This window comes from Canis aureus, chromosome 18 (genome assembly GCF_053574225.1).
Source record: "Canis aureus isolate CA01 chromosome 18, VMU_Caureus_v.1.0, whole genome shotgun sequence".
In the NCBI taxonomy this organism is placed as follows: Eukaryota; Metazoa; Chordata; class Mammalia; order Carnivora; family Canidae; genus Canis; species Canis aureus.
This window is the reverse complement of record NC_135628.1, coordinates 33,107,436-33,684,151: the sequence shown is the minus strand read 5'-3', so window position 1 is coordinate 33,684,151 and position 576,716 is coordinate 33,107,436. Positions and strand designations below refer to the sequence as shown.

Here is a 576,716-nt window from a genome sequence, read left to right as displayed (position 1 = left end):
GTGATCCTGGAATCCTGGGATCGAGTCCCACATCTGGCTCCCTGCATGGAGCCTGCTTCTCCCTCTGCCTGTGTCTCTGCCTCTCTTTTTCTCTCTCTGTGTCTCTCATGAATAAATAAACAGAATATTTAAAAAAAAATAAAAATGTGATAGATACTTCTAAAGTATTCTCCAAGTGTATCATGCCCCCATTTTATTCTTCTAAAAACCATATAAGACTACTCTTTTTTGGGATGCCTGGGTGGCTCAGTGGTTGAGCATCTGCCTATGGCTCAGGGCGTGATCCCAGGGTCCTGGGATTGAGTCCCAAATTGGGGTCTCCACAGAGAGCCTGCTTCTCCCTCTCTTTCTGCCTATGTCTCATTCTGTGTCTCTCATGAATAATAATAATTTAAAAAGGTAGAGTTTCATATCATGATCTTAATTTTGTTTAAAATGTTATCAGAACTTATCTGTGGGTTGTATGATTAGAGATAATTTGAATCTTATTTGTAGTTGGTACTTTCAAAATTGTCTTCAGTAAATATAACTATTGTAATCAGAAAAATTTACAATAAATATTAAAATTAAAAAATAGTGGGAAAAATAAGAATGATTCTTGCTTTTCAGAAGTCTCCCAAGTATCACAATGCCCCACAATTTCTTTGGTGAAACAAACTGCCTTCCACTTTTTTCCTCAGTGAGCCTCAGCTGGGAGCATGAGCACCAAGTATCTAGGGGATAATTATGGAATGGCTTACTTTTAATCTTTGTCACTTCAGGAGAGAGACTGAGCAGACCTGGAAGTGATGAGGCTCCCCTTTGCCAGTTTCAGAACAGTGTTCTCTGAAATATGTAAAAACAAAACAAACAAAAAAAACACAACAAAACAACAAAACAACAAAAAAACAAAAACAAAACAACAAACTCTTCAAAAATCCTTCCAATCAATTTGAGTAGTCCATAGAAGCCTGTGATTTTTGGGAAGCCTCAAAGTATCAAGATAAGAGGAAGCTAGAGTCAAAGGAATACCAAATTGCTTAATTTAAACTCATATAAAGAGATGTTAAGTCAAGGATAGAATTTGCTGAAGGAAGAATTTATGGTCAGTGAGAAGCAGGTCTTTCAAGCCCTTAACTTTTATTTTTTATTTTATTTTTCTTAAAGATTTTATTTATTTATTCATGAGAGCCATTGAAAGAGAGAGAGGTAGAAATATAGCAGAGGGAGAAGCAGGCCCCTGCAGGGACCGGGATATGGGACTCCCTCACAGGACCCCAGGATCCCAGGACCATGACCTGAGGCAAAGGCAGACACTCAGCTGCTGAGCCACCCAGGCCTCTTGCCTTTAACTCTTTTAAACAACCTGGTATTTGGTTTAAGTGAATTAATTAACCTTATTTTTGTAAGTACCTGCACACAAAATGATGATCTGATCATGTCTGATTTCCATCATTCTCTATGGTCATACAGCTCTGACATTTAAATATTCTAAGTAGTTGTTGACAAAGTCCTTGAAAATCCTAAATTATTTCTCAAGGCTGGTCAAATCACGGCTACACACAAACAAAACTAAATGAAATGCTAATTGGATAATTAATAAATAGATACATTTAGAAAAATCAGGCAAAAAAAAAAGTTGCTTTAGTCTCAAGCATGTTAGCCTCAATCTTATCGTATTTTAAAACCAGAATTATCTTTATATCTCTATCTGCATAAACGTAAACTTAAAGCAAAAATTATCACTTTACATCATAAATCTCCATGAGACTTTAGACTCTCAAACTTTCTTTTTGTCATAAGCATTCTCTAATATGTAAACTAAAATAATGATGGGGTTTGCTCTCAACAGTCTTGCAGGGGTTAGCTATTTCCTATACAATAAAAATAATAAATGATTTATGTATAATGAAGATATTAAAAAGGAAGTTGCTGAATCAACCTGGGGCCGTAAGTAGTTTTACAAGAAATGAATGATTTATCAAAACAGCAATCATTCAAGACCAATAAAATCTTTGCCAAGGTACTGAGCCATGACCATGTCATCATAGTATTATGTATAATTTTAAATTAATTAACAAAAGGGAAAGTTGTATAATCCAAATGAAACTAAAAAAAGATAAAGGTGAATTTTTTTTTGAAGTTCTAGTTTGTCTAGTATAATCAGGAACAATTTAAATACAATTTCCCTAGAGTGCATTTTTCACTTTTAATAATCACATGGCTTTGGTAGGTACTGGGGCTAAGGGATCTTGCTAATTATTAACTGTGTTTATTGATTGTATTCTCACAGCTTTGGCATACATTATTGCTTTTAATCCTCACAACACTCAACTCTTCTGATGCCAGGTTCCATACTTAAACTCTTAAAGCATTTGGTAAATCAAACAAAAGTTATTGCTATTCAGCAGGACTACCAATAAAACAATTGTATTTTTTTTTAAAGATTTTATTTATTTATGATAGTCACACACAGAGAGAGAGAGAGGCAGAGACACAGGCAGAGGGAGAAGCAGGCTCCATGCAGGGAGCCCGATGTGGGATTCGATCCCGGGTCTCCAGGATCGCGCCCTGGGCCAAAGGCAGGCGCCAAACCACTGCGCCACCCAGGGATCCCAAAACAATTGTATTTTTAATGACATTATACATTTATAGAGAAAACAAAGCAAATAAATACCAACTTTAAAGACTTTCCCTCTCCTGGAAAAAAATATATATACACTTCCTGTCTTTTGCATATATTTAATTTCCACAATTTTGTGGTCACAATTCAGTGATGGAAATAAGATCCTCTGAGCTCTAAGATTCTGCACCTTGAGGAATGAAGATCACTTGGAAACAAATTTTTTTTGTTAGTATGTTTTTATTTTTGGTTTATCAACTCATTCCAATTAATTGCACAATGAATCAATTATATTCTTGAACATTGTTATCTATTTCAAGGATCAAACTGTGCAACATTTCCCCTTGAGCATTAGCCTTCTAGAAGAACACCTGTCCTGAATTTAACCACAGTCTTCACACCTTGGGATTCCCGGTAAAAGATCTACTTACCTTGGTTTTTTAGACCTGGACTAAGAGAGTATTTGTAAATGGATAAAAAAATAATAATAAAAAAAGTAATTTAATCCAAAATCAGCTATTCAACCACACCAATTCAGCGTGTGTTATCCTAAGGCCAGAGAAGAAAATGGTGAGACACAAGTCTGTGAGTGAGCCTACAATCTTGTGAGCAAAAACACACTTTGCAATGTACTGCATATCAAGATCACTGGGAGCATGCAGGATGCTGAAATTCAGTGGAGCCAGGGTAATAATGATGTTGAATCTATGTATCTTTCTTTTTTTTTTTTTTTTTTTAAGATTTTATTTATTTGAGAGAGAGAGAGCGCATGCAGATGAGCAAAGCGGGGGTGGGGGGGGTGGGGAGCAGAGGGAGAAGAAGGCTCCCTGCTGAGCAGGGAGCCAGGTGTGGGGCTCAATCCCCAGCCCTAACTCTGGGATCAAGACCTTAGCTGAAGGCAGATGCTTGACCGAGTGAGCCACCCAGGGACCCTAGAATCTATGCATCTTTATTTTTTTTTTATATTTTATTTTTTTTTAATTTTTATTTATTTATGATAGTCACAGAGAGAGAGAGAGAGAGAGGCAGAGACATAGGCAGAGGGAGAAGCAGGCTCCATGCACCGGGAGCCTGATGTGGGATTCGATCCCGGGTCTCCAGGATCGCGCCCTGGGCCAAAGGCAGGCGCCAAACCGCTGCGCCACCCAGGGATCCCCGAATCTATGCATCTTTAATTAAAACGTAAAGAATTGGTAAGACAGATATGGAAAAAGTACTATAACACAAAGGGGAGAAAACAATCCACTCTTAAGAGTCTAGAATTTGAGAGAGAGAAAATCTAGACATGGAAGGGAATTTGTTATCTGGTTTTAGGAAACTTTTTTGAATGGAAAATGGGCAGTCCTTATCTCCTTCAGAATTACAAATATTGTTCTCATAGGAGTGGATTTAGAGAGTGGATTAGCCACTATCAATTTCAGTTGAATTTATGAAATTCAACTTCCTATATGTCAGGGGTGATTCCAAGTTTGTGTCTATTTATTCACTTAATCATGACATTCCTATGAGGTATTTTATTTATTTTTTTAAATCAGTATTCCCATTCCACAGGTGAGAAAAATGAGACACAGTAATGTTAGGTAACTTGTCCAAGTTCAGTCAGTTGAAAAGTGCAGGGGCCATTCCTCAGCCTACTTCAAAGGCCTAAATAAACCAGGCCATTCACTTCCAGGCATACCTCTCCTCAAGATGAGACTCAAAGCAAGAGCAAGAAAGTAGGCCACTGGGATGGACTGAGAAGCATTTTGGATACCCTGGTTGATTAACTGTGGAGACAAAATGAGAAAGCTGAGTCAAAATTACATCATGTTAATGAAATTAGGAAGAAGAGGAGAAGCATGTTTGGAGAGAATGATGAGATTGATTGTTTTGGACAAGCTGAACTTGATCTTGGCAGGATCAATTTAGGGAGGTCTGTCTAACAAGAAGCTGCAAACTGAAGTCTGGAGGCTGCTTAGTCAGGACAGAACTCATGTAGTAGAAGTGAGTTACCTCAGGCACAAAATCTAAGGGAAATGGAAAAAGGATTTCATCAAAATCAATAATATTTCAATATGTTACTTGTAAAAATACTAAAATTAATGCAAAAAAAGACAAACCAAATATCAAAATTTTAAGTAAAGGAAGATCAGCATTTTTCCTCTGCCTTAGTCTCCAACATGGCCCCAGATAGCATTATTATCAATTCTACCTTAATTTGAAAACTTTTAATATTTGTCATGGTTTTTGCATCAATTTTGATTTGTTATGATACTGCCTTAAAAAATAATTGATCTTGGGGAGCCTGGGTGGCTCAGTCAGTTAAGAGCCCAACTGTTGATTTCAGCTCAGATCATGATCTCAGGGTTCATAAGATCCAGCCCTGTATCAGGCTCTGTGCTGGGCATGGAGTCTCCTTGAGACTCTCTTTCTCCCTTTCTTCTGCCCCTCATCTCTCTCTCTCTCTTTCTCTCTGAAAGAAGAAGAAGAAGAAGAAGAAGAAGAAGAAGAAGAAGAAGAAGAAGAAGGAGGAGGAGGAGGAGGAGGAGGAGGAGGAGGAGGAGGAGGAGGAGGAGGAGGAGGAGGAGGAGGAGGAGGAGGAGAAGGAGAAGAAAGAGAATCGGTCTTGATCACTGAGCTTTTCTGTTTCATTCCTAAATTTTGCATCCCAGGCAGGTGCTTCACCTGTCTTACCCTAGTCCTGCTTAAGCAAGAGGAAATTCTGCTTATCCATACTAAAGTTCTTTTTTAAATTACTTCACTAAAAAAGAAATAATTTCCTTTTATTTTTATTACTTCATTAAAAGGAATTCCTTCACTAACAGGAAAGGAATTATTGCTGAAACTGAAACTGAACTGATGAATCTGATTTTTACGTTATCTTGTATCCAGATTATCAGTTCTCATAATTTTTCACAAGAGGAAGGAAGAGAACAAAGTCTTTCTCCTGTACAGAAAAGAAAACCGAGAGATATAATGGCTCAGTTCAAACTAAACTTCCTGGAGCTACATGGGACATATTAGATCAGATGCTTCTTGGGGTATAAATTGGAAGAAATAAAAATATGAAGTATATTTATGTGAGCAAATCCTAGACAAATCATTGGACTGAGAGAATGAGTTTGGGTAAATAGCATGTACTTCTGAATGAGACATAATGAGCTTGAATTCCTCCTCAGCCATTCCTAACTAGACAACCTTTGACAAATCGCAAAGCCTTACTTAGTTTCCTCATCTATAAAATGAGCCTCATTATACTTACCTATTATTGTTTTGGTTAGGAGGGGGAAAAACAGAATATAGCTATTAATATTTATCAATCAGCATCTCAATCTATAAACACATGATATTCACAAAACAGGAAAATCCCAGAAGTTGTGCTTTTTTTTTCTTTTTTTGTAGGCTATATAAAGAAGTAGGACAGATAAACCAAGAATTGTAATGCACCTGGTTGCTGGAAACAAAGAGAGAGAGAGAGAAGGAGAGAGAGAGAGAGAAAGCCACATAGAGTTAGTGACTGTTGGTAGAAGAAACCAAGTAAATAAATATTCTGACCTTGCTCTCCTCTCCCACTTTGATTGCCAACCAAACTCTAAGCTAGTGGTCATGAAAGACCAGTGCTTTAGTCTATGCTATCATCCCTACAAGAAGACTGTAGGATCAGAAGGATGGAGAAAATACCCAGAGAAGCAAAAGAAAGCCTATGTGGAATCCTACCATAATAGCTCATGATTAGTGAGCATTTCCTATGTAACACATACAGATGCTTTACTTGTGTCATCTCATTTAATGGAAATAACAGCCTTTATGGTGAATACTATTATTTTTCCATTTTATAGGTGAGGAACCTGAGACTTACTACAGTTCACTAACTTGCTGAAAGCCTCAGAACCAAGAGATGTAGGCAGGAATTGATGTACCATAGCCCACCACTGCAGAACAATAAAGAGTAATGACTGCTTTCATAATTATCACCACTATCATCAAAACCATTTAATTCCAATCCCTCCAGCGATTATATTTCTAGGAATCTAACTCACAGTTATAATAATGCATGAGTAGAAAAAAGTACATTAAAAATGATGTTTATAACATTGTATTAGCAAAAGATAGAAAACATTTAAATGTCTATGAACTTGGTCAGATGAAGCTACAGTACATTTTAAGATGATATTTCTATTTACCACAGAGTAAAGAAGGCAGCTCTAGGAGCATTGTGTATTAATATATATTGATATATTGTTTCAGAACAGTGTGCATAGTACCATTTCTATTAGAGAAAAAAATAACTATATTATCTATATTCTTGTAGATAAAAGAGTGTTTTTGGAAAAATACAGAAGAAGTTGATAACTTAGCTGCTTCTGGGGAAAGCAACTGGGTGGCAGGTGAGATGGAAGTTAATTTTTGTATTTCACAACTTTGTGCTTTTGAATTTTTTCCCATAGTCACCTAATATCTACACACAAACATAAATTAATCAAGGAAAAATTGACTTATACATTATTAGTGACCTTTTGGGGACTCTTGTAATTTGAGAAACAGTAAAAGAAAATGCACATGCATAAAAATCAGTTTTCTTAATCTTCAGATCCTGAGCGATTTGCTTTTTCAGTAACAAAATCCTTTGCCATACCAGCTTCGGTTAAAAGAATGCAAAGTAAAGAGTAAAATTCCACATGAATGGTATAGTGCTGCCAAAGCAAAAACTGTAGGGTGAACAATGAGAACTCAGCCGCTTGAAGCCAGGTACCAGGTAACTCACAAGGCAAACTGCGCCTATTAGCACAGACCCTATGCAGCTCGAGAATACCCCAGGAGGAGGGCTCGTTTTTTTTCAGAAACCTTCCAGGCCAAAGAAAGCAGGTGGCAAAGAGCTTAACCACAGCTCCTGAACCCCAGGGCATTTGCGAGAGCTCTGTCCTCTGCATTAGGACCACCAGCCTTCCAGATTTTCAGCTTTCCAAGAAACCTGACACGTTTTTCATGGCATTTTCAAATTGCATAGATCAAGACGGAAATTTCGGCTATCAGGAATGGAGAGACCGGCCGGTAAATGAAGGAGTTAGTGATACATAGACAGCCAATTTTCTCTCTTTCCTTTCTTTTATTTTTATTTAATTTTTATTTTTTTTAAAGATTTTATTTATTTATTCATTAGATACACACAGAGAGGCAGAGCCACAGGCAGAGGGAGAAGCAGGCTCCATGCAGGGAGCCCGACGTGGGACTCGATCCCGCGTCTCCAGGTCACGCTCTGGGCCGAAGGCAGGCGCCAAACCCTGAGCCACCCAGGGATCCCCTCTCTCTTTTTTTTTAAAGAAGGATGCGCCCACCAGAGTTTAAGTTGCTGATCTCCTCCATTTACTGCCAGAAAAGAAATGTCCTTCCTTGGGCTAGGAGGCATTTCCAGGAGTCTCTGTAAGGTCCCTCCGGGTCTCACGGTTTCTGAGCTCGGGACTCTCCGGCTCACTCGGAGCAGGCGTAGGAGTTCGGCCGTCGGCGCGGCGATCCGAGCCCCAAGGCGCCCCCGCCCCCAGCCCCGCCTCCCCGCCGCGCGAGCCCTATAAAGTCGCGCCGGGCCGCGTCCCTGGCGCAGGTCTCGGCTCGGTCCGACCTCCCGGTCGTCGAGGTCCCGCGCCCTCTCCCGGAGCAGTGCCCGTCGGAGCCATGGCCCAGGGGCTGTACCACGAAGAGTTCGCCAGAGCCGGCAAGCAGGCGGGGCTGCAGGTCTGGCGGGTGGAGAGGCTCGAGCTGGTGCCGGTGCCCGCGAGCGCTCACGGCGACTTCTACGTGGGCGATGCCTACCTGGTGCTGCACACGGCCCAGGCGAGGCGCGGCTTCACCTACCGCCTGCACTTCTGGCTGGGTAAGGGGGCGCAGGCGGGGGGGAGCGCAGGCAGGGGGAGCAGGCAGGGGGAGCGCAGGCGGGGGGGCGCAGGCAGGGGGAGCAGGCAGGGGGAGCGCAGGCGCGGGGGGGCGCAGGCAGGGGTAGCAGGCAGGGGGAGCGCAGGCAGGGGGAGCAGGCAGGGGGAGCGCAGGCAGGGGGAGCAGGCAGGGGGAGCGCAGGCAGGGGGAGCAGGCAGGGGGAGCGCAGGCAGGGGGAGCGCAGGCGGGGGGAGCGCAGGCGGGGGGAGCGCAGGCAGGGGGAGCGAAGGCGAGGGAGAAGCGCTGGCAGGGGGAGTGCAGGGGGGGGCGCAGGCAGGGAGGGCGCAAGCGAGGGGGGCGCAGGCGAGGGAGAAGCGCAAGCAGGAGGAGCAGGCAGGGGGAGCGCAGGCGGGGGGAGCAAGCCGGGGTCGCGCAGGCGGTGGGGGAGCAGGCAAGGGGACGCAGGCCGGGGGGCGCAGGTGGGGGGGGGGCGCAGGCAGGGGCGGCGCAGCCGGGGTGGGGGGCGATGCCTACCTGGTGCTGCACCAGGCCCAGGCGAGCCGGGGCTTCACCTACCGCCTGCACCTCTGGCTGGGTAAGGGGGTGCAGGCGCGGGGGGCTCAGGGGGGTGCGCAGGCCGAGGGACCCCGACGCGCACAGGTCGAGGAGGGGCGAGGCGGCGGGGAGGCTGGGATTCGAAGGCTGGAGGTGGGGTGCGGCGGGGGTGGGGTGGCCTTCTTCGCGCCAGAGTCTGCTCTTGCGGGCGCGCCTGCACGCGGGGCGGGGGACGTGGGGAGCAGCCTGAGCCCGCGGGCTTGGACCTCCGCCGGCCGATCTCGGGGCTTGGAGGCTGGCTCCTCTCGCGTCTCCCCGTTTCACCTCCAGATTGGAAACCCCGCTGCCTCCCCCCTCCCGCTGCTTAGCGCACGCAGGCTGAGGCCGAGCCCCGCTCACCTGCCCGCTCACCTGCCCGCTCACCTGCCCGCTCACCTGCCGTCCGACAGGTTCAGTCCTGGTTTCCCGGTGGGCGAGGAGACCAAGTCAGACAAGTTGGTAGGCATCCGCCGCAGCTGGCGAGAAGTACCTCCCCACTCCTGCCGCCCTTTTCTCTAATTAATTCATGTTTATTTTTTTGCCCTTGGGCCCCGGCTTCTATTTCTCCACAAATTTCGGCAATTAATGGTCTGGGCGACTTTAAATCAGAATCCACTTGCACCATACTGCTCGCACGTGTGGCTAACAGAATATTCCTGTTGATCGGGATGTTGGCGATCCTGGATGGAAAGGAGAAAAAAAAATAGATATATTCAATATAAATATAATATAAATAGCTTGATATGGCATATTTATTTTTTAGATGAGTTGCTTTACTGTAATCGTATTATTATTATTATTATTATTATTATTACTTAGCTATTTGAACAAGGATACAGTGGGAAACAAAACAGCTCCTTCAGGAGTAGTAATTATTTTGGGCTGCACTTGGGCCAGGTTGTCAGAATACTGGGCCTTGTGTGCTCTACTTTTTCCACCTTCTACTTTTACTCGTAAACATCCTGAATGTCCAGCCTCTCCCTGGAAGATCCTGTGCCAGGGGGCACACCCCATCTAACAACGTGCCGATTATTTGAGACTTCTTGCCTTCTTTTAAAACTAGCTTTGCCTCCCTTGGACTTCTGTTTCTTTATTTTTAGCTTTATTCCTGAGCCTGTGGGGAGACCACACAAAACCACACACACACACACACACACACACACACACACAGTCCTTGAAAAGCCATCATTTTTATTTCTGACATTTTATTTAAAATGGCAGGAAACCTTAAGGAGTGATATTCCCAATGGTAGTGAACACACTACCTGAAACACACTCCAAATGAGAAATACAAAGAGGAAGAAGGATTTTTTATTATAGCGTTTGATATTAAGATTTTGTGCTTACCCTAGCTGAATTCCAGATACATTTTGGCTTCCCAGTGTAGTGTCACTTTTCCTGTTATAGACAGTGATCTATTTATATCTTATACCAGAATTCACTGAAACCTTAATATAAGACCATGTTTATAAATGAATGATGCCAGATAAAATAGTAATGTTCTCAGATTGGCCTTTCTATTCAGAACTTGGATCTAGAATGAATCAAGGTGTCTGAAATGCCCCATTTGTAATTTTGGTGAATGGAGATGTGAAGGGACTTCATATCTTGCTGTAGACAACAGTTAAGTTTGACTTTATCAGAAGACTGCAAGAAGTTTTGAACACAGTTTGTGGGTTTTGTTTATTTTAGGAGGGGGTTTATGCTATAGGTTCTTTCTTATGCAAAGAAACTCGCTTATTAAGCAAATTGTTTTTTAGGACTTACAGATTCACATTAACTCAATTATTCATTTAGTGTTCACCAATTTTGAAAACTGTAATAGAAAATGCTTTGGGCAGAAACACTTTATGACTTTTTTCAGTCTTTTTTTTTTTTTAAGGATTTTATTTATTTATTTGACAGAGAAAGAGAGTGCACCAGCAGAGGAGTGGTAGGCAGAAGGAGGAGAAGAAGTAGGCTCCCCGCTGAGCAGGAAGCCCCATGTGCCCCCCCACCCCGTGTGGCGACATGGGGTTGGATCCCAGCACCCTGGGATCATGGCCTGAGCAGGAGGCAGACACTTAAGTAACTGAGCCACCCAGGTGCCCCACACTTCATGATTTTAATGATCTGAAACTGAAGTTAATAGTGTATTAATAAATTAATTCATTCAGTAATTATTGAAAGTGCCCAGCATTGTGTAAGGCGTTTTTGTATATGAATAGTTTATGAATCCTCTCTGAAAGTTTATAATCTCAAAGATACAATAAGATAAAAGGTGATACAACACAGGTAGAACATGCTAGACACTGTGAAAGAGACAGTATCTGCAGTTATGGGGAAGCAGGGGAGTAGAGAAGCTTTGACAGAAAAAAAGAAAAGGAGGGCAATTGGAAGGGATCTTGTCCGAGAGAAAATCTTGGGGAACATGGAAAAGTTTAGCACAAAATGGTCCATGGAGCCGTTAGATGGAATTGTTCTACAGCCCTTCCTACTTTAGTTCCCTGAAGCAAGCTGGATTTCATCCAGAATATTCTAACCTGAGAGCTAAATTTGGATGAATTCATGATGATTAATCAGAGAGACAGATTGCGGAAAAGTTCCAGGGGGGAAGAGTGGAAAGTTTAGGGAGAAAGGCAGTTTAACTAAAGGATCAGTGGGAAGGAAGCTGAAGGGGAGCGACGTTAAAATCAGATTAGGGTAGAAAGGTACATAGGATAAAAATCAAGAAACAGGCCAGGTAAGAGAAGCAAAGGGCACACAAGAAGCAGCAGGACATACGGAGGAGAAGAGGAGAGGAAGGGTCCTCTTTCCTGTTCTCTCTCAAAGGCTTTCCATAATACCTGTGCATATCTCAGATTGTTTCTGTATTATTTTTTTCTTTACAAAGTAAGAAATTGTCGCATTTGACTTACAAGTTGTTGCACTGGTCCTTCCATAAAAACCATATCAGCTTTGTACCTAGCAGTTTAAAAGCAGCCACCCTGGGCTGCCCGGGTGGCTCAGAGGTTTAGCGCCACCTGTGGCCCATGGCCTGATCCTGGGGACCTGGGATCGAGTCCCACTTCGGGCTCCCTGCATGGAGCCTGCTTCTTCCTCTGCTTGTGTCTCTGCCTCTCTCGCTCGCTCTTTGTCTCTCATGAATAAATAAAATCTTAAAAAAAAAAAAAAAGCAGCCACCCTCTACTCCTCATTACTTAGAGCATCATGTCTCTGAGCACAGCTAATAATAAAGCTACTCTGCACATCCTGGACCTGCGCTACAAACACTCACCCTCATTGTTTCTCTTTTCCAGTTTTTAATTTTGCATAAATGTATTTGAGAGCAGTAAACATTTGTGGTATATCTAGTCAATGCTAGGCTCTATCCAAGGCACTGGGAATCCCAAGAACTGGATTACAGCATACAGTGTACAAGTCAGGGAATGTGTAATATACAAGGGCTGGTGAAGATGCTGAGAAATTGGATTTTTATACATTGCTTAAGGGGGAAACGTAAAATGCTACAACCATTATGAAGAAGAGTGATGGTTTCTTAGAAAATTAGACTTGAAACTGCCATATGATCCAGCACTGCATTCATGAGCATTTATTTCAGAGAAATGAAAATTTATGTACGTGTAAAAGTCTACACATGAATTCCACAGTAGCTTAATTTGAATAGACAGAAGTTTGAATCAGCCCAGATACCCTTCCACAGGTGACTGATTTCATCAAATTGTGGCAAATGTATCCCAGAGACTATTACTTAGCAATTAAAAAATAAACTATTGATAAACACAACTCTGATGAATCCTCGGGAGATTAGAATGAGTGAAAAAAACTAAAGTCAGGCAGCGCAGGTGGCTCAGCAGTTTAGCGCCGCCTTCAGCCCAGGGCGTGATCCTGGAGACCCGGGATCGAGGCCCACGTCGGGCTCCCTGCATGGAGCCTGCTTCTCCCTCTGCCTGTGTCTCTGCCTCTTTCTCTCTCTGTGTCTCTCATGAATAAATAAATAAGAAATCTTAAAAAAAAAGAGAAGCCAAAAGTTTCCATACTGTTCAGTTCCATTTATATAATATTTTGAAATGATAGAATTTTGGATTTATTGTTATCCGAGTTTTGGGATGGAGTAGGGAGCTGGGTGATGCAGGTGGGAGATATGGTAGTTATAAAATGGCAACATGGGATCCCTGGGTGGCGCAGCGGTTTAGCGCCTGCCTTTGGCCCAGGGTGCGATCCTGGAGACCCAGGATCGAATCCCACGTCGGGCTCCCGGTGCATGGAGCCTGCTTCTCCCTCTGCCTATGTCTCTGCCTCTCTCTCTGTGTGTGACTATCATAAATAAATAAAAATTAAAAAAAAAAATAAAATGGCAACATAAGGGATTTTTTTTTTTTTTTGGTGATAGAACTATACAGTATCTAGACTGGGATGATGAATACATGAGTTTATATGTGATCAAATTTTAGAGAACTAAACACACATAGATGAATACAAATAAAATTGGGGAAATATGAAAAAAAATGAGAGAATTGTATCAGTATCTTGGGTTTTGTATTCTGTGATGTACTGTGCTTATATGCTTGTGCTTTAGTCCACTGTAGCACACCGAAGTGTACCATAGTTTGGAAGATGTTACCAGTGGAGGAGATTTGGTCTGTTGATCTATCTCTCTCCTTCTCCCGATACCATGCTGTCTTAATTACTGTACCTGTAGAGTAAAACCTTAATTTCAAATAGAGTTATTCCTTGGAGCTTATTTTTGTCAAGATGTTTTAGCTCTTTCAGGACCTGTGCCTTTTCATATGAGTTTTACAATAAACTTATGTAATCTATAGTCAATCTTCCTATGATTTTTTTTATAGGAATAATGTTAAGCTTGTAGGTCAACTCGGGGAAAATTAACATCTTTGTTATATTGGAACTTACAGTCCATGAACATTATGCTTTTATATTTATTAAGGTCTTTGTTTTTTTTTATTAACATTCTATAATTTTTAGCAGAGAGATCATGTACCTGTCATCACATCCCCAAAACAATTTTAGGAATTTTACAGCATATGTACAAATATAATGTATGGCAATATAATATAAAATAACACAAAGAACGTATCATAACTTGAACGAGATCAGTAAAAGACATTGGTAAAAGGCATCAGAAAAAGGAAAATAAGGGTGCCTGGATAGCTCAGTTGTTTAAGCATCTGCCTTCCACACAGGTCTTGATCCTGGGGTCCCGGAATCAGCCCACATGAGGCATCAGGCTCCCTGCTCAGCAAGAAATTGGCTTCTTGGTCCCCCTTTGCTCCTCCCCCTGCTCCTTCTCTCTTGCCCGCTCACTCTCTCAAATAAATAAATACAATCTTTAAAAAAAGGAAGAGGGAAAATAAATGAGATCATAAGCAAAATTCATAGAGCAAGTTCATATGTTTCTGAACATTGCTAAAATTACATCACCATACATGATATCACTGAATTGGATTGTGGTTTTAACATTCAGAGGTTGGTATTGGCTTCTTTAGGATCGTTTAACTTCTTTAGAGCAGGGATTCTAGTTTATTCATACTGGTATTTCTTGGCCCAGAGCAGTACACAAGCATCAACAAATGAGAGTATAATTTAATTAATTTACTTTTAGGTCATTCATTAATTGCATGCCTGGCATTTACATCTGTCTAAAGAAATTTGTGTTTCAACTTGTGCTCAAGTAAGAATGTTTTTGTCAAACAATTGTCCTTAACACTTTTGATATTAACTTTGATTTAAACTTCCCTCTTAAAACATCTGTGCAAATCTACATCTGTGTCTTTATTGGTAATCTCATTTATGGATGGGAAGGTGGATAGAATGGCACTAGTGGTCTTTCACATCGCAAAATTGCATATGTATTTTTTTTTCCTTTGACCCCAACAAGTCACAAAATTGATACTATGTCAAATACTCTTATAGCTAGTGTTTATTTATTTATTTATTTTTGTCCTGAGAAGATAAGTTGCCACACAGGTTCCCTTTGAGAGAGAGGAATATAAAGAAATACGATTCTTTCATTAATGTGGCTGACTCCCTTCAGCTTTGGTGAATACATTCAATTGGGATCTCATGTGAACTGTAGTATTGTTAGGGCTTCTAAACTTCATTAGAGACACAGGCAGAGGGAGAAGCAGGCTCCACGCAGGGAGCCCGATGTGGGACTCAATCTCGGGACTCCAGGATCACGCCCTGGGCCGAAGGCAGACACTCAACCACTGAGCCACCCAGGTGTCCCTGAGCTTTATCTTATCAAAAATTCTGCCTTAATCCTTTTCCTTGCTTGGTAAATGAGGTGCCGTCCTTTGCTGTTTCAGGAAAAGAGTGTACTCAGGATGAAAGCACAGCGGCTGCGATCTTTACCATTCAGTTGGATGACTATCTGGGCGGCAAGCCAGTGCAGAGTAGAGAGCTGCAGGGCTACGAGTCCACTGATTTTGTTGGCTATTTCAAAGGAGGTCTGAAATACAAGGTAAGCAGCTCTCTTGAACTGTTTCTATTATGACCCCCTTTCTCTTCCTATCCATCTACATCTTACGTCTTTACAGAATGAAAGTTCATTGAGGGTAGGGTTTATTTTTGTTGTTGTTGTTTTGTTTTTGTTTCTGTTTTCTTAATGATATATGCCAGTACCTGCCAGACACATAGTAGGTGCTCAATAAATGTTTGTGGAACATGGGTGTAATATGTGAAATACTCTGACTTGATTTCATTTAGTAGGTTAATTTTTTTTTTTAGTAGGTTAATTTTTAATAAAGTTAAGAGCTTGCAATAATTTTGTCACAAGAAAACCCGTTAAAATTTTGTGGAGTTACTTCAGTTAATAAATATTGGCAATTTAGTTATTAATAGTTTTTGTTTATGATATTCTAGAGAACCTCTGAATTTGCCACAAATAACCCAAGACTTGGGAATCTCAGTTATTCTAGAATATCTTAATTCAGTATTTATAACAATTATAATTCCAGTTAATAGAAAGGACTATTCACACATTTCCCAAAAAGTTGGTTTGATCTTGGAAATGATAGAAATAGAAACAAATCATTGAGTTGAATATATATGTGGTTCAGCCTCATAAAGTCGAATATACATACATTGCCAAAAACACAATATATGTGTTTTGGCCTGAAATACTAATCCTCAACTGGCTTTACTTCTGAAAAGGCGAGCAAAAAGAACAAACAAGTTAAATAGTTCTTTCCTTTTAAGGCAACCTTCAGTGAAGGACAGCCTTTTTTTCTGGAATTCCCTCCGTGAGCCTTGTAGACTGGCCATCCTTCACAATTCCCCTGTTCCCAGGAGTGCCCAGTTAGTTTCAGAAATACCTCCTTAGAGAAACATTTCAGAAGCAATCCTTTTCAAAATCAGACATGCTCCAACAGATGATATGCAGACCCCGCCTCGCCCTTTGAGCATATTAGCTTACTGAAGACTGTAAACCTCAGAGGTAAACTAGACTTCTGAGTATATATGTTAAATCTATTACCATGCCGTGGTTTATTTCTATTTTTACCTGATCAGAGCCTTAGTGAATAGTTTGTGATGCTATTGAGATGAGGATAAATACTTAATAGGTTCTCTTCTCTCGTGAAATCATTTTTTTACTCTAGGCTATGAGCAGTCCCAAATATGAAACTATATATGCCTTCTCATTTTATTTAATTTGCATAAGTTCCTACAGTTTATGTCAAATGATCCTGAAACTTCTTTTATGTCAGTGAAACCAGCATTTTGAATAAGCTGGGTCTTATAGTTACTAAAACCGTGTCCTATTATATCACCCTGGTTATGAACCCATTTCTGCTACATATGACTTGTTTACCTCAGGGCAAGTGTGTAAGCTTTCTGTGCTCAGTTTCCTCAAATGTATAATGGGTGTAACAACAGCTTTCTCATATAGGTGTTGGTAAGGATTAAGGATCAAATTAAATAATAAAATACATAGTGCATATACAGTCGGTAGGAACTTGTGATATTAATCCTTCTGGCTATTAGCAGGACCTCTGAAATCAAACTTCTGGATATATATTTAAAAGTGGATATAAAAGCGATTTTACAGTTATAAGATAATTATAATTATCAACATCAAAATCACTACAAATCAGCATTTTTTTTTGAAAGAAGGTATTTGCGAATGGAGGTCAAATTTATCAGCAAGAAAATTAGTTCACTGTCTTATCACTAGTGACATCGAGCAGATTACAATATGTGCAGTTGCAAAATACTCAATAGGAAATGTGGAAGCAAAGATAATTTGCCACCCAGAAGAGCAAAGACTATATTTTAGTCTTTGAGGCAGTGCGGGGGGAGGGAGAGAAGAGAGAACGAAAGAGAGAGAGAGCAGGGGGAGGGGCAGAGGCAGAAAGAGACAATCTCAAACTCCATGATAACTCCATTATGAGCCTGGGGCCTGACTCGGGGCTTGATCTCACGATCCTCAGATCATGACTGAGATCATGACCTGAGCCAAAACCAAGAGTCAGATGCTTAACTGATTAAGCCACCCGGGTGCCCCAGAATAGCAAAGGCTATGCTCTTGTGTTTAATTTCATGCTTATAAGAATGTGCTAAGCACTTCATGTATATCATCTCATTTCATCAAATGGCACCCCCATGGTGCAGTTTCTATCATTGTCATCCTATTAAGATAAATAAACAAGAGGTGTAAGAAACTATGTAATTTAATAAGGTCTAATATCTGGTATATGACCTGGTGACCATCTGACTTCAGCGCCTACGCTGGTAATCATACTATGATGCTCTCAATATAAATAAATGGTTCAAATACCAGGATGAATGTTTTCTTTAAGATTACTCTGTGAAACAGAGTATTGTGTATGTTTGGAATGGGCACAGTTTGGCAAAACCTATTACCAAGTCAGCAACAGCCATATTTAGTTATCCTGTGTAAGGGAAAGATTCAGCTAGGCAACATGAACACCATCTTCTTATGTCATTTAATTGATCTGAGGGTTTTTTTTTTTAATGGGGTGTTTTAGGGGGTTGAGAGAGTTCTAAAGGATAATTATTTCCCACTACTTCCTTATCTTAAATTTCTTTCCCAAGCTGAGCAAGACCCAGCTCTTAGCCATGATTGTAAATAGTGACCATCAAACATCTAACAGCCAGTAAAACCATGTTTATAGTGTAACTGATAGAGGGTTATCCATCTTGCTTTCATTCTGCCTTGAGAAGGTAGAAAGAGACTGGGAGTTTTTAGGGTTAATTCAAGCACTATTCCAGAAATACTATCAAATACAAATGTATATGAAACTTACAGTTTTCTTTTGTGCCTTTTTCACATCAAATATTAAGACAAAATTATTTTTTAAAATACTGTTAAATGTTCACAGACTAGATATCACTGATGATTCACTATGTGACAGTAGGTTAAGTATCCTCAGTCTAGTCTGTTTTATATTTTATGACTTTTTCAGATGACAGTGTTCTTAACTCTGTTTATCAGATCATAATGTACTTATTTTTTTTTAAAGGTGAAATGGCTAAGAGCAGTAGTATATAGATGAAAACTTGTATTTATTTTTATTGTATAATAGTTTGTTCATTTATGACAATCTTGAAATTATTGATTGAGGAATTATTATATATTTCATAAAATTTATGGTTGGCCTACAGTCAACATTTAGCCTATAGTAATAAAGCCTTTCTCTTCATGAGGGTCTTTTCTTGGGGAATGCTGGCAATTTAAAGTCTGGGGAAATTTCAAGAATGTCTTAATGATTACATAGGCAGCTTAACTTCTTTCTTTGGATTTACTCTATATGTTTATGAATAATTTTTAAAAAGTGTTTAATTCATTTATTTGTGAGAGAGCGAGAGCTCAGGGAGAGAAGGTGAGGGAGAGGGACAAGCAGATCCTTCACTGAACACTGAGCCTGACTTGGGGTTCGATCTCATAACCCTGAGATCATGACTTGAGCTGAAACTGAGAGTCAGATGTTTAATCACCTGACCCACCTAGGTGCCCCTATGAATAAATTTGAAAATTGGATCATTTTACAGATTTCCTATACTGCTAATTTTCTTACCGTATTTTGTAGGAGGCATTGAGCAATAAAAGTGATTTGCTTGCATTGCATCTTTACTATGCACATTACCTCATAATTAATTGTGGAAATAAGATTATCCTTTCTAAGATTTAATTAAAGAAATGATAAAATCTTTAAAGAAAAAAAATTAAAAAAAAGGAAGTGAAAAGGTAAAAGCTGATTTCAAATAAGGCAAGATGTACTTGATACAGTTAATTGTTTTCTTTAGCATTTTTAAATTGAATATAGTTTTATTTTGTTTTGTTTTGTTTGGAAATGTGCAACCGAATTTAGGATATAAATACTTAAGCCTGATGAAGAAAGAAAAGAAAGAGAGAGAGAAAGGGAGGGAGAGAGAGAGGGAGGAAGAGAGAGAGAGGGAGGGAGGGAGAGAGGAAGAGAGAGAGAAAGAGAGAGACTGAAAGAGAAAAGAAACAAAGAAAAAAATTTTTTAAGGTTTTATTTATTCATGAGAGACACACAGAGAGGCAGAGACAGGCAGAGGGAGAAGCAGACTCCCTGCAGGGAGCCTGATGTGGAATTTGATCCCAGAACCCCAGGATCATGACCTGAGCCAAAGGGAGATGCTCAACCACTGAGCTGCCCAGGTGCCCAGAAAATTTTTTTTTATAATGTTAAAATAAAGGTCATTTATAGGATCCACCCACATTTGACTACACTCTGCTCCTTTTCTCTATCCTAACACTGTGTGGACATGGGAATTTTGGGGTGTCTTGTTCTCTCCTCACTTGCTCTCATTACCTCTGACTCTCTTCTATCCTCCTGTCTTCTTCTTCCCTGGAATCTTGTCTGTCTCTCACTTAATGGTTTTAGAATCATTCATTCCCAAAGGACAAGAGGTACCACTTCTGTTCATTTATGCAGCAGGTTTTATACACTGAAGGTTCTTACTACATACTAAGTTAATTAGTACATACATACACTTAGTACATACACTGTTAATTGAATGATTAAAACAGGAGGAGCAGAAGGCCTTAAAAGAAAAAGAAGTGTTGATTCACCAAGGTATTCTCTTCTGCATAGTAAGTTTTTCACATGCTCTTAGGTAGCTGTTTTATCTTGGCTTGACAGACAGTTCTGGCACATATACCAGACCAGGTATATGTGCCATATACACACATAACCATACCAGGTTTTGTATGTTTTTGCATCTACTTAGAAGCCTTATCTGTTTTGTTTTGTTTTTTTTTTTTTTTCTTTGTCTTCCTCCTACTGATCAGGCTGGAGGTGTGGCATCTGGATTAAATCATGTTCTCACGAATGACTTGACTGCTAAGAGGCTCCTGCATGTGAAAGGTCGGAGAGTGGTCAGGGCCACGGAAGTTCCTCTCACCTGGGACAGTTTCAACAAGGGCGACTGCTTCATCATTGATCTTGGCACTGTAAGTGTAACATGCAAATGCAGACAGCTAAAGGGAAGTGAATTGTCTTCAGATCAAGTAAGATGTACGTGCCGTGGAAGAGAATCACCTTTTCTACACACGGGGAAGAAGTCTTGTTTATGTGAGAGACAATCATATCATATGACCAATTGGCAAGTGTTTAAATAACACAAAGTGGGACTTCAAAGTTTTTATTTTCTTTGATAGGTTTAGAATGGAGAAGTGATTTAGTTCTTCCTAGCATAGAGCACATATTGAATAATTTTTCATACACTGACCCTTCTGTCTGGACAGAGCTTCCGCTGATTATTTTTGTCCTTAATTGGGTGTGGGAAAACATTACTTGAGGGGAAAATTGGTTTCCCGGAAAGCAAAGTTTCTAGAATTTCAAATGGACCCAAGATGAATCTAAACAGCCCGCCTGAGGGGTTTTTAGGGGATATTTTAGTATTTAGATCACACATACACTACACCATACTGTTTCATAAATTTTTATTATTTAAGGGTATTAAAAGAAAAGGCACAAGTACAGATATCAAGTATCATCTTAATAGGTTGGGCAATATCGACTTACATTTTCTTCAAGGAAAAGAGGCCCCTCTAAGTTCAGGTATATTATTCTTAATCTTTATTTAATCTTGAAATGAAGTATTGCTTCAAGGTCCTGTGCTAGATTCTAGAAAGTGGGATTTAAGTTGGGTCTTTTAAACTTTGTAAGGTAGAATTAAAATAAAGTAGAAATAAAAGGCATTCCCTACCACTGAGAACCCATGGGCAAAGCAGAGAAGGCAGGAGAGCACAGAGCACATCTGTGTTGCCCTCCTCCTGATCATCATTCTCTCACAGCACGTACATCATCATCCTGCTTGTCGTCAATAATATTTCTGGGCCGAGCATTGTACAGAGACTTGCTCTGACCTGTGCTGCTTCAGGGAGCTGAGGCTTGCACTGGTGGGAGATCTGCTTCCGGATGCACAGCCAGTGAGCAGTGAAGCCAGGATTAGAGCCTGGGGAGGTCTGATTCCAACCTGAGTGTTGCATTTTACTGCCTCTTCAGGGGCAGTATTTGGGGGGAAGAGCATCAGACAAAAGCCAAAAGAGTTTATTCCTCATGCCTAGGAAACGGATACTAAGGGTTTTGAAAATGAAGCTACACAGTCAAGGTTCGTTCTGTTAAGGCAATCTTAATTTGGCAACAGCACTGAGATTAAGTGTCCGAAGGTTATAAATCATTTGGAAGATGGCCCCAAGCTATAAACTTTGTGGGTTTCTCTCAGGATACACCTAGAGTTTTATGACTGCTAAAGTATAATTCGACTATCTTGGATCACACCAGGTTGTGTGTGCAGTTGGGATCATAATACTAATAATGCCCAAAGTACAATTCTCCATGTCACACTTAGATATCTGCCCTTACAATGGCAGTATCACAGTCCTGCATCTTGCCATATTTCTTGGAAAAGTTTTTTTCCTAGAAATGCTAACCCATTCTCCTAATCGGTTTAAGTCCTGACCCTCAGATGGAGGCAGAAAACATATTGTTCCATCCTTCTGTTGTTCTGCAGCCAACACCATAACTTATACAAATCCATGCCCACACATATCATCAAGCCACACAGTTCCAAAAACACTTACAGCATCCGGAATCTCGCAAGCCTATGCATAATAATTAATTATCTACCTCAACATTCATCTCAACCACTTATATTTTTATAGCCCTTTATCCCTTGATAATGTAGCATATAAGATAGTATTTTTCACAGAAAAATAGAGACTGGTTTTTTTTATCCAAGCTGATTTCAATCTCAGATTCCTGTCTATAAAAGTCGAGTGTTTGATGAGATGATCTTTGGGGCCCCTAAACAGAAGAGACACTTCCCGCTGATAATGTAACTCATCACTGCCATGACTTGAACATATTTCTTTCTTAAAATAACTTTTCATGTGTAATGTAAATTGCTCCACACATGCACTAATCTCTTTAACTACTGTGAATGACTGCTAAAGAACTTATTAAACTCAACACCAAAGAAACAAACAATCCAATCATGAAATGGGCAAAAGACATGAACAGTTCAGCTTTCTAACCACCTACTCTTTAATCTTGAGCAAGCCATTAAACTCTCCAAAGCCTTAACTTCCTCATTGTTTTCATCTCGCCTCTGATTCTCATGGTATTTCTACCCTTAGCTGACTATGATTCAGTCTCCTCTGACACAGAGTCACATCTGGAAATGACAGTTGTCGTAATGGTTTCACAAGAGAAAAAAAGCCTAGAGGGTGTAAGCAAGTCGCTTGCATTAAAATAGGTTTAGTGGTGACCTGGGTCTGATGTGGGGTTTTCTATTCTTAGTTTACTTAACATTCTTTTCACTACCCTAAGCTAACTTGATAGGGTATAAAATGGTATGGCTCTTTAACAGAGTATCTTGCAACAGTTTCAGAATTTGCTCAATTCAGAATTATGTCTAATCTAGCTTAAAATCTTCCAAATGTAGTATTGTTAATGAAGTATTGAGCTTCCACAATGGCTTAGATAGTTGGGTGCTATGGTAGGCAGATTGTAGTTCCACTGACATATCGTCTTCCCGTAGGTGATGTCTGCCATGGGAGTATGACCCATAAATACAAACTCATATGTTAGGGACAGAGCCTTGATTTTGAGATTCTAGGACATTTATCTTCTTAATAGTAAATCACCTTTATTTTATATAATTACCTTTAATGACTTTTTAAGTTGTCTCCTGCTCTAATGCCTGGTTAGAGACATTTGGAATGATTTTGTTGCAGAGATAGTTGATTATCTCTTATGTTATAGAAGTATACTGTACCATAAAGGGATACCCTGGTAGGATTCAAGCAGTCTTCATACACTTTCATTTATTCACATGATCTCTTTGTGTGTTACTAACCTTTAACCAGTTGGTATGTTGTCAATAATTTCTAAATGGTGATAAGATCTTGCAATTACCTTGGAGACTTTATTTTTGGGGTGTGACACAGTAAACAGAGAAGGATATGAGACCAAAATTTTCTCTGCCAGAATATTTCGGTAGCAGTTATTGGGTTATGTAATAACCAAATTCTGCATCAGAGAGTAAGAAAAGAAGCCATTGCAATTTCTTCAAGTTTGTTTTATTATCCAGGTATGAAAAAAGTAGGTCAGACATCAAAGTTCTCTTCCAACTAGTGCCAGCTGGCCCAAACTAAGGTTATGGATATAACCTAGATCCTATATTTTGATTGTGTTTGAGGAAGTCAACTTTTTTGATCAACAATCACTCTCATTAATATATGTCATATACCTTTGAAACATATGCTGTTATAGGATTTTTTAAAAAATATTTTATTTATTTATTCATGAAAGACACGCAGAGAGGGGCAGAGACACAGGCAGAGGGAGAAGCAGGCTCCATGCAGGCAGCCTGACGTGGGACTCGATCCCGGGACTCCAGGATCACGCCCTGGGCCGAAGGCAGGTGCCAAACCACTGATCCACCCAGGGATTCCCTGTTATAGGATTTGAAAATAAAGTCAATATCTCCTAGATAGGACCCTGTAACCACCTCAATTAAAAGTATGAGATTATAAAATTAACCATTTAATCACTTTGAAAATAAGAAATCATCAACATTTTAGAGGATGATTTGGATAAGCTATCTTAGTTTAGTGTATTCTCAGAAAATAATACGGAACATGGCTCAATCTTAGCAATTTGGAATTTACCAAATCTTTGAAGTGATTTTGAGCAGTGTATTTTAATGTTGGTGAATTTATTGATAATCATTTTCTCACTATTTTTAAAGCTATGAGGTAGTTGAGGTAGTGTGGAAATGACTAACAAAGTCACCTCAAAATATAATGCAGCAAAGCCATCAGTAACTACAGAATGTGAGTGATAATAGAGTCAAGAAGCTCAAAGTTTGGGATGTAGAGCTCTTTTAGAAATATGTGTCCGAGCCACCACTAGTGGAGAGTTGGATTTCACAGGAGGAGGGATTTTTGTGGTGAGTTACTAATTGCGCTGTTGGGCATGTTCCGTTTCCTTGTTAACTTGTTTGGTCAGTTATGCAGCTTTGCCCCACTCACTTTGCTATTTATAACCTATAGCCCCCTCTCTCATTGTTCCCTGCTTTGAAAACAGCAATCTATACTTCCTCATTTGCATGTTGGTCTGCAACCCACGTTTCCTGACTTTCACTCCCACCCTTACTTTGCATCTGTCCATCCTATGGCAGCAATGCCTTCTGCTAGATCCAGTGGACACTTGGTTCATTATTTGCTCCATTCTTGTGCTGCAATTGACATTATTTATTATTCCTTTTACTTCAGCCTCACTCCTCCCCTGGCTTTCTGCTTTTCCTCCCTTTCAAGCCATTCTTTCTCATTCTTCTCGCATGGTCTGCCCACCTCCTCAAGTTTGTTTATTTTTTTAAGGATTCCACTTTTGATCATTGTCTCTTTATACATTCTTTCTGAGCAAATTTACTCTTCACCCAAAACTTGAACTACTCACCCATCAGTAAATCTTAATTTTATAGTCTCACTCTGACCTCTTGCCTGAGCTCTGTCAGTGTTTCCGACTACCTCCCAGATATTTCTTGTGTGTATCACAAGAACCTCAAACTCAACAATAAAAATGGAACTCATCAACTTCATGCTCTCATTCCTAGAAGTCATCCAGATGACTTCTCCCAAGGGCTGCCCATTCAGTCCGTTGCTAGACCTACTCTCTTCCTCAGGTCATCATGGTTTTGCTTTGCATACATTGTTTCATCTGCGGAGAATCTACTCCTGCTCTGTATCGCTTCTTTGGTATGCATCTGATAATCCTCTCCTTAAATATTCAACTCTGATACTGCTTTTTTTATGATGTGTTCCTTGGCCTCTTCCTCCCTCCTTCCCCTGTCCCACGTTGCACCCCTGTAGAATTAGGTAAGCCATTATCTCATATTTCCTATCACCTTGCAGACTTGCCTGAGCATTTGCCACATTGCCTGTCCATTCATTTATTAGCCTTACTCACTCACTTTGTCCTTAGTAGAAGGTTCGGAACTTATACTCACTCAACAGATGTTTCAGCAAATGTATATCTGTCCAACACAAAGCATACAGTCTCACGCAGTCATGTGGATAGAGATACAATTTTCTTTTTTCACCTATAGCTAAACCTGAGTTCATAGTGGAGCTTCTATTTCCACAGAAGGGTTAAAAATAAAATAATCTTGCCCTAGTAAGGTGAACCTTGTTTATCATTAATACAATCCAAACTTATCCCACCTGTCCCCTTTTTCATCTCTCAGGTACAGGGGATATGTGTGTGATATTATGGCTGGAGGATGGAGGACTGGGTTGAGAATAGAAGTGAGTCTGTTTGCAGTCTTTAGCCCTCACTGCTCTCTAATATTCAATGAAGCTCGGCCATTTCATTCATTCTTGAGCTTTGGGCTTTGGCCTCGGTCCCAAGACTTGTGATAGAAAATATCATTGGCCTTACTTTGGTTTTCTGATATGTCCACTTATCCATTGCAAGACCCTTTCTTTTTTTTTATTTTTAAAAAAACTTTTTTATTCATGAGAGACACACATGAGAGAGAGAGGCAGAGACATAGGCAGAAGAAGAAGCAGGTGCCTCGCAGGAAGCCCGATGCGGAACTCCATCCCAGGACTCTGGGATCACACCTTGAGCCAAAGGCAGACACTCAGCCGCTGAGCCACCCAGGCATCCCAAGACCCTTTCTGGTTGTATTAGCCACTACGATAGCCCCTTGGGAATTCTGACTTATTTTTCCCATACCCATGCAATTGTGAAGACACTGTACCCATATTGTACCAGTGCCCATTGGTCTGATGCTTAGACACTGCCCACAGTTTTTCTATTCTAATGCTCAGGGTCACAGATGAATATATTACAAACATGTTGGAGGGAAATGTACTGCGCTCTTCTCAAAGATTGATTAATTATATCTGATCAAGCTTCCCATTCTCTTGTAATCCCAATAATTTTCTCTTCTTGGAATTGAAAAACCAGTCTTCTGACATTTCAGTGTGGTTCCTGCAATACACTGTAGCCCCTAAGATCAAGACTCTGGTTCTTGATGTACAAGACCAATTTTCTGTAAATTGCTGCATCCTTACTCCTTCCCTCAGAAAGCTTTAACAAAATCCAGGTTATTTTAAATTAAACCTATATTGAGGTGCCTGGGTGGCTCAGTAGGTTGAATGTCTTTCAGCTCAGGTTGTGATCAACGGTCCTGGGATCAAGCCCTGATTTGGGCTCCCTGCTTGGTGAGTAGTCTGCTTCTCCTTCTCCTTTTGCCTGCTTGTGCATTCTCTCTCTCTCTCTCTCAAATAAATAATCTTTTTAAAAAATTTAAAAAATAAATTCAACCTATGTTGACTTTTGGACTTTCATTTCTGCTATGACTTAAAAATACTTATTTTAGAACAAAAAAGTGAGCAAAAGTCTTCTTTGTTCTGAATAAATTTGTCTTTATGCATTCCACTAGATTTGTAAGGGGAAAGAAAGCCTTGAGACAAAAAGGAAAGATAATGAAAAAAGATAATAATGGTAAATCTCTAAAATTACCCTGCAACAAAAGTAGGGATGAATGGTATTTATTATGCACTTAGTGTGTGCTGAGTGGTGGAATATGAAGATGGAAGCCAGATAGTTTTTGACCTCTAGGTCCTATCAAATGACGAGAGGCACAGACACACACATGCACAGCCCGGAGTATGACAAGGTAGAAGGTAGGAAATGCTGGAATGAAGACACAGACACGTTACAGTTGGAAAATAAATGAGAGCACTAGGAAAGACACCTCCCAAGGTCTTAGGATTTATGTTTTCATTCTCATAGTTTCACATTAGAATCATTAGGAAAAGTTTTTAAAATAACCGAGGCCCATGTGATAAGAACCCTAAAGATCCTGATTTTAAAGTTTTGAGATGGGACTTTGGTGTGAGTACTTTTTAGGCCCTACCCCAGGTCATTTTATCTAAAGGTACTGGAAAATTTAGGGATCTGAAAAAATTTAGGGACCTACACATCTGAAAAACCAGTAGATCAGTTAAAAATAGTTAAGTCACCAACTCATGTGGCTGCCAGAAATTATTTGTGATGAAATACGACTAAAACTTCTTTGATTTTCCAAATACTCTGAAGAATATAAAGAACATGATTTCACTAACTCTCATTATCCCTATGAACTCATTATCCCTATGAAAAGAATGCTCCAGGGGCACTCGGGTGGCTCAGTGGTTGAGCATCTGCCTTTGGCTCAGGTCGTGATCCCAGGGTCCTAGGATCGAGTCCCACATTGGGCTCCCCATGGGAAGCCTGCTTCTCCCTCTGCCAGGTCTCTGCCTCTGCCTCACTCTCTTCAAAAAAAAAAAAAAAAAAAAAAAAAAAGAATGCTCCAAAAACTGTCACCTGGTCCCAGTAAGTGACATCACTACCAGCAGCCAAGCTAGAAGGGTCCAAGTCATGTCCCTCTCTCCTTGTCTTCCAGTACACATTCCAACGGCATTGTTGACAATTCTGGAGGCCTTAACTTTCTAGTGATCCTTTGATTCTTGTCTTCTTCATTGCCACTGCTCTGCCCTGGTTCACATGCAATCCCTTCCTCTCCAGTCACCAAGCCTTTAGTGGCCATGCATACCCACTCCATTCATCTCCCATTCTATAATCAGAGGTGTTTATAAAAATTCATATATGCATCACTGAATGATACTGAGCTGGTTCGGGTTTGCACAACAACAAAATGAGTTGTAAATAAACTCTTGTTCATCCAAAAACTAAAAAAAAACCCCACCCTGGTTTAAAGTTTAAAAATAGAACAAGGTAAATTCCTGGAGGTATCTCACAAGTCATGATGGTGTTTAAGTCGTGCTTAGAGAGTCTCCAGCAGAGAGGGATATTTGGATGAGCTTTTATATTTTGTTAACTAGCGCTAAGGGAGAAATAAACACAATAAAAGTAAAGCCAGTAGAGGCAAGGGAGAGGAAGAGGTCTGGCCACCCTTCTCCTTTTGTAAAATTGTAAATGTATTTAGAATAAATAACTTGGAAAAGAACAAAAGGGTAACAGGTCTATGCTGAATTCTTTGCACATGTTATGAGTCAATATCACATGGGCTGTTCTGGGTCCTCCCTTAAACTTAGCTTCTGAAATCTTGCTTCCCTCCAAGGGCGTCCTTGAGCATTGTTTTATTTCTGCTCAATTTCCTGCTCCCAAATGAGGTTTGGCTGTACTTTGATGTTTTACTTGTTAACTCTGACCACATAGTTTAAAGGAAATTTTAGAGACTTCTAGTCTATCCCCAGTATGGTTGTTTCCATAAATATCATTCACTGGCTTTTATTTCTGATTATTGGTGGTCCAAGCAAAATCCATAACAGATTTGTCTTTATTCCCTTATTTACTTTTCCAGTTATCCATAATGATTTTGTTTTCCTTTAATAGTCTGTATATTATACAATCACAATGATATAAATACAGTATACAATATATAAATACTTTATACAATTATACAATAGTTATAATTTCACAATCTTCAACTATAGGGTGTTCATGGGCAACATGTACATCAATAAACTTTGGCCAAAGTTTAAGTGAATTTCATTCTGAATTGAGTGTATACTTCATATTGACTGGGGTTTTGTCCCTTTCCCCAAATAAGTATAACATTTATTTATTTTATTTTAAAGATTTTATTTATTTATTCATGAAAAACAGAGAGAGAGGCAGAGACATAGGCAGAGGGAGAAGCAGGCTCCCTGCAGGGAACCCAATGCGGGGGGGGGGGGGGGGGGGGCTCATCCCTAGATCCCTAGAGCCTAGGATCAGGACCTGAGCCAAGAGCAGACACTCAATTACTAAGCCACCCAGGCGCCCCTAAGCATTATTAATATTTAGTGTTGAATTGTTAAATTTTTTAGCATCTTAGAGGGTAAATAGCTTTCTCTGAAACCATGTTTGCTTTATAATTTTCAGGGTCTCATCTGCTTAAATCAGATTTACAAAATAATTTTTACCCAAATCCCCATTAAAGTATTATAAATGAAACATATATGATAAGTTTTTGTTGTAATAATATGTATCAACCTGTTACATCAGTTCAGGCATTTTTTAGCTCTCTGTAGCATTCTTATTTTGTTTTGTTTTGTTTTAATTCGCTTTATCCAAAAAACAGGGTAAGTTGAATTATAGGAGCATTTTTCAAGCACAGGGCCAATTGAATACAGAGTTTCCTTGTATTCAAGGAAATACAGAGTGGTGAAGTGGTCTTAACCAACTACCTCTAAATAGAGTAAGTGTTGGCAGTACAGCTTATTAATAGTACTATACACATTTATTTAGCACAGTAGAGCTTTGTTAAAATGAGATGTCTTAACCACATCATCCACCCATGATAGAATTTAAATTACTCGTTTAATGAATTGCTAAAGTTCTACTTAAAATCTAAACAGATTTTCTGTTTAAAATCTAAAGCATGTTTTAATGTGTTGCTGCCATAATTGAATGAATATATTTGCAGAAAAACTGAAGTAGCATCCAAAGAAAAGTGCTTTTAAATTAATATAACTCTTTAAACAATTTTGGCTTTTGGCAATTTATAATTAAAGTCCACATTTTATTGTATTTCTTGTCTGAATTAACCCCTGAGAATTAAGTCTAAGAAATAGGATAATACATCACTTTTATATAAATAGCACAAAATTAAGTGAAAATAATAAAAGAGTAAGTATAACACAAAGCATTCATTTTCATGCCCAATTAAGAAATTTTCTGTAACACTTTTCTTTGGTAATTGGGTCATCTTTGAGTTAAAAAGGAACATTTTGCTTTTAACAGTTTTATTATTTTTATGAGCATTTCCTAGATATGTTTTTGCTTCTTAAAAATTTTTTTATTGAAGTGTAGTTAACATACAATGCTATATTAGTTTCAAATGTACAACATAGTGATTTGACTGCTCTGTACATTACACACTTCACCAGGATAAGTGTAGTTTCCCTCTGTCACCATACAACATTATTACACTGTTAATGAGTTTATTCCCTATGCTGTAATTTTCATTCTTGTGATTTATTTATAACTGGAGGTTTATACCTCTTAATTTCCTGCACCTGTTTTACCCACCCCTCTCCCATCTGACAACCACTAGTTTGTTCTGTGTTTATGATTCTGTTTGTGGGTTTTATTTTTTTAGATTCCACATTTAAGTGAAATCACATATTTGTCTTTCTCTGTCTGACTTATTTTTCTTACCATACTACCCTTTAGATCCATCCATATTGTCACAAATAGTAAGACCTCATTCTTTTTTATGACTGGATGAGAAGTGCATGTGTGTATGTTTTCTTTACCTATTCATTTATCAGTGGACATGTAGCTTGCTTACATAGCTTGGCTATTATAAATAATGCTCCACTGAACATGGAGTGTGTACATAGCTTTTCATGTTAGTGTTTTCTTTTTTCTTTTCTTTTTTTTTTTTTCTTTGTTAAACACCCAGCAGTGGAATTGCTGATCACATGGTAGATCTACTTTTAACTTTTTGAGGAACCTCCATACCATTTTCCACAGTGGTTGCACAAAGTTACATTCCCATTAAGTGAGGGTTCCCTTTTCTCCACATCCTCGCCAATCCTTGTTATTTCTTCTCTTTTTGATTCTAACCATTCTAACAGGGATAAGGCAGTATCTCATTGTAGTTTTGATTTGCATTTCCCTGATGAGTAGTGATATTGAGCATGTCTTCCTGTGTCTGTTGGCCATTTATCTGTATATCTTTGTTGGAAACATGTCTAGTCAGGTCCTCTGCCCATTTTAAGATAAGATCGCTTTTTTGGTGTTGAGTTGTATGAGCTTTTTATATGTTTTTGGATATTAACTCCTTATTGGATATATCATTTGCAAATATTTTCTCCTATTCAGTACATTGCCCTTTCATTTTGTCGATGGTTTCCTTCACTGTGCAGAAGCTTTTTAGTTTGATGTAGTCCCAATTACACGTTTTTGCTTTTCTTTCCCTTGCATGAAGAGACATGTCCAGAAAAATGTTGCTAAGGCTGATGTCCAGGTAGATAAATCTACCTGTGATTTCCTTTAGGAATTTAATGGTTTCAGGTCTTACATTTAGGTCTTTAATCTATTTTGGCTTTGTTTTTGTGTGTGGCATAAGCAAGTAGTCCAGTTTTATTCTTTAGCATGCAGCTGTCCAGTTTTCCCCACACCACACATTGAAGAGACTATCTTTTCTCCAAAGCATATTCTTGCATCTTTTGTTATAGGTTAATGGACTATATAAGCATGGGTTTATTTCTGGGCTGTCTGTTCTGTTCCATATGTCTTTTTTTTGTACCTGCACCCTGATGTTTTGATTACTGTAGCTTTGAAATCATGGCTTGTGAGATCTCCAGCTTTGTTCTTTTTGCTATTTTAAAAGTAGAAACTGAGGTCTGTCAGTAATGGTGAGGAATATTTTCTACAATTGAAGTTACCTGTGAACAGATACTGCACATAAAAACTCCCAACCTAAGGTAATGTCATAGAAAATATTTTAGGATCCATGGAATATTGTAAAATTCTACATTAAATAATAATTGTGTTAGTCAAATATTATCTACAATTCTCTTCTAAACACATTTTACCAAGCTTCCATAATGCTTTATAGAAGCTAATAAAATTTCGTGTGATTCTACTATATAACCCCTTTGAAGTAGATGAGAGGTCATTTATACAGCTGAGGTGAGGAGAACATAAACACCTGTTAGACAATTATATAAACACACAGCAAGTCAGTAGTGAAAGTTGCTAACAGGTCTGAGAAATCTAGAAATCTAGATCTACCGCCTATATTTCACTGTCATGCAAATATTGGAAGTTTGCCTTCTCAGACCTACTGAGAAGAGAATTTTTAGCAAAATCTCCTGGAATAAGATAGGAAAGATATCTGAGCTAACAACCTAAGCCTAGGTATACTTAGAGTAGCGTGCTTGGCTGTACTGGATAATGAGACGTTATAGATTCTCTGTAAATGCCATCCAGTTGCACTGTGCTCAAGGCCACCAGCAGGGGTTCTCAGCCTGAGTTGAGTGCTAGGATCTTCTGGGGAGCATTCAAAAAACAGGGCTGCCGGGAATACACCTGAGAGTCCCTCAGGGTTCTGCTCGGGTATCTGCATTTTTAAAATCACCTTCCTACTCTACCACCTGATTTTAATGCACAGTTATAGGCCCTGACTGATCACTGGGGACCATTTGTTCTCACTTTTTGTAACTGCTGACCTGGGCATAGTATTCAGATTGATTCAAAATGTGAGTCTCATATTCAGATATCCAGATGTAGAAAAGAAACGAGAGAGAAAACAATGGCAGTGCACCATTCTTTTCAAAATGGAAAAGAAATACACCTTGACCACGTAGACTAGTTCAGATTCTACAGTGAAAGGAATTGCAAGACGCACAGTCTTTTTTATTATATTTCTTATAAAGACTTGAATTTCTAAAATGCCTCTTTTATTCTTGAAGAGGAGTATGGAATAGGTGAGTCAGGAACCTGGAGAGGGTGGGGGAAATCAGAGAGACTACCCTAGGCCTATGTGATTCAAAGTTGAACCCCCAGGGCCTAGAAGGGAGCCTGCCTGTTTTAGGCAATCAGTAAAGTATTTGGGAATAAAGAAATGACTCTGGACTAGAAATGTTTTATCATCAGAGAAAAGAGCTATTCTCTCCAGATGCTTGGGTGCTGTTTGTTTTGCTGTTGTTAATTGACGTGCTCTTTTAAAAATTGCGAACACAAGGTCATACAGCTGGTAAGTTGTGGCCTGGTCTGTGTCCTTCACACTTAACCACTACTCTTAAGCACCTCTCCACGACGGACCACATGAACCGTGTGGTTTTGAAAGCAAGTGTGGTACAAATACATTATTAGCATTAGCTGTCTCTGTGTCAATCTCTCCTTGCTAGCTTCTCTTATTCTTTTCTCTGTCCCCAACATCTAGCTCATTATAGGCACCTAATAAATGTGACATTAAAAAAAAGAGGGGCACCTGGGTGGTTCAGTTGGTTAAGTGCCTTTGGCTCAGGTCATGATCCTGGGATCAAGCCCCAAGTCTCTTCTCCCTCTTCCTGCTGCTCCCCTTGCTTGTGCTCACGCACTCTGCCAAATACATAAATAAAATCTTAAAAAAAGGAAAAAAACCCTCAACCTAGATAAAATTTGAAGACTTTCTACGTATACATGCCTCTCTCCATCTGTTAAAACTGTGTATCTTTAAAAATCTTTATTTGCAAACAGAGCTTATGTTTCTGTTTTTACTTAAATGGAACTAGATTATTCTGTGGCTTTATTTTATTCTTGATGGTATACCTTGAATGATTTTCTGTGTCAGTATTTAAACACTTTTCTCAGCTTTTAGGCATCGAAGAACAATCTGCAGTCTCCACATAATGACATGTATATAACCATCGCCCTACTAATGGACATTTGTGGGGTTTTTGTTTTGTTTTCTTTGTTTTTGTATACCATGTTTGAATATTTCTGTAGTATAAATCCCTAGAAATGGAATTTCCTAACCCTAAAATCATATGTAATTTTTTGATATGATACCAAACTTCTTTAGAAAAAGACTGCCAGTTTATACAACCCAAATAGAATGTGATAACACCCATTTCCATGCCCCCACCAAGCCTAGGTACCATTGAATTTTTCTTTTTCATTAAGACCACATTTAATGGAGAAGATATTTTATTATTCTTTTATTTTTCTGTATCCTCTGAACACTGTACCCAAACCAAAAAAATATACATTATTTTAACCTAAATCACAGCTAATATAATCTGTTTATTTTAGAATACATCAAACTGTAATTTTGTTTTTATTTTTATAGATTTCTAAATATAACTTTGATATTAAGTATCTGTTTTTTCCATGTATCATAGTGATATGTAATTATTATCCTATTATAGAATATTTAATGTCTTTCCAATGCCTCATTAATATAATTATATAGCAATAAAAATCTGTATACATATGGCTTTTTCCTAATTTTTCTGAGTGATTTATTAAAATGAACTCCAGATAGTGATATTACTGGGTCAAAGGTTTTAATTCTTTTTATGGCTATTGATAAGACTCATTAAATTGCTTTACAAAAAGTGTTAGATCAGTTTTTATAATCATCAAGAGTATATTATAGAGTAGATTTTTGACTACCTTTCTGAAATATGGTAAAATTATTGTTTTAAATTTAAGTAATACGTACTAGTTTATTTTCATAAATTGTAATGAGTGGATTATACACAAAGAATGGTGAGATAAATTATGTTTAAAAAATGGTTACTTTATCATGCTAACTGAAAGCAACAGGATAGAGAATGAGAGAGAAATACATAAAATTATATATGCCTCCATAATAGATAGCTTTTATTTTTTATATCTTTTTGTTTTTTCCTAATTAATCACCTTGGGTATTACAACAGGGCTAAATGTCTTCCACCTATTTCTGGGTTAAAAGATTTGTCTCTTTCTTTTAGGAAATTTACCAATGGTGTGGTTCCTCGTGCAACAAATACGAGCGTCTGAAGGCAAGCCAGGTTGCCATTGGCATTCGGGACAATGAAAGAAAAGGAAGATCTCAACTCATTGTGGTGGAAGAAGGAAGTGAACCATCAGAGCTCAGAAGGGTATTGTGACTTGTGTTGTTTTTTGAAGGTTTACCACTCTAAGTAGTGTGTGTGTGTGTGTGTGTGTGTGTGTGTGTGTTTTAGTTTTAACAAATTCTCTAATACTGGGGCTCGGCTAAGATTAAGTAAGGGGAAACATCAAGGTTATCTAAGTCATGATACAGAGAAAATAGAAAGTCGTGACTGTTTTCTTTCACCAATGGTATGACCACTGGAGGAAGCTCTGACTCCCATCATCTGTCGTATAGGTGGACAGATGGGTAACACTTTTGGCATTGACCATAAGAGCATATTTTGGAAAGAAAATAGTTTATTCGTGTGAGCCTCTGAATATACATTTTTTTAATACAGTGATAGTCTTCAATTTCAGCATTCATTATTTTATGAAAAGAATGAAATAAAATCTTATTCCAAGAGAATAAAGATACCAATATTTTAAATATTTCAGTAATTTTAAACTAAGAATTATTGGCAAGGTGCATATGGTTTTAGTATAGTTATTAAATTAATTTGAAAATTATCTCCACAGCTCTTTATACCTTTGCTATTTATTTAGCAATCACGTCAGTCTTGGATATTTGGTTGTAACCAATTTTTCCCCTTTAAGAAAACTGAAGTGAGTGCCTAAGTGTATATATTTTATATTTTAAGATTTTGATTTTGATTCAAGGATATAATCATATTCAAGTTATCTTGATACTTGTTGGTACATTGATTCCCATTTGTCCATTCAACAGTATTTATTGGACACCTGTGGTATATCAGGCACTAACTGTTCCCACCTGACTTCACAGAACCCTGTCAAGATTTACTTTACAATAATATCATTTTTTTTTTTATACAAGTGTATGGTGGCCTTGGGAGTCACCCATGATTGTGATAGCTTGGCAAGGCTGAAAGGAAGGCTGTTAGATGCCAAAGCCGTTAGTAAATGAGGGGACCATTTGGGAAGTCAATAGATGAAGGTATCATGAAGGGATAAGGGGAAGGCATGAATCTTGAAGTGTTTTCATCTGAGGACATTTAAGTAATAATCTCAAAAGTAGCAAAAAGAATTCTGCCCTTTGCCCCCCTTCTCCTTGTAGTTATTTGGGGGTATAAGAGAAAGAACCTTGGGAAAGACCTTAGAAGAAAAGGCTTCCTTTCAGGCTTTATCTGTGAGAAGGGGTTAAGGTTTTATGCAAGAACTTCAATAAATATTAGGTTCAGAGGCTGCACCAAGTCCTTGCTGGACACTGAGGATGGAGTCATGAACGGAATGAAGTCCTCATCCTTACGTAGCTCACAGTATGGTGTCTTGCAACACAAAATGTTGATATTTTTTTTTTTTGCAATGATTTTATTCTCTTTATTTAGTTTTACTTTATTTCAAACAAGACACAATGTTTTAATAGTAAGCATGCATATGTGTGTGTCTTCCATGCTCTGCATTCTATAAGTTGTTTTTATTATAAGTTAAGAGAAGTAGAGTTCGCTTCATGGTGACCTTCTTCCTGGGGTCATGTCACTGCTGCTCAGGCTGCAAGCTCCTTGTGCTGGTGCCCGAAGGCTTCAGGGTCCACATCAGTGGGCATGAAGGTGTTTTTCACCATGCGCTCAGCTCTGGCCAGCCAGCCTTCCAGACGGTTGGTCACACAGGGGCCATCCTTGCAGGAGCTCTTCTGGGCAGTGAGGCTGGAGCCCTCAGTCTCCTGCTCCTGCTGCAGCTCACGAGCCTTCATCTGCACATAGTCCTTCACCACTGCAGTCAGTAGGACCCATATTTCGTCCTCAGTGAGTGTAGCAGATTCCAGTGGGTTCTCCAAGGCAGACCTGAATGGTGCAGCCTGTAGGATGCCTGCTTGATACATGACCAGGAGACCAATAGCCAGAAATGGGGACAACTTCCAGAATCCCATGACGCCTCTGCCTGCAGGCAGCCGGTGGCTCGGAGCACAGGCGGTGGCAGCTGTGGCAGTGTTGGCGTCCGATGTCAGGCGATGGCACCGTGGATGTGGCAGGGACCCTTGAGCTGAGCAGTGGCTCTGCTGCCTCCCAGCACCAGCAGCTGCTCTTATTCCCGCCGATCTGGGTCTGGGCAGGGGTCCAGGAGCTCTACCCTGTGCCACATCGCTTCTAGGCATGTGGACTCTGCTTAGGAACACACTGCCTCTCAGATGTCTTTATTCAGCATTCTTCCTTTTTAACTCTTGGGAGGGAATAAAAACTCCGGGTCTGGAGAACTCAGAGGAGAATCACAGAGGGAAACTCAGCAAGAACCAGTGCCTGGAAGTAGAGATGGACTAGGATAACCAGAATTGTGACAAGTGGCTGGACAATTGTAAGAGCTAAAAATTCCAGGAGGACCTGGCCCTGGTTGGGTGGAAGTGTGTTCCACAATTTTGTGAGATTTACATCGAAGACTCCACCAGGTTCTCACAGTAAGACTACATAATCCAGTGATCAAAAATTATATGAGATCATTTTATTGTCATGTCTTTAAACTTTAGTATTTTAATAACCACCGAACACGACTTTCATGTTAGTGATGTTTTAAATGACTTTTATTCATTGGGAAGATATTCATGGTCAAATGCTAAGAGAAAAGGCAGGATATAAAATTTTATAAATAATATGTGTGTGTGTAGGTTTGTAGGTCAGTATATAGCTATATATTCTTAATATGTAAGTTTATATGTAGGTAGGCATATAGATATATTCATATATATATCTGGGAAGAAATATGCTGAAATATTGCCAAAATTACCAGTATTGTCTTTGACTCCTAGCATATGACTCCTTGTAATTTTTTAATTTGTCCTTGTATTTTCAAAATTTATTATAATAGATGTGTATTTTATTTCATTTTATTTTTATTTTTTTGTGTGTTTTCCTTTTGTAATCAGGTAAAAAAAAGGTCAACTAAAAAAAAAACAAAGCAAAATTAGGGATTAACTGGGTTTCAATAGTCATAATAACATCACTAATAAGTTACACTTTGAGAACTTCAAAACAATTTCTTGAACTTTTAATATTCTTTCAAGGCCTCTGTTCTAGAGAGTTAATCACCACTTAAGTCTTCCAAATTTCATATTTGGAAGCAAAAATCTATAAATAAGATGCATTTCTAGTTGATAGTAATATCTCCTTTCAATAACTATGCTTTGGTAAGAGTGGACTGAGGACTGAGATTCGTCCTGGTGGAGTAGTGAAGGGGCCCTAACTCTCAGACTAGCTTTTCCTCTGTCCTCTTGGGTCCCAAGTAAGTCCCTTAACCTCTGTTGTTTCTTGTTCCTCATTTGTAAAGGGCAGGGTTAGACACAGCGGCTTCTGTGGTCCCTTTGGGTTCCAATGATCTATGATCCTGCCTTGTCTTTTTGGCAGTTTCTGTGTTTAATTACCAAGTCGTTTGTACTCTGTTCCAGAAAGTGAAGGAAGCCACAGGCTTGGCACCTACTGCGTGTATACATTTGCTTGCTTATTGGATTTCATTCAGAGTTTTGAGAGAAAATTTAAGCAGTCAATATATTACACTGTTAAATTTAAAAGGGAATGCAGGGTAGCCCGGGTGGCTCAGCAGTTTAGCACCGCCCTAAGCCCAGGGCCTGATCCTGGAGATCCGGAATCGAGTCACACGTCGGGCTCCCTGAATGGAGCCTGCTCCTCCCTCTGCCTGTGTGTCTGCCTCTCTCTCTCTCTCTCTCTGTGTGTGTGTCTCTCATGAATAAATAAATGAAATCTTTAAAAAAAAAAAATGAAATACAAACCTAAAGAAGAAAATTGTAAAAATATAACTTTGATCTTAAAACATTAGTGATAGAGATAAGGGGCGTCATCCTTAATGTAAAATGTGATGTTTTTGTGTTAGGGGATTTTCATTTTTTTGTGTTTTTTTAAAAGATTTTATTTATTATTGAGAGACAGAGAGAGAGAGAGGCAGAGACACAGGCAGAGAGAGAAGAGGGCTCCATGCAGGGAGTGCGATGTGGGACTTGATCCAGGACTCCAGGATCACGCCCTGGGCCAAAGGCAGGTGCTAAACTGTTGAGCCACCCAGGGATCCCTCAAAATATCTTTTAAAACTGTCCTTTTAAGTGATTCATTTTTAATAAGACTCTTTTAAAGTTATTTATCTTCAAAAGCTTTGAAGTCTCTATATGAAGGTTAGTAATAGCTTAAAATCAAGGACTTGACATAACGAAGCCAGTTACATGATTACATCATTACTCCATATTCGATGTGGAATATTCAGAATGTGTCTTTCTAACACATCAACACATTTCACTATGAATAGTGAAAAATACTTTTTCTGAGAGTTTTTTGGAGAATTCACCTTTATTTCTTGGTATTTCAGCTATCTTTTCATACTATTACGTTCATACTGTAATGTTCATAAAATTTTAATATGGCTTATGTCTAGGATGGTCATAAATTAATCCTTCAAACCAAAACACTCTGGAGAGTAACAGGGGGCACTCACCAGACAGGATTGGGAGAGAGCATGTGTTCACAAGACTCTGTGGGGAAATAGGGTGTGTGTTCAGCCTCTTATCTGTGTCTTTAGCACTCTTAAAAATTCATATTTCTAAATAGGAAAATTATCCTGTACATGGAACTAACTAGAGCCTATAACTAAAATCACATTTTACCCTGTGCATGTTTTTTCTTCACTGTAAATGTATTTACCAGGAAAAGCTGCTCATTAATTATGTAATGCTTTTTTCTTGCTCTTCTTTTCCTATTTAAAATAAATAAACAATGAATGTGAAGTAGATTTAAATATGTCACTAACCCTAAGGTTCTAGACTTTCTTCATTGGTCCTATTTATCCTCTAAACATTAGGAGGCAAGCTAAAAAAAGTGCCCTCAGGAAAAATTGCTAAGGTCAATAATTTAACTGTTTTATAGACTTTCATTTTTTAAAGAACAGCATCTGGTAGATAACAAAAAGAGAATGCAGAAAAGGCAAGTTTTTGAAATGAGAACAAAAATCAACTAATTTTTCTAATTCAGAAAGACTTCTTTCAATGATTTAATGAACTTCTGAAGTCTATAATAATTATAAATGCTCATGGTGGAATACTGGCAGCAAAAATACTACAGAAGATTTTAAGTAACTGCTCTATTGCTAACTGTTAGCTTTCTTGTTCTTATGAAAATGTGAAGGCTCCCTGGAAAGCCATGCACAATCGTTATTTCAGATTCTGGACAAAAAGAAGATCGGAAGGAAAGCTGGAATACCATATTATGCCCAGCTAATAAGCATTTATTGAACACTGGGTTGGTTCCCAATGAAGCTCAGAAACTGCTTACTTTGTCATCTGATTGAGAAGAGAAGCACACACTAGAGCTAAGACAGAGTCAGAAAGTGGGAGCAGATTGTGAGGGTCCGCAAACACCAGAAAGCATGGTTGGATACCACCATTATTGGAAGCCTTCTCATGATAAAATTCATGTATTTTAGACTGTCTAAAAATAACAAATAGGCTAGATTAACCTCCAAAAGACTCTCCCAACATGGGACTTGTGTTCATCTTATTATAAGTCATAATTGACAGCTTGAAAATAAAATAATCCTTTTAATCATTCTCTTGGCAAGTTGATTGGATATGCACGATGTTCCCAGCAGAGCATCTTGTGAGTATAATCTAGAGTTGAATAGTGCAGATATTTCTGAAATTACTCTTTAGAGATGTTCATTTAGGCAAACAGTGAAACTTTAGTCCTATTTTTTCAAAGTATTTTGCCAAATAAAATTTATGTTATCACTTCCACTCTAAGTTCCTTGAGGGAAGGTATTACACTGCCTTTATATCTGTGTCACCGTTACAACTCGAACTCCTTGCACATTCATATTTGGATAAGTAATACAATTTGCTGTGAGCTACATGGTACCAGAAACCCATTACATTTGTTTTTCTGTTTTCTGGAGGATAGCAGTACCTCTTAAAAAACTTTCCTATGTTTTGATAATAGTGTTGGTGAAGATTTGAAAAAGCCACACTATTGATGGTTTTAAAGTCCACTGCATTTATGTAAGAGCAGTTGATATTTAGATAAGGGACAGCTCATATATTCTACTAGTCTTCTATCTGCAGACAGATAGTTACAACTAACCTTTTGGAAAGCAGCAACTGAATCTTGGGATTGTTTATATTTACCTTCCCATGTATTAGGCAGCACGTACTTTCACGTACGTGAAAGCATGTAGCATGGTAAGAAATAAGTAACTGGTCTAAAACTTTTCATTCTGTGGTAAAAATACAGTTCTCTGGAGCTGAAGCTAGATACCCTTATCTGTAGAATCCTTCCTCCCAGGTCGGGTCACCTCCCCACTTAGTGTCCAGCAACCACAAAAACCCACATCTCTCACTGACTAGCACACAACAGGGCTGTTCACTGGCCTTGACCACTTTGCTTGGCTGTGGCCCGCATCCCGGTGCTGCTGCTTCTCATGACTAGATTAAAAATGAATATGGCCCATGAACTCCAAGGAACTACCCAAATATAGAGCTTTATTTTTGAAATCACTCCATGTATTTGTTTTATTCTTCCCCCAAACTTAACATCAAAAGACTGTGCATATTACTAATGCCTCTGAACTTCTTATGTATAAATTTATGGAAAAGTAAAACCAGGAGTGATTTTGAACATTTAATAATAAGCTTTGAAATATTCATACATTTCAGCATGTAAAGTATGATTAAGAAAGAAAAAAATTGGAATTTGGAAATTTAGAATTCTGTCAACATTCCTTAAAATTTCTTTGTGGAAATGTTTGTTTCCTAGAATAATCTTGGGTTTATTGGACTTACATGAGATCACATTTTAAACTTTTAACTAAAATATTATTGTATGTTTAAATCAAGCATGATCATTTTGACATGATGTTATAGATAGTGGGAGGAACTGTTTTCTGGGGATAATCTTTGATTAGATACATCAATCCCTATTTATCTTTGTAGACTAGTATCAAATGAACTGTAGAAGTTCCAAGTATAGAAATAGGGCGCTGTTTTGAAAATCCGCCTCATGACCATTTTAGAACAATGAATATATAATATTTTTTAAAGGATCTAAAGATCTATAGAAAAGTAATACAAAAATAAAAATCACATTGCTTTTTAAAAGCATCTGGGAACAAACGTGGGTATTTGGAGCTCCTTAAATGTAAGACCTAAGGTTGTTTTGTGGGTTTGTAATAGCCACACACATACAAATCACTCAGTAAGCTATTATCTCTTGCCTTCTTACAGATTTCATTGTTAGTCACAGCTCTGTAAGGGCAGAAATTTGAGTAGCTCGAGATATTAATTTGGTAAATAGACACAGTAAACACTTTGACAGTGAGACAAAGATTTTATCAGAGAAACACTTATCCTTGTGTGCTGTTCAAATAGCTTTAGCTTCCTTGTTTATGCCTCCTTTATTTTCCAGGGCCTTTTTGTAAATTTTTGGGAAATTAAATAATATCTTAAAGATTTTGTAATTTCCCATTCTAGCGGCATGGTGTCTGGCATGTAGGTGCTCATCAGTATTCATTGACCGAAATAACATTATTATGAGAGCCATGTAGAAAGAGAAGGTCCATTTATGGGCTTAACCATTTCAAGGTTTTTCAGTTAAAAGGATTCAACATGTTTGCCACTCTCTCCAGTTTAGTCTTGCCTAGAAAATATCAGAGGGCCAGAAAATACTTTTCTCCTATTCTTTTCTCTACTGCATTGGAATTAAATAATTTTCTCCATTTTGCATTACAGCCATGATATTTAGTACATGGTCAAAATCTGAAGAATTATACTGACAAGTAGCCATGCTGCAGGGTTATAATGCTTTCAAGAACACTGTGCTTGCTATGGCTCTGTTTCTTTTTTTTTCTTGTCAGAGTTAATTTTATATGCCATTTATTGATAGTTCACTGTATGCCAGGCACTGTTCAAGGCACCATTCATTGTTGTCATTTATTTTAATGAATCTTTTATTTGGATTTCTAGTATTCAATTCAGATACTCATTTTGTTTCTCACCAATTGATTTAGTGGTTGAAGTTGAAATATTCATTTTTGGGTTTTTTAAAAAAGATTTATTTATTTTAAAGAGAGTGCATGAGTGGGAGGAAGGGCAGAGGGAGAGAAAGTCTCAAACAGACTCCCCACTGAGCACAGAGCTCAATGTGGGGTTCCATTCCAGGACCCTGAGATCACGACCTGAGTTGAAACCAAGTCAGACACTTACACAATAGCCACCCAGGAGCCCCAGGACCTTCTGAACAAAGATAAGATACAGTAATAGTATAGTTTACCATATGCTGCAATATAATATTTCAAATAATCTTCCACTTTGTCACACCAAAGTTCAACATGAAGACTTGTGAACTTACTGATCAGGTGTCACTTTTATTTACCAAACCCAAATTAATACCTCTTGGCAATCATTTCTGAATGAGATAATTTTTCCTTAGTTGGTAGCTGAGGTGAGGGAATAGTGTGATAGGACCTGTAAATAAGATAGTACAATTCTAAGACAGATGGACTATATAGAAGGATAGATCTTTGTCTCCACAGATCTATATTAGAATTAATAAACTAATATAAATATTAAACTAGAATGTCAGATTTAATTTTCCTTATTTATATTTCTCATGTTTCTTATATTAGTGATACTATATAATAAAAACCTAACAGTAAGAATATGTTTTCTTTAAGCAATTTTAGATAATTTATCTTATCTCAATCTATATATGTATATATATATAACCTGTATAAATATACATATTTATTTATAAAAAGGATTTTAGAGGCACATAAGTGGCTCAGGCAACTGAAAAGCAGCTGCCTTTGGCCCAGGTCATGATCCTGGAGTCCCGGGATTGAGCCCTACTTTGGGCTCCCCACTCAGTGGGGAGTCTGCTTCTCCTTCCCCTTCTGTCCCTCCCCTTGCTCTTTCTCTCTCTCACTCACTCTCTCTCTCTCTCTCAAATAAATAATTAAATCTTTTTAAAAAAGAATTTTAAAGTAACTTTGTCAGGAAAACATGATTTGTTCAGGTACATACAGTATGTTTTCAGTAGAAACCAAGAGGCAATCCTTAGTTGTAGGTATAACATTCTACTAGTCAGGAAAAAGATACAAACATACTGTTAAAAAATATTAAAATATATAAGTACGTGCATGCAAACAAATAAGAGCCATGCAGATATACAGGGAAATGAGGTACTATGCCATGCATAATGGAGAAATTAAATTACCAATGCCCAATTTCAATGAATACTGGCAACTAAAAAGCAAACCCAACTGAATGTAGATTTTAATGAAGTCTGACAGAGTGCATGGACAAGACAAATACGTTAATTAAAAACTATCTCAAAGCAAGCAACAAATGCAATACAATTAAATATGAGTTGCTGTGATATTCACTGTCATGGGGTTCTATTGCTATGTGATGACATAATTTCTCTCATCTTTTTGTTCTGGGGTGATAAAGGCAAGTGGCTCACTAGCAGGCTGACTTTTGTTTGTTCCTTAATCTTTCTAGTTATGCTTTCTTTGTATCATACAAGTAATTATTATCATTAACACAGAAATTCCATAATCTAAGAAACAAATTTGTGACTTTTTTTTTTTTCTGCAGATGAGGTGACAACAGCAAACCATCATAGCAAACATCCAGTGCCTATCATGTGACTAACATTCTTCTATCGTCTTTACAAGAATGAGCTCATTTCATTCTTACAACAGCCCTGTAGACTTGATAGATCTGTTCTATCCTGTCTTGGTTTGTGTTCCTCCAAAAGCCAATGCTATACAAGGACTTGGGGGCAGGTGGTTATTTGGAAGATGATCCTGGAAGCAGAAAATAGGAGTAAAGTGAGGCAATACTTTGTAAATACATAGTTTACTGCCCTGGGAAACTGGGGCTAGTCCCAGAGGGACCCTATGAGAAGCTATATGGAACACACTTCAGAATTAGTCCACAGGTGGTTGAGGTTGCTGCAGGATTTAGCTAGTAATTCCCATCCTTCATGGGCTGAGGGTCACTCTTTGGGTGTTAACTTCCCAGAATTCCAGCCTTCCTTTGTGTGGAAACATACAGTATAGCTCGGTGGCCAGATAATGCCATCAAACAGAGAGCAGAGGGCTTAGATCTTTAAGAAATTAATTACAGATGACCTCTGAGGTAGACCAAGGTGAAATGGGCAGAGCACCAATGGGATCTCTATATCTTTACTTTATGGATGAAGAAAGTAAATCATAGAGAAGCTGCCAATCCTCTCTGGACAAGACACACTCTCTGAATATCTCTGAATTTGAGAATCCTTCCAGGCTATTTTCATAGGGTTGAAAACAAATGAAATGTGTCCTGCTACTTCTCTTATTTGTCCATGAGTGTAATAACTGGTGGATCATGTTAAACTTCCTCACTAAATTTGGAAGCAACCTCAGTATCTTTTTCTGCAGACTGCTCCGGCAGCCACTGCCTATACTGGCATTTGTAAATGCAACAGGCGAAACTCCTTTAGCATCCCAGCACTGAACGTCCGCTCACTGAGGACAGGGGCCAGAGCTAACTTACTAATCATTATAGCTCCCAACCCTTTCCAATGGGATATATCATAGATACTCCATACCTAAACCTTACTGATAAATAAACTGTAACTGATATATGCTGACTCACCAAGATAAGATCATATGTACAGGACTAAATGGGGAGATATGATTGAAACAGATGGGAAGACCAGAGAATCTGCTTCATAACCAAAGACTAATGATATCATATATATTTCAATTGTAGAGAAGAGATGATCTTATTTTCCTTCTCAGCATTATTAATTATTCCTTTGCTGATGCATAGGAGACTATCTTCAGGTTTTGCTTGAACAGGGATATTTAGAACTGTCTTCAACTTGTTTTAAATCTAAAATATAAGACTTTGACAAGAGTGCACTGTCAAGACATATGGAGTTCTTAGTGACATCATTAGATCAAGACATGAACAAGTAATAAGTGAATAAGTAAACATAAGTCCACAGGGAGGTATGTGGCAAGAAATTCAATGGTAAAATTATCATGCAAAGAATCACAGTGGTGAATGGCAACGTCTTGCCAGGGAGAGGGAATGACCCTCTGAGCAAGGCAAGTTTCATTCTATGTATATAAAGGTGGAGAAAGGATGAGACCTAACTTTTGGGGAGTTCTCACGACATGCCAGGTACAGTGACAGTCACTTCACATACATTATTTCACTAAATCATCATGATGATTGTGAATAGCATTAATTATTAGACCATTTTAGGGGTGGAAACAAAGTCACAGAGTCACTCTGGACATAGTAATGTCCAAATGGGTTTCCAGTCTTAACAAACCAAACAAAAAAAGATTTTATGATTCCTAGAAAGGGTAGATGGGCTAAAATCTTTACCTGAAATTTGCTCTGGGGCAGCTTCCTGACTGCAGGCCATGACAGTTTGTCCAGGGAAGAGTTCCCTGAGAAGCTATTTCAACATCAGAAATGCTTAGAAGACCTGTCCTGATGTTGAGATAGATAAGCCAGGTTAACAAAGCTGATGCCACTAAAATTGTGAATATATCACAGAACCAGGCCCAGAGGGGTTTGAAAATACACAGTGCCAGGGCTTCAATCAGGATTTTGGGCTCAGATTCAGACTTTAGTACTTATTATCCTAAGTCCCCAGATGGTTCTAATATGTAGCCAATTAAGACAACTGCTCTAATTTAACAAGTTGGCATTCTGGCTTATGTATTTTAATACGTAAGTTATGTTAGCTTTTTCCATACTATAGTATCTTATAAGTTAGCTTTCCATTGTATAGTAACTTTTAATTTGCTCTCCATATTACCATAACTTAAGAGTTAACTTTCTTGTAAATTGGACCCTCTAAATCTGATCTCCAATACCCTGATGCTACTGTCAAAGAATGAGACCTGCATCATGGTGAGTTGTCCAAGGCCACAGCATTCTCTGAGCCCTCTAGAGGTACACTGTCAAATACAGCATTGGCTGACACAAATGGCTATTTAAATTCTGACTTAAATTAAGTAAAATTAAGTAAAATAAAAAATCCAGTTACCTGGTTATGCTAGCCATATTTCAGGTACTCAGTAGTTGCAGGTAGCTAATGACTACCATATTCTAAAGGAGAGATGTGGAATATTTCAGTTACAGAAAATTCTATTGGACACTCCTGGCCCAGATTATTAAATAACCAAACCTCTCCTGCAGACTCATAAACCACTTTAATCTTTTATCCAAACATGTACTTAATATGCTTTCTTTCAGTCTAAAATAACTTTACCCACTACTTGATGTATTAAATTACCCTTTTTATTTGATTTATCAGTAATGGAGTAGAGGTGTTTCAGAGGCAGGGACGCACACCACTGAGATCAGGAGAGCAAATGTTGGAACTTCATATCCAGATTAGGTGGAGCTAGCTAAATGAGGTCATAGCTTTTCTGAGAATTGCCTGTGATTTTATATCTCTGTATGTCTTCCCTGTTATCAAATATTTATCTGACTTACACCATAAATTACTTGGAAGCAATATAACAAGGCTATATTTTGCCTTTATAGTTTATTTCTGTTCACCATATGTTAACAATCAACTAATTTTTTTTTCCCAGTTAGGGAAGGGAAATAAGACAGGAGAATTTCTGGGTAATTAAAACATTAGCTCTTGGGACCTGAGAGCCTCCTTTGTATTTAAGTGGTAACAGTAAGAAGACTGTGATGTCTCCTATGCTGTGGGGAGTTGGGAGGCCTGGGGTTTGCATCCTTGCTTTACTATTTACTAGACTTGGACTTCAGGCAAAATTCCTAGCTTCTCTCATTCTCATTTTCCTAATCTGTCCAGCTGAAATCACAGTTGAGAAGCACATGAGACTTTTTTATGTTAAATTCTTTGAGGACTTGATACCAATTGGAACATTTTCATCCAGAGTGATCTGGAGTCTTAAGTTAGATATTGTTCTTCCTCCAGGCTATGTATTATCCCTTCTTTTCCTACCATTCACTCTGAATACTTACTTGTTCAAACGTCCTGAGTTATCTATAGAAAGTTAAAATAGAGAAAGCGCATTTGAGGGAGCAAGATCAGAAATGTTGGAATTTCATATCCCAAATAGGTGAGGCTGGCTAAAAGATTCAAAATAAATAAAGACAGATGCAAATGTGAAGATTAAGTAAAGATTATGAAGAGAGAGCATTTTTTTTTTTTTTAACTTCCTGGTCCTTTTTTTTTTTTTTTTTTTAATTTATGATAGTCACAGAGAGAGAGAGGCAGAGACACAGGCAGAGGAAGAAGCAGGCTCCATGCACCGGGAACCTGATGTGGGATTCGATCCCGGGTCTCCAGGATCACGCCCTGGGCCAAAGGCAGGCGCCAAACCGCTGCGCCACCCAGGGATCCCCTGGTCCTTCTTTCTTAAATGAACTTACACATAGGCCTATTTATGTCTTAAAAGAAAAAGTCCCCATGGGTCATAGAGAAAAAACACAGAACACTAAGGATGGACTAGACCCATGTCATGAGAACCCAGAAAACCCAAAGCTAGAGGACTGTGAATCTAAAGCAAGCTGGTGTACTTGCTCTAATGATTCAATATAAATATCTCCTGGATTATTTTGTACTGAACTCCTGTTGAAGACAAAGAGTGAACAGCAGAACAAAAGCTCTACTTTGGCATAGAATAAAATTATATTCCCACAAATTTCCAACCTCTCTAATGTACTTAGTGTCTTTAGTTGTTAAACATTTCCATTATGTTACTAACAAACAGAGAGAGAAGATAGAGATACTCCCATTTTTCTGCTAATACCACACCTATAACAAAGTAGCACCCATGACCTTTGGAATCATTTACTTTCTTGATGAAAAATTAAGGCCCTTTGTCACTGGTGGCCACCTGTAGATCTTTACATTAACAAAAGTTTCTCTGACTAAAATTCCTAGAGCATTTAGGAATCCATCAAGAATAGTTACTATGCTTTGATGAACTGAGTGAAAAAGCCTGAGGGAGAAACCTAAGATAGATTATAAATTAAAAGGAGTTACAATTACTGTGTTTGAAGTAATGAAATGCCAACTATTTCTTCCATGGGGAGGGAAAATAAATACAAAAACAAGAAGTCAGTATTTTTTGTTTAATAAAAGCTTTTGCAGTTGTATTTATTAAAGACAAATATCTGCTTATTATTGAAATTTTACATAATATACATAGTCATAGTAGAGACAAAATATATCCTCAAGTCCCACCTTTTAGGAAAAAAGTAACTAAATTTTTCCTGATCTTCGTTTTCATGTATGTATTTCTGTGCTTTCACAAGAAAGATTTCATATTGTAGATAATGCTTTGCAAGCTAAATTTATATTATTCTGAACATTTCTTGACCATCACATGATTTTTATAATATTTTAATGTCTCTATAGTTTTCCATTCTGTTGATACACCCTAATTTATTTAATCAATCCCTTTCATGTTAGGCATTTATGTGGTTTGTTTTTTATTTTTTATTTTATTATTTTTTTAAAAAAGATTTTATTTATTTATTCATGAGAGACACAGAGAGAGAGAGAGGCAGAGACACAGGCAGAGGGAGAAGCAGACTCCATGCAGGGAGCCTGATATGGGACTTGATCCTGGGTCTCCAGGTCTCCAGGATCATGCCCTGGGCTGAAGGTGGCACTAAACCGCTGGGCCACCAGGACTGCCCTGGTTTGTTTTTTAATATGTAAAATGCTGTGATGTATTTTTAGGTTGATTCTTTCATGTATTTTAATTATTTCCTTAGAATAAACTACCGGAATAGAATTATTGGGTTAAATAATTGGTCTGTTTCTTGAGTTTCTATTACCTACTTCTAGGCACTTTCCAGAATTTGCCTTCTCACCAGAGTGGTTGGTTGAATACAGAAGCTTTCCCAACATCAGATGTTATAAGTTGCCTCCTAACTTTTAACAATTTCATGGGTAAAGAAGGGTTGTTTTATTTTACATTCCTGGTAGCTCTTTCATGTTATTGAATACTGTCCTATCTTGTTTGAAGAGCTGTTTGCTCACACAGCCCCGTGATGTGACACAAGAACTTCCCTCTGCCAGCCTTCCATGCCCACAGCATGGGCAGAACCGATAAGAAGGGGAGTAGAGAGAGGATTTGGAGAGAAATGAGAACAGCTGTGGAGGGAGGGGGGCAGAGCATGGTCACCAGATGAACTAGCATATGTGCCGCACAGTAGACATGCTAGTATTGCTCTAAGCAGAAAGAGAGAACTAAGAGTGGTCCCTGTACATATCTCTGCTATGAAACAATTCTGTTTTATCGCTAGAGACCAGGCCTGCGCAACTAAATGTGAAGACCCCTTTGAAGTGGCTACAGAGGCAGCACAGCATGTTAGTTAAGAGCATACGCTCTGGAGCCAGAGTTCAAATCCTGACTCTGTCCTTTGTTGTAAGCTGCATGACTGTGGACAAGTTACTTAGTCTGTTTCTTGAAGCATCAAATGATATAATAACTGCCCAGTTGATGTGAAGATGAAATGGCTTGTTGAATCTAATGTTCATAGACTGGTGTCTGGTAAGTAGGGGTATATAAGCATCTTTTGTTTTTTAATTTATTTAATTTTTTTTTTTTTGAGAGCGAGCGAGCACACAAGAGTGGAGGGAGAGGCAGAGGGAGAGAGGAAAATCCTAAGCTGGCCTCACACTCAGTGTGAAGCCCGACTTGCACTCGGTCTCACAACCCTGAGATCATTACCTGAGCTGAAAGCAAGAGTTGGACACTTAACCCACTGAGCTACCTAGGTGCTCCTGTAAGCATCTTTTAAACAAAATTTATAAAGTCCCTGGCATGGCACATAGTAGCACTTGAGAAGCATTAGCTGAAGACATGTAATACACAATAAAAGGTAATAAATATCAACAAGTTTCAATACATGTGGTTTAGATAGGAAGGGTACTAGGTATTAAAGGATAGTTTCAAACAAATAAAATCATGAGTTTCACACAAATATAAACTAACCCACATCAAAGATTTTATTTAGGGATGCCTGGGTGGCTCAGTGGTTGAGTGCCTGCCTTCCGCTCAGGGCGTGATCCTGGGGTCCTGGGATTGAGTCCCACATCAGGTTCTCCACAGGGAGTCTGCTTCTCCCTCTGCCTATGTATCTGCCTCTTTCTCTGTTTCTCATGAATAAATAAATAAAATCTTAAAAAAAAAAAAGATTTGATTTAAGGTCATTCATTAATGAGATAACTAGTAAGGGGAGCCTGGGTGACTTAGTTGGTTAGGCACCCAACTCTTGATTTTGGCTCAGGTCATGATTTCGGCTTAGGTCATGATCTCTCAGGGTCATGAGATTGAGCCCTGCATTGGGCTCCGTGATGGGAGTGGATCCTGCTTAAGATTCTCTTTCTCCTTCTACCCCTCCCTCCATGCTTTCCATTCTCTCTTGGCTCTCTTAAAAAAAAAATTAAAGTTATTGAAATTATGGCATTAAAGGGATCTCTGACAGAATTTAAGCCTCAATATTTAGCAGTTCTGTGAGACGATCACTTTACCTCTTTAAGCATCAGTGACTTTTTCTGTAAAATGAGGATAACAGTATCTAGCTTATGGAATCCCTCATAAAGATAAAATAGTATGTGTCCCAAACTCCTGATACAGTGTGTAACTCATAGTAGACATTCAATAGGCAATAATTCAATAACTATTACTGTGCTAATTATAATTGGCTGAACCAGCCAAAGGATAATTGTTCAGTTTTTGCTTCTACCACCTGCAGTCAACCCAGGTTGAAGTTACACACAGCATTCGGTAAAGCTCTGGGGAAGGAAAGTATGTGGTTCCCACCAGGGATGCTGAAAATATCAGTTTGGTGAGAGAAGGAGAGAGGGCAGAGAATGCTGAGAAATAATGCAGTGTAGGTAACATCCAGTCTCTGAGGGGGCTTTGGAATCCAGACAGAGTTTTGGCAGCCAGTTTGGCATCATCTGGAGTGTAGATTCCGGGGCCTCACCCCAAACCTACTGACCTAATGGCTGGCAGTTGAGATTGTTTATTTTATCAGGTTACCCACATATTGCTTGACTGCATTGAACTTTAAGAATCACCGGTGCAGATTTAAGATAGAAACCTTTATCTGGAGTCATATTTTTTTTTAAAGATTTTATTTATTCATGAGAGACAGACAGAGAGGGGGGTGGGAGGGAGATGCGGCCTCCATGCAAGGACCCCGACATGGGACTCAATCCCAGGACTCCAGGATCACGCCCTGGGCCAAAGGCAGGCACTAAGCCACTGAGCCACCCAGGGATCCTTGAAGTCATATTTTTGAAACTTAGGAGCAAAGTGAAATAAGGGGCCTCCCATCCAGGGTACAGGATAACTTTCTGGATGAAAAAAAAATGAGGTGAGCCCTGAGGGCAGGAAGGAACTGACAGGAGTAGGTGCAACCCATCAATTGACTCAGGTGGTGAGGGACTTTGCTAAGATGGGAATAAGGTGACTCTAAACATTATGATAAAGAAGTAGAATGGAATGACTATGAGGGTAAGAGATCAATATGGAGGACAGGAAGTATCCAAAATTAACCTCCTGATTTTAAGTCCAGGTGAATAGAATAGAGATTCACTGACACAAATGGAGGATTGCGAATGGTGAGTTTTGTGGAAAGCTAAGTTCAGGGATCCCTGAGTGGCTCAGCAGTTTAGCGCTTGCCTTCAGCCCAGGGCGTGATCCTGGGGACCCTGGATCGAGTCCCACGTCAGGCTCCCTGCATGGAGCCTGCTTCTCCCTCTGCCTGTGTCTCTGCCTCTCTCTCTCTTTCTTTCTGTGTCTCTCGAATAAATGAATAGAATCTTTTTTTTTTTTTTTTTTTTTTTGTTTTAAAGAAAGCTAAGTTCAGTCTGGAGCATTTTAAAGGATGATGATACTTTTAAGTGGAAATTTACAGAAAATAATTGAAGGAAGGGGAGGGGCAGGGAGGCTCCAAGCTTGAGTGACAGGTCTTGGCTAGGACAATAGAAGAAATTTTTAAGAAACATTCTCAGATAAGACTTCTCTGTTTCCTTTCCTCTTTATATTGTCAAAATATATGTTTTTTTATCCACCAAGGATCATATAAGTTCATGATAATCACTTGAGAAACTTAAAATGAATGTTTTAAATTTAGGCATTATCCTACTTATGAAAAAAAGCTGTATTTATAGTTTATTTCAAGGATCAAAATATATAGCTTAGTTGATAAAGAGAACATGTTTAATTATTTTTCTCTTTCCAGGCAAGATATAGTATCCTTAAGGTCTGGAAAGGTGGTTAGAAACTCATTTGTTTACTCATACCCCAGAGAGGTATTTGGTAAATGCTTAGTTGTTCAACTGAACTTTATTTTTTTAAATTTTTATTTATTTATGATAGTCACACACGGAGAGAGAGAGAGAGAGAGAGAGAGAGGCAGAGACACAGGCAGAGGGAGAAGCAGGCTCCATGCACCGGGAGCCCGACGTGGGATTTGATCCCGGGTCTCCAGGATCGCGCCCTGGGCCAAAGGCAGGCGCCAAACCGCTGCGCCACCCAGGGATCCCTCAACTGAACTTTAAAATGATTCTTGGCAATACCTGACAATGTACATCATTCCCCTACCGTGTAGTTAAGCCTGTTTCTGGTAAATCCCACGGGTTCAACTCCCAACTGTGCTACAATCCTTTGAGAGGCTAATTAAGATCCTTGGCTCATATGGGAATTGTTGTCTGAAAATTAAAAGTTAGAGTGTGTCCCAAATCTCAGACTCACTTGGCCCACTGGGAAACTTCCAAGTATTAGATGTGTCCTCAACCCAAATTGTTGATTCCAAACTACTATCCTGGTTGAAGCTGAATCACGAAAGGGTGCATAAGGAGCCTGTTCCTGCTCTTAGAAGACATGCAAACTTCTAGCACAGTAAAGTTGTTTAAAAAAAAAGCACCTTTGCAAGTGTTTTAATTTTTGTCTTGATCCTACTTTTAGCAAAAAAGAAAAACTGTATCATCATCATTTGATATATACAATAATTAAAATGTTTTATTGATCACTGTGTCAACAGAAAGATCTGCATGTTCCCAGAGAAAATAGCTTCTGTAATGTGTTTCTAAACTGGAGGCAGTGTCCATACTTGAACAAGGATTAGAATTTATATACATTTTTATTGTTGCCTGGTATTTGGCAGTATGTATTTTCACACAATGTATTGTAGTGAAATAAAACACATTATGCAGGTGTTTGTATATGAAATATTGTATATGAAATGTATATGAAATATTTATTGAATCTAAATGAATATCTTCTTTGCATGTTCTAAACTTGAATTATGCTTATGTTGTTCTAAAAGTCACATTATTTAGAGTAAGTTTATATTTTTTTCCTGTCCTTGACATATTATATTTGTGTCAATTAATTTAATCAGTTAGGTTGCTTTGTATACCTATATTTTTGTGATTGTAGTGAGTAGAAAATCAAAGCAGATTCAAATGTACTTTCTAATAATGCCTTATATACTTGAACATTTGGATTATATCATATATTCAGAGAATAAATACGTTCGTTTATTATTTGACAATCACTTATTGAGTATCTCTTATGCTCCAGAAACTATGCCATATATGTAGCAGGAAATAGCATTGTGTAGTCAAGAATTTGTCCTTTATCTAATGATAACGGTACTCTACCCTCAAATAGTAATTTGATACAAGTTTTTGCAATTAAACCTATAGATTACTTCTAGAAGTGGAGGTCACAAGAAGAAATTCTGTTATGGAAGTGAATTTAGAAATCATATTTTAATTGATTCCTACTAGTCTAAAATAATATGAACACCTGTGCTTTCAAAGTGTAGGATTTTACTTTCTTGGAAGTTCACATCATGGCAAATTCAGTGTTTGTTTACTTAATGCAACTGATTCATTTGATCCTTGGGAAAAGGCCAGTGTGGTATGATTGGTGAGAAATGTTTGAGCCTGGTCGTTTTAACTGCAAATATTTTATAATCTGTGTCTTTAGAAATATAAGATAGTTTACTTAAAAAAAAAAAAAAAAAAAAAAAAAAAAGCTAAACCCTGCGTCCTTTAATGAGAGATCTTTATCTTTTTATCTGGTCACTTTTTTCTAGGTTTTAGGGACAAAGCCTGAGCTCAGGGATGGAGACGATGATGACGACATCGTAGCAGACATAACTAACAGGAAAATGGCCAAACTCTACATGGTAAGTTCACTGTTAGTGAGTTCTGTTGTTTTTACTAGACTGGATGTAGCCCAGAGGCCTGTTATGGAAAGGACTCTGCTACAGCTGATAATTCTTGTTTCTCTCAAAGAGAAGTATGTAGGCAGAATCCATTCTTTGCTCTAGTGTGCTTATTAAAATTCCTCTTTTTGTTACTTACTTTTCTTAAAAATGTCAAATAATAAGTGAAATGATTGCTACAACTTAAATAAAATTAAATAGGGTTGTGTGATAGTTTGCAACAATATGTTTTGATATATATGACATTCAATAAAATGTTTCCTTCATGGAATAAAAATACTTGGGAAACTTTTTCTTATAAAATTGTGATAAACTATAAAATCTTCACATTATTTTAATGTTACAGGAGGGCAAAGCTATCAAACCAAACAGCTGGGAGGAAACAGGGTAAAAACAGCCCTATCCTGGGCATTGGAGACCTTGTGGTGATCACCCACTAGATGACCTTGGGCAAGATATGACCATGCTGGATCTCAGTTTTTTTTATCTGAAAAAAAAAAAAAAAAAAAAAAGATTACATGAGATTTTTTTTAGGTTCCTTATGACTCCATGATTTTATAATTTTATTGCTGGTGAAAGTAACAGAAGCTACAGATATACCATTTGAAGAGACTGCTCAAATGGGATTCTTCAAGAGTTCCCACCCCTTGTAACTTTCCAAGCACATGATTTAGAACAGACCATTAATCTCTTTGCAGAGCTAAGTAGTCATCAGTCATCACTGGAAGGAGTTACATATGCTCTTCTTTAAGGGAACTTCTAGCTCAGAAACTGATCTGAATGAAGATCAAATGTGTCTAATAACTTGCATTTTGTAAAGGGGAAGTCTATTATTTTCTTCCTAGAGGGCAAAGGAACATGTAGTCACCACTTCTGCTAAATACTGATGATTTTAATATAAGTCACACAGCAATTGTTATTCTAAAGACTTCACGGGTCACCTCAATGGCTCAATCAGTTGAGCCTGGGACTCTTGGTTTCCACTCAGGTCTGGATCTCCGAGTGTTGGGGCACAGTCTGCTTAGCCTTTGCATTTCCTTTCCCTTTGCCCCAACCCCAGTGCGTGTGCTCTCTCTCTCTCAATTAATTAATTAATAGTAGAAAGGGGGGTGGAGCAGAGACAGGCAGAGGGAGAAGCAGGCTCCATGCAGGGAGCCCGGCAACGGACTCGATCTTGAGTCTCCAAGATCACACCCTGGGCTGAAGGCAGCGCTAAACCCCTAAGCCACCCGGGCTGCCCTGAAAGTAAAGTCTTAATGGCACTTTTTTTTTTCACTACTGCTTACAAAATCCCCTTTCAACAGCTTAAATATCTTTTATGCCACATCATCAAATAAAACCATCCTTCCTCTTGGAGAGCATTATGAACTAAAATATTTTAAAATGTGAAAATGTTAATCCTGAATCATTGCTCCCTCTAGTGGATATATAATGTATTGCTTATATGTAAAATCCAAAATCTGTCTGAAAGTACTGTAATTTGGGATTGCAGAACATAGCTGGGAAGCAGAGTCACCTAGGCAATTTCTAAAAAAACAAACAAACAAACAAAAAAAAACAAAAAAAAAATACCAGGATTCAAACCCCACCACAATGCTGCAAAACAACCACTAATCTTGGGAGAGCCCTGGAGTCTGCATATTTATCAAGTACCAGGTAACTAACAAGCTGGCCTTTGAAAAACAGTGAATTCTAACCTGGGCATTAATATCACTTTCAATTTTGCAAGACCACCTCCAGCTTTTAAAAAAATGTACTTTTTAATTTTTATTTTTAGGATTTTATTTGTTTGTTTGAGACAGAGAGCACACAGGCAGGGGCAGAGGGAGAGGGAGAAGCAGACTCCCTGCTAAACAGGGAACTGGAAAAAGGGCCTGATCTCAAGACCCTGAGATCATGACCTAAGCCAAAGGTAAATGCTTAATAGACTGAGCCACCTAGGTGCCCCTAAATAAATGTTCTGTGGTTATTTCCAAACTTCAGGAGTCTAAGTAAGTAACTATTTGTGACAGAAGAAATCTACTTCGACAACTTACACAAAATATACTTAAATTACAGGATTTAATTTGAAAACAGTCTATAAGCATAGACTATAATGTACCAATGCCTTCTTAGTATAGTGCTTAGCGTATGGTAGGCACTCAGTAAATGTTGAATGAATAAATGTTTAAGCTTTAGCTTTTATTATATAGAATGAGTGTAAGATTATTATCTAGTTGAAAAGATTGTTCTAAAAATTAGTAATCATGTAAAGTTCATCACTTGGTGCCTATTATATAGAAATCTCTACAAACCTTAGCCATTACTATTATGATTATTTTCTGATGCTTTAGGTCTGGTGTTGAAGCTTAACCTTTTTTTTTTTTTTTTTAAGATTTTATTTATTTATTCATGATAGTCACAGAGAGAGAGAGAGAGAGAGGCAGAGACACAGGCAGAGGGAGAAGCGGGCTCCATGCAGGGAGCCCGATGTGGGATTCGATCCCGGGTCCCCAGGATCGCGCCCTGGGCCAAAGGCAGACGCCAAACCGCTGCGCCACCCAGGGATCCCGCTTAACCTTTTTTTAATAGTTCTTTTACCCCAAAAGACTTAAAAAAAAAATTCCACGGTGTTATGTTAGTTTTAAGTGTACAATATAGTGATTCAACAATTCTATACATTACTCAGTGCTCATGGTAATAAATGTACTCATAATCCCTTCACCCATTTCACTCATCCCCCCCCCCCTTCCCTCTGGTAACCATCAGTTTATTCTCTATAGTTAAGAATCTGTTTCTTGGTTTCTCTCTCTCTCTCTCTCTTTTTCCTTTGTTCATTTGTTTTGTTTCCTAAATTCCACATATGAGTAGCATCACATTGTATTTGTCTTTCTCTGACTGACTTATTTCACTTAGCATTAAAGTCTAGATCTATTCTTGTTGTTGCAAATGGCAAAACTTCATTCTTTCTATGGCTGAGAATATTGTTTATATACATACCATATCTTCTTTCTATATTTATCAGTCAGTGGATGCTTGGGCTGTTTCCATAATTTGGCTATCGTAGATGACGCTGTTACAAACCTATGTAGCTGCATAGATCTTTTCAAATTAGTGTTTTTGGGCAGCCCGGGTGACTCGGTGGTTTAGCCCCGCCTTCGTCCCAGGGTGTGATTCTGGAGGCCTGGGATCGAGTCCCACGTCGGGCTCCCTGTATGGAGCCTGCTTCTCCCTCTGCCTATGTCTCTGCCTCTCTCTCTGTGTCTTTCATGAATAAATAAATAAAATCTTTGAAAAATTAGTGTTTTCATATTCTTGGGTAAATAAATACCCAGTAGTGGAATTACTGGATCATATGGTAGCTCTATTTTTACTTTTTTAAGAACCCCCATTCTGTTTTCTACAGTGGCTGTACCAGTTTGCATTGCCACCAACAGTGCATGAAAGGTTTCTTTTTCTCCTCATTTTTGCCATCACTTGTTGTTTCTTGTGCTTTTTATTTTAGTCAATCTGACAGGTTTAAGTGATACTGCGTTATGGTTTTGATTTTCATTTCCCTGATAATAAGCATGATGAGCATCTTTTCATGTGTCTGTTGGCCATCTGAATGTCTTCTTTGGACAAACGTCTGTTCATGTCTTTTTTGCCCATCTTTAATTGGGCTGTTTGGGGTCTTTTGGTGTTGAGTTACGTAAGTTCTTTATATATTTGGGATACTCACCCTTTATCAGATATGCCATCTAAACATATCATCTCCCATTCTGTATATTGTTTTTTAGTTTTATTGATTGTCCAAAGAACTTTTAAAAAACCTTTTAGGGTATAATTTGGCTCATGGATTTTTGTTATTTTTTTTCTTTTAAAGAGCTTTGTGGAGATACAATTTACATACTATACACGTTTAAAGCATACAATCTGATGGTTGTTATTATGTTTACAGAGTTGTACAACCATCACCATAATGTAATTTTAGAACATTTTTATTATCTGCAAACAAGCTCATGGGTTTTATATTAGGTTTCAGATGCCAGTGGATCCATGAGAGTGACTGTGGTTGCAGAAGAAAACCCCTTCTCCATGGCAATGCTGCTTTCTGAAGAATGCTTTATTTTGGATCATGGTGCTGCAAAACAAGTTTTCGTATGGAAAGGTAAAAAATGTCATTGACATTGTAGCAGCGCTTCAGGTTTACAGCTATTTCTTTGGAAAGGTAAAGAAAACATATTTTCTGATTTAAAAAAAGACTATCTTTTTGAGACTTGATCTGTAAATAGCGCATATAAAATGCAGACATCCAAACCCTATTTTCTTCCTACTAGTATCATGTCAAGAATGATAGTGTTAAAGAAAACATTAGGGCAATATAAAAAGTCTTTTTTATATAAGGCGATCATTATATTACTAACTATATTTAACATACTAGGAAATTTTTCCATTCTCATTGTTATATTTAAGTTGTAATTATGTTCATTGCTTGGTGCACAAATATTTCTTAATCATATGATATCTTCCTTCTCTGAGATTCTGTCTTTTTCATTTGTCCTCCATTTTAGGTAAAGATGCTAATCCCCAGGAGAGAAAGGCTGCAATGAAGACAGCTGAAGAGTTCCTAAAGCAGATGAATTATTCCACCAATACCCAGGTATGTGTGCAAATGAGCTGGCTAGTAAAAAATTAAAAATATGGGAACTCATCATATCTCTACAAAACTCATGAGAGAATTTGGTTCAAAGTAACATATGCATGGAAGTCCTCCTTCCCTTATGTGTGTGTCGCATTGTGTCCTGTGTCCCTAGAACCATAGGGAATGGTTGGAATTTTGTGAGGATGGAATTTTGCAGAAACTACCTATCAGACCATCTGTGGACCTGCATGATGAAAAAAAGACCCCATCTACTTCCTCCACAGCATTTCAGTGAAGATAATCAACCACAGCTGGGTGACCTGAGAGGACTTTCCAGTTAGTCCGTAGAGCAAGTTGTCCAGACATGGGCTAATTCCCAGTTAAGATTTGGCTTCATCGACATCAGTTTAGACACTTGCCACCTATTTACTCCGCCTTTTCTGAGTCTTTCAGCCTCATCCTTTCTCTTTAGTTTTATGTCCTGACCCAAGGAACATAACGAGATCATTTCTTCCAGGTTACAGACCTCTTATAAGCCCAATGGAGAAAAATAGTCATACATATTTGACTGTCATGGTAACACGAGAGAACTTTGTTCTTTCTTCCAGCATCCAAATTCAGTGCATTCACTTTCGCTATGACAGAAAGGAGCGTTGGACTGTTTTACCTTGATATCTGATAACCTTCCATGTTACATTCACTTAAGGATCCCAGCTTCTAAGTTTCCATTGGTCATTGCAGAAACCAAGATAGTCTTTTCATTTCCTTAGTATTTTCTCCACTACTGGATGAATGACTTTCCTCTATTTTCTTTTTGTAATTATTATTATTATTATTTTTTTAAATTTTAGATTCAAGTTCTTCCAGAAGGAGGGGAAACACCGATCTTCAAACAGTTCTTTAAGGACTGGAGAGAGAAGGATCAGAGTGATGGCTTTGGGAAAGTGTATGTTACCGAGAAAGTGGCTCGAATAAAACAAATTCCATTTGATGCCTCAAAACTACATACTTCTCCACAAATGGCTGCCCAGCACAATATGGTGGATGATGGTTCTGGCAAAGTGGAGGTATTTGGCTGTTTCTGTTTCTGTGTGTTTGTTTTCATCAAGACCACTTACACCACTATACCTGGAAATGTAATTTCAGAGAACTACAAACATTGTACTTTTACTTGTTAATTTTATTTGTTAATGAAGATGGTCAGTGACTATATATTAAATCAGGAAATTTAAAGCCGGAAAAGATACTCGCTGACCTTCAATCCTGCTTTACAATGTGTATGTTGAGATCCCAGGAAGTTAGGTGATTTGTGCAAGATCACTTCATTATCATCTCAGAGATGTGATATGGAACCCAGCTGTCTTTTTTACTGGTCCAGAATTGCTCCTGCTCCTGGAACTGGGATTGTCCAGTCAGGGCAAATTGCTTTGAGTGTAGCAACTACCATTATTAGACCTTTCCTTGTACCTTACAGGTATTCACAAAAGTAAAATGGGTATGTGCTAAAATCACAGATATTTTTAGAGCATTCAAATTGTTTATTATTCCCCTTTTTTGCCAAAAAAATGCTAATAACACCCTATAATTCTCCTTAATTCAACTCTCTTCACCCTCTACTGTGGAGTAATCTCACTTAATAAAAACTGGGTAATGTCACATCTTCTCATAAAATATTTTAATGGCTCTCCATAGTCTTCCTGAGAACATTGATCCTCATCTGGGCCTGCAAGAACTTTCATAATTCGATCCTTGCTTTCCTCTCTGTCTCACCTTTCCACTGCCTGAGGGCTCTTCCCCTCCCTTCTCCCTCTGGCTAAAGTCTCCACATGTACTCCTTCATAATTCCGTTCAGTCACAAGCTGCATCTCTTTAAAAAGCCTTCCCTCTGCCCTGAAGCAGCCTTCCTCTGTGCTCAAACTATAAGTAATATTTTTCACAGAACCCATCATAAAATATTGCAGAATTGATCATTTTTCTTCCTAGCCCTCTTGATAGTTCCTTGAGGGCAGGGATTGAATATTTTATTGTTGTATTCCCAAGGCTTCCTACAGTGTTTGGAGCAAGGTATATGGTTGAGAGACTTAGGAAGTAGTTTTTCCTCTTTTCAAAGACACACAGTGTGAATCTAAGCTCTCCAAGGGTTGTGGGAACTGCCAAGGGACAAATGCTTCTTATGGCCATTGTCCGAGGGGTATCAGCTTCTGGTCTGGGTCTGTCTCCTACTCAGATAATGTTTTTCTTAAGCTCAGCACAGCCAGAGAGCCTTGTTTCAGATTTGGTTCCCCAGCATCACCTGCAGTCTCCTTTGTCAGGTCACATTGTCTCTGAGATGTCTTGAGTCATCCCAGGACTTCTGAAGTCTGGAAACGTTCTCTAGATTTTTTTGGGTTTAGCCTGGCAGTGCTGCTGTTTCTCCTCAGCTCACCAGGATGTCATGCTTCTCTCTGAAAGCACTGCCACTTGTTCATCTCCAAATTTTAAAGCAAGGGGCATATCCTCTACCTCCCCCCTCCCCAGTGGGGCCTGCATACACAAAGTGCCTGGCAGGCTCTCTCCTGTTACTTTCTTGGTTCATCTAAAACTCTCATCTCTCCAACTTGGAGTGTTTTTAATCTGTGATGAGGATGAGAAACTAGAAAAAAACTGGTTCTGCCTACTTTTATCTTTTCAGTCTTATGTCTGGATGGCACCTCTTGAAAATATTCAGGCAATTGGCATATTGATTATTTGGTCCCAATCTGTCACTGTTGCCTGAGGAGATATTGGTTTCATGCCTTACAGCGCAGGGAAAAAAAAATTTTTAACAAACAAGTTATCTCCCAGAGGATTGAAATATTTTATACAAGGGATATATTTCTGGGCTGAATGTTTTACTTCATTATTCCACTGAAGTCTCATGTTATTTTCACTAACCAATCGAACAGTAGGTATGTATTAATAGGCTCAGAACTGAGCTAAGTACTATGGAGGATGCAAAAAATATAAGCACCTAAAAAATCAGTCAACAAAATTGTCAAACTGATAAAATTTCTTCTCATTGCTTAATTTGAAAACTAGTTAGAAAAGTAATTTAAAAATTGTTTAACATAACAATAGGTCTAAAAAAAGTTTTTTTAACTTCTGAAAAGTACTATTAGGTCAAGAAAATTTTAATATTTTGCCTTCTGAAAAGTACTATTAGATCAAGAAAATTTTAATTTTGGTACACACATTCCATTCCTTTCAGATTTGGCGTGTAGAAAATAATGGTAGGGTCGAAATTGACCAGAATTCATATGGTGAATTCTATGGTGGTGACTGCTACATTATCCTCTATACTTATCCTGGAGGACAGATTATCTACACATGGTAAGTTTTCCTCTTTCATAAATCTCAAGTTTCAAAGAAGACAGATTCTGCTCCAAAGTGACATTTCATTAAATTCCATGGGATAGGGATCCCTGGGTAGCGCAGCGGTTTGGCGCCTGCCTTTGGCCCAGAGCGCGATCCTGGAGACCCGGGATCGAATCCCACATCGGGCTCCCGGTGCATGGAGCCTGCTTCTCCCTCTGCCTGTGTCTCTGCCTCTCTCTCTCTCTCTGTGACTATCATGAATAAATAAATAAAAATCTTTAAAAAAAATAAAAAAAAATAAATTCCATGGGATATGGGATAGAATTATCCTATAGTTAGTCCAGTGAGATTTGTATAGCATGCATGCGGAATTTTATTTCAGTATGATTTTTGACTATATTTTGTAACTCCTGTCCATAAGCATGAGGAGGTTAGATGAAAATCATCCTTTCTAAGGGCATCTGAGTGACTTAGTTGATTCAGCCTCTCTTTATTTTAGCTCAGGTCATCATCTCAGGGTCAGGATCTCAGGGTCATGAGAACAAGTCCAGGGTCTGCCTCTTCCACTCAGTGAGGAATCTGCTGGAGATTCTCTCCTTCTCCCTCTGGCCCTCCCCCCACTCATGCATGCTCTCACTCTCTCAAATAAATAAATAAATCTTTTTCAAAAAATCATTCTTTCTAGTCTAGGAAAAAGATTTTGATATCCAAATGTAGTATTCTTTTAGTGGGTATGTAGTTGAATATTTCACCTCCCTTGCAAGCTAACTCCAGCTGGCCAGCACTGGCTACCATGTATGCTTATTGTTAAATTTCACCGAAGTCCATCTTAATTGGAGCTGTGAAATTGCAGTGAGGCAAACCCTCTAAGTGATATATATATATAATTTATGACCCTGTTTCAAAATGATGCATTTTACTCTTGGTCCTCATGAAATTTGTGGCAATAGAAGAGAAAAAAAATGCCAGTGTATCCACATCTTACATGGTTTTGCATAATGATTTGAGTTAACTGAGGGTTAAGTTTACTCAGAGTCCATGCTAAGTCCCTGACCAATGGGAAATATCCAATCAGGTAAGTTAAGTATACATACCATGCTGGGCTATTCCAAAGGCATGAGGATTCTGCAACAAGTCATATAGTGTGTGATTCTCAAATTTTTTGTTAACAGAAATCAGGTAAAATAAAATATTTCTGAGAAGAAATAAAACTTTAAAAAAGAAAAAACTTTTCAAAGAAGATCATAAAACTGAGAGGTGTGGGTAGGAGGTGCAGGGGTGAAGAGAATCCTACTTTTGCCTATGTGGTACATGGACGCAGGTCTCTGCTGACATGGTGAGGGTCCTACCAGTTGACAGATTCACCTCCATCCCTATAGTGTGACCACCTACCACTTACATTGACCAGTGCCTTGAACCCAACCATGTTCAGGAGATGGAATGATTATCTTTATCCTGTAGGCTCTGGTACCCAAAGGGTGGTGTGGGAACCAGAAGCATCAGCATCATCAGTGAGCTAGTTAGAAATGTAGAATCCCAATACCCACCTTTGACCCACTAAAGTATAACATGCATTTTAAAAAGATCACCAGATGATTCACATGCACTTTCATGATTAACAGGCACTGCACTGCCTTAGGCAATGGTTCCCATCATACTCTGTCAAGGATTAATGTATTTAGCTATTTGACTCTGTATTTAAGGTGTCATCTTCATAGCAACCATTTTTGGGAGCAGCGTGTTTGTACTAGCAAAGTGCTAGATGTTTCCATTTATTATGTTTGTTCCTTACAACCGTGTCATTTTCAAAAATAAGGGGAAGGGAGAATCAAACGGATTAAGTAATTTACCCCACATTCACAACTGTCGTAATTGGTGAAGCAACATCTCACACCTTGATCTATAGCTCTCTTTAAGTCTAAAGCTGAGTGCAGCTATACCTTGGTATTTGGCCATTTGGCATTTCCTCTTCCAAAATTTTAATTCAGAAAACTATTTGTGCAAAGCCTGGCATTTGTAGGGATAATCAGTTGTTCTCAGTCAGCTTTTCTTTTACATTCTGTTTCTTAGTCTTCGTCTTAACTCTTTTTTTTTTAAGATTTATTTATTTATTCATGAGAGAAACAGACTGAGAGAGACTGAGAGAGAGAGGCAGAGATATAGGCAGAGGGAGAAGCAGGCTCCTTGCCTGATGTGGGACTCGATCCTGGATGCCAGGATCATGACCTGAGCGGAAGGCAGGCGCCCAACCGCTGAGCCACCCAGGTGTCCTTTAAGTCTCTTTTGTATATGAAAAATATAATTGATCGTGGCACTTAGATCAAACAAGAAAGACTAAACAAGGAATTCAAAAGACTATTTTGAAAAATTAACAATTTGTAATCTATGTGAATAACTATGTGGATATAACTAAAACAGATGAAATCAGATGATCAATGTTAAATGCAGTTACTATTTCTCAAATTATTTGAAAGTATTCACTGAACACTTTCTATGTGGCAAGCACTGTGCTAGATACATACTTAAGATAGAGTGGTTAAAAAAAATATATGACCTGTGTTTCAAGAATTTACACTTTGAAAGGAAGCAGGTGATTAGGCACTTCAATAAAGTATGAAGTATTTTAAGATAAAATCAAGCTGATCTTTGGGAAATTCAAGACAAGATCTCTAAGCCCACTCCTAGGGCTCCTAGAAGAAGGGACATCTAAGTAAAAGCAGAAGTATCAGCGAGGCAGGCCAGCAAATAGAGAAGTTTTTCTAAGCAATGCAGAGAAAGTATGCTCTCATCTACTAGTAACAAGCAAAGTTAGGGAGCAAAAGATAAAATCGGAGAAATCAGAAGGAGCCAACCGGTGAATGGCCTTGTAAGTGTCTGGGGAGCATGAACTTTATTTTCAGGGTATTGGAAACCAGTCAAAGAGTTTGCTCAGGGCAGTAGTATGATTAGCTTTCCTCTTAGAGAAGTTGTTCTGGTTGACATCTCTATGAGAATGGACTGATAGGAGAAGATCGTTGGCAGGAGAGGCCATTGGGAATGTGTTGCAGTCATCCAGCTGAATGAGAATGTGGCCAGAACTGAGTGTTGAAAGCATCAGGGAGAGAAGTTAATACCAATGTGTGGTATTAAGGTGTTGGCATCTGAACAACTGGCTATGGGAAACAAGATGACCACATCAAGGGTGACCCCAGATTTCTAGTCCATGCACAAGTGGGTAGTGTTTCATTCACTGAGATAGAAAACTTAGGAGGAGAGCAGGTTTGACCCTCACTGTCAAAAATGCAAAGGGAAAAGTTGAGAATATGCCACACTCTTAATAGTTACTCTCTTTGGGATGGGACAAGAATGGAGGGAGAGATCATTTAATTTGTTCTTTTCAATTTTATGTGTTTGGGTTTTCTATGATGAGAATTGATTTTTATAAAATATCAAGAATATAAGTTAGATACCTGAGAGTCCTTTTGAGAGTCTTTGCCATTTAATATCATGGATGTTAAATACAGAAGTTTGTTAACATTGCATGGTTTGTAGGACTTCAAAGCTTGTATGAGAACAGTGAAGAGATATTTAGAAAATAAGCAGATCTCTTGAAGATTATCTTTCAAACTAAACAACTTCACAGTTGATGTGATAATTTTGGTGCAGGGGTGCAAATGTTTAAGTCCAGGAGGCACAGCAGAAGGTGAAGGACTGGAATTAACTACTGAACACACATATACGTTATTGTTTTTATTCCTGAAACCACTTATATTCTAAAATGGTAGGGTGAAAAAACATTTCAGCAGTGATCTTTTCTCTGGAATGTCAGGTAATTGAAATTAAACAAATATTGTTGAACAATGGCAATGATGAATCTCTCAAAGCAATAAATTCCATTTTCATGCAGCATTTATTTTTAATTTGTAACAAGCGCCAAAAGTTTATAAAGAAGAAATCATGTCAAAGTAGACTGTTGCTCCCCACCCCCAGCGCCCAAACATAGATTTTCAAAGCTAGAGACAAAGAGCAACTTTATTATGTATTAGTTGCAGTAGCGTATTTAACCCCCTGCATCAGAGATCCATAAAGCAAACTGGTCTGAATCTGTGTGGTTGGGTGCATGGGTCACTTTGCCATGGAGTAGAAGAGGTAAATAGTGAAGAAAAACTTTTTAAAAATTTTATTCACTCATGAGAGACACACAGAGGCAGTGACATAGGTAGAGGGAGAAGCAGGCTCCTCATGGGGAGCTCAATGCAGGACTCAGTCCCAGGACCCTGGGATCATGCCCTGAGCCAAAGGCAGACACTCAAGCACTGAACCACCCAGGTGCCCCAAGTAGTGAAAAATGTATTGAGAGTGTCCAAAGGTGTAAGTTTGGTGAGGCTTTCCAGGTTTGCTTGTTGAAATACTTCAGAGGTAAAAAAATGGGAATTGAAACAAAAATTTGGTGATACTGTCGATAGTCAGTTGAGTGTTTTTCTACAGAAACAAAGAGGAAATGGAGAAGTCAGGGAATTGCAGATGTGTCAGAGAAATGACAAGTGGTAACAGATCCAGCTGTCACCCACAGCTCTGTTACTCCCCACTCTGTGGTCCTGGTGGTTCACAGAAGTGTTTGTTCACATTATAGGCTCCTTGAAAATTTAGGCTATTAGCATTAAAGGACTATATTTTCATGAGTGTCTTTATTAGGGAAAACATTTTTAATTTTCTTTCAAATATGTGCTTCATGTGAGCATGTCCCTTTTTTTTTTTTTTTGCCCCCCGCCCCCATTGTGAACATTTTTATATCATTTCACCCTGTTGGTGCAATGAAATATTCTGAAATAAACAAAGCATGTTTCCTGTACCTAGTGTTTTGGGGTGTGTGTATGTATATGTGTGTGTTGCCCAGGATGGGAGGTTATTGCTAATCTGTTCTGGGTATTGGACAAGTAGGTCACTCTTAAAATTTCAGAAGAAAAGATATGGTTAACTTCTTAAAAAAAAAAAGATTTATTTATTTATTTTAGAAAGAGAGAGCATGTGTGCAAGTGGGGGGAGAGGGGCAGAAGGAGACAGAGAAATTCTCAAGCCCCCAATGTGGGGATTGATCTCATGACCTTGAGATCATGACCCAAGCTGAAATGAAGAGTTGGATGCCAAACCATCTAAGCCACCTGGGTGCCTTGGTTAACTTCTCAAATCCATTTCCAGGATTAGTGTTTCTCCTGCTAACCCCTAGTGAGACAGAGATGAGAAAATAGGCTAGAAAGAAACTGCTCAGTGCTTTGGCTTCCCTCCTGACCCCCACAAAGTCATCAAACAAGCAGATCTCCCAAAGTTGCTTTACAGGTTAAGCTAGAGTTTGGAGATATAATCACAAGCTACTTTAGAAAGAGAAATTGGAAATGAACTGAATGAACTGATTTATTGGCCCTTATTATCTGGGTCTCTGGTAGAACTAAGCCACTTTTATGGTTTTACTGATAATTCCTTTAAAGAATCGCTAGAATGACAAAACAGGGCCACTCCACTACCTACTTCTGATGATTATTTTCTTGATTTTTCTGGGTCCAGACATTTGTTACTATGGTCACCAAACATTCGTGTAATGATAGGATGCTTCTAATATCCAGCCTAACAGATGAGGCTTCTATTCTACTCAAATGTATTATTTTTACTGTGGAGATGGTTTCCCAAAATAGGCAGCTCCAACTTGAAATGAGACTGCCCTGATTACTTAGCTATGTTATATAAGGAACTAAGCCTCAATATTTTTTTCTATAAAATGAGGACAGAAATATAATTATCATGTGTAGTCCTAGGCAACGTACAGGGCAGTCCATGGCTCATTGTTAGTACTTTCAAAAAACAATAGCTTCCGTGGGTATATCACGTCAAAACGGTTTCATCTTGATCTTTCATAATGACTTAAGTCTCTGAAATGCCTACATTAGAAAGTCTTAAAATGTAAATACAAACTAATTTATTTTACTTTGGTTCCTCCAGGCAAGGAGCGAATGCCACACGAGACGAACTGACAACATCTGCATTCCTGACGGTTCAGTTGGATAGGTCCCTCAGAGGACAGGCTGTGCAGGTTGGGATAGTTTTACTCCCAGAGCACACGCAAGTTAAAGTTTTGCTAGCCAGATGATTCGTTAAAGCCTTCCTCTCAAGTTGGGATGGGAATATGACATTTTCTAAATATTGCATCTTTTTCATTTTGCAACTTAAATATTCCTACTTTAATGCCATACTATTTCTCTCAGATTCTGGAAAAGAGAGAGCAAACAAAACTAAAAACAAAAACAAAAAGCTATTAATAGATCTAAGGAACCCAAAGAATTGACAGTTGACATTAAACGATTCTACCCAAGTTATTATTTCCAGGCGATCACTTTCCAGTTTTCAAATCATTGTAAATGTGTCTTTACTTCTTAAAGGGTAATAATTAAATAGGGAGGTAAGTCAAATATTTTAGTACAGAGAATCTAAGATGTGGACGCTAAATTTGGTCTTCCGGCTGGTTTCTTTCCTGTCTTGGTGCTTGTTAATGGATATATATAAGGCAATTTAAATTTAAATGTAAATGTTCATATAAACTTTTTAATTTTTTTTATAAATTAGCAAGATGACTGAATTTTTAAAATGCACTGAACTCTACTTTCCCATGAACTGTTACATTCACTTCTTGAAGAAATTTTTTTTAAAAGATTTTATTTATTCATAAGAGACACAGAGAGAGAGAGAGAGAGGCAGAGACACAGGCAGAGGGAGAAGCAGGCTCCATACAGGGATCCCAATGGGAACTCGATCCCAGGACTCCAGGATCACACCCTGGGCTGAAGGCAGGTGGTAAACCACTGAGCCACCCAGGGATCCCCTTGAAGAAATATTTCTAGTTAAGAACTGACATCAGTGTCATGTAATTGATCTTTAAAGTGTTCCTTACCAAAATATGCAAAAACTTTGAAGATCTACATTGTGCTTTATAAATTCTGTCTTTTGTAATAAAATATTTGGTATGCCCAGTGAATGAATTTCCATTAATTATTATTAGCCCACTGGAAAAAAAAAAAAATATTAGCTCACTGAATCCTAAATTCACAATGAAATGGTAATGTTTAGTTTAATCACTAGATGGCAGTAGTTTACAATAATGTATAAGCAGCTCCAGTGCTGTACTGCTGTTTTAAAATTCTTTGTAGTGTACATTAGCAGTAGTGAAAGTTTTTCAACTTACTTTTTATCTCTTTTATTTTAATTTAACAGTGGAAAATGGGTCTTAATCAGGGGCCGTCTTTTTTTTTATGTTGGCAGTTGAAATTTTCTCACTGTTACAGGAAATGCCAAGCCAACAACAGTTTTTTAGGTAATCCTAGCTAACCTTGTGACTTAAAAGACATTTTCATAAGTTGCTACTTGCTTATTTGAATGTCTACTAATTGGAAGATATCTGTAAGGGGTGCCTGGCTGGTTCTGTCAGTAGAGCATGTGAATCTTGATCTTGCAGTTGTGAGCTCAAGCCCCACATTGGGCATAGAATTTACTTAAAAATTTTTTTAATAAAATAAGAAAGAAAGTTAATTATTTTCAACGTTCTTTAGACCTCTCTGCTATGGTATGTGCATCAGCATTCTCATTTACTTGGCTTCTAGAAAAAGACACACTAGGTGTGTAAGACAGTTCATTTTTAGCATAGGGCAAAATAATTGAAAAAATATAGAGAACTTACACAAAAGTTGAACTATGTAAAAAATTGCATCAATAATTTATGTAAGAAATAGGAAGCTCGGGCAGCCTGGGTGGCTCAGCGGTTTAGTGCTTGCCTTCAGCCCAGGGCATGATCCTGGAGACCCTGGATCGAGTCCAAGGAGCCAGCTTCTCCCTCTGCCTGTGTTGTTGCCCCTCTCTCTCTCTCTCTCTCTCTGCGTCTCTCATAAATAAATACATAAAATCTTAAAAAAAAAAAAAGAAATAGGAAACTCATTTCTAATCCAATATCTGGTGTTAAGCTAATAGGTGAAATTAAATAATTTACCATTTACTTTTTTCAATTTTCTTATCCTGAAAAGTCCTTATATTACATATTTTTAAAGTGCTTGTATTAAGCAAATATATTACCATTTCTATGAATAAAAAGTAGAAAATATATTGTATTTATTGTTGCCAGATTTTGATGCTTAGAGGCTATGTTATCATAATTTTTCATTTCATAGTTGTAGATATGTACAAGTAATGAGTATGCTTCGGTGTCATCTTATTTTTGGAAGCATTTACATGCACATCTCTTTATCTTCTGAACAAGATCCAAACATTTCAGAAACAAGAGTGTCACTACACAGCTATCAAATGTGGGTGCTCTTTAAGAAAGAGTAATTTTTACAGTGACTTACATCAGCACTTTGTTGTTTTTTCTCTTTTGAAGATGGCCATGAACACACTCACGATTTTATACTTTCTGGATGCAGGAAGTGGTGCAGTAGGGTGATGTTTCCCCCTACAAGAAATGGCTCAGCGTACTGTGTCTAGAGTCAAAGACTCTTAAGTAAAGAACACTGTGCCTGATTAGCATTAACCTATATTATCTGATAATCATCATGCCTCCTGCTCTGGATTATTTATTTATTTTTTGTTTTGTTTTCTAAAAGGAAAATAACACATGTGGAAATAGAACCCTCCTTCGTTGTGCCCTTCATCACATTTCTTTTATCCACCGCCCTCCCAGATCCGAGTCTCCCAAGGCAAAGAGCCTGCTCACCTGCTGAGTTTGTTCAAAGACAAACCGCTCATTATTTACAAGAATGGAACATCAAAGAAAGGAGGTCAGGCACCTGCTCCCCCTACACGCCTCTTTCAAGTCCGGAGAAACCTGGCATCGATCACCAGAATCATGGAGGTAATGTCATGCATTCAATAAAACGTGCCCTATTTATGGACTTCCCAGTGGACCTGAGCCATTAACAAATATGAGTCTTCAAAAAAATTGTCAAGTAAACTCCCTGTCTTTTGAAAATTAATCCATTATTCTCATAAGAACAAAAACAAAACAAAACAAAAGCAGGAGAACCAAGTAAAAAGTTAACTGTAGAGACCAGGCCTCTCACACTTTTCAGTTGCATTGTATCAAAACAAATGAATTTTAAGAATAATGTAACAGATCAAATGGTCAAGGGCCTGAGGCAATTGAAGCTTTATCTTGAAAGGCCTGGAGGAAGATGGATGGCAGGTGATGGTCAGGTGGTCACACAGAGAAAATTTGAGAGGGAAAACCCTTCTTGGTACAACTGTAACAAATGCGGAAGGCAGGCTTCCCTATATTGGGCCAGAGCCATTACTCAACCGGCCAAATAAGCTGTCTCTGACAGCAGCTGTCAAAGAACTCAAACCCCATATCACAGGTCAGAAGACAAGAAGACCTCCAGGTATGGACAAGCCAGTAGGCCCAGGTGTTTAAATGGCTGAGTGTTTTGACCTCTAGATAATCCATCACCTTTCATGACCCAGACACCTCAGTCACCATTGAAATCTCAAGGCACTGAGGGGGGCACTGGACAGGATGAGCACTGGGTGTTATGCTGTATGTTGGTAAATTGAGCATCAATAAAAAATAAATTTATAAAAAAAAAAAAAGAAATCTCAAGGCTCTCCAGTCATACCTAAACTGCCCTACACATTCTGTAACCCCCACATTCGGACCCACCCGCCAACCCTCCCCTTCACACAATCCATTCAGCCAAGCCCTTGACACTGGGCAGGTCATGGCATACCCTCCACCTGCAACCTCTTCTCTAAACCAGCCTCCCCCATTACCTTCTTGCTCTGTGACTGTCCTCTGAGGACACAGAGTCTCATGCAGCCCTCTATAGTTGTTTTTCCCCAATGTCCTCTTACCAGGTAGGGGTGTGGGTGGGGTACTCCCCTTGCTCACTCTTGCCTCTTTGACTTTTGTCCTTCTTATCAGACTCTTCCTCCCTTAGCCTCCTGGTGCCGCCATCCATGGAGCTGCCAGTCCTTCCTCTCTTATTCTATGGTGGCTTCAGCCATTGTCTCGCTGAGGACAGAACCTCCAACTTCTGTCCATAACCCCTGCCTTCTTGCCTTCCTACGGGCTTTCCTGAATTTCCCTTGGTCTCGTGTTCTTACTTCACTTCCAGTTCATCATTATGGTGGGCAGTGATCTCCTTACTCTTCTGTATCAGCAGCGCCTTCTTCCTCTCTGGATCATTTACTTCAGAATGCAAGCATGCCTTTAAAACGCTCCTGTCTTCCTTTAAAAACTCTCTTAACCCTGATCTTCCCAGCTGCCATGTTGTTTTCTCTGTCCTGCTTAAGAGCACAGGCCCTCAAAGCATTGTCCTCACTCACTCCCTGTCCCTTCATGGTTAAGCCCTTTCTCCTCTCATTCTGGCCACTGATGGCCTGTTACCTCATGCCTGCCTTTAACGGAGTCAAACCTCTTTCTGACCTCTTTCCTTAAGCTTCCAATGGCCTTTGCCGTAATCATTCTTCCCTAGCTTCTTGAAACACTGTTTTTTGTTTTTTTCTCTAAGACCTTTGAAGCACCACACTTATCAAGATTTCCTCCAAACTTCTGAAGAGTGTTTTCACTCCACTTCTCACGCCAATCCAGTTTCTGCTTCTCTTCCTCTGTGTGTCTTCCAAACCCCCCAACGCTCAGTCTTGGCCGTCTCCATGGCATTCTCATTCAGTCATATCATTTAAATGCCGTCATATGTATTGACCTCATCTAGAACATTCTGTACACAGATTCTCATGTGTTCAATTATGATATATATACATATATATATACTTTTTAATCTGTCACATTAACCAGTAAGCTCTCCTCTGCAGGCACTCTCAGCTGATTTTAGATGGAAGAGTCAGTGAGAATCCTTGCATTCCTGGTCTCTTCTGGCATGCATGTTCTTATGAGACATGTGAGCTGCTTATGATGTGGTTTCTTTGTTTGCTTGCTGCCTCTCAAACTGTCCTTCACATTCCCCTCCTGTCTGAAATGTGCTCATCAGAATCATTGTTTGTAAAGCTTTCTATTTTCATCTCTTGGGAGGCTAAAGCTGAATAATGTTCTATTTTGGAACTACCTTCCTGATGTCACACTGCTCTGTGTGGGGGCCTATTGTCCCCTGTCTATCATCTAAGCTCTTTGTAGCAATAAGGAGACATTGGGATGAGGAAATTGGCAATCCTGGTTCTTATTAGTCTCCATCATCACATCTGGTAGATTCCTTTGACTCTTAGTCCAAAAGGCTTTGTTCCTACAAAAAAGAGATGATTGTAACCAACCCTTGGAACACATCTTTAACATTTCCAACAGATTGTATGTCAAGTATACTTTAATAAAAATATTAATAAAAATAAAACTTCCAGTATCTATTTCTTCCTCCTTTAGTGCTCTTTCTGGGAATAGGGTCCTGATGAACTTGGTGAAATCCAACTGTCCACATAATTAATGGCAGCTCAACTCAGTTGACGAAACACCATCATTGGGCAGCTCAGCATCACTTCCTTCTTGAAACTCCCTCAGCCCTTGGGCTCAGAACACCACCCTTGATTTTTTTTTTTCCACCCTTGATTTTGTTTCTCTGTCATGGCTGCTGCATTTCAGGCTTGCTCACTGATTCTTCTTCATCACATTGAGTCCCTCAGTGGTGCAGAAAGTCATTCATATACTGTCATAGTCACATAGTCATGTGGTCAGACAGAGGTCCTCACAGAGTCTGACACAGAGTCACAGAATCACAAGTTTATAGGCATGAAGGCACAGGGCCATCATAGGACCTTTGGCCTGTGACTGTACATGCTTGCCCTGCCCTGATGTTGCACTTTCAGCCTCCCCTTCAGGCCAAAGCCTGAGCCCAAGTGGGTCCTTCTCATTTCTCTGTGATCATAGAGAGCAGAACTATGCTAACCTAGCTGATCTCAGACAGTGGCCACAGCTTCTTGGTTGAAAGAAAGGGACATATCAGTGCTGTGTTACTAATCTGCTAAAGTCTTACACAATTTGAGTTACAATTTATCAGAGCCCAGAGAACCCTTTAGTGAATTTGCATTGTTATTTCTTTGCTGACATTGGACTCCAGTCCCTGTTTTATGATTTTTTAGGTGTCCTTTGGTAGCTTTAAAAAAATTTCAGTGTAGTTAATATATAGTATTATATTATTTTCAGATGTACAATATAGTGATTCAACAATTCTGTACATTACTAGGTACTCATGGTAATAGGTGTACTCTTAATCCCCTTCGTGTATTTCACTCATCCCCCCACCTCTCCTCTGGTAGCCCTGTTTGTTCTGTATAGTTAGGGATCTGTTTTGGTTTGTCTCTTTTTTTTTTCCCTTTGTTTATTTGCTTTGTTTCTTAAATTCCACATATGAGTGAAGTTATATGGTATTTGTTTTTCTCTGTCTTGTTTCACTTAATATTATACTCCGTAGATCATTTATGTTGTCAAATGGCAAGATCTCCTTGCTTTTTATGGCTGAATGATATATATATATATATATATATATATATATATATATATATATATATATATATACTACTTCTTCTTTATCCATTTACCCATCATTGGACACTTGGGCTGCTTCCATCATTTGGCTGTTGTAAATAATGCTTCAATAAACACAGGCACATATATCCTTTCAAATTTGTGTTCTCAGATTCTTTGGGTAAATACCCAGTCATGCTATTACTGGATCATAGTGTAGTTCTAATTTTAGCTTTTTGAAGAACCTCCATACTGTCTTCCACAGTGGCTGCACAAGTTTACATTCCCACCAACAGTGCACAACGGTTGTGTTTTTGATTTTAGCCCTCTGACAGGTGTGAGGTGATCCCTCATTGTGTTTTTAATTTGCATTTCCCTGATGATGAGTGATGTTGAGCATCTTTTCATGTGTCTGTTGGCCATCTGGATGTCTTCTTTGGAGAGATGTCTGTTCATGTCTTCTGCCCAATTTTAATTGGATTATTTGCTCTTTTGGTGTTGAGTTATTTAAGTTCTTTAAATATTTTCGATACTAACCCTTTTTCAGATTTATCACTTGCAAATATCTTCTCGCATTCAGTAGGGTGTCTTTTAGTTTTGTTGGTTATTTCCTTTGCTGTGCAGAAGTTTGTTTTGTTTTGATGTAGTGTCAATAGTTTATTTTTGCTTTTGTTTCTCTTGCCTCAGGAGACATACCTAGAAAGATGCTGTTATGGCCGATGTCAGAGAAATGACTAGCTGTGCTGTCTTTCAAGAATTTTGTAGTTCAGGTCTCCCATTTAGGTCTTTAATCCATTTTGAGTTAATTTTTTTGTGTGGTGTAAGAAAGTGGTTCAATTTCATTCTTTTGCATTTAGCTCTCCAGTTTTCCCAATACCACATGTTGAAGAGACTTTTTTCCATTGCATAATCTTGCCTTCTTTGTCAAAGATTAATTGACCATATAAGTGTGGCTTTATTACTGGGCTTTTGTATTCTGTTCCACTTATCTTTGTGTCTATTTTTGTACCTTACCATACTGTTTTGATCACTACAGCTTTGTAGTATACCTTGGAAGTTTGGAATTGTGATACCTCTAGTTTTGTTTTTCCTTTTCAAGATTGCTTCAGCTATTCAGGGTATTTTGTAGTTCAATACAAATTTTAGGATTGTTTGTTCTAGTTCTGTGGGAAAATGCTGTTGGTATTTTCATAGGGATTGCATTGAATCTGTAGATTGCTTTGGGTAGGTGTCGCTTTGGTTATTTGGAAAACTTTCTTCAGGAGAGAAGAACTGAACATCTTTGCTTTATGTATATCATGTATGCATATTACACCCACTTTCAAAACATCAATCATAGCCCATACTTGTTCTTATGGTTTCTTTGAATATTATCTTTGTTACTTGTTACTTAAGTTTGGCTACTTTTATTCTTAGAGCCCTGTGCTGCTCTCTGCAGGCAGTTGAGCATTAAAGTGATACAGAGCAAGGTGCTACTGGTATTTCTAAGGCCATCGTGGTGTTCCAGTGCCACCCTGGGATCAGGACAGAAGGCGATGGATGGTTTGTCCCTGTCAGTTTCTCAGACATGTTTATTGAGGGAGTCGCAATGAATTTGAATCACTGTGTCATTTTTCTTTATATTCTAGGTAGATGTTGATGCACAGTCTTTGAATTCCAATGATGTTTTTGTCTTGAAACTGAGACAAAACAATGGCTACATCTGGATAGGAAAAGGCGCTAGCCAGGAGGAGGAGAAAGGAGCTGAGTATGTGGCAAGTGTCCTCAAATGCAAAACCACAAGGATTCAGGAAGGCAAGGAACCAGGTGTGTACTGCAGTGTCAAGGACACTAGCCAGGACTTCTGTTTGGTACAATTGCTTATCATATAATTCATTATTTTCATAAATAAGACCTTCAAAGCACTTATAGGGCATTACAAATCCTTCCATTAGTTTCAAAAATGGGTGAAGATACCTGCTATATTTAAGTAGTTTCTTGACATTAAGGTCAAGGTGAAATAATATCATTTGTTAATATAAGGCAAGACCAGTTATGTATACAATGGAATATTACTCAGCCATTAGAAATGACAAATACCCACCATTTGCTTCAACGTGGATGGAACTGGAGGGTATTATGCTGAGTGAAATAAGTCAATTGGAGAAGGACAAACATTATATGGTCTCATTCATTTGGGGAATATAAATAATAGTGAAAGGGAATAGAGGGAAGGGAAAAGAAATGGGTAGGAAATATCAGAAAGGGAGAAATAACATGAAGACTCCTAACTCTGGGAAATGAACTAGGGGTGGTGGAAGGGAGGAGGGCGGGGGGTAGGGGTGAATGGGTGACAGGCACTGAGGGGGACACTTGATGGGATGAGCACTGGGTGTTATTCTGTATGTTGGCAAATTGAACACCAATAAAAAATAAATTTATTATTAAAAAAAAATAAGGCAAGACCAACTCTCTGCTCCTGGAAATGCAATGGATAACTCATTGTGTTTTTCACAGAGGAATTTTGGAATTCCCTTGGAGGGAAAAAAGACTACCAGACCTCTCCACTGCTAGAAACACAGGCTGAAGACCACCCGCCTCGGCTTTATGGCTGCTCTAATAAAACTGGAAGATTTGTTGTGAGTGTCTTGCGAAATACTGGGGTAGAACCAAACAACATTGGGAGAGGCATTCTGGTGTGGCTCTAACACTTTTCAGCCATGTCATTGCTGTGATTCTCAGTTTTAGCCCTCTTATCTGCAAACAGCAGTTGATAATCTTAGCTCTACAGACGGTGGTTTTAAGAGTCAATGATGTCTGAGTAGTATTCCATCGTATACGTATAGGACTACTACTCAGCCATCAAAAAAATGAAATCTTACCATTTGCAATGACATGGATGGAACTAGAGGATATTAGGCTAAGTGAAATAAGTCAATCAGAGAAAGACAATTATCATATGATCTTACTCCTATGTGAAATTTAAGAAACAAAGCAGAGGAGCTTAGGGGAAGAGAGGAAAAAATAAAACAAGATGAAATTAGAGAGACAAACCATAAGAGACTCTTAATCATAGGAAACAAACTGAGGGTTGCTCGAGGGGAGTGGGGGGGGTAACTGGGTGATAGGCATTAAGGAGGACACGTAATGTAATGAGCACTGGGTATATATAAGACTGATGAATCATCTCTGCCTCTGAAACCAACAATACATTAGATGTTAATTAATTGAATTTAAATAGAATTGAAATAAAATAAAATAAAAATGTATGAGATACCTAAACAAAATAGGAAAACAGGTAAGCAATAAAGCAAAACTGTGGAAAGAACTAAAACAGGTCTATCTTACATGTAATTCTGAAATTAGATAAATGCCTGTTTTCAAAAAAAAGAAGAAAGAAGTGAGGGGAAGTAAGTATGGGGAGTTAATGTTTAGTAGGTGTGGAAATCAGTTTGGGAAGATGAAAATGTCTGGAGGTGGATGCTATAGAATATGTGAATATATACATACACACTTGAAAATGATTAAAATTGTAATTTTTATGTTATATGTATTTAACTACAATAAAAAAGAGTGAGGAACACACATACACAGGAAAGGAGTCAATGGTGTAATGGATGTCAAAACGTAGGAATACTGTAAAGTACTATATAAATAAAGCTGCTTTTAAAAATAGCAGCTACTTTGCACCTGTGTCAGCATGAGGTTGTTGCTGTATGAATATGCATGTGGTTGGATTTACTGATTTAATAATTTGACACTTTCTGTGGGAAACCATGGTAGTTTCTGATCAAACTGTGTCAGTTTTACACTTCAGTTTCCCAGGGAATAAAAAGTTTCACCACGTTGACTGCCTAGAAATATTATGAAAATATTATGATCATTGGGCAGAATCATTGAAAGCTACGTACACACCTGCAAATAAACTGAAATCAGCGAGAATATTCTATTTTATAGTCATTCACACACAGGCTTTGAATTCCAGACATTTTGAAGTATCTGGTGTACAGGACTGATTTTATACTGGGCTCAAAGATATCCTGAAGTACAACCCTCTTATCTCACTTTAACCATAAAAATTCTGTTTTCTGTTTGACCTGCTAGGTTTTTTGAGGAAGAAACTGCTCATGTTTAAACCACATTTGAAGATTATAAGTGATTTGCCCTAAAAATTAAGATTCAAATTAAAGATTTGAATTGTGATAAATATTTGGTTGCTGGGCACCACAATTGCTCACTACTTCCTAGGAAATCCCTGAATTTTATTTTATTATTTTATTTTATTTTATTTTATTTTATTTTATTTTATTTTATGCAGAAATCCCTGAATTTTAGAAACTTGTTAGAAATAATGTTATTTTACTCTTTTAACTGTTAATTTGATATGGCATCCAAACAACTTCTTTTTCAACTAATCATTCTGTAATTTCTTATTAGTATTATATACTAATATTGCTGTAAATGACATGCTTGTTTCCAATGAAGATAGGTTTTACAAAAATAATACCTAGGCTTTGTTCTCAGTCAGGTTCAAAAAAATCTATTAGTCTTTGTTTTTGTCATGAATATATTTAAGGGAAATATACTTTCCCCTACACCTATTCATTTTCTTGTTTGATATTTGTAACTCTGACCATTCCCTTCACAATTTAAGGAAAAAATGTCATTAACAAGTATTTGATCTGGCTATCATAATCAGAAAGTAGACTTTAGACATATTGATTCACACAAGACAGCAGAGCCTATGGGTTAAAAGCACAGGTTTTAGATCCCATCTGCCTGTGCAGTATCACTTACTTGGTGATACTACTTACTGGCTATGTGACCTTAGGCTGGTTACTTACCCTCTTCTGTGCTGTAGTATTCTCATCTGTAAAGTGGGGAAAATCCTAGTACCCACTTCATTCAGTTGTATGAATATGAAATTAGTTGTTCATATAAAAGATTTTAGAATCATGCTTTATATGGAGTAAGTGATATTTAAAGTTTTTGCTTTTTTAAATCACTCTGTGATTGGTAAATATTCCATAAAAAAGATAATACAAACTAAGTTTTTGCCTTCTGTAAGTAGTTTTTGTTTGTTTTCTGTATAACAGTCTCAAAGCTTTATCAGATTACAACAAATATGAAACTGCAGGTTGCCTGGGACCAAATTTACCTGGGCCAGGCCCAGCTGGGAGGTTCTCCTTTGGGCTACAGGTTGGATTCATGCCTGTTTTTCAGTGACTGAGCCCAGGAGTGCAAGAGGGCCTCTGATGAGTCACATTTGCTAATATGACATGGCCAAGGCTGAGGGCACCTCCACTTACTCAACTATACTACAGAGTCACACAGCAGAGGGAAGGAGAAAAGAATTAAGAACTGTAATCTGATCTGCTACATCTTCCTAAAAATCAGGGGGTTCATTATCCAGAATCCTTTAAAAATTTTGGACTTCAGATAAATATCTGCCACTGGTAGTGGGTGCATTAAACTAACCCTTCCCAGTAACCTTTAATGTCAACTACAGAGAACACAATTTAACCATTTAAAATAATTATAATAAAGCTTTGCATATGGAATATTATATCATCTTGGCAAAAATAGTTGGTTTAGAAAATGACCAGACCTATTGATCTTATTAAAATATTCTTGACCAGGCTCCTGGGTGGCTTAGTTGGTTAAGCAACTGACTCTTGATTTGGGCTCAGGTCATGATCTCAGGGCCCTGGGATGAAGCCCCAAGTAGGGCTCCGTGCTCAGTGGGGAGTCTGAGGCTTCACCCTTTCCCTCTGCTCCTCCCCCTGCTTGTGGTCTCTCTCTCTTAAATAAATGAATAAACCTTTAAAAAATAATGATAATAACCTTGACCTACAAAATAAAAGACAAATTTAATACTTAGACCATAAACTCCAGTGTCTTTAGGGACTAGAAAGACAATGGAAATCTGTGAAGCAGCTTGTCACAAATGAGCGATAGCCTACCTAAGGCATTCTGGTGCAGTGTTTATATGAAGCACTGTGCTTCCCAGATAAGATTCCATCAGTTTGTGATACATGAGTAAACAGATAAACAATTATCTAAACCTTTATTATCCAAAAAGAACCCAAAAAGTGACTATCAGGCTTTATTTTTGTGGTGCTCCAAAAAATACGGTGTGTTTGTAACCTGTGTATTAGAAAAGTTATTGCTTTACTGTTTGATCATAAAACTTTTTCATACATTTCAGATTGAAGAGGTTCCAGGAGAGTTCACCCAGGATGATTTAGCAGAAGATGATGTCATGTTACTAGATGCTTGGGAACAGGTAAAACTATATTTGCTGTGCTTATACTTGGGAGCTGACAAAACCAACTTTGAAAAATGACAAGTCTAATAATAAATAGATTTAGGCTGTATTTTAAAAAGACAACATAGTTTTGGCAAAAAAAATAAAACTAATACATATAGCAAATTGATTTCTTAATGTGGAAAAATTCTATGGCTACCATCTGTGGGTGTATAGTTTTAGGCAAAAAACTTCTATTTTTCATTTATTTCTAAAATTCATTCATTCCCAATTTATTCATGCATTCATCCATTCATTTAACTAGTAAACACACTAGTGGGTGCAATGCCATGGGGGTATAGTGCCATGGGGAAGACTGAAAGATTTAGAATTTTTCTTAAAATCTAACAAGAAGTCATCATAGGGGACCTCTGCTCTGGGGAAGAAGCAGATGCAGAATAATTTTGAATCTAAACAGTAAAATATGTTACTGTTGTGTGTATCTTTATTTGGGAGAAAATGAATGGTGATTTGGCATGCTGTGCCTGATAGTTGGATTTTTTTGTTGTTGTTTTAGCCTTTGTGTAAGCTAATAATAGTGAAAGGGAAAAGTAAATATATTAGGAACTAAATTGTATAGAACAATTATGAAACCCATATCTGGGGCAGCATAGGTGGCTCAGTGGTTTAGTGCCGCCTTCGGTCCAGGTCGTGATCATGGAGATCTGGGATCGAGTCCCACACTGGGCTCCCTGCATGGAGCCTGTTTCTCCCTCTGCCTATGTCTCTGCCTCTCTTTCTCTCTCTCTGACTCTCATGAACGAATAAATAAAATATATATATAAAAAAGAAACCCATATCTGAATTAGGCTTCATCTTAGAGTCGACCCCAGTAATTGTTAATTCTGGGTCTGTTCTTAATTGCTAAAGTCATTTGATCATATTACTCCTTGGCTTCTTGGTCTAGAATCACCATATGTGAATTTGGAATTAGTCATAGATTCTCTCCAGGTGAATGGATCACTTATTTGTAGATAGGAAATTTAAAATGTCATGTGAATAAAACACCTTTTCTATATTAAGAATTATAAAATAAGAATGGCATTTCCTTATTCAGGAGAATTTAATTATTTCCGTTTGTAGTCTGTTCTATAGTCATAGATACTTGAGATGATTTCCCTTACTACACTTCATTTTTTAGATCATATTTTTCATTTTTATGACTGTGCTGTTATGGTTTGTTCTGTGCCCTACAAGTAAATATTTCAGTGCTTTCAGTATGAATTAGAATACAATCAAAACTAATTGGGTCAAAATTTGTCTGCCAACAAGTTATTTTAAAGTGATTTAAATATAAGGTAATAGAGATATTTCGGTATTGAAATTCACAACCTACACGTTTGACAAGAAGATACATACAGAATATGTAATTATATCAGTTAAAAAAAAAAACCTCAGTATTTAAATACTAATCATTATAGCACTTACACCAAAGTGTTAGAGGATACAGTTTTAGGTGTATACTACAGGCTTAAGACAGAGGTTTTGCAAGGGAGTCTGAGGTCCCCACAAACAAGCTAAGTGTGGTCCCCCCAAGATAATAATAATATGGGGATCAAGACTGCCTTACAACCCCAAGGGGTGCCTGCAGAAAAGAGCCAATATGTTGTTTTGAGAAAGTCGATAAACTAGAAAATACTATATAAACCTGAAATGCCAGAATTTGAATTCTGGAGTCACTGGCTGGCTATCAATTTAGAGTGTCCCCTAATAAGTGCAAACATTGGGAGAAGGATGGAACTTCTCTGCACCTCCTTCTCCACGAGGATCCCTAACTTCAGGACTTGCTGTGAAGATGAAATAAGCGATGTGTGAAGGCACTTTGCATAGGGCTTGCACCAAGCTGATACTCCCCAAACAGTACATATTCTTATTGTTTCATTTTTCAGATTTTTATTTGGGTTGGCAAAGATGCCAATGAAGTCGAGAGAACAGAGTCTCTGAAGTCTGGTAAGTGAGATCCCATGAACAGTGATGACATTTACCCTGAGTGGTTATTACTAAGTTCTTGACTGTTCTTTTCACCACATTCTTCAAAACTACATATTAAAACTGAGAGGAATCTAGTAAGCTTTCACTTTCAAAACTAAAGAGTAATGGATTTTTTTTAACTGAAGCACTTCATAGTAAGAATAAGAAAAATGTTTTGTTACCTAATTTAGAACATGATTAATTAATTCTGAAAACTTTAAATTCAATTAATGGTATTTATTATAGAAATATAAGACCTCTATCACTATGATAACGTAGATTTTTAAAAATTCTTTTTGAGTAGTACTGTTCTTTTTGGCACAGTTTTTTTTTAATTTTTGAAAAGTACAAGAATAATTATGCCATAAGGATAATTCTATAAAGTTTGAAATTTTTTAGGCAATCATTAGACTGTCATGTGCAAGGAGATAAATCAATAAGGAATTGTTCATATGGAACAGTATTTGGCTACTTTGGGGCAATGGAAATTTGATTCATTACTTTTATTGGAATACTTTTCATTCTATAAATTTTAGTTTAATCAAAACTGACTCTACAACCCAGCAATTGCACTACTAGGTATTTATCCAAAGAATACAAACGTAGTGATTTGAGGGGGCACATTCACCCCAATGTTTATAGCAGCAATGTCCACAATAGCCAAAGTATGGAAAGAGCCAGATGTCCCTCAACAGATGAATGGATACACACACACACACATATGGAATGGAATATTACTTAGCCATCAAAAAGAATGAAATCTTGCCATTTGCAATGATGTGGTTGGAGCTAGAGTGTATTCTGCTAAGTGAAATAAATCAGAGAAAGACAAATACCATGTGATTTCACTCATGTGGAATTTAAGAAACAAAACACATGAACATAGGGGAAGGGAAAAAAATAAAATAAGGAAAACAGAGAGGGAAGCAAACCATACAAGACTCTTAACTCTAGGGAACAAACTGAGGGTTGCTGGAGGGGAGGGGAGTGGGGGGATGGGGTAACTGGGTGATGGGCAGTAAGGAGGGCAGTTGATGTAATATCACTGGGAGTTGTACGCAACTGATGAATCACTACATTCCACCTCTGAAATTAATAATACAATATATGTTAATTAAATTGAATTTAAATAAATTTAAAAAACAACAACTAATGATGTGTTTATCTTTCAATTCTTTATAGCCAAAATGTATCTTGAGACTGACCCTTCTGGAAGAGACAAGAGGACACCAATTGTCATTGTAAAACAGGGCCATGAACCACCCACATTCACAGGCTGGTTCCTAGGCTGGGATTCCAGAAAATGGTAAACTGGTTTTTGTAGGAAAACAAACAAACAAATATTATGGAGCAACTGTCTCATTGCTGTTTTGAGGGGAAGAAAGGGTTTTTTTTTTTGTTTGCTTGGCTTTAGAAAATTAACCTCAGCCGCCATATGGCTATTTTTTAATGCCTAGGATTGGTTTGAAATTTTTTTAAAACTAGAATTTTCTTACATTAGTATTTTAAAATAACCTAAATAAATTTTTGTAATATTTTGTAATATTTTGAACCAATATTAGCTCTGCTGGAAACTGATTTATATCTTTTTATATGACCTTTTAAAAGTGAAAAGCTGCATATAATCTAGGGGAATTTGTCAGAGGATTTTATAATTCAGGAGCCTTTAGCCAAGTTTGTTAATACAGGAGAGAACTAAGCCATAATGCCTCTTGAGGTTATTCACTTTCCTATGTGTTGTGAAGAATTGTGTATTTGCAGTGGGGTTTATGTTAAGAAGGGTTAAAAGTTTGTTGTTATTTTCCTTCAGCCAATGTGACTCTGATATCATTGACTCCTAAGTGTCATTTCTAAGAGTAACTTTACCATTTTTGCCTTTTTAAAAGCCTTTGAAATCACAGCTTTTTCATGACAAAATAATTATAGTCTTATCCGGTTGGATATATGTATTTGACAGTACATGTTTAACACCACAAAGGTTATGTACGAAAAAATTCACTAATGCTGTCTTTCATCATTAAAATGCATCTCTTTTTGGAAAGGTTTTTTGTTGTGACATTTTATTTAAATATGACGTGTGAGTTAATGACACAATTAGTTTTAAGGTTAAATACTTTTATGCATAAATAAATACGAATTTAATATTTCTTAATTCATCCTCATTAAGTAGTCAAAATTAAACAACTTTTCCAAGGTTACATAATTATGAAAGATTTAAATACCAGTGCATATGAAAGTTGGGCCCCATTAAAAGATAAACTGAGGCATACTAAACACCTCAAGAGTTTATTTGAGCAAAAATCAGTTTGGATTGGGCAGAGCTCAGGGAAAGACTTTTATAGAGAAAAAGTAAAGCAAATTAAGGAAATTGTTGATTGGCTGGGCTTAAAGCCCAGTTGGCTATTTGTGCTTGGTTGTCCTCAGGTTTTTATTTTTTAACCTTGGGGCATTTATAGGTTTAGACTTTGGTTTGCTTACATAGGTCTCCAGAGTATTAGAGCCACATCAGTCTCCCAGCCTCCTGTTCAAATAATTTAACGGACCCCAGAAAACAGGAGTAGGGCAGAAGGTGGAGCTCCAGTAAAGCAGAAATCAACTTTGGCAGGAGGCTAGGAAGTGGCTTGTTGAGGAGCAGGAGCTACATTTCCATGGAAAGGGGATTTGGAGCCAAGGAGCGATCTGAGGAATTCTCATACTCTCTCTGGGGAAAATGAATGGTGTTATGTGTTTCAGACTGGGTCCTGGCATGGAGAAGTGAGCCCAGTATCATTATAGCCGAAAAGTGAATGGTCTTGTGGGGACCTGCAGCTTATATGAGTGATGAGGAAGCCCTGAGAAGCTGCACTTCCAGGGACTATTCCTTCAGTCAGTAAATATTTTTTTTTATAATAGGCATCTCCTGGGTCTCGCATCTTTGAATCCAACATGAACGAAATAAACAAAACCCAAACAGTCATGGAGTTTATATTCCAGGAAAGAAGCCAGCAAAAACACAGGCACTGAGTGGTACAGTGGTCCCCACTTAACCCTCAGTCTTGCCTTCCATGGTTTCAGTTAACCGTGGTCAGCTGTGGTCTGCTCTGTAGCAGATGATCCTCCCGACTTATACTCAGAGGGTCAATGGGAGCCTAACGCTACGACACAAGGGCTGTGACATTTACTTCACTGCATCACGTAGGCATTTTACCATCTCACCTCACCACAGGAGAAAGGGTAAGTACAGTGCAATAAGATATTTTGAGAGAGAGAAAGCCCACATTCACATAACTTTTATTGCAGTACATAGTTATAATTGTTCTAGTTCATTGTTGTTAAACTCTTATAAGAGCTAATTTATAAATTAAACATTATCAAAGGCAGCCCAGGTGGCTCAGCGGTTTAGCACTGCCTTCAGCCCAGGGTGTGATCCTGGAGGCCCAGGATCGAGTCCCACGTCGGGCTCCCTGCATGGAGCCTGCTTCTCCCTCTGCCTGTGTCTCTGCCTCTCTCTCTCTCTGTCTCTCATGAATAAATAAAATCTTTTTTAAAAAAGTTATCAAAGCTATGTATGTATAGGAAAAAATGTATATATAGGGTTCTGTACTAACCTTAGTTTCAAGCATCCACCGGGGATCTCAGAATGTATCCCCCATGGATAATGGGGACTACACTATATTTTAAAATGTATTAGAATATAAGTTCTATGGAGGAAAGACACAGGGAAGGAGGACAGGAAAATAATAGGTGAGAGTGAGGCGGAGTGCAATTTGAATAGGGTGGTCACAGAAGGTCTTGTTGGGTAGATGACGTTGAAACATGGACTTGGGGGAGGAATGGGCCTGTGATCGTGCCAGGCGCAGAGGCGGGAGTGTGCCCGATGGCATGGCTTCATTCTCGCGTGCCTGAATTCTAAAGAAGCAGGGAGATTCCTTAGGGTTCTCTCCTATCACCATTGGACTAGAACCAATTCATCTTAAGCAGAACAGCTGCTTTAAGCCTGAGCTGTGAAAGGATTGCTTTCCTAGACTCCAAACCCAAGTACTCAGAGGCAGGAATGGTGACACTGAAGGAGGCAGCCACTCATCAGCGCAAGCCCTGTGTGGGGGATGTGTCTACTGGGCAGCAGTGCCCAGCTGGAACCCTGGAGGTGGCCCCAGAAATTACCAGTGACTACAGCCGCTATACCAAGAAGACTTAGAAGCCCTACATTTAGTCAAGTGGAGGGCAGCTGGTGGAGAGATGGGAAACAGAGGATTTAGAAAAATTACCTGGAAGGAAGCTAGGGAGTTGCTGTTTTTGAGTTTTACACCAATATCTGCTATGGCTTGGAGAAACACCTGCAAATCAGATTAAATCACTGTGAGGGGGAGGGAAACCCATCTACTTCCAAAAAGGTGATTGGTGGATTATAAAAGGATCATTGTTCTATGATATGATAGTCTTAAAACTCAAATTATATGTGAACCTCCATAGAAATTAGTCTTCTGGATTTAAAATGCAGTTTCAGACAGCCTAATTGATGTAAAAGTTTTATAACTTTCTATTTTTCTTGAACAGAGCTATTGCTTATTAATTTTTAATATGAACCTTAGATTTATTTCTTCTCTTTGATTTTCCTCAAAGACTTTTGGGATGAGAAACCAAAACAAGGAACTTCTGGGTGGCTCAGTGGTTGAGCTTCTGCCTTCGGCTCAGAGCATGATCCTGGGGTCCTGGGATCAAGTCCTGCATCAGGCTCCCTCTGCCTGTGTCTGTGCCTCTCTTTCTCTGTGTCTTTCATAAATAAATAAATAAAATCTTTAAAAAACCTGAAACGAATATAGTTGGTTTTCAGATACTAGTGCTTTTACAGACCTTTCCTTGCTTCAGATAATAGAGCACACTCATTTTTGTATGAAATGTATGGCTAGAAAAGAAAATTTAGTGAATCCAGGAAACCGAAGTGCTAACCAGAAATAAGTATTCTAGTCAGAAGTAGAATTCTCAGGAATTTTTATTTTATTTTATTTATTTGAGAGCATGAGTGGTGAGGGACAGAGGGAGAAGGTGAAGCAGACTCCCCGCTGAGCAGGGAGCCACATATTAGTCTCTGTGGATATCTGTCCCAGGATCCTGAGATCCATGACCAGAGCCGAATGCAAACACTTAACCGACTGAGACACACAGGCACCCCAATCTCAGGAATTTTAAATAAGAAATCAGATAGTGATATTAACTGAGTAAAAGATCAGGAAACAAGGAATCTATGTAAAGTGAACTATTGTTTTGTCTTACCATTTTTTGTGTTATTTTGCAAGTTTACTAGAGAAGTGGCTTCAAAAATAACTTCTACAATGGACATTATTCAGAGGGATGAAATTCTGGTCAAAATAAAAGAATAATATTCATTATATAACTATATCTATAGATACAGGATACATATGTTGTAGTTCAAAAATGAGTTATCAAAACTCTTGCTGTCTTATTTTTTTCTCCACTATGATTTCTTCCCTTTTAGTTTTAAAGACTTACATTAGATATTTTTAATGTATGCTGTGTATTTTACAAATTTTCTAAAATAATTTTCTCTGAAATACCATCCTTACCATACTACCTAAAATATTAATGATGAGCTGCTTTGGTGTTGGGAGAAGAAAAAGAAAAGGTTGGATCAACATTTTAGTACATGTGCCTAGATAAAGTTTACATAGTTCAAAAAGTTAAAGTGAAAAGGAAACTGTGAAAATAATAGAAGAAAACATAGAATTACATCTGAATAGGGAAATCCATCATTCAATAGCTGGTACAGTGAGAAGAAAATCAGTAAGAACCTAGAGGTCTCAAACAATGTTCTCAACCAGCTTAACCTGATTGATAGGTACTGAATACTCCACCAGTAATAGAAATATACATATTTGCTCTTTAAGAGCATTTAAAATAGTCACCAAATACTCTGGGGCATAAAACAAATTTCAACAAGTGTAAAGTATTGAAAAATCATACAATGGTTTCTAACCATAGTGGAGTTAAACTACGTGTGAATGACAGGGAGATATCTGGCTAATCTCCAAATCTTTGGATGAAAGGAGAGATCCCAAGGGAAATGAGAAAATATTTTTATGTCAGTGAAAATTGGAATGCAGCATATCAAAAGCATGGCTAACTCAGTATTTAAAAGAAACTTGAAAACTGTAAATGTTAACAGAATAAATAGAAAGGCCTTAAGTCAATGATGTAAGCTTCAACCTTAAGAAACTGAAGGAAGAGCAAACAGCTCAAAGAAAGCAGAGAGATGGAATGATTAGAACAGAGTCATCCAGGAAAAGGGAAGAAATATGAATTACTAATATCAGAAAAAAGAGGTTCTATTACCATAGAACCTGTAGACACTAAAAAATAAGAAACATAATTTTATGCTTATAAATTTAACACTAACAGGCAGATTCCTTGGAAGACAGGGACTAATAATGCTAACTCAATAAGGAGCACCTTATTTTGCCACCTGAGTAGCAAAACGTGTGCATACCAAAGAAATTGAATTCATAGTTATATATCCTAGCGAAGTCTAGGCTTAACTGGACTTCACTGGTGACCTCTGTCAAGCATTTAAGAAAGCAACAAAACCAGTTCTATAGAGACTCTTCCACATAATAGAAGATGATTAAAAAAAAAATGTCCTGACTCATTTATGAAGCCAGTATACCCTGATATCAAAAAGAAGCAGATTATAAGAAAACATACCAGCATTTCTCAAGACATAGATTAAAAATCTTTTAAAATATAAAAAATCAAATTCAACAGTATGACAAAAGCAAAGGAGTTTATCCATGGAATACATTTTAACATTTAAAAATTTGTCAAGAATTCTCCTTATTAAGACTACGAAGGGAAAACCATATGAACATTTGAATTAATGCAGCAAAGCATTTAATAAAATTAAATAACCATTCATAACAAAACTCTCAGCAAACTAGAAATAGAATGGAAGTTCCTCGATTTTAAAAGGGGTTTTTGCAAAAAAAAAAAAAAAAGTGCATCCTATCTGAAAGTGGGAAACAAATGTTTCCCACTCAGATCTGGAGCAAAATACAGTTGTTTGTGCTTATTTTTTCTATTCCATATTTTACTGGAGGTTATAAGCAGCCTAATAAGGCAGGGTTTCTAAACTTTGGCAATATTGGCATTTTGATACCTCTTTGTTTTAAGGGGGGCTGTCCTGTACATTACAGGATGATTAGTATCATCTCTGGCCTCTGCTTACCCAATACCAGTAGCACTCTCCTCTACCCACAGTATACCAATTGGAAATGCTTCCAGACATTTCCAAATGTCCCTGGGGAAACAGAAGCACAATGGCCCCTCCATGGAGAACTACTTCAATAAGATAAGAGAATGAACTAAAAGACTCAAAGATTGAAAAGGAAGAAATATTCCTTGTGAAAGTTATCTGGGTATTAATAGCCTTTAAATGTTCCCAGGTGATCGTAATATGCAGCAAAGATAGAAACCTAGTCTAACCCTAACCCTCTGCAAATCAAATACAGCTCTCTCCAGCTCCAGAGCCCTCTTCATTAAACAGGGAGCATACTTAAATTATTTTCATATGCAGGAATAGTGAAAACTATAATTATTTGTCTTTTAAACACGTATTTGATAACTAGCAAATATCCCTTTGCCTTAAAATTTCTGTCCATGTCCTATTCTAGCCTCAAATCAAATTTGAGGCAGTCAATACTCCATTATAAAAAATCCACGCTCCAACAGCTTAAAATTTATTTTCTGTTTATCCTAGAATTTTACTTTAAAGCAATAAGAATGGAAGTTATCTATTTGTAACTCTTTTCAAATTCGTTTAAACAATGATCTACCACCTGATTAAAACAAAAATTAGGACGTTTTAAAAGCCTTCAGAACTGTGTACATCTAAACAGCACAGTAGAGGGCACTCTTTCTCCACATTAATAAAGACAGGCTTTACTCGTTTGTAAAAAAAACACAGAAATACAGTCATATTTATTTCTGTTTTATATTGAAAGAGAATGGTGCTTCTAAGCAGGTCAAATGTGGCTGTGTTCTCACTCAAAAAATATTTTATACTATCTTCTAAATTTGAGGTTCAACAGAGTGCAATCATATATTGATTTTTATAATATATTTGCTACATGCCAGGCTATCTGTGTGTGTGTGTGTGTGTGTGTGTGTGTGTGTGTGTGTGTACCAGGATATATCCTGGTATACATCCTTGAACTGGTGATACAGCACAGGGCAGATAATTAAGGATACCCTGTCCTCAATGGAGCTACAGTTTAGTGGGTAGAGACAGAAAAGAAGTAAATAACCAAATATGTATTGTGCTGTACAGCACTAAGTGTTATAAAGAAAATAAAGCCAGAGAGGATAGCATTTGTGGGATGAGGGATTCTATTGTAGATGGAGCGAACAGAAAAGGCCTTTCTAAGACAACATTTGATCAGAGACCTAAAGAAAGTAAGCGAATGAGTCTGTGATGGTTAACTTTGTGACCCAGCCATGAGATGCCCAGATATCTGGTTAAACATTGTTTCTGAGTGTGTCCATGGAGGTGTTTCTCAAAGGGATTAGCATTCGAACCAGTAGACTGGGTAAAGCAGATGGCCCTTCATCCAATCTGTGGAGGGCCTGAATAGAAAAAAAAGATGGCAGAAGGTTGAATTGGCTCTCTCTAACTACTTGAGTTGAAATACCAGTTTGCTGCCCTAGGATGATGATTTATAGCATCAGCTCTATTGGTTTTCAGGACTTTGTACTCAGATGGGAATTTATACCACCAGTTTTCCTGGGTCTCCAGCTTGTAGACAACATATCAGGGGCCTTCTCAGCTTTCATAATCACTGGAGCAAATTTCTTAAAAATAATTCTCAATTATACACATGCACACATACATCCCTCCTATTGGATTTGTTTCTCTGGAGAATCATAGTTACTGACTAATACCGAGGACATATCTCTGGGCAGATCCAGCAGAGTCTTTCATGCAGAGGGAAAAGAAGCTGCTTGGCTTGTTCAAGGCACTGTAAGGAAGCCCGTGTGGCTAGAGAGGGATGGGGAAATGTGGGAGATGAGGCAGAAAGGTAATAGAAGCACAGATCACATAGAAATTGTGGTATTTTAATTTTCCCTCTGGGTGAGATATGTTGGAGTAACATGATTTGTCTCACATTTAAAGAGGATCGCTTTGGCTGCTGAGTTAAGAAGAGAGTGAGGTTGGTGAGCCTGGAAGGAGAGGCCAGTGAAGAGCCTTTGATTATAATCCAGGCCAGAGCTGACGGGAGTTGGTAAGGAGGGACTGGATTCTGATATGTTTGGAATATATAGCCGATAAGAAGATAATGGATTTGATAATGGTGTGAGAAAATGAGAGAAAACGATTCTCAGAGGACTTGCCATTTACTGAGCTGAGAAATGCTGTGGGAGGAGAAGCTTGACTGGGAAACAGGAGTTGAACATGTTCCTTTTGAGATGCTTATCCTACTGGGCTGTCAATGTAGTTGTCAGGTAAGCTATTCAAGTTCAATAGAGAATTCATGGCCAGGGACATATATTTGCTGTGAGTCAGTGTATGGATACATTTAAAGATGTGAGAGCAAACATGATGACATGGGGTGTGAGTGTAGATAAAGAAGGCATCTGACAGGATAACCGAGTCCCAGGATATTCCATCATGCAGAAGCCTGAGAGATGGGGAGGAGCAGCAAAGAGGATGAGAAAAAGATCTCAGTGAGGCAAGAAATCCAAGGGTGTCCATGATAAGAATGCTTTGGTGAGGATGTTGGCTTTCTTTAGTCACACAACAGCCCGTGCCTTTCCGATAATATTCCAACAATATAATCATATACTTGTGAATGTTCTAGTGGATGCTTAAGGGGTATTCATCATCAAATTGTGTTGCGTGCTCTGTGGCAACATGCTCAGGGTCCTGAGGGAAATAAAAGAAAAGCAAAAAAAAAAGAAAAGAAAAAAGAAAAGAAGAAAAAAAGAAAAGAAAGAAAAGAAAAAAGAAAAGAAAAGAAAAAAAGGAAAGAAGAAAAGAAAAGAAAAGAAAAAAGAAAAAAGAAAAGAAAGAAAAGAAAAGAAAAGAAAAGAAAAGAAAAGAAAAGAAAAGAAAAGAAAAGAAAAGAAAAGAGATGGGGACAGGAGGGACACAGTGGATGATGTCCAAGCAGTGTCAGCTTTATTCAAGGTTCTACAATATTATATAGCATAAGCAAAACAAAGATAAGGAAGTGTCCATTCTTAGCATATTTGTGAATCCCTCCAAGCTTTCCCTTTATCAGCATGCAAGACAGACCCACAGGCACCAGAAGATTTAGGGTCCTGGTCAATAGATAAGCTTGTTGCTCCAGGTGTATATACCTCGAAGGAACATTATATATGGTTAACAGACCAGCAAGGACAGCACAGACCCTTATTTAAGTTTATGACCAGGCCAGAATAAATTGTATCTACGTGGGCAATCACGTAAAAGCAAGCTCTGAAAACCATTGCTCAAGCCCTTTCTCAAGCATCAACCAACTATTCACCCTTTAGGCTCCCGAGCCTTTTGAGTGAATGAGGGACGCAAGTCCGGACCTAGTTTGGTTTAGTTACTCCAGCTAATCCATGGCCACCCACAATCGTGCACTACCTGAAGCAGTGACTTTCGACTAGAGCTAATTTTGCTCTCCAGCGGACTCTTGTCAATGTCTGGTGACATTTTTGGCTTGTCACAGCGAGGGAACATCAAGTGCTACTCGCATCTAGTGGTTGGAACCCAGGGATGCCACCACACATCCTAAAGCACAGGAGAGCCCCTCACAACAAAGGATTATTTAGTCCAACCTGTCAACGTTGCCAAGGTCAAGAATCCCAAACCTAGAAGAGCTACATTTCAAAGTGGAAAAAAAGTAGTGTGTTACTACAGAGAAACTTAAGGAAGTCAGCTAAAATGAGATATTGCCACATGATAAGATAGCTGCATTCTTTTTTTAACATGATGTTTCACCATAAAGGACAAATAAGACCTTCAGATTAATTAACTAAATTTGCCATATTCTTATCATCATGACGTAGAGACCTTGTACCTAAGACTTCATTATTTAGCAGATACTAAAATATATGGATACAAGTACGTGTGTATATATATTTTTTTAGTTTTAAACACTAAAAATTTGATATTCTATATTTAAAATTGATGTTGCTGAATCATGGTATATTCATTTCCTATTGCTTCTGTTACAAATTATCCTGAATTTTATGGCTTAAAACAACACAAATATATTGTCTTCCAGCTCTGGAGCTCAGAATTACAAAATGGATCATCAGTGTTGTGATCCTTCTGGAGGCTTTGGGGGGAGAATCCCTCTCCTTGCCTCTTCCAGCCCCTAATGGCCTCCTGCATTCCTTGGCCCGTGGCCACTTCTGCCATCTTTAAAGCTGACAGTGTAGCATTTTCAAAAAAACCTTTCTCTCTCTCTCCCTTCCTGACCTCTGCTATGTGACCATTAGTAGCATCCCATTCTCTGACTGACTTTCCTACTTCCACTCCTTCTTACAGTTATAAGGATCTTTCTAATTACATTGGGTTCTCCTGGATAGTCTCTCCATTTCAAGACCCTTAATTTAATCACATCTACAGTCCTTTTGCCATGTAAGGTAATATATCCACAGGTTCCAGACAGATGTGGTCATCTTGGAGGGTTTGTTATTCCACCTACTACACTGGGTAGAAAGGTATAAAATGAAATCAGTATTCCAATCACTTGGCATATTGGGGGAAAACTGAGGAACTGATAGATTTTCTGACTCCCTTCCATCCGTTCTGACTCCCTTCCATCTGTTCCACCTTCAACCTAGACCCTCATCTCCTAAATAGAAAATAAATATAATTGTAGCTGGAGGGAAATCTAGTCAGCATTTCATCTCTTTCCTAATTCTTGCAAAGTTGCTGTTCTTGCTCCAACAGTAACTTTGTAAATGGAGAAATCTTATAAATGGAGGCAGAAAGAAATACCTCATCCTGGGGACTGTCTGTACAATTATAGTAACACTACTTAAAAGACAAAAGTAAATATGGGACAATTATGGAGACAAGGGAGTAGGTACAGTATATCATTGAGGTTTAGCCACAAACAAAATATTTAAACAACTAAGGATCTAATTTCATAAGAGATTTTTGAGCTTTGGTTTTTGAGAATGGTATTTTTCTATTCTCAGGCACAGGATATCAGTGAATTTCCTGTATTTGAAGATACAGTAGAGACACTGCTAGAATGATAATAGTCTCAGCAGGTCATCAGCAAGGTTAGCCAACAGACTTCTAATGGTGCATAATATTCAACCCAGGTTCGAACGAGAAGAATCATTATTTGAAATTTTGACTTCTGAATATAAAAGTACTTCAAAAAAGGTCATATTTTTATTAGGTCAAGTATTATTTTACATGAGCCTTTACAAGGGCACTATAGATAACATCTGTTTTTACCATCCTTGAATCAGCTGCTCATTTAAGTCTGTATTTGATACTTGCCTTTGTAATGTTTTAGACCCCAAGAGGTCATCAGTTACTCAAAGCGGAAAATTTATATAATGCCTAACCATCCCTACAGAATCCACATAACCCTCTTCTTTATGTTCCCATGATGATATTCCTTAGGAAAAGAGGCTGCAGCCAAACACAATATATTTCTCAAGGAATTTTATAAATGTTGCAGAGGAGCGAATCACTTCATATTCTAGTACCAAACCTGCCACAAGCTCAAAAGAATGTGTAGCCACAAGCTCAAAAATAGCCACAAAATAATGATTCCACAGCTTTTAATGAAAAAACCCTAATAGCAAACTTATTATGTTCTATTTCCTAGTAAGGATTACGGTACTCTGTAGTTAAAATATTCTATGATCCTAAAATTTCTAGCTCTATGGGTTTTAATTTTTTAAATGTATTTAGTGCTCGTTGACTTTAAGGATGATCATTACATGAGACCAAAAAGGAAAAGGTATAATTTCATTCCAGGCATGTTTTTTCCCCACAGAAAAGAAACTACTCAGTCTCAGCAGAACCAGATTCCCTCCTGGGCATCCCTACAATGGTACATAATATAAATCTGATCTATTAGACTTCCTTTGTTTTGTCAGAAAGCAATGTCATTGGTTGTAATACCAACACCACACTAAAGAACACTACATTGGGTCTTGGTAGGTGCTTTAACTAAAAGAGACCTTGGGAAGGACCCTGGCTCTATCATTACTAGTGGGATGGGTATATTAGATAAATTGCTTAATGACTTTTTAGCCTCAGTTTCTCTAGTAGGTGAGTATGCATTTGTTTGCCTAGTCACCTTACAATCCACATAGAAAACAGCCTTCCCCAGTGAGTGTGGCTGCTGACTGCCAGAAGTCAAAAGGAGGGGATGTTGGCAGAAGCTGAAGGATAGAGTAGAATAAATAAAACAATAATGGTGAGGAGGGTGTGGTGATGGTGAAGAAAAAGAAAGCTGAATGCCTGAAACTCTTACTGATCTGAAGTACTTTGTGATCAATAAGATTTGTTACAGATGCAAAGGTGAAAAGTAAAAAATTAAACACCTATGCAGAAGATAGGGAATATTCCTTCATTTACAGGAGTATTTTTGGAAGGAATTTTTTGGAAGAAAAATATCCACCTAATGGTGGAGTGTTAATAACCATTTTATATATCCACTCACATTTTGCATTTCCCAGAAACAATCTTCTCCCATCAAGCACATCAGTAAGACATTGCAATTATATTGAACATTCAGAAAGTAGAAGTTTTGAGAGGTGTTCTCTTTAGCTCTGAAAAAAATTGAGTGTAACTTGAAGGACAAAGAACAAAAAAGCAGAGCGTATTGCAAATAAAAACCTTTTATTGATAGTGATTTGGTGCTGATAGACTGCCTGAATATCCAAAGGATATGAAATCTAGATTGAAAATATATAATTTTGTATATAACTTGGGAGCTAAAAATACTGTTTCTAAATATGTGAGCTATTTCACTCAAAGTGATGTCAAAAACAGAAGAAAAGGAGGAACAAAACATATTAATGTGATATTTGTATTCACTAATTGGTCTGTATTATCCATTTTTCTCTTTTTCCTTTGAGTAATAGAAACCTACCTACATGTCTTCATAGTTCACAGTCTTCTTGTTTCCAGTAACAAGGTGATGTCATCTGACTAGATTCTGGCCAATGACATATGCTCCTAAGTTCTTTGAGTTATATGGGCAGGTTTCTAGTCAATTCCTAAAAAGGAAGTTCTTAGTCCTCCACTTTTCTAGTCCCCTTCCCGCTAGTTGGAAAGTGATGAGAGCTTAAATGGTTACCTTGGGCCCAGAGACAGAAGCCACATGTAGTGGATGACAGACCTTCTCTACTATGACTTGGATCTACTTATTTTAAGATTGATAGATAAAAAGAAAGAACATTGTGTCATAGGCGAGCCACTGTACTGTGCAGTCTCTATAGAACAGTTCAGCTTGTACTCTAATTAATATAAAAACCTCTATCAGAAGTGTAGTTTTTCATAAAAATGTTCTAACATATGGCATCCTGCTTTAATGATAGACTTGCTAGGGCACCTGAGTGGCTCACTTGATTAAACATCTGGCTTCAGCTCAGGTCATGATCCCAGAGTTCTGGGATCCAGCCCCCGCATCAGGCTCCCTACTCCGCGAGGATTCTGCTTCTCCCTCTCCCTCTGCCCACTACCGGACCCCCCTCCTGCTCGCTCTCTCTCTCTCTCTCTCTCTCTGTGTTCTCTTTCTTTAAAAAAAAAAAAAAAAAAAAAACCACCACCACCAACAAAAAACATTTGCTAGGAGTAGTACATATTGTAGGCTGAGATGCCCATAATCCTTTATATGCTAAAACATTAAATAAAACTGTTACCAGTGGTAACTAAGAAGGCAGATCAGATGCCTGCTAAGGTTGAGAAAATGCAGAATGTTAATGTGTGTTGGCTGTTCCTTGCAGTTTTTAGCAATGTGCTCTAAGAGAGATGAAGTCAGGCAAGAATTAATCAGTTTAGAGCAGAGATGAAAGGGGAGCTAAATCGGCTCTCTTCTCAGCAGGTGGCCTTTAATCTAAATTGACTAAGGGATTAGTAACTTGGAAAAGCCAACTGTTTCTATAAACAAAATAACAGTAGATAAAGTTGTCACTCAGGACCTTATTCAAGAGCCTTCCTTTAAGTGTTCTCAACCAGGAATGGGAGCCAATCCAAAATCAGATTAAGGGGGTTTTTCCACTCAATGTAGCTGCTCTTAAATGTAAGGGAGAGAGGGATGATACCACTATTAGGGTGGTATTCAGATAAAGCCTCTGCTTGTGGTTTCTTTCATTTACAACTACCTGGAACCAAGTAGACAAGGAGTCAATTCTGGTTTTGAGCCAATTATACCACTAAAGAACTTACAAGTCTGGTACACACACACTTGTGATTATTTAACCATAAAGCACCTCCTGAGATCCTCTCAGCAGAGAGCTCAGAAACTTGTACTACTTGTGCTCAAGACCTAGAACCCCTTGTCTATTACCCCATTTAGAGTAGAAAAGAAGGTATGCTCTCCGATACGCATAGTAGTTGTGTCCCAGGGGATTATGGCCAGAGGAGAATTTCCCACAGAAGGAAGCCTGGAGACCAAGAAGACAATGGACAAGAGACTTTTTTCAGAGAGCAGAGCAGGATTTCATTAAGGAATAAGGGTAGTCTTCATACTTTCTGCCCAGCAAGATTTCAGCACTGCTCTAGACAAGTGATTCTGTATGTTTCCCATTCTCTGCACGTCCAAGTAGGAATTTTTCTTGCAGTTTTCCTGGTTCTATTTCATTGCATTAGGTCAGGGTATTTACACTTGTGAGTGGCGACTTGGGGGCTGGAGGCATGACAGTGAGCGTATCTACTACTTTATGGGTCACAGGAACCAGACAAAGCCTCATTGAGGTGCATGGAAATAATTTTGCATCACCTAGATAATGGAGAAGAGTTGGAAGAAAGGCGGGCAGGGCAAGGGGCCCCCCTTCCTAAGAGGAAACTACCCTTAAAAGGAAAAAGACCCCATCCTGTTATTCTACACCACCCAGGAAGGATCCCTCCACCATTTCCCATGTGAGCAACTCCCTGATAGGTAGATGAGCAGGTGGACAAAAACCTGATTGAGTGACAGGTGCAGGGAGGAGGGTTAATCAGATTAAAGCACCCCACCAACAATCTCATAAAAACCTCTAGACTTAGAAAGTCCAACAGCAACCCTCTTGGGTGCCCTCCCTCTTCAGGAGCTTTGTACTATCACTCAACAAACTTTGATTTGTGGCCCACCACTCTTCATCTGGTCTATCTCTTCATTCTTTCAAGTGGAATGACCAAGAACCACCAGCACTAAGGGACAAAAAAATCCTGAAACATAGACATTCTAGATTTTGAGCTAAACTGGATTGGACTCTTACCTTGTTCACTCTTGGAAAAGATGTATGTGAGATAAAAGAGACAGGAGATAACTTAGTTACCATACAAATAGGTCATGGTAGAAGCCACTTAGTATTCAGTATCCCTTAATGCCTTCTAATCATGGAACTGACTCAGATTTTAGCAAATACATGGCTGGCCAAATAAAACTAAAGTTTCTCAGCCTTACTCGAAGTGCATTGTGGCCACATGGCTCATTACTGATGTTTACCAATGGATGTTTACCTAAAAAGGAATCTTCTTGCTATAGAAGCTTAACCTATATACTAATGAAGATAGTACCTGAGCATTTGACAAAAATGTTATAGGAAGGCATTTAACTATTTCTAGGAATAATAATGGAATGAAAAATAATAAAAAAAATTATTTATAAGTATCTTATCAGGGGCGCCTGGGTGGCTCAGTACTGTTAAAGTCTGCCTTTGGCTCAGGTCATAATTCTGGAGTCTTGGGTTTGAGCCCAATGTAGGGCTCCCTGCTCAGCAAGGAGTCTGCTTCTCCCTCTCCCACTCCCCCTGATTCTGTGTGCATGTGCTCTCTCTCCCTCTCTCTGCTAAATAAATAAATAAAGTCTTTTGAAAAATAAGTATCTTATCAGGCAAGCTTAATATACTTAAGGCTGGTGAGAAAGAAATATAAAGAGTACTTTTTCACAAAATTAATAAAGAGCAAGATTAGTGACTCAATGTGAATTGTATTTGACTATGGTTCTGTAGCTTATCTCGTGGTTTTTTTTTTTCTTATCTCTGATTTCTAGGCATATAGAAGGATTTCAGTTAATATCTATTGAATGGTAAACTTAGATGGGAGAGGTAGTAAGATTACAAGGTTGTGAAAGCCTAAAATGATTATTCAGTTTTGTTGTGGAGTTGTAGCCTGTCCAAAAGAAGGAGAAGAGAAGGAGTGCCTGAGTGACTCAGTTGGTTAAGCATCTGCTTTTGCCTCAGGTCATGATCTCAGGGTCCTGGGTTGGGGCCCTGAATTGGGATTCCTGCTGAGCAAGGAGCCTGCTTCTCTCTCTCTCTCTCTCTCTCTCTCTCTCGGTCTCTCTTTCTTTCTCTCTCTCTCCCTCTGCCCCTCTCCACCACTGGTTCTCTCACTCTCTCTAATAAATAATAAAATGTTAAAAAAAAAAAAAGGAGAAAGAAGAAAGGACAGCTGTATGGTTTCTGAATGCATCAGAGCAAAAACATATGCTCTCAGAAAGCATAAAAGAAAAAAATATGATACAGTTTCCTATCAGAAAATACAGTTGATTAGAAGTCATCTGCCTTGGAGAGCCACTTTGAGATCATCTGTACTTACTCAAGCATACTTCTTGATACTTCCATCTCCTATCTCAGTAGCTTATTGAATTATTCTTCACACCACCTACTTCTAACAGTTCTGGTAAGGAAAATTGCCCCCATATTGTATTTTTAGCAACATTTGGCCTCCAGTAATGGTTAGAAACCCACTATAGATTCAAACATTAAGCATCTGTCCAGCAGACTCATCATTCAGCCATGCAGCAGTTTTCCTGCCAGCCATTTCCCAAAGCTCCAAGCTGTAAACATATACTGTTGTATAGAGCAACCAACGCTTCTACTAAAAATATCAAGTTGAACCTTACTTTGAATTAGAAGGAAAAAAAAAAAAACCTAACATTTATTTTAAGCCCAATGGATTTGAACAGAGTTTGAATTCAAAGACCTACATATGCCCAGCATAAGGAGAATGACCATTCATTCCAATTGGCTGTGTTGTCCCTGGGTAAGACAAACAACCTGCGGGGTTGGGGGAGAGGCTTATAAATGCACTTCACAAAAAATAATATAAAGAAAGCCATTATATCTACAAAAAGTGCTTCAACTTCAGTATTCATTAGGGAATGGCTGAAATCAAGTATTTTACTTGGCAATACCAAGTAAAAATACTAGCGAGGGTATGGTGCACCTAGAACTCTCATCCACTGCTCGTTCAAGTTTCAGTTGATACATTGGTTTTGAAAAACTTTTGCTTTCGATTAAAATGAGCATATCCATACATACTCCAGGACCCAGAAATTTCACTCCATGGTATATACCCAACAGAAATGCATACAAAAGTGCACCAAAAGATATAACTGAATTTTTAAGTGATAAATTTATTTTTTCGCATTGGCAAAGAAATGAAATTACTGATTAGCAATTTCCTTGTATAATGCAATCAATGGAAGGCAAATCAGAGGTATTATTTGCTTTGTGCTTTGCAACTTGTGTTGTGTTTTTCTCTTTCATACTGACATCAGCTGTCTTATTTGACAATAACAGTCCTGTATTAAGATGCCATGTTCAGCACAGAAAGGACTATGGTATTTGCATGTATTTCATTCGATCTCCATCTCTTCAGAATGATAATTTCCAACACATTTTTCTCCTAATACCAAAATAAGAATTCAGCAGTCCTAATGTTTTCTAGAACCTCTGAAAAAACAGGCTTTTTGATTTAGTTACTATGACAAAGTCCATTTTCTTTAGGAGGATAATGTTTAATGTTGTTATGATAAAAATGACACCTTTATTAAAAATGCTTCATCATAAAATGCATTTCCATACTGATTGCAAACAGTACTGAATTAAAATATTATTCCTGCAAATTTACTGTGACACAGTCTAAGGTTTTAATAATTCATGAATTAAGATTAATGTTGATGTTATCCAAATTATTCTGGCTAATGTCAACTCCCAAATAAACAAATAAACAAGAATGAGATTATTTCAATTTTCCTAATTATCTGACATTGGCATTGGCTTGTGCTAGATCTGTAGCTGGAATATATTTTATAATATCTTTCCTCACAGAGGACGGATGATCCCTGCAATGGAGGAAGAACAGTGGGGGATGGCCCTCAACTCCCTAGAACCGTCAAAGGAAGAGATGAATGGGGACATGTTTTCAATGGAACAATGACCCACCAAAGATGCTACACAAGTAGAAATCCCTCCTGACCTCTTCCTTTTCCAATGAACTGGAAATAGCAGCTGAATATGGAGTCTTCAGTAACAATATATCTCCTGGAAAACAGTCGTGCTTAACATTTTAGGTGTTTGTTATGCATAACAGAGCTCATATCAGATAGAGTTCAGGGAATAAGATGAAAAAAGGCAGGCAATTGAAGGGAGGCTGTCTCCCTCATTTTAGAAGGACCCGATGCTTGGAAAGGGTGATTGTGACGAAAGCTGATGCCAAGGCTCATTTATATGATCTTGCTTCTTTTCTGTGCCCTTTGCCTTTGGGAAGAAGTCCTGGAGGTATTTATATCAATCCTATCATTTCTTTTAGATACAAATTACCTCAGGGCATCAGCGAAGCTGGAGAATTCATGGAATATGAGAAATAAGACATTGTAATTGCTGTAGAGCCTAACCCACTCTGGGTGAAGTGCCTGTCTTTTTTAATTCAAGGGCGGGCGGATATAGACTACAGTACCTCTACATATGCTTTTTGAGAGCACATTTACTGACTTATTTGTCTATGCACTTCTCTATGGATGGGAAACAGTAGACAGGTAAATACAGATTTGACTGTATCTGAACAACACCTCTAAAAAATCAGAAGTTATACATCAGATAGTTAGACTTCTCCATGGAGTCAGGAGATTCTCTGAACAGGCGATGTCTGGAGTGGAGATAAGTGGTGTGCTAGAGATCATGTGCCATTTTAGTGTGAATATATAACATCACCATGATAGCTTTGTATTAATGAAGGAGATAAAATCCAGAATAAGTGTCTCTATGGTCACTTAGGGAAAGAAAATGGTTTAAATAATCTATTTTAGTACTACTTGACCTGTAGTCAGATATCATGAGTACACATAATACAAATCACTGTTCTTATTCTAAACCACACCTAATATATTTAATACAGTAGTTGGCTAAAATGGCACAGTGGCAAATCCTGGCCCTAGGTTGCCCCATGCAAAATATACAGTCCCCCACTTTATACAGGTCGCTCCACACTTAGCCCTGGAATTTTTATGTATGCAGCCTACTCTACGTAAGTATTTGGTAAACACAACGGCCTCACTCGTTCAAGATCAAATGGCAATTAGCAAAAGCAAAGTGTTCAGAGCAGGGGTAGTCTCATGTTTGGGCCTCATCTGTACATTGGCTACTGGGGCTTAAGGGGTTCTGTAATATTGCCATTCCGTAATATTGCTAATACTGGGGAGATACCCTGCATGTAGATTATGGCACATTTGAAGTGCTAAAGTATTCAGGCTATGGGGCCAAAGAAGGAGTTTGGGAGCCTATTTGCAGCCGCTCAAGGCTACAGCAGATTCTAAGTGAATTAGTGATACAGAGCCCAGAAGGCAGATTTGACAAGCAATTTCCATTTTTAGATAAGGGAATAATACTTTCAGGGTCAGTTTCCCAGGCAAATCATGCAGGGATAGCTCTCAAGACTAGCAGAAAACATCTGTTGTTCAATTGGAGGCATAGATCCTGGCTGTGTCAGTCTGGATGGGTCGGGGTAGAAGTAAAGGAATCTTTTCTTTTCTTGAACATCTGTAGCCATCTTTAATATAAGATATCAAGAATACCCTGGTGTTCACACACCACACACACACACACACACACACACACACACACATTTTGTTTTGTCAAAGAGAAATTACCTTTATTTTCTGGTTATAAAAATGTAACCTAATGTAAGTGCCCCTCACCACCACACTAATCTCAGTGTAGAAATGGAACCTAAAGAGACAAAGACCCAGCTCCAGGAAGCCTTTGAAGTAGTTTTAGGGTTTGTTGCAGTTCTCTTGAGAAGGCCACAAAAAGGGGGTTAATATAGTAGAACATAGAGCAGGCCTTCTCCCAAATCTGCTCTTTGCAGAAGCTGCTGTATTTCTCACTTACTCACTTGCCACCCTCCCTGTCCTCCGCCATTAGCCCAATTCCTACTCTTAACATTACTCTCCTTTTTACCCTTCAGCATAATCAAGCACAAAACAATGAAAACAAACGAGCAAATAATAGCTCACACAAGACGCTTGCCTCCTTGGAAGGGAGGGTGCATTGGGAGGATTGCAAATCTTATGATTTAACTGTATTTCATTACTTTCACAAATTGTATGTTGTTTCCTAAGGTGGCCATCACAAATTATGACAAACTTGGTGGCTTAAGACAACAGAAATCTATTCTCTCACAGTTCTGGAAGCAGAAATCCAAAATCAAGGTGTCCTCTGGGTCATGGTCACTATGAAGACTTTAGGGCAGAATCTTTCCTCTTTTGGATTCTGGAAGGTCCAGGTGTTCCTTGGCTCATCGCCAATCCTTCACAAGGCCTCCTTCACTGTGTCTTTTCTTCTTGTAAGGACACCTGTCATTGGGTTTAGGGCACACCCAATTAATTCAGGATGATCCAATTTCAAGAGCCTTAGTTACAACTGCAAGAACCCTTTTAGGAAGAGGTCACATTCACAGGTACAAATGAACACTGCAACTTAAATTTTCTTGTATAAATAAGCAGAGAGTAGAAGCCTAGATGGACATAGGTCTTTTCCTGTTATCTTCCCTGATAATGTCCAACACACAGCCTAGTAAAACTGGCTGAGCTATGACTTGAACACAGAGCATACACTTCTGACTTCTATGCCCTGGCATTAGCCAATACCCATGAAAGTCTCAGTGCTTCTACGTGGTAATGAAACCTCCCCACTACCCAGACCTACACTAGAAATTGGAGCACCTTTTCTACAATTGAAATGCAGAATATAGTTCAGAGCAGGAAAAATGGGAGTGTCTTCCTATATCAAGATAGTTTCAACTAGACACAACTAAGTTTGTACCACTGCCCTATCCCTGCCTTTGTCGGGAGGAAGGGATTTGCTTAAGCACCTTGAGAAATCCTGAGCACATCAGCAATGTACCATCCATTTATCTCTCAGAAGTTAGGAAGACTGTGACCATGTAACAGCTCAACATGAAAAATGTTCTTGAAACCTTCTAAGAAAGGAGACTGGACAAGGTGAGGGGTGACTATGGCTTGGCATCCTTTAGCACTTTGGTGTTCATGTGTCCTTGAACACGGCTCAGTGATTCTGAGAGGCCAGGGCTGTTGCTGACCAGTAATCAGTCTGGGTGAAGCAGGACTATCATGTATCACTCTGACTTCTCCAAAGACAAGCCTGAGTGATATATTTATGAGGCAAGAACATCTAAAGAGGGAAGAAGGCTCTTGTGTGTTATTAGTGGGAAGATCTTTTTAGTTTAGTTTTGTTTTTGTTTTTTCCTGAGGGAGATTCAGTAATAAGAGAAAGGGTTTATTTGGACTGGAAAAGGTAAAACATTTGGGATAGTGAGTGGGAGAAAGTACCAATAGTTTGGTCTCCTGTGAACAAATATTGAGCAAGGTTCTACTAACCTCTGCCCCCCTTTTTTTTTAAGTATTTTTTTTAAACTTTTATTTATTTATGATAGTCACACAGAGAGAGAGAGAGAGACAGAGACAGAGACATAGGCAGAGGGAGAAGCAGGCTCCATGCACCGGGAGCCTGATGTGGGATTCGATCCCGGGTCTCCAGGATCGCGCCCTGGGCCAAAGGCAGGCGCTAAACCGCTGCGCCACCCAGGGATCCCCCTCTGCACCCTTTTTAAGACACCAGGCAGTATAATAGTATAAGGATAGGAAACTAAAGTTGAAGTTCTTCATTCCCTGAACCAGTTGCACTTGAGAAGCACAGCCGAGCACGGAAGTTGAGTTGGAAGTGTCATAAGCATAATTAGAGGATAATTTAAATTAAAGCTGAAAAACAGGCTAAGAGAATGAGCAGAATCCAAAACAAAGAATTGATTAAAGAACAATAAAAGTACAAAAAATAATTCCCCTGGCAGAGTCTGGCAAGTTCTATGGGAAGCAATGTTGTGCATGGAGGTAGACCTTCCAATAGCCAGGGAAGCCGACAAGGACTCTGAGCTTTTGGCGGCAGCCCACTGAAATGAGTTGGAAACAAAAAGTTCAGAGGATCTAATATTTAGCTTGGGGATCGTAGCTAATAATACTGTAGTAGATAATTGAATGTTGCTAAGAGAGTAGATCTTAAAAGTTCTCACCACAAAAAAAGGTGGTAATCATTTTGCAATATATAAGTATTTCAAACAACATGTACATCTTAAACCTACACAATGTCATGTACCAATTATACCTGAATAAAGGTTAGGGGGAAAATGGAGTAAGAGAGAAAAAAATGGGGAAATACTGGTTTTAGGTTTGGTAACAAACATTTGCCAGAAAAATCCAAGAAGCCCCTCATATTACAGCATGTGAGATGAAGATATATAAAATGCATAAGAAATGGTTTATTTACAAGTTGACTTTTGACCTCACTTATACCTTCAAGTTATTCTTTATTTAATTGTTTTCATCATGTGTTCACGACTTTATGATAGCTCATTGAAAATACAAATGTTTCGCCCAGATCTCATCACTTTAGTGCCTTTCATAATTCATATTAGTGAAAATTTAGAGTTAAATTGTTTATTTGATTCAGAGCTGAGGCTTATTTTCCCAAAGCCTATTCTCTGATGGCTGTCCCAATTAGAATGAGGCTAGTAAAGATAAACATGTCCTGAATCTTACTTTTCAGTTTATATTTTAATTTTTCTTTAATTTTCAGAAAGCGTTAAATCATTAATACTTTATCTAGATTTTGAGCCCATGATTAGCCAAAAGGGAGGATTTCTGTGTTAAATCATCAGTATAGATCATAAGGAGTGATTAGCAAAGAAGTATTGAATTCTGCCCTGAGAAAAAATTAAGCTTAAGAAGCCTGCCTGGAGTCTTAGCATTTTGCATGATATCATATGAAAATCCCTAGACAAGCATTTCTAAGCTAAGTTTTATAAATTTCCATTATTTTTCTCCTAATATGAGGAAAATGTCACTTTCCTGGTACATATTTTATCCAAAAATATTTATTTAGTATGTGCTAAGATATTGGCAAATGTGAGAGGATGCAGAATAACATTTGAAAGTTGATTGTTTAAAACATGACTAAGGATTCACAAAGTGCAAATAAAGCTATTTTGCTCTAGTTAGTGTTCATTGCCTAAGTGAGAGACAAATATAGAATTTCCCCTTTGACCCATTACCTGATATATTCTATTCTTTAATCCTGATCTTTATAGTAGTTGTTCATTTCTTCAAAGTAACTAGCTCCTTTGAATCTCATTGATCTGTTTTAAATGTACTAACACCTGAGTATGATACCTCTTAGAGAAATAAGCAAGTAGCCCAGGGAAGGATAATCCTAGCACCATGACAGAGGGCAGAGGGGCGTATTACTAATTGCAAATAAAATTAACCCATCTCATAGGATTCACCCTATATTTATTTTCAAGCATGTTCTAATTTTTTGGATGTCTTTATACAATGTTGACTATATAAACATATTATAATGTATAATGTAGATGTATCTTTTCAATCACTATCCTATTCATGTTTATTTTGTATCTATTCAATAATTTATATTGAGTATATATACTATGTGCTACAAACATGCAGTGGTGATCAAAATAGGCACAGTCTAGTGGAAAAGTTGGAGCATTAAAGAGAAAATTATAACACATTTTAATAAGTCAATCATGCTAAGAATAGTAGGAAGGCTAGTCTGGAATATGAGGGATAGTAGAATAAGAGGGCCTCAAAGTAGATATTTTACAAGAAATGACATTTAAGCTAGACCTGAAGAATAAGTAGATGTTAGCCAGGCAAATAAGTGTCATGGAAAACTCTTCCAGGGTAAAGAGAACAGAGACAACGACCAAAGGATCTTCCAGAGAATGTTTCATATTTCAGGAATTCAGAGAAAGCTCCCGTGGTAAATGCTATTATTTAGTCCATATGTAATTTTTTACTTCTTTCTTATGAACCGAACTCTGATTTTATTCAAAGGAGAAAAACATCTAGGTTAAAAGATATAAAAAACAAACACCAAAAACAAAAACAAAAACAAAAACCTACTTGTTTTTGCTTGATGTAGAATTAAGGGCCATTTGCAGAGTTCTGGCCAATGAATGAAATATCAGCAGACGTTTAGGTGCTTTATAAGTAGGTTTTGCTCTCTTGACAGAGGTGCTATCTCTTCTTCCCTGTTGCTTTCTCTCTTATCTCCTCTCTGGAATATGGATGTACTTCTAGAGGTGGAGCAGCCATTTTGAAACCATGAAGTAACCATAAGGAGGAAAGCCCGAGCTGTGGGTGGTGGTGTTGAAAGATGTAATAAGAAGCCCAGGCGGTTGATGATATCATGGTGTCACTGTTCTAGCCCTGAACTGTCTACCCTTGAATTTCTTGATATGGTAAAAAATAATAATAACAGACACCCCCCCCCCCAATTTCAGTTATTTGGGTCAGTGTTTACATATAGCTGGATGTAATCTCATCTAGTGCAGACGGCTGGTGCATTGTGTGTGAAGATTAAGGCGGACGAGCAAGCAGAAACAAGATCAGTGAAAGACCTTAAAACATGTTAAAGAGTTTGGACTTTATCCTTGGAACATTTGGGACAGCACTAAAAGATTTTAGAAAAAGAAGCCAGTAGCCGAATTTGCATAATAGAAAGTTCCCTTGGCTGCAGTGTAGAGAATGTACTGGAAGGGGCGAGAATGGAGGCAGGACAGCCACTGAGGCTGGCAGCCATCCAAGCATGAGACAGTAACGGTATAAACTAGAGTAGTCACGTCAAGGATGGAGAGAAGTGAGCAGTTTTGAAAGATACTGAAGTAGCAAATCAATAGGGAGAACTCTGCATACAGACGGACATAAAGGGTGAGACAAATAGATGAGCAAAGGCGATGGCAGTTTTCTGGCCCAGTCAGCTGAGAGAGTGGTGTTGTCATTTCATGGGAGAGAGACAGAGTGTGGAAACAGGCAAACCTTGAGGGAGGACTATGAACTTGGTTTTGAGGATTTTGAGTCTGTGATGTCCATGAGGCCATCCATGCGAGTGTCAATGTTGGCCACACAGATCAGGAGCTTAGGCTGTATCTCTAAGATACAGATCTGGGAGTTGTCATCATTTAGATGATTTTCAGAACCATGAGAGGAAATGCAGAAGCCCTAAGAGGTATTTGGAGAAAGAAGAGGTGAGGTCAAGGTCAAAGGCTGGGAAATAATAATATTTAAGTAATACTGTAGGGAAAATAAAGGCTTCTGAGGGCACTCAAAAGAAAAGGCCAAAGAAGGCAGGAGAGGAACACAAGACTGTGATATCTGAGAAATCTGGGAGAAAGAGGTGTCTTCAGTCTCAAAGTTGCTGAGTGATTGAGGATAAAACCCAAGCACCACCTGTCAGATGCAGCTCCAACAGTCTTTGCAGAGGTCTGTGAGAGCAGTTACCGTGGGAGCTCAGGAGCTGAGGAGGGAGTGTGAGGTGACATCATAGAAAGACCTGGTACAGGAAATTTCTTGAAAGAAGTTTGGCATAGGTTTTGGCCGTGCAGCCCCAAAGCCTGGGTCTCTGGCTCTCCCACAGATTCAAAGAGCTCTCTGACATTTTTATATGTTCCCTTTCTGCTTCACTAAGTGGAACTGATTTCATTTGTTGGCAGCTTGGAACCTCAACTGCTGCTGCAGACCAAACTGTTGGAATTGAGGGTTTCCTGGAAAAAAATATGAATTTCTGATACAATCACCTTTAATTCTTATGTCAGCGAGGGCTGTGATTCCAGAATATCAGCGGATACTGCAGAAAGTTCCATCATAAGTTGCTCTAGTAGATCATTTCAGATACCTTAAAAATCTAAGAATGAGCCAAAAGTTTCTTCCTTCCACGTGGGAAATATTTTATTGTCAGAGCTCCTCAGCATGGCGAAAGAGAAATCTGGTGCCCTGGTCTCTTTTAGTCACTTAAAGTTATGTCTGTAGAAGAGGTACAGACGAAAACTGAGCAAATTTAGATTTTAGTGTTCTGTGCATTTGATTAAATAATTTATAGTGTGCTTAGCACTAATATCATGAAGGAAAAGAATACGTGGTGAGATCTATTACAACAATGGTTAAAGAACATCTTGTATGTTTCACATGGTTTGTTTTTTTTTATAAATAGGGATCAATATGCATCTCATTTCCCCAGAGCCTAGCCCAGTGCTGGCAAGAAGAGACTCTATAAATATTGTATGTATGTGCAGATATACTCTGCCTTCGTACACATGCATGTTTAATTTCCAAGACATAAATATCAGGCTGCAGAAGGAATTCATATACATAACACTGTCTGTGTTTATGCCAAAGTCTTACCAGTCACATGAGTGTTCAGCTTGGTAAGGAGTCTGAATGTTCAGCCCGGATTAGAATGTATACAAACACAGCTGCCAAAACTAAGATCTGTGTCTCCATCTCCTGGCACAGTGGATTGCCAAATACCTTCATTTAATCTTTGTTTAGTCCTCTTCTTTGATGTTGTAGCAGTGCAATTTTTATACTTTATTTGGAATGAATTATCTGTGAGATGAAAACATGTAGTGGACCCAATCCTAAACTGAACCCCTCAACTGCATTCTGTTGATGTGGGAAGTCTTGCATATGTAACTGAAGGTAGTACATGCTCATTAGTTCCTTGTCAGTCAATCACTCTTCAGATGACCAGATATTTTGATACAAAAACTCAAGATCTATTAAAGCCAGAGCATATGGGCCTTTCGGAGTAAAAGAACCGTAAAGAATTCAGTCAAATGTCTGTTGTTCTGAACACACCGTGAATGGTAGCCTGTACAACTATCCTGGAGAAGTGGAGTATTGCAAACTGTTTTGTGTTTGTTTTGTTTTTCACCACCCTGAATGTGCTAGATATCCTTGTATCTGAGTATGTAAGTCTTTTTAAAAAGAAACATGATTTACTTGCATGAACTGGTTAGTGTTTGAGAGATTGCTACTGCCCTCCTTTAAAAAAAGAAAAAAACAACTACATGATTTTTGGTATATTCAATTATATGGTCATATTCAAGATCAATTTTAGGGCATTTTTGTCACCAGAAGAAGAAACCTCAGACCCATTAGCAGTCATTCACCATTTGTCCCTATCCTTCTCTCTTCCTAGCCCTAGGCAGTCACAAATAATCCTTTCTGTTGCTATACATTTGCCCAAACTAGACATTTCATACAAATGGAATCAGACAATAGGTGGTCCTTGTGACTCATTTTTTTTCACCTGGCATGTTTTCAAGGTTCATCCATGTTATAGTATGCAACAGTATTGCATTTATTCTTATCGCCAAATAATATTCCTTTGTGTGGACACACCACATTTTGTTTATCCATTCATCCTTTGATGGACATTTGGGTTATTTCCACTTTTTGGCTATTATGAAAAATGCTGATGTGAACATTCATACACAAATTTTTGCATGAACATGTTTTCATTTCTCTTGAGAAGATACCCAGGGGTGGAACTGCTGGCTTCTATGGTAATTCTGTTTAACCTTTTGAGGAACTGCCAGACAGTTTTTCAAAGCAGCTGCACCATTGTGTATTCCCAGCAGCAGTTGCATATAACTTTTTAATATACAAATATTTACATATTTTGGCAATTCAGTAAGACTTTAAATTTCTGTATCTGATAATATAATATTCGTTAATATCGAAGTAAAATCTAAACAAATGGAATTTTTTAATTGTTTGGAAATTATAGTTTTGAATACAAAATATTAAACGGTAATTGATTTTTAGAAGCCTGATTTTAGCATCAATTTCTTTGAAGAAGGAAACAAATGTTTTTGGCTGTATTACACATAATTATACTTTGTAGGGTGCCTGGGTGGTTCAGTCTGTTAAGCGTCTGCCAGAGTCCTGGGATCTAATTCCACATCGGGCTCCCCTGCTCAGAGGGGCCTCCTTCTCCCTCTCCTTCTGCCTCTCCCCAGCTTGTGCTCTCCTCTCTCAAATAAATAAATAAAATAATTTTAAAAAGTATTATACTTTGTAACTTTACAAGTTGTATATGAACTTCAGAAGATCAAATTATATTCCACTTTTCATTTCTGCATTATAAGCTAATCAAATGCCCTCCACTAACCTCTGACTAAATAAATGGAAACTCTATTTACTGACAAAAAGTGGAAAATATTAACCATGTTCATCATGTATAATTTCCTTATTAAAATAGAATATACAAAATTATTTCCCAAATATATTTCTCATTTAAATATATGAACAGAACTAAAAATAAGTATAATTTTACTCTGAGATACAAAACATTACATTTTAACTTGATCTTCTGATACTAATAGTTTAGCAAATATTATTAGAGTCAAATGTTAACATATTCTGGTGGATCATTTATACTTTCTCTATACCTCTATTTCATGATGAAATAAAATTTTTTTCTGGTATGAGACAAAAAGGATAGGGTTGGGTTCTATTTTGTTCTATATTACAAGCAAGAATTCAAATTTCAGTACTATTTATCTTTATAGTAATTCATATGCACAGCTTTCTAATATTTCAGATTTTTTGTGAAACACAACATTGCCTTATTATATTTAATATGTATCCTGGAGACAAGTTTAATTTCGGTATTATAGAAATGTTTGAGAACCTGGCATGGTATTGTATTTTTATGTAATGTCTTAAGTTATGACTTATAACAGAAGTGATTTCTCAGTTTATTAGGAGGATTTAATTTTTAGATTTCTGAGGAAGTATATTGACCCTCAGCTTCATAAGCTATCCAGCACACTTTCAATTTGTATCACAGAGAGTTGTGATTCTAAAGAACATTTGAAGACCACTTGGTGATCACATGTGGCATGGAGAATAGCTCCAATTTTCTACTAAAAGGCAGTGCTGTCTTTAAATAGAAGATAGCAGGACAGCCCCTCAACACCAGTATTTCTCTATGAGTGTTAAGCTTAAACTTGATTTCATGCCTCAATTGAGAATTGATTAATGAAATTAATCATTGAAACCACATAGGGATATGCTTTAAGACCATACACTCCTTTTGGATTGAGAACATCATAAATTTGCTACCAACTGTCAATAGATTCCAGACTGATGGTTACTAATCCTCGAACACTAGGTCTTCATGATAAATGAAGCATACGGAGGAATTAACGTGCTAAAAACAGAAAATGTACTTTCAAAACATATTGACCTTCCTTATTTTTTTGCTGCCCTATCCTGGAAATTTTTTGAAATAACTTTCTTCCCTCCCTTGCTCCCCACCTCCTGGAGTTAAGTCAGCAAGTGGTTACAGACAGAGGTCTTACCTGGAGTTAGCCAAGTTACAGTTCCAAAACACTAGCTTAGTGGGCCCCTGGGTGGCTCAATCGGTTAAGTGTCCCACCCTTGATTTTGGCTCAGGTCATGATCTCAGGGTGGTGGGATCAAGCCCTGTTGGGCTCAGTTAGGGAGTCCACTTCTCTCCCTCTCTCCTTGTCCCTCGGCCCCTCCTTGCATGGCCCCCTGGTCGTGCAAGCTCTCTAAGATAAATCAATCAATCTAAAAAAAGAAAGAAAGAAAGGAAAACAGTTTAGTGACCCTTGGCAAATAAATCACTTAGCCTCACAGAACCTCAGGTTCTTCATTAATAAGATTGGGACAAATCACACAGATCTTGCTTGGAAGGCAGTTCCAAGGATAATTGAAGAATGGGGAAAAACTCACGTTTTAAATAAGTTTGTAGACAATAACTGGTCTTCATATATTTAACAAATTGAGCTTTATAAAATGTTAATGATTTACCAGATTTCAAATTTAGCAGTTTGTTCATTAAATTACTCACAAATAGCCAACAATTTTACCTTTCTTTTCAATAGGTCAGACATCTGCATCTTTGCAGTTTACTCGTTTTATGCAGTTTACTTGTTTTATGCTACATCTTTGCAGTTTACTTGTTTTATGCCAGAAATGTCAGGAGCTTGGAGTAATTTTTAAATCCTAATTACTTATAACCAAAATGCTTGTAGTTAAGAAGTTCTGCGCTCTTTAGGAAGTTGACAAATAAAAGTAGTCATATATAATAAAATACTAGGATGCCTGGGGATCAGTGGTTGAGCCTCTGCCTTTGGCTCAGGGTGTGATCCTGGGGTCCTGGGACTGAGTTCCCAATTGGGCTCCCCGCAGGGAGCCTGCTTCTCCCTCTGCCTGTGTCTCTGCCTCTCTCTGTGTGTCTCTCATGAATAAATAAATTATATCTTTAAAAATAAAAAAAATAGATGAAATACTCTTTTTATGTTATGAAATCGTATAAAATAAAGTACTATTGTAACTAACATTGTTGGTGTTATGCATAGACTAGCTTCATTCAATGCCCCCAAAAACAAGCCAAGGAGGAGATGAGGTACGAAGACCCCAAGGAGCACGGAATTGGCTAATTTATTCACTCTCGGAATATTTTCTAAAGGCCTGCGGGTTGGCAGGTGTGGGACTCGCAGGATTTTAAAAACTGTTGCTGGAGTCTTCCCCTGGCGCGGTACCACCTGCAGAGGGCGCCCTTTCGCCCGGTGGGCGTGCTCCGCTGTAGACTGCTGCTGGCTGCGCAGCAGGTGGCCGGGCCTGCCCTAGGGTCCCTTCTAATGAGGAAGGGCGGTGTGTGAGCGCTTAGCAGGGTTGATGCCAGGAAGCTGGCCAGTAGCAGCTCCCCGCTGGACCTCTGCCCACGCCCTCTTCCAGTCCCACCCGAACATCCCGGGGTTCAGATGGCCCGGCCTGGTTGTATGCAGAAGGCAGGAGCAGTCTCCCCTGCCAGAGCAAACACGCCTCTTCCGACTCCCATCTCCTCTGGCACCGCGTCTTCTGACCGTCTCCTGACAGTTGACCAATTGTGCCAAGTAATGCAACTCTTAGATATTTCTGTGAACGTGAAAATACAGGCTTTCCTCCAAGTTTCTGTCCTCCCCTTGTCTCTAGTAATTACACCTACCCTGCATCGATGCCAGCAGCCCTGGAAATTTATTCTGTACCGACTTCTGTCCTCAACTTCAGTCAGTGGTTTCCAGCTACTTCTGATTCTAAAAGTGGTGTAAGACCTTAGCCTGACATAGTCCGATGTGATAGATCTGGATGGGAAAACTGGGACATCTTTTGACCATACGTTAGAGTTGTATTCCTAGGAGACCATGCATTATCACAAAGTGTGGTAGTAAAGCAGATGTTTCAATGAAAAAATTAAACAAGAGAATTAGAATCTAAAAACTTTTACTCGTATGGAAAAATTTTTCCTGCACCTTTTAAACAAAATGATAATGAGTATGGCTTTAAAACGGATATAAAATCAAGCAAATCCAGACATGATTTTTACCTAGAATTGCTGAATATTGCCCTTCCAGAACTCTTAATAGCACAGGAATCCTTATGTATTTTTAAAAAATGTATTTTTAAAAGCCTTACACTTTTAAAAATCACTGATTTAGGAGGCACAAAACCACATGAAGTGGCTGTTGTCCAAGAAAACACCTTTTATTTTAATGCTTGCTGTTAATAAATCATTATTTACCTGCTACTTTCTGCCCATGGTCATATTATAATGAAGGGTGTTTTGTAGCAGTGTGAGGAAAGCAAAATGTGTTATCTGCTTAATCAATCATGATGTAATCCAACCATAATCTAAAAATTCCATCTGTAACAGAAATTTCTGGATTATACAAACAATCCTCACCAGGTGATTCTGGTTTTTTTCACCAGCTGATTCTGATGACAGTTTTGAAGATGACTGTGTTACCCTCTGCTGTGTGCGTACACCTGTGACACCACCACGCCAAGCCTGCCTTCTTGCTTCAGACTGGTTAAATTCTCCCAAGTCGATTACACTTTGTGTTTCCTATCTTTTGTTAATGGTTCTAACATTTTCCTAGTTACTCTGTCTAAATACGTGAGAGCCATACAACACCATTTTCTCGCCTCCTGTATCAGTTTGTAGGACCTGTCAATCTTCTCTTCATATTATTATCTCCATATTACTAATCTTATTTAGGACTTCCATTACCTCTAAGCAGGAGTCTTACCTGGTTAATCTGCCTGACTAGTTCTCCCTCTATTCTTAACCTTTTTTTTTTTTTTTTGCCAGAGTAATCTTCTCAAAACACAGACCTGAAACCGGCAGTCTTCACCTAAAAAAAAAAAAAAAAAAATCTTGGACTATTCATTCTGTAGCTGGTGGGACCTACCTCAAGAGTGGAGGGTACAAGTCAGCTCACAAATCTTATTTTTCAAAATAAGACCAGCTCAGAATCAAATATTGGGTTAGCAGGAAGACCACAGTCTTCCTTTTGGGGCCTCTCCTCTCTCCCTGAATGATCCCATAACCATGGGAACTTAAAGAACTAGCCTTACTTTTAAATACTTTGTGATGATGGGGTTGAGGATAATATGACCAGTTTCCCATTGGCCTGTTTTTCACCCACTTTGTTTTGGTCTGTCCTGCAGTGTTGCTGTTCCAGACAAGACCTACTATCATAATGTTCTTATTGGTAGAGATATCTGCAAAGCCTGAAGTAGTTCTGACATAGAGGAAGAGTGAGCTTACATCCAGAGGAAGTCCACCATGCTGGGAAGGCAGGATGAGGAGGGACGTTTGCATTCATCCATGGTGTGTATCAGAACAAGGCCTTACTCCCATCTCTGTTCAAACCCTGCTGCTGAATCTAGATCCCAGGGCAGACCCTCCCCCCACTTCTCTTACAGAAGTTCCCACCTGAAGCCCCTCCCTGCTTTATGCCTTGGCTTGAGACCATGTCAATCTAAAAAAAAAAAAGAAAAGAAAAGAAAAGAAAAGAATCTTCAGTAAGTTACATGTCTTTTATTCCTCTTCCACCCAAGAAGTTCCTTGGCTTCAGACCAAGGAACCTTTTCCTAACCAACAAATCCATTTGGAGTGGCAGTACTGTTTACCAAAAAAAAGGGCCCTATTCTGTCTTATTCCCTAGACAATTTTTACCCAATAGCCTTGCATTTATTTAACTAAAAAGGGCATTTAAACTGCTTCTTTACAACCAGAGATATGCCTCAAGGAGACTTACACCGACTCCCAGGCAGAGAGGCAGTTGGCAACTTTTACATGGCAGATGTGGCTGGATTAAAAAAGTAATCAGCCTAATAAATCACCTTGCTGTGATAAATTCTGTACCAGTGTTGCACAAGGCATTGGAGATCAAAGAGTCTAGCAGGAGAATTAGACATGAAAACAGAATTTCAAAGTGATGATGCTTATATAGTGGTAGGTACATGAAACCGACACAAAGAAAAGAGTGATTTACTCTGCTTGGGAAACAGAAAAGAATCACCAAGGTGCATGCTCTGGAACCTTGTACATTACCTCCAAGAGAACAAGGGTCAATCCAGGCCTTGAAAGGGGATGGACATGGGACATTTTGGGCATCGTATACAAAGGACAAAGGCATGAATTAGCATGGTTTGCTAGGGAATACCTGGAGAAGTAGTAGTTCCTTGTGGATGAAGCACAGGAATGGGGGTAGGGAGGTGAGGATGAGGGAAGGGTAGCAGATGGGGTTAGAAAGCAAGCCAAAAAAACAGTAACGAAAGCCCTACAAAGTGGAGTATTACAACTTCAGGGATACATAGAGTTGTTTGGGGGGTATTCAAATCTATATTGTAAACATGGTTCATTTTGCTAAAATATTAACTTTGCTTTCTGATGGGAAGAGGTAATTTATGGGGATACCAATTTTTTTGTCTACACTAAAACGTAATCTATTTCTTTAGTAATACCTAGAGTTGTTTTATTGACACTTAATTGAGTAGTTGTTTTTTTTTTGTTTTTTTTTTTTGTTTTTTGTTTTTTTTTTTCACCACTTCTACTGAAACTATTCTCTGGGAGGTCCTCAATGACCTTTCACATGGCAAGTAATTTTTGGCAAGTGATCATTGCATCCAAAAGTTTGTTCAGCTCCAGTCCAGGATCATTCTTTTGTAACATCTTAAACTTTTTTCTTTTTTATCCTTATTTAAAAAAAAAAACATGAAATAAATGCAAACAAACAAACAAACAAACAAAAACGCACAGAAATCCTAAGTTATGCAGCTTGGTAACCTATAAGAAAGTGAACACATCTTTTTAACCACTATCAAGAAATAGAACAATATCACTTATTTTTAAGGAGTTACTACTCTGGTCAGGGTCTCTACTAAGTCCTGTGTGTAGACTTTAGAACTAACTTAGGCTGGGGTGATAATACTAAGGAGTCATCAATGGCTGAAATCCAACTTCATTACCAAGATATTCAAGACTCTTCACTATCAGGGTCAATTTTTCCCCCTTTCTGAATCAGCCTCATGTCACAGAGCCCTCATTCTCATTCATTGACAAATTACTTGCTATTTAGTTGGAGCACACCCTAATTTTCTCCGGTGCCTTTGCTTATGCTGTTCCTTCTTCTGGGAATGCAGCTCCTCCTCCTGGCCTGTCCTTTGTCCTGCCTTCCCCTAGCACATGCAGCGCTCAAAGCTTTCTTGGAGACTCAGCTTGAACAACATCTTTTCAGTGATGTGAACCTGCTCTTCCTGATTGAAGGTAAGTCCTTGTCTTCAGATATTTTCACAGCATTATGTATAGCTCTGAATCATATATTTTTAACCCTAATAAAGTTTTCGATGCTCAGCAACACAAGCATCAAAGTGCATTAACTGATGTCATACATTTGGTAGCACGGAAGCATTCAATATGCATGTCAGATGTGCTCAGAGATTTCCTCGATGTAAACTGGATTGTAAACCAAAATAAGGAGTAGAAATTTAAAATAAAATAAAGTTTAGAAGGCTTTTTGTATTTGGGGTTAAGCTTTAAATATAACTTCTGCATCACAACAGAAAGCTCATCTAGGTTTTGTAATATTCTCCATAGGCAACAAAAATATATTATTTATTCAGTGAGAGATATGTTGATATCTAAACACATGTGATGTACTTTAATTGTCCTCTTTTTCTCTTAAATAATCTTTTCTTTTCATCTGTCAAGAACAAAGTTCCCAGTGAAGCATTTGGTTTTCATTGGTACATGAGAACTCATAGAAAGGAAGCGAAGATTCTACTTGACTTATGATTTTAAAATAAACCAAACTTCAAGCTGCCCTTAAATACTAAATGTAAGACAATGAAAAAGTAGTTTATTATATTACTTAACATCATAAATTAGTTATTCCTTCCTCAGAATTTGTACATCATATTTGATTACTTGACTTAACTTTGTCTTCCTTCGAGAGCCTCATCGGGTCAACTACTCTAATGCCATTATACACACACACACGCACACACACACACACACACACACACATGCATGCATTAGGACAAAGATCAACTTGTGGTTTTCTAAATATCTGTTTCAATACTAGGGTACTGCTCTAAAAAAATCTTTGTGGAATTTGTGTTTAAGCAAGTGAATTAACAAACAAATAAAATGGGCTCAAGAGTAATGTAACTGAGCTTTTCTCTTCTCATTTTCCATAGGATATTAGGCCATAGTTTTTCTAAATTGTCCCAATAAAATTACTTACGAGGTGGTTTCTTGTAAAGAAAACTAATATATTTATGTATATTCATAAAGCTCATTTATGGATACCTCAAACTGCTAGGATTTTTTTAATAATTGGGAGACTATTTGAGGCAATATTTCGGCTGCATACTGTTTGGTTAGATGTTAGAATGTTGTTTTGTCTTAATTAAGACACCCTGAAGTACTATAATATCGATGCTATTTGGGGTAATATCTAATTTCCCTCACTAACTATACAGGTGCTCAATTTCTTTTTATTTTTTATTTTAAAGATTTTATTTTAAGTAATCTCTACTTAAAAATGTGGTGCTCAAACTCACAACCCTGAGATGAAGAGTCACACGCTCTACTGATGGAACCAGCCAGGTGTCCCTAGATGTTCAGTTTAGAGAATTTGAAATCAGTTATTTAATTGCTTATTCTGTCTTTGACAAAGAGGGAGCACTTCAGTTATATATAGTTATTTTAAACAATCATTTCACGAGCGATTGTTACATATTTTATATCAGGCACATATGAATCCTGGACATTAAAAGTATAAAGATACATTTTGAAAAATTGAAAAGGGGAATTCCTGCCCATTCTCGACTCGTGGTAATAATGTTTTTACTCCTTATCTCTGAGGAACAGTGTGACAGTGTTAATCTAGTACACTGTGGTAACTGTTCTCCCACCCTCACCACAGGTTAACTAACTACCACTAACAAAGCAAAGAAGCAAATATTGGGTAAGAACAAAGAAATGGAAAAGCTGAAAATAGAAGTCTGGCTGACACTTGAGCTAAAATATTTGAAACACGGATGGTTTGAAGGTAGAGGAAACTACCATTCTCAAAATTGTAATTAGCTACTGCCTCAAAAGTTGTAAAGATCTGAACACTACTTTGGGTCCCCTTGCTCTTAGGACTGAGAAACCACCTGAAGGGGTCCATTAGTTATAAAAAAAAAAAAAAAAAAAAACAGCCAGCACCTGATGACTGGTCTTAGGAGTAGTGAAATAACTGTTAAGTCTAATGAAGATATTTTACATGGAGAAGCTAAACATTCTATTTCGTCATAATGGTGCATTCAAAGCTGTTTATCTCTTTTTTAAAAGATTGTATTTATTTGTTTGAGAGAGGGAGCACAAGTGAGAGCAGAGAGCACAAGTGGGGAGGTGGGAAAGAGAGATAGAGGGAGAGGGAGAAGCAGGCTCCCCACTGAGCAGGGAGCTGGGTGTGGTGCGGTGTGGGGCTGGATCCCAGGATCCTGAGATCATGACCTGGGCCAAAGGCAGACACTTAACAGACTGAATCACCCAGGAGCCTTCAAAGCTGTTTCTGTAGGATCTGCTGCCTGTTTAGTAATAAATAGGTACAAGTTGTTTTGTTTTTTCCCCTCTGAGTAGAAATATATCTTTAAAATTATCACTTGTAAAAAATAATAAAATAAATAAAATAAAATTGTCACTTGTTTGTATGGAGATTACTGGGTTCCTGTTTGAGCAATTATTCTTAGGATATGAAACATTCCTTCAATAAATTCTGATTTCCTACTATGTGCCAGACACCGCAATAGACACTGAGGGGTAGAGTGGCACATGACATTGACGTTATGCTTGCCTCCTAGAACTTTTAATGGAAAAGGAAGTAGACAGAGTACACATACAAATACAAATTCTAGGAAGAAGAAACAAAGCAGAGTAAGAGAAAGTGGTGAGGAGGATGGGAGGTTGCTCAAGCAGATACTTTATTTTTTAACTTTTTATTTTTTTAAGTGGGCTCCACAGTGGGGTTGAACTCACAACCCTGAGATCAAGTCTGACACTTTTTTTTTGAAAGGATTTTGTTTATTTATCCATGAGAGACACAGAAAGAGGCAGAGACATAGGCAGAGGGAGGAGCAAGTTCCCTGGAGGGAGCCCGATGCAGGACTCTATCCCAGGACCCAGGGATCACAACCGGAACCAAAGGCTGACGCCCAGCTGCTGAGCCACCCAGGTGCCCCCAAGTCTGACACTTTAACCGACTGAGCCATCCAGGTGCCCCAGGGTAGATACTTTAGATGAGATGTTTGGGAAGGCCTCTCTTAGGTGCTGACATTTGAGCCTGAGGGAAGAGCATTCCCACTTTCCCTCAAAAGCACAGAGACCACGGACAGGACCAGAGACACCCTGGACATAGACTGAAATGTGGAGTGGTAAGGCAGCAGTAGGGTGGTAAGAAGTGATTTGGTTTGGATGTATGTGTCTGTGGGATGGATTAGATGTGGTGTATGAAGATGACTCCCAGGCTCTTGCTCTGAGCAAGTTGGTAAATTGAGTGCTAATATATAGGATGGGGAAAAGGAGGTTTAGGAATTTTTTCTGATGTTTATATTCTCAGTTGTGGAATTCAGGGAATAGGTCCAGGTTGGAAACAAATTTGAGGGAGTAAAGGTATTTAAAGTCCTGGTCCTAGATGAGATTGCCTAAGGAGAGAGTATAAAGATCCAAAGACTGAGCTTTGGAGCATTCCAGCAAGAGGACATGAATGTGATGGGGAAGATGACAATATTCATGTTAGAAGATAGAAACGGAAGGATAGGATAAGACTGGACTGATGAAATCAAATATAACACACCGTGCTTGTTGTTGTTTTTTAATATTTTATTTATTTGAGGGAGAACATGGGTGAGGGGGGTGGAGAGAAAGAGGAAGAGGGAAAAGCAGACTCTGCAAAGAGTAGGTGGTCCACCACAAGGCTCAGTCTCAGGCCCTGGGATCATGACCTGAGCTAAAGGTAGACACTTAACCAACTGAGCCAACCAGGTGCCCCAACATACCGTGCTTGTTAAAACAAGAAGAATCGGGACTCTTCTGTTCTGATGTGATAGTCTTACTGGGATCCTGTTAGACTGGACATTCTCACTGTCAAGCATGCCTGAAGAGGCACGTCCAAGGCCAGGAAATAGGGACATAGAAAGTAGACCTTGTTTGGTGTGGCATGAATCCCTCCACCAGTGTGTATTTTGGCAGCTGGGCATGACTAGGAATCCAGAGGCATGTGACAGCCCTCTCTGAGGAAGGGACAAACTGTCCTGTGACTTGAAACCAGGTGAAGGTAGTCCTTGAAGCTGCCCATTAAAGAAGTTCATGGAGAGGGTTTTGGACCTGTGGACCTGGTGAATTCTTATCTAGGGGTCATTCTATGTAAATTTGGGATTGTACTTCCCTTCTGACGTTTTCTTTTTAAAGTCTTGTCAAATCGTACTTTGGCTTTATGCTATAGTGGATCAAAGTGAGTTAGCTTAAATTGTGGACTCCCTAGAGTATAATGAAGAAGAAAACAGACACTGGTGCCAGACGTAGGGGACAAATCCCAGCGCCACTGCCTATTAACTGAAAAATCAGTTAGGAGGTAAATTAACTAGTTTAGGAGAGACATTATGAAAACCAGATGTAAGTACTGGAAATAGAATGTAAAGAAAGAAATGGATTAAAGAGACATTGGTGGCTAATTTTAAGTGGGACATCGGAGAATTTTTAAAATGGCTCTGCAATTCTACTTGGGGCTATTAAATGAACTACCATCAGCCAAAACAAGGACTAAAAGAGCAGGGCCATGTTTCAACAAGAGTGATAATGAAGTGATAATTAAGTTTCGAACATGCTGGGTCTTTGGCAGAGGAGTACAAGAGACCATTTAAAATGGAGTGTAGCTCAAAAAAACCTTTCTGACTATGAGGTTATGAAACATGAATAATTTACCATAATATGAGTGATATTAACAGATTTAGAAACATAAAATGCAAGCATTTTTATTCTATCATTTGGGGCTTGGGAAAATCTATCATTTTGCTGGCACATCTCCCCCCCCAACCCCCAGTTTTCTTGAGATATAACTGAGAGGTAACATTGTATAAGTTTAATGTGTACAAAGTGATGGTTTGAAATATTGTGAAATACTACAATAAGGTTATCTAAATTATCTGTCACACTTGTGTGTATGTGCATGTGTGTGGTGATAACATTTCAGATCTACTCTCTTAGTAACTTTCAAGTAACAATACAGTATTGTTAACTACAGAAGCCATGCTGTACATTAATTAGATCCTCAGAACCTAAACTGGAAGTCTGTACCCTTGATCAATATCTCCCGATTTTTCCTTCCTGCCAACCCTTGGCAATCATCATTCTACCCTCTGCTTCTGTGGTTCAACTTTTTAAGATTCACACATAAGTGATATCATACAGTATTTTTCTTTCTCTGATTTATTTCACTTAGCATTTTATACTCCAAGTTCATTCAGATTGCAAATGGCAGAATTTCCTTCTTTTTTATGGCCAAAAAATATTCAATTGTGTACATATAGCACATTTTCTTTATTCATTCATCAATTGACACAGGTTGTTTCCATGTCTTAGTATTGTGAATAATTTTGCAATAAACACAGGGGTGCAGATTCTTTCTTCAAATAGTGATTTCATTTTATTTCTGGATCACATCACAGTTTTATTTTTAATTTTTTGAGACATCTCCATAACGTTTTCCACAGTGGCTGCACCAATTTATATTCTCAGCAGCAGTGCACAAGGGTCCCTTTTCTCCACATCCTCACCAACAGGTCATCTGTTGTCTTCATGACTGTCATTCTAACAGGTGCAAAATGATATCTCATTGTGGTTTTGATTCACATTTGCCTGATGATTAGTGATGTTGAGCACCTTTTGGTAAATCAGCCGGTCATTAATATGCCTTTGGAAAAATGTCTATTCAGGTCCTTTGTCCATTTTGATTGGATTATGTTTATATTGTTTTATTTTTGGCTTTTTGGTTATTGAGTCATATGAATTCCTTACATATTTTAGGTATTAACCCCATATCTATCCATTATCATATAGATAGTTTGCAAATATCTTCTTTTATTCCATAGCTTATCTTTTAATTTTGTTGATTATTTCTTTTGCAGGGCAGGAGCCTTTTGTTTGTTTGATTGATTGATTTATATTTTTTTAGAGAGGAGAGGGGCCATGGGCAAGGGAGAGAGAGAATCCCAAGCAGGCTTCACACCCAGCATGGAGTTTGATGAGGGGCCCAATCTCACAACCGTGAGATCATGACCTGAGAAGAAATCAAGAGTTGAATGCTTACCAACTAAGCCACCCCAGTGCCCCTGTGCAGAAGCTTTTTAGTTTGATGTAGTCTCACGTATCGATTTTTGTTTTTATTTCTTGTGCTTTTGGTGTCATATCCAAAAAATCATTGCCAAGTCCAATGTCGAGGAGCTTCTTCGTTATATTTTCTTCTATAGAAATATATATTTCTATATTATATATAATATATATATGACTTCAACTGATAAAGATAAGAGTCTTTTAAAGTATTTTAAAGATAAGAGTCTAATTTGTTCTTAAGCATATGAATATCCAGTTTTCTAATCCTCTTCTGTTGAAGAGACTATCCTTTTCCTATTGAGTTTCTTGGCTCCTTTGTCATAAATCAGTTGACCATATTATACATGGTGATTTCTGGGATCTCAGTTCTACTCCATTGTCTGTTTTTATGGCAGCGCCACACTGTTTCCATTTCTATGGTTTTTAATATACTTTGAAAACACAAAGTGTGACCCTTTGTTCTTTTTCAAGATTGCTTTCGTTATTTGGGGTCTCTTGTGATTTCATATGGATTTTAGGATAATTTTTCATATTTCTTTGAAAAATGCCACTAGAATTTGGAGAGAAATTGCGTACAATCTATAGATTGCTTTGGTTAGTGTGGACAGTTTAACAATATTAATTCTTCAAATCTATGAACACACAATATCTTTTCATTTATTTGTGTCTTCTTCAATTTCTTTCATCAGTGTTCTATTTTCAGTGAACAGATCTTTTATCTTCTTAATTTAATTTATTCCTACATATTCTATTCATTTTAATGTTATTGTGAGATTGTTTTATTTTGTTTAGTTTTTTAGCTTGTTAGTGTATAAATACACATCAGATTTTTGTGTGTTAATTTTCTATCTTGCAACTTTATTGAGTTTATTAGTTGGTACAGTTTTTTTGTGGAGTCTTTAGTGTTTTCTATATATAAGATCATAACTACAGGGACAATTTTACTTCTTCTTTTCTGATTTAGATGACTTATATTTCATTTTCTTGCTTAATTACTCTGGCTAGAACTTCCAGTGTTACATTAAGCAGGAATGGTGAAAGTGGTCTAAGAGGAAAAGCTTTCAATCTTTCATCATTGGGTATGATGCAGCTGTGGGCTACATATATGGCCTGTATTATCCTGAGATACATTTTTTATACATAATTTACTGAGGGTTTTTATCATAAAATGTTAAATTTTTTCAAATGCTTTTTCTGAATCTTTTGAGGTGATCATATGATTTGTATCCTTCATTCTATTAATGTGGTGAATCACATTTATTGGTTTGCATACTTTGAACCAGGCTTGAGGTATTAATGATGCTTATTTGACATCTTTACTTTTTCTTAATGTAGATATTTATAGCTATAAACTTTGCTCTTAAAATTGCTTTTGCTGCAACTGATAAGTTTTATTATGCTGTGTTTCATTTTCATTTCTCATGATATTCCTTTTCTCTTTTGACTTCTTCTTTGATCTATTGATTGTTCAAGAATATGTTATTTAATTTCCATGTATTTGAAATTTTTCCAATTTTCCTCCTGTTAGTGACTTCTAGTTTCATGCCATTGGGGTCAGAAAATATACTTGATGTACTCTCAATCTTCCTGAATTTATTGAGACTTGTTTTGTGGTCTAACATATGATCTATCTTGGATAATGTTCCCTGTGGGTTTGAGAAGAATATATATTCTGCTTCTGTATGTGTCTGTTTGTTCCATAGGGTTGTTTGAAAGCTGTTTCCTCATTGATTTTTCTGCCTGGATGATCTATCTAGTGTTGAGTGTGGGTATTAAAGTTTCCCTATCAAATATTTTTTCCCCATGGAAAATTGTAATCTCCTATTTTTGGATGTGTTTGAACATGTCATAAGCTTTATGCTTCCATTCTCTGCATACTGTTGCTTCCACCTGCAATTCTACTCCCCTACATCAGTTTGGTGTTGAATTCTTTTAATATTCAGCTTTAAAATTACAACTTTTTCAATTAAGCCACCCTGACTCTGTCAGATAGTTTGTACAAGCATAGGACTTGATAATAATTTCTATTTTACCACTCACAAGTCCTATTGTATATCATAGTAATTATGTGCTATGTATCTGTTGTCTGCACTGAATCAATTCTTTCCAGCATAGTCCATGCCTTCTGTTTACACAGACTCTCCAACTTGAGAGATTCCAGTAAGTACCTACCGAAGCAAATGAAGTGAGGTATCCTAGAAAACAGTATATAAAAGTAAGGATTGGCAAAGGTCATGCAGGACATTAGCTACGGTGTGTGACTACTTAATTTAAGCATATAATAGAAAATCAGATTATGGGAGAGAGGAAAAATGCTATTGGCGTCAGATTTTATCTGGGTCCTGGTATTCAAAAAGGAGAAACAAGGTAAATTACTCAGTTGTAGTATTTAAAAGGAGAAACCTTATCAATTTCTTAAGATCAGTATTTCTTCAAAATATCTAATCATTAATTACCTGGAATTCTTGTTGGATACAGATCACCAACCCCTCCCCAAATGATTTGGATTTAGCTGGTCTGTGATGGAGACCGGGAATGTATATTTTTACAAGCACTACCAGATGCTCATTATTAGCAAAGTTTGGAAAACCATAACTAAAGGCAGAGGTTCACAGAGCCTGTAGTGTCTAAATAATTTTTTCATGGTGCCTCAGGCCAGAAGAAATATCCCAATATTCTATTTAAATAGATAGAGCCAGACAATAGTTACAATGGTCAAGAGAGTCCAACAGATGGCACTGTGTTTCCCTCAAAAAAGTTAAAATATCCCATAGAATCCCCATGAATTCTGAGGCACCCGGGAGTATCTCAGCACATAGCCTATGAACTACAACTTAAAGGGAACATTTTCCTAGAATAGCATCAAAATATCTGAACTTGCCTTCTATAGGAAGACTGTGCAACTAAGTAGACAGTGTATTCCAGAAATTTCATCACTTTTATATCATTTGTTGCAGTTTTTGTGTGGTTGTTATTATAGAGGAGGAGTATCATTTTTCTATAAAGAGCTGGAGAGCAAATATTCTAGGTTTTGGAGGCCACAGACAGCATCTATTGTATAGCCTTATCTTCTCTGTTGTACCCCTTTAAACATGTAAAAGCCATGCTTATCTCCCGATGTGGCCGCGTGCACACAGGCTTTAGTTTGCCAACGCCCATATTAATTATAAGCCTAGGTTATAGCATTCAGTGCAGTTCAGTGAAGGGGATTCTGCAAGGGTAGAAGCTCTCAGTATTTTCCTATCTCCTCCGTTTTGCTGCAGGGAAAACTATACAAATATGCATCCTCGCAACTAATATCGGAAGGGCCTACTTGATTGTAAACTATTGTAAACAGAAGGCTGTTATGGACTCTGGTTCTTAATTCTTCATGTAATGACAATTTGCAATTTTTTCCAGTTCAATAAGGAATACTTGTTAAATTTCTAAGAAGAGGAAATGAGTCATTGCATGAAGCCCTGTATCCCTTACTTGTTCATTACTATAAATGGCCAAAGAAGTTCCACAATTATAACTAATACAGCAAGCTATAGCTTATACTATATTGAATGACTTGATAGAATATGCTATTTGAGACTTCTGGCTTTATTTTCAAAATCGGTGTTGCTGTCTCGAAAATACACACTGCGCTTAGTCCTAAGGTTTCATGTTTATTTTTTAAAACCTAGTAAGATAAGCACTGTTTCTATGGTAGTCGTAAAGGCAATAAACATCACTAGCAATAATGGTGTTAAGAGAAATAAAAAAATTTCCTTGAGGAAACTTCAATCTACATTTAAAAAGTGCAATGTTTGGGGTGCCTGGGTGGTTCAGTTAAGCATCCGACTCTTTGATTTTGTCTCAGGTGGTGATCTCAGGGCCCTGATCTTAGGGTGGTAAGATCAAGGCCCTCCTCTGGCTCCCAGTCTTTGCTTGCTTGAGACTCTCTCCCTCTCCCTCCCTAAAATAAATATTAAAAAAAAAAAAAGTGCAATGTTTCCTTAAAGTGCACCATGTAAATTCCTCCAAGTTCCAATCTCTTACAGCCCCCACCAAAAAGATGTTTGTCGACTGACACTTTCCCATTTACCCCTCCTCCGATGTTGTCTTAAGTACCCTGAAATGATCACTGATCACCTTTTTAATTAAATTATTCATGCAGCAACTTGGTTACTTCCTTTTTGTCCGTGAGACCAGTATTTCACGAGAGCAAAGCCAAGGTCTGATTTGCTCACCGTTCTATCCCCAGGCACATAGAATTGTGCCTACAGCCTGTTAAGTGTTCAGTATTTGCAGATGTATGGGTCAAGCACGCAACTGACATTTAAGGTCAGAATTATACATTGGGAAGCATTAAGCATTTAATGACTAGCAGACTTTTAAGTTCCAGGGACACACCACTTATTTTCTTTGGGTCAACAGACTCAGCTCTTTAATCTTCCAGTTTATTTCCTCATTTGCAAAACCAGGATATTTCTACCTCACGGGGATGTTGCTCGGATCATCGAGAGAGAGAGAGAGAGAGAGAGAGAGAGAGAGAGAGAGAGAGAGAGAGAGGGAGAATTTATTTGCTTTGCAAAAGGAAGGTGAGCTCCAGACACTGGTCTGGCCCAGGCGCTCCGGGCAGCTACCGAGGCACGCCCACGTCACCCCGTTATATAAGGGGCCCGCCCCGTCTGGTGTCTTCCGAGATCTGACCCTACGTCACCCGCCCCCGCCCCGAGGTCCCCGGGAGGCGCCCTGGGGTAGGCAGCGCAGGGCGGGGAGCCCGCGGGGCCGGAGGAGCGTGCGAGGCCGCAGGCGCCGCGAGGCTGAGGCCGGAAGCCCCGCCCCCCGGCCGGTTCGAACGCGGCCTTGTTTTGGCGTTGCTAGGAGACCGGCTCCCGCGCGCCCCCCACCGGCCAGCGCCCGCGCGAGCGCTCCTCGGGGGCGGGGCCGCGGCCGGCGCGGGGAGCCATCGGCCGAGCACCGTTAGGCGGCCTGGGCGCGGCGCCCGCCCGGCGCCCCTGGGAGCTGCGTCTCGTCCCGGGCCACCGACCGGGCCTCCCTGCTGCCTCCCGGCAGGTACCAGCGTGCTCCTGAGCGGCTGTGAGCGACGTCGGCTCCCGACGAGGAGGGGCTGTGACTCAGGTGAGCCGCGGAGGGGCGGGCGGCTGCTGTGGCCACGCCCTGCCGGCCCGGGGCGGAGGGCCGAGGCGACGGGTCTCGCTGCGGGGGCGGTGGGCCTGCCCCTGCGGGGGCCGCACAGCCAGTCCTTCGCGTCTGGCGGCCGGCGTGGCCACCGCGAGCACCCGGGCCAGCGGACAAAGGGTTAACGCGCGGCGGTGACCGCGGGCCCCGGATGTGAGAGCCGCGGCGCGGCGTCCGCGGGCCGCGCAGCAGGTGCGCGGGGCGGGCGGGCGGGCGGAGCGAGCGCGCTGGCGGCGACCCGACCGACCGACCGGCCCAGGTGCCCCCTCACCTGCCGGGGCCACTCGGCTGCCTCCCCGGGCGCCTTGTTTTCTAACTTAAGGGCAACAGGTGGTGCCGGTGGACCGGGAGAGAACCCGGCTCGGCCGCGCCGGGAGCGGCAGTTGCTCTAGCCAATGGGGGCGCGGGGGCGGGCTTCTCGGGGACGCGCCGTCGCGGCTGGCCAATGGCATTCGGGCTCATGGGTGGGCCGTGAGGAGTGGGCGTGGCCAGCGTGAGTCTCCGGGTTCTAGCGCTGCAACTGCCAGAGCTGCGCCGAGAGCTAAGCCGAGCGGACGGGAGGTGCGTCTCCCCGCAAAACCCCGCGTCAAAAAACGCCTACCAAATGCTTTCTCGTTTGGACCCAGACTCCAGTTCCGGAGGTGAGCGCGTTGTACTAATTTGGTGGGGCAGGGGGAAGGATAGTGACCTTGGGTGGGCTCTTAAGCACGTGGAAAGGAGATTCCCCAAGATAGGATTGATTATGCGTTAGGGGTTTTCTGCCCCCCAAGAGGCACTTCTGTGCCTGGACCGTATACCGGTGACTAGGTTGTCCTCGGAATGAGTTCTTTGAGATTTGGGAACCCAGGGGAGTAGAGAAGTGCGTGTTTCTGCAATTTTCTTGAATCGTTAAAAGAATTGGAATCACAAGGATTGTTCTGTCAGATGCCTTGGTTTGCGTACGTTTCATAGCTCATGTGGTTTGTTTGCCGAAGCAAGTTTTATTTTTCAAGCTGCTCGTCTTGCTCGTTTAAAGCAGAGAGGGAGAAAAAACAGTTGTTATAGTACGTTATTTCTCTACCAGAATAACTTACTCATTTTTTTTCCCCCTCAGCAGTCTGGTAGCCGGATCCCCTAGGAGGAGAAGTAGTAAAGCGGTAAGAAGAAAGCATTTCAGTTTGGAACACCTAACTTGCACCTGGAAATGGGGAATGGACTGTCAGACCAGACTTCTATCTTGTCCAGCCTGCCTTCATTTCAGTCCTTTCACATTGTTATTCTGGGTTTGGACTGTGCCGGAAAGACGACTGTATTATATAGGCTGCAGTTCAATGAATTTGTAAATACTGTACCTACCAAAGGATTTAACACTGAAAAAATTAAGGTAACCTTGGGAAATTCTAAAACAGTCACTTTTCACTTCTGGGATGTAGGTGGCCAGGAGAAACTAAGGCCACTGTGGAAGTCCTATACCAGATGCACAGATGGCATCGTGTTTGTTGTGGACTCTGTTGATGTTGAAAGAATGGAAGAAGCCAAAACTGAACTTCATAAAATAACCAGGATATCAGAAAATCAGGGAGTCCCTGTACTTATCGTTGCTAACAAACAGGACCTGAGGAACTCACTGTCTCTGTCAGAAATTGAGAAATTGTTAGCAATGGGTGAACTGAGCTCATCAACTCCCTGGCATTTACAGCCCACCTGTGCAATCATAGGAGATGGACTAAAGGAAGGACTTGAGAAACTACATGATATGATAATTAAAAGAAGAAAAATGTTGCGGCAACAGAAAAAGAAAAGATGAATGGTGATCCTTTTTATATCTGTGTGGAGTAGGTTTTCTCTGGTCTGATGTTGACAAATGGAAGAGTGTCTACAGCCTGGTTTGCCCGCCTGCCCTCCTGGATGCTGATAAAGCTTTGTTTTGTTGAACAATCCGATGCCCAACTCTTTTGCCTTGTGGAAAATGAGTAAATGCAGTGCTTCTTAAAATGGTCTCTTCTCCCTACCCCACAAAGCTTTTGGTACTACCATTCTGGGAAGCCAAGCATGGATAGTTTATTGACCAGAAAACAGTTGTGGAAATTTGACCTGAAGTTAGTGAAATAAAACTTTGAAGAATGTCTGCCTAGTGTTTTGTCCTTACATCTTGTGGGGGGAAGCCTTTACGAGGAAATAGCATATGAGGCTTTGTATGTTAAGATAAAATGCTAATGGATGGAAATGTTAAGATAGATTAATATATATACAGTTATATCGATCACATTGGTCCAACCAGTAAGGGATAAAGAAAGAAGTGTTTGCTTTTTTTAAGTTTTGGCCAAATGAATTTTGACATTTTCTGGAATCCAATGATGTAATGCTATATCTTAATTCTAGACAATGTTTAATTTGGTCTAACTTGAAATAATAAAAATAAGATATTGGGGGCATATTCAAGTGCATGGATTAGTTTTCCTGACAATGCATGTTTCGGTGTGTAGTTTTTTACTTTTTAGAAGTAGCTATGCATCTTTCTCCATGGTCAGGTTTAAAACTCTTTTTTGGGGATTTAGGGCTGTTACAGAAATAGTTTATTATCAGAAGCACTTTCACTCGAAGAACCTAAAATAATTTACTTGATTCTTTTATATAGTAAATTAGGGCATGTAGACTAATAAATGCGTATGCTTGGTATATGTATGGATTTATGAAGAAAGCAATTGAGGGATTCAGTCAAGAGGACATAATTACAATACATAGTTTCTAAGGTAATTCCAGTGGTAAAATATTTGTTTTATTGATCCTTGCTGGCTGAACACAGATGTGGTTTCATATATTTTTGTAGTGTTTTGGGAGGAGCAGAAGCTTTATAATCAACACTTGATGCACTGTGGAGTGAAAATGTAAGAGATATCCTGTAAGTGCTCTGAGCTTTAATTTTTTGTTTACAATCTAAGCAGTGTTATGTGGGCCGTCCAGTCCTGATTATAAGGTGGGAAGAAATGAGGCAGTACTGCAGATAAGAATTATGATTCTAGAAAATGAAGGGGAAAGTAGCAAAGCTATGTTTTGTGAAAATTCGCTGGTGCCGTTTACCCTGGAATCCAAAAAGCCCCTGTAAATTAAAAGGACAACCCTTTGCCTAATTCTTATCTATAAGCAAGGACTTACTTCCAGTGGTCATATATTATTAGCAAATCAGCATAATTTTTGTGTGTATAGCCAACAGCTGTTTGTTCTAAAGATAACCAAAAGAACTGCACTTTGCTAGCAGGGTTTTGTTTTGATTTGGGGTTTCTGTTTTGAGGGTTTGTTCTGTTAAGTTTTTGGAACCTTGATTCTTGTTACACACAAAACGAAGTAGCTTCCTGTGGAGCTTTCATTGTTAAATGTACTGCACTAGTGACAGTCACTTAGAATGTTTATATTTATAAAAATGTGGATAATTACCAATAAACTACTGGAGGCACTAGGAGAACAGTGTTTGAGTTTTAATGTATTTCCATTTGGTAAAGCTTTTAATTAGGTGTGCAAAAACATCTGACAGCTGGGTTTACATAGTCCCATAGTAGGTTGGGTTTTCCTCAAGTCTGACATTGCACCAAAGGCTGTTTTCCGGAAGAACTCTTTTTTGTTTTTAACTTTCACTAAATGAAATCATGATGCATACTCTAATCACTAAATGTGTGATGGATTAATAAGGCTTGCTGAAAAAACAAAAAACAAAATCAGTGAATGGGTTTAGATATTTAGCACACTTGTACTTTTTATATACTTGCTGTATGAAATAGTACTGTTTTAACTATCTCTTGAAAGTTTAAATGTTTGACCCTTATTTTGTAGCCTAAGAATTTGATGAGCCAATCCACGCTAAGTGTTTTCATATTTAGCACACAACTATAACAACAAAGAAAATGGTGTGTACACTCTACTAGCTTTGATGTATAAAACACATTTTCAACTCCAAAACTGGTCGTAATATTTTCCATTTTGCTAAGGAGTCTTCCTAAAATACATCCTGAAGAGTTTAGCAGTGTTTTTATATCTAGTTTTTTATTAAGGTACGACTTTTCCAAAGTATATTTCTAAAATATTTTCTTATATTTAGGATGATTTTGTTTAATATCCAATATTAATCAAGAACCAGATAACTCTAAATTCAAACTATTATCAAAGATAAGTTAAATATAAAGAAGTCTGGGGTTATTCCTAAATGGATTATAGACACTTGGGGAAAAAAGTTGTGTAGTTTATGTAGCCAGCATAGGTTCCCTAAGAATCATAGAAAAATGAATAAATCCTTGGAAGGTGAAAAGTGAAATTACTAGTAAAAATAAGTGTATGTAGAGGGGGAATTACTAGTCTGTAAAAGCATGATGGTTTCTCAACAGAGGGAAAGACCTAGACGTAGAATGTTTTTGTTTGTACAAGGCATTTGACACCTAAACCATGTTTGATTAATAATTCATAGTGACCTGGAAGGAGGTCTTTGGTAGACTGTTTCAGGGTTCTAGTTAATACAAGAATTTCATCAGTAATGAAAATACAACAGTTTCTTCAATGATAACAAAAGACAAAAAATATTTGATTTTTAAAAAACTTTTGGCGATGTAACAGTCAACATTTAGGTAATACAAATTGGAACTTTGAATATTCCATCATTTGAAGTTGGAATTTTACATTTAAGGTTTAAATTTAGCAGAAGATTCTTAAATGAATAGTAGTGATGCTTGTATAACATTGTGAATGTACTTAATGCCACTGAGTTATGCATCCAAAAGTAGTTAAAATAGTAAATTTTGTGTATATCTTACCACAAAAAACTTAAAATACTAAATATACACTTAGTTTAAAAGAATCAGCCAAAAGTAGTCAGGGCATCCTAATTTAGAGATCAGATTCAGTTACAAATTTTACGGAAGATTGAGTTATCTGAAGCTTAATATGAATGGGATGCCTGGGTGGCTCAGTTGGGTGTCTGACTCTTGTTTCAGCTTAGGTCATGATCACATGATCACGGGATCATAGGATTGTATTCCTCTCAATTGGTCTCTGCTCAGTGGGGAATCTGTTTGAGAGCGTCTCCTTCTCCTGCCCCCCACCCTGCTCTAGTGTGCATTCTCTCAAATAAAATAAATCTTTAAAAAAACTTGATATGAAAAATATAGCATGATAAACTAATAATCATAAAGTTAATATTAAAACATGATAATCAGAGAGAATAGTCTCAACAAACCACAGCTGAAGTATGTATTAAATTCTCCATATGCAAGTTAGAAACACAGGAATAGCTACATGGAAAGCTAGTTTAGGAGGACAAGTATGCTACCTAAAAACAACAGGAGATTTGGAGTGAGATTTGGATTCAAATCCTGACTCTCCCACTATTCACTTGTGACCTTTTGGCATGTACTTTGAAACTTCTCATGATGTGAATGCCCTCCTGGGAAAATGAAGACTGTCACATAGAATTTTGAGAGGATTGGGTGAAATTATGTAAACTACTTAGTGCCTCACCAATTCACAACTCAATAAATGGTAGCTATTATTGTTAATTGGTATGGATTAGTAGGTGTTGAGAGGCAGTTGATAATGGCTATAGAAATTCAGATTTGGACCTTAGATCCACCATGCACTACTTTCATTTTGGACAATTTATTTGCCCTCAGCCTTAGTTTCTTCACTGGTAAACTGAGGCAGATGCCTGCTGTTTGAGTTTAATTGCCTAAAAGGATTAGATGAAACAGTATGATATTTAGTGAGTACCTGACACATAGTAAACATTTAATGGATATTTGCTATTAATAGAATATTTTCTGACAGATGTATTTAAAGATAACTTATTTTGTAGGGGAACGTGACACAAAAAGCTCTTAATTTTTTTTTAAATTTTATTTATTTATTCATGAGAGGCAGAGACACAGGCAGAGGAAGAAGCAGGCTCCATGCAGGGAGCCCGACGTGGGACTTGATCCCGGGACCCCGGGGTCACACCCTGAGCTGAAGTCAGCGCTAAACCGCTGGGCCACCCAGGCTGCCTTTTTTTTTTTTTTTTTTTTTTTTTTTAGCATTCCTGCATCATGGTATGAAATGGGAACTTGGTGGAACTTGGGAAAGACTAAACATACTGAATTCTCTTGGTATCTGGGTCATTTCCATAAATTTCTAAAGCACCAGTCTATTTTAGCACAATATAATCTCACCTTCCCTTGTAAGAAACAAACAAAATTTTAAAACATGGTTATTTTTTGGTATAGACACAAATCAAAATAGAATACTTCACGGCAGAAATTAAACATCTGGAACCGTGTACACTGTTCAAACTGCCTCAAGATTGTTATCAATTTTCAGATTTTACCTAATGATAAGTAGGGATCTGTATGCTGACCCTTCTTTGGAAACTTGTCAGTATTTGTGGACATATCTGGTAGTGTGGTGATAATGTGTTTGCTAGATGGATATGTGTGCTGTGTTACTTTCCAATTACTTTCAGTTTGGGGCCATATTTTTATGTGTTCTGCTTATGTTTTGCTGAGGTTGAGATTACTGACATTAGGTGTTGGGTTATAAACAAGTTGAGTAGAATATCCTGGATTATTAGCCAAAATAAACCCATACTTTCTTTGGCTGTCTCTTCTCTGAGTCTGTAATAAGGAAGAAATTAAAGCAGTGCCAAAATAGAAGTACTATCTGGATCGTTGTCCCCACCCCTTCCCTTCCTGTTTGAAGACTAACAGGTAATGCAGCTGTGTGTGTGTGTGTGTGTGGTGTGCACATGCGCTGTATTTACCTCCTCTAAGTGATTGAGACCGGTATCGGTTAACACAGTGGTTCTCAAAGTGTAGTCCCTGGACCAGAAGTATTAGCATTACCAAGAAACTTGCTAGAAATGCTGATTCTGAGGGTCTATTCTAGACCTATGAATATAAAAGTTTGGGATTTAGCCCATCAGGTGATTCTGATTTTCGTTAAAGTTAACCATTGAGTTTAACAGAAAATCCAGTCACTTATCATGCTAAAAAAAAAAAAAAGAATTAAGATAAATAATTCCAGTACCATAAGATTCAAGCCTTTTTTAAACATGCTTTTTTCAAAAGCATGATGTTTGATTTATAGTAGGTGTCTAGTGAAACCTAGTTGAATGAACTTTAGTCAAGCCAGCAGAAACACTCTTTTAAATGTAATCTTATAAATTTATTTTTATACATGTACATATAAACAAAAAAAGAGAGCTTTGCTTGTATACTATATGCTAAATATCCTAAGATGTGTAGGATTCTAAAAATGGGTGGTTGAAGAGGAATGTTGAGGCTGACTCATTTCATTGATTCTCTAGTTTAAAATAAAAATCTTAACCTTTTATTATGACAAATCTCAAACTTCTATAAAAGTAGAATAGCATAATGTACACCCAAGTATTTCTCATCTAGTTTCAGTAATTACCGACTCCTGGCCAATTCCGTTTTTGTTTTTGTTTTTTGTTTTTTTTTTTTGTGGGCAGCAAAACAAAGTTTATTGACTGATAGCAAAATGATAGTACAAAGCTCCCAAGGAGGGAGGGGACCCAAGAGGGTTACCCCTGGCCAATCCCATTCTCTGTATTCCCACTTACTGCCTTCTTGGCCACTTCCCCACCACCCCTGGTATTATTTTGAAGTCCTAAAAATTCCATTTTATTTATAAATATTTTGGTGTGTGTCTCTAAAAGATAAGCACTTTTTTTTTCTTGTTTTGGAGAGAGAGCATGGTGGGGCAGGGTGGAAAAGTAGAGGCAGAGAGAATCTAAAGCAGGCTCCACGTTCAGCATGGAGCCTGACATGAGGCTAGATCTAGGACCCTGAGATCATGACCTGAGCTGAAATCAAGAGTTAGATGCTTAATGGACCAAGCCACCCAGGTGCCCCAATAAGTACTCTTCTTAAAAACAATCTCAATATCATCACATGTAAAAGAAAATACTCCTTCAAAACAAGTATCCATTCAGTGTTTAGACTTCCCCTAATAAAAGTTTTTAAAAGATTTTGCACTGGAAGACATCTGCCATAGAACAGTCTCTGGTTAAAAAAGGACTCTTGCCTTTCTATCGTGCTTTATATAATGCCAACATGAGTATGAAGAGTCATTTGTTTCCTTTTTTTTTTTTTTTTTAAGATTTCATTTATTTATTCATGAGAGACACAGAGGCAGAGACAGAGACATAGGTAGAGGCAGAAGCAGGCTTCCTGCAGGGAGCCTGATATGGGACTGGATCCCAAGACCCCAGGATCACGACCTGAGCCAAAGGCAGATGCTCAACCACTGAGCCACCCAGGTGCCCCATTTGTTTCCTTTTTAATGCAAAAATGGAATAACCCAGCAGCAAGTGTTTGGAAACCCTGGGTATCTAATCTAGTGGGCCAAAGTATTTTTTCTTAAATATAAAAATGGGAAAGGCTTGTGTCCCTTAATCCAACATTAATCTATCTGTAGATACCCTGTAATGGGTCAGTAACAAAATGGAATTCCCTAGAGCAACATTTTGCCAAACTGGCTGTACTTCAAAATGGTTTAAGGAACTTTTAAAACTCCCTAGGCTCTACCTTGGACATTTTGATCAAATATCTAGGGGATGGAGCCAGTAATTTATTTTCTAACTCTTCCTAGCTTTTTAAAACTCCTACAGCAGCCAGATTTAGAAACCATTGTTGGGAATGACAGAGGGATGGTATGTTTAGTGGCAGAAATAAAGAGACCATAAATAGAACTGGCTAGGTGAACATTTACCTGGCTGCCTTAGATCTCTCTCTTTTTTAAAAATTTTATCTATTTATTCATGAGAGACACAGGGAGAGTGGCAGAGACAAAAGAGACATAGAGGGAGAAGCAGGCTCCTCACATGGAACCCAATATGGGACTCAATTCCTGGACTAGGATCACGAATTGAGCTAAAGGCAGATGTTCAACCGTCGAACCATCCAGACATCCCAGATCTCTCTCTCTTTTTCTTTTTCTTGTATGGTGGGATTGTCTGTTGGCTTGACTGATGTCAAAATAATCAAACTGAGAACTTTGTCTGATTTAGGGATGTCTCAGATCTGATAGCGTGAGGGAAATCTGAGAGAACCCCGGGGAAAGGCAATCTATGAAATAAACGCTTTTCCTTCCATGGACCATGTATATACTTTATGCTAAGAGGCATAAGGAATCCTAGAAATGTATAAGTAGTCCTGCTCATCTCAGAAAAGATAGAGGCCAGTTAGAGACTTAGAGGTAATATAATAACTAGTGCCTAAAATGTTGCTTTTCTGTAATCCTCGTGGGAACTTTACATATCACAGATTTCAATGATTATATCCAGTTAGTTTGGGACTAACAGGTATGATAAGGAAAAATCATAGGTTTATTATAGTAGCAACATCTAAATAAAATAGGTAGTGCCAAATGGCCTAGACTAAACCCCTGACATATTTGATTAATAAATACTTCCAGTCTCTCAGTTTACTAGACAAAGATGGTTTGTTGCTGTTGTTTGATCAATCTGTCAGCAACTCCCGGTGCTAAAAACCGGTGCTTGTTTTAAATTTTAAAGAGAAGTTTTAGAGGATCCCTGGATGGCTCAGCTGTTTAGTGCCTGCCTTTGGCTCAGAGCGTGATCCAGGACTCTCAGGATCGAGTCCCACATCAGGTTTCCTGCATGGAGCCTGCTTCTCCCTCTGCCCGTGTCTCTGCCTCTCTCTGTGTGTGTGTGTGTGTGTGTGTGTGTGTCTCATGAATAAATAAATAAAATCTTTAATAAAAAAATAAAGAGGTTTTAATCCTACTCTTGGCATGCATTAGCTCTGTGACTGAATAGAAGTTATTTTATTTCCCTGAGTTGCAGCCTTCTTACTTTAAAACAGTGATACTACCTCTGTTACAGGGTTATTTTCTGAAAGGCTTGTAAGTTATCTGGCACATATATCAGACATTCAAGATGTATTTGAAAGACTACCTCCCCCTGCCAGGTGTTTGGAATACAACAGGAAGCAAAACAGAGATGGGTGCTGTTTCTGTCTCCTGCATAGAAAGTAAGCTCCACCAGTGTTGGGAATTTATCCGTGGTCATAATCCTAAATCTTAAAACACTGCACTGCATGTGCACATGCTAATAAGCCAAGTGAATGAAGCTACATAATAAGCCAAGTGAATGAAGCTCACTGCTAATGAGGGAGTCAGACAAAAGATAATCAAAAAACAAATATAAAATATGGAAAGTGCTATGAAGGAAACAAAGGACAGAGGAATGGACAACAAGAGGAATAACTTTCTTTGGATAAAGTTGTTTGAAGTTTTTCTGATCTGTCCAAAGAGCTATGGGAGGACTAGAAGAAAAAGCATTTCAGGTAGAGGGAACATTAGCTGCAAAGGCCCTGACATGGACAGTCACTACATGGAGTTGAGAACTGAGAGAAAAAAACTAGCATGATTAGAATAGTGAGAAAAGGAGAGAAGGGCAGGACATGAAGTTGAGCAAGCAGGGTAAAACATTTTTATCCAATTTGATAACTGGTTTTGTTTTTAAAAAGATTTTATTTATTTATTCATGAGAGACACAGACAGAGGCAGAGACATATGCAGGCTCCATTCAGGAGCTCGATGTGGGACTCGATCCTGGAACTTCAGGAACACGTCCTGAGCCAAAGGCAGATGCTCAACCGCTGAGTTTTAAATGAGAATAGTTGGCTTTTATTTAGTCTCTCTCTCTCTCTCTCTCTTTCTCTTTCTCTCTCTCTCACACACGCACTCTCTTTCTTTAAAATTTATTTGGTTTAGAGAGAGAGAGAGAGAAAGAGAAAATGAGCAGGAGGGGCAGAGGGAGAGGGAGAGATAATCCCAAGCAGACCCCACAATGAGTGCAGAGCCCAATATGGGTTTCGATCTCACCACCAAGATTTCAATCTTCACTAAAACCAAGAGTCAGATACTTAACCAACTACGCCACCCAGGAGCCCCTTATTTAGTTTTTACGTATTTAATTACAAATTACTGCTATTTGTGTTTAAATCTACCATCATATTTTTCATTTGACCATTTCTGTTTCTTTTTAATATATTTTCCCCTTCTTTTTGATTTATTGTTTTATTCTTTTTTTTATTATAAAGTTTTCTACGATTCTTTTTTTGTTACCATAATTACAACATACATCCCTGATACAGTGAGGTCTAATATAAATCAGCACTTTTGCCACTTATATTTTTTTTGAACGATACAAAAACATAAAGTACTTTTAACTGAATTTACTTCCTTTATGAGATAGAGGTTATTATTGTATATTTTATACACACTGAAGAGCTCCTAAAACACAGTTATTTATTTATTTATTGCATACTTATTCCTTCTGCTCTCTACTTTTTCTTGAATCTCTTGAGGCGTAATCTGGGAGCATTTCCCTTCTGCCTAAAGAACTTCTTTTACTGTTTTCTCTAGTATGATCTGCTAACAACAAATCCTTCTATGTTTGGTTTCTAGAAATACTTATTTTATTGAGTATAGAATTTTAAGTTGGTTTTTGTTGTTGTTTTTGTCACTTTAAATTAAAGCACATCATTCTAGGGGCACCTGGCTGGCTCAGTTGGTGGAACATGCAACTTGATCTTGGGATTGTGAGTTCAAGCCCACCTTAAGTGTAGAGATTATTTAAAAATAAAAAATCTTTAAAAAATAAAGCATGTCCTTTAACTGTCTTCTTGTTGGGAGGTCAGCTGTTAATAAATTCTTTTGCTCATATGAGGGTAATATATCTTTTATTCTCTAGTTATTTACGAGATTTTTCTTGGGGTCACCTGGGTGGCATAATTAAGTGCCTGACTCTTGGTTTCACCTCAGGTCATGGTCTCAGGATACTAGGATAGAGCCCCACATTGGGCTCCACGCTCAACATAGAGTCTACTTGAGATCCTCTCTCCCTCTCCCTCTGCCCCTTTTGTTCTCTCTCTCTTTCTCTATCTCTCTCCCTCAAATAAATAATCTTTAAAAAAAGAAAAAGATTTTTCTTGGTGTTCAGGTTTTGCAATTTGACTATGTGTCTAGGGGTGGTTTCCTTTATATCTCTTTTGGTTGGGATTTGTAGAGTTTCCTCAATTCATGCCTGTCAGATAAACCAACATCTGGTTATTTGTGAGTCTGTTTATGTTTTTTAATTAAATTTTACCCTTTTATATTTCTGTTTTTCTTCCGACTGACTACCATACATCATAAATAAAACTTGAATGATATTTGGGCACCTGGGTGGCTCATGGTTGAGCATCTGCCTTTGGCTCACGTCATGATCCTGGGGTCCCAGGACTGAGTCCCAAATCTGGCTCCCCACAGGGAGCCTGCTCCTCCCTCTGCCTATATCTCTGCCTCTTTCTCTATGTCTCTCATGAATAAATAAATAAAATCTTTAAGAAAAAACAAAACAAACTTCAGTGACATTTGAGGCTCTATAGGGTGTCATCCTCCAGGAAGAATTTACTTCTGACACTGGTAGCTAGCAAAGGTTCATCTCTCTGGGCTTCTTTTTCCTTTTGGCTCTTTCCCCCAAATCCTTAGTATCTTGCAGCTCTATGATCCCTTGAAATAGATTGAAAAACAAGTTGCTTTTCTAGTTTGTCTTAAGTGGAAGGTTGGTCTGCAAGAAGTAAAAACAGCAAAAATAAAATTAATAGGGAAGTATTTAAGGATTTGATATCATCTGATTCTTATTTTAAGATGATATTTAAATTAATTTATTTTGTCATCTTTTCCCTTAAAATGTCTCCAAAGTCACCTTTTATCTCCATTTCCACTGTTATCATCCTGACCTGAACTCCAGTTACTAGCTTGGGTCTTGCTTTTATCTCCCGCTTTCAGGCCCCGAAGGCCATGCAACATACCAAGGTTCGATTCTTTTTCCTGAAATCCTGTTTTTTTTTTTTTTTTTTTTTATGTCTAGATTTGGAACTTAAAAATAGCCATGCAGGGCAGCTCTGGTTGCTTAGCGGTTTGGTGCCACCTTCCGCCTGGGGCATGATCCTGGAGACCCAGGATAGAGTCCCACATCGGGCTCCCTGCATGGAGCCTGCTTCTCCCTCTGCCTGTGTGTGTGTGTGTGTGTGTCTTTCTCTGTGTGTCTCTAATAAATAAATAAAATCTTAAAAAAAAATAGCCATGCAATCCTTTTACTTAAGTAAGTAGTTTTAGTAGATGCGTTTCATAGAAGAGCAAAGTGGCTTGAGGTGGCTAAGGAGCCTGGTCAGTGAGATGGAGCTACAGGGTGAACACAGGCTCCTTAAATTTCAGAAGTTAGAGCCATTATTTTCTGTTACCAAGATGTATTCTACTCACACTATATTTACTCTAAATGTAGCAGCATTTGTATTCTGTTGCTGCTGCAGACAAAACTTTGTTAAAATTTAAATAATAAGAAAAAGTCTAAACTTTTATTGTTGTTTATGCTCACTGATATCAGAGTTGCTTAGAGAGAGTTTTTTTTCTGAGATGTTCAGAGACATTTTTTCTGAGATGTTTAACACTGGTCTATGTAATTGTTAACAATATTTTAGAATAGGAATCCCTTCTATTTATACATAAACAGATTTAATATTTTACATAACATAATGTATATACACACACATGCATGAGAATTTTTTAAAAAGATATAAGACATTAAATTTAGTGCTTTGCAATTTTCATTATCTAATCAAAATACGTGTATTTTAAAGGATCAGAGAAATTTGTTTCCTGGATCACAGATACGACCTTTAATTTGATTTTTCCCAGGTACTGTGATATTTTTACTTTCGGATGTTTTTTGGCACATTAAGTGCTTAATCACTTATTTCACTATATATCAGGCTGCTATATATCAGGCTACATGAATGCTTACAAGTCTGGACATAGATTGGGGGGTATAAAGAAGCAGAGCTTTGTCATTTTATCTTAAAATAAAATCAATATTAATGTTCTCATTAATCTATATTCTACTATCTGCCATTTATTTATTTTTTTAAGATTTTATTTATTTTGAGAGAGAGAGCAAGCAAAGGAAGATGCAGAGGCAGAGGGAGAGAGAGAATTTCAACCAGACTCACAACTGAGCATGGAGCCCAATATGGGGCTCAATCTTATGACCCTGAGATCATGACCTGAGCTGAATCAGGAGTCGGACACTTAACCAACTGAGCCACCCAGGCACCCCAATTTATATTTACTGGATTAAAGTTTCAATTCCATCTCAAATATACTTTAAATTCTTGATACCCCCCCCCAAAAAAATTCTTGATACCCTTTAAGCCTAGCTAACATATGTCAAATAATAACTGGATTCCCATTCATCTTAGAGAGACTGATATAATCCCCTGGATTTGAAATACTAGAATTTCAGTCTTGATAGAAGAGAAAAAGTTGAATGAAAATAGTGGTGGTGATAACCCATAAAGCTCTCTAAGAGAGAGGCAGGATATTATTGTTAAGAGCTTTAGATTCTGGAACCAAACTGGGTCCAAATGCTGGTTTTACTATTTATCAGCTCTGTACCTTTGGATAGGTTAGTTAACCTCTCTGGCCACAATATCATCGACTATAAAATCAGATAACAATAATATGCCCTTTTAGAGTTGTTATAAGGATTAAAATAACCATGACATGTTAACTATTTAGAATCTTGTCCTCCTCTTACTAATTTATGATTTTTATTCTTATTAATTTACCAATAAAATTTCCTCTGAAGTGGCCCAGATATAGCAGGGTTTGTGTGGAAGATCCTTGTAATCCCTGACATTCTGTCAATTTAGTTTTCAGAGATTCTTTAGGTGTGAACAAGCTGTGACTCTCTCCAATGTGATATTGCTTATTTCTGTACCAATTGTGCATATGGCAATCTGTGGTCTATATACTAATAAGCAAATGTTTATTTAAAACTCAGTGTTATGAGAGGGAAGGGTAGATTCTGACATAAATTAAGCATGAGATAATTAAAGAGATTTTTCAAGAGGCAGCACTAAAAGTTTGCTTCCTGGCTGCAGAGAGGAATGTTCTGGGAGGTCTGATTCCCAAGGAGGAGCAGCAAACAGCTAACCACCGTTTCCTCCAGGTTCTGCCTTTTGCTGCCTTTCTCTGACCCCATTTGTAATTGAATGTTAGGTGGACAGAGGGCTTCTGCTGTGTCCTGGAAGTCAATAATATTTCTAAGTAATATGTGTCACCACTTTAATTACACAGCCTTGCTGAAATGTTGGTGGCCTCAGGTTTCACAGGTGTGGTGTAATACTAAATTGGCCATGACCTTGTGTCATTCCTTTCAACCTACACAGCAGTAACCTGGTAATGTGTGAACACCTGGATTGCACCTCCTTTAACCTGAAGCAGAAAGGAGAGGAAAAGCCTGAGTCTAGTTCTGTCTTTGTGAGAGCTGACCCATGGCTCTCCACCCCTTTAGAGACATTGTATTTGGATATGCGCCTATGGATAAGTTTGTATTTTTTAGAACAGCTCTTTGAAGGAGCCATTACTTTTGCTGTATTATGTACAGCAATGTGGGTGCTAATGAATGTTAACTACTAATAATAACAATACCAGTAATTTACAGGTGAAGCATTGGTGACTCACTACTTACCGTGTGTTCGGTATTTCAACTTGGTTCTGCAAATGTACCAGATATTTCTTATATGAACCTAACTTTTAGGACATTCAATCACTGGAGTCATGGTCAAGGAAGAACATTTTAAATACTTTTTGTTTTTTGGGGCTTTTTGTTTTTTTTTTTACTTTTAATTTTGGAATAGTCTTAAATTTGGAGAAGAGTTGCAAGAATTGAACTAAAAAGAAAAAAGAAAAGAAAAAAAATTCTGTGCATCCTTATCCCAGAGACTTCATGCAAGGTTGGCCAGTTGTCTCAATAATGTCCTTTATGACACAAGATGCAATCCAGGATCGATTGTGATACCTGGTTGTCTCATGTATTTTGAAATAATTCCTCCTTTCCTTTCCTTTCCTTTCCTTTCCTTTCCTTTCCTTTCCTTTCCTTTCCTTTCCTTTCCTTTCCTTTCCTTTCCTTTCCTTTCCTTTCCTTTCCTTTTCCTTTTCCTTTCCTTTCCTTTCCTTTCCTTTCTCAGCTATATCATTTTTGAAGATTATAGCCCAGTTTTTGAGAGGTTGTTCCTCAGTTTGGGTTTATTTAATGTTTCTTCAGAATTATATCCAGGCCATGCATTTTTTGAACAAAATCTCACAGAAGTGATACTTTTCTCTTTTCCTTGCATCTAATCATATGGCACATGGTGTCAAATTTTTTCATTACTGGTGATGTTAGCTTTGATCACTTAAGTGAGCTGGTGTCTCTGAGGTTTCTCTACTATAAAGGTATGATGTTTTTTAGATTTTTGAATTAGCAATTATTTTGTGGAGAGAGATTTTGAAACTGTAAAATCCTGTTCCTCTGCCTACAATCACGGATTAGTTTTAGCATCCTTGCTAAATAATAGCTACTACTACTACTAATAGCTATTGCTATTTCTTACCTGATTATTACTCTATTGGTTGAGAAATGTTCATTTTCTAATTTCTTCATCCCTTCTACATTACTTGGTATTAAACTGCAAGGAAGCATTTCTTTTTCCCCCATTTGTTTATTTATCTGTATCATTGAGGACTCATGAATTTTCTTTCTTTCTTTCTTTCTTTCTTTCTTTCTTTCTTTCTTTTTTTTTTTTTTGAGAGGGAGTGAGGGAGGTGGTGGGGAGGAGCAGCAGAGGGAGAGGAAGAGGGAGAGAGAGAACTTAAAAAAAAGGATTTATTTATTTATTTATTTATTTAACACAGAGAGAGATAGCATACAAGCAGGGAGAGTGGTAGGCAGAGGGAAAGGGAGAAGCAGACTCCCCAAAGAGCACGGAGCCCAATGCAGAACTCCACCCCGGGACCCTGAGATCATGACCTGAGCCCAAGGCAGGCACTTAATTGACTGAGCTATCGAGGCACCCCAGAGAAAGAGAGAAAATCTTAAGCAGACTCCATGCTCAGTGTAGAGCCTGAATCTGGGCTCAATCTCACAACCTGAGATCATGACTTGAACTGAAATCAAGAGTTGGATGCTTAACTGACTGAGCTACCCAGGCACCCCCATGAATTCTTTTTTTATTCAATAAGTTCTCATTAGGAACTATCGTTATTTATTTTAATGTTCGAATTACCCCAGATTTGATTAGTAGGAGACTTTTCAGGCTGGATTCTGTGTGGTTTTGACATGTAACCATCATTCTTATTTTCTGCCACAGTCAGATCATCCAAGCTCATCTTGTTTTTTCCTTATACCAGCCCTGGGATTAGCCATTTCAAGAAACCTTGCTTCTTTTAGGAGAGTGGCTGCTATGCATGTGAGGTGTGCCCATTGCTGGGAGAGATACTCCTGTTTCTAGGCAACTCTAGTGGAAAGAGGAAATTTATATATATATGTATATATATACACACACACACATATATATACACATACACATACCTTTTTCTCCGTCTCTCTCTTTCTCATATATATATATATATATATATAGTTATGTGTGTGTGTATGTGTATATGTATACACACACATTTATTTATGGGTACACACCATACCTCCAATACCTCTCACTACAGAACTCATTATGGGGTCTTTCCCAGCTTGCAACCTGGTTACCTACCAATAAACCCATCCAAAGTTGAAATATCGTCAATTGAAAATGCATTGAATACACATGACCTACTGAACATCATAACTTAGCCTAGCCTACCCTTAACATGGTCAGAACTCTTCCATTAGCCTACATTTGGGCAAAATCACCTAACATAAAGCCAATTTTATAATACAGTATTGAATATCTCATGTAATCTATTGACTACTGTACCAAAAGTGACAAACTGGGTGGTTGTCTGGGTACAGAGTATTGGTCATTCACCCTCATAATCAGGGGGCTGACTGGGGGCTCCAGTTGCTGCTGTCCAACATCACAAGGGGCCATCATAGAGCATATCACTGGCTTGGGAAAAGACCCAAATTCAAAATTTGAAGTGTGGTTTCTACTGAATGGATATTACTTTTGTACCATCATAAAGTTGGAATATTATATTAAACCACTGTAAGTTGGGGACCATCTGTAGCTTTCTCTCCATATTTGCCCTTTCCTCCTCTGACAGTAAGAAACCTGGCTTTCATTATGTCAATATACATTATTTGCTCAATTCACCTATATGCAGCCAACTTTGCTGGACTGCCTGCCTGCCTCTTGGTTCTGCCTAATGGCTCTTTCACTGAATTGTAAACACGAGACAGAGAGAAGGGAGAAGGAGGGAGGTAAGAGAGGAAGAATTGGAAAGAAGAGAGGAAGGGAATGACATTTTAAAATCTAAGTTGAAATTTAAAACTAGATTTTTTTTTGCAGCTGTTTTCTATTATAGGTATTATAGAAGTAAAATTCTAGGAATGGGTTTTACTATTTTTTTTTTTCAGATTTTGTATATGTTCTATTTTGTCTTTATATATTCATTCATAGCATTTAATGGTAACATTGTTAGGCATACAAAGATGAATGAATGCAAGTAAAATAAATTCTACAGAATTCTATAGACAATGCAGAATTTGATCAGGCAAGCAGACATGTTAACAATCCCTCTAGTAGTACGATAAGGGTTATCGAAGAAAAATACAAAAAATTGATAGGAGCAGAGAGAGAGCAGGTGGGTGAGTTGGGAGAGGGGCAGATGAAGAGGGAGAGGGAATTTCAAGCAGACTCTGCACTGAGTGTGGAGCCTCACCCTATGGCTCATCCCCTGACCCAAGACCATGACCCAAGCTCAAATCAAGAGCTTAACTGACTGAGCTCCAAGAAACCACTAGATTTTGAGAGAAGCAGCTGAATTGTTCTCTTCTCCCTTAAGAGGAGGAACTGACAAACTACAAGGTTAATTTCTAGCTGGCCTTCTGAATTCTGTCTTTTTAAAAATTCTTTCTTTTGCCCAAGCATCCCACTTCTCAGTGATTATAAAGCCACTATTATAAAATATATACTACCAAAAAATGCCAATATTCTAGAATCTTTGTGCAAATCAATCATGTCACGTACAAACTTATAGGTAAATAGCTTCAATTTTATTTTAGTAAAAGACTTCTTTATTATATAAAGTATCTTCAAAACATGCTTAATAAGTGGCACCTGGGTGGCTCAGTAGGTTAAGCCTCCTACTCTTGATTTCAATTTGGGTTGTGATCTCAGGGTCATGGGATCACCCTGACTCTGGCTCCATGCTCAACAGGGAGTCTGCTTCTCGGTCTATCCCTCCCTTCCCACCCCCTGCTCTCTCTCTCTCTCTAAAATAAGTAATTAAATCTTTAAAAAATAATAATAAAAGGATGCCTGGGTGGCTCAGTTGTTGAGCATCTGCCTTTGTCTCAGGTCGTGATCCCAGGGTCCTGGGATCGAGTCCCACATTGGGCTCCCCACAGGGAGCCTGCTTCCCGCTCTGCCTATATCTGTGCCTCTCTCTCTGTGTCTCTCATGAATAAGTAAATAAAATCTTTAAATAATAATAATAATTAATGAAAAAATAAAACAAGCTTATTAAGTCTCAACAATGAGGAAATGTAGGTTGGCTTTATCACTTTCCAATTAAAAGTTATTCCTCCATGGCTTCCAGGGAAGAAAGTTAAGGGACTTAGAGAAATTGGTACAATTTTACATGGTGCAAGTAAAATAAGTAAATCAAGATCAGTTAATCCTGACCTTTTTTTTTTTTTCCTGCCCTAACTTGTCCTAGAGGTAAATATACTCCCTGCTTTACTAACTGAATCTCAGGTTCTAGGTCAAAAAGCCGTTGTCCCTTATTAGCACTGACCTTCAAAACTCGATATGGTACGTTTTCAAATGAAATCAATTTATAATGAAAAATTTTAGATTACTCGAAAGGTAATGGTAATGTAACAAAAAAACCCATTTAAAGCTACCTTTCTCCCTGCATTATAGAAGTTGACAACTCTAAATATCATATTATATATGTGTATTATAGATGCATATTATACCATTACATATTTTACACTGTAAAGATATTTCTTAAACTAAATACTAGTATCAAAATTGTAATTATCTGTCTGTATTTGATATGGAGCATGGATATTGGGTCACATTTTGACAAGGATCTCGGGCCTGTTGCAAGCCTCTTGAAATTCAGGGTGGAGTCTACATGACAGGCCCATTATGATTATATCTTGGACACAGCACAGTGACACTTCACTTGTAACTTATAAGTTCACAGAGTTCATAGGTAATTCGTATAAACTCAAAGTGTCTAAGTAGCCAGATTAAAGACTATTTACATCTTTGGGGCACCTAGGTCTGAGTTTGCAACTCATTTTTATATATCTAGAAACTTTAATAGTCACCACCTTGGTATAGGTATGGTTAACTCTCATTCTTTTGGATTTGGATGGTTTTAAAACCAGAAAGTCACTAAGTCCAGCACAATAATCTTGTTTATTTTTTAGAGCTTTCTTTCTATTCCTTTTGGTTTTATTCATAACTCTAATTTAAAAAAAAAAAATGTCACGTGAGTAGATGAGAATTTTTGAAAATCTGTTTTCCAATCTGTCAAAGGAAGATACTCTTCTGAGATTTCCTTTCTGGATTGCTTTAGTCAGAGGAATGCTATGATAAAATATTTTCACAATTATTTTATCAAGCATAATGTTCAGTAAATTATAATACTAACCTGATCATACAGCATCTCAGGAAATAGGTAATAAGTATTATTATTTCATGTTTAGTGATAGAAACATTAAGATTGACACTGAGTGATTTTAAAATAATGATTAAATTCCAGCTAAACTAGTCATTTGACAAGCATTTACTGAAAGTCCTTGAGAAAGCAGCAGCAGGACTGATGGTAATACTAAAAACACAGCAGGATAGACTGGCCTCTTTAATGCTCAGAACTCTTGTGCAACATGTGTAATTAACTCGCCATTGAAACCACTGGAGGAACATCTTGTAACTTGATTTAGGGAGACTTTGTCCTCAAATTTACTAGCAAATGATATTCTGTAATGATCTGGTAAATCATTGCATTCTATTGATTTTAAAATATTTGGGCATATATAGTTAAAAATCTAAAGTCTGACAGAGAACTTGAGTTGATACCTTTTATTTTAAACTCTTCACAATAACCTCCTGGCATTTTTTCAACTTCTGGGAAATGCCCAGAATGTCTGTCTCTCAACAGATGAAGTGAAGCACCAACAACGGAATTTTATTTTGAAATCTAGCAATTTCAGAATCCTATTGAAATTATATTCATCATTACTAAACTTTATTGAAATAGATGTTGCATAACAAAATTATGAGTCAATGGTAAATCATTCATTTGGACTTCTGTAACACAAAAATTAAGAGGCAACAAATTCTGCATTTCTTTCTGCCTCAAAGTAGCTGAAGTAAATGTATTTTTAAATGATAATATCTGCAATCATATAAATGTCATAGCTCTTTAAAAATATAAAATTCTGAAGAATAAGTTACATGGGATATACCAGCTTGCAATGAGATGTACCAAATATGACTGCTTAGCAGAAATATGAAAATCTGGCTGATGATTTATTGAGAATCAGTTTGGAAAATGTTTTCAAGAAAAATAGATGGAAAGTATTTCTTTTTCATATGGTTTCAATTTAATTAGCAAAAACAACAAGACACTTCCTAGGACCTTCCTCCTGAGATGTTGTATACACCTCGGCACATTTAAGGATGTTCTTAGCACAGAGATTCTCAGACCTTCTTGGATCATTGCACTCTTAGCATCTCAGTAACTTTATCATGGTGACCCTAGGTCAAAAGAAATATCCAGCAGTTCTGTTTATTAAGCACTTAGACCCAAATTTAATAGTATTGTAGTAGTGGTTTGTGTGGTGTTTGACAGATGTGGCTGTGCTTCCCTAAAATTTAAAAATATTCTATAATACTATTGTATGTTTACAGCAGCCAGCATGGCTTGGGAACTATGGTCTTGACAGCATTAATGGCAAAACACTGGTAATGACTCAAATGCTCACTCATTGGAAGACGCTTAAAGGATAGTGTATCTATATGATGGGTGATGGAATACTATGTAGAAGTTAAAGAGAGTGAAATAGATCTGTATATACTGATTTAGAAAGGTCTCCAATACATGCCATTAAGTAAAACTTGGAAATTTCAGGGGAATATCTGTGGTATATACCATTTAAAATACATACACATATACATATATATGTAAATGTATATGAACACACACAAAGTATATATTTATTTTTTTGTGTACACATACGTTTTGTGTATTTTGTGCTGGTTCCTGAAGCTCCCTACCCTGTTCAGGATGCTCCCACCCAGTATTTTTGTCCACTCCGAAGCACCCAGGCTTTCTCTTTAATGGTTGTCTTTTCCCTTTTTCTAAAATTGCTGTCTGGCTCTGCATATTCCATTTTATCCCCTCCCTATTTATTGTTTTATTTTTTTATCCCCTCCCAATTTTTAAAGAATTGAAACAATTTTAAAAAGGAATAATATTGTGGAAAGAGTAAAATTGAAGTTATACCCTGTAGGACTTTCTTGATGATAGATTAAAAATCTTAAAGCCTTACCAAGGAGCCCATAGTTGCAGAGCCTCCATCTCTAAGTCAGTTTTCCTGACCTCAGCTTCACACATTTCTTTCAAGCCTCCTCCTCCTCTTTCTACCCTTTACTGTAAGTGCTTCTAATATAGCACACAGGCAACTCCACACCTTGCCTAGGACATAGCCTAATTCCTTCCCTCCACAGTGCATCTCCCTGCCTCCCTTAGATATTTCTCATAGACAGGAGCCTCCCCGTTATGGATGGGAGAGATGTTCCAAGACCCCCAGGGGATGCCTGAAACCTTATATACCCTGTTCTTTCCTATACATGCATACATACTTATGATAAAGTCTAATTTATAAAATAGGGATAGTAAGAGATTACCAATAGTAACCAATAATAAAATAGAACAATTCTAACAATACACTGTAATAAAAATTATGTGAAGATGTGAATGTGGTTTCTCTATCTTACTGTACTGTAGTCACCCTTCATGTGATGACAAGACACCTACATGATGAGGTAAAGGGAGGTGAAGGCATTGTGACATCATGTTAGGCTACTATTGACCTTTTCTGACTGTGTGTCAGAAGGTGAATCATCTGCTAGACCACTGTTGACTGCAGGCAGGTGAAACCATAGAAAGCAAAACCATGGGTAAGGGAAGGACTACCATCTCAGTCCTCTGGTACACGTGGGAAAGGCTTCTCTGGGTCAATTCTGACTGTCACAATTGCTCAACCACATGGTTTGTACAAACACTCTAGCTACCAGGCACTCACACCTGTTTCTGCTTTTGGGCTTGTGCTGTAGCTTATTTCTGGCACCTGTCAATATCATGTTCTCACAGAGGCCTTTCCCAACCTCCCAACTTGAGGAGTGTTCCAGGTAGAGTCATCAGATAAAATGCAGAAGACAGAGCTCAATTTGAATCTCAGATACTCAATAAATTTGTGGGGTTTTGTTGTTGTTGTTTTGTTGTGTTTGTGTTGTGAATGTATGTCTCAAATAGTGCATGGGACATATTTATACTAAAATAATAATAATTAGTTCATCTGAAATTCAAAATGAACTCTGTCTCCTGAATTTTTGTTGGCTAAGCCTGGCAACCTTCTAGTCATTTTCTAATATAACACACTGTTGTGATTTTCTCTGCTACGTGATATTTTCTTGTTTATTAAGCTGGATTTGTGTTTGATGCCTGTCATCCTCCACAGGAATGTGGGGTCCAAGCGAGCAGAAACCGTGTCTTTCTTCCTGCTGTTATCCCAGAGCCTAGGAGTATGTAGTAGATCTACATTACACTCCTGATTACACTCCCTTCAGGGGATGAACACAAGTCTTCCGAAGACAAATGTTAATTCTCTAGGGTAATCCATTTTAAACTGAAATATTCCCTACCTACCTCGTATTTTGTGAGGAACTCACCTTTCACGGAGTTCCATTGTCATGTAATTATAGATGGGGCAGTTTATCCTTTACTGCTCCCAATTATGCCCTTCAGAACTGCTAAAATAAGAAGGGAGTTATGTGGTCCAGTTACAGAAAGAAAAGCTTTGAAAAGACCATTTAAAATAAACAAAACTTCATTACATTTAGTGATCTCAATAAAGAGAAGGAAGGTCATATATTTTACCTAGGACATATATTTTAACCATTTTTTAACACTTTAGTAATAATAAAAATATATCAAATTTTAATTCATAAGATATTATCCACATTTTAGGTTGTCTGGGGGTTAACTTTAAATGGTTTTTGGCAAAAATCTCACCATAACGCTCCTCTTAATGTTATCGCTACATATTTTTGAACCTTTTTTTTTTTTTAAATGTAGTATTATATGAAATTCATGAATTTTTTAATTTTTTTTTTTAATTTTTTTATTTATTTATGATAGTCACACACAGAGAGAGAGAGAGAGGCAGAGACACAGGCAGAGGGAGAAGCAGGCTCCATGCACCGGGAGCCCGACGTGGGATTCGATCCCGGGTCTGCAGGATCGCTCCCTGGGCCATAGGCAGGCGCTAAACCGCTGCGCCACCCAGGGATCCCGAATTTTTTTTTTTTTTAATTTGTTCGCAAGTTAATTGGCTTTCTGGTAGTTTAAAGAAAGGTAAACTAATAGTTATGTGCATCCTAGTAACTTATTTTTTTTCTGGATAATTTGTGTCCTTGGAATGTAAGTTCCCCAGAACATTAATCTTATTTATAAAAGGTAAAGTTCTATATGATCTTTTTCACAAAAAGTTTCCATATCTTCTTTGGGGGAATTTGGCTAAGTGATCTTTAGGCAAAATGACCCAAGTAAAATTATGAGTTGAGCAATTAGGAGGAGAATCTAATCAATATAGACTGATTTTGTGTAATTCAGACCTCTTTTTCTCAATGACACATGTAAGGATCAGGATTTTAAATTACATCAGTTTCTAAATTGTGCTCTGTTTATTTACATGAAGTCTAAATTGGTGAAGGTTGGTGTGTGTGTGTGTGTGTGTGTGTGTGTGGAACCTGAAAGTGTACATGACTGAAACCTTTAATAGATTTGTCTCCATTTAATCTGTATGCAACATATGTATAACATATCAATATTTTGCTTTTAACACACAGATCTCTCTTGGATGCTGATAACCAAAGCATCTATGATGTTATTCAGAAACCCCCTCCACTATTAACTGGGGATGTTTGATCTTGCAGCTTGCTCTTGCAAAGCAGCTGCTAAGGTGCTTCGGCATAATTAGGAGGCTTCCCTTTGCCAGTCCCTGAAAGCAACTAGGTTTTGCTTGAATGAAACAAGTAAAAAAGCATGAGGCTAGCAAGAGGTTGTACAGAGTGGGTAGTGGGCTCCCTCAGCGTTCCCCTGGGCACCTCTTATTCTCTCTTCTGCTTGGTGTGTGTGTGTGTGTGTGTGTGTGTGTGTGCACTAGCTGATGAAATCCCCTTCCTGCTGAACTGGGACGGAACTAAGTGAGCAGGGTGTAGCTTTGGAGGGTTCTGAAATCTAAGAACAAGCTTCCTTTCCCACCACTTTACGCTGAGTCAGTTCACTGCAGAGTGCTCCGCAGGATCTAGAAGCCTTTGTGTTCAGATTATTTTACTAGCTACAAAAGCCACACCCTTGTGCTACACAAACAGAACACTTTGTCCTTCCAGGAGGTCTGTACTTTGACCACAGCCCTGGGATTTCAAAGCGCCTCACGGTGGCCTGCCTATTGTGATGTAAAGTGTTAGGCCAGAGAGTGTCTCCTGTTATAATGCAGGTTTTCACAATTGTGAGCTCAGGCAGTGGAGGCTTTGAACAATGATTGACCATCACTTAAAACTGCCTCAAAAATTCATTTATTATACTCACATAAAAGAAAAAAGTACAGTGACAGAAAGAAATGGAATAATGTGTTTTCATTTAGAAAAATCCATATTTATTTTTTAACCACACATACTCATTTATAGCAAATATAGTCCCCCACCCCCACCCCCAAGCCATCTGAGGTTTTAGTTTCCTGCAGTCGACCATGATCTGGAAGCAGATGATCCTCCTTCAGACAATCACTTAGAAATATCATCATATCTATACGTCAGCAGTAGCTTAACACTACTTCCCAGTGTTCACGTCATCAGGTCACTTGCCTCATCGCATAAGCATTTTATTACCTCCCATTGTCACAAGAAGGAGAGTGAGTACAGGACAGTAAGATGTTGAGAGAGAGAGAGAGAGAACATTCACATAACTTTTATTATGGTATATTGTGATACTTGTTTTATTTTATTATTGGTTATTGATAATCTCTTACTGTGCCTCAATTGTAAATTAAACTGTATCAGAGGTGTGTACGTATGGGGAAAAAAAAACATAGTATCCATAGGGTTTGGTACTATCTGTGGTTTCAGGCATTTGTTGGAGGTCTTGGAATGTTTACCCTGCAGATAAGAGGGGACTACTGTTCCCATTTATATTTGTTTATATCTGTTTAGGGTAGTAAATGGTACACTGGTCTACACTGGCACCAGTAGGAAAGAAGTGGAATGAGGACTGAACCTAGAGGCTGAGCTACACCCTAAGTCTCCTGCTTCTTCCTAGCAGAGCAGTGATCATTTTCAGAATATCTTAGTCATGTCCCTATTCTCAAACTCCATTGCAGAACCAAGTCTGTTTCATGTAATATTACATTTCTAACAGTATGGTAACATGAAACTACCTCTTAGTGAATGATTCACTGCAGTATGCATTGCACTGTGCTAAATGCTCTATTTTCTCATTTAACTCTCAACATTTCTTTTTTTTTTTAATTTTTAAAAAGATTTTATTTATTTATCTGACAAAGAGAATAAAAGAGGGCACAAGCAGAGGGAGCAGCAGGCAGGAGTAGAGGGAGAAGCAGACTCCCCACCAAACAGGGAGCCCAATGGGGGTCTTGATCCCAGGACCCAGATATCATGATCCAAGCTGAAGGCCAATGCTTAACTAGCTGAGCCACCGAGGCAACCCTCAATGTAACTGTCTGAAGTAACTACTATAATCCTTTTTTTTTTTCATTAAACAAGGAAAGAGGCCCAGATGTCGTTAAATCTCTAGACATAGTCACTCAGTTAATAATGACAAGAAATGGGGTTCTAAGAAGGCTCTAGATTCTAGAGCTCGAGATTGGAACTCCTAAGAAATTCAGCCCAATAATTGCACCAGCCTTTGCACTAAATTAAGGAGGGCTTGAGAGGCAGTCTAGTCAAGCTGGATGGTCAGAGGGCTGACTTTGAAGTGTTGCCCTAGGAAGCAAGCTGTTTTTACTTAGATGGGATGCTTATTGTGGGGGGATGGGACATATCGATAGCTATTACTAGACACCTGAGCACCCAACTGGCCTAGCAAGCGCCTTGGCAAAATCATTGCCTCTGCTATTGCTTTGCAACATACGTAAAACAATATGAGATGTCACTTTTCCTTTAGCCAAGTAGATCTTATGGAATCCTCCTTTTTACTATCAGAGCTCCCTCCCTGGAACAGAAGTTCACTACCACCCACCAAACTATATGCCAAACACTTCTGCAAAGTAAATCTCACACAAAATTAATTATTGACATTTTCCTGAAGTCTCGCACTTAGACTTAATTCTAGACTTAATCTTACGAATTTCAGTCATTACAAGAAATATTGGAAAACAACCTACCCCTGCTTTTTTTTTTTAATTTTTATTTATTTATGATAGTCACACAGAGAGAGAGAGAGGCAGAGACATAGTCAGAGGGAGAAGCAGGCTCCATGCACTGGGAGCCCGACGTGGGATTCGATCCCGGGTCTCCAGGATCACACCCTGGGCCAAAGGCAGGCGCCAAACCGCTGCGCCACCCAGGGATCCCTGCTTTTTTTTTCTTAACAAAACTTAATTGCATCTGTCTGAGGAATTTAAAAAATTGGCTTATGAGTGGTTATGTTTTTATTTTTTATTTTTACATGTGACTCTAATATCAGCCATGACTATCATTCATTTAGTGAGCCCTCAAACTGAATACAAATAATTCTAAGAAGTGTTTATTTGTTTGTAAATATGAGCTGATTTGGTCACTTTTTTCTGGAAACATGTTCTCCTGGCTTCTGTGGCACCGTAGTTCTCTAATTTTCTGTCTAATTTTCTGTTCTACTTGCTTTGCTAGTGTTTTGTGTGTGTGTGTGTGTGTGTGTGTGTGTTTTTTTTTTTTTTTTTTAGAGAGAGAGGGTAGAAGGTTAGAGGGAGGAGGAGAGAGAGAGAATCTTAAACTTGCCTCCTGGGGCTTGATCTCATGACCCTGAGACCATGACCTGAGCTGAAATCAAGAGTTGGATGCTTACCCAACTGAGCCACCCAGGCACCCCTGGAGGACCTTGGATTTGACATTGATCTCTCTCCTCCATCTATTCTCCATGCCTTTCTGACCTCACCTAGCCCCATCCAAAATTAAAACCATCTCTATCCTGAGGAGGCTAATGTTTATTTCTTCAGTCTTAACATCTCCCCTGGTTCCAGATGTCTAGTCCACATCTCCCTCCCTACGAACAATGACAATGTTTGTCATGTGTACAAAGAAGGACTTTTAATTTTCTCTCAGAATGATTCCTCTCCTAATCTCGTCCATCTTGGTTATTTATACTACTATGTACTCTGTTGTTCAAGCTATCTCATGGTCTCTTGCTTTTGCACCACCCCCATCTCTCATTCTCTTTTCTCTCCCCAGACTAGCTTTTCACTGTGTATTACTTTCCGGTATTGCAGAGAGGGACTGAAGCTTCTGAATGCCAACTCCAGCCCTAGCTTAGGAAAGAAAGTCATCTGGTTAAGCTCTGGTTAGCTGTCTGTCCTGATCTATTGCAGCCAGCATGGGACTAAGGTCATATGCTATAATCAGGCCTTAGCTCTGGTTATGAGTAGGGCAGTTTTTAAAGAAGGGGGTTGGTGGTGCATGAGATGGACAGACATCCTAATAATGTTTACAGTCTTACCATATTTTCAATTCCTTTTTTTTTTTTTAAGATTTTATTTATTCATGAGAGACACAGAGAGAGAGAGAGAGAGAGAGAGGCAGAGACACAGGCAGAGGGAGAAGCAGGCTCCATGCAGGGAGCCTGATGTGGGACTCGACCCTGGGTCTCCAGGATTACACCCTGGGCCAAAGGGGGGCACTAAACCGCTGAGCCACCCAGGGATTCCCCAGATTTTCAATTCTTTTTACATTCATAACCCCCTTGACTTGAACAATCCTGTAAAAAAATCAGAAAGAATCATGGTTTTATCAGTAATGATTGTAGTCAATAGATTTCTTTGTGTGCTCCATCGTTTCTTCTGTTTCTTTATTGATTAACAAAGAACTTGGATTATATGATTTCCCAACCTTGACATAAGCTTTCTCAAGTTTAGCCCAGCAAGTTTTGTTTCATTTTATTTCTTTATTGAATGTGTATACCTAGTTTAGACTATTTGCCAAGTAGGCCTTTGGGGGGTAATCAGATGTACTAGGAGTGGTGGTGACTAAGTAGCCTTGAATTCAACCAGAGTCTGTTTGATTTAATTATAACCTTTGTAATAGGATCCTGAGTAATTGGGCGGGGAGGGGGGTGGGTGATGCACAACTATAGGAATTCCCCAGAAGAAAAGAAATCTAGTGGCAGAAAAAAAAAAAAAAAAAAAAAAGAACAAATAGTCTTAATTTTGACAATTCAAGGGAAACCTGATGGACGATATTTACTTTCCTTTGGCCACAATTTTGATCCATACTAAGCATATCACAGAAGGAAAAGCTGAATTGTACACTAAGATTTATCTCTCTAAAAGAAAGTAGCATTCAAGCCCCCCTCCCACCCCCCCAAAGGGGAAGGAGACACTCTCTTCATGAACTAGAATTATTCATCTTATTTCTTACCTCATCAGTCTCTCAAGAGTAATTTTCAAACGGAAATCTCCTGGGCAGTTTTGCTGGGATGGGCCTTCCTTTCTAGCAATGCAGCTATTTCCATTTAATAATTAGATAATTGTTATGGAAATTCCCTCTTAAAAGCATTACTTTAAAAAAATTGAGCAACATTTCTCCCCAAACTTCTTAAAGAATACGTATGTCACAGTAAGAATAAATGATGTGAAATTGCTTTTCTGGGACATGGTTCCGTCAGAGAGAAAGTAAAGCAATGTTTTAGTAGCTTGTTACTTCGCAGAATAAAGATCACAATTGTCACACAAATGAATTGACTTTTGTGTATTTGAAGACAGAATCCTTCACATGATAGCTAAATTGTTTTGATTACTTGAAATGTCACAATATGAAAATGGTACAACTGCAATTTCTTCATTTTTTCCTTCTTTATCTAATCCAAATCATACACTAAGGCTGAAACAAGTCATTGGACAATGAAGATATTCACAAACAAATGAAAACTGGAGTATTAGAAAAAAGGATGAGTCATAAAATACATTTTATGTTAAATAAAATCCATTTATCTTTATGAATGGTATTGCTACCATTTTTCAGGCAAACCGACAAAAAAAAAAAAAAATCATTGGTAGAGCAAAATAGACTATGTAGAAGATTCAAATAGGGTCCCTGCTCTGCATTTTATCTTTTCTTCTTGTTGAAAAAATGAGAAACAGTCACTGATACAGCTTCAAAATTTCCCCAGAAGGAGAAAATTATAAACTCTTCTCAGACCTTTAGCTTCTCAGACGAACTGGGTGGCTCAGTTAGTTAAGTATCTGACTTCAGTTTAGGCCATGATCCTGGGATTGAGCCATGAATCATGAGTAGGGCTTCCCGCTCAGCAGGGAGTCTGCTTGTCCCTCTCCCTCTGTCACTCTCCCTGCTCGTTCTCTCTCTCATTCTCTCTCAAATAAATGAATAAAGGGGCACCTGGGTAGCTAAGTGGTTGAGTATCTGCCTTTGGCTCAGGGCGCGATCCTGGGGTCCTGAGATCGAGTCTTGCATCAGGCTCCCCAGAGGGAGCCTGCTTCTCCCTCTATGTCTCTGCCTTTCTCTCTATGTCTTCCACGAATAAATATCTTAAAAAATATATAAATTAATGAAATCTTAAAAAAAAAAGACACTAGGTTTGGATAAAGAATTCTGTGGTCACATGAATTTGGGGATCATTGTTGTATACATACATCCTCCATGATTTCAACCATGGTCCAGCCTTTTAAGTGTTGCTCGACAGCCAGCTGTCTTCATAACATGTTCTCCTGGAAGTTCCACAGGCAATTCAAACTCCAAAATTGAACTCATTTTTTTTCTTCATATCTGCTTTCCTACATTCATTTCCTGCCAACTGTCCTGTTGCCCAAGTCAGACAACTGGTGTTCATCCCATATACCTTTTCTTTGTCATCTCTCCACAACCATCCCCCCTCCACTGCCCTGCCTCCCCACCTTGGTCCAAGTCATCCAGTTCTTTTTATTTCTTGCTTTTCTGATCTTGTTCACACATGCTTTTTTTCCCTATTGTCCATCAGGCCACTAACTAGGCTCTCACTTTGGAGGGCTTGCATTTTTTTCTCTTCTTTCTCCAATTCGTCCTTCACACCTTTGACACAGATTTCCTACACAAATCTTCCTCAGGGGGCCCCCTATTTACAATATTTAAGTGGTTTTTCTTCAGGATAAAGGTCCTATCTCTGCTCTTTCCCTGTCAGTTTCCCTGTCTTCCTTACATAAACCCTGAGGTTCAGAAGGTCCCTGAAGTTGATATTCTCTCTCCTCCCCTCACTCACTGCACATACGTGCCGCCTCCTTGTGTGATACGTCTATTCTTTCTCATTCAAGGCTCAGCTTTTGTGTAATCTTCCCTGATGGTGCTGCATCTACCTTTCTTATCAGTGTGCCTCCTCACCCTCTATGCTTCCTAAACACCTAGTACACAGCCCTAACATAACTCTATCTACCCTTCAATGTAACACTCTGTGGTGGAAAGAGTATTGCCACTGGAATCAGACAGATCTGTATTTGAAGTATGGATCTACCATTTATTAAATATAAGCTCAAAATGTAGCTTAATCTCAGTATACCTCTGTATATTGCTTTTCATCTATAATTATTTTCATAATAACTGCCATAGGGAATTCATATAAATTGTAAGTGGAATAAAGTATATAAAGCATAAAATAATTAGTGCCTGGCATAATAAGTATATGTGGTTAGATCTCCCCCATAACTGTGGGTATGCTATGTTCTTAGGATTCTCAGGGGTTGGAATAGAATTGGCCCTTAGAAGTGCTGACATCTTGTCAGCATTTGATACTATTGCTAACTTTCTCCTTTGAAACTATGGTCTCCTATGTTGAGTTTCCTGACGTAATTCTCATCTATATTTCCCTATCATTTTGTCTACCCTTTCTCCATATATACTGTTGGGTTATTTCAGATATGAAGGGGAAGAGAAACTTCTCTACTCTCTTAGGTTGAATCTCAGAGGCATATGAATTAAGTTGGCAAAAAACCGGATTCATAGAAAACAAGGCATCAATTTTTATTTTTAATTTTATGCACATAGAGGCTCCACAGAAAAGAAGTGAAAACTTCCCCAGAGTTTTAATGAAGGTTACATAAAGTAATGTGTATAAAGTACTTTGTATTTTGAGGGGCACATGGGAAGTTCACAATCAGTTTTATTTGTTGCTATGATCCATTACTACCCTCTTCAGCCCACCAGCCACCCAACATTAGTGATCTTTTAAAAGTGCAAATCAAATCAAGTCATACTTCTACTAAAAACTCTTCAATGGCTTTGTGACATCTTAGAAAATTAACCTTTGCATGACTCTCTATGACCTATCTAGTCTTAGTTAAAAGTCCCAGTGCCATCTTCTGTACACCCTGTTGATTTTTGCCCCCTAGAAATTCAGAATTTCTTTCATTACTTAAATGTATGACCCCCCCTTTTGTAAGCAACCTTGCACACTAACAGTTCCTTCTTGTCTGGCATACGGTCCTAAAGCTCACCCCCCTCAAATCCCTCAGGCTTCCACTGTTTAGAGAATCCTGATTTTCAATTAGTTTTTTTTTTTTTTTTTCTATCTGGTTTCAGGGAAAAATTTTTGAAAACTGACTTTCTTGAGGTAGCCTCCTTCTTCTGGATTCAGTTTTAACTTTTTGAAGTGATTATCACAACTGTGATTTCTCTCTTTGGCCATTATCCTCATGTTCCACTTTGATGTTGGGGAACATATCTGTCTCCTTCTCCAGTGCACAGTGCACAGTGTGTGGAAGACATACAGTAATTCAGCATCCACTAAGTGATCTAATAACTTTGATTATTAGATTTTTCTGAATATTAAGAACAAATGAACAATGTACTAAACATCTTGAGATTTCTCATAGAAATGTCCACATCTGCAGAATTTTCCTAGAAAATAAGTTACCAGGCATTACACATTTTTGATGTTCAATAAATAAATTATTCATTCAACAAAATTGAGTGTTCTTGATTCATCATGTAAAGTGTATTATTATTCTATGTAAGATGACAAAACTTCTTTCAGACATATTTTTGCTCTCAAAAGGGGATATTAGGCTTTATTTGGATAGAACTCAATATTTCAGAAAATGTATTTTGATTATGGTCTAACTTTTTCTAGTCTTCAATACACTAGTTTATAAATGCAGAATTGATTGGTCCTGTAAGCTAATGGAAATCTGAGGTCCACTGTATTAAAAGTATCAGGACCCTTAGCTTGTTTTATGCTTTATTTACTGTTCTTTTTTTTTTTTTATTGTTCTTTAATAGCAAAGAGAATCTTTAGCCTTTTCTTCCTCCAGACTTGTAACAGGTCATGAGATTTGCCCATAACTGCACCTCTCATCATTTTGTTGCTTGTTCCACTTTTTTTTTTTAATCTTCTCACTGTCCCACACAGCTGAAATAAATGGGAGAATAACTCAATAGAACTCACCCTTTTAATTAGTCACTCGTGAGGACTCTGAGCAACCAAGCCAGCACCCACATTGCCTCCAAGATTTATAGCCCAGGGTGGTAGCTATAAATAGCACATTTCTATCTACACTTTAAAAAAAAATGAGGTGCTGCTGTAGATAAGGTCAAAAGTAAGGCTTAGTGAGGAATGTAATTCTGGTAGGATGGCAAACCAGCTGCTAGATACAAGATAATATAAGGAAAGAAAATGTGAGCCTTAGGTCTCCTCTGTTTCTGTACTGTCATGAATCTTGATACCTACAACTCTAGTATTGACCATTTCACACTGTCCCTTGGATAATAGCTCTTCTCCTAGGATGTACCTCTTGAGCATCTAATATATGCCATGAGTTGTATTATCTCTAATTCCGTAATCGTGTCTTTTTTTAAATGAGGAAACTACATATCAGAATGGTTAAGCACTGTGCCCAGATTCCCCTGTCCAGTAAGTTGTGAGATCTGCTGTTCAAACCCAGACCTTTCTGACTGTAGTCTGTTCATTTTCCAGGGTCCCTCGTTGCTTCTCCTCATCACCCAGAGCAAGGTGGCACTGTAGCCAGTGGGCTGATTTCATAAATGGTCCTTCCCTTCCATCATTTTCCACTTCTGATGCAGCTCTCACCCTCCACCTCACCACCAGGAAGCATCTGGAGGCTCTTCCTTGGTCACCTTTCTCCACTAACACCTGCCTCCACCTCTGGGAGGTGATCTTCCTTGCAGATATTGAATTATCAAAATACTTTCCATTAAGGGCTATGTCTCCTTAGAGCTGGTTTTGTTCATAATAAAATGTCAGCTTTTGTACAAGGTGTACTAAATGAGGGCAGGCCTTACCCAAAAATATATCCACAGAAATCCATTAATACAAATTTGTTCTTTAAGTGACTTGAAATTCTGTGATTTCCCTGAAAGAGTTAATACTTCTCACCCCTGTTTAACTTAAGCAGGATGTTTTAGTTGATTGTTGTTGTTTTCTACCAATAAACAGAGATCAGCTTATTGATGTGTAAGTTTTAATGTGAGGTGGGGTGGCATAGAGTGAAGAGAAAGGAGAAGATGGGTATGGGCAGAACAAGCATTAATGTGTTCATGAGTCCAGTTTTGGATGGAGTCCTTTCTAGGGAGAGCAGTTCTGGAACAAATGCTATTCTAATGGGGACTACGAGGGGTTGGCAAAATCTGTTTCTTTTTTTTTTTTTTTTAATAAATTTTTATTTATTTATGATAGTCACAGAGAGAGAGAGAGAGAGAGAGAGAGAGGCAGAGACACAGGCAGAGGGAGAAGCAGGCTCCATGCACTGGGAGCCCGACGTGGGATTCGATCCCGGGTCTCCAGGATCGCGCCCTGGGCCAAAGGCAGGCGCCAAACCGCTGCGCCACCCAGGGATCCCCCAAAATCTGTTTCTTATAAGGAGCATGGTTAGGTTTCAGTCTTGGAAATTAGATGTTCCTCAGTTTGGATCAGGGCAGTCCTTGAACTCTGGGAAAGTGATATTGCATTCCCATCTTTGCCCATTAGTTTCTCCAAACCAAAAGGCTTCTGTCTGAGCATACTTTGTTTCATGCTAAGTCCTATATATGTCTTGATGATAAATTACTAGTTTACATCTACCCACTCAACTTGCCTTAAGAATTTTCTCGTAAGCATTTTGGGAACTCTCATCAAAGAAATGTGCAGAACATATAGCTAGCTGGCCTTATTCCATTGGGACATTTATCAGGAACCGACTCCTTTTTGCTCTTTCTAGGGCCACACGGTCTCTTATTTTTGTTTTTATTTTATTTATTTAATTTAATTTTTTTTCCATCATGATAAGTGTACTCTTTAATCCTCATCCCCCACCTACCTCCTCTCTGGCAATCATCGGTTTGTTCTCTATGGTTAAGAATCTGTTTCTTGGCTGGTCTCTCTCTTTTTTTTCCACTTTGCTTATTTGTTTTGTTTCTTAAATTCTGCATATGAGTGAGATCATATGGTGTTTGTCTTTCTTCAACTGACTTATTTTGCTCAGCATTATTCTCTTTAGTTCTATCCATGTTGTTACAAATGGCAAGATTTCATTCTTTTTTATGACTGAATAATATTCTATTATAATACATATATATTTATGTATATCATTTCTTCTTTATTCATCTATTGATGGACACTTGGGCTGCTTCTATATCTTGCCTATTATAAATAATGCTACAATAAACATAGGGGTGAGCATATCCCTTTGAATTAGTGCTTTTGTAATTTTGGAGTAAAAATGCACTAGTGCAATTCCTGGATCATAGGGTAGTTCTATTTTTAAAGAATTTCCATACTGTTTTCCACAATGGCTGCAGCAATTTGCATTTCTACCAACAGGGCAAGAGGGTTTCTTTTTCTCCACACCCTTGCCAAACTTGTTCTATCTTGTGTTTTTTTATTTTAGACATTCTGACCCGTGTGAGGTGATATCTCATTGTAATTTTGATTTGCATTTCCCTGATGATGAGTGATGTTGAAGCAAGAGAGTGAGGTTCATGTCTCACAGAATTGAAGAACGAATCTCACAGACAAAGGAGAGTGAGCAAAATGATAGAATTTTATTAAGCAAGGATCAAGGAAAAGCTCAGGAGTGAGAGGGGGTCCTGACCGGGTTGCCAGTGAGGGCTTTTTAAATCTCTGGCCTTTTATTAAAACTTTACCAGGAAACTTGCCTGTGGTTGGGTCAGTGGCCTGGAACTGGACATAATATACTCATATGTTGTAAGTTTTTGTTTCTGTGACATCTGTGATCTATAGATATGTATTGCTCAGTCTAGTTAATCTTTATTAGTGAATTTTTCCCCTGAGACTTGCTCTGTTTTGTGGTTATTTTTATTTTCTGTGTTCATAATGTGATTATTAGAAAAACATTTTAACCCTAGTAACTGGGACAGGGTGGTCTAAATTTTCCTGATCTCTTTGTTTTGTTTCATCGTCTCCATACCTTAAATACCCTCAAAGCCTAATCAGGGCCCTCCGGTCTCTCCCTGTGTACACTTTAACCCTTCCCCTACTCACTGGTAGATGACTCAATGTGACCTCTCAAAGTCTTGGTTCCAAAATCCTAGGCCAGACATTATAGTTGCCCCATCTTCAGTTGTGTCATTGGGTACAAAATATCAGCGCTCAACCTGTTATTAGTAATACTCTCCACTTCCTGCATGTGTTTCAGCCCAAATCACTAGGCTGCAAGTGAACAGCCTTCTGTTACAGAGAAAACTTGGGGCTTATACCTCAGAGCTGTTATCTTACTACCTTGGTATTTCTTTTGTGTATATGTGAAAGACAAATCATGTATCCCGTCTTAGCATAAAAAAGGAAAACAAAAGCACCCATTGGGAAAAAGCCTTCCTCAAATCCCCTGAACCAGACATCTCCCATTTCCTTTGCTTAAGCTCATTTCCTGACAGCCAGCCTTACGCCTTTCTGAGCTCTTTTATTGTAGTTTACTAAAAAACAAGGAGGTCTGCGCACTGCCTCTCCGCTTGCTCACATCATCTTTGGAAGGCAGCCTCTGTGACTTTCCATCTACGTGAATTCTTTGATGTGATTCAATTTTACACACACACAATTTTAAGAATGACTCTAAAAAGTTTAGAAATATAATTGTCAGCAAAATTATATATCTTTTTTATTTTCAGATTTTATGCTTGCACAACAGCCAGCTACTAAAATCTTATACACTTACTCTAAGGAAACCCTCTTCTTTGCTCTCTAGTTTCTGGGAGGAAAGCAGCCCGATGTATTTTTTAATTTTTTAATTTGTATCCTGCATAAGGTTGGATGTTTCTTGGTTATGTTTCTGAGAACTTCTCCCTGTAAGATTTGACAGGCTTGGTTCCCTTTATTTTTCCTTTCTTCCTTTGCCACACTTTTCGATTTTAATAGTTTACCTAAACTTTCTTAGAACATTAGACAACTTCATCCTGAACTCTCACTTTTCTGGGTTTTCTCTTCTCGGTACAGTTCTGTCTGCACTTTAGGCCAGAATGTGTGTGATCATTAAAAACAAAACCAAACTCAACCACACACACACACACACACACACACACACATACACACGCAGGCTACAGCTCTGGCTGGGTTCCAGTATTCCATTAGCCAGACAATGGGCGGCCCAGCCAACAGGCAGAGGGGGCGGGAGGAAGCCTGTCTTGCCCTCTTTGGGTGTCCGGACCCTGAGCAGGGTCAATAGAAGATTGAGGCTGGGAATGGACTGGACTGATTGTTTTGCAAACGGTGATGATAAATGTCTGACACGGCCTGTTCTACTTATAGTTGCGTTAAAAATCAATTAAATTTGGTGGGGTGTATTTAAAAATCCACTTTACAAATTTATTTATTTTTTCTCCTCCTAGAACAGTTCAAATAAAACCGAGACCAATTTTGGAATAACTACAGCTAAGCAAGAAATGGCTTAGTGAGATGCTAAAAATAGATGTCTTCCTTTAGATTATTTTTTGTTGTTGTTCATTTCCAAAAGACTTGCCAGTGTACTAGGATTGTAGTCTGAAGACTAAATTAGTGAAACCAAACAATGAAAAGTGCAAGGATTAGCATTTTGTTGCATAAAAAAGTAATTGGTGCTTTCTATATTTAGATTTCTGCATCCTTATAGTCTCTCAGCAATGTTGTATCAATCTTTGCAAGAAATTGCCAAAAGTGAAGAGGACTGAAATATGATCAATGTACAAGTCTGAAGTTATATTTTTGAAGGAACACTTTAATTTAAAAAACAACTAATACATGTAAAACTCAGTTTACCATATGTTATTTCTGTTACTCCTTCATATCACCCCCGCTGTTCCTAGAATGTACAATCCATGAAGGTGGGAATCTTGAGTTACCAATCATGGCATCCACAGACCATTGGGAAGGCTGAATTCCCAGCCCTTATGCAAAAACCACTCAGGGAAAGGGGAAAGAAATCATGTACTCACTGAAACAAGGTGCAGGAGCTATGCTGCCACTTTACACACAACATTTCAATTCCAAGTAGTTCTTCCCTCCCACTCCCAACCACTCTCTCCTCAATCCTGAAATTAGAAATTTTTGTCACAATTTACAGATGAGTAAACAGGTTCAGATGAAACCTACTCATTTTTACCAAGCATTTTTTTTTCTTCTTAAATCTAAGGCACAACACAAAAATTGCACAGCTTCTAACTGACAGATCTAGGATATTAATCCCATGTGTATGTTTTCAAGTATAGTTCCTTTCTACCCAATGTCACCCGTTGACTGCAGGGTGTGTGTGTGTGTGTGTGTGTGTGTGTGTGTGTGTGTGTGTGTTTTAACTCCTTTGCAGACAGTGAAGAATAGGAAACATCATAAGACTGGGCTGGAGTAGACAGTAAGAATTTAGGTTTTGCTTTGGAAAGTCTGGTGAGGGTAAGGAAGACTCTCATCCCTCCCAGTAAGATCAGAAAGGCTAGGAAAACAGCACAAAGTCCCCACATTGGCACTGCTGGCAGAAAGGTAGGAAAATAGGATTCAGTCCTACCCCCATGTGTTTATCCCCTGCTGGGGAAAAATTCATCCTTTGAGATTTACTCGTTTGTCACCCTCCTCTCTCTTCTCACCCTTTAAAGGGTAGCTGTCTACTCCAATCCTGTAAAGAAAATAGGGCCTCCTGGTATGAGCATGGAGCTAAGGGTGAGCAATTTGGGAGAACTGTTCACAGGTCTCATGATCCACAACTTGGGTTAACTTGGATAGCCTGAGTTTCCACTTAAGGGTATCCCATTACCTTTACAAAAACATTCATTCTAGGTTATTTCTATAATGTGAACAGGAGTCAGGCATGGGGGAGGAGACAGTGCTCATACACTGGGAGGAAAACACTACGAGGTAAGGTAGACTGTGTTTCCTGTAAGTAAACAGAGTATGGATGACTTGAGAAAAACACAACAACAACAACAAAAAATTTAGACACTGCTTTCACTAAGCTTTCAACCTACGGACACTAGTTGCATTTGACTATTATCTTCGTATTTTTCTATTTTATTTTTTCTTTTATGTGTAACTCATTTTATCCTGACTACAAATTTGATCTAAAATATTAGTAATTCTGGATTTTCTGTTATGAACTTTAAGAGACATGATCTAATGTATTTGGATTTACAGAGATTTGTTTTTTAAATAAAAAAGTAAAGTGAAAAAAAGATTTATTTTTTATTTTTTTATGTACTTTTTTTTTTTTTTTTTGCCCTCCCTTAGAACATGTTTTTTTTCCTTAATCAAAGGATGACAGGTTCTGCAACCACACCCAGCAAGTCTCTTAAAAATATTGATAAAGCTGTCACTGCAGACACAGTCTCTGGTAAGAGGATATCAACACATTACTAGTGTTAGAAATTTGTGTTTTATGGAAAAAGATATTTTCTTTAAGTACAAAGCCTAGCAAAGTCATTAGAAAATATACACACATGATTGTGTTGATATAGACTTTTTTAAAGTGCCAGAACACTTTAGCTTCTGATTTTACTCAACTTCACTGAACTCCTCTGAAATATTTTGACACTCACAAGTAGACTATTGGGCAAAGAAGTTGATAGACCTCATTTTGGATGAAGCATAACAGTTATTAAAATATGTATAATTATACAAAGTCAAGAATTCTGAAGGACCTACTAAGATTAGATTATAAAGCAAGTGTAGATTGAAGACAAATATACTTCTAAATGCACCTGCAGTTGCCACTGCAAGGGAGATTTTGAAGAAAAGGCTGAATTCAGTGGCGAAAAAACTGGTTAGTAGCTCATTTTTAACCTCATTTTAACATCAAAAGGGTACAGGAATCCAGCTGTATACTTGCAAGTTGGTTTATAGGCCTACTTATACTCTTAAACTTATTTACTCAAGTATTTTCTTCAACTTTTTGACTTGGTTGGTGTATCAGTCAGGGTTCACCAGAGAAACAGGGCAAAGGGGAATCTGTCTCCCCTGTCTATTTATTGTGAGGGAGGAAAAAGAATTGTCCCTCTACCCTTCTAGGTTCTCGGCTGAGAACTCCTTCTCTCCCCCCCCCCTCCCCCCCATTGTAAGAAAAGAGAGATTAGCAGGAGAAAAACAAACAAGTTTAATCACATGTATACCTTCTGTATGCATGGGAGATACCCAGGAAAACTCAGTAACTTCCCTGAAATGGTCCAAGTCACCACCTTAAATATCATTCCAGCTAAAGATAAAAGAAAGATGTTAGGGGCAGGGAGTCAGTTATGGGAGGTCACCAGGAAAAGCACAGTAATCAAGGAAAGGCAAAGTTAATTTGTTTGCCTTTTTCAGTGATAAGAGTTTCTAGGGATTTAGTCCTCTTCCTCCTCCTTCTACCACTGGGAGATGCCCTTACAGATGGAGATTTCCCTTATAAATGTAAATGTCCCTTACAGAAGGGTAACTCTCACTTGGTTTTCAGAGCTTCTCCTGTGTCTGCAGTGTCTTAAAAAATAGTAAGTTCCATTTTTTTTAATAAAATAATTTTTATTGGTGTTCAATTTACCAACATACAGAATAACACCCAGTGCTCATCCCGTCAAGTGTCCCCCTCAGTGCCCATCACCCACTCACCGCCCCCCCCCCCCCCTTCTACCACCCCTAGTTCGTTTCCCAGAGTTAGGAGTCTTTATGTTCTGTCTCCCTTTCTGATATTTCCCACACATTTCTTCTCCCTTCCCCTATATTCCCTTTCACTATTATTTATATTCCCCAAATGAATGAGAATATACACTGTTTGTCCTTCTCCGATTGACTTACTTCACTCAGCATAATACCCTCCTGTTCCATCCACTTTGAAGCAATGGTGGGTATTTGTCATTTCTAATGGCTGAGTAATATTCCATTGTATACATAAACCACATCTTCTTTATCCATTCATCTTTCGATGGACACCGAGGCTCCTTCCACAGTTTGGCTATTGTGGACATTGCTGCGATGATTATCGCAAAGAGACAGGATTTGGGGGAGCAAATTCTGCTCTCCTTTACTATTGAGAGATTTATTTATTTATTTTAAGGAGCTTGATCATAGAGGCTGGCAAGTTCAACATCCGCAGATAGGCTGCAGGTTGGAGACCTAGGGAATAATTGAAATTTAGCTTGAGTCTAAAGACATTTGAGGGATGCCTGGGTGGTTCAGTGGTTGGGCATCTGCCTGAGGTTCAGGGCGTGATCCGGGAGTCCCACAACGGGCTCCCTGTGAGGAGCCTGCTTCTCCCTCTGCCTGTGTCTCTGCCTCTCTCTGTCTCTCATAGATAAATAAATAAAATCTTAAAGAAAAATAAAATAAAGTCAGAGTTGAGACTGAATTTTCTCTTCTTTGGGGATCTCAAAATAAAGCGCACAACTAACTGGATGAGGCCCAGCCACATTATGGAAAGTAATTCCACTTTATTCAAAGTCTACTGAATTAAATATCAATCTCATCTAAAAAATACCTTTACAACAACCAAATTTCTAGGTAATGTGGTTTTGCCAAGTTGACATAAATTTAACCATCAGGGTTGGCAATTATAAAACTGTCTGTTTAATCTCTGAAGTTAGATACTCAAGGTAGATTCCCTGAAGAGAGAATTAATCAACACTTTATGGAGAATGGCCATGGAGAAATTCTTCATGGATTCTATGGCAGCTGCCTGTCCAGTAGTTAGTTTTCTTAGATTTACCAGATTTAGCAAATAAAACAATGGTGTGCCTTGTTAAATTTGAGTTTCAGGTAAACAGCTAATACATTTTTAGTCCAAGTATGTCCCACATTTTGCATGGCGCTTCTTTTATATTAAAATTTATTCAAATTTAGCTGGATATCTTCTTTTTTTTTTCCTTAAGTATATATTTTTTAAAAATCAAAGGACTTTATTTGTTTGTTTGTTTGTTTGGAACAGGTTTACAATAAAATTGAGAGGAAGGTACAGAGATTTCCCGTATACCTTCTATCCCCATGCACGCACTGGCTCCCTCATTCTCAAGAGCACTCACTAGGACGACCAATTAATTACCAAGGATGAACCTACACTGGTACATCATAATCCCCTAAAGTTAGGGTTTACCTGGTATTCACTTTTGGTGCTGCAGATTCTATGGATTTGGAGAAAAGTATGTAGACCTCTCTCCATCATGTCAAATAGTGTATTTTCACTGCCCTAAAGATCCTATGGGCTCTGCCTCTTGGCATACCCTTCTTCCCCTGCAGCCAGAACTGCTTCTTATTGTCTCCAAAGTTTTGCTTCTTCCAGATGTTCTGTATTTTATCTTGCAAACTTAACTTTCCTTACTACCAAATCTTTTTTTGGAGAGTGGGCATAACTTGCCCAATCTAAGTTAGTATTCCAGCCTGCATCCAGGCCACAACACACAGTTGTGCCCAGTAGAATATAATTGGAAGTCAAATGATGGACTTTTTCATTTTTGCTATTTGACTATTGTGCCTTTTATACATCTTTATGTCCAAACCAAAATGCAGTGTTCAGAGGAGGTGAGGCCACCTATTTGAGAATGAAAGGTACATATTAAAAATGACACAGCAGGGCATCCCTGAGTGGCGCAGGGGTTTGGCGCCTGCCTTTGGCCCAGGGCTCGATCCTGGAGACCCGGGATCAAATCCCACATCGGGCTCCCGATGCATGGAGCCTGCTTCTCCCTCTGCCTGTGTCTCTGTCTCTGTCTCTGTCTCTCTCTGTGACTATCATAAAAAAAAAAAAAAAAAAAGACACAGCAGGAGAGAAGAGGGAGTCTGGCATCTTGATGAGATCATTGAGTTGCTGCATCAGTTCTAAAATGCCTACTTTAGAATCTCCTATTATATGGAAACATAAACCTTTATTTGCTTAAGCCATTGTTATGTTCCTGTTACATGAAACTATACAACAGCCTACACATTGCAGATTTCTATGTGGCCTTTGGAATCAAATTCAGGGAATATCTTGTTTCATTTCTGTAAGATATACCTCCCTTTCACCTCTTCTTGTCTATGAAAAAGTCTTTTCTGCTTCCCGATTCCTGAGTGAATTTGGAGATAGAATTGCCTACAAGCCAGTCTGAAGAAATAAATGATTTTTTTTTCTCCTTTCTTCTGCATACTTGTAAACACACATATGTGCTGCAGTACAGTTAATTTGGTCAACTACCAAAATAAGTTAGCTTTGATAACAACCATGGAAGCGAAAGAAGGACTCCCTTTTTATCTGCCTCAAACTGTATCTTTAAATTCTGTTCCAAACTGTGTTGTTCTTTATCGGAACAAGTAAATATAAGAAACAAGAATAGTCAGCTCCTTTTCCAAGAGATATCATATAAAAGTAGACATTATCTAAGTCAGTAGGAAATAGTAGGCCACAAAGCTGCAGTTGCAACAAATAAGAAAAATAAGGTTTGTGAATTATTTCTAGTAAATCAAGCTTGTAGCTACAAGTAAATTAGGTTCTTGAGTGACATGAGTAAATGTGAAAAACACAAATACAGATAGTTTTATATCTAAAAAACAAATGCAGATCTCTCATGAGAGTCTATGGAATTTATATTTATCTGGTAAAAAATAAATTCAGTGTGCCTCTGAAAGTACATTAAAAATCATAATTCTGTAGTACCTGGGTGACACAGTGGGTTAGGCATCTATCTGACTTTTGGTTGCTGCTCAGGTTCATAATCTCTGGGTCCTGGGAAAAAGCCCTGCATTGGGCTCCACACTCAGCATAGAGTCTGCTTGAGATGCTCTCTTCCCCTCCCTCTGCTCTTCCTATTGTGCTTTCTCTTGCTCTCTCTCTTAAATAAATAAAAATTAAAAAATCTAAAAAAAAAAAAAAAAAAGAATCATAATTCCTTCCAAAATCTTTATCCACTCATCCCTGGGCCTTCTGTTCATTTCAAAGCAATTTGTGAGTTATTTGTGGGCAGCCAAAGATTTTGTCTGGTCCTCTGAGAACAATGTACAGGTAGAGGATATAGTGTTTGATTTTTGTATTAGTAAGAAAGAAAACTGGAAATCACTTATGTCTTTGTTTTTATTATAGCCAAGCCATCTATGAACCCTAATTTATGAGGATGAAAAATAAAGATGGTCATAAATATCCATTTCTGAGGGATGCTGAAATAATTAACAAGAAAAAAATTACTATTCTTTGTTCAAGAAAACAGATGTTCCATGATATAAATCATTTCATATTGTTTTTCAGGATATGGGAAACATATCCCTTTAGTGAATAAAACCATATCTGACAATAGTCAGTAAGTAGGTATATGAGTTCCATTCTGGAGAGGAAATGCAAAGAGAAAATAATGCTTTAGAAGCAATGTGTTTTTTAGACCAATGTATTCTGACCATTATTTTACTTACAAATTACACTATTTTTTTTAAATTTTTATTTATTTATGATAGTCACAGAGAGAGAGAGAGGCAGAGACATAGGCAGAGGGAGAAGCAGGCTCCATGCACCGGGAGCCCGATGTGGGATTTGATCCCGGGTCTCCAGGATTGCGCCCTGGGCCAAAGGCAGGTGCCAAACCGCTGCGCCACCCAGGGATCCCACAAATTACACTATTATTATATATACATATCTTCTGAAATGATAAAGAACCCAAACTCAAAGACCATGAAAAAAATTATATTTTTCACTACTTTAGTAAAGTTGACCCTTAAACAACACTGGTTTGAACTGTGTAGGTCCACTTATATGGGGACTTTTTTACAGTGCAGGACTGCAAATGTACTTCCTCTTCCTTATGATTTTCTTGATAACATTCTTTTTTGTTCTAGCTTACTTTATTACAAAAATACCATATATGATACATATAACATGCAAAATACGTGTTAGTTGACAGTGTATGTTATCAGACTGCAGGCTATTAGAAGTTAAGTTTTTGGAGGGTTAAAAGTTACGTGCAGATTTTTGATTGTATGGAGGAAGGGATGCAGAGTTCCTAAACCTGGCGGGACTCAAAGGTCAACTGTCTGTGGAAAGTAACCATAGTTTTTGCCTTAACACAGTGGTGTCTACTATGCATTATGGGTGTTGTTTTAAATAATACTTGATCTTGAGTAAATTCTTTTTATAAAGGAAAAAAGAAATTGTCGTTTTTAGTTTAATTGAGTAATAGCCCAGGTGCATCTGTGCTATATGCAAAACTAGAAAGTATTTTTATGCTATACTAAGGTATAAGACAATGTAAGGATATTTGGTACAAGAGGGAGATTGATATTACTTATATATTTTTTAAATTTCTATTTTTATTTATTTAATTTTTAAAGATTTTATTTTTAAGTAATCTGTACCCTCAGTGTGGGATTCAAACTTATAGCCCCTGTATCAAGTTGTGTGATTCACCAGTCAAGCCAGCCAGGCACTCCTTAAATTTTTTGTTTTAAATTACTTATTTATAAAAAACAATAGGGAAAAATTTCAAAATAAAAAGCCCCTAAAAGGAGAGTAGGGAATGAAAAATCACTCTGGCACTTTTTTTTTTTTTTTTTTTTTTGGTCACTTTGGTGATCCTTGGCTCTATCTTTAAACAGTATTCTGAAATAAGCCACTTTCACACCTCCACCATTATCAGCTTACCCTCTAGGCACTGTGATGTCTTGCCTGGACTCCTGCAAAAGCTGCCTAACTGGTCACCCTACTTCATATTTGCCTGCTCACAATCTGTTCTTCATATAGCAGATTTCAATTTGTTTAAAATAGATGGAAATAAATCTATTCATTTTAGTTTCCTTATCAGTGCTTCCCATCAGATTCAGGGTGAAAGTCCAAGTATTTTCACTGACTGCAAGACTACACAGGGTCAAGCTCTGGCCTTAAATCCTTCTATTTTCCTTCGTCCACTTGGCTTCAGTTCACATTGGATTTCCCGTTGCCATAAGTAGGTCAAAGTTTGCCTGTATCTTGATCTTTACTGTGCCTTTCCCACAAGCTGTGACACTCTTGTCCAAAGCCTTTTCATCATTCAGATTGCTTCTCAAATGTTACCTTACTGAGAGATCTTTCCTCTGAAACTTTCTGTTCTTGAAAATACTATACTTTACTACTGAAACCTTATGATTTACTTATTAAATAGGAGCAGCACCTAATTTATCCTTTTTCACATCTTAGGTAGACATCACTTGGTATATAATTAATACTCAATGAATGTTTGTTGAATGAACAAAGAAAATTATTAACTGTGTGGTTTTGTAATTTTTAATGCATGAAATTGGTAGAAATCTCTTCCCATATGCCACACACATTTTGAAATTGCCTGTTCAGCTTGTACATTTCTTTATTCTTTCCTCAGAAATGTAGCGAGAATTTATTTGTGAGCTTTGTTGTTTAAAGGAGAGACCCAGGCCATTTCCTAGCATTCTTACTTTGGTCAGGTTTATTTACCTGGTTATCTCTTTTTATATTTTATTTATTTATTTATTTATTTATTTTTTCTTTCTTTTTATATTTTAGAAGCAGGAGTAATGCTTCCTACCTCACTGAGATAAAATACAGACACATAATAGATTTAAAGGTGTCTGTTATAGCAGCCAGCACATGTTAAGTTCTCATTACATGGCAGTCATTCCTACCAGTGCCTCATGCCATGCATAGATTATATTACTTTATTATTTTTTTAAACAAGGAATAAATGTGGGCATGTGATGAGTATGTGATAAAGTAAAAATATATGAGGTGGGGGAAGGTCTGAAGACCTGGCCTGTAGGCCAAGCTCTGTCACTTACTAACTTTACTAAGAAGTTAAGGGCATATTAATCTCTCTGATCCTTACAATCTTCACATATAGCATAGGTAGGGTAGGCATGTAGGGTGGAAAAGAACTGTATTATTTTCCCATTCCCAAGTTTCTTTTTTTCTTTTTTTTTTTTTAAGGATTTATTTATTTATTCATGGACATACAAAGAGAGGGGCAGAGAAACAGGCAGAGGGAGAAGCAGGCTCTCCGGAGGGGGCCCAATGTGGGATTCCATCTGGATCCTGGGATCACGCCTTGAGCTGAAGGCAGATGCTCAAGCACTGAGCCACCCAGGCGTCCCAACATTCCCTAGGTTCTATCACATTCTATAAGTTCCATGTTTCATAGTGTATGGAATGATGTTTTCTAGTCTCAGAAGAAATTGTTGAAAATCTCTTAGGCAAATGATGTATTTCCCAATAAACATTTCTCAAGGCTTTGTGGATTTCTTCATCATTTGTGAGGTAGTTAAGATAAGATCATGGAATTGGAACTATTAGTGAAAGAAACTGATATCTCAAGAGTCTTACCCACACAAATTTCAGGATTTAATTCTAGTTTATCTAAGATGTTAATGATAAACAGGTATTAAAGGCAAATATGATTTATCTCACAGGGCTTGATTTTTGAAAAGAAGGCCACATGTGTTCCCTGCACATAGGTCAATCATTGTGGTTACTAGGTATGTGTTAACAGGTAGGTTGAATTAATTTAAATCTTTTTCACATGGTGTTAGCTAAATCTATCAGGGGTATTCCCACAATTTATTTGAATTCTGACATCTTCCTAAAATCGTCATGGTACACAGAGTAATGCTTCCCTTCAAAGTTGTTCATGCACTGATCCTTGGAATCTGTGAATATGTTACCTTGCAGAGGAAAAGGAAATTTGCAGGTGTGATTAAATTAAAGATTTTGAGATAGTGATATCTTGGATTGCCTGGGTGGGTCTGATGTGATTACAGCATTTTTATAATAGAGACATAGGAGGTCAGAGAAGAGAGAAGATGCTTTGATGATGGAGGAAGGGGTTGCAGGCCAAGTAACATATGTGTGCTCTTTCCAGAAGCCAGAAAAGACAAGAAAATAGATAATCTCCTAGAGCCTCCAGAAGGAACATAGCCCGATGGACTTACTTCATAGTTTTGACTTCCAGGACTATAAAATAATAGATGATCATGGTTGGTTTTAAGCCATTATATTTGTGATAATTCATTGTAGCTACAATAGGAAATTAATACATTTGTCTTGTAAAAATGTACAATGGAATTTTCATAAGAAAAATCTAAATTTACAAATGGTAGTTCAAGTTAATAATTTTAATTAAAAATGTTCAAAAACTTAATCATATGGAAATGCTAGCATATGTAACAAGTTATCTGTAGCTACGTTTAACTGTAGGGAAACCACCTAGAGTAACTTCTTGTGAATCATTCACTTTTTCTTTTTCAATTAACTAATTAATTAATGTTTTATATTGTGGTAAGAATATATAATGTAAGATCTACTTTCTTGACAAAATTTTAAGTGTACAGTACAGTATTGCTAACTGTAAGCACAATGTTGTACAGTGGATCTCTAGGACTTACCCATCTTTTATAAGTGAAACTTTATACTCTTTGAACAGCATTTCTACATTTTTCCCCTGCCCCCAGTTCCTGGCAATTACCATTCTACTTTCTGCTTCTGAGAATTTGACTATTCTACTATTCACAACTGGCTTATTTCATTCAGCATCATGTCTTCAAGATTCATCCATCTTGTTTCATATGGCAGGATTTCCTTCTTTATGGCTGAATAATTTACCTACTTTTTTGAGGAGTGATTCTTTCTGGGTGGAAATTCCAGATATTGTATATGAGATTGCTGAGATATCTGTCCTTCACATAGATAGGATTCTCTTCTGTGGTGGTTTTAAGAGTATGTGCACACATTCAGCAAGTTGAAACTAAAAGTCCACCTCTCTTCACCCCCACCACCGAGTATGGGTTGGGTTACATGAACTGCTTCTGTCTGACACAGTAAATATTGCAGTAACGATGGTATGTGACTTTCAAAAATAGGTCATATAAATGCGTTGTCCACTCCCACACTCTCACTCTAGAGGAAATTAGCTTTCACATTGGGAGGACAATCAAACAGTCCTGTGGAGAAGTCCAGGTGGTGAGGAGCTGAGGCCTTCCGCCAACAGCCATGTAATAGCTGCCTTGGGTTTTCAGTCTTAGTGGGGCTTTGAAATGCCTGAAACCCTGTTCTAAGCCCTGACTCTAACCTCCTAGGAGTCCCAAGTCAGAACCTTTCGGAGATGCTACTTCCATTCTAACCCTCAGAAAGCATCTGCAGTAATACATTTTTATTGTGTTGAGTTGTTAATATTTGGGATAATTTGTCATGCCCTAGTAAAAAAATGAATGTACTCTTTCATGGTGGCCTTCCAGAGCTAAATTATGTTGCAATGACTACATAGTTTCTCTTTGTAAATAGAGAAACTATCTACACAGAGAAACTGTCTTAGTGTTATTGAGAATGTTTAACTTATTTTAAAACAAACAAACAAAATAACAACAGAGAGAATGGGAATGGTCCAGCCTGGATTACACTCGCTATTTAGAGAAGTGAGAAATCACAGTGAAAATTCTTTTTGAGCAACAAACTATTCACAGGAAAGTGACTAAAGGAGGATGAAAGGATTAAAAAAAAAAAAAAAAAGACTTTTCTTCTGCCCCTTTTATTCCCTGTCTCTCGTACTAATTAACATCATTTACTTTTATAGTTCATGATTAGGTCATATAATTAGAGAAGGATTAAGCTTTTCTCTCTTGGAGAGGATGGTTCATTTAAACTGTTTGGAAACTGCTTAAAGAAAACCACCAAAGGACTCTGAGGGATGGAATCCAGATATTATGTAAAAGGAGAATAAATGTGACCCAAAGTAGAATAATCACTCTGTACCAGTACTTGTGCCAAATTATCTTGAAGCTGAATCACGGCAGAAAATATTTGTTATTTATGAGTTTGAGTGTAGAATGCTGTCTTCATAGCTGCCAGTGTGTGGATGTTTTCCCATTCATTGACAGGACATCAGAAGTTATTCAGATAGTACGATTAAAGGTAACACGACTTAATTATTTAAGTTGTTTCTTGCTTAAATCTTCTTCTTTTTTAAAAAAATAATTTTATTTTTTTTAAGTTTTTTTTTTTTTTTTTTAAGATTTTATTTATCCATTCATGAGACACACAGAGAGAGAGAGGCAGAGACACAGGCTGAGGGAGAAGCAAGCTCCATGCAGGGAACTGGACATGGGACTCAATCCCTGGTCCCCAGGATCAGGCCCTGGGCTGAAGGCAGTGCTAAACTGCTGAGCCGCCCGGGCTGCCCTAAAAAAAATTAATTTTAGAGTATCTGCAGATACTCAGGAGGGTCCTAGACCATTCTCTCTTGCATGCAGAGTGATTCAAAATTTGCACTTTGAAAGAAGTGGCAGCAATAGCCTGTCACTCTCTGAAACTCATCAGTTGCCATCTGAGTAACTGAATGACACTGTGGAAACACTGTATCCCATCTTCAGTGTGTAGATTCTCACGGCAGAAATAGATAAATCCTCAGTCTTCTTGGTTGCTTTGTTAAATCCAAGTCCTCAAGTCAACAGAAAGGCCTTATGATAAAAGTTCCTATGATAAAAGTCTGAAATTATGCATCTGATCTAGTGGTCAGACCTTCAATAGGATGGATATTAGTCATAGTCCTTCATCTGGAGTAATGTGAATCTTCTGGCTATGACAGGGACAGGTGACTGGTAGGAATACTGCTACAGTCCAGTCATGCTAAAATTGTCGCTTCTTTCTCTTTTTGCAAATGTGGGCACACAGGAACCGAGTTTTCAATGAGAAGAACTCACGTCCTATAGATATCTAGCTCTTGCAAGTTTGTTTCCAGCTCCGTTTGCTAGTGCATCTTTCACGGGTCTTCCTTCAACGTCCAGTGTGTCTCTGAGCCCCTTCAGTCATTTTGCTGTAGATAATATCCTTATTTCCAGTGTGAAAGGAAAGGCCGGTGTGGGGGCGGGGGTGCCCTGTTCTGGTGGGAGCACTTCAGGCGACCATGGTCGCTCCACTTCTCAAGTGGACTGACAGGTCTGGGAGGACGCTGAAAAGCTAGGGAAACATTCCCAGCATAGAAAATGCATGAGAAACAAAGAAGCCTGCCTGACCATCGAGACACTGTGAATGCCAGGTCACACAGAATCCCTGCATCACTTTATTGAGAGAAGGAACGTAGGCTGCAGCTGTTTCCTCTCATTCATTCATGTCGTGGCTGGGAATGCAGGTCAAAGCTCATTACTCCATTCCCCTTATTCAAACCTACCTGATGTTCCATCTCCTCTGAGTGTATTCCAAGCAGAGAAGAAAATAAACCTCATTGTTCTGAAAGCACAACAGATTCACTGCTTCTTATGGGTCTTTCTATTTATCTAAATGCACTTGCTTAAAGAAAAAAAAAAAAGACTGCAGTAAATGACCATTATTTTTCCTCCAAAACAAAAAGAGGTGTGAGCATGCCATTCTTTGCTGGAATTTATATAGTGGTTTCATTTGATGGAAATATTAAAAGTTAAACACATTCTTTTTTTAAAAAAATCAAGACCTTACTTGGGAGTTTTTCAACTTAAAAATTCTGATTTTTTTCATCTTTTGTTAATAAAAATTCTTCCCTAACATTCAATCCACATAGCACAACCATTAGTTCCTGTCTAGAGGACACATATCAAATATATCTGAGGAAAAAAGTAATGGGAGATCTCAGAGTTGAGTCAAGATGCTAGAAATATGCTATGTGACAGCAGGATAAGTGAGCAAACACATTTTAATTTAAAAACAAACATACCAGAATAAATGGATTATTTTGATTTTTTTACTTATTTGAACAAATTAGATGGAATAAGTGAGTCAGGCTCTGTTGCCAAAATTTTATATTCTAGAAAACTAACTTTTTATGAGAATATTTCACCTGCTAGGAGAATTTTGTTTGCTTCAGAAAATACAGCCCATTATTAAACAGCTTTTTCAACATTTCTCCTTGAGTAAACTTGAAAGGTTCACTTTTTTAATTAAAAATTAAACTTATTTTTAAATTCTATGAAGTTTTTAAATTTTATTTTATTTATTTTATTTTAAAAAATATTTTATTTATTTGAGAGAGCATGAGTGAGCACCAGTGGGGGGGTGGTCAGAGAGAGAGAGAGAGAGAGAGAGAGAAGCAGGCTCACCGCTGAGCAGGGAGCCTGATGTGGGGTTCAATCCCAGGACTCTGGGATCATGACCTAAACTGAAGGCAGACACCCAACCAATTGAGCCACCTAGGTGCCCCAAGTTTTTTAATTTTAATTCTAGTATAGTGAACAGAGTGTTATATTAGTTTCAGGTGTACAATATAGTGACTCAACAATTCTGTACAGTATTAGTGCTTGTAGTGGTAAGTGTCCTCTTTATGTAACTCTCACTTATTGCACCCATCCCCCCTCACACCTGCAACCACTAGTTCTTTGGAGTTAAGAGTCTGCTTCTTGGTTTGTCTTACCCTTTTTTCATCCTTGGTTCATTTGTTTTGTTTCTTATTTTTTCACATACGAGTGAAATCATGTTATTTGTCTTGAAGGATTCTCTATTGATATCCTCTCCTGTCCCCTTGCTCCATTAATGGTTTTATCACTGTTTCTCAACTGCATTGATGTGAGTATATTTGTAAGACAAAGGACGAAAAGCCAAAGAGCTACAAAGGTGAATGAATGCAAGTAAGGCTAGCGAAGAAGAAATGAAGCATTATTCACAGTCACTTTAGCATATTTCATTTGATAGGACAGCTGTGCAAGTTTAGGGGAGAAAGCAGTAACAAACACAATCATTAATAAATGGGTGTGCCCGTTTTGATCAAATGCTTTAGTATCTAATAGGGTAAACAAACTATGGTTGTAACGGGAGAGTTTGAATTTGCGGGGCCATTTATATATGTTTTATGTAAAAATTCATATTTTTTAAAAAGATTTTATCTATTTACTTGTTTATTTATTTATTTGACAGAGAGAGAGAGAGAGAGAGAGAGAGAGAAAGAGCGCTTGTGAATGCACAAGCAGGGGGAGTGGCAGGCAGAGGGAGAAGCAGACTCCCTGCTCAGCAGGGAGTGGGGCTCAATCTAGGAACCTGGGATCATGACCAGAGTCAAAGGCAGATGCTTAAGGAGCTGAGCCACTCAAGTGCCCCAGATTCTTTGCTTATTATATGCTTGGTCTTTTCAGCTGACTTGGCTCACATAACTTGTTATTCCATCAACTAGATACCACAATTTGGGGTCTCTGGATAACAGACACTGCAGTGGAGTTTAGTGTGTAGGATGTTTATTAGGAAGTGCCTTGGGATCAACATCTATAAAAGAGAGAGGGAAGAAACAGGTCTGGGTAGAGGGAGAGATTGAATTATGCAGATCTGAACAAGAGTCTCGACTGACCCCATGGGGAACTATGAAATTTAAATGGCCTTTTGGAATTCTCTTGGTTTGGAACATAATAGGTTGGTCTTTTTCCCTTCCTTGTCAACTATTGGTTGTGGGACACCCTAGGAATGGCCAGACGTCTGAGTTGCAAGTGGCTCTCTGTAGCAGGGGCAGTCCCTGAAGGGGCTGATAGCCCAGGGTGTCTGATGACAGCACTTTCAACAGCGGGGCAATAAGGCCTTCCTTAAAGTGTCTGGGTGGCTGAACTATGCATACATTACACCAGCTCAGTGACTTCCAAAATTTTTTACTGTGGTGCACAATCAGAAATTCCCCTTTAGGGGCGCCTGGGTGGCTCAGTCAGTTAAGTGCCTGCCTTGGGCTCAGGTCATGATCCCAGGGTTCTGGGGTAGAGCCTTGGCCATGCCAGGCTTGCTGCTTAGCAGGGAGTCTGCTTCTCCTTCTCTCTCTCTGTCCCTCTGCCCTGCTCATGCTTTCTCTCTATTTCAAATAAATAAAATCTTTTAAAAAATTTTAAAAAAAGGAAATACCTTTTACATCACCACCCAGGCACATGCACGCATACACACACACATACATATAACAACAACAAAAGTTTCACAAAATACTATGTTAATATTTGTCCCTGTTGCATGTAATGTACTCTGATATTTCCTGTTTTGATTTGTTTCAGTCCGTTCCATATCTATTCTTTCTTCACTTTGTGAAATGTTGTCTGTAACACTAATTTGATTTCAAGATCCCTTATTAAATTGCAATGTGGAATTTGAAAAATACGGAATTAGATTGATGGAGATAAACCAGTTAATGCTGAGCAAATCCTCTAGTGTAACTAGAATGAGCTAGTACTCCATGATGTGTTTAATTTACTTTCACTTCCACGAAGCTAGAAAAGGGTCCTGGTAGAACTTTGCAATTCTGTGGGTCCCACAGAGAGGGTGTGGTTCATTACAAATCTCTAAATCCTTGAAGACCTTGTTCCAAGTGAAGGGTGGTTTGTGATTACTTGTTCTAAAAGTATGAGCTGCAGCTGCAAAATGTTCAAAGAAGGACATTAATTAATAGGGGAGGAAATAGTAATTGTCAGTGAGAACCATGACTTCCATGTATTTGTAGAGTTCCAGGTGGATGTCAGGTATCAATACCTTAGTTTTCCCAAACAGTGGAGGCCTATGATCTGTTTGACATTGCAGCTTCCACATGAGGGGGATTACTGGTGTCATATACAGACTTGAGTTTTGAAATATATAGGGTAAATGCCTGAATGGGATGGTACAGATACAAATTTCAGTTAAGAAAAAAAGGACTTCATTTTTATTTATTTATATTTTTTTAAAGATTATTTATGTATTTATTCATGAGAGAAAGAGAGGCAGAGACATGGGCAGAGGGAGAAGCAGGCTCCTCGCAGGGAGCCGGATGTGGGACTCCATCTGGGGTCTCCAGGGTCACGCCCTAGGCTGAAGGTGGCGCTAAACCGCTGAGCCACCCGGGCTGCCCAAGGACTTAATTTTTAGATAGAGATATGAAGAAGATCACGAACACAGTGTGATAAAATTTGGGAAGATGACAAATTAATAAATGTATTTTTTCCCCCTCTGGACCTAAAACAATAATAACAAACTCAAAATATACCTTTTGTGCTTGACCCTGGAGCATGAGTTCAGAGTTCTTACTGGTACAAGATTTACACTGCTAGGTCCGCCCAGGTGGCTCAGTGGTTTAGCGCTGCCTTCAGCCGAGGGTGTGATCCGGAAGACCTGGGATCGAGCCCCATGTCGCTCTCCCTCTGCCTCTCTCTCCCTGTGTCTCTCATGAATAAATAAATAAAATCTTAAAAAAAAAAAAAGATTTACATTGCAACAAAATAGAAATTGTACAGGCATTTAAAATTTAGGGTATGTAAGCAGAAGAAAGTTCTACTGCAGAAGCATAAAAGCAAAGATGTAGTAAGAAAGAAGTGAAAAATATATACTGTTATTCACGTTAACTGTGGGCAAATAGCAATTTGTTATCATATTTAATCCTGGTGGCAACCTTCCAAGTGGGCTTGATGGTTACCATTTTTGTAAATGAGGAAACTGAGGCTAAGATGTAAGTAGCCAGGTTAGTGGAGTCAGGGTTGCAATTTAGGTCTCGTTCTGTCCTTTTCACTACTTCAAAGTCATATTCATATTTACATCTCTAACTTTTAAAAATATGCAGAATAAATACATATTAAAGCCAGCTATGTATTTCCTCATATGTCAAAATAGAAGTTGAAAACAGTTCAATCATTTCTCTACCATTTCCACACATTGCATTATTGCTCCTTGAGAGATGAATGTATTAAAAACTTTAAAAAATCATTTATTACTGTTGTGGGTCTTTGGACATTTCTTCTCATGTGGTTGTATCTGTATTATATTTCAGTTAACTGTTAAGAAATCCAGAAGCCAAAAAAAAAAAGAAATCCAGAAGCCAGGTTTTATCAGCTCAAAGTAATAAGTATGCATAGACACTGAAAAGGAGTTGAGATTAATGTCAGTCAAAGAACAGGAAACCAGTAAAAATAAAAAATGCTTTATAGGTGTGTTCTATAATGTATGACTATTTTTAAGCATTATTAATCTAAAAAGTATTTTTATTTACCTAATTTTAATTTTTAATTTTATTTATTTATTTTTTTAATATTTTATTTATTGATTCATGAGTGAGAGAGGGAGGGAGGCAGAGAGGCAGAGATACAGGCCGAGGGAGAAGCAGGCTCCATGCAGGGTGCCTGATGTGGGACTCGATCTGGGGTCTCCAGGATCACACCCTGGGCTGAAGGCAGCGCTAAACCGCTGAGCCACCAGGGCTGCCCTAATTTTAATTTTTTAAATTTGATTTTTATTTTATTTCATTTATTTAGTCTTGTTTTTGAAAGAATACCAGACTACCTTTGATTTGGCAGGATACATCCACTCATGAACCTATGTTCACTTCAGATGTTACTGATGTGTTGCCAACAACAGTTGAGCAAAAGGGTAAAAGAAGTTTATAAAAGACAGACTTTATTTTTAAATTTATTTTTAATTTTTAAGTAGGTTCCATGTCCAGCTCAGAGCAATGAACTCACAACCCCAAGGTCAAGACCTGAGCTGAGATCAAGAGCCAGATCCCTAAATGACAGAGCCTCCAAGGCATCCCTATATGTATTTATTTTTAAAGTTTTTACTTTTATTATTATTATTATTATTTTTTTACAGATTTTATTTATTTATTCATGAGAGACAGGCAGAGACACAGGCACAGGGAGAAGCAGACTGCCTGTGGGGAACCTGATGCGGGAGTCAATCCCAGAATCCTGGGATCTTGCCCTGAGCCAAAGGCAGATGCTCAACCACTGAGCCACCTGGCGTCCCAATATTTTATTTTTAAGTAATCTCTACACCAACATGGTGCTTGAACTCACATCCCTGAGACCAAGAGTCCCATGTTTCACCAACTGAGTCAGCCAGGCACCCTTAAATGACAGACTCTTAAAAGCTGCTTTTAGCCCTGTAACCTCAAAATAGTACCAGAAATTAAATAATTGACCTCATTAAACAACTCACCTCGTGACATTTTAATTCTCTGTAAATTGGCTATGAGACGCGTTCAAGGACAAATTCAGCTTCATTAGAGAGGACACATGAGCCAGCAGATGTGTTCAGAAGCTGCTGAAGACACTAGAACAGATGAAACAGTCTCATTATCTATATTGACATTCTCCATGCAAATGAGCTTTCAGAGTTTAAATTTGTTGTGTAATGGCTTTTGTATTTCTATTACCTTGGTTGTGCAATCGTTTTTATATTTCTCAGAGCTTGGCCAAGTCATAACACTTCTGGGTCTCATCTTTCCTTACCTGTGACATAAGACAGCATTGCTACACTATTGTGTGTTACACTATTGTTTTTCTCAACTATACTGCTGGTTCATCATAGAAGTGATTACAAGAGACTGTATGAAGATTTTCAGTCTTCTACTGGAGGAACAGGAGAGAGCAGTTTTCTTATTTGGATTCTAGCTCAACTGTACTTAAACTTTTCGTGACCTAATATCCAAATGATACAGTGAAGATGCTCATTTGTACTTCTCATTTTTCACTACAATCTACTTGATAAGTAACCTGAAAGTAATTGAGGGGTATAACAAATCTCAAATGTAAGGTGTTATTATTATCGATTTATTTATTTATTTATTTATTTATTTATTTATTTATTTATTTATTTATTTATTTATGATAGTCACAGAGAGAGAGAGAGAGAGAGAGGCAGAGACATAGGCAGAGGAAGAAGCAGGCTCCATGCACCAGGAGCCCGATGTGGGATTCGATCTCCAGGATCGTGCCCTGGGCCAAAGGCAGGTGCCAAACCGCTGTGCCACCCAGGGATCCCCAGGTGTTATTATTATTGTAACCATCTATCACTACTTCTGAAAAAGAGGATCAATTGTTCTGTTACTAATTCAGTGAGTTACTACTTTTATATATGAGTGCAACTTCAACTCTTGTTTTATTTAAGATGTTAAGTTTTGATATGTGGAGACTATTTTAATGTCTTTTGAGATGAGTATTTAATGATGCCAGACAGATAATATCAAAACTTCTTAGATTTTTTGGAGGAAAGATGTATTAGATATTTTGGAATTTGTGTATTCCCAAATCATTATGGAAAACAAAGACCAATTTAAATTTTGTTTTGTTTTTAAGATTTTGTTTATTTATTCATGAGAGACAGAGAGACAGACAGAGACATAAGCAGAGGGAGGAGCAGGCTCCCTGCAAGGAGCCCGTTGCAGGACTTGATCCCAGGACCCCACTATAACAACCTGAGCCGAAGGCAGACGCTCAACCACTGAGCCATCCAGGTGCCCCCAATTTAAATTTTGATACCATCTTGTGAAACATGAGAAATATAAAGAATATATAAATCATCTCCACAGTGTTCCAGAGATGAGCATCAAATCCATTTTGTTATTAGCTCTGTTAGGACAATATTCCTTCTTTCCAGTAGTTAATATTCAGTCATATTCCTTTCACCGAGCTCCAACCTCAGCTCTGCATCTAGTCATTGTGTTTCTTTATATTTTGCATGTTTGATGACATGATTGACCCCTGTGGTTTGGCTGAGACTTAAGCTAACAAGTGGGAGTTAAGTGCTTAGCAGATAGGAGATGCTCAACAAATACTTGATGAATGAATTATAAGATTTTAGCTCTGCAGAATGGAAGGTTTCCATTCTCAGCCAAATAATTTCAAAGGTATCGATTACAAAACTGTTTCCTAAATGTGTTTCATGAAAAACTAATTTCTCAGAATATTAAGTTTTAAGGTCAAAAAGTATTTTGACCAAGTAAGTTATGGAAGTGCCCAGTTAAATAAAAGTAATTAAATTTCTGTATTGCAAGACTTCTCAGAGACTTTATTGTAATATGTCTTAAGAATCTCTGAGAGAGGTTAGTATGTAGACTTTTCCAAGATTATTTGACCATAGAACTCTCTCCTCAGCAACCACCTTTCTCTATCTAAGTATCCCCTGGACTAGTTATGAAGAACATGTATTAGGAGATATTGAAATAGAGAGGCACATAAAAATCTATAGACAAAAAAAAACGTTGATGGATTTGGGTGTTTTTTTGGGGAAAAGTATCCTTTTTAGGAGTTTCTAGGATGTCAAAAGAGTCAAGAATCTTTGTTAATTCCTGGTCCACAGTTGGATGCTAGAGTGGAAAATTTTGGAGAATGTGGGACATTTTTCAGAAAAAAATATATGGGGTGAGGAAGATTATGAGTCAGAGGCAGTTAGTCATTGCATTGTCTATACGTTATTAAAGTTTATGTAATTTCTTCTTGAATTCTCACGGGGAAAAAGAGTTATCTGTGTGTGGGGAGTGGGACATGAAAGTGGGAGGTGTGGAAGGATAGAGATCTTGTTCCTCTCATTCTAGAAGATATTATCCATTTCCATGTCTTGTCCACCCCCCCCCCCCACTCCCCAACCCCTGGTTTAAGGGCAGGATGTGGCCCTTGATTAACTTTTGTACCAGCAGCATCTCTTACTGGGGCACAGTAGATGCTTAGTAGATGTTTGAACTGAATTGAAGTAAGAGGATTGGTGAAATGATTCAGGGCTTGGGTTCTTGCCTTTACCAAAATGGCAAGATCGTAGCTCCTTCCTCCTTGGGTAATCTTGGGTAACAGGATCACTCCACTTCTGAGGATATTTTGTTGACGTTGTCACCTGGCGTTTGAGGGTATTCTGTACCATGTTTCACCAGAGTGGATACCAAAACACCTTCTAAAAAAAAAAAAAAAAAAAAAAAACTCCGTAGTTGTTCTTTTTAGGACAGCCCACTTAAGAGATTGCAAAGCTTACAATTCTAGAAAAGGAGGAGAAAACTGGCAGAACAACTAGAAGAAAATTATGAAAGCCTTTATTTCCAAAGAATTAGGAGGCTTAATGATAATATCAAATGAAATGATATTCCATCCCTTTCTACAGCTTTTCCTGAAAGAGGAAGCTTGACTCATTTCAAGTCAGATCGCAGAATAATATCATTACAACAGTAGCTAATAAGCTTCTTACAGAAATAAGACTCCTAGAAAAAAACATTCAAAATTAGTTGATAATGTGAATGTACTATATGACCTTTGAATCTGGTTGAAACAATATTTAATGAAAGTATTATGAAATCTTAGATGGAGAGCATTTTAACTTATTTAACAACTGAAGAGCTATTGTGACAAAGTATGATGCTTGTCACTATGGTACAAAGATATGTAATATGTGTCTTATACCTTCCAAGTTGTTTGTAGTTGAGTTAGAGTGACAGGCACGTACGAGGATAATGAAGTGGGTGGCAGTGGCAGGTCAGGGGGAAGATCTGAATGCCGCTGACTGGGGAGCATGTGGATTTCACTCACGTGCTGGCACTAGCATAGTGATGTGAACACGCGGACTTCCCAGCCCAGGCATTGGGTTGGCTTTGAGAATCTGAAGCGGGATGTGTCTGTGTCTGCAGATAGGCAAATTCGTAAGTATTTAAATGAGTCATTTTGATAGAATGGTCAGTTCCAAAGGATTCCTTAAAGGAGACTCCCTCAGTGCTTATTAAGAAAATGAGTCAGGGAGATCTGGACATCACACGCATTCTAGCATCTTCTGACAAATATATTTCATTTCTCGCAAATTCTTCAACATTTAGAATAAAATTGACACAGCCACTTCACAAAATCATGTGATCTAGGAAGAAGACCATGAACCCTGACAGAATGACTCAAATCCTGACTCAAATATTTAGTTCCTGATTGACAGTTGAGGGATATTTCTTACTTTCTCTATCCCTCTAACCCAAAGGATTATTGTGAGAGCAGTAATATATGTAAAGTCAGGCTCTTTCCTTACCTCCTCTTATGGAAACCTGGACTTCTCTTCTACAGCACACCTGGCAGTTTGTAATTCAGTAATTATGAAGCCAGCTCTTTCGTATGTGTCTCCTCTGCCTTCTGCTGGGAGATGTGCTTCCGGAAGGAAGGAAGGAACCTCTCCTCTTTACTGTGGTGTTCCAGGCACCTGGCACATCCATGAGTCGGTGCCGCCTGGGCGAAGTCCCAACAGTATGTGGCGTAGACTCCCCGATTTATAAACATTGCTTCCCTTCTTTCTCATACACGGAATATGACAGTTTTCTTTTCCCTGTTCTGTTCCTAGGAGTTTGGCGAATTTCTCTGCTCCTCCTATAATACATGATATTACTGGCATATTGGTTACTTCTGACACTTCCTAGGGGCTCTTCCTAGTAGCACGGATCTTCTTAACAACATCGACATCAAATTCTTCTTGAACTAAAAGCATAATCTCTCCTACTTTTACCTGTCCTTACAATGGTATTTTTCCTGAATTGTTTCTTAGAGATAAAAAAAGGTAACTTCCGGGTCTACTTATAGTATTTTGAAATAGTCTACTTATAGTATTTTGAAAATGTTTATTTCATTTTGCTTAAGTTCACAGGATGAATATGGTACCTTCAGACCGCTATTATACTGCTCCTTATTGCAGGTATTAAGTAAGAAACCTAAACCCTGCAGCAGATGTCTACATTCTATTTACCCAAAGGCAGAAGGAAAATTAAAGGTATCATCCAAACCATTGTTTGCTCATTATACTCATTTTCATGTTGACTGACTTCTTTATGAATATAACAATATTCCTTTATTCCATCGATTCATGGCAGCACTAAAATAGATTACAGCTCCAGGTTTGTCTTCTGCTTGCATTCATGACGAGGGCTCTGAAGAACTGCACATTTCCAGGAGAGGGGTTTCCATGGAAACCTGGACAAAGGGAAAGCAAAATAATTCTTCAAGGCCTACTAGAAAAAAAAAATTCCACCTTGCTTTTTGTTTGCAGTTCTGTGTCCCCTGAGCAGTCTGGCTGGCTGGCACTGTCCTTGCTCTCTAGGAATTGCTGTCTGAAATGTATATATAGCATGATGCATCTCGGCAATCTGCAAAATAGGATTTGGTGAGTATGACTAAAAAGTTATTTCTCAGGAGGCCTCTAACCCGGAGGTTTTTTACAATAAGATTAAAAAAATAATCAAGCATACGTTTAAGCAGCTGCTGAATTTCTGAACATGGGATTGCTCTTCACCTTATAGAGTCTTTGAACTATGTATCCAAGAGGAGAGTTTTAGAGCAAATGTATGAAATCAATCATTAGAGGCAATTTGGCCTTTCAAGATGATTTACTAGTTGAAAATAAAGACCACATCAAATGATTTCTGATGGAATTTCGGGTCCTACCTCTTGAATAAAACGAAGTCATGGGGCTCATATGAATTCCGTTGAAAAGTAATGTGTCTCTCCCATTGGTTTGCAAGGTGCCAAAGAAGGCTGGCCATCTTGTTTATGTATCTTCCATTGTACTTTTTTTTTTTTTTTTTTTTTATGATAGTCACAGAGAGAGAGAGAGAGGCAGAGACACAGGCAGAGGGAGAAGCAGGCTCCATGCACCGGGAGCCCGACGTGGGATTCGATCCCGGGTCTCCAGGATCGCGCCCTGGGCCAAAGGCAGGCGCCAAACCGCTGTGCCACCCAGGGATCCCTTCCATTGTACTTTTGAAGCCCTTTTGAGGCCTGAACTGATGCAGTGAGGAACACCCACTCTGCTCTCCCACAGAGGCTCTTCAGCACCACAGTCAGAGGCCGAATCCTTGGTGCTTCTGAGCCACGACTCCTGATACTGTTTAATTGATTCTGACTTTCCTTTCTTCTCTTTATTGAACTTAATTGCAATCATTTAAAAAAAATACATTCACCCTTTAATTCATTCTTCCAACAAATAACTTCTGAAGCATTATTTTATACCAGGTACTATGCTAGGAACATGCCCTCAGGGAGTCCATCAAGTACTGCCAGATTTTTAAAAAATGGCATAACACAAAAGAAAAACACCACACATGTGACAATTATTACATGCTGTGAAATGCCATCATATTGAGGCTTGTTCTGGGTTTTATGGCAGGCCAGAGCCTAGAACTGGGGGATTCTCAGCTTAGTGGTGGTGGGACTAGGGGGATTAGGTCTGGGAAGACCATTGAGAAATGATGTTTGTTCTGAGTACTGAAGGACAATTAGATGTGAATCAGGGAGACGAGTCTGGGAAACACATTCAGAGGAAATATACAAATACAGGAGAGAGAAGAATGTCAATGTCTCATAGGCTGAACATAGGTCTTAATGCAGGGAGTAAGAGGAGTGCATAGGAGAAGAGAGCAGAAGCCAGTTTCTCAAGGCAGTTGCAAAGCTAAGGAGTTTGATCCTACAGTTGGGGAAGCCACTGAGAAATTTCAACAGAAGTGTTCAGTCTATGCAGTCATCCTGGTGGGGGTGTTGAAGATAGAGGACATCATTTACAGCAGGGAGCCCATTGGGAGGCCAAGGGCAATATTGATGAGAAAGAGTGAGGGCCAAACCTAAGGCTGTGTGTAGACAGGGATGGAGACTAGGGGCTAGGTCTGGGGCTGGACTGACCTGATATCTAATTGTTCCAGTGGAGGTACAAAAAAAAAGGAAATTTCTTCAGCTTTCTTTCTATTGCAGATTAGATTAGTTTGAGAGGCAAACAATCCATAAAAATTAGGAGCATGCCTTTAATCCTTGTGCTGCCTGACTGCTCAAATCACCTATGGCAAGCTTCTTAATCTCTTTGAGCCCCAATTCCTTGAAATGACTACATGGGATTGTTTAGAGGATTAAGTGAAATAATATTTATTAAACATTCACACATTTACTCAATTTCTATTTTGTGAGTGTTTATGATGTGCCAGGGTAAGGGAATCAGAGGTGTATAAGACAAAGTTTCTGCCCTACTGGAAATTCTATTGGATGAATGGGAAGGGAGGCATAAACAAGTTAACAAATAAGTGAGTAAGTCAGTTATAGATTTGGAAGAGTGCTTTGAAAGAAATAGATTTGCATGATAGATATAACGTTGAAAGCTCTACTTTTTTTTAAGATATATTTTTTGGGGCTCCTGGGTGGCTCGGTCAGTTAAGCATCTGCTTTTAGCTAAGGTCATGATCCCAGGGTCCTGGGATCCAGCTGTGCATTGGGCTCTCTACTCAGTGGGGAGCCTCTTTCTTCCTTTCCCTTTGCTACTCCCCCTGCTTGTGTTCTCTCTCTCTCTCTCTCTGTCAAATAAATAAGGAAAATCTTTAAAAGAGAGAGAGATTTGTTTTTTATTTGAGAAAGAAAGAGCAAGCATGAGTTGGGGGGAAGAGCAGAGGGAAAGGGAGAGAGAGAATCCCTCTTTTTTTTTTTTTTAAGATTTATTTATTTATTCATGAGAGACAGAGAGAGAGAGGGAGAGAGGCAGAGACCTAGGCAGAGGGAGAAGCAGGCTCCCTGAAGGGAACCCAGTTTGGGACCTGATCTGGATTTGGGGATCTCGCCCTGAGCCCCTGAGCTAGCGGCAGACACTCAACCACTGAGCCACCCAGACTTCCTGGAGAGAGAGAATTCTAAGCAGGCTCCGTGCTCAGCCTATCATGAGGCTTGATTCCAGGGCCTTGACATTGTGGAGACCGAGAAAATTAAGGCCATTCCACCTTAAGTTCAGCATTAGCACAAGTACAGCCATCTCAGACCCCTGTAAATAAGAGCTGAAATTTACCTTGCTTCAGTTACAGGAAAAAACAGCTTAACACCCTAGAAAGTCCCATATTAGAATGAGAACAGAACTTAATGCCCTTGAAAGCCCCATATAAGAATGTAAACAGAACTTGAGAAATTCCTACACCCCTTCTGGAGGTCCCCTAGACCAGCTCATAAAAACCCAACTGGAACCCACCTCGGGGTCCAAGTCCCTGTTCCGCTCTGGTAGGTATACTTGGACCCAAGCTCAATCTTGCTAATAAACCCTTGTGCATTTGCATCGGTGTCAACTCCTTGGTGGTTTCTCAGATTCGCAATCTTGGGCACAACAACATAATGACCTGAGCCAAAATCAAGAGACTTAGGCTTAATTTACTGAGCCACCTAGGTGCCCCAAGAGTTCTACTTCTTGATATGTTGTTAAGAAAGGCTAAAACTTGTAAGGGAGTTGGGGAAGAGCATTCCAGGCTGAGAGAACACCCAATTCAAAGACCCTCAGGTGGGAAAGAATTTTGAAGGGCAGTTCTCATTTATCCACTTAGCAGCTCCTCAAAAATAGTAAGCATATAATAAATAATATACATACATATGCATTTATTTAAATGACATATCTTTAGACACAAGGAAGGTATGGAAAACTAGATTAACACTTGTTTAGATACAGTAGTCAGACCAATATTTAAAATTGCTGCCTTTACAAACATAGCTTCATATTTAAGAATATAGTGGTAAAAATGTCAGTGGAAAGTGGGGGAGGAGTTCTTTAAAGCAGTGTTGAGGTTTATAGGCCAGGAATTCCCATCGGAAATGATGTGACTAATATTCTTCTCAGCCACTCTGGAAATACATTTTTCTTTCTTTCTTTTTTTTTTTTTTCCCAATTATCTCTTTTATTGTTTGAATCCAATTCAACCTTAACACCGGTTCAAAGATCCTTTATTTTATTATTTTTTAAAGATTTTATTTATTGATTCATGAGAGACACAGAGAGAGACAGAGAGAGACAGAGAGAAGCAGAGACATAACAGAGGGAGAAGCAGGCTCCATGCAGGGAGCCTGACGTGGGACTCCTTGAAGGCTGCGCTAAACCGCTGAGCCACCCAGGCTGCCCCTCAAAGATCCTTTAGAGATGGAGACTTGTAATCTACCTTGGAAGTCCAAAATTTATACACCCATGTGTGGAACACTGTTAACCTTCGTCCTTTAGAAATAATCTCTATTATTAGTCACTTTCGCAATTTTTCTGTGAAATAGAAAATATATAATTTGAATGATCAAAAAAATGATTACTCAATATAGATTTAATGTTACACATTTTTAAAAAATTGCAAATGAAGGCTCTTATATGAGCAAATCTTTAAGTGACTACACCATCCTATTGTTCATGCAGCATGTCTGAGAGTTTACTGTTATTACATGCCAAGGAGGTAATTTACAAACTACTTTGTAACAAATCAACAAAGGCAACGGAGTTTGATATGAATCCTGGTTAAGAGGTTTTCCTACCGTTTATCCTACTTATCTTCTTGAAGTAGTATATAGAATAAAAATGGATTGCACATATGTGGGAGTTATAATTTTAAGATAGAAAATGTAGAAACATTAAATTTAGATCAAGGTTAATGCATGGAATGTATGAAAGCATGTCGATAATATAAGTTAAAATTTTAAACTTTGAATGAATAACCAAAAAAGAGATAGCTGAGCAGACATCAGAACCACAGAAAAAAGGGGTAGGGCTGCTCTACATGGACGACAGCATCCACCTCTGTTCAGAGTGAATTCTAACAAAGAGCTAATGAAGATAAACAGTCTATTTAAGTGCTGCTGGAAAATTCCCCTTCAGCCAGCAGCTGGCATGACTGTTGTCATTCAAAGGGCATAAGTAAATGTCATATAATTGAGTCATTGAGAAACTGAGATGACAATAAGCTACAGTCTCATTAACACTCCTCAAAAACTCTTCCTTGGGCTATTAAATAGATGATGTTTAATAGTGGTATTAAGCTAAAAGAAAACTACAAGAAAGCCAAGTTTAAATAGGTCTTAGCTCTTTAATTGGATGTTCCCAGAGAAGTTGGCTGTGACTCTTGCGTACCAGGTGGAATGTAATTCTATGAAATGGCGCTGACCAGAATCTGAATCACCATCTTTCAGAGATAGGAGAAATACAAACTTCATGTGACACAATGTGGTGCTTCGATCAAGCGCAAGGATTGCCATATCCTTGCATAGACAGTGCCTTCTCAATGCCCTTCTTGCCTCTGTACGACAGAGGAAGAGTGTCTTCACATTTTTAAAGGAACCCTAGGCCAGCAAGGTTCTCTTTGCCAGAATTTAGTTGGGTATTCTCCTTGTACCCCTATTTCCTGCCTCCTCATTTACTTCTGGCTTTCATCCATGATTATTAACTAGGGTACTTACTCATTCATTAGTTGGCGTCTTCTAGCCTGACACCATAATTGACCTTGGCTTTGCCCATTGGTTCTCTTTCCCTCTCGGATTTAATTGAACACTGTCTTTGGAACGAACACACATTCTCCTGGTTTTAGTCTTGCTACACCCTGCCCTGAGGCTGGACTATTATTAGGCATGCCCAGCAATATAGTTCTAAGAAAGAGTCTTTAATAATGGAGGTTTTAATGCCAAATCCCATACATCCTTTAGTGGTGAACAGAAATAGATCATTTCTACATCCTTCAAGTTCAAAAATGTTCCTACCAGATTCGCAGAATCTTAATGAGTACTTAGATTTGGGTTCAGTGACATAAGCTATCTAGCTGATCTATGGAAAGCAATATCACCTTATTAAATCTAGAATTACTGCATCAAGACAACCAAATAGATTGTTCTGTGTATAACCAGAATAGTTATATAATTACCATTAAGAATGTCCATTAGTTACAAACTAGAAAAAAAATTGATTTGTAAGCATCACAATAAATGAAATATAGTTCATGTGTTAATAGAAACCATGGAAAACATAAGTTGTTTAAAAATTCTCTGATATTTCATGGAATGATTATTGTTTTAGATCAAAATATAGTCAAGGTTATCTTTGATATATGAAATGTGGTTATGATGGGAATCTTATTCCACAGCCCACACATTGAAACCTGCCTCCTTGTCTTAGTCATACATTAACTATGTCCAGCAGCAGATGCTGTTGCTGCCCTCCTAGATCACCCTGGATCCCCTTTACTGAGTCTGAACCCCCATACCCCAGCTTCTTTGCTCACATCACAGTTTTGCCACTAACAGCTGTCACCTGCAGCCCTCTTCCAAGGACTATCTTTGGGCTTCTAAGCTCTTTTGCCTAGCAGCTGAGAGACTGGATTGCTGGAAGTGTCTGGGAATTCACACTTTCCAGGGTGGACCGGGTCAAGGACTGACTGTCATGAGTACAAAAGCCCAGTTCCAAGGTGCAACAAACTGAAGATGACTACCATAGACACAATTTTTAAATGATTGCAAGAAGCAGTCTATGAAATAAAAGATTCTAAAACAATGAACAAAAACTTGTTTGAAATCAGGAAAGTATTGGAAGAATTGACATCTAAACCAGTAGCATGTGAAGTGTCAGCAGGGTCATCCTATTGTTTTGAAGGGATACCATGTGGAAATTAAGGCCAGTCTTCGTGAGGATGTTAGAAGTAGGAGCCACTTTTCATTAGGTCTCTACTATGTGTCTAGCATGTAGGTCCTCTGCCTCCAGTAACTCTGTCATTGTTATTATCACCTTTTGGATCATGAAATAACATAATCAGAAAGACATTTTCTGTGGAAGACAGCAATCCTGACCCAAGCACACACTTGAGCATTACTACATTTATTGGCATAAAATGGTTTAACAACCCTCTGCTTCTGATGACTGATTCTCCCAGCAGCTAGCCCCCTATCCTAGGCAGAAGCGCGCAGATTTGGGTCAAGCTCAGTCTCTTTGATTTAATTGCTGCATGATGTTGAAAAAATTACTTACCACTTAACAATAGTTTGAAAAGAATTATGGAGTGCCTGGGTGGTTCAGTGGTTGAGCGTGTCTGCCTTTGGTTCAGGTCATGATCCGGGAGTCCTGGGATTGAGTCCCACATCGGGTTCCCTGCATGGAGCCTGCTTCTCCCTCTCCCTATGTCTCTGCCTCTCTCTCTGTGTCTCTCATGAATAAATGAATGAAATCTTTAAAAAAAAAAAAAAAGAAAAGAATTATACCTATCCCTAACAGCTGTAGTATATTTGTACATAGAATATGCATAATAAATATTTGTTCATATCTCATTCCCTTTCTTTTCATTGTAAAATGTATTTTCTTAAATAACAACGAGTCATATGAAGTCAGGAAAACAAACCCAGGGGTTTTGGGATTGCTGGTGGAGTTCAGGGACCAGGCTTTGTCCTGAGCCACGAGAACATTCTTGTCCAGCCATTGAGATGGCAATGGTCACAAAGAATTGGACTCTACAAGTTCAGCCTCCTATATCCATTCCCCCAGGGCCAGAACAGGTAGGAAGTAGGAGAGAACTTCCAGACTGCAACTAGGAAACTGTGACACAGAGTCAGGCTGACCACATACAGGGGCTGTATTTGTTAGGTCATGATCTATTCTTTTCATGAACCCTAAGATTTGAACAATTTTTTTCTATCAAATGGTGTTTAATTATAATCGCTGTTCCCATTTTTATTCATCTGTAACTTCCGAATAGTGTGTGCCATAAAATAGCAGGTTGGGCACTTTGAGTCAATATAATTCATCTGTTCTTTCTACAAATATCTCCTATTACCTTTTCGTGTACAAGCAGCATGTGGGTAGAGGGAATACAGTGCTCACACTCCTGTTTCCCTGCCTCGAAGAGTCTACCCTTCAGGGGGCAAAACACAAGACCTGAAGGTTTTGATTTAGGAAGGAGACCAGGGCACAGTGGGAATTTCGAGGAGGGACTCCTTTAACCTCTTTTATGGCATGAATTCCTCCTGAGAAAAAATTTTACATGCATGAAATACCATGCATCACCTCACAAAAGAAATGGATTATAATGAGATGCAATTCTACCCACAGAGGCCTTGAGTGTCTGTGCATTTTAGGTTCAGCATCCCTAGGAGAAGTTTGTTCTCAGCTGAGGGAAAAATCAGTAAGAAGTAGTCAAATGGTGGAAGGAAACAGAAAAGAGTATTCTGTGAAAGATAAACATCATGTGGAAAGAGCCAGCAATAAGAGGTCAAGGCACAGGATTTGGTTTCCCAGCTCAAAAGCTAAGGCTGCTCTAGGTCCCCCTAAAAGCAAAGGGTTTTGTTGTTTTGAATTAGTCTATGAAGCTACAGTGTAGAAGTACATATAATTTCCATTAAGCTTTATTATATAAACAATTCATAAAAAAATCTTTCCATGAAATGTTCTCTATGATTATATACTAGTGAGAAAAAATACATATGATCTTAAAATATCAAACTATTAATATTAGTATGTCACCTTTGAAAATAAATATGATTTAAATAAAATATAATGATCCAAATCATTCTTTATACATTAATTCTTTATAAATTACTCAATAAAGAATTAAGTCAGAGCTTGGGACTTGAATGTATATTTATAAGGGTTTCTCTCCTCTTATCCTGGAATTGTCACTCTGAAGTACTTTTGGTAGAAATAGCTGGCAAGAGTAGTTTTTTACTTTTTTTTTTCCTAGTATGTTTCTGAAAATTAGACCAGTAAGCAGAGTTTTGGGAATGTATTGTATGTATGGGATGCATGTTTATCATATGGATACTCAGTAAGTACTTGTTGATGAAGTAAGAAATACTTTTCACCAACTAGGTAAAAAAATAGCAATGCAACACAAGTATGGGACAGCTTAGTAATTTTGTAAGGTCATAGAGCCATTTACTTTTTAAGATCAGAAAAAAAGAGTTTGAATTCTGACTTTGTTGTCTGTGGCTGAAAATCCTTAGGCTCAGTTTCTTTATGTGTAAAACAGGGATATGGGGATATGTGCTCATACTTTGAGATTAAATCAATAGTGTATGTTCAGCACTTAATATAACATGCTTTATACAAAATAGCCGCCTCTTCTTCTGTCTGGAATTTCCTGACTCTCCTCCATACACAATACCTACCTGCATAGAGAACTCAGTAATTTTTAGAAAGGAGTAGGTTAGGGAGAACAGAAGTTTTGAGCAGAGAACAGACTAGGGTTCTCCTGTGACATGTCCTAGGCTGTTGACTTAAGATTGTAGTTCTCCAGATACTTTATAAAGTCTTGAGTTAAATACGTAGGAATTTAATTGTTTAGGGATCCCATTTAGGATGGCTGTGGTGATAAGACTGTACTGAAGGGACAGTAAGACTAGGTAGTTCCAGTGCAGAGACACTTACCACAGATAAGTGAGCTATTTGATTCTGTCTGCTTGAGCAGGAGAAGGAGCCTCTTGGGAGGTGACAGGTTCTGGGATTCTAAAAAGAATTGCATAGAACCAGGTAGGAATCATATACATGAGTTTGGGGCTGAGGACAAAACCTAGTCTGAAGAGAAATGAAAAGATTTCTGTAAAAATCAAGTTGGAGTGCTGAATTATGAAGGAAATTAGGAGACTGTAGTCTAGCATGGTGTCTTTTTTTCACCCCGCCTGGTTTTACAGACACACACACACACACACACACACACACACACACATTCCTTGGCAGTTTGAAAATTCTGTTTCTCAGCCTTGCTTGCTTTTTACATCAGGAAAAACATACAAGTAACCGCATCCCAATATTTTGTTTTTCAGTCACAGAGAAAGAAGGAATTCAGTTTGTAGGAAAACAAATGGAAGCTTTGTTCACCTTTGGGGGGGGGGTTACTTACGTAGTAAAGGAATTTGGGGATACTATTGCTAATGGTCACTCTAATCTTCACATTTAAAAGGTTTTCCACATGGTGCTTCTCTCTGTCCACGTTTGAAGTATCTGCCTCCTAGAATTCTTTGTAGTGTACTTGTTAATTGAGCTTGAATTCAAATGCACTAAAGGAAAAACAACAGAAAACAAAAAAAACCACCAAAAAACCAAAACTAAACCCCCTCAAAACCCTCCACCCACCTTTAAAGTGGACAAAGGTATTTAGTTGCTTAATTATGAGGAACAAGGCAACCGAGAAAGACAAAAGCAGTTGTGCCACGCTAAACCAATAGAGACCTTTTGAAAAAAAACATTGCCATTACAGCAATATTTATTGTGTAATTTAATTAGAACCAACTCCAGAGCTGCAGCCCCCTCCAGAGTGGGGAAGGTAAAGACACCTACAAATGCAATCACCCTGCTATTGGCTTGTAGATTTGTTTGTTTACCACCAATCCATGCCCCTTCTCATTAGCATGTCTAATGTCCCATTCCTTGAGAGGACCCCTTGCTGGTTAAGCAATTATTAAATGTGACTCCCTGGGGTCTGAGTCCCCTAGATATTCTGGCTTTTGCAGTGCGGGTGCGGGGTTGGACACTGAGGGGGATTGGAAGGGAGCGGAGGGGGGAGTGGTTGTTGGTGGTGAATGCAGTGTTACAGAAGGATGGGGCCTGCTATGGCATTCTGCATACCTCTTCCTTTGCCGGAATGCCTTGGTTCCTCTCCAGTCACCACACTCACAGACAGCTTGGCAAGTGACAGAAAGGGGTGGAAGGTGACGTGGAATTGAGGATTTGGGCAGAGAGACTCCAGTTCCTGTGTAAAATCTCCATGGCTGTTGTTTTTGAAGATCTCGGTTGCCCAGACACTTTGTAGATTTTGGAGTTAGATTGGTATACATTTTCATTTCATTTTATTTATTTATTTTTATTTTAAAAAAATATTTCACTAATTTATTTTGCAAGAGACAGAGAGAGAGAGAGAGAGAGAGCATGAGCAGAGAGAAGGAGAAGCAGACTCCCTGTTGAGCAGGGCGCCAGACAGGGGGCTCCATCCCAGGACCCTGAGATCATGACCTGAACCAAAGGCAGATAATCCACCGACTGAGTCACCCAGGAGCCCCTGCATTTTCATTTTAAATGTCAAAGTTGCTTAAACTTATACACAAAACAGTCACCTTCTAAGGGATTTTTAAAAAGGGAATGTATTAGTGGGTACAGTTGGTTAAGCGGCTGACTCTTGGTTTCATCTCAGGTCGTGATCTAAGGATCATAAGATCAAGCCCCATGTGGGGTTCTACGCTCAGCAGCATGGACTTTGCTTTCTTGAGACTGTCTCTCCCTCTGCCTCTCCTAAACCCTCTTTAAAATAAATAATATCTTAAAAAGAAAAGAATTATCACTTCCATTAGTGATAGATAAGTGCATACCTTCACTGCATCAACAGATGGCTTTTTTTTTATTTTTTAAAAAAGGTATATCATAAACTAATACTAGTCCATGAGTTATTCTTCTCTATTAACCTGTGGTTTACTGCAATAGTTTCTCTGTTTAGCTTGGCAAGTTAATCTTCCAAAGACTATCTCTTTCAGGGAATGTTCATCTAATGATGATTCTTCCTTTATGGAACTAGACTGAGATTTAAACTGTGCTTCTAAAGAAACATAGGTTCTTTAGCTTTTTTATTGCACAGATTTGGCGTTAGTTTTTTTTTTTCTCTTTTTGATTATTCATGGACATAATTAAAACGCTTTTCTATTTGTTGACTGTAGATACTCTGTAGCTTCGAGGCTCCACATTTCAAAACGCAATAGAGTTATCATAATAAAATATGAGCAAGGCAGTAAGCAGGAAATATTGTAATATATTTTTGCAACCCAGGCTTTGAATATAAAATTTCCCAGATCTCTTCATTATAGTGCCAGCTGATAATGTATTTCTCAGCTTTCATTAAAAAAGAAAAAAAAAAAAAAGGTTGAGGATCTGCATTTCTGCCGAATGAAGCTGTATATAAATGAAGTATCTGCAACATAATCATAGGAAGCATGTTTTTTTGTTTCACCAGTCCTTGCTTATGTTACTCATATGAATAATATGATTGATTTTTACTTTATCTCCAACTGGCAGTGTAGTCATAAATCTATCTGTGAGGTACCCAGTATGGGATAAAATGTTATTTTTCCTCAGTGTGGTCTCATTTGATTACAATTGCAGCCTTGCCTGGCCACATTCCATCCATAATTAATTGTCGCTTTGGTTTCCAGTAGCAGCCAGGCCACTGCTGTGGCTGTTCACATCTTTAGATAACGGTCTACCATGCCAGCTGGCAAGTGAATGAAGACCTTTCACACTGCGCCTAACGGGCACAAAAGCCTAAGCCTTTGTCGGGGGCAGCTCTTGAAATGATCTCATGCCAGAGAAGGTCCAACTTGCTATGGCTGAAGGTCTCTTTGGCTCAGCACCCTTCTGAGTAAACACCATATGCAGAGAGGTTTCATTTTGCCAACTTATTTTAGTACCTTTCATCCTAAAAGTATTCTCAGTGGTGATAGAAAAATGAGTTTCTTTAAGGTTTTACCTCAGGGTCCAGATCATTCTCTCTTCCCTGTATATTGAGCTGTAATCTTATTAGCCTTAATGACTGCCATTTTGTTATAGATATTTGTTTTCTATCATATTTTTTCTTTCTTGGGCATATGACTCCAAGGAAAAGAATGTCAAGTATACTAGGCAAAAAGGTTAGGTGATTATCTATCCACATTGAACTATTCCCTGTCGACCGCTGAGATTTAGTTTTGAGTAAGAAAGACACGTTACAATTATCGGTACAAAGCCATACTAGATGTAATTTTAGCTAGATATATTTAGTTACTTGATTCACTCTGCGATGCTACCTTAAAAAAGCGCACTACATGGGTTGGTATTATTGTTTGGTATGAATTACAGAAGAATCTCATAAAGAATCAGAATTCTAGTTCATTCGTGATTCGTTAAAGAAAATTTGAGCCAAATTTTCAAACTTAAAGGTCTTCAGGAGCCAGACAGATACTCTGAATAAAATAGATGAAGTCTACAATTTTGAGGACTGACTGAAAAAAAAAAAAAAAAAAAGAGTAGATAGTTGGCATGTAGGGTAAATGAAAAAGTGAGAGAAAGTAGGTCTAGTCACACCAGATCTTTCTTTTGTCAAAGGAAGCCAGATACCTAGATTTTTATCTGATGTCTCTTGTTTTTAAATGTCGACAACTATAACTAGTTCAATTAAAAAGAAGTAAAACATAAATGATTCCATTTGTGCAAAGGGCTGGATCTGTAAGGTAACTTTATATTGTACCCAAAGTCTTAGAGTAAGACACTTAAAATGTACTTCTGCCTTTAGTAAAATTATAGATGAATGTATTTCACAGAGATATATAAATGTAAAAAAGTGAAATTAGTCAAAATAATAGTGACCAAATTAAACAAATCAATATGTTTTGAATGTCTATGTAAATATCTCACAAAACTAATGAGAGAATGTATCTTTGTTCAGTTACAGGGAAAGAGTATTAGGCTGGGTAGAGAGTAGATACATTGTGTTGCAGGACTTCTTTTCCTTCCATATCTGAGGTTTTTGGTCATGCTGCTGGGAAGAATGAAGAGGTAGACCAGATGAAGAGTGATGGGCAGCAAACCAAAGTTTACTGAGCGATAGTAACAAAGCTCCCAAAGAGGGAGGGGACCTGAGAGAGTTGCCGATTTGGTGGTTAAATCTACAGGCTTTTATGGGTTCTTTGGTGTTTGGGCTCTTTGTGCCTTAGTTTGATTAACCCTCTATGCACCTGGTACCCAATCAAGTTTTTGTCCACGCCCTCATTTACTTATCAGATTGTTGCTCACCTGGGAAAGGGTGGAGGGCTCCTTCCAGGATGCTGTTTGGGAGCCTTGGGGACCAAAAAGGCTGGGGCTGCCACTGCCCTGAGGCATGCCGGTCAGTGGCAGGCCACTGGATGCAGCTTTTTGTTTAAATATCCCACTGGCTGTTGAGCCGGTCCCCTGGGCCTGGGTTTGGATGCCCAAGGCCATTCCCTTCCTTTCTATTACATACAAGTTGTCTAAGTCCTCCCAGTAGGAAGAATTAAAGCTGGGGCATTGAGTAAAGCCTAGAATAACAGGATAGGATCTTTTTCCTTTTAAGGGTAGTTCTCCTCTTAGGATGAGGGGTGAGGTGGGGGTTGGGGGATAGGGGTTGTTTTTCCCTGCCTGCCTTTCTTCCGACTCTCCTTTCTTAATTGTATTGTTTTCATGGACTGTGTTGTTTTCTTACATGTGCTCCCCACCCCCCATCCAATTTGAGGCCACTGCCATTTGCCATGAAATGATTGATCAAAAGCAAATTTTTCTTTTTATACTATTGATTATAAGTTTATGCTTTTTTATAATCTGCCTTGCATTTCACAATGCTGAAAATAATTAGAACTTAAAGATTTGCAGAAATATGATGCTATTAATTCAATAGTGTATTCTGTTGTGCAATCATAATAAAATATAGATTTAGAATTCAACAAACATAGTGCTTTGTTCATGATTGAAAGATAGGTTCTGGGAGGCTTGGGTGGCTCAGTGGTTGACCGTCTGCCTTTGGCTCAGCATGTGATCCTGGAGTCCTGGGATCGAGTCCCACATTGGGCTCCCTGCATGGAGCCTGCTTCCAACAGGTAAAGAAAAGAGCTATCTAAAACAAAACAATTCTATTGCTTTCCTTATTATTTTACAACAATACAAATAAAGCAAAAATCAATATTCTAATACGATATATTGGCTCAGAAAACATTTGGAAGTATCTCAGTAAGAAAACCCCAGGGAGGGGTCCCCAGGTGGCTCAGCAGTTGAGTGTGTCTTCCTTTGGTTCAGGGCGTGATCCCAGTTTGGGGATCCAGTCCTACATCAGGCTCCCTGTGAGGAGCGTGCTTCTCCCTCTGCCTGTGTCTCTGCCTCTCTCTCTCTCTCTGTGTCTCTCAAGAATAAATAAATAAAATATTCTTTTTTAAAAATTTTTATTTATGTCTGATAGTCACAGAGAGAGAGAGAGAGAGAGAGAGAGAGAGAGAGAGGCAGAGACACAGACAGAGGGAGAAGCAGGCTCCATGCACCGGGAGCCCGACGTGAGATTCGATCCCGGGACTCCAGGATCGCGCCCTGGGCCGAAGGCAGGAGCCAAACCACTGCGCCACCCAGGGATCCCAATAAATAAAATCTTAAAAAAAAGAAAACCAGAGATACAAAGTAACAGTGGAGGCAAGCAGTAAGTAATCAAGGGAAAAGTATATGTTATTATGGGAAATAATAGGGAGAACAATATTTGTATCTACCATCTGGGTATCATCTCTCTTTCCATCTATCTGTTTTCTTATAGTTGATATTTGTGCTGTTTTCCCGATAAAGTTATGAAAGGTGGAGATTTGGAGAAGTACTTCCTGAAATCGACTTTACACAAAAGATACCTAAGAAGGCTTTAGTTTCTTTTAGGGAATAAGTCTGTCGACATGTTTGAAGTGGGGAAATTTTAACTGAATTTTACAGTGTAACATGTTTTATTCTCATCTGTCTGAATATAATGTTTTTCTTCCCCAAATTATACCTTAGAAACATGAAAATTGCCTAACGTTTAAGTAATTACAATCTCTCATCCTATAGAGCTTTTTAAAAATCAATTTGCACATCAAAATAGAGCTTAGAGTAGGCGTACTCACCAGAAAACAATTCATTTCTCCACTCAAGAATCTGATGCATCCGTATGCTTTTTATTACTAGGGGTATTACCTCACTTGCAGGTGTAGATGAACATTAAGATCACTTTAAAAAGCAAGTGAGTCTATCATGGAGGCCACATGTACATATTTATGGGGTGGATATGAGGTTTAGTGTTTTGGTTCTTTATTTGGGTTATAGTTTCCATCATATATGGATTAAAAGTAATGTATTTTGAAAATTTGAACAGAAGTGAAAAACAGATGGATGTTAAAACCGGTGGACGACAACAGGAAGCTAAGTGATGATAGAAAAGGCATGCAAGTGGCATGGAAGGCAAATATGGAGAAGTGAGCAAATTGCTGCGTGAGCGATAAGAGTGGAAAACCAGAGCAGTATTTTAAAATAAATCTATTCTTTTAGAAATGTAATTTTAAACAGAGATGTGTAATTAGGTTAAGATACTAAATATTATAAAGTAGGCTTTGACTTATTTTCTAAAAGTTTATATATTTAATTTTTATGCTTACCCTGAGAAAAATGAGGTAAGATTTTTTTAGGGGTTAAATGTTCCTGTGTTCAAGTATGTAAGGTAATTGGAATTAGGGGTTCATATGCACCTGAAGATATAAAGCACCTGGGCCTTAGATGATTCAGTCTAAAGCAGGTCTTAATCCTGGGAGGCATATTAGAGAATTTGTTAGTCCCCTTTAATCTGTGAAACAAATTTTGAGCATCTAGGCATATGTGCATTTCTCTGGAGTGAGGACACCACATAGCTCTTTTTCAGAAGTATCTCAACACTTTACATTGCTAAGAACCTATGCTTCGAAGCACCATACATTGAAAGGTATGGCTAACAGATATCTTGGTTTCTCCTGAAGTGAGGAGAAAAAAAAAAGTGAGGATCAAATGTGCTTGGTCTCTGTAATCTTGTGTGGCTATAGATGGTACCTCCATCAGAAATAAGCAAAGAGGTAGTAACAGAATTTTCTAGGAAATGAGGACTGTTACGGAGAGGTGAATATTCCTGGTGTTTTGTTCTGAGCAGGGAGCTTTTAGTAGGAACTCCGTAAAGCCCTTGAGGCAGGAACCAGTAGGCTTTTCCAGACATTGTATCAGGGTATCAACCAAGTAGACTAGTGGTTCAGCAGGGCTCTAGCTCCAGGAAGGGCCTTGCTGTCAGCAGGGAACCAAAGACAGTTGAGTAGACTGGGCAGATTGTAGAAGCAGATGCCATGGACACCTCCCAGGCTCAGATTGGTATATCCTGGTTATCTCAGTAATAAGTTAGGGAAGCCAGAGCCTATGGCTAAATGAAGCTGGAGAAAGGCAGCATCTGGTTAAGACAGGGTTCTGTAGAACAAAGCCTTGAACTGCAGTTTGGTGATCAGGTGTTTACGCTAGGTCACACTTATTTGTAAAGTGCTGTGATTTTCTTAATGCTTTAATTATATTTTATTTTGCTTGTTAGACACCTTGGTTTACTGTTTACTTGTGGTGACTAGGCAAAAGATATGTACTTAGGTATCACTGGCATAGACACTTTTTAAATAACTCAACAGAATTATCTTATTTATTTATTTAAGATTTTATTTATTTATTTATTCATGACAGACAGAGAAAGAGAGGCAGAGAGATAGATAGGCAGAGGGAGAAGCAGGCTCCTCGCAGGGAGCCTGATGTGGGACTCAATCCCCAGACTGGGATCATGCCTTGAGCAGAAAGCAGACACTCAACCGCTGAGCCACCCAGGCATCCCTCAAGAGAATTATTTTAAATCAAGAGAACAAATGATGAGTCAAATGCCAGTGAATCCTCAGGCTGCCAGTACATTCTACATTGTGTGACTATCAACTTTGTTTTAAAGCAAATACTACAAATTAATTTTACAGATACTAATCAACTATTTCCCCCACCAAATCCTTAGAATCACTGAATATTTGAGGGAACCTTATAATGGTTCATGGAAGCAAAATGACAAATTCTTCAATCATCCCACTGGAAATTTCCCTAAAGAACTGGCTAAATAGTTATAAAATAATTCCAGTTAGTCTCTAAATTGTTTCATTTATCTAATTAAAAATGCATGTATGAACCAAAAAGCTCTCATGGTTTATAACTGTGTGGCTACCAGTCTCTCAGAAGTATATTCAACACTACTGTTTTTTATGCCTCAACAAAATTCTTTTCGTGTCTTATTAGATTAAATCTCTAAAAATTCACTGAAAGTCATGTCAATACTTTATTTATTTATTTATTTATTTATTTATTTATTTATTTATTTATGAAAGAGAGAGCACAAGCAGAGGGGAAGGGCAGAGGGAAAAACAGACTCCCTGCTTGAGTGGGGAGCCTGATGCAGGGCTTGATCCCAGTACCCCAGTATCATGACCTGAGCCTAAGGCAGAGGCTTAACTGATGAAGCCACCCAGGTAACCCCTCACTCTTATTTTCAATGGGTGAAGGAAAGGAGAGAAACAACATTTCTTTTATCATAAATTTTATTTAAGAAGTTAAGCATCTAGTTTATTTATTTTAATCTCTTCTATAGTATACTTTATTAACAGGATAGGGGATTTCATTTCCCTTTGTCTAAAGTCGGAAATACTAGTTCATGTTATCCTGCTATATTTCCTAAGTAGGGTTTCAGTTTGCTAATGCTGCACACAATTTCTGTTTCTGGTTTTGTTTATTTTTTTATTTTTTATTTTATTTTATTTTTTTTTTGTGTGTGTATGTGTGTTTTAATCTGCCTTTGAATTGAGGATACTGAACAAGAAATTATACTGGGTTTCACTGAAATTATTAGATCATTGAAATTTTCAGAAATACTAACTTGAAATATAAGAACCAAATACACATTAGTTACCAAAGGGAAACTTTTCTCTAAAGCATAATAAGGCAAACTCTTATCCATAACTACTTTAGAGTATAAACATTTGTACATTTGCCTGTGTGCGTATGAACTCGAAGCAGACCTCTAATATTTCAATAGAAAGAAAACACTCTACATAGAAGTGTATATGAGTGATCTTGATATCAGAGGAGCAATGACAATAAGGCTTTGCTTCAGTATATTTGCAGTTAACGTAGTGTGAAAAATGGCTTGGTGGTACTTAAAACCATATTGTAGATAAAATGAGGGTCCTGAAAAAGTATAATTTAGTAGGGCAAAGGAGCTACTGCAAGCATCTAGGAGAAAAGTAGTTTGAGGAATTTGGAGGAGTTTACTTTTATTATCTTATTTTGGAAGAGAAGTAGACCCATACAGGAAGACATTACAGGCACATCTCATTTTATTATGTTCTGCTTTATTGTGCATCACAGATACTGCATTTTTTAGAATCTGAGGACTTCAAGAGCTCAGTGGAGGAAGTAACTGCAGATGTAGTAGAAATAGCAAGAGAACTAGAATTAGAAGTGAAGCCCGAACATGGGACTGAACTGCTGGAATCTCATGATAAAACTTGAATGGAGGAGGAGTTACTTGTTATGAATGAGCAAAGAGAGTGATTTCTTAAGATGAAATGTACTCCTGGTGAAGATGCTGTGAAAATTTTTGAAATGACAACAAAGTATTTAGAATAGTATATGAACTTACCTGATAGAGCAGCAGTTGGGCTTGAAAGAATTGACTCCAATCTTGAAAGAAGTTCCACTCTGGGTAAAATGTTATCAAACAGCATCACATGCTACAGAGAAATTGTTTGTGAAAGGAAGACTCTATGGATTGGCAAACTTCATTGTTGTCTTATTTTAAGAAATTGCCATAGCTACCCCAGCCTTCGGCTACCACCACACTGATCAGTTATTGACCATCAGCATCCGGTCAAGACCTGGTCCACCAGCAAAAAGGTTGTGATTTAGTGAAAGCTCAATTGATGGCTCACATTTTTTAGCAATAAAGTATCCTTTAATTAAGGTATACACATAGTTTCTTTTATTTTTATTTATTTATTTTTAAATATTTTATTTATTTATTCATGAGAGACACAGAGAGAGAGAGAGGCAGAAACATAGGCAGAGGGAGAAGCGGGGTCCCTGTGGGGAGCCCAATGGAGGACTTGATCCCAGTACCTCAGGATCATGCCCTGAGTGGAAGGCAGATGCTCAACCACTGAGCCACCCAGGCATCCCCACATTGTTTCTTTTAGACATAATGTTATTGTATACTTACTAGACTACACTATAGTGTAAACATAACTTTTTTTAAATTTATTTTTTATTGGTGTTCAATTTGCCAACATATAGAATAACACCCAGTCCTCATCCCATCAAGTGCCCCCCTCAGTGCCCATCACCCCAGTCACCCCCACCCCCCGCCCACCTCCCTTTCTACCACCACTTGTTCGTAAACATAACTTTTATATGCAGTACAAAAACAAAAAAAATCATTTGACTTGCTTTATTGCAGTATTCTGGAACTGAACCCATAGTATGTCTGAGGTATGCCTGTGTTAAAGAGAAGAGTTGACTCTTCAAAGAATTAAATTTCATAAAGAAGAGAGGGACGTAGGACAATGTTCCAGGCTGGGAGTTCTAAAGAGAAGTAAGGGCCATTTGCATTGCCTAAAACTTGACTGAAGATATTTTCATTATAATTGAGAAAATTTTATAATGGTCTGGAAAGTTGGATAATGTATTTGTGTTAATTTTTTTTCTTAGAAGTGCTAATGGTTGTATGGTTATGTGGGAAAACATTTTCATTTTGGAAAGACATTCTGAGGCATTTAGAAGTAAAATGTCAGGATGTGTGTCACCTATTTTCAAGTGGTTTAGCAAAAGGGAAGTATGTCTTCATGTATATATAGAAAGATGGAGCAGCTGTGACAGTGTGCACATCCTTGAATGCAAGTGAGCGATATATGGTTGTTTGTCTTACTCCCTCAATTTTGACTGGGTTTGAAAATTTTAAAATTTTAAAATCCAACTAAATAAATAATACCACAGTTCACAAACAAGTGAACAACAAAGAATAGATGTCAAGGAAGACAGTATAGTGAGCTCACATATTTAAAATTGCTTTTTCTTGTGACCACATTATAATGAGAATGAGGAAACATAAAGGGATATAAACTCACACAAATGAGATGAATATAAGGAATACATCTGCATAGTACTTATATCTAGAGATTTCTGGAATCTGGGAAAGGGTGTATTTGAGGATGTATAGTGGGGAAAGTCACACCTAGAATAGTGAAAGGGCTACAGGTGAAGAAAGGCCAATGATCAACAAATTCTATTATATACCCAGCTCTTCATTAGTAATGTGGTGAATTAATTAAATATAGACAGAAAATCACGAATCACTACATAGTTGATAAACACTTGCTTGTAAAATGAAAGTCCAAGCGAAACAAATCTTAAAAATTACTTTGGAGTACAAGAAAATTTATAAAACAGAAGATTAAAGGCAAATAAGTAATGAAAAAACAAATTACAAAGCCCCAAATTCTAGTATGTATTCTTAGAGTCAAGGAGGATTGTATCCATAAAAAAAGGACAGAATGCAAGGAAAAGAAACAAGAATAAGAGCCCTTAAAAGTTAAAAACTTAATTGCCAAGTATAGTAATATTAATGTTGAAGGATAAATCAATGAAATTATGCAGAAAGCATAACAAAAAGACTGAAAGAACACATGAAAAAAATTTTAAAAATAGGGAATCAACCCGAGGAGACCATCATGTAAATAATTGTTCTCCTAGAAAAAGAAAACAGATGGGAGAACACTATCAAAGAGATACTAATATTACTACTAATGGTAATCATACTGATAATATTACAACTAATATTAACAATAGTAATACTTTGTTACTTTACTTAACTGTATTAAACAACTAAATCCTCATATCAGATAAATTATAAATCATTCCCAGTGGCCTGAAGCCAGGACAGTAGTATAACACAGGGGGCTATGCTCCCAACCATTAGTGAAGAACTAATTCGGGTTCAAGTTGATAAGACCCACTGAGTACTTAGGTTAGTTGTTGAAAACAGTCCAACAAGAAGACAGAGAAATAGAAAAGTTCACAAATGAGAAAAAAGTAGCAAACTTAAATGTTTCTGAAGAGGAAAAAGAAAATCAAATATAGTTGGTTAAAAGAGGAAAAATAGGTATACTTCTCAACACTAACCCTAATATTAGAAAACAATTCAAAGTTCTGAGGAAAAAAATCTAAAAATAAATTCTATACTTAGTCAAATTTTTATTTTAAAATTTTTATTTTTTACTAAGTGAATTTTTAAAACATAACTAAGGGAAAATAAAAATATTTTTAGGTACCCAAAGACTGCAGTATTTATCCCTTCTTAGGACATATCATTAGAATGTATTCCAGCAATATTAGGGTATAATATATCTGACAAAGGACTACATCTAAAAAGATTTGAAGGCAGCCCCCATGACCAAGCAATTTAGTGCCACCTTCAGCCCGGGGTGTGATCCTGGAGACCTGGGATCGAGTCCCACATCAGACTCCCTGCATGGAGCCTGCTTCTCCCTCTGCCTGTGTCTTCGCCTCTCTCTCTGTGTCTGTCATGAATAAATAAATAAAATCTTAAAAAAAAAAAGTTGACTAATTGTTAGAACTCAATAATAAGGCAAGCAACCCAATTAAAAACAAGCACAAAATATTTAAAAAGGTACTTCACAAAAAGAGATTTTTAAATGACCAGTGAACACTGAAAAGATTTTAAATATCATGAGGGAAATGCAAAATAAAATCACTATACCTCGATTAGCATAGCTAAAATTAAAAGGATGATAATGCTAAGTTTTGGCAAGGTGTTGAAACAATTAGAACTCTCATATTTACCAATTGGATTATAAAGTGGTACAACTACTTTGGAAAATAGTTTGTCAACTTTGAACAAAAAGCATACAACCCAACAAGGCCAGTTCTAGATTTTTAAGATTTAAGATAAATAAGAACCAATGTCCATGTAAAGATTTGTACCTGAATGTTCATTGCAACATATTCAAAATCATCCCAAAGTGGAAATGTTAATAGCAAAATAAATAAACAAGTTGTGATATAACCATACAATGGAGCAAACTACAGTACTGATACAGTAACCATGTGGTTAAATCTCAAAAACATTCTAAGGGAAAGAATCCAGACACAAAACACATACTGCATAACTCCATTTATATGAAATTATAGGAAAGGAAGCTCTAATCTATAGTAAAAGAAAAGTATTCTCTGGTTCAGGGTGGGAGATTGAATGCAGATGTACATAAACAATTTTAATTTAATTTAAATTAATTAATTAATTAATTTTAAAAAATTAAAAATTAACACAATTTTTCTGTGTGTTAGAAATCTTAATATTAATATTGCTTTTGTCAGCAGAAATTGGAGTGATATAATTGGAAGGTAGAAAGAAACAAGGAATGATTCTTTTCTAGAGCCTTCAGTGGGAGGATGGCCCTGCCAACACTTAGATTTTAGACTTCTAGTCTTCACAGAGAGACTGAATGAATTTGTTATTTTCAGCCACCTAGTTTGTGCTAATTTGTTATAGCAGCTCTGGAAAACTAACACAGTAATCATATTAAAAAAATAGCTCTGGATATAACCAGAAGAAAAACCAAAACCAGTTAAAAGTTGTTGCCTTTGTGGAGAGGGTTTGTGAGGGGGTGAGAAAAGAGATTTCTCTTGCTTTTAAATTTTTTTAATGAAATTATTTATATTTGATTTAACACATGTATTACTGAGTTAGATATTTTTTAAAAATATTTTATTTATTTATTTGAGAGAGAGAGAGAGCATGAGTGGGGTGAGGAGCAGAGGGAGAAGCAGGCTGCATGCTGAGCAAGGAGCCTGAGGTGGGGGCTTGATGAGGGACTTGATCCTAGGACCCTGGGATCATAATCTGCCCTGAAACCAGATGCTTAACCAAATGAACCAGGCTTAACCAGGTGCCCCTGAGTTATGATTTTTTTTTTTTTTTTTGAATGAAACATTTTTAAAAGAGTAATTAAGTTGAAAATATCCCAGGGTCAAATATAAGTGAGCAGATGATTAGGTAGGGAGTTTAGATGGCTGAAAATAGGGCTGATTCAATTGGAACATACAAATTTGAACTATTAATAGGACTAAGTATCCCAAGGGGCACAATGGGTCTACTAAAAGATTCAATAACTAACTCAAATTACTCTAATTTATCTTAAGACTCACTTGTTTTGCAATAATAAAAAAAGAACTTTGACTTCAAAGTATGTGACTCAGTGTATGGTGTGCATATGTCTTCTCTCTGAGGGATAAATGAGAGGCCAAAGAGGATTTTCTTTTTCCATGACTCAGACCCTTTATGGAGGAAAAAGAAAGAATTAGAGATAAGAACAGGGTGCCTTGCTTTTGAGGATATACAGGGGGAATCATCCCAGTTAATGCTCTTGATGCCTTTGCTGGCTCCAATAAGTCTTGTAGAGACTGCAGCCTCCATTCCATGTATTTCCTCATTTGTTTTGCTCCATCTCAAGATTTTCCAATGGTCTCAAAACTAACAAGCCCAAGTCAGTTTCACAATGCTTTACTTTAAACAGGAAGTACATAACTGGCTTACTTCTCTCCTCTCCTCCTTTCTATATGTGTGTCTATATGTCTGTCTGTCTGTCTAGCTAGCTAGCAATACCTGGGTATTACCAGAGACCCTGATTCAATAGGTGTGAGATGGGGACTGAAACTTTTTAAAAAGAATGTATTAAAAAAAAAACCCCACCTACTCTAGGTTTATAAGAGAAAAACTGATACTTCAGCTCTAGTTCTAAACCATAATAAGTGACCACAGAAGAGATTTTAATTCCATTCTAGTCTACCCGTCCTGCTACTCCATGCAACAGTATTGTTTCAATTCTCCTAACTTTGGAAAATCAGCCAATCTCCAAACTCACTTTTCTTAAATGTGATATAAACTGGGTTCTTTGCTTAGAGAGACTGTGTCCTACCAACACAGTTGCCCCTTAGCAAGTAAGAAATTCAAGTTTATATTAGATATCAGAGGGGTGGTCTCTTCCTCGACACTTGTCAAATGATTCTTAAAGTTTTATTTCTATGAAGGTTTAATTTTTCTTGTTTCCTCTCCCATCATGAAATACAGCTCAAAATCATTTTGCCAAAACAGTAACCAGACCTGAATCCATCTTCCTATCCTGATTCTAATTTAATGGACTTGACACTGCAATGTGGGCTGCCTGACTGGCTGGTCTCTGCACCTGCCACTGTAGATGGCAAAACTCTCATTGAGAGAAACAGAAACAATATTCATAGGTCAGTTGAGGTTTAATGAAAGCAATAAAAATAATCCTCAGAGTGGATAGTAGATGGAGTTATCCTCTGGAATAATTCTATAAAGCTATCACAATTACAAGGTATTTAAAGTTAAGAACTGTGATACAAAATTCAAAAGGTTTATTGAAGACAATGTTCTACACTTAAAGCATAACTGAAAATTGTGCATTACATAGTAAATAGAGGGGAAAAGTGTTCTTAAAAACATATGGAGAAATTGAATTTCATCAAAATGAAATCTCTGGTTCTGTGAAATCCTCTTTTCATTTAAGAAAATGGAAAGTCAAGCCACAGATAGAGAGAAAATACATATATGACAAAAGATTTGTATCTAGAATATATAAATTGCTTTAAAGTTCTCTCTCTCTCTCTTGCTTTCTCTAACTTCAACCATCCACTTAGAAAATGGGCAAAAGATAGATACATATGTTTCACCAGAGAGGTTATAAAGATGGCAAATAAACACATGAAAAGATGTTAATCATCAGCCATTAGAGAAATGCATTTTAAAACCAACATACAATACCACCACATACCTACCAGAATAACAAATAGTGGCAATGCCAAGTGCTGGAGCAGAGTAACAGGATCACTCACACATCACTCATACAAGGCGTATCAATGACATGGACACTCTGGAAATAACCTGGCAATTCTTTAAACTAAGTAATGGACTTACAATACAGCCATTCATTGTGTCGGTGGGTATATATCTCAGAGAAATGAAACTTATTTCACAGAGAGAGAGAGATTTTACCTAAGTGTTCTTGGCAGCTATAATAGCCAACCATTGGAAGTTAACTAAATGCCCCTCAATAGGTAAATGGTTGAACATCCATACCATGGAATACTAATCAGCAATAAAAAAGAAGTGGACTATTGATATGCACAATAATTTGCATGAACCTCAAAGAAATTATTCTAAGTGAGAAAAGGTAATCTCAGAAGGTTACATACTATATTTATAGTAACATTTATATGTTACTTCTATTTATATAACATTTGTTAAATGACATAAAAAGGGAGACCAGCTTAGTAGTTGCCATGGGTTAGGGATGGGGGTGGCTGTGGCTATAGAGGGGTAGCACATGGGAGTTATGTGATGATAGCACCATTTTATATTTTGACTGTAGTGATGGAAACATGAATCTATATATGATAAAATTTCATAGAACTAAACACACACATGCACACAAAGGAATGCATGTATAACTAGTAAAATCTGAAAAAGGCCTATAGTTTGTCCCAATATCAATTACCTGGTTTTCATATTGTACTGAGGTTATATAAGATGTTAATATTGGGGTAGGCTGGGTGAAGGGTGCACGGAATCTTCCTGTACCTTTTTTTCTTTTGCAACTTCCTGTAATTGTATAATTATTTCAAAATAAGAAGTGAAAAATATTAGTGATATATGGTTCAAAGTCTGAAAAGTTATAATTCTTGAAGTGAATTAAGCCATGTTTAAAATGTGTTCACATCAGGCAGCTTGATGATTCAATAGTTTAAAAAATAATTTATTACCTTATTACCTCTGTCAAGTAATATAACTTCCCCCCAAAATAGAAGAAAGAGTTCAACTGGTAGAGATCTTATGATATAAGTCAAATGTTTTAGAAAAATTATTTTTTTTAAATGCACAATCCAATGTAAGAGTATATCTATCTATCATCTCCCTCTCTCTCTATCATCTATCTATCTATCATCTGTTTTTTATCTATCCAAAACTTGATAACATCTGTTAATTTAGACAGCTTCATTACCAGATATTTTCTTGGGAAGTATTATTCTTTATTATGAATTATATCTTTGCAAGTTTTAAAATTTATATATTTTATTTTTGTGTGTATTTTATCCCAATTTAGTTTTCTAAAAGGTTTTTCAAAAATATAGTTACTGAAATCTAAAAAGCAGGGAGCAAAAAAAAAAAAATAAAAAATAAAAAAAAAAATAAAAAGCAGGGAGCCACTGTCATACTGCCCTAGAGTATGTAAAATATGATTTTCTATTAAAATATTTGATTAACTTCTTCTCAGAAATTCATCTGTTATTATGAACAGGGAACAGCTGTGTTTACATTTTATTTTTATGCACACGAAATTTTGTTGAAAGAAAGGATAATAATGCTGGTTTCTGTCACACAGAGAATGTGTTGAAATGACACATATTTGTATTTTTCCTAATGTTCTTGGTTAGAATTTCTAAATGCCTGGCTTTTCTTGGCTAAATTGGAATTGGCTTGAAAAAGTCCATGTTGGCTGATTTTCCAGCACTGTCTTGAGTTTCACTATGGCAAATGGAACTGATTTCTATTCCACAATTAAAATGTCACAGTTCAGAAATTGATTAAAAAGGGAACACAGGCATGTCCCAAGGAATTCCTGAAAACCTAGTTTTCATGGTTTTTATTTTTTCCAAAGTGAGATAGATTTTTATGTCTAAATGTGAAATTAGGTTTCCTATTTATGAAAAAAAAAAGACTTCTCATTCTGAAAATATGAGGGTGTCATACATTTACTGTGACTATCCACTTATCTTCCATAGGAATTTTACAGTCCTAGGGTTTTGCATACTTTAGAAGATCTGATCATCATCATCATATCTCCTACGTGAAAGTATCAGTAATCACCCTAATGACAGCTTCTAACTTAAAAGTTTTCCCTGTGATCCACTCACCAGAAGCTGTGACATGACTTCTGGTTCTTCTCAGAGAATGCTGATTACCACAGGCCATCAAACCCACTGATAAACTCATATATCCTTTTGTCCCTCTTTAATGGATTTTCTCTTCTGATTTTTCTGTCTGTGATAAACTTGTAGCTTAACCAGTATATTTAAAACATACCTAGTCATCTTAAACAGAGAGCAAGAATTATTTAGATGATGTACTAAAATTACTAAATTTACCTTTCATGTTAATATGCTAGGTAACATGCAGATTGACCTATTTACGGGTGCCTCTGGCCTAGAAAACAACTTCTAGCTTAAAGCTTAAAGATATCTCATAACTTTTAATTGTGTTTTCTACTCACATATAATGAGCTTTCTTACTATTTTGTGTTCTGGAGGTGACAGATATATGATTATGGATTTGCTACAGGAGTACTTATATTTTTTCACACAGATAAGCTGCATGGCCAAGATACCTTCGTATATACCACTCAATGTATGTAAGAACCAGGTTCATTTAGTTGGAAAGTATAGTTACCTGGCTTTGACATATTCTTGGAATTTATTAATGGCTTCATTCCAGGCCTTCAAAGTAGTTTTGTGGTCTTGGTAAATGTATGCCATAGACTTAGCAGCAGCAGCAGCAGCATCTATTCCTGGGCTATAAGGATAGGCCATGAGCTAAAGGAACAGAATCCTTTTCACTGACAAATCTAGAGACTTCATCACTTTCCATCAATGCTTGCTAAAATATGATGCTTGTATCTGAGTGGCACAGAATATAGAACATATGGTACTTGCACCCCAATGTCGCGTGGGTAAGTTTTTTTAAATAGTTATATATTTACATTAGTGTGTATTACAATACAGCTAAATTTTAAACTCAGGATTTCACATCCATATTGTTTAAGGTGATTAAGGGAAATGTGTACTTACTTAAAGAAAACATTATGTGAAATAAAATATATAAGATAGGGCAGCCCTGGTGGCCCAGAAGTTTGGCGCCATCTTCGGCCTGGAGCGTGATCCTGGGGACCTGAGATCGAGTCCCATGATGGGCTCCCTGCATGGAGCCTGCTTCTCCCTCTGACTGTGTGTCTCTCTCTGTGCCTCTCATGAATAAATAAATAAAATTATATATCATAATATGATATATAATGCTATGTGAAGGTGCCAAAAATTGTGAAGTATTTTTTGAGTGAATACGTTTTGTGAAATGGTGTTTAAGGGGTGGAGAACAGTGTAGTACTAGAACCAAGCAAGGGCCCGAGAAAACAGGAAATGTAGTAGCATTTATTATTATAGACAGGTGTTTGCTAAATCCCATCTAAACTTTTTTCAAACCTATAACGTAGGGACTGTTACCCATAATTTGTAGGTGACAAAAACCTCAACTATGTGGTGGAACAAGAATTCAAACACAGGCCTCCCTGCTTCTGGTGCCCATAAACTTTTATCTTCAAGGTAAGAGAAAATAATGCACAAGGCCAAATAGACATTTAGGCAGGTGTGCTTCTGGTCTGCCACTGACTAAATGGGCTCCTAATAAATTGTTGCTTGTTATTTTCCATTTGTAATGGACACAAAGATTGACCAAGTTATACTTTGTTTTGCAAATGCCACAGCTAATACCTTTAATTTGAGTAGAGCTTTTCAAGTAAAAGATAAAGGCAATTACTGTATTACTATTATTTTTAAGTTAATTTAGCTCATTGATTCACCAGATCAAATTATCTACAGAAAACAAAATAGATGTTTATGGGTAATGTCATTCTAGCTTTGTGCTACTATTTGAAGTACCTAGTTTTCTTTTGAAAAACAATATTGTTCTTTGAACTTAATTATGAGACTTGTATTGGGGGAGGCTCAGCTTAATAACAGCTAATCATAAGAACCTGGTAATAAGTAGAAATCCAGATGAGGAAAAGCGGTATCAATTTAAAAGACAACTCTTTTAAGAAGGGCTAGTTCAAAGTGAATCTTCCTTACCTCCCTCAGAAATGAGTCATATGTTTCTAGCACAAATGAAAGTCTTCATTGTCAAGATATTCCTTATACACAATAGGTGGCAATGAGAGTGAGCTGTTCTTCCTTTTTTTCTCTCAGGCCTCCAACACACACTTCACACAGCCACCCACTTCCACATGCATCACTCACATACACACACAGCTCTAGAGGCCACATATATCCCTCATGGCACACAAATGCACACACCAGTCCACATGTACCCATACATTCTCATGCACACCACACATATACACACTCACACCACCACCATCCACACATACATGGCCACACAGTCATGCCTTAGAAAGGTGGAAATGAGGGCAATAACATTGCCTATTGAGATTTAAAATATTTCAGCCACACTTAAAATTTCAAAGTTGAGACTTACTACTTGCCTTAAAGCCCTGTTTCCAAAATGTAGCAAAGTGTCACCAGGGGCACTTACAAAAAATACAATCTGGGCCCTGCCACAAATTCTGAAAAGAATTTGAGGGAGGGGCCTAAAAATCTCTGTGTTATAAATGCCTACCCCCCCCCCCCCAAGATTTTGTTTATTTGAGAGAAAGAGAGAGATAGCAACAGAGAGCACTAGTTGGGAGGAGAGGGAGAAGCAGACTCCCCACTGAGCAGGGAGCCCCCCCAACCCCTAACCGGGGCTCCATCCCAGGACCACCTGAGCCAAAGGCAGGTGTTTAACCAATTGGGCCATCCAGGTGCCCCTATGCCTCCCTTTTGAAAGGATGGCTCCCTCCATAGACTTTTTAACTTGAGTCAGGCAGGGTTTGATTTACCTGAGGCTGGCAAAGCTTTTGTTGGGGACCTACATCTGCCAGGCTCCTCTGAAGGCCCTTGGTATTCTCTGGGCAGGCATGAGGAGGCACTAGCATCTGGCCCAACTTCCCAGTGAGGGGGCCCTTCTAAGCTGGGGGGATTGGGTTCAGTCCTGGGGCCAAGGACGGAGCCCCTGCAGCCAGCAGTATCTCTGCTTTGCTGCACCAACAGTGGCACCTGGCCTGTGTGGCTCTGAGAACCTCCTAGCACTAAGTTAGCTCCAAGAAAAAGATCTAGAGCAGAAGCCAAACTGTGGTTTGGAGGCTTCCCTGAACCAGATTCATGGCTGCCTTGTCTGCTTCCTCCTTGCAGGGCTGCAGGGGCAGGGGCAGTTGATGTTCCTGTTGGAGCCCTGGCAGCAGCAGGGGGCCTTGTGGGCCTGCATGATCAAAGGGCTCGGGTTTTCTTACCACTCGCTCCCCCAACCCCCATTGGTTCTGTAATGCCTGAGCAAGAAACAGGGTGGGAAATACAGATGTGCCATCACAGTAACAACTTGAGAAACTAAAATAAACTTTGAAACCTCTATGATAAAAAGCAAATTTTGTTACGCTGGGCTAGAGGAAAGACTGAATATCTTTCTATTCTCTTTGTAGAAAATGATCTTGCAGAATTATAGTTGCATGCAGGAGGGGTCAAAAATACAGGGAGAATATTAAATGGTGAATTAGGCAGTTAGTTAATATTAATACAAATATCTGATTTTTGTAGATTTAGTGTTGATTTTGGCATTTACCAGCTTCCTAAATTTGTGAATGTTTGTGATTTCTTTTGTCATTCTAAATAAGTCATCACTTTTATGCCTAATTTTATATTCTTTTTCCCCTCCCACCAGGGAGCACCAAAATATAAACTCCAGTACCAACCAAACTTGAGTCTATCCATGGAATCGTAGAAAAAGAATAATCACATAATTGCTGCCAGATTCCATCAAAGAGCTCTTTATTCAGGGAAGATGCTGCCTTGCCCAGCTTATGTGAGTTTCCCTGTGACTTTTCAGAAATATCATTTGTGTAGAATGAAGTCTGTGTCTGCCCATTAGAATAAGATTCCATTAAATAACTAAATCATATTCCACGTTCATCCAGCTACTTCCTGATGATTTGGCTTTCCTGATAGTTTTCTAAGAAAAGAGAATCTGTTGGTCAGTTTAGTGGAGTGTCATTGGTTGACACTTGCTGTATATTAATTAGGTGGTTTATTTATCAGTCTATTGTGACCTTTGTTAGTGTGCATATGTGTTCTTGGGAGTAAGCCATCTTGGACCATAAAATTGAATTTCTAAGCTCGAAAGGCTATTTTGCAGGGCAGATCTTGAACTGAGGCGTCTATAGCAGGGGAAACACCATCTTATAAAGAACCTATTTGCACCTAGAAGAATGTGCAGAATATGCCATTCCATGTTCCTATAGACACTTTAAATTTTCTTTGTGCACTGCACCCATTTCCTTTAAATCTTTGTATTTTATGAAAGTGGAGAGCCCTTTTGTCAAGGACGTTATTTCACAACTCAGAATGTAACTTTAAAATGCAAGTCAATTCTTATTTTTTTCTTTTGTTCTTTTCCAGAACTTTGAAAGGTATTAGTCTTTACAGTTTTCATATCATGTGTAGGTACTATCCCATTGAAATATATTGCTTTAGCACAGGTCACAGGCAAATAATATTTCCCCTCCTCAGGTTAGGAAAATGTTTCAAGAAAATTCAATGTAGTCTGAAAATATGCACTTTTTTATTTCAAACAGTACATAAACTTGTACTGTGGTTTTTAGAAAGTGTCCTGTACTTGTCCTTTTTTTAAAGTTTATTTGTTAAATTCAGTCGTTCTGGGGCCTAGAAGATGTAAGACACTTCCTAGGTATTTTCTAATTGGAGCTACTTCTAGCATCAAGAGAGAATGGACTCCTTGGGCCTTGTGATTGAGTGCAAATGTTGCTCTGTTTCACAGATGGGAAAGATATGAGAAAAAAATTGTCCAGCATCTTAAGAATCTTTGTCTTCTCTGTCTAATTCCACTATGTACACAATATTCTTCCTCACGCTCCACCATTCATGCCATTCACCTGAATGGGCCCTTTTAGGAACCAAACCACACTTCCAAATCAGGGAACTAGGACACCAGGTTAAAATGAAAAATTGTTAGGAAGCAAGGATTACTGTTTTATTGTTCTTCTCATTAGATAATTTGGAGATAGGTCCTAAGATAGATTTACAGTTCAAAATTCCAGAGATTTGGCTGCATGGATTCCATCAAAGCACCAAAGATGATTGGTTTCTTAGGAATTATTTTTTAAGATGATGATTTATTCTGACAGCTCTTTCTCTGAATTTTATTTCACATCTGTTTATGAGAGATAGTGATGACTGTTATTCTAGAGATGCTAAAGTTTCATGTTTAAACTCTTTAGTTTGCCAAACTAAGTATAATTGCTACTTCACTTGGAATAAAATTCTAAAAATCCTAGGCTTCCTCCAAATTTAATCTCTCTCGTAGATGCTGTGGTGTGCTACCCAGATGCCTCCTTCATGAACAAAGTACTCACTGTGCCAGCTGCTGAAGGCTCACATTTGAGTACCCCTCGGGACATTGCCCTCAGTTGAAGGAGCTACTTCAGCTAGGTTTACAAACTCTCACCAGAGGTAGACCATGTCCAGTGAGTGGTGGAGGCAGGGGAGTGGGAAGATAGAAGCTCAGCCGTATTGCTTCATCCAGGACAACCCTGAAAGGCTGTTCCACTTTCGTAACAGTATGTGGGAACTGGTGAAGCTTCTATTGCCCTGAAGTCCATCTTCTGCTCCATCCTGCTTCTCTCACTCCCTTATAGAGAATTTGTCCCCAGAGCATTCCCCGGTAAGATGACACAAATTTCTCCTTCTTAGTCTTTTCTTCAGGGACTCTCACCTAAAACAATCATATCCCCCATTATCTTTTACTTTGAAATATGAGTTGTCGATTTAATTAATAGGTTTGAGCTTCTGATTTTCATTTAGTTTTTAGTGGTAGTGTCAGCAAAATAATATGTCCCATTCACAATCAGTAGTCATATAACTGCTAATCTGAAATCTATTTACATAATCCATTAGGTTTAAAATATATACTTAAAGATACAAATGCATTCATGGCTACTAGGATCATTAATGACTAATAAAAATGCTACAAGGGGGTGCCTGGGTGGCTCACTTGGTTGAGCATCTGCTTTTGGCTCAGGTCATGATCCTGAGGTCCTGGGATTGAGCCCCACATCAGGTCCCCTGCTCAGTGGGAAGCCCGCTTCTCCCTCTCCCTTTGCGACTCCCAGCCACTTGTGTGTGCATATGTGTGCACGCTCTCTTTCTCTCTCTCATAAATAAATAAAATATTAAAATATAATTGTACAAGCAACCAACTTGCCTGATGGCCTGTTTAATTTCTTTCATAGTCCATTTAGAAATTCTAGTTTCAGCCTTAGGATACGAGGAGAAATTTAACTCAAGAGACATTATATTTTAGTGGTCCCATCCTCCCAAAACAGTAAAAGTACCTTCTGTGAAAACATCACCTGGTTGGTGATAGCTTTGGGAGTTGTCAGATGTCCAATATCTTTGTGAGGAGTTACGTGATTAAAATACAATCTATGATTTTCCCTAAGTTTGAATGAAGGAGATCATGAGATAAGTAACATTTCTATGGTCATATAGATAAAAATCCAGGTTGCTTCTGCTTCATAGGCTAAGAAAACATCTGCAAACAGAGTATTCAGCTATCTCCATATCTTCACATGGGTCACTCAGTTCCTAGCCAATTTCCTGTTACCTCTCTTACATCTAAAGAATATATGGGTTCTCCCTCCCAACACAATGTTGTTAATAAAAGTGAGAATAATGGCATTTCTCTTTAGGCAAATCGCACGTATTGTCAAAACCTGCTATTGCTTATCTCAATTTGTGAAAATCATTAAGTGGTCCTTTATATAGTGACAGTTGATAAATTTGGTAAATCTAACCTTCTTTTGACTTATGAGACTAGAGACCAGGAATAAAGGCTTATGTAACTCAATTCTGAGGGCAAAAACCAATGTTTAGTTCAACTTAGGGGCCAGTCACTTACAAATTTTGGCAAAAACCAATTTTTCCTTATTTCAGAAGTATATTCTTTTTTTTTTTTTAAGATTTTATTTATTTATTCATGAAAGACACACACAGAGAGAGAGAGAGAGGCAGAGGCACAGGCAGAGGGAGAAACAGGCTCCATGCAGGGAGTCCGATGTGGGACTCGATCCCAGGACTCCAGGATCACACCCTGGGTCAAAGGCAGGTGCTAAACCGCTGAGCCACCCAGGAATCCCCTCAAAAGTATATTCTTAAGGAAGGAGTAGTAGATCTTTTAAGTTATGACTTTGTATTGTGAAAAATTATAGTTATTTTATCAACAATATATTGGTAGAATTTTTGTGGAATATTTAAATACAGAAGAAAAAGTTCAAATAATATAAAATATATCTAATCCCAAGAATAAATCTCTCTTGGTTGTGGTGAAAGATCTTTTAAAATATGTTGTTGGATTTGGTTTACCAATATTTTGTTGGAGATTTTTGCATCTATATTCATCAGAGATATTGGCCTGTAGTTCTCTTTTTTTGTGGTGTCTATCTGGTTTTGGTATCAGGGCAATTCTGGCCTCATAGAATAAATTTGGAAGTTTTCCTTCCTTTTCCATTTTTTGCAATGGTTTGAGAAGATATTAACTCTTCTTTAGATGTTTGGTAGAATTCATGTGGGAAGACATCCGGTCCTGGACTTGTTTATTGAAAGTTTTTTGATTACTGATTCATTTTTTTTCAAAGATTTTATTTATTTATTTGAGAGAGAGAGAGAGCTTGAGCGACAGGGGAGGAACAGAGGGAGAGACAGAAACAGGCTCCCCGCTGATCAGAGAGCCCAATGCGGGACTCGTCCCAGGACCCTGAGATCATGACCTGAACCAAAGGCAGAGACATAAGGGACTGAGCCACCCAGGTGCCCTGAGCTTACAAAGTACTTTAAAAATTCAATTTTCTTTAGTTTTGTATGACATGAGGATATATGTCTTTTTCTCCAAAGAAATGTCATGAAGTTACTAAAATACACAATCATCATTACATCCAAAGCACTAACATGTCAAAGTAACTGAAATTCGTTAGTGCTTCCCCTTCCCCTGTTTTTCTTACCCACACACAAGATTTTCCATCTTCCAGGAGGTGGGGCTCACTTTAAGGGTAAAGTGATAAGGATAGGTTCCAGTTCGTCAAAAGTGTGGCAAGCCCTGAAAATTGCATGACATGAGATGGGCTTTGTTTAGGAAATGTATTTTCTAACACCTTCACCTCTCTCATTCTGTGATTCTCACATCACTCTGTGCCTCACATCTTTATGTTTAGTTTACTCTTTGTGGTGTGAGGATTGGCGCCCAGGTTCTCTGAGCTTTTCAAACTGCAGCAGTTAGCATAAAAATGCTTCCTTTGGGCTCTTCCCCAGGGATTTAACCTTTTCTTCCTGCTCCCTGCTCCACCCCCACACACCTGCACACACATATCTGTGTGCTGGCTTCTAAGGCAGTTTTAACTGAGTGAGGTCCAGGCCTATCCCATTTTTGTTCCAAACTGGGAGAAGTGAACCAGAAAAATCACACCCCTTTCCCAATCTGGTCTGTACTTCTACCACCCTGCTTTGTTTTTCCTGATCATTGATGGTGTTTAGTTGTCTAAATGCAGATATGTTTCTAAGGAGATGTGTGTGTGTGTGTGTGTGTGTGTGTGTGTGTGTGTTTTGAAGGACCAATTATATAATTCAGCCATTTCAAAGAGAGATGTCCTTCTGCCAGTTGCTAGTTAGTTCTTACCCAATTTTGAAAATCCATGTAGGGCTTTTCAAACTATTTACATATAAATAGTAAAGCATTGCTATAAGAAAAAAATTGTAGAAATCTATCCAAGCAGAGGAGTTTGCCCATCCAGAGGCATAAAATAAGGTTATCATTGTCCTATATGTATCTTATGGGGCACACTGATTTTTTTATACTTATTTAATACATCAGAGGAAGTTATATTTACTTTGCAAAGAAGTATACCTATATTGTCAATGGAAATAAAAATGCAGAGTCATAGGATTTGATCAAACAGATACTATAGTCAAATCTTTTCAACATTTTGAAAGTGGTCTTCAACCAAAATTTTACACAGATACAAAATGTGGATCTTCTCTGATGGTGGTAAAGGGTGGTAGTGGGGTTGATGGAGGTCCAACTGCCATCTCCAATAATGGCCATCATCACCCCTTTTAGAGTGTTCAGTGCTCAATTTAAAAAGTATGTATTTGTCCAAACTTTCTTCACTTTACAGAGGACTCTGAGGCATGGAGTTTTAAGTGACATTACCAGGATAGCCCTGGTAATGCCCATTTATGGCAAAGACATGGCTGAAATCTCATATTTCTTACTCATAGATTAGAGCCTCTTTTATCAAGACACAGACTCTTACATGTCTACCTATGGATCATAATATAAATATTCTATACTCTATGAATTTTATGGAGGGGCAGTATTTTCAATCTGTCCCTTAATTTCCAAACAATTCACCAACTTACAGTTTTTGAACCATTTGAGTACAGAAGCTGAGCCCAGTAGTTATTTTATTTTATTTTATTTTTTTTAATATTTCATTTATTTATTTGAGAGAGAGAGGGAGAACATGATGGGGGCAGAGAGGGAGAAGTAGACTCCACACTGAGCAGGGAGCCCAACGTGGGGGTCAATCCCAGGACCCTGGGATCATGACCTGAACCAAAGGCAGATGCTTAACTGACAGAGCCACCCAAGTGCCCCCCTATCAGTTATTTGATCAAAAAATATTCCATGAGTTAAATAGAGTCTCTTTTATTTAAGTTAGTTCTGAATGACATTATTCCATGGATGGTGAAGAAAATATAAATAGCTCAAAAGCATTTCTGCATTTATCCAAAGACCAAGTTGGTTGCTAGTTGGCAATTTTAAGCTGATAAAGAATAAAGGCCACCCTATTTTAAGCTCTTTATCCAGTTAACTGTCTAAAATGATTTCACAGCTCAGGCAGGAAGGCTAGCTGGGTAAACAGAATATTCACAAATAAGTTGTGTAGAATCCAGGGTAGAAATGGAAGAAGCTAGGGGAATGTTTGGCCTTATGACAACTGTGGAGTTTGAGTCAAAAATAAAAGTACTGCTAGTGATTCCCCATTGACTCAGGGAGTGGCTGCCCAGCCCTAGAAGTCATTTCTTTGTGTTCTGTTTTTAGAAGTTTCTAGCTCTATTCTAAAAAAGAAAACATTGAATGCTTAGAGCAGGGCATTGCATTTATGTTTAAAAATATTTCTGAAGGGCAGCCCGGGTGGCTCAGCGTTTAGCGCCGCCTTCAGCACAGGGCTTGATCCTAGAGACCGGGGATCGAGTCCCACATCGGTCTTCTGCTGGAGCCTGCTTCTCCCTCTGCCTGTGTCTCTGCCTCTCTCTCTCCCTCTCTGTGTCTTGAATGAATGAATGAATTAATGAATGAATAAATAAATAAATAAATGTCTTTAAAAAATATTTTTGAAAAGAGCATAACTCAATCATCTTTTTTTAAAAAAAAAGATTTATTTATTTATTTTAGAGAGAGATAGTGAGAGTGGAGGGAGGGGCAGAAGGAAAGGGAAAAAAGAGAGAATCTCAAGCAGACTCCCCACTGAGCTGAGAGCTCCAGGCAGGGCTTGATCCTGTGACCCTGAGATTATGACCTGAGTCTAAATAAAGAGTTGGAGGCTCAACCCACTGAGCCATCCAGGTGCCCCCTCCATCATCTTTCTTACTAGTCATTTCCATTTGGTTGTTTTTGCCTGTGAGAAAAAGCATGGATACGTGGATTTTCTTATTTGTGGTCAGAGCGCATGCTTGCAGACTCCTCAGAGCAAAAGAGGATTTACTCACTTGGGGCTCCACGTTTGTTCTCTAAGCAAAGTAATCCCAAGTCTGACAGCACATTCCCTTTATGATTTCATATGAAATCATTATGTTTGCCTGGAGTCCCTGACTCATGTAGTGATATCAAGATGTAAATGTGTTGGGAGCAACATCTTTCTCCCTGAGTAGGCATGCTTTTTGTTTTACTCTGACAATACATGTGCACAAAGGCAGGTGTGATTGAGGGAGTCCGTGGCCCTCAGGGTAGTTGCAGTGAGCCTGCGATCAACTGACCATTGCACACTGCTACCTTTCAGCAGGTAGGAGCAGGGGAAGATGGAATGCTGGTAAAATTATTACTAGGGGTGAGGCACTGCATCATTGTAGACATAATAAAATACTTCCTTTATGGAAGGGTGTAGACCTCAGATGCAAAGTCCATGGGCAGTAAAAAGTGGCAGGGCTGGCTCAGCAAGAGAGGGAAGTGGGAAGAACTCAAAGCTTGTATTAATCTTTTTTCTAGTTCCCTGTCTCCCCAGATATTCAGCCCCTTGTAACTGCCCTCTTCCCTTTACCAGCAGGATTCTCCCTTTAATATTCTACTAGACAGACATGGACCCTGTACAATGAATATCCTTCTTGATATCTTTAGGTGATTTTGCTCTCTCTACATTTGGCTAGGAAGATGCTAAAATATTTTGAGTTAAATACTCAAATACAGTCGGTTAACAATAAGCATGTGAAAAAGGATATGCTGAATGAATTTTACAATTAAACAGGCCTGGGTTCGGTGATTCACCTTTTATTTTTGGTGTGTCTTTGGACAAATTCTTTAAATTATTTGAGTCTCATCTGTAAAATCTGGATAACAATTAATTAATTTATTTATTTTAAAGATTTTATTTACTTATTCGTGAGAGACACACAGAGAGAGAGGCAGAGACACAGGCAGAGAGAGAAGCATGCAGGGAGCCCCACGTGGGACTCGATCTGGGGTCTCCAGGATCACACCCTGGGTTGAAGGCGATGCTAAACCGCTGAGCCACCGGGCTGCCCTGGATAATAATTTAAAGCTCATAGGTGGGGATCCCTGGGTGGCTCAGCTGTTTGGCGCCTGCCTTTGCCCCAGGGTGCGATCTTGGCATCCAGGGATCGAGTCCTGTGTAGGGCTCCCGGCGTGGAGCCTGCTTCTCCCTCCTCCTGTGTCTCTGCCTTTCTCTCTCTTTCTCTGTGTCTATCATAAATAATAAATAAATAAATAAATCTTTAAAGCTCATAGCGTCATTTTGAAGATTAGGTGAGGTATGATATATAAAGGGCTGGTATTAAAAAACGTTTGTTTCTTTTTTTCTCCTTTCTAGTTTGCTACCAATGCTACCCATTGGTATCTATCAGTGGTATTAAGTCTCTGAAGTATCTGATGGTAGATATTTTAAGCATGCAAGACATAAAAAGTGTAAATTTCCAGGGAAAATTCATTCCTGAGAAGTTGAAGTTATATGTGTGAGTTATATGTTCCTGAACATACAAATATGTAGGCACAGGAATTTAATCATGTGTGTTGTGTATCTTATTGGATCTCTGGCTTTTCATCTTGATCTTTACCCTAGGAAGTTGACTCGTTCATACTTTATCAAATGGCTCCTGCACTTTCTGGGTTTTGGTTAGGTTTGGCTGTTGAGTAACCACTGTAGAAAATCTTTATATATATATATAAAGAAATAAAAATCTTTATATATAATCATAGATTAGAGCCTCTTTTATCAAGACACAGACACTTACATGTCTACCTATGGATCATAATATAAATATTCTATACTCTATGAATTTTATGGAGGGACAGTATTTTCAATCTGTCCCTTAATTTCCAAACAATTCACCCACTTACAGTTTTTGAACCATTTGAGTACAGATTTTCTAATTCTCCTTGATATCTTTTGGGAGGTTGCAGAGGGTGGCATTGTTGAGAGAGTATTAAAGCTCCCATTCCCTTGATGCTTGCTGCTGGTTGTAAATCAGGGGCAGCAAAGAGTGACTTCTCTGCTAAATGCCCTAGGGCTCCCTGTGCTCACCTTGAAAGGTCACTCAGCCTTTCAAGGTGGACATCTCTGTATGACTTTTTCCTTCCAGTTCCAGTGATTGCTCCTTCCTCCTCATCCTTATGGACCTAGGGGTGCATTTAACTCACTGTAACCAGCTCAGCATTCTTGCACTACTCCTTGTGACTCTCCTATACCCACATTTCTGTAAATAGTCCCTTTGTAAATAAACCCTCCTCAAATTATCCTGATTTGAGTACATCTTTTTTTTTTTTTTTTTAGTACATCCGTTTTTTGTTGAAATCTTGATTTGTACACCAGTGAGCACTGTAGAATTGGAGAAGAGGACTTATTCCTGTAATCCAAAGTTAACACAGTTTGTAGATCAGAAGTCCAAAATTTATAGTGTGTTCCCTATGACATGTTTTAACTTGGAGTGTCTCTGAATAATGATCATTATTGTTTTAAACCTCTTTTGTGATCTTCCTTCTTGATTAATTAGTATTACTTGGGAAAAAGAATCGAAAACCAGAAGAGAGAAATAAGGAAGACTACAGATGTGTGGAGTATACTCTCATGCAGCTGTAAAGAAATTTATTGGAATAAGTTTTAATTTTACTTTATAATTGTGCTCTTCATTTGGATGAGTTTCCCTTCAATTTTTTTGAACTTAAGGCTGTGCCTGGGGTATAGTGTTCCTGCCAACCTCTTACACTGGATATTGAGAAGAGCCCCACTTGAGACTATTACTGAAAACTAAACAAACACTATTAAGACCTATTTGCTAATTCTATGAATCTTCTCTTCCTGTTGCATTTTGTTTTTTTAAATTTAATTTTGGAGAGATTTGGAAAGGTAACATTAGCTAGAAGAAGAAACTTCATGAGTATTCAGGAGCCTGGGATGATGGTGGCATTGATGTAAGGCCGCACCTGGCCCAGACATAGGGTTGGTTAGTGATGGCCAGGGGTGGAATCTCTTATCAGACCCAAACTTAAAAATACAGACTCCAGACAGAATTTATTTTTTATGTGAAAACAGAGCCCAAGAAAGAAATGTGTGCTGGGGCAAAGAAGAATTCTCTCTCTCTCTCTCTCTCTCTCTCTCTCTCACTCTCTGGGTACTTTTTCCTTTATCAAAAGACTGATGATTATAGCAAGGCAGTCTTGAAAATACCAATATGCTCTTCACAGGGCTTGAAAATGTTATTTTCATTTGAACTTTGAATATTTTTTTTTTACTTTATAACAGTCACTTGGAAACAATTGTTTCAAGAGATGGATTATACTTCCCTGGCAATCTTTTCACCTGTTAATATAATAATAAACTTAAATCAGTGCATATTTCACAGAGAACTAACAAGATCTTAGATTTTTGGTTGGCAGCACATTAACCTACAGTATAAGAAGTCTGTTGATGGATGTACAGGTTTTTCCACTCACTACACCTTGCATTCGCAGAGCAGATAGTTGTGCAGCTAAAGCACATGTGAACACAGAAGAGTAGGATTAGCAATCTTACTATATGACAAATAATACAAAAAAATCTAAACAGAAATGATTAGTTTCTATGTGGCTCTTCAGAAATGTTTATTTCTTAAGATAGCATAATATTTGTTAAGACAAGATGGTCTCAGTTGTTGTTTCTCGTACTAAATATTTATTTCCTCAAACTATTTGCTTACCTTCCCACCAAAAACTAAACAAATAAAAACACTTTATTTTACAATTAGTAGTAAAGAGCTAATTATTTCCCTTACTAATTGCTTTTTTAAAAAATCAGTCTTCTTCTATGTGGACTTACCTGTGTTTGAGGCACACTATGAGAAGGCTTAAAAATCCTTTAATGAGGTACTTCAGAAGAGCCTACATAATTTGAGTTGAGATGAACATTTTTGTGATACACAGATATTTGGTTTAAATAGAAGATCTTAATCTGAGTTTTACTGAAACCAAAACAATCCATGGGAAGACTTGGTATACCCTCTGAATGCCCTGATATATACAGAATTGTATATAAATTCATTTATATGCTCCCATACGCCCCTAAAGCAGGTTTAAAAATTACTAGTATCCACTCACTCAGAAATTACAAATAGAAAATGAATTTTTCTTCTTTTTAAAAATAATGATAATGGTAGAAGTAGTAAGCTTTTTGAATAATAGTTCTTTTATTATTGATAAATGTTAACCATAGGGTTCTTCAGGGATCAATATTGGCATGACTCAGTTATTCATTTACCTTTTTTAAAAAAAGATTTATTTATTTATGATAAACACACACACACACACACACACACACACACACACACACACACACACAGAGGCAGAGACAGAAGCAGGCTCCATGCAGGGAGCCCGATGCAGGACTCCACCCGGGGACTCCAGGATCGTGCCCTGGGCCGAAGGCAGGCACCAAACCGCTGAGCCACCCAGGGATCCCAGTCATTCGTTTATCTAACACACAAAACATGCAATGAGAACACAGTGTGTGGGACCAGGGAGGGATAGGACAATAAATCAGATATTGCGTGCCGTGTGAGAAGGTATAAGACAAGATGGGGTAGAAGCATTTCTGAGTTAAGCCTCCTGAAAATCACCATAGCTCACAACTAAATAATGCAGAAATGGAATCATCAAGAAATGTAAAGGCCTGTAAAATACGCAAGCATAAATATTGGTATGGTACTTTTTTTTTTTTTAAAGATTTTATTTATTTATTCATGAGAGACAGAGAGAGAGAGGCAGAGACACAGGCAGAGGGAGAAGCAGGCTCCATGCAGGGAGCCCGATATGGGACTTGATCTCGGGTCTCCAGGGTCTCCAGGATCACACTCCAGACCAAAGACAGGCACCAAACCGCTGAGCCACCCAGGGATCCCGGTATGGTACTTTTTGACATAGCATACCACAACCTAATGTTTAAAAAGCCCCCTATTACTATGATTTCTGAAAATTTTTAGATTTAAATATATATGTCAAACCACTTTTAAAAAGGTATATATATGGTAAAAGGGTATGCCACGCAAATAAATTCTCCTCCTACCCCAACCCCAGTATTCCAGTTGCTTTCTGAAAGATAAAATTGTTATCGTTTTGTTTTTTCTCCTTATGATAACCATGTTGGTTTAATCAGGATAGCTTCTTCTGAGACTTTCTTGGTGTTATACTGAGCAATTGTCTAATATTAGGAGGCTTTCTAGAAATTTCTTGCTAATTCTAGAAACTCTGATGAGGCAAAGTCAGATGCTTGAAGCCAAAAGTCTCTAGAAGAGGTGCTTCTCATGGTTCCACTCTTCTAAAATGGCCCCGGGAAAAGCACTGATGATCTTTTTCTCTCTGGATGCAGACCTGGACTTTGATTTTGGATTTGGGACCAGAACTATCCCATCATCTGAATTTTTATTTTTTATTTTTTTATTTTTAAAAATATTTATTTGAGAAAGAGATCAAGCATGAGAGAGAGAGAGAGAGAGAAAGAGAGAGAAAGAGAGCTAAAGAATGCATGCATGAGTGGCGTTGGGGGAGTGGTGGCAGAGGGAAGGGGAGAAACAGAATCACTGTTGAGCAGGGAGACCAATGCAGGGCTCAATCCAGAGACCCTTGGATCCTGACCGGAGCCAAAGACAGATGCTTAACCAACTGAGCCACCTGGGCATGCCATCCCCCAACACCTAAATTTTGATCTCAAGGTTACCATGATTTACTTATATAGTACCAAACACAGCTCTTTAAAATTTTTTAAATTTAAATTCAACTAATTAGCATATAATGTATTATTGGTTTCAGAGATTGAGGTCAGTGATTCATTAGTCTTATGACTAATGATGAGCACCCAGTGCTCATCACATCACATGCCCTTCTTAATGCCCATCACCCAATTACCCCATCCCCCCCACTAACCCCCCACCCCCCAGCCACCTCGGTTTGTTTCTTATGATTAAGAGTCTCTTAAGGTTTGTCTCCCTCTCTAATTTCATCTTGTTTTATTTTTCTTCTCTTCCCCTATGCTTCTCTGTTTTCTTTCTTAAATTCCACATATGAATGAGATTATATGATAATGGTCTTTCTCTGATTTACATATTTTGCTTAGCATGATATCCTATAGTTCTATCCATGTCATTGTAAATGACTTTTTTTTTTTTTTTTTTTTTTTTGATGGCTGAGGAGTAGTCCATTGTATATGTATACCCCATCTTCTTTACCCATTCATCTGTCCAAGGACATCTGGGCTCTTTCAATAGTCTGGCTATTGTGGACATTGCTGCTCTAAACATTGGGGTGCAGATGCCCCTTTGGATCACTACATTCGTATCTTTGGGGTAAATACCCAAGTAGTGTGAGCACGTGGGTTGCTCAGTGGTTGAACATCTGCCTTTGGCTCAGGTTGTGATCCTAGGGTTCTGGGATTGAGTCCTGCATCAGGCTCCTTGTGGGGAGCGTGCTTCTCTCTCTGCCTATGTGTCTGCCTCTCTCTGTGTGTCTCTCATGAATAAATAAACAAAAAATACCCAGGTAGTGCAATTTCTGGGTTTTGGGGTAGTTCCATTTTCAATTTTTTGAGGAGCTTCAATCAAACTTGTTTTCCAGAGTGGCTGCCAACAGTGTACAATGGTTCCCCTTTGTCTGCATCCTTGACAACATCTGTTGTTTCCTGACTTGTTCATTTTAGCCATTCTGACTGGTGTGAGTTAGTATCTCGCTGTGGTTTCAATTTGTATATCCCTGAGGCTGAGTGATGTTGAGCATTTTTTCATGTGTCCATTGGCCATTTGTATGTCTTCTTTGGAGAAATGTCTGCTCATGTCTTCTTTCCCATTTCTTGATTGGATTATTTGTTCTTTGGCTGTTGAGTTTTATAAGCTCTTTACGGATTTTAGATTCTAGCCCTTTATCTGACATGTCATTTGCAAATATCTTCTCCCATTTGGTCAGTTGTCTTTTGCTTCTGTTGACTGTTTCCTTTGCCGTGCAAAAGCTTTTAATCTTGATGACTTCCCAATAGGCCCTTTATCTTGATGAAGTCCCAATAGTTCATTTTTGTCTTTGTTTCATTTGCCTTTGGAGAGATGTTTAGTAAGAAGTTGCTGCGGCTGAGATCACAAAGGTTGCTGCCTGTGTTCTCCTCTAGGATTTTGATGAACTCCTCTCTCATATTTAGATCTTTCATCCATTTTGAGTCTATTTTTTTTGTATGTGGTATGAGGAAATGGTCAGTTTCATTCTTTTGCATGTGGCAGTCCAGTTTTCCCAACGCCATTTGTTGAAGAGAGTGTCTTTTTTCCATTGGATATCCCTTCCTGTGTCATCAAAGATTAGTTGACCATGGAGATGAAGGTCCATTTCTTGGTTATCTCTTCTGTTCCATTGATCTATGTGTCTGTTTTTGTGCCAGTACCATACTGTCTCGATGATTACAGTTTTTTAATAGAGCTGGAAGTCCAGAATTGTGATACCACTAGTTTTGGTTTTCTTTTTTAACATTCCTTTGGCTATTCAGGTATTTTCTGGTTCCATACCAATTTTAGGATTATTTTTTCCAACTCTGTGAAATAAGTTGATGGTATTTTGATAGGGATTACATTGAATGTATAGATTGCTCTAGGTAGCATATACATTTAAAAAAATATTTATTCTTCCAATCCATGAGCATGGAACATGAGGCACACATAGTTGTAGGATAAGTACAACAGAGGTCTGTTACATTTTTGTGTAATATGAATAATGGCAGCAAGGGTAAGTCTTGAATAGTGCCATATTAGTTATTTTACAGAGTGGGCTCTTCTTGGGCAATCACTTTTCAAAGAATCAGAAACCTAGTAGGACGTTTTGGCCAATGTCTTCCAGTTAGCTGCTTGCTGCATGGCATGATTACTTGCATCATATTGTAGTCTGACCTTTGAGCTGATAGAAACTGGTAGTAAAGATTAGATTTTCCTGCTTTAAAACACCCTGCAGTCACCTTAGATAAAAGCAGATCAATGGTCAGAAATTACTGCAGACAGCAAGCCTAAGTTGCCATTGACTGTCCCTGAGTTATGATTTCTGCAGTAAAGAAGCAATTAAAGTAATTTTTTGGTCAAGTATTATATATGTATGATTACATTTTCAAATGATTGAATTATTTATCTTGAAATGGTTATTTTGATCAAAAACACACACTCACTTAGTAAAAACACTCAAATTGTACGGATGTGTAAAATGAAAAGAAAGTCTCCCACACATCCTACACCATATTCCAACCCCACCCCTGGTGATGAAGCAACCGCTGTTAAAAGTTTCTCATTCATTTTCACAGAATTCTCCACATATGTAATATATGAATGACATATTTGTAAAAATATATAAAACTAATTTTGCATAAACAGAAATATACACTATATGTATATGTAAATATGTATATACATATATATATAGTGCTTTTTTATGCTGAACATGTAATTTTGGAGATTATTTTCTATATCACTCTTGGATCTATTTCACTATATTTAACAGTGGTATAATATATATTTACTTACTTAATCAGATTTGTATTAAGGGACATCTACATTTTACCTAATGTTTATTTATTTATTTATTTATTTACTTACTTATTTTTAAAGATTTTATCTTATTTATTCATGAGAGACACAGAGCGAGAGAGAGAGGCAGAGACATAGGCAGAGGGAGAAGCAGGCTCCATGCGGGACTCGATCCTGGTCTCCAGGATCAGGCCCTGGGCTGCAGGCGGTGCTAAACTGCTGTGCCACGGGGGCTGCCTGTACATTTACCTAATATTTAGCTTAATTTCTTAAATGAATACTCTCTACTTCCATTTTTGCCTACATTTATGTTTCTCTGTAGATCTATTGAATGAAATGTTTGCCTTTAGAATTTTGATACATAATGTAGGTATTGCCAAATTTCCCTCCAGAGAGATGGCACTATTTTCACTGAAACCAGCAATGAACATCATAGTTCTTATTTTTCTACACTTCACCAACATTATATGTTATCAGTGTTTGTCATCATTGCCTGTTAAAAGGTAAAAGATGTCCTTCATTTTTGTTTCATGTATATGATTGGTTTTCTGTTTGTTTTTTGTTTTGTTTTGTTTTGTTTTGTTTTCTGTTTTGAGTCAGTGTTGCTATTTGTTTATTTTTCTAGTGGTTTGTTTAAGAGTTCTTTATTAAGGTAATTAAAATATATTTGCATGTGTTGTAAATAAACTCTCCCAGTGTTTTATTCATCTTTGACTTTATTAATTAAATTTCTTGCTATGTGGGTATTTGTAATGTTTATAAAAGCAAGTCCATTTTATTTCTTTTACAGGGTTCTAGATTTTGTATCTTGTTATAAGGGCCCTGGGGTGCCTGAATGGCTCAGTTGGTTAAGCATGTGACTCTTAGTTTCCACTTAGGTCATGATTTTAAGTTGTGAGATGGAGCCCTGAACTGGGCTCTGTGCTCAATATGAAGGCTGCTTGAGATTCCATCTCTCCCTCTCCATCTGCTCCTCACCCCTCCGCCAGTTGCAATCCATCTCTGTCTAAGATAAATGAATACATCTTTTTGCTTTTTTTAAGCTTTTCCATTCCATGTTGTTTGTTTGTTTTCTCCCTAAGTGCCAATTGTCTTCATAGCATAGTTCTGGTTTCATATTTTATTTTGAAATATTTCATAAATTTGAAATGTATTTTTATATAAAGGATCTCAATTCTCCCCACAAATGATTAGCTGATTTTCTCAGTATCACTACTGATGTAACTAACTGGCCTTTTCCAGCTAGTTTGCAAAAAGCCACTTTTATCATATATTAATTATCACATACATTTGGCTCTATTTTGAGATTCTGCCCTCATTCTGTTTGTTCCTGAAACACTGTCATATTTTAAAGTATATCTTTTAGCTCCATAAAGGGCTAGTTCTCCATGGCCACTCTTTCATGTTTATTATAGTTCTCTCAGCATCCTTATACTTCCATACCTTTATTTTCCATTTTCTCCATTGAATTCTTATCAAGTTCCAAAGTACAAATGAATTCTTATACAATTTCATTTGTACTTTGGTTGGTAGTCACATTGAATTCATGAATTAATTCAGAGAGATCTGCCGTCTTTGCAATATGGGGTCTTTCTATCGAAGAACAAGTCTATTTCTATTTATGTATTCTTTATTAGATTTTTCAAGTTTTCTTTATCTAGGTCTTATTTCAGAATATTTTATGTTTATTTCTATTATTTTATAGTTGTGTTGCATATATATATATATATATATATATATATATATATATATATATATTGAGCCTAGAGCCTGACACAGGCCAAGTAAGTTCTCTTATGGCTTTTAATACTTTTTCAAATGATTATTTTGTATTTTTCAGGTAAATAGAGTTGTCCCAGTGAAGACACACACACATGTACACATATACATATATATATGTATGCATATAAATTATATAGATTACTTATATATATGTATGTGTACATATATTCATATATATATATATATTCCCTATATGTATGTATATGGCACTTTTTATTTTTAGTTTTAATTTTATTTTTGAGGGCAGCTCGGGGGGCTCAGCGGTTTAGCGCCGCCTTCAGCCCAGGGCGTGATCCTGGAGACCCAGGATTGAGTTCTGTGTCGGGCTCCCTGCATGGGGCCTGCTTCTCCCTCTGCCTGTGTCTCTGCCTCTCTCGATCTCTGTGTCTCTCATGAATAAATAAATAAAATCTTTAAAAAATAATTTTATTTTTGAGCAGATAATAATATATCCATGTGGTTCAAAAAATTGTAAAGTACAGAAGAGATACAAAAGAAAATACTAACAACCTCTCTCCCATACATACCTGTTTCCAGACCCCAGAGTCCCCTCATGAATTAACCATATTTTATTATTCTGTGTATATACCAGTGAATACAAAATAAATACACGTGCTTTTTACATAAATGATGCTTGCTGTATACACTGCTCTACACTGTATTTTGAGGGGAGAAGTGCAAGGATGAGGAAAGTAAAGTTATAAGGCCAGATGTTTATGATTTCTTTCTTGGTAAAGACATCTATTTTCTATGGTTCTTACTCACAGTCTACTCTCTGTCATAGATGTCAGACACAAATCCCTGGGAGGTAGGACTGGAAGACAAATTAAAGAGAGCATTTAACTCTACCCTTCTGACCTGCCATGGCTGTTGGGCTAGCCTGGTCTGCCTACTGCCTTCTTCCCATTAGATTTTTTCCACAGAGCTCTTCACATCCCTGTGGGGCCAAAGCAATGATCTATCCGCCATGTCCAGATTTTTTTCACAGAGCTCTTCACATCCCTGTGGGGCCAAAGCAATGATCTATCCTCCATGTCCAGATGAATCTGGATCCAGTTGTGGGCTCAGCCATGTCAGTGTGCCAGCCAGCATAAAAAGACGATCAATACTGGAATATGAATGACTGCATTGGACCATTCTGAGAGTGGTCACTAACTCAGCCACAGGTCTCTGCAGGATGCAACCACAGAGATTCAAAGGAATACCACACTATCCTAAGCCATAAGACCCCTGTCATATAGCATCATTAGTTTTCTTTTACTTTCCCTCCACCAATATTCTTGGCAACTAATTGAGGAATAAATTCAGCTTTAATTTTTCCCCATAACAAAAGAGTTTAGTTTTGCTTGAAATTGAATAGTAGAATGTTTCATATATAATGGAGTAACAAAGTTTTAGGAACACCAAATATCTAGTGGAATTGAATCCCATTCATGCAACATTGTATAATTGAGAGTATAGTATTAGAGTGGAAGCTTTAGAGGCAGAGCATGATGGTGTGATTTTGTTTTTCTGCACAGATTTTTTTAAATGCATGTCTTTAAAAAACAGCTTTATGGAGATAAAAGTTATATGCATGTCATTTACAGTTTAACATGTACAACCCAATGGTTTTTAGTATGTATACATAATTCTGCAACTATTCACCAAATTAAATTTTAAAACATTTTTATCATCCTTCTGAAAAAACCTACACACTTTGGTAGTCACTTTCCATCAGTACTCTTCATTTCTCCTCTCCTCTACTGTTGCCCAATCCTAGACAACTATTAATCTATCTTTATAGGTTTTCCAATTCTGGACATTTCATATATATGGAATCATACAATATATGGCCTTTATAAAAAAAAGATTTTGTTTATTTATCTTGAGAGAGAGAAAGAGAGCACATTACTGTGTGCAAGCAGAGGGGAAGGGCAGCAGGAGAGAGAGAATCTCAAGTCGACTCCATGCTGAGTACCTATGGCCATTTGTGACTGGCTTTTATTGTTTGCATAATATTTTAGAGGTTTATCCATGTTGTAGCATATATGAATACTTCATTCCTTTTTGTTGACAAATATTTCTTTGTTTGGATATGAATATATCATATTGTATTTACTTACCAGTTTTTGTACATTTGGGTTGTCTCAACTTTTTGGCTATTATGAATAATGCTGTGATCAACGTTCATGTACAAATCCTTATGTAAACATATGTTTTCAATTTTCCTTAGTTTATTATCTAGGAGTTGAATTGTTAGTCACTCTGTTTAACATTTTTGAGGAACTGCTGCACTATTTTCCAAAGTGAGTGTACCATTTTTCATTCTCATCAGCTATGCATGAAGATTCTAATTTCTCTATAGCCTCCTGAAAAGTTTATTGTCTTTTTTTTTTTACTATAACTATCGTACTGGTTGTAAAATGGTATCTCATTGTGGTTTTGATTTATATTTCCCCAGTGGCAAATGATTTTGAACATCTTTTCATGTTCTTAGCCAACTGTATATATTTTGGGGAGAAATGCCTATTAAAATTAATCCCCGCTTTTAATTAGGATGTTTGTCTTTTCTTATTATCAGGTTGTAAGAGTTCTTTATATTTTCTGGATATTTATGGATATTATATTTTCTTTATATTTTCTAGACCTTTATCAGATTGATTTATAAATGTTTTCTCCTAGTCTATGTTTTCTTTCTCCATGATATGCAGCAAAAATATTTTTAAGTTTAATGAAGTCAAGTTTATCTATTTTGCCTTTTGTCACTCATGCTTTTGATGCTATTTATGGTTTTAGTTCTTAAAGTTAAACATATGATCCAGTCTGAGTTATTTTTCCGGATGTGTATGAGGTGATGTGAGGTATTTAATCTATTTATTTTGCATGTGTGTGTTGTAATTTTAACAGATGTAAATGGTACTCAACATGGAAATGATTGCCTTTTTTTGAGATCACCTGAGGTCTTTAATTCTCTCAATAGAATTAGTCATAGGATGACATAGGATTGACATAGGATGGGTCAGTAAAAGGTCATGAAGGATAACATTTGTGCTTTATGTACCATTTTCTATCCTGTATCAAATTCATTTATTAAAAAAATAAGTTCTTATGACGGGTTATGGCTTGCTTATTTTGTAAAGTTATGGAAACTCTAATGCCACAGAAGGACTTAGAGCACAGCAGGAATGGAGACCTGTTCTTTGTAAGTCGTTTCTTAGTTATAATGCTTGGAAAACTCATTTGGCTATTCCTGTAATCGAGCCCAGAATTCAGAAAGTTTTATCCACTCAAATGGCAATAAGAAAACTTTATAGCAAACAAACATAAAAGTGAAATAAGTGTTATTTTAACTGGTTTGGGAAGATATGTTTACTTAGTAGTTCTTATCTTTGTTTTTCTCCTGCATTTATGATGCAAGCACTTAAATTCAAATCAAAGGAATTAAGCCTTTTGCCATGGAGATTTAAAAGGGTCCAACTTTGTGCTCCCAGAAAGGAAAATGAATCTTCTCAAAGGAAATGCATATCTATTAAGTGAATTTTAATATGTTTTCCTTTCATTTGAGAGCAGCATAGAAACTGGGAATTGAAGGTGTCAAGTTTTGGAGAAAGAGGCTAATGATATTTGGATGATGCAAAATTAACTATTGAAAAAAACATTAAATGAAGTTTCATATATAGAAGGTAAAGGTGGTCAGTACAAATCATCGATGCCAAGGACTTTTAAAATGTCTTCAAAATATAATAGTTTGATGAAGCAATCCAATAAATGCCTTTATGTTTGAATATATCAAATTTACCCTCAGAGTCAATAGAATTCACTGAGGGTTAAATCACTCAAGTCCAATTGTCTGCGTGGATTCCAGATGACTATCCAGTGAACACAAAGTTAGGACTTACAACAGCAATCTATCAGGAATCAATTCAGCCTTCACTTGCCTAACATTCAATCTTAAGTAGATATTCTCTCATTCTCTCTGTTACTGACAGCAACTAACCCAGAAAGTTTTAGTTTGGTGCTTCAACAAGCTTGGATAAACATCTCTCTCTCTCTCTCTCATCTGTCCAATGTTCTGTTTTTTTCTTCCTTTTTTTGTAGTTGGTCATGAAGTTTCCATCCTGGTTTTATATCCATTGTATCTATTGAGAATGATTTTGCTTTGATTTATTTCCCCCTGGCTGTTAGAGAGGTGAGGTGAGGTGGAGCTGGTGATTATCCTCCAAATACTAGGGGAGGAGATGCAATGATGCCAGAGAGAGTGGACTTTGGCAAGCTTACACTACGTTCTTTCAGTGGGCATTGATTTTTAGACAGTAAACCCTTTGCACTATGATGTTAACTTGTTCACTCAGGAGGAACAAAATCAGAGAAGTCCAGGAATGGAATTAAATGTGATGAATCAGCACCACTTATGAGAAGTACTGAAGCAAAACCTCCCAAAAATAATTTAAGCAAAATGGCTTTTAAAATGATTAACATTAATTATAGCCTCTGGCAGAAGTTTCACCCTAAGCCAAGGCACCTTGCTTCTCCCTCCTCCCCTCCCTCATCCTTTGAGCTTGCCAAGTATTTACTCCTGAACATCCCATTCCACCCTACTCTCCCTTCCTTAGTCATGTCCCATGTTCCCCAGCTTGGCTCCCTGATGTTCCTGGAGGCCCCTTCCACTTCTTGTTCAGCACCCCACATTGTTTTCTCACAACCTAAGATTTATTTTGACACCACTCTGTGTGCTCATTATAGTGTTCTTGCTTTCCTGTCTCTCATCCTCTGATTTTCTCTGCCATGAGCTGACCCTGGGAAAGGCAGATTGGAGCAGGGAAGAGGGGAGGTGGTGCCAGGACAAGTCCCTGGAAGAATTTCTTTAGGACAGGTAAGTTCTTGCCTCCATGAAGCCGACTCCTCTTTGCCAGTGAATAAGGCCAGCTATCCTTAGAATTAAATAACACAGCCTTGTTCAAAAAACCTTCCTGAGAAATCTAGTAAAGGCCTTTTTAATAAAATTGCTGTGAAACTTTTGCTTTTGTATGAATGAATTTTGATAAGGGATTGTATGAAGTTTCATGTAATATAACACCTCTGTTCTGGTCGAGTATTCATGTCAAATAATACCTATGCTATCACTTATGTCATGTTTCTTTCTTATTGCAGATGACTTTGCAATAAGAGAGTTTTCTCTGACAATATACCTACATTTGGTAATTATATTAGTGATTAATGTCTCAAAGGATAGAATTTTTGAGAGCAGGCCTGGACATTACTGTGACAGGTGTTGGCTCAAGGCCTTTTAAGGGATAATGGTGTTTGTTTATTTATTTATTTATTTATTTCATTTTATTTATTTATTCATGGGTGACATACAGAGAGAGGCAGAGACATAGGCAGAGGGAGAAGCAGGCCCCCTGCAAGGACCCTGATGAGGGACTAGATCCCAGAACCCTGGGACCATGACCTGAGCCAAAGGCCTACACCCAACCACTGAGCCACCCAGGTACCCCAAGGGATAATGGTGTTTTTAGGTACATACTACCAGTTAAACATACGGTCATCAAATTAAAGAATGTGAAAGAACCTTCTATATCTAGGTTCCTTATTTTCCAAATGAGAAAAATAAAGTTCAAAACTTGACCAAGTAGCAGAGCAAAGTAGGGATCAAGACTTAAGTCTCCCAGTTTTCAGCTCAAACACTGGTAACAAAATGGTAGGATTCTGGCTCTCCCTGTCCATCCATGGACCCCCCCCCCCCGCCCCGCCCAGTGCTAGCCATGCATCAGCATTGTCTTAGAGAACCCTGCTTTCTCTCTGGGCTGAAGAGAAGATGCGTGGTGATGGAGAGGGCTCTAAAAGTTCTGTAGCAAATGAGAATTGTGATTTTTTTTCCCCAGGAAGATTTGGAAGACCTATAGTAGCTACATAGGAGAACAGGATTGGTTAGAGTAAAGGAATCTAGAATTCATAGTTTCCATTATATAGAATCAAAAACTAATGTATATGGAAAAACCTGGGACATAATCGATTTCCTGAGTTTTCTGTAGTTGTTGTCTGTTCTGATTTGTTTTCAGGCTAATTCTGGTCTCATCTACTATCTCCCTTAGTAATTAGTCTTCTGTCATAAGGCTGTTTCTGGTGTCCTCACAAGTCTAGTATCTTTCTTAGAAATTTGAGATTACTGTCATTGTGGAAACATTCTCTTAAAAATTAAGTAAGCAAATGTAATATTTTATTAATTGGGGAAATATTTAATGGCCTCCAATAATTAAAAATGTATTTATGCATAATTACATATGTACTATATCAATATAGGTTCGTTCTGTCATTGTAGATGAAGCTAAAGTCCTTTGTGATCATATCCATAGTTACTTCTCAGAAATGGCAACTATTACCAGTTTGGTAGGGATTGTTTCAGAATTATTTGTATGTATATACATACACATATATACATGCCTGAAAAATACATGATAGCGTTTGCTCTTTTTTTTTAAGATTTATTTATTTATTTGAGAGAGAGCAAGAGAGTGTTTGCAGGGTAGCAGCAGAGGGAGAGGAAGAGAATCCCAAGCAGACTGCCCTCTAAGCAGGGAGCCCAAGGCAGGGTTTAATCCTACAAACCTGAGATCATGACCTGAGCCAAAACCAAGAGTCAGATGCTTAACCAACTAATCCACCAGGCACCTCTGTTTGCTCTTCTTTTAAAATGTAGATTATAGTATAGTGTACATAATTTCTTGCTATTTGGTTTTCCTTTTCCCCCCTCAACCATAGGTCTTGGAGATTTCTCTGTTAGTAATTATAGTAGACACAGCATGGTTTATTTAACAACTCCTCTATTTATAGACATTTAGGTTATTTCTAACTCTTTGAAAAAAATCAAAGTGTAATTAGCATACAATATCCTAATAGTTTCAGGTGTACCTCATAGTACATTTGATATTTTTACATATTACAAAATGATTCCCCATAAGTCTAGTTTCCATCTGTTACCATATGAAGTTTTACAATATTATTGACTGTATTCCTTATGCTGTACATTACATCTCTGTGATTTACCTATTTCATAACTGGAAGTTTGTACCTCTTAAATTTTTTTTTACTTTTTAATAAAATATTTTATTTATTTGTTTGACAGAGAGAGCATGAGCAGGGGATAGAGAGATAAGTAGGCTCCCCACTGAGTCTGGAGCCTGAGTTGGGGCTTAATCCCAGGACCCTGGGATCATGACCTGAACCAAAAGCAGATGTTCAACCAACTGAGCCACCCAGGGGCTCAGAAGTTTTACCTCTTAATCTCCTTTACCTGTTTCACCTGACTCTGAACCCCCTTCCCGTTCTGCTCACCAATAGTTTCCTGTATTTATGAGTCTGTTTCTTTCTTTTTTTTTTTTTTTAAGATTCCACACATATGGTATTTGTCTTTCTCTGTCTGAATTATTTCACTTGGCATAATACCCTCTAGGTCCATCCATGTTGTAGCAGATGGCAGGATTTCCTTCCTTTTATGGCTTAGTGATAGTCCATTGTGTGTGTGTGTGTGTGTGTGTGTGTGTGTGTGTGTGTGTGTATACCACCTCTTCTTTATCCATTCATCTAAAAATGAACACTTGGTTTACTTTCCATATCTCAGCTATTATAAATAATGTAATATCAAAGAGATTACTGCTACTGATTTCTTCTGGAGGTTTTTTATGGTTTCAGGTCTTAACATTCAAATCTTTACTCTATTTTAAATGTATTTTGTATATGATGTAAGATAGCGGTCCAGTTTCATTCTTTTGTATGTAGCTGTCAAGTTTTCCCAACACCATTTACTGAAGAGACTATCTTTTTCCCATTGTATAGTTTTGCCTTCTTTGCTGTAGATTGATTGCATATGTGTGGGTTTATTTCTGGGCTCTCTATTTTATTCCATTGATTTATGTGCCTTTATCGTACTGTAGCTTGTTTTGATTACTATAGCTTGTAGTATAGTAGATTATTTCCAATTCTTAACAATTATGAACAATGTTGTAGCAGCCCATATAGGCTTTCTTCTTTTTAAAAATAATTTTATTTATTTAAAAGATTTTAATTCTGGTACCCCTGGGTGGCTCAGGGCATGATCCTGGGTCCGGGGATCGAGTCCCACATCCCACATCGAGTCCCAAATCCCTGCGAGGAGCCTGCTTCTCTCTCTGCCTATGTCTCTGCCTCTCTCTCTCTCTCTCATGAATAAATAAATAAATCTTTAAAAAAAGATTTTTCTCTCTCATGAATAAATAAACAAATCTTAAAAAAAAGATTTTAATTCCATAGTATTATATAAGTTTCAGGTATACAATATATCTTTTCAACAATTCTTTATATTACTGAGTGCTCATCAAGATAAGTGTATTCTGAATTCCCTTCACCTATTTCCAGGCCTTTTTGTTCTTAGGTTCATGTGTTAGTATGGGTGTGTACAGAGGTCGCAAGTCATACAGTGAACACAAATCCTTATTTTTGCAGATACTGCAGATCTCCCTCTCAGGTGGCTGTATTACAGAGACTGTATATGAGAGTGCCAGTTTCCCTTCACTTTCAGCAGTTCTTAGAATTTTAAAAATTTGTTTTTTTCCAGGCTTCTTCTTTTTTTTAATAAATTTATTTTTTATTGGTGTTCAATTTGCCAACATATAGAATAACACCAGTGATCATCCCATTAAGTGCTCCCCTCATTAAAAATTTGGAGAAAAATTTGTGTTGCTTGTGATATGAAACAAAATTTTTTGCTATCCCACTGTTATATATAATGTTTGCTGAAGGTTTTTAATAGAATAGGATAGTCCTTATTATTCCTGGTTTGCTAAGAGCCTTTCTTGTTTTCTATGAAGGGAAATTGAAGCATATTGAATTCTTTTTTTTTTTTTTTGCATCAACTTCTATGATAAAAATAATTCTTCTTTAAATTTTTAATGTGGATATTACAGTAACACATTTTCTCATACTAAACCATTTTTCTATTCTTTGAAGAGGCTATAAATAGTCATGATATATTAATTTTTATATTGCTATATTCAGTGTGCTAATATTTTATTCATTATTTTTGAATCTATGTTCATAATATTCTTCTCTTATGCAATCTTTGTCTGATTTTGATTCCAATGTTAGGAAAGCCTTAAAAAATGAAGTTTTGGGTGGCTTTTTATGTTTTTCTATACTTTGGAACAATTAGGTAAGGATTAATTTTTTTTTTGTTGGTTAAGTGAAACTAATGAAAATATCAGACTTTATTTTTGTTTATCCTTTCTACTGTTTTTCTTTTTAAGATTTCATAACCATTTCAAAATTCAAAATTCATAACTCTTATTTTTGAGTGTTCTATTACCTGTGTTTATTAGACCAGATTTTCCCACTCTTAGTTTGTTGCTTTTCTCATAGATTTGGCTTTTCCTTAATGATTGGATATTCTTGGCTGGCGAATTGTCTTTGGCCTTAAGGTTCACTGTTAGACTATCTATTAGTTTTAGCACTATTTTGTAGAGCAGGGACAATTCCCAGGCAGAGGTTAGGAGATTTAAAGACCTTCAATTCATGCATTTTAATTTTAAGTTTTGCAATGTGGTGCCATGATGCCATTCACCTAGATAAGTTTGTCAGGTGTGACTTTATGTGTGGCTTTCCTGCTGTGCCATAGAAATTAAATTTATGAAACAGTGCACCAGTGGTGATGATGAAAAATGAGACAGGGGAAGAGGGAATGGCAGTTTGTGAGACTCTATAGATTAATTTTTTCTTATACTCTGTCTGTATCCCTAGGTTGATGTGGTTACAAAAAGTCAATTAAGAAGTAAGACTTTTGATTAAGGTGGCTAATCAATCAGGGCGGGAAAGAATGAGTTAATTTAAGGAATGGTGAGAACAAGTACTGATTAATTTATGGGAAAATTGTCTCAGAAAGTGCTCTATGTAAATTGATAGGTTTTTGGGTGCAATTTGGTGATTTTCATCAAATCATTAAAATCATGAATAAGCCAGGCAATCCTATGTCTAAACACTTATTTGAAGGAAATAATCAGAAAAATACTCAAAGGTGAATTCTGAAAATGTTTACCAAAGCATTATTTAGGACAGTTAATAAAATTAAAACAACCTAAAAACCCAGAGATGAAGAGATGATTAAATCAGAGTTTTTCCAGATACACACCCTAGAAATTGAGTAAGTCAGAACATTAATAGGATTTTATCAAATAAAAAATCCAGTGGCTTATTTTGTTTTGTAAATGCATCATAAAATATTCCACTTTTGAAAGTTCATGATTTAAATTAGCATGCTCAACACTGAAAAGTCTTGCAATTAAGACTTTTGCAACTATTGCAACTTTGTTTGATCTACATCACTCTCTTCTCCCCTCTTTGTAATTTGAAACATCTTGGAAGACTTTCAGAAAGTAGTTTGGAGAACAGTGTTAAAAATTTTGTGTCAGATCCATTCAATAAAAATACTACTCACTAATAAAGAATTTAATGAGGCATGTTTATTAACATGGAAAGTTCTAGTAATATATATAATCATATTACTAATTATATATGTATGTACTATATATTACATAAGCATGATGTATGTATATATGTTATATATCACATATGTAACATATATTGAGGAAAAAGAAACATATATAGAATGCTACCATCATGTAAAATATTTCCATATGACAAATTCATAGGAACATTCTGGAAGAATATATATTAAAAGGTTAAAAAAAGGTTAAAATGGTAAAGAAATTACAAATGATTTTGTTTTATTATTTTATAGTTATTTAAAAAATATCTTTAAAAATTTTTACACAAGAGAGGTTTGATTTGTAGCCAAAATAAAATATTCCATTAAAAGTCCTATGGAAGTTTGGAGATAATTTTCTTCAATGGCCCAGATTTCATTATAAAGAGAGTTTAGAGTAATAAGCACATGACATCTTTGAGTAGATTTCATTATAAAGAGAGTTTAGAGTAATAAGCACATGACATCTTTGAGTAGATTTCATTATAAAGAGAGTTTAGAGTAATAAGCACATGACATCTTTGAGTAATATGATATACTACAGTTAAGGTAGATTACCCTTATTTATTTGTAAAATGTTGATTTTTAGAAATTCAAACAAGCACTATAGTGATTTTTTTTATCCCAAGCATATTTGAATAATTAATTAATCTCCACATTCAGAATTAATGATCAGTAAAAATCTGCAGCATTCAATAATATACATTGGTTTACTTTGGCTTTGGATAAAAAGAAAACATTATTTAAGTAAGTTATATTATTCAATTAAAACAATTAAAATGCCTTCATTATGATCACTTTCTTCTTCACATAGTCAACAAGTCCAAATGAACCTGGTTTTGGTCAGAGTGCACAGCCAATGGCCCCAAAGGCAGTGAAATGTTTTTTGGGCTTTCTCACAACTTTGTACTTTGATTTTATCCTTCTGTTCTTACAGCCAAATCCCTCTCTTTTCATATTCCTCAAAGTTTATCCCATATAGGAGTCCTTTGAAGTCAAAGGTAAAACAAGATTTGGAGAACTTGCTTTTTCCACATCTGAGTTTTGTTTTTAAGGCTTTTTTTTTCTCTGTCCAGATGAGTTTTGCTAAGGACCAGATGTATTCTCAAGGCTCAGATAGTTGCACACCCCAGCAACAGCTACTGGTGGTTTTAATGATTTTATATATATATATGTTTTCTGTAAAGTTAACAGAAGAAAAAATGTTGTTAAGTGTATTTGCTGCAAAAAAATCTATGTGCCAATGTAGTCAAAGACCTCTTTCCAGAGCTATGCATTCTTTCTTAAGATTTCTTATCCTGCTAAAATTGGAAACTTTATTTTTTTTTAGCAGGGGAACAGGTTTATTAAACTATATTGCCACTATTGATCATTAGCCATTTTGTCTTTATTCTCAGGTAATTTCATTTTAATCTATAGAGAGTTAATAAATACCTATAACAACTATTTTATTATTTGTGCATTTGTGGGGATCATTTATTTGTAACTTTCAGAAATCCTTAGTTTCAATATTAAGAACTGTTTGAAATTAGTATACATTGCAAATGAAGATAAATCAGATATAATTAAGTGAATTGGAATCCTGCCCATTCTATTCTCATAATTCTTTCTTACCATACTTTCCCCTCTTTTCCTTCATTAGGATAAAAAATTTTCTTTTGAATTTTTTCATTCATGTCACTAAAGAGATTTTCTAATGTCTGTACCAGTTCTAATACTCTCCAGAAATCTTTGGCCTCTTTGGAGACTGTGTTTTGGAATTAATACTGCCATTTGTTACAAGTTTTTTAAAATGGTAATGCAGATGGTTTGAGTGGGCAAATATTTATCCATCAAACACATGAGATTTCAACAAATGGCATTAAAATGAGCCAGATTTTATCCAATCCCCAAACAATTGTTACTGATTTTCTACCAGTAGAGTTTAGAGTAATTTTTTTTTCCTTAGAAAGAGAGAGAGAGAGGGAGCATCTCAAGAAGACTCCTGCAGAGTATGGAGCCTGAGGCCAGGCTCCATCTCAGGACCCTGAGATCATGACTTGAGCTGAAATCAAGAGTCAGATGCTTAGGAATGCCTGCGAGGCTTAGATGGTTAAACATTTGACTTTGGCTCAGGTCATGGTCTTGGAATCCTGGGATCAAGGCCACCCATGGGTCTGCCTCCAGCTGCTTGAGTCCCACCTGTGATGCCCCCACCCCAGTATTGGCCAGTGTGGGGCTCTGCACTCAGCAGGAAGTTTGCTTGTCTCTCTGCCCCTCCCTCCACTCATGATCTCTCTATCTCTCAAATAAATAAAATCTTAAAAAACAAAAAACAAAAGTTGGTTGCTTGATTGAACCACCCAGGTACCCATAGAATAAAAATTTTTATGCAAAATATCCGAACCTTGATATTTAAAATGATTTTTTATTTTGCCAACATATGAGATTCCCTAGGTGATAAATAGTAATATTCTGGTAACTTGTTTAAGTTTTCCTTTTGAGTAAGTTTAGATCATTTGTGATAGTTACGTCATTCCTATATGATAGTTTGCACAGATACTCTCAATGTATGCACAAAAAAATCAAAACATTTTACATGAGGAAGTTGTCAATTGATGCATAGAAATTGCATAATATTCATTATTCATTTCTTTTCATTTTGATCCAAATCGAGATTATTTTACCCTTTGAGAGGACTTAAAAATTAATTCAAGTTACAAGAATTTTGGAAAGATGCACAGGAAACTGAAAACAGTGTTTACCTCTTTGGAGTAGAACTGAAGGGTTGTTTTGGGTAAAAGGGACTTTTGATTTTTGCTTTTAACCCTCTGAACAGTTTGAGATTTTTACTATGAACATTTACCATTATAATGAAATAAATTAAAAAGTGATCCTGGTGTGCTTTTGAATTATTCCAGGGAAGAGAGAACATTATTTGCACTTACCCTTTATTGGCCTGCAAGAAACCAAGCATTAATTACATTTTAATTTTAGTACTGGCCATTTGGGGTAGGCTTGCAGAAATCTGATTGTAAGTAGGGGGAAATTCTTTCATGAAGATATATGTAGATTTCATATCAAAGGACTCCTCTCCCATTCCCATTTCCACACAGTACTGGAAATGAAATTTTTAGAGGCTGTGTCAGATATAGCTTATGCCTCACTCAATATAAATGATGCTGTTGTTTAATATTTATAACTTTCCTAGTATCCTGCTCTAGGGGAGGAAAAATAATTTTCTCTCCAACCTTCTGAGTTCTCAGCTGAGATCTCTATAATAGGAGACGGATTAACAAGGGAAAAACAAACAAGTTGATTAACATGTACAACTCAGATATACATCAGAGATGACCAGGAAAAAAATGAGTAACTCATAAAATCCAGGCTTAAATACTATCTTAGCAGAGAAAGGAGTGGAGGAGTATAGGCTTTTTAAAGGAGAATAAATGATTTTAAGAAAGATGGATGTGCCCTCGGAAAAATTGATGGGAGGGGAGGGATGATAGTTTGTTACAGAGTTTTCTGGGTGTGGTATGGACTTCTAGTCACTCCTGCAGTAAGAGTCAGTCCTTCCTGGTTGAAGAAACTTCTGGGGGGACTTATAACAGTCGAATTCCTTTTGGAGGATCTGTTTTTAGACAGATAAGGGGAGTTCAGAGAAAGCTTCTTCCCTTTTGCTGTTTTTCAAGCACCTACAGCTCAAAAGAATCAATATGCCAAAGTGGCATATTTTGAGATGGTATATTAAACTACCTTTCACTGCCTAGAGAGTAACCATGATTACATTTCAATTACATGATAGGATATCCTTTACTAGAGGCCGCCTTCAAAGGTCAACAAAGTCTTGAATAGAGCTAACCATGGCTCTCTAGTAAACAAAACCTTATTTACTGAAGATATTTTACCCTGTATTTAGTGTTAGTTTTCTCCTAGATCCAGGGATCAAATTTTAACCAAAATATAACATATGGGATCTTTTTAATGGTATTTGAGAGTTGGTGTCTCTAGATTTATCAATGTAGAAATAAGTAAGTAAATGTAAAAGGTATTTGGAAGAAGAGTTTTAAAATAAACATAGCTCAAAAATTCCTTCTAATATGTAAGGGATAATTCCAAAAGCATTTGCTACTCAATTGGATTTTTAAAAATGCACATGAATTTTCAATTACTATTGCAAACGTATTCTTGATGGCTAGTCTCCAAATTTAGAAAATCATCAGTGTTAGATTCATTAATAAAAGCTTCAGAGTGGAAGATTAATAGGATTAATAGAGAACACTTCCACTACAGGGTCAGTGCAATCACTGGGTAGACTCCAGGACCTGACGAATCACCTGCAGATGTCGAATTAGTATTTGATCATCATCAAAGCCTTATGTCAGTGTTCTCGTTTTCTCCTCTTGGTATTCACATGACTTCACCAGTAGCACAATGTTATCCACAGAGTGTTTTTATCTTTCTTTCCTTTTTCTTTTTTTTCCAGTTACATCTGTGGTGGAGAAAAGAACTATGTCTTTGAATTTGTGTTTCAGATATTGTTACAGTATTAAATGCAATGGCATCTCATTTTGTGACACCACCACATTTATCCAAAACTTTAAAGAAAAATGAGCATCTCTCAATCAAGAGATATAACCACTTCTATGAAAGTGTCTTATATTACACTTTTTTTTGTAACTCATGTTACATTTCAGAAGTCTGTCCATGTTTGAATTATTTTCTCATTTAGACAATTCATGAGAAATAGGTCATGTTTTAAAATATGAAAGATATGCAAGGCCTGTATTTCATGTTTGAATAAAAGAGTATTGAAAATTATATACACTTATTTAGGTGCTATACTAAAACTATAATTATTCATGGGCTTTCTATCTGAATGATTTCCAAAAGTACTAAGGGCACAGTACAAATGAAGTTATGAGCTATCTAATTAATGAAGGCAAAAACCTTGAGGTCATGCTTAAAATGGCCCTGAATTAATATAAATGAAATTTCTCCATTGCAGATAAATTTTAACTACCACCTCTGGACTTATTTCCTTTCCTGCCTGCTTCTTAAGGTAGCTATTATCTTGAACTTGTTATATTTCCTTCCAGACTTTTTATTCTCTATTCAGAACTATTATTTGGAGTCCCTTAAAAGAGTCATTTTAAAATAATTTTCACTAACATTGTTACCTGTATCTAGATTTTACCTGGAAATTATTTTTCTCTGAAACTATAAAACCTTTTTCAGTATGTTGGGCCTTTGCCATAAAAATATGTTCTTCAGAAGAAATAGAAACTTGAAAGTTATAATTGCAATAATTTTCTTCTTCCTTAAACAAAACCAAAAGAATACTTACTCTGAATTGTAGACTCAATTTCTAGAGTAAAACTTGTATAAATCTATTTTTAAAAAATTTGGTTGATCTTCTATTTCGGCAAAAAAATGATATATGGATTCTTTTCCACACTGTTATTTTCTTATATAATATTCAATAATTATAATTTTTATAAGGTAATTCAGAAGAAGGTTTTAAGATCATAGCTTTTCTAAGAACACACACACACACACACATGCACACCTGATTTTGAACAATAAATGGGTAGGGAAAAATGATTTAAACTGTTTTGTAACAAATAAGTTAGGTGTGAGGGTTTTCCCATTGAAAATATTTCCTCTCTTTCTGTATCCCCTCTTTTCCAGTATCCAGATTTTTCATATCTTGCAGAAAAAGATTTCATTGGGTACCATCAATATGGTCAAGATACTAATAGAGATGTGAAAGGGAGAAATCAAATTATCCAAACATGATATTTTGGAAAGCAGAATACAAACATTTTTTTAAGGAATATATATGCATGTATATTTAAAAGGTATTGCTATGCATATGAATGCTAATGAAATATGGCCTATCCCATTAAAAAGAGTTTTGACCCAATAGTCTATATTTAGAATGGTGTGGCCCAATGGTTCATGTGCATAGCAACCAAGTATAACCACCTCTGGTTGCTTAGCTATAATGATAACACCTCGTCTTTGATTAGTGCCTTTGGTTTAGATAGTTATAGCTCATACAACAAAATAAAATAGTTTTTTAGTCTCCTTCTAACAAATGCAAAAACAGAAACTTGGAGATTAGATGTGTTCTGTGGGGTCACTTGCCAAGCATATGGCAGGGCCATGCCTAAACCCTAGGCTTGTCTAAATCCAAACATTTTGCTTTCTCCTCTGTCTCAATCTTGTAATAAAAAGTGCAAAGTCCCCATTAATGATGTGGCAGGTAAATTATTGGCAAGGTTTCTGATTACTGAGATGTGTATTTTCAGTCCTGCTACCTTTCCTTCTGAGCCACAGTTAGTTACTGGTTTGTTTTCTGTGATCTTACAGTGCCTGGCCTGTAGCAGTGGGGAATTCAGTCCTGGCTTTACTTCTGGGGTGGAAGTTGGGCCCACGAAGTCCACTCAAGGGATCAATTCCTGGATTTATATGGAGGGAAAGGAAAATGATCCATGTCATCAGGGCTTCTTCAAATCTGTACTCTATAGACTATAGTGACTCAGAATTCTAGACTATTCCCAACCCTTTTATAGATTGGGAGAGTTCCTTCACTCTTGCTTTTTACTATTAGCTGAGCAAGAATGCAACTGGTTCTGGAAGTGAGAGGATGAGGGTTGAAAGATGAAGATCCTTTATGGGAGAGGCAGTGTAGTGCAGCAGTTAGGAGCTGACTCTGGACTCTGGGTTCTCCTTCTGGTTCTCCTGCTCTCTAGCCATGTGACATTGAAGTTACCAAATGTCTCAGTTTCTCCATCTGTAAGATGGGGATAATAATTATAATCGTAAGCTCATAAGGCCATTGTCAAGAACAGATAAGCATATAAGGGCATGAAGTGCATATAAGGGTACTTGACACACAACAGGTGCTACATAAATATTGGATATCACTTGACATTGAAGAACTTTAAATGTTATTGAAGAAAATGGCATATCTTTATGATGCCTATGATGCCTAAAGATAATGTTTAAAAGTATAATGAGAGCACCCTTATGTTAAATGTACCTAGATTATTGCTGGAACAGGATAATCATATTGTAAATCAGAACCAAGTACATACACACAATCAGTGAATATAACCATTTTGCAGTGGCTGGAATAGTGCAAAAGAAGAGTTGGGTTAATGATTTACAAGTAGTTCATTAAGAGAAAACCTCTCTAATTCAGTAAAACAGCCATGTCTGTTGGTTCATGACTTGCAAAAGATTATTAATTTATCATGCTAAATGCACATGCCAGAAGAATCAAACAGGGAAACTAGGTCTTTGGTGATCTACAGACTCATACGAAAGTCTAAATGAAGGGGTGGTGCTGTAAAAAAATTACGTTTAAGGAACTTCTAGTGCTATATCTTTCTGTTTGCTGACTTATCTGAGAACTACCTGGGGGTGCAGGCAGCCTGCTGTGGTCACCGAGCTGCTAGGAAAGAATGTGGGTTGGCTTCAGCCCTACCTGAATTTGAATTCAGCTCTGCTGCAAGCAAGATGTGTCAGTTTAGACATTTAACTTTCCCCATTCTCTGTCTCCTTACCTGCAGAAGAATCAGGAGGATAATAATATCTATTCCATAGGATTACTTTACTAATCAAATCATCTATGTGAAGCACCTAGATCTGTGCACTGTATAGTTTAGCTCTTTGAAATAAATTGCTCTGTGTATAAGACAGAAACCTGGGAATCATCTTCTATTTATTTTTTTACTCTGAAATCACGCCTACCTTGCATTCATTTGTTTTGCTAGAGTCTTGCTAGTGATCTCTTCCTAATCCATTTTATAACAAGCCTGTCATTTCTGTTCCATTATTTCTTGATGGGGTTTTTCAATAATCTCTTACTTGATTTCCCTTCTAACAAACGAATATTGTGAGTGCTTTAACTCACTAAGGGGGCAAGGGTTGTGTTTACTTACTTTTTATGTTTGCAACCTTACTGCCAACTCAGTGCCTAATACACAGTAGGCACTAAGTGTACACACACACACACACACACACTTTTTACAAACCTAAAAGAATGTAATTCCATTGACATCAGTAAAAGAAAGTAAAATTACATTCTTTACATCAGTAAAAGAATGTAATTCCATTGCACACAGTACAACTGATCACATTACTCCCTGGTTTTAGCCTTTTGGTGGCTTCCCATTCATATTAGCTGACATTCCCCAGAGAAATAGTGACACATAAAGTATCAAATCATTGCTCAGAGGATAATATCAAACCCTTGGCATGGTATGTGAGGCCTCTCCTGATTTGGTCTCCAACTCTTCAGCTGCATCCCTTGCATTCTAAACCATTCATGATGCCACTCAAGAGCCGAACATCATTACACCGAAAATCCCCATGCTGTATGTTTTTACCCTTTACAACTCATCTTTAACATTTTCCCCTTTTGTGAAAGATTTCATGATGTTTTTCATTCTGCTGCCCCTTGGAAGATTTTGGGCTCTACTAGTTTGTGCCTCTACTGTTTCATATGCATACCCCTGATACGGAAGTCATAGCACCATTGTAACGCTTGTTGTGTGGTTTCTTCTAGACTTCCCTGAGAGCAAGATTTGCATTTTAGTCATCTTTTTATCTTTTTATTTGCATCTCTAGTAGGAAGACAAGTTCTTTCTTTTTTGAAGACAGTTTCCTAACAAGTGCTTAGTTAATACCGTTGAATGTATTCATGGCGAAATGAATTAGTGAGTTGATAATTTTTTTGAAAATAGCACAGAAAATCTTTCTTATTTTCATTATATTATGCTTTTCTAAAATGTTTTCTCTTTTAAGGAACCCAGAACACAATTTGAGTTGTTGATATTACAAGGAACCATGCATTCCAAACTTCATGGAGTTTGAAAATCTCATCAATGGAGTCTGTCTTTACTATTATATCACAACATCACCTTTGAGGATAAACCTACTCATATAGACTGATCTGTTAAAGAGAATAAAATTTATAGAGGAGAGCTTTAGGAAAAAGAGAGAAGAGCCTTATTATCATGAATAATAAGAAAATTGCCATTTTCACAAGTTTTTTGGACCATGTGCTAGAAGCTTGATTTTTTAAAACTTTCAATACACACATTAATGAAAACATTAATTTATGAAAGAGCTATAGACTCAACTGCCCCTGATAATGATAAATAACCAATGATAAATAACCAAGCAGGAGGGCATAGGAAGAAATTTCCAGTCTAGCAATATGGAAATCATATAAATATGCCATTTAGCATTTACTTACCAAAATATATGTGTGGGGAATTGAAACCATTAAGCCAAATATATTTAAAATGAACCCAGGATATTAAATAAATTGGTTAATCACTTCATGCTTCATTTTATAATTCTGTGCGTTCATTTTTCATATTTTTGTACTTTTGCTAGCATATGATCCCTTTTTATTCTCTTCAAAAAATGTGCAAAGGTAAAAATACTGCTTACAGTCTCATTCCACTTTAGAGATTAAAAACATGTGAGTTATCTAGAGTTTATATTTGGTGAATAATGGAAATAATCCTGTGAAGATTCCCTGCATTCCTGCCACTAGACAATAGGCTAAACAAGTATAATGACAAATTGAATTTTTTTGGCAACTGCCAAGTATAAGCTGGAAGATAATTTCTTGTACTACGTTGTGTGCTTCTGTGACACAAATTCAGACATTCCTCAGATATTCATACTGCAGATGGATTAATATTAAAAGGATAATCCTATTTCTTTTGTCAAGGGTAAGCTTCATGAGGTATAAGAAAATTAAAGTTTCCTCCCTTCACCTATCAATTCCTTCTAAGGTGATCCTTGTTGAATTTTTTCAGGACATGTACTTTCCTAGAGGGTGGCTTTGTTACCCTGAAAGTGGCTTGCTCCTCATACTTTGGGGCACAGCCCTGACTTGAAAGGGGCAGTACATGTGCTCATTAATATGGAACTTGGAGTAAGATGACCAAGTTCAAATTCAGGGTAAGTTATCCAACGTCAAAGATTTCATTTCCTCAGCTCGATTTATAATATTTGATGTGACCAGTCTCATTGTATTGTTGTGAGCTTTAATGAAATAACCTATGTAAGCTGGCCCTGAGTAAGTATGCAACAAGTGTTGCCTGATTAATTTATTGTTTGGTTTTTCTTTTCTTTTCTTTTCTTTTCTTTTCTTTTCTTTTCTTTTCTTTCTTTCTTTCTTTCTTTCTTTCTTTCTTTCTTTCTTTCTTTTCTTTCTTCTTTCTCTTTCTCTCTCTCTTTCTTTCTTTCTTTCTTTCTTTCTTTCTTTCTTTCTTTCTTTCTTTCTTTCTTCTCTTTCTTCTTTCTTTTTCTTTCTCTCTCTCTCTCTTTCTTTTTGTTTCGTTTTTATTAACAAGAAAAATTCAGAGTCTAATTTTTGTAAAATTGGGTGATTTGGGCAGTTTTACCAGCTCTGACTTTCATTCCAAAGATCAACATCCTGATACAGTTTGTTGTATGTATAACTTACTTTTAGTTTGCTTGTATAATATCGCTTGCCCATTCTCCTCCTGTCTTGTCTCCTGCCAACAGTGGCATTTGACGTATTTGGCTAGGAGATATAAGAAGTGAGGCCAGGATTGGTTCTCCTCAGTATTTCTCTCCTTGATCCCCAGAGTCTGTCTTTTCTATCAGTTCTGTTTTGCTCCGGGTTCACACATGTACAGGAAATTGATGATGAGGTAGTGCCATCCCACGCTATGCTTCAGACTCTGTGTTTATCAGCAGACAGTCTGGCAGCTGGACATAGGTAAGCACATGCCAGGGCTGCGTGGCAGGAAACAGCCTCTGACCTGGACAGGGGCATCCAGGAGCCGTCCTCCTGGTATTATGCAATGTGCCCAGGCTGCCAGCATGGAGCCCAAACTAACTGCTTCTCCTTTTTTTTTTTTTTTTTTGCTTCCCCTGGAAATTATATATCCCATAGCCTTTGTTCTCCTGTTACTGCTTTTATCAATCATTCTTTTTTAAAAGATTTATTTATTTATCTGATAGAGAGAGACAGAGACAGAGAGAGAGAACACAAGTGGGAAGGGAGGGACAGAGGGAGAGGGAGAAGCAGACTCCTGGCTGAGGATAGAGCCTGATGGGGCTCCATCCCAGGACCCTGGAATCATGACCTGAGCCAAAGGCTCAGGTGCCCCTCCTGACTGAGCCACCCTGGTGCCCCTTTACCAATCATTCATCTCAGTGTATTCCCACTCCAGAACAAGCCAATCCTAGTAGTTTTTTTAGTCTATTAATTAATTATTCTAATTAATATATATAATTATAATTATATAAATATATATATTATATAAATATATATATTTCAAACACCCTGGATTTGTGAAGGGATAAAGTCAAGAGAATTATCCAGAGTTATTTACTTTTCAAAGTATACAACATGAAATACTTCAGTTTCTTTTTTAGATTTTCTGATGTGTTAAAATATAAATCTGATTTAGGGCAATAATGCAAAAATGATGATAAATAAATCAATTTATAAAAACATTGAAATGATCTGGGTAAGGACAGCTGACCTTAAGCTCAAAGATAAGTTTATAAGGACAACAAAAAATTGAAATCCCATTAAAATATGAGTCAAATGTCAAATGTTTGCTTCTTTGTGTATAGCCATATATGAACTGGTGATATGAGGTTGATGGCATTTATTGGATTGAAGAACCTCAGAAATCTTTAAAATGGGACACCTGATCATATTATAATGCATAAATGTATGAAATCAACATGTTGGACACCTTAAATTTTACACAGTTACATGTCAAATGTATTTCAATATTAAAAAAGATCAGACACAAATGTTATTTATAAACTGAGGTAAGATAATAATTCTGGTACTTAATGCCTATAGATGTGTTTACTTATTATAAATGTTTACTTTAGTAGTAATAAAGTATTACTTTAAAGTATTAGATAAGTATTTTTTGAGTTCTTAAATATTTATTTACTTATCTTGTATTTTATAGATTACCTAAATTCTAACTTCTTTTCTGAGCTTCCACTTTTGCTAATTTGATTACTTCAGCCAACACTTGGAAGGAAACTCATTGAGTTAAATTTGAGGGACAAAAGTGGACAACGATAGGCTTTTCCTGCATGCTACATTCCTCATCTTCTGTTGGAAAATGAAAAGCACACTTTGTGTATTTGTGTATTAATTTGTTCCTCCTGCAATCCATTCCCAGAGCAACTTTGTGATTCTATAAGGAGTTGCCTTCTTAGCATCTTCTTTCTATGCCACAGGATGGGGTAGGCAACCAAACAAATTAATCAAAGACCTTCTTGTGAATTTTTTAGGTTACAGTTATGAGAAAAGACTCCTTTAATCCTGGGTTGTGATGTTAAGAAAGGGGATGGAGCCTGGACTCTGTTGGGGGCAATGACCTAGCTTTTATCCTTACAAATACGTGGTCATTAGTATGTGATAGCCATTTTTCTAAACACTGTGCAGAGTTTCAACATATACAACATTAACTCAAAATGAGAGAATGAAATGTAAACCTAATTTATAAAACTTCAAACAAAAACATATAGAAATAACTTTATGAATTTCAGTAAGGTGATGATTTTTCAGATATAATGCCAAAAATACTATCATCTATCTATTACCTATATACCTATCATCTATCAGTCATCTATCTAACAAATTGGACTGTCAAAATTTAAAATTTCTGCTCTGTTACAAATGTTCTGAATAAATGAAGACACTTAAGAAATTGAAAACTAAAGCCATAAGAGTTGGAAGAAATATTTGCAAATCATACATTTGATAAAATGCTTGTATACAAATAAGACATAAACAGCTCTCAACACAAAGAAACAAATAACAACAAAGAACTTTTTTAAAAGATTTTATTTATTTATTCATGATAGTCACACAGAGAGAGAGAGAGGCAGAAACATAGGCAGAGGGAGAAGCAGGCTCCATGCAGGGAGCCTGACGTGGGATTCTATCCCGGGTCTCCAGGATCGTGCCCTGGGCCAAAGGCAGGCGCTAAACTACTGCGCCACCCAGGGATCCCCCAACAACAAAGAATTTTTTAAATGGCACAAGGTTAGGACAAACCACTTCCCCAAAGAATGCACGCAGATAGCAGAGAAGCATATGAAAAGATGCTCAATATCCTTACTCATCTGACAAATCACATGGATATAGCACAACATATCTTTTTCAATAAAGCAGCAACTCCAAGTACTGACAAGGATGCAGAACCATTGAAACTTTCATATACTCATGATACAAGTGAGAAATGGCACAGCTAGCTTGGAGGACCATTTGGCAGTTTCTCATAAAAGAAAACATTTACTTACCTTATGACCCAGCAATTCAATTTGGCATTACTCAAGTAAAATGAAAACCTATGTTCTACACAAAAGCTAGTAGGCACATATCTATAAGAGCTTTATTTTGAATCACTAGACCTGGAAAGAGTCATATATCCTTCCACTGGAGAAGACCTAAGTAAAATGTGGTACACATACAATGGAATACTGCTCAGCAATAGAAAGAATGAAGAACTGATTCATGCAACAAAACAGATAAATTGAAATGCATTTTGCTGGATGGAAAAAGTCAGAACCAAAGGCTATATACTGTTGGATTCCATTTATATGACATTCTTGGAGTTGCCATGCCATTGGAACAGGGAACAGAGGTGGGGAGTGGGGAATGGTTGACATTAAAGGGAAAGAGGTTGCTTTGGGAGAGGAGATAATAGAACTGCGCTATACCTTGATTGTGGTGGTGAGTCCATGCAGGTGTACATTTGTCAACACTCATAGAACTGGATACTTATAGGGTAAACTGCACTGTATATAAATTATATGTTAATTTTTAAACTAAAGGAAAAGAGAAGAGGACATTGACCTCACTCAGGATTCATATCCATACAACAAAATCTCAGGTGGTTATGTGTCTTGGCCCTGCAAGGTATGGCAGGGAGGTGTGGCTTTTGGGGGTGCTGTTGTTATTTTTGTTGGACACAGTGCTGTGAGAGTCACCTTATATGTGACTGTATAGTTATGGTTTATTACTTTGTATAAGAATGTTATATTTGCCATTAAAAATGTATAAAAGCAGAAAACTTAAAAAAAATCAAACCTGAAAGCAATCAAATTTATATCTCTAACTATTAGACATATACCCCAAACCTAGTGAAATATGGATGAAATCAAGGGAACACTACAAGAGAAAACACATGTCTGGATTTTGATAGAATTACAGAGAATTCTATAAAACAGTAGCAAGTGATATACACTTATTTTTCACTTGAAAATACAGAATCAAGAGATGAATTCTGAATGACTTCACAAAATGACAAGAAGGATAGGGCTGAGGAAACATGACTTAGTTATAAGAAAATGATTTTTTGTGTGTATGTTGGGGACTTTAAGGCTCTTCTAAATTATGTGGGCTCTTGGAGGGCCTACATATGCTGTATAGAAGCAGGAATGACAGGGTGCAGAGCTCTGTTCTTCTCTTATCTCCCATGGCAGACATTGTGTTGGTCACCATGGTTCATTGAGTCCCCAAGCCCTGCGTTGCAGAAAGTTTCTAGGGTCTCAAATAAGGCTGGAAGAAGCATGACTATTAGAAGATCCAGCCCTATCTCACTTCTCTTCAGATTCTTGTGGTGTCTGGGTGGGGGTATGCATATGCTTAGGGTTTGTGTATGGTTTCAGATGGAACGCTCCCCGCTCCTTTCTGTCACTTGCAACCAACAGAATCCTGATTAACCCTCAAAAACCCTTCTTTCATCCTCTTTTATGCCAAGATATTTTCTTCGCTCTCCAAAACATCACCTCTCCCCTAGGTCTTGTCACTTTTCAAACAAAAAGCAAGAATGTTATGTGTATTTTTGGTTTAGGAATACATCGTATTCCTTTCCTAAGTCATTTTAGTACCTAATTGAAGAAAAAATGGGGAAAATACAGGATGAAGCAAACAAAGATTAATATCTCAAAATATCAAATACTTGTAATTATAGCAAGTTAAAGTGCCTACAAAGAAATCTAAAAATAAGTATGCAATTCATGGGTGGCAAATCTGTAATGTATAAATGACAGCATAGGTAGATATGAAAGTATGCTATTTCTCAAATATGAAGACATTAAGGAAAGGTCAATTCTCCTAAATTAATCTATATACTTTTTTTGTTCTTGAGTATGGAAGAGAACCTGATGAAATGCTACTAGATTCACCTGAAAGATTAAATGTTCCAGAAACATTAGGAAAAAAAAAAACACAAAAGTTTCACTATCACTATGAATTTTTAAAATCCTGATAATCACTGTTATAAAGTGGTATAAATACAGCTGAATACATATGGGGATTTAATAGGAGATTAATAATTGTAGAACATGACTTGTCTTATAAATTGTATTTGAAAACTGGCAGGAAATCTAGGGAAAAGGATCCCATATCTCTAATTCGTTACCTATATAAAACTTTAAACTTCTAACTTTTTAAAAAAATTTATTTATTTGAGAGAGAGAGAGAGTGGGAGAGTAAGAGAGAGAGAGCACACGTGTGGGGGAAGGAGCAGACGGTGAGGGAGAGAGAGAATCCTCAAGCAGACTCCTGCTGAGCTCAGAGTCTGGCTTAATCTCAGGACCCTGAGATCCTGAGATTATGACCTGAGCTCAGATCAGCTCAGCCACCTGCGCCACCCAGGGACCTCTAAACTTCTAAAATGTACAAATTTGAAACCATAAAAATACCAAAGGGAAAAATGACAGAAAATTCTTAGAAGAGACTGTTTTCAAGTAAAAAAGCTAAAACTAGAAAGTTTATAAGGAAACCTTTTGACTGCATACAATTTAGAAATGTTTAAAGTACAGTGAGTATTATAAACAACATAACAAAAGGGAAAAAAAAGAAATAAATGCTTATCAAATGTTAACTCCACAAAATTAACCTGTGAATTTGAGGCCAAGCAAATGAAAAAATAAGTTAGCAAAGGAAGTTAGAGTCATTTCGTTATTTTGTGATATTTTGTTTCTACAAATCACTCAGCATTTACTAAAATAAAAGTGAGGTTACTTGTATAGATTTCTTATCATAATTCATAGCATATTAAAATGTTTTTCATGTTTCAATGGTCTCTCTCAGGTCATCCCAAACTTCAATTATGTTTTAAGTAATAGGGAACAAATTAATTAAAATACAATACTCATAAGATCTAATTCTAGAGGATCCAATGAACTGGGAATGACATATTGTTAAGAATTATATTAAAGCCATTTATATTCTGGAAACACAGTCTTAAAATAATTACATAAAATTTCAATGAGAGCAAATGTAGCATTGATGAAATAACAAAGTGAACTAAAAGGGCACTGCTGGGCATGAATTTAAAGAGAAAACACATCCACTATCCCACTGTGTCTATGGATGTTGGGTGTGGGATGCCTATTGGAAACCTGACTGAAACCTGCACCTCATCCTCCATCCAGGGGCTCTCACACTCCCCTGGCTCCCCTGGGGACCTGAGATGCCGAAATGCCCCAACCATTGTTGGGTTTCTGCCCTGGACCTCATGTGAATAGCATGTGCTTCAGGGTCCTCTTGAAACGGCTGGATTTGAAATTCCAATCAGCTCATTTTCGCCTGCTGTGAAAATTTTCTTTCCTTAGATCCCTTGAGCTTTTTGTTGATGAACAGAATCACAAACCAACTTTCTTGAGCTCCTCCAGCTTAGATGGAAGGAATGATGCTTTCTAATTTTTTCTCCTTCAGGTATTTGGCCATTTTCCTGTAGAAGTCAAGGGTTTGGTGTTTAAAGCTGTTGTTTTCATACCCATTGAGAAGTTTCTCCTCTATTTCTAAGCATTAAACTCTCTCCTCCAATTGACTTTCTGTGCAGTTGCATTTCTGGATATCTGTCAGGGGTGTCTGGGGTTTCAGCTGAAGTCTTTGAACCTCACTTGAACTGTGCATTTCCACACCACCCTGGTTGGGGACTTTTGAGTTGAACTAGAGGTAATTCACACCTTTGATTTTCCTCATGTACTTTACAAATATTCCTTGTTTTCCTCTTGCAAGTTTCTTTTAAAAGATAATTTATTTTAGAGAGAGGGAGAGCACATGATGGGGGAGGGGCCGGGGGTGGGGGAAGAGAGAGAGAGAATCGTTAAGCAGACTCCCTGCTGAGTGGGGAACCCATTGATGGGATGTGGGGCTCCATCTCATGACCCGGAAACCATGACCTGAGTCCAGATCAAGAGTCAGGAGTTGGCCGTTGAATGGACTGAGCCACCCAGGCACCCTTCCCCTTGCAATTTTTTTAAAGGTAAAGTTTAAGCTAACATCATCAGTGTCTCTTTAGGGAGACACCTGACTGATCATCGTGGCCTCCATTTTCTGATTCACTCTCTCTCTTAATTTTCTGTTGCCATCAGCATGTAATCTTTTATAAAAAGAGCAAACCAGTTTGTCACCTTTAGTACAGATTTGGTCCTGGAATTTAATCGTCTCTCTTTATCATTCCCAACCTGTTTCCTTATGTGTTGAAGTTTTCAAACATTTCTTTCTGTTCTTCAGCTCTGCCACTCCTGACTAGTTAGCATCTTCTTGGGTGCAGCTTTAGGCTTTCCTGAAACTGCACATCTCCAAGGCCATTAACTATTTCCCTCTGATATTCCACATTCTTTTGAGATTCCCTTATGATATTTTTCATCTCAGTCACTTGTAATTAGTCTCTTTTGGTATCTCTTTGAGTGAATATGTCCTCCAGGATCAGCCATCTTTACTCCATAAAGAGAGATTTTATGGGACTTATTTTCTGTTCTTATTTGAGAAAGTCTACTGTGTCCCCCAGGGGAAAAAGCAGACCTGTTCAGTTCTTTACTAAGTGCTGCCAAACACAGAGTTTGTAATTCCAGAGGACTGGCCTCTGCTACAGGTGACTCGAGGGCTCCAAAGCCTTCTGTGATGAATTTAACGTTATCACTGATTTTATGCTTTTTAATTTGGGCAGAAAATCTTTGGCTGGTTTAATCTGCCTCAAAGTACACTGGCAAACAATCAAAGCAGTACATATACAAGTTTTTAAGGAAAACTGAAACCTCGTTTCCATAACTCAGTTAACAGATCATTGCACAACTGCCATAGCACCAGGTAGAAGGACATTTCTGTGACCTTCAGGAGATCCTCTCGGGCTCCAGTGGGTACTGTAGCTGCCTCAGGCCAATAACTGGTGGGCTACCACCGGCTTCCCAGAACTTTGTGAATGTTTTAACTTAAAGAACCAAGTCCATGGGATCCCTGGGTGGCTCAGCAGTTTAGTGCCTGCCTTCAGCCCAGGGTGTGATCCTGGAGTCCCGGGACCAAGTCCACATCTGGCTCCTGTATGGAGCCTGCTTCTCCCTCTGCCTCTCTCTCTGTCTCTCTGTCTCTCTCTGTGTGTGTGTCTATCATGAATAAATAAATAAAATCTTAAAAAAAAAAAAAGAGCCAAGTCCTGACGACCAGGAAGGACCATTAGTGAGGCTGTGGGAGAGGTCCATATTAAGAATGTATTGCTCTCTAATTTTGTTCTGGAACTACACTAGGAGGAAGCATTTTTATTTGTACAATACATTGAGGAGAAAGAGCAATAATAGGCAGAACAGACTAGCCCATAAGCTGTGAGCACTCTGGGACCACCTGGCTCCTTAAGAAGCCTGAGGGAATCCAAGCTACGCCACTCCCTAACTAAACCTATAAAACTGAGAGTGGATATACTTGTCTTTCCAGTCCTGGCTTTGCCTCTTCAATAGCTTCATGACATAGGGCTTTAAAATTATAAGCAATATTTGAGGAAAGCAATGCAGATTATAAATCCTTTTCCGATAGAGTGTCTTATCTAAGCTGACTATCCTATGAAATTGACCATCCTATGAGGTTGTCCAATATCTTTTGACCTATAACCTGAAACCCAGACAGATTAAATGGCTTATTTAAGAACAAAAACTTTTCAGTTGCAGGGTTGGATTCTGAATCAAAATCATCTGATTTCTTTTTTTAAAAAGTATTTTATTTGAGGGAGGGAGAGAGAGAGAAAAAAAATGAGTGGGGGTGAGCAGGGGGAGAAGCAGACTCCCTGCTGAGCAGGGAGCCCCATGTGAGGATGCTTGGGCTCATGCCAAGACCCCGAGATCATGACCTGAGCCAAAGGCTGATACTTAACCAAATGAGCCACCCAGGTGCCCCCAAATCATTTGATTTAAAGTAGAGTTAAAATATAGTTGTTTTTGTTTCTGATAAACATATCCTTAATGTGACTACCTCCCACTTTGTTCCCTTTTTAAAACAAGAACTTATTGAATAATTTCTAAAGTCCAGTTGACAAAAAAAGAATAATCCCTTCATTATTCTCTTTTCTCTTATTATAATAGCAAAATGAACATTTCTTGTAATATGTATTATTTACCCATTTATGTAGGTAGCTTAATGGAACAACTGAAGTTGATATGTCTGTTACCCATTTCTTTATTACTTTTAGCTACAAGTCTGAGGAGGAGCATGGAGAAACATTTCATTAAATACTAACTGATAACCTGCTTCTCTTTCTTTTTAAAATTTAGTCTGTGAGATTGTTTTTAAGAGATTCTTTTTAGAAGTAATTGGAATAATTGTTATAAATAATTTAACATCTTGAAATAGATTAATTGTATTTTTTTTGAGTATAACTTTATTTTGGTTATAAATAATAAAATATTTTGAAGAACAGGATTTTTATTTTCATATTTTTATTTCTCTCATTTGCATTTGTAAATCTGAGAGAAGTTATTAAGGCAAATAAATTATTACTGTTGAGCATTTTGTTACTATGGTTTCAGACCTCCATTTTTTATTAATAGAACCCCAGTGAGGGGATGAGCCTATTTTACTTTAATAATTTACTTCTGTTTAAATTACCAGACACATCAAAAGCCATAGAATGTAAAAGCTGTAACAGAAATTAAAGTCTGAATTTTTGACGAAATAATACTCGGTCCTTTGTTTTCTTATCATTGCTCTTGAAACTCAGTGATAATAACAAACCCCGAGTAATAAAATTTGGGGTTTACTTTATTACTACAGAAATAAACCCTTATTCAGAAAAACACCCTTATTTCCAATGGAAAAGCAAAGCTGAATTGTTCTAGATTTGATGCATGTAGGATATCCTTTCCCTTTTACTTTAAGTTTTCATGGTTTTCTCTTGGTTTCAAACGTCCCTGTGCCATCCATTTCTTCTACAGGTTTTTAAGCAATTTGAAGCCAACCTTTCAAAGAATATGTCTTATTTCCATTTTGCAGTCTTTCTTCTCCTAGACCTGTCATAGTGCTTTGCATACAGAAGTTTATTGAATGTCTACTGAATAAAAGCAGAAGGGTTGAACTACTTTCCTAAAACCAGAGCATTTTCCTGGCATCTTAGAGTGTATCTGTTCCATTTTTTCAAAATGAAAAACAAAACCAACCTCAGCAGAGAATGGAGATATGGTAGGCAAGGATTTAGGAGAAGGGTAAGTATCAGAGGAGATCCCTAATGCAGGCTTTGGGGTGGAGCTCAGCCCTCCGTAAAAGACAGGACTTAAATTACCTGCTCTCCCACAGAACAGGGCTTCTCTGCTTTTCTCAGAAATTGTCACCTTTTTCTTTTCTGTCCCACTCAGGTAATGTCAGGATGACATAATAAAAGAAGTAAGCATTTGATACTGAATTCTGAAATGGATCCTCCATCCTTCCTTTGTCTAATTAATTTCTCTCTCCATTCGATTGAAAAACAATTCTCACAGGAGAGATTAGAATTTTTCTCTGTCTCTCTCCCCTTGTCTGTGTGTGTGTGTGAGCATGTGACTTATTTTTCAAAGTATGAGATGTTTTAGGTAGTTGGTCTTCTCTATTATGCTTTATTATTATTTTTTATCTGATTAACAACAGAAGAGTAAGATTACTTTTATTTTCATACTCCTCTCTACGGGAAGCATGTGCTATGAAAAAAGTATTGAATGAGTGCAAGGATTGAGTGTGCTTGGGCACACTGGCCACTGCACAGAGAAGGGAGGTGGTGGGCAGGAGAAACCATTCCTCTTCCCAACCTCCCAGGTGTTTGCCTCAGGGAAGTAGTGACTAGAAATTTTAGGTCCTTGAGTTCTTAATACTTAGGTATATATTAACAGACTGTTTTTTCTATGTGACTGCTTTCTTTGTCAAATTCCATTTTTCAAGAGAGTTATGTGGTGCAAGTCATTTTAATTTAAATTTGCTGTAGAATTCCCCAAATTGAAAGTCATTCCTTCTCAGCTAAATCCACTTGTTGACCCCGGTCATACCTAATTTGCCTTTGTAGAGAATAAAGTGACTGCTACGTAAGATACACTTATTTTTTGAGAGTGCTCCCATCAATGAGAAATTCTGCAACTCGCTTTAATAAGCTCTTATGTTAAATAAACAGAAAGACATTCAGAAATGCTTAATATACTTTCTTACTGTCAAGATATACAATTATAGAGCAGCTTTTCTTCTGCAAACGCAATAATTAATTCAAATTAAACTCTTGGCAACTCTTTCAAAATGGACTGTATTACATGCAATGTTGTTTGGTATATTCTAAAGAGACTGAGATGGAAAAGGAAAGATGAATTATATTTTAGAATATAATTTTGTAAAGCTATAATCCTCTACTGGTAGTATTTTTTCTATGCACAGTTCTTAAATATGTAAATCAATTAAATTTTATAAATGTAGATGCCTGTGTAAGCACCACATAGATCAAGATACAGAGTATCTTCAGCACCTCCGGAGCCTCTCCTATCCCCCTCCTCATGTGAATCCACAAAGGTAACCATTATTATAACCCTTATCATCCTGAGTTGATTTTTCCTGTTCTTGAACTTCATATGAATGGAATCATACACCATTTCCTCTTTTGAGTTTGTCTTATTTTGCTGAACATTATGCCCATTTTATTCATTTAAGTTGTTACGTGTAGCAATGGTTTGTTGTTGTTTTTTATTACCGAGTAGCATGAATACTGTAGTTTATCCTTTCTACTGTAGATGGACATTTGAGTTGAACTCAGTTTTAGACAATTATGAATAAAGATTCTATCAGACAATTATGAATAAAGATTCTATCTATATTTTTGTACATATCTTTTGGTAGATGTAAAAAATATTATTGTTAAGTATTATTGTTCTCAGGTCCAGACTTGTTAAGTCACAGGTACTTTTAATTTCATTATACAGCCAAATAATATTTCAAAGTGGTTGTACCAAATGACATTCCCATCAGCAATGTGTAAGAGTTCCAGTCACTCCGTACTTTCACTATCACTTTGTGCTGTTATTTTCTAGTTAAACAATCTGTTGTGTATATCAATATGTTATTGTAGTTTTTTAAATTTTTAAATTTTTAATTTAAAATTAATTTTAAAATAAAAAAAATTTCTTTAAAAGATTTTATTTATTCATAGAGAGAGAGCGAGAGGCAGAGTCACAGGCAGAGGGAGAAGCAGGCTCCACACAGGGAGCCCGACGTGGGACTCGATCCTGGGTCTCCAGGATCACACTCCAGGCTGTCCTGTTATTGTAGTTTTAACTGGCATTTTCCTGATAATGTGTTGGGCACATTTTCATATGCTATTGACTATAATGCCAGTAACTTGCCTTTGATAGCCATAGTTACACAAAAATTCCATTTGGCCTTTAGTCTCTTAGTACTTCTTTTTTTTTTTTTTTTTTAAGTTTTTATTTAAGTCATCTCTACACTCAATGTGGGGCTCAAACTCATGACCCCAAGATTAGGACTCACATGTTCCGCTGACCAAGACAGCCAGGCACCCTTCTTAGTACCTCTTAATATTCTCATCATTGTTTCCTTTTTGTTACTTGTTACTTTTTTCACCCTAAACCTAGATTTGGTAAACTTAAAAATCACTGCAAGATGGACCATCAAATATTTCAGGGTGCAGGTATCAAAGTTTTAGAACAGAAAATGACTGTCTATGTGCTTGGCAGTCCATTATTATTATTATTATTATTATTATTATTATTATTATTATTTTAGATGGATGGCTTGGACCTAATTATAAATTGTTGTCTTTTGCAAATAACGGCAAAAAGCAAAAAGAAACAAGGGAACTAGTTGTTTTATTTGCTTTTCTGATATCATAAGGCAAAATTTTGTTGGTTTATGAGCTATATTAGAGATGGTGCTTTTTTTGTCGCCTATCATGGCTAAATATACATTATTAAGATCAGAATGAGTTGCTTTCATATGTAAAGAGTTCCTATCACTAAATGTATTAGAGCAGAAACTGATGACCATCTGCCAGAGAAGAAGAATGAATTTTTGCATGTAGACTAGTATTTTAAGTTTCCTTCAAACTATAAGGTATTTTAATTCTAAAATATGGAAATCTTTCCTGATACAAAAATTTCAATCATATATCTTTTTAAGATGCTCACTTTCCGTTAGCTTACTTGATCATAACAGATACCCTGAACAGCACACTATAAAATTTTTATTTTTATTTTATAGATGAAGAAAACAGGGCTCTAAAATTGTTCCATCTGGTTAGTTTATAAAGTGGCAGGACCCAGAATAGGTTGCAGTTTCCCTGGCACTGGGCCTGGGTTTTAGTCACTGCGTCTCTGGGGGTGGAGCTCTGAGGTTGGAGTTTATAACCCCAGAGAACAGGAGGAACAAATAGACATGCAATGCAGGTGCAAGGGTTTACTCATATGCTGTCATTATATATACATTCTTGTGGAAGATTCATAGAGGAGGAAATATCCAGTGCTGGATGAGATTGTACCTGGTATATAATGTAGGGTGAATTGAAAAGTGGTAGCTGCAGTAAATTTTGGGTTAACATGAGTATCTCAGGAGCCTTGGGAAGGATCAGATTGATAAAAAATACAATGAACAGGGGCGCCTGGTGGTTTAATTGGTTAAGCATCTGACTCTTGGTTTTAGCTCAGGTCATGACCTCGGGGTTGTGAGATCTAATCCTGTGTCGGGCTCCATGCTCAGCGGGGAGTCTGCCTGAGATTCTCCCTCTCCCTCACCCCTGCCCCTCCTTGCCTCTCTCTCAAATAAATAAATAAATCTTAAAAAAAAAGAAATACAATGAACATATTCTTACAAAAACAGGAGTGTACAAGTCTGCATAGTCAGGCGAATGACATCCCACTGACTGTGTGTTGTGGCCAAGAGCAAGACAGAAACTGAGGTTTGTGGACTTGGGGAATTCTCAGAACACATGTTCTGCATGCCTTTTCTCCAAGGTTACAGAGGATATAAATATCAATGACGAATCCTTAGGAACATAAGAAATTGGGGAAAAAAGTAAAAGCTTCTTGTGATTCAGCTAAAATACTGTTTTTATACAGACTTTTAAATCAGCGGCTTTGAATAAAAAATTCCCAAATCTTAAATGTGGGCTAGATAATGCAGGGAAGTATATTGAGCATCAGGTTCAATCGTAAAATTCAGTTTTTACCGAGAAACTCTTATGTTCTGTGTATACGTATTAAAAACCAGATGGAAAATCCTGCCCATTTTTTATTGTCTTCAGTGTGGCTTGTGTTTTATCACTTGCCAAGTCATGGCCACCTGTGGCTCTGTTTTGGCAGCTCTGTATTTAACAGACCAGACATTCTGTTCACAGGAAGGGCCTCCTGAAGCCTAACTAAAAAGCAAGTAATTCACATGACCAAGGTTCTGATAATAAGGATTTGCTGAATACATAATTTGACGTGTTTTGCTTTGAGCTGACACACTATCCAGTGCTTTTGTTGGCATCACTGCCAAAGACTTTTGCACACAAACAATTAGTAGCAAGTCGTTTGATTTTCCACACAGGAAACGCAGCACAGAACAGCCAGTCCTCTAAAGATATATCTTCTCTTTTCCTATTGTTTTCATTCTGTTAAACTCCAACCATTAACACATTAGTGGACCAATTACTGTCATGGGACCTCATGGGTGTAGCACTCACAGTCCCAAAGCTCTCCCTAAACTTAGTTCACAGGCCCTTCAGAATCACCTAAAGTAGAAGATTGGCCAAGACTACAGTCTGAAACAACAAATAGATAAGATGCATAATTGACTAGTTCTGGAAGAGTCTAAATGAGGCCATATTTTCATCTATTTTTGGTATTTTGAAAAATGTCTTTATCTTTTAAAATGGTTTCCTCTGTACTTTGAATCCCTATGCTAAATGTGGCCTGACTTCTAACACAAATTTATTCAGCCATTTAACTTTGAGGCAAGACTATTTAGCGCTCAGATCTCATTTATCCTCACCTGTAAAATGAATGAGTTGGAGAATTGATCCAGAAGATTCTTTCAGAGGTTTTCAGGTTGGCCTGTACATCGCTTTAGAAAATGCTCTTGTACATGTCTTACTGCTGGAGATTCTAATTTAATGATGTAGTCTGGTACAAAGCCTGATTAGTAGAATATAAAACATTGACTGCACAGCAGAATCATCTAGGGAGTTTTTAAAAATCAAAGCATGGTTTGCAGTATTTCTTAAAACTTCCCAGGTAATTTCAGTGTGCTGCCAAGGTTGAGAGTCATTGTTCCAAAACAATGTAATCTGTCATTTGACAAAAAATATTAAGGAGCTGCATGGATATGATAATTCTACACAGTGTATGCATGTAAGATTGCTCATGCCATCTGGGCTGATTACCTTCGGTAGCCCTACATAACTCTAAACAAACATGCTCATTCATCTATGTACTCAGAAAACATTTACTAACTACTTACTATATACTATGGTCTTTACCGAGTGCTTGCAACCATGTTTATAATGCTACCATGTGCATTAAAAAGTTTCTTGAAATCACATAATTAAAAAAAAAATCCTGCAATACTTTACATTATGGGCCAAAATTAAACTTTACTTCCAGTTGAAGAAGTTCATGAATATACCTCATTGAAAAAGTAACACACAATGTGCATAAACAACAACTAGAAAATGCTCATAATCTTTGACCTGGCAATTCTACTTCTAGCAATTTAAAGATAAGTACATAGAGGTATTTAAGCAGGGATATTTATCACATCTTTTGAAACCAGCCCCAAACACAGAACATGCACTATAAATTATAGTATAGCTACATAATGAAATATTTAGTCATCATAATTATAAATGTGTAATTATTGACATAGAAATATTTTCATGATAATATGGTCTAGATGAATGTATATAAAAAAGATAACTGCTTTCCATTGTCAGTTTAGGAATAATTTTAACTTTATAACTTTCCTTTTACTTATTTGTCATTATAATTATTCTACTATGCATTACTTATATTAAAAGTTTCAGCAATGAGTATGAGAACAAGACACAGTTAAATTCTAAAGCAATTTTTGTTCTACTAAGCATTTATTGGCATTCATTTTGTTTTGTTTTGTTTTACCAATTTATAAAAAGCTATTAATTATTCCATAAAGTGCTTTGTAATTTTTGATCTGTGCAAGAGACAGAGATAGGTGCTGTGACTTTTCTGGGATAGCCCAGTAGAACAGTGAAGTGGTTGGGAATTTAAGAGATACTGAGAGAAAGAAAAGATTTATGATTCTAATTGTAATCTAATTTATATGATTTAAAAGTGAAAAAAAAAGAGAAAGCCCTAAAAGAAAAAGCATTATGGTAGGCAGAATAATCCCTCCTCCCCAAAATGGCCACATCCTAATTCTCAGAAGCCGTGAATATGCTGTTACAAGGTTAGGATTACAGGTGGAGTTAATGTTGTGAATCAGCAGACCTTGAGATGTGGCCTGTGTTTTGGATGACCCTGGTGGGCCCAATGTAATCACGAGGGTCTTTATAAGTAAAAGAAGCTGTAGGAGAGTCAGAACGAGACGTAGGAGAGAGATTTGGTCTGCATTTACCAGCTTTCAAAGTGGAGGAAGGAGCCATAGCCCCCCAAAAAAGCAGTCAGTATCTTGCTGGAAAAGGTAAGAAAATGGATTCTCTCCTACAGCCTCCAAAGAGGAACTGACAACACTTTGAATTTTCACTCAGATCTATGTCAAACTTCTGACCTCCAGAACTGTAAATTAACAAATTTGTAGTTTTTGCTCATTAAGTTTGTGATAACTTGTCACAGCAGCAACAGGGAAAGAATGCAAGTACTTATAAAATGCATAATTTGGAAGAAAAAAATTCCCTGAAATGGTCATTTTTTGGCTTGTTGGTTTTTTCCTCATCCAAATCTGGTTAGGTGAAACTTCTCATTGCTGCCTGTCCTGTTTGCTGCAAACAACAGTGATTCTGAGGCAATGATGAAGCAGAATTTGTTTTTTATGTAAACCAGGGAGAGTTATGAAAGAATAGAATGCAGGCTGGAAAGTGCAGAATTGGGAAAGGATAGACAATAATGTAAGGGATTTAATTTCAAAAAAATCTTTAAAAAATGTTTGTAGTACCCAAGAAGGGATTATTCTATTTCTTAAAATGGGAGCAAGGAAAGGGGAAAACTATAAATGTTAATATGAGTGAAAATTCGAGGTAATCTAGGCTAAGGAAATTAGCTTCATTATGGCTTACAGATAGGAAAAAATCATGTAACATGATTGTATGAGGTCCTAGGGATTTTGCTTGGTTGTAGTTGGTTTGCTTGGATGGCTTTTCAATTGTTAGATGATCAGGAGGGTTAGAAGTGGCAATCAGGCCATGATGAGGGAATGCCAAAATTATGCACTTGAGCTCAATTCAGTAGCTGTAACCAGAAGTGGAGATTGGGGGTGCAACCTCTAAGGAATGTCTGGATGAGGAAGTTAATATCTGCAAAAGGAGGCGGTGACTTGTCCAAATCAGAAAATAAAAGCGGAGTATTAGTTAACAAATTGTAATCTTGTGGTTGTTGCTGAGGCCGAAGACAGGGAAACTGACAGACCAGACCGTTCAGTCTGTGATAAAGGTAAGTGAGATTTTCGTGGCCTTAGTTGCTTTATTATTGAACTAATTCCTAAAACTTTGAGACCAATGGTTTAGTAGTGCTTTGATTTGATTTTTTTTTTTTTTTTCCTTGAATGGCTGAAGCTAAGGATGAGTGAAGCACTTACACTCCCCTTAGCTAAGAGCTGGGTTGGGGATGGTACGGGGTGGGGGGTGGGGGGAGTTGAAGAGGAGAAAGAAGCAGCTAGCAATGCATTTAGTGAATATTCCAGTAATCAGAACTGGAGGTTTGTGCACTAATGACAATGGGCTATATCTCACACTTTATCACAGGCATTATTATAATAAACTGTTAAGATGTTGGATTATTTGGTAAATATTCTGAAGTGTATCCAAAACCACAATGAGTTTTAGGGGCAGCTGTGTGGCTCAGATGCTTAAGCATCTGCCTTTGGCTCAGGTCATGATCTCTGGGTCCTGGAATCAAGTGCCACATCAGGCTCCTGGCTCAGCAGGGAGTCTGCTTCTCCCTCTCCCTCTCCCCCTGTTCATGCTCTATCTCCTTGTCTCAAATGAATAAAATCCTTAAAAAACAATAACAATAATAATAATAAACAAGAGTGAGTTTTAAAGACAAAATATTCAAGTTCCAAAATAAAGTCTGGATTACATAGGGGGAAAAAGTACAACTTTATAAGTAATTTGACATGATAGAACCTCCAAGAGACATCTTAGCAACTCCTCGGCCTCTGAGCAAGTCTCTAATGCCTGACTTCATGCTTGTTACTGGGCCTGGGGTCAGTCCAATTCACACTTTGCTACCTATAAGCTGTCTTGCTGGGCCTACCTGAGCCTCACTATTCTAATCTATGAAATGATTATAATGGAATGATGGTAATCATAAGACTCATGAAATAAAAGCAAAGGTGCTAGATGTACCCTGCACACCTGACTTACATTAACTAATTTTATCCTCAGGACAACTTTATAAAATCGCACTGTTCTTATTGCTGTATTAAAGATAAGGGACAGAAGTACACAGAGATTGAGTAGCCAAATTATTATACATCTAGAAAGTGTGAGAGCTGGAATATGAATGCAGAGTGCTGCCTACAAAGCTCATGCCCTTGACTATGGCTTTATAATATTCTCGTCTTCTCATTGGACTGTCATGATGAACTAATTAGATAAATGTGTATATAACTATGTCTTCTCCCTTTCATCTTCTGTCTTTCCCCTCTTCAAAAGATTTTTAAAGACCAAAGGAAAAATATTACCATTATCATGTGTTGAACTATTCCTGGGTACATTATTTCTCTTCACATGTTCTAATGTTAGAATATAATTAAATGTATACTATATATTTGCTTCCATAGGCTTTCTCAACTTTGGCACTTTGGCCAAATTCATATTTTTGACCAGGCAATTCTTTTTGAATGGTGGCTGTGCTGTGCATTGTGGGATGATATCAGCATGCCTGACCTCTTGTTCTCTACCTACTAGTGGCCCTCTAGTTGGGACAACCAAAAATGTCTACAGACATTGCAAATGTCTCCTAGGGAGCAAAGTCAACCACCAATAAAAATTACTACTCTAAAGCAAGAAAATTGCAGTGTATCTATTGTAGAATTTGATTGTTAGAAGATTAGTCGTTGAAAGCAAGTTGGTTTAAAAAACTAGTTTATAGTAAATTTACTTTGCAAAATCTTATCCTTGCAATATTCTTTAAACATCAATTTTCTTTTTACTACTTTGTAGGGGTGGGAAAGTTCTGGAAAAATGTAACTTTCACCCTTATACAGGTGAAGGGGCTCAAGTAGAGTAATCAAAAACATTTCTTAAATTACTAGGTTAGCAGCTCATTGTTCATATTTGCTTTTAGAAGACAGGACTTTATTATATAGGACAATGGTCAACAAGGTGATTCAGGCATCAGGAGTTAGTAACTCGGTCGGCTACCTCTTACTAATGTTTTGGAATTAAACAAGAAGGGTTGTATCAGTGATAAAACTTTCAAATAGTATATAGCCATTGAATTAAGAAAGTATCTGTTTGAATACAGTAGAGAGTAGGTCATATTAGAGACTCTGTTTTCTTTATCACTAGAAAAAAAAAATGCATGTGTGTCTTTTCTTAACCCACCCCCGGTTGTTAGAGTTCCCCTTCCTTGCATCATAGTGCTTGAGTCCTAGAAAACAGAAAAAGACTTCTAGGCACAGGATCCCAGAATGCTTTATGGCTGGCTCAGAATGTGGGATTTAGGGATGTATTTTTGTCTACATGGTAGGTTTGAGTCTCCCTTAAAAAAAATTGGCAAAACATTTCTTGCTTCCTTTAATGAATAAAGACTGATATTTAATCAAGTTATATCTGATAATAATCATAACTATAAGAGTTGGAATATACAAGGTTATGGGGAAACAATGAAAAAACAAATGTGGGTGAGGATTGTTTGAAGAATATCAATAGAAGAAATTAGAAAATTCTACACATCTTTAGATTTATCTGTCCATGCCATGGTAACTGTATCTATAATTTATCTTGAAATGTATCTCATAATGAAAATGAATTCACAGCACCTGTTAGAGAGCTTGATACAGATGAAGAAGGCAGTAGATTTGTCATTATGTTTATTATCTCTTACTTCCTGATGGATTATGAGGGTGTTGATATGGTTAAATTGAATATGATGATGAGTTAGCAGAATCTGAATGTGAAAACCAGACTCTAATAACTGCAGACAAGAATACATTTGAGGATCTAAAAGGGAGTAAGAGGGACACCTGGGTGGCTCAGTGGCTGAGCATCTGCCTTTGGCTCAGAGCATGATCCCGGAATCCCAGGATCGAGTCCCACATCTGGCTTCCTGCATGGAACCTGCTTCTCCCTTGCCTATGTCTCTGCCTCTCTCTCTCTGTGTCTCTAATGAATAAATAAATAAAATCTTTTAAAATAATAAAAGGGAGTAAGGTTAAAAAAATATTTTAGAGATCTATAGGAAACCAAAAAAGTGTATGTGGTGAGGGAAAGAGGAAACAGATGAACTGGATGCAGTAAGTGGGGCATAACAAAGAATACTGGGGATGGAGCTAGGGAAAGAGTCAAGTATAAAATCTCCAGAAAAACATGGGTGTGGGTAAACCAGATAATGAAGTGAAGGGAGTTTAGAAAGGTGATGTCGACTAATAAGATCACATCCTTAATGTTTCTTTATTATTCTCAAGCGAAAAAACTTAGTTATTAAACTATCCCAAGAGGGGAGAGAGAGTTTAGTTTTAGGTGGCTTTAATTAGAAAAGATTTCTTTGGAACAATCCTACTGAAAATGATTCTGGATGATCTTCTACTAAACCTACATCATTAGGAACAAAAGATTTCTAGGAAGCAAAATATTTTAAGGGATTACCACTATAGTTTATTAGATTTACTTGGACTTAATATGTTCACACTCTTTTGGTGGTATTAGTTGGGTCACTGGGTTTCATTCCTGAGGAAAATCTGTTGTAAGGCAACAGTAATGACAGTCAGGACTAAAATGCCACATGAGCTTGCAGACTCTTTAAATGTCAACCAATACAATATGTTGAAACATGATAACTGGAAGACTCCAAAGACTAAGGCTTAACATAAAACCTTTAATGTCAGGAAGTAGTATATTATGAAATGTCATTCTTTGATTTTTCTGGATGAGAAAACTACAAAGTTATTTTTAATAAAGTATTCCTCAAAATAACAAACATTTCAATAATGCTCAGGTTCATTAAAATCTGTTCAATTTTATTTAATCCCCAAATGGGACTTTAAAAAGGATACATACTAATTCTCTTCTTTCTATCCTGATCCCAATTGATAACAGTCAATAGGAAATAAACTTACTTCGTAATGGGAAATCTGTGCCACATGTGACTAAAACTCTCAAAACTTTAAAAAGCTAAATTTCTACATATATGTGAATATATAGTACATAATAATGGAAGGTCCCGTTAATGGTAAAAGAATATTTCTATAGCCAGTGTGAGAAGTGTGTGTGTGACACATACATCTGTCTCATTAACAAATAGTTGCATAATGACACGTATATAGAAAAAAGGTTATTCATGACATCTTAGTTTAGCTCTTTAAAGTTTTATTCTTTATAACTTTGCAGTATTAACATGTTAATAGAGAACAAAATATTTTATGTAAGAACTTGATTTCCTACTGCGTAGATATGATTGAACAGATATACCTTTCTAATCTATAGAGGGTTATTCCTACTGTATGAAAATACGTAAAGATCCCTGGTGACAAAGTCAACAGTTGTGATAACATTATGGCTTCTTTCTCAGTCTAGAAAGATCTAGGGTTGACTGTTTCAGATCATTTCATGAAAATTTTCCAAATTGATAAAATTAGTTATGCCATGATTGGCCTTCTGGATCTTCATTAACACAGATTTTATAACAGAAATTATACTCGGCTAAAGCTGACTTAAGTCCAGTTACTTACCATAAAAATGAGTGAAGACTTCTAACTAGAAAGAACAGTAATGAAAACATATTTTGTTATGTTTTAAATTTAAAATGCTTAAAATTTTCAAAGAAGTAGTTGGAGCACAGGACAATCTGGTCTAAAAAGGGTATAATAAGGTGTTCTAGCAGGTCTTGCTGGATTGTTAGTTTCAACCTACTCATTTCCTTGAGATTTGATAGTGACATCCTGGACAATATAGCTTTCCATATTAGTTTAGTGGAGACAAATGTCAGCCATTATCTGAAATATAAATGACTAGAATATGGATATTGAAATATCTACTATAGAATTTTGTTAAAAATTGAGGTGAAACAAAGTTCCTGGGAGCCATTTTAAGATGGGCTTACCATGATTGAGAAATTTTGTCCTTTGAGTTGTACAAAATCCATAGAGATTTCAGACAGAAATCCAGCAAAATAGTTGCTATGCTCCATTATTACAGTTTCACTATACTCAATAATGACTCATGTATTTTTTAACCTTTTGTAAAGAATTGTCTAATATACTATTAAATATGGCCAGGATGACAGTAAGAGTAATGTCTTGGAGGAAAAAAAAGTGTTGCATAAATACCATCCATTTTGAGGCATGTCAGTAATACCTTATTTATTCAAAAGTCTCTGTTGCCTACCCAATCTATAAATGTTTCAAGACTCTGATCCATGTAAATCATGCATTTTTACTTGCAACACCATCAACTGAAATCAGTTCAAGAATCGATTGAACAATATTTCCACTGCAGTGGCACAGTCAAATCTGATATCTATATAGGAAGTAGCTCAAGGCTAAAGGGAATCAAGCATCCAGATGTGGAAACCATGGTATTAATGTTCCTAGAGGGACAGTGGAGGTGAGTGTTGAAAGATTACCAATTGCACATCCTCCTTTGTTCCATGGAAGGTGAATGGTTGGGGTGGTTCCGTAATGTGCAGTAGTACAAAGACCAGTAGGGAATGAGGCTTTGCCTCCTCAAACAACAATCAATAAGGAAAAGTCAGTCTAAATAATTGAAAATTACAGAACTATGGGCCATTCTAGCAAGAAGGTTTGCAGTTAATTTATCGTCTTATATTTTGTTACAAAGAGTGATGGCAGGAAAACTTGAGACACATAAACCAACATAGCAGTAGTCCATTAAAGCAGTTCATTTAACTGGAGAATTTGTAGAAAAGTATACAAATGGAAAGGTTATGTAAGATATCTCCCAAACTGTATTTCTTGAAGCAGTTGATGGAGCAAAACAGAAGTTTTAAGTTCCTAAACTCAATCTAGATACAGAGATGTTCTGCAAAGCTACATTTTAGGAACTTAAGTTATGGAAAGTTATTTAGCACCAGGACTCTTGGTCACTATTCACTGGTTAAATTCTTAAGTGGAATCACAGCCTAATGAGAGTTTTCTGTTTAGACTTGATTTTAGTCCTTTAGTCTGATTTAGGTCTGCCATGGAACCTGTAGTCTATTGCTTACCAGGTCTGGTACTGAAAAAAAGTAACATTGTGTCTTTTCATCCCAATGTTGTAGCTGTTCCTTTTTATCAAGATTCCATTCTAGTTACTAGGTAATGCTATGTTGATAACAACAGATTCTATGAGATACTAGCAGTTAAACTCTGAGCAAGAAATTTTCAATACAGATATAGAATGGGGCCATGCTACCTTGATATCATGGCCCTTTTTACAGTCTAGGACCATCAGCAATGGCAAAACAGGGTCATAAAAATTGTGGATAACTTAAAATATAATGGTATAAATTTGTCAAACTATAAGCTTGTGTATAGAAAAAAGCTCATTCTTTAACTCTGTCTCTATGTGAGGCCTAGTTTATATTTGATGACAAAACATGGTCTTGGTCAATTTCTTGTCTTAGTCATTCTACAAACGTGGATGTACAAAAAGCAACTTTTATTTTTCTATAGCTTCCTTTAATTCCCATTTCAAGTTTCTTTTATACATTTAGGCAGAAAATGTAGCCAATTCTCCTATGTTTTGATTGCATCTTACTCTTTGTTTTGGGGAAAATTCCTTCTGTCCAATTGGTGTAATGAAGTGTTTGGTGTTCATCTTGTTCTCTGGTGTCAGCCTCCTTCGAGCTGGCATATATAGAGATGGACTTGATTTCACCTGAGCTTCTGACTATAGTCCATGTTCATTTCCTCAGACTTCTTTTCCGAGTTGTGACCTCGAAATAACTTGGAATCTACTGATCTTGCCCTTTCAAGAAACACATGGAAGGTTTAGCTGATTCTCCTCCTCCTCCAAAAGGTACAGAAGATTCTGGGCTTCCCTGGGCCATCCATTAGCTTGGATGACGTTTTGAGCCATTTTTTGCTCTATTGCTGTTATTCCAATATGACACAGGGAACATTTCCCATGGTGTCACTTTCCAGGTTTCCAAAAAGATATCAGGCACTGATTGGAGTATCCAAATTTTTAAGGAATACGATATGAAACTGTCCATGTTTTATTGTCCATTTCCTTTCCCTCTGGGCATAATCCTGGAGAGTAGAGAAGTGCGCAGGCCTGCTTTAGAGAGGCATGTACACATAAGCTCTTATTCTCTGGCTTCTTCCTTACTTCTTCCCAACTTTTGGATTCTTCAGTTAAGGGTAGGAAAGCTAGCTCTTAACATCACCATTCATTTTTCTCAAATACATAATTTAGGCAGATGTTGCTTCCTTTCATCTCATTGTCTCCTTCAGGACTTTGACAAATACTATTTTGAAGTAGAAAGGTCATGGATTGATGATTCTGCACCCTGGCTGGAGAAGCTATGACCTTACTTTTGTGAGATGAGAAGCTGATGCTACCCTAGATGTTGCCTAAAATGGGGGTACAATCATACTCCCAAAAAATTACTGAGGTATAATACATATAATGAGTAATGTGAAAATAATATTCCCACACCATATACATTGATAACCAATTTTTTAAAAAAAATATTTTATTTATTTATTCATGAGAGACACACACAGAGAGAGAGGCAGAGACACAGGCAGAGGGAGAAGCAGGCTCCATGCAGGGAGCCTGATGTGGGACTCGATCCCAGGTCCCCAGGATCAGGCCCTGGGCTGAAGGCAGCGCCAAACCGCTGAGCCACCCGGGCTGCCCTAACCAAATGTTTTTAATAAGAGCAACATTTGTAATGCTTATATAAACACAATTAGTTATAAATTCATTTGGGAATAATCCCCAAAATCAATATTTAAACCCTTTCCTAAATATAAGGGCTCAGGCAAAATGGTCCTATGTGTGACAGATTTTGCTTTGACCCACTCAAACGTGAGTGACAGGAAAACAGAAGTCCCTAAAAGGAAAGTGATTTTGGTGTGATTTACAATCCATTCTCAATGTTGTATACCTAATTAAAAAGTCAAAATCCCAGAACTATACAGTTTTCTGGCAAATCTCCAAAGAGATAATTTGTGAGTCTGCTAGGCATAGGGAAGCCATCAAATTTCATCAAGAGATAAAAAAAGGCAAAGTTGGTGTTCTTGTGTGAAGTGGCATTTGTTACATAAAGGAATAAAGTACATTATTTGAGGCTAACTGGTAAGCTCTTTGACCAAGCCAGTGGAGAAGAAAAATCAATCTTTGATTTCATTTTCTTTTTTTTTAATTGGAGTTCAATTTGCCAACATATATCATAACACCCAGTGCTCATCCCGCCAAGTGCCCCTCTCAGTGCCCATCACCCAGTCACCCCAACCCCCCGCCCACTTCCCCTTCCACTACCCCTTGTTCATTTCCCAGAGTTAGGTGTCTCTCATGTTTTGTCACCCTCACTGATATTTTCACTCATTTTCTCTCCTTTCCCTTTATTCCCTTTCACTAATTTTTATATTCTTTGAGAAAGACATTTTTCCTCCTATCTTTCATAAGTCTGCTCACCATTCAATTTTTTAAGACTTTTAGTTTTCCACCATGATTACTGTCCAGAGAAAGAAGCAGCTAGGTTAGAATGGATAATTAATATTTTTCCCTGAAATTAAAATAATTTTTTATGTTATATAGTCCTCTTTTATAAGAAAAGGGAGACAATGAAGATGCCTGGGGATGTCAACATTCTTTACATGGTCTCATATCTACTTTAAAAACAGGGTCATAACCTCTATTTGGAACATATCTTGAAGGGTTTATCTTCCTTAGCTAAAGCTCATTAATATCCTAAATCTCCAATATTATTGCCCTTGATAGAACCATACTACTTCTGTAAGAAGAAATGTAAGTGGCAGTTCTTCATACCTCATAGGCAAAAAATAGAAATCATTATGTGATCAAATAGCCCAGAGATAATTTTAAACTTTGAGTATTATAGTCGTCCTTTTATTGACATGTGTCTGGTCCTTGCTTCTTGTCCTTATTTCCTTTTCTCCTTCTATTTAATAAGTAGACTTAAAAACTCAGATTTTTATCCTTCTGTGTTATGAACACTTAGGTCATTAAGTATTATTCAAAAGTAATTTTTATATGGATGTATGATAGTGGTATGGATATATCATGCTATTTTAAAACCACTTTCTAATGTGTGATTTTGATTGTTTCTATTCTTGTAATAAATAGCTCTGTAAAATTACCCTTACATATTTTAGGATAAATTTCTGGATTTGGAACTAGGAGGTCAGAGCTGTGAGCATTTTAATTCATTTTTATACATGTTAGGTTGCTTTCAAGAAACTTTATACAGATTTAAACTTCCATGGGCTATAGTTATTTAAGAGTTGAAGTTCAGTGACCCTATATACTGGCATCTATCTTGCCTCCAAAGAGATGATTTTATTAGGATTTGGTGGAATAATTTGTAATGAGTCATATGGTACTGATGATTACTGTTCCATTAACCTAAACCTGGAATATTTTAGGAAGGACCTATGTATCATGCAAGGAGAAAAAGATTAATCTTTCTCTGTGTTTCCTTAGAAAATGCAAAAGCACTATTTAAATGAAACCTAATTCTCTTATACATAAACATATATAATCCTAATCTGTGCTTTTAGCTTCTTGACATTCCAGAAACTTTCATTTATAGTCACATAGAATATCTGACTATTCTGGGAACTTTTTTTTTTTTTTTCCTGTGCTTCTGCTCAGGTTGTTCATAACTCCTGGAATACTTTTACCTAATTGAAGTCCCTCTTGATTATTCAATGCTTAAGTCAAATCCATATTTTAGCAAAGCCTTTGAAAAGATCTTACTTCAATTATTTATAATCAGCTACTCTTTGCCCCATTTTACTTCTGAAATGAACTTTACTTGGCTTAATTATTTGATTTTCAAAGTTTTCCACAACTAGATTATAATTTACGAAGTCCTAATGGTGATATTAACAATATTGTTTAGCCAGAGCTCTGCATGTAGTGAATGTTCAATAAACTTTGAGTTGCACTGAGATGACCTATGATTCTGTCCCTTTAGGTATATGTCAGTTATGCCTCAGGACTTGGAAAATAATTACACATTATAATATGGTATAGGCCAAGAAGTAAGCTTTACTGGGGAAGGGTTGAGCTCAGTAGTTGAGCCTTTGGCTCAGGTAATTATTTCTGCATCCTGGGATCAAGTCCCACGTCGGGCTCCCATAGAGAGAAGGCAAGGCATATGTTTCCTTGATCTTCCCATTGTGCTGTTGAGAGCCATGCAGAAGATGCGGTGCAGTTGCATGGGTATGTATTCTGGTGAACAGACATGCCCCACTGTAGCTTTTGTCCTTTTTTAGGGTCCCAGAACTAACCTGTCCAAGAGATAAAGCACAAGGCTTTCTATTTGGGTTCCCAGCTGCTTAGTAAGTCTTCCAGAGATGGCAGCTGCCCAGAACCAGAGGTTTTTAGATCAGTAGGATGTTATGGCTCTCACCCTGGCAGGAGGGAGTTTTTGATCCCTTGAGAAATTGAGTTCAGGTGCAACCTTTCACCTGAAATATGGAGAGAAGCACCTTTTTCTTTTTCAGCATCCAAAAAAGGATTTTTATACAGGCTACTCAGACTGGGCTTCCAGGTAGGTCCCTTTCCAACAATTCTGCTTCTTGCTCCATCAACCATTCTCCTTCATGTAGAACACTTTTTGAGATACAGATCAAATCAAATTACAATCTGTTTCTCTTTTATTTCTATGACTTTTTTCCCCCAGCAAACATTTAAGTGCTCTTACGTGTTAGGAGCTATGATAAATGAAGGAGAAATAAAAATATATAACATAGTTTTTGCCCGTAAAATACTTAATGTCCAATGGGGTTTTGTTCTGATTAATTCAGGAAGCAGACTAAATTCTATTTTAGTCATAAATTTTTAATATTTTTATTAGTAGCTTATTAGTCAAAATAACACAGAAAATGAAGCCAGTTATGATAGATACATTGGAAATATAAATATTCTACTAAACAACACTCACTGGGACTATAATTCATCTTCCTGAAAATTTTTCTCTTTTAAAACAAGTTTTTTTTTTTTTTACATGAAAAGTCCTCTGTTTTAACTTTGAACTCATGCCCTCTACTTGGGGAGCCTCTATGTAAATTCACGACAGTTATATGCCTCTATAGTCACTTTTGAAATGAATACTGCAATCTTGAAGCATATATTTACTCCTAAAATATCCACTTAAGTTTCTCTGGGTTTTGAGGAATTGAAATCAATGAGATGCATAAGGGCAAATATTTACAGTAATAAAAACTTAATATACTAACAAATTCCAGTGATGCTCTTTTACCCTATAATGAAGCACATGCTCTCGTGTTCCTGCTGCTTAGCTCCCCGTAAAATGCTGTGGCAGATTGAGGTGTGAGGCTTTCACCTCTGCAACCCCTCGTACGTCTTGAATGGCTAACCTGAGCCCCACTGCACTCAGGGAACAAAAATTATTCCTTTCCTTCTGGGCTGCAACAGATTATTCATGGGATGGATTTACTAAAGTAAATGATAGAAAATCACTAAGATACACTTATGAACGAACAAAACAATAAACATGCATATTCTTATGGTCAGATAGAGAGGGTTAGTTTGCAGCCACACTCAGCGGATTTAGTACTTCTTATACAAGGCACTCCACTTTTGTGACTCACTCTTCTACGTCTTCTCTCCTGGGACTAAATGGATTCCCTATTTGGAGACTGTCCCTAAGACTATTTCCCAGCTTAGCTGTATTTTTTAAATGACTTTGAAATATGTAATCCACTGCTCCCATGACTTCAGTAGGTTTTCTGTAAATATTAGAAGATTAGGACAATATTACTCTGATATTAAGAAAACTTGTAGTTGGAGCTTTTACCCAGTGTATTTAAGTTCTTTATAAAAGAATTTATTAATCTTTATAGACTTAATAACCTTTTATTTTTATTTATTTTTAAAAATATTTATTATAAGAGACACAGAGAGGGAGAGAGAGAGAGGTTCAGAGACAGGCAGAGGGAGAAGCAGGCTCCATGCAGGGAGCCCAATGCGGGACTCAATGCTGGATCTCCAGGATCAGGCCCTGGGCTGAAGGCAGCGCTGCACCACTGAGCCACCTGGGCTGCCCACTTAATAACCTTTAAAAAGAGAGAAATAAGACAACTTTTATTCCTTTTCAGTTTTTTTCTGTACTCTTCTTAGATTAAGCCAATATAATAAAAGATGAAGAAAAGTATACTGGTTAACAATTCAATCCCTTTCGACAAAGTGAAAAGTGTGATGTGGATACAGGAGGAAGGGTTGGCTCATTCAGATCTAGCATGAGCATCAGCTGGGCAGTGTCTGCCAGGCTCATCATGTATTGCAGAGGTTAGTAAAAATCCTATATGGTGGGCACCTGGGTGGTTCACTGGTTGAGCCTTTGGCTCATGTCATTATTGCTGCATCCTGGGATCAAGTCCCATATCGGGCTCCCTGTGGGGAGCCTGCTTCTCTCTCTGCCTATGTCTCTGCCTCTCTCATGAACGAATAAATAAAATCTAAAAAAAAAAAAAAATCCTGTATGGTCACTGGTGGGCACCTGAGCCCAACCACAGTGATTCTATCAACTCTTACAAATCTAGGGCTCTATTTACCAATATGTTAAAAGGGCACAGAATTCAGAGATGAACAAACTGGGCTAGCAAGCTAGGTTAAGAACTTGTTTAAGATTACTTATCTGGTTTGAAGTTATTTCAGATCTAGAAGGAGAGTAATGGAAATATTTACATTTTACAGTCTTGGTCAGGTTAATGTCAGTTGAGCATTTATAGTATTTATAGCTCTTCCTTGAAGCATTCAGGAAGTAGAATTATGCTGCACTATGATTAAAAACTCTAGTAGAGGCAGGTAAAGGTATAGAGTTCAAATGTGGAAATGATGGACTGCCTAGAAATTTGGCCAAGGTTGTAAAGAGCAGCATGAACTAAATTCACTCTTGAAAGTCAGACCCATAATTTTGCTCATAAAGACGAATTAGACAGGATGAAAACATGAAAATAAAAAGAATTAAAAAACCTAGAAGGTAATTTTTTTATCTGAATTAATATATGGATATCCTGGAGTTTAGCATTATGCCTTCAATATTTCTTACTCAACAAATACTAGTTTCATTTGTTCTTTTTCACCCCCACCTTACTCCAGCTAGTGTATCTGTGGGAGGCCAGGATAGGAGGGCATCCTAGGGAAGAGCCCTTTCGGGAAGAACAGGATTACCACATTCAAGCCTGGAGAAAGCACAGCCTGGATAGTCGACAAGTCCTATTTAAAGCATAGGGATGGGAAGCATGTTGCAGTTTGACTAAACTTCTAAGGACCCAAAAGTAAAGGATCAGGATGTAAAGTTAAAATGATAGCATAAGGGCAGCCTCTGTGGCCCAGCGGTTTAGTGCCACCTTCAGCCCGGGGTGTGATCCTAGAGACCCAGGATCGAGTCCCACGTCGGGCTCCCTGCATGGAGCCTGCTTCTCCCTCTGCCTGTGTCTCTGCCTCTCTCTCTGTGTGTCTGTCATGAATAAATAAATAAAATCTTAAAAAAAAAAAAAAGATAGCATAAGCCCAGATAATGTTGGATTTGCAGTGCTAACTTAGATAATGATTATCAGGTAATAGTGAAAAGATAGAAGGAATCCTGAGTCACATAAGGAGTCGGTACCATGTAACTATATGGAAGCAGTGAAGATGTGAAGACTGGCCTGCGTACAATTTAGTAAACCGGGATTATGTTAACGTCAGTGGCAGGAGAAGAACAGATGCAATGTGAGACAGCAAACTATCTGAGTTTCGATTGCCTCCTTAGTAGCCTTTTTTCTCCCCCTCTTTTTTTAAAAAATCATTTTTAAAGAACTCTTATTCATTGTTGGGTAGAGTACAGGAAATAATGTTCTTTATGTAAATATTACCTTGGAGACAAAAATACTTAAAAAATAGGCTGTTGCAAGTTACATAATGACTAGTCTGAAAAAATGAATTTATTACATAAGAATACATGTACATAAGCATTAGTGGTAAGAAGATTTTAAATTTTTAAGAAAGCTATACAGGGTGAACCTCAGGAGGAAAAAAATTGGAATGGATTGCATTTCAAATGTGGTATAAAAAAGTTGTCATTTTATTCTAGTTAAGCATAAAAGGCCTTTGTTATATTTTGCAAGTTTGAAGGCTTCTATTAAAATGTTTTTCGAAATGCCTCAATATATAGATATTATAGAAATAAGTGTGTTTTAAGAATAGGGCTAGATCTGAAAATCACATGGGTCTTAAATTGTTTTTCAGTATCCATGCTTTTAAGGTTGACTACTCTGGACCTTAATGCCACAGTATTGTTACAGTTATTAATAGCACACATATCTAAGGGGAGACCAAAAGCTTCCACAAAATATATTTGAAATTGGGGCGAAGTCTTTGTTACTCTTGAGTAGCAGCTCTGTGTGCTGCAGTACTAATGACATTAGAATGACATTAGAATGGCAGGGTTCTAGCCTCTTCTCATCACTTGGCATCTGATGTTGTGGTTTAGGCAATCCCCCACCTCCGTTTTCTCTCCTCTAAGTTACAATAATACCAGCACTTAGATGGTTTTTGTGAGGACCAAAAAATACAAGTTACTTCTTGCCTTCTGTGAAAATGCTGTTGAGTGCTAAACATACAAAACAAATTAAAGTCCATTTGGCATACAAGTGGATTGCCCACTTCCAGAACTAAGTTCTGCAGTAAACATACATGGTGGATTCCTTTGCAGAAAAAGCTTTTCGTGCATTTATCAACATCAACGGATGTTATTGTGAGTCTATTATAAAAGGCCTTGATATAAAGGAAGTGTAAGATCATGTGCCATCCTCAGATTTAGAAAGTAGTGGGGGAAAACCTATTTGTTGCAAAATCACATCTTTTTGTCCAAGACAGTACATCCAGATTTCAACTGACATGATGAGAATCAACTAACACTACTGTCACAATCAATTTAATTAATGTATGAAATCCAGAATATAATAAACTTAGGGCCACAGGTACCCAATATTAAACTTGAAAGGAGTCATCTTGACTCTTAAAAATTCACAAAAATCTTTGCATAGACTAGGAAGGCTGGGTGAGAGATGATCTAAACTATAAGTCATTGTTAACACTAGTTTTCAAGCTAATGAATCAAGTGACCTTTTGTTTTCATACCAGGCTTAAGTCTTTTAATCATTTTTATAATGTCAAACAAACTAAATTAACATGTAATTTAAAGAGATAATGCACTCAAATTTAAAAGCATGATTAGATTTTGTATCACTCCTACTGAATCAGTTGCTATAACATTATTTGAAATAGAACAATTTTTCTTGCTCTCATAGAATAAAGTAACTGTGCTTTGTAGGTTAAAGGCAAGTGTTAAGACTATGTAAGAAACAGGGAAAATACAAGGATGACAATCTTCAAGGATGGTCTTTAGAATCTGTGTATTTCAAAATCATATATATATATATATAAACAGCCTGACAAAAGGTCTGACAAAAGGTCTGAATCTGTGAGCAGCAAACATGTAAGAAAACTATTGGATGCCAGTGGGTGATAAAGATCACACCAAAGAGCTATAGGTAACAGTGTCTGGTGCTCATATAGACAAAAATTATGCCTGTTCCCACGTGCAAGAAAGGAATGCCTCAACATAAATGAGACCCTCATTAGGAACACAGAGGCCTTGTCCTTGTCTCAGTAGTGAGGAAAAATTAGATCTGGAATGACAGCTACATTTAATAGATATTCAAAAGGGTTTTTAATAAAAAAATTTTTTGTTTCTAGTCTGAGTTTTATTTGTTCTTGATTTTATTTTACTTAAAAATTTATATATTTATTTGTTTATTTATTTAAATATTTTATTTTTTTATTTGAGAGTGAGAAGTGAGAGAGCACAGAGGCAGAGGGAGAAACAGGCTCCCCATGAGCAGGAAGCCTGATGCAGGGCTGGATCCTAGGACTGGGGATCATGGCCTGAGCCAAAGGCAGATGCTTAACCGACTGAGCCACCCAGGTGCCTGGATGTTCAAAATGTTTTTTTTTTTTTTTTTTTTTCAAAATGTTTTAATGAAAATTGTCTTGCATATTCAATTCGGAAGTTTTTTTTTTTTTAATTAAAAATACTTTAAAAGTCAAAGTCATGGTAACATTGAATTAAATTTTATAAGACAAAATCTTACACATGATAAAATTTTTAGCAAGATAATGAGGCTAATATGACTATATTGTAGCAAGAGAGATTTAGCTAACGTAGGAAGTGCTTCTTTATCAGAAAACAACCGTGATATCTTATTTTCACGTGATACATTTGAACTAGCAGATAACCAATGACTTATAGCTTGGTTTTATTTTTTTAATTTTTTTTTTCAATTTTTATTTATTTATGATAGTCACAGAGAGAGAGAGAGAGAGGCAGAGACACAGGCCGAGGGAGAAGCAGGCTCCATGCACCGGGAGCCCGACGTTGGACTCGATCCCGGGTCTCCAGGATCGCGCCCTGGGCCAAAGGCAGGCGCCAAACCGCTGCGCCACCCAGGGATCCCGGTTTTATTTTTTTTAAAGGTTTTATTTATTTATTCATGAGAGAGAGGCAGAGACACGGCAGAGGGAGAAGCAGGCTCCACGCACGGAGCCCGATGCGGGACTCGATCCCGGGACCCCCGGGTCACGCCCCGGGCTGAAGGCGGCGCTAAACCGCTGAGCCACCCGGGCTGCCCGACCTATGGCTTGTTAAAGTAACTTCTGAAACTCCATGCTCATAAATACTTCAGAAAAGTCCACGTTTTAGAAACTAAGCCCGACGGCGGAGGAGCGCGGGGCCGGGACGGACGGTTCCCCCATGTGGGTCCCCCCGAACGCGCCCGTCTGGGGGCCCCGCGCTCGGGGTAGAGCTTCATGGAAGGGACGATCCCTGGCGTCCGCCCTCCCCGCTGGAAAGGGCCACCGTGCTCTGTGATAGAGCCAGACTGGTTTCCTATTTCCCAGGATTTTGCTCTTTAGTTAAAAGGGTTGTCAGTCCCAAAGCCTTTTCAACTGCAGGATCTTCAGGTTCTGATGAGTCTCATGTGGCCACTGCACCTCCAGATAGATGCTCTCGAACAGTAGGGCCTGATGAAACTGTGGGACCATTTGGACCTCAGGATCAGAGATTCCAGCTTCCTGGGAACATAGGTTTTGACTGTCATCTCAATGGGACTACATCACAAAAGAAAAGCCAGCTTCATAAAACTTTACCTGATGTTCTGGCAGAACCTTTACCAAGTGAGAGACACGAGTTTGTGATGGCACAGAGTGGGAATGGATTGCGGGTAGGGCAGTAATGCACCCGGTGAACAAGAAATCAGCAGTGCAGAAACTTACTTTGAAAATGCCAAAGTAGAGTGTGCGATCCAAACGTGTCCAGAATTGCCGCGAAGAGATTTTGAGTCCCTGTTGTCCCTTTTTCCAGAAGGAGCCACCAACAAACTAATGATTCTCACTATGACACAGAAAACTAAACTGTTTGGAGCGAAGAGGTAGAAAATGAAAGAGAAATGCTTTTAGAAAAGTTCATTAACGGAGCTAAGGAAATTTGCTATGCTTTTCGAGGTGAAGGCTATTAGGGTGACTTTATTGACCCATCATCTGGTTTGGCACTTTTTGGACCATATCCAAACAACACTGTCTTTGAAACAGATGAACGCTATCGACATTTAGGATTCTCTGTGGATGATCTTGGCTGCTGTAAAGTGGTTCGTCATAGGCTCTGGGGTACCCATGTGGTTGTAGGAAGTATCTTCACTAATGCAACACCAGACAGTCATATTACGAAGAAATTAGGTGGAAACCAACAGTAATGTCAATTTATTGGCTGTACTATTGATATGTACCATTTGGGTTGATCCATAAACACTGTCAAAAGCTTCAATTTTTAAAATTTACTTATTTCTGGGTATTTATTTCAACATTTATGAGTTTACAGCGTTAGCAAATGGTATGTGATTTTTAAATCTCAAATGTTTATTCATACTATCATCAAATACATGTTGATCACATCCACATTGTATAGAATGTGGTAATTAACATGTAACCAGGACATGATCTTATATTGTTATTTCTCCCCTTTATTGGAAAAACTAGAGTTTTATTTTTCTCTAAAAATAAATCACACATTTGATTATGAAAAAAATTAAAAAAATAAAAACTAAGCCTTAATAAAATGCAGTAATAAGAACATGTTTGAAAGATGTTATGCAGAAATACACCAATTCTAAAGAAGGTAACAATTTCTGGGACGTCTGGATGGCTCAGTGGTTGAGCGTCTTACCTTCAGCTTAGATCCTGATCCTGGGATGGAGTCCCACATCGGGGTCCTTGTGGGGAGCCTGCTTCTCCCTCTGCCTGTGTCTCTGCCTCTTTCTCTCTCTGTGTCTCTCATGAATAAATAAATAAAATCTTTAAAAAAAGGTAATAATTCCTATGACCACAGAAATAAATGAACCAGTAATTAGTTTCAAGAAGTATTGTTTTATCTCAGAGGAAAATACTAAGTTATAACTAAAGTGTTTAAGAAGTAACTTAAAGTAGTAAGTACTAATACTTACCAGTAAGTACTGATACCTTATTTCTGAAAACTAAAACTTAAGCTTACATTTTATGCTACTGCTCAATGAGTTGAACATAACAGTTCTCCCTGAGCCATGGTTGGCATGAAAGCACTGTGAAAGTTCTGTCATGCTTGATTTTTTTTTTTAATGTCCCGATACCACCTCAGGTGTAAATATAAAAATCTGTTGCAGTTTGACAACCTTTGAGATAAAAGGTGTATTTATAAAATTTAGACCTATGTAGAGAAATGGCAAATGGTTACTAGTTGTACTCCCAACCAAGTAGTCTGATAGCACAAGTTTGTGAACAGCAGTCATTAATGTGTTTAGTGTTGTTGTTTTGTATATGTTTGCTGTGACTTTTACAGTAAAAAAAAAAAAAAAAAGTTTGAAGAATTCCTATCAAACTCTGAGAAGAAACATTGAGCACTCCTGTAGAACATTTGGAATTTGAACACAATTTTAAGTGATAGAAATTGGAATTTCTTAAGCCTCACATGGGGCTATCTTTGCTAAATCTTTACTCCATAATTCTGTTATGAAAGAGCGAAAGGGGCAGGGGTTTTGCTTAAAATTGTATGTAGTATTTTTCTTTGAGGTATAAATACAGACATAGAGTAGTATTAAAAAATCTGCATCAATAAACTTCAAAAATATGAATCAAATTAAATGGATCTGAGATATTTTCTACACCTATGTGTCCCCAAGAATGAGACATTTAACATTATTTAATATTTGATCCTCATTATTGTGTCATTAACAGTTTAAAACTTAATTCATAGTAAAAATTAAAGATCATTGAAGAAACAGGAGACCTATGTTCGGATCCATAAATTATATAGCCTACATGAACTGTAATCCATTTCCGATAAGTCTTAAATTGTTCTATTTATTGGGCAAATGTTGCTCTTATGCGCACATGCCAACAAAAAACTTTTCTAAAGGAGACAACAAAGGTGAAGTTTAATATTTTAAAAAGCCATTTCTACATTCAAATTGGCAAAGAAGTCAAACTCTCCCTCTTCGCAGATGACATGATACTGTTCATAGAAAACCCAAAAGACTCCACCTAAGATTGCTAGAACTCATACAGCAAATCAGCAATGTGGCAGTATGCAAAATCAGTGCATAGAAATCAGTGGGAATTCTGTACACTAAAATGAGACTGAAGAAAGAGAAATTAAGGAGTCAATCCCATTTACAATTGCACCCAAAAGCATAAGATACCTAGGAATAAACTTAACCAAAGAGGTAAAGGATCTATACCCTAAAAACTACAGAACACATCTGAAAGAAATTGAGGAAGACAAAAAGAGATGGAAAAAGATTCCATGCTCATGGATTTGAAGAATTAATATTGTGAAAATGTCTATGCTACCCAGGGCAATTTACATGTTCAATGCAATTCCTATCAAAATACCATGGACTTTCTCCAGAAAGTTGGAACAAATCATCTTAAGATTTGTGTGGAATCAGAAAAGACCCTGAATAGCCAGGGGAATATTGAAAAAGAAACCAGAGCTGGGGGGATCACAATGCCAGGTTTCAGGTTGTACTACAAAGCTGTGATCATCAAGACAGTGTGGTACTGGCACAAAAACAGACACATAGATCAATGGAACAGAATAGAGAACCCAGAAAGGGCCCTCAACTCTATGGTCAACGAATATTTGACAAAGCAGGAAAGACTATCCATTGGAAAAAGGACAGTCTCTTCAATAAATGGTGCGGGGAAAATTGGACAGCCATGTGCAGAAGAATGAAACTAGACCACTCTCTTGCACCATACACAAAGATAAACTCAAAATGGATGAAAGATCTAAATGTGAGACAAGGGATGCTTGGGTGGCTCAGTGGTAGAGCGTCTGCCTTCGGCCCAGGGAGTGATCCTGGAGTCCCAAGATCGAGTCCCACATCAGGTTCCCTGCATGGAGCCTGCTTCTCCCTCAGCCTATGTCTCTGCCTCTCCTCTCTCTCTGTATCTCTCATGAATAAATAAATAAAATCTTTAAAAAATAAAAAAAATAAATGTGAGACAAGAATCCATCAAAATTCTAGAGGAGAACACAGGCAACACCCTTTTTGAACTTGGCCACAGCAACTTCTTACAAGATACATCTATGAAGGCAAGGGAAACAAAAGCAAAAATGAACTATTGGGACTTAATCAGGATAAAAAGCTTCTGCACAGCAAAAGAAACAGTCAAAAAAACTAAAAGACAACCTACAGAATGGGAGAAGATATTTGCAAATGACATATCAGATAAAGGGCTAGTATTCAAGATCTATAAAGAACTTATTAAACTCAACACCCAAGAAACAAACCCAATCATGAAATGGGTAAAACATGAACAGAAATCTCACAGAGGAAGACTTAGACATGGCCAACAAGCACATGAGAAAATGCTCTGCATCGCTTGCCATCAGGGAAATACAAATCAAAACCACAATGAAATACCACCTCACACCACTGAGAATGGGGAAAATTAACAAGGCAGGAAACAACAAATGTTGGAGAGGATGTGGAGAAAAGGGAACCCTCTTACACTGTTGGTGGGAATGTGAACTGGTGCAGCCACTCTGGAAAACTGTGTGGAGGTTCCTCAAAGAGTTAAAAATAGACCTGCCCTACGACCCAGCACGAGTAAGCAATTGCACTGCTGGGGATTTACTCCAAAGATAAGATGCAGTGAAATGGCAGAACACCTGCACCCCAGTGTTTATAGCAGCAATGTCCACAGTAGCCAAACTGTGGAAGGAGCCTCGGTGTCCAACGAAAGATGAATGGATAAAGAAGATGTGGTTTATGTAGACAATGGAATATTACTCAGCCATTAGAAACGACAAATACCCACCATTTGCTTCAACGTGGATGGAACTGGAGGGTCTTATGCTGAGTGAAGTAAGTCAATCGGAGAAGGATAAACATGGTCTCATTCATTTGGGGAATATAAAAAACAGTGAAAGGGTATAAAGGGGAAAGGAAAGAAAATGAGTGGGAAAAATCAGAGAGGGAGACAGAACATGAGAGACTCCTAACTCTGAGAAATGAACAAGGGGTAGTGGAAAGGGAGGTGGGCAGGGGTTTGGGGTGACTGTGTGACAGGCACTGAGGGGGGGCACTTGACAGGATGAGCACTGGGTGTTATGCTCTATGTTGGCAAATTGAACTCCAATAAAAAAATGTACAAAAAATACAAAAAAATAAAAAAGCCATTTCTAAAACCACCCATACTATAGTCAAATGTAGTTTTTACTATAAATCTATGGTTTTATATCTTTGGCACATGAAAGTGGCTGATGGCTGTGATTTAAAATTAGGCTCTGAGGCAAACTTATCAGAGGGTGAATTAAGATTCTTTGTGACGCTGGCAGTTAAATTTCCCACGGTGAATGGAAGTTTCCATGTAGTAAGGAGTTCTTAATTAAACTGTGTTAAAGGAAAGGCTGTGAAGAGAATATTATAAAATTCATGTCTGAGCATCTCTTCAATGGTATTCCTTATGCAGAAAGTATGTGCAATCTTTTCATAGTTTCCCTTCATCTGGCCGACTTCTAGAATGGGAATGTTCTTGTTTTTAAACCTCCTCTAGAGGCAGCCTATGTTGCAGTTTGCTGCTGCTCTTACCTGCTCCTCAGATCCCACCTGGAGCCTTCACTACCACCACCACCTGGAATTTAGGGCATGTACTTCAGTCTCTTACAATGCCATTGCTGACATTCTATTTTCCATCATCTCTCTGTAAACACGCAAGTTGTAGAGCCGAACAACTGCTTCCTCTCCGTGCTCTGTGGACCATAGGTCCCCTTCCTGGTTCGCATCACAGGTTTTCTTCTACATCTTTTTTTCCCACAAAGATGTAAAGTGAGAAATGTAACCTGCTACCTTTAAGGGATAGTATGACTGCTTAGCAGGTGAGGTGGGGCAATTTTGGATTCTTTTGAATCCTGAGATATTTTTAGGACCCTAGAAATCACACTGTACTTTCAAAAAGAATGAAAAGCCCCCTCATTACAGGCATTCACTGCTGATTCATAGACACAAGTGATGAATTAGAGTCGAGCTAGAAATTCTAAATAGGATAACTCCATGATTGGGAAGTTGTCACAAAATAGCCAGTTCTGCTCTTTGAAGTACCAGTAGGGAACCAAGTAGAAGGCATAAGCAAAACTTAGGAATAATAAGCAAGTAGTTGAAGGAAAGAGGAAAGGGGATCTAGAAGGAGGACGTTCTGTGCAGTGAGGACTACTGACTAAAGACTACTTCTTGATTTCTCTTCCTGATGAAACAGTGTCTCTGGCTTAGGATTTATTTGTTTTTTATGTATTTATTTTTATTTTATTTTTTTTAGCCTTTGGTTTTAAATTTAGCATGTAAACTTCTTTTTTAAATTGATTTTAAGAGGGGATGGGGAGAGGGAGAGAGAGAATCTCTAACAGACTCCCCATTGAGCACAGAGCCAGTAGCTCCCCTAAGATCATGACCTAAGCCAAAATTAAGAGTTGGAAGTTAAAAAAAAAAAAAAAAAAAGAGTTGGAAATTCAACCAACTGAGCCACCTCAGTACTTTTAGCATAAAACTTCTAAAAAATATGCTAAAAGTAGCCTTCCCACGCCGCCCCCCCCCAGTCCCACCCTCACATCTCCTAAAGGGTGATGAGGTGTTACCGATACTGGCATTAAGTTCTTCTTACAGAGTAAAATAAAGGACAGCATCTACATCTTTTGAAGAGAAAATTAGTCCTGACCTTAACTTCAGGAGCATTAATTCAGATGACAAATCTGCCAAGAAATAAATAGCATGAAGGAGAATCATTAGAAATAAAATGGCTTAGCCACTTTTTAGGATTGCAGTTTTATATGAGACAAATGTTACTAAATAAAAGATATTCTTTAATATAAGAGGTGCTTTGGCATTACATGTTTACCCATATGTAGTTATTATAAGGCAAATGCCTTGTATCACGAATATGAAATTCAAGACAGGAGTGTAGTTATTAATATGAGTGAGCTAAGATCTTTTTTTTTTGTGAGCTAGGATCTTAAATCATGCTAGGATGTGTGCTGGACCAAGGTTAAGATTTATAGCAATGAAAAAATGGGAATGGAAGAGATTTCAATATGATTTGGAACTTTGATATTTATGAGCCAGTTCATTTCTTTTCTACTCGTGTCTGATAATCAGGTTAGTGTAGGTAACTGTTACCAAATCACAATTTGCTTTTTCAATAGAAATAAAATTGATAAAAACTTCAGTTATTTTTATAAGTTTAGGATATACAACATGTTGATCTTAGGATATACAACATTTTAAAATTACAATATAATTACAAAGCACTAACACCTCTATCACGTCACATAATTATCATTTTTTTTTGTAGTGGGAATAATTAAGATCTAGTCTGATAGCAATTTTGAAGTTGATAATTTTTTGCTGTCTATGATCACTATGCTGTTCATCAGATCTCCAGAACTTTGGTATCCCCTGGTAGCAAGTTAGTATTTTTTTTTTTAAGGCACATTTATTTATTAGAGAACTGGGTAGAGGAGGGTGGGAAAGGCAGAGTGAGAGGGAGAGAAAAACCCAAGCAGTCTCTGCACAGAGCCTGACCGGGGGCTTGATCTCATGACTCTGAGATCATGACCTGAGCCTAAACGAAGAGTCGGAGAGGCTTACCTGACCTAGCCACCCAGGCACCGTGAAGGTTAGTATTCTTATACAACCTCTCCATGGTTTCCTCACTCTCTAGCCCTTTGTAAATCAGACAACAGAATATTGATTATAGTTTGGCTTTTTAGATTTCATATAGAAGTGATTACATAGAGCATTTGACATGTTCACAAGGTCCATCCATGTTGTTGGAAATGGCAGGATTTCCTTTTTTATCATGGATGAATAATATTCCATTGTACCTATATACAATAACTTCTTCATTCATTCATCAATGGACATTTAAAGTGTTTTGACATTTTGGGTATTTCGAAAAATGCTGCCATAAACATGGAAGTGCATGTATTTATTCAAGAAAATTATTTCCTTTCCTTTGGATATATATCTGGAATTGGGATTGTTGGATCATATGGCAATTCTATTCTTAGTTTTGAGGAACCTCGCTACTGTTTTCCATAATGGCTGAACCAGTTTGCATTTCCATTATCAGTGTATGAGAGTTCACTTAAATCCACATTTCTCACTAGCACTTATTATTTCTTATGTTCTTGATGCCAGCTTTTCTAACAGGTGTGTGGTGATAGCTCAGTGGGGTTTGGATTTGGATTTCCCTGATGGCAAATGATATTGAGCATCTGTCCAAATATCTGTTGGACATTAGTGTGTCTTCTTTAGAAAAATGTGTATTCAGGTTCTTGCCTGTTTTTTTTTCTTCCAGATTGTTATCATTGTTAATGAGTTGCATGATTTGTTTAACTTCAAGATCAGATACACAAATTGCAACTATTTTCTACTGTTTGGAAGGTTGCTTTATTTTGTAGGTTTCCATGTTGTGCAGAAGCTTTTTAGTTTGTCCTCCTACTTGATTTTAACTTTTGTTGTGCTTTTGATATCCCAGTAAAAAAACATCATTCTCCCTTCCAATGTCAAGGAGTTTTTTTTCTGTTCTCTTCTAGGAATGTTAGGGTATCAGGTCTTAGATTTAAGTCTTTAATCCCCTTAAAGTTTATTTTTGTCAGTGGTGTAAGATAGGGGTTCAGTTTTAATTTTCTGCATGTGGTCATCCAGTTTTCATAACACCATTTGTTGAAGAGATGGTATTTTTCCCAATGACTATTCTTGGCTCCCCTGTTAAATCAGAGTTGACCATATATGTGGGAGTTTATTGCTGGGCTCTCAATTCTTTTCCATTGGTTTATGTGTCTAATTTTATGCCAACATATTGTTTTGATTACCGTAACTTCATAGTATAGCTTGAAATAATGAAGTGTGCTGCCTCTGACTTTATTTTTCTTAAAATAGCTTTGACTGCTCAGAGTCCTTTACGGTTCCATACATATTCTAGGATTATTCTATTTTGGTGAAAAATGCCATTGGAGTTCTAATAGAGATTACATTTATTCTTTTTTTAAAATATTGTTTTTAAAGATTTTATTTATTTATTCATGAGAGACACAGAGACAGAGAGCTGAGACAGGCAGGGGGAGAAGGAGACTCCATGCAGAGAGCCCGATGTGGGACTCAATCCCGGGACTCCAGGATCACGCCCTGAGCTGAAGGCAGATGCTCAACCACTGAGCTACCCAGGTGTCCCAGGGATTGCATTTATTCTATGGATGGTTTTGGATAATATTGACATTTTAAGAATATTCATTCTTATCTATGATCAAAAGCTATCCTTGGATTTATGTATCTTTAGTTTCTATCATAGTCTTATAGTTTTTATTGTACAGATTTTATACTTTCTTAGTTACATTTATTCCTAAATACGTTAATGTTTTCGATGCTATTGCAAATAGGATCATTTTATTTATTTTACAGATGTTTTGTTAGTGTGTAGAAAAATACCTGATATCTGTATGTGGATTTTATATCTCATAATTCTACTGAATTTATTACTTCCAAGAGTATTTTTGGTTGAGTTCTAAGGATTTCCTATATATAAAATGATGATAGTGATAAAATGATGATATGAAAAGAGTGACAGTTTTTCTTTTTCAAATTGGATGACTTTTGTTTGTCTTACCTAATTGCTCTATCTAGGACTTCCAGTACTATTTTGAAAAAGTAAGAGTGGGCACTCTTGTCATTTCCCTGATCTTAAAGGAAAAGTTCTGAATTTTTAGATTTGAATATAAAGTTACCTGTGGTTATATATACTGGTTATATATAGCCTTAATTATGTTTAAGTGCAGTCTTGGTATACCCAATATAGAATTGGGGATTTTAACCATAAAAAAGACTGTATATTTAATCAAATGCTTTTTCTTCTTTATGGAGATAGTCATGATTTTTATCATCCTTAATACCATATGTCACATTTATTGATTTGCGTATGTTGAACCATCCTTGTATCTCAGGGATTGCAGGTGGAAAACTTCTGGAAAAGTGCTTGTTTTAGTGGCACCAACTTCTAAAACTCAGAATTAAATATGGAAATGAAGATTTTGTGCTTTTCAGTGAGTTTAATTGATACAAGCAATCAATATCATTTGAAATGGACGTTTCATGGACCTGACCTCTCCCCCTTCCCAGTTGCTTCTCACCTCAGTGAACAAAATTGCTAAGCATCTAGAGCAGTCATTGAGGCTGAGTTTAGATGCAGCCCCAAAGTCTTAACACAGTTCTCTGGGCAACCACTACCCATTGGGTAGAGTAGGCAAGTGACGGGATGCCTGAATGCCATCTGGAACGTTAGATGATAATGACTTTTGGAATAATATCTTTTTGCTTTCTCAACTTGAATAACATGGATGACCTATCTACTTGCCTACAGGAGCAAGGCAACTACTTAATTTTCTTATTAATAGAATCAAGAATCCACTCTCATTTCACTGACTTTGAGGAATTTGTGAATCGTGCATTAATGCAGTAATTATTAAGATAAAAGTAAAATTCCAAGACATTTAGACTAGAAGTTTCAGATGAAGAGAACCAAGTCTTGACTTCTTTGGAACTTAGAGCTCCTTGGCAGTGCCTAATAAGCAGGCCATTTACTATAAATAAAAGAATGTAATTGACAAAGTCTCTGTTCTTTGGAACACAGTGGCCATCCACACATAAGGAAAGGAATTGTCTCTTTAGATATCTGATAACTCAGATATTGTCTCACTTTCATAGGTGATGGGGTACTTTTGTGATATTACATGAACAAATGCACAGCTTCCTCCCACCCCCTCCTGGGATGTCATATGGACTACTAACCATATTTTTAGGTTGTATTTTTATAGCTGTATTTTTTAAAGACACAACTTAACCTCTGTTCAATTCAATTGCTATAGTATTTTGTTTTCACCGCAGTATGTTAAGTCTTTGGGAATGTGGAAAAGAATTCTATGCTGTCTGCGAACACAGATGGACTGCATTTCCCTGTTTGAAGAAAATAGGAATAGGCAATGAACTATAATTAATGAGCATTACAAAGGAAATAGTTAATTTACTTTCAGAACAGTATCTTACTCTTAAAAATAAGTTTATTCACCGGGAATCTTTTGATCATGATTAAATTAGGAAACCCAACATAGATCTCTAAGAAGAAACATGCTATAATTTGTCAAAAGCTAGAATTTTACATGTTTATTCAAGGGGCTTTTTAACAGACTGTAGTTCCATTTGTAGAATTTGTGAAGGAAATTACAGGGATTTCTAAATGATATTGTTTACAGGAATGAAATGTCATGCAGGGCTATTTCCTCATACATTAAATTGAACCATAGGACAATTTAAATTTTCCAAATGATACTGCTTAGTGATTTACTAACTCTAGTCTTTGAATTGAATGTGAATATCCTGTGGCAAATTGCTGGCTGCTAGTCTTTTTGATAGGACACTTAATTATATGGTTCACATCTTTTAGGATTCAATCTCCATAATCAACTCAATGAATATTTCCCCCAGTATGGTCTTCATGTAAAAAATGTATAAGAATTCTATTTTTAATTTCTTTTTTATATTTGGTAATGATTGTTTCCTGCATGACAGTTTACTGGGGACAGAAGGAATAGGATGAGTGTCATTGGGTAAGATGGGATGTGCCAATCTTTAATTTCTAAGGAAAGACTATCAGTATTGTGTGACCAATTCTAATAAGGTATATGTAAGAGTAAATATTTTCATACAAAATACTGTTCAATCATCTTTATATGACTAAAGATTTCAATTTCACTCCTTCTCAAAGAGAAAACCAAAGTAACTGACATCATCAGATTAGTATAATTGTGACTTCATACTAATCCATCGATTACCCTATGAATTACTTTACAACACTGAATATTGAGTTTCTGTTAGAAGATAGAATTGATAAACATAGTGATTAATGCAAATTGTAATCTTAGGAATTTGAACTGAAGAATTCTATTTTTATTTTTTGTGGTATTTAACTGCTTTTGACTTAAAATGGTTATTTCTAAATGAAATTAAAGTATTACTACTTTATTAAAGAATGGATAACTTAAGTTTTAACAAAGTTCTTAGGACTCTTGACATTAGTGGCTATTGATACTTCACTTCTGATGGGGGTTAAGGGCATATTGATAAAAGAGGAATAAAGTGAATTTGAAGTTACTGTTTACTGGAGGTCAAGATTGCTTATTTCTTTTCTTCTTAAAGAGGGCCCAAGCCAATGTTGTGACTATCACAAGTTGTTAATACATTTCTTCGAAAGGCTAAAGTCTAAATGATAGTCAAGCTGGCACTCTGTTATCTTCACTTACTGTATGTCCCAAATGGGCATCATAATACACTCTGCCAGCTCACTGTTTTTTTTGAACTCCCAGTGAAACCATATGTAATAATCTCCAGTAACATAATAAGCTAATTGTACTAGAGAAATGGAAGTCTGGTATCCTTTTCATTACATGTCTTTTTAGATAAGAGTCCTAAAAGATTTGACTGAAGAATGAAACCCAAAAACCTTTAGTGACTCATACTACATCATTATCTCTTCTAAAAGATTCAAAGAGAAAAGAGGTGTTTTATTTATTTATTTATTTATTTAATTTATTATTTTTTCAAAAGAACATTGGAACAGTTACTGAATTCTCTGTGTGGTGTGTGTGTGTGTGTGTGTGTGTGTGTGTTTTCCCTACAAAAATTCACATTGGATTTATTTGGTTACTTGGTTAATTTGTCTATACATACTGATTATGTATATTCTATATGTATTTGATATGTATACATTTACTCTATGTTTATATATATCATACTTATATATTTTAATATATAAGTATATATATTTAATAGCAATGCTTTTGAATTGTCACTTCTCATTTTCTAGTTTAAAATATTCAAAACAAAGCATCAATTAATGTTGATATAGTGGCTCATTAAGCCAATTCTTGCTTTTTTTCTTTTAATCAAGAGAAAATGTACCTCAATCAATATTTTTAGATTAAGTCACATATTGGCCTAAGTTATTAAGGCCATGGAAGGATGGAACAAAGTCCTGGTGAATCGGTTCCCTTATAAAAATCTTGACAATTTCCTCATGATTTTCCACTGATCCCAATCAGTTTGTATACTCTTTTCTATCCTTGAAGCAGATCCAAATTGAAATTCAGACTTTATTAACTAAGCCTACTGATTTCATTTTCTGCATGGGGAAGAAGAAAGGAGAGGAAACAAGACCAAAAATAAAAAGCTTTCTGCCTGTCACCTTTTATGCTATGGGTATCCTCTGTTTGTTTTTGTCTTTTGGATCTACTCTGGAAAATCCCTGAAAATTAATTGCTTTCCCTGGTATACTCTGAGGAGTGGAGTGGATGTGAGAAAGTCACATTGTAGGGAGGAGAGAATAGCCTGGAATTTCTAATTTTTAGGATACGAGGCCTTGGCCAACTGACATCTTTTCCCAACTATAGAAAAGGCCATTGAAGAACTCTGTATAGTCCTAGGTTATGAATCAAAACAGGGAAGTTGTTTATCCTCAAGAAATATTAGGAGAGAGAATAAGTTTAGAACAATGGGCAAGTTAAGTAGGGATGTTACATTATTTTTGTAGACCTTGAAAAGCACATTTATGAAAATGTTGGATATTCCATATTATAATTCTAAATTAACTTTGAATTTGCTTTTCTTATTTTTAAATCTACTTCCTAAATGTTTGTATGTTGTTCTTTTTTATTTTGTTTTTGTTTTTTATGTGATAACACATGTTTGTTTCTGGAACACTTAATAATGACATAGATGATTTTATTTTATCAAGTCTTACAAATGATTAAAACTGTTTTGCATAGACTCCTACAAATAAACCCCTGTGACATAGAAAAGATACTGGAAGCTCCCCTAGAAAGGTTAATTACAAAAGTTACTGCTATCACATTCTTCTTACACCATAAGAACCATTTTAAAGTAATTAAATCTAAAACATATTATTTGGAAAGTAAATGCGAGAAAAGATAGGGCATTCATGAATATTGTATTTATAAGTAAAGTTAAAAAATAAACTTTTTAAAGTTTAATTTATAGTTAAATATCATAATTGATGATATTTGTATATTAAATATCATAATTGATATTTATATATCAATTATGTATGTTTATATATTAAATAAATATGATATTTATATATTAAATATCATAATTGATCAAAAACTTTCTAGTGAAATCTAGTACAAATAAAATTCCTGTTTTTCAAAGCATCATACCAAGAGATAAATCCCCATGATCATTAATGCCTTGCCTTATTATATTCTCAGACAAGTGTCTTTTGATTAATCTTAAGTGTGCAACTCCATCCTGGAAGAGCATCAAGTCCTTTTAATCAGGTGCATTGTCTCAGTGATCAAACAGTATTCATTGTTTCTCAGTTATTTGGGAGGATGGTTTGATCCAACAAATATTTTACTAAATACTTACATATGTCAGGCTCAATGTTGGATGCTGAGGAAAAGCAATGAACAAGAAAGAGAGGATGACCATCTTTGTGGTGCTTACTGGGGTCCCAGTTGTCAGCGAAACTCACGTATGAGATATTTGGAGCCCAGTGGTTAGAGAAGGCAGCCTGTTCTCCATTGCCCAGCTGCCATCATGCCTGGCCAAATATACCCACATTTGCTGTGTATATATAGCTTATGTAATTTGTAGAGTTGATCAACCATACATTTTCAGTAAAGTATACTTTGAACCTGGCTTCTGATTTAGCACCATAATGGTAGACTCAGGATTTGCTAATGGGAGATCTACCCTTTAAAATCTTTTCCTAGTAGAGCAGAGAGTAAGGTAATTATGCGGGAAACTTACATACAGTTGAATTTGTATTTAATTTGCAGTTGAAATGTGCATTGAATTTTTTATTTAATGTTTTCTAATAGAGAATTATTCTAAAAAATAGCTTGTGTTGCTTAATTGACATTCATCTACCTAAATAAAACAAATCTCTAATTGGCTAAAGATCATGATTCACTGAGAAGTAACTGTGATAACTGAAAATAGGCTTTCCATACTAATTACCTGAAAATCTTACAGGACTGTGATCATTGTATGAAGGTAAAAGGTAATTAGTCTATTATATTCTTTTATTTATGAATTTTAATTTTTTAAAAAGATTTTATTTATTTGGGAGAAAGAACAAAAAGAGGAAGAACACAGGAGGAGGGGAAGGGCAGAGAGAGAGAGGGAACAGACTGAACAGGGAGCCCGAGGAAGCGGGGCTCAATCCCAGGACTCTGGGATCCGGACCTGAGCTGAGAGTAGATGCGTAACTGACTGAGCCACCCAGGAACCTCTATTTATGAATTTTAAATGTCAAAAGCTACTCAGGGCCTAAAATAAATCAGGATGGAATTGCTATAAATCAGACAAGACATCTAACAAAAAGTTGGTAAGTCCATCAATTTTATTGAATACTTATAAAGATCCCATTGGGGTAGTTTCCCAGTGTCTTGGGAAAATATGACTTTAACTGTAAAAAAGCAGAATCCTTGGCCTTACCCAGCCAAACTGAATTAGGAACTCTGAAAGTGAAGAATCTGGCATTTTCCTTTTAAAACGCATCTTCTGGGGATCCCTGGGTGGCACAGTGGTTTGGCGCCTGCCTTTGGCCCAGGGCGCGATCCTGGAGTCCCGGGATCGAATCCCACGTCGGGCTCCCGGTGCATGGAGCCTGCTTCTCCCTCTGCCTGTGTCTCTGCCTCTCTCTCTCTCTTTCTCTCTCTGTGACTATCATAAATCAATAAAAATTAAAACGCATCTTCTGGGTGATTCTTTTGTATTGAAACTTGAGAATTACTATGGGAAACCTGGTTGATAAGTTTTCCCACCTCTGACTTAAAATAAGCTATAATCTCCAAAGACTTTGAACTTGTTCCTACAGCCCATAATGATACGGGAATCTATTTTCCACTAGCCCTGGGCACTGTCCTGTTTGCTGGATTCCTTTAGCCAGTCCACACAAGCCACGGCAGCTCTGGGGCTGCTGCCTCCCACCTTGAAGCTGAAGTTTTTCTCGGTGAGTCTTGCAGTCATCCAGTGTGAACCTGACCCTATGAGCTGGTTGTATGCAGGCTCTCAGGTCCCACCTCTGACCTTTTGGGATAAGATGTCTGATGATAACTCTGTTAACTTTGCACAGATTTCAGAGCAAACATGGTTTGCTTGAAGTCTGCATTTTTAAATCTTTCAATGAACTTAATTCTCATGAATTTCAAATTTTTAATGAGATCCACGAGCCTGATATATATCTTTAGGGCCGCGAAGACCCACTGAAGACTAGTCCTGGAATTTAGATAATGACTTCACCGGAATGAACAGTCTTCATTTTGCTCATCACCTTTATCCCCTCCACTTCTCTTCATGCCACTGAATCTATTAATGACTGATGACACCCTGACCTTTCAACTTGGTACCTTCACATTTGCTGTCTTTGTCCTTTCTTCTTGGTATGGTGTATTGTATTTGGCCCTGTGAACACGTTTCAATTGCGAAGATTTTTTCCAGTATCTGTTGGTCTCTCTCTCTCTCTCTCTCTCTCTCTTTTTTTAACTATTGTACCTTCCCAATACTATTAAAAGTTCACAATGACACTCACCAAGTTTTACTATAATGGTGATGATAGTTGAAGTTTTTTTTTTCTTTTTCTCCATAAAATGTTTCCCCAGGACAAAAGCTGGATCTTAATCCTTTTTGTGTGCCTGGTGGTGTCTACCCTGATGCCTGGCATGAATGATTCTCATTGTACATGTGTGTCTAAATTCAGTTTCCATAGCTTCCTTCAGAAGATATCCCACAGATGTGATGTATTACTTTGAAATGATTCCTTCACTCTTTCCCTAATGATTTAATTATTTTCTCTGACGAATGAGGAATTCTCCATCAGTGAGCTCTTAGAAGTCTATCTAGGGCACGTGAGAAGGTAAACTTGCTTCTTACATGTTTTCTGTTATCCGTGTTTTCACTTCGGGTCTCTGCTTGCAGAAGTTGGAGTCTTATGTTTAAAACCTGTTGTCCTCTGTTTAGGGAAGCCAGGAGAAACACATTGCTCATCCTGCAAGATACTATAAAAGATACCAAGAAATCCCCAAACTTCCAACGAATATTGATTGCTCATAGATAGAAAACTTAAAATAGGTTTGTTGCTATCTATACCTGTGATAAATCAGTTTAATGTGCAAAATGGAAGTGAAACCTAGCTGTTTATTGTAAGGCGTGTCTGGCTCTGTGACTCACAAAATGACTCAATAGCATATAATCTTCCTTCCTTTTCTCCTTTCCTTTCCTTTCCTTTCCTTTCCTTTCCTTTCCTTTCCTTTCCTTTCCTTTCCTTTCCTTTCCTTTCCTTTCCTTTCCTTTCCTTTCCTTTCCTTTCCTTTCCTTTCCTTTCCTTTCCTTTCCTTTCCTTTCCTTTCCTTTCCTTTCCTTTCCTTTCCTTTCCTTTCCTTTCCTTTCCTTTCCTTTCCTTTCCTTTCCTTTCCTTTCCTTTCCTTTCCTTTCCTTTCCTTTCCTTTCCTTTCCTTTCCTTTCCTTTCCTTTCCTTTCCTTTCCTTTCCTTTCCTTTCCTTTCCTTTCCCTTTCCTTTCCCTTTCCTTTCCCTTTCCTTTCCCTTTCCTTTCCTTCTTTCCTTTCCTTTCCTTTCCTTCTTTCCTTTCCTTTCCTTTCCTTCTTTCCTTTCCTTTCCTTTCCTTCTTTCCTTTCCTTTCCTTCCTTTCTTTCTCTTTCTTCTTTCTTTTTTTACCTGTTTAAGATGAACTCTTTCAGCTTCCTCCTAAGGAGTGATCTCCTAGACCGCCTCCCCAAAGTTGTACCAATTTTAGATTATTTCTGTTAGGGCCTGGAGGGTATGGAGGTAAATTCTAAATAGCATAGGGGAAAGTACTCAAAATTTTCACTTGGAGACCTCTTGCTTATCTATTTTTTCCGGCTCCATGCTTTGTGCACTTTAATTATCGGAGGCTCTATTTCTCAGCTCTAAACCTGGAGCAAATTATAAAGGCTTCCTTAGAGGGATGCGTGTAAATTAAATAACACAATACATGTGAACCTGTTAGGATTCTTCACCTGCCTGGACTTCATGAAGCAACCTGAAGGCTGGTTGGCCTGTGGGTTCCTGTGGGAGGAAGTTTTCCTTTCTGACCCATGTTGGGGAAGGACGGGAATCCCATGGCTTGGCCTTACCTGAGGAGTTTCACTGCTCTGAGTCTGCTTTTTAAAATGTGGTCATTTAGCATGCCTTTAGTTCTCATGTAGAACAAATTGTTCAACATCTTTAAAATACTGAGCAACTTTTAACTGACCATTAGCTGAGAATCACATGCGAGAAAGAGTTGATGTTGAACCAATGTATATTTTCCAGAACCATGAGGCTGGCAATTGGAAGAAATCCAGAATCTGACTGCAGTTAAGGGTTTCTCAGTTTCACAACTGGCTTTCAGTCACAGGAAAATCAAATGTGTGTCTTAACAATAGTTAAATTTAAAAAAGCTAGATTCAAATATCAACTATGTCCTTCAAATAGTTGATGAATAGTTTTACTTCCTAACCATATTTATCCTTCCTTTCCAGTTGCTTAATTTAATAGTCTTGAAGGTTATATATTTAATATAATATCTAATACCCTTATGAAAATAATACTGAATTAGAGTAAAAGTACTATTACATGTGTTACTTAAAAATCTGTTACTTAATCCTTCAATTAATGTAATCTTGATGAATGTCATGTATTTGAAACAAAGACATTTCATGTAGACCCTTGTGTTTTTATACTTCTTGAACATTTTACAAGTTCAAAAAGAGTACTTGCTCATAGTTGCAATTGGTTATTGCCTGCTCCTTACCCCGTTTTCCACTGTTAGCACCCCACTTGATGGGTTTAAATCCTTTTATCAACATTTCCTTCTAATACTGCCATTGACTTGATGTTTTTTCTCAGTCTTACGAAGATCAGCATTTCCGCCTTTCTGATCTTTGCAACTCTTGTCCATTTTCGAGTGGTACAATCAATTATATTTCGAATGGTAAAGCAAGGTCTATGTAAAGTTAGTTAATAACAAAATGCCAGGGAACCAGGAGTAAGAAAAACTTTAACTTTTAATTCCACCAATGATCCTGCCAGAAATCCTTTTCTAATCTAAATGACCTTTGGGTATTAGATGAAATTCACTGGGTAGCATCAGAAAAACTTAGAATTTTCTTCCTTTTCCCATTAGTAGAGTCTGCATTTATAAAATCCTTGTGGCTTCTCCCAGAGAGGCTTGAAGGAGGACTATTTTGCATATTTGAAAAACCATTGCACCAATATGTTCAAGATTTCAATGGTGTGCATTCAGTGATGAATAAGAGTTTGGAATGTTAGATCTATAGAAGCATTCTATTCAGCCTGTAAACAATGAGTCAGAATACTGAACAATTACAAATAAGCTAGTTTCCACTATGATACATATAGTCATTTAATTGTAGATTGGCATGAAGTATATAGCCCATGGGGTCCAGAAGAGGCTCTGTGGGTGACATACACATTGTTGACTAAGGAGGAAGAGCTATTGAGGACAAGGACTGAGACACTGCTTAGCCACATCATTATCTGAATGTAGGACTGAGAGTTAGGACCGGACCACATATGCTGCAATGTATATTAATTTTACATTGATAATGACGTCAGTGGAATTAAATTTGTATGCATGTTTCAATATGGTTTTCAATATATATTAATGAAAATTGAGTTCTGGCTGAAGAACCTGGCCAGTGGAGCAAAATGATTGTAATTGTGGTGATAAGAAGGACTAGTTTTCCTCAGCAAAGTCCAGGGAGCAGAGCCTACTCTCTAGTCCATTTTAGGTGCGCAAAGATGACCCTGAAAGTCTTCATTGGGCTAGAGGACAGTGGGTGCAGGGGTTCAGAAACAGACCTATTCCTATTGCACGTAGGTTAGAGATGTGCTCCAGCTGGCAGCTCTCCATGATCCTGCATGGGCACGTGACAGGAAAGGGATGTCTGTGTGTTTGAACATATTTAGCTGACACAAGAGCAGGAGTGCTGTTGCACTGGGAACAAGAGGCTAGAGAGTTTACTTTCTCAGGAAACTTAATATTGAGTAAAGGGGATGCCTGGGTGGTTCAGCGGTTGAACATCTGCCTTTGGCTCAGGGCATGATCCCGGGGCCCTGGGATTGAATTCTGCATCAGGGTCCCCACAGGGAGCCTGCTTCTTCTTCTGCCTATGCCTCCCTCTCTGTCTCTCATGAATAAATAAATAAAATCTTTAGAAAAAAAAATATCCAGTAAAGGAAGGCTACTTTTTCCTTTTTTTGTGTTTTTTAAAAATCTTCCATATCTTCTTATACTTCTCCTTTATAACTTGTTCAATAAAGACAAAACAGAGGGAAAATTAGGCCCCTTGAGGGGGGAATTGGATAAGCTCAGTGCAGGCATAAGCACCTTAATACATTGGAGGCCATCAATGGTTAGCACCCTCTCAGGTGTGCCTACCACCAAACATTAAGGCAGTAGATTCCTGTAGCCCCTTTGGGTTGTTCTGCTGTGTTATTTAGGGTGCCATGTTTAAGATTTAGAGTAGGAAAAAATACAGTCAGGAAGTAGGGACTAGTATATTTTAAGTTAAACTAGTTCTCAATCTACAAGGTACCATGGGTAATAATTAGTTGGCTATAAAATTATAAATAGGATGAGCAAAACTCCTCAGATGTTGTTACTAAAACATGGCTGCATGAGGGTACCCAACTAATATTTGTAGCCTAAATTCAGAGTGGATATCAACTTGCATGGAAGGCGGTGTACACCATGTCAGAGGTGATGCTCCCATGAAACTGTTTACACAGCATTACTTGTAGACTTCTGGGCTATATAGGAAAAGATGAAAATAGCTTAGTAGTAAGCTATATGCTGAATTCTCTCAATTAAAATTAAATAAATGACACAATTTACTGAAATATGTTTGAAACTGTTCTTTCTAGAACTGTCCTTTAGAATTTGGGGTCATTAAGAATGATTCCTATAATAGCTTCACATGTTTAGATTAAAAATTCATAGTGCACTGTAATAGCTTCCTGACTTAGACTAGATGTGGTAAGTACATTATGTTTTTCTATCATTGGTCTGAAATAAATTCTTTTTAGAAAAGCACATCCATAGAGGAGCTTTTAAGATACTCTCAGGATAGATTAAAAACAAATTAATTTTTATATTTGAGTAGTTAAAAATGTCAAAACATTATAATGAAAATAGATCTGCATTCAAAAAAAAAGTTCTTTTAATTAAGTTAGAGGTGTTACCAGGACCTAACAATAATATGAAGGCTTTTAATAAAATTTTTCATCTATGGAAGTATACAAAAAGTGTTGTAAATACCAGTCTAGGTACTCTTGAAGCTAGTTGCCCCTTTGGGTTGTTCTGCTGTGTTATTTAGGGTGTCATGTTTAGGATTTAGAGTTGTAAATTACCAATGTAAAGATACAATCTATTAAATATTTATACATTAGGTACTTTGGAAGTGAACATGAGTAGATTTACAGCAAAGGGTTTTTATATTTTAAAACGTTCTTAAAACATATAATAAAATGAAACTGTACCTGTCTTTGGAGGGTGAAGTTAGTCCTCGTGATTGGAAATAGCAAACACAACTGAGCTATATGACAAAGCAAAGGTAAAGGTTTATAATTAAATCTTCAAATGAGAAACTCAACCTTCAGAAGAAAATTTATCCTCATTTTAAATCCTTAAAATAATGTATGACATGGGATCTTAATTTTTTAAATATTTTATTTATTTATTCATGAGAGAAACACAGAGAGAGGCAGAGACACAGGCAGAGGGAGAAGCAGGTTCCATGCAGGGAGCCCCATGCGGGACTCGATTCCGGGTCTCCAGGATCACACCCTGGGCTGAAGTCGGCGCTAAACCGCTGAGCCACCCAGGCTGCCCAGATATGGGATCTTATGATACATGTAGCATATTAACCAGGTCTCTAAAAGCAATTTAATAGCAAATACACAATTTTTGGGATATTATGATTGGTTAAAATCCCACTATCTTGGTGTGATGACTGACTCTCTCTCCCTTTGCCTCCTTAAGGATCACAGCAATGGTTCTGACTGGCCTCCTGAGGCTCATTCTCCCCTTTTCCAATCCATTTTCCACAGGATTATAAGCATCTTAAATTCAAATTGGATTATTTCTCCTCTTTAGGAACCTCTCACCAATTCTCCCTTCCTCATCTGTTGGAAGTTAAGGCTCTATATACTGAAGCCTTTTATACGTTCTAGAGAGATGCATGCCATTGCTTGTGTCTATGCATATATTTTTTCTATCTGGAATTTAACTCATGGACTTATGGGCTCATGAGCAGAGCTCTCCTTCTCTTTTTTATTTCTTCAAAGATACACATTGTTCTGGAAGATACCTTAGAGTGCCTATACTTGTCCCTTATGCAAACCCCCAGTACTTTGTGTCTACTTACATCATAGCACTGTAGGAACCATTGCTTTACTAATCAATGTCCCAAGCTAGAATATAAACTCCAGAGCAAGGATTCTTTATCTTCATTCTTTATAGGCTGTGCATCACCTGCATCTGGTATAGTATGTGCTCCATGTATGTTGGAAAACAGAACTCATCTTAATGATCTTTGAAGTTTTAATAGTGGTATGAGACTTTCTGTCACAGAATACATGCTCAAAATATGAAATACATGTTGAAGGAATGGAGGTTGTCGATTAAATGAAAGGACGTTATAAATGCAGATCATATATTTTGAAATGAAAATGGAAAATTTGAAATTATTTTTATGTCAGAACAGAGACCTAACTTATAAGCAGACAATGCCACTAAATTTTTTAAATCATCTGGGTGTTTGGTTGAGACTCCAGAGGTCCAGGGTCTGTTAAATGAAAAGATGAATAAGTGCCCCATGCAGAAAGGATTCTTTTTTTTACTCCTACAGAATGGTTTGCTTTTCAGCAGCACTTGTCTATGTGACATCAGTAAATATGTCTCTGAGCCCAATTTTGGAGGGTAAAAAGATTTATATTTTTAATTTTGGCCCACGGCTTCTAAAATCTTGCTTTGCTGCCTTTGTTGCTGTTCAGGAGTGTAAGACTAAAAGGTTTTGACTATAGGAAAAACATATTTTGCCATGAGGATTAGGGTTTTGGGAAGAAAGGAGTTTTTGAGAGGAATTCACAGTATTGGAATATTATTTCCATATTTCATACATGGATATTTTTTGGAGAAGCTAGAACAATTATGAACTTAATACCATACAATGGGACAATGTCAAGTACTTCCAGTTATGGAATGAGTAAGTCATGGGACTAAAGGGTACAACATAAGGAACATAGTCAATGATTTTGTAGTAGCAATGTATCTGAAAAGATGGCAGCTTTACTTGTGAGCATAGCATAATATAAGCACTTGTTGAATTACTCTGTTGTACACCTGAAACTAACATGGTCAAGCCATATACTAATAAAATGATACCATTTTTGCAAGCCTGATTTTTTTAAACAATACATTCAGATTGAATAATGAATAAAATATTAGAAACAAAAGGCCATATGGCTCAATATCTGTTGCTTAACTAATATGAAACTAGTGATATGGGTAGAAAATTGAGAAAATATATTGTTTAATGCTAATGTTTATTAGTTTATAAACTTGATAATGTTACATATGTGTAAACACATTAATTTGTAGGTTCTATGAAAATCAGTAAATCAGTAAGTATGTCCCAATATAATAAAATGAAATTTTTGAAAAATAATATAAATTAGAAGATAAAACAATTTAATGAGAAAAATTGGGCATTGAATAAGAACTCCAAGTTTAACTGAAATCATTGTTTTTTCTTTATAAAGTTATCTCTAATTTGCATTGTTCTATAATTTCACCAAATCAAAGAAATTCAGGACTAAATAATACTTGAAATTATATTAGTAACTTTCTATATATTGATTATTATGGTGGCAAAACAAGTTCCTGAGATTAAAAAAAGCTTCATTAAGCTTGTTAAAAAGATAAAAGACTATTTTTTTCTATAGAAGTATGATTTTTCAAAGATAGCATTTTTTTTTCCAATTTAAGGCATGGATGACCTGGTTAACAGCAGGAAGGGAGAGGAAAGAATGTTAAAGGCAATAATATATGGAAAAAAAGCCATCAGAGTTGACCAGAAGAAAGATGAGGTATAAAATTTAAATTCCAAAAGAAGATCATTGTTTCTGAACAATCTCTTAGTTTCTTGGGTTGTCACACAAAATACCCAAACCTAAATAATTCACCAATGTTTCATTTGCATTTAAAAGTTAAAGCAAGCAACTTAATCTTAGAGTCTAGACAGATTATATCTCTTACATTACTTCTCCCATCGTTTGTAGGAAAATTTTACAAAATTTATTCCTTGTATTAGTCAATTAAGACATGGAACAAGAGCTGTAATTCTGAGTCACATATATTTGAATACATGCATATATTAAAATAGTGTTACGTGATATGACTTTCAGCCTGACCAGCTGAGATTTCATGTAAAGCGCTGTTAGTGTTGCCTCATGGGCAGAGAGCAGCTGAGAGCATACCATAAGTGAGAGTGCTTTGGGTGAGACAATAAGCAATGCACTTGGTTTTTTGAGTTTCCAGTTTGTAAGATGGGCAGGGTATTCATACTTCCCAATTCATAGGACTGTTAAGTGACTATGTATGTATAATATATATGTTAAGCAGCCAGACTACTCTACTGCTCATAGTAAGTGCTATATTAACTACTTTTGTAATAAACTTAGGACTGACCTCTCTTAGCCAAGAGCATCCTGATAACATCAGACAACTTTGGGTGAGAAGACATACTATAATAGCTCGTGTTTATACTGAAGGGCCACCATTGTACAATTTATACTGTTTGTGTAGTTTCTAAGGGGTGACATAAAGGAATCTCATTGATGTAGATTGAATCCTGGACTATAAAAGAGGTATACTTCATAAACCTTAAAAGATGGAGATGAGAACATGAAGAGAGAGAGAGTACAACAAAGAAAGTACAGGGGAGAAAATTCATGGGACTCTTGAAGTTAGATTCATGAAGTGAATTTAATGGAGTGATAGAGAGTAAAAAAGGTGGGAAATAAACAATCAGAGCTGACTTTAAAAATTGCCCATCTTTCATGAGAAGGACTTGGCATGGAGAGGGGATCTATAAACATGGAAGGCACTTCCTTTTCTGATTTTTTTTTTTAAGTCAAAGGATCACTTCTGAAAAGGCAGGAGCACATGAAGAAGGACCTGATAGAATTGGGAGGAATGAAATTAAAGTCTTCTGACTTCTGCTGGGGGATTTTCACAGATAGTTAACAGGGAGGGGAAGCAGAGAAGCATCAAAGACCATTTCCCCCTCCTCCCCCCATAACCTTGTGACTCTGCCCTAACTTGATTTGAAGAAAGCCAAGCCCAAGTATAACCTCCTCTAGGTAATTGAAAATTGGCTACATTCTAGAAGAAAAGTTTGACATTTTAAATGTAGGAAATTAGATAACTTGACCTAATTTTACAAAGTGAATGAATAAGAAACTAGTTGTGCTGTTGGCTTGAAGCTCTGTTGAGAATGATCATTTTTATTTCCCTTGGCTACCAGGAAGCATGGACAGATTTATCACCCTCATTTTCTTATACATTGTGCATAGTTATATACAACCCTTTGAGTGGGCTCAACTCCAACAACCCTTAATCATGATGGAGTATAATACATAATGTTTTACTAGGAACATACTAGGAAAGTAGTTTTCTAAATAAAGGAATGACTCTCCAGTTCAGATTCAGAGATAAGAAAACAACTTGATTAATAAGTCCACATAGAAGTCACCAATTTTCTAAAAGGAAATTAATTTCTATTCCAATTTACTTGATATTTTTTGAAGAAAGGCGCTGTCAAATGATTAGTATATTAACTCAAAAACAATAATGTAGAGGTGGTTTTGGGTTCCAGAGTTACATTTAAAAAATACTGTAGTTCTGACATACACTAAGTTGGACTCATATACCATCTCCCCTTTTTTCCCTGCCCCTACAATTCATCATGCTTCGTTGCAGAAACTAAGTTTCCTTTTGTTAGTTGTAAGCTAGCAGGGAGCCTTCCTGGAAAGATCTTTACTCCCCTGAAGTAAATACTCATGCCTTATGCCATGGTAGCCATTAATCCTACACGTCCATTTTCACACAGTCGGTAGGTGTTCAGCTAAATAACTTGAGCCAATGGAGTAGTATCTGGAATAGATTATACTTCATGCTATTGCTAATACAGATCATTTGGAGATTACCATGAAATAACCCAAAGAAATAATTCTAATGATGTGTTTTTCTTTCTGTACCACGCTGGTGGCAGGAAAAGACCGAGGCAGGCAAACACAATATGTTGAGTTAAAGTTCTAACTAGTTTTCAGGTAGTCAAGTTACCTAGGAGAGAGGTGGTGGCCTCGATGAGTTGCAACGCATGATAGAGGTGATAACACAATTTGCTGTATAAAAATGGGACATTTTTAAATACTTTTTTTGCATTATAAATTTACTCTTTAATCCCCATCACCTATTTCCCCCATTCCCCCACTGATAACCGTTCTGGTAACCATCAGTTCGTTGTCTAGAGTTAAGAGTCTGCTTCTTGGTTTGGCTCTCTTTTATTCTTTTCCTTTTTTCATCTGTTTTGTTTATTAAATTCCGTGTATGAGTGAGATAAGGTATTTGTCTTTCTTGACGGGCATATTTTGCTTACATTATACTTGCTAGGTCTATCCATGTTGTTGCAAATAGCATAATTGTTATTTTTTTAATGGATGACTAATATTCCAGTGTGTGTGTGTGTGTGTATATATATATATATATATATATATATATATATATATGTATATGTATATGTGTGTGTGTGTATGTGTATATAATGTATGTATATAATATACATACCTATTTCTTCTTTATCCATTCATCTATGGGTGGACTCTGGGCTGCTTTCATAGTTGGCTATTGTAAATAATGCTACAATAAACATTGGGGTGCATGTATCCCTTTGAATTAGTGTTTTTGTATTTTTTGGATAAATATCCAGTAGTGCCATTTCTGAAACATAGGGTAATTCTATTAATTTTTTGAGAAAACTGTGTACTGTTTTCCACATTGGCTATACCAATTTGCATTTTCTCAAAGTGCAAGAGGGTTCCTTTTTCTCTACATCCTCACCAATATTTGTTTTTGAGTAATTGATTTTAGCCTTTCTGACAGGTGTGAGGGGGATATCTCATGGTGGTTTTTGAATTGCATTTCCCTGATGGTGAGTGATGGTGAGCATTTTTTCATGTATCTGTTGGCCATCTAGATGTCTTCTATGGAAAAATGTCTAGTCATGTCCGCCCATATTTTAATTGGATTGATTTTTTTTAAAGATTTTATTTATTTGAAACAGAGAGAGACTGCACAAGTGGGGAGGAGGGCCAGAAGGAGGGGGAGAAGAAGACTCCCTGCTAAGTAGGGAGTCTGATGTGGAGCTCAACCCAGGACCCTGAGCAGAATGTGGCATTTTGTGGTGGTTTGATTATCATTACCCTGATGGACAATGTTAATGCAGATGCTTAAGTGACTGAGCCACTCAGATGCCCTGGATTGTTAGTTCTTTTGGGGTGTTGAGTTATAGTTCGTTCTTCATATATTTTGGATACTAATCCTTTATTGGATAAGTCATTTGCAAATACCTTCTATGATTCAGTAAGTTGTCTTTTAATTTTGTTATTTTTCACGCACTGTGCAGAAATTTCTATTTTCATGTAATTCTAATAGTTTATTTTTGCTTTTATTGCCCTTGCTTCAGGAGAGATAACTAGAAAAAATTTACCAGAAAAACATTTTTCAAGTTTAACTATAACTTCATTTTGGTGGGGCCAGTGTTAAAAGACACGAGGAAAGCTTCATTGTTTAAAGACATATAAACCAAATGAAGCTCTCCAACATGCTAAAAATTATAGCAAAGAAAAACAATATTTTCAAGAAAATCCTACATGCTTGACAGATGGCTTTGGCATTGGCCACGTTTAAGTTTAAACAATTAATTTTCAGTCTGGCAGAACTGAAACTAATGGAGCTGGCTTTGGAAAACATCAACCTCATGACATCATCAGAAATCACCCCTTTCATTATTAGTAGACACTTACTTCCCTTAAAGTGACAAAAAGATAGGGTAGAGGACAATGGACTGGATTTTTATACATGTCCAGGTTCTGTTGATGAATGAAAAGTTATAGTAGTCTCACAGGACAATTTGGTTAAGGAAAGTATTAAACCTTTCTCTGGATTAGGGGGGCAGCTGGAAAGGGAATTCCTAGGTACATAAATACTCGATGCTGGAGAACATATGATAGAATATGGCGGTATAATTTCTTTTGTCTAGCTTTGCAAAAAAAAAAAAAAACAAGAATACTCAACCAATACATCAAATTATTTTGATTCACTGCCTGCAAATGGAGAGCTAGAGTATTATATTTACTTGATTTATATGATTTTTAGGATAGAGTTGATAATTTTCTATAGTAGATAATCCTAGGTACTAGGCTTAGAAAGAGTGCATAGTGATGAGAGAGAACATCTAGCACATGCAGTACAGTGATCCTCAAACCTGAGTGTGTGTTTGAATTACCAGTAGGGTTTATTGAAACACATATGGTTAAGCAATATTGCTGAGACAAGTGGATATTCTTATGAAAAAGAAGCTAATCTTAGTCAATCATACACAAAAATTAACTCAAAACAAACCAAAGGTCTAAATATAGGAGTTAAAACTATAAAAACAGAAAAAGCCATAGACCTAAATCATTGTGGCCTTGGGGTTAACAACAGTTTTTTAGTTAAGACATCAAAAGTACAAGCAACAAATAAAAAAATAGATGAACTGAGTAACACCAAAATTAAAAAACACTTCTGTCCTGAACACTAAAAAGTGCAAAGACAACCCATGGGATGGGAAAATTTTTTTAGTATCAGATTATAATTTGGGACTTGTAACTAGAATTAAAAAACAAACAAAAATACTATTAAGACAACTGAAATTAGAAGAAAGGGAGAGAGGCAAAGAACTTGCATAGATATTTCTCCAAAGAAGAAATGACCAATAAGCCCATGAAAAAATGTTGATTATCATCGTCCATCAGGGTAATGATAATCAAAACCACCACAAAATGCCACATTCTATCGTAGGATGTCTAGAATCTGTCTGATAACAAATAGTGGCAATGGTGTGGAGAAACTAGAACCCTCATTCACTGCTGGTGGAAATGTAAAATACTATAGGTGGTTTGGAAAACAGTCTGCAGTTCCTCAAAAGATTCAACAGTTACTATATGATCAAGCAATGCCACTCCTAAATATATTCATATGGAAGTATATGTCTACACAAAAACTTGCACACAAATATTCACAGTGGTGTTACTCAAAATAACCAAAAGTAGAAAAAGCCAATTGTCTGTCCATTGACAAATCAACAAATTATGATACATATATCCATACAATGGAGTATTATCTGGCAATAAAAAGAAATGAAGCACTACATGCTGTAACATGGATGAAACTTAAAAATACAATGCTTAATAAAAGAAGTAGTCACTGAAGACCATGCATTATCTGATTACATTTATAGTAAATTTCAAGAGGCAAATCTATGGAGCCATAAAACTGATTTGGAGTTACCTAGAGGTGAGAAGGTAAAGGGATTGGTGATAACCTGAATCCTGCAGGATTTTTTTTTTTGGGTCATGAAGATGTTCTAAAATTGACTGTAGTGTGAATGGTACAATTTTGTGGATATACAAAGAGCCCTTGTACACTTGAAATAGGTGAATTATATGGCATATGAATTAGATTTCAAGGCTGGTTTTAAAAAAAAGATTGCTTGATTTTATCTCCATAGTCCTTGAACTGGTATGTGTGAGAAGTCACCTGAAAATTTAAAGTTGTGATGAATTCCTACTTGTTGACAATGATACTGGCCCAGGGACCATACTTGGGCAGCCACTGCAGTTGAGATGTATAACCTTGGCTGCCTTTTTATGATCACTGTGGAGCCTGAAAAAATCTGGATGCCGAGGATTAAAGCAGTATCTCTAGGGTGTGGCTCAGGTAATTTCTAAAGCTCCCTAGATGAACCAAACCAACCTACAATAAAGTTTGGAACTCCAAATAAATTAACACCACTAGTTACAGGCATTGGTGGGCAAAGTATGTAAGGAAGAGAGATCCACAGGCTCAGCTCTCAAGTAGGTACCTTATATTTCACAGTATTCTAAATAGAAGAATTAGCTAGAAGTGGAGACTAAGAAAATAATTAATTCAAACACTATGTTGACAAAGAAGTTGAATTGACTTTCCAACTCTCAGAGCATTAAAATATCTCAAATGCAAATAAAATTCACATTCTTAAGGTATACACTTAAAAGTACTCCAGATTGTTTGCCCTGTAGGTTATCTTCCATGCTACAGAGACTTACTTCTTCAATATAATTGCTCCTATATTAGAATGGGGTCTGACTCGCTCTTTTCCTTCTCATAATATAAATAAACATACTCCTCCTCCACTGTTAAGGAAACAGACCAGAAAAAAAAGTTACAAGAGCTAGTTGCTATCATGTATATTATCATAATTTTCCGGATGTTCAACCCAGGTATGTAGCATAAACAAAGGTGTAGTTGGGTTGTACAGGCAGGGACTCACTTGGCTTGGCAGTGGCAAGCTGGAAAGCCAGCTCGGGCAGTAATGCCTTCCAAAAAACATGGGAATGAGGCATGGTTTCTTATTCAAACCTAGCATGAAGGAACAGTTAGGGTATGACATTCAGACAAGCAGACTGAGAGCAGGCAGGTGAGTTAGCATGGTAGCAAAAGTAGTCTATAAAGGCTGATCCATGGGAAGTCCTGCCTGCCCTGTATTCAGGTTTAAGAAACCTTTCTCCTGTGGGTTGGCAGAGTCAAGCAAGACTCAGTTCTCCAGGTGTAGAGGAATGCAGTTGGAGGTCAAGTGCTCTGGAGAGTCCCCAGATTTCCCTAGGCTCCTTCAAGCCCCACCTCTGCCATTATTTCCTGAAGTGGGACTTCTGCCAATTGATAATTTGATTGAAAGAACAAGAAAAAACAAACCTGTGGAGTAGACAAATACACCTACAAAACTTGAGCATTAAGTGTTTTCAAGTATTGAAATTCTTTTGATTCCTGAAACAATTAGATAAATGACATATGTCAATTTCATCATTGTTTCAAGTTTCGGTTACATCAATTGTTGCCTGGATCTAGGGCTTAAACATCAATTGGTAAAAAATAAAAATAAAAAATAAAAAATAAAAAATACCACCCAAATATTTTTCCCTCTCTTCTGCTTCCCAGTGAAATTCAACCATCTGTTGACTTTCCTCATTGTCCTCTGCTCCCTGCTATCTCTGGATTGCCATAAAGCTCTCTTAAATGAGGCAAATACTTGGTGATTCTTGATCGACTTAGTGCATGCATTTCTCTAATTTAACATACTTTGTATACCTGTTTTACCCAGGTTATTATTATTTTTTTTTACATTCCAAATGCCAAAAGGCAAGTACGCTCTTAGGTTTCATTCTGGTATACTCTTTACTGTGGACTCTGAAGAAGACATAACTGTTTGCACACATAAACCTGTGGGCTCTTCCTTGGTGTGAAAAAGCCATTCTGTTAGCCATCTGCCTAGTCCATACCAGTGGCTTTTTCTCATCTAGGACCCCACCATGTCCTCATTTGGGGTGAATCTCCCAACTTCTACTGGTTACTGAGAGGCATTTGGGGGTTATATCAAAAGCCTCTTAGGTCTTACCAGAATCTGTACCACTTTTTATTCCAGGCAGTTCTAGTCTGGCTTCAGCCAGTTCTGGGCAGGTGGAACCACACAGCATCTTGCTTCAGACTTTGTTGCCTACTTGCCTCTCACTCCATTCCCCAGGGGCTTTACTGACGCAGCAGCATGTGACAGCCATTGCAATCTTCTTGGCACCCTGCATGGGCAATGCAGAAATCTGGGGAAATTTATACCCATGCTGCTATCTCTGACTAATAACAAGGGGACCCAATGGATAAATAAATGGTGTGCTTTGTCCCTTGGCAGACAGTTCTGAGATAACTTCTACAAGGTTCTCAATAATGCTCCCAGATTTAACAACCATTGACCCACAGTGGTGGTTAACTAGGTGACAAATTATTTTTTTTTGTGCTTTCCTTCTTCCTCTGTTTGTCTCTTTCCCTCCCTTCTGTTCTCTGGTATGGAATTCCCAGAGAGTGTACCCATAGGAGCATTTATATCAAGTCAGGTTTTTGGGAGAAACTCAGGTTAAGACACTGATAGTTCTTTTTCACTTTGTTTTTTCTTTTTTTCAATTTTTTTTCCTGCCTATTCTAATCTCTAGACTCACTTGTTGCCTGAATACTATTTACTTTCAAAATATCTTTCACAGTGCTTCTGCCTTATCTAACTCCTGGGCTAACTCTACAGATGACATTTTGATTATTGTCTAGGCATACTTTGGTCTCATCCTCTGGATGTAAGATATTTCTGTGGAATTTCTATTTATATTAACCAGCATCTAGTTATATTATCTACCGTATAGAGTCAGCTTGGCCTAGCATCTGAGTAGTTTATGCTGACTTAATTTTTCTTAGTTGAGTCTTGGACATTTGAGCAGATACCCTTGGGCTCTGAGTAATTTAGTTTGAGACAAACATAGTGAACTTGATAAAATTTGGATGAGGGTAGCATGGGTTTTTATAGATGGGGAGAAAATGCCAGTTGCTTCCTATAATTAACACAGCCCCATATGATCTGCACCCTGTTTACATCTTCAATATTTTCTCCTGCCCCTACTCCTCTCAGGGTAGTACTCAGGGCAACTGGACTTGTTTGTTCCTATAAACTATCCTGATTGCTCTTGGCTTAGATTTATCTATGCCCCTTTCTTTACCTCCAAGCTGCCCTGTATGCCAACCTTCCCATTCTCATCCTAGTTCTCTTTCCCAGTATTTATTCTTCATCTAATTTATTTTTATTTAAATTTGAGGTTCTTTGGTCCTATGTTCCATTTCTAGACTTCTTTGTTTTTTTTAATAATAAATTTATTTTTTATTGGTGTTCAATTTGCCAACATACAGAATAATACCCAGTGCACATCCCGTCAAGTCATTTCTAGACTTCTTTGTTAGGTGTTCCATAACCTACTATGTCATCTTGGAGTAATGATTTCAGTTACCTTTGGAATTCTGTGTGTCTCCTGAATTTTTTTTTTTTTTTTAGATTTTATTTATTTATTTATTTTTAAGAGACTGTGAGAGCATGAGTGGAGGTGGGTGGGAAGGAGAGGGAGAATATCCATCAGATTTACCCTGGAAGAAAAAGTGATAATCTGACTGAGATCTGAATGGTTACAGATGGAGATTTGGATGGATCTGAAAGCAAGGAATGGATAATTTTTCCAGTTGCTGAAAGGCTCTTTAAAGCCTTTGTGAATTAGGAGGAGTCAGAATATACCCATTACCCATACGATGGAGAATTTTCAGTAGTTTGTATAGTGGTTAAAAAAATGTTACTTGAGTTACAGTGATTTTTATTTAATTCATCTCATCAGGTATCTCTTTGAAAACTAGTATATATAGAAAGGAAAAACCCAATTATAAAACACTGGTGACAGAATATTGATCATTACCAACTAGACATTTTTTATTTACAATATAATATTAAGCATTAAAATTACATAATGATTATCTTGACTCAATAATTCTAAAAAAACCCCTAAATCCTTTAAAATCTTTGTGTACAAAGTGTCAGTTATTTATTTACTGCCCAGAAAATAACTCCACAGTAAAAAACAAAAACAAACAAAAAAGTGATGGTGTCTGTTTCATTGAATCACACTTTTAGAATCAACACCTGATTTTAAATTTTTGTCAGTATTCCAGTATCCTTGGTGAATATACCAAATAAGCTTTATATGAATTATCTAAAAGGGAGAAGAAAGTACCAGGTCTGAGGATTGAAATAGTGCTTCTAAAATAGGAAATGGCTATATCTGTATCATTAAAATTTGATAGAATTGGAATAAATAAATAACGACTATCTTTCTAAGTTTAAGGTAACCCAGAGGAACATTTATAGACAAGTAGCCTGATAATTTTGTATTGCTAAACCATCAAAAATGAAAGATCAAGTCATTTTCACAAGAACCATCTAGAATTTAATTTACTCTTTCCTAGGAGATAAATGCTACATATATATTAGAAGTCTACCATCTCTTCAACCTGATAGAGTTTTTTTTCCCCGATAAAAACTTGAATTTATCTTCTAGAATCTTAAAACAGCATTTTAAAAGAGAAACATATGTTTCCTATTGATGAAACTCTAGTCTCATTCAAATACTTTGTCTTTCAAGGAAAACAAGCCATGTTCCTTGATATACTTGAAATGTCTTTTAAAAAGTGTGACTGGGGTGCTTCTGTGCACACACATGAATATTTTTCAGCTTTAAAAAGTGAGATCCTGCCATTTCCAACAATGTGGATGAACCTGGAAGACCTTATGCTAAGGGAAGTAAGCCAGACACAGAAAGAAAAAACAGCACCTACTCACTAAAGTTGAATCTAGAAAGGTAGGATACAAAGAGAAAGGGAATATGATAGTGGTTAATACGATCAGGGAGGTGGGCAATTGGGGATACATTGGTCAAAGGATATAAGGTTGCGATTATGGAAGATGAATAAATCTAGGAAAAGAAGGTACAGCATGTAAACTATTCTGTAGTTAATAATATTATATTGAAAACTGTAAATTTGCAAGGAGTAGATTTTATGTTGTCTCATTACACACCAGAAAGGTGGCAATGTGAGGGTAAGTTAGGTTAATTAGCTTGACTACAGTAATCCTGTAACATATATATGTATATCAAATTATCATGTTTTATACCTTGAATATATGCAACTAAAAAATTTTTAAAGGTGGCCAAGAAATAATGTTGAACAGAGCAAAGTATATATTAGACTCAAAAAAAAAACAAAGTCCTGTGAATTAGACACATTTTCCAGCAACTGTGAATCTTTACATTTTATTATATCATGGCATCAGATATGTTAGCTGCGGAAAATGTGGCTGTCATTTTCCCCATTATCACCTATGCTTCATTCCAAGTTGGTTCTTAGGGAATGGAAAAATTACTAATCCTGCTGGCCTACAGGCAAGCATTAAAAAATGCTTGTTGAAAAGATAATCCTTATAAGGGTTTGTTGGAACAATCAGAGGCAAGCCCTGAGTGAGGATGTAATCTGCTAGAGATGGTTTACCATAAATGGTGGTAATATCACCAGGCCTGGTCATAACGACTTAAAGTTTAATCTAGATTTCCCATGAAAACATCTATTCTCAGAGGGCAGATGATACATGAGTACTTATTAGGTTTAGTATTCTATTTACTATATATTCTGAGAGCAAAGTCCTAACGATTAACACCAATTTACTTATTTATGTTGTATATATTTCTGGATTCTTTTACCCATACTTAGACCTTCACTAAAGAATGAAACCAAGAATTATGTTTAAATAGTGGCTTTCTATTCATTACATTTCATCTGAAGGGATCTATCCTTTGACAGATCTTTAGTACTTACTGTTTATATGCTGCTATTCAATTGCTAATTATACGCTATTTTCTGATGATTTCATGCATACTGTCTCTCCTGGAGTCTATCATCTAGTCATTTGCACTGTGACTTCCCCATTCCTCCTCAGGCCATATTTATTGAACAAGAGATACATTTAACTGAAGTAGTCAAAGCAGGTGCTATCTTAAGTATTGGGACTGAGACTGATACAACCAGAAAGTAAAAATGTTTGTCAGGCATTTTAGCATATAAAGTTGGTATTATGGATAGCTTTGTGCAATATGAAAAGGGAAAAGTAGAAAATCCTAGCTGAAGAGACAGAGAAGAATGAAAATAGCATCTTGATAAACTTATAGTTTTGTTTACAGATTTAAGACCTCGTTGACATCTTGATTTGATTCCAAGAGCTACACTTTGACTTTGAAATCGACTGTCCCTGGCCCTTTAAGAAGGATGATGCAGAGCTAAATAGATAGGAAACAGGAATTCTTTCCAAGGGAATTGAGGAAATGAAATTGGAAGATCTCACGAAGGCATAGTCAATGATAATGTAGATGATAGTACAAGATGTGGCTCTGAGTCACTTCTCAGACAGGTAAAATATTTTATCTCCATTCTAAAATGAAGTTAATGGAATTTCTCATAGTGAATAATTTCAAAAGTTGTTTTATAGTATCAACTGTATGTAAGTGGTATACATTTGGACTAATTGTTAAATCAGCTCTTTAGGTAAAATAAGCAAATCAGGTCTTGGTCATTATTTGGTAGGCTTCATATCCTCTGCCTTCAAAGAGTTAAAATTTTGCCTTCCATATATTTTCTTCAACTTAAAATGAACAAATTATCTAGAAATCTTGAGAGAAGAGATGAAAATGAACCATCTTTTTTTTTTAATATATACTTTGCCTCTGAAGAAGGGATAAGATTGTTTACTTAGGATTTAGGTATGGGATATTAGAAGAGAGATGAGGAACTTGAAGAACGTAGAATATTTTCTGAAGATAATTGAATAGGAATTGACAGTGTGTCATTGTAAATATTTGTGAAGATCATTTAAAGCTTCCTTAAAAATTTGAATGGGTAGGGATCAGACTACCTAGCTATATTTATTTTATCTAAAGGCAACAAATTATTTCCGATTCACTAATTTGTCATGCAGGTTAGTGAGCATCTGGTTTTTAATACTGTAAGAAATGTGTATATCTAATAATATGCTGCCTGAATATTCAGTATCTATTTGTACAAGACCAATATAGTAAATTTTTAAAAGGAATGCATAAGAAATTCTTCCAAAACTCTGCTCCCAGTATTTACTAAATTCACATCTAATGTATTTAACTGATAAAAAGAATGACTTTCATTTTTTCACAGACCTGTAATACATGATATTGAGATGTCAAAAATTATTAAACATACTTTAATGTATTATTTTACATAACTTAATGAAAAATCAAAAGAATTTTGAAAAGGGTTTTTAAAGCTTGAAAAATATAATGTCATCAATGCCAATTAGAACAGCATTTGAAGAAAAGTCCTTTAGAAAATTTGATTTTTAAAAAAAATCCCTAATGAATTACTTTTAAAAATATATATTCATTTCATTAATTATGTCTAAACATGTAAAAAGGCAAAGTCAGTTAATTGAGTCTGAATAATTTATCACAACTTTTTTCTCTTTGGCATAGCTGCAAGTCACAATTACTGAGAGGGAACATTTTTTCCAATCATGCAGCTTCAAAAAAAAAAAAAACAAAAAAAACAAGGTGATAAAATAAAAGAAGGAATCCACGACTACTTTAGTCTTCTGTTCAATTTTTCTTTTCCTCCCCCCTCTGTCTTCTTTCTTCTTCTTCATTACCTTACTTTATTTAATTTTTAAATACTTCATTATTTTTGAGAGACACAGAGAGAGAGGCAGAGACATAGGCAGAGGGAGAAGCAAGATGTGGGGCTGGTCCCAGAACCCCAGGATCACACTCTGAGCTGAAGCAGACGCTCAACCACTGAGCCACCCAGGCATCCCCTTTACTTTATTTTATTAAAATTGTTTTTTAATTTGACAAAATTGGAATTTTATATGCCTGTGTGTATTATAAAATTCCAGTAAACTGTATGTTCATAATTAGGCTCATGATTATTCATAGAAATGACATTCCTAGAAATGACCTAGAAAGTTAACCTGCAGGTCAATGGATTTCAATGTAGTTTTTTCCAACCATTCTTATGGAACTAGCCTTAGAGCTACATATAATAAAAGAAAATATGGTCTTTGTGTTCCCACATTTTGTAATCTGGTATAAATATGTATACTTACTACCCATCTAATACTCCACTTAAAACTATCACTTTTTAAAAAGTGTACATTGTAGTATTTGGAATAAAAATGTAAAAGGCAAATATATTTTAAAAAACAATTTCACCTTTTTCCATCCTGGAAAGAACAAATGTTTGAAGGACTTAATCACTTTTTTCTCCATTCAAATTTTGTTTATAAATATATTTGTAATTTTTTTTGAAAAAAAATTTTAACCTTATAATCACTTGCCAACCATCCAGTTTTTCCAGGGACTTAGGGGATTATCTGATGTGGGACTTTGAGTTTTAACGTCTAGATGGTCTCAGGCAAACTGGACCTAGTTGATCTCCCTAGAATTGGAATGGATCAGCATCATCCATTTTAGCTGTTTTATTTTATACAAAAAGTTACTGACTGATTATACTTCTCAAGGCTCTTGGCTGGCCCCAAGATTCTTGACTTGTGGTTCACTGCTTCATGAATTCACTACATAGTAGTTTTTGAGGTTAGATAAAGACGTTTTGGTATCTATTCTTCACAGTTCCTTCCCCCTTTTTTATGCTTGCATAAAAATGTCTATTACATCTTGTGGGATAAATAAAGGCATCTTTAAATGATTAAGTGTTACAGTATTGGTATATAATCAAAACTTTCATTGAGAAACATAAAGTCTGCATATAGATCTTATATGTCAATTTGAAGGTTAAAAAAAAATACATGTCAATGCTAAATCTATCCAGGTTTCCTGAGCCTCGAAATGGAGTCCATGGAAAAAATTTGGGCAAAATTAAAGGATTATATTACTAAATCAAATTCTAGAAGATGAGGCAAACACAGAGTTGTAAGACTCCCATAGGGTAAAACACATAACATCCTTTTCAAGTTTTTATCCAGCTTACCCTTCAATATTTACTTTGTTAGAAACATCATAAACCCCTAATATAAAATTGATATTTTGGGTAATACATGGGGATATTTCATTCATAAGACGAATTTATTTATCTCCCTATTAGGTTTCATCCATTGGCCCTTGAAACAAATAATAGTCTTTCATTTCCCCTTAGTTTGGGCTTTTGAATACCCCAATTCACTATATTGTCATATTATTATTTTTTAACTTTATTAATCTTTAATCTTAGTTCATAGAATACTTAAATTTCTTTCTCTAGACTCATATCCTTTTTGGAACGCATCATAACTTGCATATAGTAACTTCTAAAGTGTGATCCACATACCTTATTTTGTTTTATTTTTTTTAAGATTTTATTTATTTATTAATGAGACAGAGAGAGAGAGAGAGAGAGTGTGTGGCAGACACAGGCAGAGGGAGAAGCAGGCTCCATGCTGGGAGCCCAATGTGGGACTTGATCCTGGGACTCCAGGATCAGGATCAGGCTCTGGGCTGAAGGCGGCGCTAAACCGCTGAGCCACCTGGGCTGCCTCTCCACATACCTTATTTTAGATGTACTGTGATCATTATGGCTATGATGTTTTTTGTAAAACCAAAACCCTAATACCGCCCCCCCCCCTTTTCTGAACCACCCCCATTGTCACCTATTGAACTTACTATGTATTGGTAAATTGTTTATTTGGGAGGACAACATATTTTAATGCCTTTGCACTTTCAGTACTCTAAAGAAGACACTATCTTTTCCTTTGTTTTCTATTGACTATCTTGCTACATTTATCAGACTCTTGAATCTTCTGATGGTGAATCAGAGGGCAGACAGAAAAAGGAGGTGTCAGAAGGTGAGAATGGAAGGCCTTGGGGGCACACAGCTTTGGGGGCACACAGCTCTGTGCTCTGTGCTTGGGGGAGTGAAGATTTGCTATTTCAGCTTTTGTGGTGGGTGAGGACAAGTGAGTGGAAGTAGAAAAATAAGGATCTTAAAAATTTCTGAGGAATATTATCTATAGTATTAAGGAAATACTATAAGTGACTGAAATTATAATGAAATTAGCATGGACTCTATTTTTGTGACCGTCAGTATACTAGGACTGAACAAAGTGGGTCAACTTAGGAGAATTGTATATATATTCAAGAATGCATATTTTACAATGTTGTAAATAGGTATATGTGTTACATAGAAAGATTCAGTTATTTGCTCAGAGTTAAACTGCCTCATTATAATTGCATAGCAACTTAATGTATGAGAGTATGAGGCCTTGATAGTTGAGAAACCATTTCCTTTGAATGAATGATGCCTGAAGTATAAGTCTGTCTCATACCTGAAAACTGGAGTCAGCCCAGAAGTAAGCTGGGGGATCCACTAATGGGGTCCTCTTCTCTGCTAGACTTCCAATCTAAACTTGAGACATTTTCAGGTTCTCCCGCAGGATTTTCAGAATCTGAAATCTATGTTTTAAAAGATGGATAAGGAAGAGAAAATATCTTTGACAGTAGGACTATTGTAAGAAATAACTGATGTTATTTCTCTTATCTCTGAAGACTACCCCCCTTTTCTCCCCTTTCCTGTGTTTTTCAAAGCCATTGAAGTTAAGAACTCTAGGTTGTAGTTTCCACATAGAATAAACATGAAACATGTTATGTATGAAATAGGGTTAAAAGCTTAAAATATACCATATGTTGTATAAAGTAGCATAACGGAAAATATTGTAACCTTTATCAATTGCTTAAGGGTACTTCTCTGAAAGGAGGAAGAAAATTGGTAACTTGGTTTTCATCTTAAAAAGCTTTCTATGAAGTAGATGAATAGAGATTTAAAAAGCACAGGCTATGTCTGACTTCATCTTTCATTGCTGGTTAAGTTACTTTACTGACCTTTAGTTGCCCAGAGGTCACAATAGGAGGGAAAATCACTGATGAGAATATCAGGAGTCCTTGTTCTGAGTTGATACTCAATGACTGCATGGTAAATTAATATTCAAAATGAATTTACCCAAGGAACATTGGGGGACAGCTGGACTCTATTCCTAAATTTGGATTCTACATCACACATTTTGCAAGTGTTTTGCAGGATATAATGTTTGTTTGCTGTATCCTGGATTTTTTATGCTGGTTGTTTATCCAGAGAGAAATTAGACTATTTTATCTACTCTAAGTTATTTTTACATGTTATTGGAAAATATGACAGAAATGAAGCAGGGGTGTGTGTAGGGAGTTGACTTTTCAAATGGAGAGAATGAAGAAATAAAAAGTGCAGAGGGACTGTATGTATGCTTATTTTTGTTTTATGAAGCACAGGCTCATTCTCAGACCAGGAGAAATGTGAGGATTGTAATTTTCTGTGTTTGATGCTGAATCAATTGGAGGGAAAATAAATAATACTAAGAACAATCAAGGATTTTGAGAGAATCAGGTAAATAGTGACTTCAATGCTGGAGTTTCAAAAGGACTCAAACAGTAAATAGTAGCAAAGTTTTTCTGACAAGGGAACAGAAAATTATACCATATTTGCCTCATTCATTCATGTACTTAGTCACATAGCATCTACTGGGATCCCTTTAAAAGCCAGACTTACCAAAACCTTTGTTACTTTATAGAAGAGAAAACCAAAATACCAAGAAATTAAATATATCAGATTTATTAATATTTTTATAGTTAAAATGGTATCCATTATCAAATACTCAATTAACTGTTATACAATTTTGAATCTGGGTGTTACCTTGGTTTTGAGATGGAGAAACCAAAGTTGAGAAGGCTATCGAGTGGCCTTAATGCAGTTATTCAAAAGTAAAGCCATGATTAAATTTAGGATTTGACTCCATTAACTTAATCATTTATCATCATTTATTAAGTTTAGTAGATTTCAAGGCACACCACATACAGACATGAATAAAATAGATTTCTTGTGTCCAAGGAGTGAATGGCAGATAGGGAATAGTAAATGGGTATCACTTAGTCCAATAAATACTACAACAGAGCTACACAGTGCTATAGAGTGCAAGGATGAGCAGCTACCCCTAATCAAGAGGCTAGAGAGGGATTCCAGGAGATGGAAGTCACATCGATACCAAGAACTCAATGTTGAACAAAAGCTGATTAGTAGGCATGTGACTAGACATATGGGCAATGGACCATCTGTGGGTGGTAGTAAGGCAATGTCCAAACAGAAGGAATAGCAACTGAGAACAAAGTTCAATGTGGGAGGAGAGGAGAAACTCAGGACAATACAGTATGGCTGAAACAGAGAGTTGGAAGTTAAATTTTAAAAAGTTGTGCCTTGATAAGAATCCTTGAATTTTATGAGGCCTTAAAGCCATGTTACAAATTTTGGGCTTTATTCTTTCAGTTGGCTAAAAATAAAAATGTTCTAAGTTTACTGTGGGTATGATAAGATCAGATATGTTACTGAGATCTCTTGTGATAGGGCATTGAAAGTTGAACAGTTAAATGGTTACTACAGGTTCAAAGTTAGACTAGGATTGAGCTATAGGAATCAGAACGTTTGATCTAAAAGAAAATTCGATTTTCAAAATCCCATGCTTGTAAGATTGTTTGGTTTAGAAAAGCATAGGCGAAGAACCAAGGATAAAAGTTGTTGGGATGGGAGACCAAATACTTTCTGAAGTGGTCTACCTCTCCCTCCCGCTTCCTTCCTATTGCAAGCCACCTCCCCACCTACCTATAGACCACTGTAGGAGTAATTTCCTGTCTGGGCTCCATATACCCTTATTTCCCCCCCTTAAGTTGCTTATTTTATCCAGAATGACTTTTCAAGAACTTCTGAATATACTAGTCCTTACTCATAATTCAATTTTTGTTCTTAATCTAATGACCAAAATCTTTTAAAGGCTTGCAAGTGTAAGCACCATCCCTTTCTACATGAAGTACTAACTCTCACTTTTCCTCTCTCCCTCTCAATATGCTTTAATATGCTGGAAGAACCTTTTCAAGTTCCTAAAATTAGACACAGTCTACCCAACCTTAATCTTTTATACATGTGGCTTCCTCTGTGTGATGCTTTTCCTCTTCTTTTTTATGTCTCCAGTTAATCCTTTGCCATTTTATAAATGTTTAAATCTCCCTTCCACAGGGAAATGCCTCCCTGCTGCTGGTTTTTGTCTTGCACTAGACTAGGACATTCCTTCTGTCTTTTACCTCTACTAAACTGTAATCTCCACGAGAATAGAGACTGTCCTTATTAATGCATACAAAGCACTGAATAAATGAAATATATCTGTTCAATACGTTAATGGTGCTATTTCCTAAAACAGGGAAAATATGAGAAGAGGCTATGAGGGAAAATATGATTATAGATTTTCTACTCACTGGGTTTGAGGTGTGTGGAGATCCCAAAGCTAGGTGGGATACAGATCAAGAAAAATGGTTCTACAACTTTCATGTTTATCAGAATTACCTGTAGGATTTATTAAAGATTAAAGTAATACAGATTACTTGGCACCATCCCAGGGTTTCTGATTGAGTTTATCAGGGGTGGGACCTGAGAACATAGATTTCTTCTAGACTGAGGTGATGTTGATGCTGCTGATATATGTACGATACTTAGAGAACTTATCTAGAAAATAGAAGTGAGTCCATCTGGTGATGAAGTAGGAGCTAACTGTCTAAAGAGAATAATAGAATGGATTTTAAAAGATGAGATTCCTTAGTTTCTTGATGACAATAAGGAAGACAGAATCTGGTGTGGGTGGGGGCAGCATTTGAAGGACAGAGGATCCTGTGTAATAAAGAATTTGGTTAGTCTTTGGGTCTGGTTCCTGGAGGAGGCCTAAATCCTTGCAATTTCTGGAGAGATGAGTGTCTTATTCATGGTGGCCCTGCTAGTTGATGCCAATGAAGTTGACATACAGTGTGTCCCTAAGTGGTTTTCGCTAAGATAACTTGGGATGGGGCTTGGCCATGCTAGAAACGCCAACCATGTGATTGGAGGGTTGGGACTCTGAACTTCATGATGTTAGCCTGACCTGTGGAAATTCAACCTAGGAGCCAAAGATTTAATCAATCTTACCTATGTAATAAAGCTCCAATAAAAATTCTGGATTCTGTGTAGTTGGCAATATTTTGTCTTGTCACACATGGATCTGGGAGGAAAGTTACATGTTCTGACTCTTCACTCCATGGTGAAGAGACCTTGGAACATGTGTATTTTAAAAATATCCCTGATCTTGGTTTGTATATCTCTTCTTTTGGCTCATTCTGATTTATGCCCTTTTTGCTATATAAAACTATACTAATCAGTATCACACTTCCCTGAATTCTAGGAGTTGTTCTAGTATTTAAAATCCTGAAAGGGTAGTGGAAACCCCCCTATGTTATAGCCAGCTGGTCAAAAGTAAAGGTGGCCTAGGGACCTGGAACTTGTGGCTGGTATCTAAACTAAGGGCAGTATGGAGGATTGTGCCATTAACTTGAGAAGTTTGGCTCAGCTTTGGGGAGCTCCTGTCAGAAATCCATTGCAGAAGAATAATGGTCAGTAAAGGAAACTGAGCTAGAACAGCCACTGAGGCAGGAGATGGACAGTGAGAAGAAAGAAATAGAAAAAGGCAGGAGAACCTACCAGAAAGGTGACTGTGCACCAGGCTTTCTATAACTGCTCTAAGAAGGCTGGTGATGAGAGCATGGGATGCTGATGATGGCAGAAAGTGGCATGTGATTTGTAAAACTGCCTAAAGTGTATGTGTAGGCTACTAACTCTTTAAAAACATGACTGTGATCAACATTATCATTTGCTCCAATGATGTCAGTAAACTCAACCCTCACATTGTTGGTATAAGACTTTCTTTGTAAATGAGTGGAATAACCAAAAGGAGATTTCTATAATATTTTATTCCTAGGAGACCTACATTTCCTTAACACTGACGATGAAGGACAGCAGAAGATTGTAGGGGAATAAGAAAATGAAATTTGATTCCAACTCTATCATTTGGTAGATGAATATTAAGTCTATATTCAGTTCTTGGCCAAGTTTTTCACTTTTGTGTATAGAAAAGCATTGGGATATGTATTACTGAATTTTTTGGTCCAGATGAAACTTGAGAGAAGCATTCATTATTTCGTTTGTTATTCAGAAACTCAACCAACATTTGGGATTTTGTAGTTTTTTTTTTAATTCAAAAATTAATACTCAAAACTTCAAAGAAATTTTGTGTGTTATTTCTGTGTATATCAGAAAATCTTGCTCTAACACTATGTGATCTGGAAAGGAAATACTTTGATGACTCTTGGACCTTACATCTGTAATTCCTCTTCATCCTCATTGAACTCTGTACCAATTGATATTCATTCAGTTCATGATGTTGTTTGGCAGTCCACGAATTTTATATTTTTAAACGCTTTTGGCTTTTTGGTAAGAAGTGAGATGTTATCGATACCTGGGTGGCTCAACAGTTGAGTGTCTGTCTTCGGCTCAGAGCATGATCCTGGAGTCCTTGGATCGAGTCCCATATCAGGCTCTCTGCATGGAGCTGGCTTCTCCCTCTGCCTCTGTCTCTGCCTCTCTCTCTTTCTCTCTCATATGAATAAATAAGTAAAATCTTTAAAAAAAAAAGTGAGATGTTAGGACCTCATATGGTGTCATACCTTTCTACAACAGAAAAACTATTAGATGATACATATGTAACTTAAAGACAGAGATCTGGGCCCTTTAATTTGCTCAACATCTTTGAGTAGAAGTTTCAAGATTATTTATGATAGAGGGAAAGTACTTGTCACCATCAGTATGATTAAGTGATGAAATCTGAGGGGAAAATTCAGTTTTGATTATCCTCAAAATAGATTTTGAAATAACAAAAAAGAATATATTTTTATACATGGTTCTTTAATCAATCCTCTTTATCTATACTTAGACTTATTAATCTGAGATGTAGTTTTCTATAAAAAGAATCAATATGCAAAGCATTGGATCTTATTAATAAAAATATATATCCATCAGAAACCATATTTTAGCATATGCAAGGCAGTATGGCATTACTGAAGAAGTTTCTTTTTTTTTTTTTTACTGAAGAAGTTTCTATTTAGTGAGAGAATACTTAAAATACATTATAATTTTTAAATGATACATAAACTTGATTATCAACTCAAGAATTGTTAGAATTAACTACAAAGTATATGTACACATTTGTGTTATTTAGTAATATTGTCTGATTGCCTCTGCTAAATTGTAGCAATTCACACCTCCATCTTTCTTGAATAAAGAGTATCCTTACTCATTCTAGTATCCGTGTACATAAATATACAGAGGCATGGATGTCAACTAATATAACACATTGAAAATGACATCTGGTATTCTAATTATTTGGGTTAAAATGTTTTTCCCTTGTGTTTTTTTATAACGTTTTCTATGCTTTGGTTTACCTGTTGGATCAGAGTAACATATAAAAATTGACAGTAAAAAATATTCTTCCCATCAAACCCATGAGGAACACAATTTAACTTTTACGTCACAGCATATTTGGTTCTAGAGAAATTGAGAATTAGTTTTCAAAGTTGATCTAGGGTTGTCTGGCTGGCTCAGTTGGTAGATTGTGCAAGTCTTGATTTCAGGGTCATGAGTTTAAGCCCCATATTGGGTGTATAGATGACTTAAAAAAATAACAGTACTTTTATTTAAAAAAAATATTGGAGTGCCTGGGGACGCAGCCAGTTAAGTGTCTGTCTCTTGGTTTTGGCTCAGATTATGATCTCAGAGTCCTGAGATCAAGCCCTGCCTTAGGCTCTGCACTTAGCACAGAATCTGCTTGTTCCTCTCCCTGTGCTCCTACCCCTGCAATCTCTCTTGTTCTCTCTTATCCTCTCTTGCTCTCTTGAATAAATAAAATAAAATAAAAATTTAGTAGAGCGCGAGACGGTAAGATGTGCTGACATCTGTGGCAGGGTTCAAGGAATTTTTCTATAAATAGTTCTAAGAGCAGTACAGCCAGAAATGATGCCTTTCTCCTCAGTACCAGCATGAAATGGGTACAGTTTTGAAGCCTACATGTTGATATTCCCAAGGATTTGACTAAGCCTACGATAACCATTTCTGATGAACCAGATACATGATATAAGCGCCTGTCAGTTTTAGTAAAAGGCCATGATAAGGCTGTATTGGACAGTTATGAATATTTTGCCATGCTTGCTGCAAAAGAACTTGGCATCTCTAGTAAAGTACACGAACCTCCAAGGAAAATAGAACGATTCACTCTTCTCAAATCAGTGCATATTTTCAAGAAGCACAGAGTTCAGTATGAAATGAGAACACTTTACAGATGTTTAGAGTTAGAACATCTAACTGGAAGTACAGCAGATGTCTATTTGGAAGATATTCAGCGAAACTTACCTGAAGGAGTTGCCATGGAAGTGACAAAGACAAAATTAGAACAGTTACCAGAACACATCAAGGAGCCAATCTGGGAAGTGGTACCAGAAGAAAAAGCAGAAGGCAAGTCCTAACGTCTCAGCGAGTCCACTGGTGCTGGCATTTGACCCGAGGGTGGGTCGGACATGTATGTTGAGATAGAAGGGCTTCCAGTTGGGATGACTGTGAGTCTACCTGAGTGCTCTGTTGAGCCCACATGAGCCTACCACATGCCCTGATCAGCTCAAAGCAAGGGGTGGAACTTTAATGACACACTGGACTACAGTGAAAAACCACTGTACCTATTCTATACACATCATCATTTCAGGTCTGATTTTAACAAATGTGAGCAAAACACTTTGACTACCATCTGTAAAAAGAATCGAGTCTATATTTTGTTATTCTGTTATTGGTCAATTATTAGTTTGCACGGATTTTAATTTGTATCATTTCATTCATCTGAACGTGAATGTTTGAAATACTCCTTACGCACATTTTTTTCTTTTGAGGTACCTGGAAGGAACCTTTGGTTATTTTGGTTCATTTAACGCTGAACAGTTAAAGTTCTTCATATTTACCTCAGTGCAAGCTGGGAAATGCTAGTTGAGGGAAGGTAACCTCCAATTTTACCTCATTTAAGCATGACACTCTTGAAAACTAATACACTGTGCAGCAGATCATGCACGTTTGCGGCATGCACTGAACTCTTTGTTGCCCAAACCCTTACTTACCAGGTTGCCTAGAAGGATCACTGTTAAGGAATTTGAGCTCTCGAGAAATAACTGTATCACCTTTTATATCCTGTGATTCATTCATTCAGGAAGCTTTTCTTTTGTTCTGTAACCAGCACTGCAGAAAATACCAAACATTGAATGGAAATAATGGCTTTTGAAAACTGTGCAGGGCACAGATAAATATTTTTCCTTATTAAGTCCCACATTATAAGGCCTCTTTCTTTTGGTAAATAGCATTCTTTTTGTTTGGAGATGGCTACTTTTCCATGAAATTAAATCGGAGTGAAGGCCCCGAAAGAGGCAAGGCTGCAGTGTGCTGAAACTGCCAGTGCATCAACCGCCAGGGAGCGATTCATTTCCTTTTGACAGCACAATCGTATCCATGTCTTTTGCGGTTTCTTCATCTGTGGGGTAGTTACGCCTTCTCAGTTTTTTCCCCCATAAACCGGAGTCGGAGTCCCGGTTCTCTTTTCCCCAACCTACTATCAGGTATCTGTTTTGAATGCATACTGCTTGTGCATCAGACTTACAGTACTGCCATTAACAAGAAAAGAGTTACAGCCTCGTGCCCCATGACCTCATTCAGTTCATTCACAAATGCCTAAAGCACACTTATCCCAGGTATAAGCCTCGGGATTAAGAACTAGTCAATAAAACAAGAGCGATATAATGGAATTATATCTAGCAAAGTGGCCATCAGTGATCATTTTTACTTTAAAAGAAATAATTCCTTAAATACAGATCTACATCTAAGCTTTTTTTCTTTACAAACAATATTAATCACCATATCATAAGATGATTTTTGCAAACTTGCCTCCATTGACTCTCCATGTGAGCTCTTTTAAAGGGGCATCTACTTTGAGCTGTTTTCACATTAAACCAGATTACTTAGCACTACATGTTAAAATCTTGTTTTAAGGTAAATATACAAATAAACTACATTCACAACAACAACAACAACAAATTAGTAGAGTTACATGGAATAGTATGTAAAAAACTTGCTAGTTAATAGAATAATTGCTAAGTAAATATTAAGAACACTTCTGAATTAGAAGAAAAATCTACTGAAATAGCCTTGGGAAACATATTCATTGAACTAATCTCATTTTTTGGCTCCTGAAATATTCCTGTTTTGAGTACATGGCAATATGTGGACAAATTGTAGCCATGGAGAATTAGCCTTATTGTTTATGATAACTTTGAATTAAAAAAAAAAAACTAAATCAACAAGGTAAAAGACAAGTATCATTTGTATCTGAAAAAAAAGTGCCTTAAAATGATAAACTGAAAGTCCTATATTTAGAATAAAAAAGTCCTTGAAAGAGGGGGAAAAAAATCCTAGGAAACATCTAATTTGCCGCTATTCCCTGGAACATTTATTTGATATTTTGAATTAGTAGTAAGTATCCAGAAATATTTCATTTTCCATTAAATCACATTTTCCTTCTGATCATGGAAAGCACTAAATAGCATCCCTATATTCTGATTACATATTCAGTCTGCTGATTTAAGAACCAGAGTATTTATAAAAATATCTTTCCTTGGCATTTTTTCACTGGAGCTTATTATTCTCTCCTCCATTTCTTTCTTTTTACATATTTTTGTCCTTGGCCTCGCTTTCTGGCAGTCTCCTTTTTCTTGCTTTGCCTTCTTTTGCCTCATACAGAGGGTGAGATCATAATTCTCCTGGAGCAAATTGTTAATGGTATTTAGATGTGGGCTTTGGACAGAAACAGGCTGAAAAGTCTACCACATGGTGATAGTGAAGAGACATACAACATGCTTTATTTTCCATGACGAGTGTTTTGTTGTTCTATTTTTGTCATTTCATTGATCTATGATGATAAATAGGGTAATTGTGCTAAAATTACCACTCTATGCAAGCACCCTATATTCAACTCCCCACCCACCTCTCTCATCAGTGGCTTTTTTCCACCACTCATGAAAGGGTTCAGAGCACTAAGAACACACATTATTTAGCTTCAAGGATAGAGACACAGAGTATGTTTGAGTCCCTGACTGCCTTCAAATTAAAAAAAAAAAAAAGTCACACCTTCACTACATGATGTGGTCTTGCTTAGTCTCCTACTTTCAATTCGGAAAAAAAAAAAAAAAATTTAGGAAAATTCAGTGTGAAGCCCTCTGTGCAAACTGCTTGTGGTATCATAGGATTGACATTTCGTGAGGTCAGCCTCCAAAGACCCCACAGTGTAGACAGCACTTATATATGTGAAGATATTCATTGTGTGTGAAATGCACCCTACACAGTGCTCGGAATACAGGGAAACTTGAAAAAATGTTAAATCTTTAGTTTTCCTTTTTCTTGATTCCTTTGTTAAAAAACTGTTTCAGAGTAAAGCAGACATTTATCAGTTTCTGAACTCACGTATATGATGTTCCTTCATTATGGAATGCCCATTCCCTTGCCTTCTGCTTACTGCTCTCCCCCACAGACTCCCCCTGGGTTTTTACTTGATAATTCTTTGTTCCTCTTCAAGAGCTATATGAAAGGCATCTCCTCAAAGATGCCTCCCGTGATCCCCTCTGTCAATCTGAGTTAGGTACCCCTATCAGGTATTTCTGGTGGTTTTTACATACTCCATTGCTGTCCTCATGGCTTTTGTGACTGCCTCCTAGGAGTTAGTTAGCTGTATTGACCAAGCGGGTGGGGTTTGTCCTAAGTGGAGGGCAGGAAGAAGAGAGCCTACTACTCCAGAGCTCTTTCTGAATCCGTAGTGTTACTTGACATAAAGTTACCTGTATGCAAGTTCCTTGTACGTATAGATTTGTTCTTTCAGACATTTGAAAATTTAAGGGTGAAATAGATTTAATTTTCTTTTTTGGGGAGAGCATGGAAAAATGATGCAAATGAAGAGAACTGTAAATTGAAACAATAAAAACAAAGGATAAAGATTAGCAATATGCTCCAAGGCAGCATTGTTACAATGTCTTTGGCCTTTGGAACCATCTTTCTGGCTGAATGACTCTTAGATACTTTAAATCCATGATCTCATGATACTGCTTAGCAGGATCCTTTTTTTCAAAAGCGCTTTATAAACTAATTTGACATCTATTCTCAAGGTGCAGTCGAACTGTGATCAGGGATGAATAGTGGGCACATTTGGAATGAGATGGTTTCTAATTTGGTCTGTAGTGCCTGGCCCTGGTGCCTTGTTAGTGGTTGTGGGTATTGTGCATAACTGCTTTAGGAGAGAAACAAGACTGGGGTATCATTGAATTAATTAGACGAGAATAAAATTAGAAATGAAAGCTCTTTAGTTTCTTAACTGCTAATGGTAGAAAATCAAGTACAATAAATACACTCCAAGCTTTGATGAACCTTACTTACAATTAATTAACAGATTTTAATGGCCTGCCAAAATGTGACAGTTATTCGATTGATCCTCCTAATTAAGGATCATGAAAGGAAAGGGGTGCTTATCTTCACTTTGACTGAATTTCCCCTTGAATCAACCAAACTGCTCAAATGGCTGCTCAAAATGATTTTGGTTGTTTTATATGTGATGTTCAATACATATGCATACATTCATGGGAGGTGTGTCTATTGCGTACTTTTATTTCACTTTGCTGGGGTCACTAGATACAGATGAGGAATATGCAAGGCTAAGGGACACTTATTCCAAAATGTAAATACTTCATCATATACCTGCAAATGGTAGAATTTAATTACTTATAGCTATTGATCTAAAATCTATTTGACTTGTCAAATTCTTTCATTGGGTGTTGAGTTCAGCATGAGGCACTAAGAAAAAAGCCGCACTACTGTATTAAAATTGGCAAGAGCTGGGAGACTGTGCATTAGGGGTGCACAGTATTTCTCAATTCTGTGCTATAATATGAATTCATAGAATCATATATGCTAAGACCTCTTTTAGCTTCAATGGAATGACCAAGAGGTGTATTAAGACAGAGAAAATAGAAAGGAAAGCCACAAATAAACTATCTGTGCTGGTCAGGGTCTTTGTTTTTTGCAAAGGGCATCAGGATGGGATCTTGACTAGCCTGGAGAAAAGGGGTGAGAAGCTGGGCATGGAAACACCTGGGGAGCTGTCACCTGCTCAGGGGTGCTGATTATACTTGGGCAGGGATGCTAGAGATTCTGTTGTTCCTACTTTGTGAGGATGGGACTCACCACATGGAGAATAACTGAAAGATTGAAAGGCTCTTTAGGCTTGATGGACCACTCTATATGTCTGTGTCCACACCACAGTCCTTCTGGATAAGCTTTCATCCTTTCCTCTGTTCTTCATCTCTTTTTCTCTCTTTCATTTTTTCTTTCCTTTTCCTATCTTGTGCTTAGTCCTATACTTGGTGCCATTGTGAAACTGTATCAAAATGCTGTATTCTAGGGAATGATACGATATCAAGAGAGCGTGAATTCAAGCATTTTAGAAATTGACACCTATGGGTGAGTTTAAATTTTATAAAGAAAATATCAAAGTCAATAAAGTCTTATTACTCTTTCAGAGGCTTAAAGATTACTTCTAAAGTAAGTATTATCTCGGTGAAAGCAATATATCATTCATTGCAGATGTTTCAGTTCTTCAGAAAATGCACAGAGAATTTCAGTTTTGTATAATTGCAAATACCCCATTTGTGAATTTAAAGACCAGAGAAAGTGTTAGCTTAGCAGTTCTAACACAATGCACAGTGATAGTTCAACTTCTGCCTATACCCTTCAAAAGTACTTCAGTAAATAATAGTGTTCACATGAAAGAAAAAGAAAGAAAGAAAGAAAGAAAGAAAGAAAGAAAGAAAGAAAGAAAGAAAGAAAGAAAAAGAAGGAAGGAAGGAAGGAAAGAAAGAAAGAGAAAGGAGAAAGAAAAAAGAAAGAAAGAGACATGCCAGGGTACTTTGAATCAGTGGCAGAGTTTTTGATAGATTTTTTTTAAAGTTCTAACATCTGGTAAGTCAGTCAAAAAATATATACAAGTCCTCTCCTCCCCATTAAAATAGAATATTGCCGATTTACATGGACAACATAGAATTTAATACACTTTTAAATATAGTGGGTCCTTAAATTTTAAAGAGAGCACTTGGTAAACCATGAAAATATGAGAACCTAAATTTTTTGCTCAAAAGCAAAAAACAGGATCAACATGAACCATCTTAATTATGTATTTCTATTCTGTGGTCAGGCTGTACAATTACACAAAAACTAAATCTCAGGAATAATACATTGTACAATGTGCAGTATAGTACTAGAAATATCCTTTCAGTGTACAAGGTTAGAAATTTCTCAAGCCTCTACATAGCAACATTTGGTGCTATCTAAAACATGAATAACGAGGAAATACTCAACAGCTTCATTTAAAATAATTGTTCCTTTTGATAATTACTTTTTTCATTGATTTAAAACTCGCTTTCCTTCAACAATTATCTGCATGGCCTCCATTGCAAACATGGTTCTCTTGACTAGTGAAAACTATATATCCTAAATAATTCCAAGTGAATTTTTTTTCCAGTTTCAGGGACTTTACAAAAATAGCAAAAATCACACAGCATTTTCAAGTTGACTGAACACCTAAGTAGAACAGCATTATTTTGTGGTGCCAGTGGTCACTAGGACTGCAGGCGCTGGCTCTGCCAGGGAGTGTAAGGCTTTTTTTTGTATGTGTGCTCTAGGATGTTGCTGTATCTTATGACCACCCCACCCTCTAGACCATTATCCAGGGAGGTGGGATATGTTTGAGCTTAGAGCTCAGTCCCTACCTTGACTCTTCTCTTCTCCTTTCTCCCTGGTGCAATTTTGAAAAGAATTATGTTTAAGCCTTGCTCTCTTTCCTCTTCCTTGCTGGATCTTCTGCTCCATCATGGCAAACTGACAGTCTAGGTCTCGGGAAACTGGCATACTGCCTCTGCCCCTCTCTGGATTTCTGGACTTGGATTTCTGATAGCTATCCCCCACACAAAACCCACATAAATTAGTCAGTTTTGCTTTTTGAAACTTGCTTCTGGGTGGCAAGGAGAGGGTAGCAGCTCTGACTGCACTTAATAGCGATTAACTGGCAGAGCAAATCTTCCCTTTGTCTTTCTTGTTTTCATTCTTTTTGAGGAGGGGATTTGATAGGGATATGATTTTGGATATGGTTTCTGATCACCACTGCCTTCTCCTAGAGCACATTGGCTAATAAAACACATCATCTGTTTTTACAGGGCCAGTGGTTAGAAATGTGATTGACTCAGATGGCTCTTCCTTTGATCTTTAGTCCATTAAAACAGATGACAGCCAGAATCATGCTTCTCTAGACTTCAAAGCAATGATAAAACAATCCCTTGGACCACAAGTCCTCTTGTCTCATAGGAGATAAATTTTAATATTTCCCTGTTTTGTGAGAATACATGAAGATATCCCTCTTCAGTTGATCCCTAAGGAAGAGCTTAAGAAAGATCCACTGTCTCTCCTTGGAAGTAGAGTGCCAAGACCTAAACAACCACTCCAGGCTTGGTTTTATGGTAATATGGCTTGTTGATCAGTTTTACTTTAGTGAGCGTATTCATTTGTGCTAGCTAGGGCTTTACATACACATAATAGGGAGTGACTTCCATGATATATGCTTAGGCCTGTCCCCTAATATATACATTTTATACAACACAATTTAGGATGTTTTAGAACTATGAATATATGAAGGGTAAACATGAATTTGTCTAAGATTGATTTTCTATAAGTTTGTTTCTTTTTTTTCTTTAAAGATTTATTCATTTATTAGAATCACAGAAAGGAAGAGGGTGGGACAGAGAGAGAGTAGAGCAAGAGCGAGAGCAAGAGGGAGAGATAGAGAGAGAGAGAGGAGAGAGAGAGAGAGAGAATCTTCAGTAGAGTTCTCCCCGCTGAGCACAGAGACCCAGGTTGCCCATGATATAAATATCATGACCCTGAGATCATGACCTGAGCCAAAACCAAGATCTGACGCTCAACTGACTGAGCCACTGAGGCACCCCTGCAAGCTAGTTTCTTAGAAAAAGAATTGTCTTCTGCAAAACACCGTAGAAACCAGTTAAGCCTTCCTTCCTGCAAAACACCATAAAAACCAATTAAAGCGCACTAGTCAGCCCCTGGACTAGTACCACAGCTCCTGCATCATACGGGGGGGGGGGGGGGGGGGGAAGGGGGATGGGGAGGAGGGTGCTTTAGCATTTTCCCAAGCAGGATTCCAGAGGTGATGAACCTTGTTGCAAGCTTCCTAAGTCTTGGAGCTGCAATTTGAATGCTTGGATGCCTCATCAGATGAAGGCCTTGTGCTTATCCCCACATATACGGAGTTGCCAATTAGGACTGGAGGCAAAAATTCCATCATGAGATACATTTCTTAAATGCATCCCAGCATAACAGATCTGGGAGGTGCTGTTCATGGAGAGTCAGATGTCTGGCCTCGTGAGGTGGCTCTGAACGTCCGCAGAGTGTGGTAGGGCAAGAGAGACTGGTGTCTTTGCTACTTACCCTGACTCCAGGAGCTTTTCCCAAAGAACACTGCTCTAGCAGGTTAGAAATATACCCTGCTTAGCTAATCACCTTGTTTGTACCATGTTTATCCAAGGGCTTTACATTACTGGTGTATACAATGTTGCTGAGACAAACATGAATGCTGAATCGTTTCTTGAAAATGAGGCAATTTGTTCAATTCATTCTACAAATGGTTGAGTCTCTGCCCACTCGATGCTACAGAATGTACTGGGATTATTTTATAGTTATAACAAATCCTGCTTTCAGTCTTACAGGGAAAATCAGACCTATTCCCTAATAATGATAATGGAAAATAAATGTGGTAAAAAATATAAAAGGTGTTATGAGAGTTATAGAAGGAAAAAGAAATTACTTTTATTGGCAGTTTCTTGCAAGAGTTTTGGATGGCTTATAAGGATTGGTATAATTTAAGTCTTTAAAAGACCAACTGAATGGCGTTCTACCTGGAAGTGGGAAAGCACAGGGGAATAAAGTAGAAAATGAGTTTGGTTGGAGTGGAATGCTTATGGGAGGCATAATGGTAAATTGACTTTGAAAGACAAGTTGTATCAAGACCATAGAAGGCCTTGGATGCCAGGCTAAATAATTTGAATTTTATTGGAATTACTCCCCAGGAAGATGAATCTGGCAGTGGTATGTAAAGGTTTTGGCATAAGAAGAAGCGTTTTACAGGGCTGAAAGGATCTAGGTGAAAGGTTCTAACTTCTCATACCCCTTGGTTTGAATAGAGGAAAGTAAAAATACATATATAAAATCCACCCTACATGGAAGGTTATAAGAAGCATTGCTTGACATAATGTGTGAAACATAATATTACTACAGCTGAGCACAACATAGTTAATGGCCATTAGCAGAGTGAATGCAACATGGTGTCCTGACACATGAAACCTGACAGTGTACCATCTTTCTACAACCAGTGGCTGGCTTCTGGGGGATTTCTTACTATGAGGAATATCTAGACCTACCAGCTGGGGATGATATAGAAATAAATGAGTTTTTGCCTTACCTCTGATACCTGCAAATCTTTTTAAAAAAAGATTTTATTTATTTATTCATGAGAGACAAACAGAAAGAGGCTGAGACATAGGGAGAAGTAGGCTCCCTGTGGAAGCCTGATGTGGGACTTGATCCCAGAACTCTGGGGATCATGGCCTGAGCCAAGGCAGATGCTCAACCACTGTGCCACCCAGGTGCCTCCTACACTTGCAAATTTTAATTAATAAAGGTATCAAAGTGGAGCATCTGGCTGTTTCAGTCCATAGAGCTTGCAATTTGTGATCTAAGGGTTGTGAGTTTGAGCCCCACATTGGGTGTAGAGATACCTTTATTAAAGATTTTTGTAAGTAATCAAAGTGAAGAAAAGATTTTTATAAGTAATCAAAGTGAAGAAAAGAGAAAATGTAACAGATTATTTGAAAAGAAAAAAGGTTTATATCTGATATACTTAGAAGTAATAGCAGTGGATAAAGTGGGCAACCACATGCACAGATGACCAATCCCTTATAAAAATATGTAGATAAATACAGGATCAGTGAAATTTGCATACAGAAGGGTTTGCCTCTAATCATAGCTTCTCATTAGAGAATACTGCCCTACTTTCCTATCCTGGGTAGCACGGTCCAACCTGGCAGCATTTTTGTATAAAACCAAAGAGCGTGCAGTCTGGGCCAGAGTCCCTGCTGTCTGCACTGAAAACTTACCAGCTTTCCAGAGAGTTGAGGGCAGTAAATCTCCCCTGCCCTGGAAACCACATTATGGTATCTGAGATCAGCTTTAACTTGTTTGTGGCTGAGAAAGAAGGAGAAGATTTCATTATTACCAACCTGGATTTTAGAGACAAGAAATGTATATGTGCACAAAAGCTGGTATTTTCTGTTACAACTGGGGGCAATATTTAGCTTTGCTAATTTTATTTGGGTCAAGTTGATGTCTCCCATGTTCAGACACCATTCATGATCAGTATTTCTTTGGAAAAAAATGTGCTAAAATTTCTGGTAAAATTGAGCTCTGATTTGATCTATTTAGTGAATATGGATACAAAGATACTTTACTCTTTCTTAGCAAGAGAATAAAACTAACTGGTCTCAGACCATGATTTTAATGAGCATGGGAGTAAGCAATTTGTATATAATAACTGAATCATCAAAAACTTAAATGTAATACAGCTACATTCTGTTTCCCTATGTGTAACCTAAAAGGGATATTGTAGCGGTTTAAAATAAATGCTGAAACTACAGTGAACAATGAACCCTTTTGGCATGAGTAGTATCCAGTTCAATAAACGTGATGAAAAAGCTTTTTTCTTTCATGGATTATGCTCTTGTTGGGTAGCCCATCTCTCTTACCTTTATATGTCACTGGCAATAGCATGGAAATCATTTTTGCATTCTTCTTGGAGTGACGCAGTATTCCTTCCTTTTCCCTGAGCATGATGAGAGCTGTCCTTTATTTTTTAAGGTATTAATTCTAGTGCCTTCTCTATTTCTCACATTTTTTTCTGTTGAGGATAGGGGTTTAAAATTCATGTACCCTGACTTAAGCTGCACAGTATTTATTTTAAAGTTTAAATTAATGTTGTGATCATTTATCATCTGTTAAGTTTGTATTGTCAAGCACAAAGAAATTAAACCTTGGATGAAACAGACAAGCAGGATGTAAGTAGTAGAATCTGTTAACAATTCAACAAGTCCAATTTATGGGAGAATAGACTGAATTTCAAGCCAGATAGCCTGCAGCGGGCAGCAGGCACTTGGACCAGTGGGGAAATGCTTTAGCTTGTGGCATTTTTCAGTAATCTAAGTGATTTTCCTTATGTTAAATGATTTGATTCTCAAGAGAATTTAAAAAAAAAAAAAAAAAGGACAATAAAATTGACTTTGGAGAACAAAGCCTGGGGTGGTTAAGGGTCCTGGTAGACAAACTTGGAGTGAGGAGCTCAGAGCCTGCAAGTGGACTTGGCCTATAGCTTGCTACCTGTCTGATCTCAAGGGAGGTTCTTTGATTATTTATCCTTTCAAAGTTATTCCTTCACTGATGACTTGAAGGTTGTGAGAAGTAAATAAGATACTCCATGTATATTTGTAAGTGAAGGACTTGGATTCACAGTGAGGGAAAGCATGGAATGGCTGACATTACCAAGTGCAGGAAGGAGAATGTAGAGCTGATTTCATGAAGCATTGGAAGTAAGGACCACCTAGATGCCCCAGTGCTGCCAGACTCCATCTCTCCATCTCCTCCTGCCCCTGCTTCTCTTCATGCATGTGTCTCCATGAAGTGAAGGTTACAACAGTTTGAATTTCTAGGGCTCTCATTTTTAGTTTTACTGTTAAAGAGCATGAAGCTTCCTTCAGTTTCCAAATTAGAAATTACCAGAATGTTGCAATTCCTAGGGCCCTTGCCAATTTCTGACCCATTTTCTTTTCTCTTTTACATATTTTAGTAGGGTTGATACACAATGTTAAAATAATTATTCAACATCTCTATATGTTATGCTATGCTTACTGCAAGTATAGCTACCATTTGTCGCCATTTATTGTATTCCCTACACTATTACCTTTTATTCCTATGACTTGCTTATTCAATAACTGGAAACCTCCATCTCCCATTCCTCTTCACCCATTTAGTCCACCTCTTCACCCACCTTGCGCCTGGCAACCATCAATTTGTTCTCTATAGGTCAGGTTCTGCTCTTAGTTTCTTAATTTTATTTTTTTTGATTAGGCACTGAGTGAAATGATACAGTATTTGTCCTTCTGAGTCTTATTTAATTTAGCATAATATCCTCTTAGTCCATCCATGTTGTCACAAATGGTACTATCTCATCCTTTTTAATGGCTGTATAATATTCTATCATATATATCTATATATATACATATCTATACACACAAACACACATACACACTATGTCTTCTCTTCTTTATTTATTTCACTATTGATGGGCACTTATGGAAGCAACCTATCTTGGCTATTGAAAATAATACTACAACAAATATAGGGGTGCTTGTATCTTTTCATATAAGTATTTTTGGGTTTTTTTTGGTAAATAACCTAGAAGTGGAATTACTGGGTCATATGGTGGTTCAATTTTTAATTTTTTGAGGAAAATACTTAAAATATTGTTTTCCGCAGTGTCTATACCAATTTACATTCCCACCAACACTGTAAGAGTTCCTTTTTCTTCACATTTTCACCAATACTTTATTTCTTTGCTTTTGACAGATTCATTTTCTTCTTGTGTGTGGTGAGGTACACTATCAAGCTTTGCCCAGCTTAGTTCAATAACTGCCTTTCTCTAGGATCTCTGAGTTCTGAGACCGGCACACCAACCACAAATACACAATTAGAAAAACTTTTTCCATAAAAATGTAATGGAAGGCTTGACCTAAAGTTTGATGGAAATTAAATGGTAATAACTGGTACAGAGGAAGAAGGGCTAGTGCCCGGCCTATAGAAAGTATTCCATGCATGATGGGCTTATTATGTAACTTCATTGCTATTGTTGTTGGTAGTAGATTTGTTTCTCTGTCCTTTCTGTAATGTATCTAGTGTTCTTTCTGCCATAGCCTTCTGATCCAAGGAAAATTGGCCACTAATAGATAAAACTGCCAAGTGGGTAAACCATCTTCAACCTCTCTTCTTTTTGCCAAGGGTCACTCACCTGGGCTTGCCTTCCTTCCAATATCTCAAACTGCAAAATTACTTCTCTCACTGTCACAGTTGATAAACCACTCTTATTTATTTATTTAAAGATTCTATTTATTTATTTGAGAGTAAGATAGAACACGAGTAGGGAAGGGCCAGAGGTTGAGAAGCAGAGGGAGAAGCAGACTCTCTGCTGAGCTGGGAGCCCGATGTAGGGCTTGATCTCAGGACCCCGGGATCATGACCTGAGCTGAAAGCAGACGTTTAACCAACTGAGGCACCCAGGTGCTCCAAAACCACTCAAATTTAAATACAATTGATCCCACTAGCCCTCAAAAGGATACTTTTCTACTCAAAAGAGTAGTTGCTAAAACTTGTTGAATCTTTGACTAAGGGTGTATTTCTGAACTTGAAAGGTCAACAGTGGGCATGTTGATTATACATGTCTTTGCCTGCATGACAAACTGCCTCCTCCCCACAAAATGGACATTTTCTCACTCCATATTTTGGTCTTCATTATCCCAAGCCTCCCTCCGCCATACCCTCAAAGGATATCAGTAACTTGACTCATTTTCTGAAAGATAAGCACTCAATGACACAGGAAATGTATCTTTTCAGGAGCCTTAAAGGTAAGTCATACAGAAATAATGCATATTATTATTATTATTATTTTAAATAAATTTATTTTTTATGGTGTTCAATTTGCCAACATATAGAATAACACTCAGCTCATCCCATCAAGTGCCACCCTCATTGCCCGTCACCCAGTCACCCCCCTCCCCCCCCCAACCTCTCTTTCTACCACCCCTAGTTCGTTTCCCAGAGTTAGGAGTCGCTCATGTTCTGTTTCCCTTTCTGATAAGAAATAATGTATATTAAATTGAACCTGCTTATGTATAAGGCAGTAATAGAGCTGACTTTTGAAACCTCATACAATGAGAAATGGAAACAGAAGCAAATTATGCTTTCCCCCACAGATATTTGCATACTCTCTTGTAGGTATTATTGCATTTCAAGAGACAGAATTTGCAACTACGGATTCATCCTCAAGGAGATAGATAATTTTAAGTGAGGCAGATGAAATACTGCATAAATAAATCTAGAGAACACTGGAAAAGAGAGAGAATATAGTGAGGGAAGGCTTTATTTAAGAAAATGTCAGCTATGAACCAATTGTGGAGTGTAGGAAATTTATTATAGCTAAGAAAAATCTAAAACAGGCTCTTTTATGTATTGAAAAATCAACAAATGAACATTAGATTTCTGTATGAGGTAACATTTTTTACCTATACAAATTCCCAGGGAGTGTCTTCCTTTCTCAAACTCATCAGTACCTCTCCACTGCTTTTAAAAATTTCCCCATGCTACTAAATTGCTAATTTGAAGTTAACTGAGTCACTGATCCCTACTATAATCTAAAAAGGTTACCTGAAGTGAGATACTCATTCAAATGCACTATCTCTTAGACTCCTAGAAGCTTCTGCTACCACTAAAAATATACCTCACAGAACTAGCAAAACCTGCTTGTAGGTCAAAAGCTATTCTAAACTTGTATTACTTTGAGCTGAAGATTAGATTATTGGACAACCACTAACCTCTAGGCTCCTAGGTGTGGCTGTAGCTAAAATTGAACCCACAAGAAAATCAGCAAGATAATGGACTCTCTCGCACTTGAACATGAGCATTTATAAAGTGTTCTTTTTTTTTTTTTTCATTTTTTTTCAAGTGTTCTTTTTAATGAAATCACCACCGTATTAGGTCTAGAGAAGATCAGCCCTGACAAGGGAAAGTTTGAGGCCCCAGAGAACAAAGGCAGCCAAGCCTTCTTTCCATGAAATTTTCCATGGCTGATGTCACTGGCCAGGCCTTCTGGATAAAAAAATTTGGTACAGCTCTCCTGTTTACTTGGTTGTTTTTGAGTTGTGCTCTTCCGGCAATTTTCTTTGAAAGGTGTTAATTTCTCGGCCTAAATAAAGACCATAAGATAACCATTTAGGAATGTAGCAAAGAAATGCCATTCTTGATCTCAGAAAACTTGATCCTTTGAAAAAGATTTAAATGGACTCATTTGTGCATTCATGATGAGAGACAGAGTAGAAAGGAGGGACAGAGGAGAAAGGTTGTCAGGGTTGAAGAATGAAGACTGAGTCCTTTTTCTGCAGCATGGTTAGAGTCATCAAGTTTGTAATCCTTGATGTTTATAGAGAACTCTGTATTTTCAAATCACTTTCATAAATATTCTTATTTGATCCCATTCCTATTTGATGTCTTTCTCTTTTTTCTTTGTTAGGAAGGAAAGGGAGGAAGTAGTAGAACATAGATTAAATAATAATAATAAAAAAAGCGCTTTGTAGTTTCTTTGACACAAATTCTTCCAGACACAAGGACAGTTGGATTTGCCTCAGAAGACTCTGCTGCAGTCCAGCATCAAAGACTTCAATAGCTTACACCAAAAAAATAATTTGATTCAGCTGCTTGCTGGTATCAAACGAATATATTAGAGGTTGATATGATGGATTCAGTTTATTGAAGACTTCCTGAAAGGCTCTGTAAAGTACATTCATATCCATTTGCAAAATTTCCTGAGTAGAACCATGTTTATGGATAATGTGTTCTAGTTCATGTCCTCCAAGCCAACATGATAACTCTGGAATTGACGTGGCTTTTATAGAGGGGCTCAGGAATTGAACATACAGCTTTGTTTTTTCCCCTACTGTTTGTGAAAGAATCCTAATGATGATGATGAACTTGGTGTAGGTAATGTGGTCTTTACAGTAAGGAAGTGGAACAGGGATCAATATTTCAATGTTGCCGATTAGAAAACTAGTTGATTTGCTTACAACTGCATATGATTGTGGGTAAAAGAAGGAAAGGAAAGATTTCTAGGTATATTGGCTTAATGGGCTTTTATTGACTTAATAGTATTTTCTTCAACTTTAGAATGGAGGTGGATTTGGAAAGACATTCTATACTTAAATATAAATAGGGCACAACAGAACAAAGCTTGGATACGCAGAGAAGAAAAGTGAGCTCTGGCCACGTCATTTTAGTAAGGTCATTAAACTTTTTACATCTTGCTTTCCTTGTATATAAAATAGGGGCATTTTCATGCTAAAAATTCTTAGCAGATTGATTGATTGATTTTTAGTGCTAACCTCCAAGTACAGAAAGGCCAATCTTAGAATAAGAGGCAGGGCTTCCATGGCAATGACTGGACTAAATTAAAAAGAAAAGATGTGTGTGTGTGGGGGGGGAGGGTATGGGGAGGAGGGGGTGGCCAGCTGGTGCAAAAACCTTTGCAGAAAGGGATCTCAATAGGCTTATGTTTCAGGTCCCTGTGTTAATAACTTGCTGGACTATATGCCATGTTGAATCTGGAGAGAGGACAAAATAAAGATGAATTTGTCTATGTTTGCATTATACTAATTCCAACACAGTTTGTTGAGTATTATTATTGTTTTTTTAAAGATTTTATTTATTTTTTCATGAGAGACAGAGAGAGAGAGAGAGAAGAGAGAGAAGCAGGCTCCATGAAGGGAGCCCGACACCGGACTTGATCCTGGGCCTCCAGGGTCAGGCCCTGGGCTGAAGGTGGCGCTAAACCGCTGAGCCACCCGGGCTGCCCAGTTTGTTGAGTATTATTAACATCAATAGGACTGTCGTCTAATAAGTAGGACTAGATTATAATGATCTGTAAAGCACTCTTTCCCTCCTTCTCTCATTAGATTTGGTTGATTTTGATAATGATCTGAAAATATTGGAAGATGGCGGAAGAGTAGGGTCCCCAAGTCACCTGTCCCCACCAAATTACCTAGATAACCTTCAAATCATCCTGAAAGCCTACGAATTCGGCCTGAGATTTAAAGAGAGACCAGCTGGAATGCAACAGTGAGAAGAGTTCGCGCTTCTATCAAGGTAGGAAGACGGGGAAAAAGAAATAAAGGAACAAAGGCCTCCAAGGGGGAGGGGCCCCGCGAGGAGCCGGGCTGGGGCCGGGGCGAGTGTCCCCAGGACAGGAGAGCCCCGTCCCGGAGGAGCAGGAGCTGCACCGACCTTCCCGGGCGGAAAGGGGCTCGTGGGGAGTGGGAGCAGGACCCAGGAGGGCGGGGATGCCCTCAGGCTCCCCGGGACAGTAACAGACACCTGCGCCCCGGGAGAGTGCGCCGAGCTCCCTAAGGGCTGCAGCGCGCACGGCGGGACCCGGAGCAGCTCGGGGGGCTCGGGGGCGGCTCCGCGGAGGGGGTTGCGCGGCCCGGGAGCGCGAATCCACCAGCGCAGGCTCCGGAGCACAGGGCGCCGGGACACAGCCCAGGATCCGGCCTCCCCCTGGGACAGGCAGAGGCCGGGAGGGCCCAGGACCCCAAGGACGCTCCTGCCCGAGCTGAGCAGATCAGCGGCCCCGCCCCGGAGCCTCCAGGCCCTGCAGACGAAGAGCTCCGGGGTTACTGCGGGGGCTGACTCCAGGGCTGCAGAGCTGGCCCCGCCACTGGGGCTGTTCCTCCTGCGGCCTCACGGGGTAAACAACCCCCACTGAGCCCTGCACCAGGCAGGGGCACAGCAGCTCCCCCAACTGCTAACACCTGAAAATCAGCACAACAGGCCCCTCCCCGAGAACACCAGCTAGACGGACAAGTTCCAGGGGGAAGTCAAGGGACTTAAAGTACACAGAATCAGAAGATACTCCCCCGTGGTTTTTCTTTTTCTTTTTCTTTTTTTTTTTTTTGCTTTTTGATTTGTTTGCTTCCCCCACCCTTTTTTCCCCTTTCTTTCTTTTACTTTCTCTTTTTCTTCCCTTTTTGCCTTTTTTCTTCCTTTTTTCTTTTTTCTTTTTCTCTTTTCTTTCCTTTTTTTTCTCACTCTTTTTCTCCTTTTCCCAATACAACTTGTTTTTGGCCACTCTGCACTGAGCAAAATGACTAGAAGGAAAACCTCACCTCAAAAGAAAGAATCAGAAACAGTCCTCTCTCCCACAGAGTTACAAAATCTGGATTACAATTCAATGTCAGAAAGCCAATTCAGAAGCACTATTATACAGCTACTGGTGGCTCTAGAAAAAAGCATAAAGGACTCAAGAGACTTCATGACTGCAGAATTTAGAGCCAATCAGGCAGAAATTAAAAATCAATTGAATGAGATGCAATCCAAACTAGAAGTCCTAACGACGAGGGTTAACGAGGTGGAAGAACGAGTGAGTGACACAGAAGACAAGTTGATGGCAAAGAGGGAAACTGAAGAAAAAAGAGACAAACAAAAGACCATGAAGATAGATTAAGGGAAATAGACAACGGCCTGAGGAAGAAAAACCTACGTTTAATTGGGGTTCCCGAGAGCGCTGAAAGGGACAGAGGGCCAGAATATGTATTTGAACAAATCCTAGCTGAAAACTTTCCTATTCTAGGAAGGGAAACAGGCATTCAGATCCAGGAAATAGAGAGATCCCCCCCCCCTAAAATAAATAAAAACCGTTCAATACCTCGACATTTAATAGTTAAGCTTGCAAATTCCAAAGATAAAGAAAAGATCCTTAAAGCAGCAAGAGACAAGAAATCCCTGACTTTTATGGGGAGGAGTATTAGGGTAACAGCAGACCTCTCCACAGAGACCTGGCAGGCCAGAAAGGGCTGGCAGGATATATTCAGGGTCCTAAATGAGAAGAACATGCAACCAAGAATACTTTATCCAGCAAGGCTCTCATTCAAAATGGAAGGAGAGATAAAGAGCTTCCAAGACAGGCAGCAACTGAAAGAATATGTGACCTCCAAACCAGCTCTGCAAGAAATTCTAAGGGGGACTCTTAAAATTCCCCTTTAAGAAGAAGTTCAGTGGAACAATCCACAAAAACAAGCACTGAATAGATATCATGATGACACTAAACTCATCTTTCAATAGTAACTCTGAACGTGAACGGGCTTAATGACCCCATCAAAAGGCGCAGGGTTTCAGACTGGATAAAAAAGCAGGACCCATCTATTTGCTGTCTACAAGAGACTTATTTTAGACAGAAGGACACCTACAGCCTGAAAATAAAAGGTTGGAGAACCATTTACCATTCAAATGGTCCTCAAAAGAAAGCAGGGGTAGCCATCCTTATATCAGATAAACTAAAATTTACCCCGAAGACTGTAGTGAGAGATGAAGAGGGACACTATATCATACTTAAAGGATCTATCCAACAAGAGGACTTAATAATCCTCAATATATATGCCCCGAATGTGGGAACTGCCAAATATATAAATCAATTAATAACCAAAGTGAAGAAATACTTAGATAATAATACACTTATACTTGGTGACTTCAATCTAGCTCTTTCTATACTCGATAGGTCTTCTAAGCACAACATCTCCAAAGAAACGAGAGCTTTAAATGATACACTAGACCAGATGGATTTCACAGATACATACAGAACTTTACATCCAAACTCAACTGAATACACATTCTTCTCAAGTGCACATGGAACTTTCTCCAGAATAGTCCACATACTGGGTCACAAATCGGGTCTGAACCGATACCAAAAGATTGGGATTGTCCCCTGCATATTCTCAGACCATAATGCCTTGAAATTAGAACTAAATCACAACAAGAAGTTTGGAAGGACCTCAAACACGTGGAGGTTAAGGACCATCCTGCTAAAAGATGAAAGGGTCAACCAGGAAATTAAGGAAGAATTAAAAAGATTCATGGAAACTAATGAGAATGAAGATACAACCATTCAAAATCTTTGGGAGGCAGCAAAAGCAGTCCTAAGGGGGAAATACATCGCAATACAAGCATCCATTCAAAAACTGGAAAGAACTCAAATACAAAAGCTAACCTTACACATAAAGGAGCTAGAGAAAAAACAGCAAATAGATCCTACACCCAAGAGAAGAAGGGAGTTAATAAAGATTCGAGCAGAACTCAACGAAATCGAGACCAGAAGAACTGTGGAACAGATCAACAGAACCAGGAGTTGGTTCTTTGAAAGAATTAATAAGATAGATAAACCATTAGCCAGCCTTATTAAAAAGAAGAGAGAGAAGACTCAAATTAATAAAATCATGAATGAGAAAGGAGAGATCACTACCAACACCAAGGAAATACAAACGATTTTAAAAACATATTATGAACAGCTATACGCCAATAAATTAGGCAATCTGGAAGAAATGGACGCATTCCTGGAAAGCCACAAACTACCAAAACTGGAACAGGAAGAAATAGAAAACCTGAGCAGGCCAATAACCAGGGAGGAAATTGAAGCAGTCATCAAAAACCTCCCAAGACACAAGAGTCCAGGGCCAGATGGCTTCCCAGGGGAATTCTATCAAACGTTTAAAGAAGAAACCATACCTATTCTCCTAAAGCTGTTTGGAAAGATAGAAAGAGATGGAGTACTTCCAAATTCATTCTATGAGGCCAGCATCACCTTAATTCCAAAACCAGACAAAGACCCCACCAAAAAGAATTACAGACCAATATCCCTGATGAACATGGATGCCAAATTTCTCAACAAGATACTCCAATAGGATCCAACAGTACATTAAGAAAATTATTCACCATGACCAAGTAGGATTTATCCCTGGGACACAAGGCTGGTTTAACACTCGTAAAACAATCAATGTGATTCGTCATATCAGCAAGAGAAAAACCAAGAACCGTATGATCCTCTCATTAGATGCAGAGAAAGCATTTGACGAAATACAGCATCCATTCCTGATCAAAAGTCTTCCGAGTGTAGGGATAGAGGGAACTTTCCTCGACATCTTAAAAGCCATCTACGAAAAGCCCACAGCAAATATCATTCTCAATGGGGAAGCACTGGGAGCCTTTCCCCTAAGATCAGGAACAAGACAGGGATGTCCACTCTCACCACTGCTATTCAACATAGTACTGGAAGTCCTAGCCTCAGCAATCAGGCAACAAAAAGACATTAAAGGCATTCAAATTGGCAAAGAAGAAGTCAAACTCTTCCTCTTCACTGATGACATGATACTTTACATAGAAAACCCAAAAGCCTCCACCCCAAGATTGCTAGAGCTCATACAGCAATTTGGCAGCATGGCAGGATACAAAATCAATGCCCAGAAATCAGTGGCATTTCTATACACTAACAATGAGACTGAAGAAAGAGAAATTAAGGAGTCAATCCCATTTACAATTGCACCCAAAATCATAAGATACCTAGGAATAAACCTAACCAAAGAGGTAAAGGATCTATACCCTCAAAACTATAGAACACTTCTGAAAGAAATTGAGGAAGACACAAAGAGATAGAAAAATATTCCATGCTAATGGATTGGAAGAATTAATATTGTGAAAATGTCAATGTTACCAGGGTAATTTACACGTTTAATGCAATCCCTATCAAAATACCATGGACTTTCTTCAGAGAGTTAGAACAAATTATTTTAAGATTTGTGTGGAATCAGAAAAGACCCCAAATAGCCAGGGGAATTTTAAAAAAGAAAACCATATCTGGGGGCATCACAATGCCAGATTTCAGGTTGTACTACAAAGCTGTGACCATCAAGACAGTGTGGTACTGGCACAAAAACAGACACATAGATCAATGGAACAGAATAGAGAACCCAGAAGTGGACCCTCAACTTTATGGTCAACTAATATTTGATAAAGGAGGAAAGACTATCCATTGGAAGAAAGACAGTCTCTTCAATAAATGGTGCTGGGAAAATTAGGCATCCACATGCAGAAAAATGAAACTAGACCACTCTCTTGCACCATACACAAAGATAAACTCAAAATGGATGAAAGATCTAAATGTGAGACAATATTCCATCAAAATCCTAGAGGAGAACACAGGCAACACCCTTTTTGAACTCGGCCACAGTAACTTCTTGCAAGATACATCCACGAAGGCAAAAGAAACAAAAGCAAAAATGAACTATTGGGACTTCATCAAGATAAGAAGCTTTTGCACAGTAAAGGATACAGTCAACAAAACTAAAAGACAACCTACAGAATGGGAGAAGATATTTGCAAATGACACATCAGATAAAGGGCTAGTTTCCGAGATCTATAAAGAACTTATTAAACTCAACACCAAAGAAACAAAAATTGAATCATGAAATGGGCAAAAGACATGAACAGAAATCTCACAGAGGAAGACATAGACATGGCCAACAAGCACATGAAGAAATGCTCCGCATCACTTGCCATCAGGGAAATACAAATCAAAACCACAATGAGATACCACCTCACACCAGTGAGAATGGGGAAAATTAACAAGGCAGGAAACCACAAATGTTGGAGAGGATGCGGAGAAAAGGGAACCCTCTTACACTGTTGGTGGGAATGTGAACTGGTGCAGCCACTCTGGAAAACTGTGTGGAGGTTCCTCAAAGAGTTAAAAATAGACCTGCCCTACGACCCGGCAATTGCACTGTTGGGGATTTACCCCAAAGATACAGATGCAATGAAACGCCGGGACACCTGCACCCCGATGTTTATAGCAGCAATGGCCACGATAGCCAAACTGTGGAAGGAGCCTCGGTGTCCAACGAAAGATGAATGGATAAAGAAGATGTGGTTTATGTATACAATGGAATATTACTCAGCTATTAGAAATGACAAATACCCACCATTTGCTTCAACGTGGATGGAACTGGAGGGTATTATGCTGAGTGAAGTAAGTTAATTGGAGAAGGACAAACAGTGTATGTCTCATTCATTTGGGGAATATAAATAATTGTGAAAGGGAATATAAGGGAAGGGAGAAGAAATGTGTGGGAAATATCAGAAAGGGAGACAGAACATAAAGACTCCTAACTCTGGGAAACGAACTGGGATGGTGGAAGGGGAGGAGGGCGGGGGTTTGTGGTGACTGGGTGACGGGCACTGAGGGGGGCACTTGATGGGATGAGCACTGGGTGTTATTCTGTATGTTGGTAAACTGAACACCAATAAAAAATATATTTATTATAAAAAAAACAACAAAAAGTAATAAAAAAGAAAATATTGTATTTATATATAATCATTGTGTATATATATGTGATATATATATATTTGATGCATATACTATCAAAAATTTGATATATATATATACATATATATATATATAATCGTTTTCAAAAAGAACCAAATTATACTAGGTGGTAAAGCATGTTTTCCTAGATGTCATTTTAGATTTTATTCTGAAAAAAACAGAAAACCAAAAATAAAACCACAAAACCCTCAGTTTCCAAAAAGAAAAAAGAGCATAAGATATGAAGATTCATGAAATGGACACCACAGGCTAATGTCCATAACAAATGCAGTTTTAAAATATGTGACAAATGTATGTTTCTTTTTAAATGTCTTACCTTGTAGGGAGTATGAAATAATGATTTTCTAAGTGTTTTTCTCCTTAAACAAAGAAACAAACAAAACAAAACAAAAACCTCTGGATAGAGATTTCTGAAACATATCTGGGAATCATTCTTGAGGATCAGTTTTATGACTCTTGATTGCATATGTAGGACTCTTGAGCTATGTTGATATCTACCAGTAGAACTTAAATTTGAAGACCCTCAATGCATTATGACCAGTGGGCTCATTGCAGATGTTGTGTGGACTAGGGCTCCAAGTATAAAGATTGTTCCTGCATGTGTCAGGAGTTACATGATCAGAACATTGTAAAGGAACCTGAAAATACAGGTGCATGTAAATTGAAATGAAGGTATATTTAATACAAGGTAAAAATGTAAAACACATAAGTTACACATACTTATACATGAATTTAGTTTGAGAACCCAGTCTAAAGGCTTTTTCCAAACTTTGAGTTCCTACTGGTCTGGTTTGCTTTCAGATTTTCTCAACAAATAGTCTGCAATATACATATATATATATAGAGTATAGGGATATAGGAGTATTGGAAAATAGGTAGAATATAGAAAAGGGAGATAATAGAGCATACATATACATACACTCAGTGGTACGATATTTAATATGTAAACATATAGAGAATATTCCTGTAAAATAGCTATCTATCATGTGAATGTTGGATGCCAGGGGAGATTTCTTAAAAAAAAAAAAAAAAAGAGGGCAACCCAGGTGGCTCAGCGGTTTAGCGCCGCCTTCCGCCCAGGGTGTGATCCCGGAGACCAGGGGTCAGGTCCCGCATGGGGCTCCCTGCATGGAGCCGGCTTCTCCCTCTGCCTGTGTCTCTGCACCCCCGCCCCCCGTGTCTCTCATGAGTAAATAAATAAAATCTTTAGAAAAAAAAAAATAAATAAATAAAAAAGAGGAAGCAAACTTAGTGAAAAGCTAAGACAGCCATTTGCTGTATTTGCAACTGAGTGTTGGTGTTGCGAGGCATGGTCAGGTCAGTCGAGTTATTTCATACATCCTGAAGAACTTAGATTAAAAGTGGAATCGTGCACACAAATTGGAAAGTGTTATTTTTCAAGATGAATGTTCCACTTGCAAAAGAGAAAGCTTTGTTGTGTTTTTTTTTTTTTGAAAAAAAAAAGCTTTATTTATTTATTTTTTAAATATTTTATTTATTTATTCATGAGAGACACAGAGAGAGAGGGGCAGAGACACAGGCAGAGCAAGAAACAGGCTCCACACAGGCAGCCCGATGCTGGACTCGATCCCAAGACTCCAGGATCACGCCCTGGGCCAACGGCAGGTGATAAACCGCTGAGCCACACAGGGATCCCAGAAAGAAATTGCTTTAAATGTAAGTCATAAACATCCTCCTTTATCCACCACAGCAATATCCAGACAGAAAAATAGATTATGACTTACTGGACAAATCTAAATGATTTAAATAAATAAATAAATAAATGGTCAAACAGTAGATGAAAAAAATTCCGTGAATATTGATTTCCAATTTTTTGTGTCACATAGATATCTTGTGCTTTGGCTAATTCTATCCAGAATTTAATTCACATAATATAGGTGTATAGATAAATAATATTACATTTTGTATTTCCAAAATTTTTTAGTATAGTTCTGGATCACAAAAATTTTAATCAGTGAAATGAAGGCAACAATCTCCAAGGCTGATTCATATAAAGTATATCAATGCTTGGTCTCTGGCACTGGATATACAACTATCTAAATTCTATGTTAAGCAAAATAGAATCATATTTAATTTATCATCTGTTCTCCTTTGATGCAAAAGTTATTTATTACTAGATAAGTGCCCCTTGTAGATTTTTATATCAAATTTTAACTTTGAAAGATACCATTTTACCAAAATAATCAGAAAAACCCATATTAAAACCATTATTTCTTATGTAGCAAATCCGTGAAAAAATTAAGTCTAATTATTTTTTTATTTTTTTATTTTTTTTTTTTAAGTAAGGGTTTGAACTCACAATCCTGAGATCAGGACCTGAGCTGAGACCAAGAGTCAGAAATTTAACTGACAGAGCCACCCAGTGTGTGGAGCAAAAGGAGCTCTCATACACGTTAGGTAGAAAGCTAAATAGGTTATCTTTGCAGTGAAACTGGATCATATTTACCAAAGTCAAAGACAAACACACTCAGTAGCCCAACCTATACCACTTGTGGGCTCTAGAGAAACATTCATACAAAGACGAGAGAAGAAAAATATGAATATTTTTATAGTACTATTTATTTCATTGGTAAATACTGGAACCAACCTAGATATAGGTATGTATGTACACACAAGCACATACACACACATACAGAATGGAATACCATTTATCAGTGAAAATAAATGAACAACAGTTATCTAGATTAACATAAATGACTCTCAAAACATAATTTTGAAATGAAAAATTGAAAAAGCTGCCAAAGAATAGAGGTGATAGGACATTCATATCATTCATATAAACTACAAGGTACAAAAGAATGCAGTTTTTCTAGTGTTACATAAGTGTTACAAATCCATGGGAATTATAAATCATAACTTCATAACAGCAGTTAGCAGTAGGATGGGGGCACTGAAAGAATCAGCCTCGTGGGAATGTTTCCACAAGCTCTGAAGCATTTTAGCAGTATTGCATTGTTTAAGCAAAGGTGTGGGTACGGAGTACTTGTTGCTTTTTTTTTTTTTTTCTAAAGATTTTATTTATTTATTCATGAGAGACACAGAGAGAGAGGTAGAGACACAGGCAGAGGGAGAAGCAGGCTCCATGCAGGAAGCCTGACGTGGGACTCGATCCCGGGTCTCCAGGATCACACCCTGGGCTGAAGGCGGCGCTAAACCGCTGAGCCACCTGGGCTGCCCTTGTTGCTTTTTTAAATATATATTTTCATATATTCTAAAAACTGATTTTTAAGAAATTGAAATGAGAATGATGTGTAAAAGATTTCAGTCAATACATGAAAATATTTAGAAGTTAGTGACTATATTAAATACATTTCTAACACTAGTTTTAAAAATGGGGAGATGAGGAGAAAAGTGGGCACAGGACTGAATAGAGGACCCCCTAAATTGCTGGTAGAGGTTTATTTCAGGAAAGTGAGTCAGGTGTTTATGGTAATGTAAATTGATTCTCCTGTACTGTTTGATAGAACTCTGAATTATGCAGTTATTTTACAATACTATACTCATGTATCGTATAAATAGGTGAATGAGGATAAAGGGAAAATAGAATCTTTGCTGTCTAGAATACATTTATTTTTCTCAGACATTCCAGACCTATTGAATAAAGAGTGAGATAAAATAATTCTAGAAATGAATTTTCTTTTAAGGAAATGTGCAATTTCATATATGATTTTTTTAAATTAAAAGCTTCATATTTTGGTATGATGAATAAAACATGTTGAAATAAAGGATTAATTTTAAGCTTTTATCATATTTTAAAGAATTTGTAGTCTCTACTTACCTTAAGTTATCATAAAAGAAGCATTTCCTTGTTCTTTGCATTGATGAGATTTGATTCACAACGTGTTGCTGTATTTTCCTAAAAAAGTGGAAATGTTTATTGGCACTCTTAATATTGATTTGTCATATTTAATTTTTAAATACCACACTCCTGTCCAAATCATGTAAATAGAATCAAGAATATAGTTAGAAGTGTTATTTATTGTTAAAACATAAGGTACATTTTAAATTTTTAAAAATATTTTATTCATTAGAGGGAGAGAGCACACACACAAGCAGGGGGAGGAAGGGAGGCAGAGGGAGAAGCAGACTCTGGGCTGAGCAGGGAGTCTCAGGCAGGGCTCCATCCCAGGACTCCAGAGCATGACCTGAGTGGAAGGAAGAACCTTAACCAACTGAACCACCCAGGTCCCTGTTAAGGTGCTTTTTTAAAATTTTAGTTAAGGTGCTTTTAAAAATTTTTAAATTTTAAAGATTCATTTGAAAGAGAGCATGCCTGTGAGCACATGAGAGTGAGCTCTGGGGATGGGGGGAAAGAGAGGCAAAGGGAAAGAAAGAGAGAGAATCTGGAGTGGACTCCATGCTGAGCACAGAGCTTGTTGTGGGGCTCCATCTCATGACCAAGCCATGGATGTCCCAATCGCCCAAGCACCCGAAGTTGCATTTTAAAAGAATGATTTAATGTAAGTCATGTTTTAAGTAAAAATAATCCCCAAACAGAACATTTTCAAAATTGTACAAATCAGGTAATTTTCAGGTAATCATGTCTTGAATTCAAATACGTATTTTACGACAGGTGAAGTAATAAGATTTGGAATGTTTTTACTACCCACATTTACAGAAAAAAATTATGAAAAACATACATCAAAACTATGTGGGCATTATAACCTGTCTCTTGAGTTTCAGAATCCTACATGCACCAAAGTCACTGCTGCCTAATGAGCAGTAACAGATCTAGGCCTAAAAGATCAATACAGTTCTTACAGGTTATGGACTGCATAGACATATACAGACTTAGGAAACCAAGCAAAGGTAGGGAAAACTAATCCACAGCTCGTTTCCTTATGTTCTGTTGGGGTCAAGTGGGCACTGTGGGGGAGGGTGACTAGTGCTCCTGAAACCATTCTTTTTTTTTTTTTTTTTTTTTTATTTACTTATGATAGTCACAGAGAGAGAGAGAGAGGCAGAGACACAGGCAGAGGGAGAAGCAGGCTCCATGCACTGGGAGCCCGACGTGGGATTCGATCCCGGGTCTCCAGGATCGCGCCCTGGGCCAAAGGCAGACACTAAACCGCTGCGCCACCCAGGGATCCCTCTACCTGCATTTCTTAAGTGTATTTAATGGATATCATTAGTTTTATAATATTTCAACATATTTTGAAAACTTGAGTTAAAAACACCACATGAATATTATTGGGGAATGCATCTACATCTTTGGAATGTGTTGATGGTTGCTGTGAATATACACATATCTATATCAACTTTGTACTCCTGTTGAAAAAGACGACATCCCAGAGTTACATGGGAACACCTGATAGGAAATTAAATTCTACATTTGGATACTGGAATTTCATTTTCTTTTTCTTCTAGGTGCATAGGTTTAAGAAGATTATATCTGTTCTTTACCTGTATGAACAGGCAAAGTTAGACAACAAACAGCCCCTTTGTCAAACAGTAATGTATAAACACATGAAATTGCACAAGCAGAACTGACTCCCCTTCAGGCTGATCCAAATACTTAATGAAGGACACGTGCAAACTCAGCCAGAAGCTCAACAAGTCTGTACAGTTCATCCTATCTGAAACTGACTTCAACTATCTTTGTATAACTTTGATAGTTACTTGCCTGTTCTTTCAGACCAATCTGAAAATAAGACTTATCTACTCATGTACAATCCACCAAAATCTTGACATCACAAGAGCTATTAGATGTCCTCTTTTATCCTTGGGTATGGGTATGCCAGAAGTCAGAGTGACCTTATCTGCTCGGGAACACAGATAATGTCAATGAGATACAAAGATTCAGATAAAAGTTGGCCAGGCTGCTATTATGGTATATCTCCTTCCCAGGGCAGTTAAATATTTTAAAAATACGGTTATAAGCATATCAACTAGTATAGTATGTAAGTTCTTACACACTTTGGATCCAAGATAGACAAAATTAAATGCAGTGTATGGTACCTTGTTCTCTTGGGTTTTTACAATGCAGTACAAATGACTGGCCAAGATCCAGATCTATCTCTTTCTCTATAGTGTGTTTTGGACTGGATTGAGTTGGTTAAGCACAAGGCAAATAAAACATTCTTCTCTTTTAAGAGTTAGCGTTTAGAATGACATGCAGTAATCATGGTTTATTTACAAACAAAAAGTGTAATTTGCCAAAAAGGGTAATTTTTAACCACTTGAAATATTTAAAATGAATTACTTATCCAATAAAGGAATGCTGAAGTTTAAGTGAGCTTAGAAAGGACTGGCATTTTAAGCAGGTATACAGCTCCTTTTATGATTTAGTCTTTAGATAGAATGTTGGTTATAATAGAAAAAAAAAAAACACCTTGGGATTTAATTAGAAAAAATAATTGAGTTCTAGTCCTCACCACAATTTGACCTTGGGCAAGTAACTTAAAGCAGATTTTGTTGTTTTCACCTTTATAAGGAAAATGAAAACTCTTTCCTCTACCTTAAAGGATGGATGTAAGGACAAGTGAATTAGTGTAGGAGAAAGTGCTTGGCAAATAGTTAAACACTACATAAATTTCAAGGCAGACACGATGTTAGTTATATAAACAACAGCTTGTTTTGTCTTCTTCATCTGGATTTGTTTGCTTTGTCAGGTTGATCTGGTCCAAGCAATAATTAACCTAGATCTTGAAAAGAAAATTGGACATAGAATAAGAATCACAAAACATGAGTGCAGATGTATTGCAGGTCTCCCGTGGTCAGAATTAGTTGACATCTGGGTAGTTCTAAGACACGTATGCCCTCTTTTTGGACATTGCCAGAACTGGGTTGCCTTAGGTCCCTCCTTCACCCCCTATATTTGTGGGGAATAGAATGAAAGGCATATTAAGATATTTTATTTTGGAAATCTACATGTATCCATAACTAGATACCAAACAGCCTTATAAACAGAGCTTGCATCTTTTAGTGTTTTACATGTTTTTGAAAGACAGATGGATAGGTAGACTTTGAACCTTGAGATATCCTGTATGTGTGCAGATGTTACATCCTTCTCACCAGTAAGAAAACTCAGACACATTTTAACAAAACGACTTATATAAGATCACATGTTAGGTGTTTGTTGGGTAAGGCAAAGGGAGATTAGAATTAAAAGACATTTTTATTTTTTTAAGATTTTATTTATTTATTCATGAGAGACACAGGAAGAGAGGCAGAGGGAGAAGCAGGCTCCAGGCAAGGAGCCTGATGTGGGACTCGATCCCAGGACTCCAGGATCATGCCCTGGGCCTAAGGCAGGCGCTAAACCACTTAGCCACCCAGGGATCCCCTAGAATTAAAAGATACAAATAGAAATATTTCTTATTCCACATATTATGATAATAATATATATATATATGGTGTATATAATATTGCTTTATTTTCACACAGTTTTACTACAGCTGTGTCATCTCCCTGCATTCTCTAAGGCCTGCTTACCAGCAGCATCAACATTACTTTCTCAGAGAAACATTCTCTCACGTAGTTAGGTGACCCTCCTACATACACTCCTAACAAAGCATTGATCATGTTCCATTATTTGTTGGATTTCTTTTGCCCCACCAACTGGTCTGTTGAAGGTCTTCATGGTTCATAGAACAAAGTACATAATGGATAAATGAATGAACTTTTTATTTTATGAGAATTGATGCATATCTAACTGATTCTCAAGACCTACTAGAGTTTTTACTAAATCATACCTTGTTGGCTCTTCTTGGAACTCAGATTCTGCATATCCTTTTCCAAACCTGGGGATACTTATCCCCAAATTTCTATGAACTCATTGTCTCCAGTAATAATCTTAACATGGACCGGAGGTATTTAAAAGGAGTTTTAGCCTGAGTATCTGTATTTTACCTTTACTCTTGTTAGTTAGACTGATTCTCAATTTATGATTCGGTAGGATTTTTTTCCCCAAAGCTCAATCTCCAACCTCAATTTTTTTTTGCACCCAAATCTTCACTTCTCTATCCATGTGTCAGAATCTTGGTCTTGATATGATAATATTCTCTCATTGTACTCTCTGCAATAAACTTCTTTTCAAGCTTCTAAACTTTTCTTTTAATATTATAAAATCCTTCAAGGTATGTCTCCACTTTGATAGAATAATTTTTCTCACTCAAGCCTGATGGTCATGGGATTTGCCCCCTAAGAAATGATTTTTCTTGATGCTAATTGCTTCCCTTCCTGTATGTATTTTAAAATCTAATCTATACATGGATTTTCTGTCACCAACTTTTGCTTGCTTGTTCACATATGCTTTCTAATGTGTATTGAACTTCTAGAATTTTTCCTGTTACATTGCTCATGTTAACTTCTTGCCTGGACTATCTTTGGTCAGTGTATACAAATAAAGAAACTGATCTTTAACATCAAAACTCAAATTTTATGTTCCCAGGAATATTCTACAACTCATTCACTGACTCTTCACTTAATTAAAAAAAATTTGTTTTATTGGAGTTCAATTTGCCAACATATAGCATAACACCCAGTGCTCATCCCATCAAGTGCCCCCCTCAGTGCTCGTCACCGAGTCACCCCATCCCCCTGCCCACCTCCCTTTCCACCACCCCTTGTTCATTTCCAGAGTTAGGAGTCTCTCATGTTCTGTCTCCCTCTCTGATATTTCCCACTCATTTTCTGTCCTTTCCCCTTTAATCCCTTTCACTATTTTTTATATTCCCTGCATGAGTGAAACCACATAATGTTTGTCCCTCTCCAATTGACTTGCTTCATTCAGCATAATACCCTGCAGTTCCATCCACGTTGAAGCAAATGGTGAGTAATCGTCATTTCTAATGGCTGAGTAATATTCTATTGTATACATAGACCACATCTTCTTTATCCATTCATCTTTTGATGGACACTGAGGCTCCTTCCACAGTTTGGCTATTGTGGACATTGCTGCTAGAAACATTGGGGTGCAGCTGTACCAACATTTCACTGCATCTGTATCTTTGGGGTAAATCCCCAGCAGTGCAATTGCTGGGATGTAGGGCAGGTCTATTTTTAACTCTTTGAGGAACCTCCACACAGTTTTCCAGAGTGGCTGCACCAGTTCACATTCCCACCAACAGTGTAAGAGGGTTCCCTTTTCTCCGCATCCTCTCCAACATTTGTGGTTTCCTGCCTTGTTAATTTTCCCCATTCTCAGTGGTGTGAGGTGGTATTTCATTGTGGTTTTGATTTGTATTTCCCTGATGGCAAGTGATGCGGAGTATTTTCTTATGTGCTTGTTGGCCATGTCTATGTCTTCCTCTGTGAGATTTCTGTTCATGTCTTTTGCCCATTTCATGATGGGACTGTTTGTTTCTTTGCCGTTGAGTTTAATAAATTCTTTATAGATCTTGGATACTAGCCCTTTATCAGAATGTCATTTGCAAAAATCTTCTCCCATTGTGTAGGATTTCTTTTAGTTTTGTTGACAGTTTCTTTTGCTGTGCAGAAGCTTTTTATCCTGATTAAGTCACAATAGTTCATTTTTGCTTTTGTTTCCCTTCCCTTTGTAGATGTATCTTACAAGAAGTTGCTGTGGCCACGTCCAAAAAGGGTGTTGCCTGTGTTCTCCTCTAGGATTTTGATGGATTCTTGTCTTAAATTTAGATATTTCATCCATTTTGAGTTTGTCTTTGTGTCTGGTGTAAGAGAATGGTCAGTTCCATTCTTCTGCATGTGGCTGTCGAATTTTCCCAGCACCGTTTATTGAAAAGACTGTCCTTTCAATAGTCTTTCCTGCTTTGTCAAATATTAGTTGACCATAGAGTTGAGGGCGCATTTTTGGATTCTCTATTCTGTTCCATTGATCTATGTGTCTGTTTTTGTGCCAGTACCACACTGTCTTGATGGTCACAGATTTGTAGTACAACCTGAAATCTGTCATTGTGATGCCCCTGGCTCTGGTTTTCTTTTTCAATATCCCCCTGGCTATTCGGGGTCTTTTCTGATTCCACACAAATCTTAAGATGATTTTTTCCAACTCTCTGAAGAAAGTCCATGGTATTATGATAGGCATTGCATTAAATGTGTAATTTGCCCTGGGTAGCAAAGACATTTTCACAATACTAATTCTTCCAATCCATGAGCATAGAATATTTTTCCATCTCTTTGTGTCTTCCTCAATTTCTTTCAGATGTGTTCTGTAGTTTTTAGGGTATAGATCCTTTACCTCTTTGGTCAAGTTCATTCCTAGGTATCTTATGCTTTTGGGTGCAATTGTAAATGGGACTGACTCCTTAATTTCTCTTTCTTCAGTCTCATTGTTAGTCTATAGAAATGCCCCTGATTTCTGGGCATTGATTTTGTATTCTGCCACACTGACAAATTGCTGTATGAGTTCTAGCAATCTTAGGGGGGAGTCTTTTGGATTTTCTATGTACAGTATCATGTCATCTGCAAAGAGGGAGAGTTTGACTTCTTTGCCAATTTGAATCCTTTTATTTCTTTTTGTTGCCTGACTGCTGAAGCTAGGACTTCTAGTACTATGTTGAATAGCAGTGGTGAGAGTGAACATCCTTGGCGTGTTCCTGATCTTAGGGGAAAGGCTCCCAGTGTTTCCCCATTGAGAATGATATTTGCTGTGGGCTTTTCGTAGATGGCTTTTAAGATGCTGAGGAATGGTCCCTATATCCCTACACTCTGAAGAGTTTTGATCAGGAATGGATGCAGTATTTTGTCAAATTCTTTCTCTGCATCTATTGAGAAGATCATATGGTTCTTGTTTTTTCTCTTGTTGGTATGATCTATCACATTGGTTGCTTTATGAGTGTTGAACCAGCCTTGCATCCCGGGGATAACTCCCACTTGGTCATGGTGAATAAGCTTCTTAACGTACTGTTGTATCCTATTGGCTAGTATCTTGTTGAGAATTTTTGCATCCATATTCATCAGGGATATTGGTCTATAATCTCCTTTTTGGTGGGGTCTTTGTCTGGATTTGGAATGAAGGTGAAGCTGGCCTCACAGAACGAGTTTGGAAGTATTCCATCCCTTTCTATTTTTCAGAATAGCTGTAGTAGAGTAGGTATTGTTTCTTCTTTAAACGTTTGATAGAATTCCCCTGGGAAGCCATCTGGCCCTCGACTTTTGGGTCTTGGGAGATTTTTGATGACTGCTTCAAATTCCTCCTTGGTTATCGGCCTGTTCATGTTTTCTATTTCTTCTTGTTCCAGTTTTGGTAGTTTGTGGTTTTCCAGAAATGCATCCATTTCTTCTAGATTGCCTAATTTATTGGCGTATAGCTGCTCATAATATGTTTTTTAAATCATTTGTATTACCTTGGTATTGGTTGTGATCTCTCTTTTTTCATTCGTGATATTATTAACTGGAGTCTTTTCTCTTTGCGTTTTAATAAGGCTGGCTAGGGGTTCATCTATCTTATTAATTCTTTCAAATTAATTTTGATCCTGATTTTGTTGATCTGTTCTACCGTTCTTCTGCTCTCGATTTCATTGAGTTCTGCTTGAATATTTATTAACTCTCTTCTTATGCTGGGTGTAGGTTTTATTTGCTGTTCTTTCTCCAGTTCCTTTAGGTGCAAGGCTAGCTTTCGTATTTTAGTTCTTTCCAGTTTTTTGAGGGATGCTTGTATTGTGATGTATTTCCCTCTCAGGACTGCTTTGGCTGTATCCCAAAGATTTTCAACTGTTGTATCTTCATTCTCATTAGTTTCCATGAATTTTTAAAATTCTTCTCTAATTTCTTGGTTGACCCTTTCATCTTTTAGCAGGATGCTCTTTAACCTCCATGTGTTTGAATTTCTTCCAAATTTCTTCTTGTGATTGAGTTCTAGTTTCAAAGCATTATGGTCTGAAAATATGCAGGGACAATCCCAATCTTTTGGTATCGGTTAAGACCTGATTTGTGACCCAGTATGTGGTCTATTCTGGAGAAAGTTCCATGTGCACTTGAGAAGAATGTGTATTCAGTTGAGTTTGGATGTAAAGTTCTGTAAATATCTGTGAAATCCATCTAGTGCTGCGCATCATTTCAAGCTCTTGTTTCTTTGGAGATGTTGTGCTTAGAAGATCCGTCATTTGTAGAAAGCACCGTGTTAAAGTCTCCCAGTATCAGTGTATTATTATGTAAGTATGTCTTAACTATGGTTATTAATTGATTGATATACCTGGCAGTTCCCACATTAGGGGCATAAATAGTCATGATTGTTAGGTCCTCTTGTTGGATAGATCCTTTAAGTATGATATAGTGTCCCTCTTCATCTCTTACTACAGTCTTTGGGATAAACTTTAATTTATTTGATATGAGAATTGCTACCCCTGCTTTCTTTCGAGGACCATTTGAATGGTAAATGGTTCTCCAACCTTTCATTTTCAGGCTGGAGGTGTCCTTAGGTCTAAAATGCATCTCTTGTAGACAGCAAATAGATGGATCTTGCTTTTTTATCCAGTCTGAAACCCTACGTCTTTTGGTGGGATCATTTAGCCCATTCATGTTCAGAGTAACTATTGAAAGATATTAATTAAGTGTCATCATGATACCTATTCAGTCCTTGTTTTTGTGGATTATTTCTTTGGGTGTCCTGTTTCTTTTACAGAGTTCCCCTTAATATCTCTTGCAGAGCTGGTTTGGTGGTCACATATTCTTTCAGTTTCTGCCTATCTTGGAAGCTCTTGATCTCTCCTTCTATTCTGAATAAGAGCCTTGCTGGATAAAGTATTCTTGGCTGCCTGTTCTTCTCATTTAGGACCCTGAATATATATATATATATCCTGCCAGCCCTTTCTGGTCTGCCAGGGCTCTGTGGAGAGGTCTGCTGTTAATCTAATATTTCTCCCCATATAAGTTAGGGATCTCTTGTCTCTTGCTGCTTTCAGGATTTTCTCTTTATCTTTGGAATTTTCAAGTTTCACTATTAGATGTCAAGGTGTTGAACATTTTATTTATTTATTTATTTTTTATTTTAGGAGGGGACCTCTGTATCTTCTGGATCTGAATACCTGTTTCCCTCCCCAGGTGAGGGAAGTTCTCATCTATGACTTGTTCAAATACACTTTCTGGACCTCTGTCCCTTTCGGCGCCCTCTGGAACCCCAATTAAACATAGATTTTTCCTTCTGAGGCTGTCATTTATTTCCCTTAACCTTTCCTCATGGTCTTTTAATTGTTTTTCTCTTTTTCCCTCAGCTTTCTTCCTCAACTTGTCTTCTATGTCACACACTCTTCTACCTCGTTAACCCTCACCATTAGGACCTCCAGTTTGGATTGCATCTCATTTAATTGATTTTAATTTCAGCCTGATTGGTTCTAAATTCTGCAGTCATGAAGTCTCTTGAATCTTTTATGCTTTTTTCCAGAGGTTTATAATTGTGCTTCTGAATTGGCTCTGACATCGAATTGTAATCCAAATTCTGTAACTCTGTGGAGAGAGTACTGTTTCTGATTCTTTCTTTTGTGGTGAGTTCTTCATTCTTGTCATTTTGCTCATTGCAGAGTGGCTAAAAATGAGTTGTACTGGAAAAAGGGAGAAAAAAAGGAGAAAAAAAAAGAGAAAAAAACCCCAAACAAAAAAACAAAACAAAAAACAAAAACAAAAAACAAGGACAGGTATCTTCTGGTTCTATATACCATAAATCCCTCGACTTCCCCTGGAGCTTTCCAGTGCTGCTCCATCAAGAACCTGCTCTTCCCCCTGTCCTTCCTGCTGGTCTTCTGGGGGAGGGGATGGCTGTGCTGATTCTCAGATGTGTGCACCTGGGGTAGCTGCCCTGCCACCCACCCCCCCAAGGTGCACAGCTCAGTGGGAGCTGTTTATCCTGTGAGGCCTCTGTTCCCTGGCGGTCCTGCTCCATCCCAGGCACAGGGTGACACCAGGAGGGACAACACCACTGGCAGCGTCCAGGTCCCCAGCCCTGGAGTCAGCTCCCCCAGTAACCACCACAGTCTCCCAGTCCTCACTGGCCTGGCAGGAGCATCCTGGTTGTCCTGTGCCCTCCCCACCTCTGCCTGTCCCGGGCGGGGGGGAGCGCAGGATCCTGGGCTGTGTCCCCCGGCGCTCTGGGCTCCGGGGCCTGCGCTGCTGGAATCGCCTTCCCCAGAGCCCCCTCCCCGGAGCCCCCGCCTGACCCACCGGCTGCTCCCGGGCCCGCCGCTGCCCCAGCCCTTTACCTGCTCGGCCCGCGGGGTGCGGGGCGCTCTCCCCGGGGCGCCCCTCCTCTGTTCGTGACCCCGGGAGCCTGGGGCTCCACTGCCCCTCCTGCGATCCTGCCTCGTTTCCCCGTGAGCGCCTTTCCCTCCGGGAAGAATCCGGTGCGGATTGTTCAAGTTCCCGCTTCTCCGGGGCTGGGCCTTCCTGTCCTGGAGGCTCCCGCCGCCCCCTTAGCCGGCTCCTCGCGGGGCCCCTCCCCCACTGGATTGATTATTTATTTATTTATTTATTTATTTATTTATTTATTTATTTCCGTGTATCTACCTTGTTAGAAGTGCAAACTCTTCTCTCTGTAGCGTTCTAGCTGTTCTCTCTTGAAATCTTAGGCCGAAAAAATAAAATAAAAATAAAATAAATAAAATAAAATAAAATAAATAAAATAAAATAAAATAAATAAAATAAAATAAAATAAATAAAATAAAATAAATAAAATAAAATAAATAAAATATAAAATAAAATAAAATAAAATAAAATAAAATAAAATAAAATAAAATAAATCTTAGGCCGAATTCGTAGGTTTTCAGGATGATTTGAAAGTTATCTAGGTAAGTTGGTGGGGACAGGTGACTTGGGGACCCTACTCCTCCGCCATGTTGCCCCGCCCCCCACTTTATTCTTTATTCTCTTAAACCTCATTATTCCACCTGGATACTTCAGCCTACTTCCTCTATATTCTTACCACATTTCCCTCCCCCAACAGCCACAATACATTCATATACAGCTGTACATCCAGAATAACAGTAACTTGTGTATGACAACAAGAAACAACATAAAAATGTAGGGTAAGTTTGTCTCCATAGTCTCCTTCATTTATAGGTAAATGTCAGATCACCTAACGAGTCTTCCCAAACATCAAAATTGATTCAAAGACTTTTCTGGGTGATGTAGGTCAATTGCATTTGAGTACATCTCTTCTAATTACTGAAATAGTGTCACTATTAGATGAAAATATGTTCAGAAAATAATATGATAGCTTGGCTTACTGGATTCAAATAAATAATACTGCTGATATGGCATTAAAATAACCTAATAAAATAAGTATTTAGTAGTCAAATACACTATGTACCTACATTGAAGAAATAAGTGATTTAATATATAATTTATCAATCACAAAATGTTTATATATATATGTAAATACCTATCTCCAATGACCATAGAAAAGGAAAATGTTAGTGATTAATTTTAATTTACATGTCAATTATTATTTTTTTAATTTGGTATGCATTCCATCATTTCTTTCCTTTTGACCTAAAGCTAAATTTTTTTCCTGGGAAGTTCACGCATAAAAATTGCAGGTTCATTTTGCAGAGTTATCATAATTTAATTTTGCCTCCCAAGGGCCAAGTGATTGTTTTTTGCTAGAATAATTCATGAAATGATGTAGAAAAACACCATTGTGATCTTTGGGGGTGGGGGAGTGTGATCCAATTAAATGACAAACAATGGAAAGAATTTCTCTTATATATCATGGACTGTAACTGGTCTTTTTTTGTCATCCTCGTTCAGAAGAATATTTTCCTTACTAAGTGAAATGGGATAGAAGTAAACATATGATTATGCAAAATGATAGGTCTGCTTTCTCTCTGGATTAGTGGCAAGAGCCAGTTACTATTTACTGACTTGTCTCAATGGGCAGATGAAATCAGAAGCTACATGACTAAGATAAAGCAAAAATTAAAAGTCTTTTTGCTCCCAGCGCGGTTCGTTCATTTGGTTTTGAAATTCTGTTAGAAAACCAGTAGCTTTGGGAAAGTTAAAACTTAGTAATAAACCCTAAAAAGAAGCAATTGGTAGGTCTCTTCTAAATAAGTCACATGTTTCTGTAAGGTTCTCTATTCGTTTTAATAATGTTAACATTATTTCAAATTTGTGATCTCTTAGCATGCCTTTAAGCTTTCTTATTTGTTGAAATATTTTCTTAGTCTTTAGTTTCTTACATAGTACAGATGTTTAAAATATTAACACATTAACCTATGTTAAACTGTCAGTGAAGTCTTATATGCAATTTCTTGTTGACAGAACAATCATTTGTTCTTAGATACTATCGACATTCTATACATTTCTATAAATCCCTCTTCTTTAATCCTCTTTAATTTTTTTGCCAACGTTTGACTTTAACTGAAGTTTATTTGGTTTGTTATTCAAGATGTATTTCTAGAGTTTCTTCTCAATTTCTATTTAGATACTCCATGTTCCTAATTAGCTACTTTAAAAATAATTCTTCCTAATCTCCTTGTTTTGCAAATGTAAAAGATCTCATTAGGATTTGTATTAAAAAATTAAACATAACATACATGTAGAATAACAAACAATGTACATGTGAGCATGTAGATTTAAAGGGAACCTGTTTAAGGGAGCTTTGAGGTCTCCAGTGTGTCTTTGATCTCTCCACCCTACCACTGTCCTACTGAAGTTAATCATTCTTTTATTTTCTTGGTAATTTTATGTCTGTAGTTTTCAGTTTTGTAGTTACTGAAATTTGCATAGATTAGTAACATGTGTGTTCTCTTGCTGGTTTCAAAAACATTCTAAAAATTCTTCTATGTCATATGAAAAGCTTTAGTTGACTCATTTTCTATTATGTGGATGTTACCATTCCCCTATCTAGGGACATTTGCTTTGCAGGATTTGCATTTATATAATGCTGCTATGTAAACATTGGCTCTTGAGTAAAATTTTTAGGAATATATGGAGCTCTATCTTGGCTTTTCATTTGTTCAAATATCTATGTTGTGTTTGTATTGAATATCAGTAGGAATTTTGAAAGCAATTATAATAGTTTAAGTTACTATTGGTTATATAACCATTATTTTAAGTTGCATACAAAATGCTAGCCTAAGAAGCAGGGTATCTGGCTCACAAATATGAAGAACTTTAGTCACTCTGAGAATATATTATTTAAACAGATTTAAAACTATAAAATATTGAATGAAAAATGTGAAGCAATTTTATATTTTTTAAATGATTTCATTTTTTCCTGAGTTTATTCAACAATAAGCATAGAGTGCTAATAAAAATTAAGGTCTGATTACCTGTGTCTATTCCTTTTTTTTTAAAAAAAAGATTTTATTTATTTATTTGACACAGAGAGACAGGGAGAGAGAGAACACAAGCAGGCAGAGGGAGAGGGAGAAGAAGGCTCCCCACTGAGCAGGGAACCCTATGTGGGGCTCGCTCCCAGTACCCTGAGACCATGACCAGAGCCAAAGGCCGATGCTCAACGAACTGAGCCACCCAGGCACTCTGCTATTCCTTTTTGTTATTGTTCTTAGAGTTTATAAATAGCTTTGGATATTCACCTTCTCAAAATTAAGTCATTAGTAAAGAGAAAGAAGTCTTTAAGAGCTTTTTTTTCTTTGGAATGCCATGGTACTTTTAATGGTACCTTCCATTAAGGAGACAAGTAGCCCACACCTTATTTATGGTAACACTGGGACAGTGTGATTTTTGCATGATTTTGTTGCAAATCTAGTATATTTGGAAACAATGTCTTCATTCCCTGGAGTAGATTTTATTTTTTACTATTATTTTTTAAAGATTTATTTATTTGAGGGTGAGAGAGAAAGCACTGCAAAGGAGGGGCACAGGGAGAGGGAGAGAGAAAGTTAAGCAGACTGCTCTGAGTGCAGAGCCCAGTGCCAGACTCTATCTCTTGACCCTGAGATCATGACCTGAGCAGAAACCAAGAGTCAGTTGCTTAATCATATGTGCTCATGTGCTCCTACTTACTATTTTGTTGTAATTTAAATTCTAGCTGGTTGACATATAGTGCAATATTGGTTTCTTGAGTAGAAGTCAGTGATTGATCACTTATATACAACACCCAGTACTCATCACAAAAAATGCCTTCTTTAATACCCATCACCTATTTCGCCCATCCCCTACCCCCTTCCCTTCATCAGCCCTGTTTGTTCTCTATTATGAAGAGTTTCTCATAGTTTGTTTCCCTCTCTCCTTTTATCCTATTCCCCTTTCCCATATGGTCATCTGTTTTCTTTCTCAAATTTCACAGATGAGTGAGGTCATAGGGTATTTGCTTTTCTCTGACTGACCTATTTCACTTAGCAGAATACCTTGTAGTTCCATGGCAAATGGCAAGATTTCATTCTTTTTGATGGCCGAATAATATTCCATTATATATATACTCACCACATCTTCTTTATCCATTCCTCAGTCAATGGACATCTGGATTCTCTCCATAGTTTGGCTGTTATTGATAATGGTGCTATAAACATTGAGGTGCATGAACCCCTCTGAATCTCTATTTTTGTATTCCTTGGAGTAGATTTTAAATAGACCCACTATTGCAATGTGAAGGAAAATGCAAGTTGAACATACTAGTTTCATACCCAATAAAAATAAAATGTAGATTAACAATAAAACATACCAAATCTTTGAGCAATTTGTGTGTAAGATATATACGCAGCACAATCTATAGGTTAGGCACATGGATTTTAGCTAATCAGCCCTGAGATGAGTCCTGACTATGCTTAAATACTATGTGAAATTAGACAAGTGACTAAATCTCCCTGGATTGAGTTGTTTCATCTCTGAAATGAGAATAAAGATAGTATCTACTTCATATAGTTCTGGGATTAAGTGAGATTATATACCAAAATGCACTTTGCAGTGTCTGACATAACATGTTAGGCTTTATTGAGAGCAATTCTAGGGAAAATGTCATTCCCTAGTCAAGTGGAATGAAGATACAACACTCTTACATTAATAGATCAATGAAAATCCACTCCATTTAGAAAAACTCTGACAGTAACTTTCAGGAGCCGTAAAATTAGGGAGTCTTTTCCTGAATAACAGTATATATAGATGCTTATTTTACAGGGAGAAACAAAATTGGGGAAAAATGCTTGCAAGGAGATAGTATTTGTAAAAAAAAAGTACCAGAAATAAGTGGGAAGAACCAAAAGTAAATCCATTTAACTGGATAGAATATTTTGTAGCCATTAGCAATAATGATTATGAAATTTATGGTAAGACAAATATGCTCACAGCAGAAATGAAAAAAAAATCTGATAAGAAACTTGTGTGTATCTACATTATGAAGAGAAGGACGTGAAGATGGACTAGAAGAGAACATAGTGTCCTGTTGACACAGTGACTGTGATTAAGAATTGATCAGAATGTATGGGATGTAGCCCACTAACTTAATACCAAGTATTCTTGGCATCTAAGGTAATTGATTTAGGAGTAGCGTGTGAAAATTTCCCAAGGGCTTGCTTTACTCCTCATTAACTCAATTCTGTCTCCTCCCATAGCTAGCTAGCTCAGTCAGCTCTCCTATGTATTCATCTACATGTCTCATCAAGAATGTGGCAGGAACAAGTTGACTGAATATAAAATACCCAGGAAAAAAGAAGTTAAGCAAGCGATTTCAGTGTTCAAGCGTTCTTTCTGAGCAGCAGAGCTTCATAATTGTGCACTGGCTACAAAGACATTCTGTCTCAACCTTACCTTGTTCAGCCGCCTGACAAACTTGTTTTTATATAACAGGATTAATGGTAGGACTACAAGTACAAACCTCATTTGTTGGCCCAAACAAGTTAGGAGTTTGCAAAGGTGCAAGGACGTGAGAATGATGGGTAGAACCCAGCAGTTAAAGGACAGATGGTATTACTCATGTTGTTAGTCTTCAGGCCCCAAAACTCCAATCTTCCTCTTCTCCATATGAGATAAGCCTTTATAAGGAATACAATCTGTGAGAAGCATTTTTCTTCAGCTAGCCTGTATAGACTTGCTTTATTGCACCTTCAATTTCAGACTCTCCTACCTCTCTCCTAACAGAAAAGTTCAAGTTGCAGTTGTGAATCATATGCACTGGATGGCTGTTCAGTTGACAAAGACATTTTTTTTTTAGTCACAAGATGAAGCTGTATGCTTTAATGACACATTCTGTGATTTTACAAAGGGGAACGGATGCTGGAATGCTATGAAGGCAATAGTTTTTAACATGAAACATAACTCTATCAAGTAGGATATTAACATATATTAAAGGTAGAGATGTGACTGACCAGCCACAATTTGATTTCACTTAAAACCAAATCAATGTTCATCATTGTAGTCAAACATCTGTTGTTAGTATGAAATAGCTACTATAATTTCTAAGGTGGTCTGTTGATTGGTGCAACATACTACAGAAGTTTTTCTTATATTGTAATTTATTAGTTTAATAGTCGAACAGTGAATAAGTGGATTTCTGCAAGATGGTTTTAAGTTGTCTTGTTAAACCAAGACACCCTTTCTTTCAATATTGGCCATATATTAAATAACACAACTTGAGGAGTGCCTGGATAGCTCAATCTGTTAAGTGTCTGCCTTTGGCTCATGATCCCCAGGTCCTGAGATCTAGCCCCACATCGTGCTCACTGGCTCTTACTCGTGCTCACTTGCTCTCATTCATGCTCACTTGCTCTCTCTCAAATAAAATATTTTTTTAAAAAAAATAATACCACTTTAGGACTGGAAGGGACTTGGAAAGCATTTAATTGAATAATTTGGACTAGCCATTGTCGCCTATATTCTTGTTGAAAACAAAGATTTCTCTGGACTGGGAGAGGTCTTCCCGTTCTTTTTTTTTTAATTAATTAATTAATATTTATTTATTTATTTATTTGGTCTTCCTGTTCTGTACATTATAGTTGCTTGATACAGCAGCCAATCTCCCTGCCACACCCACACCCCCGTACAGCACCCTTTGTTTCCCATGCCGAAGAACATTGAGGAATCTGAAATAGATGACAGAGGCAGATGCTACTTGGCAAGAGCAGTGCCACCAAGTGTGTATAGAAAATGCCTGACAGAACTTAAACAATAATTCGAAAGAAACCATTTAAAGACATCCTCAAATCTGCCTTACCAAGCAAGCCCCAGACAGCAGAAAAGTTGTCATCCCCTGCAGCTCCACTATTTGATGCTTGCTTTTAAGAGATTGGTGGAGCAGGAAATAAGTGAAAATAATTGACCAGATAGTCTTTTATTTCATCCTCTTGGCATCAGTACTTATAGAATAATTTGAAATAATCAAATCATTATTTTCATCCAGAAAATTTAATAGAGGAGATTTTTTAAAATACACTGTCAAAATATGTGAGAAGATTGTCAAATTTATTTGCTAGTCTCACATGAATTAAGACTTACCTTGTGCTTGGCACTGGGCTAAGCCCTGAAGGTTCAATAAAAAAAAAAGACATGTTCTCTGTTTTCAGGAACTTTCAAGGCACTATGGCTTTATCAGTTATAATTCTACATTAAAGGTTATCTCCCCTAAAGAGTTTGGTATTATTTATAGGGTCCCCTCCCCCTGCTTCTATTCTTCTCTTCTCAAACATAACTATTTCTCATGGCACTTATTCATACAGTATTTATGAAAAAGATGACCTAAATTTTTTAAAAAAGTGAGTCATAAGAACATACGAAGCTTCAATTTAAAGTCACAAGTCAGGTATAGGGCTCCTGGGTGGCTCAGTTGTTCAAGTGTCTGCCTTTGGCTCAGGTATGATCTCAGGGTCCTGGGATAGAGCCACATGTTGGGCTGCTCAGCCCTCTGCCTCTGCTGCTCCCCCTGCCCATGCTCTCTCTCGCTGGCTCTCTTTCTCTCCCTCACAATAAAAATAAAAAGGTCATAAGTGTATAAATCAGGCATGCAATTTGGTCTGAGATCTGAAGGCTAAAATGTTGGTGGAGGATTCAGCTTTCCTGTTTTCAAATTATTTGGGATATGGCCTAACTTAACAGGCCATGAAAATAAACCCCTTAGTTGGCAAGGCAACAATTAAATGCACTTTTTTTTTTTGGTATAATGTGTAAAATAAGAGTCATGTGTAAGATAAGAATGTGTAAATAATTAAATGTTCTGGGTTACCCTAGTTAGTACGTGGGAATGACCATACATATGCACAGATGTGGCATTCTCTGAATATTATGAGGGCCTGTACCTTAAAAAAAATGTTACCCCATTACTAAAATTTGGCTGTTCGCCTCCAGATAACAAGTGTCAGCTGTGGTGTCACCAAGCCCACTGAGAGGCAAACTAGACGAAGCATGCTACAAATTCTCAGCTACAATGTACCCATCAGCCTCCTTATCTTTTTAGTGATGTCCTTCTGATAAAATCATAGTATGTACAAATGCCAGAATTTTTAAATTTATATCTAACCATATGTTCTCCCCCTCCAATAGTTCTTTTCCATACCTCTCCCAAAATAACTATCCTCCTGAATCCTATGTTCGTCATTTCTTTGATGTTCTTTATATATTTTTATTGCATTTATAAGTATACCTAAAAAGGATATATTTTTCTTTTGGTAATTTCAAGCTTGTGAAAAAGAGTTTATGCTCGTTGTAATCTTTTGAGCCTTTCTATCTTCATATTTTGTTTGCAAGATTCATCCATATTGTTGTGTCTCACTATAGTTGATTTATTTTGACTGCTGTATGTATTTGCATACAATTGATTGTGTGAATTTACAGTAGTTAATTCATCTAATTCCCTATTTATAGGGCATTTCTTCAGAATGAGACAGTCTGTAAGTTTTTTCTCTCCAGAAAATACTGGAGGATTCTTTCAAAATTAACCTTTTAATTTTTTTTCCATCTGCAAACCCTATCATGATTATTTGGTACCAGTTTTTTGATACTTTAAAAAATGTTGCTATGAATGTTCTCACATGTGTCTCTGGATATGTATGTTTAATAGCCTTCCCTAGATATATATTTAAGCTTAGATTTGTTAGTTCACAATTACTTTATTATTTTCTAGAGTGGTTGCATCATTTTACATTTGAATCAGCAAAATTTAAGACCTATTGTAGATTTACATCTTTACTAATACTTGATGGAATCAACCATTTTAATTTTTGCCAATCAAATGTACATAAAATTGTATACATTTGTGGTCTTTATTTGCATTTACTGGATCAATTTTTAATATCTTTTCATGGGTTCATCGATATATGTGATTCACTTTCTATAAAATGCCGATTCATATATTTTTTTCTTAACGTGGAAAACACTGTTGGATCCCTGCCCAGTATTTTTTCCTCTTTTCTTTTCTTTTCTTTTCTTTTCTTTTCTTTTCTTTTCTTTTCTTTCTTCTTTTTTTTTTTTTTGTACAATTTTATTTACTTTAGAGGGAGAGAACACACACACACGAGTGGGGCAAGGGACAGAGGAAGAGAGAATCTAAAGCAGACTCCATGCTGAGTGGGGAGACCCCACCCAGGGCTTGATCTCACAACCATGAGATAATGACCTGAGCTGAAACCAAGACTTGGAAGCCTAACCATTGGAGCCACCCAGGTGCCCCCCTCTTTCCTTTATTATTATGAGAGCCTAACTTTTCTTTCTTATTTTCTTTTATTTTTCTTTTCAGTGAGGGTAGAGCGATATGACCAGGTAAAAAACAATTTCTCTCCCCCTGTAGGTAGGGATGGACACAAGACCAATCTAATTGTTGCTATTGAGATTCTCACAAAAATAAAAATCTGCAGCGATGAAAATTTCATATAGATGTGTTCATTTTCATTTTTGACTAATGCAATTTGAAGTGGGCAAAATTTTTATTTAGAACTTACAGTATTTGAACAGTTATTATACTTCACAACTCTAAGATATATCAAAAGACAGAAGGAACAGTTTTGGAAAGTAGTGAGATTCCTATCACTGGATACATTCAGTGTTGTGGCCCTGTACGCTCTCTGCCTCACTTCCCTCAGAGCCGCTGATTTATCATTAAGGATTCATGTAGTACTTGAAATGCTAAGTTCAATCCTGAATCTTAAAGTGGAACACATGATTAAGGCCAAGCCAGACAGCTGATTCAACCTGTGAGCCAGTTAGTAGTAACTGGCTATTGATTGAGCAGGTGACTTAAGGCAGCCTACTGAGCCTACAACTTTGCTTTGATTAACAGAACAAAGTTACTCATGGATGTAAAGAAAGTACCCTGATATCCTGAGGACTGTTGGCTCTTTGCTAACCCTGAGAAGAATTACCTTTAGGAGAATTTGACACCATGGAGTACCATGTAGAGTCATGGATAGAAGGTGGAACAGTGGTGGTTTTTTTTGCCACTGAATTAATACTTCCTTAGACTCGAATTTACTCCTGAATTTCAGTTATATGAACCAATTAAATATCTTCATTATTTAAGCTTATTAGTTGGGTTTCTGTTACTTGAAACTAGAAAACATTCTAATGGATACATTCAAACATATTCTGGGTAACACTATGGAAGACATATGGGCAAAAGGATTTGGAGTATAAACGGGTAGTTGAATTGAACGATCTTTTTTTAAAAGATTTTATTTATTTATTCATGAGAGACAGAGAGAAAGAGAGAGAGAGAGAGAGAGGCAGAGACACAGGCAGAGGAAGAAGCTGGCTCCCCGCCAGGAGCCCAATGCGGGACTGATCCCAGATCCCAGGATCACGCTCTGAGCCAAAGGCAGACGCCCAACCACTGAGCCACCCAGGTGTCCCAAACTAAACAGTCTTAAAGAAGCTTTAAATTCTGGAATTCTTTTCTTTTTTAATTTTTAAAATAATTCTGGAATTCTTATAGGGGATGAACCCAGGGTTCTGCACTTCACTACCTCCATGGAAGTCTAGAAATGTTTATCAGATTTCCTTTAAGCTGTTTGTATGTCATACACAGTGTAAGCTGTAGTAACCAAATTAGGACTATGTGTTTCTCATTTCAGGTTATTGCCAAATGATTAGTAAAATGTTCCCCTTTATCTAAGATGGCTTTCAATTCTAATTAAGACACTTTTTTTAGGGAGTGGATGGGGCAGAGGGAGAGAGAATCCCAAGTACTCTCCATGCTGGGCATGTTTAGCAAACGTGGGATGGGGCTTTATCTCACAACCCTGAGATCATGATCTGGGCTTAGATGAAGAGTTGGATGTTTAACTGACTGAGCCACCCAGGTGCCCCTAAGACACTTATTTCTAATTCTAACTAGAATACTTAATTCTGGGTAGGATTTCTTTTTAATAGGTCAGTATTCAGAATAAAAGAATAAGGTATGAAAGAGGCCTAATGTAATATTTAGGCAACATAGGGTCTAGGCAAGTCATCTTTGCTTTTATTATGCTGTTCCTTCTTATCCATTAAAAAAAGAAAAGAAAAACTGCATTTATTGTTGTAGATCTCCTTAGGTACTAAATATCTCTGATACACAGGAACATATTTTTCTGGGACAAAATTTTAGGTTGAAGCTTAATATAATTCTATTATCTTGGAATAATATTCTATATTGAAAGTGACATAAAATTTGGGAAATCTGGATTTTTCTGGGAACCCTACAGAATAGAATGATTTTATATTTTCAAGCATTGAAAGATGTCACATCTCTGTTGTATCATTAACTGAGAGTAAGTACTTTCTTTAAAAAAAAAAAAAGAGTGAAAGCATGGGGATAAAACCAGGGTAGGCAGGACAATGGTGCTTTATCACTCTGTTCCTTCCAATAAAAGTTTGGATCATCCCTGGCATAGAAAAGGGGAAGGCTAATTCCAAGGAGGTCACCACCTGAGCTTGTTGGGATCCTTTCCAGACCAGGATGCCTTTTGTTACAAAGAACTTCTGTTGTCTTCTTCCTGGAGGATGTGCTTCAGAGCTTCACAGTTTTGGCAAACAAGCCTCCATTCTCTTTGTCATCTGTTACTTTCTTCTCTGAAGAGTAACCTTTTATCCTTCCATTAAATATAAAAGTTTTTTTCAATCTTATAGAAAAATCATACAGAAGGAATCTGCTAAGAGCATATCCACTATTTACATGTGTTTCAGTAATTGATCCACTCCTTCATAAAGATTTTATATGTCTCTAAAAAATTGAATCAAATAGAATACAATGTCTGGTTTCCATGCTTGACCCAGTGTGAGTCAGGATCACTAAGGGCTGGATATGAGGAGGTGAATTAATAAGCTTCAGAGTGTCATTGATGGGAGGCCTTGATTCTTTCAAGAGGTCTTTTAATAAAAAGAACAATATTCTTAAGAGTGCTAATTATTCTATTATTACAACAGCCCAAGAACATATTTTAGATAATTTCTCAACAGTTCTTTTTATTTTACACTGTATTTATATCCTATAAGTTGTTGAAATACTTTAATAGGGTGTGTTGTTTTCATTATTTTGCACATACATCGAAAGAACAAAATGGGACCATCTTTTGAGTTAAAATTGAGTCTTTAGGAAAAGACATGGTTCCTTCTCTATGGAATGCACTGGAAGATTTAATCTGAGGAAATTGCTTGTGTCACCAGCTGTCACAAAACATGTGGCTTGTTTTGGAATCTGGAGCAGCTGCCATGCTGAAATACTATTTCTTTTTCATGGGGAAATAAGAATATCAGTGGCATTTGTTTTCTTTGAAGTGCTTCAGTTTTTTTATTTCTAATTTCAGATGTTAGCAGCCTGTTTGGAATGACTAAAAGAGGCAGAGAATATTCCACTGAGCTCTTAATATCTGGGGTATTCCCCAGTAGCAAGAAATGTTTAAAGTGTAGCTGGGTGGGGAACATCCATTCATCTTGCCAGATGCCATAAAGTTCACAAGGAAAACATGCTCCAGGCTACTGTGAAGGTAGCTTTCCTACAAAAAGACTTATGGATTGTGTCCTACAAGGAACATGGGCTCTTAACTCGATCTGTGACACCTTAGACTTTTCCTCAAGCTACACCTTAAGTAACACATGTTCAGCTACCTCAATCTCCACATGTGCTGTTCCCCCCTCGGGGATTTCAGCATCACTCCAATAGCTGGGGAATTTCCATTAGTAGAGAGAGGTTTTCCTAAGTAAAAATGACTAACGATGCAAGGAATGTTTTCCCACATGAACAGAGGCCCAGACTTCCTAAATATATTTCTTACTTGGTTTTTATACCATAGATTCACTTCAATATATATGTTTGAAGTGTTGACCATGTACACTTTTTACATCTGGACCTACCCTAGGTATTTTCTGGATTAAAAATAACAGTACAATCAGATCCTGTGGAATAGAGATTAGGGGATAACCTGGCTTTTGATTCACTTGGTGTCCAAGCTCAGAGCAGAGAATGGCCTGCAGTAGGCTGCGTATTAACAGATTGAGGAGTCTGAGAGTGTAATGGTGAAGAATACAGGTTTGCCAATGCCATTGTACCAGAATTTTAGTGACCTTGGCCATGTTCCTAATGCTGCTAACATTTTTACCAAAGTATAAAATAGGTATAGTAATGGTGCCTTCCTCAGAGGAATGTTGTGAGAGTAAATGGAAACCATGCATATGAAGTGCTTAGCATAATGGTTACTATTAAGAAAATTATCATGTAACCTATTCAGTTCAGTGAAAAATCCTCTTCAAATCTTATTATAAATAAGTTAATATCACAAGGTTGCAAGAAGGATAAAAGCAACGACATCAACAAGTCCCTTTTTTAAAAGAAAAACTTTGGGGAAAAATGGAATGAACTCCAATATATACGCATCCATATGGTATCTATGATCCCTATTTGATAAATACATATTTAAAAAGTAGTGATCCTTGCAAAACATCTTGTGAGCTATGCAATGACATGTAAATATTCAGTGTTGGTTTTAGTATCAAGTAACCATCGCTATTCCTACTGAGTCCATGAAAAGGATAGAAAGTGGACAAGGAGTAAAAAGATGAGGGACAACATAACTGCTAAATCCAAGGGAAGAGGGTCTCAAAAAATGGCAAGTATTTAATATTAACAGATACATGAAGTAATAGGAGAACAATAGTGATTGCATTGTTAGAAATGTATTTGTTCACACAACACTTATGGGATAGCCTTAGTAAAAACAAACTTTCAAATATTAAAATACTATTGAAGTGAGAAAGCAAGAAAAAAAAGGACACAGAATTCTGAGAAAATATTCTTCCAAACTTTATTTATTTATTTATTTATTTATTTATTTATTTTTTCAAACTTTATTTTAGAAAAATGAAGAACTATACTTTCTTTCAATGAGTATTTCTGATCACCTATTGTATGCTAATACTACATAAGAAGACCAAGATGGGAATGTGAAGACAAGTGATGTACAAGACAAAGTAGCTGCCTTTTGAGGGGCTGTACAGAAAAATGAGGGAAGAATCAGGCAAAACATAAATAGAAAAATGAGGGAAACCTGGGTGGCTCACTGGTAGAGCGCCTGCTTTTGGCCCAGGGCATGATCCAGGAGTCCAGTCCCATATTCGGCTCCCTGCATGGAGCCTGCTTCTCTCTCTGTCTATGTCTCTGCCTCTCTCTGTGTGTCTCTCATGAATAAATAAATAAAATCTTTAAAAAAATAAATAGAAGAATGAAAAAGATGGACAGAAGGACAGATGTGAGGGCAGGCAAAAAATAAGTCTTGTGTTGAGTAAAGAAATTTGGTAAAGCACAAGTAGCAATTTGGAAGGTAGGAGAGGCGGTTTCTTCTGTATAATGAACTAGGAAGTGGCTGGAGCACTTTTTCATGTAAGCCATCTTTCTGTTCCACTGGCCTCTCAGAATCAAAATTTGTAGTGTCAGGGTCCCTAAAGACATCCTCCTGTCTCCATGGGAGAGCACAAGGTGTTTTCACACGTCAGCTGAATAAGGCACGCGTTTCTTACCCTGTCAATTAATCTGTAGTTGGAAACTTTAATGCATTATTGTTTCTTGTAGCCATGATGCACTAAACACTGTTCAAGACAGTCACACTTTGATAAGAAAGAAAACAGAAGATTGACATAGGGGTCTAATCTCGAGGAGTCCGGACGCCTCCTAGGAAGACAGAGACTGTAGATAGCCTATGTTGGGGCTGTTCAGAGTGTGATAAGAAAGAGCCTACGCAGCAGCCCTGGCTGGAGACAAGAGGTAGAGAGGAGGACAAGAATAATTCTGTCCATCAATACAGACTTCAGCGAAGCTTCCTTCTTAACGTGTACCCAAAGTCCTTTCTCTCCAGGACAGAATTTCACAGCTCTGGTTCAGAATGCATTTTTTTCTTTTCTAAAAAAAAAGAGGCACTCTGATTCTGAAGACTCTGCTCCATGCAAAAGTTCCCCCATCTCCGATTTTTAGCTTTTCATCACTAAATACCTATAAGGTATTTAAATTTATATTTAAATTTATTATAAATTGAAGGCATAATGAAATCTGAGTATTCAGTCACTCTTCTTGAGGTATTTGCACTTGAATTCATTCACTTTCACTGATAAATGTGAAAGAGAAAAGTAACTCAAGGGCAAAATAAAGGCTGAAAAAGTGGGCGCTTGAAAACATGTGCAAACAGCCCTTGTGCACGTGAACTTGTGTGCTACCAGTGCGTTACTTTTGTTTGGTCTATGTAGCCAAAGAAAAAGCATCTGAGGTTCATTCAAACTTGGGTCATAATTTATATTTGACCCATTGAATATTCATATAATATCCAATGACCAGAAACTTCAGAGAAAAGGAAATTGAGTATATCTGTCTAAAGCCATGTTCTGTAAATAACACTCCAAGTGTACTTATTTGGTGTGTTTTGGATGAAAAGTCATATACAGAAAAAGTCTGAGTCATTATATTAAACAGTATAATTTTCAAATTGTGAATCTGAGTGGTTGTTGTGTGAGGCAATTCTATTTATATACCTATATATGTACCTATGTTTATGCAAACTTTGACACGGAATTTAGAATGCAAAATCCGCATTCACTGGAAAGCCATAAAATAACAAATTTCAAGCTTTTTAACAGCCTGTTCTGGAATAGACTATTCAACACCCATAGTACATGTTTTCTCTTCTACAGGCCTTTAGAGTAATCTGCCTTAGTAGAAGATTGCTCCTGCCACCTTAGAGTAGCTCCACCTTTTAGATTTTTCTCAAACTTGTATGACATTTCCTGTGGTTAGAACAGGGAGGAGGGAGGGATGTGGGGGAAAAAATAGGTAGAAGAGTGAAGTCATGTACCAGGCCCTGATATTTTTTATTCTCAATTTATTTACTAGGTAGCCTCTTAATTTTTTAAAATTTTGGTAACAATACTTAATATGATATTTATTCTCTTAACAATTTTTAAAAGATTTTATTTTTTTAAGTAACCTCTTAACCCAGTGTGGGTCTCAAACTTATAACCCAGAGATCATTAATTGCATATGCTACCAACTGAGCCAGCCAGGTACCCCTTAAGAGACTTTTAAGTCTACGGCATAATATGTCTATTTAAAGCCAGAGTATTGTACAGCAAATCTCTAGGATTTACTCGCCTTGCATAACTGAAATTTTATACAAGTTTGTTAGCAACTCCCCATATCCCCTTCCACTATAGCCCCTGGCAACCACCGTATTCTTTACTTCCGTGAACACTCTACTTTGGAGGAAAACTTTGGGAAAAAAAATAGATACAGCTCATTTTCTTATTTGCTTCTGTGATCTATTTTAGGGGCACTTAAATGGCTCAGTTAGTTCAGTGTCCAACTCTTGGTGTCAGCTCAGATCATGATCTCAGGTCATGAGATTGAGCCCCTGGATCAGGCTCCAGGCTCAACAGGGAGTCTTCTTGAGATTCTTTTTCTTCCTCTCCTTCTGCTCCTCTCTCCCCTGCCCCATGGTCGCTTGTTCTCTTTGTTAAATAAATCTTTATGATCTATTTTAGTTACCCCGTACAAGTTGAATCACTCAATATTTGTACTTCTGTGACTTAATCCATTTAGTGTAATATTCTCAAAGTTCATGCATGTTGTCTCAGGCAATAGGATTGCCTTCTTTTTAAAGGCTGAATAATATTCCATTTATGTATATACCACATTTGCTTAATCCATGCATCTGTCAATAGACATTTAATTTGTGTCCATAACTTAGACATAGTGCCACAGTGAACATGAAAGTGATTATTCTTTTGAGATTATGATTTCATTTCTTATGGATACATACCCAGAAGTGGAGTTGTTCTACTTTTAAGTTTTAAGAAACCTTCATATATTTCCTATAGCAGCTGCGCCATTTAGTATTCCCACTAATAGTGTGCACATCTTCCAATTTATGCATAACCTCACTAATATTGTTTTGTTTTTCTGCTAATGACCATACTAATAGATATGAGATGATAGCTCATTGTCATTTTGACTTGCATTTCCCTGATGATGAGTGATGTTGAGCATCTTTTCTTATACTTGCTGGCTGTGTATTGTCTTTGGAGAAATGTCTGTTAAAGTCTGTAGCCCATTTTAAAAATCAGGTTATTTGTGTTTTCTACTATTGTAGGAGTTTATTTTTATTATTGTCTTTGTTTTGCAGAAACTTTTTAGTTTAATGTAATCCCACTTGTCTAATTCTGCTGTTGTTACACGTGGCTGGAGTCCTATCTTATAATTTAAAAATCTTTCACCCGATTGAAACCAAAGAGCATACTTAAGCAGAAGACAAAACAAAATCAATAAACATTCAACAATAGTAACCCTTGTCAAACTATTTAGTGAGAAGACAAGTGCTTTTCCAAATGAAAAAATACCTCCCATTCCCACAGAATTGGCAAGAAATACTTAGTACATAAGAAAAATGTGAAAAGTACTACCTTTCTCCATTTCTAGAGCATTTCCTTAGGACCAATATCTTTTGAGGCTACTTGTTAAAGGGAAGAACTTTTCAAATTGAAAAAAAGTGGATTTTAAGTCACATAGACTACAGTGTGCAGGATAGTGGGGAATTATAACCAGGAAACAAAAGAATCACAGCTAAGTGACAGTAAAGTGGAAGTAATTTCTGGAAGAAGCATTTTATATATTTTTACTTCAGGAAAAAAATATCAAGAGTCTACTGATAACAGATATTACCAACATGTCAAAATTTTAACAGCTAAAGCAAAGATTTCATATAATCGTGTAGTGTTAGTCATTCATTTTTAGAGAAAACTTGATTTCATCATATACTAAATAAAGAAGTTACAAAGACTGTCATTTCCATATCGTTTACTATATTACAACCCACAAAGCCAGAATAGAATAAGTAACTTTACATTTTAAAAAATAACTGTAAACTGTTTGAATGGTTAAACGTATGTAAAAACAGCAGAGTTCTCAAAACATTCTCAAATTTTGTCTTTTGAAATTGGTCTTTGCTTGACCAAACTCAAAAAACAAAGCTGAATAAAGTAGAAGGAAAACTAATATGTATCATTGTCACAATGAGGTATTATATATCCCAATTTTTATATTCATTCACTGCTAGGCAAAACAAAAAAGGCCAGGGCATTTAAACTAATGATGGTGTATTTTAAACCTTACTTAAGAGAGGATATTTTAAGAGTTCAGGTTTTCAGAATGTTTTGAAATTCTATAGGATTACATTCCTTACTTAAGATTTTTGAAACAGTTGTCTGAAAACCAAACATGGGCATTTTAGCTTTTCAAATCAGACTTAGAAAGCATACCATTTATAAAATTTCCTAATAAGTGGGCAAAAGGAAGAGCAAAAAATTTGACTATGGTTTTAGATACAAGTAATAAAAGCCCCTCAGACTTAGCTGAAGTAAATCCCCAGTTGAGCCCAGGGGAGGAAGATTTGTTCATTGTCTCCTCATCTAGAGAACGATGGCCTGTGATCTGCTTGGGACAGCTCATCATTCTCATCCCAGGTAAGCTGGGGGGTAGGCTGGTGGAAGAGGAGCTTGAGCTGAGACGTTCCACTTAAACCAAATTAAAGAAAAGCACATCATTTAATAATGAAGAATCTAGTGAATTGGCCAGCCTGACATTTTTTTTTTCTTTTTTTTGACAAATACAAGTGGTGTGTGTGTAAGGTATACAACATGATTTGATACATGCATATATACACTGAAGTGGTCACATACAGTCAAGTTAATGAAAAAACCCATCACTTTACAGAGTTACTGTGTGGGTTTAGTGAGAACACTTAGCATCTGTTTCTCAGCAAATTGTAAGTATATAATATGGTGTTCGTTATAGCTATCAAGGTGTACATTAGATCCCCAGAACTGACTTATCTTACAACTAGAAGTTTGCAAACTTTGATGAACACCCCTCTCCCCCACCACTGACCCAAGCAACCACTATTCCACTCTTTGATTCTCTGAGTTCAACTTTTTAAAATTCTATATAGAAATGAGATCACCTGGTATTTGTCTTTCTGTGTCTGACTTATTTCACTCAGAATAATGTTCCAGGTTCATCCATGTTGTTGCAAATGGCAGGAATTCCTTCTATTTTATTTATTGACTGTTTACGCCATCCTGACATGTCTAACCTATCACTTGCATTGCCTTCTTAGTTATTTCATTTATACAATGAATAATAAAAACTACAAATGCCAGATGATGTACTGTACATATTGGAAGGGGAGGTAAGATGGAGGCAGAAAGGTCTTGTGGAAAGCTAGTTTTGTAGCTAATTTCCATTAAGGAGTCTTAATTCCTGTTAATTACCTATTATTTACAGAGTGCTTTACAGATAACTGGCAGATGATGGTAGGATTGTGCAGCCTAAAGCAGAGGCTGTATCAGAGCGGTGATGAAAGCTCTGTTCTGGGTTAATTGATTTCAGGCATTGGGTCAATGTTCAGGTAGAAATACCTGGGGACAGAGCTCAGGAGACAAGGCAGAGATGGAGAAGGTGTAAAGTTGAACTTGTGCATCTTATTTGCTTTATATATAAGTAAAAAGTTCACATATTAAATATGTAATTTTGACAATTATTTTGCTACCGATAATTAATATTAATTATTAATATAGTTGATAATATTATGTTACAGGTCTATGAAAAGTACTTGATATGAATTTTATTAAGTCTTCCAAGAGTTCTGAATTTGTTACTATTCTTAGTCTTCTTTCATAAATATGGTCTCCCAGTTAGTAAGGAGATTCACAATCAGACTTGACTCTCGTGCAGTGTTTGTGCTTGAATCTCAACCCTGTCTCATCCCAATGCCTAGATAAATATCTATATATAATTGGCACCCAGCCCATGTTTAATGGATGATTGACTACATCCTACCTGTAACACAGGATAGCCTGAAGTTGCAAACCATGTGTCTGAAGAAGCAAAAAGTAGAGAGCCAAAGGGTATAATCTTTGATTGAAAAAAATGAGATTATAAAGATCAATTAAGAAGTTTAAAAAAAGTAACAAACTACTAAATACAATAAGAAAGAAAAGATTTAGAATGATAAAGTAATTTGGGGGAGAAAGATCATAACTTTTGGGAGAGTTTTTTGCTGTGGCCTAGATGTTTTGCATTAGTAATAGATATGGTAATTGGTCTACAACTCATTTCATGTTTCCAGGGGTAAATTGTTCTCATTTGAGGAACATAAAGATATTTGCAGCAAATTTATTTGTGTACAAATGGCAATTTCTTAGGATGGTTCATGTTATTAAACATCTACTCTGTGCAATGTCCCATAGCGCATTCCATGGAAGATTTAAAGCGTATGTGTAAGATTGTTCTGTCTTAAAGGAACTTTACCTGGAAGCTGTGGAGGTAGGATGAAAACATCATTAATTCTCCCAAACCTGCCATGATCTCATGCCCCAGTATCTCCTTTTCTATTCTAGGTCCCTTATCCTGCCCATCCACACTGGCATCTTAAAAAGACCTTTGTACTTGGCCTTTTTTTTTTTTTTTTTTTCCTGCATTTGCTCTTCCCCTGCTGGGGTTACTCCTCTCAAGATGTTGCCATGGCTTGCTCTCTCAGGGTTCCACTGAAATAATAGGTAATTAACAGGAATTCAGACTCCTTTATATAAATCCTCTTATTTACCTTGTTCCCTTTTCTCCTTTATTTTTCCATATGACACTTACTACCAACTAGTACATTATACAGCTTAGACAAATGATGCATTTACATATTATTTACAGCTGTCTCCACCCACTAGGTTGTGAGTTCTTTGAGAGGAGGAACATATTTTGTTCATGGATGTTCACAGGACATGCATGGGTATGTGCCTTTTCCTAAGGTTTTCAGTCTGAAAACTGCTTAAGGAAAGGGATTTTTTCTTAGGAATGTCTGTATCCAGTGATATGCCTCACAGAGTACATAAAATATTGTATTTATTTGATACATACTTGAGGACATCCAAGAGGAGATGTAGCTTTATCAGGACTTTCAAAGATAGATGGGATTTAGGTGAGTGACAAGTACAAAAGATGGCAGTAGTCTTCTGAATCAGAAGCAGATGGAGATAAGCCTAGTTTCCTTTGACATGGAGTCAGGATATACTGGTAAGAACAGAGACAAAGTTTTTTAAAAAGCAGAGAGTGATAGATTTGGGGATAAATTCTAGAAGGTTTGTGTTGACAAGGATATAGCGTGTTAAATTTTTAAATAAGATACGTGCTTTTGAGCATGTGACAAAATAAGAGTAGTATATTTGAAAATATATTTTACTCATAAATTCATGTATATGCACTTCTCTTCAGTATGTACCTAAAATCAGAGTAGCTATGTTTTGTGGTTGCATGGTTGCCCACTTCACTTGACTGATGCAAGGAAAAATTAGGAGAGTGATCAGATACTAATTTGTAGAAATAGGCTGGGTAGGTGTGACAAGAATAGAAAAATGAGTGAGAAACAATAGGAATAGTGAACAGAATTTTCACATGCAGGAGTTTCAAAGGTGGTCATGTATTGAAATGGTAAAATTTGGTTGGGAAAATGGTTTTGTTGGGAAATTGAAGTTGGTGACAGTGTATTTTAGATGGCTCCCTCTGCTTGCCCTGTTGATTATAGAAGTGAATCAGCTGGAGTAGAGATGGGCTTATAGCTCTAGTTAAAAGCTTTTTTGTTTAGACAATAATTTACCTCGTGACTTTTGAATTCCTCAAAAGAACCTAAAAAAACCTTTTTAGGTTTTGATTGAACTTCCTTCATTTCCATTCAAGCACATTTTCAGCATTTTCTTTAGCATTTCTCCAAACTTCACATAACTGCTGCCATGGAAAATTCACATTAGGAAGCTTCTTAGATTAGGTGGAAGATAAATGGCGATTTAATCATCTCTTCTATTGACTCTGTGTTCTCAAGTACAGACAACATTGATGTTACTGAATCTTACTGAAAGTCTTAAGGTAAATGTATTTGGAGGAGAAGTCGGTCATAGATAGCCTACACTTTCCACTGGTTCCAATTACAGTTAGAATTAGTAGTCTCTTCAGGGTAGCATCCATTATATCACAAAATATGTAATATATATATTATATATTAAAATGTATGCTATATGTTAAAAATCACATTTTACTGCTGTGTTATTAAAACAGCAAAAAACTCTAGAAAATTCCAAGCAGGACTTTAACCTTCTCTGGTGTGTCTGAAACTTTTGAGACACCTTTCCTTTCATATTGACATTAGTCTTAAAATGTCTAGAGTTCTAACCTAAATTTAGTTCATATATGGCAAGTAATTGGGAAGAAATAGCTACTATAGAATTTAGGTTGTTGGTTTTCCCTGCTTAAAATCTATTTAAACATGAGGAAATAAAGTGAGTATGACTAGTATAAGCCTATGTGTCTGCTAGTCACTTTTTAATATGTTCAGTGTTTTTAACAGCACATTGCTATGCCATTTAGGAGAGGCCATGTATTGTCTCAGTGTTGGTAGATCCTGTAAACAAACAAACAAAAATTACATAATACTCTCCTGAAGATAAATGATTCTACACCTGGAATGAGATATAATTATCTTTAATCTTTGATAAGCACTTGTTTTAAGAATCAAATAACTGATTCAAATAACTCAATAAACTAAAATAAAACTTGCAGTCTGTTATGTCAGCTCCTTTGCTTAGGTATTGTCAAATTATCATATGAAATGATTGTTTAATATATCTAACCAAACTGAAATGAGACAAACACTTGGTATATTCTTGAAATTATTAGTGAAAATTTTAGTTTGAGTTGTAAAAATCCTCAAGAATATTAAGGCTTTAAGTAATTGAGGAAAAATTTTTACTATGAAGTCCTATTGCAGATAAACTCTAAGATCCCTTGAGTATTTGACCTGATGTACTGGTTTATAAAAAAATTCCTTTTTTTTTTTTTTTTTTTAGAAGAGAGATGGAAGCAAACCAAGACTCTTGGATGGAAGCAACATACTCTTAACTATAGAGAACAAACTGATGCTTACCAGAGGGGGAGGTTGGTGGTGGGATGGAGGAAATAGGGAATGGGGATTAAGGAGTACACTTGGGATGAGCACCAGGTGTTGTATGAAAGTGCTGAATCACTATACTGTACACCAGAAACTAATATAACACTGTTTGTTAACTAACTGGAATTGAAATAAAAAACTTAAACATGCACACAAAATTAGAATAAAAAATCTCATTTTTGTCAAACACTGAAGAACAACCTCCTACCTCCAGCAAAGTAAAACATTTTATAACTAAGGTTGTGAATTAAGTAGAGTATATTCTCTTCATTGTTGCCCTAAGTAGAGGACATATGAAAATGTTCAGATTCTCACAAAGACATGCATGCATAAAAGGCATACCTATTTGGTTTGGTTAATTCACAATGTCATCATCCACTTGTGCCCATTGTTCGGGACTCCTTGGGATATTTAAAATTCAAAATCCACTGATGTCCCTGCTGCTTTGGGCAGGGGTGTGGGGCTTGTGAAATTTCTAAAATAATAAATAAGACTGTTTAAAAGAATATGACTTAAAAATCATATTTTTTTAAGGGATAGGGAAATTTTAAGAAATTTTTAAAGATGGGACGCCTGGGTGGCTCAGCAGTTGAGCATCTGCCTTTGGATCCGGGTGTGATTCCGGAGTCCTGGGATCGAGTCGCACATCAGACTTCCTGCATGGAGCCTGCTTCTCCCTCTGCCTGTGTCTGCCTCTCTCCCTGTGTCTCTCATGAATAAATAAATTTAAAAAGCCTTTTTTAAAAAAAGAATTTTTGAAGAAATGACTTAAAAATCTGGAGAAAACTAAAATTTTAAGAACAGATGTTTTTCCAGTAGGATTTTCTAAGAAAGCAATGAGGAAATGGTTCATCTTCCTCCCCAGGAAACAATGTGCCAAGTCTATTTCTAACAATTTCTCATGACAATATTTCAGTGACAGGAAGTAGATTGATATTAGTTTCTGATCTGTTTCTGTCACTTAAAATTCCATAGTTACTGTGCTTACCTAAGCCAATCTTCCCTAGGTATCGTTTTCAATCTTATTTTTTTTAAGATTTTATTTATTTATTCATGAAAGACACAGAAATAGAGAGTCAGAGACGTAGGCAGAGAGAGAAGCAGGCTCCATGCAGGGAGCCTGATGTGAGATTCGATCCCAGGACTCCAGGATCACACTGTGGGCCAAAGGCAGGCATTCAGCAGCTGAGCCACCCAGGAATCCCTCTTTTCAATCTTAAATGTAAAACTTTCCATACACATGACTGGGAAAATATTCTTGAATGTTTGTGTATTAAGTGTTTTTTCCCCAATTCTTTATTTAATAAAAAAAAAACTGATAGAAGATGTATTTTGGTGAAGAGTTCATGGATCTGAAAGCTTCGCTTTTGAGGGAATTCACTGAAATTTTCTCTTACAAGAAAAAGGACTTTCAGCCCCACACAGATCATAGGGAAAATGAACCAGATCCCTAACCTCAGCTGTAAAAGTTACAGAGAACGTGAAATGTCTGTGATTTTATCATAGTGACTCACAACTGCCTAACAGTGGCCTTTGTAGAAAATAGACACACAGGTACTCAAAAAACACCTCTCATCTTGGAGATTCAAAAAGCATTATTATTTTTTATTAGAAATAAACACTGCTGGGCAGCCCCGGTGGCGCAGCGGTTTAGCCCCTCCTGCAGCCCAGGGCATGATCCTGGAGACCCTGGATAGAGTCCCAGGTCGGGCTCCCTGCATGGAGCCTGCTTCTCTCTCTGCCTGTGTCTCTGCCTCTCTCTCTCTCTCTGCATCTCTATGAATAAATAAATTTAAAAAAAGGAAAGAAATAAACACTGCTGAGGAGTATAACCATAGGAAGTAGGAATGCTTTCATATACTGCAACATTGCTAATGTATTACACAACACCTACTATACAATACACTCTCAATATATAATGGTTGCTTTGTGAGTTGATAAAAGAATGAAAGAATGCCATTTCTTGATTTGTCCTTTTTTTGGCAGCATGAGAAAATTATTTGGATATTAACTTCTTCTTTATTCAACAATTTAGTGGCTTGTTTATTATTAAATGTGTATTGCCTGTAGTGTACCACTGCTAGGTAGGTCCTAGGGAAAAATAATAAATCAGAGGGGCATTATCCTTCATCTCATGGTGTTTACTATATAATGCATTTTGCTATCAGGATGAAACAAGTAGAATGAGCATGTGGATTCTGAAGTTTCTTAAACTACCATTGCGACAAATTTAGTATTGGATGGATGCTTTCCAGTTGTGCCTTGCTAAGCATGTCATCGGTTCTGAACTTGAGTTATGCATCAATGGTATCTAGAGAGCTTGCAGGCCCTAAACCACACCCATTAAATCAGAATTTCCAGAGTTGGAATCTAGAAGTCTGCATTTTTAAAGAAACTGTAGATCTGTCTGATGAAGCGCAAAATGGGCAATCAGGAAGCACTATTCAGGGACAGATAAATCTGAAATTATTAATAGTATAGGGTAAAGATTTATGTCCATGCCCCATCTTAAAGTAAACATCAGTTGACTATTTTTCAGTGTCACATAAAGAGATGACCAATCAAAATGGCCTTTGCCACTGGCCCTACCTCCTCGTATTCTGTATTGTAATTATTCTCTTGTAATCTTGCCATCATCCTGTAGTGTCATTGGTCTGAGTCTTCCAGTACTGGTTACCATTCTTGGCATAATGTACCTCTTCACATTTCCTCTTCATTGCTTTTTTTTCCTATAGTCAAAGCCAACAGAGGACACACTTTCTCCCTGGATACTTTGAGGGTTTATTTCACTGGCTCCATTAACATTCACTGTCATTAAATGAATGTTGCCTCTTCTACACATCAGTGCTCTGTGTTATCCTCACCTGCATGACGATGTACTTACTCATGTACATGACAAAAAATTCAAATTTTGATAATCCATACAAGAAACACAAGGTCCTGTGTCCAAAGTTTCTCATAACTCTCGTTTTTTAAAAAGATTTTATTTATTTATTCATGAAAGACACAGAGAGAGAGAGAGAGAGAGATGGAGGGGGGCAGAGACACAGGCAGAGACAGAAGCAGGCTCCATGCAGGGAGCCTGATGTGGGACTCAATCCTGGGTCTCCAGGATCATGCCCTGGGCTGAAAGTGGCGCCAAACCACTGAGCCACTAGGGCTGCCCCATAACTCATTTTTGATGATCTTGTTGATTTAATCACTAGGCACTTAGCTTCTAAAGAACCATCTCTATAAACTCTCATAACTCTGCCCTATGTGTCCACCTTAAAAGAGGTGCTACTAGACCATGCCAAGCATTTGGGCCAAAGGGTCAGGATTGATGGAGAACTTACTCAGTCTCTACCAGATGCCTGCACTGCTACATGGAAATGAATTACATTTGCACTCATGACCTGCAAGTTGTTTGAATTAGCAGCATTTAGCCATGGCTTTGGTTCTGAAGAGGGCATAAGTGCCAACATGATTGCATTTGAGGATGGAGCAAGTGTTGCCTTATCTCATGCTTTCTGCAACCGGAGATAGGCTTCACTGTCACAGAACTGCAGAGAGTATATGTTGCTTGCAGTACACGATGTAGAGAGTTAAAAATTGCAATAAAAAGTAGAAGTAGAGCATATGTCTAAACAACTTCTCCTGAAGAGAGAGAATCTGACTATACATGTTCTCCTCCTTACATAAAGATGAAATACAATAAGCAAACTTCTATATAAAAAATACCCACAAGATTTTTGTGTTTGAGGAATAAGGAAAATATTAGAATTTCTCTTTACCTTTTTTAAGTCAAGTATGATAATTTGTGAGCTTAATAATAATCATGTCTAATTTATTAGCTCCAGCCCCCCCATCTTATGATAACAGCCTAAGGCCCCACATAAGGGGTCTAGTTGAACTCATAAGACCTACAAACCATAAAAGATGATAATAATCACTGTTTATAGTTTTAAACCATAAGTTTGGGTGATATATAGCAAAAAAAAAATAACTGATCTATCTCTATCCTTTTCAGTTTTGTGATGTTTATTGTTGAAGGAAACCAGATTACTTTTCTGGTAGCATTTCCTACTGTCAAGATATTAAGACTTACATCCCTGTTGTTGTTGTTTTAAACATCTTTGTCTGTTATATGGTTCATTATTGAAAATAAAATGCATGTAAAATTGTGTTGAAAATAATAAAAATATATAAAGTTGGAATCACAAATCTTTGATGACTGTGGTTTATTGCTTCCTGGTGGAAGATCAAAGTAAGTGAGTTTTGTTTGCTTGTGAGTTTTGTACAGCTGTGGTTTTTTAGTTTCATAATTGATAACATAAAAATAATAGCATTAAGAGTAGCAACATATCTCTAGATTATTTAGATTTTTTTTTTAAGATTTTACTTATTTATTCATGAGAGACACAGAGAGAAAGAGCGGCCGGGACACAGGCAGAGGGAGAAGCAGGCTCCATGCAGGGAGCCCGACATGGGACTCAGTCCCGGGTCTCCAGGATCACTCCCCAGGCCAGAGGCAGCGCTAAACCACTGAGCCACCCGGGCTGCCCTCTCTAGATTATTTAAAGAATGTTTTAAGGCATTATTTTAAGAAAAAGTAAGTGTTAGGTGTTTGTGAGTATTTACTAATTTGTTTTTTAGCTTTGAAAGCATGATTTAGTGAAAATTTGGAGTGATACATATTTAGGTCTCTGTCAACCAATGAAAATTTTACCTATCTTCTCTTCTTTCAGGTTAATCTTTAAACTGATAGTAACCTGAAGAATCTCATGATACTATTTATCCCACTGCTGAAAACGGAGTTAATTATGCAGCTTTTTTTCATGCTATGCATGGTGAATTCCATTTTCTTTTATGTCTCTGATCTTACACATAATCTGATCTATTTGTAAAGAGAAGTGGTATTAGAAAAAAGAACTGGTATAAAAATATCCAAGTAATAAAGGACTATGCAAGTTTAAGTTAATGTGGAAATTAATTTAACAGAAATTACTGTGGAAATTAATAAGGTCTCTGAGAGAGAATTTTGCTGCATTTGGTTTGTTAGCATAACTTGAAATCGGCCTAAACAACTGTTTCTGTTTTCAGAGGTCTTAATTTTGCAGTCATGTCAGCATTCTGCTGATGCCAGGCAATTAGTTTTTGATCTTTTTAGCTTGAATTGCCATTGCTTTCATTACTGCTGGAACTAAGCAAAAACAGCCTGAATAAGACGTCTGTATAACCCTATTTTATAAACATTTTAAATCACATTTATAGGTGAAACTATCAATGTGTCAAGCTGCAAGTTTATTAACACATAGTAATGTTCACATTGGACCAGCAATGCAGAAAATTGCAGCAGTATTTCTAGACCAAACCTGTGGTTGACACAAATGCTTGCTTTTTCTTTAATTGAGGGGAATATTAAGCTGATTTAAAATGCTTATTCCTGTTATTTGAGTAGCCTACATTCTTAATAATCTAATTTCCATTGTGTGATGGCCTGAAACAAAGCGCTTACTTGGAGAGGAGCAATTTGTACACAGATGCAGTTGAATAGAAATAACCAACCTCCTGTGACCTCCTGAAGGGTTTGTGGTCCATCTGAGACCCCAATTGCAGCTCAGCCCCCCTATATTGTAACCTCTTCTCACTTTCCCAGAGTTCTCTAATAAGTCTAAATGACTGTTAAGAACACGAGTTGTATCTCTATCACAGAAAGGGCATTTAATTATTACTCTAAACCGAGGTGATCACTGAGAAAGTAGCTAGTATCTAAAACTTACACAGTCCTTAATTTTATAGTCATTACTTGATCTAGGTCAGCTCCCTCATTTCTTCTCCTTTTTTGCCTGTTATTCTTTTTTATGATTAGTAGAGTAATCTACTATTGTTTTTTAAGTTCCTATTTGTATCAGATTCCATGCTAGGTGCTTTATGTCTAGTTTCCCACAATGTCACATTTTAGGAATTATTCTTCCTGTTTTACAGCTGAGGAGGCTGAAGCCTAAGGCCAAATCCCAAAGCTAGAGTGGTAGACTCAGAATTCAAATTCATTTCTCCCTTGATTCTTCCTACTTCTCCATGTGGTAGTAGAGAAATTCCACTTGCATTACAAAATGAGGAAGGTTGTGCCCCATTTCCGACTTATCATTGTTAGACTGGGGGGCCCTCCCCACCATCCTTACCTAGAGCTACATTCTCTGTGCTACAATTGATTTGTCAAAGTGAGGTAAAATTGGTAAATAATTAGTTTTAGGTGTACAACGTAAAAAGATTTTTATATGCACTGCAAAGTAATCACCACCATTGTAGTTACCACCTGTTACCATACAATTGACCACCTTCACTCATTTTGCCCAATCCCCCAAGCTCCTTCTCTTTTGATAACCACCAATGTCTTGTCCGTATCTAGTGAATTTTGCTTTGTTTTTGTTGGTTTGGTTATCTAGATTTCACATATAAGTGAAATCATATGGTATTTGTCTTTCTCCATCTGACTTACTTAACATAACACTCAGAAGTAGAACTGGTATTTTTAATTTTTTGAAGAATCACCATACTGTTTCCTATAGTGCCTGTACCAATTTAAAATCCCACCATCAGTGTACGATGGTTCCGTTTTTTCCACATCCTCTCTAATACTTGTTATTTCTCATCTTTTTGACAATTGCCCTTCTAACAAGTGTGAGGTGATAATTCACTGTGGTCTTGACTTACCATTTTTTCTGATAATTATTCTGATAAGTGATAGTGAACATCTTTTCATGTGCCTGTTGGCTTTCTGTATTTTTTTTCAGAAAAATGTCTATTTAGATTCTCTGCCCATTTTTAAAAACAAGATCTGTAGATTAAATAAGAGTTTTATTTTTTAATTTAAATTAAATTTGCTAACATATAGTATAACACCCAATTCTCTTCCCATCAAGTGCCTTCCTTAGTGCCTATCACCCAGTCACCCCATCCACCCACCCACTTCCCCTTCCACAACCCTCTGTTTCCTAGAGTTAGGAGTCTTTCATGGTTTGTCTTCCTCTCTAATTTTTCCTCTGCCCATTTTTTAAAATGACATTATTTGATTTTTTTGCTATTGAGTAGTTTGAATTCTTTATATATTTTGGATATTAACCCCTTATTGGATATATGACTGGAAAATATTTTCTCCCATTTAGTAGATTGCCTTTTCAGTTTGTTGATGGTTTTCACACCATGTAAAACTTTAGTTTGTTATAATCCGACTTGTTTATTTTTATGTTTGTTGCTGTTGCTTTTTGTTAGAAGTGAAATTTCAGTGACAAGACCAATGCCAAGTAGTTAAATAACTGTTTTCTCCTAGGAGTTGTATGGCGTCAGGTCTTACATTTAGATCCTTAATGCATTTTGAGTTAATTTTTTGTGTACTGTGTAAGATAATAGTCTAGCTTAATTTTTTTGCATGTAACCAGTTTTTCCATTAACATTTATTGAAGAGACTGCCCTTTGCCCATTTGGATAGTCTTGGATCTTCTGTCATAATTTAATAATACATGAATAAATATATTCATGGGCTTACTTTGAGACTCTTTTTCTGTTCCATTGATCCATGTCTGTATTTATGCCAATACTATGCTATTTTGATTACTGTAACTTTGTTTAGTTTGAAATCAGGGAGCATTATACTCCTGGCTTTGTTCTTTCTCAAGATTGTTTTGGCTATTTGGAGTGTTTTGTGATTCTGTACAAAATTTAGAATTATTCTAGTTCTGTGAAAAATGCCATTGGAATTTTGATAGAAGTTGCACTGAATCTGTAGATTACTTTGGGTATGACAGGCATTTTAAGAATAGTAATTCTTCCAATCCATGAGTATGGAGTATCTTTATATTTGTTTGTGTTTTCTGTATTTTAAAAATTAATGTCTTGGAGTTTTCAATATTCAGATCTTCCACTTCCTTAGTTAAATTTATTCCTAAGTATTTTTATTCTTTTGATGCAATTGTATTTGGGGTTCTTTTTACATATCTCTCTTTCCTATAGTTTGTTATTAATGTGGAGAAATGCAACAGATTTCTGTGTATTGATTTTGTATCCTTCAACTTTACTGAATTAATTTATTTTAACAATGTTTGGTGGAGTCTTCATGGCTTTCTACAAATAATATCAGGTTATATGAAATAGTGAACAGTTTTACTTCTTCCTTTCCAATTTGGATGCCATTTATTTATTTATCTTATTTAATTGCTGTGGCTAGGACTTTGAGTAGTATGTTGAATAAAAGTGGTGAGTAAGAATCCTTGTATCGTTCCTGATCTTAGAGGAAAAGATTTTACCTTTTCTACCATTGGGTATGATGTTGTAGTGGGCTTGTCCTATTTGGGCTTTATTACATTGAGTTCCACTCTTTCTATACCCACTTTGTTGAGAGTTTTTATCTTAAGTGGATGTTGAATTTTGTCAGGTGCTTTTTCTCTGCATCTTTGATCAGTTCCTTTTATCCTTTATTTCATTAATTTGGCATATCACATTGATTTGTGGATGTTGAATCATCCTTGCATTTCTTAAATAAATTCCACTTGAACATGGTATAGTTTCTTTAATGTATTGTTGAATTCAGTTTACTAATATTTTGTTAAGAATTTTTGCACCGGGATCCCTGGGTGGCGCAGCGGTTTGGCGCCTGCCTTTGGCCCAGGGCCCGATCCTGGAGACCCGGGATCGAATCCCACATAGGGCTCCTGGTGCATGGAGCTTGCTTCTCCCTCTGCCTGTGTCTCTGCCTCTCTCTCTCTCTCTCTCTCTATCATAAATAAATAAAAAAATAAAAAAAATTAAAATAAAAAAAAAAGAATTTTTGCACCTATGTTTATCAGGGCTATTGGCCTGTGATGATGATGATAATGATGATGATGATGATGATGATGATGATGATGATGATGTGGTGTGTGTCCATGCTAGTTAGTGTTATCCTTGCCTGGTTTTGTATCAGGGTAATGAGTTTGAGAGCAATCTCTTCTCTTCAGTTTTTTGGAAGAGTTTAAGAAAGATACGTATTAAATCTTTTAATATTTGGGAGATAGCACCAGTGAGTCTGTCTGGTCCTGGAATTTGGTTTGTTGGGAGGTTTTCAGTTACTGATCCAATCTCCTTAGTAGAAAAATCTGAAGACACCAATTATTATTTCTTCCTAATTCAGTCTTGGAAGAGTGTATATTTCTAGGAACTTAACCATTTCTTTTATGTTGTACAATTTTTTGCTCATGATAGTCTCACGACTCTGTATTTCTGTGGTATCAGTTGTGACTTACTTTCATTCCTGATTTTATTTATTTGAGCCTTCTCTCTCTTTTTTCATGGTGGGTCCAGCTATAGGTTTGTCAAAGAACCAGTTCTGAGATTCAGTGATATTTTCTCTTTATTCTCTCTATTTCATTTATTTATGATCTGACATTTATTATTTCCATTCTTTTACTAGCTTTGGGATTCATTTGTTCTTCTTTTTCTAGCTCTGTTAGGTGTAAAGTTAGATTGAGGATTTTTTTTCCTTACATAGGCCTGTATCAGTATTAACTTGCCTTTTAGAATAGTATGCTCCAAAAAAATTAAAAAAAAAAAAAAGAATAGTATGCTGCCTCTCATAGATTTTGGATTATTGTATTTACATTTTCATTTGTTCAAAATATTTTTTTATTCTTCCTTTGATTTCTTCATCAAACCATTAGTTGTGAGTGGCATGTCATTTAATCTCCACATATTTGTGATTTTTTCCAGTTTCTTTTTGTAATTGATTTCTAGTTTTATACCTTTGTGGTGTGAGAAGATGATTGATATGACTTTAGTCTTCTTAAATTAATTGAAACTCATTTTATGGCTTAATGCATGATCTGTCCTGGAGAATGTTCCATATGCATTTTAGAAGAATGCATATCCTCCTGCTTTTGGATCTGTATATACCGCTTAGTCTATTTGGTCTAATTTGTTGTTTAAAGTTGATTTTTGCCTTATTGGTATTTTGTCCGGATAATCTATCATTGATATAAGTGAGGTATTAATATATCCCACAGTTTTTGTATTGCTATCAAATTTTCTCTTTAGGTCCGTTAATATTTGCTTCATATATTTAGGTGCTCCGACGTGGGGGTGCATAAATATTTATAAATGTTATCTTCTTGTTGGATTGACCACTTTCTCATAATATGGTGCTCTTTTTTTGTCTTCTGTTATAGTCTTTGTTTTAAAGTCTACTTTGTCATGGGGCACCTGGGTTGCTCAATTGGTTAAGCATCTGGTTCTTGATTTTGGCTCAAGTCATGGTCTTAGGATCATGGGATTGAGCCCTACCTCAGATTCCATGTTCAGTGAGGAGTGTGCTTGAGATTCTCTTCTTCTGGCCTTCTCCCTGCCTCATGCATGCATGCTCTCTCTCTAAAACAAACAAATATATATATATATATATATATATATATATATATATATACACATATAAGGATTTTATTTATTTATTCATGAGAGAGAGAGAGAGGCAGAGACACAGACAGAGGGAAAAGCAGGCTCCATGCAGGGAGCCCGACATGGGACTCAATCCCGGGTCTCTGGGATCAGGCCCTGGGCAGAAGGCAGCACCAAACCGCTGAGCCACCTGGGCTGCCCTAAAATAAATATTTTTTAAAATATTTTTTTAAAAGTCTATTTTGTCCTATATGATTCTAGCTACATCATTTTTTTTTTTTTGGTCTCCATTTGCATGGAATATCTTTTTCCATGCCCTTACTTTCAATCTATTTGTATACTTAGATCTGAAGTGAGTATCTTGTAGGCAATATATAGATGAGTCTTGATTATTATTCATTAAGACACTCTATATCTTTGGATTGGAGATTTAGTCCATTTATATTTAAAGTAATTATTGATAGGTATGTACTTATTGCCATTTCTCTAAATGCTTTGTGGTTGTTTTTATAGTTTTTCTCAATTTCTTTATTCTCTTGTTCTCTTCCCTTGTGGTTTGATGCCTTCCTTTAATGTTTGCTTAGAATTTTTTCTCATTATCTTTTGTGTATCCACTGTATGTTTTTGTTTTGTGGCTGTTATGAAATACACATATTCACTTATATCATTCACATAAAACAGCGTGTGGTTATACCTATCTATTTATCTATCTAACTATAATATAATCAGTAGATAATGTGTATAGGTAATATATAGTTAGTATATAATATATATGATCAGTCTTTTTAAAGTTTATAGCAACTGAAATGTGAATGCATTCTAAAAACTGCATTTTTACTCTTCACTCCATATTTTTGGTTTTTGATAATCTATTTCACATCTTTTTATTTTGTATGTCCCTTAACTAATTATTGTGGTTTAGTTTTACTACTTTTGTCTTTTAACCTTCATACTAGCTTTATAAGTATCCAAGCTTCTACTTTTATTATATATTCACCTTTACCATTGAGATTTTTACTTTCATATATTTTCTTGTTAGTGATTAGTGCCTTTTCAGCTTAAAGAAGATCCGTCAACATTTCTTCTAAGGCTAGTTAGTGGTGATGAACTACTTTAGTTTCTGCTTGTCTGGAAAACTCTTTTTTTTAAATAAATTTATTTTTTATTGTTGTTCAATTTGTCAACATACAGAATAATACCCAGTGCTCATCCCGTCAAGTGCCCACCTCAGTGCCTGCCACCCAATCACCCCCACCCCCCGCCCACCTCCTCTTCCATCACCCCTAGTTCATTTCCCAGAGTTAGGAGTCTTTCATGTTCTGTCTCCATTTCTGATATTTCCCACTTATTTTTTCTCCTTTCCCCTTTAATCCCTTTCACTATTTTTTATATTCCCCAAATGAATGAGACCATATAATGTTTGTCCTTCTCCGATTGACTTATTTCACTCAGCATAATACCCTCCAGTTCCATCCACGTTGAAGCAAATGGTGGTTATTTGTCATTTCTAATGGCTGAGTAATATTCCATTGTATATATAAACCACATCATCTTTATCCATGCATCTTTCAATGGACCCTGAGGCTCCTTCCACAGTTTGGCTATTGTGGACATTGTTGCTATAAACATTGGGGTGCAGGTGCCTTGGCATTTCATTGCATCTGTATCTTTGGGGTAAATCCCCAGCAGTGCAATTGCTGGGTCGTAGGGCAGATCTATTTTTAACTCTTTGAGGAACCTCCACACAGTTTTCCAGAGTGGCTGCACCAGTTCACATTCCCACCAACGGTGTAAGAGGGTTCCCCTTTCTCCACATCCTCTCCAACATTTGTGGTTTCCTGCCTTATTAATTTTCCCCATTCTCACTGGTGTGAGGTGGTATCTCATTGTGGTTTTGATTTGTATTTCCCTGAGGGCAAGTGATGCAGAGCATTTTCTCATGTGCTTGTTGGCCATGTCTATGTCTTCCTCTGTGAGATTTCTCTTCATGTCTTTTGCCCATTTCATGATTGGATTGTTTGTTTCTTTGCTGTTGAGTTTAGTAAGTTCTTTATAGATCTTGGAAACTAGCCCATTATCTGATACGTCATTTGCAAATATCTTCTCCCATTCTGTAGGTTGTCTTTTAGTTTTGTTGACTGTATCCTTTGCTGTGCAAAAGCTTCTTATCTTGATGAAGTCTCAATAGTTCATTTTTGCTTTTGTTTCTCTTGCCTTCACGGATGTATATCTTGCAAGAAGTTACTGTGGCCGAGTTCAAAAAGGGTGTTGCCTGTGTTCTCCTCTAGGATTTTGATGGAATCTTGTCTCACATTTAGATCTTTCATCCATTTTGAGTTTATCTTTGTGTATGGTGCAAGAGAGTGGTCTTTCATTCTTCTGCATGTGGATGTCCAATTTTCCCAGCACCATTTATTGAAGAGACTGTCTTTTTTTTTGTCTGGAAAATTCTTAATTTCTACTTGTATTCTGAATGATAACCTTGCCAGGTAGAATATTTTTAGCTGGAAGTTTTTTCCTTGAAGTACTTTGAATGTATCATGCCTCTCCTTTGTGACCTGCAGCAAATTTCTGCTGCAAAATGAGTTAATAGTCCCTGTGTGTAACATTTTTTTTTCTCTTGCTGTTTTTAAGATTCCCTCTCTATCTTTAACTTTTGAAATTTTAATTATATGTGTCTTGGTATAGCTCTCTTTGAGTTTATCTTACTGGGAATTCTTTGTGCTTCTAGATCTGGATATTTGTTTCATTCTCTAGATTAGGAAAGCTTTTAGCCATTCTTTCCTCAAGTTTTCTGCCCCTTTCTCTCTCCTTCTGGGATACCTATGATTAAAATGTTATTTGCTTGATGTTGTCCATTAAGCTATCTTCATTAAAAATTTTTTTTTTAGAAAAATTTGCTGCTTAGGAATTCCATTATTTTATCTTCAAGCTTGCTGATCTGTTCTTTTACTTCATCCAGGCTGCTATTGAAACTCCTTAATACATTTTTTAGTCCATTTATTACATTGTTCAGTTCTGTGACTCTGTTTGGTACTTTTTTGTGTTTTCTGTATCATTGCTGAACTTCTTTCATGTTCATCCATTTTTCTCCCAAGATTGGTGAACATCTTCATGACCATTATTTGAACTTTTTGTCAGGTAGAATAATCATCTCAGGTCATTAATGTATTTTTCTGAGGGTTTTGTCTCGTTCTTTAACTTGGAACATTTTTCTCCCTCATTCTGCTTAACTCTGTTTCTATGTATTAGGCAAAATAGCTACATCTCCTAGTCTTGAAGGGGTGGTCTTGTGTAGGAGATAAATGTTATTGTTCAAACTTGCCCTAGCTCTTCCTTGTCTTTTTAATTTTTGTGATTGTTAAGTAGCCTAAATTAGTCTTGATAAGTCCCAGTTGTTAAGGGTGTGTCAAGACATGCCAGCATTCCAAAGGGAGAGATACCTGTCAGCACCTAGTTTCAGGCTGATTGGAAGCTAGATCTTTAATCAGTAGTGTTTAAGGTATACACACACACACACACACTCATCTGTGTGTGTATATACACAAATATATATTGTACAATTATACAGTATATCATTGTAAGCTCTGCTGACCTACAGACCAGGAGATCTGGAAGTACCCATCGTGACAGTTGCAAAAAATGGGGTTTCAGATGAGTGTACATGATTCTGGGAGGTACCAGCAGACTGATTAGGCCAAGGGAGGACTCAAAGATGGTGTCCCCCTGTCTATATTTTCTGAGAGTGACCTTGTAGCCTCAGATGTGTGCCAGATCCAAAACCTCTTGGATTAAAGCTCCAAGATAAGTAAATAGACCTTTTTCATGGGGCAACAGAGGGTGTGTATCAGTTGGCTTTCTGTGCAGTACCTGTGTATGGTAGCCCACCTTGAACTACCCATCTGATGGTTAGAGTCTCATGGACACAGAAAGGCAAGCTCCTCTAGCTACCATGGCTAGGTGATAAAGGAGGGAGCAGTGTCCCTATGTGGACTGCATTCACCTGGTGGCTTTAGCAAGGCTGTGAGACAGTGCTTGAGGGCAAGTCATGTTTACAACTTAATGATGCAAGGGAAAAGTACCGGGCCTGGGGCAGCCTGCAAAGAGCAAGGCCAAGAATGTTGGGAGTGGAGTATGCTCATGGCTTTAGAGAAGCTAAATACATCTGCCTGTTTTAGCAAGATAGAGGGAGAGTACAAAAAAGTGCTCATCAATATCTCCATCCCCAAAGAAAGACCCATTGGTTCCTGCTCTTTTGGCAGATAGTTTATGATTAACAAATAAATCTTCACATAAAATCTAATCATCTCTCAAACTGCTGGCTTTTTATTGGATCCTGAAAGTGTAAGTCCACACATGAGCTCTCTAAAGCAGTATATCATATCCCCCACAGACATGGAGTCCCATCAGTGTTAGAACATTCTTTTTTGAAGCTAGACAGTTTTGGAGACTTGTCTCTCTGGTGTAGGTCTCAAGGTTTGGGTTGAATATAATGGAACACAAATCCTTTGCTCCTCAGGGTGAGGCTCTGTACCCATGAGACTCCTTCCTATTGTGGGTCACTGTGCTGGAGGTAGGGTTTTTGCTGAGACTACATCTCTTCCTCTCTTACTGGTCTCACAGTGTGCCTTTTAGTCTTTGTTGTGGAGGGAGCTGTTGAGCTAGTTTTCGGTTATTTGTCAGTGGGAATTATTTCCAATGTGGCTGTAAATTCGGTGTGTCCAGGGGAGTAGGTGAGTTCAGTCTTTGTACGTTGCCATCTGGGACCACCTCCATAACATTACAATTGAATTTTGAATATTGAATAATTCTCTACCCATAAATAGCTAAATAAACTACATTTATCAATGTAGTTCTCCCACTTATTTGGCCATGAGATCTTTAACCACAAAGGCCATAATTTATTAATCTTGTTATCTGTGGTGTCTTATGCAGAGTTATTACTCGTTGAATGGGATAGGATACCCTTCAATATGCTAGTAAGTTTGCTCTGATACTCTGGCCCTCAACTCCTCATCCCCCTCTGTTGAGTTTTAGATAAAGTTGAGTTAACATACACAATACTGTATTCATTAAAAAAACAAGATATAGAATGAAAGCTAGTTATTCAATAAAAGGGCAGGAAACATATACCTTAATGTAACAATCATTCAAATTAATTAGCAAAAAAACCTAACACATTTTATGTCCTGTTTTACTTAGCCCTGCTAAAACTTGGGTTAGAATTGTCTTAAGTATACATTTAAAACTCCAAGGATAAAATTTCGAAATTAACAAAGACAGGATTCCCATTGACAACATCACTGATGGATGCTTGATGATATCGTAATAAGGAGGAAACCTTAAATACACAATAAAAAGAGATGACACAAATACTTGTAGCTGCTTACATTTACACAATGAAAATCAATTATATATGTCAAGAAGGGGAGAATCCAGGCTTTGCAAATGTTCATATGCAAAATTTTCTGGAATTTTAGTTATCTCCAAACTGGTCATGGTTCAAAAGTTCAGAGAAAACAATGACAATAGCAACAACAATAACAAAAACATTGAATAAGAGATGTGGAATATTGAGATCATGATGAATAAAGAGATCTGGTTTTGTCTCGGACATCTTGGACTTTTTGTTTTGTTTTTAAATGAGAGTGGTAAAGATTTGCACTGGTCACATAATAATACCTTCATGAATATTTGTCTTCTTCCTACATCATGCAGCCCACTGGTCACATAAATTCTAAGATGTTGCACAGTTTCAATGGACAGATTTTAGGAAGGATATTGCACATTTGCAGAAATACAAGATTGTATAAAAGTTTGGAAATCAAGGTACACACATAGGAAAACCTGAAGCCACTTGGAATGCCTAGCTTGAAGAATAGAGGACTATTTTCAAATACAGGAGCATACCATGTGGAAAATCCTGGATTTATGCTGTATTTCTATAGAGGACCAGAGTCTGAAAATTATAGGAAGAAACTGTTTAGTTCACTTTTTAAAAAGTTTAATAACTAGAGAACCTGAAAAAAAATCAGCAAACTAAGTTTAGTAAAAGTATGCAAGTTAACAACCTGTTGAGGACACTACAAAACATGGCTTTTCAAATTTTGTTATAAACATGGGCCTCTTGGGAATCTTGTTAAAATGCAGATCCTGACTCAGCAGATCAGGCATAGGAACTGAGACACTGCATATCTGGGTAGCCCCCAGAGGATAGTTTAGCTGGTGGTCCTCATGTAATACTTTGAGTAGCAGCTATAAAAGAAAGTCCTTCATTAGGAGACAAATAGACAATAGATTATCACTAACACATTTTAAAGTATTCTGTCAATTTATGAAATGAGGTATTTTTTGGTTGTCTTCCTTTTATTTATTTTAAGCTTTTTAAAATAGTGCAACAAAACACAGATACAGAAAACCATACAAAACAAATGTGAAGTTCATGAGTTAGTGTAAGGAAACTATTCTCACAACTACCAGTCAGGTCAAGAAGTAGAACATTGCCAGCTATCTTAGTATGTCCCCCATGTGTCTCATCTCATTCACATTCTCCACTTCCCTAAAGTGAAACCATTATCCTGAATTCTACAGTAACCACTTCGAATTTCTTTATTATCACCCAAATGAGAATTGCTAGAATCTATTGCTTAATCTTGGACAATTTTTAGATTGATATATCTTTGGTTTTTTTAATCTACAGATTCTCCTATGTTTTACTTTTCTTTTTTAAAAAAGTATTATTTATTTAAGTAATCTACAACCAGTGTGGGGCTCAAACTCATGAACCCAAGACTAAGAGTCACATACTTCTTTGACTGAGCTAGCCAGGCACCTTTCTATCAATTTATCTATTAAAGAACATGGGTTATTTCATCTGTCATTTTCCATAGTCTGGATTTTGTTGTTGGCATACTCTTGGTGTAGTTCAACCTGTTCTTCTGTCCTCTGCTTTTCCTGGAAATTGGCAGCCATATTTAGAAGCTTATTCAAACTTAGCTTATATACTTTTTTTCAAAGACTATTTATCATGCTGTGTTATTTATCAGAAGGACTATGATACAAGATGTTATTATTTTTTGAGTTAATAGCTATGAGTTCTCCATACCTGGCTCCATTAACTAATGTTTATCATTTCATTTACTTTTTTCACCTCAGAAAATTTTGTTTCCTCTAATCTATAATAGTACCATTTTATTTAGTAAAGGAAGAATGTTTTTTATCATCTTTTTCTCTTATTAACACATTTTCAAGATTATAAATTGGGATCCTTATCATCATTTTTAGAAAACATCCAATTAGTTTTTAAAATTATATAACATTATGAACTCATGGATTTAAATATATTTTAAGAGTCAATCCATTGCAATTCTTACTTTTACTGAAACAAATTGCCTCATCTTTGGTCAGTTGGGAATCTGTTCAATTTAGCTTCTGAGTTTTTTTTTTTGTTTTTGTTTTTGTTTTTGTTTTTGAGGTAAACCTAGTAGTCTATAGCTCTGCCTTTTCTGTTACCCTGAAGCATTGATTCCATCTACCTCAGACTGCCTGAACTCCAATTTTTGTTTTCTTAACTCAGAAAGACCACTAGGCTCTTGTTTGTGTTCTTCTCTACATCATGGCCAGAATCTGCTTCAAGGTAGAAGCGTCAGACAATCATTAGCCTCACCTTATTTAATATCCTTACCTCAATCTTGTGCTGGTTATTGGCCGATATCTGAAAACAACTATTTTATGTATTTTATTCAGTCTTTAAGTTATTTATAGTGGGAAATAAAAGAATTTCCCCCATTAACTAAATTTTGTTATTTGTGGGGATAGCTTTTCCAGGGGTTTTGGTGTCTATTTGTTTTGTTAGTTTTATGCTTCTACCTTTATTACTCTCTTTTAGAACTTCCATCAAAATGTAATCTTTCAAAAATACATGAGTTTGCTTTTGAAGGGATATCATAACACATTTTTTTCCTTATAGATTGTTTAAAAAGGAGTGCAAAACACTCCATTCAGACATTTCAAATGAATGAATTCTTCCTCTATAAACAGATAAGGTATTCTCTTTCAGTTCTACTCTACCCAATAATATTAAACTATGAGAATTAATGGTTCTTGAACATGATAGAATAATGGTGTTCATAACTCATTGTTCTCTATAGTGTCAATGAAAAACTGTGAAGCAATGTAAATGGGAGAAGAAAGTATTTGATACACTTGGGGAGGGCCAAACAATGGCTTATTTTGACATGAGATTTTTAGGTAATGGCATTACATACTTCTTAGCTGTGTGTTAGGTTAAAATACTTAATAATATTAATAATGACTTTCTGGATGTGCTTGTAGAATACCAACAGATTTTGTATATGAATTTGAAGAATTAAACAAGAGGGATATCCAGGTATAGAAGAAGTAAACTGTTTTGGATAAAAAAGAAATCCAATCAGAACCTGCAGAATAGCTAATAATTAATAGTAAAAACTCTGCATATTAAAAGTTAGTATGATATTCTAACACACAGAGGCCTTATATACTTAACAAATGAAGCAAAATAAAGCACTAAAATGAAGACCAAAAAAAAGCCCTCAACAGGAGGAATAGAAAATATAAAAATAAAAGTGTATCAATAACAAAATATAAAAATGGTTTAGATAATGCATAATCCTTCTTTGGGAAGGAGAGGGCTTCATCAAAAAAGGGGGAAAATACAACTGTACAAAGTAAAGACTGAGAACAGGAAAGATCTCTCTCTGTCTTTCTCTCTCTCTCTTTTAAGATTTTATTTATTTATTCATGAGAGACACAGAAAGAGAGAAGGCTGAGACATAAGCAGAGGGAGAAGCAGGCTTCATGCAGGGAGCCTGATGTGGGACTCAATCCCTGGACTCCAGGATCACGCCCTGAGCCAAAGGCAGTACTGTACAAACAAGGAGTCATTATAGTTAAAACTTATATTTGCCAAATCAAAGAGGTGACTTGTCTCAACTCTAGGCAAATACAAATTTTAAAATACTACAAGAAGTAAACAAATTCATGAAAAATTAGTTTGCTGAAACTTACACAAGATGCAAAAATTTAACAGAGAAATTAACATAGAAGGCATAAAACAAAATTGCCACAGTTTAAGTTTCCAGGCCCAGATGACTTCTTGTTGAAATTTATCAAAACATTTTGAGCAAATACTTGATTCTCTTAAAACGTTTCAAGTATCTAGAAAAAACATGCTTCCTTTTTTCAAAGGCAGCATAACATTAATACAAAAATATGACAAACATAATACAATAAAGGAAAATGAGAGAATTCTCTCACAGTGTCATTACAGAATCATAAACAACATCATTACATAAAATAAATACATTAAGTCAAAAATATTATGTCCAAATAAAACTTATATGAAGAAAGTAATAACAGCTCAACATTAATAAATCTAGAACTAAGCATAAAGGTTCATGGGGAAAGCCATGTTCCTCTTCAGAAATGTTGAAAGCCAATTGATAAAATTTATATTCATTCCTTACTTGAATACACACACACACACACACACACACACATAATCAATAATAGGTTATTTCAAACCCCAAACCAGGATCACCCTCAATGATGAAGCAGTGGATTCATTTCTTTTACAGTCTAGAAGAAAGGTCATTCACTGTCATTTGTTTAATATTATTCTGTAAATGTTAGTCAATAAAATTAGAGAAAACTAAAGTATAAATATTGGAAAGGAAGTGGAAAAACTATTATTTGTAATTGATACAGTACCTGGAAAATTAAAAGAATTAGTTTAAAAATCGGAAACGGTATGAAAGAAAAGATATTTCACTAAAATGTCTGGCTACAAAGTTGACATGAAATCAATAGCATCCGTGCACACAGAACAACGCATTAGAAAATATGTGAAGCTATCTAATAACAATAAACTAAAAGATAAAATATATGCAGTACATTTAAGATGAACTGTAAGTAGTTAAAACAAAAGCCATCTTAACTCCATTTATAAACCTCGATATAAGAAGGCTTGACTAAATAGAAATATCTTACTCATTTTTGTATTGAAAGATTCCCTGTAAATATGACAAATATTTCCAAATTAATTTATAAATTAAACTTTTTTCCAACCAAAAGATGACATGTTTATTAGAATTTAGAAAATAAATAGTTCTCTGTTTTTCTGGGAAAGGGAAAATGGAAGAGAATATAGTAGGAAGAAATGGACCAAATTTCGATGAGAATTTAGGACATTAGGTTTTGAATAATTATCAGTATGTGGCAAGGAATCAAATGTTTGTTTCTACTTAACTGCTTTCAAAGTTAAAAAGAAAACTAAAGCCATAATAAACCTAGGTGATAATGAACATTGGTGAATAGATATTAACAATATATGACAGACACTTTTGAGATCTAGTAACAAATATCTCTTCTTGAATAATTGTGTATTTTTCCATTGTATCACAATGTTTGTAAATAGAGCCTCATGGCTAAGCATTAGGATGTTTCCATAGCACAAGCATGCTAAAATGAACATTCTTTCATAAACGAAAAAGTGAAATCTACTGATTCAAGTTCAGAGGAGTATGATGTGCTCCCTCTTCTAAGAAATGATATAGTTAAATGTATGTTTTGAAATATGTCATTTTAAAGTGTTAATTAGAGAAAAGTGGCAACTGTTTGTGTTTTGGTTAGGAGTGGGATGTGTGAGATGGAAGAGACATCATTTTAATGTACATTAAATTCCATAGCATAAACTTGCTTAATTTTGCATGTTATTATTAGATGGTTAAAGAAAGTTTGCTGAAATAAAAATAAAGGAAGCAAGATGTAGAACATTGTGGATACCGGGATCTTATTTTTACAAAAGAAATGTCTACTCATGCATATATGATTTGAACTTGCAAGGAACTGGAACAAAAGGAAGAAGAGCTATAAATAAAAAGAAAAGGGAAATAAAATGCTCTTGGGAAGACATCAAAGATAACTGGATTTGTTTCTAATGATCCTTCTCAATTAGCTAAAATTAGATCCAGAATCATGAAGTATGCAATTAATATTTCATGACAACATTACTTAAGCTAATAAGAATATATGTGTTTCTTGTCAAAACTGTAATTTTTAAATTAAATTCATTTTTTCCTCCTTGTTAGAAATTCTATAACCCTTTCAGTGTGCATCATGGTGGTTTTTGATTTCTAACTAGTATCTGGCAAATGTATGTGAATGAGGGAAAAAAATCAAATTAAACATAAAATACCTGAACAAAATTAAACAAGGAATCAAGTGTTTGATTTTTATTGCATATTCCAGGTATATTTTGTAAATGACTGAAAATATTATGAAATGAGCAATTTTCACATCAGCAAAGCAAGGAGTCAGAATTTTGATTTTTGTAAAATTTATCTTTAAGATAATGAGGTTTTATTTAAAATTTACATCAAAAGATTGAGAATGCTACTTTGCAAATTCAAGAATCATCCTCTTCTGGACTTTCAGTAGAGAGGAAAATGGAGTTTGGGTTACTCCATGTATAAATTTGTATATATAAGCTATTTCTAGCTAATAAAGATAAAGAGACACTTGATCTGCATTCTATATTTCTATGTGCTGATGTATCAAGATTATCCAAAGCAAAACAAAGTAAGGAATAAGAAATCAATAAAGTGCAGGGCCATTTAATGAACTGGGTCTCCTTCAGAAAGCTGCAACACCTCCTTCAAGTATCTATTTGAATGGCATCTTCTAATGAAGCCCACCTGGACTATTCCATTTTATTTTGTTTTATTTTATTTTATTATTTTATGTTTTAAATAGGCTCTGCACTCAGTGTGGAGCCCAACATGGGGCTCAAACTCAGAACCCTGAGATCAAGACTTGAGCTGATATCGTGTCAGAAGCTTAACCATCTGAGCCACCAGGTACCCCTGGACCATCCCATTTTAAAAGTAGACTTACCTACCCAAGCTATCATCTAGGTTCGTATGCTGTTCTAGGTTCCTTTTTCATGTATTTATCACCTTGTAAGAGCTCATATGCTCATTATGCTTATGACTATCTCTCCTGCTGAGATTCAAGTCATAAGAAGACAGAGATTGGTCTAATTTATTCCCTGATTTATACTTAGTGCCTAGAATAATGCTGGTACATAATAAGCATTCAATAAATATGTGTTGAATATGTGAAAGTATACAAAAGAAATCCCTCACCATAAAAACAAAACATTGCAATGAATTATTAGGCAGGGTAGAAATTAAACTCAAGGATTGAAAAGCATTCTTCATAGGCTGAGTGGAGGAATAGATTAGTTAAAAATTTAGATTCTATGAAATATTTATCAAGCATCTCTGTGGTAAAACACATTAACCCAAGTGTATCCTTATATTAATTATTAAAATTATAATAAATTTTAACGTTGATATTATAAGTTAAAAAAAAACCAATTTACTTTGCTAGAAACAGTATGTTTGCATTCCCTTCCTTTGATCATATGCATACAGATCCCACTATCCTCTTAGTGACTGCTTTCTTGTGTACATAATACATTCAATACTTTTCACATATTTGCTTCCAATATTCTGTTCCTTCTTACCCTCTCAGCTATCCACTCACAGGACCACATCTTGGACCTTGTCAACACTTGGAAGTTCTTTATTTTTTATATAACAATTTGAATAACTAGCTCACTGACCACAACATTCTATCTTTTCATCAAGCTCAATTACTCAGCCAATAATCCAAACTTAATCTAATCATGACCCTCAGGATTGGACCCTATGTTCAATGAACATTTTCCTTTGCCTCAAAGCATAAGCCATTTTAATAATAATTTTCTACCTTCTAAGATTGCACTTAATGGCTTATCACTTCAACCACCCTCTTTCCAAACAAATAATATTGACACTAATTCCATACTAAAACTAATACTAAATTTAAGACCAACATGAATATAAATAGCCAACATTTTTGAGTCCTTGCCACATGGCCAACACTCTTTTAATGTATTTACATGTACTTTCTTTTTTAGTAGTTATACCTCCATAGTTGGTATTGTTTTATTTTCATTATACACATGAAAAAACTGAAGGAAATGACGTTAAAAGTCTTGATTAAGGTCACACAACCAGAAAATTTAGAACTAGGTTATAAAGCTCAAAATTGAGGTTCCAGAGCCTATCCTCCTAGGCATGGTATCTGTTCTCACCGCTCCCCTGGAACTGCCATCACAAACTTAGTGACTGGCCTAGTGTGGAATGTAGTTAAATTTCTTTCTCTCCATGGAAGCTAGAGGAAACTATGCATTTATGGCTCCCAAAGACAATTTTGCTCTCAAATGCTCTCCACTTATCTTTTTAAATCTCCTTACAGGTTGGCTTTCTTTACAGTTTTCTCTAGCAGCTCTGTCAAATGATCTGTTCTTTCCTCAACTTTCCTCCCCTTCCCCATTCCCTCTATCATCAAAATATAACCATGACTCTATTTTATGGAGGGAGTAGAAACTATTAGATAAATTTCCCTGCACCTCTCCCATTCTGTTCTCTGATTTTCTTTTTTTTTTTTTTTAATTTTTTTTTTTTTTGTTGTTCTCTGATTTTCTTGAAGAATTTATTTCTCTTAATGTTTCTGTTACTGTTGTTCCCTCTACCCTTACTTTGATTTTTAACTCCTCCCTCTTGCTTAGGGAGTAAGAAGACCTGCCCTTGTCACTTTGATAAAACACTGTTGCCTCCCTTGTTGGTGAAGCCTTAAGACTTTCCACAAGACTTCTTCCTTCTCTGCTCGTTTCTATTCTCTGTTGTTTCCTTCCATTTCTCTGCTTGACTCTGGACTCCTATTGCTGCATATGGTTCAGTTCTCGTCTTCATTCTCTCATGCTATGCAGTACTTCTAGGCTCTGTAATCCATTCTCAAGGTTTCAGTGATTATACATACTTTGACTAAAAATCTGTATTTGTGGCCTAGATTTCTCCTGAGCTTTAAACTACTGTATTGAAAGGCAAACAGACATATTGAAAGTTTTAAGTTTACTTCAGTAAAAATCTATTACAACCAGGCAGCATCCATTATAGCAGATAGAAAGTTCCAAGATGCTGTACAAATGAAAAGGCTTCTTTAGGCAAAAGGGAGCAGGATCATTGAAGTTACACTAGGAAAAAATTGGTTTGTTATTGCATGCCTACTTTTTTGTAACTTGTTCAAGGTCACTCACATTTTATTTTATTTTACTTTAAATGTTTAAATTTAAATCCAATTTGCCAACATATAGCATAACACCCATTGCTTATCCCATCAAGTGCCCTCCTCATTTCCTGTCACCCAGCTATCCCATCCCCACACCAACCTCCCGTTCCGCAACTCTTTGTTTCCCAGAATTAGGAGTCTCTCATGGTTTGTCTCCCTCTTTAATTTTTCCCATTCAGTTCCACTCCTTACGTTTAGCTGGTGGCAGGTGTCTAACAGTGCCAATCAGGTGGTTCTTGATTGACTGGTTTAAAACTTCTTTTCCAGGAGAGCCCAAAATGTAATTAAGTCTCAGTTTGGTAACTAACATAGACTTAACATGAGATACTTCATTTTGGATTTGTTGGCTCCTTTTGTAACAATATGTAATAACATTTTGAATATCTTTCCTTGAATATTCCATAAGCACTTTAAATTCACTGTGTAAAATTAAACTTTCATTTTCCTCTACAACTCCCCATTTCCTTCTGTATTTTAGTGAATGGGATCATTTTGTCCTCTTAGTTTTGCAAGGTATAAACTTTAAAACAAAATCATCCTAAAATGTTGCCTTTTGCACAAATCTTATCTTCAGTCAGTCTTCAAAACTTAATTGTAATTCCTATATGCCTTTTGAATACATCTATTGCTAAATTAATTGACCTTTCTTAATATGGAGAATAATATATGTTTAGTTTAGTTTTGCTTTGACTAAACTTTTGGAGGTAATTTAATGGTCTCCTAATTGCCCTCTCTTCATCCAGTAAAGTCATAATATACCCATAATAATCATAATCTTTCTAATGGTAAAAGAGACATTGAGGCATATTAAACATTGTAAGAATTTATTTGAGTAAGAATCTGTTTGAATCAAGCAGCCCCAGACAAGAGATGATTAGAAGTGTTTCACCAACAGGAGCTGGGGAAAGACTAGTGAAGATGACAAAGCAAAACAAGGAAATTATTTGATTGGCTATTCCTTAAGTGTTTGCTTTATTTGGAAAAGTCTAGTTGGCTGTTTGTGATTGATTGTCCTTAGATTTCCATTTCTTAATGTGGAGGGATTTCCAGGCTTAGATTTAGGTTTGCTTATATAAGCTGCCAAAACATTAGAACCCTATCAGTTTCATGGCCTCCTTGTTTAATTAACATCAATGAGGAAATAGACTTCCTTCTCCAAAGATTTAACAAAATTTCAGCCCATTATGGTATGAGGCTTATGCTTGAGGTCCCGAATCTCTATATTTCTATTGAAGCACATATGGTCCCTTTTAATCTATAGACTTGTGAATTGAAGAGACTACTTAATTGCTCTGCATACATCCAACATATACTAGTGGGACAGAGTTAGAATAATTGCAATGACTCTCCTGATCAACACAGTGCTGGGGGAGTGAGTGGGTAGGTTTTACAGGAGGCCCAGAGCAGTCACCAGTTCCAAACAATTCTAAAATCTAGGTACATACTGACATGACAGTTCTATCTATGATCCAATTCTGCTTCCTAGGAGTGGGTTTCTGGCTTTTGGCTCCTTCCTCTGGACCCTTATTTCCTTCCCTCAGTTATCCTTCCTTTTCCATAAGAATGGCTCATGTTCACCGCTGAATAGTTTCTCATTCTGCATTCTTCACATAAAGGTTAAGAACACTGTGTGTCTCTCCATTAACACTTTCTTTGTCAAAGAATAATAACTCTCAGTGTTTCACCAGTGAAAACCTCTGGTACTTTATGCTCACAGCTGACATGGTTCACTAGGGTGTCCTAGGAGTAGCTCTTGGTTCACCAGGAAGTATATTGTGGTGGTCAGCATGGCAGAGGGCATGGAGAGATTAGCAACAGGTAGGAGTGAAGAGACAGAGGTGGTATCAATGATACATATACCTCCTGCTCTGTGAACACCTTCCTTCTCTTTTACTTGGCATTGGCCTTCTGGAGAGGTTTCTCTGTTTGGAATCATCGTTTTCCTTAGACAAAACCACCCAAAGTAATAATACTAAAACACAGCAACAAAACAGAAAACACCTTCATTCCCATTTAACCATTTTGTTAGTTCACCAAGAGAAGTAAATTTTGGTCAGAATAATTTTCACCAAAATATGATTATTTTACTCTACCTGACACAGTTAAAGAATGTTTCTTGTGCTGACTGTTCTTCTGGCCAAAGAACAGAACAGAAACAAAATTCTTAACTCCCCTGAAGCGATGAATAAGCTTTTCTAATCCCTTGACTATTTAGAAGTTTAAAAGGTTCACAGAAGCTTTCAGATCTTTAGTCTTAGGGTTAAATGAAAATATTTGAAGGTATAAAACTAAAATGGTTTAGAATAACATTCATTTTGAGAGTAAAAGTAACCTTCAGATCAATTTCCCTGAAATATCATTCTTGCAAAAGAACACATGCTAATAGATAATTACTGGTAAGTCTGGTCTTCAATAATGTAATTATCTTGTTTTGAGGGGTATGTCAATTACAGATCAGGTGATTGTCAGGAGAAGTCTAGAGTACTTCTTGCATAAAATCTTTTCTTTAGAGCCCAGGTATATGTCCTTCCCCTAGATCTACTTAAGCATTTTGTACTACTCAAAAAAATACAAATGTATTTGTCCTCGAAAAGAGAGTATTTTCATTATAATATAAGAACATTTGTTTGCAATGGCCAATCTTGCTATTTTTTTCAACAACAGTATCCTGATGGAGGAAACATTAAATTATTTAAAAATACCTCTTCCCTGCCTGACTTGTCTATTCTTCAGCAGAAACTCTTCAAAGATTAGCAAATTATCACTAAAATTAGACATTCACTGTGAAAAGGAATAACTGATAGTCTTTTTCAATTTAGGGAAATTATAAATTAAATCTTTAGCCACACCTCTATATGGAGATCCTGTCACAAAGTCAGTATGACACTTTTCCCAGTATTATAGATGAAACTAGAATTTTGACTTCCCAAGAGTAATTTGAAAAAAAAAAATCATAATGTTTTCTCTGTTTTACGGGCTAGATTTTTGAACACGGTATCTATAGTAGTGTATCCTGTGTCAGCTTAGTTAACATAAAGTTATGTTACTCCAAAGCCCCTTCCCTGTGTAGTGTTGAGTTGACCAAAGGAAAAGTTGTGTGGAAGTTTAAGGCAGTAGCAATTGTTCTCTGAAGGTTAGTGTGCTGAGACGTGATTCAGGCACAGATGTGATGGCAGATTCCAGCTTGTCCTTACTTTCCAATATTCAACATCCTGACTGCTGGCCCTGCTGACCAGCATGGGCTCCCAGGGCCCATAACTAGACCTTTGGCTTCTAAAAGACGCAGTAGCCGGGGGCGGGGCAAGATGACAGAGGAGTAGGATCCCCAAGTCACCTGTCCCCACCAACTTACCCAGATAACTTTCAAATCATCTGGAAAACCTACAAATTCGACCTTAGATTTAAGGAGAGAACAGCTGGAATGCTACAGAGAGAAGAGTTTGCACTTCTAACAAGTACAACTCCTTTTTAGCCACTCTGCACTGAGCAAAATGACTAGAAAGAAGAACTCACCACAAAAGAAAGAATCAGAAACAGTACTCTCTGCCACAGAGTTACAGAATTTGGATACAATTAAATGTCAGAAAGCCAGTTCAGAAGCACAATTATAAAGCTACTGGTGGCTCTGGAAAAAAGCATAAAGGATTAAAGAGACTTCATGACTACAGAATTTAGATCTAATCAGGTCAAAATTAAAAATCAATTAAATAAAAAAAAAATCAATTAAATGAGATGCAATCCAAACTGGAGGTCCTAACGATGAGGGTTTATGAGGTAGATGAAAGAGTGAGTGACATAGAAGACAAGTTGATGGCAAGGAAGGAAGCTGAGGAAAAAAGAGAGAAAAAATTAAAAGACCATGAGGAAAGGTTAAGGGAAATAAATGACAGCCTCAGAGGGAAAAATCTATGTTTAATTGGAGTTCCAGAGGGTGCAGAAAGGGACAGAGGACCAGAAAGTGTATTTGAACAAATCATAGATGAGAACTTCCCTAACCTGGGGAAGGAAACAGGCATTCAGATACAGGAGATAGAGAGATCCCCCCACCCCAAAATCAATAAAAACCATTCAACACCTTGACATTTAATAGTGAAACTTGAAAATTCCAAAGATAAAGAGAAAATCCTGAAAGCAGCAAGAGACAAGAGATCCCTAACTTATATGGGGAGAAATATTAGATTAACAGCAGACCTCTCCACAGAGCCCTGGCAGGCCAGAAAGGGCTGGCAGGATATATTCAGGGTCCTAAATGAGAAGAACCTGCATCCAAGAATACTTTATCCAGTGAGGCTCTCATTCAGAATAGAAGGAGAGATCAAGAGCTTCCAAGATAGGCAGAAACTGAAAGAATATGTGACCACCAAACCAGCTCTGCAAGAAATATTAAGAGGGACTCTGTAAAAGAAACAGGACGCCCAAAGAAATAATCCACAAAAACAGGGATTGAAAAGGTATCATGATGATCCTAAATTAATATCTTTCAATAGTAAGTCTGAATATGAATAGGCTAAATGATCCCATCAAAGACGCAGGGTTTCAGACTAGATTAAAAAGCAAAACCCATCTATTTGCTGTCTACAAGAGACGCATTTTAGACCTAAGGACACCACCAGCCTGAAAATGAAAGGTTGGAGAACCATTTACCATTCAAATGGTCCTTGAAAGAAAGCAGGGCTAGCAATCCTCATATTAAATAAATTAAAGCTTATCCCAAAGATTGTAGTAAGGGATGAAGAGGGACACTATAAAGGATCTATCCAACAAGAGGACCTGACAATCATGAATATTTATGGCCCTAATGTGGGAGCTGCCAGGTATATCAATCAATTAATAACCAAAGTTAAGACATACTTAGATAATAATACACTGATACTGGGAGACTTTAACACGGTGCTTTCTACAAATGACAGATCTTCTAAGCACAACATTTCTAAAGAAACGAGAGCTTTAAATGATACACTGGACCAGATGGATTTCACAGATATTTATAGAACTTTACATTCAAATGCAACTTAATACACACTCTTCTCAAGTGCACATGGAACTTTCTCCAGAATAGACCACATATTGGGTCACAAATCAGGTCTCAACCAATACCAAAAGATTGGGATTGTCCCCTGCATATTTTCAGACCATAATGCTTTGAAACTTGAACTCAATCACAAGAAGAAGTTTGGAAGAAATTCAAACACGTGGAGGTTAAAGAGCATCCTGCTAAAAGATGAAAGGGTCAACCAAGAAATTAGAGAAGAATTTAAAATATTCATGGAAACTAATGAAAATGAAGATACAACTATTCAAAATCTTTGGGATACAGCAAAAGCAGTCCTAAGAGGGAAATACATTGCAATACAAGCATCCCTCAAAAAACTGGAAATAACTCAAAAACAAAAGCTAACCTTGCACCTAAAGGAACTGGAGAAAGAACAGCAAATAAAACCTACACCCAGAAGAAGAAGAGAATTAGTAAAGATTCGAGCAGAACTCAATGAAATCGAGAGCAGAACAACTGTGGAACAGATCAACAAAACCAGGAGTTGGTTCTTTGAAAGAATTAATAAGATAGATAAGTCCCTAGCCAGTCTTATTAAAAACAAAAGAGAAAAGACTCCAATGAACAAAATCACGAATGAAAAAGGAGAGATCACAAGCAATACCAAGGAAATACAAACGATTTAAAAAACATATTATGAGCAGCTATATGCCAATAAATTAGGCAATCTAGAAGAAATGGATGCATTTCTTGAAAACCACAAACTACCAAAACTGGAACAAGAAGAAATAGAATACCTGAACAAGCCGATAACCAGGGAGGAAATTGAAGCAGTCATCAAAAATCTCTCAAGACCCAAAAGTCGAGGGCCAGATGGCTTCCCAGGGGAATTCTATCAAACGTTTAAAGAAGAAACAATACCTATTCTACTAAAGCTGTTCTGAAAGATAGAAAGGGATGGAATACATCCAACTAGTTCTATGAGGCCAGCATCACCTTCTTTCCAAATCCAGACAAGACCCCACCAAAAAGTTGAATTATAGACCAACATCCCTGATGAACACAGATCCAAAAATTCTCAACAAGATATTAGCCAATAGGATCCAACAATACTTTAAGAAGCTTATTCACCATGACCAAGTGGGATTTATCCCCGGGATGCAAGACTGGTTCAACCCTCCTAAAGCAATCAATGTGATAGATCATATCAACAAGAGAAAAAACAAGAATCATATGATCCTCTCAATAGATGCAGAGAAAGCATTTGACAAAATACAGTATGCATTCCTGATCAAAACTCTTTAGAGTGTAGGGATAGAGGGAACATTTCTCAGCATCTTAAAAGCTGTCTATGAAAAGCCCACAGCAAATATCATTCTCAATTGGAAACACTGGGAGCCTTTCCCCTAAGATCAGGAACACAACAGGGATGTCCACTCTCACCACTGCTATTCAATATAGTACTAGAATTCCTAGCCTCAGGAATCAGGAAATAAAAAGCATTCAAATGGACAAAGAAGTCAAATTCTCCCTCTTCGCAGATGACATGATACTGTACTTAGAAAACCCAAAAGACTCCAACCCAAAATTGCTAGATCTCATACAGCAATTAAGCAATGTGGCAGGATACAAAAATCAGTGCACAGAAATCAGTGGGATTTCTGTACACCAACAATGAGATGGAAGAAAGAGAAATTAGGGAGTCAATCTCATTTACAATTGCACCCAAAAGCATAAGATACCTAGGAAAAAACCTAACCAAAGAGGTAAAGGATCTATACCCTAAAAACTACAGAACAGAAATCGAGGAAGACACAAAGAGATGGGAAAATATTCCATGCTCATGGATTGGAAGAATTAATATTGTGAAAATGTGTATGCTACCCAGGGCAATTTACACATTCAATGCAATCCCTATCAAAATACCATGGACTTTCTTCAGTCCATGGTATTTTGGAACAAATACCAAAATATTTGTTCCAGAGAGTTGGAACAAATCATCTTAAGATTTGTGTGGAATCAAAAAAGACCCCGAATAGCCAGGGGAATATTGAAAAAGAAAACCAGAGCCGGGGACATCACAATGTCAGATTTCAGGTTGTACTAGAAAGCTGTGATCATCAAGACAATGTGGTATTGGCACAAAAACAGACACATAGATCAATGGAACAGAATAGCGAATCCAGAAATGTGCCCTCCACTCTATGGTCAACTAATACTTGACAAAACAGGAAAGACTATCGAAAGGACAGTCTTTTCAATAAATGATGCTGGGAAAATTGGACAGCCACATGCAGAAGAATTAAACTAGATCATTCTCTTACACCAGACACAAAGATAAACTCAAAATGGATGAAAGATCTAAATGTGAGACAAGAATCCATCAAAATTCTAGAGGAGAACACAGGCAACACCCTTTTTGGACTTGGCCACAGCAACTTCTTGCAAGATACACCTATGAAAGCAAGGGAAACAAAAGCTAAATGAACTATTGGGACTTCATCAAGATAAAAAGCTTCTGCACAGCAAAAGAAACAGTCAACAAAACTAAAAGACAACCTACAGAATGGGAGAAGATATTTGCAAATGACATATCAGATAATGGGATAGTATCCAAGATATAAAGAACTTATTCAACTCAACACCCAGGAAATAATCCAATTATGAAATGGTCAAAAGTCATGAACAGTAATTTCACAGAGGAAGACATAGACAACAAGCACATGAGAAAATGCTCCACATCGCTGGCCATCAGGGAAATACAAATCAAAACCACAATGAGATACCACCTCACACCAATGAGAATGGTGAAAATTAATAAGGCAGGAAACAAGAAATGTTGGAGAGGATGTGGAGAAAGGGGAACCCTCTTGCACTGTTGGTGGGAATGTGAACTGGTACAGTCACTCTGGAAAACCATGTGGAAATTCCTCAAATAATTAAAAATAGACCTGCCCTACTACCCAGCAATTGCACTGCTGGGGATTTACCCCAAAGATACAGATGCAGTGAAATGCCAGGACACCTGCACTCCGATGTTTCTAGCAGCAATGTCCACAATAGCCAAACTGTGGAAGGAGGCTTGGTGTCCATCGAAAGATGAGTGGATAAAGAAGATGTGGTCTATGTATACAATGGAATATTACTCGGCCATCAGAAACGACAAATACCCACTATTTGCTTCGACGTGGATGGAACTGGAGGATATTATGCTGAGTGAAGTAAGTCAACCGGAGAAGGACAAACATTATATGGTCTCATTCATTCGGGGAATATAAAAAATAGTGAAGGGGATTAAAGGGGAAAGGAGACAAAATGAGTGGGAAGTATCAGTGAGGGTGACAGAACTTGAGACTCCTAACTCTGGGAAACGAACAAGGGGTAGGGGAAAGGGAGGTGGGCGGGGGAATTGGGTGACTGGGTGACGGGTACTGAGGGGGACACTTCTCTGCATGAGAACTGGTGTTATGCTATATGTTGGCAAATTGAACTCCAATAAAAAAATATACAAAAAAAAAAAAAAACCCAAAGCAAAACAAAACAAAACCCAAAATGAAAACACAAATTAAAAAAAAAGGTGTAGTAGCTACACAAAAGCAACTGCCCTTTATAGACGTCTCCTTCAGCATTATTTCATGGTCCCACATCAATAGTTTGATATCCCTTGTTTCCCACTTTCTCCTGGAAGCTCTAACTTGTCTACCTGTTCCAGAGCTTTTGGCAGTTGCCAGCATTCACAGCAATGCTTCACAGCAATGTTGTTTGTATAAAAATAAAATCCTTGAGAACTAGTATGAAGGAATTACCTAAGGAGTATTAGCAACATCTCAGTGTATCATTTATCTGTTTTTAATAATAAGATTTGTACACAAATTTAGAACCGTAGCAACCACTAACCATTGTGATGAGGAACTAAATATTTCACTTAATTTTAATTTACCTAATACTTAAGTAATTGGGGTAAATAAATGGAAATACTAATTATTTTCAAAATTAAAATTAAATCATTATTTTACTTAAAGAGTAAGTATGGGCACATTTATAAATTTGAAATGAAGGCTTACTACTGAAGCAGCATTGAGTGGAGATGATATTAATAGAATAGTGAGGAGAAAAAAGAGAAGATACATCACAAATTTCATGATGAATGGCAATTGCAGGTCACTAGGACAGAGGAAAACCAGAAAATTTTTTATTTTTGTGTAACAATTTTAAATATAGTGGACAACATAAAGACATTTTCAATAAAATCAGAGTAAATTTGATATTTTCTTTCAACAAAGAGATTAAATTAGCAGCTTAAAATAAAAATTAACAAATAGGATGAATTGGCTAAAATGAGAATTAAATGTATAATGAAAATTTTAAATTGTTTTTTAATAGAATCTGAATTTATAAATGACTTGAATTTTTTATTCAAGTTTTTGAAAATAGATATGGTAAAAATGATTATTATATTAATTTCATCTTTTTATTTTTACCTTTTTTTCAATGTGACTACCAGTTAAAAGTTAAATATATGGCTTGTATTATATTTCTATTGGATTGTGCCAATCTAAAAAGTATATAAGTTAAAGTTTCATTAAAACACATCTGAGAGGTGCAAGATAAAGTTTCATTTCAGCATTACAGATATTTCCATTTCTAGAGGGTCTTTGCAAAGTATATTTTAGTTTTAACTATGTAGCTTATAAATATTAATATTTTTATTTCAATATTACTGGCTTTTTCTGTTTACATGCACTAGTAAATAATGATGCATTAAAGACTATTTCTCCATAAGGGGCACCTGGGTGGCTCAGTTGGTTAAGCATTTGACTGTTGATCTCAGCTCAAGTCTTGATCTCAGGGTCACGAGTTTAAGCCCCAGGTTGGTCTCCATGCTGGGTGTGGAGCTACTTAAGAAAAAAAAAAAGAAGAAAAATTCTCCATAAACTTAGAAAATAGACAAAAACAACCATATACCATACTACCCTACATAGCCATTGTCCACATACCTATAGTTTTTCTTCTATAGATAGCACAAAATTTCTTTTAAAGTGAAAATAAGTGAATGTTTGAAAAAGACTACTGAAAATAGTCTTGATGATATGCGATTTTAAAAAATCCGTAACAGTGTTGCTTACACTTAATTATTTTTGTATATTTTGTATTTAAATAATTTTGTAGAATTTTCAGGATAATACTTGATATCATATTTAGTAGCACTGGTGCATCTGAACTACAAGATTTGAATTTAATGAACTGCTTGCCCATTTATAAACCAATCTTGGACTTTTGTATTGCTCTGTGGTTTCAATGGTATCATTCATAACCATATTGTGTCATTTCTGGAATGAATTTCTTCCACAGATACCATGTAAGCAATGTCCTTACAAGACAGACAGTGCTCTACCAACCCAAAGGGTGAATTACTAGGCTTGGCAGCAACCTAATACAATGACCAAACACACAATCTGTAGAAACTTGGACTTGCTCAGCTCTTGAAGGCAATTGTAAGCACTTTAATTCACCAGAGATGTGACCTGTTTTGATGAATAGTCAGCAAGGGGATATTGATTCCACCTGAAGATGCCTATCACCTGGGTTGACATTTAATATCTTTTGAAAGAGTTCTCTTGAAAAGGGAAATAAAACCAAGAAATAAAAAAGTCAAATTTGCATGATCATTCTTTGAAAATATTTATCAACTCGAAAGAAAACTAGGGTTAAAAAGAAACATAAGTAAAATCTTCGTGTAAAAATAAATGCCATTGCTTCCTAAATAGGTTGTGGGTGCCCAGAAGTTGGAAGGGACCTCCAGTGACAAAGCCTGAGTCAGTAGTACTTGCTTCCTGTATCTTGTTCTCAGGATATATCCATCTTATTTGGAGAGTTTGTGTGCAGGACTATAATCGGTCGTTGAAATCGGTTCATCAGCCTATTGAAATGGACCCCACAGGGACAATTTTTCTGCTATTTTTCTTATGTCATGTTCCTGACCTTGTAAGACAGGAGTGAAAATTAGAAAATATATGTAATTCAGAGTGTATGTTTGTGCTACTTAGCTAAATATGAAGCTCTGGAACGTGAAGGAGGTGAGACTTACAGAATGGCAGAGTAAAACATTCCATGAGCCTTCTTTCCAGCAAAATACCAATTTAACTGGTAAAAACTAGAAATAAAATAATCATTTAAAGTCCCTGGAAATTGTGAGTGAATGGAGATACATTCATTTAGAAAATATAGTGAATCTCAGAACAACGAAAAGCTGTGACAGTTGAGTCTTGCACAAACTGCCCCTGTAACCCTGGCTTCCAGCTCTCCCTTACAGAGGCTCCATCCCAGGTGCTCTTCCCTGGGCAGATGCAGCCAAGAAAAGTTCCTGCCCTCCCCTGAGCTCCTAGTCAGGGGCAAATGCTTCCATTTCTCACCTTCATCCCAGTCCTGCATTGCAGAAATTCTGTGCAGATACAGTTGAGAGAAACAAAATTTCCCGTTTTACCCAATCACTACTCATAAAGCCAAAGCTCCCCCTAATTGCGGCAGACTGAAAACCAGTATCCCTCTCTTTCTTGGGTTGCTTGCCTTGTAGTGCAAACATTCCATGTCAGGAGAGGCAAGCCAAGAGGGAAGGGGGCAGCCGTCCTGACCTTCTCCTGTGGCCACTTAGAGACCAGGGTGCTACTCCTGAAAAAGCAGTCATTTATCCCACCAGTGAGGGGTATGAAGATTCTGCCCAGAAGGAAAGGCAGACCATAATAATGAGGAGCTGCAGCTCTGGCTGAGGAAGTCCACTTATTTGGAGCACAGAATGGAAAATTCTATGCCTATGGGTGGTTTTAAAAATGTTAAATCTTATTCAGGCCAGACAAGGAAGAGTAAGCAGAGAAAAAGAATCCAAGAAAGACAGCTGAGAAGAGCCCCCTTAGGATCATATACCATTCGTGGGGTCAGGAAGGCTGTGCATGTGAACTGGACTGCACCTACTCTGTAGCAACCACCCAGAACAGGTGTGGTGGACTGTAAGCATTCCCCGCTGCACAAGGCCTGTCAACATAGAGCAGAACGCTCACTGCCATAGGGATTTAAACACAACCTGACCAAACACAGATTGAACAAGAAACTATTCTCACCTAGGGACTACTAGAAAGCTACGTATAAAAATAAAATCACTCTAATCCCTGCTAGTCTCGGAAACAATGCATACCCCAGGCTACTGTCTCTTGGAGACTTCCAAATGGGGATCTCTAAACAACTAGTCTCTAAGCTACTAGAATATGTGACAACAAAACATAAACTCCTAGAAGTCTGTTGGCAGCTGCCAAGCCAATAAGTAGCTTATGCCAAACCAGGGGTTACTTTTACAGAGCCAGGCCAAGAGATAAAAACAATGGAAAGAAATCTGAGTGGGAACATTAGAGCCTGAACACTGGAAAGGAATTAAAATTTGAAGAAGTAGTTGAACAAAGTAGTTAAGCAAATACATGACTCCATAAACAAAAACAAGAATGACCCTCAGGGAGTTCTCAGTATCCACAGTGGTACAATATTCCTAAAATAATTAACTTTCAAAAAAACACAAAACACTAAGATCTACAAAGAAACAACTAAGTGTGATCCATCCAGGGGAGAAAACTAGTAGGTAATAAGAACTGCTTTTGAAGGGGCCCACATGGTGACATAGGCTTAGCAGACAGACTTCAAAGCAGCAATTATAAATATGATCGAAGATTAAAAGAAATAATGCTTAAGGAATTAAAGGAAGGTATGATGACAATGCCTCATCAGAGTATATATGAAGAGATAAAAATTATCTTTAAAAACACCTGGAATGAGAGACTCCTAACTCTGGGAAATAAACAAAGGGCTGCAGAAGAGGAGGTGAGTGGGGGGATGGGGTAACTGGTTACGGGCATTAAGGAGGGCACGTGATATAATGTGCATAGGGTGTTATACTATATGTTGGCAAAATGAATTTAAATGTCTAAAAAATGAAATCCTAAAAAAAAACCTGGAAATTCTGGAGATGAAAAGTAAAATAACCAAAATGAAAAATTCCACAGAGGGGCTGAACAGTAGACTAGAGATCAGAAGAAAGAATCAGCCAATTGAAGGTAGATCATTGGAGACCAGGCAATCCAAAGAAAAGAGAAAAAAAAAATGAATAAAACACTCAAAAAAGTACATGATGGGTATACCAGAGGGAGAGAAAAGTAGGAAAAGAACAAGAGAAAAAGTCAAATGATGACTGGAAACTTAACCAAATGTGAAGAAAAGCATCCATCCACCCATCCAAGAAGCCAAACAAATTACAAGCAGGAGAAATGGAAAGAGATCCATAGCCAGATACATTGTAGTCAAAATGGTGACAGAGGCAAATATTGAAAGCAAGTAAAAAATAACTCATTGTGTAGAAGGAAACTCTAATAACATGAAATTATCTTCTCATCAGAAACAGCAGAAAGACAGAGTGCTGAATGTAAAAACCTGCCAAAAATCAACCCTTGTAAACAATCTTTCAAAAACAAAGGTGAAATAAAGATACTACAAAATAAAACCTGAGAATAGGATGCTGGAACTTCTGCCTCACAAGACATAATAGAGAGAGTTCTTGAAAATGAACCAGAGATGGTAAAAGTTAAAGGTGTAAACAACCCATGTGTCTATCAACTGATAAAAGCATAAAGTGTGTTAAATCCACAGCAAGGACTGTTGCTCAGCAGTACAAAGAAGCAAGTACAGAGACATAGTTACCTACTGATAAATTTTGGGGAAAAAAAGTACATTAAATGTGAGAAGCCAGCCACAAAAAGTGATACACGATCTCTTTTACATGACATGTCTATAAGATAAAGCTTTATTCAGACAGATTATATTAGTCACTGCTTCTGGCTGGGTGAGGTGAACCAAAGTAGAAGGATGCAGGGCTTCTTCAGGGGGAAAGAAAATGTTGTAAAATCAGATTGCAGTGATGATTGTATAATCCTGTGAATATGCTAAATCTCACTGAATTTTATACTTTATCTTATTTAACTATACCTGGCACATATTGCTATAATAGTTTGAGATATATAGCATAATGATTCAAGGTCTCTCTATGTTATGCTCTGCTCACTTTATTTTTTTTTTCTCTGCTCACTTTAAATGGCTTTTATGGCATGTGGATGATCTCTCAGTAGAGTGTTTTTTTCAAAAAGCTGTGGCCCATGAAGGCATACATCTTTAAAATGTATTTCTCTCTTCCATTGTATCAGTGTGTCTGTCTTTTCCCTTTGGTACTCCACTCCCCAAATGTTCAGTAGATAAAAGTAAGTACTAGTCTTTATCCCTCTGATTAAAGATAAGAGGTGAAATTGTATTATCTCACAAAAGGGCATTTTTAGGATAGAATTTACTTAGTTTGGTTACTTATACGTATTAAAAAAAAAAAAAGTTTAGCTCAATAGCAGTGGTGGTCACGAAATAGGAAGATTCCAGACTTTACCATTTCTGTGGCTGGCTACATCCCCGATGTCACAGCATTATTCCCCGGTCTATAATTTCCATAGAATTTGCTGTTTACTGTCTTTTCAGAAGCAGATTCTACAACAGTGGACAACATTGACACATCACTCTGTATTTCAGATGCCTTCCTTTTATTTTTTATTTTTTATTTTTTTTTATTTTTTTAAAATTTTTTTTATTTTTATTTTTTATTTATGATAGTCACAGAGAGAGAGAGAGAGGCAGAGACACAGGCAGAGGGAGAAACAGGCTCCATGCACCGGGAGCCCGACGTGGGATTCGATCCCGGGTCTCCAGGATCGTGCCCTGGGCCAAAGGCAGGCGCAAAACCGCTGCGCCACCCAGGGATCCCAGATGCCTTCCTTTTAATCATCAGTTATCTCCTGTAACAGCCATTATTAGGACCAGCATTTATGAAATGCCCAATAGCATTCCCCCTCGTATGTGGGCTTCAGGATTGAAGCTCTTAAAAGAAAGAAACAATGAAGATGTTTGTTCAGCATTCCAAGGGCACAAAACAATCTGGTGGCATTCCTGGGATTAGTACCTATTTTTCTTATTTGACTGCTGGGTGGCCAACTCACTGGCAGTTTCCCTACAGAAAGTGTTTCACCACATTTCATGTTTCTAATATGTTTGCTGAGATCTGTGTGTTCTAGCAAATTCTAAGGGGCACAGCTCTATAGTTAAAGTCATGCCATTCCCTTGGCTTGCATTTTAACTACTTTGCCATCTGGAGTTGTTTTCTTCCATGCTGTTCTAATCTTTCCTTCTTCCATCTCTTGCTATGTGGTGGTGGGCTTTATTGCGTGTAACTTGAGTGAAATACGCAAACGTTATTTGGATTTTTCTTTTCTGACTGTTAAACATCAAAGCTTATGTTTTACTGTGCAAGTATGAATTTTACAAAGTCATTTAATGATAAACTAATTCTAAATTAGGGGTTGTTAGGATTTTTACCCTTTCTGGAAATCAGGACTCTTAAAATTGGTGTACATTTTTAAAAGCCTAAGGAGAAGGACAGGTGTGAAATTTTGTGAGCACTGAAGAGACTTCTCTTATCCTTATTTCTAAGATGATGGGAAGGGGATCCCTGGGTGGCTCGCGGTTTAGCGCTTGCCTTTGGCCGGGGGCTCGATCCTGGAGTGCCGGGATCGAGTCCCACCTCGGGCTCCTGGCATGGAGCCTGCTTCTCCCTCTGCCTGTGTCTCTGCCTCTCTCTCTCTCTGTCTATGTCTATCATAAATAAATAAATAAATAAATAAATAAATAAATAAATAAATAACTCTTTACAAAAAAAATAATAAGATGATGGGAAGAAAGAGTACTGATATTAAATCCTTCATACTAACTAAATTGTTTCCTGAATCCCTCTGAAGGCTTATCCTGAGGAAATCCAGAAATGAGCATAGTTTTGTAGTATCCGCTTTATATTATTAACATTTCCTGGCCCCTCCTTCTAACAGCACATAAAGCTTCACAGAATATGCAAAATTGCTCAGTTTTTCTTTTCAAAGATTTTATTTATTTATTCATGATAGGGAGAGAGAGAGAGAGAGACAGGCAGAGGGAGAATCAGGCTCCATGCAGGGAGCCTGATGTGGGACCCGATCCAGCATCACACCCTGGCCGAAGGCAGGTGCTAGCTAAATCGCTGAGCCACCCAGGGATCCCGCTCTGGTTTTAAAACCTCTGAATAAGTTTGAAAACTCTAACCTTTTTGTAAATGACCATACAGATGTTCCATCTTGAAAATGACAGATAGAAGCCCCCCCCCCCCCTTTTTTTTGGCAATGGTATTTACTTTATAATCCAAATTCCAAATTCATCGATTGGATTGCTTCATTTCAAGAAAGCTCTCGGGAGAGATTTCTCTGAAGACCATGAAACATGCAAATCAAACTTTCCCTAGAGATTGTATATGTGTGTGCATGTGTGTATGTGTGTGTGTGTGTGTGTGTGTGTGTGTGTAGTTTCTGTGTAATAAGTTGTGGCTGTAAAATTGGGCTGCCCCTATAACATAGACTATAGCCTTCTGTAACTGTGTGTTCTACTTATTTGCTTGGAAGAAAAAATAAACACATATCAGGAACAGAAATTGAAAGCTACATGCTTAAAAGACATATAAACTAACCCATAAACTATTAGTGATTTAGTGTCTTGTTGGCTGGAAACTATCATGATGATACTCATAATTTTCTTTCCTAGATAACCAAATTTTCTCTACCACCAATAAAATTATCAGGCAATATTTGTTATTTATTGAGAATATTTTTTATAACCCTTAACATTGTCTGAAATTATTTCTTTTTTAAAAAGATTTTATTTATTTATTCATGAGAGATACACACATAGAGAGAGGCAGAGGCACAGGCAGAGGGAGAAGGAGGCTCCATGCAGGGAACCCTATGTGGGACTTGATCCTGGGACTCCAGGATCATACCCTGGGCTGAAAGCAGGCACCAAACCGCTGAGCCACCCAGGGCTGCCCTGAAATTATTTCTTGACAATCTTTCCCTGCCTCCCCATCAGAAAGCAAACTTTCATGAGAAAAGGTATTTTATCCATCTTGTTGACCACTGAGATTCCAAGACTTGGAAATAGTACCTGTCAGTATTATAAATGCTTAATAAATATGTGTTGACTAAAAGATGGAAACTAGATGAAATATTGCATTAATTTGAAGATATAATTTATGTAGACTGGTTTAGCGTTTCAACTGCAAACCTTTATCATTGAAAAATAATTTATTCATGGAAATTCCTTTTCCCTAATTTTTTTTCCTCTAAGAATATTTGTAAGCTTAATTACTCTTAACTTGTAAATTATAACTAAATCTGTAAATTCTTCTCAGGTTTAAAACTTCTCAGACACCATACACACACTCCAAAAGTATGATTTTAGTAAAAGAATCCCTGATATTGAAGCACAAAGTTTCCAGAGTGTATATTGTCAGAATTTTTCTCGTCTTCCTATTTGTAAAAGTTCTACCTAAGATGTCATGGCAGTGCTTTGTTAAATAGGTTAAACTTCTGAAGTGTAAAGATGTTTTACATATTTCTAAATAGGCTTTTCTCAGACATTAGTTTCTCTTTCCCCTCAATCTCCATTGTCTGTCTTCCCCATCCTGTTTCTCTCTTTCCTCTCCCTTCTTTTCTGCCTTCCTCCCCCACCCCCTTCATGGTCACATGAGAATTTGGAATGGAAATTTTTAAAATTAAGACTTTGTTTTATTGCAGTTCTTTTTAGGTTCACAGAAAAAAGCTGAAGGTACAGAGATTTCACATACACTTTCTCCCCCCTCCTCCCCGCCCAGAACCTCCCCCTCTCCACTACCCCATGCATAGCCTTCCCCAGCATGGATATCTCTTGCCAGGTGATGCATTTATCAATGCTGAGGAACTTATATTAGTGCATTGTTATCACTCAAAGCCCAGAATTATCATGAGATTTCACTCTTGATATTGTATATTCTAGGGTTTTGGACAAATGTTTAATAATATATAGCCAACATTTTGGATATTTTAGTTTTTTAAGGCTATAAATTATTTTTGCGTCTTCTAACTTTTTTTTTTCATTGTACATAGGAACAGAGAAAGGTAGAATTACAGACCAGCTAGTTTGCAATTTATTTATGGCTTCCCTTAAAGGTATAGGTAGGGAAAAATTTGGAGGAATTTAAGAGCAATCCGTAAGGACTGAAATTATTTGACCTTCATGCTCAAGGATACTCAAACTCACAGATAACGGGTAACCTAGATCAATTGCATATCTTCTCCATTCTAAGAGAATTGTGAACAGAGGCTGGGAAGTATTGCACATCAGTACTTTTGGTTCAGAATCAAGCTACCATCTATCAACTGTCAGGAGATGAAGTGCCAGAAAAGGGTTTTTTCCATTTCTCTACCTGGCTGGCTTAGCCACAAGTAGTGAAGAAGAACACAAAGAGTGTAAATAGAGAATAAAAGAGATGATTCCATGGAAAGGTATCATACTTCCTTACACGCAGATGGGATGAACTGTGTGTATATTTTGGGATTATTTCTCTCTGTCCTATCTTCCTGTTAAATCTGAGAGGCTACTTACCCAATGCTTAGTTCTCTACATTTCGTGGTCATGTCTCTCAAATCTGTTAACGTTGGTTCTCTTCCTTGGCTGTACATTATAATCACTGAGAAGTAGTACAGACTATCATAGAATGTACTAATAAAATGACAGAATTATCTCTAAAATACACAAGTAGCCCAAATGAGGAGTGGTTAACTCCATTTTGGGGGGTAGGAGATGGGAGAGAAAGAGGCTTCTTTTAGGTAATAATGGTTTTGCTGAGTTTTGAAAATGAATATGAATTTCCAGGCATTGCAGACCAGAGACTTAAGGAAAAGTCAATCAAGGAAGAGAACAGCACAGGAAAAGCCATAGAACATGAGGTATTTGGGAATCTCTATCCTGCTTTTGCAGAACCAAGAGTTACTGGAGTGCTGGGACATGTCCAAATCGGTAAACAAATCACATAAGATCCATTCCATCTTAAGAGTTTGGACTTGACCTTATGCAAAATGAGTCAGTAAAATTTTATTGCCAGGTGAGAGACATGATCAGATGTAAATTATAGATTGGTAGCACTTCTGATCTTTTGGGAAGGGGTTGAGGCTAGAGGTCCGTGAAACCAGTTAGGAAGCTGTTACAATTGTCTGGAAGATAATAAAGCCTTATAATAGAAATTTCACTTGTATTAAAAATTTTTAAAGGAATCACTTAAGATTTTGATGTAGGAACTGAAATGGACAAAGTTAAGGTGAGTCCTTGATTTCTGGTTTTGTATCGTTGGGTCTATGAGGTTGACCATAACCAAAATGTAGTAAGGATAAAAGAAGTTTCAGTGGTGGAGAATGAGATGTTGACTGTAATATAGCATGTGTTGAATTTGAGGATATCAAAGAGAAGATATCTTACTAAGTATAGTGTGAAGATCAAGAGACATGTCTGGTTTAGAGATGCAAACTTAGGTGTTACTACCTGGTAAGTTACTAAATTTAGAGGTAGTTATTCAAGACAGTTTCATTAATTCTGTACATAAGATTATTACTAGAGTTGTTCTGGAAATACTCAGAAATTCTCATCCTGTTTTGCACAAGAGAACATGAGAACTTAGACACTCAGCGTGATGATTTTTAGCAAGAGGTTGTTAGTATGGTCTTACAAAGCGCAAATTAAAGTTTGTAATCTCTGTAGGCTTATTCAAAATGTATCGGGTGTTATGGATCCTAAGGATCCATTTTAAGACCACACCCTGTCTATCCTTAGTCTTCATTCATAGCATCCCTTCAAGTTTTGTTCTTTTACTCTTCAAGTGTTGAAAGATTCGTAGGAACACAGTTTTCTTAATTTAATTTAGAGGATCAAGTTGGATTTGTCTCCAAAGAGCAAATGGAGAATAGAAGAATAGGATCTTTTCTGCTCTTATTTTCGTAAAAATTTCTGCACATACCTGCTGCACAAAGTACTAGGTGAATATTTCAAGAAGGTTAAAGTTTATTATGATGAGTAAATCTACAGCCTTGACACACACACACACATGCACACACATGAACATGCACATGTACATACAGTTTTTAGGATCTGGGTTCACAACTGTGACAGTGTTTTATTCTTCTGGTCTCTAGGATGTTGAGATTCTAGCAAGACAATGAATTAACCAAGAGACTCTGCCTATTTAAACCATATAACTCTAATCTCTTTAATTTCTATGATGGGTTATGGATTTGATTTTTTTAATTTAAGTGACTTTAAAACCACAACTACTTGTGACCAATTCTAAAACATACTGAAACACAAATTCCTCCTATTTCCAGGAGAATCTCTGCTTTCTCTTAGAAGTAGCGGCTGCAATCTCATTCGACACGAACCTACTACGTCAGTGCCAAGAGTAGCTCATGCCTCAAGCCCCTTTGCTCTTTACTCACTTGCATTAGATTGGCTTTACCTGGCCTTTGCAATAGCACAGATCATTTTTATTTAGATTATCATCCATCTGCCTGTGCCTCTCATCTATACTCTGGTAATTGATTGGGTTTGTCCATTTTGTGATGCTATCTCAGAAACCAGCCCTTTCTGAGTATAAAACAGTACTTGACTCATGTTTTCTGGAAACAGTTAAGGCTTTGAGAATTTCCACTGTAGTTTTAAGTATCATCTATAATGGCTATTAATGTTACATAGTATTTTTTAATATTACAAAATGTGATCTTGGGACCATTAGCACTGGTATCACCTGGGCACATTTTTAGAGCTACATAATCTCAAATCCCACCCCAAGACCACAGAATCAGAATCTGTATTTTAATAAGATGTTTACATAATTTGTAGGCAGATTAAAATTGAAAAGCACTGCTGTGGGTCATAAGCATAGTCTTTACTAGCTAGTGGCTCTTAGCACTTTTCTGCTCTGTTCTCTTCTTTGTTTTGCTCTGATCAGGCTCAGTCTTCTTTTACCCATCACTTAGTAAGATATTGAAAGATATTAGGAAGGGTTGCCTATGGTTGAACTGTCAGATCAGAATTGCTTCACTCATATTAAGAGACCTGATCTATATGTCCAAGCATTTTATTTTCTTCTTCTTTATTATATGGTATTTACCCTTATTATATGAGCAAACATCTTTACCAACAATCTGCAAAGTGGTCAGGAGGCTTAATTACACAGCTCTCTGTTTCTCTATTTTCCTAAACCCTTACTGGAATAGTCAGTGATTGTCATCAAGTGTTACTCACTTTGAAAGTAGGAATAGTCCCAATATTAGGCATGATGGGGTTTCCATAATAACTGTTATTTCTGCTTTTTAAATTCATCACTCTGGCAAAAACTCATGTATCAGGTAACATGTCTATACTGTGTACTTGGCTTTCAGATTTTCTTGGCTCAATTGTCTCCTGGAGCCTCAGGTGAAATACTTCGCCCCAGCAATTACTTGAATCATCAATCCCTTGTGTTTGGCAATATTTTTGCCATCTGAGACCAATGGCTCTTGAGTTTGGTATGTCTCATCACTTCTGAAGTTGGATAAAATATCACATGATAAGGCATAGATCTTTTTCTTCCAGGTAGAAACATTTCAACTAAAGGTGCTGCAGTATATGACCCAGAACTACAAGGGAGCTAAATCCAAAGGGGAAGAACTTTGAACATGGAAGACAGGAGATGAGAAGAAACTGAGTAGACAAATTATCCTTATTTTTCTCCCCCTGATGAAACTTTTCAAGGCACAATTTCTCTATTCATCTTTTCTACAGATTTCTCATGCTGATAGACCTGTGCATGTGAAGAGCTTCTCAGGAAGTAAAAGCCAGCCCACACATCACATTGTTTCATTTCCTTTTTCCTTTTTTGTTTTTCCTGGGATTCCACATTCAAATAAATGACTACCAGTTAATCTTGCTTCAGGATCCGTTTTCTAGGAAACCAGAGTGGTTCTAGAAAGCAAAACCTTAGGACATGATTTGGAAGTAAACTGTTCATCTCTGTAAAAGAAATAAGGACCTCTTTGCTGGCAACACTGGTGTGGGGTAATATTAACTTCTGGGCATGTAGTGGCTTTGCAATCCCTTCAAACCTTAACATTGTTAATTGGGAAGAAGTGTAGTTAGAGGGAAGGCATTTAGACATCAAGTACCTGTGGTTCTTCATCATTACAGGACAATGGTAATTTTAAGGATAATAAAATAGGGTAACTGTTTTTAATGGCACAGAGGACTTTGAAAAGAAATTGACAGGTATCAGGCAGTTAATTGCAAACTGAGAAGTGATGTTCTGAAGCTAGAGGGCCTGTGCTGCCTGCAGCCTGGGGTGTGATCCTGGAGACCCGGGATCGAGTCCCACATCGGGCTTCCTGCATGGGGCCTGCTTCTCCCTCTGCCTGTGTCTCTGCCTCTCTCTCGCTCTCTCTGAATGAATAAATAAATAAATCTTAAAAAAAAAAAGAATAATTTTTATGTTCTCAGTAATTTTCAATAAAACATCATTTGACAGTGTATGTAAACATCAGAGAGAATTACTTAAGTAATCATGAGGGTATATATAACCTCTTTCTGGTCACAATATCAAGAAGTAACTTCCTGGGCAGCCCTGGTGGCTCAGCGGTTTAGCGCCGCTTTCGGCCCAGGGTGTGATCCTGGAGACCTGGGATGGAGTCCCACGTCGGGCTCCCTGCATGGAGCCTGTTTCTCCCTCTGCCTGTGTCTCTGCCTCTCTCTCTGTGTCCTTCATGAGTAAGTAAATAAAATCTTAAAAAAAAAAAAAAAAAAGAAGTAACTTCCTAGCACCAAGAAGCTTAGACAAGTATATTTCCACTTGTGCATCCCTATACACAGTCATCTCAAAATGTATGCAAGGAAAAATGACCAAATAGCACTGGTCTAATCTAAGATTACTAAAATTGCTTGCCTACTTATTAGATAATCCTTTCTAACTGAGGTACCCACCAGGGTTCTAAATTGTAACACTCAAGAACCCATTTTTCCAAATTAAAATGAAATCCCGTGTCTCCTTTGCCCACTCTACTCATGTTGTCCAGCCAAGAAATTTCTCAAGGCAGTAATTTGGTTTCATGTTTGCTTTTACTTAGTAGCTTGAGATGAACTCAAGTATTTTTCCTAAATTCTGCATGATTTCATGACTGCTACTGGATATAGGTATCCCCAAGATATAGTTCTTGTTATTAACCACCCCCCCCCAAGCTTTATGGTCCAAGCATACAGCGTAATTTAAGATACATCCTAGCGAATCTGAAATAATTCAAAATATTTTAAAGGGAAGATTGAATTCTTGATCTCATTTGTTCCATAAGGTTCTTGGACCTCCTAGGAAAATATAGTTGATCCCCTCTAGTTTTCCTTATACTTTCTATACCAGTAAATACTCTTATGTAAAATGACAACAAAAAGTCTACCTTATGAGCAATATAATAATTGCTATTTTTTAACTGTCTGCCATGTGACAGTCAATAGGCTAGAATTTTTCTATATAGTCTCTGAAGCATCCTCCTAGGTAGACATTGGTGTTCTTATTTTAGGTTAAAATTAAGTTAAAATTTATTTGTCAATATCACATAACCAGTGAGTATCAAACTGAAATACAGACCTTTCTAGCTTGAGCTGTTTCTGCTCATCACACCACCCTGAACTTGTTGAAAAAGGTGAACCTGAAGATTTCAGTATAGTTGTGTTGTAGGAAGGTAATGTCATCTTACACTTGGATCACTTAATGGCTAGATTTATCTGATGGGACTATACTCTGACATACTAAACTTCATGGTATGCGGCTAATTAGAAACTTCTTTTCTCCCAGAGCAATAGCAGGCAGAATGGCACAGTTAATGACCAGTCCAAAAATGAGAAATACTGCTTTGGTTTGAGTTACTCTTCAGCATTTAAGGAAAGGATTTCTAGTGTTGACTTCTTTTACGAGATCAAGATGACATTTGAGACTAACTTGGAAGTCAAAATGCTAACACTTATCTATTAGTAATGGAAAGAAAGAAACCTACACCCAAGTGTGGGAGAACAAATTCAAATTTCTCATCCTTAGAGCATCCCTAGAGTATTTGTCTAAGAAAAAGTTCAATCTACTGAACAATCTCAATTTACAAGTTTTCAGTATTAATTCAGATGAAAATGTGTCAGATACAGTATCAGAGCAAGAATGACTCAGAATTCCATGGAAGAGCTATAAAATGCTGTTGATTTCTAGTGCCTGTTGTGGGAAGAGTTGTAATCTTCACATACTGGGTAGAACAATATTAAACATTCCCAAGGTCACTTGACAGCTAGCTCCACTATGTCATTACTGGGGAAAGAACAGAAAACTCCTTGGATAGTATAAAAATGCAAGTTCACACCCAGACGATATCTATTCTAAGTTTTAGGCCTAACAGTCTCATTATCTCTAGCAGTGCTTAGAGTATTATTTTTCTAAATAATTTGCCACATTGTCAGGAAAAATTTGATTGGAAGAAACCTGATAAAATTTTAATGACACTTCCAGCAAAGGAAGTATCTGCAGTTGTGAAGCTCCCTGAAACCTATATTGTCTTTACTCTTCAATTGAAACTTTGCCTATCATTCAATAAGTATTTACTCAATTCTTATTCATTGGCTACATTGCTGTAGATAAAAAGTGTAGATACAAGGGAAATAGCAGGACTGGCATCAGATAAAACAAATGCAGGGGAATATTCCTTTTAGGTTTATGAAAGATGGGTGTCATAAAGACTGTGTTTTAAGGCAGATTTTTCTCAAACACTTCTAAAAGCTATTGAGGGGTCTCAATAGATTTTAAAGTATAGCTTATATCTATTAATATTTTCCATATTAGAAATGAAAATTGAGGCATATAACATATAATAGGGTTGTTATTGCTATTTTTACTATTTTAATGTAAAATAAAAAAAATTTCTAAAAGAAAAGTAATTAGTGAGAAGAGTAGTCTTGTTTAGCATTTTTGCAAATCTCATTAATGTTTGGTTTCAGAAAAGACAGTTGGAATTGAGTATCTATTTCTGTTGTAATATCACATGTAGCCTCTGGAATATTTCACTATACACTCAGGAGAAATGAGTAACACAGAATATAACATCTTAGCATGAAATAGTTTTGATCTCATGGACCTCCTGAAAGGGAATAAGAGACCCCTCTTGGTTCTCTGGACCACACTTTGAGAACCCCTGTTCAAGGCTGAAAGCAGCAATTAGAGATTATCCACCACTATAAAACTGAAAAATGTGTGTATTTGGGTGTGACAGTATTTATGCTAAACTCTAGCTTTGTTTTTGAGAACTACTCTTAAAAAATCTATATTAAAGTATGACCAGTATTAGCAAAATGAATACAATTTGAGGCATTATTCTCATATAATTTTATGTTTGGTAGCTACAGGAAGGTTCATGTGCACCTATGGATAGCTTACTTACTCTATTTAGTTAAATTTTCAGACTGTCAGCAAAAGGCACTCCATTGCCTTCTAATTTTTCTGTTTTCATGCACAAGACTTTTCAGCCTTAGAAAGATAGCAATGTTGATGAGTTGAACAGCTGTTGAACAGCTCATTGATTACATTATTTTATTGTATACATCTGCTTTGAACACTGGCTATCTGAAAAAAGGTATCTTTTTAGTTAGGTAACACCCAGAAGCAGAGACACCCACAATTTGGAATCAAAAATCTCTTGAGAACAGTACCAAACCAGCAGACAGAATGACTTAATGTTGCTGTAGGAATAGCTGGCCAGGTGGCCATCAAGTAGTCTGAAATTGTGATCCAGAAGAAGAAAATATTAATAATTATATTTTTGTTTCACAACATAGAAGCCATTATGCTTTAACAGTGCTATCAATATAGAGTTTGCTTATTTCTTACACCAGACATCTAACACTATAAAAAATTAATCATGGTTAAATTTATGGAATGAAAAACCCTAATAAAGGGTCAGGATGGGCCACTTCATAATTTTTCACCTGAAATCTAGTAATGAGATGACAGATCGTATATCTTTGATCCCCGCATTTCCTGTAAGTTTGATTCACAGTTTTCAGAATTTAAAATGATAAAGGGAGAAATAGACCTAGATGGCATTGGAAAAACCAGTTACTGTTGATGTTCATGGAATGCAAAGGATCAATAGACTAGGAATGTTCTTTTTTCTCCTGTTTTGTTTCTTCTGGTAGTAACCTGATAAAATCCCTGATAACCTTTTAGGGAAGCAATGTATTTAGCTCCAAAAACAGGTTTTGCAATGGTAGGATAAAGGGCTGCTTATTTTGTGGATGGTTCCTCTGTACAAAGAACTGTGTGTTACTGACAGTAACACAATAGTCCAGCAGGTAATGGAAACTTCTGAATGGAAGGAAAGAAAATGGCAGGAGAACCAGAAGATAATCTGCGTTTCATGTCAAGTACAAAGGCTGCCCTGTTCAACCATGAAGTTCAGATCCAGAGTCAGTCACATTTGGAGGAGCATCTACAGCTTCATCAATACATGAGTCGGACATCCTTCTTTATCCTGTGTTTGAAATGTTTGTGTTAAAAAACAAACAAGGATGCGAAAAGTAATTAGTTTAATGCTGTCTAGAAAGATGTCATCTTTCTTCCTTTTCTTTAAAAAAGTGTAATTCACAGAATATTTGAGAAATCCAGGTACTGTGCAGGCTCACCACACGGCCAAGAAAAAAAAAAAAGAAAAAAAAAAGGAGTATTAGGAATGATGATATTATCGAGATTTTACAGTCCAATTTTAAGAAGCCTGAATTTCATTCATTCCCTAGAATGTAGAAGACCATTCATAATCAAAGCCAGAGTACAGACTGTTCCCACTCACATGAAGGTTATTATGATAAAATTTTGCATCCTGAAAGAAGAAAGATAAAAGTTGCATGACTCATATATGGTAGCATAAACATGACTGCTGGCACAGAACGTCTCACATAATAACTGAAAAATCTGATAGTGGTCACCATACTAACATTCGTGTACAGAATGTGAGAAATATGTAATTCAGCTAAAGTTGAACATCCCCTTGATGGTAGGAAAGTAGCGAGATATTTAAATAGTAAGATTAAAGGAGACAAGTGATTATGCTTCAGTCTTGTTTAATGCAAGAGTTCTGGTTAACACAGCACTGCTAAGTTGAATCATTTGTCTTTGACTGCAATTCCATTCTCAGGCTGTTTCTCATTAAACTTTGTAATTTCACATGATCTTAGAATCTGTTTGATAATTGGTTTTCTTGCTGGTTACCTGTTTTGAGGCACTTTTTCTTCCTTTGCTTTTGTACATTTTAATTTTTTTAGCTCCTCTATAATTACAGATGGGGTCTTTACATAAATGTATATATGTGTAAATAATACACTTTTTTGTAAAAAAAAGCAAATATATATATGTTAAATATGTTGTATGCAGTGTATATATAGGTTTATTTATTTATTTATTTATTTATTTATTTATTTTTTAGGATTTTATTTATTCATGAGAGACACAGAGAGACAGACACAGGCAGAGGGAGAAGCAGGCTCCCTATGGGGATCCTTCTTGTGGGACTCGATCCCAGGACCCTGGGATCATGACCTGAGCCAAAGGCAGGGCTCAACCACTGACCCACCTAGGTGCCCCAAATAGGTCTATTCAAATGTGTATTTCTGTATATATATATATATTTTTTTCATATAAATGATACATACAAGAAACCTATATTAAAGTCTGGAATGACAAAATGAATCAATTAGTGATAGCTGGACAGATTACCTGGTTTAATTTGTATAACTTTTTTTTTCCCCTCTGATTCTTGAGATTGTTTTCAGTGAGATCCATAATCACCACTCAAGGGTGACCTTTCTGTCTCTGTCTTTGTGGGCGACTCAGCCTTCTCCTGCACACAAAGGCTATGGTCAGGCCCTGAGAGTGTGGAATGCTTTGGATAATGGGCTAGCAGTCTAATCAATTTGCTACTGATGGAGAGAAAAGGAGAACAGAGAGCCGGCTTTTGAAGTTGTCTCCTTTGTGGGTCTGAGTCACCCGCAGCTGTAGGGTTCCAGCCTGTTTGTTTTAAGTTTATAGGAGGAGCAGGAGCTCCGAGTTTGATACTGTGTTTATTTTCTTCTGCCAATTTGAAAGATTCCTATAGAGCAAAGACAAACCTCAGCATGACTTTTTCCTCTCTACACCAAACACTCAGACACCCACATGCCTTAAATGAGTTGGCAAGCAAAGGAAGGAATCCACCTATATGTGCAACTGCACAGAAACATAGTTATCTTCCAAAATAAAATCAGAGTCTTCTTCTTGTATTCCTTTCTCTACCACAGGGGAAAAAATAATATACTAGAAATATATGATCTGTCTCCCTCATTCTTGTTTCTTTTCTTTTCTTTCTTTCTTTCTTTTTTTGAGTATAGGGGACATAAAATGTTGCATCCTCTCTCTCTCTTTTTTTTCTACACAAGGCGCAATAATGTGCTTTAGGCATCCCAAGAAATTTGTAGAGCAATTACTACCTTCTTACCTTCAACTTCCCTTTCCCTTTGTGTGGCTCCAGTAGGCCAGAAAGCTGGAAAGGCACTGAAGAAATGGAATCTTTCTCGTGATTGCACAAGGAAGCCAAGCCTCCAAACTGCGAGCTGTGGGATTAGCCCACCCTGCAACCCTGTGTACAGGGATTCATTTCTACCACTTTCAGAAAATAAACTGTATTCTTGTAAAGAGAGGATTTTATCACTGTATTTTCCCTCTTCTATGGGATTTACAAATAATGTCTTTAGTTTTTTAATATAATGAAAAGATCCCTACTGACATTAAAAAAGTATTTGCATATTATCAAATAGTTTGTCTAAATTCCATTTTTTATCATCTTTATGTAAATTTAATAATTTTCTTATATAGCATGTTTTACTAACAAATTAATTTAGGGATCACCATGTTATGTTTGAGTTAAAGATTTACTGTAGATGAAAACGTGAACAAAATTTTAAACACGTGTCAGTACATGAAAATCAAAGAACTGATTAAGTGAGCTACTATTTCTAATTCTTGCATTTGATAAATTATTGTTTTGATAATTGATTTCTTTCTTTTTTAAAAAAGATTGTTTACTTGAGAGACAGAAAGAGCATGAGTGGGGGGAGGGGCAGAGGAAGAATCAGACTTCCCCTTGAGGAGGGAGCCTGACATGGGGCTCCATTCTAGGACCCCAGGATCATGACCTGAGCAACCCAGGTGCCCCTAACTGATTTATTTCTAAATTACAAAAAATATTGAAGTCACTTTGCAAGTGCAAAAAGAACATTCTCAGTAAAGATAGAATATTTTTATAAAGGAAAATCTAAAAAGAATACGTACTCTATTCTATTTACATTGTTTCTTAAGTACAAGAAATAAGCTATGTACAAAATTAATGAAATAAAAGTGAATTGTGGATCTTGTAGAAAGGATTAAGAGGGGCCAAATTTTGCTGAGTTATCATTATTCTTATCTTCCCCACTAATTTGCATTTCAGTATCAATGTTTCTTACTTTGCTTAGAAGTTTTAACAATATATGTCTTGGAATAAGAACAACTCAAAACTGTGTTGTTCCAAATTACAGTGGGAGTCAGTGTATCATAGCTCAGCCACAGGAGCAAACATACCTGGATCTTTCAGGCCTTAAACTCACACTGGACCCACTCAGACGCTCTCAAACTGAACTATTTTGAAAGGAGGACATAAATGAACAATTCGATTTTTTAAAATAGAGAATCCAACAGATGTTATTTACCCCTGTACAATCCCAAAGTTCTGAATTGTCTTTCTAAACTTCATACAAAGTGATAGAAACAGTGGGGTAGGAATTAATGCTATATATATGAATTAATCTGTCACTCACATTTTGTCTTGCTTTTTTAAAAGCTGTGGTTTTTGTATAAAGAGAGCAGAATTTTCTTGCTTCCTAGGAATGGATATTGACATTTAATTTTTATCTAATTATGTAAGGAACCTGTTTGGTTGTGGGAAAAATTTTAAAAAATCCTGAAACCATAGCGAACAAAAAATATCACATTTTTTTTCTATTCCTATTACTTAGGGAAAAATCACTGTTTTAATTCCGATATTTATATATCTATTTATTCACCAGTTAATAATAATTTACTAAAAATGGGATTTTAATATAAATATGGTATAGTAATATGATTTATTTTTACATGTGATTAAGTATTAATATTCATGATGCTTTTGTATGTACTCATTTCCAGATATTTTGTTTCATTATAGGGATATACCATAATTTTTATAAGCCCTTTAATCTTGAATATTTAGGTAATTTTGTTTTGCTTTTACGAATAAATCTGTTTATAGATAATGTTTGTAATAATGGCTAAAGACTTTACATATTCCTCTCACTATTTGTTGTGAGAAATTACTGAAAAGTTTTGGGGCACCTGGTGGCTCAGTCAGTCAAGCAGCTGCCTTCATCTCAGGTCATGATCCCAGGATCCTGGGATCCAGCCCTGAGTCAGGCTTCCTGCTCAATGGGGAGTCTGCTCCTCCTTCTGTTCCTCCTCCCTGCTCCTGTTGCTCTTGTTCATGCTCTCACTCTCTCATAAATAAAATCTTTTTTAAAAAGAAATTATTGAAAAATATTAAAGATTTTTTCATAGAAGTTTCCATTTATTCATTCATCAGAACTGTTTTTTGAGTGCCTGCTATAAGGCTAGGAACCATTCCGGGTATTTGAACAAAATGGACAAAAGTCTATATACTTTAGAGAATGTTTATTTTTGTGGCGGAGAAAGATAATAACTAAAATAGGAAAGTAAAACATACAAGAGCCAAGAAGAAAATTAAAGGAAAAATGGTAGATAGAACGTATGTAGAAAGAAGAAAAAGAGGGTCAGGCGCCACAGCTCCATATAGGTTAGCTAGAGAAAGCTTTGCTCTTTGCCTCCAGAGGGGGACATTTAGGCAAACTCAAACAGAGAAAATAACTGTGGAGAAAGATCCTTTCTACCACAGTGATCAGCAAGTTCAAAATGTCTCAGCTAAGGTTGTACCTCATCTCTGGAAGAAACTGGGAACAGTACGGTTGAAGCCAAATGAACAAGGAGGACGAGGGCTAGGTGATGTAGGGTTTTCTGCATTATGATAAGAATGTGGTTTATACTCTGAGGTAGATGGAATGCTGGGGAAGGCTTGAAGAGAGGAATGACATCATCTGACGTAGCTTTCTGACTCCTGTGTTAAGACTGTAATTATTCAGATTATGAACAGATCTAAGGAATCCAGTTAGGAGACTTTTACTATGCCATGGAAGGAAATAATGTCAGTTGAACACAAGTAATAGCTGAAAATAACAATTGGTGGTCAGATCCTAAAGATAGAATCAGGATTTCCTGAAAGATTAAAAATAGAGAGTGGGAAAAAGAAAATAATCAGAGATGATTCCACGCTGTTTTGTTTTGTGTTGTGTTTTGTAGAGTGTAACTAGAAGTATGCAATGCCAATAACTAGATGAGAAAAACAGTGAGAGGCAGGTTTAAGGAAGAGCCTCAGGACTTCAGTGTTAAATCTGACAAATTTGGCATATCAGAAATGTTGAGGAAGTAGTAGGAGCTGGATTCCAAGCACAGAGAAATATTTTTAGGAGTCATAAGCATTGCATCAGTCAGTTATTGCTGTGTAAGAAATCACTACAGAATCTGAGTAGTTCACGGTAAGATCATATTTCTTTTTTTTTTTTTTTCAAGACCATATTTCATACATACCTGTGAGATGACTGGGGGTTGGCTCAGTCAGAGTGAAGCTTCTCTGCGGAGCTCTGCTTCAGCTCAAGGTCAGGCTGGACTTTGCTCCTCACTATGGGTTGGGTTTTGGCCTTCTCTATGCGTCTACATTTGGGGATTAAGGCTTAAGGGGCAACAACTACCCTCTTGTGGTGGTGATATAAGGTGCGTAAGAGGTAAGTCCCATTGTGCAAGCACAAGTCTTCTATCATCCCATTGGCTACACCAAATGACAGAGCCAATCCTGAAGTCAGGAAGTGGAAGTTTCATTCTTGGGCAACAAAGGGCGATATTACCTAGCAAAGACTGTGGATACAGAGAAAAGTGAAGAATGAGGAAAATGATTCATTCTTCCATGGGCATGTGCATCATATTTAAAGCCAGAAAACTGGATGACATCCTGTTGTGCCCAAGATTGCGAATCCGAGAAACCACTAAGGAGGCGACACCGATGCAAGCACACGAGGGTTTATTTACAAGCTCGAGCTTGGGTCCAAGTGTACCCGACACAGCGGAGCAGGGACTTGGACCCCGAGGTGGGTTCCAGCTTAGTTTTATGGGCTGGTCTAGGGGACCTCCAGAAGGGGTGGAGCAATTTCTCAAGTTCTGTTTACACTGATAAGGGACTTTCAAGGGCATTAAGCTCTGTTCTCATTCTGATATGGGACTTTCTACCACGGGCGTTGAGCTCTGTTCTTATTCTAATATGGGGCTTTTCAGGGTGTTAAGCTGTACACTGTTTTTTTCCTGTAACTGAAGCAAGGTAAATTTCAGCTCTTATTCACAGGGTCCTGAGATGACTGTACTTGTGCTAACGCTGAACTTAAGGTGGAATGGCCTTAATTTCCTCGGTCTCCACAATCCAAAATGATGGCACCAATTTACTGTCTCACTGGCCATATCTGAGCGTTTCTGTTTCCTTTGCTCTGGTCAGCTCTGTCTTAATGTCTTAAAACTGATTTGCCAAAATAGAGCTACCTTATGACCCAGCAAAGCAGAAGTATCCACCATAGTCAAACTGTGGAAGGAGCTGAAATGTCTTTCCACAGATGAATAGATAAAGAAGATGTGGTGTATATATATATACAATACAATGGAATATTAGCCATCAGAAAGGATGAATACCCACCATTTGCTTCTACATGGATGGAACTGTAGGGTATTATTTTGAGTGAAATAAGTCAGTTGGAGAAATACAATCATCACATGGTTTCACTATATGTGGGTGGAATTATAAGAGATATTGAAAGGGACTATAAAGGAAAGGAGGGAAACTGAGTGAGGAAAAATTAGAGAGAAAGACGATGAGAAACTCCTAACGCTGGGAAACAAACAAAGGGTTGTGGAAGGAGAGAGGGGTGGGGTGATGGGGCAACTGGGTAATGGGCACTAAGGAGGGCACTTGATGGGATGAGCACTGGGTGTTATGCTATATGTTGGCAAATTGAATTTAAATAAAAAAATAAAATTGATTTGCCAATGTTAGCAATGAAAATAACACTTTAACTACAATAATTGTACTTTTAAATGAATATTAAAACAGAAATACTTGGAGTCAGTGTGTGATTTTGATCTTCCAGGAATATTTTCTTTCAAGGGCTCATGATGCCATGGTCTAGTGACCAGGAAGAAAAGTTTGCAGTAGATTTTATTCCCTTTTATATTATTTAACCATTTTTACCCCTTGGTAATTATTAAAAAGGAGTGAGGATGAGTTTCAAATGAGTATGGCTTATAAGGCTAATCGAATACCCATAGTTTGCTTTTAATCACTATTTATCAGAAGAGATGATTTGCTGGTGAGAAGCAAAGCAAACAATGATAAAAATATACTCTGAGAAACCCTATTGAATTTTTGACTCACACGTGCAGCATTGGCAATATAAATTACAAATCTGCCACAGGAAAAACCTGCCATGCTTCTCTGCAGTTGGGAGATTTCCTTTTTATATAAAATCATTGTTATGAGAACGTGACCCATGTAGCTGCAAGTAACTAAAGGCTCACGTTTGCCTGTTCATTCTCAGCAAAGGGCCTATGCCCTATTTACAATGCATACAATCTGCTCCAGCCTTTTGAAATTCTTTATGTGTGGGCTGCATATATTTTCAATGAGTTGAAAACATCCTTAAGATTTCTGAGGTATGGTAAATTACATGTTTTTAGTGACTGGAATATTTATCTTAGAAAAGAAATTCTAATTTTAGGATCTTAAGCACTGTTCACGTGCAAATTGCACATGAGTTTAGCAGTGATCCTGGAAACAAGCACGAACTGAGAGCAAGGGGAAAGCACCAAAAAGGAGAGAAAGGTTTCGTTTTCAGCAGTTGTACTGAAAAACTATGTTTTCTTCGTGCATGTGATAAAGAGCACAGTAAGGCATACTTTGAGGATAAAAATAGAAAATCCATTAAGAAATAAAAGCACTGTTGATTCCATTGCTTGAAAAAAATATTTCTCCATTCACAGTAGGTTTGTTCTCCCAGAATAAGACTTTTTGTGTTACCTTGAATTTGTCCCAAAGAAATATGTGCTGAACTTTAATGAACTAAATCATAGTAAATGAAATTTTGCATTTAATAAGTAAAATTTGTGACTTATGTGCCCTGTTTTGATATCAAGCAGACTTGATCCAAAGATACATGTTATATATGACTATTTTGTTGTCTTTTTATATGCAGAGGCATAGCTTTGCTTTTTCCCAGTAAATGCCAAATATGTTTAGTGCTGAAATTATGTTTTTGAAGATAACTAAGAAGATGCTGTGCCATTATTTGGCTTGGGGAGGTCAGCAAGGGGAAGGCAAACACAGCTGGATTCAAAAGGAGTCCAGACCTTTCTTGGAAGAATTTTCTTCCAACCAGGTCAAAGTGCAAAGGCTTTATATGTATATGAAACAACAACAAAAAAATGAGAGTTGCAGTCAATTTAAGTGTTTTAATATAAAATGAAATAATTCAAACCAAATAAAAAATATTGAAGGACATGAAATTTCTAATATCACAAGCCTTAGGTATTGCCTAATAAATTAAATAGGTCAGCTCTACAGTGTTTTTACTATGCAGACTATCTAAGATGGTTATACTCTGTAAAATATGAAGCACAGAGAAGGCAGGTGGTCTTCCACTCTGTCACTTGAGCTACAGTTCATTGGTTGGCTAAATAGATGGTAAGAATGAATTTTATAAATGCATTTGTTCAGAGTGCAGCTCCTATTTTTAGGACCATTATAACAGCAATAAATCTGTGATTTTAAATGATACAAATTCTCAAAGTTGCTTTAAGATCAATGATCAGTGTTTCCATAAACATTTTAAATATTTGCAAATGTCTTTTTTGAAAGTCTGTGTCAATTTTCTCCAAAGTTTTCAAGTGAACAGTTTTTGTTAGGGATATACAGGATACAGGATGGGTAGATAAAAAATATACATGTGTAATGACCTAAAGTGTGTGTATGTGTGTGTGTGTGTGTGTGTGTAATTTTTTAGCGGCCTAAAGAAAACATATATATGTATATATCTTTGTACAAGTATGCATATACATGACAGAGAGAAACAACTGTGAATTATAAGTTCTGCTAGCTGCTATATTGAACAGTAGGGGTATACTGATCAAACGTTGAAAAAATAGATCCTGCCTTGAGGTCACACACACTTTCACACATTTCTCTTTATACCAAGATGCTGTAAAATTAATGCTAAGTTCTCATCTGTGTGAGGGTCTCTTTGTAGATAAAATCCTTTTACATCATAATCTAAAATACATTATTTGAGTTTCATACATCTTTGCATTTTAAAGCCATACTATCCACACAATATGCATGTTCTCTGATTCGGCATAGAAGAGAGAATGGCATTTTGATGTGATCCGTTGGGCAATTAATTCACTTTACCCAACTTGTTGACTCAGATACTCCCTTGGTTTGAATAAATTTCAGAATTAAGCTGTACTGTTAAAACTGCCACATGCCAGTGAATGGTATCTCAAACAGGATTTCATTATCTAAGTGTTAAATGAACTTTTTTTTCTCTATTTGTTTCTGTGAGGGGATGGGGTAAAAAGTTCTCACAGCTGCCAGACAAAGAATGACTCTATTTAAAGAGTGGTTGGAAGCACAAATGTTGATTATCTGAATGAAAGAATTTAATTAAGTTTCCTAAAGAACAGGATACTACTGACATCATTGATTGGCTAAATGAAGCCGGGAAATACAGTATTTAACATTACAATATTTTTCACTTAATGATGCCAGTATTAGATGTTGGCTGGTGTCCTGGAATATGCACAATGGCTTGGCAACCAATTAATTATTTTGCAATTGCAGATGTGGAGCTTTGGGGTGTGAAAGTCTCTTTGCCAAGATGGTTTTGGGAAAAAAACCAAAGCAATCATTGTATTTCCTTGTCTATGCGCACATCCTTATTTATGAATATGGTTAAAATTCTCGAGGTCAGATGATCATAATATCATAAACAGTGTTTAATTAACCTCTGAAAGTGGTTCTTTAACACAATAGACTGGGGACAAAAAAAACAACTGGTCTGGGTCACAGTCCATAAAAATAACTTAAAATTTGCATAAAATATCTTTAAATAGTTTCCATTTTGATCAAAATAGCTAATGGCTATTAGTCCTTGATAATAATTATCTTAATGAGGACATTTAAGGCTAAAGTACTCTTACTGCAACTGAAAATTACTGTGGTAGCCAATGTTAACCTGAGTTGTTGGTCATGTCACTTTTATTTAACCACAAAAATCCTCATCAGTGAATAGGAACCTCATTGTTAAAGTTATCAATATAAAGAACACTGGTAGTGGTATTAGGCCTTTGGTATCAAATGATACTTATCACAGTATTAATATCACATACCCCTATAATCACTTTAACACTTAGTAATGACTCCAACTGAGAAAAATAAGAAGGTGGCTGTGGTATTGAGAGTACAATTTCTTCCTTTCTTTTTCTTTGTAATAGACCCTAAAAATATCAAGTGTAGTGAAGAACTATACATTCATCTTTCTCTGTGAGGTACAATGTGAATAGAATTAAGTCCTACACTGTTATTAATCACATAAGTGGCTCAGGGTGATATTTATTTTAATACTGGCTCTACTACTTGTGGTGTGATGTCAACAAGTAAAATAATTTACCTGAACCTCAAGTTTCTAATATAATAAAAAGAGAAAATATTAAGATCTTCCTTAAAAGGTCATTGAAAGATTTAAATAAAATATGTGTAATAAAAAGAGAAAATATTAAGATCTTCCTTAAAAGGTTATTGAAAGATTTAAATAGAATATGTGTAAAACATTGAATATGTTCCCAGAACAAAGTTGGCATTTTATAAATGCTAGCTATATTCTTTCACATATTTCTTTATTCATAAATGTCTGTGTATACATTTTATGTACATTTTATCTGCATAGCTAAATGTGTATGTATATTACCTAAATATACAGAAATATGAATGTGTATTGCAATTTTTTAGATTTCCTATTTATTGAAGAAAGCATGTATCAAACAGTAGAATGTTGTGCCAGATATATGGATCTTTGTTTACACACACCTAACCCCCTATTCCCACAACCTTCCTCACCCATTACCTGTAGTTATTTACCTAATAGTATAAATTCAATACAAGCTTTCTCATGTACTTTGAAACTGTCCAATTTTGACTTTTGCTGATTATGTCTTTAAATGAAACCAAAGATAGTCAAATAGCATTCACTTCAGAGTTGACATATTGAAAGTGCAGTATACTCCTTTCATTAACATTAGGTTAAACAGCATGGTCTTCCCTTGTCAATTAGCTTGTTAAACAACATGGTCTCCCATTGTCAATTAGCTTGTAGCATAAACTTGACAGAGCACAGACATAAATGAAAATAAGAATGTGGGATTAACATTACACTTTCATTTAGGCGTATGGACTACATATCCCTGACAATGTAATGTGGGCAGAAAAAAAATAGACTAGTGGACTTCTCCAAAATTCTAACAAAGAATCATTGTTTTATCATACTTTGATCTGAGAGATGAAAGTATATATATTTTTGATCTGATTGATACAATATTATTTAAAAATGATTTTGGATTCACTTGCTACTTTCTAAAATAGAATTGTGGACTTTCAGTTGTCCCCAAAATTAGTTCTAAGGTGTATAAATCAACAACATATATTGTGATTACTATTCAAATACCAAAGCTACTCAAGTGTTTGTTTGTGTGTTGCTTCTAGTGTTTATCTCCTTTCTAAATAAAGCTCTTGTCAAGAATTTATCTTTATGAATATCCCAAATTATATATCCTCACACTTGTACTAGAAAAATAAAACCACTCTCTTTTGTTGTCTTAAAGTTCATGATAATGGATTTTCTATTGACATAATGAGTTTGGGTCTTAATGAAGATTCCCATTGGGATCTAATAAATTGGAATAGGAATGAACTGAAATTTCTAGAAACATTTTGAGAAGAGTTTGCACGAGAGATATTCTAAATCAGAATTTATGAAAAAATGACATGAATACTCTGAATTTAGCTAACATGATTACAGCACTTGGGGAAAAATATATTCCTCTGTGTTGATACTAAGAATCCTGTGGTTTGATTTTAAAATTGATCATTGTTCTGGGCTTAACCTCGGGGATACTGTGACACCAACCTGAAAATTAAATAATAAAGTAAAAATATCACCCCCTTGAAGCTGAGCCAATGTAACTTACATTTGGGATATTTTCTGCTCTTTACTTGCTTATGCTTTTAGGAAATTGCTTAAGGTATCTCTAGAACATCTTCATATGTAGAATCTCTTTTTTTTTCCAGAATAAAAAGGAATAAACTCGGCTTCTTTTTCTTACCTTATGTCTTGAACAAAAAATATAATTTAACTATTGCCTACCAACTACCTAAAGAGAAAAATGTTTTATTCATTATAAACAATGAGAGGGACTTCATCGTGAAGCTGAAATATATTGTGTAATGAATCAAAGCAGCTTTGAGTTCTTGGCTTCCAATATCATTGACTGTTCAGACTGCTACATGATGAGACCATTGGTGGTTTCAAGATATTTCATGGCTTCCCTAAGGAGCTGTGAAAGAGTAAGAACCTGGGATGTGTTCTGAATTAGAATCTCCTGAGGCCAGTTTTTGGATTTCTTCGAATCATTCTTTACTTGTAGATCCATTGAATGACCTTTGATTTGTGGTCCCTACAAGTGGGATCTGATCAGAAATTGGGCTGGGTTAGGGAACAGGAGATAGGGCAAGGGAGCCATTTGCTATGGCTGCCAGGACATCTTAGGGAGATGCTATTCCATCTGGTTGTGTTTAATGTATTTTGTTATTGATAGGGAAGAACTTTTTGAAAGTGCATTAAATTATCCTCATGGGGGATACTGTAGACTACAAAGGCATATGAAAAGCAGTACAAACAGGATAACAGGAAGGAAAGTATATTTTCCTTGGACTGTAATTCCCAGCCCCATTTTTTTAAAACTGGAAAAGAAAAACACAGACACTCCCTTCCCAACAGTTCCCCACCCCCAAACACTGCAGCTTAGGGAGCTATTAATTCCAACTGAAAAATTTGATATTGGCAATTTATACAAATTTAACTTACTCTTCACAATAACACTAAGAGGAGGTGATATTACGGTCACGTTAGGATGAGAGGGTTGAGCAAGCAATTTGTCCAAGTATAATAGCTAGTAAGTGGCAAAAACTAAAGCTGAACTTAGAACTCTCAGACATCAAATTCATTCATGCTCTCCTTCCCTGGATGGCTTTGCTTCTCCAAAATGTAGAATTTAGAGCACATAAATTTAGTTGGGTTTTACTGGTAGATAATAGAAACAGTATTTTAGAACTAGCTAGTTGTCTCTGCTTTATGAAATTCTGTAGAGCTCGTCAGGACTATTAAATATTCTGAGTACTTGTTAAAGCTAGAAATATTGTGATGATTGCATTTCCCAAGCTAATAAAATGGTAATTGGCAGAAGATACACAAATAAAATATTTAGTATAGTATCTAAGGAAATATTAGCATAACATAGATTTATGTAAACTCATGATTTACATAATCATTGGTTTATATCCAAAAATCTTAAAAGAATTAAAGTATATATTTGTGAAACTCAAAACTAGTAAGGAGATTCTAGGATAGAAATGAGACATATAGGAATAAATCTACCTTATTTTCTATTTATATTAATATGCTATTGTAAATTATCTCTAAATTTTCAAAAGCTAAATGGATGGTTAAGGGAGTGAGCTCTAGATTTAGACTATGTGTATTTAAACAGTGTATCAGCTTTCAGCAAGTTGTGTTATTTATCTGAGTTACATTGCCTTCTTTTTTTTATCTGCAATATGGGCATAATATTATAAATAACCAATATGATAAGGTACAAATGACATAGTTAATACATGTAAATCATTCTGAACCAGTACTCAGCATAAGTCAACCGGGTGGTAACATTGAGTAAGTGCTAATTATTATTATCAGCTCTGAACATATATTTTAAAATTTGCATAATCATTAATATATCCCAAAATCGATTTGATAGAGTGCAAATACATTTGTCTTGAATAAAATGCTACCAAGGACATTACAACTAACCTGTAGTATCATCTCTGTGTAAGAGCAACTGGGCTCAGTAAGTGCTAAATAAAAGTATGCCTAGCAAAGCCATAATACTACATTCAAAATAATATAGCAAAATAAATATCCCAAGGACTGGCTAACTTACAAAGCAATCCTTCTTGGGGAGATAGACATTTCAGCCAGAAGACGTTGCCTTTGTTGTCAGTTATTTTTGAGCTATTCTTCTGAAATTTGCCAGTGGCATTTACAAATACATCCAAGAGTCAGTAATTGAAGATCTTCATACTTTGAACAAGATTTCAATTTGAGAAAACATGCATTTGGAGCCAAGCTTCATGAATAAGTTGGTTGATCAAGACTAGATGATGAGATTGATTTTGATGAGTGAGTCATAAATAGTTTTGAGAGCAATTCCAATACTTGTGGTATTGGCAGCAATTCATATGTGCCAGAAACTTTGCACAGGACTTGGCAAACTGACTCTCAAATATGCCCAGGATGAATTTAGGGTCAAATCACTTTTTTTTTTGGCATTGGTAACTTTAAATTTGGTGTGGAAAAGCAGTGTCCACTAACTTATATTCATGAGTTATTTTTGCAAATCGGATTTTAAACGTATATTGGAAAGGGGCAAGAGTTGAGTGATGCTCTCTTGGCAATTAAAGTTGTCTGCTGGCAGGGAGGCGAGGAGGTATTTCATTTATATACAAGTTTGGAGCTGCCTTGCCAAAGGGACAATGTTGGTAGGGAATGGTATGAAAAGAAAGGCAAGCATCTTCCCATAAAGGCTTGGAGGAATTTTGCATGATAAAAACCAGTTTCCCAGGTCCCTGGATAGAGCTGTTGCAAGGGTGAGAGCTTTGAGGCACAGAATTATTTGGCCTTTCTTAGCTATGTGACATCCCCCTTAAGGACACATTGTCTTCTGGCCACCTTCATGCTTGACTTGAACTCTTTCAGTCTTGAGACAATGAAGGCATGGATGCTTCTTTATGAAGTTTTTTCCAAATGAATGTACTCCAATTTAATTCTCAAAACATATAACTACAGTTAAAAAATAAAGTGCATGTTAAAAATATCCCAAGCTGTTAAGAAATACACTTGGAAATACTGAGATACTTTATTGCCTTATCTGTGTTGAACTGCTTTGCCTTTTGTGGCTATGTTTGTAATTACCCTTCCAGTGACCTCCTTCATTGTTGCTCCAATAATAGTCACTGTTTTCATGGGAATTAGGTAAAAGAAATCAGACTATGCTGTGAATGGAGCACTTCTCCAATCCCATTAATTTGCAGATGGATGAGGTGACGTCTTCTTGCCACCTGCTGAGGAGCAGCAGAGGGACTGCCTCCTCAGTCACCCGGAGAGCCACTGTTGTCCACAGGCTCTCAGGCAGTGATTGTGAATGAGACGCCTCTGTTTCTTTAAAGCCTGATCAAGCCTTTATGTGAGGCACCATAATTCTTCTTTCCTGTCCACTAGCATCAAAGTCTCTTTCTAAACTTGGGTCTCCACAGACAGAATCAGGCTGGCTTTCTCTCCCAGAAAATATGTTTATTTTCATATAAAAAGATGATCTCAGTTCCCTACAGATGATATGAAACTCATCTATGCATCATTTACATGTATAGTACATCAGCTGCTGTTCCCCTTGATATGAAATAAAGAACCTTTACTTCAAACTGCTTTCTTAGATGTTATGCTTGATTGTGTACACATTTCTTCCTACATAGAGAGCATCTAATGGAAGCAGAGTAAAAACTGAACCCGTGCTTGTTATTATTTGCTTCAATGGAGACTTTTCTTCATCACTCGCTATTCAGTAAAGTTACTTTTCATACACTGTCCTTAGAAGTTGAGTACTCATTTGTGGTTAGGGAGAACACAAATACCTAAAAAGATATTTGTACTAGTCGAAATTTTATATGAAAAAGAGTTTTAATCCAGTTAAGTAATAAGTTTGAACAGTGTTTACTTCTTAACAAAAGCCGTGAAATTGGGCCAGTACATGGAGGGGTGCTCATCACTTCTATAGCAGTGATGCCAGAGTTTATTATCTGGGAGGGAGTCATAAAGGGATCAGCAGCTGTTATAATTTATAAATGTTTGTTTTCCCTCTTGGATTGAGTCCATGGTGTCAGGAAGAACAAATTTTGGTTAAGCTGCATTGGCTTAACAAGGAGCCTTTTTGGAATTAGAAAGACTGCAAGGGTTTGGAGGTCCACCTCATGGATTTTGAGGGTATTTCTGCTGCTTACATATTGAATAATCTTGGGAAAGTTACAGATGCTTAAAACTCAGTTTCCTCCAAAAAAATCCAATTCAAAAGTAGACTAAGACATTGAATGGACATTTCTCCAAAGAAGACACAAAATGGGCAAAAAGCACATGGAAGATGTTAGACACCACTAGTTATTGGGGAAATGGAAATCAAAACCACAGTGAGATACCACTTCACACCCTTTCATATATTATCAAGGAAAAAAAGGAAAAAAAAAAAAAACAAAGGCAATGAGGATGAGAAATTCGAACCCTTGTATACTGCTGGTAGGGATGTAAAGTGGTACAGCTACTGCAGAGAAGTTTAGCTCAAAGAGTTAAACATGGAATTACCATAGATTCCACCAATTCTACTTCTAGATATATACCTAACATAATTGAAAGCCAGAACCCAGATACTTGTACATCAATATTCATAGCAGCATTATTCATAATAGCCAAGCGGTAGAAAAAAACTCATATGTCCACTTATTTATTAGTGAATAAACAAAATGTGACTTATACACATAATAGAATATTATTCAACCTTAAAAAGAATGGAATTCTGATACATGCTACATTATGGGTAAACCTTGAAAACTATACTAAATAAAATAAGTGAGACACAAAGACACAAATATCGTATGATGCCACTTATACTATGTACCTAGAATAGGCAAATTCATAGATACAGTCAGTAGAAAAGAGGTTAGTAGGGGCTTGGAGAAATGAGAAATTTTTGTTTAATGAGTGCATCAAACACATTAATGTTTGGGGTGATGAAAAAGTTCAAGAAATGAAGAAAAGGTGGTAGTTGCAAAATATTGTAGGTTTATCTAATGCCATTGAATTGTATACTTTAAAATGGTTGAATGATAAACTTCAGGTATGTTTTATAACAATTTAAAAATCCCCTCAATTTCCTTCTCAACAAAATTAAAATTCACCTCTCATATGTTTGAGAATTAAATTCCATCAAGAAAAAAAAACACATTTCTTACATTTGATAACTATCTTGGAACTAGAGAAGAAGATTCCCCAAAATATAGCTTATTAAAGCAGACAGTGAAATGGAAAAGAATCTCTTCCTCGTTTTATGGAATGAATTACCAGATAAGGCAGGTTATACTTAAAGCCAGTCCTATTCATGTATTTTTCGGTTGAATAAATACATTTACTACTCATCTCTTGCCTTTTTTATTAATTTGGGTTTTCATTTAGTATAATTGTTCTTTATAGGGTACACATTTACTAAACATTAATATTCTTTTATGTCATTATTTGAGATAGAATCATCTTTCCCCAACCCCATTCATCTAACTCAGGACCAATTTCCTATGCTCTTAACTAAGCCTCTTTAAAATAAAAAATAAAAATGCATAATGGTGGGTGCTTTACTGCCAGAGAAAATGACCATGAAAGCAGTGATCAACATTTTCATCTTCTAAAATATCACATGCATTCTCTGGATACCTGAAGCAAAGAAAAGGGGCAGTTCATTCTTGAGGAACAAATTAATGTTTTGCTTATAGGTGACCACAGCTGCATCATACTCATAGTCTTTGTATCCTTCCTGTTGGCAAATAAAAACTGTCGCAGCCATATGACATTATTAAGATTCTACAGTGAAGTCTCATAGTCAGTGACCATGACTACTTAACAAATCTGTCATTTGCTCCCAGGTAAGATAACCCTAAAAGAATGTGTTCTCCACTAAGCGATTATTTTAAAGCCTCTAGAATATAGCTGAAAACCAAGAAAGAAACATACCATGTTCTCAGCCATCAAATGGGACACTAGGCCAATGCACCCAAGCTTTCTATCAGAACCCATTTGCATTTGTAAGGTATAGATGTTTTGACTGAGTATGGTTATGGTCCTTTGGACATTCAGAGCAAATTACATTTCAGATAAATATTTGCCATACTGACAGCATGTTACCTGATGTCCAAGATGAATTTGAGGGGATGGTTTAAGTATGTCAAAAGTACAACTGCCTGTGGCTATATTTCAAATATCCCTAGTAGATCAAGAGACTTAGCAAATTCCTTAAGAGCCTAATAGCTCTCAACCTGAAAACTTCTATATTTGATTATCAAGGATTTACTTGGCTTCTACAGAGAGCAAGGTATTGGACTAGTCACTTTTGGATACAATGTGAAAAATTGATAGTTCCTGACTTTAAGTCACTAAGAAGTTGCTGTCTTAAGTAAGTCTTTGCAGAATGAAAGCTTACTTAAAATGGCTCTTCTAAAAACTGTTACTTAATAATAATCATCGAACTCTGAGAAAAGTGAACTTTCTTAAATGCACAGAAATATTTGAGATTTTGTAATTTTTAAAAAATAGGTTCCATGCCCAGTGTGGGACTTAAACTCATGACCCTCAGATCAAGAGTCACATGTTCTACTTAGCTAGCCAGGCTCCCTAAGGTTTTATAATATTTAAAAAGGATATGCTACAATGACTCTTTTCCTGTAGAGACAAAGGAATTTAGTAGTAAATACACACATACGTAGAGCTGAAAAGTGTTGGACAAGGACTTCCTGAATATCAATTTTTAACCTGTGATCCATGAATCATTTCTATTATACTCACAGTCTTTGTTTTTAAAAAATGGATATTTGAGAACCAGAAACTAGTAGGTCGGGACTGGTAATCTTAGTTTTAAGTTATCTTCCTAAAAAATACTTAGGCATATTAGAACTTGAAAATCTCTCCTATAGATCATCAAGATGAGCAAAATGTCTGTATTAACCATGTCTATAGCCAACTTAGAGTAGATCTACAAAAGATTTCAGTATTTCTTTCTGCTTTAATTAGAAATGATTATTCTGACTTCTTTTCATAAAACTTTTAGAGAAATGATACACTTGAAACACTAATGTGTCCTTTTTATCTGATATTTAATGTTTTATCCATGTGCTGACTTCTCTTCAAATGCCTAGAATGCTCCATGCTCATGGCCTTGGAGAATGGAAAACAAAGGAAAAAAAAGTGTTTCCTTTTGGTACTTAAAAGCTAAAGTCACTAGGAAAATCAAACTAATCTTGGTTTACAGCAGAATAAGTTAGTGGTTCTCAAACTTACTGTATCAGAATTCTGCAGATAGCTTGTTCATTCCTTGATTGCCCTACCCTTCTCCCATCCCAAGATACTGTCATCTTTTGGGTTTGTATATTGAAAGACGGCATTTTTTGGCAAAGCTCAGTTAACGCTGATTTTGTTCATATAGGAGCTAAACTTTGAGAATTGCATGAATAAATATTTGAAAATAGTGGGTTTGAGGAGGAGTATTTTCCCCTCCACACCTCCCTCATTCACCAGTGCCCGATGGACTAGAAGAGACTCCCTCAAGTGGGAGAGAGAAAATGAGAGATGAAGTGATCAAGAGGAGGCAGCAAAATTCAAATAGGTGTGTGTTAAATAGAAGAGTGGATTCCCTGCTGGCAAGAATGTAAAATGGGACCTAGACTTGCTGTACAGTGAGTCCTGGCAGGCAAAAGCTTGGGCATAATGAGACAGTAGTTAATGCCCTAGACTAGCGTGGAATATACAGCATGAGTTCCATCACGTGGGGTGATTTGGAACTGAAAAGGCCTGGTCAGCCAACAAGGTCACTACCAAACAAATACTCATAAATACTCTAGAGATTAATGTCTGAGGATCAGACTGGTGAATATACACGTCTTACTATTAAGTATAGAAAAATCTGAGAACCAGGTGGTTACTTCCACTCCAATCCTTTGAAACTAGGTAAGGACCTCGGACATTAGAACTGACCTGGGAAAAGAGAGAACCCTCAGTTGACTGCCGCTGGATTTTTATTATTCCAGTAGTGGCTTAGATGGTTAAAATAGAAACTAAGGTAATTTTATACAATTAACTTTTATTTCTTGCACGCCTGAGAAGGGCAATGAATGTGTACCACATCTACTGCATGAAACTTACAGTTTGAAACTAATACATTTCATGTTTTGTTTTGTTTGGTTTGGTTTTATCTCTTGGCCAATATTATTTTCCAAAATAATTCTAGACTCATTAGAAGAAATTAGATCTGGGGTGCCTGGGTGGCTCAGTTGGTTAACCATTCAACTCTTTTTTTTTTTTTTCCATCCAACTCTTGATTTCAGTTCAGGTAATGATCTGAGGGCCATGGGATCAACCCCACTTCAGGCTTCATGGGGCGTCTACTTGTGATTTATTCCCTCTGCCTCTGCTCCTTCCCCTGCTCGCTCTCTCTTTCTTTCAAATAAATAAATCTTTAAAAAAGAGAGAGAAATTAGATCTGGGATATCCTACTTTTCTCTTAAATGATCATGGTTTAGACAAAAATGGGTTCACACCTGCAGTTGCTAAGGACATAACCTTTCATTCACTTATTTTGTGAACCTTCTCTCCCTACTCACATCTGAAATACTGTTAAGAATGAGTTTAACAGAATAATACATTTGCTTACTATTTTAGAATTTTACTCAAGCAGCAGAAGTTTAATTTTTAGAAAGAAAATAAAGTGCAAGGGCCAGTTCGCCCCTGCCAAATGAAGTAATTTTAGCCTACATAAGATTATTTGAACTTGTGAGAATTTATGGAGAACAAGTGTCTGTGCTTTGACTAAATCCTTCTTGTCTGGGTTAAAGCTGAATTTGAGGGAATGTACATTCACTTCAAGATTTTGAGAGCAGAAAAACAATCGTACCATGATTCTGTTGACCTGTAAGTGAATATGAGCTATTATTAAGTAATTGACTTTAAAACCACCAAAAAGTGATTTTTTATAAAAAGGCTGCAACATCAAGTCATTTAGGGGATGAGATGGAGTATCAAACTGAAACAATTCATATAGAAATAATTAAGGAAAAAAATTAGCATTGCTTTAGTAATGTTTGCCATTAATTTAAATTGTTTTTACAGCAGAGAGTGTTATTAAATTACTCAAAGTCTGAGGACAAGCTAGAGTGAAAATCAATTGTGTCATCAAAAGTTTATTTTAAATATTTAGAAGTCAAAGTAGTGAACAAAGACACAAAAGAAAACAAAAGAAAAATAAAATACAGAAGCACTAAGATTGCCGTTCTTCAGCTTTAGCATCCCACATCGACACTAAAAAGTCTCTACATGTATTAACTAATGACATGAAATCTAATTCATCTATTTATTGCCTTGTTGTAATTCATTTTAATGAAAATCAAGATGCAGTTAGGTCCAGATACTGCACAGCTGCACCGTGATAAAAGAAGGGAAGGTTATTTACGGTAAATCTATTTTTATGTCACCTTTCTACCTTAGGTAGCCAGAAATTGTCACTTTGTTCTTCTTTAAGTCTTCCAATTAAAAAAAAAATTCTTTAAAAAATGGTCATGAAAAGCTTTATGTTCAGTATTTTAGTATATTAAAGCATTTTTTTTTCTTTTTAGAGATGGGGGAAGATTGAGAGCAAGGGGCAGGGCGGAAGGAAAAAGAGACAGAGAATCCCAAGCAGGCTCCATGCCGATGGTGGAGTCTGATGCACGGCTCCATCTCACCACCCTGAGATCATGACCTGAGGTGAAATCAAGAGTTGGATGCTAAACTGACTGAGCCATACAGGTACCCCTAAAGCATATGATTTTAAAATGTTGTTGTGTAATTAATATTAGTCCCTATCTCTGCCACTGCCTTTTCTCTCCTTTAACACTTTATAAATTTCCACACTTCCTCTCAGCTTACTTGAACCCTTCAAGTTTTTATTTGTTGGTTGAGGATGGTTGTTATCATTGTCAGTGTGTGTGTGTGTGTGTGTGTGTGTGTGTAAGAATGTGTGTTGTTGTTACTGTTACACTCCCTAACACTTTATCCTGAAGTGAGATGAGGATTAAAGTATAAGTATAGTCTGGGACTAAGACTTGCAGAGCTGCTTTCAAGGAACTGCGAGTCATAAAATGAAGGAGATTCATTTCTTTTGCCATCTCATGTATACGTTAGTGCCCAGTTTGTGAATTATTTAGGATATTCTACTTTTCATTCTTGAACTTTCCATTTGACTATTGTTCATAGTTTTTATTTGTCCACTGAGTTGCCACATTTCTGAAATCATGATCATCGTATCTTCCTTTATATTAATATAGCTTTCTTTAATTTTAGAAACATATTTGTAATAGCTACTTTGTAACTATTTTGTACTAGTCTTTAATAAATCCAACATCTAGGTTACATTCAGGATCAGTTCCTATAGGCTTGATTTCACACATTTTAAAAATCTAAAATCACATGACTCAAGTTTTTGTTGAAAGCAGACATTTTTATGTAATGTAGCAAATCTGGATTTTCTTTTCTTTTTTTTTTTTTTTTTAAGATTTTATTTTTAAGCAATCTCGACACCCTACATGGGACTTGAAGTTACAACCCCGAGATCAAGAGTCACATGCTCTATCCACTGAGCCTGCCAGGTGCCCCTGATTTATTTTTTCTGATGATTGCCGTGTGCTGTTTGTATCCTGCCTGTACTTAAACAGTAGAATCTGTCTTCTTCACTGTATGTAGCTGTTGAGGTCTCTAATATTTTCCTCCCTCCCTCCCTCCCTCCCTCCCTTCCTTCCTTCCTTCCTTCCTTCCTTCCTTCCTTCCTTCCTTCCTTCCTTCCTTCCTTCCTTTCTTCTTTCCTTCCTTCCTCCCTTCCTTCTTTTCTGCTTCTCCTTTATCTATATTTCAGTCATCAACCAATGATTTGGACAAAGACTATGCTCAAACACCTCAAACCTGTAAGGCTTTGATAACTCTTCAATATTATAATTTTGTGTCGGTAGAGAAATACATTCAAAGGTCCAGCAATTTTCAAGTCTATCTCAGCTTTGACTTTCCTCCTGCCCTTGAGTCTCTCATGCACATGTGTCTAGTGTCGGAGTCAGCCAGAGATTTGTGCAGAGCTTGTAATCTTTCTGTGATTGTCTTATTTACAGGGTCTTTCTGTCACATTTATTGGGCATTCATTGCCTTACTCTGGGTAGTTCTGCACCCTCGTGATAGCAGAGCTTCAGGTTTTATTATTTGTTTCCAATCAAGTTTGCTGCTTTCATCGAAAGGACTACTGGGCATTTGACTTCACCCTGTGCTCAAAATCAAATCTTATCCTCTGTCAGTGAGACTGCTGGGCTTTCCAGCCAGTGCTGCCCCAGTACAACTACAGAGCTGATGGATCTGGATGTAGGTGGCAAGGGGAGGCAGAATGGCGCTGCATACTTGCACTCTCATTATCCAGAGATCTAGCACAGTATGGCCATGAGTGAACACTTCTCATTCATGCTTTTCCTTTGGTCAAACTCCAGAGTTCTGAAATGAATGTGTTTTGACTTTTTTTTTCCATTTTTCCACTTTTTAGAGGAAGGGATTCTTTGACTTAACGTGACATTGTTGGAAGTCTTGGTTCATCCTTTTATTTTTTAAAAACTTTTTTTTTCTGAAATAATTTTAGATTTATAGGAGAGTTACAAATACTGCATAGAAGAGTTCCTGTATACCTTTTACTCTCCTTCCCCTAAAGTTAATATAACTGTTCAAGGAAGAAATTGACATTTGTATAATCTTTAGACTTTACTTGGGTTTCAACTATTTTTCCATTGATGTTGTTCTTCTGTTTCAGAGTTGATTTTTTTTTTTTTAAGATTTTATTTATACATGAGAGACACACAAAGAGAGGCAGAGACATAGGCAGAGGGAGAAGCAGGCTCCCTGCAGTGAGCCTGATGAGGGACTCAATCCCAGGATCTAAGCCAATGGCAGACACTCAACTACTCAGCCACCCAGGTGACCCCATGTTGAATTTTTGTTGCCACGTCTCCTTAGTCTCCAATATACCACAGCCTCTCAGTCTTTTCACAAAGACCTCGATACTTTAGAAGAGTGCTAGTTGAATGTTTTGTAGGATGCCCCATAACTTGGGTTTATCTGATGTTTTCTCATAACTAGCCTGGGGTTATGGAATTTTAGAAGGAATACTCAGAGATGAAGTATCTTTTTCATCACATCATATTGAAGTTCATGATACCAATGTGACTTATTGCTGGTGATGTTAACCTTGATTACTTGGTTCTAAGGTGATATCTGCAGGCTTCTCTTCTGTAAACTTCCCATTTGTTCCCTTTCCATACTAGATTTATTAAAAGTGAGCTGTTAAATTCAACTAAGATTTAAGAAAACTAAGCTATCATTCTTGGAAGGAGGAATATAAAAATTTGGAGATGCATTACAGCTACTCAGTAATTAATAAATAACCTGAGGGAGGTACTTTAAGGCTATGCAAATATACGATTTTTCCTTATTACTATGGTGTTTAATGATGATATTTCCAATCTTATTCCTTTTACGTGATTACGAACTCTTTTATAAGGAATTTTTTCATTATTTTTTTAAAGATTTTATTTATTTATTCATAGGAGACAGAGAGAGAGAGAGAGAGAGAGAGAGAGAGAATGAGAGGCAGAAGGAGAAGCAGGCTCCTTGCAGGGAGCCCGATGTGGGACTCAATCCCGGGACTCTAGGATCACGCCCTGGGCTGAAGGCAGATGCTAAACCGCTGAGCCACCCAGGAATCCCTCATTATTTTTTTGAAATAATTTTTCTGCTTTATTGACTTTAGAACACCATTGTCCAGATGCACCATGAATTTCACAGGTCTGGCTTCATTTTTTTTTTTTTCATTAGTACTGTCAAGAATATCTTTCTTTTTTTTCTCCCTTTGTTAGTAAACCTCTTCTTTGAGAAGTAAAATGCTCCTATTGGGGCCTATGCTCTTAACCACTACATCATATTGCATCACAGCACACAACCTTATTTGATTTATCCTTAACACAAGAGTATTATAACTTATTCCCTCCTTAGGAAAAGGCTTATACTTTGAGTTGAATTGTGTTCCACCAAAGATATGTTGAAGTCCTAACCAACGGAGCTTCAGAATGTGACCTTATTTGCAATAGGGTCATTGTACCTGTAGTTATTTAAGATGGGATTATATTAGAGTAAGGTGGGCTCTTTATCCCATTTAACTAGTGTTTCTATAAGAGGAGAACACAGCAGAGAAACAGGAGATTGCCATGTGACATCAGAGGCAGAGACTGAAGTAATATAGCTGGCTGAAAGACAAGGAATGCCAAGTAAACCATCAGAAACTGTAAAGAGGCAAGGAAGGATTTACCATATAGGTTTCAGAGGGAAAATGGCCCTGCTGACACCTTGATTGTGGACTTTTAGACTCCAGAAATGTGGGGCAATAAATTTCTGTTTTAAGCCATCCAGTTTGTGGTAATTGTTATGCAGTCCGAGAAAAATCCTGGGGTCCTGGAATGAAGTCCTCCATTGGGCTCCCAGGGGATAGCCTGCTTCTCTTTCTGCCTATGTCTCTGCCTCTCTTTCTGTGTCTCTCATGAATAAATAAATAAAATCTTTAAAAAAATGTGAAATAAGTTAAATTTGTCACAGACTTGTAATTTTAGGACCTTAGAGAAAGACTTTCTGTTTTTGGTATAGAGTTCTATTTTAAGGTTAGTTACTAAATTCAGAAGATCTGTAGTGTATTCATGTGATCTGCAAGTAACAACACATATCATTCTAGAAGATGTATGGATTTTGGACTAGGGTAAAGAGAGATTTCCTAACATGACTTTAAATTATTATTAGGATGAAAGGTAACTTCCTATTGACTTCACTGTTAAGTCACTGTTAAGGAAGAATTGAACTAGAAAGTGAAATAATTAGTATGCTTTTGGAAATAAAAAGATAATTCATAGAGAGTGGATTATTTATATATATATATATACACACGCGCGCGCGCGCACACACACACACATATATATATATGGAACTAGAGTCACACATAGAAGAGATCATAGAGTGCTTGTTTTTAAAGACAGATTTAGAAATTTTATATTACTCTAGCTACTAGTTACTAAATAATTCTGGTGCTAAATCTACTCATTCTTTAATTTAACCAGCATTTGTTGATTATCCAGTTATGTGCCAGGCACAGTGCAAGGAGGTAGAAATATAAAGATGGATAAAATGATCTCATATTTTTCATTTAATAATTAAAAAACAGCTTAAAAGTAGGGAAAGCAAAGTAAGAATAACAGTAAAGTCACTAATGTTTGCCATCATGTGATTTTGCAAATGTTTGAGGAGCATTGTTTATTTTAGCTAATAGATATAATGTAACTGCATTTCATGGAAATCTACCAAAGTTATATGTTGCATAAGGGAAATTTATAAAAAATTCAATGGCTTTTTAAAGATTTTATTTATGTATTCATGAGAGACACACACAGAGAGGCAGAGACATAGACAGAGGGAGAAGCAGGGTCCATGCAGGGAGCATGGGACTTGATACCAGGACCCCAGGATCACGACCTGAGCTGAAGACAGATGCTCAACCATTGAGCCACCCAGGTGTCCCAAAAAATGCAATGACTTGTAATTAAATAATGGTGTTAGGTCTATTTCAGATTGGATCATTCAGATGCTGATAATACCATATTAAAGTGCATTATGTCCAGTAGTGTGAAAATGCACGCAGAAAAAGGGTTCAGATTAATACAAAACTTAGACTATGTAGGAAGAAATAGAACAGAAAGGCAATACACCCGTTTGGAGAACTACGAGGCAGGGAAGGATAGCAGGTGACCAGGGTCTGAGGAAGCTGGGTGGTATGATACTTTTTAAAATTAATTTTTTTATTAGTTTCAGAGGTAGAATTTAGTGATACATCAGTTGCATAAAACACCCAGTGCTCATTCATCAAGATCCCTCCTTACTGTCCATCACACAGTTACCCCATCCCCGCCCCTCACCTCCCCTCCAGCAACTCTCAGTTTGCTCCTTAGAGTTCTGCGTCTCTTCTGGTTTGCCTACCTCTCAGTTTTATCTAATTTTGTTTTTCCTTCTTTTCCCCTATATTCATCTGTTTTGTTTCTTAAATTCCAAACCACATGCTTTTAAATGGCCAAGGTGACAGTCTTTGAACAAAGACAGTAGACAACTGAGAGTGAGTTATTCAGAAATATAGAGGAAGAACGTTCTGATCAGGGTAACTAGTAACCTAAGATCCCTGAGGCAGGATTCTGTTTACCTTTTTGGGGGGAATTCAAGGGCTCCAGGGAAGTTAACGCAGGGTAAGCAAGAGTGAAAAAAAAGTAGATGAAGTCAGGCAGCTCGTGAATGGCTGGATTGTGTAGGCCTTTATTGACTATCATAAGGACTTCTGTATTACCTAGAGACAGGAAACCCCTAGAAAATTTGAGGAGAAAAACGATGTGATAATCATAGAAATGATAATACAAGTAATACTAGAAAGAGACTGGTTTTCTTTCTCTAGACATTAAACTCAGGGAGAGAAACTGAAAGGGAGAACCGAGTGTTAATTGTACCTCTGTGTAAGTGACTTTGTTTTCCTCCTTTGGAATGTTTATAACCTTTCAGGAAATACACTTTTTTTTTTTTTTTTTTTTATTGTTGCTAAATCACAGAGCTGGGCTCTGCTACTCCAAGACTATATTTAAACTTGATTATAAGACAGCTACTAGATATGACGGCTGTAATAACATCCTATCACCATTAAATATAAAAGCTGACAATAATTACTACCCCATCTTGGCAGATGCTGGATCTTTTTCTGCAAAACATGTTTTGTTGCTTACCGCTCTAGGAAACCAAACGAGTTGGATTTTGGACATCACCATCAAGATGTCATTGAGTATTTTAGGCCTATGATTGGTTAAGTAACCATGCTTTAATTGCCAAGTTCCAGTAAATTTAACTGAGAAAATACTTTGTAGAAACCCTGCTATACTTGACTATGTTAATTTGTTGTATTTTTCTATCATAAGTAAGAAATCTTAGCAACTAGTAGTGATCTAAATATAAAAGAAGGCATTGGGCCTAATGGCCTTCTGTTAAATTTTCAAAAGGGGCATTGGAATTTTATATCACATTGTACAGTAAACAAGACTGGTGGACTTTTGGGCGTGACTGAATGCACATAGAAGGTGGCTGATGGAATTCAGGATGGAAATAGGTTACTCCTGCGTGCTCTGGGACAAAGCATCTCCAAACTGAAAAGGATTCCATGCTTTTTTGCCTCTGTCTCTAGTTACTAGGAAGTTACTAGGTAGGAAGTCCACTAGATGCCAGTAGCAACTACTCCTGCCACCCCATCCCCACTTGGCATGAGCAACATATTTCCAGACAACAGTACCCTGAGTTAGCAACCATTGTCCTAGAAATAGATACATCTAGTAAGTAAAGGAATTTAAAAGAAGCATAGAACAAAGTTCTTAAAATTATCTAAGGAGTTGCTTTAATTTTCTTAATTTTGTATACAGGCATGATCTCTTCAACAGCTTCTGCTTGGGAATCCCCTGATGAAATATTGAAAGAAGACATTTTGATATTAATAATTATCGCCTTAACATTGAGCTCAGGCTGATGACAACTTATTTAACGTGTGGATCTTTGGTTCAGGTGAGGGTATATAATTTTACGTGGATCCACCTAAGTCTACTCATTTCTGGAGATTCAAACACCCACACATACACAACTTGCCCATTTTGGTAAATGACTTGATTCTTCCTTTGGCTATCAAATATAGTCTTAAAGTCTAAAATCTTATAAAAGACAATTGCATGGATGGGGACAGTGTTTGAAAAATCTTAAACTATTCTAAAGGCCAATTGAGAGAGGACATAGTGAGATCTCAAGTAATGCAGTGCTTTGTTTTGCCTTTTTTTTTTTTTTTTTTTTTTTTTTTTACCCTGTTTGGGGCTTCTTTTGCTTTTAGAAAGCTAACATTTACTAAAGGAACCGTAAAAACAGGGGTTAAATAGAATGGATGTTTATCCTCTCTTCAATAGCCCCATGGTTCTTCCAAACATAAAGCAGCTTATGCAATCAATGGGAGTTCTGTGCCAAGGAGAGAGTCACAATGATTGGAAAGAAAATGAGCATCAAATTGAAATATACTCTTGTGGTTTTGATCATTTTGGTAACCATAGTGATGGAAGACCAAAATAGCACTTTAAAAATAACACTCAAAAGGAATTTTGGAGAAATTTTATTTATTGAAATGCTTGGTAAGTATAATACTGTTAATTTGGAATACCAGTATTTTTGTTGCTGAACAATTTGGGTTTTAACATATTGGCAATTTAGTTTTTCACCTTTTTCTTTCCAAAATTACAGGCAGCAACCTAACAAAAAAGGAAAACTTTTTAAAAAATATTGTATTTATTCATGAGAGACACAGAGATAGAGATAGAGACAGAGGCAGAGACAGAGGAAGTAGCAGACTCCATGCAGGGTGCCCAATATGGGACTCGATCCCAGGAATTCAGGATCACGCCCTGGGCCGAAGACAGGCACTAAACAACTGAGCCACCCAGGTGTCCAATAGGCAAAATATTTTTTAATAGAATTCAGTTATTTAAAGGAGAAAGTAAAGGTTATAAATAAAGATTACAGAAAGAGAGCAAAATATATTATTAACACAAATATATACTAATAAATCAAATTTGTTTCTGAACTTCCTGGTACTCAGAGTATAAACACATACAATTATTCTTAATCTGAAATAATGCAGGACACAAATGAGAATAATATTCTGAAACTAAGCCTGACTTTAAGGTACTTATTTAAAAATTCTGTTTTGTTTCTGTTTTTTCCTCATAAGAATCCTTATAGCAAGGAAAAGAACAAGGTTATTAACATCTGTGCTATTATTTCTTGGAGTAGAGTTAAAATGTTCATTCAAAGACATTTTTGATATTATTTAATTGTACATTTGTGATCCTGAAATATTTGCAAATAATTTAGTAAATGTCTTTTGTCTAATAATGCATTTTAAAATGAACTTGTAATTTTAAGGAATTCTGGGGATTTCAGGTTTGTGTGTGTGTTTTTCCAAGAATTTTGGGCTCAAGAGTTTCCATCATTCAAATAAGGCTGCCATGCAGATCCTCACCTGGGCCTGAAACCTAGGGTTTTATGGATTGGATAACCATTCTATTCAATACACAACTTCAGAATTTTTAAATTAGAATCATTGTAGTGTATGTAGAGTAACTGAAGCTGTTTTAAACTCCTTTTCTCAATGCTTGTTTCAATTTAATTTTGGAAAAACCCTGTGACACAGGGAAATAGGTATTTTCACCACTTTAGTAAATAAAAAATATACTAAGCCACAAAAAGTAAAAAGCAATAATGTAGCAGAGATGAAACCAGAGGTCCAGGGCTCTGATCCCACCTCTGACTCTCACCGCTTTCCACTATGTGACCCTGAGCCAGCTAGATGATACATTGAGATACAGATAAGTATATACACCTGTACATAATATGCATATATACATAGGTGTTTTTGTTTAGATAAATATACACGACTATCTTTTTTTACTTATTTTGTTTCAATTTGATTTAATGGGTTGATACCTCATTGAAATTTTTAGAAAATATTCAGAACTGTTGCTGCCTTTTGTAGAGGAGCCTAGGAACAGTATCAAACGTGATGTTTGACAGCTCAAAACTCAGTAGGAAAACCTACATACTTAGGTTCACTATATGTTCTAGTTTGCTTTGCATAGTCCAGATTTTTTGCCTATAGTCCTGGGAAATAATTAATAATATTTCTTCCACTTTTCAAAAATGCCTTGGTTTGAAAAATAATGATACAGTTTTTCTCCTAACTTTCTTAAAAACTCTGGAGAAAGGGGGGCTTTGAAAATAAGTATAGAATAGAAATTGAATCAATTCTAGAGTGAAAGAGTTCCTAAATTGTTCTTTAGGGACCAGAGATCAACCAGAACTTCTATTGCACTGGAACTTTTGAGAAGTGAAATTATTCCAATGTATTGAGCTATTTTAAACAGAAATATAGGCCAAAAACATTGTTAGTCTTTGCAAACTTTATGGCAGAAATGCCACATTTACCTTCTCTGTGGTTATTCTCCTTTCTAGCACTTTCAACATGTTGACTCTGGGTCTCATCCTGGGTAAAACCAGGCAAGGAAAATTATGACTGTTCTACTTTACATTTTACTAAATATGAGATTAAGTTAATTTTATAGGACTAGTAATTATTTAAAGAGTGAGTGTCATTTTCACTCTACGAAAGAACATGTGAATATTATTATTATTTTTTAATAAAGAGGAAAAAATAAGATGAAATAACATTTACTCTGTACTGGAAAATTCCTCAAATCATGAGACAATTTTGTTAGTTATAATTATATTATGTGATTAACTTTTTTTCACTGCCGAGATTTTCTTTAAATGATAATAATAATCTTACATATACACATGAAACCGATTAGGCAGGATTTAAAAAAAAAAAAAAAACAGAACACTTGTTTCAACAGATTTAACCATTATAGCCTCTCTGGTTTATTTACATTAGTTAGAATTTTACTTTAAACCCAAGTATAGTTTTTAAATAAATGACTAAAATCTTAGAAAAGCATCAACAAACTAATATCTAATATATTGAATTGTTTTGGTTTGCATTGGATGTAAGGATGACTAAAGAAACTAACTTCTCCACTCTCACTTAGTTCGAGCAGTCTTTGTTTTTTACTACTTACCTTGTCTTTATTACTCTAGCTTAACACCTATCCAGCTTCCAAGCCATACCTAAATTGATCCTTAAGAATAAATCTCAAATCTAATCCTGTTTCTGCTCTGCTTGAAAATCCTTTACTCCTTTCACTAATACTTTCACCATGTTGATAAAAAAGAGAGAAGAGAGATTGCACCAGTAAAAAAAAATTATTGGGAAGAGCAGAAATGATAACAATAATAATAATAACAAAAGCAAACATACCTAGCATTGTTTTTTAATTTTCCTTCTGAAAAAATGTGAAAGGAAGAGAGGAATAGTACAGAGTTCTTGGTTACACTATCTCTATCTTGCTAAATGTTAGCATCTACACAGCTTTATTGCAGTTATGTAGTTTATTATAGTTATTAACCAGGAAAAAGGCATGCTGAATGTGTTAGTTGCCTAGGGATGCCACAACAATTCTTATAGACATAAACATATACCTACCTATGACCCAATAGCTTCATCATTAGATAGTTACTAAAAAATAATAAAAGCATATAAGTACACAGACCCTTGATAATGAATGTTCATAGGAACTTTATTCATAATATCCCCAAACTTGAAATAACCTCAAAATATTAATGTCACTTGAACAATTGTAATATATTTATCAATGGAATACTATTCAAAAAGAAAGGAGCAAACCACTGGTATGTACAACATGAATGAAGCATGATGTGCATAAGATGGTCAACACAAAGTTGTATATACTGTTTGAGTCTATCATATAAAACTCAAGGTAAAACAAATCTAATATATTGTCATGAAATAGACCAGCTGTTGTCTGGGGCTGCTAGGGTGCGAGTATGGCAGAGTAATTAACTGCAAAAGAAGCACAGAATTTTGGGAAGTACTAAAAAGTTTTATATCTTGATTATGGTTATAGTTACATAGTCATTATATTCTAAAATATATGCTTAAAATATATGCATTTATTCTTTGTTTAAATTTTTTAAAAAGTTTTTTGAAATATTTTATTTATTTATTTATGAGAGACAGAGACATAGCAGGTTCCGTAAGGCGCCCAATGTGGGACTTGATCCTGAATCCTGGGATCACGCCCTGAGCTGAAGGCAGACTTCTGAGCCACCCAGACGTCCCTATATGCATTTATTCTATGCTAATTGTCCCTAAACAAAGTTGATTAAAGAAATACACAATGACAATAAAAGTTATATGAGTAAAGCTGAAGTTACAGTCCTGACAAACATAAAAGTAGTTTAATGAGATGATACTAGACAAAGGTTCAGAGCTACTATATATATTTTTTTAAAGATTTATTTATTTATTTTAAAGAGAGAGTAAGAACAGAGGGAGGGGGATGGGCAGAGGGAAAGAGAATCCTCAAGCAGACTCCTGCTGAGCACAAACCTCAATGTGGGGCTCCATCCCAGGACCCTGAGATAATGACCTGAGCCGAAATCAGGAGTTGGCTACTTAACCCTCTGAGCCACCCAGGCACCCCAGAGCTATTATATTTTTTAGAAAGAATAAAATAATATATTGTCAGGAGAAGAATAAAGGTTATTTTCAAAGATTTAGCATAAATGCACAAATGGTTGTGCTGAAGACTCTTTTTAAAAAGCTTTGTGATTAGTGTGGTTTTAAAATTGTGCTTTAATTTACATGGGGGGGGACTAGGTAAAGCTAAATGCTCTCTGATTAACTCAGGTAAAACAACTTATGAGGCTTCTTGGTGGAACACTTCAGCTTTAGAAAGGGTAAATTTACACAATGTAGTGTAAAGTGTCACTGATCTGTTTGATCCTTCTTTTACTTGGTCATATTCTTTGTTAATATTTTTTAAAATTATTTCACTTTTTCATTATAAAATATTCCAGATACCTAAAAAAAAGTACAGAGAAGACTATAACACATTTTCATTTTCTCTAGCTTTGATGAATAATATAATTTTGTCGTATTTGCTTATTTTATAATTTTAAAGAAAATGTTATAGACAAAGCCAAGGTAATTGGCCCTCTCTTGTTACTTTATTTTCTCCCAGGTAACAACAGTCTTGAACTGATAGCTATACTTTTTTCAGCATGGTTTCATAATTTATTAAATATATGTACCATGGCAATATATTTTATTGTTGTCATGTTTTTGCTGTTTACATAAGTGTAATTTGCATCTTTATTAACCTGCTTGATCTTTTTCTTTTTTTTTTTCAAGAAATACTCAGGTTGATAGATGCAGATCTAGTTATTCAATGTCCTTTATTCAGTGGAATAGTTCAGCATACCATCCTAGTCTACAACTACACCACCATTTATCATCTAGTCTTCACTTTTATTTCAGGTTCTGTCATTTTGTTGTTGTTACTATTGCTATTAAAAAGTCTCAGAAAAAAAAAAGTCTCAGTAAATATCCTTGTGCTTGTCCCTGCGTGAGTTTTTCTGCTCTTAGGATTTATACCTAGAGGTAGAATTATTTTCTTTCTTTTTAAGATTTTACTTATTCATGAGACACACACACACACACACACACACACACACACACACAGAAGCAGAGACATAGGCAGAGAGAGAAGCAAGCTCCCTGTGGGGAGCCCAACATGGGACTTGATCACAGGACTCCAGGATCGCGCCCTGGGCCGAAGGCAGGTGCTCAACCGCTGAGCCACCCAGGGATCCCCTAGAATTATCTCATTACTATTATTGAAACACTGCTATTTGAAGCTATAGATTTTTCCCCAGCTTTATTGAGGAATAATTGATAAATGTAATTTTGCATATTTACTATACAATGTGATGATTTGATATACATATGCATTGTGAAATGATTACTACAATCAAGATAATTGGTATATCTATCACCTCACATACATAGTGAAATCTTTCTATTTTTTTTGGTGGTGAGAAGGTTTAATGTTTACTCTCAGCAAATTTCAAATATATAACACCTTATTATTAACTATATTCACCATTTGTATTTTAGATCCTCAGAATTTATTCATCTTAGAACTGAAAATTTATATTCTTTCACTGACATCTCCCCATTAAAAACACTTTGTTCTTTAAAATCTAAAGACAGAAAGTCAGAGATCTCATTGCCTTTCATCCTTACCAGCCCTGGATGTTGTTAGACTTCTAAAGTTTCTTGCTAATGAGATATGAAGTGGTATCTTATATTTATTTCAATTTGCATGTCCATGATTACCAGTAAAGTAGAATATTTTATTATGTGTTTATTGGTCTTTTGGATTTCCTCTTTTGCAAACAGCCTGTTTTTAACATTTTGCCTAATATAAAAATCCACTTTTATCTTTTACTAATTTTTAAGGTTTTTTTTTTTTTTTTTGGCTTATATGTTAATGCTTTGCAGGGCATGTGCATTGTGGACATCTCCCATCAGTGGCTGTGCTTAATTTTGTGTATGGTGAGTTTTGTTATGCTGAACTTTTAAAGACAAATGTAACCAATTTAAAAGCTTTCAAAATTATTTTTGTGTATCTTATTTTTAAATTTAATGCTTTGTTTTTCACAGCCTGATTTTTAATCTGTCTGGAATTTATTTTTTTGCAAATGTTTTGAAATAGAGATCTGATTTTTTTCTATATTGATGTAATTTGTTAAAAAAACATTTAGTCTCTATGTCTTCCATCCACATCTGTCACTTATCAAGTTTATGTATATCCATAACTTGATTTCAATACTCTGTTTTCTTTCAGTGACCTTCCACCTCTCTCAGTACTACACTTTCCTTTATTCAGATTTTCCATGGATTTGTGGTGAAGGGAGGGGTGGTAATGAACTGCCACATTTCCAGAGTTGAAAATCAGGTCATTTGCAATTCATAAACAAATGCCTTATTATGCATAACTGCAAAGCAAGAGAATTCGAAGGATCCAGGAATCAGCTGTTTTAAGCGACTAAGGTTTGTTTTTGAAAAATATTTACTTCTGGAATGCAATTTGATGACGGGTTAGAAGTTCAAGAATCATATGCCAATGATATTTATGCCAATGTCCTTTATTTACTTCTCTGCTGCCCATTAGTATTTGATGCTCAACTTCACAGTCATCTATAGGCAATATGTTTATAGGAAACCACCATCTCTTTCACAGAAACCATTTATTTCCATACAGCCTTATGAGCTCTGTGTGTGTACTCATGTCCACTTCTCCCTTTCTCCTCTATTAGACTCTATTGCATATAAATAGCAATATCTAAGATATTTTACACCCTGATTTTCTTCCTCAATGATGAGGGATGGCTAATGGCTGTTGGAGAACTTAGAGTTTTACTTAGTAAACAAAAGAAGGAATGAATGGATGAATGCATGCATGCAGGCCTTTTTCTAGGTTTTCTGAGATCACCAAGTGTCAGATCAGCTAACTTCCATGAAAATTTGGGTTTAGGGACAACATTTAATTTAATAAAGTAATATGCACGTGAAGAATCTTAGGTAGTTCTTTTAATACGTTCCTTACGGTGACTTAGATCTCAAATAACCTACATAACAGGTGCATTATGGTGAAACCTCAAGTCAATATTTTTATTTGTTTGCCTGTTATTATTTGTTGCTTTCATGTGTTTCTTTTTTTTTTTTTCTTTCATGTGTTTCTAATGAGATAAATTAAAATACACTACACCAGTATTTGGGATTGATACCATCACTAAGTTATCTGTGTTCTGTGTATTTTTGTTGTTTTAGTTGCTGTTTAGAAGTAATTGAAGATATAAAAACTTAACCTTGATTAAAAAAAGATAACTCAGTTATCTCCTACATTAAAGCAACATGAAATAATTTTTTTTCCACTCTGACTGGCAATATCTTGCTTTCTTCTGCAAGAGAACTCCATGATATGAAAACTGGTACTGCTACTGGACCAGCAGAAAAAACATGTTTTTTCAAGTTAGTCTTTGGTAGCTATTTATTTATTTATTTATTTATTTATTTATTTATTTATATTTTAAAATATTTTACCTATTTATTCATGTGAGACAGAGAGAGAAAGAGAGAGAGAGAAAGAGAGAAAGAGAGAGGCAGAGACATAGGCAGAAGGAGAAGCAGCCTCCCTGTGGGGAGCCTGATACGGGACTCAGTCCCAGGACCCCAGAATCATGACCTGAGCTAAAGGAAGTTGCTCGACCACTAAGCCACACAGGTGCCCTCAGTAGTTCTTTTATATGTCTCGTAGTTTCAGGACAAAAAGCCAATATTAGAAAATAGTGGTGTTTTGTTTTGGTGTGTGGCAATACCGACACTGTTACTGTATGTTGAGTTCATTAATCAAGATATAGGATCCTGTGTATATGCTTAACTTTTCCTTTTTTTGATAGCAATAATTTGGAAATTGGGACTGCCAGCAAAATGCCTATTACCTCCAGCTACTTTGAAAAAAAAAAAACAAGCAAAAACCCTCAGACTATAAATAAAAGTACATATCATTAAGAAGTGCACCAGACCTGGTGTCTCTTGTGTTGTGAACAGATGCTGGGTTTGTCTGCAGAAATAATACTGTAGGTACTCCGACTTGATATGTTCACCTCTTGTTGACTGTTCTTTCACCTCTGTGCTGTTGCTTCAGGTTACCACCTGTTCTTCCTTATTTATGCCTGCTGCTTCCCGGGGCTGTCCTCTCCACTTCATGGTCCACATTCATGATCTCAGGTACCACTCTTGGGTATACCTCTCTCCCAAGTCAGCTGTTGAAGGATTGAATTGCCAGAGTGTGGTGGAAAATATTAACACTTTGTGAATGTTAACTCTTACCTGGTTTTCTTTACCTCTGCCAGGAACAACTAAATCATCACTTAAGCTTTTTCTGATCCCTAGAACCAAACCTACTTGTAAGCCAGAAACAGCTATAAAACTTAAATTCCACCCAGTGGGGCTCAGTAACCTACATCTGGGATAGTTGTGAATTTGCTCATTTGTCTGATCAAAGTGCTCTGGCTAGTTCCTCTCTGGCTGAATGTTGTCTTAATGACCTACCAAGTACCACATGGCACCTCTGAGGCAGGCTTCTATTCTTGGTGGTAAAGCAGAGTGCTAGCTGGTATTTGGGGGTCTTAGTCCCTCTCCAGAGCACCCTGGTATCTGGAGCCTATTTCTTGCTGAATTTCCTACTGTCATGATCCACCCACCAAGTGCTTGCATGAAATTCCATTTGCTACTTGTCAGGGGTTGGTAAGTCTCATTGTAGGTCACAGTCATATGTCTTTTTTCTTGGCCTTTCCAGAATGTCTGCTAAAGTGAAGTGTACCATGGGTGGCTAGCTTCCAGGGCCTGGCTAAGTTCACTTCATCTTCCCTAATCATGGCTGCCTGTAGGTTCCTCATGCAGTGGAGTCAGGAGGGGGTTGGGTGTTGACTGGAAAGGGCTGTGCATGTTTTCAGTTCTGTCCAGGCAGAAGAAATATCTTTTTTTTTCTGTGTTCATTCAGATGAGGTATGATTTCCTAATGTTTCCCATTGTGCAGGAAAGGCGCTGGTAGCAGCCCACAAGCTGTTCTGCTTCCCCAAGGTTTCTGCCAACTATTGTTTCAGTAGCTTTCTCAGATTTGTTATCATCTCAGCACAAATTTTTTCTAAGATATAAATTAAATTTATTTTTTTAACTTTTATCCCCTAAGTTGATTTTTCTTAATGATGAAAAAAGAGGAAGCACAGAAATACTCACTCTTGCTCCATGTCATTTTCCTTGTAGCTCATTAGCTATAAAAAGTTCACAGAACAATGTGAAATGGAAATGCATGATCATTCTCTTTTGTTGTGGAGGCAGGCTGGGGTGAAATGAACCCCTCCAGTTAGGAGTAACATATGGTGGTAAGGAAGAGGAACTTCGCAAATCTTGGGAACATGAGAAAAGAAAAAGAAAGAGAAAGAAAGAAAGAAAGAAAGAAAGAAAGAAAGAAAGAAAGAAAGAAAGAAAGAAAGAAAGAAAGAAAGAAAGAAAGAAAGAAAGAAAGAAAGAAAGAAAGAAAGAAAGAAAGAAAGAAAGAAAGAAAGAAAAAAGAAAGAAAGAAAGAAAGAAAGAAAGAAAGAAAGAAAGAAAGAAAGAAAGAAGAAAGAAAGAAAGTTGGACAACCAAGGAAGCCAACTAGAACTAAAAATGGTGGAAATCTACACTGCTTCACAACTCCACCTTCCAAGTTCATTCATCTGGCTCCATGGAGATTTTAGTCCCATGATCCCCAACTCCTGCCAAGTATTATCTCCTAGCTGCCTCCTCACTGAAGAGCTCCTTGTCCTGGAGGTAATAGAGATTCAGCAAGGACTGGGGTTGGAGGCATCCCTAATTACAGTGATCCTCATCAAGATCTGACTCTTCAAACTAAAAAATACAGTATCTCATCTTAGTTCGCATCTTCCTAAGACTCAAGATAAAAATACTCTCTGGTTTAGAACAATTTGAAAGCTTCACATTTATATTAAAATGAAATTCATGCTTTGACATTGCAATTGCAATGTTCTGTAACTAAATAATTGTTTAATTTTTTGCCTCCTTGACAGAGATGCAAGAAGCAGGTAGGTGAGACATGGTTTCATTTCCCATTGTATCTTCAATAGTAAATATGCACAGAAAGACGGAAACAAGCAAAGAAAAGAGAATTAGCTAACAGATATATTTTTTATCCCACTATAAAGATTAGAGAAGCAAAAGCTCTGACTAGTTTCCTCTAGCAGAGTTGTTTTTACTTGGGATGTGTATGGGAACAATGACGGGATCTTACATATGCTTATGTAATGCTTTCAAACATGGAATAAATTGATTTTGGCAGGATAATCTGGGAACTAAAACTTGTGCATAATGTTATTTTTATGGTAATATCCGTAGTGATTTTTAGACATATGAATGCCAATCCTTCAAATGTGGTCTCTTTTGTAATTGATGTACAGGCAATGTCTTGTTAGAAAATAAGAAACCAGAGATTTAAGACTAGAAATTGGTTCCAAACATGACAAAAGCTCTGGAGAAGTAAATGGGAGGTGTGGTTGGGGGACTTGAACAGCCAAAAAGGGGCCACTGAGAAGCATATAGAAGAGGGTGTTAGCCAAAGAGAAGGAAGCCAAGACTACTTCTGGGATTAAACTCATAAACTCACACTTACTACTCATCCTGTAGAAGTGCTGTTGTTGCTTTTATTGTTGCTCTCAGAGTTTTATTGTTGTTACTAAATGCAAACAGCCTCCTGATGTTGCTGAACCAAGAATTCTACTTCTAAAGCCACCCTTCACCTAGTTGTTGCTAGACCCACAATTGCCCAGTATACACTGTACTTCTCCATTGCTGTTGCTCCTGCTGCGAGAGCTGGGGAAAGCAGAGCAAAGAATAGCTCCTCCATTCTTACCTCCAGGGTCCCTCATTGTGAAACCTAACTGAGAGTTAGCTAGCAAACATCTGGGAAAGATAAGGAGGGGGACACTGAAGAACAGATATCTAGATGAGAAGCAAGGGACACCTAATGTGTACAGTCTTGCAACTGTGTTCATTGGACGGTTTCCTATATTTAATTTTGTTAGGAAGTTTTTTATTCTAATTTTTCCAAGATGAAACATGGATCCTAGATGTTGATTGGAAGATGGATTATTTTATAGAGGTGCTGCTGAGCATTCAAAATACCATGTGTACTTAGTAGGTTTAATCAGTAGAGTTGTCTGATGCTAGAGGAAATAAATAATCTCTGAAGTCTGACCTTGAGTGTGAACACTGGAAGGGGTTTACATTAATATTTGTATATAGTAATGTGGTCTTGCAGGGGACTCTCAGCTAGTCCATATAGTCAGCTCCATTGTATTTTATATATCAGAAGTCATCTGGAGTAATATCTGAAGAAAAATTGAAAGCTCTCATCAAGTTTGGTGATGTGTAATCTAATTTGTGAAGAAAAAAATGTGAGAGAATACAATAATGAGAGAAAAGCTAAAACAAAAGCAAAGAATTTTTAATGATGATATTCATTCTCTACTCAAGATAATAGATAAAAGAAGGTACCTCACAGCTAAGACGCAATTTTGCTACAATTTCAGGTTATTGTTTCTCATATGAATTCCAGTGAGACTGTCATTGGGTAACACTAATAAAACCTTGCCTAACAATTAACTAATCTAGTGCAACAGTAGCAGAGGATGTGGTGGGTAGTCATACTGTTTCTGTGTCCAAGTCTGGGCCTCCCTAGGATTGGTTCAGATAATTGGCTTGTAGGCAATTCTCAGTCTTTTCCAAATAATAATAATAATAATAATAATAATAATAATAATAATAATTTAATTCTTTGAAGAAAGAAAGGATAGTTTATGTGTTTCTTAATTTCTTTACAATCGTGCTTGCATAAATATAGATGTTACTTCAATTATCACATCAATTACCTCTGAAATGATATCCAAGATTCTAATGCATCCCTTAATATTCATAAAGACATCGCACCTGTTGGATTCTTCTGTCACTTAGTGAGTATATACGAGCATATCATGGAAATTATTCACCAAGTTTGCAGTGGCCTCAACCATCATAACATCTCTCTCTTACACCTGTCCAGAGTTTAATAAAACTCAAGTGCGGCTCCTTAAAAATGAAGAAAAACTTTGTGTATGGTGAAAGAGAGTGGTCTAGTTTCATTCTTCTGCATGTGGATGTCCAATTTTCCCAGCACCATTTATTGAAGAGACTGTCTTTCTTCCAATGGATAGTCTTTCCTCCTTTATCGAATATTAGTTGCCCATAAAGTTCAGGGTCCACTTCTGGGTTCTCTATTCTGTTCCACTGATCTATGTGTCTGTTTTTGTGCCAGTACCACACTGTCTTGATGACCACAGCTTTGTAGTACAACCTGAAATCTGGCATTGTGATGCCCCCAGATATGGTTTTCTTTTTTAAAATTCCCCTGGCTATTTGGGGTCTTTTCTGATTCCACACAAATCTTAAAATAATTTGTTCTAACTCTCTGAAGAAAGTCCATGGTATTTTGATAGGGATTGCATTAAACGTGTATATTGCCCTGGGTAACATTGACATTTTCACAATATTAATTCTTCCAATCCATGAGCATGGAATATTTTTCCATCTCTTTGTGTCTTCCTCAATTTCTTTCAGAAGTGTTCTATAGTTTTGAGGGTATAGATCCTTTACATCTTTGGTGAGGTTTATTCCTAGGTATCTTATGCTTTTGGGTGCAATTGTAAATGGGATTGACTCCTTAATTTCTCTTTCTTCAGTCTCAAAATGGATGAAAGATCTAAATGTGAGACAAGATTCCATCAAAATCCTAGAGGAGAACACAGGCAACACCCTTTTTGAACTCGGCCATAGTAACTTCTTGCAAGATACATCCACGAAGGCAAAAGAAACAAAAGCAAAAATGAACTATTGGGACTTCATCAAGATAAGAAGCTTTTGCACAGCAAAGGATACAGTCAACAAAACTCAAAGACAACCTACAGAATGGGAGAAGATATTTGCAAATGACATATCAGATAAAGGGCTAGTTTCCAAGATCTATAAAGAACTTATTAAACTCAACACCAAAGAAACAAACAATCCAATCATGAAATGGGCAAAAGACATGAACAGAAATCTCACAGAGGAAGACATAGACATGGCCAACATGCACATGAGAAAATGCTCTGCATCACTTGCCATCAGGGAAATACAAATCAAAACTACAATGAGATACCACCTCACACCAGTGAGAATGGGGAAAATTAACAAGGCAGGAAACAACAAATGTTGGAGAGGATGTGGAGAAAAGGGAACCCTCTTACACTGTTGGTGGGAATGTGAACTGGTGCAGCCACTCTGGAAAACTGTGTGGAGGTTCCTCAAACAGTTAAAAATATACCTGCCCTACGACCCAGCAATTGCACTGTTGGGGATTTACCCCAAAGATACAAATGCAATGAAACGCCGGGACACCTGCACCCCGATGTTTATAGCAGCAATGGCCACGATAGCCAAACTGTGGAAGGAGCCTCGGTGTCCAACGAAAGATGAATGGATAAAGAAGATGTGGTTTATGTATACAATGGAATATTACTCAGCTATTAGAAATGACAAATACCCACCATTTGCTTCAACGTGGATGGAACTGGAGGGTATTATGCTGAGTGAAGTAAGTCAGTCGGAGAAGGACAAACATTATATGTTCTCATTCATTTGGGGAATATAAATAATAGTGAAAGGGAAAATAAGGGAAGGGAGAAGGAATGTGTGGGAAATATCAGAAAGGGAGACAGAACGTAAAGACTGCTAACTCTGGGAAACGAACTAGGGGTGGTAGAAGGGGAGGAGAGCGGGGGGTGGGAGTGAATGGGTGACGGGCACTGGGTGTTATTCTGTATGTTAGTAAATTGAACACCAATAAAAAAATAAAAAAAATAAAAAAAAATGAAGAAAAACTTTTATCATTAGCTTCCTAGATACTAACTTGATTTCCATCTTTATTTCCAGGGAATTGTCTGGTTTGGTTTTCTAACAGGATTTAGTCTTGTGTCTACAGATGGAGGCTTGTCAGTCACTAAAAAGGGGAAACTGAAGCACTTAGAATTGTGGACAGTTTTATCAAGTGCCTAAGACCAGGAGTTTGAATAGAGGCAAATTGACTCTTGTATCTGGAAACTTAATCTTTTCTATTTTCTTAATCCCCTTGCTTTTTGTGGTATGAGGTTGTTGGTTAATAACACAGAAATCTGATTGCCAGAATTTGAATATTCTATATATAAGGATGTATAACCTCAGAAAGTTAAGTTCCTCTGTTTCAAGAGTACTTTATTACTATGTATTTATTATGTATTTCACTATTAATTTATGCTTCTGATTTCCTGCATTGATTTTAAGTTTTCTTCCATTTCTTTGTTTGTTGCTCCTTCTCCTTTCTGCTGTTCCTCATGTAGGTCTGGTCAATTGTATTTACTTTAAATTTAGTCAGTAGTGCCCATTCTTTTATTTACCTTCTTCTCCCAATGCCTCTTTCTCTGTCTTTCTCTCCTTGTGCTTTCAGCCCTCTTTCTTCTTTTCCTTCTTGCTCACTGTGCTCTAAACTCTAAAGCCACACTTTTACTAGTCCTAGTCTCCAAGGTGGTGCTTACTTAAAAGAAAATGCAAACATGAGTTGTCCATCTTGTTTACTGTCATGTTAATTCACCTTTGTAAAACAGATCCTGTATTTCCTTGACTGGTGAATAAGAAAAACCAGAAATACCAGTACAGACACTGTAAGTGCTCAGTCTGATGATTTCATGAAACTGATCATCCAGAGATGCATTTCTAGTGAACCCAGTCTATAGCTTCAGAGAACATTGCTCACTTATGTCAGTGAGCATCTTTTATTAGGGCTGGTGCTTTTCAAAACTGAGGGAGGAAGCCTCTACCGGGGAGACTTTTGAGGATTATAAATGAGGAAATGAATGAAAAGAAAGCAATGGATGAAAAGAGTGTAAGAATATGTCAAGACTAATCTTATAAATAAGGAGGGAAGAAAACTTTCTCCAAAATGGGAGGAAAGAAGAACAGGATGAAAGAGAATCAAGTAGAAGTGCAAGGAGTACACGTACACTAGAAATGATTTATGATTTGTAACCTTGATCTTTTCAATAAATGGAAGGTCATTTTCTAACTGAGTTGAGATTACTGCTTGATGGAGACATTTTTTTTTTCTTTTTAAGTACATGATCATGGTATTTCCCATCTTCCCTTAGTAAATTTACACTTTTTGTGGAATCTGTTGCTTCTTTGGTGAATGGATTGTGACAAACGCGAGCACAGAGGCATCTCTGATTTTGCATTGCAGCTGTTCAGGCCACTTAATGGTGAGTTCAGCAGAAGGGTCTGGCAGTTGCATCCTCTGGGCAGTGGAAAAGCCCATTTTTATGCTGCCAGAGTACAGTTAGCATCCTTAAGAGAAGATTGGTGATGGATTTAAGGTTGGAAAACTTTGTTTTGTAACCCTATTCAACAGCTTATCATAATCCAACGTAGGAAGATTTATTTTGACAATCTTTCAGCATTTAATAAAATTGCCTTACAAAATATCCTTGTTATATTTTCTGCTTTATCTTCTTAAATTTTTTGGCCTCCCATGTTACCAGGGTTTAGAGTCTAACTTTCTAAATCTTCATTACTTTTGCCAAGGGAAAAGAGAATTTTAATTAAGAGCTTTTCTCCTCCTCAACCATAGCATATTGAGTTTCTTTCTTTTTTTTTTAATTAGGAAGAAGAAACAGCACTTTTTCTATCTTTCTGTATCAGATATACTTTAAAAAATTGTGTTAGCAAAAATATCACTATTTTTCTGGAAAAAAGAAACAAGGAAAGATGGGGTGGCCAACTGCAGATCATTTTGCTGAAGTTTTCAGTTATGGAATCTCCCTGGCAAAAATCTCTTTCCCCCGGATTCCAAACATAAAATTGGATGATACTTGTGAGCTTCTTTCAGTGATCACAGCAAAACATCAGTGGCCAAAATTAAACATATCCCTGTCCCTTTGTGCTGTAAATAGTCAACTGCCCTGCTTTCTAGTTTTCAACACTTAATTATTTTTAGTGTAAAGTGAATGAGTACAATCAAGGTAACTCAATAAACAGATGTTCAATAGCTTCAAGAAGCATATTAATAGTTTCCCTTTTTACTTTCTTAAATTAATCCCTGAATCTACTAATTTCATGAATTCCCAATCAGTGATCATCATTTTACTTGTTTATTCTAAGCATCTGATGAACTATCCTTTGTGCATAATATTTTTGTATTAGTGACAATTTGTTGCAGTATTGAATACAATAGAAGGTCCAGGACAAACAGTTTATATAAGGATGCCAATGCTGTGGTGGTAAACAAAGATAAACCAGGTTTTGTGGGATCCAAGGAATAAGACCTCAAGGGGCAACAGGCACCAAAGTCCCAAAACTAGAAGTGGAGTTAGGAACCAAGAGACTGGGGACATATAGCTGTAGCTAATCTCCTGGTCTCCATTCTCCCAGGCACAGTGGGGTTTGTAGCTAAGAAGGGGATATCTTGTTCTCTGTTCTCATAGCTTTTTTGCAACTCATAGCTCATACCTATTCATGACATCAGTTGTTTCAGGACCCAACAAAGCTTCTGTCTCTGAGGGCTTGATCTGCTTATCTTTACATCTTCAGTTCCCACTAATTGTTTAAATTTTCTGCTTCAAAGTTGGACTGGGGAAAGAATTTGATGGACCTGGCCTCTTAACACTGGCTTTACAGAAAGCAGACTGGGCCACCTCTAAGGCTCTCTTCCCGATCATCTGTGGTCACGGAAGATAAGAGCTCCAGATATGGATGATCTAAGGGATGATTCCAGCCTTTCTTCAACTAGTTCAGTTGGGCATTCTTCCCATACACTTAGTTTAAACTACTCTTTCTGAGGTTATGAACCACCTCCATTTGCCAAAGAAAATGACCACTTTTCATCATTCCTCATAATTTTGGCTCTTTCACCAACAGAAAATTAGTTGACCCTTACATTTTTGCTGATTTTTTTCTCCTGTTTTTCAAGACTCCACACTCTGCTGTTTTTCCTCCTACATCTACTTTAGCTTGGTCTCCTTTACTAGGTACTCCTCCTTGGCTTAACCTCTAATACTCAGACCTCAGGCTTAGTCTTAAACTCTATATTCTTCTCTAACTCTACTCTCTTTTTTGAAAATTCTCTGGCTTTAAGCAACATTTATACTGACAAATAATTGTATGCTTCTAGCTGTATACCTCTAGCTACTGCCCTCAGTATCAAAGTCCAATTGGATATAGTCACTTGAATTCCAGTAGGGCATTTCAAGCTACATAGATCAAAACTGTGCTCTTGATGCTACCCCAAAACCTGTTCTACCCAGATGCCTGAGCCCAAAACAAAGAAATGAAACACACACACACACACACACACACACACACACACACACACACAAAGAAAACAGTCTTGATTCTTTTCTTATTCAATATGCAATCAATCAACAGGTGCTATCAGCTGTGCCTCCAAAATTCTTGGGCTTCTCTCCATTTCCACCACTGCCCGTTAGCCTGAGAAACCATTATTATTAACCTTACTTAGTGTTGTAGAGTTTTAACTAATCACTCTTTCCCCTTACAACACATGTTCTGTAGTCCCAGTAATAATTTAAAAATGACAATCAAACCATATCACTGTCCTGCACAAAATCCTCCACTGGCTTTTACCTACACTTAGAAAAAAAAAATCCAAACTCCTTAGCATGCTCTACAAGGCCCTGTATTATTTGTCTTCTGACTACATTTCTTACCTCATATCTATTCAACCACATTTTTCCTTCCTTCCTTCACTTCCCTTTTCTGTTTTTCAGTTGGAGCAAGTTTATTCCTGAGCCAAAAGCCTTTCCACTTTCTGAACCGTTAGATCTTCTGTAATGTCTTCAAATAGTTGGCTGCTTTTTCCAATCAGGTCCAGCTCAAGGGTCACCTCTGGAGAAAACTTCACAGAACATCCAGATAAATTAGCCACACCTTTAACTTTGTAGAAGAACTTGTTTTCTGCACTTTAGGTGATGGACCTTGAGGGCCATTGTATTTTAGATATCAAGAAAAACATGACAAATGTGACTTTATTTTGGAGTCATAGGATGGTGAAATCTGGAGAAAATTTAATTACACTTTGAGTTTGTATGTAATGTACTTTTTATCTAAACAATTTAATTTAAATAGTAATATAACAGTGTTTCAAAACATGCTTCAGTTTGCTTTATATTCTTGGAACTCCTTCAAATTTTACATTTTGATATTCACCAAGTTTAGCCATCAGAGGAGTTCACTTTCTTTTTTTTTTTAAGATTTTATTTGTTTATTCGTGAGAAACACACAGAGAGAGAGAGAGAGAGAGAGAGAGGCAGAGACAAAGGCAGAGGGAGAAGCAGGCTCCCTGTGGGGAGCCTAATGTGGGACTTGATCCTGGGACCCTGAGATCATGACCTGAGCCTCAGACACTCAACCGCTGAGCCACCCAGGTGCCCCATGCTACTACCATACTACTAATAGTGAAGATTAATTAGTGTTGCCTCTGAGATTGAAGTTTGAAGTAGAAGGAAAACAATTTTCATCCTGTTTTTGTGGGCGGCTGCTCTTCGTCTTACCCCTCCTTCATCTTCCTTATCCCCCCTTCTCTTTTTTCTTTTCCTTGCTTATGAAATAATTTTATTTTCTGGATGTTTTACTTACTAAATATGTTTCCAAATTCTGGTCTTATATTTATTTTTTGCAGAAACATCTCGCTAATTTTCTCTTAGTGGATGTTATTTAAGATAATCTACAAATACATTGTTTAAAGTAAACAAGACAGGGATGCCTGGGTGACTCATGGTTGAGCACCTGCCCCTGGCTCAAGGCGTGATCTGTGGTCTCAGAATCAAGTCCCACATCAGGTTCCCTGCCTGGAGCCTGCTTCTCCCTCTGCCTACGTCTCTGCCTTTCTCTCTCTGTGTCTTTCATGAATAAATAAATAAAATCTTTAAAAATAAATAAAATAAACAAGACAGACACTTGAATCACTAAGCACATTTTAGTATTGTGTCCTTTATAAGAAATGGATAATACTTTATAATTTAATTTAATTCTCAGGTTTTATTTGACTTAGTTCTTTTGGTTTAAAAGAAATTAATTTTTTTAAAGATTTATTTATTTTAGAGAGAGAGCAGGGAGAGGGTCAAAGGGAGAAAGAGAATCCCAAGCAGACTCCCCATTGGGCATGGAGCCCCCACATTGAATTTGATCCTATGACCCTGAGATTATGACCTGAGCTAAAATCAAGAATTGGATGGATGTCTAACTGACTGAGTCATCCAAATATTTTTTACTTCATACTGGAGCTGGTTATGAAATGTGATGTTTGTTTAATTTCATTTTTACATGGATATGACCATGACTGGAAAACCAAAGAGCCATTCTGAATGAAGAAAAAGTTCAAAACATTAGATAATTGGCACTTTATCATTGGAGAATATTAAAGTGGATCCAGGTAATAGCCTTTATGCCCATGTGTCTTCTAATATCCTCCATGTGCTTATGTGGTTAGGATAAAAAAGAGAGGCCCCATTTATATGATTAACACTGTTCTTTATTCTGCTGTTCCCAGGTTTATTTCTGCCTCTGTCTCAGGAGCTGAGCCTTGATCATTATAGTTTCCAGGCTTCTTTGTTCTCTGGTTTCTGGCTGGGTTGAGTGAGAAATAGCAGGAAAAGAGGAAGGCAAAGGCCAGGCTACTCTATCCTTTCCCTTCTTAAGGGAGCATCTCTTCCACAGGATCAACTTCAGTGGGTCAGCCTTTTTCTGTTTACCCAAATTACTTAATCTAGACCCATCTTGCAGAATGGCTCTACCTCCTGGGTTCCGGTAATGCTGATGCCTGCCTATGTCCCTAAGAATATGGGCTTCTTTATGCACTTCCTGCTCTCTGGGCTATCTCATTATCCAGAGGGTTTGTTTTATTCTGTTTTGTCTTGGTTAGGTCTTCAAGAAACTTTAACCTAACTTTCCATGTTAAGGTTGCTTTATGCAATAACCTAGTGGCCCATGGCCTCCTTGGCTTCATGAATCCTGAATAATAGGAGTACTTAGTGGAAAGAATAATAACCAAGTCATATTTTATTTTTTTAAAAAATATTCCATTCAGCGCCTTTGAAGTTTAGTTGGGTAATTGTAAATGGAGTAAGTAATAGCCCCAAATGTAGAAATTTACGATAGACACTGAAGCTTAAGGACAAGTTCATTCACAGTGTTTTTCTTTTTGTTGGATAGTAAATAAATATCTCTTCAGCACATTATTTCCCAAGCTTAAAAAAAGGACAATTCTAACATTGTTTTCTCGAGTTTGGAAAATTACCTTGATACTGTTTTTTTTTTTTTTTTTTTCCCAAGAGAATAAGCAACTATTAGTTTATTTTGAAGAATTCTCTGCCAATTTTTGAAATTTTGATGCTTACTTTTTCTTAAATTAGCTTTTCTTTATAGTTTGAGATTAGTTAACATTTAACCTTGTGTAAGTTTAAGGTATACAATGTATTGACTGATTAGATATTGCAGTATAATTACCACCATAGCTTTAATGCCTCTATCACATCACATCATTATTTCTTTTTTTGGTGTGGGGTGAGAACATTTAGGATCTAGGCTCTTAGTAATTGCAAAGTATGTAATACAGTATTTGTAAAGACAGCTTTGCACCAAAATTTCTATGTGGTTCTTATTTTTTAATGCATACAGTTTTCAACATGTGTTAGCATCTCATTTCTGTAATATTTGGTATTATCTGTGACTCAGGGCTGGAGCTTGTTTAATCAGACATGAGAGAGTATGATTAGTACCTAAGTTGGGGGGGGGCAACCTAAATATCTTTGTATAGTAAGTATCATTACTTTGTTCATTAGGATATTTCAGTAAATAACATATCTCTTAAAAATAAATGAGGTACTTTGGAAGATATCTTAATAACATCATACCAAAAGCTTTATTAAAATTAGAAAACTATAGAAATGTGAAGAGAAATTGTAATATAAGATTTATCAGAGCAATGTAGATAAGCTCTCTTTCCTTAAGGGAACATCTCTTTCTGGAGAATTGAGATAAAAGTAAATTAAAAAAAAAGTAAAAAAAAATTTCCATACCATAGTAAAGTGTCAAAAATGTTGCAATAAATGTATTTTTATAAATAAATATGTAATAAATATTAAAAGTAGAATTCAATATTAGGAATATCTCCATTGTCATGATTATTAATTGTTCTCAACATTTCAAGTGTTCAAATCATGGTAGCAATTTCCCATTGAGAAAAAGATTTTGAAAAGCAAATTGTGAAGGAAAAGAAAAAAAGTAGAACAGAAGATCAAAGATAAGCTTTAAAATCTTTATGAGAAATACTTGTTAATCCTTTATTTCGAGAGTGTTCTATTCTTATCAGTTCCCACAGGCCACAAAAGTAAATATTAGCTATGCTTAAAAAAAAAAAGACAAACTATTTAATGTGTTAGCCTGCACTAATCTCCACCAAAGGAATAGTTATTTAATAGGGAAAATGATTAAGGCTGCTTTTCAGGGGAGGTGGCCCTGGGTTGCAGTAGAACTTTGGAGGGTGTGGCCACGAAGGGATGGGCATCCCAGGAAGCAACAGATGCCCAAGATGCTGGGGGCAGGCCACACAGCTGCAGAAAGAAGAGGGGGAGGGGTTGATGCTTCTTTTGTCTTTACTTGGGGAGAAAAGGGGGAAATTACTGTATTTAAGTAAAAAGGCTGTCTTCCTGGACATAAACCCAGGAGCTATGGAGCCCTTTCCCAGGGCTATCTAAACCTCATTCAAAAACACTCCACATCTTCATATTCCCTGACTTATCTACAGCTGGATTTTCACTCTATCACACCAGATGCAGAGATACTGGGTAGTAATGGAGATGGAAGAAAGTCTGGATTTTGGAGGCAGACAGATTTAAATTTCCATACTACCTCTGTATGTATTCAGTGTATACTGGTTACTTATGGTTTCACCTGTTTAGTTTCTTCTTATGAAAATAACCATATCTGGAAGTATACTTTTGGATTTTGAAATTCTGAAGTTAACTAACTTAGTACATAGTACATAAAAGTTCTCAGTAAGTGATACCTGTCTTAAGGAAACAAAGAGTCTACAAGCTTAACATCTCAGTTTGCAGCTCAAGTTGCTCCAACCTTATTATCAAAAGCCCGAAACCCTCCCTGCCTTGGAAAGCTGCTGTATCACTCTCTAGTGACTTTTCAAGGCTCAACTATGAAGTTGAAAGTGAATCTGTTTTATAAATGTCAGAAAGTCACATCAGCTGGTCTCATAATGGGTTCCATGGAATTGTTATGAGGGCTGTTAATAGCTGTTCCTCAAAATACATTCTGTGATTATTTTAGCCAGGAAACACAGAATTTAGGACACGTGACAAATGTCTGCATGTCACTATGATTTCTGAAGATCCTGGTAGAAGGTGAGTAGGATATAAAGCATTTTTTTTTTTTTTTTTTTGGTGAGGCTTTTCATGACTACTTTCCAAGTTAAGACTTGAAAATAAAATGTATTTATAATTATTGTGAAAGCAAATTAAGAAACACAATTCTTTCCACTTCTCAGTCATGTATTTCTCCTGCTAAATACACTCTGATCCATTAAGTAGAGCCCTGTAGCAATGAAACTTTAATGCAGAGATTCTGATATTCATTTAAACATTACTTGTAAAGGAATATGGAAATTCTGTATGCTACTACTAAGGCAGAATAAAAAAAAATGTTTATCCAGTTTTGCAGAGTTCTGATGTGATTAGATTTCATCGAATTGCCCCCTAGGTAGCAATGTCACTGATAATTATAAAGGAGTAAGGGGTGAGGGTGAGCAAAAGATGATTGAAACTTAGTTTTAGACAATGAGAAAGACATTGTATTAAAAAAGGTCATTCTTCTCATTGGCATGATGAGGAGTAATACTTTATTTTTATTGTTTTGGATTAATGTGCTCTAAATATTTTGACTTATATCCCGCTGACAGTAGGACTTAGCATAGTGTACATGTGTAGTCATGTCAATATAATTCTCTGCTTCCTTACTGGTAGGTAAAGTTGAGTCACTATATAATTTAAAAAAATCCCTCTCCAGATGCCCATTGTGTTCCTCCAAAAGTCAGAATGGAATTTGACCCTTAATTCTACACATTGTTTTTTTTCCCATTAAATCAGTATACTGGATTTGACACTTTATAGGTTCTGTAGACATTTGGATGTGACTCCAGAGGGAAATTGAAATATTACTAAGAGTTCTTAAAATATATTTGATAATCACAATTGTGAATATTGGTGGTGCTAGTGCCTCTGGGATTCTTTCTAATATTTTAGACATGAAAATCAAGGAAGACCACTTCATGACAAAAAAAAAAAGAGAGAGAGAGAGAGAGAGATAGACAGAGACAGGGACATCGGTCATTTTGGGGTTAGAGACTATTGAATTCCTGCAGATCAACACAATGGTCCAGCTGGGACTATTTTTTCCACACAGTCTCTCTCAATGAATAGCCTTTTCTGTCCTGGGATTGATAGTTTATTTTCATAATAATTCATTGTATCACAATAGTAACGTTATTCTTTACAATAATCATTCTGTTGGCATGAAATGATAGCCTTGGGAAAGGGAAATCATGAAAGCTATAGGTAAGGATTTACATATCTGCATTAAATCCTAACTTTGGCCATATCATAACCTTAGTCCTAAATCAAATTCAGGGCTCTCAAAATCTTCCTCTTTTAGTTCTTTTGATGCCTGACCCGTACAGTTACACAGCTGTACCACTCTCCTCTTGGTAGCAAAGATATTTCCTTAAATGTGTTTAGCAATTTGTGACTCTCTTTATTTTGGAGATGTAGAACATAGAGTGGGAATTGGGACAAAATCCAAGCAAAACCAGATGGTTCAGAAGACACAGTTTATTTTCCTCAAGCTTTTAACCTGGCTAAATGAGCTAAGAAAACAAAGCCCAGCAAGAAAGAAGCCTTCTGTAGGATTTAGTGGAGATGAAGCTTTGTAGATTGTGGCAACAGGAGAGCACAAGCAATAGGCGAAGCCTGATGCTTTCCAGCATCTGAATGGATCCGTCCGGGCAGCAGAGAAACAAGAGGAAAAGCAGCCAGTTAGGAGATGAAATCTATGAATGTCCCACAACACTGGCTGTTCATAACATGGAGAAACTGAAGCTGATATCATAAGTAATTTTCCTGTCACTATATGACATTTTAAGAAAGCAGGAGTCTTTGAAAGAAAATTAATGAGGCAAAATAATTTCCCATAGATATTGTATTGGAGGAAATCTCTGACATCTTGAATATCCAGTAAGTGCTAACTCCTCCCTGGGCACCAAAGCAGTAAAACTTTAAAAAGTTACTGGGATCCATGAGATTAACACTTGAATCTCATTATTTGGATCTATATATTTCTGGGTTTTTAAAAATATTTTATTTATTTGTTCATGAGAGAGAGAGGCAGAGACATAGGTAGAGGGAGAAGCAGGCTCCATGCAGGGAGCCCAATGTGGAACTTGATCTCAGGACTCCAGGATCACACCCTGAGTCGAAGGCAAACGCTCAACCACTGAGCCACTCAAGCATCCCATATATTTTTGGTTTAAAAACATTTTAGGAAATTCTTGCACACCTAAATGAACAAGTAAAGAATTTTTGGAAAAGAAGCAAACCAACATAGGACTTTATTAAGTTAGCTTTACCATATGAGTTTAGGTATATTTCCATGAGTATGGTTGACCCTGGAAGGACATGGGAGGGGTAGGGACACCAATTCCCCCAAATAAAAAATCCACCTATAGCTTTTGATCCCCCCAAAATGTAATTACTGATAGGCTACTGTTGACCAGGGGGCCTTTTGATATCATAAACAGTTGATTAGCACTTATTTTGTATGTTTATGTATTGTATGTTGTAGTCTTAAAAAGAGGAAGTTAAAAGAAAATCTCTAAAAATCATGAGAAAGAAAAATTATTATAGTACTATGCTGTATTAATTGAAAATAATCCACATATCAGTGGACCTGTACCTTTTAAACCCATTTTGTTCAAGGGTCAACTATACATAAATGTTGCATGACTGATGACACATTTTGCTATCAATATTACATTATTAAAAATAAATTTTATTTCTGGGCCTTTTAGGTATTTGCATTTATTTGAGTTTGTTCAGGGTGCTATAACAAAGTACTACAGACTGGGGGACTTATAAACAGTAGTAATTTATTTTTCAATGTTCTGGGGGCTAGAAGTCCCAGATCAGAGTGCCAGTATGGTCTGATGAAGGCTTTCTTCCCAACTGTAGACTTTTCTGTGTTGTATCCTGGTGAAAGGAGCAAGGATGAAAGGAGCGAGGGTGCTCTCTGGGTTTTCTTTTTATAAGGGCATCAGTCTCATTCATGAGAGCTCTGCCCTCATAACCTAATCACCTCCCAAAGGCACCACATCCTAATACCATCACATTGGGCACTGTGATTTCAACATACAAATTTCGAAGGGACACAAACATTCAGACAGTAATAACATCAAACACTTAGGACAAATCTATATGCTTTTGCTTGCTTTATCCTTCTTTGTAGCTGCCGGGTATATCTCATTTTGTTTATATCGTTGTGTGCTAAAACTTTAGGTACACTCGATCTTCTGTAGGAAGAAAGAATAACTCTGCCTTATAGAACAATACCTGTAGTCTTAAAACCTTGAATGTGGTAAGAAATAAGCCCATGGGATACTCTTGCTATTGACTGTTTTCTCCTAGACAGTAAGCATATTTTGACCTAGACTATGGGAGGTGTCCCTCAGACATCTTAACACTTTTACTCAAAGCAGAGAGTTGCCTACTCTGTCAGCTACCTAAGATGTTTCTCAGTTTTTATTCAGACTTCTCTCAGACACATCTCATTGAGATATAATTTTGTTGTAGGCACTGGAAACATATTGGTTAAGGCCAAAAAAAAAAAAAAATGTGTATTTGAGTGCCTGTGCACGCGCACACGCACGCACACACAGAGTTTACTAATTTAATACTTAGTTTATTGAGGGGCCTTAAAAAATAATTGTGCTTTCTTAAATATATGTTATAAAAGGAAACGTATAATAGAGTGGAAGACAGCTGGGGAATTACTAAATATAGGTCCTCTTTCTAATACTGATGAATTGTGATTTTACTTTTTTTTTGACCAGTCATGCTAGGGATTTACCAATTTTATTGATCTTTACAAAGACTCAAATTCTTTGGCTTCATTAATTTTCTCTATTGCTTTTCTTCATTGTATTTATCTTTGTTTTCTTTTTTTTCCTTCTACTTACTTTGAATTTAATTTGTTCTTCATTTAATTTTTAAGACTTTTGCTTTGCTCATTTATTTTATTTTTTGTAATATTAATTTTTCAAAGTTTTAATTTAAATTCCAGTTAGCTAACACTTATGAGAAAGCATTTTTTCTTATATAATATGATCATTTGGGGGTATAAGTTTCCCTTTAAACCCTGCTTTGGTTGCTTTCCACAGATTATGACAGATTAGGATATCATTATTATTTAAAATATTTTCTAATTTCCATTGTTAACTCACTGGTTTCTTTAACTCATTGGTTATTTATAAAGGTGGTGTTACTTCATTCCCAAATAATTAGTTATGAATTTTCTACTTGTATATTTGTCATTGTTACTGATTTTTCATTTATTTTTGCCTTCATATTTGAGAGATATATTCACTTCATATAGAATTCAAAGTTGGCAGTTTGGGGTATTTATTTTTCCCCCTCCCTTCAAGCCCTCTAAAGATATTTTATTTTCTTTTGGTCTTCATTCTTTCAGTTGAGAAATCAAGTCATTGTTTTTGCTGTTCTTCTATGTACAATATCTCTTTTGGTTCTGGTTGACTTCAAGACTTTTTTCTTTATTTTTGATTTCAAGTAGATTAATTCCTTTGTGTCAATTTTAAAAAAAGATTTTTATTTATTTTTATTAGAGAGAGAGAGAGAGCTAGAGAGAGAGCATGAGCAGTGAAAGAGGAAAAGGGAGAGAGAATCAGACTCCCTACTGAGCAGCGGCCTGACACCCGACTTGGGGATTGATCCCAGGACCTGGAGATCATGACCTGAGCCCAAGGCAGACTTTTAACCGAGCCACCCAGGTGCCCCCTGATGTGTCAGTATTTTATTCTGCTTATATTTTACTGATTTTTCTACAGTTTTGTGTTGCTTTTAAATAAATTTGAGAAAATTTTGTACAGTATTTCTTTGAATCTTTTTGTTGCTCCCATCTTTCTATTTTCTTTTTTACAGACACCAGTTATGCTAGGCTGTATGATACTGTCCAAAAGTAATTTTTTTCCTACATTCTTTATCTTTATTTCAGTTTAAATTATTTCTTTTGGTCTCTCAGCAGGTTCACTGACGCTTTTGTCATCTCATCTCTGCTCTAGTGAAATTTACATTTTAGAGCACAGTATTTTAATTCTACAATTTTGATAGACATCTATTTTTATAGTGTCCATTTCTATGCTAATATTCCCCATCTGTATATTCTTCATGGCCATTTTTTAAAAAGCTGCTCTAAAGTCCTTGTTATCATTGTCATCAGATATGTTTCTATTGACTATTTTTAACTCTAAGCATGTTTTACATTCTCTGGTTTCTTCATATATCATGGGATTCTGATTGAATTATCTACATTGTGGCCGGAATGTTGTAGGCCTTCTGGATTCAGTCTTCTGTAGAGCATTTTATTATTTACTAGCATTTACGCTACTAGCTGATCATTGTTATCTGTGGAGTTTTACTTATTTAATACAGGTGTGTTTCAGTATTGCCATTAGTGTAAGCAAAAACACTAAGCCCTGGTACACAGCCTTTACTTGAAAGATGTAGTTCTTTTGTAATTTTAGTGGAGAGAATGAGATATTTATTAAGCTCCTCTGAATGAATATGACCCCCAATCTAAGCTTTTTCCCTTGTTAGAGATTGATATCTGAGATAACTGCTTACTCTTTCAGGCTTCTGATTGATTGCCTTCTACTAGATTCCCTGAAGTCCCCCCAAACAAGTGGGTTTCAAAGTCAACCAGTGATAAAAGGGGTATGTAAATACATGTAAGGGAGTTCCATCCTTTGGATCCCCCTCATTTATTGTATTTTCATTTTCAGTTGCCAATTGCTTTGGTGCCCCAAATTTCATTATGACACCTTAAGCTAGTAAAATTGCAACTTTTGCTTTAATCCTTTGCATTCCATGTTGAATAGTCTTGGAGAATACTCTCAGGGAAAAAGGCGCACAGATAGAGTATTACCTGGGAGTCCCATTTTTAAAGAGTGTTGAATTTACTCTAATTTCCACCTATTTTTGTTTTTTAATGCTCTTAAGCCTTAACTCCCTACCCTGCCAAACTACGCCCCCCAAATATGTATATGTGGAAGTCTAAGTTTGCTAGAAGCTACTTTACAAGTATCAGAGCCAGAAGAACTTTCAGTGATATATTTTTGTATATAAAGTTCTTCAAGATGCCATTATATCCCAGAAGTCCACACTTTGATCAAAGGCTTCACTGTTGATCTCCATTTGTTTACATCCTTTCAATCCAAGGAAGGCTTGTCCCTTGTTCTCCCTACACCTGAATCAGGTATCTGACTTCAGGTATGGAAGCTGCACATTGTCTGCTTGCCTATAAAAGATTTATTTTAGTTTGAAGCTCATCTTATGAAGCCTTTTTTGTACTCACTGCTTGTTAATAGCCCCCAAGAAAAGTGAGGTTTGTATTTTATCCATTTTTCTTTGTAATTCATAAGGAAGCAAAAAGTTCTTTCATATTGTTCTACATTTCAACTAAAAAGGAAAATGCTCTGCCTTCATTTTGAAGAATATTTTTACTGATAGAGAAATTCAGGTTAACAGGTATTTCCATTGAACATTTTAAAGAAATCATTATTGTCTTCAGATTTCCATATACTTGATGAGAAGTCAATTGTCACTGTTACCTTTGTTTCAAGGCAGTTAACGTGTCATTCTTTTTCCTTGCTGTTTTTTTTTCAGATTCTCCTAGTTTTGATTTTCAGAAATTGTAATATGATGTGCTTTGATGTAGCTTTTTGTGTCTATTAGTTTTGACTTCCCAGCACCACTTGATTTCATGGCTTAGGTCTTCCATGGCTATGGAAATCCTTGACCTCTTGACCTTTCTGTCATGTGTACTACTTTACCACATTCAGATCTATGAACTCCAATTACACTTCATTAGCTTTGTCTTTATTATATCTCTCACATTTTTTTTCTGTGTTTACCACTTCCTTTTTTCTACATGCCACAGTCTGAATATTTTCTAATTATATTCCATCCAGTTCAACAATCTTTCTTTTTTTTTTTTAATTTTTTTTATTTATTTATTTATGATAGTCACACAGAGAGAGAGAGAGAGGCAGAGGCAGAGACATAGGCAGAGGGAGAAGCAGGCTCCATGCACCGGGAGCCCGACGTGGGAATCGATCCCAGGTCTCCAGGATCGCGCCCTGGGCCAAAGGCAGGCGCCAAACCGCTGCGCCACCCAGGGATCCCCAACAATCTTTCTTATGATTTAAAACCTAGTCTTTTTTTAATGTTTAGTTGGAAATCTTAGTAATTATTTTATTGATCCTTAAAAAAGTTGAGGGATTTTTTTTTTTTTTTTGGTCATTAATACAATAATTGTTCAAAGTACACAAGCTTAAATAGTTTTTTCAATCTTTATTCCTCACATCTAGTTCCATGTTTTGTGTATCTTAACCTCTGGTATCTATCTATACTCTATCTGTTTTTATTATTTCCATTTCTATTGCTCTATTAAATATCCTTATTTTAGATATTTGTTCTACTTAAAAAGCATAGTAAATGTCATTCTTTATTCACATCAATCATCTCATCCCTCCAATACATGCTATACATAGACTATTCATTTTATTGTATTAGTAGATGTCAAATTGCTCAAAAACAACAACAAATTTTCCCATGCAGGAAATCTATGTATGTAAAATATTTTCCCTCCTTGTGCATCCTTGTGTTAACAGCTTATCAATAAGTCCAATGTATAAAACAGTGCAGTGGGACTCTAGGAGTTCTCTTCTGTAGGGTTCACTAAGGCACAAATTGAAACCACTTGACCTAGTGATAGAGGTCACATTTTTGAAATATGTTTTCAGTACTGCCCACTATCTGTTTATATGCCATCTGGCTATCTTATTTCCCACTATTTCTCGATGGAAACATCATTGATGTCACCTGGGAATTGGTTAGTAATGCAAAACCTAAGGCTTTACCTTAGGCCTACTGAATAAGAATCTATATTTTAATATCAATGTGCTGGAAACATTGCACATGACCTTAAACTCTAGATAAGATTTGTTTCTATTTTCAAGTGTTTACCATTTTTTTTTATTTTCATATTTATTTACATCTTCTTCTCTATTTGTAATTATCTTTATTCTATCTACTTGATTCCAAATTCAAACTTAATGTCTCTTTATATGGCACCATGGACTGGTTTCTGTGCATCAATAGCTCTTAGTTTATACAATTCATATATTTGTTACATATAAATTATACTTTGATTATGTATATTTGAATCACAATTGCTAGCCTGTGATCTTCTTAAGAGCCACATCTATTGCAAGTTGCTGTCACCTACAGTGTCCAACACAAAGATCTGTAGAAAGATTTGCTAAATTTTTGTTGTATTTTTTTTTGTTTGGTTAGTTCAGAGTTCACTATTCATTTTATAACATGCATTAATGATCATTTTACTACAGTGTTTTTAGTTTAAACTATATAATTTCCTTATATCTACTAACATCCCATTGTTTCTACTGCCATTTTGATAAATGATTTGTAAATCCCCATTTGTAACTCACAGACCCATGAATTCTAGACTCATATTTTTAACTGTCTTCTCTGTTGGAATCTCCCCTGGTCAATAGGAATAGTTCATCTCTTGCTTCTTTAACAATTCCCAACTGTCACTGCCACATATACAGACACTAAACCAGGAAAGTCTGAATGATAATCAAGAGATCACTTATATTAAAACTGTAGCTCTAGTCTTCATAGTAGGTTTATATGCAGTAGTATTTAAGCTTCTGCATTAAAAAAATTTTACTGTGTATTTATTTAAAATTGATTTTTTTTTCTTTACACCCTGTTTGTGATAGCTAAATTATTAATTTCTTTTCTTTTTAATATGTTGAGCATAGGCCCACAAGAATTGTCTTTCAAAACCATGTAACCTCTTAGGTGAATTTGTTCAGAAACTCAGGAAATCACTTTATTGCCTTTAGAAAACGCTTCTAAAATCTTCATTTTCCTTCATGATCTGGTCTCTAATTAGTTTTCCCTAAAGTGTTGTTTGTTTGTTTGTTTGTTTGTTTGTTTTTAGGTGGCAGCAGGGTTTTGGATTTTATTCTGGGTGTGGAGTCCACTGAATGGTTTCAATAAGGGGAGTGGCAAAGTCTGATTGACGGAGTTAGGAAGACGGCTGGCTGCTGGTGGAGACCAGAACTTCTGGGAACGAGTCGGAGGAGTGATGCTCAGAGCAGAGAGACAGGTTAAGAGTCTGTGACAGGGGATCCCTGGGTGGCGCAGCGGTTTGGCGCCTGCCTTTGGCCCAGGGCGCGATCCTGGAGACCCGGGATCGAATCCCACCCACATCGGGCTCCCGGTGCATGGAGCCTGCTTCTCCCTCTGCCTGTGTCTCTGCCTCTCTCTCTCTCTCTCTGTGACTATCATAAAATAAATTTAAAAAAAAATTAAAAAAAAGAGTCTGTGACAGTCACCTGGGTCCTTGGGCCAGCCCACCCCCGTGGACCAGGGGAGTGGCGAGTGGCAGCACACACTCGAACGCGAAGTGTAGGCGGCTGCTTTATGTGAATCGAAGCCCTGCAACTTCCCACCACGTCACACCCTCTGAGAATTCCCTACCCCTCTCCCACTGCCTCTCTGCTCCTCTAGATGTCCCGAAGTTGAAGATTGAGGTCAGTCCCGGAAGAGCCAACGTAACAGAGGGAGAGTCAGTGATCATGACATGCCAAGTTAGCAGCAGCAACCCAGAGTACCTGTCTCTATCATAAACAATGGACATATCCTACAGACTAATTGTACTAAATCTATTAAAATTGAGAGCAATTTTTAGACCGTGCTATGCACTTTCAAGTCTCTGTTCCTTAGCAATTTCTATTTCTTCTGCTAAAATGTTCTTTCCTAAAAGTTTTGTCTATTAATATCCCTCTAATTTTTCAAGATCCATTTAAAATACTCTGTAAAACCTTGGCCAATTTCTCAAGTTAAAATTACTCTCTCATCTGTGTTATTTTTAAAAGCTTCCTGGCAAGAAAGAAGGACTTATTTTGGTGTTAAAGAGTTTATAATGGTATTAACTGAGCGCCACGTGGGCTTTATAGAGCTTACCTCAAAAACAATATTAAATTCTCTCTCTAACTGATATGTTGGGGGAGGTTGAAACTAACAATTAAGTGCTTGCCAGGTTAAATGCATTGCAGGTGTCTTACATTTATCATAAAATAATCATTTTTATAACACTATGAAGTAAATGTCAACTTTTCAGATAAGAACACTGAAGACCTGAGATTTATTTTTTTTCCTTGTCAGTATTTTTAAAAGTTATTAAGCAAGCAGTGTATTGAGTTATATCCTCTATTAACTGGAGTGTGACTAATCTATTTGCCAATTAAATATCGAACCATATTTAACAATGAGCTAGGTATTTTCCTACTGGAGATGAAAGTGGTTTAATAAATGGCAATATCAGGATCAAGATTGAAATCAGTATTTTTATACCCATGTCCTTTTGAGAAAATCATTCCCTCCTTCTGAGGTGAGTTGAATCCTAAATATGGAGATATTTACAAGTTTCTGTAGTAAATGAGCTCTATATTGACTCTTGTCATCAATGTTCTTAAAATTCCCTTTAACTTTCCTGTTCCCTACCTTGCAGTTGTGTTTAGTATGCCATTCTAAGTTTTAAATTATTTTAGAACATTTTACTGATTTTAGATCCGAATATTTTTGTAATTATACAGCTATCTTTCTTCATCAACTTCCATTTTTTCTCACTCATTTTCCCTTTATATGTGAACAGCAATTTTTTTTTCATTTTTTGTTTTGCTTGATGCAAACAAATATTGATTACATATAAATGTTTTTTTATTAAGATAGAACTAAGGATTAAATATAAAGTGAAGTAAAATTTCTTTAAAGACGTCTTGGTCAAGCTAGAAAAAAGCGTATAAATAGATTGTTATTTGGGGGTCCTTAAGACCACACTTTCAGCACAGGTTAGAAAAGATGCCTTAGAGATGTATAGTGATAAAAGGGAAGGCTTAAAGTATACTCTAGTAGAGGCTTTTCACATGGGGAAGCTGAAAGCAGGGTAAGCGACATCCATATGATTAGTTAGGTTAGCATACTTGGCTTTCTCTAGTCCATCTTAAGGTGGAAGTAGAGGCAAAAATTTGAGAAGCTGGCGGTTATTAATATAGTCCTAACTACTTTGAGGTAATTGCTACAGAGGTTGTATTTAACTTAACTAGACTGTTTGCTTTCGATTGTGAGTCAGAATTCTATTTTTCTATATGGTCTGGCCACTGTTCATTTGTATATTCATTCCCTCAGTTATATTTAAAGACTTACATAATGACTGATCTTGATATATTTAATGCATATAGCATATTAGAACACGAGGTAGATTTTATGGCAATGGAAGTGTGACAATGAGTCTGTGTCCACAGGATCCTCAGTTTTACCATGTGCTCACAAAACAGAGGCCACCATCAAAGGCTATTACAGGCTCAATTAAAGTGCCAGATTGGGTACCAAATCCAGTGCGATTATATGATAAGCCAACAGATGATACACAATACTCCGTGTCTATAAAAGCTAAAATGGCTGGGTCCAGAATCAAAGGAATGGGCTTAGAATTGGTTTTTCTTAACATCTATCTGGTGACCCAAAAGCATAATTTGTGTTTCCCATCCTTGTGAAATTAACCCTGGTTAGGTTAGAGGTCTGATTTAACTGACTCGTGGAAAACTGAATTTAGTGGCTAAAAGTTATGCTCCGCCATTTTCCTTCTGGATAAATGGTCTTGGAACATAGTCTGTATGACTACTAGAGGCAGTTATCTGGGTGATGGAGGTCCTGTGGTGTGCATCTTCACATTGATTCTTTCTCCTTTTTCCATTATGTTGTCTTTTACTGAAGTACCTACCATGTGATTGCCCTTATTACTAAGGCAATAACACAGACCTCTGTGCTTTTAGGGTTTGCCTTCTGTGGAATCCAGGCTAAGGCATCAGAGTCCCAAGAACAGCATCTAGACTTCTGCTCTGTGGAATGCAATTCATAGAGAGTAATTGAACAAAGATTAGATTTAGGACCAAAGGATCATTTTTTTACTTGGACTTGATAACTAATTCATATCTATAAAAAATACTAAGGAAGAATTTAGATATATATGCATATGGCTCAGGAAAGGTCAGGACTGCATATAAAATAAGAGAGGAGTTATCAACATATGGATTATAACTGATGCTATAATTGGGATGGATCATCTAGAGAGAATAAGTAGAGAAATAAACAGATCTTTGAGCCACCATGAGAAATATTACATGTATTACTTGAAATGAAGAAAACAAAATTGTGTGGAAGCAGAGAAGCAGCTGATGAGTTGGAACAACAACAACAAAAAAGTGGAAGCCAAGAAGAGAGAGTAGTACACATTTGAGATAATTGGCACAACTTTGAATGCTACCACAGAACCGAGTAAGATAAAGACCCCCAAAACTCTATTAGATGTAGAATCATGAAGATTATTGGTGATACTGTGGGAGGAGCAGCGGAAGCTAGTTTTTTGAGGTAAGACAGTAAAGAAGGCAGAGGACATATAAAGCATTAGGAGGTGGCATGAGGGGAAGAAAAAGCATGGAATGTCCTATAAGCTTCCTGTAGTTTGGTGTGATCAAGTATAGAAATAAGACTGAAGGGTGCTACCCACAAACATAAGTTTTGTCCAAGAAGACATTTTGCAATAAGAAATTTTTTTAAAGATTTTATTTATTTATTAGAGAGAGAGGGAGAGAGAGAGAGGCAGAGACACAGGCAGAGGGAGAAGCAGGCTCCATGCAGGAAGCCTGATGTGGAACTCGATCTTGGATCTCTAGGATCACGACCTGGGCTGAAGATGGCGCTAAACCGCTAAGCCACCAGGGCTGCCCAGCATCATGAAACTCTTCATCATGTGGGGTGAGAGTTTGTTTTCCTAATTTAGAGAACATCTAGTGTAGTAGTTTTGTAATAGCCTGTGGTCCTTAGGTTGGATAAGAAAGTGTTAAATAGACTCTCTAAATTTATATGAAATTAGTGTGTGTGTTTATACATGTGTGTTTTACTAGGGAAAACAGCATTTATCCAACTTTAAAATAGGTCCAAAAGCCCTAAAAGATAAATAGCCATTTATGTAGATATGTTTCAGAATCTCTGTTTGCAAAAGATTCATTGCTTCTAGACATTTTTAAAATTGCTGAACAAAAATATGAGACTGTAATTATAATCTCAAGTATGCTCATGTAGATATGAAGTGTGAGAAACCATGCAGACTCTGATAGGGGCAAGATAATTACAAGCAGCATGCAGAATATAATTGTGGGTATGAATGCCAAGAACTGAGAGAAGCATGAACAAATGAGGGATCTCAAAATAAAATTAATTTAAAGGAATGAATGTGCTCAAAATAACAGGTAAGAGGGGTTAGGTTTCCCTGGAGCAGTTTCTAGAAGAGTTGGTAAAACATTAGTCTGGTGAACTATTAATTATATTTGAGAACTGAAAGTGTAAAATATATTGATTGAAAGCCAGTCTTATTTCCTTGGGTTGTCATGATTTATATCTTCTTTAACTTATTTCCTGTGGTTAACATAAAAAAATGTGATAATTTGGGAATTATCATAATAAGACATGAAACAAACTTCAAGAATCAAAGACTTTATTCCTACATAAATTGATATTTATAAATATTAGAAAGTTTAAGAACTATCAAATGTTACATATAATTTCCCTTCTTTTACTCTATGTGAAATAGCTGCTTAATATAACTCCAAAGAGTAAACATCAATTAATAGGAAATCCGTACACAGTAGGGATCTCTATTTGATCTCTGACTTTGGTTTTGTCATTTTCTTTTACATAATTAAGCTCAATTGTGCCAAATTCTAGTCCCTAAAGTAAGAGTCTGAATCCAAGGCAAAAGCAGGCTTAGCTCTAAACCTGTTGCTTATCTTTTCTCAGCTGTCTCTAACTCTATCCTAAATGTTTACAATTTGTTGACCAAACTATCTAACTTTTGCCCTGTTTCTTTTTCTTTAATTCTTTTGGCTCCTCTTCACTTCTTCCATTATTGAACTTGGAGTTCTCCTGTTCAGACTTGGGTTCCAATTCCCTCCTCTGTAATGCATCCCTGGGCAAAAAAGGTTTCAGTTGCCGCCTCATACTTAACCGGATGCCTAAAATGACATCCCTCTTTAAAATATCTTTATTTAAGTTTCCTGTTTCAATCACTTTCAAATAAATCTTATTTGTTATTATCTTTGCTGTCCAAATGTATATTTTGGTGGTGAAATTATAATTTCCTCCCACTGTTTCCTCCTACTCTTTTATGTTATAATCCATTTACTAGTCATAAAAACTGAAGTTGTTTTATCCCTGCCTCTCTCTCTCTCTCTTTCTCTTATTTCTACCATTATCTGTTATTATCCAACATAATTCTTTTTGCATTCTCTCAGAATTCAAATTTGGATCCTTACAGAAATAGAAGAATATCTTATCCTTCCTTGTCATTCCTCTGCTTTTACTGAAACAGAACTTTGCAAGTCATGGGTGCTCAATAAATGTGGCAATTATCAATTATTACCAGGCCATTCTTAGATCTTATTTTTCAGGCCTAAGATTGATTTGGTTTTGAGTGATAAAATTTTATTTTGGCTTCAGGGAATACTCATAGAGTTTATAGTTTTATAGAAACATAGGAATAATGATTTCTAAACTAAATTATATCTCTTCCTGATACATTGTTAAACTGAATTATTAATTGGGAATTCTTATTGACAGAAGATCAAGTAATTTCAATAGCAGTTTGGAAGGCTTTTGTCAGAAATAAACAGCCAGAACAGGGCCTGAGAAGAAACCAACTATCATGAATTAAATAATCAGGTGTATTTCCATATCATATACATTATTTTATTTAAAAGAAGTGGGCTTAAATTGACTGTTAATTGTAATAGGAATAAGAATATGTGTATAAAGTATTGTCCTAATTTTGAAAAGAGAGAAGATGGGCAAGAGAGGTGGGAGTGGTTAGAGATATAAAACAAATTAGACCATTGTGTTTGCCAAAATGTGTTGAGAAATTTTCTTTTTTAAAAAAAGTGTCATTATCACAGGTACACTGTGTTCTGTCAGATATTTAAGATATATATAATGGATACATGTCTAATGAGGGTTCTGAGCAGTTAATTTTGTTAGATTTAACATATCCCAAACTTGTTTGACCATAGAACTCTGAGGAATATTGATTAATTTCTAGAAAACAAATATTAAATAGGACATGCTTTGGAAATACTATGCAAGTGTTTATGTTTGAGATTCCTCTTGTGGTTTCATAATGAAAAAAAAATCTAAAGGAAGGACAGTATCCACCAAGTGTGTTACCTTTGTCCTAAGACTTGGCCATTTAACCATTTAAGTTGGCAAATGTTGTTTCACTTGTCATATCAAATTGTCAAAATCATGTTGTGTTATTTATCTATGACTTACATTTCATTAGATCTACAGTAAAATCTCTAAGCATTTAAAGCTGAACTCTAGTGTCAGTTACTACCTTTAACTTTGAGCGACATTTTTTGTTATCTTGGTAGATGGATAACACTATTTACTACTCACTTCTGAAGTATTAAGAAGTGAATTGGGGTTTTTAGAAATTTCATTCACTCTTGTGTCGTTTAATCCAACTCCTAGAGGATCAGTTTTATTTAGTGAGATACTATTGAGTACATCTTGGCTTGAAGCTTGCCATTTTAGGGGAGTCATCTGTTGCTGTGACTTGGGAAATAAGCTGATGGGAAAAGAAAATGGACTTATCTGTCCTCATTCAGGACAAAATCCATTGGTTTCATGTCTGGTGAGAAAGGGAACTCAAGAGCTATAGGCCCAGGCACACAGTAGAGGGTCCCTTTATACTTCTGAAGCTTTAGACTCTTTCAGCAAGCAAATAGAAAACACCAAGGCCATTGGTACCTTTCTTGGTACTTTTGGTACTTTAACTTGCCTTTTGAACAAGAGTCCCAGCATTTTCATTTTGCACAGGGATTCACAAATCATGTGACCAGCCATGGATAAGGTTGTCAGGTTTTAAGTATGATTTTACATTTAATATATTTTATTGTGTGTTAGGTAATAATAATAAGTGTCTAGATTTACCCAAACTTTGAGTACATTCTTCCCTACCTCGGTCAATCCAGAGTCTACGAAAGAACTTTGGTATCTGGATGGTGTGGGGTGGGAAGATGTAATCAAGAAGGAGAAAGAACTGATGATTAGCACTCCAAGACAAAATGAGGGGAGCACTGTAGCTGGTCTACCATGAAGCTTACCGATTTTGTTAATACTTGACGACATTGATAAGTGAGGGTGAAAAGTAACTGGATGAGTCACCAGGCAGATTCATAGTGCTATGTCACAGATACCTTTTGATTATCATCGGACAATTTGTCCTGCCTCACATGAACATTCCTTGAATAAGTGCTTACCATAGGAAAAATAATGTGAGGCTTATGCGAGTGGAGGTGACTGGCATCAAAAGAGTCCTTGGCATACACATGCTGAATACTTAGAATATATATACATATATATGAATATGTAATAATGTTCATGGAAAGCCTGGAATTGGAAAGAGGAGTACTCATTTATTTTGGCTAGTGATTTTTTTTAAAAAAAAAGATTTTATGTATTTGAGGGAGAGGAGAGCATATGCACAAGAGAGCACAAGTGGTGGGAAGGGGCAGAGGGAGAAGCAGGCTCCCTGCTAAGCAGGGAGCCCTTATACATAACTCATTTAATAGATATTGATAAAGGACTTGGTTTGTTTAACTGACTTATTTTAGCTAAGATAAACTGTGATCACTCTATAGATGGCATTGTAAGAGTTAGCCCACCTGAAAGCAGTATATATATATATGTCAATGTATGTCTTTGGCATGACCAGTATTACATGCTGTTAGGTTGGGTAGCCAGAGAAAGTAAATCCAGTTCCTAAAGATCTTCATCCTGTGTTTAAGCTTAAAATACCTAACAGTGGGTAAATGAGAACACCTTTCATTCCATTATTTTTGTATAAGCTTGAGCAATACATATTGGAAAAAGTACACACTGCCAAGTTCATGTTTGATATATATTAGCAACAGATTTTGATAAGACAAGCATGAGGGCACTGGTCAGATGGAGCTTTGCCACAAAAGGAGAGAAAGAGCAGAGAAAGAGACAGTAAAGATGATTGAAGACAAACTACCTATTTCATAATTTCCTTCTAAATTCAAAAAGTCTGCTGACAAGTGTTCATTCTTATCCTTATGAAGACAAAATATTATAATCCACCAGGGGCCCTCTTAATCACTGCCTGATATACTTTATGAAGCAAATCCTCTAATCTCTCTCAAAAGGACTAGAGGAAATGAAATAAAATAACCCACCAAGTCCACTTTGAGATTAGTGGCTTTTTAGTTTTTAATTAAAAATGTCATGTGGAGTGAGATTATACAAAACTCCTTCTCGATTAAAATGTACAAATATTACTTAATTAGGTAATGAATGACTTTAATATCCCACAAAACACTTGTGCATGCAGATCCATAGGCTACTTTTGAATCTGACTTTCTGGTTTAATAACAGGAGTCCCAGAACATGCCTTACAGTGATTTATGTCTCCAAAGAGTTGTGAGAAACAAAGTCAATTCAGTGGAAGTCTTCGGGACCTAGTGCTTGCTTCATTCTAGATAGAGAATTCCCATTGTGTGGTTTATGAATATACTTCAGCAAGTCAGTGAAAACCCTAAAAGTGTACCATATTTTGTGTACATGTACTTGTACTTTGGTAGGTTGTACCTGTTTCATCAACCTCTCACAATGATTCATAGCTAAAACGTTCATAACTATTGTGTTAGGGTTATCACTATTGATATTTTGGATTATGAAGCACTCAATTTTGAGACAAAAAATGTAGACTTTAGCTTTAGTTCCACTATTTTAAACTATGTGATGTTGAAAATGCCCTGGAAGGCCTTAATATCCTCACTGGTATGAAATTATTAGCATTAAGTAGCCTATTCTCACAGATTAATAGCATTAAATATGATCATGGGCATGAAAGTACTCTGTAAACTGTACATGGTGTTGAAATACATGGTGGCATCATTAACAAACTGTAAAGAGTAGCATAAAAGGTAAATCATGTTCTTCAAAACAATTAGTGAAAGGAACCCCAGAGGAGAGTGTATTTCCTAGTGTGCTTGAAATGATCCATGCACTCCGGAGTATACTCATTTTATCTCATCCTTTTAAATTCACCTTTTGTGTATTTTTTATACAATTAAAATATATTAATACAGTATTCTAGAAATAGAATTTATAAATTCACTTAGCAGCTAATGAGCTAGCTATTAATTAATATCTTTATAAGTTTTGAAAATACAGTCCAGAGTATATAAGAACAGTTCCAGGGCAGAGGAGAGAGAAACAGATAGGAAAGTAGAAAGAACATCTTACATTTCTTGGAGAGTTTTTCTAGGACAAACAGTGATCTAGGTCTTTCTCTTTATAACTTCAATCTCTAATATAAAAACAAAACAACATAATGTGTCCTCTTTGCACCTAAGCTCTAAATTTCCAAATATTAGAGAATTAGAATGCTAGGAGTTACAGTTCCTATTTCATTATTCTTTGCAGCCTTTTATCTCTACTGAAGAACTTTACAGCATGTCAGCTCCTGCAGTTATAAGGATCAATGTTTAATGGAAGGAAGATAGCCTGCTAAGCCTGGAAACCCACAGGAAACATGTTCTCCAGTATTTGCAAGGCACTAATCAAAAACTCTCGAAAAGCTGTCTCTCTCCTCTCAATCTTTCTTCATTCTCTTCATATATAAAATAGAAGCCATACCTTCTTTTGAGCTTCATCAGATTTATGTGATTGTTTGGATATAAAACCTGCTGCCATTTAGCTACCTGCCTCTGAGGATAGACGAGCAGTGTCATTTTTGATACAAGAGCCCGGCCCTTTGATACTGAAGGAAAAAAGACTTTCTGGGTAACTGCAATTCAAGGCCAGGATTTTCATATATCTGGCTGAATTGCTAAAAATCTGTAGGCCAGTAGGTTCCTATAGATTTGCATTATTTTACAGATGAAAACAGTTGGCTTAGGATGTGTGTTTGCTGCTCTGTTTAAGAATATTCTGTTTTATCTATTGAGATAAGAGAAATAAAGGTGAAATGGATTATACAAGTGAGTGGCTTGTGAGTAGTGTGGACAGAGACAAACAGCACATGTATGAGATGAGAAGGGATGAAAGAGGTTATGGGTTGAATTGTGCCATCTGCCCTCTGTATTTGTCAAAGTCCTGCAGAGAAACAGTATCAGCAGAATATTTTTTTTTAATTTTAATTTTTAATTGAAATGTAGTTATATTAGCTTTGGGTATATAATGTAGTGATTTGCCAATAATATACATTGTCAGTAGAATATTATCTATATGATTTTATTTATTTTATTACTTCTTAAAAAGATTTTATTTATTTATTTGACAGAGTGAGAGAGCACAAGCAGAGGGAGCAGCAGAGGGAGAGGGAGAAGCAGGTTCTCTGTTGAGGAGGGAGCCTGATGTGGGGTTCCATCCCAGGACCCTGGGATCATGACCTGAGCCGAAGACAATCAGCTGATCCACCCAGGCACTCCAATATATATTTTATATATCTATATTTACTATATATCTATGTTTACTATGTATATTTACTACATAGTAGTAAATCTATTGAATGTATCTATTGTACAAATATATATACATACATATAGGGAGAGATACATATATATATAGGGAGAAAGAGATTTATTATGAGGAATTGTGATTATGTGATTATGAAGGCTGAGAAGTCCCACAATATGTTGTTTGCAAAATGGACACCCAGGAAAGTATAAGTTCCAGCTTAAGTCTGGAGGTCTGAAAATTAAGAGTGCCGATGGTGTAATCCAAGTCCAAGGGTAGAAAAACTTATTTCTGGCACAAGGAGCCTAGCAGAGAGACGATTCAAACCTCTTCCATGCTTTGTTCTATTTAGGACTTCAATATGTTGGATGATGGTCGCTCATATTGGGGAAGGATATCCATTTTACTTAGTCTCCTTGTTCAAATGCTAATCTCTTCTAGAAACACTCTAATAGACATACTCAGAAATAATGGTCAGTGAGATATTTGAGCATCCCATGGCCTATTCAAGTTGAAACATAAAATTAACCATCACACCCTGAACTCCCTATATTGGAGTCCTAAACTCTGGAACCTCACAATGTGGCTTTATTTAAAAATAGGATCAATGCAGTTGTAATTGGTTAAGATGGGGTCATCCTGAAGGTGAGTGGGCTCCTAGCCTGATAAGACTGGTACTCTTATAAAAAGGGGAAATTTGGATACATACACACATTGGGAGAATGCCAAGTAAAGATGAAGGAAGAGAAAGGGTGATACAGAAGGCAGATTGCCACAGATTGGCAGCAAAACACCAAAATCTGGGGCATGGACATGGAATAGATTGTCCCTTACAGTCCTCAGAAGGAACCAACTCTATGCCTTGATGTTCCAGACTCCAAGAAGGAGACAATAAATTTCTGTCATTTAAGCCACATAGTTTGTGGTACATTGTTATTGCATCCCCAGCAAAGAATGCAGAAGGGTTTAGACACTAAGTATTCATGAAGCCTGTAGGAGAAATGAGTATGGGGAATGATTCAGGATGTGCTCGTACCCTGTCCTAAGTGTGTTGATGTATCCCATCTCTTTCCACTGACTTCCTGTTATGTGTTTAAGATTGAGTAATAAGCTGTATGATTCAAGCATTTTAATTCGGTCTTGAAGCCTTTCTGTCCCATGATATCTGGATTAGCTTGCTTGGCAGTGTACCCAATGGCTTCCTATCAGATCAACACAATTTCCCAAGCTGATAAACCCTTTACAACCCCAAATCCAGTTTTTAGGCTCTTCTTACAGTGATGTATGGATCTTTAAGAGAAATGGAGATTCTTTCTGCTATTTTTTATTTTACAGATTGTATGATCAATATTTCCCATAGCCCTTACTATGCTTGTTTCTCATTTTATTTCTGGGTTGTGATTTTTTTTTCTGGGTTGTGATTTTATTTTAAGAACTATTACGAGTGTTTCTGAAAGCATTGATTCACTACTATGAAGTCTGTGTTTTTCCAAAGGAAAAAAAGAAAATCATCTTACATGATGATAAAAATCTGTGTTAAGTCTTAACTCCACTTCAGATTTTTTCACCAACTAAAAAATTTTAAGTCTTTTTTTTTAATTTATTTTTTATTGGTATTCAATTTACTAACATACAGAATAACCCCCAGTGCCCGTCACCCATTCACTCCCACCCCCCGCCCTCCTCCCCTTTTACCACCCCTAGTTCGTTTCCCAGAGTTAGCAGTCTTTACGTTCTGTCTCCCTTTCTGATATTTCCCACACATTTCTTCTCCCTTCCCTTATATTCCCTTTCACTATTATTTATATTCCCCAAATGAATGAGAACATATAATGTTTGTCCTTCTCCGACTGACTTACTTCACTCAGCATAATACCCTCCAGTTCCATCCACGTTGAAGCAAATGGTGGGTATTTGTCATTTCTAATGGCTGAGTAATATTCCATTGTATACATAAACCACATCTTCTTTATCCATTCATCTTTCGTTGGACACCGAGGCTCCTTCCACAGTTTGGCTATCGTGGCCATTGCTGCTAGAAACATCGGGGTGCAGGTGTCCCGGTGTTTCATTGCATTTGTATCTTTGGGGTAAATCCCCAACAGTGCAATTGCTGGGTCATAGGGCAGGTATATTTTTAACTGTTTGAGGAACCTCCACACAGTTTCCCAGAGTGGCTGCACCAGTTCACATTCCCACCAACAGTGTTTGAGGGTTCCCTTTTCTCCGCATCCTCTCCAACATTTGTTGTTTCCTGCCTTGTTAATTTTCCCCATTCTCACTGGTGTGAGGTGGTACCTCATTGTGGTTTTGATTTGTATTTCCCTGATGGCAAGTGATGCAGAGCATTTTCTCATATGCATGTTGGCCATGTCTATGTCTTCCTCTGTGAGATTTCTGTTCATGTCTTTTGCCCATTTCATGATTGGATTGTTTGTTTCTTTGCTGTTGAGTTTAATAAGTTCTTTATAGATCTTGGAAACTAGCCCTTTATCTGATATGTCATTTGCAAATATCTTCTCCCATTCTGTAGGTTGTCTTTGAGTTTTGTTGACTGTATCCTTTGCTGTGCAAAAGCTTCTTATCTTGATGAAGTCCCAATAGTTCATTTTTGCTTTTGTTTCTTTTGCCTTCGTGGATGTATCTTGCAAGAAGTTACTGTGGCCGAGTTCAAAAAGGGTGTTGCCTGTGTACTTCTCTAGGATTTTGATGGAATCTTGTCTCACATTTAGATCTTTCATCCATTTTGAGTTTATCTTTGTGTATGGTGAAAGAGAGTGGTCTAGTTTCATTCTTCTGCATGTGGATGTCCAATTTTCCCAGCACCATTTATTGAAGAGACTGTCTTTCTTCCAATGGATAGTCTTTCCTCCTTTATCGAATATTAGTTGCCCATAAAGTTCAGGGTCCACTTCTGGATTCTCTATTCTGTTCCACTGATCTATGTGTCTGTTTTTGTGCCAGTACCACACTGTCTTGATGACCACAGCTTTGTAGTACAACCTGAAATCTGGCATTGTGATGCCCCCAGATATGGTTTTCTTTTTTAAAATTCCCCTGGCTATTCAGGGTCTTTTCTGATTCCACACAAATCTTAAAATAATTTGTTCTAACTCTCTGAAGAAAGTCCATGGTATTTTGATAGGGATTGCATTAAACGTGTATATTGCCCTGGGTAACATTGACTATCAATTATAGTCATATATTAATTAATATTTTCACAATATTAATTCTGCCAATCCATGAGCATGGAATATTTTTCCATCTCTTTGTGTCTTCCTCAATTTCTTTCAGAAGTGTTCTATAGTTTTCAGGGTATAGATCCTTTACATCTTTGGTTAGGTTTATTCCTAGGTATCTTATGCTTTTGGGTGCAATTGTAAATGGGATTGACTCCTTAATTTCTCTTTCTTCAGTCTCATTGTTAGTGTATAGAAATGACACTGACTTCTGGGCATTGATTTTGTATCCTGCCATGCTACCGAATTGCTGTATGAGTTCTAGCAATCTTGGGGTGGAGACTTTTGGGTTTTCTATGTAGAGTATCATGTCATTGGCAAAGAGGGAAAGTTTGACTTCTTCTTTGCCAATTTGAATGCCTTTAATGTCTTTTTGTTGTCTGATTGCTGAGGCTAGGACTTCCAGTACTATGTTGAACAACAGTGGTGAGAGTGGACATCCCTGTCTTGTTCCTGATCTTAGGGGAAAGGCTCCCAGTGCTTCCCCATTGAGAATGATATTTGCTGTGGGCTTTTCATAGATGGCTTTTAAGATGTCGAGGAATGTTCCCTCTATCCCTACACTCTGAAGAGTTTTGATCAGGAATGGATGCTGTATTTTGTCAAATGCTTTCTCTGCATCCAATGAGAGGATCATATGGTTCTTGGTTTTTCTCTTGCTGATATGCTGAATCACATTGATTGTTTTACGAGTGTTGAACCAGCCTTGTGTCCCAGGGATAAATCCTACTTGGTCATGGTGAATAATTTTCTTAATGTACTGTTGGATCCTACTGGCCAGTATCTTGTTGAGAATTTTTGCATCCATGTTCATCAGGGATATTGGTCTGTAATTCTCCTTTTTGGTGGGGTCTTTGTCTGGTTTTGGAATTAAGGTGATGCTGGCCTCATAGAACGAATTTGGAAGTACTCCATCTCTTTCTATCTTTCCAAACAGCTTTAGGAGAATAGGTATGGTTTCTTCTTTAAACGTTTGATAGAATTCCCCTGGGAAGCCATCTGGCCCTGGACTCTTGTGTCTTGGGAGGTTTTTGATGACTGCTTCAATTTCCTCCCTGGTTATTGGCCTGTTCAGGTTTTCTATTTCTTCCTGTTCCAGTTTTGGTAGTTTGTGGCTTTCCAGGAATGCGTCCATTTCTTCCAGATTGCCTAATTTATTGGCGTATAGCTGTTCATAATAGGTTTTTAAAATCGTTTGTATTTCCTTGGTGTTGGTAGTGATCTCTCCTTTCTCATTCATGATTTTATTAATTTGAGTCTTCTCTCTCTTCTTTTTAATAAGGCTGGCTAATGGTTTATCTATCTTATTAATTCTTTCAAAGAACCAACTCCTGGTTTTGTTGATGTGTTCCACAGTTCTTCTGGTCTCGATTTCGTTGAGTTCTGCTCGAATCTTTATTAACTCCCTTCTTCTCTTGGGTGTAGGATCTATTTGCTGTTTTTTCTCTAGCTCCTTTATGTGTAAGGTTAGCTTTTGTATTTGAGTTCTTTCCAGGTTTTGAATGGATGCTTGTATTGCGATGTATTTCCCCCTTAGGACTGCTTTTGCTGCATCCCAAAGATTTTGGATGGTTGTATCTTCATTCTCATTAGTTTCCATGAATCTTTTTAATTCTTCCTTAATTTCCTGGTTGACCCTTTTATCTTTTAGCAGGATGGTCCTTAACCTCCACGTGTTTGAGGTCCTTCCAAACTTCTAGTTGTGATTTAGTTCTAATTTCAAGGCATTATGGTCTGAGAATATGCAGGGGACAATCCCAATCTTTTGGTATCGGTTCAGACCCGATTTGTGACCCAATATGTGGTCTATTCTGGAGAAAGTTCCATGTGCGCTTGAGAAGAATGTGTATTCAGTTGAGTTTGGATGTAAAGTTCTGTAGATATCTGTGAAATCCATCTGGTCCAGTGTATCATTTAAAGCTCTCGTTTCTTTGGAGATGTTGTGCTTAGAAGACCTATCGAGTATAGAAAGAGCTAGATTGAAGTCACCAAGTATAAGTGTATTATTATCTAAGTATTTCTTCACTTTGGTTAATAATTGATTTATATATTTGGCAGCTCCCACATTCGGGGCATATATATTGAGGATTGTTAAGTCCTCTTGTTGGATAGATCCTTTAAGTATGATATAGTGTCCCTCTTCATCTCTCACTACAGTCTTTGGGGTAAATTTTAGTTTATCTGATATAAGGATGGCTACCCCTGCTTTCTTTTGAGGACCATTCGAATGGTAAATGGTTCTCCAACCTTTTATTTTCAGGCTGTAGGTGTCCTTCTGTCTAAAATGAGTCTCTTGTAGACAGCAAATAGATGGGTCCTGCTTTTTTATCCAGTCTGAAACCCTGCGCCTTTTGATGGGGTCATTAAGCCCGTTCACATTCAGAGTTACTATTGAGAGATATGAGTTTAGTGTCATCATGATATCTATTCAGTCCTTGTTTTTGTGGACTGTTCCACTGAACTTCTTCTTAAAGGGGAATTTTAAGAGTCCCCCTTAAAATTTCTTGCAGAGCTGGTTTGGAGGTCACATATCTTTCAGTTCCTGCCTGTCTTGGAAGCTCTTTATCTCTCTTTCCATTTTGAATGAGAGCCTTGCTGGATAAAGTATTCTTGGTTGCATGTTCTTCTCCTTTAGGACCCTGAATATATCCTGCCAGCCCTTTCTGGCCTGCCAGGTCTCTGTGGAGAGGTCTGCTGTTACCCTAGTACTCCTCCCCATAAAAGTCAGGGATTTCTTGTCTCTTGCTGCCTTAAGGATCTTCTCTTTATCTTTGGAATTTGCAAGCTTCACTATTAAATGTCGAGGTGTTGAACGGTTTTTATTGATTTTAGGGGGGGATCTCTCTATTTCCTGGATCTGAATGCCTGTTTCCCTTCCCAGATTAGGAAAGTTTTCAGCTAGAATTTGTTCAAATACATATTCTGTCCCTCTGTCCCTTTCGGCGCCCTCGGGAACCCCAATTAAACGTAGGTTTTTCTTTCTCAGGCTGTCGTTTATTTCCCTTAATCTATCTTCATGGTCTTTTAATTGTTTGTCTCTTTTTTCCTCAGTTTCCCTCTTTGCTATCAACTTGTCTTCTATGTCACTCACTCGTTCTTCCACCTTGTTAACCCTCGTCGTTAGGACTTCTAGTTTGGATTGCATCTCATTCAATTGATTTTTAATTTCTGCCTGATTAGCTCTAAATTCTGCAGTCATGAAGTCTCTTGAGTCCTTTATACTTTTTTCTAGAGCCACCAGTAGCTGTATAATAGTGCTTCTGAATTGGCTTTCTGACATTGAATTGTAATCCAGATTTTGTAACTCTGTGGGAGAGAGGACTGTTTCTGATTCTTTCTTCTGAGGTGAGGTTTTCCTTCTAGTCATTTTGCTCAGTGCAGAGTGGCCAAAAGCAAGTTGTATTGGGAAAAAGAGAAAAAGAAAGGAGAGAAAGAAGGAAAGAAAAGAGAAAGAGAAAAAAAGGGAAGAAAAAAAACGAAAAAAAAAAAAGAAGAAAAAGAGAAAGAAAAAGAAAGGAGGAAAAAAAGGGGCTGGGGGAAGGAAACAAATCAAAAAGCAAAAAAAAAAAAAAAAAAAAAAGAACCACGGGGGAGTATCTTCTGATTCTGTGTACTTTAAGTCCCTTGGCTTCCCCTGGAACTTGTCCGTCTAGCTGGTCTTCTGGGGGAGGGGCCTGTTGTGCTGATTTTCAGGTGTTAGCACTTGGGGGAGCTGCTCTGCCCCTGCCTGGTGCAGGGCTCAGTGGGGGTTGTTTACCCCGTGAGGCCGCAGGAGGAACAGCCCCAGTGGCGGGGCAGCTCTGGAGCCCTGGAGTCAGCCCCCGCAGTAACCCCGGAGCTCTCCGTCTGCAGGGCCTGGAGGCTCCGGGGCGGGGCCGCTGATCTGCTCAGCTGGGGCAGGAGCGTCCTCGCTGTCCTGGGCCCTCCCGGCCTCTGCCTGTCCCGGGGAGGCCGGATCCTGGGCTGTGTCCCGGCGCCCTGTGCTCCGGAGCCTGCGCTGGTGGATTCGCGCTCCCGGCCGTGCAGCCCCCTCCGCGGAGCCGCCGCCCGAGCCCCCCCGAGCTGCCCCCGCCCCGCAGCCCCCTCCGCGGAGCCGCCCCCGAGCCCCTCCAGCTGCTCCGGGTCCCGCCGTGCGCGCTGCAGCCCTTAGGGAGCTCGGCGCACTCTCCCGGGGCGCAGGTGTCTGTTACTGTCCCCGGGAGCCCGAGGGCATCCCCGCCCTCCTGGGTCCTGCTCCACCTCCCCACGAGCCCCTTTCCGCCCGGGAAGGTCGGTGCAGCTCCTGCGTCTCCGGGACGGGGCTCTCCTGTCCTGGGGACACTCGCCCCGGCCTCAGCCCGGCTCCTCGCGGGGCCCCTCCCCCTTGGAGGCCTTTGTTTCTTTATTTCTTTTTCCCCGTCTTCCTACCTTGATAGAAGCGCAAATTCTTCTCACTGTAGCATTCCAGCTGTTCTCTCTTTAATTCTCAGGCCAAATTTCCTAGATTTTCAGGATAATTTGAAAGTTTTCTAGGTAATTTGGTGGAGACAGGTGATTTGAAGACCCTTCTCTTCCGCCGTCTTGCTCCTCCCCCAAAATTTTAAGTCTTAAAATACAGTCACAAAGAAGCCCTAAAGCCCTTAGGAATATGTTTTGTAAGGAATAGGCTATATTTGCTTACATTAAGTGATGTTTTCCGAGGAACTCTTGATTGAACTGATTTTCAAGATTTGCCTGACTTTGTTTCAACTTCTACATTTGTAGACTCGTTGTTTATTATGACTGCAAATTCCCTTTAGGGGTTTTTAGGTTTGTATTTGCCTCTGCTCTTTTATATTTAACTGTTTACAAAGCTAAGAGGGGTATCATTTGGTGGGTTGCTTCCTATTTATAATTGGAATTCTCTGGAGGCAGGGGTCAAATTAAGACCATGAGTTTGGTCTTTAGCAATTTACCTTTCTTCTGTTTACTTCTTCCCATAAGGAGGAATGTACCATTCAAGCATGCTATTTCAGTAAGGGAAAATGAGAGCCAATAACCTAATTGTTGATAAAACTGAACGTGATTAAATAAATAGCAGAGGATGAAATACATCCTCTCTAGTGACAAAAAAGCCTTGTGTTACGGAAATAAAGCAGTGGTTAATTAATTTATTTCTTAAAACAGTCTTTACCTTGGCTGCAGGATATTTTGAGTCATGAATTTGTAGTCTAGTCATTTACAAAAGGACATTTTGCAAATCAACTGATAGCGTGTTGGTTGAGCACAAGAGGCTATTTGAAATCCTGGCTTTAGCCACAATACCTCTGACACCGTAGGCCACTTACTTAAGGACCTAAATAGGCCTCATGCCCCCCATCTGTGATATGAGGGTCACAAGATCATCAGCCTATAGGAATATTATGAAGAGTAAATATGATGACACAGAAAATTCTTAGCACATTATCTTGCATATCGGAAGGGCTTTATATTAGGGGCCTTTTGTTAATTTTTACTTTCTAATATTTAGTTTTGCATTTTATGTCTTTCTCCTTTTGAATGAGGATGTGGATTAGACATATACCAAATACTGGCCCTTCAGTAGAAGCTTTCCCAATGTAGTTAGGAAGAAAACACATGAGAGATTATTTCACTACACTAGGACAAGCAGTGGTTTTGGTCAGTACATAAGACAGGCATTCACTCCAATGTGGAGAGTCCAGGAAGGTTTTCTAGGTAATCACAAAAACTCAATAAAATGCAGTCAGGAGTGGAAAGGAAACAGCCTGTGCAAAAGAAAGAGCCACATAACACCACACAGCTAACCAAAACTTGCTGGATTCCAGGGAGTAAGATACAAAATGGAGGGAACAGGAAATAGATTGAGAGAGGTCCCTGTGGAGATGCCCTTCTCCTGAGCTTGTGCTTATTTGAGTGATAGAGATGATGTGAAGTCCTTAAGCTTCGCTGTTGCATAAACCTTTCTGTGTGATGTGTGGAGAGTGGACTTAGGGGAGCCAAAGCAGAGAAAAGATATGCTCATTAGAAGGGATGCTGACCATTTTTATCACGGCAGCCACCATGAAGGTGAGGATGAGGTGGTGTGAAAAATGTTCAGGAAGCAAAGCAGGCGAAGACTGGTGATTGGCATGAGTGTGGTGTGTGAGGAACAGAAAGACTTAGGATGAATCCAGTTTTCTGGGTTGAGTAATACGTTGCATGGAGCTACTCTTTACTGAGGTGGGCAATTGCAGAAGCAGGATGAAGAGTGGGTGGGGACGGGGGTGGGAAGCAGTGATGACGTGTTGACTTTGGCACCTTTCCTTATGAGATAGCCAGGAGTACATATGGATCTGGGGATGAGGGTAGTCGACTGAAACCAAAGAAATGGAAGAGATTGTTATGCCATATGTCAATTCACCAGTCTCTAAGAAGAAATCATATTTGCATGTATATACAGTATTTAAAACTCAAAGCAGATAAAAGTGTTGAGCTTTATACTGAAGATAACTATCATTTATTATGTTTATACTAGACTTCTCATTCTATTTATTTATTTACTATTTTCTATTATTTCTACTCATTTTAGCTGAAGATTTTCCTAGTTCCTTTTAGTTTTGTTTACAGATTTCTTGTTTTTATCTTGTTAGGTGGAGAGCCTGAAGAATTTCATCTAAATATCCTTTCTCCTTTCTAAAACAAATTACACATTCAATTAAACCCACATCTCCCCATCCCACCCCACCCCACTTTTTAAAAGTAGGCTCCAGGGATCCCTGGGTGGCGCAGCGGTTTGGCGCCTGCCTTTGGCCCAGGGCGCGATCCTGGAGACCCGGGATCGAATCCCACATCGGGCTCCCGGTGCATGGAGCCTGCTTCTCCCTCTGCCTGTCTCTTCCCCTCTCTCTCTCTCTCTGTGACTATCATAAATAAATAAAAATTTAAAAAAATAAAGTAGGTTCCATATCCAGCATGGAGCTCAACATGGGGCTTGAGTTTACAACCCTGGGATTGAGACCAGAGCTGAGATCAAGGGTCAGAGGCTTAAAACCGACTGGGCCACCCAGGTGCCTTCAAACCCAAAGTACTTTCATGATGTACTTAAGCTTTACCGGATAATGAAAGGAGTGCTTTCAGAACAAAATATAAAATTTTATGCCCTTACAAGACACCAATATTTTCAGAGGTCACCTTCAATTATTTTAAACTTCTCTTTCCCTTCCAGCTTTCTGGTTACTTGTATGAAAATTTCAATCTCCTTAATCTTAGAAATTATAGAAGCTCCATTACTGGCTAGACTTTTTAAAGAAACTTGGAAAACAGAGGGGCAAAATCTGCCCTCTCTCTTCTCCTAGCTTCCTGGAGTTTGGGATAAGAAGGAAGGGTTGGGGTTATCTACATAACTGGTTTTCTATTCTGTTCTTGGTCTCGGTCTGCTTTGGTCCTGCTTTAGTTTGCTCTGTCTCCATCTCCTTCTGATGGATGGTGCTAAAATGGTATACATGGTTCTCTTGGAATAGGGCTTACCTTAGTTTCCTCCATGAACCTAGCATGTCTTCTTTCAACCTCCATACAGTCTGTCTTTATTATCCATGCCATTCCTAGGTAGGAGTATCTTATGCAGCCTCTTATTTCTTGAAAAGAATACAACTTTCTCCCACTCTGTGACTTTCATGATCATTCACATGGAACCACGTTGACACTGAGTTCTTTTTTTGTATTCTCTGAAACAGAAGTTGTGGTTGCCCCCATTTAATTCCCAGGTTTACTTTACTCTCATTTCTTTCTAGCCTGCTGGTATTGGCCATTCAGTGGGCTTTGTCTCTTAGAAGACGTGCCAGTTTTGCATTCACATGTACCCCCAAACCACATAAAATGCAAGACAAGGGCTCACAACAACTCTCCCCTCTTCTTCCCTTTGCTCCCAATGACAGCAGCATAACGAACATACCCAGTGTGCAGCTAGTAGAGCACCAGTTAGGGAGAAATAAAAGGCTCCCCTGTTTCCAGTCTCTCTCATCATTTTTACTTTTCTCAGAACGCACTCTCAATTGACTTTTGGGAAGAGGAACATCACCATAAACTCTATATATCACATGTGAAGTTTTACTTAGGCCTCAATTTCCTCATTTTACCCCAAATTTCCATGGTTCCCTTATTTCTTTCTTATATACTAATAGGAAGGGAATGGTTGATGGCAGTAGTGCCAGTTTTGCCATCTCTTAAAATGACCTTGGAAAATGTCTGGCTCCATTGTTGGTTGCTTTCTTTAGAATATAGGGTGTTTGCTTTAGAATGTATGTTTCTTTATCCTAAGCTTTGAGCCTTAACCACAATTCCAGGATAACAGGAAATGTTCCATTCAATACCCTGCTACCAAATTTAACACTAAAACAAACTTAGTGTGAGTTTAGGAAAGAGCTATTTAAGGACCTTCACATAGACGACAAATCTCTAGCCCTGCAAGGATACCCTCCCTGAGGAAACCACCTCCACTTGACCAGAGAAGTCAGATGCTCATAGGGAACTCAGTTAATGAATAAGGTTGGCAAAGACGTTTATAAAGACAACAGAAAATCAAAGGAACTTTTGTGGAAAGATAAATAGCCTAGAATTGGGCTCTTACTCAACTGCCTTGTGAGTAAGTTACTTTAATTCCCTGATCTTTGTGGCCTTTCTCTGGAAAGAGAGAAAAAATTTAAGATGATTTTAAAGTTCTATAATTCTAGGACTCAGATTTATGATCTACTAGCTTTCTAGATGGAATATGGAGCGTGAAGGCTGACTTTGTTAAAACTCACCTCTGAAAAGCCACATGGGGCAGTTCTTTGGATTCTTTCAGAGCTGGATTTCATCATATCGACTTGGCTGAACTTGGAATTAAATTAGTCCAGGCCAGATTTCTCCAATCCCTATAGGACACAGAGACATTAAATGAGTAGTCTTTTCAGTATCTTTAACGAGCTGAAACAGCAATGAGAGATGGCTAACCTACTCATAGGGGTAAATTAGGCACTAAGAAAATCTCGTTAATAAGTAAGTAGTATGTAATAATAATAACTGTTTCTAAAAGTCACATGGAATTAAAAGAGGTAATCTATCAAGGTTGTACTAATTTTTATCAGTATCTTTAAGCACACACATGCATCTATGTTTGTTTTTTTTTAATTTTTTATATACATTTATGTTTGCATCCTGAATTTGGGAAACTAAGCTTTTTAAAATAACTATTTTTACTGTCTTTACAACCTGTCTTTCTTAAAGAAACAGAAAATATATACTCTTACTAATATAGTGGATAGCACCTGCTATGGAAACGAGACAGAAGTGGATGTTGGAAAAGATATGTATATTACATCAATAAAATATTTTGCTACAGATAATAGAATTTGTGAAGGAAAAACTACTATATACTATAGTATAATTTAGAAGAAAAAACATGTCCAGTAGTAGTATTTGTACTAATTCAATGTTTCTCTCTCTCTGTATGTGTGTGTGTATATATGTTTATATGCATATATATTTGTATATAGGTATATATAGGACTATATATATGCGTGCATATGTGAATGTGTATGTACAGATAGACTAATAAGCTTTTCCTAGTCAAATTGACAACTTTTTTTCAGGCTTATAGAGGTTGGCAGTAATATATGAAAAATATGCATTTTAGAGCATTTCTAGTTTAAGTTACTGTCCATTTTAATCTTTTAAGAGTAAATTGGCAACAAGTATCAAGGACCTTAAATATGTCTTTATATTCTGACCTAGACATTTTCCTCTAAAACATTATCTTAACACTTCAGTCATGGAATGGGCAAATATTTATCTTAAAGGCTATTTCCTGTGATATTTTTTGTAATATGGGTAACTGGAAAATGTTATCTAGTATAGTTATACAATGAGCCATTTATGGTTTTATATATATATATAAAACCATTATATTGTAGGGTATCTATGTAAGTTAAATAGTCACAATGTTTTGTAACTGAAAAAAAGTTAAAAAATTAAACACATGATCCCAGTCTTATGTTAAAAGAACCCAAGATAATAGAAAATTATTATATCTCCAAAGAAAACAATGGAAGAACATTGACAAAAATGTTGACAGGCCTTATCTATCATTGGTAAAATTCAGAGCGATTTTTATTTTTATTCTTTGTGGAAACAAGCAGTCCTTCCTGCACTCATAAGATAAAGATGGAAAGAAAACTTCAGTCATATAGAAACTCTAGATACCATATACTGACATTTAAAATAAAAATGGTACTTTATCATATCATAACGACACCTCATATTTATATAGCAACAATTTAAGAGGGCCTCCTATAGTCATCATTTCATTTACTCTTCACAGTATATGTGCTAGGAAAATATATTCCTTGGTTTATAGCTGAGCAAAAAGAGCCTGGGTGATAAAGTAAGAAATTATGAATTAATTTATTTGATACATCCATTGTAATGGTGAGAAAAGGCATTTCTGTAGTAGGCACTGATTTTCGAAATTGTTAAAATTTCCCCCCCTCCCCAGATGTAAACGAAAAATAGATTTCAGTAGTGCCAAAAGGAAAACATAAATAGCTTGTAACAATTAACATATATGTATAATGTGTTTGTGTTTGTATATCCTAATCAACAATTGCGTTGTCATATCTTTTTACAAGCAAAGAGCAAAATTTTATTTTTTGTTCAATGTTGTGGAAGATAATTTTGACAAGCACAGGATTTAAAAATAGTAAATGTAAACTCTTTCACACTTCTCTGTCTCCTTAATCATTCCCAGCATGCCTAACCCTCACTATTCATTTTTCTTTTATATTTAATCTTATTCTCAGCAATAGAATCAGCTCATAATTAGCTTTCTGATGTAAGAAGAAAAAAGACTGACTTCCATTCTGCTTTGCTCTTCTTGCTAAGAAATCCCTGTTTTTCTCTTTTTGATTTTCTATTAAAATATCTTTCTGCAGCCTCATAGCCACTGTAACTTCTGGGGATAAGGATGATGTAAAACATCTTCTTTAACAGGAATGAAGTATTTGTCATTCCATCCACTCATTCATTTAATATGACAAAGGTTTACTGAGCAATACTGGGTACCAGACATTGTATTCCCCACGAGGGAACAATTTTTAAAAAAGAGACCAAATTATCTACCCTCTGGAGCTTCATTTGGGAAGGGAGGTGGACAATAATCAAGAAAGTTCAATAAAATGCATACGAAATTAGGTCAGTAGGGACGCCTGGGTGGCTCACTGGTTGAACATCTGCCTTCGGTTCAGGGTGATCCTGGAGTTCTGGGATCGAATGTTCCACATCAGACTCGCTGCATGGAGCCTGCTTCTCCTCCCTCTGCCTATGTTTCTGCCCCTCTGTGTGTCTCTTGTGAATAAATTAATAAGATCTTAAAAAAAAAAGAAATTAAGTCAGTAAAAAGGAGACAAAACAGCCAGAGGAGAATTAAATAATGTGAGTTTACATTTTACATAGGTTATCTTAAGAAGGTCTCAGTAAAAATTTGAAATCAGTCAAGACACAAAGGAAATATGGGTATAAGCCACAGGATAACTGGAGGAAAGGATTTTAAAAGTTTATTTCTTAAATATTAATTGCATGCTTACTATTATATGTAACTAATATAACCACCTAGACCAGATCTTGTTCCCCTTGAACTTGAAATTAAGATTTTAACACAGTAGAAATAAGTCTCATCTTTCAAATCCAATGGTTGATTTGAGCAGCCTTCACTTAATAGTCCTATTTAGCTTTAGAACTGCCTAAGAAGTGTTTATAAAAAGAAAACTAAAATTTTAGGATTAAATGAATAAGGATTTAACTAGTTTAACTAGAGATTATGCTTCAAAATTAAAAATATTTTAGTGGGATAGGGTGGAGGGAGAGGGGGAAAAAAAAAGAAAACCTACAACAAATGCTGACTGTGGAGTCCGTGGCCTTGGCTACTAGTACCACTTCTATGTATAGCTAGGTGTGCTATGAAAATGCTGACTGGTCATTTCAGAAAGCTGTACTAGTTGGCTCTGGCCATTAACTAAAAAGAAAAATTTAGCAGTATGATTTTAAAATGAAAGATACAGAATAGAAAATATGTCACTCTTTGCATTTAAAAAAAAACTTAAAAATTTAAGTATAATTGACATAGCATTAGTTTCAGGTTACAATATAATGGTTTAATACTTGTATATATTTTGAAATGATCATCACACTGTGTCTGGTTAACATCCATCAGCATACATAGTTACGGATTTTTTTCCTGCAATGAACACTTTCAAGATCTACTTTCTGGACAACTTCCAAATATGCAATACAGTATACAACATTATAATGTTGTATATTACATCTCCATGACTTATTTATTTTATGACTGAAAATTTGTATATCTTGAAGGGGGTCAAAATATTTCTTTTCGCCCCCCCCATAAAAATTTTTTTTTAATCCTGCATCATTATTAGGAAAACTTGTTGCTGGGATACAAGTTCAATGAGGGTCAGTCATAATGTACAAATGCTTAGAACCATTACCATACTTGACTTGTGTCAATATGTCCTTCTGCCTTAAAAGTATCATGGCTCCTTCCCATATGGGTCATATTCCACTTTTCCTGTTACCGACCTCTGTGAACTTGCTCCCTGTGGCTGCGGAGAAGTTCAGCAGGCAGTTACTGGACACTGAGCAGGAAGCACCTGGCTGCTGTGTATCTGAGGGAAAGTAAGAATCGAGGAGCTTAATGTTAACTCTTGTAACTCTTGTCTGGCTTACAGGAAATCTCTTAAAACCTTTCCTTTGCTCCTTATGAAATAAAATTTTACCTTTGCAGGACCAGTTTCGTACACACAGTGGATGGTAAATAAAATGTATCATCCCATTTCCAACTACTGTGAGGAAAATAACTAGCATGGAGTTTAAGCGATTCTTTCTAAAGTATACAATCAAAAGCAAAGCTTGTATTTTTGCATTTTTATTTGGGACACACTTTGTTCCAAGCAGGGACTAGAGGAGGAAACAAGACAAAACACTATCCCGGTCAGCGGCAAGTTGTGCAGCTATAGGTCTGCGCTAGTTGAAGTTTCCATAGGCCTACATCTCAGCCCTACCCTGTCTCAGCCCTCTTCCTGCCTTGTCTGCTCCACCTGACTTTCCTTTGCTGGCTCCGCATGTCTTCAATCTTTAAACATTGGGGTGTTCTCAATCCTTAGACTTTTCTCTTTTTCCTGTTGTGAATTTCCTGATTTAAACCCTTGTCCAAAGTCTTTAAATGCCATTTGTATATTGTCAACACCAAGTCCTGACCCCTCTTCTGAACTTCAGAGTTAACGTATCTCACTCAACACTTCCATGTGAATGTCCAGTGGGCCCCTTTGTCTTACCAGGATCCAAATCAGATTATTGATTTTAACTCCAACACTCGACCCTGCCAGTATTCCCATACCCACTTCAGGAAATCAAAACTCTTTTCTTCCACTTGCTCGGGGGGAAAAACATTATAATAATCCTTGACTTTATTCTTTATGTTTCACCCACTTCTATTCAGCAACTACTATTATCTCTAATGTCACAATATATCTAGTGGCTTTTCTTGAGTTTATGGTCATCATCAGGCCACCTTCCTAGGAGGATTATTTCAATAAGGCAAAACTTATTTTAATCCGTGTCTCCTGACTTTCAATACAGGCCTCATTTTAAGCAACAAGAAAAGATAAGTGGAAGAAATATCTGGAATCCATATATTAGATACTTTTAGAAAGATAGAGCTCACAGGGAAAGTCTTAAAACACATTCTCATCATGTGACTCTTGTCTTTAAAAAAAAAAAAAAAACATTTTTTTAGAGATCCCAAAGGAGTTACAACATAATAAGAGATTTTTAAAAATTTATATAGAGAAAATCACTATTTTAAATCCATGAATGCTATATATAAGTACTTTCAGAAGTCAGGACACAGAGTGGATTGTTCAGGACTTTGTATTCCCAAGAATTTATTTGAAATAAACTCTGTTGGGGAGCAAAATTTAGGAAAACAAAGACTAAAGTAGGAATAGAGGAAATCCTCAGCTTTGCCATGCATCCATAAGCACCAGAAGATTCCAGGCAGCTGAAGCATTTGGGGAATTCAGCTGCCTAAGATTATGGGCATTAAAACCCCCTTCTCTCAATCACCTCTACCCCCACATGAAAACAGAAAATTTAACAGTAAAGATGTTTGTAGCAGCTGTGTAAATGTCTAACCATTAGAAGAGAAAGTGGAGAAATAGAAGTCTTTACATTTTGTTTTTTACTTTTTTAGTTGCCCTCCGAATTTAGTTCTTTTTAATGGAAATTTTAAAAAAACCACTCATCTGAATATTCAGATGCATAAGATCTATAGATTTCAGCCACTTTAGGAATTAAAGGTTTTTGTATAACTATGAGTGTATTCCTATGACAAATATTTTTCCATTTGGAATTTTAAATCCTTTAACAACTTTGTCATTCCTCCTCACTCGTTACTCCAGAGTGGTCATGATGGTGGAGTGGAGCGGAAGGGTGTTTGGGAAGATGTCAGCTAGGCTTTCACGTACCATTTGAGAAAGAGAACTAGTAGGATGGTAAAAATATAGGCCATCAGTGGAGTGGAGGGCGGAGGATGTGGCTGGAGGTACTCTGTTGATCAAAAGAAATACTGAAATACTCCACATCCATTAGTCTACTTTGTGCTTGTCAGTGTTTTCTTTTTTGCAAGTCCCCAAAAGTCCCCATCATTTTTAAAGATGGCCGTCATAGATGGAAAAAAAAATCTATATTCTGCCTCGGATTCCCTTGTTTTTGAATTCTGATTGGAGACTGTGTTCCTTTGAAGATATGAAAGTCTTATTGGGATATCCGAAGAGATGATACAAGAAAATTAGCGTTTGTGGAATTTCTCCTATGTGTCATTCTTGGTATTCAACTGTTTCTTTCATCACAACCTAAATTAATTGTCATACAAATGTGTGAGGTGAATCTTAAAACTCTCACTTCAAAATTGAGAACACTGGGGCAGTGTAACATGCTTTTTCTTGGAAACACTGCTCAGAATGGAAGAAGATTGGAGATGTCTGGGGAAGCAGGAAAATGATAAGACCCCACTTTCCATCTCACTCTTAAAAGAAAATCTCAAGGATTTTTCCTTTGATAGTTTTCAAAGTCAAGTTTACAGAGATAAAAAGTTAGATTGGAGAGGATGTAGAATGTCCCTGTTATAGTTATCTACCTATTACATTCACACACACACGCACGCACACACATTTGCTAAACCACATAGTATTTTTCTTTTCATATAAGCTGAGTCACTGATATCTTTTCTGGTTCAAGACTGCAGGAAAACGATGAATTACTGGATTTAGGTCCATTAACCTTGTAAGACTCTAAATTAGGTTGTGCTTTACCTGCTTCTCTTTTTCCCCAGGCTCTTCGATCTTGTAAGTGGGAGAATGGTGTAGAGTCTTTCTCCTGCATCCCAGTTTTTGATTTATCATTTCTTGTTATAGTTACCCGTTCCTGATGAACTCTCAGTTCATTTAGAAGTTGTTAGTGGACACAGATATAGTTTCCTGTCTTTGTGTCAATTCAGTCAGTGATAATATCTGCTAGAGTGCTCATCTGCTGAGAGTATCTAGAAGGTTGATTACAAGAGACAGAGGTGTGGTACCTGGCAACAGTTCTGGTTTACACCTCTGTAGCTACAATGCTACCCTCTAGTGGCACATAGAGGTATGCCCCAGGATATACCATAATTTTGGCAATTCTAGTTGGGAAATACCTGAAGACAAATGAAAAAAAAAAATTCCTTTGAAGTCTGTGCCATTATTTCATAAGAAAAAAATAGACCTGTTTATGTCTCAAGAATAAATACAATATGTATCTGTCATTAGCTATATAATTTCCCAACATCACTTGGGATTATTTTGGACAGTGTAGAGAATAATCATTAAAAATAAAACAAAATAAACAAAATTTGGATTACTGGAACTTTAGTTTTCTAAATCTTGGCTAGATATCATGTTTTTGGAATTGAAGGACTTATTATTCTTTTCAGCACATTTATATTTAATTGAATATGGAAATGTGAAAAATATGAACTTTTAACTGTTTTAAATAGCAACCCATATTTGAAACATTCCTCAAAGTGAGTGACAGGCAATTAAATCTACTTTGCATAAACTTGAATGTGAAGTGGAAACCAACTGATTCTTTGAAAATGGAAAGGAAAGAAAAATGAGTTATTTAATCTTTGTACTGCATGATGTGGTTCTTGAGAGCCGGGAAGACAGTTGATGGGAAATCAGGAGAACATAAATGTTCATTTTTGTATTGCTATTACTATTCTCTAAATGCTAATCTAAAAAAAAGAAAGAGTATTAGAATAGGAAACAAACTACCTTCTTACTAATGGTGTGGTTTACATTTGCCATTACAGATCAACTACAGTGAGCCTCTTTCATATTCAAATAGATTTTTCTAGTGTGACATGATGTCTGTTTATATAAATGCTACATCTTCATGAGATGTAATATCATAGTACTGTGAACTTTGTATTTGCTATAGCCTGACACTCAAAAATAACAAGTGGAATTAATCTTTCCTTTCTATAGATATTATGATGCTATAGACTTAACAAAGATTTGTTTTATTGGCTTCACACATCTAGGTCCCTTCCTTACTAATGATGATCCGATTCATCAAAAGTTCACTCTAAATGTCTGTTTCTTGTATCTTCTATTCCACTGTAAAGCTTCCACCTTTGAGTCCATGATCCTTTCAACACATTTTCTGCCAAATAGATTCCCTTGGTAGGAAAGAAAAAGTTGGGTGCTAAGAAGTGATAAGGTTACTGTGATGTACTAAAAGAAAGAAAGATTTTAAGCTTAAAAATCTTTGTAGTTTAAAAATTCTTGTAGTTCCTTGACTTTAAGGAACTTGTAATATAAGACCAAATCATGTACTTTTTTTCCCCTGGGAAATATGTCTTTTAAAATTATATGTTTTAAACATGAATTTTTGATATATTTCTGTATTAACATGCCAAGTTTTATTTTGAACTTATAGGTACCAATGACCTAGATTTCTGCCTTTAAAAAGTTTGAAATATAGTTGAAGTTGGAATTGGGTTAAACAAGTAAAGTAACTATGACACAGGGGATCCCTGGGTGGCTCAGTGGTTTGGCGCTTGCCTTTGGCCCAGAGTGCGATCCTGGAGTTCTGGGATCGAGTACCCCGTCAGGCTCCTGGCATGGAGCCTGCTTCTCCCTCCTCCTGTGTCTCTGCCTCTCTCTCTCTCTCTCTCTCTATGTCTATCATAAATAAATAAATAAATATTTTTAAAAAGTAACTATGACACAATCTGGTAAGTACTATATTAGAAGTAAATATCAGGTGCCATGTTAGTTTTTAGAGCTACCATAATAAAATACCACAAATGAGTTGGCTTAAAACATCAGCAGCAGTTTATTTTTTGATCTTTCAGGAGGCTAGGACTCAGTTCAAAATCAAGGTGTCAGCAGGATTGGTTCCTTCTGGAGGCTCTGAGGGAAAAATATTTCCATGCCTCTTTTCTAGATGGTGCTGTCTGGAAGTCCTTAGTATTCCTTGGCTTGTACATACATCAATCAGAATGATTTCTGCCTCCATCTTCACATGGCTGCCCTCTTTGTGTCCCATTCTCACTCTCCTTTCTCTTATAAAGACGTGGATTTTTGGAATGAGGGCCCACCTTAAGTCCAGTGTGTTTCATGTCAAGATCTTTAACTAGCTGCATTTGCAAAAACCCTATTCCCAAATAAGATCTCATTCTGAGATCCTAGGTAGACATGAATTTGGGGGAGATACTTTTCAACCCACTATGGGTGTTATGGGTAGATAAAAGAGAGTTAACTTATTCAGTCCTGTATGAGTGGGGATGATATTTCAGGAATATTTCTTAAAGCCAAAGATACCCAAGTTTAATTGGAAAAGAAAAGATGAGATTAAGGAGATGGAGAGTAATCAGACCGTGAATGGTCTCATTTGCTATGCTGAAGAATGTGTACTTTATCCAGAATTTAATGATTTTCTTCCTTTTTCTCCTGTGCACAGTTAAAGGATCTAAGACACTCCCATTAAAAATAGCAGCTGTCTGTGGAAATGATTCTTTTTTTTTAAAGATTTATTTATTTATCTATTTATTTATTTATTTATTTATTTATTAATTAATTAATTTATTTATTTGAGAGAGAGAGAGAGAGAGGCAGAGACACAAGGAGGAGGGAGAAGCAGGCTCCATGCCAGGAGCCCGACGTGGGACTCATTTTAGTATATGTGCTGCCGAAGCGAGCACCCGACGTGGGACTCAAACCCGGGACTCCAGGATCATGCCCTGGGCCAAAGGCAAGCGCTAAACCACTGAGCCACCCAGGGGATCCCCTGTGGAAATGATTCTTGAGTGGGGAGGTCACACATTTAAAAGTGATGTGCAATTTTAGAAAGCCCATTGGATGTTTCAGATATAACTCCTTTCCTTTTCTTTCTCATAGAATATTGAAGGAAATGTCAAAAGAACTTAAATAGATCATATATATGTGTGTGTGTGTGTATGTATGTTTATGTATGAGATATAATGTAGTTAGTGTTATATGTATAATAACGCAATATGTATATATTGCATTATCTTGCATTACCTTAGTTTAGAATGAAAATAGATTACAAAGGGATGACTAGAAGCAGAGAAACCAGTTAGACTATTAAAGTAGTCCAGGGGCTTCTGGGGGGACACTGTTGATTGAGTGTCAGACTCCTGATTTCAGCTTAGGTCACAATCTTGGGGTTGGGAGATTAAGCCCTGAGTCAGGCTACTTGAGATTCTCTCCCTCTCTCTCTGCTCCTCCCCTCCCTACTCAAGTGCTCTCTCTCTCTTTCTCTCTCTGTCTCTTGCTTTTTTTTCTCATGTGAGCGTGCTCTCTCATAAATACATAAATAAAATATTTTTTAAAAGGCCATTGAAGTAGTCCATATTAGAGATAGTGCATGTAATAATGATGATGGAAACATAGAGATGTAATAGATTTAGGAGCTATACATGTGGTAGAATTAGCAAGATTTTACAAAAAATCATTAAGTAGGACTATAGTGATGGTTCTCAGGTTTCTCATGGTGTAAATGCCTGGGGAATAAACTAAGAAAGGGGATAAAAAGGAAATGTGCTTTAAAGGAACAGTTAAGGGATCCCTGGGTGGCGCAGCGGTTTGGCGCCTGCCTTTGGCCCAGGGCGCGATCCTGGAGACCCGGGATCGAGTCCCACGTCGGGCTCCCGGTGCATGGAGCCTGCTTCTCCCTCTGCCTGTGTCTCTGCCTCTCTCTCTCTCTGTGTGACTATCATAAATAAATAAAAATTTAAAGGAACAGTTAAAAATTTTGGTTTTAATTTTCTAAGTCTGTAAGATATCCTAGTAGAAATGTTGGGTTGACAGTTTGATATGTGACTGTAAAGAAAAAAAGAAATAAATTATGAATTTACAGCAAACAAAAAGATCCCATAAAAGAGCAGCCAAGAGGCAATAATAAAGTCCAAGAGGATTAATATATTGAAGCCAAGAAAAGAGGAAATTTCCAAGAGTGAAGGAGACTAAAGTAAAAATGTCTGTAGTTAAGTAACTTATACTTGGAAATCAGTAGTCCTTGTGAATTTAGAAAAAGTAGCTTTTGTAAGTATGGGAACAGAGGCTGGAGAGTAATGAACAGTGAAGAAGTTGGCGTGTTTCTCTAAATGCATAGCATATTTGGTATGCTGCATGTATGTGCGTGTGTTTGTGTGTGTGTGTGTGTGTAAGTAAATATGTTAGGCCAGCCTTGAGCGTATTTGGCACGTCGATCAATTCAGTTGTGATTTTAAAGGGAGTAGCTATCTTCTAAAAGCCTACTTTTGGGGCAGCCCCAGTGGCCCAGAGGTTTAGCGCTGCCTTCAGCCCAGGGTGAGATCCTGGAGACCAGGGATCGAGTCTCACGTCCGGTTCCCTGCATGGAGCCTGCTTCTCCCTCTGCTTATGTCTCTGCCTCTCTCTCTCTCTCTGTGTGTCTCTCATGAATAAATAAATAAAATATTAAAAAATAAATAAATAAAAGCCTGCTTTTGGAGTTTCTACCTCAGAAGAAAGGAAAGCTATCAGATTTGAATGCAGTCAAGACTTTTTTTTCAATTGCAGCTGATTCAATTTATACTTAATTTATAGTAAAATTTTACAGTGTAAATAAAATATGCTTTAGTGACATCAGTCATTAGAAGGTGTTGGACAGGGACACATTGACACTATTTGCATTCTTCTGATACAGAAAACAAAAGTTTGCTCTGGCAAGTATTGAGTAAAGAATAGATATCTTGAGAGTATAACTTTTATTAAAGAACAACTACTTTCATAACTACTTCATTATGTCCATAAATTTATGTTAATCTGTAAAGGAAATTGTTCAAGGTACTCTATGATTTTTATTAGAATTTATCTAATAAATGCAGGCTGCATGATGATACTCCCCTCTAGGTCAGCCAAAACAATACTTTGTGCAAAAAACATTTTTAATATCAGGACTTCCAATACATGTGGATTTTTGTTGTTGTTTGTTTTTTGGCCATCAACTCTCTATGATTTATATCATGTAGCCGTTTCTAACCAATCTTCACAATTTATCCTAAAGAGTTCTTCTAGAATTACTGAGCAGGGTGATGATAGAGGTTATTTTATATTATCCTATGCACTTTACCACATCTGCTCTCCAGACACTTCAAATATTTCAGACTTTTCATCATATTTAAAGGTTGTCTAGTTTCCTTATGATTGGTGTCGAGGTCGTGGACAAGAATTGTGGGCAAGGGTGGTGACAGGTGGAACAGGTGGCAAGAAACAAGCTGTGTATGTTGTTTCTATGAGTCACCCTGATGGAATAAGCAGAAGCTTTTAGTTGCTTAATATGTAGCACCCAGGATTGATAGGTATATGAGAATTTTTACTTGATGCATTCATTGGCATAGATCACGAGTGTATTTTACAAAAAACTGTAGAGACAGTCTACACTAGAGTGACAAAAGATTATCCATGAAGATGATATTTTATCATAAGAAAAACACTGAGTTTCAGGCAAATTTAGATGCAAATATGTTTCAAACATATTTGTTTTCGCCAATAATTTTTATTTTTAATAGATATGTAATGCAATTACCTCATCTCTTTTGTCCTCAGCTGAAATCAGCATTAGGTCAAAAAGCTTCAAGCATTGTCTCAATCTGGTATTTCTTAAAGTAACTTCTCTTTAATTAAATACAGGGTTTTCTTGTACAACTTTATTCTTGTACAACATTATCTTACCCTTTCAGTTCATTTTCACTTTTTGTACACATCTTGGGTGCATGAACGAGGGATGGAAAAATTTGGCCCAGTGTATACATGTGAAAAAAATCATTAAATACCTAGTGTTAATTAAGTGAAAGAAACAAGAATGTGGACAACTAAAAATTAAGAAATTCTGGAAGCTCCATAAGCCTTGGCATGATGGATTTACCAGTATGAGAGGACAGATAACCGATAACAAAAGGCTAGGCTCCTGAGATGAGTCCTGCCTATGAATCATGAACCAGCCTCGAAAGAGCCCAAGAGCTCTCAACTTGAGTTTTCTGGCCTGCAAAATAAGGATCGTAATAATTATATTGCAGGGCATTTTTGGATTAAATTGGATAAATTCTGTTAAGTATTTAGAGAAGTCCCTTGTACATGTTTAATATCAAAACAATTTGGATGTCATTATAATTAGTATTATTATAACAGAGGACGGTATATCTTTCAAACATTTGTACACTGTGCACTGCTCAGGATATTTAATGTACATGCTCTATGCTATATATAATCATGCTTTTCTGAGTCTTGAGATCAGAGTATTTCTAGCCTAGGCTTTTTCTTTGAGCTCCAGATCAATATATCCATCTATCTGACAAGCTCTTCCTTGGATGTCATAATTAAAAAGCCCCTATATTTACTTAGCAGTTTTCCTTACAAAGTCCTACTCCTACACTACTACTGTAAATGTATTTCACTGAGATGAATACATGTGTAGATTATCCTAACTTCCTTAGTTTCACCCATCAATCAACTGCATAACTGTTAATTTTATTTTGTCTGCTATCTCTATTATGACTGACTCTGCCTCATTTCAATACTACCCACTCTCTTTCCCTCCCTTTCTTCCTCCCTACTGATCCATGAATGGATTAGGATGAGGAAAACCAGCTTCGCTGGCTCACAATATTTCTTGGAGAAGTCCCTTATATTTATCAGTTGCACTGAAAAGCCCAAGCCCCTGAAAACAATTAATTTTTATTATTTTTTTAAAGTCACACATTAAGATATGTCCATCATCACACTCATGATATAAAATATTTCCACTTCATATTAATCTTTTATAACCACCCCACTTTTAACTACCTACTATCTCCAGTACCCTTTCCTAACCCCTAATAACCACTAATCTGTTTGCTATTTTTAAAAAATCTTTCATTTCAAAATTGTTATATAAAAAGTTTTTGGCCTTTTAGGATTGGCTTTTTTCACTTAGCATAACTCACTTGAAGATCATCGATGTTGGTGTGTATATCAACAGTTTCCTTTTTATAGCTCCATTCCTTTGAGAAGCTTATGCCCTGGAACTACTTTATTTCTATGTACTTTAAAAAAATTATTTGAAAAAAAATTTAAAAAATTAAAAAAAATAAAAATAAAAAATAAAAAAAATATTTGATTATAGTTGACGCACAATATTACATTAGTTCCAGGTGTACAACTTAGTGATTTGACAAGTTTATAGCTTATGCTATGTTCATAAGTGTACCATCTGTTCCCTTACATCCCTATAAATAATATCATTCACTGCATTCCTTATGCTTTGCCTTTTATTCCCATGACTTACTCATTACATAATGAAAGCCTATATTTCCTACTCCTCTTCAGTCATTTTGTCCAACCTCCTACCTCCCCTCCATTTCTATGTATTTTTAAGATTAATTTTATTGAGGTACAATGTAGTACAATAAAACACACTGGTTTTAAGTGTGCTGTTAAGTAAGTTTTGACAGCTATATATATATCCATGTAACTACTACCACAGTGTTGATATAGAAAATATGCATTATCCCCAAAGTTCACTTGAGCCACTTTTGCTTAACAGGATTTTGAAATTATAAGCATTAGGGAATACCACATTATATATTTGAAAACCGTGAATTTTAATGCCATTGCAATTGAGACCAATTACAAGGTTTAGAAATTTTTGGAGGATTTAACAAATGAAGATTATCTCTTCAAAGAACACCTCATTTATTATTTATGAAGAGGAATAAAATAGTTTAATATTTTTATAGAACTTGTTTTATGATTCCCAGATATTGCTATCTGAGGGATTTTTATTGTTTGTTTATTATTTTGACTTTATGATAGAAAGATACATATTTAGAAGAACTAAAAAAGTTGGACTTATTTAAAATTATTTTTATTTATTTATTTATTTATTTTAATTTTTATTTATTTATGATAGAGAGAGAGAGAGGCAGAGACACAGGCAGAGGGAGAAGCAGGCTCCATGCACGAGAGCCCGACGTGGGATTCAATCCCGGGTCTCCAGGATCGCGCCCTGGGCCAAAGGCAGGCGCCAAACCGCTGCACCACCCAGGGATCCCGACTTATTTAAAATTATATTTTTTTCATAGTAGGAAATAGAAAATAAGCCGTATTTTCCATAAATTGTTGACTTTGTTGCACAGTTTTGATTGTTTTATTTTCCAAATTTGAGTTTTGTAAGTATTATATTTTTCACATCTTATAATCTTTTTAACTTATTTTGTTTAACTTTTTTATTATAAAGGCAGTATATCATAATAGCAAGTTTTAAAAATCCAGAGGAGGAAAAAAATAAGGCCGCCATCCTACTGTTATCAATATGTATAATTTTATATTCTTTCCCAGTCTTTTTTTATTATTAAAATATAATATTCAAAAGAAAATTCTGAATTTAATTTCCCATCCTCCTTTTATTGCTTGCTAATTACAAAAACAACAAAAACGCTGAATTAACTAGTATTCTCTTCCCAGATATACTCATTCATTTCAGTCTCAAAGATGAAGTTCACACATGCACATACATAGTTCCATGTGCCTACATACACACAACACCTGGCCCTCTGGATTTGACTACTTGTATCCAAATTCTGGTATTGACATGTTCCATCGACTTTGAGTCAATTATCTAAACACTCTCAGATTTAGTCTTAGAGTCTTCAAATTCAGTATATTCTCTCAATACCTAATACAAATACATAAAAATATAGAATATCTGAACAACACTATCAACCAACTTAATGTGTTTAAAGAACATATCACCAACAGAATACACATTCCTTTCAAAATCTTATGGAGTATGTGCTAAGATAGAAGGCATTTTTGGCTATTAGATGAGTTTCCATACATATAAAAGGATTCCAGTCAAAGTATTTTCTCTGACTACAGTAAAATTAAATAAAAACCAATACAAAGTATTGGGGAAAATCTTCAAAGAATTCTAAACTACTAGCAGTTTTAAATAATTCATGAGTCAAAGAAGAAATCAGAAGAGAAAATACAGAGTATGTTGAGCTGAATGAAAATGATAAAAACAGCACATCAAAGTTACTGAGATGCCACTAAAGCTGTACTTAAGAGGTCATTGATAGTACTAAATGCCTATCTTAGAAAAGAAGAAATATCTCTAATGAATGAGCTTGGTTTCTACCATAAGCAATTATGAAAAAGTATTAAACCCCAAGTAATAAGAGAAAAGGAAGTAATACGAAATAAAGATCAATGAAATAGAAAACAGAAAAACAATAAGGACAAACAAAACTGATAAATCTTTAGCCATATAAATTGAGAAAAAAGAAAGAAGTTACAAATTACAAATATCAGGTAGGAGAAAAGTAGTATCACTACAGATTCTAGAAATGTATGCATATATAATATGAGGATATTATAAGCCACTATATGGCTGTGGAATCATAACTTAGGTAAAATGATCAAATTCCTTGCAGACACAAACTATTAAAGCTCAATCAAGAAGAAACAGATAACCTAAAAAGTCCTATATCCAGTAAGGAAACTAGATTTGGAGTTTAAGCTTTCACACAAATGAACTTCAGGGCCATATGACTTCAGTAGTAAATTCTACTGAACATAAATGGTAAAACAATAAACATTTTCACAAACACATACAGAAAAATAGAAGAATAAGGAATAATTCTGAGCTCATTCTCTAAGACCAGCATTACCTGATACCAAAACCACACAGAGACATACAAAAGGGAATGTAAATAAATAAATTTACATTTATTTATTGTAAATAATGTATATTATTATTTACATAATGTAAATAAATTTACTAGTGAATGTAAATAAAAAAATTTGTAAGACGTTTCAGCAAAATCCAACAAAATATGAAAGTATACTACATTATGAACAAATGAAGTTTATGCAAGTTTGGTGTAATATTTGCCAGTTAAGGTAATCAACCATATTAAAGTATTAAAAAAGTAAAATGATAATATACACACAAAAAGCATTTGAAAACAATCAAAGATTCATGGTAATAAAAACCCTAAGTAAAATAGGATTATAAATTAAATTCCTCAATCTGATAAAAAGTGTCTATGACAAACCTATAGCTAACATCATACTAATGAGAAAGGTAGAATGTTCTCCCTAGGAAATCAGAAACAAGAAAACAATGTCGATTCTCACCATAACTATTTAGCACTATACTGGAGGTTCTTGCTGATTAGAAAGGCAGAAGTAAAAAAATTTACTTATAGTAAACAAGTCTTATATATAGAAAATTTGATAAAATCTACAAAAAATTCATTTGAATGCATACAAAAGTTTAGTAAGTTTGCATATTACAAGATCAATGTACAAAAATTAATTACATTTCTATTGCCAGGAGTAAACTAGAACTTGAAATTTTAGAAAGTATCATTCCATCAAAAATGTGAAAAACTTAGGGACAAATCTGTCAAAAATTGTAAAATACCTATACACTGATAGCTATAAAACATTTTGGCAGAGATTAAAGACATAAACAGAGATACATCAAACATGTGGATTGAAAGACTCAATATAGTTAAGATGTCACACAGGCTCAATAAAATCTTAATTAAAATCCAAGATTTTGGGATCCCTGGGTGGTGCAGTGGTTTAGCGCTTGCCTTTGGCCCAGGGCGCAATCCTGGAGACCCAGGATCGAATCCCACGTCGGGCTCCCGGTGCATGGAGCCTGCTTCTCCCTCTGCCTGTGTCTCTGCCTCTCTCTCTCTCTCTCTGTGACTATCATAAATAAATAAAAAATTAAAAAAATAAATAAATTTAAAAAATCCAAGATTTTTTTTTCTTGTAGAAATTGACAAATGGACTGTAAATTTCATGAAGAAATACAAGGGGCATCAAGCAAACAAAACAGCTTTGAAAAAGAATTAAAAAGTTAAAAATTGTACATGAATTTAAGGCTTATTATTAAGTTATAGAAATCAAGACTGTAGACTGAAGTAAAGCTAGACAAATGAATCAACAGAATGTAACAGAGACTCCAGAAACTGATTCGCACTTATCTAGACAACTGATTTTTAAACAAGAATGCAAAGACAATTCAGTGAAGAACGGATAGTTGTGTTAACAAATGATGCTAAGGCATTAGACATCCACATGCCAGCAAATTAACTTGAATCTGTACCTCCTGTTATACGTAAAAATTAATTCAAAATGGATTATAAACCTAACTGCAAAACTGAAAGCTATAAAACTTGAAGATAACATTTGAACAAAATCTTCATGATCTTTAGCTAGACAGAGAACTTTTAGATCTGACTATGATAGAATAATTCACAAGGAGTAAACTTTTGGATTATAGTTTTCAAAATTAAAGACTCCTATTTTCCAAAGATACTCTCAAAAGACAGAAAAGGCAGACTATGAGAGAATATTTGCAAGATACGTACAGGATGCAGGTATCCAGAATATGTGAAGACCTCACAAAACTTAATGGTAGAGAAACAAGTGACCTAAATGATTGAAAAAGAGCAAAATTTTTAAACATTTTATTAAAAAAAAGACATACAGATGGAAAATGACCACACTGAAAGATGCTCATCATCACTAATCATTTGAAAATTGGAAATTAAGACCCCACTGAGCTAGGAATAAGCATTTATTAGAAGAGCTAAAAATAAAAAGACGGACCATAACAAATGTTGACAAGGATTTGGAGGATCCGAAACTTCCACATCCTCCTGGTGGATATGTATAATTGACCACTTTGGAAAATAATTGGGCAGCTTCTTAAGAAGTCATTTATACACATATACACATACCATAGGAGTCATTTATTCCTTAGGTATTTATACAAGAGAAACAAAAGCATATATTAATAAGAAGTTTGTACATGGACATTCATAGCATTTTTATTTATAATAGATAAGAACCTAAAATAATCCAAATATCCATTGTGGGATGATTAGATAAACAAATTGGAATATCCATACATATTCAGCAGTTAAAAGGAATGTTTCATGTTACAACATGGATTGATCTCAAAATAATCAAGAGAAAAGAGCCAGAAAAAAAGTGCATTTCTGTGAAATACTTAAAAACACAAACTCATTTTTAATGACAGGAAAATGATGAGCCATATCTGGAGACAGGTTTGAGTATCAATGGACAAAAGTACTTACAAAGGGGCATGAGGCAACTTTTAAGATGATGAATATATTCACTATCTTGTGATAATGGTTTTATAAATGTATATATGTGTTAAATATTATCAGATTATATGGTTTTAATGTATAATTTATTTTATGTCAGTTATATTTAAATAGACCTGTTAAAAAGAATCAAAGTATAATTGAGAACCACCTCAGATTTCTTGAGTCTCCAAAATAAATTGCATAGTTTTTGAAAAAAAATACTGAATAAATTATTTTAGTCTCCATTCTGGGCCAAAGACAGTGCCAGAAAATGATGTGTGTTCAGCAATTCTGTGAATTTGTCAAGTGTGTATTTTACTCTTAGAGGTATATGTGATCATCTCTGAAAGATGTATATGTGATCATCTCTGAAGAAACATGTATTGAGAATAATAAAATACATGTCCTAATTCTTCCAATAAAATATAATTAAAATATCACATCAGGTGATAGAAGATATTTTCAAATGGCTGAAACATTAAGACATACAGTTCCCTGTTTTTTAAAAAAATTCATTTAATATTAGCTGAAAGAGTGAAATTAGAATGAAACAAGAAGATAAAAGAATTTTAAACCCTTCCCAGGTCAGGTATGCTCTAAATTCTTAGAAATTATCTTATTTTCCTTTACATTTTATATTGCATGCTTCGATAATAAAAGCCATTGATTTCGAGGGTGATGATAAAGGATATGATGTAATGGAGAAGTCCTGGACTAGGAGTTTGTCAATACAAACTATATTGGAGAGGTTATTTAAAAGTGTTTCTGAGTTTCATTTCTTCATCTATAAAATAAAATGGTCAATAACTACTGAAAGACTATGAATTTTCAGATGCAAATATCCAAATTATAAGTTGCTGTGCTTTCTAATCCTAAAATGAGCCTAGGCTCAGTAGTGTGTGTGTGTGTGTGTTTATTTTAGTTTGACCATAAAGATGGAGACTATAGTAGACACACACTCCAACCATCGGTAGTAAACTTGGAGCTACCATGCTTACTATAAACATTTTCTGCCTTTATTTAGTGTTGAAATTCTTCATATTTTATAGATGTGTTCTATATATAAAAATTAATGTTCTATATTTTTATTCATTATCAAAGTTGAATAATTTTTTATGAGAACAATAGCTCTTGTGTACTTAATGGTTCATAATCATTAGTACATTGTAAAAACACCTAAAGATTACAGAATCAGAGCATATTACTTTCATTTTCAAAATAATATTTCCTATATATTTTGCTTTCTGAAAAGACAATCATATTTTTAAAAAAGTAAACTGCTTTCAGTAGCTGAAGGATAATCTGTAGGTTTGTTCATCTTTACAAAGCTGAACCCATCAGAAAGCACTCAGCTCAGCATGGGACAGCATCAGTGTGCTGTGACCTGGATCGAGAATAATAGCATTTGAATAACTACCTCTGATTTGTTCAAAGTGATTTCTCAAACAAAGAGAATTTTGGAAATGACATGAGGCAGTTTTCTTTGTGTTGAACTCCAGTCTGAGGGATGTTAGTACTTAGGCTTATAGAGGATGTAGTTTATGGTCTTTTATTCCATCTTATATTATTTAATTTCTGGTTTATTGATTAAAACAATTAATATACTTTTCCAAACAATCTTTAATTAATACACAATTATTTTGATGTTTTAGAAATTTAAAACTACTCACTCTGCATTTTACGATGATAGGACTCCTTTATTTGGGAAATATGATTGAAAATATCCTAAGTGGCACTCAAGCAAGCATAAACACATTTTCAAGCCTCTTAGCTAAAGTATTCAGACATTCTGAATTATATGCTCTCTGTTCTTCATATTTACAAAACACTGTTATCAGGCATAATATTTCAAAGGCTTAGAGCTGATTTCTCAGTAGCTAGACAATGACCAGTTAAGAAGACAAGCCTTTCTTTGGAATGTGCAGAGCTTGAGCAACCTAGGTCTGTTGAGAATCCTTTCCTGCAAACATGTTGTGTCTACTTTTTGTGTGTCAGGTTTCTTTCAACTCAACATTATGCTCATGAGATTTATTCACATTATCTGTGGTTGTAACCTTTTGTTCTCATTGTTCGAGCATTCTTTTGCATGAGTGTATCATAATTTATTGACACATTTTCCTGTTAATGAATATTTGTTTAATTTTCAGGGTTTTTATTATTATTATTATATTATTATTATGTATCACGCAGCTATGAACTTTCTGGTACAGAGTTTTTTCGTGACACTATATATATATTTCAATTGAAGTTATGCCTAGGAGTGAAATCACTGGATTGGAGCATAATGCATGTACTAATAAGCTTAGATAAATACTTCCAAAATATTTTCCAAAGTGCCTGTATTGTTTATATCAGGACAAGCAGAGGATGAATCTTGCACAACCTTGCCAATATTTGATGTCATCAGTCATTCACTTTAGCCATTCTGGTAGGTGTAAATAAGTATTTTATTTTGGTTTTAACTGTATTTTGTAATGAAATTGGGCATCTTTTCATAGTTTACTGACCATTTGGGCATCATCATTTGGAAAGTGTTCATTCAAATTTTTTGCCAAATTTTCTATTAACTTTTTTCTTGTGACCTTTAGGACTTTTTTGTCTTTTTAAAGTAGTTATATTATTGCAAATACCTTCTCAGGCTGTGGGTTTTTTCTCTGACTCTCTGAATGATATTGTTAAAAAAATAAATTTTTAGAGGTGTCTGGGTGGCTCAGTTAGTTAAGCATCTGCCTTGGGCTCAGGATCTCAGGGTCCTAGGATTGAGCCTCGCAACTTGCTCCCTGCTCAGCAGGGAGTCTGTTTCTCCCTCTGCTCCGCTCCACCCCTTGCTCTTGCTCTCTCTCTTAAATAAATACAATCTTTTTAAAAAATAAAATAAAAAATAAAAATAAATATTTAGCTTTAATATGGTCCAATTTTTCAAAATTTTTTTATGGTTAGCATTTTTATATCTTACTTTAAGAAATTTTTGCTTAGTCCAAGGTCACAAAAATGTCCTATGTGTTTATCTGAAAGTTTTATTTATTGACCTTTTACTTTTAAATCTGCAAGCCATTAAGAATTGATTTTTGTGTTTGGTGGGAGATAGAGATCAAAGTTCATTTTTTTTCATGTCATTATCTTTTGAATCAGCATTATTTTTTGTAAAGATTATCCTTAATGGGGAGTAGCAATTATAATAAATAAGGTGACTGAATATATGCAATTGGATTCTGAACTTTTTATCTTGTTGCTTTGGTAAATTGGTCTATTCTTGTGCTAATGCCGTGTTGTATTATTTATATAGCTTTATAATTTCCCTTGATTCTTTTATGTTAGCCCTTCAGTTTTATCCTTCAGATTTTCATTCTGTTACATTACATATAGACAGTAATTTGGGGTCACTTGGCAACCTTATTATTTTGAGTTTGTATCTTCCTTCCATGAATAAGATTTATCAGTCTTTGTGTTTAACTCTTTACTTTCTCCCTTAAATTGTGTCTCCATACATCTTTTTTTAAAAGATTCATTTATTTATTTATTTTTAAATTTATGTTCTTGTGAACACTACTTAAATTTTATTTTTCTTGCAGGTATATATAGAAATTTGGTTATTTTTTTAATATAAGCTGAGCATGCTAAATTTACTTATTAATTCTAAAAGCTTGTAGATTATTTGGAATGGCTAGGAATAGAATTATGACATGTGCAAATAATGACAGCTCTATTTTACCTTTCTAATCCTTATATCATATCATTATTTCTTTACCTCACCACACATGCTAGGACCTCTAGTGTAATATTGAATAGAAGTAGCATTATCAGGCATCCTTATTTGGTCGATAATCTCTGAGAAAATGTTTAAAAATTTAATCATTGTATATATATTTGCTGCAGGGATTTTTCTAGATTATGAGATTAAGAAAATGCCCTTCTGTTTCTACTTTACTAAAGTTTTTTTTTTCTTTTTAACCCTATTAAATTTTATAAAAAGCTTTTTTTTAAAGAGATGTTTGTATAGTCTTTTTCTATTAATGTGGTTAATTATATTGATGTATTTCCAAATATTAAATCATTCTTGCATGTCTGAGTAAAACATTGTGGTGGATTATCGTTTTATATATTACCATATTTGATTTGCTAATATTCTGCTAAGTGTTTTTGTATCTATATTTTGAGAGATATTTATTTGTAATCTCTTCTTGTGTTTGAGGTCTTTGTAAGTGTTAGAATGAAGTTGCACTTAGCTCATAAAAGGAGATAAAGTGGTGTTGTTTTTTAAGGATTCTGTGGATGAGTTTGTGCAAGACTGTCTTTATTTATTTCTCAAATGTTTGGAAGAAATTCACCTAAAGAAATTGACCTGTGAAGCCATTTAGACCTGTCATTCTTTTTTTTTTTTTTCTTTTTTCTTCCCCAGTAGATTTAATTTCTCCAATAGATATTGCACTATTAAGATTTTATAATCCTTCTTACATCGGCTTTGGTAAATTTTATTCTTCAAAGAATTTGTCTTTTTTATGCAACCAGTTCATATTATTTTCGGAAAAGGCCAACTGGTTAATGATAAAAATAATTAACTTTGGAAATATATTAAAGTGGAGAATGCCTTTTTGAACTTAGGTGACAATTCAAATATTTTTTTATCATCAAGTTTACAAATAGATTTGTCCTCCAGAGCTAACATCAGTGGAAGGTGTGACCATATTGTCAGAATGCCTCTGGCCTGAAATGAAGTGTATTTATTCACTTTTGTTCCTCACTTTTTTGAAGGTTGTACTTCCTACTCCAATTACGATTAAATTATCTATCTCTTGTCACATTAACAGTCTAACATGAAGCAACTGAAAGTCAATCAGAATTTATTACAGTTTTGCATAATAGTTGAAAAGTACTATTGAATGGATATTTTAAAGTACCTTTAATGGATATTTAAAAGTATTGAATGGATATTTTAAAGATTCATTTGTTCATTTTAGAGAGAGAGAGAGCATGTGCGAGTAGGATGAAGGGCAGAGGAAGAGGGAGAGAGCAAATCCTCAAGCAGACTCTTACTGAACATGGAGCCATGCACAGGGCTCTATCCCAGGTCCCTTAAATCATGACTGGAGCCAAAATCAAGAGTTGGTAACCTAACTGACTGAGCCCGCCAAGCATCCCTGAAAGAATATTTTAAGCAGGAGAAGAAATTATACATCAAACAATTTTAAGATACTGAAAAATTCATGAAGGATGTTTTTAGGTTCAAATGGTAACTTTTCAGGATTAAAATGCAATTTGCCAAAACATATGTTTCTTTTTTGTTTGAATATCTTACTGATGAGGACGGCAGAGGGAGTGATGTTTATGACCCCTCTATGTCCTAATGGAAACATGAAGTATTACAATACATTCTATGAAATAGGAACTTAATGATTTTTAATAAAATACACATAAAAGTAAGCTATTACTATTCAAAATAATTGATAGTAACAATTGTTAGAAATCAGTAGTCTTGGGTTAAGAAAGTCAGAATTGAGATGAATAGTCTTTTATAATTAGATCACTTATTTCTATATTCTTTAATGATTTTGAGGTAATATGTATCTAGATGAAATGTTGTTGACCATGAATGACATGGATAGGTCAGGCATCAGAAAAATGGGAAAATAAAACAGTGCCAAGGGATCTCTATTAAAGCAATTTTTAAAAATAAATAATTTTTAAAATATTTCAAAGAAATAAATAAAATATTTTTATTTTATTATATGGAACAAGTTTGTAGAAAAATACCTTGAATATTGAAACATCTGCTTCCTAGAATATGGCCTCAGTAATTGTAATTTGCCAAAAAGAGTGGATATAAAAAATCAAAATCATAAATGTCAAACTACTAAAACGTAATACTTTTCAGTGTTCTAAGCAACTATTCTGTTAGCCTAAGAGCTAGTTATAAAAATATGGTAAAAAGTAATACCATTTACTAATTATATTAATGATTAATTACCAATTATTAATGTGTTAAATAATCATTAATATGTATGAATTTTTGTGAAATTTTTTAACTTATTCATGAGAGACACAGGGAGAGAGGCATTGACACAGGCAGAAGGAGAAGCGGACTCCCTCCAGGGAGCCTGATGTGGAGCTCCATACCAGGACCCCAGGATCACGACCTGAACCAAAGGCATGCTCAACCACCGAGGCACCCAGGTGCCCCAAAGTTTTGTGAATCTAAAAGAAAAAATTTAGAATATTTTAGAAAACTGGGCAAGGCACACATATGGCAATTGACTAGGGAATACAAGGAAAGTTAAGACGTGTCTACCTAACAAAGTACTGTGTAGCCATTTAAATGATGTAAACTTTTTACAAATTTAGAAAAAAAATCTCAAGATATTTTAAATGAAAAAGACATTCATTTGTGTGTATGCACATGTCTATGTGTAAATACACAAATTTATTATGTGCATACACATACATAAACCTACATACATGCACACATACACACACAGACCCTACCTATACAGTCTTTCTGAGGATTTCTGATTATTTCTTAAAGATAAATTTCTGGAATATAATTTTTGCATCAGATCTTAGATATATTTTAAATAATATAAAAAAATAAAAATAAATAATATTGATGTTTATGACAAAATTACCCTTGGGAAGATTTTATCTATTAACTTATCAATTTATAGACATCATTTTGAAAAAAGAACACTAAAATATTAACACTGGTAGTCCTCTCTGAATGGATTGTAGATAATTTCATTTTTTTAAAATTCTTTATTATTAATCTATTAGGCCAAGGGCTTGGGATGCAGAGGAGTTCCTTTGGCTCAGGAGGCCTAAGGTGGACCGAGTGTGGATGGATGATGTCCCAGGTATAGACCACAGAGCTCCTGACTGTACATGTTCTACAACTCTTTGGCTGTAGTTGTAGTTACCTGCCATTCTCAGTTTGCCTCTATAATAAGCAAAAACAATGCAGAGATGCCTTTCAGACGTAGATTTAGAATATAAATAACCCCATCCATACTCACTGCTGTCATTCTAAGTATTTCAGCAGTACTTTAAAAAAGAAACTTAAATGAGACCCCTCCCCAGCACCTATATATTTACAAACAGTCCTTCATTGAAATTTACATATAATTCAGTCAATGTAATGAGGTCCCATGTCTGGCGCTTTACCTGTTTGAAGTAACTATTCTGTTAATGTAAGAGCTCACGTTAAAAATATGGTAGAAAGAGGAGCATTTAATGTTTCTGACTCACCTGGTTGGCTAAATGAAAGAGAAACCACTAGAAATCATAAAGGGTGATACCTGCAGTTTTGGAACTTACATACACGTAATCTTGATCAATAGAGGTAGCAATTTTTTTAAAGCATGATAGGCTTGCACATTTCTGTAACATTGAATAATTGAGATGTTATGACATTATTAGTACCACTGAATTACCAATTACCTACTTAATTGCTCAATATATACCTCATACTGAAAGTGTGTTTCCACCTGCTTCGGTTTGATCTTTTCAAGTAGCTGAATGTCTTGCTGTGACATATCACTAAATGAGAATAAATAAAACTAGGAATGAGAAAGCTGGGTTTGAGGTAATTTGAGGGATTTTAAAACTCAAGGGGATCATAATAATCATGATTGATAACAAGAAAAAGAATGAAGTCATTTTTTGAAAATAGTTTTGTTGAGTGATTTTAGGGCAAAAAATGTATCTTGTAAATAACCTCAAAGTGCTAACATCATGGAGAAGAATTGGAGAACTTGGAAGTTTGCAAATGAAGATAAATAGCAATAATAAAGTCAGAGAGAATATAAAATCATGTTTTAAATTAATGACAAGATCTTGTTTGTTTTTCACAATGTAATAGAGAGGAATACAGAGGATCAAAGGGACCCTGATTAAAAATCTAAGTGCACAGCTTGTACTGGGGCAGGACACACATGAGGTCTCCAGGGAACCCCTGGTGTTCAGGACGTCAGAGCCCAAAGGGAATAAATAGATAAGGATCAACATTCATGGCTGTATTTCCCTCTACTCGAATTATATCGCCAAGGTCAAAAAAGCTGAGGGAGAAGCAGCAGCTGTACTTTGTGTGGCTAGATTTCAACAGCTAAATCAAAGCAAGAGGGTCGGACAAGTAATAAAATAGAATTTTTGATTGTGGTCGTATGAGGAGTAAACACGCATATCAGGAAACTGGGAAGCAAAGACATAAAATCTGGTTGTGAATGTGAGTTCCTGCATTAAAATCTCTGTGATCTTGAACAAACTTTTCACCTCTCTGAAACTCAGTTTCTCAATTTCTTCTATGTATCTCTGAAGGCTGTGTAAGCAAGGAATGAATTAATGCATGGCAAGCTTTTCTGAAGAGTATAAAACACTGCACAGTCCTTGCAGGCAACTTAACTTAGTGGCTCTTAGTCTTAGTTCTAGTTAGAGAATGAAAGGATTCAAAGCTAAGATCTGTCGCTTACTAGCCCTGTGACCCTGTGCCTTCTGGTCTTCTGGGTATAGTGTCCGTAACCTTCAAACAGGTATGTCAGTGGTGCCTATTTTCTCGGAAGTTCTGGTCATTGAGTAAAATAGCAAGCTGAAGCATCCAGGTCAGTGCCCAGAACATGGTAAGGATTCAAAAACTTCTGGCTACTGTTAAAAAATTTGTGAAGTTTTTCTTAGTTAGGTCATTGGAATGTTCCAAAAGTCCAGTAATTATAATAATAAGTATTAGAAATGATAACAGTGACTCTAGTCACTCAGTAAAATTGAATTGATTTCAGGAAATATCTTCTTTTTTTTTAACCTAATTGAATTTATTTTGGTATTTATCATCATAGCAAAATAAAAGAGAACCATGGTTTCTTAGTTATGTGCATAACAGTTCTATAAAAAAAAGGTGAAAGTCCTTTCTTAGTTCATATTATACTCTCATTTCTGTGTTGTTACCATCAAAAGAGGCTTTTGTATTAGCTTCGGGGAAGAGTCAACAAAAGGAAAAGTATGTTTTTATTGGCATCTGTTAATCTAATAGTCCTAGAAACAACTCAAAGGAAATTCAAAGAAATTTCTTTGTTCAAATTTACCAGGAAGTTTCCATAAATCCTTGTTCCTCTGACAAACAGATGGTGCTCAGAAAGCCTAGGTTGTAGTCAGGTCTGGGTGTGAATACTGGCTTAACCAGTTCCTGGCTTGGGATCTTGGGCAAGTTGTTAAACCTTTCTGAGCTTCAGTTTCCAAAGTCTTAGAAAGATTGAATAAAATAATGAATATAAAGTATTTAGTGTGATTGTTGCTATATTTTAAAATCCCTGCACAAAAATATTAATTTGAAAGTGGGCAGACGGGTTGGCTCAGCGGTTTAGCACCGCCTTCAGCCCAGGACCTGATCCTGGAGACCTGGGATCGAGTCCCATGTCAGGCTCCCTGTGTGGAGCCTGCTTCTCCCTCTGCCTGTGTCTCTGCCTCTGTGTGTGTGTGTGTGTGTGTGTGTGTGTGTGTCTCATGAATAGAAGGTATACACGCACATGTTCATAGCAGCAAAATCGACAACAGCCAAGTTATGGAAAGAGCCCAAATGTCCATCTACTGATTAGTGGATAAAGAGGATATGGTATACCCAATGGAATATTATTCAGCTATAAAAAGAATGAAATCTTGCCAATTGCAACAACATGGATGGAGCTAGAGAATAGAATCCTAAGTGAAAAAAGTCAGAGAAAGACAAATACCATATGATTTCACTCATATGTGGAATTGAATAAATAAAACTTTCTTTTAGGAAGATGAACATAAGGGGGGGGGGAAGAAAGGGAGGCAAACCATAAAGCAGACTCTTAAATATAGAGAACTAATTCAAGGTTACTGGAGAGGAGGGAGACAGAGGGATGGGTTTAAATGGACAATGGGTAACAAGGAGTGCACTTGTAGTGATGAGCACCAAGTGTTGTATGGAAGTAATACTAAATTCTACACATGAAACTAATATCACAATGTATGTCAGCTAACTAAAATTTAAATAAAAACTTGAGGGAAAAATGAAAATCTCTGCATGGTGAGAAGTAAAAACTGATAGTCATCATCAGTTACCATCCTGAATATTCCATTAGAAAATCCAAAACTGGGATCCCTGGGTGGCTCAGTGGTTTAGCCCCTGCCTTCAGCCCAGGGTGTGATCCTGGAGTCCCAGGATCGAGTCCCACATCAGGCTCCCTGCATGGAGCCTGCCTCTCCCTCTGCCTGTGTCTCTTCCTCTCTCTCTCTCTCTCTCTCTGTGTGTCTCTCATGAATAAATAAATAAAATATATAAAAACAAGAAAATCTGAAACTGACCATCTTAGAAGGTATCAGAGCACATTCCATCAACAGAGATGGCCCATTAATTCATGTTTCAATCTCTACATAAAATCTTCTGTAACCATGAAATGTGATGATTATAAATGGATTTGGCACTAAATGCTCACAACAATAATTTATTATAGATTTTATACAATAAAATTAGTTTGGAAGTCCTCTATGTTACCTTGGAAAGAATTCTGTCCATGAATAAAATGCTACTACATATTTATAATCACTCAATATCTTTCCTTTATCAGTTATGTGTAAAAAGAAAAAATCTTTAATGTCTAGGAAGTGAATACTAGTGAGGAAAGCAGGATGTCAACAATTGCCCCCTCTCTTACTTTTATATTTCTTTTTTACTTAGATCTGAGGAATAAATATAAAGTTATTTCATTACAATTTTAATGATGAAGCCATACATCAAAACTGCAGGACTTACTCTTTGTTCCTAAAATCTAGAAACCATGGACAAATGGAATAATAGAGTGGACTCTTGAGGTGCATGAAGAAAATATCTCAAGAATTTCATGTGTCCAATATTTTCAAATACAACTATTATAAAGCATAACATTTTCCTAATAAAATATAGCAGAAAATGATTAGTTATATGTGACCTTTGAAGGCTCATCATAGACTTATAGGTAATATTAGTAATAATTCACATGTATGGAGCACTCATTTAATGCCATGTACCATTATTTCAAGTCTTTTTTTAATCCTCACAACAATCTCAAAAAGTGGATTTTATTGTTTTTTTTTTTCATTTTAAAATTGAAAAAAACTGAGGTATGAAGAAATTAAATAATTCACTCTAGGGATTACTTCATGGTGGCAGTGACGTGTTCAATACAGACAGTCTGGTTCCTGAGTGCACTTAGGCACTCAGCTACTCTCTCTCCAATATAAACACTGTGAAAGTCCTTCAGAAAGCTCTTGTCCTAGATAAGGTCCACGTGCTTGTTGATATGCAAAGTCTTGGACAAAGCCTTATTGTATTATAGATATTATGCTGTCAACCATTTACTAAAGACTGCTTCTCCCACATGACTCTAATTCATGCCTCAGCAAAGTTGCACATTATTATAGGTCAGCAGACCATCAGGCACTTGCACAATATTCACAACTGGTGGGATTATATTTGTGATTCGCAAGAGTCTTCCATACAGATAGTCATGAATTCATAGCTAGTTAGGATAACTATATTTTGGTGAAAGCGAGCTATTTGACCTGTTTTTAAAGAAAAAAAAAATCTTTTGAAATGTCAAAAATGCAATTCATCAACACTTTGTAGGTTTCTTTTTGTGTGTGTGAACTATAGATAAAGATATATAATTTTATGCCATTCTCCCCCTCCCCACACTCCATTTTTTTTCTGCTCATACTTAGGGACCATGACAAACCTCTAGGACTTTATGGTCCAAACAGGGCCACTGAATTAATGGATAGGTGAGGCTTTTGAGGAGGACAGAGAAACAATGTTTGTATTTCTCTTCCTGTGTACTTTTTCCTTTAGGTCCTTTAGATCTGCATGGTAGAGCTTGAATGTTTTTTTCTCTTTGGAACATGCTACCCATATTATACTTTGATCAAGATTGGAATGTGACTCCTAGCCAAAGAAGGTGAAGTGTGGGCTACTCAGGACTTTCTCTTTCCTGAATATCAAAAGAGAAGGATAAGAGTAAGAAACCAAGGTGAACAGAAACCACAGTGAGGAAGAAGAATATAGAAAGATTTAAGGTAAAACTTCTTTCCAGAAATAAGTAGGTTGAACCTGGAATCTTCTGTATCTTACTTTACTAAATCTAATTCAATATAATTCATTAAATATTTATTGAGCTTTAATGTAAAAAAGCAATATGCTTCTTGGAGGTGGCTGGAGTTTGCCTTGGTTTGGGGTAGATATTTCTGAATTTGGGTTCTCAGCCAAAGACCATAGCATAGGTGGATCCCTGGGTGGCTCAGCGGTTTGGCGCCTGTCTTTGGCCCAGGCTGTGATCCTGGAGTCCCGGGATCGAGTCCCACATCAGGCTTCCTGCATGGAGCCTGCTTCTCCTCTGTCTGTGTCTCTGCTTCTCTCTCTCTCTCTCTCTCATGAATAAATAAATAAAATCTTTAAAAAAAGACCATAGCATATATTCACTTATCTGTGGAAAACCTTGTGGAAAAATAGAATTATATTCTTTTTGGATTTTCAGGGTTCTTTCCCCCCTCTAGATTACAACTGTCTTTTTATTTCCTCCTTTTTATAAAAGTTCACATCCTAATTTTTTCTGATTGTTACATTCTTCTCCAAAGTTAAGGTGATATGATGGAGTTAAAAATGTATATGTTTCACCAGAACTGTCCCTTAATTTGTTTAGAAGATATATTTTGAAATGTGTTTGGATTGGGGAATGAGAGGAAAAAGTCATGCTCAAGAGTAGCAATACACTATAAAATAGTCCTAGACAGACTAGAAGAAGAATGCGATCCTGAAAAGTTTAGCTGAGGGAGTAGAGGTGGGCAGGAGGGCATTGAACAGAGAAGGCCAGGCACAAAGTGGGCAGGTCCTGAATAAAGGCTTGTTACGTGAATGAGGGACCTTGACTGTTTGCCAAAATCCACTAAATTAGTTAAGCTGAACAAGCCCATAAGATGCTTATTATGAGTATGTGTATATTTATAGGTGGGTGTATAAAACAACGAGACTGAATTTCTATTACAGTGAATTTTATTACATGAGATGAATCAGATAAAGCAAATTTGTGGATACAAGAGCCTCAGACAGAAGATTATAAGCATGTGAGAGTTAAGAGTGAGTCATTTCCAGTTACATTTACTTTGAAAAAGATTACTAATTTCCAGCAAAGGAGTGTGAAAAGAGTCCTTTCTTTACTACGTTGGAGTTAGCTTAAAGGTCTCTAGGAATTATTTTAAAAAATCTTATCAATACAAACTACATCCATTTTAATATTTCTAGAAAATTAAGCCATTTTCATAACACTGTGTAAAACATTATGTTGCAATATAATTGATTTGAAAAAATTATTTTCTTCCTTAAGTTTTACATTCAGGGAAGTTTTAATTACAAGAAATTAGCTTTGGAATTTGTGCAGAGCCTGTTACAGAAGACAAAGTTTGGATTTGATTAAGATTTTAACAGGTTCTATAAGTAAACATCATATACTATGTACAAATAATGCCATGGAACTTCTGATATATTTAAAAACATGGTGGGATGCTTTCCACAATGCAGTCTTTCCTGCTTTGAGTTTCGTTGTGTAAATTTTAGTAACTACTCTAGTAGGTAGAGCATGAAGAGTGATTAAGCAAATGACTCGATCAAATAATTGCAGATTATGATACAGTTTATCAGGAGAGAGTGACAGTAGTAGTGGTGATTCACTTAAACTTAGTAGCGAGGAAAGAATGCTAAGCATTTTAATCAGAGAAAGCATTAGAGCAAAGACCCTTAGTTTGGTCTTTTTGAAAGAGAAGTGGGGTCATGTGAACAGAAAACAATGAGAAAGCTATTTGATGGACTAGTGAAACAACTAACATAACACATTGTAGACCCTGGTAATTAGGATTGTTTCCTAAACTTAGTAGGAAATCACTGAACGGTATTAAGCAGAGAGAAACATATTAAAATTTCTGTGTGTGTGTGTGTGTGTGTGTGTGTGTGTGTGTGTATGGTCTTTAAATACTACATGCTTTTTCTGGAAGAATGGAGAATATAAGATTTTTTTTTAATTAGGAAAAACAGTGCATTAATAATTTGTTTTGTGATATATATCCTAAATTCTTCCACATACGTTATTTTATATGACTCCACAAGTTTATTACAAGTTACACATACATCAGAGATATGAGTTCTAATCCACAGATAAGGAAGCTAAGTCAGAGAACCAAGTGAATGATCCGCGGTCACTTGTTGAAAGAAGACTAAAGTTTATAAATTCTGATTATCTATTATACCAAACTGTTCACTCTCATACTCACTATGTGCCCTTTGATCCATTCTATGTGGGATATTATATAAGACTGAATGTTATTGAATACTTCTTTATTAGTTCTTTAAAATGCTTCAAAAGAACTAAATTCTTTAGTCTTTGCTTGGTTAAGTATCAGTATTGCTTGGGTTTTGAAATCTCCATAAATTAAATTGAAATGGTTATCATTTAAACTTATAATCAATTCTAATAGAATAGAAAGGTGGATTACTAACTAAATATACAAAAATCATGCATTGAAACAAATTACTCATACATTTAAATCTTATATTTTGTATCTGATTATTTAAGTAAAAATAAACCTAAGTGAAGTTTACTTTTCTACTATTATGAAATGTTAAATAAAAAATGAATGAGTAAATAAATAATGTTAAGGAGGGGGAAATATTTGGGGCAAAATAGAATATAAAAATAAGTGGAGGAGAAAAAAGGATATAAACTAAAAGGGACAAAGATGGAAAAGAAAATGACAGACATTTTTCTAAAAGAACTCTTGATCCTTTCCTAAGAAAGGGAGGTAGCGTGGCTAGTTTTTGGTATGACCACTGATTTCTTCCTATTGCTTTAATCATGACCTCTAATTCAACTTTCAAGAAGTTAAACATAACAATGTCCATTCACTCTATAGGTGCCTTGTTCTTCTGTAGGCCAGGTTGTAGAATGAGAACATGTGACCATATCAACTGAAATACCAAAACATGGTATGGGCTTAGGAGTTAGGGGGAAAAGAAGACAGACTGGTACATCCATGACCTTCTCACTGACCTTTATCCACTCTGGCCAATGTTCTTAAACACCCTTCTCTCCCTGCCTCTGTCCCCAGCAGCATAAAGGGACTTGAAATCATTCATAATGACTTCCAAGCCCTCTTTTTCAAATGATACTGGTATTATAGGAACAAATTTTATAAATAAGTGAGGTGATGTTTCAATCATTGGGCTGCACATCTGACTCTCCACTGCCATGGTCAGAAAGTTCCTGACAGTGTTGATTACTGGAGAGTTAGAAGATAGAAAAAAATATAAACAGTGTTCTAGCTTATTATAACATTTGCTTTCAAACATAAGCCATACCAAATATGGTTCCTTGGCTGGATGTAGAATGGAATGCATTTTGAAAACACCTATTTGGCGTGTTTCAACAAAATATGTGCCAAAAAACCAAAAATCTTGTAAACATCTGTGGTTTCAGAGACATTTTGTACTTTCACGCAGTATAATCACTCAAAAAATCACTAAATAGAAGCTTTCTTCTTGGATAAAAACCTTTCCTTTTTTGAAAATAAAGAAAATTGTGCCAATTTTTACTTGACAGTGAAATTTTTCAAGGTCATTATAAAAGCAAGTAAAAATGAACATTTTATTTTTAAAATTTTTCTTTTAATCTAAAACATTATTGTTTGTCCAAAGAACTCTCTTGGAAATGCTTCTTATGGTAAACATTATTTTGAGAGTTATCAGCTATAGCTGCAGAACACAGTGAATTACAATAGCTTATACTTTCCTTTTTATGTTTTTTTGACTGATATTTTGCCCTAAAAAGTAAATTTTTAATTCCTTTACTGATAACTTATGGAAAAATAACAAGGCATTTGTATGAAGAATATATTGGTCTTCATATCACTTACATATTTTGATGAACTGAGTAGTGAACATTAGAAAATAATACTGATGTCTGTAAGACCATACTTTCAATGAAAAAACACAGCCATGTACCTATTGTTTTATTGGCATAATCCAGGTATATTGTTCTATGGAGGTGTTATGGGACTATTAAGAATAAAAAGTCTTCATTAGATACCTAAGCATGTGACAAGGACTGCTTTGCATCCTCAACTTATGCATCTCCAGAGCCTTATGAGCAACTATCACATTGTAATTAGCAGTGACTGTTGGTGGAATGGGCAAATGAATGATCTAAACATTTGGGAGTAATGAAGCCATGAGCTTGGATATCCTTGCTGCATGTGGATCTGGTTGACCGTACATAAAAGATTGAAAGATGATGTTATACAATTGCTCTAGTATTCATAATATTAATGTAGCAAAGGAGGTTTTTAAAACATCAAATTTATCTCAATTGAATAATACACCATTATGTTCATAATCAGGAATGTAACAAGTATTGTTTAACAAGCATATATTACATTAGGAATTTTACCAAGTGAGTCACATAATCTGCCTAACAAGTATTTAATTTTAAATATGATGAACTTCAAATCTCAGAAAGCTTAAATAATTTGCCTAAGGATTACAACTAACAAAAATCTAAATCAGGAATCTGAACTAAGTTTGGTTTACTTTTAAAGCCTATAGGACTTCTGTCTATGCAGCTACTTCTCCTAGGAAGATAAATAGAATATTATGTATCACTTTAAGTGCCACAAAAAAACCCACCAATAGCCAATTACTAAAGCCAGGCCATGTGTCAGTGCATAGCAAGGAAGCATTATATAGAGTTAATCAATTAAATCTCCGTGTTTTCCCCAGAAACTGTCATTAGACTCCTACACTTGGATAATATATTGCCCCTTAAACAGAATAGTGATTACAAAAGGTATGTGTCCTTTGAGAAGATAATGGGAGATTAGGCACCAAAGTGAAATCAAGCTTCAGAGCAGTAAAAACAAATAATGACCTATTTAGAATTGTGATATTCATCCAACTTTGTCAGCTCCTTGTAAAAACTGGCCTTGGCATTAAGACAGTTATCGCAGGAGTAGCTATGAGTCATCCCATGCCTTTGGCACCATTCACCCTCTCTCACACCCTGCTCAGAATTCCATGGAGTGCTAACGGGTAATTTCAGGGTAACAGAAAAGATAGAGGACTACTTCCTGATACAAAGAACCATTGGCTATTTTTGAATTTTAAATATTGTGGAATTGATTGATTTATTTTAGAAAAATTATTTGAAAATCCATAAAAAGGAAAGATCACACATATTTTTTTCCACTTATTGGTGGCCAATTTAAAAATACATAATTTGTTTTTACACAAAAGGCCATTTAAGTTGATCTGGAAAAGAAATCAAATGTTGATTCTCAAAACAAAGCTTTTTGGCCTTTGAAATCAAATTCAAGAATAACCTTCTAATATATAAGTATGTAAGATAGTGATAACAGAAACTGAACATAGACACTCAATAAATATAGATGAGATGTTACTATTCTTGGCATTTTAAATCTATAAATCAAATGAATTGTGGTTAACTAGTAGTTGATTCCATTATTAATTAAATTCATTATTCCAAAATAAATAAATTCATTATTTCAAAATAATATACTTACTTTTGCTATTATACAATATGCTATATTAATGAATATTATAATTTTTAAAACTGTAGACAAGCTTTATGAGTATTTCATATTAAACTGGTTAGTCACTATAAATTCTTCAAATAGAGTAACTTCGGGATCAATAGAAACAAAACATTTAAAACTTGATTTTATCCTAAAGCTGTCTTTTTCCTAGAAATCTAATATTTCTTCTATTGTTTTGATAATTCATTTTCAAGTCATCTATTTTTATTTTTTCAAAAGATTTTATTTATTTGAGAGAGAGAGAGCGTGTGCACAAGCAGGGGGAGAGGCAAAGGGAGAGGGACTCCCCACTGAGCAGGGAGTCATATGTGGGGCTTGATCCTAGGATACTGAGATTATGATCAGAGTTCAAGATAGATGCTTAAACTGACTGAACCACCCAGGTGCCCCCTTTTCAAGTCATTTGAAGGACCTGTCTTAATCCATAATGCACATTAAGCAATCTAATTTTCTGAATCAACTCAAGTGCCAGAAAGTGTCAAATATGAATTATTTTGGATCACATTGTCACCAGTGTAAACACCTCACATATTTATAGGATCATATAAATCCTGATTTGTTTGAGTCTTCAAAAATGGATTTAAATGATTTGGCATTACTTTTAAAATCATCACTGAAACTTTTGTTCCCATGGTAAGATTTTACAAAGATTGGTGCACATAAAGTGAATTTTTAAAAAACAATTAGTAGATACATTAAGCTCATTTTGTGATCATCTGCATTTTTCTTTTCTAAATATTTTATTCATTTATTCATGAGAGACAGAGAGAGAGAGAGAGAGGTAGAGAGAGAGAGAGGCAGAGACACAGGCAGAGGGAGAAGCAGGCTCCATCCAGGGAGCCTGACGTGGGAG

At 36.9% G+C, this 576,716-nt stretch overlaps 2 protein-coding genes, 3 long non-coding RNA genes and 3 pseudogenes across 20 annotated transcripts; 5 read left to right on the top strand and 3 right to left on the bottom strand.

Annotated features, from left to right (window-relative positions):
* The first annotated feature begins 8,157 nt into the window (after nt 1-8,157).
* SCIN (scinderin) lies at nt 8,158-86,162 on the top strand. 2 transcript variants are annotated; one of them, XM_077856730.1, is made up of 16 exons: nt 8,158-8,450; nt 15,352-15,506; nt 20,325-20,486; nt 35,034-35,183; nt 55,319-55,411; nt 59,447-59,579; nt 59,983-60,071; nt 60,905-61,120; nt 63,280-63,401; nt 69,360-69,450; nt 72,082-72,252; nt 77,493-77,670; nt 78,361-78,482; nt 82,052-82,129; nt 84,040-84,100; nt 85,304-86,162. In XM_077856730.1, exons 1-16 carry the CDS (start codon nt 8,252-8,254, stop codon nt 85,429-85,431), a joined length of 2,148 nt encoding a protein of 715 aa, XP_077712856.1. In that variant the 5' UTR covers nt 8,158-8,251; the 3' UTR covers nt 85,432-86,162. The 2 variants fall into 2 exon arrangements, with proteins under 2 accessions (XP_077712856.1, XP_077712857.1); XM_077856731.1 differs by lacking the exons at nt 8,158-8,450; nt 15,352-15,506; nt 20,325-20,486; nt 35,034-35,183 and adding an exon at nt 37,416-37,603.
* Nucleotides 36,494-37,321, bottom strand: LOC144288830 (calcitonin receptor-stimulating peptide 2 pseudogene; annotated as a pseudogene).
* Nucleotides 55,496-115,035, bottom strand: LOC144288832 (uncharacterized). The gene is made up of 5 exons (XR_013356833.1): nt 114,813-115,035; nt 105,752-105,924; nt 89,375-89,460; nt 88,369-88,437; nt 55,496-55,937 (listed from the first exon to the last, which is right to left on the bottom strand). It is a non-coding gene; the product is annotated as an uncharacterized LOC144288832 (long non-coding RNA).
* Nucleotides 115,036-115,886: 851 nt separating this feature from the next.
* Nucleotides 115,887-131,769, bottom strand: LOC144288833 (uncharacterized). The gene is made up of 3 exons (XR_013356834.1): nt 131,625-131,769; nt 117,549-117,653; nt 115,887-116,397 (listed from the first exon to the last, which is right to left on the bottom strand). It is a non-coding gene; the product is annotated as an uncharacterized LOC144288833 (long non-coding RNA).
* Nucleotides 131,123-133,460, top strand: ARL4A (ARF like GTPase 4A). 5 transcript variants are annotated; one of them, XM_077856733.1, is made up of 3 exons: nt 131,123-131,293; nt 131,866-131,994; nt 132,450-133,460. In XM_077856733.1, the coding sequence occupies exon 3, from the start codon at nt 132,537-132,539 to the stop codon at nt 133,137-133,139; it is 603 nt and encodes a 200-aa protein (XP_077712859.1). In that variant the 5' UTR covers nt 131,123-131,293; nt 131,866-131,994; nt 132,450-132,536; the 3' UTR covers nt 133,140-133,460. The 5 variants fall into 5 exon arrangements, with proteins under 5 accessions (XP_077712859.1, XP_077712862.1, XP_077712861.1 ...); XM_077856732.1 differs by having other exon boundaries at nt 131,124-131,293; nt 132,447-133,460; XM_077856736.1 differs by lacking the exon at nt 131,866-131,994.
* Nucleotides 133,461-147,386: 13,926 nt separating this feature from the next.
* Nucleotides 147,387-516,903, top strand: LOC144288827 (uncharacterized). Of its 11 annotated transcripts, XR_013356821.1 has the most exons (13): nt 153,661-154,560; nt 171,577-171,653; nt 179,654-179,719; nt 193,556-193,685; nt 193,962-194,075; nt 222,655-222,740; nt 224,950-225,090; nt 361,227-361,416; nt 477,478-477,649; nt 484,408-484,546; nt 491,001-491,054; nt 493,210-493,292; nt 494,331-494,501. It is a non-coding gene; the product is annotated as an uncharacterized LOC144288827 (long non-coding RNA). The 11 variants fall into 11 exon arrangements; XR_013356831.1 differs by lacking the exon at nt 361,227-361,416; XR_013356828.1 differs by lacking the exon at nt 171,577-171,653 and having other exon boundaries at nt 153,663-154,560.
* LOC144288444 (methylmalonic aciduria and homocystinuria type D homolog, mitochondrial pseudogene) lies at nt 295,431-298,839 on the top strand (annotated as a pseudogene).
* LOC144288443 (small ribosomal subunit protein uS10m-like) lies at nt 344,172-345,184 on the top strand (annotated as a pseudogene).
* Nucleotides 516,904-576,716: the final 59,813 nt, after the last annotated feature.

Excerpts from the sequence above, each read along its gene's own strand:
- SCIN (XM_077856730.1), top strand. The coding sequence starts at position 8,252 with ATGGCCCAGGGGCTGTACCACGAAGAGTTCGCCAGAGCCGGCAAGCAG. Across the intron at positions 61,121-63,279 it reads ATGGTTCTGGCAAAGTGGAG|ATTTGGCGTGTAGAAAATAA; the intron begins GTATTTGGCTGT and ends CATTCCTTTCAG. Across the intron at positions 69,451-72,081 it reads TCAGAGGACAGGCTGTGCAG|ATCCGAGTCTCCCAAGGCAA; the intron begins GTTGGGATAGTT and ends CCGCCCTCCCAG.
- ARL4A (XM_077856736.1), top strand. The coding sequence starts at position 132,537 with ATGGGGAATGGACTGTCAGACCAGACTTCTATCTTGTCCAGCCTGCCT.